Here is a 576,716-nt window from a genome sequence, read left to right as displayed (position 1 = left end):
GTGGTGCAGGACGGGGAGATGGAGAGGTGTTGGTCAAAGGGCACAAAGTTTCAGTTATGCTGGATAAATGAGGTCTTGAGACCCAAGGTACAGTATGGTGACTGTAGTTAGTAACCCTGTATTAAGATTGAAATGTGTTGAAAGAGTAATCCGAAATGTTCTCACTAGACACAAAAAATAACTCTGAGGTGATGGATTTGTTGAATAGCTTGACTGTGGTAACCATATCAAAACATCACATGGCACACCATAAATACAATTTGTGTCAATTATGTTTCAGTGAAGTTGGGGAAAGAAAATGGTTAACAAAAGATGATGCCTGGAATTCCTTGTGGATATTTATTGTTTTCACTGAGATGCTTGCTCTATGTTGTAACCATGCTGTCACCCCCCATTTTCTGAAATACTGCAGCAAAAAGTCAAGTGGACTTGAGTGGGGCAAGGCTGGATTGTCACTGGGCCCTGGGCAACCACTGCTGCTGCCGAGAGAGTATCTAATAGGCCACTCTGACCCTTCTCCAGTGGCTCTGCATTGTGTTGTGTGTGTGGACTCTATAAACAGGTTTGAAAACCCCTATGAGCCTCCAGCAACCCTGCATCCTGGGCCTCCACTGCCCACTCTCCAGCCACATCCTCTGCCCTAGCATTTTGCTCCCTTTGCCTCAGGTACTTTTCTTTCAGGGTACCTTCAGATCACGGGCCTCCCTTCCAGGTCTCAAATAGATTCAATTCTTGTCATGCTTTCAAGGCACTGTCTAAGTTTCCATCTTAGCACTCACTACAGTCATGACATTTCTGCAGATGCCTGACTGCTCATTTCCCAAGATGAAAGCTGCAAGGCCAGCATTACACCCCAGGGCATGGAGCTCAGAATTTAGGAAGTGAACTGCCCATGTTAGAAAAATACTGCTTATCTGGAACGGCATCTACTTTGCTTCTTAAACACAAGGAACTGAAAACTCAATGCAAGGGTCTTCTTCCAGGTAGCATCTAACAGATCTAGCATCTAACAGAACTGTCCTAATCCAATGACTCATATGTGGCAAAGTTCCTGATGGACCACTTTCCCCACTCCTTTAAGGAAACAACTTGGAATAAATGGATAAAAGGTAATGCAAACTACAAATCCCAAGAGGAAATACTTCAAAATACCAGATCGTAATGGCATAAAATCCTCCCTGCCACTTCCCACCCCATTCCCAACAATCCCACCCCCTCATCTCCAAGCCCTGAATTCCTTTCCTCCTCAGGGATGAGATTTAAAGGACACAAGGGAGCAATATGGGGCTTCTTTGGTGGCTCAGATGGTGAAGAATCCACCTGCAATGCTGGAGACCTGGGTTCAATCCCTGGGTTGGAAAGATCCCCTGGAGGGCATGGCAACCCACTCCAGTATTGCCTGGAGAATCCCCATGGACGGAGTAACCTGGCGGGCTACAGTCCCTGGAGTTGCAGAGCTGAACACGACTGAGCAAAACTAAGCACAGCACAGCAAAGCAAAGCAAGCAAGAAGACATAATCCTTCCCCTCACGACAATTAGACTAGTAAGAGAAATGACGTCAAGTGCAAATTTACTGTTCTGACCAGAGCTGAGGCAGCTCAGCGACATGGCCACAGCAGGGACCCTTGTTGCTGTTGTTACTTGAGTAGGGTCTGACTCTGCAAGCCCATCAACTGCAGTACACCAGGCTTCTTTCACTATCACCCTCTTTGCTTAAACTCACATCCATTAAGTCAGTGATGCTGCCCTAGCTGCCCTAGCTGCCCAACCATCTCATCCTGTCACCCCCTCCCTTCCTCCTCCTGCCCTCAACCTTTCCCAACATAATAGTCTTTTCCAGCGAGTTGGCTCTTCACATCAGGCGGCCAAAGTGTTCAGTCCTTCCAATGAATATTCAGGGTTGATTTCCTTTAGGATTGAGTGGTTTGATCTCCTTGAAGTCCAAGGGACTCTTCAAGAGTCCTCCACAATTCAAATCTGTCAAGGGACACTTGAGCCAGTTTAACACCCCATGAGTGAGCTATAAAGGAGCTGCAGCACTAATCAAATTACTTCAGTAGGTACAAATTCTGGAAAGAAGCTAAAGCCTGGAATGACAGGGACCTAAGCAGGCAGAGCTGCCAACGATAACTCAGAGCCCTAACTAGTAAGAAGGTACAAACAGGCAGGGTCTTTTTATCCCCAAAACAGCTTTAGGTTTGCAGGTTAACACGCATAGCATTTTGTTAGCAGTGCTTGCCTGACACGTGATTTTAGGATGAGTCCCAAGTTGTTCTACCAAGGAGGATGCCTGCAGCCCCAAGACAGGTGAAGGCATCTTCAAAAGACAAGGTCAGTTTCAGATGCACAACTAGCAAGTCAAACCAATTTTAACCCACATGCTCATTACTATTTCTTCATTTTTTCTTTACAAAAGAAAACAAATTCTCACTATGATAATCTGATGCACAAGATCAGCCAGGAAATTGGTCTTTACAAGTCTAATGCATTTTTGGAAATCCCTGCCCTTTCCTAGATACTGAGATCAATAGGACCAAAAGGGTTTCTTAAAAATTGGCCAAGGAACATCACAAAACTGTTTTCATAAACACTTCATGTTTACTTTTACCAGTTTTGGTTTAATAAGCTAATACCAACTTGGCTTTCAATTGCTGGCTCTTCCCATTACACACCAGATTTGAAATTGAAGGGGAAATTTCCCCATTTGTGTGAACTAGACACAGAAATGCATCCCCCACAAGGTAATTAACACCAGATGATCCAGAAAATCCAGGCAAAGTAGAAGCAGTATATTTTGTAATTTTCTTCCAAGAATGACTCAAATTCTCTCCCACCTCCAAGTAGCTCCCAGAATTTTACTGTTACATTTAGGTTTCAGAATATTAGTCATACTGGCATTCTACATAAGGTTACAAATACATATCCCTCATGTATCTCAATGAAAGATTTCATCTGACCATGGGAAACTTCATTATCTGTTAGTCTGGTTCTGAACTGAATATAGCATAGCATATACATCAATTCAAATCTGTAAGTGAATCTATTAATATCTATTCAATACTTTAACAACAAATTAAAATGTACCCAATTTTACCCTTTATAGTCCATTTTTCCATATACTTAAAAGGGATCCTTCCCTACTTTTAGGTAGGAAAGTAATCATTTAAGGATAATTGGACATCTGAAGAACTTTGGTAAACTGAACTATAGTACAGTAGTACTTACAAGAGGAAAATAGCTCGTCTTGATTTCTAATTGCTACAGTATGGTGTCAGTGAGATCAAACTCAGGCAAGACAGACCCAATTCATGTTTACATGTGGAAACCATACAACGTTAAGTGGTTAGTCTACTGAAAGTTTGGCAGTCTGTTCACATCACTGAGAGGCTTACCTAAGACCTACTTTTATGCTGCAGCATCCTGAGGTGTTCTTGCACCACCCAGAAAAATTCTTTGGGGAGAGAAAAATCATCAAAGCTGTGATATATCCATTGAAATCCTTAATCTTTGATAACCTTTAAAGCTTGGGAGTACTTAACAGCAGGTAAACATGGAACATCTTCCTAGAATGCCAACTTTACATTAAACATGTAACATCAAAAAACAAAAAAATGCACAATTATATTCATATTTAACAGATGAGATGTCCCTCAAGTTCCTGCAACCGTTTGTATGATTTCATTGGACTTTGACAAGCTCTACATTAGAAAATGGTTACTTCTGCCATAAAATGCAAATATAATTAAGGTATCTGTTTGAAACATCTGAAACAGGTACCACCTTTCACAGGTCACATAAATCTCATCTCTAGGTGACACTACCTAAGCCCAAAGGCAGGTGGGGTAGATGTTATTTTAGCGTAACTATTGATAGTATTTACACCTCTCATCAAATACAATACTGTTGACTTGTCATTACGTTTGTGTGAAATGATTCAAGTATACAGAAAATTAGAAGCATTTAACCTGACTTCAAGGTAAGTGGTAATAGCAAAGGCAATTCAAATAGTAATATGGCACAACTTTCCCTGTTAGCGGTTTTAAATGCTCATTTAAACAAGGGATGAGTTCATTTGCTTAGATATTTGAAATACAACTTTATTCTGATTCTAAACGAAAAGGAATGGGAATGACAGTAACAAACAAGATTCCACCTCTCAATATTGTCATGTGACTATAGCAGTCTTATATTTGAAACTCAAGGAGGAAACAACTGTGTTCCAAAACACCTAAATATGCAGGTCCAAAAAATGAAGGTTTTTTTTTTAACTGCCACATTCACTCCAAAGCCCATCCATCTCCTTCAGCATCCAAAGATTAAGCACATGTTCTGCTTAGCTATATAATAAAGTGGCAAACACGCTGCACCACTGACATCACAGGACAGTTGCCTATAAAACTAGACTTCTGACGCTGGGCCCCAGCTTCACTTTCTCACAGGTCATCATCTTCATCCGGGAGAGCAGTTGTCTGAGCAACCTAGACAAAGAGATGGAAATGTTACAATGCTCCAAATGAAAAGCTCCAGGAATCTAAAAGCACTCATTGCTGAGACATAAACACCATACCTCTAAATCGTGCTCATACTGTGCTGCCAAGGCTGGGTCCATGACCACCTCTGGCGGGGCAAGAGCAGGCATGGCGACAAACTCCAAGTTAGGGTCTCCAATCAGTTTTCTAGCAAGCCAGAGGAAGGGCTTTTCAAAGTTGTAGTTACTTTTGGCAGAAATGTCATAGTACTGTTTAAAAGAATGGTAAGTTAATTTTAAAAACCCACACATCAAAAACATCAATAAATCACTTTAATGGCCTAACATCATAATTTTAACCAAAGGATTATAATTCTATAAGCTTTAAAAAACATACCTGAAGATTCTTCTTTCGGTGGAAGACAATTGACTTTGCCTTAACCTTTCTGTCCTTAATATCCACTTTGTTGCCACACAACACAATTGGGATGTTCTCACACACTCGTACCAGATCTCTATGCCAGTTAGGCACATTCTTGTAAGTAACTCTTGATGTTACGTCAAACATTATAATGGCACACTGAGCTGAAAGAAACATTTACAGTGATGAGTACATGCCTACAAATTTACCACATGAAGAAAAATGCTTACCATATTTATTTATTCTTTTCATCTGCAATACTTCATAAACTGTCTCAGCCTCAGAATGTATCTAAAGTCGATCAATGATAAACCACCACTTCAGAATTCACCTCCCATATTCTGAGTATCTAGAAATCTATCCTTTGAAAGACACAGCCATGATAAAGCTAATAAGCATAATATATTATGGATTTTTAACTAACGAATTTGGGGATGGGGGGAGGCAAGAAGACCCTTGCATTTATATGTACTCAAGTAAAAGCAAAAGACATGGGAAGATTCCCAATAATTTTCATCAAGTGAGCAAGAGTGTTAGATGAGTATTTTCTGTGCATCTTTTTTGCTCGGTATAACAAGCATTTGTCTCCTTTGTCTTCTTAAATCTAAAATCAAGCATTAAAAAAAAAAAAATACTCTGCAAAACCTAGTACAATTAAAGAGAAATCAGCTGGTCTTATAACAGCATTTTATAAAATAAAAAGCCTAGCTCCTCTGGCTCAGTATCAAATGGGTCCTGTTGTCTTAGTCTCTAAGTCATGTCTGACTCTTCTGCAACCCCATGGACTAGCCCACCAGGATCCTCTGTCCATGGGAATTCCCAGGCAAGAAAACTGGACTGATTTGACATTTCTTTCCTGACCCAGGGATCCAACTTGTGTCTCCTGCATTGGCAGGAGAGTTGTTTACCACTAAGCCACCAAGGAAGCCCATCAAATGGTTCACTATCTTTTTAATGGAGTGCACAAGAAATAATTATTGACAATCACCAAAACATATGCCCAAACATAAACGCTTAAATACTGAAGCTGTAGCAACAACTATCTGTTGCTTACTGTCTTCAAATTAAGAGCCTCAACTTAAACTATACAGTGTATTTCAAAACAATGCCTACCACGACACAAGCATGCAATCAATCAAATGGCACAAGACAACCTTCACAAAATTTTCCTCCCCTCTAATGGTCAACTCTCTGGAGTCAGTCGGTTCATGTTTTGAATTGAACTGAATCACACAATTTCCAATTCAGTCAGTATTACCAACGTCTTCACTTGAATAGATCTATTCCTAAGTAACCTTGGAGACTAAGCTACTAAATCCTCTCAAAAACTTATTACAAATCAGGTACCTACCTTGTATATAATAACCATCTCTCAGTCCACCAAATTTCTCCTGACCAGCTGTATCCCATACATTGAACTTAATAGGTCCTCTGTTGGTATGGAACACAAGAGGATGGACCTCAACACCCAAGGTAGCTGGAACATAGAAATTGCAAGTTAGTCAAAGAACTCAAACATTTTACATATATGTCTACAAATGGTTCCCCCCACATACCTACATACTTCTTCTCAAATTCACCAGTCAGATGACGCTTAACGAATGTAGTTTTTCCAGTACCACCATCACCAACCAAAACAAGCTGTCGGAAACCAAATTTTTGAAATAAACACCAAAACACGTAACACTTCAGAAACCCAGGATTATGACGCTGTTAAGATGTTCTGGACAATTTAACTTACACAACAGAAGTTTACGTACTACCTAAGTACATTTACAACAAAGAATCTTAATCAAGCGGCCCTGTCCCATCTAATGAACGACTCGAATCAGCGAAACTTTCTGAGCCCTGCTTCCCTGTCCGCAGGGTGGGGCCAGCACCCCCATCTCGTTATCGGGGGACCGAAGGCACTGCCGCAGCACGAGCACGTTAGCTGACGAAGCAGGCCGTCCACACGCACTTGCGGTCATAAAGGAGATACTGCAAGTAAGACCGTCTGGAACAGAGTGCCCCCCAAAGCTGCCTCTCCTTCAGAGCCCTTCCTGTTCGCTGCAGCACACCCCCAACTCACGAGCGTTACCTACTTTGAACTGAACTTGGGGTTCTCCTTGGGCAGCCATCGCGATGTTACTGCGAGAAAAGAAGAAAGAAATAAGGCCCGCTGCACGGCGGCGCGGGCCGGGGGCCGCATGGCCAGACCCGCCCCACGTGCCCAGGCCCACAAAGGCCTCCACCGAGGAGCCCGGCCGCCCGCATCCCACCTCCTATCCCCAGTACACACACATGCGGGTGGGCGGGGGCCGACTGTGCGATGGCGATGGTGGCATCGGTCTCCGGCCGGACTCCGCGGCCGCCGGATCGTGGCGCGCACCCGCTCGAAGCGGAGACCGGGCGGAGCGGAGGCCCGCTCGGCGTGGAGGCCGACGCGCGGAAAGCGCCTGGTCACCGCCAGCGGCCAGGCCGCGCCGTCCTGTCCGCCCCACGGCCCTCCCCAAGGCCGCCCTTCGGCCCTCCGCCCGGCCGCATCTCCCCTCCTCCCAAGCGGCCGGTACGCCGGCCACCCCTCCGCACCGACAGTCCGCCCGACCCACCGCAGCTCCCGTCCCGGCACCCTCACGGCCTCCGCGGCAGGGGAGAGAGGAGAACCCTCCGCCCAGAGGACTCGCTAAACCGCCTCCTCATGGCCGCCTCCCGCCGCTGTCTGGACTCCCCAACACCAGCCCCCGCCCCAGCCCCACGGCCCTCGCCCCAGCCCCGCTACCTTCCAGAAGCGTCTCCGCGCCCGTCTGACTGAGGGCTGGAAAGATGGCGGAAGCGCAATTCAAATGCCCGGAGACGCAGCCGACGCCGGCGCGCGCCGAGGGAGGGCGGGGCAACGGCGCCGCGCCGCTCCCACGTGGCCCGACGCGCGCGCGCACGCAGGCCGCCCAGGCTTCGGCGGCCTCACCCGTCGGCCTGGCGCGTAAGGGAGGGGCTCTCGGCGCACCGGGCGAGGGAGGCAACGCGGTCGCGCGCACGCACGCCGGCCCACGAGGCCATGTGCGCCAGCCCGGGGGCGGGTTCGCGCGCGCGCATGCGCAAACGGCGACGCGGCGCGCCCTGCTGCCACCGCGGGAACAGAACTGGGAGGAGAGGCCGAGGTCCCCTTGGGCGGGAAACTCGCGGGGTGGCCCACACAAAGGCCCTGCCCCCGCGTACAAACACGGCACGCAGGCCCGGGGCGGGCGCCATGTTGGGGTGCGGGTCGCCCCATCCCCCTTCCCCTCCCGCTCCATCCCGGCGCCCCCGTATCAGTCTGGAACTTACCAGAAGTAGAAAGCCAGTCCCCTTTTCTTCAGGACATCTAAGTGGTCAGCAGCTTTTGTGGCCTTATTCTGTGAAAAGAATGATGAAATTTAGTGTGTCCAACCTTTCAGCTCTTTTCATCTTAGTTACAAACAAGGATGCAATCAATGACTAGGTTCCAGACGCTTGCAGGGATAAGGCTATCAAGGATCCAGACAACTGACCACGCGTAAAACTTAACAATCTGCTGGGGCCACCTCTCACCTTCGTCAGAGATAGGAAGTGAGACTACCTCAAGCTCAACAAGTATGGGTTTATTAATATTCCTTTGCTTTCAGCAAGATGGCTGAATGCAGTCCTCCAATCTCACAGCGTAAATATAAGGCCCCCTTTTGGCATTTGTCTGGACAGCCACAGATTCTTTTCTTTTTTTAAGGGATGTAAGGCACAACCTGATGACTGTTAATGCTGCTGCTGCTGCTGCTGCTAAGTCGCTTCAGTCGTGCCCGGCTCTGTGCGACCCCATAGACAGCAGCCCACCAGGCTCCCCCGTCCCTGGGATTCTCCAGGCAAGAACACTGGAGTGGGTTGCCATTTCCTTCTCCAATGGTTGAAAGTGAAAGTGAAGTCGCTCAGTCGTGTCCGACTCTTAGCGACCCCATGGACTGCAGCCTACCAGGCTTCTCCGTCCTTGGGATTTTCCAGGCGAGAGTACTGGAGTGGGGTGCCATTGCCTTATCCAATAGGGTTTGTTTGTTTGTTTATTTATTTATTTATTTATTTCATGCTGCAGCCTCCAAAATAAATAAATCTTAGTTCCCACCCAGGGATTGAATCCCTACTCCCTGCATTTGAAGAGCAGAAGCTTAACCACTGAACCACCAGGGAAGTCCCAGCCACAGATATGTTTTTTTAAGGTATAAAATTTTTTAATTCGTTTACTTTTTAATTGAAGGATAATTGCTTTACAATATTGTGTTGGTTTTTGCCATAATCATCATGAACTGACCATCAGTTCAGTTCAGTCGCTCAGTCGTGTCCGACTCTTTGCGACCCCATGAGTTGCAGCATGCCAGGCCTCCCTGTCCGTCACCAACTCCCTGAGTTCACTCAGACTCACGTCCATCGAGTCAGTGATGCCATCCAGCCATCTCATCCTCTGTCATCCCCTTTTCCTCCTGCCCCCAATCCCTCCCAGCATCAGAATCTTTTCCAATGATAGATATACATATATTCTGTCCTCCTTCAATCTCCCTCCCACCTCCCATCCCATCCCACCCCACCTTCTAGGTTGTCACGGAGCCAGGGTGTGTGTTCCCTGAGTCCTACTGCAAATTCCCACTGGCTATCTATTTTACATATGGTTGTGTATAAGTGTCCATGCTACTCTCTCCATTCGTCCCTGGCTCTCTTCTTCCAACTCCCCCATCCCATGTGGATTAGTCTGTTCTTTATGCCATCTGCAGATTCTTTTTTTTATTATTAATTTATTTTTACTGAAAGATAATTGCTTTACAGATTTTTGTTGTTCTCTATCAAACCTCAACATGAATCAGCCTGGATTCTTAAACTACTATGTTGGTTCCCCACCCGCCCCCACCCCCGCTCCTCCCCAACCAAGCATCCACGGCTGACAGTAAGAGCAGACAGCTAATGGCCCCATCAGGATAGTTAAGTTCCCCAGAAAAGATTCCCCCATGGGGACTCTTACCAGAGCGAAGAGAACTCAAATGACCAAGGAGATAGCCACGTAGTACTGAGCACGTTTACTAGCAGGTCTGCTGGGAATCTAAGTGACACAAATTGGGCACAACACATCTGAGAACCTGCCTGCTGGGAACTCAAATCCAAGTGCCCCAAGGACCCTCAGGAAAACACCAAGCAGATCTTGATGCTGCTGGTGGGCATGTAAATTGGTTTGGCCACTTGGGAGGATAGAAGCTGGTAAAACACACATAAATGTCCATGGCTTTATTTCTATTTTTAGGGAGATGTCCTAGACTTCAGTTTACACATATACCCAAAGAAACAAGTATCAAGAGGCTCACTGCAACGTTTTTTATAGTTGTTGTTGTCCAGTTGCTCAGTCGTGGCTGATTCTTTGAGACCCCATGGACTGTAGCACACCAGGCTTCCCTGTCCACCGTGTCCCAGAGCTTGCTCAAACTCATGTCCAGTGACTTGCTGATGCCATCCAACCATCTCGTCTTCTGTTATCTTCTTCTCCTCCTGTCTTCAATCTTTCCCAGCATCAGGGTCTTTTCCAGTGAGTTGGCTGTTTGCGTCAGGTGGCCACAGTATTGGAGCTTCAGCTTTAGGATCAGGCCCTCCAATGAATATCCAGGACTGATTTCCTTTAGGATTGACTGATTTGATCTCCTTGCAGTCCAAGGGACTCTCAAGAATCTTCTCTCTTATAATAACAAAAGATGAAACTTAAGTACATGTTCATCAATAGGAAAATTTATAAATAAAGTATAACTGTACTATGGGTTTACTGTACAGAAAGTCATTGAATCAACAGGGTTAGGTAGATCTCAAAAAGCTAATACTAAGAAAAGCAAGTTGAAGGAAGATGTGATGATAGCTTTATAAAATCTTTGTTTAATTTTATAGAGGCTATACATATATATTATAACAGTTTAGGTAAGTTTTTTACAAACACATAAAAAACCATTAGCTCTTGGACATATGTACATTCGTTTTTTATTTTTATTTTTTTAATTGACTGCAAGTATATAGACCGAGTTCCAATGGCTGTTGCTTCGTAGTGGTAAAAAGGAATATGATGGAATTTGGCCAAAGAGGTCAAAGAAGATTTTAACTTTATTTACAGTGTTCTATTTTTTCTTTCTAAAAAGTGATTGAAACAAGTATAAAAGCCTATTAACCATTATATAATTCTGGGTGGTGAGAACATCATGTTTATACCTTTTGTTATTTAAAACAAAATTTTCTTCTGACAAAAAAGCTAAAGGGAAGTTTGCCAAACCAGGAGTATTAGCTCTTCTTGAACTAGCCACCTAGACAGAGTTCCCAGGTGATTTGTTTGTTTGCATTTTACAGAGGTACTTTCTTGTCTTGGTCATCCAGTGTGGATTGCAAGCCCATCCTTAACCTCCAGTTAATTGTTGTCAATACAAAATTGTTGTCAAATACAAAAAAAAAGTTACAAAAACCATACAAGAAATTTCAGCATCTATTATCTCTGGTTTCCCCAAATGTTAATATTGTTTAGTTGATCATTTGTCTTTATCATGCTAACTTTCTATCAGTGTGTGTATATATATATATATATATATCATACATACATGATTTTTCTATAGATCATATATGTATATATATATATGATTTTTTTTTCCAATGCAATGTTTGAGAGTAAATAGCACACAGAACACCCCTCTGTGTCTATTGTTTAGAACCTCAGGATGGGACTTCCCTGGTGGTCCAGGATCCAACTCTGCACTCCTAATACAGGGGGCCCAGGTTCAATTCCTGGTCACGGAACTATAGATTCTGCATGCTTCAGTTAAGACCCAACGCAGCCAAATAAATACATAAATAAAAATAAATATAAACAAATAGATAAATATGCCTGCTTTCTCCTCAGAAGGCAGGCTGTAGTTTAAAAAACAAAAACTTCAGGACATCCTGTTATATAACCACTGCACACTTAGCAAAATTAGGAAATTCAGATGTTACACTTTTATTACCTAATGTACAGGACTTAATTGGCACTTGTCTCCCTCCTGCCCTTATCTAGGACGGTACCCTTCCGGATCACACATTATGTTGACCTGTCCACTCTCTCTTCTTTTTAACTGAAATATAGTTGATTTACAATATTGTGTTAATTTCTGCTGTACAACAAAGTGATTCCATATATATATACATTTTAAAACATTCTTTTCCATTATGATTTATCATAGGATATTGACTACCGTTCTCTGTGCTTACAGTTGGACCTTGTTTTGCATGTGTGTGTGTGTTTTGTTTTTGTTCTGGCCATGCCACATGGCTTGCAGGATCTTAGTTTCCTAATCAGGGGTTGACACTGGGCCTTCAGCAGTGAAAGCCCAGAGTCCTAATCACTAGACTGCCAGGGAATTCCCCAGATAGACCTTGTTGTTTATCCATTCCAACCTCCCACTCCATCCATCCCCCATCCCCCGTCCCTTGGCTGCCACCAGCCTGTTCTCTATGTGCAGGACTCTGTTTCTGTTTCATGGATAGGTTCATTTGTGTCATATTTTAGATTCCACTTATAAGTGATATCACATGGTATTTGTCTGTCTCTCTTTTTGTCTAGTCTCTTTTAATCTAGGGCGGTACCTTCCTTGTCGTCTCTTGCTGGGTATTTAATAGCCCAGTTACTTTGTAGACTGTCCCTCCATTTGGATGTGTCTCATATTCCCTCAGGCTAAGATTCAGGGTATGAAGTTTGGGTCAGTACACCCTAGCAGTGATGCTATGTCCTTCCCAGTGCATCCTATCAAGAAGTACAGAACAATTTTCTAAAAACATCAGACCATCCTTCTCCCTTCTTAATCTCTGTAACCCTTTCTTATCTGTTATACTCAGATACATGAAGTCCATGGCCAGGCCCTATATGACCTATCTTGTGCCTACCCCTCTAGCTCATCTCAAGCCTCTCTCATTGTAATCCCACAATAGCCCCACAAACCTTTCTGAACCTTACCTTGGCCAAGTTCATTCCTACCCCAGGGCCTTTGCATTTACTCATCCTCTGCCTAAAATGCTCTGTCTCCACATCTTTGCCTGACTGGTTCATTCTTACTCTTCAGGTCACAGCTCAAATGTCACCTCCAAGAAGCCCACCCTGATCACCCTTTCAAATGTGGTCCCACCACACCAGCCATTCCCCATCTCAGGCACTGTTCTATTTTCCCCAGAACACTTGCCACTACTGAAAATACCTTGCTTAATTATTCACATGCTTGATTTTCCAAAAATCTTTCTTTCCCTCACTAGAATAAGCTAAGTGCCTCATTTGTCACCATATTCAAGGCATGTTACACAGTGACTGGCACTGAATGGGAACATAGTAAATATTTGTTGAATTATTGAGTCAATTGCTCTGAATTCTATCTGAATACAGAAAGAGTCATCAGAAACAGCAGCATTATAATCTAATAACTTAAATGTAATAACTAGTTAAATCTAATAACTTAAATGTAAAACTTCAGTTCAGTCGCTCAGTTGTGTCCGACTCTTTGTGACCCCATGAATTGCAGCACGCCAGGCCTCCCTGTCCATCACCAACTCCCAGAGTTCACCCAAACTCATGTGCATCGAGTCAGTGATGCCATCCAGCCATCTCATCCTCTGTCGTCCCCTTCTCCTCCTGCCCCAAACCCTCCCAGCACCAGAGTCTTTTCCAATGAGTCAACTCTTGGCATGAGGTGGCCAAAGTACTGGAGTTTCAGCTTTAGCATCAGTCCTTCCAAAGAATACCCAGGACTGATCTCCTTTAGAATGGACTGGTTGGATCTCCTTGCAGTCCAAGGGACTCTCAAAAGTCTTCTCCAACACCACAGTTCAAAAGCATCAATTCTTTGGCACTCAGCTTTCTTCACAGTCCAACTTTCACATCCATACATGACCACTGGAAAAACCATAGCCTTGACTAGACGGACCTTTGTTAGCAAAGTAATGTCTCTGCTTTTGAATATGCTATCTAGGTTGGTCATAACTTTCCTTCCAAGGAGTAAGCGTCTTTTAATTTCATGGCTGCAGTCACCATCTGCCGTGATTTTGGAGCCCAGAAAAATAAAGTCTGAGACTGTTTCCACTGTTTACCCATCTATTTCCCATGAAGTGATGGGACCAGGTGCCATGATCTTAGTTTTCTGAATGTTGAGCTGTAAGCCAACTTTTTCACTCTCCACTTTCACTTTCATCAAGAGGCTTTTTAGTTCCTCTTCACTTTCTGCCATAAGGGTGGTGTCATCTGCATATCTGAGGTTATTGATATTTCTCCCAGCAGTCTTGATTTCAGCTTGTTCTTCTTCCAGCCCAGCGTTTCTTATGATGTACTCTGCATATAAGTTAAATAAGCAGGATGACAATATACAGCTTCGATATACTCCTTTTCCTATTTGGAACCAGTCTGTTGTCCCATGTCCACTTCTAACTGTTGCTTCTTGATCTGCATATAGGTTTCTCAAGAGGCAGGTCAGGTGGTCTGGTATTCCCATCTCTTGAAGAATTTTCCACAATTTATTGTGATCCACACAGTCAAAGGCTTTGGCATAGTCAATAAAGCAGAAATAGATGTTTTTCTGGAACTCTCTTCCTTTTTCCATGATCCAGCAGATGTTGGCAATTTGATCTCTGGTTCCTCTGCCTTTTCTAAAATCAGCTTGAACATCTGGAGTTCACGGTTCACATATTGCTGAAGCCTGGCTTGGAGATTCAATCCCTGGTCAGGGAACTGAAATCCCAAAATCTGAGTGGTCAAAAAAAAAAAAAAAAAAGTGATGGTTTTAAAATAAGTCCACAATCCTTTGATACTCCTCCTTTGAAAAGCTTAAGCTAATTCTCCTTTCCTGGAGTTTGGGGCAGGCTTAGTGACTCATTTCTAGCTGAACTTAGTGACTCACTTCTAACCATGACTCACTTCTAACCAATGCAGGATGTCACAATGGACAGTGTAACCTGACTTAAATCACTGAGGCTCTGTGGCTTCCACCTTGCTGTCTGGGGACACTCACTCTGGAGGAGGATGGTCACCACATCTGGAGACAGGCACAACCCTATGGGGGCTTCCCATAGGTGGCTTCCCATGGCGGCTCAGTGGTCAAGAATCCACCTGCCAATGCAGGAGGCACAGGATAGTTGGGTTTGATCCTTGGGTCAAGAAGATCCCCTAGAGAAGGAAATGGCAACCCACTCCAGTATTCCTGCTTGGGAAATCACATGGACGGCAGAGCCTGGCGGGCTATAGTCCATGGGGATTGCAGAGTCAGACACAACTTCGTGACTAAACAATAGCACTGTGGACAGAAACATGTGACAAGGAGTTAAGCGTCCCTGCAAAGAGCCGGTCGGAACTTGCTGGCCTGTAAGGGAGCCATCAGGGGAATGGATCTTTCAGCCCCAGTCAGGGCTATGTCTTACCTGCAATTTCTTGAGCCCTAGATCAGAACCCCCCAGTGAAACCACTCCAGAATTCCTGGAAACTGTGTGAGATAGTACTGTGCATTGTTGCTTCAAGCTATTAATTTCTAGGGTAATTTGTTCTGCCGTGGTAGATGAAGTGAAGTCGCTCAGTCGTGTCCGACTCTTTGTGACCCCATGGACTGTAGCCTACCAGGCTCCTCTAGTCCATGGGATTTTCCAGGCAATAGTACTGGAGTGGATTGTCATTTCCTTCTCTAGGGGATCTTCCTGACCCAGGGATCGAACCCGGGTCTCCTGCATTGTAGACAGACGCTTTACCGTCTGAGCCACCAGAGAAGTCCATGTGAGGACTGTTCACATATAAATCCAGATAGCTGGTTTCTTTTGAACATCAAGATAGGAAAGCACTGGGCCTGATTTCTTGTATGTCCACACCAGTTGGAGGTAAATACCACTGCTCTCCATGGATGCAGCGGACGTCAACATTTGTCTTGGATCCTGCCATTCCCCATCATGTCTCAGGCTTGAGGCCTGGGGTCACTTGTCTTCTGACACCAAGCCTGCACTACTCCCTGAATGATCTGCTTGTACCTTGACATGTTGGAGTTCACAACCTCTCATTTATCACTTTTTTTTTGCCACACTGAGGCATGCGGAATCTCAGTTCCCTGACCAGGGATGGAACCTGCAACCCCTGCAGTGGAAGTGCAGAATCTTAACCACTGCACCACCAGGGAAGTTCCCACAACCTCTCCTTCAGTGAATCTAAGACAGTGATAAGCAAATACCCAGATTCATTCATTCATTCAGCTGATATTTATTGAGCACCACAAGGGACCAGGCACTCCCTGAGGACTGGAGCAGTGAACAATACAGACCCAAAGGATCCAGGGTTTTCATCCTAGGAGTTTTCATCCTAGAAGGTAGAAACAGGACATGTGAGAAACAAGTAGTGAGACATGTGACATGTGATCGTTGCTAGAGTGGGATATAATATCTACCGATTAATGTCTATCTCTCCATCCATCCATCCATTCATCTATTTCTCTCTAGATATGTATGTTATTTTATATATATATATGTATATATTTTAAGGAAACAAAAAATTTTGCTTATTTATTTTTGGCTGTGCTGAGTCTGTTGCTGTGCCGGTTTTTCTCTAGTAGTAGCAAGCCGTGGCTACTCTTCGTTGGAGGGCACAGGCTTCTCATTGCAGTGGCTTCTCTCATTGCAGAGCATGGGCTCTACAGCATGAGGGCTTCAGTAGTTCTGGTGCACAGGCTCAGTTGCTCCTTGGCACATGGGATCTTCTTGGATCAGGGACAGAACCTGTGTTTCCTGCATTGACAGGCAGGTTCTTTACCACTGAGCCACCAGGATTGCCCAATAGATAGAGAGAGAGAGAAAGAGAGAGAGAGAGAGATACTTAGATCTCTCGGTATGCATATTTAGATCTCTAGGTATTTATATTTACCTCTAGATATAGGTGAGCAGGTAAAGAAGATATGGATGCCAGAGAAAGGGGGTAGCAGTGAGGCAGGGTGACTGACAGGCCTCCCCTAAGACTGTGACATTTGAGAGGAACCCGAAGAAGGTAAGGGAAGGAACCACAGAGATGTTTGTGGGAAGAGAATTCCTGGGGAGGGCGTTGAGGGCGGAGGCGCTGAGGTGGAGGCCCGCCTGGTGCTGTCAGGGCGGCCAGGAGACAAGAGGCTGGAGGAGACCAGCTCAGAGAGAACGGGAGGGGCTCACCCTTGATGGTATTTCTGTGTAAATTCAGGGTCTCCACAGGAGTGCAAAGGGGCCTCTTGTGCCACGAATAACGGTGGTTTCTTTCTAGCAAGGAGAACTTTAAAAGCTACCTTTTGGCAGTCCACAGTAGGACAGAGCCTGTCTGTGAGAGAGGCTTTTTCTTTGGGTCCCATGTCACTTTAGGAGGGTGTAGTCTGAGGAAGGAGGATAGAAAATGCTGTAAGAAAACACAAGTATATAGAAGCACATAACAGAGCTTCTCAGAAGCTGAGACAGGCCTGGGACGTTTTAGGCCTATCTATCTATCCATTTTATCTATCTAATCTATCTGTCCATCTATTTTATCTTATCTATCCATCCATCCACATCCACCTATTTCTCTCTCTGTAGATCTCTATTTATATCTAGCTCTAGATATAGGTAGATATCTAGTATCTATTATATACAGCTGGCCATTGAACAACACGAGTTTGAGCTGCATGGATACGTTTATACACAATTTTTTTTCAATAGTAAAAGCTGCAACCATGTGTTATCACTTATATGTGGAATCTAAAATATGACCCACATGAATTCATCTATGAAACAGAAACAGACTCACAGACATAGAGACCAGACTTGGGGTTGCCAAGAGGGAGGGGCTGGGGGGAGACAGCTTGGGAGTTTGGGAATTAGCAGATGCAAACTATTGCATATAAAATAGATAAACAACAAGGTCCTACTGTATAGCCCTGAGAACTATATTCAATATCCTGTGATAAACCAGAATGGAAGAGAATATGAGAAGGTGTATGTGGACATGTATAACTGGATCACTTTGTTGTACAGAAGACATTAACATAACATTGTAAATCAACTATGCAGCAATAAAATTTTTAAAAACTGCAGTGCTACATGAATCCACAGATATGGAGGAACCGTGGAAATGGAGGATTATGTAAGTTACACTTAGGATTTTCTACTTCGTAGAGGGCGGGTGACCCTAATCTCCACTTTGTTCAAGGGTCAATTGTATTTATACACACACACACACACATATAGTATAGTATCTGTGCAGTATCTATATCTATGCATGTGTGCATACTAAGCTGCTTTAGTCGTGTCTACTCTTTGTGATCCTACGGACCATAGCCTGCCAGGTTCCTCTGTCCATGGGATTCCCCAAGCAGGAATACTGGAGTGCATGCCCTCCTGCAGGGGATCTTCCTGACCCAGGGATCAAACCTGCATTTCTTATATCTCCTGCATTGGCAGGCAGGTTCTTTACCACTAGTGCCACCTGGGAAGCCCCATCTTTATACATTTACACATGTGGATATATAGGTATATAATTTTTAAAATGCATGTGAAAAATTCCAGCATATATTTAATAGTATATATAGTTAAACTTCCAGTACTTTTTTTTGCTTTTAAATATTGTAGTACTTTTTAAAAGTTTTATTTGTTTAGTTATTTTTGGCTGCGCTGAGTCTTTGTTGCTGCATGCAGGCATTCTCTAGTTGCACAGAGCCAGGGCTACTCTTCATTGAGGTGGTCGGGTTTCTCACTGCAATGGCTTCTCTTGTTTTGGAGCATGGGCTCAGTAGTTCTGGCGCACGGGTTTAGTTGCCCCACAGCATGTGGGATCTTCCTGGGTCAGCGATCAAACCTGTGTCCCCTGCACATTGGCAGGTGGATTCTTAACCACTGGACCACTAGGGAAGCCTGTGGTACATTTTGAATACTTACTTTGAACAAACTAAGTCTTATAAGACAGAGTAATCACTAATGCAGCATTCCTGTGCTATTTGTAAGATAATTAGAGTGTATTGACTTCCTAGGACTGCTGTAACAAAATATCAACTGGGTGCCTAAAATGAACAGAAATGTAGTCTCTCACGGTTCTGGAAGCCTGAAATCAAGGTGCTGACAGGACTGTGCTCTCTGGAGCTTCCAGGGGAGACTCCATTCCAGGCTCTTGTTTTGGCCACTGGTATTGCTGGCATCTTTGGGGTCCCTCCATTTGCAGATGCAACCCTGGCACCATGTGGCATCGTCCCTGTGTCCCTGCCTCCATGTGTGTCTGTGTCCTCATCTCCTCCTCTGATAAGGATTCACCCTAGACCTCCTCTTGAATACATCTGCAAAATGTCTTGAATATATCTGCAAAAACCTTATTTCCAAATAAGGTCTATTCGCAGGTACAGGGGTTAGGCATATCTTTCTTGGAGTGGGGCACAATTCAATCCTTAACATAGAGTTTATAAAACATTGTGAATGTGTAGTGTGCTTTGGGGAATGGATCAGTGCAGGGGTTAATAGTCAGCTACCTGTAAGTTTAGATTTATCTTCTTTTTTTTTTAAATAGACTAATTTTATTTCTCATATCTTTTTTTTAAATATTTAAAAACATAAACCTTATTTTCCTTAAGTAAACATGAACTGTCTTGTATATTAGCATTTTATAGATTGGTGAACATAAATATCAGTTTTAATATTTAAAAAAATTTTTTATAAAGAACATCTCAGGATGACACCAAACGTATTTATTAATAGTCCAAAATCTCTTTAGTTTCTCTGTAAAAGGAAGTTAGTGTTCAGTAATTAATGTTTCAAAATCTTATTTTATTTGGAAATGACCTAGCTATTTAATAAACTTTTATCATCATTTAGTTTAGCACAACCCTAGAAATTTAAGTTACCCCAATCTTCGGAGATTATTTTGGATAGACATTTCTAAAATATAATTATTTTTACTAGAGTTTATCTAAAAGTTTTCATCTCATTTATGTATATTTATATATATAAACAGTTGCTTTCTTTGTTGACAAATTTAGTTTACTAAACCTAGGCACAACAAAAGTATTACATAATGTTGATGACTTAAGACATGTCTTTAGTAGATTAGCAAACAAACGTTAATGTTAGATTTTTAATATTGAATATTTTTCAGTTCACATGAACCTGAATTTAAATAGAGTTCATTTATAAATTAACCTCATATTATCCAAAAACAAAGACAGACACTGAGACACAGATAAATTTAGACAGAGATCTCATAGTTTTCCACTTGAAATTTAAAACGTCACTTTGCCCCTTCTATTTTTTTTTTCTTGGTTTGAATTCTACCAATTTGTTCATGGCTGGAGTCCCAGATAGAGTGGGCTGTGTGTCCCAAGGACATGATAAGAATTAACTTCAGGTTTTTTTCCCAGGCCTGTTTTTGTTTCTCAAGCAGAATTGGAGCTCCAAAAAAGTATTTTAACAAGCCAACTTTTTCCTAATTGCACGTGCAAGAAGAACAGGTTTTGTAATTTCAAAAAAGATTTTATTTTAACCAGTTTTTTTCGGAGTCTAAAGAATATCACGGGCATTCAGTGTCAAAATGTCATCTCTCTTTTTTGTAGTCATAGTTTCATAGTTAAAAATTAAACTAGAGAATGTTCAAATTGGCTCTGATGACAGGGGTAGCCTGGCTGATAAGATGTTGTCCCAGCAGGAATTGTCTCTCTGGGGAGGTGAGGTCTTCTTTTAAAATAAAGAAAGCCTGTCCTTTAACCTCTATTTTCTCCCAGGCTCTTGAGTAGTATCACCTCACCTGTTCTATAGCCTGATCTTCCATAAGTTCTTGATCTTGAGTTCTCCCCCAATCTCCACTGCCTATCAATTGATTTAAAGAAATGGAGATCTGCCTGGCTTGGTCATGAGCCACCATAATCAAATGGGAACCCTCAGGTAGTCCCTGCTTTATTCTCAAGGTAAAAGGAGAATTTACTCCACAATTTGAACAGCTTGCTTAAGTTTCTTTAGTGTTTTGAAGGGGATCTGTTTGTGTACAGCCTCATACACCCCATTAGGATTATTAGGATCTGTCCCAGGAGCTATCCGTTCATGTATTGTCACTGGAAATAACATAGTTATAGCCTCCAAGTCACTCTCCTGTCAAGTCTGACAAATACCTTTCTGGAGGGGTGACAGAACTGCTGTCTGTCTTAAGGAAGGAAAAGCCTGAGCCGTTCCAGTGGTTAAGACAGGAGAGGGAGGAAAAGGAGGCAGAGGAAACTGTCTTCCCTAAACAAAGGTACAGAAAGAACTGCAGCTTTAAGAGCCTCCTGTGTTTTTTTCTACCCCCTCCACCTCTGCATATTCAGGTCCTCCCTTTGATGGGGTTTCAGGTTCATCCTCATTCCCTTTTGAGCTTTCTGGGGTCTGAAGTGGTTCTAAAATGGATTTTATCAGTGCCCAAGTTGACCAGATAGATACAGGCAAGGGCACTCCCTTACAAAGAAGTTTCTCTGATTCACTATCTACCTTCTCCCATGTTCCTAAATCTAGAGAGGGAACCATGAGCAATGTTTCTCAATGGTTTGTAAAAGCTCCAATAGCCGGCCCTCGTTTATTTTTGTTCCCCTCACTTTTAGAACCTGCCTTAAGAGGCATATATGGCCAGTATTGTTCCGAACTATCTGAATTTCCCATGCTTAACCCCAGTTTCAGTGCCTGAGAGAGTATTACTTACCGCAAAGGGGGATTTTTAGAGGCCTTACCCCACTCTTCTTCAGGACCGTGTGCCAATATTTCAGCTTCAGTTTCTCTTGATATTTTAGCTTCAGTTTTGCTTGATATTTCAACTTCAGTTTCATTCTTGGCGATCCTTCACTTTCGAGCCCCACGTTGGGCACCGCTTCTGTGGCCAGCAGAGCAGGTAAAGATTGAAAGTGGTCGATGCACAGTCTGGGGAAAAGAAACTAGAGACAGAATTAAAGTTTTAAAGACGGGACCGGGAGACTCAAGACTCCTTGGATCGAGAGCCCTGTTCCTCGGAGCCGCATCACTTTTATTTAGTGTCTTGGCAAGCAGAAAGTATCTGTTGTGCCACAATGACGTCAGCCTTCTGTGTCCCCAGTCACGTCGCCCATTTTAGTGATTACTTTAAACTATTTTTGTTATTTTCTTGTACGAGAGGTATCACCTGGCTGAAGCTCATAGACCTGCATATGCCTTGGAAAAACATCTTGGTGTGTGCACAAGCAGCGTTCTGAATTTGTGCTGACCTGGTTTTCCAAGGTCCACATTATGTTTTTCCTTAGCTTAGCAGGGCATGAAGACTGACTGATCAACCTGATATACTTTTATTTGGGTGATGCTGTATTGCTATATTTTGCTTTTATTCTTTTCCCGTGGTGATTTTCTGTGGCTTAGCCAGAGCAACAGTTGGCTATTAACCCCTGCAAATCAGCTTGGGGCACAAGCTCAGGGGTGTGTGATGAGTGTTTTCTTCTACTGATGCTGACAGCATATGTCAAGACTGCCTGTATGTATCCTCCTCACCCGGTTGGAAGCTGGGGAAGGAGCAGGGCTCTGTGTCTTCCTACATCACTCTCTGTCTTACACAATAGTCATGACACTGGTAAATCTCAGGTTGTTCAAATCTTCCACTCCTAATAGCCGTTTGTTTTTAAGTTTTTTCCCCCTGAAACAATGCGGCAGTTAATATCCTTAAACATATCTGGGGCTCTTGTTGTTATGGAACTTCTTATTTTATTAAAGATCAATTATTTTTGGTTGTCCTGGGACTTCACTGCTTTGTGGGCTTTTCTCTAGTTGTGGCGAGGGGGGCTACTCTCTAGTTGCTCTAGCTCTCATTGCAGGGGCTTCTTTGGCTGTGGAGAGCAGGCTCTAGCGCTGCAGTGCCAGAAGTTGTGGTTCCCAGGCTCTAGGGTGTGGGCTCAGTAACAGTGGCGTGTGGGCTTAGTTGTCCCGTGGCATGTGGGATCTGGGAGTGGAACCTGCATCTCCTGCATTGACAGGCAGATTCTTTACCACTGAGCTACCAGGGAAGCCCTGTTTTATTTTATGTATTTTGGTTGTGTTTGCAGCTTGCAGGATCTTAGTTCTCCAACCAGGGATTGAAATCAGGTGCTTGGGAGTGAAAGTGTGGAGTCCTAACTGGACTCCTAACTGTTGGACCACCTGTTATGGAACTTGAGATTCCTCAAGAGGAATTGCTAGGTTAAAGGAATGTGTATTTTCTATTTTCCCTAGACGTTGGCAAACTGGTGTTGAACTGTAGTTTTCATTTGTTTTTCCTGATTATTAGTGATATGTATATCTTTTTCATCTTCATGTGCCATTTTAGCCTCATAGTTCAAAATGTGTCTCCTCAGGAGTAATCTGATGATAGCATTACAAGTTGTTTGTTTTTTTTTTTCTCTTGGATAATATCAATATGAAATGTTCTGAGTCATGATCTGTGACGTATTTCATCCTATTTTCTTTCCATTCACATAAGCGAATACATTAAATAACTCTTTGAAGTATAAGCCAAGAGTATGCATAGTAGGCAGAATAACGGCCCCAGAGATGTCCATGTGCTAGTCCTAGGAGCCTACTGTGATTATGTTATCTTCCACCACAGACGAAACTTTGCAGGTATGATTGATGATAGGGACCTTGAGATGGAAAGACCATTCAGATGGGCCTCCTCTGATCACAGGAGTCCAACAAAGTGGAGAACTGGCTGAGGTCAGAGTAAAACCTGTGATAGTAGAAGACAGGTTGGAGCGATGTGACATTGCTGGCTTTGAAGATAGAGGAAGGGGCTGTGAACCGAGGAGCGTGGGTGCCTCTAAGAACTGGAAGAAGCAGTCAAACAGATTCTTAGAATCTCCAGAAAACGCTGATTTTAGCCCAGTGAGACATGTAGCCCCTGTAGACTTTAATAAGATAAGAAATCTGTGTTATTTTAAACCACTAATATTCTGGTAATTTGTTAGGGCAGCTGTAGGATTCGAAAACAATATGGGACATCATAAGCCTGTTTCCAGATAATGTATTCAGCTCCATTTTTAAAAGGGTAGCCTGTTTCTAAACTTTACATAATGATAAATTAAACAAGGCTGTTGCATTTCCAAATACCTTAAAAGATTCATCCTCATTTAAATGTACATCCTAAGGACCTCCCTGGTGGTCCAGTGGCTAAGACTCCACACTCCCAGTGCAGGGGGCACGGGTTTGATCCCTGGTCAGGGAACTAGATCTGGTATGCTGCAACTGAGAATTGGTGCAGCCAAATAAGTAAAAATACATATATAAAAATTGTATATTCTGTATCTGGGTTAGGAGAAGGCTAAGTGAATTCTAGCCCAGTCTTTAACTCATAAGCAGATGGTCAGGTGACAGTGATTTTTTAGAGACCTGAATGTGAATGGATTTTTTAAATGTCCCCTACTATTTCCTTGTTCTTGTTGTTCAGTTGCTAAGTCATCTCTGACTCTTTTCAACCCCATGGATTTCATCACACCAGGCTTCCCTGTCTCCCAGAGTTTGCTCAAATTCATGTCTATTGAGTCAGTGATGCCATCCAACCATCTCATCCTCTGTCACGCCCTTCTCCTCCTGCCCTCAGTCTTTCCCAGCATCAGGATCTTTTCCAATTTCCTTAAGTCAAATAAAAATAAATTAACTTAGAATCACAGAATTTTGAAATAGGCAGGAGCCTTGCTAAGGTAAAATTCAAACTCTGTTGCTAACCAGAAATTCACTAACCTATAATTTGCTGTAAGTTGCTCACTGGAATAATAAAGTGGACTTTTGAGTGAATACACGTATGAATAAAATTTTGCAGTGTAAGTTTTTCGACCAATATTTATTACATGCCTCCTATGTGCTGGGCCCTGTTCCAGGTCCTGGAGAGAATTACTGGGCAAAGTGGGAAAAAATCCCTGCTCTCAGTGGAGCAGACATTTCAGAGGAGAAAGACAGAAATAGAACACAAAATAAGTACATCATATATGACATAGTTGGTCAGAGGGTTGCAGGGGTTAAGAAAAAAAACAAGGTAAGAGGGTTCAGAGTGAGAGGAAGAGGGTGGTAATTTTTAACAGGGTGTGTCAGGAGAGATACTCCTGAAAAATGTCACTGGACCAAAGTCTTTTTTTATTATTATTATTTTATTTATTTAGTTTTGGCTGTGTTGGTCTTTATTGCTGTATGGGCTTTTCTCTAGTTGTAGTGAGCTGCGGCTTCTCTCTAGTTGCTGTGCATGAGCTTCTCATTGTGGTGGCTTCTTTTATCGCAGAGCACTGGCTCTAGGGCCCCTGGGGCCTCAGTATTTGCAGCATGTGGGCTCAACAGTTGTGGTTTCCAGGTTCTAGAGCGCAGCCTCAGTAGTTGTGGAGCAGGAGCTTAGTTGCCCTTCAGCACGTGGGATCTTCCCAGATCAGGGATCGAGCCCATGTCTCCTGTATTGGCAGGTGGATTCTTTACCACTGAGCCACTAGGGAAGCCCCTGGACCAAAGTCTTAACGGAAGTAAGGGCCAAAGCTATACCATATCTGTGGGAAGAGCACTCAGACAAGAACAGTCAGTGCAAAGGCCCTGAGGTGGAACGTGTCTGGCCCAGGAGTCGGTGGAAGGAAGAATGGAGGGAAACAGGCTCTGGAGGTATTAGAGAATGATCAGTTGGGGCAGGACCTTGTAGGCCACTCTAAGAACTTTGGTTTGTATTCCCAGTGAGTAAATAATATATATATATATATATAATAATTATTCCACAAAACTGCACATCATGTTGCCAATGCACTATAACCTCTGGAAAGTGAAAGTGAAGTTGCTCAGTCATGTCTGACTCTTTGCAACCCATGGACTGTAGCCCACAGAGCTCCTCCGTCCATGGGATTCTCCAGGCAAGAATACTGGAGTGGGTTGCCATTTCCTTCTCCAATAACCTCTGGAGTGTGGGCTTAAACTTTAGTGTATTAAAGAATCAAGGCTACTGCAAGCAACCATTTCTTTTCTTCCTTTATTTTTTTAAAATTATTTATATTTATTTATTTACTTTTGGCTGCACTGGGTCTTCATTGTGGTGCATGGGCTTAGTTACTCCATGGGATGTAGGATCTTACTTCCCCAACCAGGAATCAAACCCATGTCTCCTGCATTGGAAGGTGGATTCTTAGCCACTGAACTGCCAGGAAAGTCTGAAGCAACCATTTCTGACTGATGTATCAGGTGTGAAAAATAAAACCAATGGTCTAGATGAAAATCTAGGTTGCATAGGCTTCTATTGTTGACATAACAGAAAAAAATTGGAGGCAATGTGATGGAGCCTTAACTGGGAGTCTCTGGCCGAAGAATTGTTACATGTTTCCTACCTGACTTCAGGAGGCATTCAGTTCTGTATTAGCTCTGTATAGGCTCTTCTTAGACATCCTGGAATGTGAAATTAAGTGAGCCTTATAAGAAGCATTGCTACCAATAAAGCTAGTGGAGGTGATGGAATTCCAGCTGAGCTATTTAAAATCCTAAAAGATGATGCTGTTAACGTGCTGCACTCAGTATGTCAGCATATTTGGAAAACCCAGCAGTGGCCATAGGACTGGAAAAGTCAGTCTTCATCCCAGTTTCAAAGAAGGGCAGTGCTAAAGAATGTTCAAACTACTGGACAATTGTGCTCACTTCCCATGCTAGTGACATTATATTCTAAATCCTTCAAGCTAGGGTTCAGCAGTATTGAAACGAGAACTTCCAGATGTATAAGCTGGATTTAGAAAAGGCAGAGGAACCAGAGTTCAAATTGACAACATTTGTTGGATCATAGAGAAAGCAAGGGAATTCTAGAAAAACATCTACTTCTGTTTCCTTGACTACGCTAAAGCCTTTAATTGTGTGGATCACAACAAACTGTGGAAAATTCTTAAAGAGATAGGAATACCAGACCATCTTACCCATCTCTCAAGAAATCTGTATCTGGGTCAAGAAGCAACAGTTAGAACCTTACATGGAACAACTGACTAGTTCAAAATTGAGAAAGGAGTATGACAAGGCTGTATATTGTCACTCTGTTTATTTAACTTAAATGCAGAGTACAGCTTGCAAAATGCCAGGCTCAATGAAGCACAAGCTGGAATCAAGATTGCCAGGAGAAACGTTAACAACCTTAGATATTCAGATGATACCACCCTAATGGCAGAAAGTGAAAAGGAACTAAAGAACCTCCCGATGAAGGTTAAAGAGGAGAGTGAAAAAGCCAGCTTAAAACTCAATATTAAAAAAGTAAGATCATGGTATCTGGTCCCATCACTTCATGGCAAATAGAAGGGGAGAAAGTGAAAGCATGGCAGCTTTTCTCTTCTTCCACTCTAAAACCACTGCAGATGGTGACTGCAGCCATGAAATTAGAAGATACTTGATTACTGAAAGGAAGGCTATGACAAATATAGACAGCATATTAAAAAGCAAAGACATCACCTTGCTGACAAAGGTCCATATAGTCAAGGCAATGGTCTTTCCAGTAGTCATGTACGGATGGAGAGTTGGACCATAAGGAAGGCAGAGCACCAAAGTATTGATGCCTATGGTGCTGGAGAAGACTCTTGAGACTCCCTTAGACAACAAGGAGATCAAACCAGTTAGTCCTAAAGGAAATCAATCCTGTATATTCATTGGAAGGAGTGATGCTGAAGCTAAAGCTCCAATCATTTGGCCGCTTGATGCAAAGAGTCGACTTATTGGAAAAGACCCTGATACTTAGATTGACGGCACAAGGAAAGAGGGTGACAGAGGATGAGATGGTTGGATGGTATCATTGATTCAGTGGACATGAACTTGGGCAAATTCTGGGAGATAATGAGGGACAGGGAAGCCTGGCATGCTACAGTCCATGAGGTTGCAAAAAGTAGGACAAGACTTAGCAACTGAACAGCAATCACAACAGGCTCTTCTACTCTGTGGTGACTAAATGTATGATTTATTTGTTCAGTATATGTCAACCCAAAACATAGATATGTGAGTAGGGAGGACAAATACAAAGATCAATGTGTTATTGTCCTTACCTACTTATTCTTTCATTCATTTACTTGTAACTGTCCTTGAAAAGCGATATATGAGAAATATGCCCTGTCCTCCAGAAGCTAAATTTTTAATTTAATTTTAAATTAAAGAAAAATTTTTAAAATATTTATTTATTTGTCTGCCCCAGTGTTAGTTCCCCCATCCATCCTGGGTGGTTAATACTAAGTAATCAGATTCTCTTTCCTGGGAATATAGGTCTCTTTCAATCTTGAGTAGCAGGTATTTTGAACCCACTGCTGAACCCACTACTGTGGCCTAACTGATATTTCAACCCCAGAAACATTCGACTACATTTGTATGTACGTAATCCAGGACTTTGGCCACCTCATGCGAAGAGTTGACTCACTGGAAAAAACTCTGATGCTGGGAGGGATTGGGGGCAAGAGGAAAAGGGGACGACAGAGGATGAGATGGCTGGATGGCATCACTGACTTGATGGACATGAGTTTGAGGCCTGGCATGCTGCAATTCATGGGGTCGCAAAGAGTCAGACATGACTGAGCAACTGAACTGAACTGAACTGAATAGGGACAAAAGTGATGAATTATGTATTAGTAGTCACACTTTCATTCCTTCCCTGGCAGGATAAGAAAGTTCTGGTTGACAATTCAACATCATCCAGCTTCTCTCTCCATATTATATGCTTTGGAATATCTGTTGTGGGAAGGGGAGGAAAAGGTAACATCAAAACTTGTATGCATGCTAAATTGCTTCAGTTGTGTTTGACTCTTTGCAACCCTATGGACTGTAGTCCCACCAGGCTCCTCTGTCCCTGGGATTCTCCAGTCAAGAATACTGGAGTGGGTTGCCAGGCCCTCCTCCAGTGAATCTTCCTGACCTAGGCCAATACTTATTGGAGAGAAATTAACAATGATGGTAGATGGAAAGAAAGTGCTCTGGTGGGGAAGTTTAGGGTGTGATGAGCAAGAAAGATGATATTCTGGGAACTTTAAGGTATAAAGGGCTCCCCAGGTGGCTGAGTGGTAAAGAATACCTCTGCTAAAGCAGAAGACCTCAGTTCAACCCCTGGGTTGGAAAGATCCAGTGGAGGCAGAAATGGCAACCCTACTCCAGTATTCTTGCTTGGAAAATCTCATGGACAGAGGAGCCTGGCAGGCTGCGGTCCATGGGGTCACACAGATACAACTGGATACAACTGAGCACACAAGCAGATGCAGGTAGGGTATAAAATACACGGAACACTAGGAAACTGTAGAAAGGGTTTAAAGAGAGATCTTGGGAGTTACAAATGAGACCTCATCTAATATTCTTAGAAATAATAAAGACTGGAATCGGTTTCAATTGCCTTGACTGTGGGACTCCATTTTTCCAAGTGAAACGCCACAGAGACTGGATGTTTAGATGTCACATTCGGAATCCAGAGAACGTTTATGGATAAACACGTTTAATCAAAATTGTTTTGACATCAGTTAAGTATTCATTTTAACAAAGTGTCTTCCAGAGGGAACTGTGTTAGCGCAATTCAATGCCTTAATTAGTGTTCTACACAGTGCAACTGAAGGATCCCAATGTCTTCCTTTTTCACTTCTTGCTAATGAGTGTATCTTCACTGGAATCGAGTGGGATGGAGTGGGTTATTCAGCCACCCAGAAACCTTCATCCTTCTACAGGCTTGTTCATCAGACCTCCCTCTGCCAGTGATTTTGTGCCAGGCATTTCTGGTCTCGGGCGGGTCACATGACCTGGTTTGACCTATCACAGCCGCAAAGTCACCTGACTTGTGATGGGTTGGAAGGTAGGCAAATAAACCCAGCTGAGTGAGAGTTGGACTATAAAGAAAGCTGAGCACTGAAGAATTGATGCTTTTGAACTGTGGTGTTGGAGAAGACTCTTGAGGGTCCCTTGGACTGCAAGGAGATCAAACCAGTCAATCCTAAAGGAAATCAGTCCTAAATATTAATTGCAAGGACTGATGCTGAAGCTGAAACTCCAATACTTTGGCCACCTGATGTGAAGAACTGACTCATTGGAAAAGACCCTGATGCTGGGAAAGATTGAAGGTAGGAGGAGAAGGGGAAGACAGATGATGAGATGGTTGGATAGCATCACCGACTCAATGGACGTGAGTTTGAGTAAGCTCCGGGAGTTGGTGATGCACAGGGAAGCCTGGCGTGCTACAGTCCATGGGATTGCAAAGAGTCGGACACGACTGAGCTACTGAACTGAACTGAACTGATCCAATCAGAGTGAAGTTCAGGAATGAAGCTGCAACCCAGAAAAGGTGCTGTTTCTTTTCCCTGGGACTGAGTCTGGCCCAGCCAGACACCGATGCAGAGGAATCACCTGAGAGATGAAAAGTGAGCTCTGATGGCTGAGTACCTGTGTCAGACCTGCCTGTCTGAGTCAATACTCCAACCTGACTGAGAAAGATCAGTTCTTTCCTTTGTACCTTTCACTGCCAAGGTTTTATTCATTAATCAATAACTAGTTAGTGTAAAACATTTCTTTATTACAGCTTTTGTCATTGGAAAGTATGGGTGTGTGTGCAGATCCGTTCAATCATTCAGTCAGTTCAGTGGCTCAGTCGTGCCTGACTCTTTACGACTCCATGGACTGAAGCACGTCAGGCTTACCTGTCCATCACCAACTCCTGTAGCTTGCTCCAACTCAGGTCCATTGAGTTGGTGATGTAATCCAACCAGCTCATCCTCTGTCACTCCCTTCTCCTCCCACCTTCAATCTTTCCCAGCATCAGGGCCTTATCTAAGGACTCAGTTCTTCACATCAGGTGGTCAAGTATTGGAGCTTCAGCTTCAGCATCTGTCCTTCCAATGAATATTCAGGACTGATTTCCTCTAGGATTGACTGATTGGATCTCCTTGCTGTCCAAGAGACTCTTAAGAGTCTTTTCCAATACCACAGTGTAAAAGCATCAATTATTCAATGCTCAGCTTTCTTTATGGTTCAACTCTCACATCCATACATGACTACTGGAAAAACCATAGCTTTGACTATATGGACTTTTGTCAGCAAAGTAATGTCTCTGCTTTCAATATGCTGTCTAGGTTTGCATAGCTTTGCTTCCAAGGAGCAAGCGTCTTTTAATTTCATGGCTGCAGTCACCATCTGCAGTGATTTTGGAGCCCAAGAAAATAAAGTCTCTCACTGTTTTCATTGTTTCCCCATCTATTTCCCATGAAGTGATGGGACTGGATGCCAGTCTTAGTTTTTTGAATGTTGAGTTTTAAGCCAGCTTTTTCACTCTCCTCTTTTACTTTATTTAAGAGGCTCTTTAGTTCCTCTTTGCTTTCTGCCATAAGGGTGGTGTCATTTGCATATCTGGGCTTCCCTGATAGCTCTGTTGGTAAAGAATCTGCCTGCAATGCAGGAGACCTGGGTTCTATCCCAGGGTTGGAAAAATCCTCTGGAGAAGGGAAAGGCTACCCACTCCAGTATTCTGGCCTGGAGAATTCCATGGACTGTATAGTCCACGGGGCTGCAAAGAGTCGGACACGACTGAGTGAAAGGACACTTTCACTTTCATCTGTGTATTTGAGGTAACTGATATTTCTCCTGGAAATCTTGATTCCAGCTTGTGCTTCATCTAGCCCAGCGTTTTGCATGATGTACTCTGCATAGAAGTTAAATAAGCAGGGTGACAATATACAGCCTTATTGTACTCCTTTCCCAATTTGGAACCAGTCCATTGTTCCATGTCTGGTTCTAAGTGTTGCTTCTTGACCTGCATACAGATTTCTCAGGAGGCAGGTAAGGTGGTCTGGTATGTCCATCTCTTTAAGAATTTTCCACAGTTTGTAGTGATCCACATAGTCAAAGGCTTTGGCTTAGTCAATAAAGCAGAAGTAGATGTTTTTCTGGAATTCTCTTGCTTTTTCTATGATCCAATGGATGTTGGCAATTTGATCTCTGGTTCCTCTGCCTTTTCTAAAGTGTGTGTAAATACTTTTTACTCGATGCAGTTTCTCCAGGCTGATTTTGCACATCTAAAGTCTGTTAAGATTTGATGCTTTCATCAGTTTTTGAAATAAGAGCAAATTTTGCAGTATTCACTTTTAGGAGGTTAATTTTATGTTAATGATTCTTTTTCCCAAACCTAATTTTCCTGGGTAATTTTTTTTTTTTTTTTGCTGTTACTAACCAGGTATAACTTTTCAGTTTTTAAAATTTGTAACAAATCTTACCATGTGTAGTTTAGATTTTTTATTACATGTTAATTATTTCTAAGAGTAATCAGCTCAGTTTCTCGAGGCGTAGTGGGGTCAAGATGACAAAGTCACACACAGCTTTTCAGCTTGAAAGCAGCCTTAACACCACTTCACAGGCAGGAAAACTGAGTCTTCGAGAGGTTAGTCTTTTTGTTCTGGAAACCTAAAACAATAAGACCACCAGTTATTTTACCAGCAACATGGGTTTATTCCCAAGCAGCAAAGAATTTCTACTTGGAACATGCAAATATGGCAAACTACAAACAAGTCTGGTAAAACAAAAGAAAGAAAACTCTTACAGGGGAGAGGGGGCACCTGGGAGGGGTTATTGGGAACAAAAAGTCCATGGGAAGAAACTAAGAATTTGAAATACAGTGACTTTCATTGACTGAATTGTGCTGGTCTCTCACTGACTGAGTTGTTGCCAGGCCAGGAGAAAAAACTTTCTCTTGTTGGCGGTAGTAATGTCACTTCCCAGCAAGGTACCATCTCTTCCTGCTGGGATCTGTATTGACATTGAGTGAGAGCTCCTCCTCTGGCCTCTTGACTCCATTTTAGTGAGGTCTCCCTTTATATATCTTCACAGTCCAAAGTCACACATAGGAAATAGCAGAACTGGGATTCAAAGCCAGGTCTCGACATCTATTATTACTTTATTTTACTGAAATATAGTTTATTTATAATATTGTGTTTATTTCTAACACATAGAAAAGTGGTTCAGTTATCCACACACACACACACACGTTCTTTTTCATATTCTTTTCCATTGTCACAGGATATTGAATATAGTTTTCTGTGCCATACAGTAGATCCCTGTTGTTTATCCATTCTATATATAATGGTTTGCATCTGCTAATTCTAAATTCCCAAGCCATTCCCCTTTCAACCCCTACCCCCTTGGGAACCACAATTTTGTTCTCTACGTGAGTCTGTTTCTGATTTGTAGATAAGTTCACTTGTGACACTTTAGATTCCACATATAAGCTATGTCATTTGGTATTTTTCTTTCTCTTTCTGACTTACTTCACTTAGTATGATAGTCTCCAGGTCCGTCCATGTTGCTGCAAATGGCATTACTTCATTCTTTTTTATGGCTGAGTAGTATTCCATTGCATACATGTATCATGTCTTCTTTATCCATTCATCTGTTGTTGGACATTTAGGTTGTTTCCATGTCTTCACTATTGTAAATAGTGCTGCTATGAACACTGAGGTACATGTGTCTTTTTGAATTATATTTATGTATTGAGTGCCTCCAACTTGCCAGAAATTTTGTAGGGATTGGAGCTACAAGACAGTGGTGAATAAGAAAGATTAAAGCCCCTATTCCCTAAGACCTTGTATTTTAAAGGTAACCTAGCTCCTAGCCTGTAATCTGTCTATTTTAATTCTCCTAGCAATATATTAGGGTTTTTTTATTCTAAGTGAAGAAACTGAAAAAGATTTCATTGGCTCATGAAAGTCCTGGAGTGTGCTTGTTTCAGGTACTCCTTGACAGAGGAGCTCAAATGCTGTGTACAGGACCAAGTGTTTTTTGTCTAGCCTCTCTCAGTTTTACTTCCTTTATATTAACCTCATTCTTAGAAAATCTCTGTACAATTGCCCACTTTTCCCCTGCCAACACTTTGTTTTAATTGCTTAGTCAAAATGGAAAATTTTTGTTCAATCCATATCCTTCAATTTACTGATTTTGATTTAAATTATGAAAAACATATCAAAGTCATAAATTAAGAAGGGACAAGTTTGCCTCTAGTTCACCCAAGTTTGAAAAGTGAAGTCGCTCAGTCATGTCCAACTCTTTGTGACCCCATAGACTGTAGCCCTTCAGGTACCTCTGTCCATGGAATTTTTCAGGCAAGAATACTGGAGTGAGTTGCCATTTTCTACTCCTGGGATCACCCAATTCATAGGGACCAGCTAATCTGGAGTCTTAGATCAACCAGGAGGGCAATTAACCAATCAATCAAGCTTGTGCAATGGAGCCCCAATAAAAACTCAGAATTTGATGGCCTGGGTGAACTTTTCTTGTTGGCAACTTCATGTATTCTGACACACATCAGTGCTGTGAAAGTAATGTGTCTGGACTATCCAAGGAGAAGACATCAGAAGCTTCACATTTGGTACAGCCATGACGTCCTCCCCCCTGCCCCCACCAAGCATGTCTGCCCTTTGCTGACATTAATCTGTATCCATTCCCTGTGTTAAACCCCAACTGTGAGCATTTCAGTTTTTAGTGAATTCTGTGAGTCCCTCCAGTGAGTTACTGAACTTGTAGTTGGTGTCAGAAGTCAGAGTGGTCTTGGAGACTGTTCCCTCTAACTTCTTTTGGCCTAAACTCTGATGCCTCCCATGACCACTATCTGATGTAGCCACCTCTCTCTCAGCCCTTCTCCAAGTCCATGCCCCATTTTCTTATTTATTTGTCTGCTTCTGTATTGTCTGTTTCTCACACTAGAACTGCATCCCAAGGCCTGAGTCTCTGCATATTACCATTTCATGCCATTTTAGATTACATTCTTTAAGTTATGTTAGTTAATCATTTGGAGAAGGCAATGGCACCCCACTCCAGTACTCTTGCCTGGAAAATCCCATGGACGGAGGAGCCTGGTAGGCTGCAGTCCATGGGGTCGCTAGGAGTCGGACACGACTGAGCGACTTCACTTTCACTTTTCACTTTCATGCATTGGAGGAGTAAATGGCAACCCACTCCAGTGTTCTTGCCTGGAGAATCCCAGGGATAGGGGAGCCTGGTGGGCTGCCGTCTATGGGGTTGCACAGAGTCGGACACGACTGAAGCAATTTAGCAGCAGCAGTTAACCATTACCGGCCTTCAGTTCAGTTCAGTCAACTCAGTCATGTCCAACTCTTTTCGACCCCATGGACTGCAGCACGCCAGGCTTCCCTGTCCATCACCAACTCCCAGAGCTTGCTCAAACTTATGTCCATGGAGTCAGTGATGTCATCCAACCATCTCATCCTCTGTCTTCCCCTTTTCCTCCTACCTTCAATCTTGCCCAGCATCAGAGTCTTTTCCAATGAGTCAGTTCTTCACATCAGGTGGCCAAAGTATTGGAGCTTCAACTTCAGCATCAGTCCTTGGAATGAATATTCAGGACTAATTTCCTTTAGGATTGACTAGGCCTTAGTCACACAAAAAAGGACAAGAATCCATAAAAGTGTGTTAGTCACTCACTCCTGTCTGACTCTTTGCGACCTCATGGACTGTAGCTCCCCAGGCTCCTCTGTCCATGGAATTCTCCAGGCAAGAATACTGGAGTGGGTTGCCATTCCCTCCTCCAGGGGAGCTTCCTGACCCAGGGATTGAATGCTCTCCAGCATGGCAGGCAGGAGCCACCAGGGAAGCCCCAAGAATCCTTGAAGAGATGGTCTTTGTTTGGAATATGCATATGCAAGTGAAGTGAAAGTGAAGTCGCTTAGTCGTGTCCGACTCTTTGCGACCCCATGGACTGTAGCCTACCAGGCTCCTCCCTCCATGGGATTCTCCAGGCAAGAGTACTGGAGTGGGTTGCCATTTCCTTCTCCAGGGGATCTTCCCGACCCTGGGATCGAACCCGGGTCTCCCGCATTCCAGGCAGATGCTTTAACCTCTGAGCCACCAAAGCTGCACCTAACCCATCTCCATACACTTGCTAAATTCGTCACCAAATTTTCCACGAGTTTTTAAAGTAAATCAAATGAATATGAAAGCACAAAACCAAAAGCAAATCAAGAAGAGCAAAAGTCATATCTAACCAACCAGGATAAACGACCTCCCGAACACAACTCACTCAGCCGAGCCCCGCCCCTTCGCGGCCAGCCCCGCCCCTTCGCGGCCAGCCCCGCCTCCCCTCAGCAGGCCCCGCCTCTCCCCTTTCAGTCAGGCTCCGCTCCTTCCCCCACCAGACCGCGCCTGTTCCTCTGCCGCGCCTTTTGGGCGGGCCACTTCCCTCCCCGATAGTCCCCGCCTACCCAAGCCAGACCCCGCCCCTCCCCGGCGGACCCCGCCCCTTGGTTCTCGGCATTCCCTCAGGAAGGCTCCCGCTGTCTGCGTGGGTCTGGGCGCGGCGCGGGCCGGGCATGCGCAGAGCGTGAGGGCGCGGTTGCCGTGGCAGCGCCGGCCGAGGGGAGGGCGACCGGCGGGCTGAGGCGGCGGCGGGGACACCGAGAGCCCGCGGCCAGCCGGAGGCGGCGCCGGGCAGGCCTGAGCGGCGGGGCGCGGCGCCCGGCCCGTGGGGATGCGGGACCGGCTGCCGGACCTGACGGCGGTGAGCCGCGGGCGGGCGAGCTGGAGTGTAGCGGTTCGGGCCGGGAGCCCTGGAGGCACGAGGATGGGCGGGGGCGGGGAGGTGCAGGGCTGGGCTGGGGGCTCAGGGTGCGGGGTCACAGGGTGAGCGGGGAAGGGGAGTCCAGGTCCCGGGGCTCAGGCCGGGCGGGGCGGCCTCTGTGCGGGGTTGGAGGGGGCGCACGGCTTCCCCAGCCCGCAGCACCACCGTCCCACCATCTCCCTAACGCCCCGAAGGCACTCTTCTGCCCTCGCTTCTGCACTGGGCGTTGGGGCAGGGAATAGCTTTTGAGCCGGCGTCTCGGGGCCCGGCGGGGCCTCGAACCTCCTTTTCTGAGCTGGGCTCTGCTGCTTCTTCAGGTGACTTCCTTCCCTAGAGGCGGTCCATTCCTTCGCCCGGTTTAAATCCTTGCAGAGCACTTATGACCAGAAATTATTTGTTGAATTATGGACTGTTCCATCCTAGTATGCGTCAGCTCCCTGAGAGCAGGGACTTGTCCCCTTGCTCCCTGTCTTATATCTGGGGTTTTGGGTGGGACCCCGCGCGCAGTAGGAGCTCAGTGGATAGGTGGGAACGGATGCATCTGATGCCACATGCCAGTGGGCACCTTGCCGGACTGGATGCTGGAAGGGAGCGGTGAGGCAGGTACAGAGGGGCGCCTTTTGTTTCCCCTGTAAATAGTTTGCTTTGCGTTTGTTTACTCCCAGTAAACCCCACTGGTGGAGTACATAGGTGCTCAGCAAATTACCAAAAACTTTAGTAAGAGAACAGTGTTTTGTTCCCTTAGGAAATGGAGTCGTGTTTGATGCATTCCACAGACAATACTGTGAATGAGATGATGACATTGAAACGGTAGTGGTTTATAGAATGTAGAAGAGTTGAAACATTTTAGGTGAACAGAATTAATTCTGACTTTTTTCTGGAAAAATACAAGTACTAAAATAGTGTTGAATGTTTGTATTTCGTTTCCCAGTACTCTGAACAGCCTCAGAACAGAGCAAGGCCCACTGCACTAAAGCACCCATTGAATGTAATGAATTAACTCTCTTCCTCAGCTTCTAGAATGGATCCAGCCCTGTCCCAGGCTTAGGAAGTAGAGAGAATAGTCCCTCAGATTCTTTTGGCCAGATGAGGAATCTTAGTTTAGAGAAGCAATGAATGATTCATTCTTCAGATTATGAAAATTATGCTTTTACACTCTTACCCAGAAAGTTTCTTCATAGTGATTTTTCTTTGCTTCCCTTTTTATTAATGGTTAGATATTTTGATGTTTGTGTTTACAGGTTAGCAACATGTTAAACGGCAAATTGCTGTTCTGTTATCGCACTCAATGGAGTATCGTTCCTTGTTAGAAGCTCAGGTATTTGTTAAGTGAAGAAATGAAGAATGTATTATGAAAGAATACAAATTTATGAATGTTGGAGAACAGTAGAAAATGTGTTAGTGGAATATGTGAGAAGCTTTTCTTGGCTTGTTTAGCAAAAAAAGCAAAAAACAGAGAAGGCAGTTCTTTATCACTCTTAAGTGTATGTGTATTTCAGCTCTTATGGCAACAGTGTGGGTAAGAACATGTTTTAATCTAGAATTCTAGAGGAAGAAGTGATCTTTTCTGATCCAGTACCATGTTGCTATAGATGAAGATTGAGCAGCTGTTTCTATGTCTGGAGTTGTTGAATCTTGGGCAGAAAATTTCTGAACCTCTCAAAACCTCAGTTTTCCTGTATATATAATGAGGATAATAAGATTTTTTTTGTGTACTCTTATGGAAGAAGCGCTGAATCATAGAATTATCTCCTGCGTGTGACACTCTGGGAGAGGGTGGGAGAGAGAAAAATGCTTTGTAATTACAAGTGCTATTAATATGTACTAGTTTTTAAAATGTTTTCAAGCAGTTATAAAAAGCAACCTTCTCCCTGGCATATTAACTCAAAATTGAATCTGACATACTTAAAGTTTAACTTTTAATATTTGAAAACTCATCTGAAAATTATCAGCTATCAAAGCTAATTTTTTTTTTTTTCAGGAAATGTGTCTTTTCCAGGTAGCTCTTGGAGTAGTAAAATGACCTTTCACAACCATGTTTCTAAGTGGCTGGTGTTTTTTCCTAGGCAAACGTGAATATTTAATTTTACTAGTTAAAACGCCTGTGTTGTCCACATTAACAAAATGTTCTTGATGCCTTCTAGAAGTTTCCTTTATTAGCTGTTAGTGATTCCTCCTGAGAAAAAGATTCCCACCGATAACTACTCGGAAAGGACTTAAAAGTTAGTTTGTCCAATACAGTGTGTCAAATACAGATTTAACTGCTTCTAAGCAAGAATTCTCTTTTTGAGCAGCCAGTTAGTTCATTTGGGTGTAGAAAGTTTGAGTGACTTGCCCAAGATTTCCTAAACTCTAAATCCAGAAGGATGTTTCTGGTTTTTAAAAAAATAAAAGGACCATTCATTCAGTAGATTCTGAGCACTGGATCTCTGTGAGGTTACGTGCTAAGTGCAGAGGGCACAGAAATGAACTGGGTGTGTGCTGTGGATGTGCACAGCCGGGTAAGGAAGTGTGCAGAAGCAGAAGGAAGTAGGCTTAGGAAGTAAGTCCAAGTGGGATTGCTGTCCTTCGAGATAATGACCCCAAATATATTTTGATTACCTTTTAAAAAAAGTTTGTCAGTGCAAAAGACTGTATTTATGATAGTTAAAAACAGAAAAATGGCAAATTTCAGCTGTGGGAATTTGCAGAGTAATAGACATAAACACACATACTTAGATGGTATTCATTAGTAGACATAGGAGAAGATTATATTTTTTAAGGAAAATTATATTGAAATGTAGTTGATTTACAATGTTCTGTTTCTGCTGGACAAAGTGATTCAGTTATATATATATATTTTTTCATAATCTTTTCTATTAGGGTTTTCACAGGGTATTGAATATAGTTCCCTGTCTACACAGTAGGACTTTGTTTATTGAGAAAATTACTATTTTTAATACTTGGGTTCATGGTGATGAATTGCACGTAAAATTTTTTAAAGGGCAAGAGAAGCTGCCCGCATATTTTTAAGGTTCTATTTTGGCAGCTCAGATGGGGACACAGAGTGCAGATTGTTACGTGGTAAAGATTCAGGTTCCAACTTAGAAAGTAAAAACATTTTTTTCTAAGTATGTCACTGAAATTTAAAATACTGAGAATTTCATAATACATGTGTACTTTAATATATGAATTGTCTATAATATTTGAATATGTTGAGGATTTCATGATTTACTGATTCCTGTGTCATTCTACAGACAATTGGGATCTTTGCAACCCAGATCTATAGTTTCTCTGTGTATAGGCAAGATGGATTGCATTTCCTCCTCCAGGGAATCTTCCCAACCCCAGGGATCGAACCTGTGTCGATCCGCATTGGCAGGCAGATTCTTGACCACTGCGCCTCCTGGGAAGCCCTTGATATTTCTCTGGGAACCACAATAAATACTGTTTGTATACAAAATAAAAAAGCAAAGTCTCTACATTTCCACAGGTTAATTACTTGTTTTTAATTTCAAGTCTGTTCATTCTGAATATGAGGAATGGAGAACCCAAGAGAGAACCAGTACCTCACTCTGGCAGGTCCCCTGGCCCAGTCCGCTGTTCCCACGTGCCCTCCTCTCTGGGTCCTCGTGAGCCACTCACTTTGTATGTCTCTTGCCCCCTCCCCTTTTCTGGCCCCACGTTTTCTTTTGGCCTCAGTGCAAGCACTGCTACCAGGAAGTCTTCCCTCTTGTGTCCCCAGCGATCTCCCATCTCTGCCCATCCGAACACACACGTGGTCCTGTTTTCTGCGCCCTCCCGCAGACTCTGCGCCCTTCCAGGGCAGATGGGTGCTGTCAGGTTTGCTCTGAGGGCTCAGGACTCTGCATGGAGCACCTGCTGGGTATGGTTTGAGTGCGTTTGCTTCTGAGCACGCCCATGGTTAGTTAGGAAAATGCAGATGACAATGGACTCTGTTGTCTTCAGGCTCTTTGGGTTGCAAGGGACAGAAACCCCTTCGCTAAAACAGAAAAGGGAGACTGATGCAATGGTAGAATGGGGCTTCAGACTCAACAGCGCGATGTGCTGTCAGACCTCATGAGGGGATGGAACCAGGGGCTAGCGAGCAACCAAGACTGCCTCTGTCTCCAGTCCTGCCCACTGTGCCACTTCGTGCTGTGTGTGTCTGCGTCTTTGTTTCCTGGTTTCCCTGTCCTTCTGTATGTGCTTTCTCTCCTCTCCACCCCCACCTCCATCTCATCTCTGTGCCCTTCGTTCATTCCTTTAGCTGGTCTCAACTGAGTGGCTGCTACGTGCCAGGCACTGTTTCAGGCGTAAGTTGCAGCAAGACCCTTGAAGTCCTTGCTCCCCTGAAATGTGTCCTGGCGGGAGAGGACAAGGAACAGTTAAGTCAGTGAGCAGTAACTGCTGGGGAGCATATAAAACAGTGAGTGGGTATGGGTTGGCTGCTTTGGGCTGGGTGATCAGGGGTCTTGGTCAGGGAGGTCTCTGAGCTGAGATGTGATGAGAAGGAGGAGCCAGCTGGGTATAAGCTGGGCAGGGGGCACGGCCAGCCAAGGCTCTGCTCTTAAGAACAGAAGGATGATGAGTTTGATAGTGGTGAGTGAAAATGAGAGATGAGGAAAAATCTAAACATACCTTTGAGAGGAAAAAACCAGAAGCATTTATGCAGTACAGTGTTATTTATGTAAAGTGTAAGGACCTGTAGTATTTATATAATAATAATGGAGATAAACATGAAGTGAAAATGTAAAGCATGAAACAGTAATATTCTACCTAGGGCATAAAACTATAACTGATTATATAAAAATATGGGAAAGAAATGATACTTATATCTGGCAACATGATTACCAACTGGCCAGCGGTCAGCTTTTACCTATTTTTAATTACAAGTATTCTTTTTTTTTTTAACTGAAGTAATGCAATTTTGAAAAATCACCATATTCTAGCAATAAAACTATTGCCAGCATTGGGCATATTTCAAGATAATTGTTTCCCCACAATTAGCATTTGCATGGAAGGCCCTAGTGTACATGTATATGGAGAATAACATGGAGAAAAATTCAGTATCGTATCCAACTTTGGATTCTTTTAGTTTGCAATAATTCAGCTTCTCAATGATCTCAACAGAGAGCATTCCAGTGACAGATAATTCATCTTTGTTAAATAGTTTCTAAACAGGGAAGCTCCTTACTGTCTCTTCCTCACAATACTTTTCACAGAGAGAATTGTATTTTAATATAATGCTCCTTTTAAGGAGAATTCTTTTAAAATTTAACAGAAATGGAATGTTGATATTTGGGTGCTTATCTTGCCCTTTGACACTTTGGAAATCAAGTTGGAGGCTATTCCCACTGCTCTTAGTGAATGCCACCAATCATTTTGTTATTTACGATAAGTGCACTGTTATAAACAACAGCTGTTGTACAGAGGTTACACCATCTCAGCTGGAAAGATGGAACATGGGCTTCGTGGACGTAGGGGGCGATTGTGTAGCTTAAATAGCATTGTTAGGTAGTTATTCTTTGTTTTTTTAGTGAATGGAAAAGCTAAGATAGTATTACTGGGTCTATTTTCTCATGTCTAATAGTTTTGAGAATTCTAGATGGACCTAAGAAATATAAGTAGGAAATAGGCTTTATTCCAACATAAAAAAGAAAAAATATCTTCACAACTGATTTTATATGTTTTTATCTGTTTATGACATAAGAATACCATGCCCTAATGAATAGAAATAATTTTAATAATCTCTAATCTGCAAAAATTGTGTTAAAATTGCACACAGTATCATTGTTTTGCTGATTTTTCTCTAAGGCACTGAAACATAATAGTAAAACCAGTAGCCAAAAAAAAAAAAAAAAAAAAGGAAGGAAAAAAGACAGTAGAGGAAACAGATTCCAGTCATTGGCTCCCTCTTGGTCTGCAGATAGAGAAATGAACGATTTACCAGCGAGTGAATGACTGTGAATAGAGATCACGCGTGGTGACATGTGGGTCTCAGCATCCAGGAAGAGTTGAGTTTTTTGGTGGTTGGTTGTTTATTCACTGCCTCCTGCAAGGAGAGTGGTCCATGTATAATGTAATGGTAAAAGGACTGACTTCCCTTAGGGAGAGTGTCATGTTGGACAGCGTCTCCCCTGAGCCAGAAATAACTAAGTTTCTGTCCCGGAGCAGGTGGAGTAGGGAGCTTAGGTTCTCGGCTGTGTCACGCGTGGCAGGCAGCCTGTGTGTGGGCTTTGCCACGAGATGGAGTTGTGCTGCCGGGCTGGGGGCAGGGAGCGTGCAGGTGCAGTGAGACAGTCTGTGAACTGACCACTGGATTCATCGAGGGCTCCCTATATTATTCCTTCTACTTCTGTACATGTTTTGTCATTTTCCACAACAAAAAGACAGACAGACACTGAGGCCTCTGAGAACCTCGGGTAGCTGTCAGAGGGGTGAGATGGGTGCCCTCTGCCCCAGGAAAGCCACAGTGGGGGCAGGTGGGTTGTCATCACTCATCCTCTGGGCCACAAGGGAATCCCAGCCCTGCTCAGCCACGTTCAAGTTCATTCTCTACCCTTCCCCCATTCTTATTTAGTGAATTCATGAGGACTTAATTTAGTTCACTCCAGTGTCCCTGGCCCCTGGAATGTCCCCTTCCCGCATCTGTGAAAAGAAGTCAGCCATGGGGGTACAGTGACATGCAGGGTCATTCAAAGACAACATGATTGTGAAGGCCAAGAAAGCTGCCCCGGGAGCTCAGAAGGGAGCCTGGGAGCCAGGCTGTGCCTGGAGGACCCATGTGAAATCCCCTCCTCCAGGAGGAGGTCCGTGGTGTGTGGTCAAGAGCGAGGGCCTCTGGAGTCAGATGGATAAGGTGGTCTCAGCTCTGAATGTCCAGGAAAGCCCCTCACCCCTCCTGCCTTAACTGCTTCTCGCAGAGTTGGGGGAGCAGGTGTGGAAGGCATTTTAAGTTTCCTGGTGCTCCTGCCATTGGTGAGTCAGCACAGTTGTGGGTTTGTGAAGTTGAACCCTCCTGGTTCCCAGAGAGGCTTGAGGCTGTGAGCATGGTGCTCAGCTGTCTTGGGGTGTTCTGTGTGTGAAACGGGGGTGCTTGCCCCCCTCCAATGGCTACTGGAGTGGGTAGCCATTCCCTTCTCCAGGGGATCTTCCCAAGGCTTCAGGTGGTGCTGGAGGACCAACACAACATCAAGTCCTCCTGCTGCCCCAGTGCCCTGGCCCGCGATGCCTGTTCAGTGCAGTTCAGTTCAGTCGCTCAGTCGTGCCCATTAGCAGCCCTCTTTCACTTCAAATAATGCGGGAGCCTGGAGAAGAGCTCTACGCCGTTGGCGGGTTTGCCTGAACATCACTTTTATTGCAGTTAGCTGATTGCTGATCTGCCTTTAAGTGCTCTTTTGCTGGAAATTAAGAACATGGACCTGAAATGATTTTAAAAGCCTTTATTGGTGTGTGGACACCCTGTGAAAATCACGTGCCTTATGAAGCCCCAAGTGGGCAGTTTTCCTGCAGCCCCACCTTTGGAGAAGAAAACGGATGTCATCTTCACTTTAGAGACCAGGAGACAGACTAGGAGAAGTTGGTAGTGCCCAGCTGGTAAGCAGGTTAGAAGCCAGATGTGCGACTCCCAAGACAGTATTCTTCTCTCTAGTTGAGACTGTCTGCTTGGGTCCAGAGCGGTGTCTTGGTTAGTTAGCACGGTTGGTTAAAGAAAGGATCGGGGTCGGCACGCTTCGGTCCTTTGTGTGTCCTTGGGCTCTCGTGACAGAAGACCACAGATGGGGTCACAGACATGCTGTCACGTCTGGCCCCGGAGGCCAAAGCCTGAAGTCAGGATGTCGCAGGGCCACGCTCCCCCAAACCTGGGGGGAGTCCTGCCCTGCTGCTCATGTCTCCAGGAGTGGCGGCAGTCCTTGGCTCTTTGGCTCACAGACCCTTCACTACCCTCTCTGCCTTGCTCGCCACGTGGCCGCCTCCCCTGTGTCTCTGTCTCTTATAAGGACAGAGTCATGTGGGGTTAAGGGCCCATCCTGCTCCAGCATGACCTCATCTTAACTAATTACGTCTTCCTAGACCCTTTCTCCAAGTACGGGTCCTGGGGGTTTGCAACATTTATTTTTAGGGGGACAGTTCAACCCATAATACCTGCCCTGTTAGCAGAGCACAAATGAAACATTCTCAGTAGCAGCGCTGCCTAATTGCGGGCATCTTCCTCTGTGACCGGAGTCACGTGAGAGCAGGGTGGTGGCTCAAGGTAAGGGCCCTGCTGGGGAAACCATTCCAGGCGGATGCCCTGGGGAGTCGGTGTAAACAGAAGCAATGGTGTGCAGAGAGCTCAGCCTACAGCCCTGAGAGGCGCCCGCTGACCCCCGCCTGCAGCTCAGTGAGCTTCTCCCAGAACCCTGTGGAGGTGGGTTTGCTTTTCCCTCGAGACCGCCCCACGGCTGTCCAGTGTGTGTGTCACCTGGTGATAAAATACTCTTTATGGCTCTCATAAAAACCCCTTGTCTGAGGGAGCTCATGCCTCTCTATCTTGGAGAAGCACATTTCTTCCTTAGCCCTCGTAGATTGTCTTATCTGCACCCAGAAGTGGCCCCAGGGCAAGGGAGGTGCGGAAGCCTTCCATGGGGTGGTGAGAGATTCCTGTTGAAGTTTAGGCCAGATCGATTTGCCTCAGCGTGGGCCCTGGAAGCTGCAGAGGGAGGCTGCATCGTGTTTTCTTACCACATTTATTACATTTGGCAGATCTTTCGTAACTAAATTTAGTGGAATTTTGTTTCCACATCATTCCTGGTTGCAGATCAGTAAAGCTACACTTAAAACTTTTAGTGCTCAATGACTCTGATTTTCCTGAGGGTCCAGAATTCCTGAAATCTGTGGCTGCCTCAGCTTTCGCAGTTAGAGCTGAACTGGCTGCCCAGCGCGCCCGCAGGGAGATGGTTCCAAACAGTTCCCTCCTCTGTATGCTGCCAGGCATCTTTCCTTTCTCCTCTCGAATCCATAGCTCCCACTGGTAGATCCTGTGGCACGTGTCCTTGATAAATATTGTGTGACTCGGATGCCAGGTCCTGGGGTCTGACATTGTCTCCTCTCCCCTGTAGCTGTAGACAGAGGTGGCTTTCTTCCCACTATAGTAAGTTCCCTACATACAAACGAGTTCCGTTCTGAGGGCATGTTCACAAGTCTGGTTTGTTTGTAAGTCCAACAAAGTTAGCTTAGGTACCCAACTAACACAGTCAGCTATATAGTACTGTAGTGTGAAGTGAAGTGAAATGAAGTGAAGTGAAAGCCACCCCATGGACTATGCAGTCCATGGAATTCTGCAGGCCAGAATACTGGAGTGGCTAGCCATTCCCTTCTCCAGGGGATCTTCCCAACCCAGGGATCGAACCCAGGTCTCCCTCATTGCAAGCAGATTCTTTATCAACTGAGCCACAAGGGAAGCCCTGCACACAAATAATACATAAAAAACAAACATAGAAAATTAAACATTTAGAATCTTAGAGTACCTTGAGAAGTATAGTAGTATAGTACGACAGCTGGCGAACAGGGCTGGCAAGAAGAGTTACTGACTGGAGTGGGGAGTGGAGGTGGGAGATGGCAGAGCTGAAGGATCGTCAACAATAGGAGACGGAGGGCAAGCTGCAATTTCACTCACGCCTGATGCTGATGACACTGGTTCCTTGCTGGCTTCAATTCTATCTTCCCTCTCAGAAAAACAGTCCAGTGATGTCTGGGTAGTAGTTCTTTTTTTCTCATCATACCAGTTACCAACTACATCGTCACTGCTTTTGCATTTGCTTCCAGACATCCTGGGCTTGAAATAAAACTGCATTACTATACAGTAAAGTGTACAAAAGCACAACTGCTTGTAGAGGATGTACACATGTGACAGTGTACACCAGACATGCGAACTTACGTGATTGGACATGGGAGTGCACGTTCATGTCTTTGAAAGCTTGCAACTTGAAGGTTCGTGTGTAGGGGACTTACTGCAAAGACTTTTCACTGTTTCATTCTTTTGCCTCCCTTGAGGGGTGGGTTAGGGTTACAGTGTGATGAGGTTCTGGATGTCCTAGGGTAGTCTCAAGTCATGGAATGCCCCACTCTGGCCCCACCCAGCCGGAGATCCAGCCATCCCAGGCGGTCCTGATGTCCCTCAAGTGTGAGAACCCCTGGCCTAGAACATCTCTTCAATGTTATTTTAAACTCAGGCACCTGATTTGTAAAGTACAGTGTCATCCTGGCCTTTCCCAGTGGTGGGTTGCTTTCTTCCTCAGTGTTCCTTTGTTGTTCATTTGTGAAGTTGTGTCCAACTCTGTAATCCCCTGGACTACAGCACGCCAGGTTTCTCTGTCCTTCACCGTCTCCCAGAGTTTGCTCAAACTCCTTTGAGTTGGTGATGCCATCCAACCATCTTATCCTCTGTTGTCCCCTTCTCCTTCTGCCCTCAATCTTTCCTAGCATCAGGGTCTTTTCCAATGAGCTGGCTCTTCATATCGGGTGGCCAAAGTATTGGAACTTCAGCTTCAGCATCAGTCCTTCCAAAGAATATTCTGGGTTGATTTCCTTTAGAATTGACTGGTTTGATCTCCTTGCTGTCCAAGGGACTCTCAAGAGTCTCTTCCAGTTCCACAGTTCACTCAGGTCTTCTTTAGAGTCTGTCTTTAGTAAAATGTTTATTGATTATATGAGTGTGGCCATAACTGGGAATTACTTACTTAGGGAAAAATGATAAACACCAGCTAACATATGTGAAAGTTCTTTGAAAATTATTACCTAATCTAGAAAAGTTGGGCCCAAAAGTCTGGAAAAGAAAGTTACAGAGGATGAGATGGCTGGAAGACGTCACCGATTCTGTGGACCTGAACTTGGGCAAATTCTGGGAGATGGTAGGGACAGAGAAGCCTGGCGTGCTGCAGTCCATGGGGCTGCAAAGGGTCAGACACGACTGAGCGACTAAACAACAACTAGAAAAATTGACTAGTGGTGTCAGTATTTTTAATCTTTATAGACAGTGTGCAGTGTAAGCAGATTCACTTGTGGAAGATAAACCTGCCCTGTGTCACATGGACGTACTCAGTGAGAATGAATGATCGATCCTCTGCCGCTCAGTTCTCGGAGATCTAGCTGTTGATTCCCCCTGACGTGGCTCCTTCTCCTGGCTGATTGGCTGTGTGCGCCTGCCCTGACTGTGTGTGGCCTGGTGGATGTCATGGCCTTGGTGGGTGGCAGGCTTCTTACACTTTGGTGCTTTTAGTGAGCTGAGATCGTGTAGGTACCCAGCTGCTCTTGTCTTTCAGTTCACTGTTGGTGCCTCTGTGAAAACTTTTAAAACCAGAATTTTACATTTCATATTTTTCCATTTCAGTGTAGGAAAAATGATGATGGGGACACAACTGTTGTTGTTGAAAAGGACCATTTTATGGATGATTTCTTCCATCAGGTAAGAGTCGTTTTGTGAAAGCCAGTCTGTCATTTTTCTTTAAACATAATTAAATTAATGTAACTGTGCATTTGTCGTATTTGAAATAATACCCAAACTAAATATTTTAAAAAATTGACGTTTGAATGACAAAAAGTGCTGTAGACTTTTTAGTGCTTTTAGCACATTTGTTGCTGTTGATCCCTTCTTCCTGGTGACTGACTTGGGGCGGGGGGAGGGTGGGTGAGAACGGTGATGGGGGGCCGAGGGCCTCTGAGGAGACTGAAGCCCACGGGCTGGGGGTGGCCAGCAAGGTGGGCCTGCTGCCCACGGGCTCGTGCTGGGAGAAGGGACCTCCTCCAAGCACAGGGTCCCTCAGGGAGGTCCTGCCGCACCCATGGCCAGTGGGGTCCTCCAGACGAAGGGAGCCTGGGTCCTTGCAGTGGAGGGCCTGGTGGCGGTGATGTCCCTCAGCTGGCAGTCAGGCGTGCACAGTACACACGGCGAGGCTTCTCCCGCTCTTCTGTCGAGTGCCAGTGAGTCCCGTGTATCAAAGGGCTCGCTCATATGGTGCATTTTCTAAAATCTGTGATTAAATTTTAAATTCTTCTCCTGAGAAGTTTCCCAAATATCAAAGCATGAGTCTCTAGGTCATATGGGACTTTGCTCACTCCTGAGAGATCTTATCCTTGAGCAAAGATATGATTGTGGCAACTCTGCTCTGCCTTGGTTAGCCTGGCCTTTCTCTGGACTGTCTGTACAGGGGCGAAGCCTCTGGACCTGTGCCCTTGGGTCTTCCCTCGAACCTGTCTCCCAGACTTCCCCCTAAGGCCTTTCCTGCTCCCTCGAAACTCCCCAGGGTTTTTTCCTAGAATTTAAACATGACAGCATGTTTAAATTCTTAACCCTAAGTCATAGTTGATCAAATTTTGCATAATTTCAAATATTTGAAATTGAGTCTGAGAACAGATATTTTGACTTTGTTAAGCATTAAGAAAAGAAACATGGTCAGTATAACTTTTTAACAATGAAAACTTCATTTGCAAGGACTTGTTTTGATTATGCTGAATCTAGTCTGAGTTTGAGTTGATTCTTAAATCTGTTGGCAGTGTAAACTGGAAGATACATGGATCAATACATGCATTTGAAAATATGTAATATGTTAATTAAAAATGTATTACAAGTTACCAACTTTCTAGCCAGAATTTATTGAATACGTAGTTCATTGGGTTTCAAATATATTTATGTTAGTTCCTAGTCTTTTCTAATTGAAAAAAACATGAAATTAAATCATTATCTATAGGGCTTACTTTACTGGAGTTAAGTTACTGGATTTCTGGATTTCACTTTGCAAACAAGATGCTTTTCATCCTGATTAGTTTACCTGCCCACTTTGTAAAATCATTATTTCTCTGATTTTACCCCTTTTACCTAGATGCTTAGTCCTTCCATATCAGTTCTCCAGAAAAACCCATATTTTTTTTTTCATATTTTTTATTTTAAGAATATTTTAGCAGTAAATGATGTATTTCATAGAAGAATTATAATCGCTGTGTCATTGAGCTGTAGTAACAGCACTAATCCATTTTGGCTGCAGGTGTTAGAGACGCATACAAAAACGGGTGAGTGGTGTGAGGGAGGTTTGAGATCCATTGATTCTAACTTAAGTTCCAGTTTCATTTGTTAAATAGTTGACTTATTTTGCAGTTGACTTCTGTGAAATGACTTTTTTTTTGGCTGTGCCGTGCTGCGTGTGGGATCTTAGTCCCCAGCTAGGGACTGAACCTGTGTGCGCTGCAGTGGAAGCCTGAGGTCGTAACCACTGGACCGCCAGGGACATCCTGAAATGACTTCTGAAACAAATAGAGAAGCAAATGATGTTTGTTAATACAAGCTCTTTCTTTAGAAAATGACATTTAGGTCTTAAGCATCACATAGAATATTGCAAAAGATAGGAATTTTGCACATGACCAGTGTTGGTTGAAACTAAAATAATGTTGTAATAGGCGGCCAGGAGATCCCCTTTTTGTGAAAGTAGCTTGTGGCTGTCCGAGAGAGCCCATGTGGTGTAATTCATAGGCGTAAACGGGCCTGGCGCCACCGTGAGAATGGCACTTCCCTCCTGGTACCGAGTTGGTGGCTCAGCAGTTTCCTTTTCTTTTTGGGCCACACTGGTGCTTCTGCTGCACAGATAATGTTGGTGTGTGTAGAACTTTCCAAGAGGCAAAGGAGTATCTTTTCTACTTTGTGACAGATGTGTCTCACTGACTTTACTTCAGAAATGGTGCTTTAAAGATGGCTGACTGAAATGTAAATCTGTGCACTAAACCCACAAAATCATTTGTGCTTAAGCTTGTGTGATAAAGTAACAAAAATTTAAAAAGGTTCTGTTGTAATTTTGTGTGTGGTTTTTACCTGATTAATAAAATTAAAAGTATGTGAAGTTCTGTAGAAATCATGTATAGATGGAAATAACACTCAGGACTAATGAAATAGCCCTTCACTGCTCTATGAAAGCAGAATTCTGTGTCAGACTGTCCTCTAATATGCTACTTTTCAAAATGTGCTGTGAGGCTTGGACCCAGTGTCCCTGGGATCCCTGAGACCCTTCGAAGGAGTTTGTGTAGCTGAAACAATTTTCATTACAATACGAAGATGTTCACCTGTTTCCTCTCCCTCTGTCATGAATGACCATGGGGGTGGGGGCAGTTTTCAGAGGCGACATCACAACAGACTGAACACAGAAACAGGCATCAGAATCAAGGTGCCTTCCGTTAAGCTAGAAGCTAGATTTGCAGAGAAATGTAAATCACTGCTCTTACTGTCACTGATTTTGGGGGAAAATACTACTTTTTTCCATAAAAATACATTATTTATGTTAACATGTATTTTTAGTGTCCTGCTACTGCAGTAACAAATGGCCACGAATACAGTAGTTTTAACAGAGCATGCATTTATCGTCTCACAGTTCCAGAGGTCAGAAGTCTGGAACGAGCTGGAGCACACGTCAGGGTGCTTGCAGGGTCATGTCCTCCTATAGGCTCAAGGGAATATCTGAGTTCTTGCTGTTCCAGCTTCTGGAATCTCCTTCATTCTTGGCTCGTGGCCCGTTCCTCCATCTAAAGCACATCTCTGCTTGTTTCTAAATTTGATCCCATTGCTTCTGTTTTTTAAGGACTCTTTTGGTTACTTTGGATATTCAGATAATCCAGGATAATCGCCCGTCTCAACCCTTAACTAACCACACCTGCCAAGCGCCTTTTGCCCTGTAAGGTCACGTGCAGAGGATTAAGATGTGGACGTCCACCACAGCATGTCGTGGGTTTGTGATGACTGTAGTAAGAGAATTCATACATGTTAAAGATGTATCAGAGAAGGCAATGGCACCCCACTCCAGTGCTTTTGCCTAGAAAATCCCATGGACGGAGGAGCCTGGTAGGCTGCAGTCCATGGGGTCGCTAGAGTCAGACACAACTGAGCGAATTCCCTTTCACTTTTCTTTTTCATGCATTGGAGAAGGAAATGGCAACCCACTCCAGTATTCTTGCCTGGAGAATCCCAGGGATGGGAAGCCTGGTGGGCTGCCGTCTCTGGGGTCTCACAGAGTCGGACACGACTGAAGCGACTTAGCAGCAGCAGCAGCAGCAAAGGTGTATCTCCGCTGTGGTACTTAGATCGGAAGGAGCTGCAGCCTACCTGAGCCAAAGCAGACATCTCACCTCTCCACAGAGAGGTACATCCCCATTGCTCAGAAATCAGGATGATGAGAGAGGACGCACTCCTAGGAGAGGCCTCACCCTACCCCCATCTTCATCTGCTTGTCTTCTCACCTCTCACCTCGAGAGGGGTCCTTTTTTAAGTTTCTTTTTGAGACATCCCAGTGTTTCTTCCTGTAAATGTTAACATCTGCCCATTAATCTGTTTGTTTTGGCTTTTTTCATCATTGTTAACACGTATATACAGTATTCTGCAACTCATAGGTATTTTTTCCCCCTGTGATTTTAACTGGGTAATATATGTAATATATCCTGAGTATCTTTTTATGCCTTTTGTTATAGTTCCATAATGTAACCTAACAAGCCTCCTTTTGCAGGGCTTTAGGATTTTCCTTGGAAGGCAATGGCAGCCCACTCCAGTACTCTTGCCTGGAAAATTCCATGGACAGAGGAGCCTGGTGGGTTGCAGTCCATGGGGTCGCTAAGAGTTGGGCACAACTGAGCGATTTCACTTTCAGTTTTCACTTCCGTGCATTGGAGAAGGACATGGCAACCCACTCCAGTGTTCTTGCCTGGAGAATCCCAGGGACGGGGGAGCCTGGTGGGCTGCCGTCTATGGGGTCGCACAGAGTCGGACACGACTGAAGCGACTTAGCAGCAGCAGCAGCAGCAGCAGGATTTTCCTAATTTTTTTTTTAAAGATATATATATATATATGTATATATATTTTATATGACCATTTTTAAGTCTTTATTGAATTTGTTACAATATCATTTCTGTTTTATGTTTTGGTTTTTTGGCCGTGAGGCAGCTCCCTGACCAGGGATCGAAACACTTCTTCATTGGAAGGGGGAGTCTTAACCACTGGACTGCCAGGGAAGTCTCCCTGAGGTTTTAAGTATAGAAATTGTGCTTAGTTTCCTGGGGCTACACACATTTCCGTGGCTTGAAACAGCTCAGATTTATCCTCTTTATTTCTGAAGGCAAGAAGTCCACCCTGGTTCCACTGGGATGAACCGTGGTGTCAGCAGGATCGCATGCGCTCCTGGGAGGCTCCCTGGAGACCCTGCCTCTCCTGCTCCCGAGCTGTGTCCCCGTCCTCTCCCCTCGGCCACCCCACCTTCTTCCAGGCCAGCAGCACAGCATCTTGCTTCACTGGGTCGCGTGGCCTTCTTCTGTAGCCACATCGTCCTCTGTTCTCCCTTACAAGTACACTTGAGATGATGTTGGGGGTCCACCTGGAGGATCCAGGATTGTCCGTCTCCCCATCTCAGGATCCTTTGTTTAGGTCACATCTGCACTTTCTTTTGCCATGTAAGGTAACCATCAGAGGTCACAGGGGTTAGGGCCTGGACATTTTGGGGGAACAGTATTCATGCTGCCACCCTTGTTAAGAATCCATCTGGACAAATCTTTCTAATGAGTACATTACATTTTGAAGCAAGTGTTGAATACTTCAGATAATCAGAGGCAAAAAATAATGACTAAGAAGGCTGGGTCTTACCAGCTGTCCATGCCTCCCCACATGAGAATGTTATCGCTGGCCTGGCCTACCGAGTGAGTTCCCTTCTTGACTGCACAGAGAACTGGTGCTCAGAGCAGGTGCTTCTGTAACAGCTGCCACTGTCTGTGCTAATACTGGGTCGTGATTATAAAACTTCTTATAGCCAACTAGGTTTTCCTGGGGATTGATGCTGCCTTATTTCCCTTTATTTTGAAACTTTTTAATTTTATATATTTTACTTTTTAAAATATTTTATTCTATATATATATATAGGAGTGTAGATGATTAACAATGTTGTGCTTGTTTTAGGTGGACAGCAAAGTGACTCAGCCATATACATACATAAATCATTTCTCTTTATTTTTTTTAAGTTGAGTGGGGAAAGGTTATTATTTCTTTATGTGGTACTTATTCACTTACTTCCCTCTTTTATCCTTCCCTCTTCAGGTAATGAAAAGCAAACCTGAATTTGCCACAGTGGTGATGACTTTTTCTCTCTCTCCTAGGTCGAGGAGATCAGAAACAGTATAGCGAAAATAGCTCAGTATGTCGAAGAAGTGAAGAAAAACCACAGCATCATTCTTTCTGCACCAAACCCAGAAGGAAGTAAGTCGTTGGTTTTAAAAAGAAGTATGTCTGTCTGTCTGATCTGCCTGTCTTGCTGTCCATAACACAGCCTCAGCCCGGGAACTGTGAGCTTAAGCTGGAAGCCTGTAAAAAGTGCTGGAGGCTGGCAGTCCACCCTCTGCATTCTCATGTCTGGTCTGGGCAAGCCAAGGCCTCGGTGTGGTTTTTTTTTTCCAGCTTCCATGGGATCTGCTCTTCAGCCTGGGTGAGGACAACTGATGCATGACAGCCATGAGAATACACGGACATGACTTCGCAGGACTCTGGGACCACATCAGTGATTGATGGGGTCTTCAGTTCAGTTCAGTCGCTCAGTCATGTCTGACTCTTTGCGACCGCATGAATCACAGCACGCCAGGCCTCCCTGTCCATCACCAACTCCCTGAGTTTACCCAAACTCATGTCCATCGAGTCATTGATGCCATCCAGCCATCTCATCCTCTGTTGTCCCCTTCTCCTCCTGCCCCCAATCCCTCCCAACATCAGGGTCTTTTCCAATGAGTCAGCTCTTCACATGAGGTGGCCATAGTATTGGAGTTTCAGCTTCAGCATCAGTCCTTCTAATGAACACCCAGGACTGATCTTTAGAATGGACTGGTTGGATCTCCTTGCAGTCCAAGGGACTCTCAAGAGGCTTCTCCAACACCACAGTTCAAAAGCATCAATTCTTTGGCACTCAGCTTTCTTCACAGTCCAACTCTCACATCCATACATGACCGCTGGAAAAACCATAGCCTTGACTAGACAGACCTTTGTTGACAAAGTAATGTCTCTGCTTTTGAATATGCTATCTAGGTTGGTCATAACTTTCCTTCCAAGTAAGCGTCTTTTAATTTCATGGCTGCAGTCACCATCTGCAGTGATTTTGGAGCCCAGAAAAATAAAGTCTGACATTGTTTCCACTGTTTCCCCATCTATTTCTCATGAAGTGATGGGACCAGGTGCCATGATCTTCATTTTCTGAATGTTGATCTTTAAGCCAACTTTTTCACTCTCCTCTTTCACCTTCATCAAGAGGCTTTCTAGTTCCTCTTCACTTTCTGCCATAAGGGTGGTGTCATCTGCATATCTGAGGTTATTGATATTTCTCCCGGCAGTCTTGATTTCAGCTTGTGCTTCTTCCAGCCCAGCGTTTCTCATGATGTACTCTGCATAGAAGTTAAATAAGCAGGGTAACAATATACAGCCTTGATGTACTCCTTTTCCTATTTGGAACCAGTCTGTTGTTCCATGTCCAGTTCTAACTGTTGCTTCCTGACCTGCATATAGGTTTCTCAAGAGGCAGGTCAGGTGGTCTGGTATTCCCATCTCTTTCAGACTTTTCCACAGTTTATAGAGATCCACACAGTCAAAGGCTTTGGCATAGTCAATAAAGCGGAAATAGATGTTTTTCTGGAACTCTCTTGCTTTTTCGATGATCCAGCAGATGTTGGCAATTTGATCTCTGGTTCCTCTGCCTTTTCTAAAAGGTTCACGTGTTGCTGAAGCCTTGCTTGGAGAATTTTGAGCATTACTTTACTAGCGTGTGAGATGAGTAGAGCCGTGCTATGTTCACAGCTAAACAGTAGTGATAGAATTTTGTGTTTAGATGAAAGTTAACGAGAGGTTGATCTGGAAAACAATAGAGCAGGATGGAGCAGTTTTAAAGATGAAAACAGGTAGTTTTACGTCTTCAGCAAAGGCTTTTGTGTGGAGTGTACTGTTCTTAGTGTCTGTGGAGGGCAGCATGTGAACAAGTGATTTAAAATGAACTGAACATCACAGTGTTGGCAGTTTTAAGGAAGTATTTCCTTGAGCTGCAGTGATAAATTTTGAAAACTTTAAAAGGTAAATAGATCTGGATAGGCCAGAATACTGCTAATTGGAATCCATATGTCTTTTGGGGGAATAACTGATACCTTTACCATATTGAGTCTTTTAATCCTTGGAAATGGTTCATCCCTCTGCTTACATCTTCTTGCTTGCTCCCAGTGATGTATGTAGGGCTCTGTGTAGAGGTCTCACACACCTTTCATGGCAGTCGATGCTTTTGATCTTGATGTGAATGGTATGTGCTATAAATTTTGTTTTCTACTTGTTTCCATATATAGAAACACAGTAGGTTTTGTATGTTGAGCTTTTATCTCACTCTCTGGCCCAGTCAATTATTTTAAATAATTTCTCTGTGGATCCCTTTGGATTGTCTCTATAGCCAGTCATGTTATCTGTGAATAATGACAGTTGTCCCTCCGTTCTTAGGCTTTTTATTTTCAGTTGACTTTTTTTACTGACCTTCTATACAGCATTGAATGGAAGTGGTGATGGGAACATGTTATTCTCAGTCTCAGAGGAAAGTTGAAAGCAACTTTGTTAGAAGGTTATTTGATGTGGCCTCACTTTTAAAAAATAACTTGATTTTAAATTGAAAAAGAACTCTTTTACTCATTTTGAAGATTATGTGTGTCTTGTAAAATAATGCTTTGTATGTCTGCAGATGCCCTGTCTCATGATTTAGAAAAATGTTTCCCAGAAGCTTGACTCTCAGCAGCTGTTGTATTAAACGGGAGTTCTATGGCCGGATACATTTGGGGTCATCTTCACAGCATATCCCCACTTGGATGATTTCAGTGTACTTAGAGCAATAAAGGCCCTGAGAAGTCCTGTGATGAAGAAACCTGCTTAACTTTGCTTAGTGAAGTGTTTCACAAACACATTTGCCCACAGGACTTTTTATGTAACAGTTATTAACATATTGCTTAATTCTTGGTGAAGATTTGAATACGTGCTCGTATATTTTTTCTTTCGAGAAATTTACCTCCAAAAAACTTTGCTCCCCAGTAATAGTAGGCACAACAATTGTTTGAGTAAATTTAGAGCTCTAGTGCTTCACACTCGTCCCTTTGGTCTCTGAAGAAAACTGTTGCTTTTAGTTTCACAACAGATGTGAACCAGAGCGTAGGAAGTAGCGTCTCAGTGCTTCCTTAGTTGGTCTCTGTAAGATAGATGTAGTGGCTCCTGCCCCATGCTGCTGGGCTCTAGGGAGTGCCCCAGGTGCTGCAGAGGGCAGTGGGCTGCCGTCCCCTGCCCTTTGTCCGTGCAGGGGGAAGGGGAGGGTGCAAATCGGAGCTCTAGCTCCTCAGGGCCTTCGCTGCCCAGGCTCCTGGGTGGACATGCAGGAGTCCAGAGCATGTGGCCACCAGGTGGCGCTACCCGGCCCTGGCCCATTAGCTTCTGCTTCCGATGCAGAGTTGGCTGGGTGGCCAGGCCGTTTCATTAACCTCAGTAACAAGATCCCAGAGGAACGTTTGCTACAAAGCTAACAGAGGGCACCTTTACTTGCACTTGTCTTTATTGACCTTACACTTATGTATTTTTTTTTTTTGAAAGAAGGTCATTGAAAATGTGTAAGTTTCAGGCTCTCCAAAATATGGATCCACCTGGCAGAACTCTGAAATAAATGTACAGGATTCAACTTTTTGGTTCCTACTGGTGATAGGATTATGACTGACAGGACCATCAGAGAAGGGTGGGGATTTTCTTCATCAGTGACGGGGCTTGTGGTTCCCTTAATCAGGAGTCATAGTCCCTCTCCTCAGCCCATTTTAGGTGTGGACCTCCTAAACAGTCGCACCTGTTGCTGACACTTCATCTTTCCTTCTTTTCCAGCCCACTGTCTTCTGGGTTGGCCTCTCTCTGAGCAGTTGCGTCCTCATTGCATCCCATCTCTCATTCCCTGTCCTCCTCACCTCTTCTGCTGGAGTGGTGCCCTCAGTGCGCGTTTCAGGCTCTTGAGAACTACGTGGCCATCACTGCTCACCTGCCTCAGTGTAGCAGCCTCTGCTCAGGCGAGCTGTGGGTTCGAACTGCAGTTGCACCATGAATTCACTGTTGGCCTTGGACAGATCACCGATCTTCCTATAAAATGCCAACTGCTGCTGTCCTTGTGTTTCTTCGTCATCTCCTCGTTTCCATCCCATCCTTGCTTCTGTTTCAGAGTAAGAGGCATGTGTCTCCCTTTTAAGGGTAGACTGTGGCGTGTGACCTTGAACCCTCCTCTCGGTGTTTTTTCTTGCTTCTTGTCAGCCAGAAGGCTGTCCATTTTCCCCCCTTACAACCACACCTTCCCCACAGCCCTGCCTGACCCTCTAGTGGCTGTTTCTTTCTTGAAAGAGTGGTCTCTCCCCGCTCACCCCGCATCCTGCTGCGGGCCCCGCCCTGGCCCTTGTGCTCCCTCCTTAGCCTCTGACCCTGTTGGCCAGCTCCCCTCCCCCACCCCAGCCTCTTCATCTTTTAAGTTCACCTGCTTTGTGTTACCAAAGCCAGTATGTGCTTGTTGTGCTCATTTTGGAAGAAAGCAGAAAGGAAGAGAAAAAAAAACACTCATAATTTTGTCCATTGGTGTGTGTATATATATATATATATGTATATTAATGTTTTGGTATATATTTTTCTAGCAAAAACATGTATTAAAAACAAATAATGTCTAAAAAGTGTAGAATTTGGATCAACAGTGCTTGTTGTCTTACAGCATGCTCTTTTTGCTGATGAATGTACAGTTACAGGCCCACCTGCCTTTTTTTTTTGGCCATACCACCTGCAGGATTCCAGCTCCTTGGCCGGGATTTGAACCCGTGCCCCCTACATTGGGAGTGCGCAGTGTTAATCACTGGACCACCAGGCAAGTCCCTACAGCACCCTTTTCTTAATGGCTGCCTAGCAGTAGCATTTTCACTTTTGGTGTTTATGTGGGAGCAGTGTTTTGGGACCACACGCCTTGGGTGAGATGGCAGCCCTTCACTGTTGACAGGTGCCTCCCTCGCAGTGTGTGAGGGTCAGTGCAGGGATCTCGCGTTGCTATGCTGTCACAGTGGTCTATGACCTTAGACCTGCTGCTGTATTGAGCGGCAGGGACTGCTGAGCACTGGACAGGTGGCGGCTCGTTTATGCTTTGAATGGCCTTGGGAGGCGGATGCTCTCCTCGGGTGTGTCTGGGAGCTGAGGATGTTGCGGATTGGGAGGATGGGCAGTTAGTGTGGTTTCAAGCACCCTGACCTGTAAGCCGGCTCTCCTGTCCCCGCTGCTGTTCTGAAATGGGGCCACAGGCTCACCAAGCGTCCATTAGGGTTTCATGGTTACACCCCACTTGGCCTGGGCATCCTGACCCACCTGTGTGTCCCTGAGTACCTGGTAGCTTGTCTCCCGGGCCAGCAGTCCTGGAAACATTGTGCTGTGTCAAGGGACTCATCCCATGGAATGTTCTTTTCATTAGTATGGCTCTTGAGACCCATATAGTCCATAGAATTCTCTAAGCAAGAATACTGGAGTGGGTAGCCTTCCTCTTCTCCAGGGGATCCTCCCAACCCAGGGATCGAACCCAGGTCTCCCGCATTGCAGACGGATTCTTGATCAGCTGCGCCACAAGGGAAGCCCATTTTTAGTTTGAAACTTTTCAAATCTGTGTGCAAGTTGCAGTTTTGGTGCAGTGAAAACTCACATTTCCTTCACCTAGCTTCACCAGTTGTTACCATTTCACCACATTTGCTTTATCTGTGTGTGTGTGTGTGTGTGTGTATTTGTGTACATGTGAGTGCATATAAATATACATATCGCACATGTGTATACATATGTTATTTTTGCTGACTCATTTTAGAGTGAGTTGCGCACTTTGTGACCATCTACCCCTAATTACTCCAGCATTTAACTCCTAAGAATATTTTCTTATAAACAGACAGTATAATTACCTAGTGTAGAATATTTAATGTGGATGAAATGCTATCGAATCCACAGTCCACATTTTCAGTCAAGAATTGTTGAGTTGATATCCTTTAGCTGTTTTCCGCTCTTTCCAGGGTCCTTTCTAGACAGCGAGGCAATTAAAGCCCTGGACACAAATGCCTTTGGAATTGTCCTGTCTTGGTGGCACATTGAGCCTTTTCCCGCGTGAAAGGCCCCTCTCTGCTCTAGTGAAGCGCTGTGCCTTCCTGGCCATGGCCAGATATCAGCCAACGGAGCTCTACCAGTTTCTCTGATAGTGTGTGCATGATGGATATTTGCCCATTATTTTCTTTTTATCTTTCTGTATCCTTATATTTTAGATGTTTCTCTCATCTTTTATATATAAAATATAGTTGGGTTTTGTCTTCTTGGCCCCTTTGATCATTTTTTTTGTCTGTCATTAACTCTTGTAGTCTATTTGTTTACTGGGATTACTGATACATTGGGGCTAACATTCATGATCTTGTTTGCTTTATATTTTCCTTGCTTCTTCTGTTACTTTTTCTCTCTCTCCATGCTGTCTTTTGGATTGGTTTTTAAGAATCTTGTCCTGCCTCCTTAGCTCTTTCCTATATTCTGTTTGCTGTTGTTTTATTCGTTGTCCTATAGATTGTGGTATGCATCCTTGACTTGTTGAAATCTAATATAAATTTATGTTTTTACTACTTTCAAGTAATAGGAGGACCTTAGGAGGAACCTTTAACTCTGTCGCTTCTTACTGCTATCATCATCATCATATATGTGTATTGTACTAGATAAAAATAATGTATATTTTTATTTTATACAATTAATACGGATTTGGAGCTACGCACATATTTACCTGTACCAGTGCTCCTCATTATTCTGTATCTTTAAACTTTCATCAGAGATTTTTTTTTCTTTCTAAAAACTACTGTTCTTTCTTTTACTAGGGTTATGCCATTGTCTGAAATTGTCCTTACTTGATTTCGTTCTTCAAGGATATTTTCAGTGAGCATAGGAGTCTAGTTCGTAAATTGTTTTATTTCACCACTTTGAAAATTTGAAAATAAATTTTCAATGTCTTTTTTTTTGTCAGCTATCTAATTATAGCTTATAAGAGATTTTATTTTTAGCCTTTGGATTTATCAATGCTGTGTTCATGTTTCCAGATATGGTTTTCTTTTTATTTATACTGTTTTTATAAGGCTTCTTGGATCTGTGGGTTGACATTTTCTGGCGGTTTTGGAAAAATATTGGCTATTTTCTCTTCATAAGTCATCTTTCCTCCCCTTTCTGTCATTTCTTATTTTGAGATTTGAATTATATGAGTTTTAGACCTTTTCACTGTATCTTTTATGCCGCTTGCCCTCTGTTCTCATCATTTTGTCTTGTGTTTTATTTTGAAATCTTTCTGATTTGTCTCCTGACCTCTATTTAGTGATTACTTTTCAGATCAGGGAATCTCTCTTAACTCATGGAGAGTTATTTTTGGTTAAAATATTTTTCAGTCCTAGAATTTCTCTGGGCTCCTTCTTCTCCTGTCCTGTTTTCCCGACAAAACCCTCAACCTTGTTTTTACCTCTTTGAACATGCTTATTTGAAGGTCTGTGTCTCATAACTCTGTTTAGACAGCTCTGTTGTTTTCCTGGGGTTTATTTTCTTGGTCTTGCTAGTTGTTTTTGGTTGAGCCCTGGGCTTTGTATCTGAAGGCTCGGGGCCACAGTGTGAGTCCTAGGATAGTTTTTGTTTTTTTTTTTTTGAGAGATGATTTTTGAACATTTCTGATGGACAGCTGGGGGCGCCAGCATTCTGGACCTGGCTCCCCTTTGTCCCGGGGCATGGCCTTGTATCAGGTCAGCATTTTCTCAGCTGCTCAAAGCCTTGGCTGCCTCAGTGTCAAGCCGCTCCATTCGCTGGGCTCACATCTCTGGGTTTCCTTCTTTTGAATCTTCTTCTTTTTCTGCTTTTGTAGGTTTATGATACCTTTAAGCAGATTTTTAAAAAATGTTTTGTCCAACTCTTCTGATTGTTCTCAGCAGGAGAACTGATTGGAATGACCTAGTCCACTGGATAAGGATGTTTCCCATCTTTGCCTTCTTTTCTGTGTATTGAAATCCTGCCTTTATCAAGTATAACCTCATGGCCTGCTTCTGTAGCTTGAAGGGCTAAGTACAGTTATGCCTCTTTTATTTCTCTAATTAGTGCTTGAGCCCCTGCATGCCTGTGTTGGCAGGAAGGTCCAGTGATTCCGTCCTGAATGCCCCCCCCCAACCCAGGGGCTTTCCTTTCTAGAGAGGTGAGCCATGCTTTGGAATGCTTGCTCCCCTGACTCTGTGTCCTCAGCAGGGCAGACCCTCCTGCTCATGCACTCTTCCTCTTGGACACCTTCCTCGACGTTTCTTCCCCACATGCAGTGGTGGGGCCTCTGGGGTTGTTCCCCCAGTGCAGGAATCCACACTCCCGCCTGGAGCCTGCTTTGATTAGGATAGCAGGAAAGAAAGCAGACACGTGGCAGGCTCCCCCTCCCCACAAGAATATGGTTACATTTCTGCTTTCTTTTTTCAGGTCTGGATGTTAGCAGTGGATTCAGGGCACTGTTTCATCAGTTGATTGGTATAAACCAGCTGTCCTCAAACTTGGGTGTGCACCAGCATCACCTGGGGGGCTTCAGTCACATTCCTGTGCCCATCCAGTGACGGGTCCTATGGGGAGGTCAGGGATGGGGCCCAGGAACTTGCATTTCTGCTAAACACTCACCTGATACTGAAGCTGCTGGTCCAGGACTCACCCTCTGAGAACCACTGGTGCGATCAACAGTTTCTCTAAAGAAAAACCCAACAAACTTGAATATTTACCAAGAATATTGTCCGTTTACATTTGTTGGACATTATTGATGTTGGATATTGTAACTCACATGTCTTTTTTATTTCTAATTTATAGAAATAAAGGAAGAGCTTGAAGATCTGAACAAAGAAATCAAGAAAACTGCTAATAAAATACGGACTAAGTTGAAGTGTGAGTTAAAGCTTTAATTACATATAATCATTGATGGTGGGCATGTGGGTATTATTATTTTCTTCTTTATAAGTTTTTATTCTTTTACATTTTCAAAGTTAAGATTCTGACCACTGTAAAATAAATCGTTTGTATGTACTTGGAATAGTGACCCTTGCTTAAGTTCCTCACTATTCTAGAATTATTAAGCTACCAGCTGTAAGGATCACACATGAGGAGCTAGAGCTAAGGGCTATTAATGCTTAGATTTTGGAGTGAGGTTCCACAGGAGTGAGCACTTGCTTATAAACTGTTTATCTCTTATATTGTTATGACACTTGGGGCTAAATTGTAGATACTTGAGAAGGTAAGTAGCCTTCAACATGAATTGCCAGGTTCTTCTTGAATGGTCAGGTAGCTGGTGAGGTCCTGTGAGCCTTTCCTACAGTTCGGCTCAGCTGATAATGCCCACGGCCTCCCTGCGGGACTTAAACAGATGTGGTGGTTCTTGATGTGGTAGAAAGACACAGTGTGTTTAATTTTTACAAAATAACATACAAATCAAGAACATATCTGAAGATCAAAGGGAACCTTTATTATGGAAAATTTCAGACATACATGGGGGGAAGGGGTTACCACCTCAAGCCTAGGGTCCACACTCATCAGCTCTGCAGGTCTCAGTGGCCCCCACCCCACCCCACTGGTTTCACAGTCAATGGCAGATATCTAGGACTTCATCAGCATATAGTTTTCAGTGTGCATTTCTAAAACAAGGATCCCCTCCCCCAAACACAACTACAATGCTCTTATATATATATCTAAGTCACCTTAGTTGTTATTATTTATTACAAACTATCTAGTCAGAATTCACACTTCCCCAGTGATCTTTTAATTTTTCTTCAACAGTTTATTTAAATTGGCTTTCTTGTTTGGACCAGACTTGGTTTGACTTCCCTGGTGGCTCAGACGGTAAAGCGTCTGTCTACAATGCGGGAGACCTGGGTTCGATCCCTGGGTTGGGAAGATCCCCTGGAGAAGGAAATGGCTATCCACTCCAGTACTCTTGCTTGGAAAATCCCGTGGACGGAGGAGCCTGGTAGGATACAGTCCATGGGGTCACAAAGAGTTGGACACGACTGAGCGACTCCACTTTCTTGTTTGGACCATGCACTATGACTGGTTGTTATGTCACCATGCACTATGACTGGTTGTTATGTCACCATGCACTATGACTGGTTGTTATGTCACCATGCACTATGACTGGTTGTTATGTCACCATGCACTATGACTGGTTGTTATGTCACCATGCACTATGACTGGTTGTTATGTCACCATGCACTATGACTGGTTGTTATGTCACCATGCACTATGACTGGTTGTTATGTCACCATGCACTATGACTGGTTGTTATGTCACCATGCACTATGACTGGTTGTTATGTCACCATGCACTATGACTGGTTGTTATGTCACCATGCACTATGACTGGTTGTTATGTCACCATGCACTATGACTGGTTGTTATGTCACCATGCACTATGACTGGTTGTTATGTCACCATGCACTATGACTGGTTGTTATGTCACCATGCACTATGACTGGTTGTTATGTCACCATGCACTATGACTGGACTGTTATGTCACCATGCACTATGACTGGTTGTTATGTCACCATGCACTATGACTGGTTGTTATGTCACCATGCACTATGACTGGTTGTTATGTCACCATGCACTATGACTGGTTGTTATGTCACCATGCACTATGACTGGTTGTTATGTCACCATGCACTATGACTGGTTGTTATGTCACCATGCACTATGACTGGTTGTTATGTCACCATGCACTATGACTGGTTGTTATGTCACCATGCACTATGACTGGTTGTTATGTCACCATGCACTATGACTGGTTGTTATGTCACCATGCACTATGACTGGTTGTTATGTCACCATGCACTATGACTGGTTGTTATGTCACCATGCACTATGACTGCACCATGCACTATGACTGGTTGTTATGTCACCATGCACTATGACTGGTTGTTATGTCACCATGCACTATGACTGGTTGTTATGTCACCATGCACTATGACTGGTTGTTATGTCACCATGCACTATGACTGGTTGTTATGTCACCATGCACTATGACTGGTTGTTATGTCACCATGCACTATGACTGGTTGTTATGTCACCATACACTATGACTGGTTGTTATGTCACCATGCACTATGACTGGTTGTTATGTCACCATGCACTATGACTGGTTGTTATGTCACCATGCACTATGACTGGTTGTTATGTCACCATGCACTATGACTGGACTGGTTGTTATGTCACCATGCACTATGACTGGTTGTTATGTCACCATGCACTATGACTGGTTGTTATGTCACCATGCACTATGACTGGTTGTTATGTCACCATACACTATGACTGGTTGTTATGTCACCATGCACTATGACTGGTTGTTATGTCACCATACACTATGACTGGTTGTTATGTCACCATGCACTATGACTGGTTGTTATGTCACCATGCACTATGACTGGTTGTTATGTCACCATGCACTATGACTGGTTGTTATGTCACCATGCACTATGACTGGTTGTTATGTCACCATACACTATGACTGGTTGTTATGTCACCATGCACTATGACTGGTTGTTATGTCACCATACACTATGACTGGTTGTTATGTCACCATGCACTATGACTGGTTGTTATGTCACCATGCACTATGACTGGTTGTTATGTCACCATGCACTATGACTGGTTGTTATGTCACCATGCACTATGACTGGTTGTTATGTCACCATGCACTATGACTGGTTGTTATGTCACCATGCACTATGACTGGTTGTTATGTCACCATGCACTATGACTGGTTGTTATGTCACCATGCACTATGACTGGTTGTTATGTCACCATGCACTATGACTGGTTGTTATGTCACCATGCACTATGACTGGTTGTTATGTCACCATGCACTATGACTGGTTGTTATGTCACCATGCACTATGACTGGTTGTTATGTCACCATGCACTATGACTGGTTGTTATGTCACCATGCACTATGACTGGTTGTTATGTCACCATGCACTATGACTGGTTGTTATGTCACCATGCACTATGACTGGTTGTTATGTCACCATGCACTATGACTGGTTGTTATGTCACCATGCACTATGACTGGTTGTTATGTCACCATGCACTATGACTGGTTGTTATGTCACCATGCACTATGACTGGTTGTTATGTCACCATGCACTATGACTGGTTGTTATGTCACCATGCACTATGACTGGTTGTTATGTCACCATGCACTATGACTGGTTGTTATGTCACCATGCACTATGACTGGTTGTTATGTCACCATGCACTATGACTGGTTGTTATGTCACCATGCACTATGACTGGTTGTTATGTCACCATGCACTATGACTGGTTGTTATGTCACCATGCACTATGACTGGTTGTTATGTCACCATGCACTATGACTGGTTGTTATGTCACCATGCACTATGACTGGTTGTTATGTCACCATGCACTATGACTGGTTGTTATGTCACCATGCACTATGACTGGTTGTTATGTCACCATACACTATGACTGGTTGTTATGTCACCATGCACTATGACTGGTTGTTATGTCACCATGCACTATGACTGGTTGTTATGTCACCATGCACTATGACTGGTTGTTATGACTGGTTGTTATGTCACCATGCACTATGACTGGTTGTTATGTCACCATGCACTATGACTGGTTGTTATGTCACCATGCACTATGACTGGTTGTTATGTCACCATGCACTATGACTGGTTGTTATGTCACTTAAGGCTTTTTTTCAGGTCAGGTTCTTCCATCTTTCCCCACCCCCAGCATGTTTCCCTCTTGGTTGGAGAAACCAGGACATTAGTTCATCAGAAGTTGCCCTGTTGCAGAGTTTCACTGATTTTACCCCTTTAATTTCACTCAACAGGTTCCACTATGCTCTCTGTTTCCTGTGGATGGACAGTTAAGTTCTCCAAACTGAATCAAATTCAGGTTATCTGCTTTGAAATGTGAAGCTGTAACATCTGGTTTTATTTTGTGACATTATCAACAACTGATGCTTACCAAAACTCACACATTTATTAGGAGTTGAAAAGATAAAATACGTTTGAGTTTAGGCTTGAAAACCTTTCATTTTTTTTTAAGATTAAAATGTAACTTCTTCCTCTTTGCTTCTAGCTATTGAACAGAGTTTTGATCAGGATGAGGGTGGAAACCGAACTTCTGTGGAGCTTCGGATACGAAGAACCCAGGTTTGATGATCAGCCTTTTCTAGTGTGAAGCAATGTTGAAGACTAAGAAGTCTTTTTACTTCCTTCTTGAAAATTCAGAATAATTACATCCTTACTGTCACATTAATGCTCACAGCATTTCTGCATAAAGACAGTATTTATAGATTCCCTTTCTAGATGATGAAGAAAAAAAGTCTCTTCAGCCCATCAGCAGAAATCTCTTCTGAAGAGCAGAGAATTATCTGAGTCATTTTAGTGTTCATGATGAACTCCTCATCTTTTAGAGGCTGATGCTACAGCAAAGTGGAATTTAGTCCACTTATCTCTACTTGACAAATGAAGATTATGGATTCAGACTATGGGGACACCTTGCTTGAGTGCCAGCCTGACCCCAGTCAGCCTGACACTAGTTGCTAATTGACTTCTCGTAGTGATGGTTTTCATCCCTTCTGTAGAGTGGGGGACAGTAACAGTACAGGAGGGTTACTGTGAAAATCAAATAAGACAAAGCATGTAAAGTTCTTAGCATAGATTCTGTTATACAGTGTACAGTAAGCTGCTATTATTCTTATTTCCCATTTGACGGACGAAGCATGTTAGTTTGAATTTATAGAATGTAATGTTTTTATATGTGAGTGAAAAGCCTTCTCTTTTAGTAGAAGAAATGACCATTATATATTGGTCTATTTTTTTTCTATGGTAACAGCATTCAGTGCTATCTCGAAAGTTTGTGGAAGTCATGACAGAATATAACGAAGCACAGACTCTATTTCGGGAGCGAAGCAAAGGCCGTATACAGCGTCAGCTAGAAATAAGTGAGTCAGTGAGCATGCTGTTTTTGTTAAAAACGTGTTTTTTTCCCTTAAAGTCTGACATGAAAGTATGTACCATCAAAAAAGTAATTTCATCCCTGTTTTTATCAGTATTGTAAAGTGTAAAGCCCTTTCATAGCTTCCCTTTCATTGAATCAATCAACCTATTACTTACTTACATCCTTCAGATTCTGAGTGAGTGGACTTTAAATTACTTTCTGATGACCGTTACCTGTAAAGTGATGATCGGATCTGGAAAGCTTCCAGCCGTCCTCATGTAATTTTTGTGCCCGTACCACTTCCTGCCCCATCTCAGGGCACAGTCTCCATGGTTCTCATGATTCCGCATGTCTGGTGAGCAGACACTTCCTGCCCTTTTGCTCCAGACTTTCTTCCTAGGATGTTTGTCTATGCAGCCTTGGAGGATGGAACTCAGGTTTTCCTCTGGGCAGAAGGCTGTTTGCTTGCTGAACAAAGGTCAGGCAGGCTTGCTTACTCCCCGCTGTGAAAGATCAGGGTCCCTCAGCTGCGACACAAGCCTCGGGTGGGTGCACTGTCCACCAGGACTGCTCTGCATCTCCCGTGGGCTTGGAGAGAAGGGAGCAGCTGTGAACTTGAACCTCATTCAGTGACATTTTGACTTTGTTGACATGTAATTGACATACCATGTAAACAGGTGCTCAAAGTGTATAGTCCGGTAGTCTTTAGTATGTACATTAGCACAATCAATTTCAGACCATTTTAATCCCTCCAAAAGGGAACTCGGCACCCGTTGTCAGGTACGTCCATCCCCAGAGCCCTAGGCACCCACCAGTTTACTCTTCTGTCTATGAATTTGCCCATCTGGGCATCCATATGAATGGAGTCATACAATATATGGTCTCTTGTGACTGGCCCTTTCATTTGGCACAGGGTTTTCAAGGTTCAGCCATACTGCAGCAAACATCAGTATTACATCTCTTTTTATGGTTGGATCAGGTTCCGTTGTGTGGATGGACCACATTAACATGTTTATACATCATCAGGTGATGGACATTTGGGTGGTTTCTACTTTTGATAATTATGAATAATACTGCTGTGAATGTTCACATTAAATTATATTTTAATTATTATGATGTTTATTCATTTAATTTTGTCTTTGTGGCACAGAGTGTGAAAATAGGAATTATCAATTGGGTTTTTCCAAAATCCTGTGAACTTGTTCATATGAAGCATTAATACATTTAACTCAAGAAAATATATTAATAACCAAAATACAGAAAGTATTAGAGCCTCTGATTCCAGTTATACAATCTTTATTATTCCAGTTAACATATGCTAAGTCTAGCTTACCCTCCTGTCCTATAAGCCAGTTAAACTTTTAGGAAAACTGATATGCCAAAAATTTGTATCTATCAATTTTCTTTTTATAGTTGTTTCTCATCCATACTAAACTTGGATGTTTATTAGTCATTCCAGTTACAAAGTTTTTCATGAATGTTTTCCAGTTCTTCCTACTTCTAAAGGGCTTATGTTAATTTCTCTCATCATTAACACTTGCCAAAAAAATATATTGGAAAAGTTAGAAAAACACTGGTTAAAATGTTAGCAACTCAGATTTTACCTGCTAACTTATGGATGCAAAGGTAATTTAAAAATACTGCTGCATACTGAGTGAAGTTTTCCCGTGTTGATATTTTAGCTGGAAAAACTACCACCGATGATGAGCTGGAAGAGATGCTGGAAAGTGGGAATCCCTCCATCTTCACGTCAGATGTGAGTGCTGGGCGGCTGTGTGGCCTGTGTGTTTGTATTTATACAGATTTTTTTTCTTTAACCTCTAGAAAGATCTTAAGTTCATCAGTATTTCTCCTCTGTTTTTGTTTTTCAAAGATTATATCAGATTCACAAATTACTAGACAGGCTCTCAATGAAATTGAGTCCCGTCATAAAGACATCATGAAGCTGGAGACAAGCATCCGTGAGCTACATGAGATGTTCATGGACATGGCCATGTTCGTCGAGACTCAGGTAATCGCATGCATCTTTGCTTCTCTGAAACAGAGCTATGGTTTGTAAAATCTGATATTTGACTCCAATCTATTGGGAAAGCCATTATTCTGGATCCAGTCTTGTAATTCAAAAACTGATTATACCGTTACTGCCATGTAAGGCTCAAATGCTCGAAGCACGTTAAATCTTCAACAGTAGAGGACTGATTTAAGATATGGTGTGTCCATAGGATAAGCAACCATAGGTAGACAACATAAACTTTGTTCATGGAAGATTTTGAATGAAATGTGTAAATGTACGTGTTGGAATTTAAGTTGACATGAGGGCAATATTAAACCTTATATGTACATGTGTATGTGTGTATATATATATATGGGGCTTCCCTGTTGGCTCAGATGGTAAACAGTCTGCCTGCAATGCAGGAGACTCCGATTTGCTCCCTGGGTCAGGAAGATCTCCAGGAGAAAAGAATGGCTACCCACTCCAGTATTCTTGCCTGGAGAATTCCATGAACAGAGGAGCCTGCAGAGGTGGGCTGCAGTCCATGGGGTTGCAAAGAGTCAGACATGACTGAGCAGCTTAACACTTCATGTCACTTCATATGTGTATATACACTTCTATGTATAAATGTAAATATATATGGAGCATACGCCCTTATACTCCTGTATATAGTGTGTGTGGCATAAAGTCAGCTACATGAAACAGTACTCACAGAAGGAAAGAAATATTCCAAGCAGTATAGCAACAGTGGGACTATGGGAATTTTCGTTTTCTTCTCTAAAATATATTTTCAAGTTTTCTACAAGGAGCAGATATTAGAGTAACAATTTGGAGAAATATATAAAAGAATAAGCACCAGAGGGGACAGACTGTGACATAAATAGAAGCTTATACTTACTACAGTGTTCAGTACCACAAGCAGAAGGGGGCAGGTATGAGGAGACCCTTATGAGGGACTGCAGAAGTTAATGCAGTTTTTTAAGAAGATAAAATTTACTCAAGAGGGAGGGGATACACACACACACACGCATATATATAAAATTATGACTGATTATCACATTGTTGTACGGCAGAAACCAAAGCATCATTGTTAAGCAGTTTTCCTCCAATTAAAAACAGAAAAAAAGAACACACACATACACAAAAAAAGAACATAAAATTCAGTGTAAAATAAAGCCAGTGGTTCCAGTTAGGTGTGTGGGGGTGCTTGCCCGCCTCTTGTGATGGTGAATAATGTCCTCTGAGACTTTTCAAGTGTGTGAGGCTCACACTTGGTCACTCATGGGTCGATGGGCCATTGAGTCCAGCTGACTGCCCTGTGAAGGCAAAGCCTTCGTACCAGAGCATCTTGGGATTCACATCACAGTCATGTCCTCCCTCCCATGGAGATTGCATTCAGGATCTGTTGTGGCAGGAGTGGTCCTCTGATGGGCCTGTTTGCTGGTTTCCTGGGTTATGTAAGGAGCACTGGGAAGTCCATCTGGGTACCAGATTCATCCTCCATATCGCCAGCAGCCTTTGGAAGATTTAGCTTGAGGAACTTTGCCATAAAAATGTGTGCGGAGCTGAGGTGCCGTGAATTTGCAGTTGGGGTGGGGATGGGGCAGGTTCACTCCTTTCTGATTTGGGGGCGCCCGTTGCCACTCATGGTCCCGAAAAGGAGAACTGGTAGTCTGGCTACTGCCAGCTTTTGTTTTCATGAAGGAGACCAGTGAGACAGTTAGACCAATCTGAGTATTTTTGTCATTACTGCTACTGTTGCTACTGCTAAGTCACTTCAGTCGTGTCCGACTCTGTGCGACCCCATAGACGGCAGCCTACCAGGCTCCCCGTCCCTGGGATTCTCCAGGCAAGAACACTGGAGTGGGTTGCCATTTCCTTCTCCAATGCATGAAAGTGAAAAGTGAAAGTGAAGTCGCTCAGTCTAAAATCTAAAGATTTTAGAGTACCTTGGACTTTTAGGATTGTTCTATGCCAGATGTGTTAATCTCTACTAGAAAAATCGATATGTCAATGTATTCTTAGCTTCGTTGCATTGTTTCCTTTCAGAAGTCTGTTAGTATTGCATTGTATTGACTCATCTAATTCAAAATATGTTTAGTTGAAACTGGCTAGTATGTTGAAATGTGTGAATGAGTAAGTTAACTCTGCGTCACTTTCCAATGCTTTACTATTCACTGCTGCAGATTATGTCTGCTGGTGGACAGAAAACCAGGTAATGTGCTTTTCTCCCCTGATGCTTCAATGGGTTCACCTCTCTTTACATTTTTTTGCTCATTAATCTAGTCAATTTAATGGGAGACATAAGCTATTCCTAGTTTACTGGTATTTTAAAGAAATGACAAATATTGTCTACCCATTAGAAAAGAGGTCACTCTTGGGACGTCGTATGTTTGTGCGTAATAGTAAGTGTTAGCTTAGCCTAAAGCCAGCTGCCTCTCACTCACTGTGCCCATTTTAAGAGAGTGTTCCTATATTAAAGCACATCTCAAAGCCTACTTGATATGCCTTTAATTGTCAGCATTGTTGCCCATCCCTTTTAGTTCTTTTTGTAATGTAAGTTGGAATTTGATTACTTTTCATATTGGCACATTTATAATGGTCTCATCTTTTTGTAAATGTGAAAAATACTTCAGTGTCCATTCCATGCACATTACGTTCCTGTGGAAACTTTACTGCTGCTCTGTGACTGTCTTAAGAGGCACAGTTAGGTCATTTGAAAGTGTCCTCTAAGTTTGAAACTTTTCGTTTTAAGGGTGAAATGATCAACAACATAGAAAAAAATGTTATGAATGCTGCAGACTATGTAGAACATGCAAAAGAAGAAACGAAGAAAGCTATTAAATATCAAAGCAAAGCAAGAAGGGTGAGTTTGGTCTTTCAGAGTTGAAGTACGTTTTCCTCTGGATTTGGTTTCGCGTGGTCATACACTGATGCAAGCCTACTTTAAATGTATTCCGGGAAATAAAAACGTCTTACATTAATCTTGCATTTGAAAACTGAAGTAATTCTTTTTGCTGAAACGTTTGAAGTGTATCAGATAAGTTATGTTGACGGTGAACCCTGTCAGTTCTAAGTAATGATAACCCTTACTTAGGGTTGCCAAAGTTGGCCCCACCTCCCTTTCCTTGGTTGAATGGGTTTCAGTTCCACAGTTCTCTGTTTCTTGGGTCATTATTTGGAGGGACATATAAAACTCATGGGACTGGAAATTCTCCTAAAAATCATTGGTTACACAATTTATGCAGTGAACACTTTATTCGTTAGGTTATTTGCTAATCCTTTGGATTGGAGGAAAGAGAATTGCTTGACCATGGACCTCAGATGTTATGTAGCACTCCCCATGAAGCTTTGTAGAGGAGTTTTAGTATCTTCATAGTGAAAGCTTTCTAAGGAAACAGCAAAGCTACAGAGTTCAGTTCTGATTCAGGGACTGGAGAACTGTGTGTCTCTCCATGGGACCTGGCCCACCACTTGTTGGTTTCTTTCTCCCCAGTGTAGACGAGAGCGACACAGGGCCCCAGACCCCCACTTCAGTGCCTGTCCCCCTCCCTCCTCCTGGCAGAGGCCTTTCTCGGTGCCTGTCGGGAGATTTCCATGCGATGTCATAAAGGCCTAGTAAAGAGGGAGTTTCAGAATGTTCAGGAAAAACGAAGAGTCAGATTCACCTGTGACAATGGTCCATAGATGTTCTCAAATATGAGGCACATCAGGGCTTTCATGTCAGCCTGCAGAGCATCTCACCCTGCTTTCTCTTCGGAATATCTGTGTATTAATTATCTTTGAGATGTAAGACATGGTTTCTTACATTATTCTGTGTTACCAGATTTTGAAATATTGAGCCTTAAACTAAAGTGAGGTGGTGAGGTCCGGGTGTGACGTGCTCTGGTTCAGGCACAGAACGGACTTACACTTTAAAGCAGTCACTAAAAAAGGACAGGTCCCATCCTTTCTCCATGACCTGAACAGCAGGTCAGTGAACGTTTCCATGAGACATTCCCATCTCATCCTGATCTGGCAGAGAAGGCCTCGCTCTAGCAGGTGGCTGGGTCAGTATATTACCTGGAGTGGCCACTGGTCAGAACCTGAGGCTCATTTCGAAATTCATCACAACTTCTCCAACTCAAGGCCTGACATCTGAAACCACCCACAGCTTGTTCATCTCTAACTCTGCTGTTGGGTGTGTGGTCCTTGAGATGTTGGCCGTCCCCTCTCGTGGTGTCCTGGTTCCATTCCCAGGGCAGCCGGTTAACCCCTGAGAGACTGGATGACGCTAGTGGAATGATCTGTTTTATTTGGGGTGACAGTTAAGTGAAGGACTTACCTGCCAATCGCAAACAAACAAGAAGAAAAGTGTAGGGGCTTAGGTCACTGATTTCCTCATTCACTGACCTGGCCACACAGCTCTCTATACATGAAAAAATAAATCAGCTGTATGTCTCAGTTCATTAGAAACTTATCAAAAGAATGTGGTCATGTGCTTTCTCATTGATAAAACCTAATATTTCAAGTTCTATAATAGTATATCTCCAAATAGTCTGACCTCATTAAATTAAAAATCCCTCTTTTGGACAACTTTGAAAATTGTCAAACAGTTAATCGATGGCCCATAATTTAGATTTTAAAACACATTCCAATGGATTATTTGATTTTTAAATGAATGATATCTTCTAATACGGCAATGTGGAATTAACCATGATATAATCAGCTTGCTTTTCTTTGACAGAAAAAGTGGATAATTGTGGCTGTGTCACTGGTTCTGTTGGCTGTGATTGCTCTAATTATTGGTTTATCAGTTGGCAAGTGATGATGTGGATAACGGCAGCATGCATGTCTCTGCCAGCACGGCAGTAAGTAACTAATCAACTAATCTGCTTACCCACTCGCCCAATTAGCTAATAGTGGTGCTCGCCCAATCCAGAAATACTGGAAAGTAACAAAAGCCTGCCAGCGGAGTGTTTGCCTGACTTCTGAATTCAGGTCTCTAGTCATCGTGTGCTGAGAATAAGCATTTGCTGGGTTGCTGTCCATTTCTAAACCAGGGTTGTCTTCCTGCTGTTTTCTGAAACCTCTGGATTTGTTTAGATGTGATAGTAGGGGTGGCAACAGCTCCTGACTCTTCAGGCTTTTGTTTTTGATCCAGGAAGATGCTTCCTCCTTATTGAAGCCCTTCTTTAGTGGAATAACTTTAGTAATGAGGATTAATTCTCAATGAAAAAACTAACATTTAATAATTTGTCTCATAAGTTTTAATTCTTAGAATAAGTGCAACAACTGAACGTGCTTTGTGAGCTGTATTTATTTGCTCACCATTTTACTATGGAATTAGAGGGAATGGGACGAAAGCTGTGAAGAACACTCAGTGGAACCAAGAGACTTTGTCTCACTTGTTTCCACTGGCATCATTGAGCTTGTTTTAAATGTGTCCACATTAAAATGAAAACTTATACTGAGTAGCATGGCTGTTAATTCTCAATTTAATGGGTTTGGAATACAAAAAATACTCAAAAGATATTCTCAATTTAAAGGGTTTGGAATACAAAAGATACTCAAAAGATATTATTTATTTATAGCACCTTTATTTTTATTCACTGCATGAGTGTCACCTTTCAGCAAACTTTGGGAGATTTGTGCTTTTCGTCTCTTTATGCATTTGGAATCATCCTTCTTTCAACTCTTAAGCTAGCATGCTGTCTGGTTTCTCAGAGTTGGACATACTAATTGTTTATTTTTAAATGTTTGTTTGGCATAATCATTGGAATTTATTGTATCTAGATTGTGACAACTAGTCCTTGATGAATTAATTATTTTATTGTGAGAGCAGCTGCTGGCTTGATAAACACTTAGTGCTGTATTAAAGAAGAGGTTTTCTTGGTGTAAGCATCTCTGCGCTGAGCACGCAGTTGGCAGGTGAGGCTCCTGACATTCACGGAAGCATGGGCTTGCACTCGGAAGCTCCAGGATGTTGAGTTTGTTAGCAAGCCATTTTTTTCAGGAGGCAGAAGGAGCTCTGAGCACTCTTTTCATCAGGCAGGACGTTTATGTATCTCTCCATGCTTTCCTGTTACCTTTGCTGAACTAAAGATACATGTGATTGTCCTTCACTAATAATAATGTATTTAAAAACTATTTTTAGAATTCTTTATGAACTGTGTATAAACTCTGCATTTTCTTAGCTTTTCCTAGTGGCCATCATATGGTTAGTTGGATGTGTTTCCGCTAAAGATAAACAGAATCTGAGATCAGATGCTGTGACGATGCCGTTGAACGAGGGCAGGCTCCTCCCAGCGTGGTTCTGGGGAGCCCCAGGCTTGCTCTGTGCCCTGGGCCTGGGGGGCTGCTGTACCTTCATGCCTTTAAGCACGTGTGAACACAAAACACATCAGAGTGCTTACCAACAATTTTTTTTTTTTTTTTAATACAAATGCAGTGCTTGGTGTCTTTAACTATGCTTTTGAAAAACTAATTTATTCTTTCGGCAAGTAGTTCAGCACAGCCTTCTCTGGGCCTGTAGGCACCATGTGGAGGGAATCTTGGTCCCCGTAACCTTGCAGCAAGGGCCAGATGCCTGGCTTTCTATCCGAGGACATGGCTGAGAGGGCACGTGGCCGTGATTTAGGTGTAGTAGGAGGCAGCTTGACTCGGGGTGTGCATGGGCCACCAAGGAGAAGTCCAGGCATTTGACTGGAGCTGTGAGCAGGATGTTGGACGAGAATGGTCGTTCCATCTGTGGTATTAAGGGTGCAGGAACCCAGTCATGGTAGGATTCAGGAGGCATTTCCAAAAGCCAGATGTGCAAGCACACACCCATGTATGGTACCCAGAGACCTGGCAGATGCCTGGATGGCAGCGAGATGCAGAGCCGCCTGGTGGCTGAGGGTAACGGGCATATGGAGCAGTTTCTGGAGCTGAAGCGTGGTGCTGATGGGAAGGAAGGTGTGATAGACCAGAAGGAAAAGGTGTGTCTAGAAAGATGTTGAGAGAGGCTTGCAGGAAGACACACGAGGAGATGCCAGGATGGTTGGGACCAAGGCCTTGCTTTCCAGGAAATGTGCATAATATTAATAAGTGACCTGAAATTTGAGGGTGTGATGTCCTGCAGGCAGTGGTCCCTAGGTTCTGAGTAATTGACAGGGAAGTTTCCTGAGGGGCCTGGCCATGCTTGCCTTCATATATCATGCAGTGACTGATGGCGTTCTCGGCACTGACCAGTTTCGGCAGGTGTGATTTCTCAGGTGAAAGTGTGCCATGTGTTTGGTAACCGTGATTTAAAATGACACATCTCTGCTGTTTACCAAGAGAACTCGAAGTCAGGCGGTGTGATATGCCTCTCATCTTTGTGAATTCCTCACCTTCTCCCATAGATGGTATTCCTAGAGAGACTAGATTTCTCAAGCCAGAGGTTGTTTAGCTTTTCAAGCATCCTGTGCAAGGATGCTTGTTAACTGGAAGCAAAAAGTTAAATGTTGTGTTGCCTTCCTCTGAGCCAAGGATGCAATAGAAGACTGAGTTAATGGTGTGTTGATTTTTTACATGCGTCTTACCTCAATGTAAAAAAAAAAAGCATAAATAAGATTTTTTTCAGCAAATGAGAAATAAATCCATTTAAAATGATAAGATGTACAATGCATCCAAGAAACAATAGTTGGGATTTTACTGTGATCAATAGAAAGTGTTCGTTAAGAACCCACATAGTGTCAAGTAGACATTGTGTTTTACCTCCAGGAGTCAATGGTTATTGTTTTAATAATATGTATTTTAAATTACTAAATTCACTTAATTTAATGTATATGTGTCTGTAACTTTGTGCTGTGCCTCTGGAACTTCCCTTCCCCACTCCTCCCTTTTCTATGACCTGTAGGGGTTCTTTCTTGATGATGGATTTTAAACCATCTCAAATTCCAAAAGAATTTTGTTAGGAAATGACATCATTGATTTCTTTCCTTTGCTATCTTGCAAATTAATAAATGTTTTTCTTTATCTTGCAGAAAATGATGTTCATTATTATCTGTGTAGTTATTTTGCTTGTGATCCTTGGAATTATCCTAGCAACAACATTGTCATAGCAACCGTATCCCAAGAGCCATTTGTCCTTGGAGTCAGACCACATCTGCAGCAAATCAGCATCCTCCCATTTCATGAATGAATCCTAGACATTGTGACATGTGGCATTGAGTGCTGATATTTTATTAGTGAATTCAAGGAGAGAGCACAACAGAATGTATTGTTCAGTGGAAAAAACAGAATGGATGTGATGTGTTAACCCAGACATCCTTGGACTCTAAATAACACAGCACAAACATTTAACAATGTGAGACTTGTTTCAATGGCCTTAAAATAAGGAATCATTGAAATTTTCAATTTTTTTTTATATATTTCAGTGTTAAAAATATGTATGTGAATTAGGAATATCTTATGTTATGAAGTTAGTAGATTTCAGGTCTGAGACTTTCTTCCCTCTCCCAGCTAACATGCTCATTAAGAGACGTTTTTGTACTATGTTTCACTCATGTCTGTTTATGTTTGCAAAAATTATTTTTATTATCACAGAGCTGTTTTGTAAGATATCTATAAGTTTAAATGTTTATAAATTAATTGTTTAATATATTAACATCTTAATTTACTCCAATTTTATGTATTAACTATTGCCTTTTAAAAGAAGTAGGAAAGAAACGTCATGATATCAGAGCCATCTTTGCACAGTTGTTTACACAGTTTGCCATCGGCATAGAAAACATTGGTTGCGAAGTACCCCAAAAAGCCTTTCTAGTTCCTTCTGTTGAAATTGATTTATAAGGTTCAAATCTGCCCAGTACCCTCCAGGAAAAGCTCGATTATTGTACTCAGCTTCCTCTCTACCTGTTCCATTACCCAAGATAATAAATTAGTTACTGCAATGTAAAGACAATGGTCTCTGCTTTCATTCTTTACAAAATAAGGTTTGTGTTTCCCTGTTCACACTAATAATGTCTGAATTTAAGGTGGTGATAAAATCAAATTTTAAACTCAAGGGGATCATTCCCAGACATTAAGTCATTCTTACATGTACAGATCACCTGAATGTTCTTGTTACATACTTACTATTCTGCTGAACTTTAAAAGTTAATTCTCAAAGTTTACAGGAATCTGTAATTAACATTTGTATTACTTCTTAATTTTTTAAAATTATAATATGCTTTATATTTAGACTGTAAAATGTGCGAAATCTTACTAGCAAATGGGCATCTATATGATAGCAAGTAAAACTTTAAATGAATATGTGAAGGATATTAAAAATATAGTTATCTCTTGTTACTTCTGTATGTGATTGTGTAAGCTCGTGACTGTAATTTAACATTGTCTGGCTTGAAAACTAATATATAGACACGCCTGATTGCAAGCTGTAAGTGTGAATTACAGAACCGTTTAGAAGCTGTGCTCCCTCTTGAATACAGTTACGAATTTCACGCGTTCATACTTTATACATCTGACTGCTTAGCTCAGAGTCAAGTCTGTATGTGTGCATTTTATTTTCTTGCTGGTCATCACTGTGCAGTCAGGATTCCTTTAGGAGTCTTCTGGCTCCATCATACATGTTTCTTAAATCTTTAGCCCGTCAGTGGGACAGGCTCCCTGGTGCTGCTTATGTTGATGGCATGACTTGTCCTGAGGGAATTTAACTATGCAGAGATCATGCTTGTGTCAGGGTGACTTTTGTACATCCATTGTCCATATGATTCCAGAGATCATGCTTGTGTCAGGGTGACTTTTGTACAGCCGTTGTCCATATGATGATGTGCACGCGTGGAGACACTTCATGCTCCCCACGTGTCCCGCTGTCGCTTCAAGTGAAGTCTTTTTAGCCCCCACTCCTCATAGCAATTCCTCTTGTATCTCTTCAAGACATTCTTCCTGGATTTGAAACACCTACTGAATCTAAGTTATGAAACCGCTTCTTGATTTCTACTTAAGGTGTTTAAGTTGTTCACCAGGTAACCCATTTTGTATGTCTAAGCCTCATGTACCTATTTGACATCGGATTTTTAAAAATACATATACAGGTTCACTTGTTACTTTTTAAATCATTTCTTGAAATGTCATGTTTACATTAAAAAAAAACAAAAAAAACTCAAGAGAACCCAAAAAAGAAATATTTTACTTTCTGCCTTGTTCATTTCTGGAAAGATTTGGGGGGAGATATTTTATTGCATATCCATAAATAAATTGTTAAAAGAATATTACCTGTGGCTGTTATTATGTGTAATGATACAATGTAAGTTAATAATTTTAGGTGTTTTTGGTAAGTTTTTGATTATTTGGTGTTACCAACTTCTGTGGTTTGGCTGTCACATATTAAGAAACCCACCTGGTTTCTTGCTGTTGACAACAGATGCTAATTTAGGGAATTTGGCTTTGCATGCTTCTGCCAATTGGACATGTTTGCATTGATAGTTATTAACAGGGCACCCCCCTCCACTTTCTTATTAACTGGAATTTCCCTAATCCATAATCCTTACTGAATTCTAATCATGTGGGAAAGTGGTGTTCAAAATCTGGCATGTAATAGAAAGAAAAATAAGCTAGTTCTGGAGAACATCAGTTCATGAAGGTTGGACACCTCTCCACCCCCACTCGTGTATTACCTCTAACCTTCTCTCTTTCTTTCCTTTCAACCTGCAGTCTTGACAAGCACACTTAGTAATTTAGTGCCTTGGTTTATATTTTTTAAAGACTATGAAGTTTATCGCCTGAGTTTCTTAGGTTCACACCCTGGGGAGTTTCCCAGGGAGGCTGAGGAGGAGGCAGCCCCCCAACTTCCCTCAGAGGTTTGTCTGGGGTTCCACAGGGCACGATCACCACCCACCTGCCCGCTGCACCTTCGAGTTGAGAGAGAGATCTTCCTGAGGTTCGGACACCCACGCTGCTCCAAGGTCTCCACACCAGCTCTGTCAAGGGGTGTCCTTGAAACGGCTCCCACAGTGGACATGGGGGTGCTGGGGGGTGGGCAGAGCAGACATCCAAGGACAGGGCTGGGTTGCTGGGCCTCCGATGCCCGGGGGCCACCTTGTGGGTCAATGAGCAGTCGCATCCTTTCCAGGACCTCTTCCAACAGTTTTAGTTAATTTCTTCAATAAATCTAAGCTCACATCCTTTCAAGAGTTTAAATGGTGGGGCCCGCAGGTCACGGGGCTTGGGTTGGAAGAGCCTGGGTCACAGGAGGGACCCTGGGGGGCTCAGGGGTCAGGGTTGCCCAGGGATTTTGTCCCAGTTGTGGGTTGGGGCCTGGGGCTCCACGGAGATCAGGGGGGCCTGGGTAAGGGTAGGGGGGAAGGCCAGGAGTCAGTCTGCATCTTCTCATGGCAATGACTCGTGTGCTTGGCAAGGACCCCCTGTGACAGCTGAGGCCTCCCCAGCCATGTGTCCCCCCCCGCCCCCTCTTTCTAGGTTACTATTTCAGTGAACACAGCAGCACACCCCCCACCCATCTCCCCCTCCTCCCCCTCCCCTACACGAAGGAGAACATCAGTGAGAAGAATCGACTCCAGAGGGAAACAAGTCCAGAACCAGCCTCTGGAGGGCAGCTGAGCAAAGCCTGGGGCTTTGCTTGGTTTTAAAGTGTGAAACCAACACGGTACGCACAGGACACAGTCTTGACCTCATCCAACCCTGGTTCCCGCCTTTGTTAAGATCCAGTGTTCGGTGTGGATGAGACAGCACATTTTGGGGTTTCAGTGCAGCAGGAGCTCTGTAGAGGCATCCCATGTCCTAGCCGCAGTCAGGGTGAAGATGTGCCCGTGTTTCCAGAGAGAGTGCCGTATGGACAGCGAGCCATTTTGTTTTCCTTTGAGGCAACATCAGTTGTCATCTTCTGACTCACATCTCCTGAATGAGCAGATGCCTAAACCAGGAAGATGGTTACAGGTCCGGTTGTGGGAAGGGGGTAAGTTCCAGAAAAAGGTGGCATGATCAAGGGCAGGGCCGTGCGTTAGTAGGTTCAGCCTGCAAGCCTGGGACTTATGTCGACTGCAAAAAAAAAAAAAAAGCACACGACCTGAAAGTTGAGAATGATGTTTTATTTGGTGGCTTTACCGAGGATGTAAGCTGGGTACAGCCTCTTAGATCGCTCTGAGGGACTGCTCCAAAGAGGTCGGGGAGCAGCCAGGATGTATATGAGTTTTTGCTAAAAAACATGTAGTCCAATGCTGAAAGGTTAATGCTCATTACAAAACCAGACATGTCAATGATCTTAGTGATTTTCTAGGGATGGGAAGATGAAAGAGTCGGGGCTCAGTGAAATTATTCCTTTAATATGCACCTTAACTATCTAGGGCCAGTATCCTGCTTTTCTCCATCCGAGTCCCCTCAGGCTGAGTGGCTGATGACGACTGTGGGCAACATTCATTGTTTACTAGAGTGGCAGGCAATATGTATTTTTAACTGACACATAGTTGATGTATGATGTTCCATTAGTTTCTGCTGTACAGCAAAGTGACTTAGTATATGCACATATATACATTTTTTAAAAAATATTCTTTCACATTATGGTTTCTCAAGGATATTGACTGTAGTTGCCTGTGCCGCACAGCAGGACCTTGTTGTTTATCCATCTTATATACACTAGTTTGCATCTGCTGACCCCATGCTTGCAGTCCCTCCTTCCCCAGACCCTCCGCCTTGGCCGCCACAAGTCTCTCTATGTGAGTCTGTTTCTGTTTTGTGGATTGTTGGTGTCATATTTCAGATTCCACATGTAAGTGATGTCATACTGTATTTGTCTGACTTACTTTGTAAGATAATCTCTAGTTGCATCCATGTTTCTGCAAATGACAGTATTTCATTCTTTTTAAGGGCTGAGTATCTTCCATTGTCGGAGAAGGCAGTGGCACCCACTCCAGTACGCTTGCCTGGAAAGTCCCATGGACGGAGGAGCCTGGTGGGCTGCAGTCCATGGGGTCGCTAGGAGTCGGACACGACTGAGCGACTTCCTTTCACTTTTCACTTTCATGCATTGGAGAAGGAAATGGCAACCCACTCCAGTGTTCTTGCCTGGAGAATCCCAGGGACGGGGGAGCCTGGTGGGCTGCTGTCTGTGGGGTCGCACAGAGTCGGACACGACTGAAGCGACTTAGCAGCAGCAGCAGTCTTCGATTGTATGCCAGTACCACATCTTTATCCAGTCTTCTGTCCATGAATACTTAGCTTGTTTCCACATCTTGGCTATTGCTGTGAACATAGGGGTGCCTGTATCATTTTGAATTAAAGTTTTCTCTGGATAATATGCCCAGGAGTGGGATTGCAGAATCATATGGTAATTCCATTTTTAGTTTTTTGAGGAACCTGCATGCTGTTCTCCACAGTGGCTGCACCAACAGTGTAGGAGGGTTCCCTTTTCCCCACACCTCATCCAGCATTTTTCATTTGTAGACTTCAATGATAGCCATTTTGACTGGTGTGAGGTGATACTTTGCTGTGGTTTTGATTTGCATTTCTCTAATAATTAGTGACATTGAGCATCTTTCATGTGCCTGTTGGCCATCTGTATGTCTTCCTTGGAGAAATGTCCGTTAGTAGGGATGTTTTTATCAGAAAGCTGTGTCTGATATAAACTGGAGATCCCTGGATAAATAAATAGAAGTGCTTGCCACAGGACCCAGGAAACTGGGGGTGGCTCTGATGCTTTGGTTGAAGGGCAACTGCTAAGAGGTTTCTGTCCTCAGGAGACCAGTGTTCCACAGTGAACAGCTTCCTGTGGCCACAGCTGCTTTGTTCAAAATATGGTGACATGCTTCACGCACACCCACTTGATGCTCGTCAGAAGTCCTTCCTCCGGTAGTCAGATTGCAAAGCAGAGTAGTGAGCAGAGTATTTTGGGCAACATCTCCGCAGAGGTAACATCAGCCATGCAGACATCCTCTTTTTGGGGAGAGGTCTCCCGCAGATCTAACCTCACAGCAGAATTTCCCTGTCCAGTTCCTGGGACCGTGACGTGTGGAATTGGGATGATCCCTGCAGCTGTGGGCATCTCCGGGGCTGTTCAGACTGGGCACTTTTCATGAACAGACACAATCCGCCAAAAAGTGAGTGCTTGCAGCAGTCAGACCACCCACCATGCCACCCACAGGGGAGAATTTGCCCACTTCCTCCACCTCTAAGAGGATGTGCCTTCCTGTTGGGTTGTCATTTTTTCATGATGCAGAACAGAGTCAGGGCAATGGGTGGAGAGAAGGGAAGAGACAGGAAGAGAGGGGGAGGGGCTTGCGTGCTGAGCTGATTCTAGCACATTCCATGGGAAGGAAAACTAGGGTGAAACTGGTGAAGAAACAAGGTAGAAAACAGACCCAGAGGCTGCTGCAGTAGTTGAACGGGAGAGTAAACCAAGAAAGAGGGACTGACAATTTCTGGAAGCTGGGTGCTAGGAAGGCTGCCAAAATCGTGACTCCCTGTCCACCGATGCCGAATAGAAATATGGAGACAGCATTTGGAGGAAATATGAGTGGCTTTTTTCTTTTTGCCAGGCAAGGGGGAGAACACAGCAGGCTGGCGCCTCAAGAACTGTGTCCCCCTCTCTGGGGAATAGGGAGAGGTTTTTATATCCTCATGAAGGTTTTGCATTTTTTTTTTTTTCTTTTTCAAGATTTCAAAACAACCACAGCTAGCATCGGGCAACTCAGCAGCCGGGTCTGGTATCCCTGAAGTTATCAGCCCGTGACTTTCTGAAATGCAGAATGCTACAAGAGAGGGTAGGGGGAGAAGGATGCCAGGTGCGGTGTATAATCTAAATGGAGTCAGAGTAATTAGCTTTATGATGGACAAGTCCAGCTACAAGTGTGTGTTAGTAGTAGTACTAACCAAGATTGCATAATTCTTCCAGGGCTGTTTGGCTGCTGCTGCTGCTGCTGCTAAGTCGCTTCAGTCGTGTCCGACTCTGTGCGACCCCACAGACGGCAGCCTACCAGGCTCCCTTGTCCCTGGGATTCTCCAGGCAAGAACACTGGAGTGGGTTGCCATTTCCTTCTCCAATGCATGAAAGTGAAAAGTGAAAGTGAAGTCGCTCAGTCGTGTCTGACTCTTAGCGACCCCATGGACTGCAGCCTACCAGGCTCCTCTGTCCATGGGATTTTCCAGGCAAGAGTACTGGAGTGGGGTGCCATTGCCTTCTCTGACTGTTTGGCTGGTATGTGCCAAAGGCTGTTCACTCAATTCTGTTTTTTCTGTAACAGAAAGGATATTTTCCAGAGGAGGTGGGCTGGGGTGGGGAGTCAGTGAGAGGTTTCTAAGCGTGGAGAATTGGGTTCAGAAGGAAAGAAGATGCTCACAGGAATAGCCACAATGTCTCCAAATCTGAAACTCTTCCAGAATAAACAGTAGATTTAACAAGTAATTCAACAAGATTGTTATGGTTTATGAATGAAATGCCTGAAATCTTTTTCTAGAAGCATGACTAAAGATTGGTATTCCTTTTTATTCTGCCTGGTTCATGAGGAGCATCTTCCACGAGGGCCCTGGCACCCACACAGGTTGCACTAGGCTAGGCTAAGTCCCTTCAGTCATGTCCAGCTCTTTGTGACCCTATAGACCAAAGCCCGCCAGGCTCCTCTGTCCATGGGGTTCTTCAGGCGAGAATACTGGAGTGGGTTGCTGTGTCCTCCTCCAGGGGACCTTCTGAACCCAGGGATTGAACCCACATCTCTGACGTCTCTTGCATTGGCAGGTGGGTTCTTTACCAATAGGGCCGCCTGGGAAGCCCTAGGTTACACTTAATTCTCTGAATTCACAGAACAGTTAATGCATTTCTTTTTCTATGATTTGCCACACTTGACTTTATATTTGCATTGTGGAAGAATGAATGAACTGATTTAAGGATAAACCCCAAGGCCTAGGGACACATGCAGGGGGACTGGGGAGTGGGGCTGTGGGGTGTACATCCCAGTCTCCTCACTGCAGCACATCCTACTCATCTTTTTACCCCCGTGATACCTGGGGGAGGTCCCCCAAGGAGTCAGCAGAACCATGATAGTCTGGGCAGAGCCGTGATAATTATCCATCTCCCAGCTACAGAGGGGATTGATAATCTATTGATAGTCTATGACCATTGCTTGTAAGCAAGATTCACCAAGGTCTTTGTGACCCTCCAAGGGATGGTTTATTTATTTGCAAAGAAGAAAGGGGCAATGGGGGGCAGGCAGTGCCTTCTAATCCCACTCCCCTCACCCTGCTAGGACCCTCATTTGTTTAAAATCCTGCTTGCTTACTCTCTGATGCATTTCTCTCTCTCTCTCTTTTTTGCATTGTTTATTTATTTGGCTGTACCTGGTCTCCGCTGTGGCATTCGAACTCTTAGTTGGGTCATGTGGGATCTAGTTCCCTGATCAGGGATCAAACCCAGGCCTCCTGCATTGGGAGCTTGGAGTCCCAGCCACTGGACCAACAGGAAGTCCCTCTTTGGATATATTTCTGATTAATGAAGGTTGATGCATCTGTAGGAAAGGAACAGTTCAGAGAAATAAACATCAGTGTAACCTGTGGTCCTCATTTGAGCAAAATCAAAGGTAAATGTTTTTGAGCTAATCAGATAAATTTGACTATGGAGTGCCTGTGAGATGATGATTAATTTTGTTGGATGTGACACAGACATGGTATTATGTTAATTACAAGTCTGTGTCAGTTTTAGAAAAGCAAATGAACCTATTGACACAGAAGAAACAGATTCGTGGACACAGAGAACAGACTTATGGTTGCCAAGGGATTGGGAGGAGGGAAGGACTGGGTGTTCGGGGCTAGCAGGTGCAAACTATTATATAGGATGGATCAACAACAAGGTCCTCCTTCTGTATAGTACAGGGAACTATATTCAGTGTCTATGGAACCCTAATGGAAAAGAATATGGAAAATACATACATATATATATATGTATTACTGAATCAGTTTGCTTTAGAGCAGAAATTAACATTGTAAATCAATTATACTTCAGTAAAAAAGACAGCAAACAAAAAAAGAGCACAGAGAACATCCTCTTCTCCACCTCTTCAAAGGACTGACAGCCTGAGTGTCAATGCCTGGGCAGTATCTTGTCTTGCAAGACATCAAAGGGGGAGGGAAACCCTTAGGCTTGTGAAATGAAAATATCTCCCACCGCATCAATAAACAAGAAATGTCACTACCATCAGCGATTTCTGGCCTCCAAATGTGAATGGGGGCTACCCAAACTGCGATCCAGCAGATGCTTCCACCCCTCACAGTGATTGCTGAGGAGCTGGTGAACAAGCAGCCTTGCAAGAAGCAAGGTGAACAAGGAAACATGATTGGCCCCAGGTAGCTGAGGTGCATAGGAAAGAAGTGAATTCAGGGAGCCCAGAGGCTTCCATCTTCCCATACATAGAATGCTAAATTCCTTCACTTGATACCTGATCTTTGATGTTCACTGCCTGCTCCCCTTGTTGCAGACTTGTGTATAGCCTCCTGCCTCCTTGAAGCAGTTTTCTCAGAGTTACTGAGATGTTGTCTCCCGGGCTTGGAGTCCTAAACATTCCCACCAAATAAAATAACTCTCTACTTTCAGGTTGTAAACAGGCCTCTCTTAACCTCTTGCTGTCTTGTACTTTCTCTCCCATTGAGTTCTTAAAAAAAAAAATCCAAGTATGATTGTTCTCAGTTTGGGAGGAATTCCTGGTTTGGGCACACATAGACATCAGAATCATGCCTGTGAATAGATGGGCTTTCTACGTAAATGCATTAATATGGGCTCAGCTCAGGGAACTGACCCAGGACACCCTGAAACACAGCATCTGAGTCTCATCACTCTCCTCCCCAGTTCCATGAAAGCCCACTCAGGCGGGGTCTGAATTAAGTGTTGGCTCCCTAGGGCTGCATGAGGGGCCACTGGACAGGATTTCCTGTGACAGAGAAATGTATCTTTGCCTTTACAACATTGTATTAGTCTCTGGTGAACCACAAAATAATTCAGGTATACATAGATACGTATGTATATATTCTTTTTCATATTCTTCTCCGTTAGAGTTTACTATAACACACAGTTCCCTACACTACACAGTAAGATCCTTGTTTATCTATTTTATATATAGTAGTGTCTATCTGCTAATCCTAAACTCCTAATTTATCCCTCCTGCCAAGTCCCTTTTGGTAACCATAATTTTTTTTTATGTCTGTGAATCTATTTGTTTTTCATAAATAAATTTGTGTCATTTATTTAGATTCTGTATATGAATGATATCATATGATATTTGTCTTATCTGAAATACTGTGATCGTTTCTAGTCCGCCCATGTTGCTGCATTATTTCATCCTTTTTATGGCTGAGTAATATTCCATCATAATATCCATTCCTCTTTTGATGGACACTTAGGTTACTTCCATATCTTGACTATTGTGAATAGTGCTTCTATGAATATAAAGTTGCATGTGTCTTTTCAAATTAAGAGTTTTCTCTGGATATACGCCCAGGAATGGGATTACTGGTGAAAACCCAACCTCTTTTCTTTACATATAGTGTATACATATTGCATGTGTATGTATAGGTACACATTTATGTGTATGGTATTATGTTTGTGTATGTATACATGTGTATTTATATGTATGTATATGCATATATATGTTTATATGTATGTATATGCTTATGTGTATATGTATATATATATATGTTTTCTTCTTACAGTAGGAACTGGTTTAAAACTTCTTGGTCTCTGAATCTTCCCACATATTTGTAGCTACACGTGACACCCAACATTTTCCCCTGTCCTGAGTCTTTCTGGAGGCACCACCCGGGTCTGTCTCACCATAATTGGAGGTATTTGGAAGATCTTTCCCAGGCACCTTGAAATTCCCTCACAATCTCTCTGGGAATCACCTTTCAGAGGCCACGTCTCCCGTCCTCACTCTGGGTTAGGGATGCACATGGGCCTGAAGACCTCGGGAGAGAGCTGTAAACCACCGAGAGCAGTGGGACCCGGGTGAGGCCAGTGGATGGGCGCAGACCCTACTTGGAGGAGTCTGCACACACTCACTCCTGCCTGCAGGGCCACCGTCCTGGCCTTCATGGTGCAAGTCCCTTTTGCTTCTCTCTGTGGCCATTGTCATGTCGCCAGTTCCCATTACCCAGCACCCAGGACTGTGCCAGGAACAAAACATGTGCTGCCTGATGGCAAAGAGCCCATCGCCCGATGTGCAGCAGTCAAAACATGAGCCCCGAGGTTTGCGACAAAGAAAGGGTGTGTTTGCAAGGCAGCTAAATGAGGGGACAAAAGAACAGGTCTCAGATCCTCCTCCCGGAAGGTGAGGGACTGGAGCACTTAAGGAATGAAGAATAAAGCAGCTGGGTGGTACCAGGTGTGGGGAGTGTGGGGAAAGGTGATTGAAAAGATGGGCATCGTCGTGGTTCTGTGCAGGCAAAGCTAAGCAACGTTCAAAAACAGATGCTCCTAGCACCATCAGGCTGCCCAGGTGGCTTAGTGGTAAAGGATCAGCCTGCCAAATAGGGACATGGGTTTGATCTCTAGGTCGGGAAGATCCCCTTGAGGAGGAAATGGCAACCCACTGCAGTATTCTTGCCTAGAGAATCCCATGGACAGAAGACCCTGGCAGGCTACAGTCCATGGGGTCACAAAGAATTGGACACAACTGAGCAACTGAACAAGATAGCACAATCTGAGGGCAGAGTTTTCAGCCCTCGCTGTCAAAAGGTCACAAAGCGACACTCACACATGCCCAGTTGGAGGGTGGTTGGTTCTAGCCAGTCTTAACCAGATTCAGCTCGAAATTGAACACAGCTGACTCCAAATTCCTGGGGCACCATTCAGGGCAGCATCTTACTGTTCAGGCTACATGATGTTTGGAGGAGACACATGACCTTGATCGGTGAAGGCAAGTGAAGTGGATTTGATGAATCATTACCCCTGGTTTCAAGCCCAGATAGAGGAAGGCTGTCGGCAGAGACAATGTGCATCCCTTCCGGGACTGAAATGACCAAGGGGGCTGCTTGCTGGTGGTGCTCAGCCAGCAGTATTTCCAACCCTGGCTCTGGACGCAGGGCTGTAGCCCTGGGCAAGGTGGACGGAGCTCCTGCCTTGATCTGGGGGTCCAGAGAGGGAGGCTGACCGTGGGCAAGTCAGCCAGGGCAACACCCTTTCAGAGTGGGACAGAGGCTGTGGGGAAATGGAAACCTGGTGCTGGGAGGGAGAGTGGCCAGGTATGGTGAAGGTCAGAGCCAAGGCCACGCCAGGGCAGGGCTGTCTGAGGACATGACTCACCCCTCTCGGTCATCACAGAGCACCGAGCTGAGCTCCCTGTGCTAAGCTTCCCACCAGCTGGCTATCTTACACGTGGCGGTGTGTGTGTGCTCAGTTGCTTCAGTTGTGTCTGACTCTTTGTGACCCCATGGACTGTAGCCCACCAGCCTCCTCTGTCCATGGAATTTCCCATGAAAGAATACTGGAGTGGGTTGCTATTTCCTTCTCCAGGGGATTTTCCTGACCCAGGTATTGAACCCGTGTCTGCTGCCTAGCAGGTGGATCCTTTATCACTAAGCCATCTGGGAAGCCCCAAACATGCATTAATGTACAATATTTGTTTTTCTCTTTCTGTCTTACTCCATTCTGTTTGACAGTCTCTAGGTCCATCCACATCTCTACAAATGACCCAGTTTTGTTCCTTTTTAATGACTGAGTAATATTCCACTGTCTATATGTACCACATCTTCTTTATCCATTCATTTGTCTACTAGTTTCTTACAGGGCACACTGAGTGTTGGCCATGGTAGGGGATGGCAGACAGCCCCAGGCTTGGGTGCAGGTCCTCTGTCCCTTAAGAAAGGAAGGGAAGCCTATCATGGCCTCAAGGAAGAGCCTGGGAGCTGAGTGAGTTTGCTGAGGGTCCTGGTTGCTGGGTTGCTGTCAGGCCACAGCTTGTTCCACATTTTAGTGATGTCACATAGCCCAGGGGAGTGGTCCCTGCCTGGGGAGGGGGTCATGTGGAATTGTCAGGAGTCCTTTTCGGAATGCTAAAAAACCTATCAGAAATGACATATTTACCTAAGATAAACAGAAATGACTCATTTATTTATCCTTTTAATCAGAGGATTGATATTTATGGGGCTCAGAATTTATAGGTATGATTGTTCTTCATCTCAATTTTCATTATTGCTCATTTCTAACAGGTTAGTATCTTCCATTTTGACTTTATAACACAGGTATTAAGACAGGTGGTTTTTTTTTTTTTTTGAATATGCAAAGGGAGAGGTTTGCTTCTTTAAAGAAAACTGAGGTCTCACAAGGGATGTAAAAGGCCTTTTAAATAAATGAAGATAGACATCATAATTCCGGGTGGAAAGACTCAATATTTCAAGAGTAAATTTTCCTCCAATTAGTTCTGAAAATGTTGCCCAATGTATCTCAAATTCATCTAGGAAGATTAAAAAGGACATTTCTGCCAAAAAAGAAATATAAGGGAAGGATTTCCCATAAATAACGTTGAAGTGTGCTGTGACAAAGTAATAAAATAGATACTGTATTGGTGGCAGGATCAATGAGACCCATGGTGGAGAATAAGGAGCTGCTAAGATATCAATCTGAATGGAACTTTCCAGCAAAGAGTGTTAGCAGAACTTGATAACCTGTTCCTCTCCAACCCTGTGCCAGCCTGAGTCCGCTAGAGTGGACCTTCCTTAGACTGACCCATCCATGAATCAGAGCTAATGATATTAATAATAGTCCCTTCCTTGAGGGGGCAAGGATTGATTTTGAAAATATGAATCCTTTTGAAGGGTGCAGATAGTAAGCATCCAACAAGTGTTCTCTTTTCCACCCTACTTTGAGTTTCTCTCCATCTTGCACAAACTTAAAAAAAAAATACTTTTCTTTAATTTTTAATTTATTTTTAAAAAATTATTTATTTATTTTTGACTGCATGAGGGTTTTTTTCCTCTAGTTGTGGGAGCAGGGCTTACTCTCTGGTTGTGGTGCACGGGTTTCTCATTACGGTGGCTTCTCTTGTTGCAGAGCTCGGGCTCTAGGGCTCAACGGCTCAGCAGTTGCCGTGTATGGAGTTAGTTGCTCTACAGCATATGGGATCTTTCAGGCCCAGGGATCGAACCTGTGTCCCCTGCATTGGCAGGTGGATTCTTATCCACCTGGTCCAGGGAGGTCCCACATGTTGAGGGGCAGCTACCCGTGTGCCACAACTACTGAAGCCTGTCCTCTAGAGCCCAGGCTCTGCCACAAGAGAAGGCACCCCAGTGAGAAGCCTGCACACCACAAGTAGAGAGTAAGCCCTGCTCATTGCAACTAGAGAAAGCCCATGTACAGTAACAAAAGATCCAGTACAACCAAAAATAAATGAATAAAGTTTTTTTAAAAAGAGAGAGAAACTCCCAGGAATTCATGCACTGTCCAGGTCATGGGTCGCTTTCCCATCTCTGTGCCTGCTAAGCTGGCTAGAGAGATGGGATGGTGATGCCACTTGGGCATCCTGGTGCCCAGAGCTGGGGAAACCCCCCAAAATGCACACAGCATATTGGGGGTGCCTTCTCCCTCAAATCAGAAGGCCATTAGTAGAAAAGGGGAAATGCATGCTCAGGAGGAAAAATCAGGAGACCTTCACTAGTGGAACCTCAAAAGCCAGCAGCCTCCTGGGTAAGACTCATGTGGTCACCAGAGGCCCCAAACCCAGAAGGCCCCGCACTAGGGGTTCAACACGCCGCAGTCTCTTTGTCTGTCCTGGGGCAGCCGTGACGAAGCACTGCCGACTAGGCAGCTTAACTAGCAGGAATGAATCCTCTCACAGTGCAGATGCCGCAGGGCTGGCTCCTACTGGGGCCACGAGGGAGACTGTCCTGAGCTTCTCTCCCCTGCCTGCAGATGGCCCATTCCCTCCCCACCCCCATGTTCCCCATGTCTTCATGAGTCTCCTTCCTGCACCCTGTCTGTGCCCAAATTCCCCCGTTTTCATAAGGAGAGCAGTCATGTTGGGTTAGGGGTTCACCCTACTCCAGATTGACCTCATCTTAACTAATTCCATCCACAAGAACCCTATTTGCAAATAATATCAGATTTTGGGGGCCCTGAGTTTTAGGGCTTTGACAGATGAAATCTAGGGAGACAACCTAGCTCATAATGTTTGCCATCTTATAATTTGTAGTCATTTTGTCCTTGAGTGGGTGTCTTGTGGGGTCTGATGGGACAATGGAGTGATTGCTGCGCGCTTGCCGTGCCCTCAGGTGGTCCCTCTGCCTCCTTGGATGGGTTCTCAGGTGGCCACGCCTCACCCTCAACACCCTGCACACCTGTGCGTTCAGTTGTGTCCGACTCTTAGCGACCCCATGGACTGTAGCCCGCCAGGCTCTTCTATCCATGGAATTCTCCAGGCAAGAATGCTGGAGTGGGTAGCCACTCCCTTCTCCAGGGGATATTCCCGACCCAGGGATCGAAGCCAGGTCTCCTGCACTGCAGGCAGATTCTTTAACAACTGAGCTACCAGGGAAGCCTCTGCACACCTGGCCCCTCCCTACCGACCCCCACTCTGTGATGCCCAGCCTGCTGCCCTGTGGCCCCCTGGGGGCTGGGCTGTGCACAGAGTGTCAGGGTCAGGTGCACGCACACTGCAGGGTCTCAGGGGGGCCTGGCAGTGGCTGGAGGGTGAGCCCTCACCTGCCCCCTGTCTGGGTACCAAGTGCACCCCAACATGGAGGATGCCAACATTTAAGGGGTCACCGTCCAGAGTAGGCTGGGTCATTGGGTCCGTGGAAAGGGGGACTGAGTTTCCTGCACCTGGCCAGGTCTAGAGGCTGGTGGAAAGTGGGCTGCGTGCTGAGTCACAGGACAAGACCTCCCAAACCTGTGCAGACCTGTTCTCACCATGAGAGTATTTTCATGTCCCAGGAAGCATGACATTAAATAGCAAATAAAGATGCTCTGATCAACAACAAGGTCCTGTACAGCACAAGAAATATATTCAATATCCTGTGATAAATCATAATGGAAAAGAATATAATAAAGAATGTGTATATGTTGTATAACTGAATCACTTTGCTGGACAGCAGTAATTAGCACAACAATGTATAGCAATGCATGTGCTCAGTCGTGTCTGTTTGTGACCCCATGGACTGTAGCCCACTAGGCTTTTCTGTCCATGGAATTTCCCAGCCAAGAATACTGGAGCAGGTTGACATTTCCTCCTCCAGGGTATCTTCCTGACCCGGGATTGAACTTGAATCTTCTACATCTCCTGCATTGGCAGGTGGGTTCTTTACCCACTAGTGCCACCTGGGAAACCCTATATCCTTTGCTCAGATTCACTGACTGTTTATATTTTGCCTCCATTTCTTTATCATTTTATCTATCTATCTATCTACCAGGGATCAAACCTGTGTCTCCTACAGGTCCAGCATTGTCAAGCCTTATTAAAAAATAATAATCATGAATTAAAAGACTAAAAAATAAGACACCATGATGGGTTGAGAGGGACGCCACACAGGTGGGGCAGTGTTATAATTTAGTGCCTCTAACAGCCAGTTTTTCTGTTCTGCACTTCCATTTCACACTTAGCCCCACACTTCATAGAGAAGCCAGAGGGAGGAGGTGAGATGTCCACATGACAGGTCGTGGGAAGCCACTGAACAGAGAAGCAACACGCAGAAGCTGACGAGGAGCCTGGGTCCTTATGGGGGGACCACGTTGCCCTCTTCCAGACAATGCCGCTGACCTTCTCAGTGATGGCTCTCCCCTTTGAGGTCTCTGTGTATGATCTGTAAAAGCAGAGGCTGGAACCTCTTCTCTGCAGCTGTGGAGGGTCTTGCCAAAGATGAATTCATGGGCTTGGGAGGAAAGGAGAGACACAGATGTGTTTACAAGGAGGCACTGGGCAGAACCAGGGGACCAGCTGGGTATCAGGGATGAAGGACCAGGTGTCTCCATGCTGGGATGGGGTCCTGGCTACGTTGGAGCTGAAAACCCTCCTGGGGATGTATTTTCATTTGAACAGGGAGTTGCTTGGCTTTCTCTCAAAGAAACAAGTCTTGAACAATACACTTCCAGATGACATCACCTGCTTCTTTCACTACCTTCTCCGTTGATGAATAAGCTTGATTGAGTTCAGCTGAATGATTAGTTTTCATAAATTCTGAGACGCGTTTCATTCCATCATTGTCACTCCAACGATGGTATCTTTCCTTGACTCTGCTCTCTTCTCTGGGCCTTAGTCTCTCCACGGGTAAGAAGGATGTTGGGTTACCCAGTGCCTGTGGAGTCGGGGAAACTTCTAGGGTGCTGACACTGTACCCATGGAGGACATGGAGCTGACCCTCTGTGGGGGCGGGGGGTCCATTCCAGGAGGACATGTCACACTCCACATTTGTTGCTTATCTCAAAAGCTGAAGGTACTGAAGCTTCATGACAACACCTGCAGATCAACTTTTTTGACCAAAAGTTACCTTTGGGAAACCTGTTCAAACCATCAATGCCCCGGGAGCAGGCCCATCACGTTGTCCTGGGAAATAACAAGAGGAACTTCTCTTCCAGGGATGTCGAACAGCCACAGCTCATGTGGTCTTAAAAATGCACTTAGGCAGAGAAAGACTAATATCATATGATGCTGCTTATGTGTGGACTTTTTAAAAAATGGCACAAATGAACTAAATTTACCAAACAGAGTCACAGATGCAGAAAACAAAACGTGTGGTTACCGGAGGGAAAGAAGCAGGAATAAATTGGAAGGCTGGAATCGACATATACTCACTACTATATACAAAATAGATAACCAGTGAGAAACTACTATATAGCATAAGCCTCTGGGTCTTCCTGGGTTTTCGCTGCGATTTGCTCTCATGGTCTGCAGAGCCCTGACTGAGCAGCAGGGGGCGCTCTGTCACAATCCCTGAGTCCAGGCTCTTTGCCCAGCTGTGGAATGTGGCTTCTTTTTCTCCTTGGCAACTGTTTTCTTAAAAACCCTGGGTCAATAGAATCTGTGTCAATCAAATCCCATTTCTCGCTGACCTGTGCGACCCTTTAAGAGCTGTTTATCATCGTTTGTGAAGGCGGGCCCCTTCCGACTTCAGGCCTCCAAAGCTCGCAGTACATGAATAATCCGCAGACAATGGTTACCTGTAGGACGGCACCGTGGAAAACATCCCCGCCGCGACCGCTTTTGTAAACTGGAGCCTATTCAGCCCTGTGAAGGATCCCAAGACAGCAGGGGACTCTTTGGTCAATAGGTGGAATAAAACGCTGGGCCAGGGCTTTCATAATCGCGGCCTCCTGAGAAGGCAACGGGAGGGAGTTTCCCACAATGCTTAGTGGCTTCTCCTAATCCTATTGGAAATGGGGAGGGGGGCCATGGGGAAAGGGATACCTAGGTGACCAAAGCAGGAGCCAATGATTTAGTGATGAGCTTGTCCGCAGGCCCTGAGGGGGTCTGAGCCCCTGTGGAATTCCCAACATTCAAGCCACACAAACAAACCACCTGTGCTCCGGACTCACTCTGCCCTGGCCGCTGTCTTGTTAATAATTCTCCCTCGGGGGAAGCTGAGGTCAGCCAGGTGGTGAAAGAGGGTGACCTGGATTCTTCAGTGATATCATGTCCTGAGAGACTGGACCCAGTGCTTGCAGTGCTGATGTGTGATGGGGTTATGTTATTCTTGTGGACTGAGGGGAAGTGGTCTGGAGAAGCAGCAGCGCAGACCATGCTAGCGCTGGGATGCCCCTCAGCCCACCTAAATAAAATAACTCCAGCACATGAGCTGCAGGAGAGGGTTGGAGTGGGGCTGGATGGGGGAGAACTTGAGGCTCTTTTTAAAAATGTAACTACACTTAATTTACAATATCTTGTTAGTATCAGGTGTACAGCCAAGTGATTCAGTTATACGTACATACCTCGTGGCTCAGCTCGTAAAGAATGCGCCTGCAATGCAGGAGACATGGGTTCGATCCCTGGGTTGGGAAGTTCCCCTGGAGAAGGGAAAGGCTACTCACTCCAGTCTTCTGGCCTGGAGAATTCCTTGAACTATATAGTCCATGGGGTCGCAAAGAGTCAGACACGACTGAGTGACTTTCACTTCACTTCACCTACATACATGTGTGTGTGCTTGCTAAATCGCTTTAGTCGTGTCTGGCTCTTTACAATCCTATAGACTGTAGACCGCCAGACTCCTCTGTCCATGGGATTTTCCAGGCAGGAATACTGGAAACTGGGTTGCCGTGGCCCTCTTCCAAGGGGATCTTCCCGACCCAGGAACCGAAACTGCACCCCTTGCAGTTCCTGCAGTGCCGGTGAATTCTTTACCACTGAGCCACTGGGGAAGCCCTATACACATGTATATGTTCTTTTTCAGATTCTTCCCCCTCATAGGTTATTACAAGATACTGCATATGGTTCCTTTGTTGTTTATCTCAGTCTTCGCTGGTGGTTCAGACAGTAAAAAATCTGCTTGCAATGCAGGAGACCCGAGTTCAATCCCTGGATTGGGAAGATCCCCTATTTTATATATGGTAGTGTGTATCTGCTAATCCCAAACCCCTAATTTATTCCTCCTCCCCTTTTCCATTCAGTAACCACAAGTCTGTTCTCTGTGTCCATGAGACTGTTTTTGTTTTATAAATAGGTTGATTTGTATAATTTTTTAGATTCCACATATAAATGATATGATATTTGTCTTTCTCTTTCTGACTGACTTCACTGAGTATGATAATCTCTAGGCCCATCCATGTTCCTGAAAATGGCAGTATTTCATTTTTTATGACTGAGTAGTATTCCACTGTGTGTGTGTGTGTGTGTGTGTGTGTGTGTGTGTATAAAACTTGAGATTCTTGATGGTAACTGTGCCCCTGGGTTTGAATGGTTGAACTTGAGTTACCACCCAGGTGTGTGGGGGGAGGGCTGTCAGAGTCAGGGTGGCCCTCACTGAAGGAGTGGGTGCTGGAGATGTGAGGGGAGGTGCCAGGGGAGGAGGGGTAACTGAGCCCCAGAGCCATGAGTCTTGCTTGAGGAACCTAATGTACAAAGGGGAAGAGTTGCAGGCAAGACCCCATGACGCCGACACTCAGAACTTAGACAAGAAAGACAGATCAAGACAAAGAGACTCAGCAATCTGCTTGGTCAGAGAGTGAAAAAAATGAAATAATGTCAAAAAAGCAGTTCTCCCCATCAACAACTTTTAAAACATTTTTTCAAACACATAGAAATGTGAAAAAGTTGTGCCACCAGAATAGGTCTGCCCACCATCTAGATTCTAAAATTAGCATTTTGCTGTGTTTGGTTTAACATAATTTTATCCATTATACTACCCATCTATCAATTAATCTTATTATTATTTTAAAATTGGAAGCAGCTTTTCAAACTCCAAAAGACCATACAATTGAAAATTACCCACTCATGTTAGTCTCCTAAAATCTTTTCTACTCTGTTGGATAAAGTGAAAGTGTTAATAGCTCAGTCATGTCTGACTCTTTGGGACCCCATGGACTGTAGCCTGCAAGGCTCCTCTGTCCATGGAATTTCCCAGGCAAGAATACTGGAGGGGCATTTCCTTTTCCAGGGGACTTCCTGACCAGGAATCAAACCTGGATCCCTGCATTGAAGGGGGATTCTTTGCCATCTGAGCTACCAGGGAAACACCCATTTGGGTAAAATGTGAAATGTAGATCAAATCTTCCTAATGGTAAAAGTCATAGCAACCAAAGTTGCTCACAATTAAATAACACTGTTTCAAGAGAGCTGCTATGAGTTCAGGGTAATGAAACTGGGTCCAAATGAACAAACTCCTGAGAGGTGCACCCTTCCCCATCGATATTTACACTGTCCTGTATATAAGCCGCTGTCCTCTGGGCTTTCCACATATGGGCTCATCCCAAGCTCACACAAGCCAGGAGGTGTCCAAGTGTACAATCTGATTCTTACAATCAAAGAAATTGAGGCACAGAAAAATTAGTTGACTGGCCTGGTCAAACAGCTGGTTTGTGGTTGAGCAGCACTCACCACCTCCCCAACCCTGACTCCAGCAAATTAAAGCAATGAGTTAGCATTGTTTTACATACCATGTTAGCTATGATTTTTAACAAATGATACTGCCAAACGTTGGTGAGGAGGTAGGGAAAGAGGCGCTGTTCGTGGGAACGCAAATTGGTACTTCCTAGAAGGCAATTCAGAGAAGGCAATGGCACCCCACTCCAGTACTCTTGCCTGGAAAATCCCTTGGACGGAGGAGCCTGGTAGGCTGCAGTCCATGGGGTCGCTAAGGGTCGGACACGACTGAGTGACTTCACTCTCACTTTTCACTTTCATGCATTGGAGAAGGAAATGGCAACCCACTCCAGTGTTCTTGCCTGGAGAATCCCAGGGACGTGGGAGCCTGGTGGGCTGCCATCTGTGGGGTCGCACAGAGTCGGACATGACTGAAGCGACTTAGCAGCAGCAGCAGCAGAAGGCAATTGGGCTTACCATGGTGGCTCAGACAGTAAATCCTCCTGCAATGCAAGAGACATAAGCGATAGGGGTTCGATCCATGGTTTGGGAAGATCCCCTGGAGAAGGGAATGGCAACCCACTCCTGTATTCTTGCTGCCTGGAGAATCCCATGGACAGAGGAGCCTGGTGGTCTACAGTCCATAGGGTCACAAAAGAGTAGTACAAGACTGAGCGACTAAGCACAACACACACACACACACACACACACACACACACACACAGAAGGCTATTAGACAAAGAGAATCCAAAGCCATGAAAAAGCCTACAGTTGGTGGATCTAGATGTTTTGTTCCCAGGAATAAATTGCTGTGAAAGCATGAAAGATGAGCAAGCAGCTTTATATCCAAGAAAATCATGCAGAATTAAGTGAAATATTAAATAATGGGAGGCAGATAATACATAAGTTACAGATGGTTACAACGATGACAATATTCAAACATCATGGATTAAGGGAAAGTGTGAATTAAGTAGAACCAACCAGATTACAGAATAGACTCTAGGGAAAACAGAATAAAGTAACAATAATCTTCCCCTAATGTAACATGTATAGAGAAGATACATATAGTAAATATAATATACATAAAATACACATAATAAAATAATATCACAAGATAAACTAGAAAGGTTGGTACTAAAAATATGAACAATGGTTCTTTCAAAGTGGGGCTTTATGGGTGGGAGAGGCTTGTTTATAGTTGGGGCTTGTCTTTGGGCTGTTTTTGTATTTTCTACAAATGTCCAGCAAAAATGTGTGAAAGTGAAAGTCGCCCAGTCGTGTCCACCTCTTTGCGACCCCATGGACTGCCAGACTCCTCTGTCGGAGGAATTCTCCAGACAGGAATACTGGAGTGGGTGCCATGCCCTTAGCCAGGGGATCTTCCCAACCCAGGGATCGGACCCGTATCTCCCACATTGCTGGCAGATTCTTTACCGTCTGAGCCAACAGGGAAGTCCAAGCACAAATGCACCACCTTAGGAATCAGAATGTCACCCCTACATTCCCACAATCAATATAAAGAGAAGGTCACCCGCTCAAAATCTCTTCTTGATTTTGAGTGCAAGGAAATTCTGGGATGAAAGGGGAAGAGAACCAGTAGGTGGCGCCAGAGGGTAGCTAGTGTCTCGAGCTGCAGCAAGTGCTGGTAGGGACAGCCTGACCCGGGAAAGTCTCAGGTACTTGGAGAACTCAGGTGCCATCAAGCACTATTTACAATAGCCAAGACATGAAAGCAACCTAAATGTCCATCAACAGGTGAATGGGTAAAGAAGTGGTACATATACATGTACTTGAAGTACATTTGTTGGTTTTTAATATCAAACTTCATTATATATGCATATGCATATACTGGGCTTCCCTGGTGGTGCAGTGGTAAAGAATCCTGCCAGTGTAGGAGACACAAGAGACTTGGGTTTGATCCCTAGGTCGGACAGATTCCCTGGAGAAGGGCCTGGCAACCCACTCCATTCTTCTTGCTGGGAAATCCCATGGACAGAGGAGCCTGGTGGGCTACGGTCCATGGGGTTGCAAAGAGTTGGACGTGATTTAGTGACTAAAGAACAGGAACAATGCATATATTAATATATAATGTATAACTTAACACACATATATGATATAAATAGATCTCTTCTCAGATATGTATCTAAAGAGAAATACACATTTTTGATCCCACAATTCAAGATGACATTTTAAACAAATTGCTAAATGGACAAAGTTTCTACTTTCTCTCAAAATACAAGTGGTAGAGCCTCAACGGAGAAGGCAATGGCACCCCACTCCAGTACTCTTGCCTGGAAAATCCCATGGACGGAGGAGCCTGGTAGGCTGCAGTCCATGGGGTCGCTAAGAGTCAGACATGACTGAGCGACTTGACTTTCACTTTTCACTTTAATGCATTGGAGAAGGAAGTGGCAACCCACTCCAGTGTTCTGGAGAATCCCAGGGACGGGGGAGCTTGGTGGGCTGCCGTCTGTGGGGTCGCACAGAGTCGGACACGACTGAAGCGACTTAGCAGCAGCAGCAGCAGCAGCAGTAGAGCCTCAAAGTCAAGATATTTGGAAAGGCTTCCTTTTGCCCACCAAAGAGCCATGAATCTCAGATATCCTGGGGGTACGGCATCCAGAACAACTGTTTGTGACAATTGTATGAATTGTCTTATAGTCAGCAAGTGATGCTGTAAGATTTTTACCTGCTCCCAGGACAGGTTGTTATGTATATATAGGGATTTTACTTTTTTTTTAAAGCTACACTTATAAAATTTGTTGGAGCATTTGGGTGGATGTGTAACGTGTAATAACTTCTCCAGTTTGAAATAGTAGAAAATAGGATTCGGAAAAGCAATTTCCCACTGAGCTTCTGATTTTTTTCAGTATTGTTGAGACTTTAAGTGAAAAATGCTTGTACAATGGAATGGAGTATATGTTACAGTTGAAAAATAAATCCTTGAGTCCTTGACATCAAATAAAGGAAATAAAATATACACATCTGTGTGTTTTGAAGGTTGTCTGTCTGATTTTATAAAGCAAGGACTAACCAGGACTCTGTGTGGGACTGAGACCTCCCAGGCCCCCTGAGAAACAACCAAGGCAGGCTGGGGCGTGCACTGACTCGGTTGTGATAAACCAGCTCATAGCACATTATTATGTTACCTTGCATTTGTAGACAAATGTTATTGATAAACATGGATATTCAAGTCTATGAAAGTATAATGGGATGCCCTCTCATGTGAAGCATAAAATCTCTCAAGTTACTGTATAATGATTTTCTTTCTCTCCAAAGGCAGATAGAATTAATAGGCTGCACAAATTGGCTGTTGTTCCTGAGCACAGATCATAGACTTCTCTGTTCCCCTCCACTACATGGGTAGCCTGTCTTCAGCAGGTGGGAGCTAGCAGTCAGCAACTGCTGCGTAACAAACACTCCCAGGTCTCCAAGTCACAGAAGATTGCAAGTGGCTTCTCATATTGGGGCATGCAGGTCAAGTGAAGCCCAGCAGAGTGGACTGGGCATGTGTGGACAATTTTGCTTCAGGCTCAGGGTTCGGGGGTGTCCTGCAGGTGTCTCACTCTGGGGTTTGGGCTGAAGGAAAGGATACTGCCAAGGGCATGGTCGTCTTATAATGGAGCAGAGGCTGTACAAGGCCAAGGCTAACTGTGGAAACATCTTTCATGCATCTGATGCAGTTATACCTCCTGATCCTCCCAGGATTGCTGTCAGTGATGTCTTTCCCCTGGTGTCCCAGGATCTGATAAAGTGATGTCCATTCCTCTGGTGTCCCCAGGATTCCCCTAAGTGATGCCTGTTCCTTGGTGTCCTCAAGATTTTTCTAAGTGATCCCCGTCTCCTGGTGGCCCTGGATCTCTTTCAATGAGACCTGTCCTCCTAATCCATCATCCACCACCAGACCTCTGTGGAGATGCCCATTCCCTGGTGCCACAGGAATCTCTGTGCAATGTTACCTGCTCTACCCGATGCACTGGGCTCTTTTTCTGCTTTTACTGGGAGCTACCCATTCTGTCCCCCACTCTTCCATGGCCATCTCTGTGCAATCTATGATAAAAGCATTACAAAGCTTCAGGGGCATCTTGTCCTCTGTAATCTATCTAGAGAAATGTCCAATTGTTTGGGTGTTTTGGGATTATAATGTCTTTTTTTCTGTTTTTTTTTTAAAATTTTATTGAAATATAGTTGATTTACAATGTTGTGTTACTTTCAGGTGTACAGCAAAGTGATTTACATATATATGTGTGTGTGTATACATATATATATATATATCTGAATCAAGAATACATATTCTTCGTAAAATTGAAGTACTGTTTGGGGCTTCCCAGGCGGTGCTAGTGGTAAAGAATCCACCTGCAATGCAGGAGAAATAAGAGACATGGCTTTGATCTCTGGATAGAGAAAATCCCCTGGAGGAAGAAATGGCAACCTACTTCAATCTTCTTGCCTGGAAAGTCCCATGGACAGAAGAGCCTGGTGGGCTATAGTCCATGGGGTGACAAAAGAGTTTTACACAACTTAAGACTAAACAACAACAACAATAGTTGATTTACAATGTTGTGCTAATTTTCACTGTATAGCAAGGTGACTCAATTATACACATGTATACATTTTTATTGTATGTTCTTTTCCTTTGTAGTTTATTCCTGGAGGCTGGATATAGTTCCCTGTGCTGTACAGTGGGACCTTGTTGTCTATCCATTCTAAATGTAATACTAATAGTTTGTGTCTGCTGCTGCTGCTGCCAAGTCGCTTCAGTTGTGTCCGACTCTGTGCGACCCCACAGACGGCAGCTCACCAGGCTCCCCGTCCCCTGGGATTCTCCAGGCAAGAACACTGGAGTGGGTTGCCATTTCCTTCTCCAATGTATGAAAGTGAAAAGTGAAAGTGAAGTCACTCAGTCGTGTCTGACTCTTAGCGACCCCATGGACTTCAGCCCACCAGGCTCCTTCATGCATGGGATTTTCCAGGCAAGAGTACTGGAGTGGGGTGCCATTGCCCCTAACTCCCAGTTTATCCCTCTCCCTACTCTCCTCCTCCTTGGCAATCACAAGTCTTTTCTCTATGTCTGTACATCTGTTCTGTCCCGTAGATAGGTTTGTTTGTATCATAATATCTTAACCCAGATGAATACTTTGCAGCTGTATTTGACCTACAAGAAATTAGCTATTGACTGAGCAACATTCACATTGATGTTTTATTCTGGTGCTCGGTGTCTCTTTGCCGTTTCTGCTCCCACGAATCTGTTGGCTTGTCCTATTCCAGCCTATGGAGTCTGGTTGCTAGTGTTTCTGAACAGAGGCTGGACACTCTTCTGTGTCCTGAGTCAGGCTGGGGAAAATCTATTTCCAGAACTAGTCTTCCTCTTTGGATCTGTCTTGATAAATGAATCTTCACACATAGCCTCTTGGCTATTGTTTACATTTGCCATTCCCTGTGGAGTCCTGGGCTCATAACTCCTCTGAGCATGATCCTTATGATGATCCTGTCAGCTGGTTGGACAAACAGGCAGAAGAGCTGCCAGCAAGGCGAGAAGCATGTGGGAGCAGCTGAGCAGTCAGGGGAAGGCAGGCTGGAGCAACTCATCCTTTATTTATCAGTGTAATGGAAATCCTTGCTCGAGTTTTAAATATACTTTATGCTGGGGTCGCATCTTAAATATATCTGCAGCATATTAATAATTAAGCAGAAGTGAAAATGTTCAGTTTGGAGAAGAAAAGTAAGAATCGTCAGCTTTATGCAGAGAACACTCCCTATGGGAGCTTTGTCTGAATCAGGACTGAAGAATTAAGCCCACAGTTTAACTGAAAATTACTGTGGGAGGGAGAACAGGAAGGGACCCCCAAGAGAATAGAATGCAGTATATTTTATCATAGCTCTTCTCTGGAGCCTAAGATACAAAAAGGAAAATAAGATTTATTTTTATGACAGTTAAAAATTGGTTTGAAAAAAGTGATAGAATACACAACTAACAGTGTTTTAAACAAATAAGGCTTTATTTTTTTCTCACATGAGAAGTATACAGTTGTTGGCCATGATTTAATGACTCAAGGCTATCAGGACGGTCATTCTGAGTTTCCTGGGGGTTTCCTCATGATTGTAAAATGGCTGCCACAGCTCCAGCCATCATCTGTATTCAGGACTAGAAATAGAATGAAGGATAACACTAATCTCATCTACTCCCCTTTAAGAGAAAGGAAATGTTTTTTCCAGAACTCTTCCCTCCTGACCCCAATCAGCACTGCTTGTTGGCCAGAGCAGTATAACATGGTTACCTCGAACAGAGTCTAGGTAAATTGCAACCTAAATTAATCAGTATCCTGTTTATATAGAAAAAAGGGATGAATGGATATTAGAAAGGATTAGCAGCATAAGCCACACTGGTCAAACCAAAATTTGCACAACATTCAGTATCTCTCTTCCTTTGTTTTAGAAGAACTGCCGTGCTGTGTCTCATCTGGGAAAAGGACAACACACTCTACAAGCCTGCTTTCCACCCACTCCAAAGGTCATGAATTCCATGGAGAAACTCATTCCCTGCAGCAGGTGCCGAGGGAGGCCATCCTGGGCGGGGACCCAGAAACCAGTAACTGGGCGATGAGAAGGGGGCGCCTGAGGGAACAGCGTGGAGACCTCAGGGTAAATCCACTTTGTATTACTGGCCTGAAAATAAATGAACCCAGAGGGCCTGAGCTGCCAGGAATGAGTCAAAAATAAGAGCTCTGTCCTTGGGGGTGCTTTGGGGTATTTTTGTTCTGCATTTAAAAAAATTCTTATTTTGACATAATTAACATTTGCAGAAAAGCAGCAGGAATAGCATAAAGAATACTTTTATATCCTTTACTCAGATTCATCAATTGTTATATTTTGCTCCCATTTCTTGATCATTTTATCTATTTCTCCATCTGTCTATCCATCGATCATCATCTCTCTTTCTCTATCATCTATTAGTCATCTATTTATGCACGCACACACACACACACACAATCAGGCTCCTCTCTCCATGAGATTCTTCCAGCAAGAATGCTGGAGTGGGGTGCCATTTCCTCCTCCAGGGGATCTTCCTGAACCAGGAATTGAACCTGCATCTCTTAGCATCTCCTGCATTGGCAGGCAGATTCTTTACCACTAGTGCAATCTGGAAAGCCCCATATCCTTTACTCAGATTCATCAATTGTTTGTATTTTTCCCCCATTTCTTTATCTTTTTATATACCTATCTGTCCATCTACCTGTCCATCTATCCTCCATCCATCATTATTTCTCTTTCTCTATCATCTATCAATCATCTGTTTACACACACACACACACACACACACACACACACACACACACATGGTGGGACAGGGAGAGAGATTTCCCCCAGAACCATCTAACTGACAGTAAATTGCAGATACATTGTCTTTTTGTCCTAAACTATTTCAGCATGTTTTTTCCTAAGAACAAAGACATCCTGTTCCAAGACCACAGTGCAATGATGTGAAGATTTAACATTGATGAACCACTAGTACTAATCCACAGCCCCTATGCAGATTTGATCAATTGCCCCATAATACCCTAAACAGTCACTTTCTTTCCTGGCCCAGCATCCAGTCCAGGATCACATGTTGTAAGTTGCCATCGCATCTTTTGATCTTCCTTTAATGCGGAACAGTCCCCAGTCCCTCCCAGCCTCGCATGACCTTGACAGACCCTGAAGACTCTCCCTTGATTCAGGTTTGCTGATGTTTCCTCGAGATTCTATTCAGTTTTGTGTTCTTGGTGTGGTTGCTGCTCACATAATGCTGATGTGGTGTCTTAGGGCATCATCCAGGACACGTGTGGTTTTGACTTGTCCTGCTTCTGGTGATGTTAATTTGGTTGCCTGGATAAGGCAATATCTGTTGGAGATTTTTCACACTAAGGTTACTATTAATATCCTCCCCTTTACAGTTAGTAAATAATTTGTGGAGAGATACTTTGAAGCTGGGCTTCCCAGGTGGCACTGGTGGTAAAGAACCCACCTACCAAAGCAGGAGACAAGAGACATGGTTCTGTTCCTGGGTCAGGAAGATCCCCTGTAGGAGGATATGGCAACCCACTCCAGGACTCTTACATGAAGAATCCCGTGGACAGAGGAGCCTGGCAGGCTATGGTCCATGGAGTGGCAAAGAGTCAGACACGGCTGAAGCAACTTAGCATGCATGCACTTTGAAGCTATATACACATCCCATAACTCATCCATATAATAGGGCTACATGCTCCATAACTTAAAACAATCTTTTAAAAACATTGGTGAAAGTCACATAAAGCATACTACATTAACCATATGTAACTGTGCAGTTCAGTGGCACTGAGTCCATTCACATTGGTGTGCGTTTTTCACCACCATCCCTCTCCCGAATTTTTCACTTTCCTAATCTGAAACTCCCATCACTTCATGGGAAATAGACGGGGAAACAGTGGAAACAGTGTCAGACTTTGTTTTGGGGGGGCTCCAAAATCACTGCAGATGGTGACTGCAGCCATGAAATTAAAAGACCCTTACTCCTTGGAAGGAAAGTTATGACCAACCTAGATAGCATATTCAAAAGCAGAGACATTACTTTGCCAACAAAGGTTCATCTAGTCAAGGCTATGGTTTTTCCTGTGGTCATATATGGATGTGAGAGTTGGACTGCGAAGAAGGCTGAGCGCCAAAGAATTGATGCTTTTGAACTGTGGTGTTGGAGAAGACTCTTGAGAGTCCCTTGGACTGCAAGGAGATCTAGCCAGTCCATTCTGAAGGAGATCAGCCCTGGGATTTCTTTGGAAGGACTGATGCTAAAGCTGAAACTCCAGTACTTTGGCCACCTCATGCGAAGAGTTGACTCATTGGAAAAGACTCTGATGCTGGGCGGGATTGGGGGCAGGAGGAGAAGGGGATGACAGAGGATGAGATGGCTGGATGGCATTACTGACTCGATGGACGTGAGTCTGGGTGAACTCCGGGAGTTGGTGATGGAAAGGGAGGCCTAGCGTGCTGCGATTCATGGGGTCGCAAAGAGTCAGACACGACTGAGCGACTGAACTGAACTGAATCTGAAACTCTGTCCCAATCAAACGCTAACTCCCCATTCCCCCTTCCCACTCCCCAGCCCCGGCATCTACCAATGTACTTTCTGACTCTGTGAATTTGACTATTCTAGGTACCTCCTATAAGTGGAATCAAACAGTATGTGTCTGCATCTAATGCATATTGGAATGCATTTTTAAGAGTAACTTAACATATGTCCTACAAACAGATTGTACCTTCTTTCCTTCCCCCACTCCTGTGACAGCTCTATAACTTTCTTTTATCAGTAGGGGTATCTGATCAAAAAGTTTGGAAAACTTTCACCAGGGGATGCAGATTTTTTTTTCTGTGAAGGGTGAGACAGTAAATATTTTAGGTTCTGCGGGCTGTATAGTCTCTGTTGCAATTCCTCACCTTTGCTATTATAGCATGGAAGCACCCAGAGACATATGTAAACAAATGAGAGTTCTAATAAAACTTTATTTACAAAACCAATAGGTAGGCCAGATTTATGAGCCTACAGTCTGTTGGTCTGCACTTTATGCTACTGTCAATCGATCTACCCCTAAAACCCAGAAATTTTCCCATCTATGTGATATTCTTACTCTACAGGATCTGACCTAGAAGCTTTAGGATCTGAATTTTTGGTGCATAGATTTTCTGAAGGATGAGTCAAATTATATAGCTGCTGGTCTATAAGCTGAAAGCTGCTGTGACATCAACTGAGGTTTAAAAGGCCAAGTCCCCCTTAGTTCTCTTAAGTTTTTCCCTAGAAACTATCAAGAAGGACTTCAACCAGGGACCATGCATTGTTTGCTTTGCATAGTTTGAAGTTAAATGGGATTATTTTTGGTGGGGCTTGAACACTCTCAATTACCGCTTCTCACTTGGATGGGTTCACTTGACCCCAAAATCATGTTTCTTTTCCTCCCCTTTGTGAGGTGTTGACAATTAGGGAATCGCTTTCTAGAATTCCTAGCTCTTGTAGACATAGAATGTGAAATCCCAGATGGAAAATTAACCAAAATGGAATGTTTATATTTAGCGCCCCCAATTAGCCACATTCCAAGGAAAGAACCTCTGGCATTGTAAGGCTCACTCCAGGGAACTTGATAGCTCTGGAAGGATGTAGTTATTCACTTCATTTGTTTAGCTCTGTTTGATTCTGCAGGTTGCGTGATCTGGCCTGGAATGGTCAGATAAGTTCTGGATCACAGTGTTGTACTGGTAGCTGATTCTGTGTTGTTCAAGAGTCCCAGGTTTCTAGTTCCAGACTGCTTGGGGAGTGGATGAGTGTAAGCCATGTCTTTGGAAAGGAGGCTTGAGTGCTAGCTGGGGACAGTCTGTAGGTTTATTTATCAAAAGGAGGGAAGATTGTGGAATTGATCTAATGTATATCAGATTATATACATTAGACTATATACATGTGGGACTAGTCAGAGATCAGTACCCCCCAGTGGTGATACCCTTCAGATCCATTCTACTAACAGTGACATATTTTTAATACGCTTGTCTCTATTAAAAGTTGGAACCTAAATGTCCATTGACAGATGAATGGATAAAGAAGATGTGATACATCAGTCAGTTCAGTTCAGTTGCTCAGTTGTGTCTGACTCTTTGCAACCCCATGGACTGCACCATGCCAGGCCTCCCTGTCCATCGCCAACTCCTGGAGCTTGTTCAAGCTCATGTCCATCAAGTTGGTGATGCCATCCAACAGTCTCATTCTCTGTCATCCACTTCTCCTCCTGCCTTCAATCTTTCCCAGCATCAGAGTCTTCTCTAATGAGTAAGTTCTTCGCATCAGGTGACCAAAGTATTGGAGCTTCAGCTTCAGCATCAGTCTTTCCAATAAATATTCAGGACTGATTTCCTTTAGGATTGACTAGTTTGATCTCCTTGCAGTCAAAGGGACTCAAAGTACATATATGTGATGGAATAAAAGAATGAAATAATGCAATTTGTAGCAACGTGGATGGACCTAGAGATCATCACAGTAAGTGAAGCAAGTCAGACAGAGGAGAAATATCATATGAGATCACTCATATGTGGAATCTAAAATACCACATGAACATATTTACAAAACAGAAACACACTCACAGACATAGACAGACCTGTGGTTGCCAAGGAGAAGGGTAGGGAAGGACTGGAAGTTTGGGATTAGCAGATACAAACTAGTATAAACAGTAAGGTCCTACTGTATAGCACAGGGAACTACATTGGATATTCTCTGATAAACAATAATGGAAAAGGATATGAAAAAGAATGTCTACATGTGTAACTGAGTCTCTTTGCCGTATAGCAGAAATGAACACAACAGTGTAAATCAACTATGTGAAGTGAAAGTCACTCAGTCGTGTCCAACTCTCTGTGACCCCATGGACTATACAGTCCATGGAATTCTCCAGGCCAGAATACTGGAGCGGGTAGCCTTTCCCTTCTTCAGGGGATCTTCCAAACCCAAAGATTGAACCTAGGTCCCACACTGCAGATGGATTCTTTACCAGCTGAGCCACCAGGGAGTCCCAAGAATACTGCGGTGGGTAGCCTACCCCTTCTCCAGCGGATCTTCCTGACCCAGGAATCGAACTGGGGTCTCCTGCTTTGCAGGTGGATTCTTTACCAACTGAGCTATCTGGAAAGCCCAAATCAACTATACCTCAATAAAATTTAAAAAAAGTCAGAAGATAAGGATTTGTATTGAGAACATATGTTTCTCACCCTTAGTCAATTTGCTCCCTGTAGGCATCTGACTTTGCAAACTCTGATTTCAACCTCAAGCTGTTATACTAAAGCACTATCTGAGCAAGATCAGCACATTTAATCTTAGCTTACAGGGTTTCCTGCTTTTCTGGGTAAACTGACACTGGCTTCACTGCTGGGACCCTCTCTGTGCTTGGAAAACACACACAGTTTTGAAATTCCTAATAGGATTTCCCCAACCAACAAAAGACTTAGGGCTTCCCTTGTAGCTCATTTGGTAAAGAATCTGCCTGCAATGCAGGAGACCTGGGTTTGATTCCTGGGTTGGGAAGATTCCCTGGGGAAGAAAATGGCAACCCACTGCACTATTCTTGCCTGGAGAATCCCATGGACAGAGGAACCTGGCAGGTGATAGTCCATGGGGTCGCAAGAGTCGGACACGACTTAGCGACTAAACCACCACCAGCCAATGAAAACCACAGTCACAAACTCATTCTCTACTCCTTGCCTCTGCTCTTGGGTGGGATATTATCAAATATCTTTTCATGTGAGCCTATCAGGAGGTGAAAATGATTCACTGATGCCTAAGACAGCCTGAAACATCCCCAATCCAGTCCCCTTCAGGGTCATCAGTGCTTTGCGTGGTTTAGGCATCAGGAGACTTTCTCTATAAACTTTTGGAGCAATTCCAGACACTGGAAAAGACTCTCAACAGACACTCAAGAAAAATACATGCTCTGAGTAGAAGGAAGATAAAACCAATGCAACTGCATCTCTGGGAACTTTGGGTCTGAGCAGAATATCTTAGCGGATGTGAAAACAGGGGCTGAGCCAGGAGACTAACAGGCCACTGGGTTCTAGCCATTTCCCCGATCCTCTGCTGGAGCTAGACAGTGATGCTGGGGAAATGCCAATTTCCTTATCCTTCCCCCACTCTCCTACCTTGTCACTTCGACGTGGGAGCCCCAGCAACCATGCCTATTTCTTCCCTAAGTTCCTTCTCTCTACAACAGCTTCTTTCATGGCTGTTATTAAACTCACAGTCAACAGAGGAGAAGGGGATGTGTGACTTTCCAGCCTGTGGGCACAGCCCTCCCGCCTGAGACAACTAGGGGGACTGTCTGAAAGCAGAGGACATCAGTTAATCCTCAGAACCTCCAGTGGCTGGCATCTTACTCAGAGAAAAAGAAGAATTCTTGGACTTCCCTGGCGGTCCAGTGGTTAAGAGTTTGCCTCCCAAGCCAGGGGGTGTGAGTTCGATCCCTGCTAGGGGACCTAAGATCCCATATGCTGAATGGCTAGAAAAAACCAACCAAACAAAAGCCTATAAAAACAGAAGCAATAATGTAACAAATTCAATAAAGAATTTTAAAATGGTCCACATTAAAAAAATCTTAAAAAAAAAAAAGAAGAGCTCTTGCCACTTCTAATAAAAGTGTACACGGCTTGGCTCCTTTCCCCTCCCTGGCCCCAGTCCCTTCCTCTTCTGACAGCCCTGGGCTCTGTGCGCCCCCTCCCCCCACCATGCCAGGCCAGGTGTGTTCTCAGCTTCCCACCAGCTGTGCCCCACCTGGGGATGCTCCTGGTCTAGGTTGTTCCTTCCCTGGCCTCAGGTTTCTGCCCCACTATCATCTTCTCAGAGAGAACTTCCTGATCCTCACCCACCTCTGTCTGTCCACTTACCTGTCTCGGGTGTCTCTGTCGCCCCATCACAACCCGCATTCTAGGTTCCTGATCTCTGTATCTGTGTGTGGTCCGCCTCCCTGCCCTGAGGACATAGGCGCGTGACAGCAGGGACCTGGATTTCATCTGAGTTGTATTCTGAGCACCCAGAGCAGTGCAGGGTGCCCAGGGAGATCCGCAAAGGATTTCTTCGATGGAGTAAATGCCTTGTTAAAGTGTTAGTCACTCAGTCGTATCCGACTCTTTGCAGACCTCATGGACTGTAGTCAGCCAGGCTATGCTTTCCATGGAATTCTCCAAGCCAGAATACTGTAGTGGGTAGCCTTTCCCTTCTCTAGGGTATCTTCCCGACCCAGGGATCAAACCCTGGTCTACAGCATTGCAGGCAGATTCTTTACCTGCTGAGCCACCAGGGAAGTGAATTTAAATAGAGACCAGGCTGATCCTTAGATACACACAGAGGGCAAGGAAATTCAGTCTCTCCCGCTGGGAATCCACTCTGCAGCTTGGAATAGCCAGTGGTAGGAATAATGTTTATGGGTAGAGTTTGGGGGTGGCTCAATTCTCCCTGCATCCAGGAAGGGGTCCATCTCTCTCCCCACTCCCTGTCTATCTCTCGAAACTTGTTACTCCAGCAGAAGGGGACTCAGGTGTCTGTTGTGTAATGCACAACACTGTTCCCTCAGCATCTCCACAAATGCACACAGAAGTTCCCAGATAGGCTGCCCTGTGGTTCATGGTCCAGGCACTGTGCTCTGAAGGACTCTGGTTTTTCTACCACAGGAAGAGCGGCTATGACAGGAGCCTGCTGATGGGGAGCAGCTGCTGAGGCTGTCTGAGTCGGGGGCTGCTGTGACTGCAGAGATGACCAGCAGCAATGTCTGCAGGAAGCCCAAACAAATGTGAGTGCAGCCTTCCCTACAGCACAGGCTGGCCTACCAGGATGGGAGAGAAGGAGGGGTCTGTTCAGGGTACCAGAAACCCGGGGTAAGTTTCAAATCTAACATGGATCTCAACCTTCCATTATTCACATAGGAAGCATTGTTTTGGTGGATTATCAAGGTCACTTTTGTCTTAGCTGCATTTTTGCTTATTTTTCTATTGCAGTAGTTGAATGTGTTTATAGATTTCAGGTTTAAATAGGCTTATGGGGTAAACCTGATGCAAATAATAACAGTTCTGCTTTATTGATTATGCCAAAGCCTTTGACTGTGGATCACAACAATCTGTGGAAAATTCTTAAAGAGATGAGAATGCCAGACCACTTTATTGCTTCCTGAGAAACCTGTATGCAGGTCAAGAAGCAACACTTGGAACTGGACCTGGAACAACAGACTGGTTCCAAATTGTGAAAGGAGTACATCAAGGCTGTGTACTGTTACTCTGCTTATTTAATTTATATGCAGAGTACATCATGCAAAATGCTGGGCTGGATGAAGCACAAGGTGCAATCAAGATTGCTGGGAGAAATATCAATAACCTCACATGTGCAGATGATACCACCCTTATGGCAGAAAGTGAAGAGGAACTAAAGAGCATCTTGGTGAAAGTGAAAGAGGAGAGTGGAAAAGTTAGCTTAAAACTCAACATTAAAAAACGAAGATCATTGCATCCGGTTCCATCACTTCATGGCAAATGGATGGGGAAACAGTGGAAACACTAGCTGACTTTATTTTGGGGGCTCCAAAATCACTGCAGATGGTGACTGCAGCCATGAAATTAAAAGACGCTTACTCCTTGGAAGGAAAGTTATGACCAACCTAGATAACATATTAAAAAGCAGAGACATTACTTTGCTGACAAATGTCCGTCCAGTCAAAGCTATGGTTTTTCCAGTAGTCATGTATGGATGTGAGAGTTGGACTATAAAGAAAGCTGAGTGCCAAAGAATTGATGCCTTTGAACTATGGTGTTGGAGAAGACTCTTGAGAGTTCCTTGGACTGCAAGGAGATCCAACCAGTCAATCCTAAAGGAAATCAGTCCTGAATATTCATTAGAAGGACTGATGTTGAAGCTGAAACTCAATACTTTAGCCACCTGATGCGAAGAACTGACTCATTTGAAAAGACCCTGATGCTGGAAAAATTGAAGGCGGGAGGAAAAGGGGATGACAGAGGATGAGATAGTTGGATGGCATCACCTACTCGATGGATATGAGTTTGAGCAAGCTCTGGGAGTTGGTGATGGACAAGGAGGCCTGGCGTGCTGTAGTCCATGAGGTCGCAAAGAGTCAGACACAACTGACCAACTGAACAGAACACATATCAAATCTAGCTAAAAGTATTTTACAGTTTTGTACTACTCTGCTTTACCTCCATCCCTATTCAATCCAGTAGCTAAAGTAAAGCAAATGTTAAACAATGGGCATTTTTTCCATTATATCCTGTGTTTATATATGTGTGTGTAAATCCTGTGTGTGCGTATATATACACATAAAATATTATTTTACTATATATTTATTATTTAATATACACTTAATAATCATGTTTTTAAAATCTACATTTTTTATTTTAAAGACAGTTAAATGTACTCTTTTTGGGTTTACAGTTCAATGAGTTTTAGTAAGTAATAACACTTGGAGTCAAAAAGACAAAACAGTATCTGCAGTTGCTGAAAAACTCACACTGCACCAAAGCAAAAGAGAGCTCTCACTCTCAAACCCTTAGTCCCTAAGGCAACCACTCTTATTGTTGTAAGCTTTCTGAAATAGTCTGTGTATGTATAGACATTCTGTTTTTGTATGCAGACTGGAGACTGCATACACATTATTCGCCTTTTTCTTTTTTCACTTAATATGTGTTGGAGATTGTATTGTGGCAACAACTCATCATTTTTCTTAAATTGGGGGAATGCTGTACAGTGTATATACAACTTTTGCTAACTTTTCAATTGAATTGTTGGTCTTACTGATTTGTTAGAGCTCTTTATATATTAAAGTATTTAGTTCTTAGCTCATCAAGAGGCTGATTTACATGAAATCAATGAAGTCTGAGCTTCAGTCATCCTTAATTGCACAAACCCTTACAAGACCCTGAAATGATCCTAGCAATGTGTTCATAAAATTTACTCAGCTAAGTTATTTTAATTACAATCATTTAAAACAGTTATATCTCTTTATTGAGACTTTCTCTCATGATAGTTTTGTCAGACAGGCTGTCAGCATTTTTGACATCTGGTTAAGAGAAAGTTCAGTTAAGATCACATTTAATTTGGATTTAGTGGGATATATTAAATGAGTTTCTGTTACTTCTGGGTACAAATTATCACTGGTCATCATGGTACATGATGTCTTCCTGTAATAATACATCTGTGGCCCACCGTACTGAATTATCCTTCATCACCCTGTGTAGCCAAAGATGATATCATAATGTCACCATATCTTAGGTATGTGGATCTGGAAGCATATGTATAGTGGGTGAGAAAAGAGGTTTGAACTGTGTGGAGATGAAAGCTAGTCTGTGCAAAATTCTTCCAGTCTTCAATGAACAACTATTAGCAGAGAAGGTCTTTCTCAGCAATGCATGACAAACAGGAAGTTCTCCTGTCTGGAATATCCTCAACAATCCAGCAAACACCAATGTAATCCATCATGCGTTTATTTTTCTTTTTTGTTGGAAGTCAAATAAAATAGGATTGTTCAGAATTCCTATGCTTTTCCAGAGGCAAGAGGCTTAAATCCAAAACTTGAGAACACCAGAGAACTCCTGATTCCAGGGAACATTAACAGACAAGAGCTCATCCAAAAGCCTCCATACCTACAATGAAAATGAGCTCTACCCAAGAGCCAACAAGTTCCAGAGCAAGACATACCACTCTAATTCTCCAGCAATGTGGGAACACAGCCCTGAGCACTAAAAGACAGGCTGTCAAAGCCATGCCAAACCCACTGACACCCCAAAACTCACTACTGAACACTTCATTGCACTCCAGAGAAAAGAGATCCAGGTCCATCCATCAGAACACGGACACAAACTCCTCTAACCAGGAAACCTTGACAAGCCACTAGTCCAACCCCACCCACAGGGAGCAAGCTCCACAATAAAGAAGAACCAGAGGTTAAAGCGTCTGCCTGCAATGCGGGAGACCTGGGTTCGATCCCTGGGTTGGGAAGATCCCCTGGAGAAGGAAATGGCAACCCACTCCAGTATTCTTACCTGGAGAATCCCATGGATGGAGGAGCCTGGTGGGCTTCAGTCCACGGTGTCACAAAGAGTTGGACACGACTGAGTGATATCACTCATTCACTCACATACTTCCAGCCTACAGAAAGGCTACCCCAAACACAGCAATCTAAACAAAAGAAAAGGCAGAGAAATATTCAGCACATAAAGGAACCTGATAAATGCCCACCAAACCAAACAAAGGAGGAGGAGATAGGGAGTCTACCTGAAAAAGAATTCAGAATAATGATAGTAAAAATGACCCAAAATCTTGAAAACAAAATGGAGTTACAGATAAACAGACTAGAGACAAGGATTGAGAAGATGCAAGATATGTTTAACAAGGACCTAGAAGAAATAAAAAATAATCAATAATGAATAATGCAATAACTGAGATCAAAAGCACTCTGGAGGGAACCAACAGTAGAATAACTGAGGCAGAAGATAGGATAAGTGAGGTGGAAGATAGAATGCTGGAAATAAATGAAGCAGAGAGGAAAAAAGAAAAAAGAATGAAAAGAAATGAGGACAACCTCAGAGACCTCTGGGACAACGTTAAACGTCCCAACATTCGAATCATAGAAGTCCCAGAAGAAGAAGACAAAAAGAAAGGGCATGAGAAAATACTTGAGGAGATAATAGTTGAAAACTTCCCTAAAATGCAGAAGGAAATAGCCACCCAAGTCCAAGAAACCCAGAGAGTCCCAAACAGGATAAACCCAAGGCGAAACACTCTAAGACATATATTAATCAAATTAATGAAGATCAAACACAAAGAGCAAATATTAAAACAGCAAGGGAAAAGCAACAAACAACACACAAAGGGATCCCCATAAGGATAACAGTTGATCTTTCAATAGAAACTCTTCAGGCCAGAAGAGAATGGCAGGATATACTTAAAGTGATGAAAGAGAAAAACCTACAACCCAGATTACTATACCCAGCAAGGATCTCATTCAAATATGAAGGAGAAATCAAAAGCTTTCAGTTCAGTTCAGTTCAGTCATTCAGTCGTGTCCACCTCTTTGCGACCCAATGGACTGCAGCACACCAGGCCTCCCTGTCCATCACCAACTCCTGGAGTTTACCCAAACTGATGTCCATTGAGTCAGTGATGCCATCCAACCATCTCATCCTCTGTTGCCCCCTTCTCCTCCCACCTTCAATCTTTCCCAGTACCAGGGTCTTTTCAAATGAGTCAGCTCTTCTCATCAGGTGGCCAAAGTATTGGAGCTTCAGCTTCAACATCAGTCCTTCCAATGAATATTCAGGACTGATTTCCTTTAGGATTGACTGGTTGAATCTCCTTGCAGTCCAAGGAACTCTCAAGAGTCTTCTCCAACACTACAGTTCAAAAGCATCAATTCTTTGGTGCTCAGCTTTCTTTATAGTCCAACTCTCACATCCATACATGACTACTGGAGAAACCATAGCCTTGACTAGATGGATTTTTGTTGGCAAGGTAATGTCTCTGCTTTTTAATATGTTGTCTAGGTTGGTCATCACTTTCCTTCCAAGGAGTAAACATCTTTTAATTTCATGGCTGCAGTCACCATCTGCAGTGATTTTGGAGCCCCCCAAAATAAAGTCAGCTAGTGTTTCCACTGTTTCCCCATCCATTTGCCATGAAGTGATGGGACCAGATGCCATGATCTTCGTTTTCTGAATGTTGAGCTTTAAGCCAACTTTTTCACTCTCCTCTTTCACTTTCATCAAGAGGCTCTTTAGTTCTTCTTCACTTTCTGCCATAAGGGTGGTGTCATCTGCATATCTGAGGTTATTGATATTTCTCCTGGCAATCTTGATTTCAGCTTGTGATTCATTCATCCTAGCGTTTCACATGATTTACTCTGCATGTAAGTTAAATAGGCAACAAGAACAGTGACCCCACAAGAGACTGACCAAGACTTGCCTGTGAGTGTCCAGGAGTTTCCAGCGGAGGTGTTGGTTGGTGGTGGCCTGCTGCAGGGTTGGGGGCACTGAGTGTAGCAGTACATGCAAGGGATGTTTTGAAGGAGGTCACTATTATCTTCATTACCTCCACCATAATTTGGCCCCAGGTAAATAGCAGGGAGGGAACACAGCTCCACCCATCAAAAGCTTTACAGACAAGCAAAAGCTGAGAGAAAATCAGCACCACCAAACCAGCTCTTCAACAAACGCTTAAGGATTTTCTTTAGCAGGAAACATAGTAAAGGTTTATAAACTTGAACCCAAAACAACAAAGTAAATGGCAATGGGATCATACTTATCAATAATTACCTTAAATGTAAATGGGTTGAATGCCCCAACCAAAAGACAAAGACTGGCTGAATAGAATCAAAAACAAGACCCCTATATATGCTGTCTACAAGAGACACCTCAAACCAAGGGACACATACAGACTGAAAGTGAAGGGCTGGAAAAAGATATTTAATGCAAACGGAGACAAAAAGAAAGCAGGAGTAGCAATACTCATATCAGATAAAGTAGACTTTGAAATAAAGGCCATAAAAAGAAACAAAGAAGACATAATGATCAAAGGATCAATCCAAGAAGAAGATAAAACAATTATAAATATATATGCACCCAACAAAGGAGCACTGCAATATGTAAGGCAAATGCTAACAAGTATAAAAGGGGAAATTAACAGTAACACAATAATAGTGGGAGACATTAATACCCCACTCACACATGGATAGATCAACCAAACAGAAAATTAGGAAGGAAACACAAACTTTAAATGATACAATGGACCAGTTAGACCTAATTGATATCCATAGGACATTTCACCCCCAAACAATGAATTTCACCTTTTTCTCAAGTGCACATGGAATCTTCTCCAGGATAGATCACATCCTGGGCCATAAACTGAGCCTTGGTAAATTAAAAAACAAAAATGAAATCATTTCAAGCATCTTTTCTGATCACAGTGTGGTAATATTAGATGTCAACTACAGGAAAAAAATTATTAATAATACAAACATATGGAGGCTAAACAACATGCTCTGAATAACCAACAAATCACAGAAGAAATCAAAAGAGAAATAAAAATATGCATAGAAACAAATGAAAATGAAAACAGCAACAACCCAAAACCTATGGGATTCAATAAAAGCAGTGCTAAGGGGAAGGTTCAATGCAATACAAGCTTACCTCTAGAAACATAAGAAAAATCAAATAAATAACCTAACTTTACACATAAAGCAACTAGAAAAAGAAGAAATGAAGAACCCCAGGGTTAGGAAAAGGAAAGAAATCATAAAATTAGGGCAGAAATGAATGAAAAAGAAACAAAAGAGACTATAGTAAAAATCAACAAAACTAAAATCTGGTTCTTTGAGAGGATAAATAAAATAGACAAACCATTAGCCAGACTCATCAAGAAGAAAAGGGAGAAGAATCAAATCAACAAAATTAGAAATGAAAATGGAGAAATCACAACAGACAACACAGAAATACAATGGATCATAAGAGACTACTATCAGCAACTATATGCCAATAAAATGGACAACTTGGAAGAAATGGATGAATTCTTAGAAAAATATAACCTTCCAAAACTGAGCCAGGGAGAAATAGAAAATTTTAACAGACCCATCACAAGCACGGAAATCAAAACTGCAGTCAAAAATCTCCCAACAAACAAAAGCCCAGGACCAGGTGGCCTCACAGGTGAATTCTACCAAAACTGTAGAGAAGAACTAACACCTATCCTACTCAAATTCTTCCAGAAAATTGCAGAGGAAGGTAAACTGCCAAACTCATTCTATGAGTCCACCATCACCCTAATACCAAAAGCAGACAAAGATGCCACAAAAAAGAAAAGTACAGGCCAATATCACTGATGAACATAGATGCAAAAATCTTTAACAAAGTTCTAGCAAACAGAATCCAACAACATACTAAAAAGATCATACATCATGACCAAGTGGGCTTTATCCCAGGGATGCAAGGATTCTTCAATATTTGCAAATAAATCAATGTGATACACATTAACAAATTGAAAGATAAAAACCATGTGATTATCTCAACAGATGCAGAGAAAGCCTTTGACAAAATTCAACATCCATTTATGATAAAAACCCTCCAGAAAGCAGGCATAGATGGAACACACCTCAACATAATAAAAGCCACATATGATAAACCCACAGCAAACATTATCCTCAATGGTGAAAAATTGAAAGCATTTCCCCTAAAGGCAGGAACAAGACAAAGGTGCCCACTCTCACCACTACTATTCAACATAGTTTTGGAAGTATTAGCCACAGCAATCAGAGAAGAAAAAGAAATAAAAGGAATCCAGATTGGAAAAGAAGAAGTAAAACTCACTGTAGATGACATGATCCTCTACATACAAAACCCTAAAGACACCACCAGAAAATTACTAGAGCTAATAAATGAATATAGTAAAGTTGCAGGATATAAAATTAATACACAGAAATCCCTTGCATTCCTATACACTAACATTGAGAAAACAGAAAGAGAAGTTAAGGAAACAATTCCATTCACCATTGTGACAAAAAGAATAAAATACTTAGGAATAAATCTACCTCAAGAAACAAAAGACCTATATATAGAAAACTATAAAACACTGATGAAAGAAATCAAAGATGACACAAATATATGGAGAAATATACCATGTTCCTGGATCAGAAGAATCAATATAGTGAAAATGAGTATACTACCCAAAACAATCTATAGATTCAACGCAGTCCCTATCAAGCTACCAATGGTATTTTTCAGAGAGCTAGAACAAATAATTTCACAATTTGTATGGAAATACAAAAAAACCTCGAATAGCTAAAGCAATCTTGAGAAAGAAGAATGGAATTGGAGGAATCAACCTGCCTGACTTCAGACTATACTACAAAGCCACAGTCATCAAGACAGTATGGCACAAAGACAGAAATACAGATCAATGAAACAAAATAGAAAGCCCAGAGATAAATCCACGCACCTATGGACACCTTATCTTTGACAAAGGAGGCAAGAATATATAATGGAGAAAAGACAATCTCTTTAACAAGTGGTGCTGGGAAAACTGGTCAACCATCTGTAAAAGAATGAAACTAGAACACTTTCTAACACCATACACAAAAGTAAACTCAAAATGGATTAAAGATCTAAATATAAGACCAGAAACTATAAAACTCCTAGAGTAGCACATAGGCAAAACACTCTCTGACATAAACCACAGCAGGATCCTCTATGACCCACCTTCGAAAGTAATGGAAATAAAAGCAAAAGTAAACAAATGGGACCTAATTAAACTTAAAAGCTTTTGCACAACGAAGGAAACTATAAGCAAGGTGAAAAGACAGCCTTCAGAATGGGAGAAAATAATAGCAAATGAAGCAACTGACAAAGAATTAATCTCAAAAATATACAAGCAGCTTATGCAGCTCAATACCAGAAAAATAACTGACCCAATCAAAAAATGGTCCAAAGAACTAAACAGACATTTCTCCGAAGAAGATAAGCAGATGGCTAACAAACACATGAAAAGATGTTCAACATCACTCACTATTAGAGAAATGCAAATCAAAACTACAAAGAGGTACCATCTCATGCTGGTCAGAATGCTGCTGCTGCTGCTAAGTCACTTCAGTCATGTCCAACTCTTAGTGACCCGTGGACTACAGTCTACGAGGCTCCTCTGTCCATGGGATTTCCCAGGCAAGAGTACTGGAGTGGGGTGCCATTGCCTTCTTTGGCTAGTCAGAATGGCTGCTATCGAAAAGTCTACAAATAATAAATGCTGGAGAGGGTGTGGAGAAAAGGGAACCCTCTTACACTGTTGGTGGGAATGCAAACTAGTACAGCCATTATGGAGACCAGTGTGGAGATTCCTTTAAAAACTGGAAATAGAACTGCCATATGACCCAGCAATCCCACTGCTGGGCATACACACCAAGGAAACCAGAATTGAAAGAGACATGTGTACCCCAGTGTTTATCACAGCACTGTTTACAATAGCTAGGACATGCAAGCAACCAAGATGTCCATCGGAAGATGAATGGATAAGGAAGCTGTGGTACATATACACAATGGAATGTTACTCAGCTATTAAAAACAATACATTTGAATCAGTTCCAATGAGGTGAATGAAACTGGAGCCTATTATACACAGTGCAATAAATCAGAAAGAAAAACACCAATACAGTATATTAAGGCATATATATGTAATTTAGAAAGATGGTAACGATGACCTTATATGTGAGACAGCAAAAGAGACAGATATAAAGAACAGACTTTGGACTCTGTGGGAGAAGGTGAGGGTGGAATGATTTGACAGAACAGCATTGAAACGTGTATATTACCATATGTGAAATAGATCACCAGTCCAAGTTCAATGCATGAAACAGGGCACTCAAAGCCAGTGCACTGGGACAACCCTGATGGAGGGGATGGGGAGGGAGGTGGGGGGGGTTCAGGATTGGGGTCATATGTACACTCATGGTTGATTCATGTCAGTGTATGGCAAAAACCACTGCAATATTGTAAAGTAATTAGCCTCCAATTAAAATAAATAAAAAGAAAAGAATTTCTATGCTTTTTGAACACACCTTGGAATAGTAGTACAGGAGCTACTGTAACAGTAGCTATACATGGAATAAATTTGTTAAAGAAAAATTTTTAAAACTTTAGATATGTTATTTTTTAAATTGAAGAATATTTGATTTGCAATCTTGTGTTAATTTCTGTTGTACAACAAAGTGACTCAGGTATACATATGCAGACCTTCTTTTCAATATTCTTTTCCATTGTGGTTTATCCCAAGATATTGGATATAGTTATGCTGTACAGTAGGACCCTATTGTTTATATAAACAACTGTGTATAATTGTTTGCATCTGCTAACCCCAAACTTCTAGTCCATCCCTTCCCCACCCCTTCCCCTTGTCAACTACAAGTCTGTTATTTATGTCTGTGAGTCTGTTTTGTAAAACAAGTTCATTTGTGTCATATTTTAGATTCCACATACGAGTGATATCATATGATATTTGTCTTTCTCTGTCTGACTTACTTCATTTGATATGATAATATCTAGCTGCATCCATGTTGCTGCAAATAGCATTATTGCATTCTTTTTGATGAGTTAGTAATATTCCATTGTGTGTGTGTGTGTGTGTGTGTGTGTGTGTATAAACACATACACCACATCTTCCTCATCCATTTATCTGCTGATGGGCATTTAGGTTGTTTCCATGCATTGGCTGTTGTAAATAGCGCTGCTATAAGGATAGTGGTGCATGTATCTTTTTGAATTATAGTTTTGTCTGGATATATGTCCAGGAGTGGGGTTGCTGGATCATATGAAGAAAACTTTTAAACTGTCAAAAATAACTTTAACCACCCCCCGCATTTGATTAAATATGCTAGGGAAAGAATTTATCCTTTATTCTCTCAAAATAGAATTATGCCACAAAATCATTGTCATTTGGAGAGGTCATCAAAGATCATGCAGCCAAAAAAATGCAACAAAAGTATTGCAGAGGTCTGTCAGGCAGTTAATTAAACACATACAATGTTATTTTTCTAAATTTTGTGATATTTGTGGGGTTTGTTAGCTTTTTAAAGTCTGGGATTTGATTTATTTTCTCATTCATTAGACATAATCATATCTATACCATTTTGTATTGGTGGGTTTCTTTTCTGTTTTTATTCTTTTAAAACAGGGTCCCCAAGTTGAACAAACCCCAGGTCTCATAAAACCTGGGCCCATACCTGATTCTTAAACTTGTGTTGCCAATATTTTATCCTGGTTTGTAACTTATCTTTTGGCTTATTTATGGCATTTTTTTTTCATTGTGCAAAAGTTTTAAATTTCCATGTTGTCATATTTAATCAACTTTTACTCTCATCATCTCTGATTTCCTGTCTTGGTTAGAAAGTCCTCCTTCATTTAAAAATAATGAAAAAAATTCATGATTTCTTCAAAAATGTCTAATTTTTCTTCTATGTGTTTAAATGCTTGATTCATCTGGAATTAATTTTTGAGTAAGAATTTTAAAAAATTATCCAGCTTTATGAATGTCATTTATTGAATAACCAGCCTTCTTATTGATTAGAAGTGATACTTTATTATGTAGTAAATTAGGCAAATAGGACTTATTTGCCTAAATCTATTCTATTGATCTACCTATTCTTGCACCACTACCATCAATTTAAAAAATATATTTATATTTTAATGTCTGGTAATGGTAGTATCCTTTCATTATTCTTCTCTATCCTAAAAAATTTTCCAGGTTTTGTGCTTGTATTTTCATACAAAGCCTAGAATCAGCTTCCATAGATCTGAGGGTGTCTGTCTGTATATCTTTTGTAATCATGTTAAATTTTAAGATTGATTTAGGAAAAATGTCATAGAATTTAAGCATCCCTTCTAAGCATAGTATATTCTTTTCTCTTTATTCAATTTCCATATTTTCTTCTTCAGTTTTCTTCACATATATCTTGTGTATTTCTGGTTCAAATCATTCCTAGACATAATCATATCTATACCATTTTGTATTCGTGGGTTTTTTGTTTGATATGCTACCATAAATGGGATTGTTTCCCAACTGGTTGTTCTTCCTATATAGAAAAGCTATTGATTTTTAGATATTATTAAATGCAATAATATCCTTTTTTTTTTTGGTTGGCAGCAAAATAATACACGATTGTATTCTATTAAGGAATGCATGCAGAATTCTTCTATGTGGTCCTATTCTACTCCATTCCATTCCACTCCATTCTTATTTGTAACAGTTTCTTGGTTCACAGACCATCATAACATCTCCTAAAATGACTTGAAAAGGGCTTAGGTACCACACCTCACCACTGGCCTTGGGACACACCTAGTAGAGAGCCTGCTGTGCTTTGTAGCAGCTCTGCACCTGCTGAGACCTTGATGTTCAGGACCTATTCTTAGCTCCATGACTATCATAGATTCTGCTGCTTTAATGCTGAACCCTCAGAACCACGTTGCAATCGACACCTGGCATTTCCTCAGAGAGAGCTAGTCCAAATGGAAACAGCCCAGCTGTGCTTTCTCCATATGTGTGACTGGAAGGCTCTGGATGGCAGTTATGCAACTTTGCATCTGGTGCTTCTCTGTCAGTCTTGCAAACACTCTTTGCATTCAGGATCAGATAAATCATTCTCTCTGTGCTCAGTCGTTCAGTCATGTCCGACTCTTTGAGACCCCATGGACTGTAGCCCACCAGGCTCCTCTGTCCATGGGATTTCCTAGGCAAGAATACTACAGTGGGTTGCCATTCCTTCTCCAGGGGATCTGCCTGACCCCGGGATGGAACTCATGTGTCTCTTGTGTCTCCTGCATTGACAGGCAGATTCTTTACCACTAGCGCTATCTACATGGTGAGTTATCTATAGCAGCTCTTAATAGTCGAACAGGGATTCCTCTGTAGGGTCTGTTTTCTGAGTGGCCTCTGACTAGTGCTGAAGCAATGAGCTTCACCGATTTCTTCAAGCAAGCCAGGCTGGGTCCTGGCAGCCCATTTTCCAGAACTGAGTAGTCCCTTCCTGCTGTGTCTTCACACCTTGTTCTTCACAGAGGCAGCATGGTTTCCTCTGCATCATGAGTTACCCAAGATCTTGTCTATGAAATTCTCTGCTCTGTTACATTTTCTGGTGGCTAAAGCACAGAATTCACCTGCTTTTTTGTGAAGTTAGAACACAGTACTCACAGGTGGAATCACTGAATTCCTTTTCTTTTTTAAATTTATTGAAAACTATTAAATAGAGAGTGGATGAACAACAAGGTCCTACTGTATAGCATAAGGAACTATATTCAATGTTCTGTGATAAACCATAATGGAAAAGAATATAAAAAAATGAATGTGTATATATATATAATGTATAACAGAATCACTTTGCTCTACAGCAGAAATTAACAGAGCATTCTCTCTATATATAATAGTTTTCATCTGCTAATCCCAAACTCCCACTCCATCCCTCCCCCTCCCCACTGGCAAACAAGTCTGTTTGCTATGCCTGTGAATCTGTGTCTGTTTCTTGGATAGGTTCATTTGTGTCATTATTTAGATTCCACATATTAAGTGATCTCATATGGTATTTGTCTTTTCTGACTTACTTCACCTAAGTATGATAATCTCTGGGTCCATCCATGTTGTTGCAAATGGCATTACTTCATTCTTTTTTGTGGCCAAGTAGTAGTTCATTGTATATGTACACCACATCCTCTTTATCCATTCCTCTGTTGAAAGACACTTAGGTTGCTTCTGTGCAAGCGTGCTAAGTTACTTCAGTGGTGTCTGACTCTTTGTGACCCCATGGACTGTAGCCCACCAGGCTCTTCTGTCCATGGGATTCTCCAGGCAAGAATACTGGAGTGGGTTACCATGCCCTTCTCCAAGGTTGCCATACCCTTCTCCAGGGGATCTTCTGACCTAGGAATCTCCATGAACACAGGGACTTCCCAGGTGGCGCAATGGTGAAGAATCCTCCTGCCAATGCAGGAGACACAAGAAATGTGGGTTTGATTCCTGGGTCAGAAGATCCCCTGGAGAAGGGGATGGCAACCACTCCAGTATTCTTGCCTGGAGAATCCTGTGGACAGAGGAGCTCCAGTCCACGGGGTTGCAAAGAATTGGACATGATTGAGCACACACACACGAACATAGGGGTGCATGTATCTTTTTGAATTAGAATTTTGTCCAGATATATGCACAAGAGTGAGACTTCAGGATAATATGGCAAATCTATTTTTAGTTTTTCAGCACCCTTCATACTGTTCTCTATAGTGGCTGCACCAATTTACACTCCCACCTGCCTTCCTTTTCTGATTGGACGGGGACAGTGTCCTCTCCCATTCTCAGCTTGCCGGGTCCTCTAAGTGGGTGAAATGGAGACCCTTAGGCAAGCAACTCCCACTGACATGAAACACTATGGGAATGATTATGGACTCTTAACATGGCCAGCTCAAGTGGCTGTGGCCCAGCCTGGGGAGGACTTTGTAGGTGATTGTTTCAGAACCTGTGCCTTTAGCCCTATCTGATCTATGGATTGTTTCAAAACAATCTGCTGAGAAAAGAGGGGGAGAAAGCCATATTCATACCATTGAACGTCCTTCTCCAAGAGTGAGTTCTTTCTCAGGGGGAGGAGCTTTATTTTCTTCTGTCCATCACGTTCTGTTTCCCATGATAACCCCAGGAGGTGGATGCTCTCTTAGAAGCAGATAGGATACTTTTGTAGCCAGGGGAACAGACCAACCTGCTCAAGGTCACACAGAGTTAGGATTAAGACTTTGGCCAGCCTGACTCCCAATTCATGTGCTTTTCCCATAGTCCTTTTTAAAAATTGAGATAAGCTTCACATAACATAAAAGTGAGAAATTCAGTGGCATTTAGTGCCTTTGCAATGTTGTACAACCAACACCTAATTCCAAAATGTTTTCATCACCCCTAAAGCAGATCCTGTGGTCATTAGTAGCCCCTTCCTCCTCCCCGCTTCCCCCTGGCCCCGGTCCTGGCCACCATCCTATCCATCTCTTTTCTGTCTCTATGGCTTTGCCTATTCTGGACATTTCATCTACATGATATGACATGTTTTCTTTTGTGTCTGGCCTCTTTCCTCTACCAGTATGTTTTCAAGTCCATTCTTGCTGTAGCCTGTGTCTGTGCCTCTGTCCTTGTTGGGCCTGCATAGCATTCCACTGCCTGGATAGACCACCACCTCCTGTGGATCCACCTGCCCATCCGTGAGCATTGGGCTGTCTCCACCCACTGGCTGTTGTGACTAGAGCTGCCTAGTCAGCCTGTACACAGTGGTGTATAGGTGTTTGCCTCTTCTCTTCCCTGGTCTTGGTTATGGGGATCCGACAGCTCTGCCTGCAGAATGAAAAGGGAAATGGTGGGTGGTCTGCACCCCACTCCTGAGAGGGGCACAGAACTCTTGGTTCCATGCAAAGAGGCTGGGACTAGCAACCTCAGGGCTGGAGGAAGCCTTCTGTCTTGTAGGCAAACTCAGATCCTCTCCATCTTCGGGAAGCAAAAGTGGGTCCTGATTAGGAAAATGTCTCCTCCACCCTCGTACCACCATGATGCAGAAGTTGTCTGGGAAAGAAGTGTCTTTCTGGCCAGTTAGCTTTTTATTTTTCATACCATGTTTTTTTTTTTTTAATTTAAAGAAAATTAAAAAAAAAATTGGCAACATCCTGTGGCTTGTGGGATCTCAGTTCAATGACCAGGGATGGAACCCATGCCCTCAGCAGTGAAAGCTTGAAGTCCTAACCACTGGACCCACCAGGGAATTTCCCAGTTTTTTAGATCATGGTGGTTTGTGTAAGGCAAGTGACTCAAACACAGTGGTCGAGGGTGTATTAGATTTTCCTGATGAGCCTGTTTTGTAAGCCTGTTAATTGGAAAAGCAACAGAAACCATCTCCAGAGACTCTTACCTTTTTGTAAAAAAGACCTGTCGCTGGTGCTTGGTCTCTGCCTAGGCAGGTGGCACTGGGACCCCTCAGAGCTGCAGTCGAGGTCTGTGGGACCTAACATGGGGCTTTCTTCCCAGGAGCTAAATTATTTAGCATCTTTAAATCACACACGATGGGGTTTTCATCTCAGGGAACAAACTGTGTGCATCTGTGTGTGTGTGTGTGTGTGTGTCAAGTCCACACACATTTTCCTAATCTGTCACTCTGCCTCGTTGCTAGGTAGCTGGTAGTCTGTGGAAGAGTCTGAACTTCTTGGGGACGAGGAGGACACATATGTTATTTTCTTCGGATTCTGGAGGTTGGGGCGGGCGGGGGCGCCAGACCAGAGGGTAAAGACCCGAACAGCCTGGGTGGTTCACATAATCGCTTAATTCCCGGCTGCACTTGAGTTTCTTAGCTTTGTGGGGCGCGCGAGGGCAGGTTTTCCGCGGCCGGTAGGTTGCAGGAGGCCCCTGGCAGCCAACAGGGGAGAGCTTGCGTTGTTATTCCACAGACGGAGCATCACCCACTGAACCCCAAGCCCTGCGTGGCTAAGAGAGCTGTGTGGCCTCCATTTCTGTCCTCGCTTTTGGCCACAACTCGGTGGAAAAGACGCTGGCAGGGAGGGGAGAGCCATCTTGGTGTGTGTACGTGTGTGTTTAAAACACTGACGTTTCCTGGGCTCTGGGTACCGCTGCATGGCGGTTGGTCCCCCCCCATCTTTTTCTCTTTGGGCCTGCTTGCCTGCCTGCAGAAAACTAATGAATCATTTCTAGCTGAATCCTAGCAGTGCAGACACACCAATGCCCTCTCTCTCTCTCCCCCTCCCTCCCTCCTCCTCTCTGCTCCTTCCCTCCCTCCCCCTTCCCTCTCTGCTCTCTCCCTCTGGCCCCCAGTTTGTAATCTGACACAGCAGACTGCAGTTGTCTCCCGGTGAACCTCCCAGTCTTGGCATTGCTGCTTCTAAGGTAGGCTGAGATTTATTATTATTTTTTTTTCTCCTAAAAATAGCTTCTCGTTTGCCTTTTCACCCCTCCGCACGCACCCCGCGCTGCAGCGGCGGCGGTGATCGCTGGGTGATAGCCGGAAACTCTCTGCCTGACAAAGTTTATTTTCCAGCGGTCTGAGGATGCCCTTCAGCACGGGGTCCGGGTACCGCGCGGCTGGCGAAGCTGCCATGGACGCCGGTGCCGGAGAGCCGCGGGGAGAGGCGGACCGTTTCCAGACGATTCCTCCCGCTGATGCGGGATATTGCTGCTTGGTCCCCGTGGTTCTGGTTTCCCAGGGCAGGGCTGACGGTTCTCAGTCACTGTGGGGTTCCCGACACCCCTTCCGCCCCCAGCTTTGCAGAAAAGCCCCTCTGGGCGAAGTTTGACACCACGGCAGGCAATGTCTTTGTAACCCCCAGGTGTGTGAGTTCGGATTGTTTCTCATCTAAGCCTGTTGGGGGCTCCGGATGTGGTCTTCTTTGAGGTTGGGCTGGGGTGAGGAAGGGGTTGTGGGCCAAGGAATAAAAAAATAAAAGAGTTGGTTGTATCATCCCCAGTTTGGCTCAGATCTGAAATGTATGGAGCCAGGGACCTGCACGTTGAGAATTTGTCAATTCATGTCCCATAGACTGACTTGAATAATTTGTTTGTCAAAACAGATGTTCCCGGCAGAATGCGTGCGTGCGCATATGTGTGTGTGTGTGTGGGAGTGTGGGAGTGTGTGTGTGTGTGTGTGTGTGTGCCCACAGGCTGTTCGCTGGGGCAGGCCCTCCCCCGAAAGCCATGTTTTCACCTGGAGACGCAGTGTTTACAGGACGGTCAGCCGGGAGGGAAGTTGGGTTTGGGGGCCAGTGGGGGCGAGGGTGCTGCTTGCTCTCCTGACGCTGAGGCCTTTGTAGAGGCAGGTGCGCTGCTGTCCCCAGGGCGTTCCCACGGGCTGTCCCCAAAAGTCCAGCTGAGGGCTGGGTGGACGCAGCTCAACACTCGGTCATTGGGTCACTGGGCTCGGGGCCACTGGGGGCTTCTGCAGGAACTGGGGACGGGGGCTCTCCAGACCCTTCCACTGGGTTTGCAGTCCCCGAGTTCTTAGGATGGCAGGGTGAGCGAGGAGGGGAGGGCCTTGAGGGAAGGGGTCCACCCTGGGCTCTCTCTCTGCATCATCACCTTTTACTAAAATGAGACCCCCACCTCATTAAGGGACAGAAAATGTCCCAGAGAGAGCAGGCGGAGGAAGAAGGGAGTGAGCTGGCTATGAACATGGAAGATGGGATGGAGAGAGAAGGGGGGCGTGGACCACCTCTCCTCACGCCCAGTTTCTGAACCAGGAGTAAAGGAGGTGCCATGGGAGGGGAGCACTTTAAACTTAGCCCGATTGCAAGGTGAACAGTCCCCGGGGGCGTCCCCTCCCCATCCAGACACCCCAGCCCCTCAGCTTTCTCCCAGCCCTGCTGTGGAATCCCCTGTTGTGGCCCGGACCCCTAGCCTGTGAGATTTCGTTATCTTTGAGTGTGATTTGGGCTCCTGTGAAGTTGAAGCCTCCAGGCGAGATGCTTGGGTACCACCCGGGCTTGTGTCTCCGACGTGGGGCTTTGGTGTGGGAGGCAGGCAGGCAGACAGCCCCATCTGCAGTGTGGGGTGACTGGGCTGTGCCCCAGGGCCTACGGCTGCTCTGCTGGCCATATGGCACTGTACCCGGGACACGGAGCAAAGCATTTTGAGGTTATTTCAGGGAAGTGGCTGGCAGCTGATATTTACCACCCTCCCCTTCTGAGAAGATGACAAAGTGGGTCAGGGAAAGGTTGGCGCTGTCAGCGTGCCAGGGGAGTGGGTGGGACTTAAGGGGCTGCCCCCACCCCCACCCCAGTCCCAGGTTTGTGCCCTGCATCTTCCATATCAAACCCAGCTACATCTGAATCCCTGGTGGGGGGAGTCTCAAAGCGTCCCCAGGTGAGGCTGTGTGCCGACTGGGCTGAGAACTAGCAATTAAAAAAAAAGGCAGCAAACCAATTCCACTGATTCTCTCCACTGTGTTTTCCAGTCTCATTTCTCCCTACGTGGTTCGCGTTTGGGAGAACAGCCTGTGCTTAAAGGGCAGGAGGAGGGGCACAGAGCAGCGAGGTTCTTTCCTGAGCTTCTACTTCCAAGCCTCCCTCCTCTGTGTTTTTGGAGTGAAGCTTGAAGTTTTAATTAGCGCCAGGGCTCTCAAATGTTGGGGAGCATCCGAGTCATGGAGGGAGCAGGGTGAGAGCAGTTTCTGAGCAGCGCTGGGGATGGGGTCCAGGGTTTGAATTTCTCAGTTTCTGGTGCTGATGCTTCTGATCCAGGGACCTCATTTTGAGAACTGCTGGGTTAGGGGTCACCCCCAAGGTGGTCAAGCATCTGTGGGAGTCGTCTACCGTGCTCTTGACTTCGGTTGTGAGTATAAACAAAGTGTGATTCTAGCAAAGCCCTGGCCCCTCCGGTGGGTGTAGGCTCGTGTTGGAACTTTGTTCGTAGCAAGGAGACTCCTTTCCTGCATGGCTGGAGCAACTGCTCCCAGTGGTAGGGGAGGTAGAGGATTTAACCGCTGAATTTCCCAGTTGTTTTGGGGTAGCGGGAAGGTTGCAATCTGTGTAGTCCTGGAAACTTGTTTAAGGATGCACCTCCTGCTGTGCTGGTCTATTATGGATGCACTGGAGTGGCTGACCCTGACTGCTCGTAAACTGTTCTTCATTTCTCTGGTTCCTTTTGAATTAGATCATTATACTCTATGAACAGTGTTTCCCCAGCTTCTCTTTGCCTCTGCCTGTCCATTTGAAAAGCTGCCTGATCTTGTTATGGCATCTGCTCCAAGCTCACAATCGCAGAGAAGCAATGGCCTGTTGATGTTGGTGCCACTGCACGGGGTGCAAAGGGTTGGATGAACCTCACTCCACAGTCCCTAATGTGTTATTGTTACAGTCTGCTTTCCCCTTTCCTTCTCTCTGTCTCCCTTCTATCTCTCCCTTGCCCCTCTTCCTGTCTCTTCCCTTTCACCCCAGTCCCTACCTCCTTTATCTTTCCCATCACAGCCAGTCCCTTCAACGCATTTGATATATAACCCTGAATTTGCATCTATGAGAAACATTAGTGCTGCCACATTCCTAGGTTTTCTGATGAACAGAAATTCCATGGTGCTCTGGACCTTGTTCTGTTTCCTGCTTCTCTCATGCAGTCTTGTCCCTTTGCAGTCCCTCCGTGTCACAGTGTGTATTTCTGCTGAGTTACCTCTAACTGCTGTGTGATATTCCGTACAGCTCATGGACCACCTTTTTCTTGCCCATCCCTATCGAGGACACCAGGTTGGCTCCAGAGCCCAGTTGCACAGATGATGTTGCAGCAGCATCCTTGCACATGTGCCTGAGGGTCCTGAGTGAGAATCGTTCTGAGTGCATCTCAGAAGTGGATGGCTGGGGCGGAGGGGATGTGACTACTTTATTTCAGCAAGTGCTTCCGGCTCGCTTTGCAGGGTGCGTTCTCTTTCCCCATGTTCTTGCCAGTACTTAGCACTGTCCAACTTTCTAACGTTTGCAATGAACTTTTCCAGCCCTTGTGTATCCAGTTCTGCCTAAAGCTGTTTGGGAGGGGGCTTTCACAGACACTTCAATTCCAAACTAGCATTTGCGGGCAGCAGCAGAGTTGGGTGGGTTTTCAGGGGACTGGGCTATGTCTCTTCAGAGTCATTTCTTAAGTCTTAGGCAGCCTGCCCTGAGTCTCAGGCCTTATGGGTAACGGCTCTTCCTCTTTGAGAACCAATGTGGTTCTTGGGGGAGTGTCTGAGAGGGTCGTTTGGCTCATCCTTAGAGTGACAAAGAATCTCAAATTAACCCTTGACATTTGAAGCTATGTTTTCAATCACCAAGATCCACTGAGAAGACTCAAAATAAATCATTTCTCATGAGACTTTAAACCCATTCCTGGTAACTGGACCTGTGTGGATCCATATTCATAAGTCAATGATATCATACTAGGGTTTGTTGGGTTATGTGCATGCTCAGTCACTCAGTCATGTCTGACTCTTTGCTACTCCATGGACTGTAGCCCTCCAGGCTCCTCTGTCCATAGGCTTTTCCAGGCAAGAATATTGAAGTGAGTTGCTGTTTCCTCCTCCAGGGGATCTTCCTGACCTAGGAATCAAATCCGTGTCTCCTGTGCTTCCTGCATTGGCAGGTGGATTCTTTACCACTGAACTACCTGGGGAGCCCCTGTTGGGTTGTAGTTAATGTATTATTAATAACATGTGTACATGACACGTATATATTAATACGTGTATGAAGTGAAAGTCGCTCATTTGTGTCTAACTCTTTGCAACCCCATGGACTATATAGTCCATGGAATTCTCCAGGCCAGAATACTGGAGTGTAGCCTTTCCCTTCTCCAGGGGATCTTCCCAACCCAAGGATCAAACCCAGATCTCCCACATTGCAGGAGGATTCTTTATCAGCTGAACCACAAGGGAAGCCCAATACATGTATTTAATGCATTAAATGGATACCTGAGAAATAACAATTTAAACCTGCCTTGACATTTCTTAGTTTTTACTGGACCAGGAAGCTCATAAAATGGGAGCGGCTAGGGCTTCTCTGGGAATCTGGATGACTTATTCTTTTTTAAAATGTATTATTGTTTTTTAATTGAAGTATAGTTGATTTACAATGTTGTGTTAATTTCTGCTATATTCTTTTTTTGTTATGGTTTTTCCCAGGATTTTGACTGTAGTTCCTGTGCCCTATAGTAGGACAGTCAGATAACTTGTTCTTAATGTTCACTCACATGGGAAAGAAGTGTCACGACTTCCAGGCCCTGAGAGGCTTCACAGGGACACAGATGGGTGACGTGGCAGAGTCTGTGGCAATTGGGTGTGGGGGAGGTTGTTGAGAAATGGAGGAATCAGGGTGACCTAAGGACATTCATCTGAAATTATCTTATTTGCTGACATTTTTATTGTCTGTTTTTCCATGCAAGTGCTTTGCACATAGTAGGATGTCAATAAATATTTTTTGGAAAGAATGAGGAAAAGTGAAAGTAAAAGTTGTTCAGTCATGTCTGACTCTTTGTGACTCCATGGACAGTCCATGGAATTCTCCAGTCCAGAATACTGGAGTGGGTAGCTATTCCCTTCTCCAGGGGATCTTCCCAACCCAGGGATCAAACTCAGGTCTCCCACATTGCAGGCAGATTCTTTACCAACTGAGCTATCAGGGAAGCCAGGAATGAAGGAAGGGAATGACCTGTAAGAGGCCCCAGGGTGGGATGGGGCAGTAGTAACCTTTGGTCTGGTTACTGGCCTGTGCATTGTCGTCACCACAAGCTCTACAATTATGTGTTCCAGGATGGTTCTGTTCTCTAGAATGAAGCTCCTGGAAGGCAGCAGTTGTGATGTTTATTTTTGTAATCTAGGGATGAAGACAGTGCATTCACTTATTCATTCAGCAAACATTTGAGCCCCTATTAAATATTAAGTAGCATTTTGAGCACAGAGCAGCCAGCAAGATAGCTAAAATCTCTGCTCTTATGGTTGTATGTATGTGTGTGTGTTTGACAAGCAGATGACTGAAAAACAAATGGAGGCAACACCATGCAGAAGATTAGAACAGCCTGATGTGAGAGCCTGTGGAGGGGTATCCTCGAAGTTCTCATGGAGGAAGTGACATTTAAGAATCCAGGTATACAGATACAGGTGCAAAGACCCTAAATATGTGAGGGAAGGAACAGTGGTTTCCTTTCTCTTAGATGGCTGTGCAGGAAGTGCCATCAGGATGTTTTTGGAGCAGGTGGAATGACAGGGGTCTGGAGTCCCGAGGCTTTTACCCGTGGACACTGAGCATGAGCCGTGAGTTCCTACGGGTGTCTGAAACCGGTGGGTGGGGGTAGTTTGCCAGTTCCATCCTCAGGGAATTGGCCACAGGGTTCCCTTTTTCGAGATGCGAAGGTTCCCCTCTCCACGTCCTCTTGTCCCCATCTTGCCCCACCCCACTGCATGCTGCCACCAAGAAAACCTGTTTGTCTCGCCTTTGGTAAAAAAGGCATTTTGAGTGGAGCTTTTGGCTGCTGATCTGGTCAGGGGGAACTTTGGAAAGATTCTCTGTGATGAAATATTCTTGTTGCCAAAACCCAGCACGGATGCTGTGATGACAGAGTTTAGAATTGGTTGCTGCAGTTGGCTCAGCAGAGTTGGTTTCCACTGGGAAGTTATGGATGGTTATTGTTGACTGATTGTTTCTAACACAGAATCACTCCTCATCGCGTTGCTCCACTGTTACTTCGAATTCAGAGATGTAAAGAGGTAATAGGGCCATGGGGTTGTCTGCTTGTTTCTAATGTTTCCCTCCTAACAGCACTCCCCTGCCCCATCCCAGAAGGAGCTCTGGAGTATTAGGAAATCATGTTTGGTTGTTAGCTCCACGTCTTTAAAGAGCTCAGATTTAGGGGCCAAGAATCTGATCTGTGTATCTACCTAGTTACCCAGGACTTGCTCTAGGGGGTTGGGATGCTGGTGAGCTGGGGGCCAGGTTTGGGGCAAGTGACAAGGCTGCCTCTGCTGATGTCAAAACCACACTGACTGTCCCTACACAGCTCACTACATGGGTTCTGCATCTTGAATTTGTTTTTTCAATGACATCTTTAAAAAAATTGTTTTTATTTATTTGTCTGCACTGGGTCTTGGCTGGGGCACGCAGAATCTTTAGTTTATGGCATGTGAACTCTTAGGTGCATCAAGTGGGATCTAGTTCTTGACCAAGGATTGAACCCAGGCCCCCTGCATTGGGAATGAAGAGTCTTAGCCACTGGACCACCAGGGAAGTCCTTCATTTTTTTTAAATTAATTTTTATTGGAGTATAGTTTGCTTTACAATGTTATATTATAATAGTTTCTACTGTCCAGCAAAGTGAATCAGCTGTATATATACATATATCCCCTCTTTTTGGAATCTCCTTCCCATTTAGGTCACTGAAGAGTAATGAGCAGAGTTCCCTGAGCGATAGGTTCTCATTAGTTATCTGTTTTTTTGTTGTTGCTGTTCAGTCGGCAAGTTGTGTCTGGCTTTTTGCGACCCCGTGGACTGCAACACACCAGGCTCCCCATTCTCTACCATCTCCTGAAGTTTTCTCAAGTTCATGTCCATTGAGTTGGTGATGCTATCTAACCATCTCATCCTCTGCCACCCTCTTCTCCTTCTGCAGAAGTCCCTACTTTTGATTATAAAAGTAATGACTTTTCATTGTGGGAAAGTTAGAAAGTATTAAAAAAAAAAAAAAAAAAGGGAAGAAGAAAATATTGTTGATTCATAATCCTGTCACCCAGAACCAACCATTGTTAATACTGGCATTCTTTCCAGTTTCTTCTCTATGAGGGTTTTTATTTCATTAACTGTTTTGAAGTATGTTTTAAAAATATTTTACATGATAAAGTTGGCATTTCTCTATGATATAGAAAGACACTGCAAAAACATATCTTAGAGTAGCTGTGTAATACTTGAACATGGTTATTCCCAGCTTACTTATCATATAGGACCATTCAGGCTGTTTCAATTTTTCCTTATTATTACAAATAATGGGTGGCCACCCTGGTGGCTCAGATGGTAAAGAATCTGCCTGCAATGCTGGAGACCCAGGTTGGATCCCTGGATTGGGAAGAGCCCTTGGATAAGGAAATGGCTACCCACTCTAGCTTTCTTGCCTGGAGAATCCCCATGGACAGAGGAGCATGGTGGGCTACATTTCGTGTGTGTGTGTGTGTGTGTGTGTTTTGTGTGCTCAGTCACTTCAGTTGTGTCCGACTCTTTGCAACCCCATGGACTGTAGCCCACCAGGCTTCTCTGTCCATGGGATTCTCCAGGCAAGAACACTGGAGTGGGTTGCCATGTCCTCCTCCAGGGGATCTTCATGTCCCAGGGATCAAACCTGCATCTCCTGCATTGCATGCAAATTCTTTACCGCTGAGCCGCCTGGGAAGCCCAGCTACAGTTCATGGGGTCTCAAAAGAGTTGGACACGACTGAACAACTAACACACACGTGGTACCCAATTTGCTGTCCTTCTGGGTGACACGCGGGGCTGTCCATTTGTAGTGTCAAGGGATTTTATAGCAGCGTCTCCCATGGCCCAAGGCAGTCCCACAGGAGAGTCTCAAACTAGCTGTCAAGGTAGATTACAACCTCACTTCCCCTTCAAAACCTCCACTTCTCTGGAATTCTCTGGTCATCAAAGTGAATTGTGCCTTCTGCCACTCAGATACCCCATCTTGAGTATTGGGGGTCACTTTGGACTTCTCCTAGCCCACCCACATCCGATTTTGTGGAACCTGTCTGCTTGTGGCTGTGGCCAAATCTCCAGTGCTGGCAAGTGGCTGATACATAGTAGGTGCTCAGGAATGATGAACTGGTGTATGTGACACCCTCCAGGATGGGCTGGGTGCCTTTGTCACCCCCAGACTCTGGACAGTCCTCAAGCCCACCAGCTCTGGGTGGAGTCCCTTCACTCTAGTTCTGGACCATTTTTTTAATATATTTTTTTAAAATGTGGACCATTTTTTAAAGTCTTTATTGAATTTGTTACAACATTGCTTCTGTTTTGTGGGTTTTTTTTTTTTTTTCTTTAGCCATGAGGTATGTAGGATCTTAGCTCCCCAACCAGGGATTGAACCCTCAACCCCGCTTTGGAAGGTGAAGTCTTAAGCACTGGACCCCCAGAGAAGTCCCTGGATCATTAAAAAAAATAATTTATTTTTGAGTTTTAATCAATTATGTATTTAGTTTTGACTGTGCTGGGTCTTCATTGCTCGACGTGGGCTTTCTCTAGTTGCAGTGGGCGGGCTTCTTCTTGCAGTGGCTTCTCTCGTTGTGGAGCACAGGCTCTAGGACGTGGAGGTAGTAGTTGCTGCACACGGGTTTATTTGCCATTGGGCATGTGCGATCTTTGTTCCCAGACCAGGGATCAAACCTGTGTCCCCTGCACTGGCAGATGAATTCTCAACCACTGGACCACCAGCGAAGTCCTGGACCAATTTTTTAGGCTGAGAATTAAATAAGGGAGCCTGTGTGAACAGCTCTTGGAACTGTAGATGCAGTAATATGTGTGACACTGACTGGGGATCCCCGTGTGTCCTTGATTTTTACGTGCGCAACACTGAGGCTTTATGAGGTGGGCTTTGGACATAGTTTAGATCCATTTTACAGATAGCACAATCATCTAAGAGACATGAGGAACTTTTCCAGGGTCTCACACCTGGGGAGGAAGGGTCCAGGTTTTAAATTTGGGTCAACCAAGCTCGGAAGCTGGTGGATACCCACTGTGCAGAATTGCCCTCATGGAAGGAAGAGCAAGCTGGTGAGTGTGTCTTGAAGGCATCAGGGAGCTGTGGTGGCGATGGAGGTCGGGAGGGAGCAGGGGCAAACCTCACAGTAGTGGTCAGAGGGCCTCAAATTGATTCTAGGTGAGATTAAAAGCAACCGGAAGGTTCTCAGGGGAGCAGCGTGGTCTGCCTGTTTTCAGCAGGATGCTCTGGCTGCTGTGTGGGGTGGACTGCAGGGCAGAGGTGGATGAGGAGATGGGGAGGGGCTGACACAGCCTACAGGGGATGAGACGATGGGGTCTCAGCTCAGGCCAGGGCATAGCAGTGGCCATGGTGAGAAGAGATCAGATTCAGGACTTGAAGGGGAAAAGAGAATAAATCCATGGGAACAGATCTAGGATACAGCTGAGGATGGAGGAGGAGGTTGGGAGGAGAGACTGCATGGAATGACACACATCTCCATTTCTAGCAGTGGTTCTCAGATCTTTTAAAAAATATGGCTGCCAAAGATGGACATTGGTGGACCCATACAATGGAATACTGTGTGTGCTGTGTGATTAGTCGCTCAGTCATGTCCAACTCTTTGTGACCCTGTAGACTGTATCCCGCCAGGCTCCTCTGTCCATGGGGATTTTCCAGGCAAGAATATTGGAGTGGCCTCCTCCAGGGGATCTTCCCAACCCTGGGATCAAACCCAGGTCTCCTGCATTGCAGATGGATTCTTTACCATCTGAGCCACCAGGGAATACTATTCAGCTATAAAAAAGCAGTGACATTCAGATGCATCCCACCCGTGGATGAACCTCGGGAACAAGATGCTAAGCGAAAAGAGACAAGACATGGAGGATCACCTATTGTATGGTTCTGCCAGCATGAAATTTCCAGGACTGGAAACCCATAGACAGGAAGTAGGGCTGGAGGACTGGGGAGACTGGGAAATGATAAAGGTGTTGAGTTTCTTTCTGAGGTGATGAAAATGTCCTAAAATGGAGTATGGTGATGATTGCATGTATCTGAGAATATACTAAAATCCATTGATTTGTATACTTTAAATGGATGAGTTGAATGCTACTTAAGTTCCATCTCAATAAATCTGTTTTAAAAATACTGATGTCCCTGCCCCATCCCAGAGCACCTGCTCTAAGAGGCTCAAGTGGGCCCTGAAGGCTGGTCTCAGAGGCTCCAGGGACTGTCGGGTGGCCCCAGGCTCTGGGAGCTGATCTGTTCAGTTCTGGTTCTCTGTGCAGCCGTATCCCACTGCAGAAAGCCTGTTTCTTCCTCTTTCCTTGAGGGAGGGGCGGGGCTCCCTTCATCCTCTGTCATTTCTTCTGGACTTCCTTCAGGGGGTCAGTATTTGGAGGGTGCATGAACCCTCCAGGCCTGGGCATCTCCTCCTGCCCTAGCCCAGCATCCCAGAGCGGGAGGCCTGGGTGTGCACAGTGGCGTGTGCAGAGTCAGAGCTGTGGGCAAGGCGAGGCATTGATGTGGGTGGCATGTGATTCCCGGAGGTCCAAGTCACCCGAGGCTGCTTTCTTGTCTGTAACCAGCTTGTTTTAGCTCTGCTTTTTCTTAAGATCAGGAAAGTTGATCTTGTCACTGGAGGATAAATTTGATTACTTTGTGTTTTCTCTATCGTTTCAAAATTTCACAGTTAATTTCTCTTCCATGGAGAGGGGGTGTGGAGGGTACAGCTGGCTGAGGTCAGCTCGACCATCAAAGTGGAGGCTAGGCATAACTGGTCCAGAATATTCCTTCCCCCTCCCCTGGGGTGTGGGATATGTGGGGAGAAGGCTTCCTTTACTCTGTCAGAATACAGTCCTGCCGCACTGGGGACCACTGGTATTTTCTGAATAATTCCTCTATTGATTAGTGATAAACCATTCAGTTCAGTTCAGTTGCTCAGTCTTGTCCAACTCTTTGTGACCCCATGGACTGCAGCACGCCAGCCCTCCCTGTCCATCACCAACTGCCGGAGTTTACCCAAACTCATGTCCATTGAGTCGGTAATGCCATCCAGCCATCTCATCCTCTGTACTGATTCATAATTCCACTTGCGATTAGTCTGGAATTCAATCATAACAGTGGTACTAACAATCACTAACCCTATAAGGGGCAGCTGTCATTCTCTGTGCTTGTGGATGGGGCTTGAGACCAGGGAACAGAAGTCACCTGCCCAGTCTCATGAGGCTGGTGAGTGAAGCAGTCAAGTGCACTGGGGCTCGTTGGGCAGAGCTCACACCCTAACCATCAGGCAACACTGCCGCCGAGGAGGGTGCTGACCCGTTTCTGCACTCACTTCTCTCCCTATGGCTCCTGCAAGGGGAGTTAATCCCACAAATGGGGCTGGGAAATGACCTTCAGTAGGTGGCACTGGCCATGTTTAAGAGTCTTAAGCCAGATTGGCTAGTTCTTGCCTTAGCTCTCTGATCTTCGGGGTGTGTAATTATGGATGTGTTTCTTTATATTTTTCTTATAGCTTTTTATTTTATATTGGGGTATAGCCGATTAGCAATGTTGTGATACCTTCAAATGAACAGAGAAGGGACTCAACCATACATATACATGTGTCCATTCTCCCCCAACTCCCCTCCCATCCAGGCTGCCACGTAACCTTGAGCAGTTTCTTGTGCTATATAGTAGGTCCTTGTTGGTTATCCCTTTAAAATACAGCAGTGTGTACCTGTCCATCCCAAATTTCCCAAGCATCCATTCCCCCATCCTTCCCACCCCCTGCCTTGGGCAACTGTAAGTTTGTTCTCTGACATGCAATGGGTGTATTTCTTAACCTCTCTGTGCCTCGTTTTCCTATCTATAGAGCAATGTCATCTATCTCTTTCTCAAAGGATTGAGCTAATACAAGTAAACTGCTCAGTACCCAGTAAGCACTCAGTACATATTTTAGCTCTTACCATTATTCTCATTCAGATGGGGAGACTATAGATGGGGTGTTTTGAGGATTAAATGAGTTGAATGATGTGAAACATTCAGGACAGGGCCTGGCAGACAGTGAGGGCTCTACACATGCTAGTTAGTATTATCACTGCTATGGTTCTCGGATCCCAAACAGACCAGACAGTAAAATGACAATGGAATGAATAGGATGAGATAAACAAGACAGGATCCCACCTGATACATGAATGGGGACCTTCTCCTCACACCCCGTGCTCCGGGTGGGAGGTTGTCCCTGAAAGCCTTACTTCCGCTCAGCTGACTGATGGCAGAGCTGACCCCCTGCACCAGCCCGTCCTTCACTGGTGCCCTCATCCAGCACAGGATGAAAACATCACATTCTCCCTGCTCTCAGTGACTTGAATGTTTGAGCAGCCATTTACATCTTTCTGATGGGTAATCTGCATAAACAGCCACATGGAGATGAGGCTCGGCTCTCATGTGGCTCCTTTATGAAATCCTCGCTGCCATGTTGGCCTGGGTGTGTGTTGGATGCTCAGTCATATCCTCTTTGACACCGCATGGACTGTAGCCTGCCAGGCTCCTCTGTCCATGGGATTGTCCAGGCAGGAATACTGGAGCGGGATCCATTCCCATCTCCAGGGGATCTTTCCCACCCAGGGATCAAACCCGGGTCTCCCTCCTTGCAGGCAGATTCTTCACCGCCTGAGCTACCAGGGAAGCCTGTCAACTTGGGTAAGGGCTCCTTTAAAGCCCAGACCTGCTGGGTTATTTCAGGTCAAAATCAGACTTGATGTAGGGACTCCCCAGTTCTGATCTGTTTCAAGAGCCTCAAGCAAAGGTGCTTTCACTGGCTCTTTGAAGTTTGTTTTGACTTGAGTCTCCTGGGCAGTGAAGCCTAGATTTTTAAATAGATGCTTCTGCAGTTTATTTATTTTTCTTTTCTTATGAGCAGAGCTGCCTAAACCATGTGGGAAGGAGAGACTTGTGCAGGGAATGGCATCGTGCAGTCCTGCTTGGGGTGTAGGGGCTGTGATGGGCTCGGCCTCTCTCTGTTTGGCTTTTGCGCACTGCCTCTGGGAAGATGCTCAGTTGGAGCTCGGCCCCACTGTCTGGGCAGACAGGACATTTCTGCAGCGCGGGGAGCCTGAGGCTCTTTCCGTCTGCCCTGCACAGGGACCTGGAGGCCTATAGAAGAAAGGGAGAGGGAGAAACAGTGGGGGCCTCGAACACAGTAGATAAAGCAAAAGACACATTCACTGATATTTCACCAGACAGGAGCACATCCGAAACAGGTGTGCTGGGACTTCCCTGGTGGTCCAGTGGTTAGGACTCTGTGCGTTCACTGCAGGGGATATGGGTTCGATCCCTGGTCAGGGAACTAAGCTCCCACATGCCTTGCAATGCAACAAAAAATAATAATAAAAATACTTTATTAAAAAAAGAAACAGGGGTACCCCTGGGGGTTAATGGGTACACCTGGCCCATGGGACAGCTGTGTCTCCTCTTGACCACCCTCACCCCCAGGATAGTTTTGTGACTCACAATCTCTGGAGAAACGAATGGGGGAAACATAACTCTTTTCATCCCAGAAGTAAATACATACAGAAAGGCTTGGATTAGGTGCCCCAGGATCCCTGGGTTCTGGACCGTGTTTTGCAATGAACGGGTTGGTCACCTCACTGCCTAGCTTTGGTCTTCATGGTTCCAAAGTGCAGATAGTAATCTCATGCTGTAACTGAAACTGGGGTCTGGCTGGTCGCCACTCAAAAGCCAATAAAAGGCCCAGGTTGGTGGAGATGAAACTTTGCTTTATTTTGGATGTTCGAAACCAGGGTGGGGTTGGGAGGGCAGACTCCTGTCCAAAGGCTGATTCCCCCCACCCCTACTGACCACTAGTGGGCAAGAGCTTTTATAGACGGAGGGAGGGGGCTCCATGAGAAACAGCACAGTCAGCTCTGACAGCCGTCTTGAAATTGGTCATCAGTGGTCTGACCAGCATCATCTTATTTTCAGTACAGTTAGTCTTCAGATCCAGGGTCAGCTTGTTTCAATTTCTTGAGGGCTGGTCTCAAAATTGTGGCCACTTATGTCATGGCCTCAGTCTAGTCATCATGTAGTTAACTTCTTTCACTTGGGGGGGGATTTCAGTATTGACAAGATAGCTCACAGGATATGGCTTAGACTATTATCTACAGCCCTTGAGAAGGAACAAAAGGTCCTTGACTATGTTTAATGACTAACTGCTGCTGCTGCTGCTGCTGCTAAATTGCTTCAGTCGTGTCCGACTCTGTGTGACCCCATAGATGGCAGCCCACCAGGCTCTGCCGTCCCTGGGATTCTCCAGGCAAGAACACTGGAGTGGGTTGCCATTTCCTTCTCCAGTGCATGAAAGTGAAAAGTGAAAGTGAAGTCGCTCAGTTGTGTCCGACTCGTAGCAACCCCATGGACTGCAGCCTACCAGGCTCCTCCATCCATGGGATTTTCTAGGCAAGAGTACTGGAGTGGCTTGCCATTGCCTTCTCCGTTAATGACTAAAAAATTATTATTTAGTCCTGTTGGGCAGCTTTCCTTTGTTTCTCCATTTTTCAGTTCTCTGATTAAACTTATTCTTTGGCCAAAGTTTTTCCAGAGACTAAAAGCAGGCAGAGGACCTGGGGTGGGGGGCAAGGACCATAGAGTCCTGCTCGTTCCAGCACCACTGTTTCCCAAACTCGGGTCATGCAGGCATCACCTCCCAACCTGGTGCATGTGTGTTGTGAGTGGTGGTGTTTTACTTGCTCCTTTATCTCTTCAGCGGGGTGATGTTCCCCCTCCATAAGGCCAGCTTTGTGATTTCTTTTTGCCCCAGTTGTCCAAGCCTACGCCATTACTGACTTAATATCTGTTTTCAGTGGACTCATTTTCCTTTTTAAAGACATCTATGGAGGCTAAAAATAAACAAATGCAATTTTATGTGATTATTGTAAATGAAATCTTTATATCATGTTAGATGAAGCAGGACTAAAAATGAAACGAGTAAAGATAAGAGATGTCTAATTGGTCCTAAACATCTTCTCCTGCCTGCCTGGGCTCGGCTCCTGAGGTGCCCTCTCTGTTGAGGGGGGTTTTGTGAGTGGAGCTTTCGAAAGGTGTTGAAGACAGTCTGGTCCTGATCGATACTTCCTCCTGCAGGAACTCATGTAAGAGAACAGATAATGAATTAATGTCATTTAATGCTGCCCCTGAATAATAATAATACTAAACAAAGAACACTGTAACAGCTGACAGTGACATTCAGCTCTCTCTGTGTGCCAAGAAATGTTGTAAACACTTTGCAGGTTTTAGCACATTAAATCTTCAAGGGAGGGACTTCCCTGGTGGGTCCAATGGTGAAGCATTTGCCTTTCAATTCAGGGAATGTGAGTTCAATCCCTGATCCGGCAACTAACATCCCACATGTGTGTCGGACATGACTCTTTGTGACCCCATGGACTGTGGCCTGCCAGGTTCCTCTGTCCATGGGATTCTCTAGGCAAGGATACTGGAGTGGGTTGCCATTTCCTTCTTCAGGGTATCTTCCCCACAGAAAGATCTAACGCACATCTCTTAAGTCTCCTGCATTGGCAGGTGGATCTTCACCAGCTGAGCCACTGGAGAAACCCCCCTGACCTGACCCCTCGCTGGAGGGCAACTAAGCCCATGCGATGCAACTATTGAGACCGTGCACCCCAACTAGAGAGTCTGTATGCCCCAACAGAAATCCCATGTGCTGCAACTAAGACCCGACACAGCCAAATTAAAGAAAAAAAATAGATGAAGCAAAAGACAAACAGACAAATTATTAAAAACAAAACAAAACCAACTTTCTAGCAGCCCTACAAGGTTGTAGCATATGCTCAATCACTTCAGTCGTGTCCGAATCTTTGCAACCCTTGGACGGTAGGGTCCATACTGGAGTGGGTTGCCATGCCCTCCTCCAGGGGGTCTTCCCAACCCAGGAATCAAACCTGCGTCTCTTAAGTCTCCCGCACTGGCACGCAGGTTCTTTACCACTAGCGCCACCTGGGAAGTCCCTGTGGGCTGACTGTGGCCCCAGAAGATGCATCTGAATCCTAAGCTCTGGAATTCTGACTATTGCCTGAAAGACTGGAAGAGCAAATATCATTTACAGGGCAAAGGATAGGATCACACTAAGGACCTTGAGAGGAGGAGCTTATTACCCTGGATCATCTAGTGGGCCCTGGATGCAACTGCATGCACAGACACAGAGCAGGAGGCCATGTGACCATGGGGCAGAGACTGGAGGGATGTGGCCAGAAGCCAAGGAAGCCTGGAGGCGCTAGAAAGTGGATGGAGTAGAAAGAGTCCTCCCCTCAAGCCCCAGAGACCTTGGTTTCAGACTTCGGCCCTCAGATCTGTTATTGTGTGCAGTCGCTCAGTCATGTCTGATTTCTGCGACACCAGCCCACCAGGGAGAATGAATTTCTGATGTTATCAGCCACATGGTTTGCTGTAATTTGTTACTGCAGCCATGGGAAACTCACACAGTGGGCATGACTGCTATCACTGTTGTGTGGATGAAGAAACTAAGCTACAGAGAGGTGGAGTAATTAGCCTGAGATCACACAGCCAGGAAGTGGCAAAGCTGGCATTTGAACCAGGGTGATTGGACTGGAGAGTATGGGAATCTTGGAACTTCCCAGAGGCTTCACACTGCTCACTGGCAGGCCTGCCCCACTTTGGGAAAACTGGGGACAGGCGGGCAGACTCATCAGCAGAAATTATTTAGAAAGCATGTCAAAACAAGGGAAGCAGACTTCTCTGTGTTCCAGTGATTGAGACTCTGTGCTTCCACTGCAGAGAGTGTGGGTTTGATCCCTGGTCTGGGAACTACGATCCCACATGCCTCATGGTTATGTGTATGTTAGTTGCTCGGTCGTGTCCAACTCTTTGCGACCCCATGGACTGTAGCCCGCCAGGTTTCTCTGTTTATGGGATTTCCCAGGCAAGAATACTGGAGTGGGTTGCCATCTCCTTCTCCAGGGGATCTTCCCAACCCAGGGACTGAACCTGGGTCTCCTGTGGCTCCTGCAGTGCAGGCAGATTCTTTACCATCTAAGCCACCAGGGATGCTCATGGTGGGGCCAAATAAATAAAACTTTGACCGAGGACCTGCAGAGGCGATTTCCCCTCACCCCTGCTCCTGGTGGCTCAGCCCTCCTTGCAGTCCTTGTCAGGGCCCTCTCCTGGGTCTTGGTGCCAGGGGAGGGTCAGTGCATTGGCCCCACACGCACTCTCCAGAGGTCCCTGGACCTCCAAGCACCACTTCATAGGAGAGAGCTCCAGCTGGGGCATTTGGACACAGAAAGGAGATGTTTAAGGGAGACTTCATTGATGTTCTCCAGAATACAACAAAAGTGGAGCCGCCTGCCTCACCAGCCTGTGATGGACCCAGTGTGTCCTAGAGGGACGCCTCCTTGGTGGCCTGGCCCCCGGCCTCTGCCCTGTGCTGAGTGACCTGAGGTTCCTCCTGTTGTTTCCTCCCTTCTACCCTCACCTGTCTCTTCATTTCCTACAGCATTTCTTCTCTGCTGTTCTATTACGGGGTGCTATTTTATTTTTCTTTCTTCTCCCCTAGGGATCTCCGTTTAAACACACACACACCAAAATACTCCACTGATTAGATTTGTTGAATCTTAGAATGTGGAAAGTCAACGTGAGCCCAGAGCAGGCTGCAGGCGGCAGCTTGTGGGTGAAAAGCTGATCGGGGTCAGGAGGGGGCAGCCCGGTCACGTGAGGGCTAATGCCTCTCAGATCCTGATTACCCATTACCGGGGAGCTGACCCGGCGCCCTGCCCTGAGCCAGGTGGGCAGACCCCAGGCTGGGGCTGAGTTGGGAGGGGGACCACCATCCTCAAGCCACTGTGGTTCAGGAGAGGATGCTGGATGGCAAAAGGCATGTCCACGCTTTTAAAAAATGATGATCACTTACCCTTTCTCCCTGAATTCTAAAGGTAATTTTCAAACACTGATGGTAGCCCATCATTTTCTTATTAGCAAATTGAGGCTTCTCGGGCAGCCAGTGTAATAACTGAAGATGACCCTCACATACTGGGCAGTGAGGGGCACCTGCTTGATGATAAGTGGTGACTGTAAAAGGCAGATGAAATAGGAAATAGATGGTGAGCATCCAATCCCAGGTTAACTGGCTCCCCTGGTGGTCCCGGGTCCGACATTCTGGCACCTGCAGCAATTATTTTAGGATTCGAGACCAACAATCCAGCCTGCGCCCACTGAGGTGACCCAGTGACCTGCATGCTTTATGGAAAAGATCCTATTATCATGAACTTCTCAGGGCACCTAAAATGTAACAGCATTTACTGAAATGAGCAAATTACTGGAAATCATAGTCTTGTCGTCTTGGCCCAGGAATGAAGGAGAAGAAATAAATGATGCTGATGCTGTTAACATACAGAGCATCCTCTGTGAAACTCTCTGAGTTTTTAATTTTTTATTGAATTTTCACAGCCTTATATTATGAATGCCGCTTTTAAGGATGGGCTTTATTGGATGAGGCTCAAGAATTTAAGTAACTTGTTCAAAGTCACAGTTTGTAACAGGGTGGGTGGGGTTGGGCAAGATTCTATTCTGTATAATCTGATTCTAGAGCCTTATCTCTTAACCAGTGTGCAGTGGTTCTTATTAGAATAGATTAATAGCTGAAAAGAAATTCTTTAAATTCCCGTAGGGTAAGTGTAAAAGTGTTAGTCGCTCAGTCATGTCCGACTCTTTGTGACCCCATGTATTATAGCCCACCAGGCTCCTCTGTCCATGGAATTTCCCAGGCAAGAATACTGGAGTGGGTTGCCATTCTCTTCTCCAGGGGATCTTCCCAACCCAGGGATTGAACCGGTCTCCTGCATTGCAGGCAGATTCTTTCCCATCTGAGCCACCAGGGAAAGGAAGGACAAATACACATGTTCCCTCCTTCCTCCCTCCTTCTTTCTCTCTGTCTCTCTGTCACACACACACCATTTCCACCTATTTTCTCTTTCAACTCTCTCTCTTTTAAAAAAAATACATTTATTTTTTTGCTGCATCAGGTCTTAGTTATGTGGGATCTTTCACTGCAGTGCACTGAGTCTCTAGCTGTGGCATGAGGGCTCCAGAGTGAGTGGGCTCAGTAGCTGTTCTGCGAGGACTTAATTACTCTGTGGCATGTGGGATCTTAGTTCCCAGACCAGAGATTGAACCCATGTACCCTGCATTGCAAGGCAGATTCTCAACCACTGGACCACCAAGGAAGTCCTTCCTCCAGCTCCTGGGTAACTAAGTGACTATATCATTATTGACTTTGGCAAAGTCAAAATCATTTCCAAGGGTTCAGCTCTAAGTTCCATTTTTCTCCCTACTCTTATGCAAATAGTCAATCCCATTCTTTTGTTAAGAAGAGTAGTTTGGTTAACTGGAACTCTGGAAATTTCTTGCACTGGATTATTGACTGAAATCAGCTGGATCCAGGAGCAGTGCTGTTGGGTAACCTCTTCCATGCTGTTATTTGGTGTGGGGGTGGGGGGCCCTTTGCAGCAATGCTCTTTTCTATACCTCCTGACCCCCCTCAAGTGCATGTATGAGGGTCGAATGGACACCCAGCAGGGTTGAGGGGTGTATGCCAGCTTTCTCCCCCTTGTCCAGAACTGTGGCGGAGGTGGGCGGGTAGGCTGCAACAGCTTTGTCCCACTTCTTTGATTGTAAGGTCCTGTGCATGCCTGCATGTGTGCTAAATCACTTCAGTCATGCCTGACTCTGCAACTCTATGGACTGTAGCCTGCCAGGCTCCTCTGTCCATGGGATTCTGCAGACGCGAATACTGGTGTGGGTTGCCATGCCTTCCTCCAGGGGATCTTCCTGACCCAGGGATTGAACCCACGTCTCTTATGTCTCCTACATTGGCAGGTGGGTTCTTTACCACTAGCGCCAACTGGGAAGCCCTTAAGGTTCTATAGTCAGTTGTAAACCTGTTTTGCCCTCTAAGTTCAAGGATCCATTTTAAAAGACATATTTGAGTTTGGCTAAAATGTCTTGGAGAAAAACATGAATTCTGCAGCTGTCCATCAGGCTGTTGTTGCAGGACCATGCTTCATCTGAAGGTTGGATCCTTCCTTCTCTGTCTCAGTCTCTGTTTTGTCTGCAGGTGTTCCTTACCTTGTGCAGCATCACTCTAATCTCTGCCATCATCTTCATGCCCTTCTGCTCTGTGCCTCCATCTGTCCTTTTCTGTCTTCTGTATGGACAGACTCACTGGATTTGGGGCCACTCTAATCCACTATGATCCCATCTCAATTTTTACATTCATTCTGTTACTTGAAGGTGTGTGTGGGTCTGGCTCACCGCTCAAAAGCTAACAAACAAGCTAGGTTGGTGGAAAGGAAGTTTGCTTTATTTTAGATGCTGGCACCTCTGTCCAAGGGCTGACTCCACCCACTTTCTACTAGCAACCAGTGGGGCAAGAGCTTTTATAGACAGAAGAAGGGGGATAGATGTAGGAACAGCACAGTCAACTCTGACAGTAATCTTCAAATTGATTATCGGTGGTCTGACCAGTGTCATCTTGATTGTTTTAGGTACAGTTAATCTTGAGTTCCAGCGTCCATTTGTTCCCATTTCTCTGAGCCCAGTTCTTAGAGTTGTGCCAGCTCATGTCCAGGGTACAGTCTGGTCATCATGTAGTTAACTTCTCCACCTGGGGTTTTAGTATCTATAAGACAGCTCACAGGATGTGGCTCAGAATATTATCTACAGCTCTTGGGAAAGAACTAAAGGTCCTTGACTTTGCTTAATGACTACATTATTATTTTTTGGTCTTCTTTGTTTTCCTTTGTTTCTGCATTTCTCATTTCTGTGATTAAAATTATTCTTTGACTAACATTTTCCACAGACAGAAGACATGCGGGGGTGGGGGGACTATAGGGTTCTGCTTCGTTTCAATTCCATCCGCAAAGGCTCTATTTCCAAATAAGGTCACATTCAGAGGTTCTGAGTGGACGTGAATTTTGAGGGACACCATTCAAATCACCATCATGACTGTCCACCCAAGGGGACCTTTGAGGGTGGAGGCTGGTGTTTCAGGATTCCCCTCAGTTCAGGTGACATCCGAAGGAACCGATAGAGGGAGAAAAAAAGGCTGATGTTGAGGGACTGGGTTTTGTGAGTCTCTGTGGATACAACCAACGTGGTGTGAGAAAACACCATACAAAGTACAAGATTGTCAAGATTGTTGTCTGGCCAGTGACAGTTCAGGAAGTATTTTTCCTTAAACCAGTTGGGTGGTTGGGGGCCGCTAACGGCTCTCAGAGGTTGCAAATGGGCATTAACTTGCAGGCTGAATGCCACTCCACATGTTTTTGTTTGGCCCACATAGAGTTAATTAAAAATGATAAAAATTGGTTCCCATCATTCAAACCTTGGAATATTCCCTCCCTAGGTATACAGTGTTATTTTTTTTTAATTGGAAGATAATTGCTTTACAGTGTTGTATGGGTTTTTGCCTGTACAATAAGGTGAACCAGCCATGCATGCATGCTTGATCTACCAGTCGTATTCGACTCTGTGACCCCATGGACTGTAGCCTGCCGGGCTATTCTGTCTGTGGAATTTTCCAGGCAAGAATACTGGAGTGGGTTGCCATTTCCTACTTCAAGGGATCTTCCCAACCCAGGAGTCAAACCCGCGTCTCTTGAGTTCCTACATTGGCAGGCAGGTTCTTTATCACTGTGCCACTTGGGAGGAATCAATCATGAATATGCATGCATCTCCTCCCTCTTGAGCCTCCTCCCATCCCTCTAGGTCATCGCAGAGCACCAGGCTGAGCTCCCTGAGCTACACAGCAGCTTCCCACTAGCTCTCATTTTACACGGGTAGTGTATGAATGTCGGTCTTACTCTCCCAATCTGTCCCACCGTCTCCTCCCCCCACTGCATCCACAAGTCCATTCCCTACATCTGCATCTCTCTTCCTGCCCTGCAAATAGGTTCATCATTACCGTTTTTCTAAATTCTGTATACACGCGTTAATATGTGATACTTGTATTTTTTCTCTTTCTTACTTCACTCTGTGTAACCGGCTCTAGGTTCGTCCACTTCAGTTCAAATTTTTGAGACAAAAAATTTATAAAAGAGCCAACTTTGGACTTTTGTGGCTTCGGAACAATAGCCAGTGAGGTTGACTTCATGAATCTCCCTTCTAGAGGGGAACAGGGTTCTCTGGTGAAGGGCCACGGAGAGGGCAGAGGGCCAGCACATTTGGGGTGATGAATGGGGTGGATGAAAGACTCACTGGTCACGTGGACAAGTGAAAGAATGCATTGGATGAGTGTGGAGAGAGGTTCCGCTGCTGTAATGAGATCCAAAAGAAATGGGTTAAAGGTACATGCTCTTGGTTGAGTAATAGTCCACGTCAGGGGCTCCACAGGATTCTGCTGTGGAGAAACCCAGGTTCCTGCTGTCTTGTAGCTCTGCTCTGGCTTCCACTGTTTGATCCAAATGTTTTATCACTGCAAACTCATCCTGGATGGCAGGAACGGAGTTGAGGTGAAGGTGAGGGTATACACCTTCCTGGGGGGACCGCCCAGGGTCGCCACATGGCTTCTTTTACATCTCGTGGGTAAGACTTAGTGACTTGGCCATGCCTGACTTCCCAGGCTGGGAAAGGTTAAGTCACTCCCTGGGCAGCCATCTGTCCAGCTGCAGCATCCTGTTCATGTGTATGAGGGGAGAATGGATACTAACGACCACTGGGAGTCTCCACCATAGTACAGAACTTGGCTTTAGGTGCTAGATTTGAGGATGATGGAGCCTTCGGACTTCCCGATGGCCTTCTCTTTGAACGACCAGCTTGATGGTGGAATGAAATGGCACCACCATCACTAAATGTTAGACTGGTGTGCTTGTGCATCATTTTCCAGGTCCTGAAGATGGTGTTGTACTTCCACAGTCTGACATATTTGAAGCGAAACTCACATTCTTTTGTGAAGCCAAGGTGATAGAGCAGAAGGCTGCTTCTGAGCCCTAGTTGGCTCTGCAAGTCTCCACATCCCCTTGCTGGCCACACCTGGCCTTCTTTATGCATATACATTCCCCCCTCCAACCCCAGATCCTCCAGCTAATTTAGCCCTAGAACCAGAGCTGTGGATGTTACCAGAAGCTTTTGAACAGCAACTCAGGAGGGAGCTGTCAGCTGCACGGGTGGCAGAGTTGAGGGACAGAAGGAGGGTTTCATTATCACATGAGGTGTAGAGACGAACAGGGAAATGTCCTTCACACCTCGAACTCTGAAACAGGAAATGTATTCTCCTTTAAAACCAAAGGTGGTGCTAGTGGTAAAGAATTTGTCTGCCAATGCAGGAGATGCAAGAGATGCTAGTTTGATCCTTGGATTGGGAAGATCCCCTGGAGTAGGAAGTGGCAACCCACTCCAGTATTCTTGCCTGGAAAATTCTGTGGACAGAGGAGCCTGGTGGGCTATAGTCCATGGGATCGCAAAGAGTCAGACACAACTGAGTGACTGAGTATGGTTACTGTTTAAAACCAAAAGCAAATACCTCCCAAGTGGAGTCGTGCAGGTCTCTGGTCTTTGGAGAAGCTCAGGTGTGAACAGGTATTTGCTACCGACAGAAGAATGGGATGGAGAACGTGTCATCTGAGGGTCAGAGCACAGAGAGAGGGGAGCTCGGGGCAGAGAAAGCCTTGGAAAAGAACTGGTGTGTGAAAGGGCTTTGGATTTTTTTTTTAATTGAAACTCTAATTAGAAACCTATCTGTTGTTGTTGTTCTGTCAATAAGTCGTGTTCAACGCTTTGCAACCCCATGGACTGCAGCACAGCAGGCTTCCTGGTCCTTCACTAAGCTGAACTCACATCCACTGAGTCAGTGATGCCATCCAACCATCTCATCCTCTGTTGTCCCCTTCTCCTCTTGCCCTCAATCTTTCCTAGATCAGGGTCTTTTCCAATGAGTCAGCTCTTCCCATCAGGTGGCCAAAGTATTGGAGTTTCAGCATTAGTCCTTCAGATGAATATTCAGGGTTGATTTCCTTTAGGATTGACTGGTTCAATCTCCTTGCTTTCCAAGGGACTCTCAAGAGTCTTCTCCAGAAAACTGTAGACCCATCATAAGCTCCTTCGGTAACTTTTAGTTCAGAAAACTCTCCTGGTTGAAGACATTTTAAAAAGTGACAGAAGCACAAAGATGGGAGTCTAGAAAGAGTCTTATGAGCATCGTTTCTTTGCTCCTCTGCACCAGGGCCCCAGATGAGGCCAGTTCCCATGCAGTTGGCTGATGCCTTGTCAGATCCTTCTCCTGGGAAGCCTAGAATGCACTTTCCCCTGGATCTTGGAGGATCTCTGATGCTGCTTTCCTTATTTAGATATAGGCGGGGACTCTTACCAGAAGTTCAGCCAGGTCTACTACTGGGCTACTACTGGAATCTGCACTTTTGATGTCATCTTCAGAAGAGGCCACACGATTTTCTTTAGCATCAGCTTCTCTACAGTCACATTTATTGCTTTACTGGCTTTTCTGCTTGCCCAGTTATAACATAGGCTGCAGGAGGGTGGGGCTGTCTTGTCTGCTCATCACACCGCAGCACAGGGAGTGTTGCCGTGTGGTGGGCACTCAGAGCTTGCTGGGTGAGTGACAGAATGAGTCCAGTTTTTCTAGCCAGAATGTGCCTGTTTACCAGGGGGGCACAAAAGAAGCACCAACTGCCCTTAGGATGTGAAACACTTTCTGTGAACCCAGACTATCTCGCTCATCTCTAAGTAGCTTGACCAATGGACGTTTGCCCATTGCTTCCATGCTCTTACACCGTGATCAAACATGAAGAGAGCTTAAGGGAATGGTAACTGGAAAGTCAGAATTCAGGGTTTCTTTTCTGACTCATGGAGGGGAGGGAACAATCTTTCTTTTACTTTTTAAATTTATTTTATTGAAGTATAGTTGGTTTACAATGGTGTGTTAGTTTCTGCTATACAGCAAAGTGATTCAGTCATACATGTGTGTGCTAAGTTGCTTTAGTCATGTCTGACTCTGTGTGACCCTACGCACTGTAGCCTGCCAGACTCCACCGTCCATGGGATTCTCCAGGCAAGAACACTGGAGTGGGTTGCCTGCCCTCTTCCAGGGGATCTTCTCAACCCAGGGATTGAACCTGTGTCTCCTGGTATCCTGCACTGGCAGGCAGGTTTTTGTTTTTTTTGTTTTTACCACTAGTGCCACCTGGGAAGCCCTCAGTTATATATATATATATATATATATTCTTTTTATGTTCTTTTCTAGTTTATCCCAGGATACTGAGTATAGTGCCTGTGCTATACTATAGAACTTTGTTGTTTTCCCATTTTATGTATAATAGTTTGCATCTGCTAATCCCAAACTCCCAATCCATCCCTCCCCCCTTACTCCTCCCCCTTGGCAACCACAAGTCTGTCTTCCATGCCTGTGAGTCTGTTTCCGTTTAATGGATAAGTTCATTTATGCCATATTTTAGATTCCACATATAAGTGATATCATATGATATTTGTCTCTCTATCTGACTTACTTCACTTAGTGTGATAATCTCTGGTTACATTCATGTTGCTACAAATGCCGTTATTTCATTGTTTATGGCTGAGTGATATTCCATTGTATGTATGACCATATCTTCTCTATCCACTCATCTGTTGATGGGCACTTGGGTTGTTTCCATCTCTTGGCTATCACGAATAATGCTGCTGTGGACACAAGGGTACGTGTATCTTTCTGAATTATAGTTTTTCCCAGATATATGCCCAGGAGCGGGATTGCTGGAACATATGGTAACTCTGTTTTCAGTTTTTTGAGGAACCTCCATACTGTTCCATAGCAGCTGCACACATTTACAGGGAACAGTCCTTCTTATCTCTGCTTTTCTCCTTGAGGTTTCATGATGGCCCCCATCCCTGATACTACATCGTGACTTCTCAGCATATGTGCTTATGGTGTATGACAGATTCAATGTTATAGTTAAAGCTCATGAAACAGAAACTGAGATGATTTCTTCCTGGTTCAGTCAGCTGTGGGTGGGAGTTTTCAAGTGGTTTGTTTTGAATGTGGTACATTTCACAAGGTTGCATGGCAAGCCTGCCTTTCAATTCTCTGCATCTCTCAGAGACAACATATTATTCACTTGGAGATAAAGTGAAGGTCTGACTATTGCTTGTGCATTCATGGGAGGCTGAGGCCATGGGGTCCTCCGAGCTCACATGGTGGGGATCCTGCAGAACAGGTACAGAGTCAGCAAAGAAATACTCTCTGGGGCAGGAAGTAGGGAGACCCACAGTCCTGGAGGGATCAGGGGAGGCTTAATGAGGGGATAGGAAGTTAGACCTTGTAGCTCCTGCATTATTTAAAAAGGATGCTTCTAACAATGAACTGAAGGCAGGGCTGCTCCCCATTTCTGTGCTGAAGGGGAGCCCCAGGCTTCATGGAAAAGGGCTCCGTTGGGATCACGGCATTTGCATCGTGATGGGAGTACCTCTGGTTGGATTTGTTGTGAAACCTGGTTCAACCCTCACTCTGGCCTGGACAGAATTTCCTGACTCCATCACCAAATTCTATTTGTTGATTCCTTTGGTCAGTGTTGGTCAAACATCTTCTACATTCTGGGAACAGTGCCAAGAACAAGACATGACATGGTGTGTGCCCACGTTCAACGTGGTTTCTTCCTTTTCTTGTAACTTCTCTCCCGGGCTGTCCTCGGCCATCATCTCACCCCACCCTCTTTGTCACCCCTCATTATCTCCTATGGGACAACCAGTGACAGTGGCAGTGAGGGCTGTGGCTGTGGGGACTATCCAGAGAATCACCAAGGTCACGGTGAGGCAATGACATTGGTGCAGAGACATGAGGGGTGAGTAGGGTTCACTATCAGGGAGAAGAGGGGAAGAGGGTCCCAGGCAGAGGGACCAGTACACAAGGAGGCTGGAAAACCCATGTGATGAGGAAAACCCTGGAAATGAGGCAGGACTGGATTGCAAGCCGCAGTCAGGACCGTGGACTTTATCCTTAAGGTAACGGGCAGCTTCTGAAGTCCTTTAAGTAAAAGAATGACACAATCAGATGTCCATTTTTCAAAGATGGCTCTGCCTCCTCGGTGGAATATGAGCTAAAGGAAGCCTTGGCTAGAGGAAGCTTCCCTGGTGGCTCAGATGGTAAAGAATCTGCCTGCAATGCGGGAGACCTGGGTTCCATCCATGGGTTGGGAAGATCCCCTGGAGAAGGGAACAGCAACCCACTCCAGTATTCTTGCCTGGAGAATCCCATGGACAGAAGAGCCTGGTGGGCTCCAGTCCATGGGGTTGCAAAGAGTCGGACATGACTGAGCGACTTTTACTTTCACTTTTCGGCTAGAAGAAAGACCAGTGAGCAGGCAGATTTTGTGATCCAGGAGAAAGACATTGGTGGCCTGGATGAGGATGAGGGTCGTGGGATGGAGGGACGTGAATGGATTGGAGAGTTAATAGGAGGCCAACTTGGTGCATGTGGTAACTGGCTGAGTGATGGGAGAGGGCTGAGTCAGGAATTCTGGCTTCCTCATCTAGTCAGTGGGCAGGACTGTCCGGGTTGCTCTTCTGGAGGAGAATCTTGCTCGAGGATTATAGTCTGTGTGGCACGGAATGGCCCTCTGGTGCATGGGTGTCCTAGATCCATCATTCAGGATTACGCTCAGCTGCATGTTAAAGAAAACACAGTGCCTCAAACAAGATAAGGCTTTGTATTCCTGTGGCCTAAAAATTTTAGTTGTAGGAAGTCTGGAGCTTCCAATGGGGTTGGTTTCACAGAATCACTGGGGACTCAGGATCCTAGGTTGCTGCTCGGTCAACCTGATGACAGTGACCCTCATCTTGATGCTCTCAGGATGGCAGCTGGAGCTCCAGCCAGTACATCTGCATTCCAGGCAGGAAGAAGGGGAAATGGATGCAGGGTGAGAAAAAGTGAATGATAGTGGAAGCATCCCTCTTTAATGCATGTTCTTGGGGACACCATTCAGGGACTTCTGCTTATATCTCATTGGCCAGGTACCCACTCCAAACTGTACCAGAAGCTGGGAAATAATAGTATTTCCCTGAGGTGTGACCACCTCCAATAAGACTTGAGTTCTGTAAAAAAGAAAGTTCTGCAAGTGCATATGAGGTAGACCAGTGATCTTCAAAACATCTGCTCTCCTCACCCAGTGCACATGAATTATGTGGTCCCTGAGCCTCTCCTGTGGTTGACTTATGAGTGAGATTCTTCACACAGTCCCTGAGTTTCACTGGTGTTGAGGTTCACTATTTTTAAAGGAAAACACATATGATAAATAGCTATCATCATTTGTGGTTGACCTAATTTCACTGGGGTGATTCTTTCTTTCCTAGGTTGTCATTATGCTAGAATTGGATTTGTGTGTGTGTGTGTGTGTGTGTGTGTGTGTACTCAGACTTTTTCTGATTGTCTAAATTATCTTTAAAAACAAAATTCTTTTTGGTTACCTGGGGGAACTATGAGGGGAAGGGAGTATGGGATCGACATGTACACACTGCTATATTTAAAATGGATAACCAACAAGGACCTACTGTATAGCACAGGGAACTCTGCTCACTTTTATGTGGCAGCCTAGATGGGAGAGGAATTTAGAGAAGAATGGATACATGTGTATGTATGGCTGAGTCCCTTTGCTGTACCTAGCACAGCATTGTTAATCGGCTATGTTCCAATATAAAATAAAGACTTAAAAAAGAAAGTTCTAGGAAGGGCATTTTTAAAAGGTGTTATTCTTGGGTGATTTCATCTTTAAGCTGCCCTTTCAGGTGTGGATGAAAAGGTATAATTACCTGAGTCCCTTCAGGATGCAAGCTTATGTCATTGCTGACTGTTTTAAGATCAGAGCTTCAAGAAGTGGAAAGACAAGTTTAGAGCTAATCCTCTGCATGTTTCTTCACATTTCATTCATTCATTCAGTCAATTTACTACATGATGATTGCATATAAAGTCATATCACATGAGGCTCACAGGGAGAAGGGCAGTCAGACATGTATCTTTTGAGAAGTGTTATAATAAAAATATGAAGGTAATGGGGGACAGTTCCCTGTGTAAGTCATGTCTTAGCTATCTGCTCATGGGGAGAGCCTCCCTCTCAGTTTCCTTGTCTGTAAAATGGAGAAGATAACAGTTCCTAACTTGTCAGTATTTATCTTCAGTTTCATCCCATCCTATCCCATTCTATTTTAAAAAATGGTGTTAAGACCTACTTACTTAATTGACTCCACAATCCAATTGGTCATGGCTTGATGCTTGAACAACCCTTTTCTAGAACCTCATGCTTGGCTGCCCTGGGGCAAGATGGGGAATGGGTGGGGCTGGGATCATGAGAGAGGAGAGAGGGCCACCCTCAGGAAGGGAGACCACGTCCAGAAGGAGACCTCCAGGGTCTTCAGTTCAGTCTCTCAGTTGTGTCTGACTCTTTGCGATCCCGTGAACCGCAGCACGCTAGACCTTCCTGTCCATCACCAACTCCCGGAGTGCACCCAAACCCATGTCCATTGTGTCGGGGATGCCACCCAACCATCTCATTCTCTGTCATCCCCTTCTCCTCCTGCCCTCAATCTTTCCCAGCATCAGGGTCTTTTCAAATGAGTCAGCTCTCCGCATCAGGTGGCCAAAGTATTGGAGTTTCAGCTTCAGCATCAGTGCTTCCAATGAACACCCAGGACTGATCTCCTTTAGGATGCACTGGTTGTATCTCCTTGCAGTCCAAGGGACTCTCAAGAGTCTTCTCCAACACCACAGTTCAAAAGCATCAATTATTCAGCACTCAGCTTCTTTATAGTCCAACTCTCATATCCATACATGACTACTGGAAAAACCATAGCCTTGACTAGACAGACCTTTGTTGACAAAGTAATGTCTCTACTTTTTAATATGCTATCTAGGTTGGTCATAACTTTCCTTCCAAGGAGTAAGCATCTTTTAATTTCATGGGTGCAATCACTATCTGCAGTGATTTTGGAGCCTGGAAAAATAAAGTCAGCCACTTTTTCTAGGGTCTTGGTGAGATTTAATTCTGTGCATCAGGACGGGGAGTCTTTAATGGTTTTAAATGTCAATTTAATAAATTAAAAAAAAAAAGAACAAAGAACTCATCAAATCATTCTTCACTCTTCACTGCTTAACACCAGGTAATGAAGAGGCTCCGTTACAAACCAGCAGCAGGAGGCAAGGGAGCAGGTGGGAGAGGCCTTAGAAAGGACACTCAGTGAAGATGTGGGTTTGTGTGGCAGGTGCGAGCTGGACCTCTGTGGGTCTAGCGGGACTTGGATTGCTTCTGTCCAGGCAAGGGTGTCGTCCAGATTGCCCTTGGTCCGGCACTCTCTCTCTCTCTCCCTTTCCACCTTCCCACAGGGCCATGGATGTAAGGCTTCCAGCTATGAACTTGATTATTTCCTCCGCTGTCCTGGGAACCCTGAGGGTTTCTTCCAGAGGCAGGAATGAAAACTACCCCCCTTTTTTCCCGGTCTGGAGGATCCTCCACAGAAGCTGCCTTTGCTGGTAAATCCAGCCATCCATCATCAGCCCAGCAAAAGGCCCATCAATCCCCCCGTCACTGGTGGATGTCTGATAAGATGGCGGGCTTGCTTCTTTTGGTGCAGTCATCAACAAATAGATCCTCCTTTTGCATCATGGCAGTATGCAGCACCGACCTCCTGGACCCCTCGAAGCGCCCACAGACCACGTCCCTCAGATAATGAGAAGCTCCCGCTCACCCAGGAAGCCTTTATCAGCGATGTCCCAGACTCGCCTGCAGCCACCCCCGGGGTCACAGTGCACGAAGCACCGTTCACGCCATTCAGGGGCCTTTAATTTCCAGCTAATTGCTACTTAAAATCATTTTCTACCATGTCTGTGCGGCACACTGCACACTGGCTGTGTTGTTTTTCTCTCCTGAGAGCTGGGGTGGGTCCCACAGAGCACAGCTTCGTAAACAAAAGGAGCCTGGGGCAATTGCTGGCTTTCTAGCCTCTTAGGGAAGGATGGATGGGAGACGGATCTGAGGGAAAGATGCGGGGCTCTGCTTGGGGGCGGGCGCTCTGCGCGTGGAAGCCTGGAGCCCGCTTCCCTTCACGTCTCCAGCATCTCCGTGGGAAGCCTGCTCAGTCAGTTACCTCGTCTACAGACTGAGAGAATGACGGACCGGTGTGGAGTTAACTATGAGAAAGCAAGGATGCCACGGCCGCGTGAGCTGCCTCCAGGGGGCGCCGTCGACCTCTCCTTTTATACTTAATCTGCCCTCCCGTGGAGAGGAGGAAGCAGAGTCTGAAGAGCTGACCTCCTGAGGAAAGAAAAGTCCATTTACACTCCCCTCTCCTCTCCCCCGACAACACACACACCCCTGCTAATTGTCTTCTCTTCTGTCAGGGGGCCGTGTGTGAGTTCCAGAGCATCCCATTCGGGAGAGAGTCATCCCTGTGACCCGCTTCCCCGTGGGCCATGGCATTCTTCATGGCATCTCGTAAGGAGCTGTGAGTCCTAGCAGAGGTGGCCCCACCCCTGCACTCCTGACCCGGGAGATCACATCCTCCTGGAAGGAAAAATGCAGCCTCTGAAGGAGGAACATGCTTTGTCTTTCCCCTAAGCGTGTCCCAGGCTCCTCCTGGGGCCAGACTCGGATTGGCCCAGGTGGTGACAGGTGCTGTGAAGACAGGGTCTTAATGGAGCGTGGCCTGCATGGGCTGGATGAGGCTTCTTAGACAGGAAGCTCTGAATAGGGAGTAGGGTCCTGGGAGAGAGTGTTCCAGAGTGTTCTAGAATGTTCCATGTGCTCCCAGCTAGCAGGACAAACTTGAAGAGTTGGAAGAATGAGAAGGCCAGTGAGGCTGGGAGGTGGAGAGAGGGGTAGGGGAGGAAGCGGCATAGTCGGGCCTTTTATATCACCCTGGTTACCACCAGGGTTCCGTTGTGTGGGCAGAACCCCCCATGAGTGCCATGCCATGATTGGTGAATTAAGGGGTTGCCTGGTTGTGCTGTGAACCCAACAGGCAAGGTGGTTAGGGATCTGGTGTAAGTTCCAGGCAGGATTAATTGCCTGGACCAGGCTAGGATCTAGGAGCCAAGTCTGGATTGGCAGCAAAGCCTGATGGGAATATCATAAGATGTCTAATAACTGTTATGGCATGTCCCTCCTTCCCGCAGTATGTATTAGGTTGAAGAGCTGATCTAATCTGTGGGCTGAGATTGCATGGGTCTTTGGGTTCATTCCATTGGGTCTGGTGGTGCGGTTTTCTAAAATCACTCTTTACTTTGAGTGCTGTTTTAACCTATTCCTTGGTACAGGTTGGGGGCCTAATTGTTGGTGTCTATTATGCTGTGGGGACTCTATCTCTCTGAAGCCTGTGCCCAAAGCATGCTAGATGGTCAATAAATATTCCCATCAATGAATTAAACTAGGCAGTCAATACACTTCTCAATAAAGGTCCATATTTGTTTCCACATGGGAATATGGGCAGAAAATGTCGGACATCTCATACTCTGAATGACAGGAGTTTCTTAGTTTTTAACCCTTTTCCTTCTTATCTTTCCATTTTGCATAACTTGTGTCACATTTAGAAATTACTGCTTTTATTTTCTATTTGCCTCTTTGAGCCAAAGTTCAGTCACCTGGTAGCTTTTATTTATTTATTTATTTTTAAACCAGGGAGCTATTTATTATGTTATTTAATGTTCCAAATGACTTTTATTTTTCTATTCTCTTTATTATAAATGCAAAAGTACATAACTTGAACTTGTCTTAAAGTTGTTCAGTTGCTCCGTCATGTCCGACTCTTTGCAACCCCATGGACTGCAGTGTGCCAGGCTTCCCTGTCTTTCACCATTCTCCCGGAACTTGCTCAAACTCATGTCCATTGAGTCAGTGATGCCATATAATCATCTTATCCTCTGTTGTCCCCTTCTCCTCCTACCCTCAATCTTTCCCAGCATCATGGTCTTTTTCAATGATTCAGCTCTTTGCATCGGGTGGCCAAAGTATTGGAGCTTCAGCTTCAGCATCAGTCCTTCCAATGAATATCCTAAAGGTGGATTTCCTTTAGGCTTGACTGGTTTGATCTCCTTGCAGTCCAAGGGACTCTCCAGAGTCTTCTCCAACACCACAGTTCAAAAGCATCAATTCTTTGACGCTCAGCCTTCTTCATGGTCCACCTCTCAAACCTGTACATGACTACTGGAGAAACCACAGCTTTGGCTATACAAACATGATGTCTCTGCTTTTTTTTTTTTTTTTTTTTCTAATTTTATTTTATTTTTAAACTTTACATAATTGTATTAGTTTTGCCAAATATCAAAATGAATCCGCCACAGGTATACATGTGTTCCCCATCCTGAACCCTCCTCCCTCCTCCCTCCTCATACCATCCCTCTGGGTCGTCCCAGTGCACTAGCCCCAAGCATCCAGTATCGTGCATCGAACCTGGACTGGCAACTCGTTTCTTACCTGGGAGCTTTTAAAAAGAGACAAACATCTGGTAAAATAAAAGCCAGAAAACCACATGGAATGGATACACGATAGTCATCTTTATACCTCATATTCTTTCTTCCTTTACTTTTCCTTTAGTTCAGGAAAAAAATTACAAACTGAAATGCATAGAGACTATGACACGTACATGTGTGTCGGGATGATTTTTACCATGAAAAGGAAAATTTCATTTTTAAAAAGATGAGAACATTAAGGACTTAGTAAAAAGGAAAATGCACCCTTGTCCATGACAATTTCACCTGGAAGCAGTCTATTACTGTGTTGTCCGGGTTATAGGCCTCATCTGGGATCATGTGAGCCGGATGGTTACCTGTAAGCCAGTGGCCTCATGGAAATCGTAGCCCATCCCTCCCACTCATCTCTGACATTGCTGTACCTGCTTCCTCCTGGGCACCCCTTCTTCCTGCCACTATTTCCAGTTCACACCCTTGCTCCTCCAAGTTACCGAGCCATCTGGTTCCCCTGGCCCTGGCTGCTGAGGCCCCTCCCGTGGCATCTGGCCAGCTGGCAGGGACCGCTCTGGCTGCTGAGTGGTGTTGGAAGATGCTGCCTGGCTCCTGACAGCTCTGGACGCCCCCGCTGATGTGCAGACCTGTGGGCTCCAGGCCAGGCCGCGGTGCCGTGGGCCTGTGCCCAGCGTGGCTGTGCCAGCAATGTGCTTCATCGTCAGATCCTCATCTTAGCCTCAGACTTGGACCCCCTCCTGGCACAGCCATCACGTTTAACCTCAGCAGTGATTTAAATGGAGAAATCAGTCTGTGGGTCCAGCAGAGCAATGTGACTGCACACCCAGGGCCCTTGTGTGCATTTGGATGTGGATGAAGGAGACCATGGCCTCACGGATCTTGTTTATACAACCGTTTCAGTGTCCTGGGCTCTGAACCAGCCCATAAGAGGGGTACTGTGTGCACCATTCACTTAGCAGATGAAGAGGATGAGAAGCAGAGCTAGTTCTTAAGCAACTCTCTTGATCCAAGTGACACATGAATTTTAGATGAGCATCAAATAAGAAACACACCTGGATCTTGTAAGGAGAGGTGTTATTTGAGAGGATTCTGGGCAGGGGAGCAGCAAGTGACCACTGCAATTGGGGGCCTCTGAGCATCAGTCTGCAGGCATCGCTGAGGTCCAGCAGGAAGGGTTTTCCTTTTTCTGGAGGAGAAGATGCTGGACATGGGAAGTAGGATGAAGTGGGGCAAGATCAGGTCATATATGAGAGAGTGCTTTATTCCAGGTCTGCCTGACCCCAGGAGAGCTGTCTGTTGGCAGGATCTGGGGGGAGAAGAGCCTCTGAACGAGCATTTTATTCTGATAGATCTGTGGGCACAGGTTTTCTGTGATCTGTAACTGATCTCAATCCAACAGATACAACTCTCAGAGGGAAGTTTCTGCAGAGGGTCGTGTTGGCGTCCAGAACTTGTGGAGTGAGGAAGGAGAGAGGAGTAGGCCTGGGGAGGTGGCAGGGCCAAGCAGAGGCCCTGCCGTGGGGAGGAAGACCCCTCCCTCTTCTGTGCAAGGCCATGGGCTCTGTGGACAGCGTGACACTAGAGGTAGGGGACACCGCAGCCTCTGGATCCAGGCACAGAAGTGAGGATGAGCAGACAGAGGGCTGGCAGCTCAGCCCAGCTGGTAGGCACTCTGCTGATGGGGACGAGGGTAGAGGGTGTCTACCTGGGGTGTCGACTGTGTAGAAGAAACCAGAAGAGCCCATGGTCCCTACCAGGTCAAATCTACCTGTAAGAAGCAGAGGGTATGAGGTTTGTCCTTCTTTATACAACTATTTGGGCATCACCTGGACAATGTTTCAGGAAGACATGGATTTCACCCCTGACTCTGCCCCTTATAGTTTGTGTCTTTGGACCAGTGATCTATTCTCCCAGAACTTTGCTTCTTATCTATAAAAATCTCTAAAATGGGTATATCATCTCAATCTATAAAAATGAGTGAATGCGAACCTGATATAAAAATTCTACTACACGCCATCAGTATGTGAAGGGGCAAAGAAAATGCTGTTCATCCACACAGCAGAATATTACTCAGCCATGAAAATGACTGAAGCGCTGCCAAGTGCTATAACATGGATGAACCCTGGAAATGTTACCTGAGTGAAAGAAACCAGATACAAAAGGCCATGTATCCTATGGTTCCATTTAAATGAAATATCTATGTTTCTGAAGAAGACACACAGATGGCCAGTAGGCACATGAAAAGGTGCTTGACATCATTAATTATGAGAGAGATGCAAATCGAAAGTACAATGAGGAACCACCACACCAGTCAGAATGGCCATCATTAAAAAGTCTACAAATAACAAATGCTGGAAAGGGTCTGGAGAAAAGGGAATCCTCCTACACTGTTGGTAGGAACATAAGTTGGTGTAGCTACTATGGAAAACAGTAGGGAGTTTCTAAAAAACTAAAAACAGAGTTGCCATATGATCCAGTAATCCCACTCCTGGGCATATACCCACATGAAAGCTGTAATTCAAAACGATACATGCACCTCTGTGTTCATAGCAGCACTATGCACAATAGCCAAGACATGGAAGCAACCTAAATGTCCACGGACAGAGAAATAGATAAGAAAGAGGTGGAACATATATACAATGGAATACTACTCAGTCATAGAAAAGAAAAACTGCTGTTGGCAGCAAAATGGACCCAATTGGAGATTATCATACTGAGTGAAGTAAATCAAATAGACAAATACCATGTGATATCATTTATATATGGAATCTAAAATATGGCAAAAATGAACCTATCTACAAAAAAAAAAAAAAACAGACTTACAAACATAGAAAACAGACTTGCGGTGGCCAAGGGGAAGCAGGGGAGAGGCGAGGGGTGGAGTGGGAGTTTGGGGTTAGCAGAAGCAAACTATTATATATAAATTGGATAAACAATAAGATTCTACTGTATAGCACAGGGAACTATATTCAGTCTTCTGGGATAAACCATAATGGAAAAGAATATAAAATAAGAATGGGTATATGTGTATAACTGAATCAATTGGCTGTACAGCAGAAATTAGCACAATGTTGTAGATCAGCAATATAGTAATAAAAAAATAAATGAAATCTCTAGAATTGGCAAGTGCATAGAGGCAGAAAGCAGATGAATGGGTGTCAGGGGCTGGGGCAAGGGAATGGGGAGTGGCTGCTGGTGGGGGTGGAGCTGCTGCTGGGCGTGATGGACAACTTTCAGAAGTAGATGGTGGTGATGTTTGTGCAAGATTATGAATGTCCCAACGTTGTACACTTTAAAATGGTTAAGGTGGTAAAGGTTATGCTGTAAATTCTCCTAAGTTAGAAATAAGTTACTGGAGTGAGTAACACTGATTAAATGTTAGAGTTGGGTGTGATGACCTTGGGGACACACCAGTCTCACTCTTGGCTGATCAGATCCAGTGCCCAGGGGGACACAGGTGTCTCCTGCATCCGCCCTGGCTCTGTCCCCTGTGTGGAAGCCATGCTTTGTCATCACCCTGAAGAAAGCTGTCTTCAATTTTTACGCAGTCACTTTCCTTCTGGCTGGAAGTTAGACTTGTGTCAACTCATGTGTTTTATGTACAAGACCACTAGTGTTTTCCTTCCAAACCTCAGTGGTCCACCAGCTTTCCCAGCCAGTGAAATGATGAGCCACTGGGAACTGGTTCATAGGATGGTGATGACAAGTTTCCGCTCTGCCCCTTCGTTCTGACTTGAAGTTTGGTTTGGGATGTTGGATCACTCATCCAGGGCTTCACCAAATGGAAATTTGGTCTCTCTGTGCCTGAGGCAGAGAGAGGAATGCCTGTTCCAGGTCGATGGGGTGACATCTAGGTGGCACCCAGCTCCTAGGATGAGATGGGTTTTGCTGGGCTGTGTACCCCCTTCTCTGCTGACAGCAATTCCTATACTTTCCCAAACAGAGAGCAGTTTTGTGGCTGTTCTAACAATTTAGCCCTTATTACATTTCTCTCTAAAGATCAGGAGCAGGCACTCTTGGGAATTCTTCGATTTCCAAGTGGTAACTGTTTCTTTGAGGATTCTTGTGGTTCTTTCTGAGATAGACTACTTATTCCTTGGGGACCTGAGAGCTGAACAAATCCCTAAGTGAGAAGAAGGAAATGACTCAAAACTTCCTCTAAAGGAATGAAGGTGTGTGGGAAGGAAAAGGGTGAGGACAACAAAGCTTTGATCTAAGTGCACTGATAAGGTCTGTAAACACAGTGTGTTTTCAGCTTTGAAGTCATGGGCAACATTCTAGATTTTTGACAATTTTCTTTAAAAAAATCAGAGGCTCTGGCAACATTCTTGAGGTTTCAGTGTGACCACAATCAGCTTGCACAGGGAAACAGCAATTCTTTAAATTTCCATAGCACCTACCAGGAGAAGGCAATGGCACCCCACTCCAGTACTCTTGCCTGGAAAATCCCATGGACGGAGGAGCCTGGTGTGCTGCAGTCCATGGGGTCGCTAAGAGTCGGACACGACTGAGCGACTTCACTTTCACTTTTCATTTTCATGCATTGGAGGAGGAAATGGCAACCCACTCCAGTGTTCTTGCCTGGAGAATCCCAGGGATGGGGGAGCCTGGGGGTCTGCCATCTATGGGGTCGCACAGAGTCGGACACGACTGAAGTTACTTAGCAGCAGCACCTACCAGCCTGTTTCTTTTGCCTGTCTCTGCCTTTGGCCCCTGGCATAGGACATACCATTAAAACTCTCAAGTTGTGGTTCCTGTTCAATTGGCAACTTGGCCAAGCCTTTGAACCACCTTATTCTTCTATCTCCCACCAGCCAGAGGAGCCACTGCAAGGCTGTTACAGGAGATGAAGTATCCTGGATAGATTTGAAAGTACTTGGGAACCTTAAAGATGCTTCGAGAAATGCAAGGTTGGGTTCATCCAAATGATGTGCCTATGAGCTCAACTCAGCCCGCCAATTTGGAGATGGTGTTTAGCCACCCTCCAACTTGCTGATAGAAAATGATTTCTTATTTCCATAAATAATCCTGCCAAGCAAGTGATTTAATTGATTTAATGAGTTGTATGGTGAGAATCAGACCTGGCCAGGAGCATCTATTTATTTCCATCTCCATCTGTGGAAATTTCCTTAGAATTAGAGCAGTGCAGCTTTAGTGAGGGATTTGAGGTTTTAACTGGAATTATCTTAGAACTCTCGGAGCATCGACTGAGAGAGTTGGAGACACATTCTAAGCAGAACAACCTTGGCAAATCTGTGGAATTCTAAGCTTCCATTACAGGTGAAGAGAGAAAAATGTGACCCTTTCCATCCTGAAATCATAGCACATCCCATCTCAAATTATGTCCAAGGACAAGTAAGCAAAGGTACTGGCTCACTGACATTATATCCTTTGATTCATTTGATGATACATGGTGTTCTTCTGACACACATGTGGTGCAGTGGTAAAGAATCCTCTTGCCGATGCAAAAGATGTAAGAGATGTGGGTTCAGTCCCGGGGTTGGGGAGATCCCCTGGAGTAGGAAATGGGAAACCACTCCATTATTCTTGCCTGGACAATTTCGTGGACAGAGGATCCTGGCAGGCTACAGTCCATGGGGTCACAAAGAACTGGACACAATTGAGCAACTGAGCACATACACATGCATGGGTTTCTCCTAAGTGGCATGTTCTCCTGAGATTCTGTGATCTGCCAGCATCTTTAATATGACATCATTTTTGTGTGCAGTTAGAGAAGGCCATTCATTCTCTTGCTCATTTATTAAATCAGCAGTTCTTAACCAGACAATTTTGCACCCAGGAGACATTGGGTGATGTCTGGAGAAGTTTTTGGTTGTCATAGTCTTAGGGCAGGGGAGGGTGTGATGCTGGCAGCCAGTTGACAGAGGCCAGGGATGCTGTGAGATATCCCACAGTGCACAGGTCAGCCCTGGGCAGCAGGCAGTTCTCCAGCTGTACACTTCCATATCGTTAGGGCTGAATATTAACCAAATATTCACTGAATGAATATCCTTTTTCACAAGCACTGTTCTAGGCATTTGGGGATAAGGTGGTGAATAAGAGAATGTCCTTGTTCTCATGGAGCTTATATTCTAGCTGGAGGGTAGAGGAGGCCTGAGAGATAGTAAAGTAACAAGTTAACTTTAGTTCCTGCAACAAAGGAAGTGAATCAGAGTCACCTGGTAGAAATCAGTTTGGAGAGGGCAACATTGTTTAGAGTAGTTATGAAGTTCCCTTTGGTGAGGAAATAGATCAGTTAGGAATTGTATCAAGAGAATGAGACATCCCATGGCTTAAAGAAATGAGAGTTTAATTGCTCACTTAATAAGGAGCCTGAAAGTAGGTAGCTGCTGACACTGATTCAGAGCCAGGGTCTTTGTCAGTCTCTTGGGGTTTTTTTTTCTTCTCAAGGTCACAAAATAGCTATTGTAGCTCCAGCCATCACATCTGTGCTCACAGTGGGAAAAATGTCACCAGCCTCAACTAGCTATCCTATCAGAAGAGTAGGAACTATCAACAGGCTCCCTCAACAGGCATCTTATGAGAGGGTGGGCAGATCTAGGTCACATGAAAACTAGGGCTACCAGGGAGGTTGGATGTTAGTATTTATCCTTTTTTAGCCTTTCTGATGGAGAAAGGTATTGGGTGTGGATGTCAGATCAGCCACCTTTAAGGTGTTAGCACATGTGACATTTGAGCTGAGATCTTAGGGTGTTTCAGAGGGAGGAGGAGAGCACATGTAAGGGCCTGGGGGGACCAGAAGAGAGAGAAATGTTAATGCTGTTATGAGAAATTCCTAGCACCTATTCACTAGTTTCCTAGAGGCAAATGCCCACACAGCGCTTGGTGCCAGGAAAATCCATTTCTCCTAGCATCCCTGGGGCTGTAGGAGTCTCCTGTAGCTGCTGTAGCAAATGACCACAAATAAGGTGGCTTGAAGCAACAGTTCCTGCTGTCAGAAGTATCAGTGGCAGGAAGCCTAGGTGCTGGTGGGATGGTGCTCCCTCCAGAGGCCCTCAGGGAGACTCCAGCCCTCTGTCCCAGCTCCTGGTAGCCATCGGCACTCCTCGACTTGGGGCCCCGTGACTGCAGTGTACCCCACTGTGGTCACACTGCCTCCTCCTCTTCCGTCTGTGTGTCTGTCTTCTCTGTGCAGTGACTAAGTTTAAGCTCCACCTGGATAATAGGGGATGAGCTCATCTCAAGATCTTTAACTGCGTGTCTGCAAAGGTCCTTTTTTCCAAATAATATATCCTTCTCAGTTTCCGTGGTTTAGGATGCGGAGACATCTTTGTAAAACAAATTTTTATTGGCTGGTATGTGGCAGCCTGGATGGGAGGGGAGTTTAGGGGAGAATGGATACATGTATAGGTATGGCTGAGTGGGTTCATCTGAAACTATCATGACATCATTAATCGGCTATATCCCAATACAAAATAAAAAGCTAAAAAAAATAATACGTCGAGAGGGAATAAAAGAAATATTAACTAATTATTTGTTATAAAAACAATTTTTATTGAAGCATAGTTGATTTACAATGTTACTTTCTGCTGTACAGCAGCAAGGCTATGTTATGTATATATATATAGCCTCTCTGCTGTACAGCATATACATATGTATATATACACACATATACCTTCTTTTTATTATTCTTTTCCATCATGGTTTATCTCAGGATATTGAATATAGTTCCTTGTGCTATACAGTAGGACCTTGTTGCTAGTGTATACATCTTTTTGAAGGACAGCATTCAAACCATAACAGATCCTAAGTATAGGTATTTAGAGAGAAACTTATTACCTCTTGAATGGTGTTTACAATCACATCTATGCTATTCAGAATGAAGAATCCTATTAAAAATTTGAGAAGTTATTCCAACCGCGAGGCCTGGGGAACAGTCTGTTGGGTTTCTTGATACGTCTTCTCTTGGAGTTCCTCTTTTGATGTCTAACCTAATACCCCTATTTTTAAATTGATGTAAACAGTGCACCTCCACCACCCCGCCCCTGGCTCACCACTCCATCAGCCCAATCACAAACCCTATGCTTCAGCCACGGCTGCTTATTCTGCTCTGGTTGTGCTAGGCTTGGGCTGTTCCCACTGTGGAATGTTCTTCCCCTTTCTCTTCAGCAGTTCCCACATGACACATCCTCTGCCCCAGCCACAGTGTACTGCACGCATGCTTGCCAAGTCGCTTCAGTCATGTCCCACTCTGTGACCCCATGAACTGTAGCCTGCAAGGCTGCTCCGTGCACAGGATCCTGTAGGCAAGAATACTGGAGTGGGTTGCCATGCCCTCCTCCAGGGAATCTTCTCTACCCAGGGATCAAACTCACGTCTCTTATGCCTCCTGCATTGGCAAGCAAGTTCTTTACCACAAAATCATTGGCCATTTCTCTTGAGTGCGCTCTGGAGCCGTGGGGGGTTCAAATCCCAGATCACTGTATCTCGGACCCAGCCTCCTTCTCTGTAAAGTGAGGATACTCAGGAAGGTCTACCTTGCAGACTGTTCATGTGGTTCAATGCTGTATTGTTAGTAAAGCACCTGGTACCTTGGAAGCCTTCAAATGTCAGCTAAAATTATTCCTGTCACCTTCTGCTCAGAATTTAGGTGTAGATTTGCATTTCAATTCTGACATTCATTGCAAAGAGTTCGGTCAAATTGCCACCAGGTCTCCAGCCCTCTCCCCTCCTGGAGGGTCAGACTGGCATCACCTCGCCCAAAGCCCCAACCCTCTGGTCACAAGGGTTTTCCTCTATGACCAGCCCCTATCCTGAAACAGCTAGTGTGCCACCAGGAGCCGACTCATGAGCGTAAACTCTGGTGTGGTTCTGGCAGCCTCCAATGACAAAGACTCTCTGTGACTCGGGAAATCCCAGGGCTCAGAGATTGCCTTCCAGGGCCAGGGGCAAAGGCAGCCGGATTATCGGTCCACACCAGCAGCTGTGTGAGTTCTAGCCATGTTTGCACCTCTGCGTGGGAGGCAGGAGGCAGATGCCCGCCCTTCCCCCACCCCCTCACCTCCCCAGGGTAAAGCAACTGGAGATTCATTCACTACTGATCAAAACTCCAAGACAAGAATAGCAGGATACTTAAGGGAGAAGGCTGGGCCCTCCCCAGACTACATATTTCTCATTCTCAAAGTCAGGAGACCTCCCTGACCACATATGCGCAGAAAGGCCTTAGAGGCCAAAGGGCAGTTTTGTCAAGGGGTGCTCTATCCAGACACCTTTTTGGTAGAATCCATGACTGAGATGTGTATACACCCATAGGAGGATTCTGAGGACCAGATATGGACTGTGAACCAGGCAAATCAAAATGATTGGCGAAAGGAAACCAGAAGAAATGTCCCATAAAAGCAATTCAAGCCACTACAAGGCACGACTCAGGGACTCTCCCTCTGAGTCTGATGGTGTGTCTATCTACATGTACAATACTTTTTTTCCTCTTTACAAATACTTGGGGCTTCCCTGGTAGCTCAGCTGGTTAAGAATCTGCCTGCAATGCAGGAAACCAGGGTTCAATCCCTGGGTTGGGAAGATTCCCTGGAGAAGGGAATGGCTACCCACTCCAGTATTCTGGCCTGGAGAATTCCATGGACAGAGGAGCCTGGCAAGCCCCAGTCCATGGGGTCACAAAGAGTTGGACACGACTGAGGGACTTTGACTTTCAAAAATACGTTACTTGCTCCACTGTTTTCCGTCTTTGTGGAAATTCTTTTCTGCAAAGCTTAAGGGGCAGGGCTCTTATCCCTCATCACCGGTGTAGTGGCTAGTATCTGGTGCTTTCACTGGTGAGACTCGGCCTCAGTCTCTGGCTGGGGATCCGAGCCCGGCTCCAGGCCATTGCAGGCCGAGGCCACCCGAGCTCACATCCACTCTGCATCCTGCTCATGTGCCAGCAGGCTGACTGCCAGGGCCTGTCTGCCCTCACTTGTGGTGCTGGGGTTGCACAGGGAGCATTTCTCCATCCCTCCTTAAAACTCCCGCGCCTGCTCTGGCCCTTCCCCCTCCTCTGCTCTCCCCTTCTCTCTTCTGGGGTGGGGGTGGGCTTCCAGATGTCACTGGGCCCGGGAGACCTCTCTGTCTTTTAGATTCCTGTACCCTGCCCACAACTCTGTAAATGATTCCTCTTTTCAACTCTCTTAAAATTACCCAATTTCGATGAGCCATCTGCTTCGAGCCAGGATCCGATAGGGATTGTCAAGTCTCATTTCTCCCCACAGGGACATTCCCCTGCCCTCTCCCCGCTTCCTTCCTCCTTTCCTCCGTCCCTCATCTCCCCTCCTGCGTTTCCTTCTTCCTTCCTTTAGTAAACATTGGTGAGTGATGGCTATGCACCAAGATCTCTGTTAGGTGCTGGGGACACTCATCACCTCTTTTGTGCAGAGCTCAGGCCTGAACCCAGGGCAGGCAAGAGTGAAACCGGGGTGAATTGGGTGGATCCATATTCTGGTGTCTTGGACCCAAAGTTTGTCTTACACAGGAGTCCTGCCTTTAGAAATAATTTTTTTATTTTGGAACATGAGGATAAAGCAAGAGTGCAACCTTGGCGCCCTTGTGTTGTTGTGTGGCTCAGGAGGGCATGAGGCTGGTGGGTGAGGGGCCCTCAGGGATGGTGATTAGCATTAGCCCACTGCTGGGGGATGGGGTGGTTCTTAGCCTGATAAGATCCTGTTTGCTTCTATTTGTTTTAGGGCTTTTAGTATCAATTTTAGAAAGAACGGGGGTCCTTTGGGGGTAACTTTTCATTTTAATATAATTTCAAACTTACAGAAAGGTTGTAAGTATGGATTCTGTACACCCCATGACCATGACCCCACTGCGTGCGTTTTCTCCCCTTTGCTTTATCCTTCTCTCCATGTCTGCATCTTTAAGAGAAGGTTGTAGAAGTGACATTCCCTTTATTCCTAAGCCTTTTTCTATCCCTGAATGAAGTGAAGTGAAGAGAAAGTCTCTCAGTCGTGTCAGACTCTTTGCGACCCCATGGACTATACATTCCATGGAATTCTCCAGGCCAGAATACTGGAGGGGGTAGCCTTTCCCTTCTCCAGGGGAACTTCCCAACCCAGGTATCAAACCCAGGTCTCCCTCATTGCAGGCAGATTCTTTACCAGCTGAGCAACAAGGGAAGCCTACGAATACTGGAGTGGGTAGCCTTTCCCTTCTCCAGTGGATCTTCCCGACCCAGGAATTGAACTGGGCTCTCCTGCATTGCAGGCGGATTCTTCCTATCCCCCGAAGTGCATATTTCCTAAGAACAAGAGCCTTCTCTTTCAAAACTACAGTAAATCAAATCAGAAATTGAGCATCAGTACAATGCTCTGATTTAATCTATGTTCATATTCAAATTTGTTCAGTTGTCCCCAAATCCTTATAGCCGTTTGTTTCTCTCCTCCCCACCTCTCCTTCTTTCCGTCTCTTCCTCCTCTCTTCCTTTCTCCTGTCTCCCTCCTTTCCCACTCTGTTCCTTCCTTCCTTTTCTTTTTCCTGTCCAGGATTCAATGCAGGATCACACACTACATTTAGGTGTGATGTCTCTTTAATCTCCTTTAACCTTCAACCATTTCTCAGCCTTTCTTGGTTTCTCCTTATTTTGACCATCTCTGAGGAATGCAAGCCAGTCATTTCACAAACTGTTCCTCACTTTGAGTTGGTCGATGTAGGTTGAGGAGCAGGTTGTACACTTCAGCAGGGATACTGCAGAGGTGATGTCTCTGTGTCGGTGCATCCTGCCAGCACAAACACAGGGCGTCTGCTCGTCACCTTTTGAGGGTGTTGACCTGATCACTTGGTTGCGGTGCCATCCACTGAGCTCCTTTGCTGTAGAATTACTCTGGTTGCTTTTGTAATTAGCAAGTGACTTGTGGGGAGGTACACAGAGACCATCTAAATAAGTGTTCCTCATCAAGTGCTCACTTATTTCAGCATCCATTGATGACTCACCCAAATCAATGACTATGCATGACAGTTACAAAATGGTGATTTTTCTACCATTCTTTCACTATTTATTAGTTGGCTTTCCTCTGGAAGGGAAAATACTCTTTCCCTCCACTGATATATTGATGTTTATTTATATCAGTTTAGATGAATGGATTAGTATTTTATGCAAGGGTTAAATTTGTTATCAGTATTTATTTTAATGCTCGCAGAAAGAGCACTGGGTGCACCTTCAATCTGGTTCCTGTGTCCTTCTGATGTGTGACCACCTTTTTCTTTTCTTTTTTTTAGCTCTTCTTTACTTTCTAGCTTAATAAGATGCTCTAGCTTAATAATAAGCTCAGCTTGTACTCTCCCTACTTCGGTCTTAGAATTAGCCATTTCTTCCTTTTTTTCCCACATTGGAGTATATTTAACTTACAATGTTGTGTTACTTTCTGCTATACAGCAAAATGAATCCATTTTACATATACACATGTATCCACTCTTATTTAGATTCTTTTTCCATATAAACCATTGCAGAGTATTCAGTAGAGTTCCCTATACTATACAGTAGGTCCTTATTAATTACCTATGTTATATACAGTAGTTTGTATATGTCAATCCCAGTATCCCAATTTACCCCTTCCCTCTTTCTCCCCCTGGTAACTATAAGACTGTTTTCTACTTCTACAGCTCTATTTCCATCTTGTAAATAAGTTCATTTGTACCATTTTTCTTTTTTTTTTTTTAGATTCCACATATAAGCCATTTCTTGAAGGAGTCTTGTTTCTTTTGGTGGAGAATGGTATTTAGAAACCAAAATCTGGGTGCTAGGTGTGACCATTGAAACTGGGGTGCCATACTTCTAGGACCTTCCGGCATACAGAGCTAGGGATGTGTGTGTTTCTGTATCTAGTTCTATTTCCAAGTCTGTCTATGTATCTGTTTATCTCTACTCAAAACCTTGAGTTCATAATTGTACATCCAAATGCAGTCTAACCCCACAGGTTTCCTGCAGCCCAACGCTGCCCCCGCCACCGCCACCCCGCCACAGTGTGTCTGCCTTCTTTCTCTGACAGTGAGAAACCTGGATTCCATTTTACTGTTGTTGCTGAGTTGCTCAGTCGTGTCCAACTCATTGCGACCCCATGGATTGCAGCACGCCAGGCTTCCCTGTCCTTCACCATCCTGCGGAGCTTGCTCAAACTCATGTCCATCGAGTCGGTGATGCCATCCAACCATCTTGTCTTCTGTTGTTCCCTTTTCTTCCTGCCTTCAATCTTTCCTAGCATCAGGGTCTTTTCCAATGAGTCGGCTCTTCACATCAGGTGGCCAAAGTATTGGAGCTTCCCCCTCCAATGAATACTCAGGATTGATTTCCTTTAGGATGGACTGGTTTGATCTCCTTGCAGTCCAAGGGACTCTCAAGAGTCTTCTCCAGCACCACAGTTCAAAAACATCCATTCTTTGGCACTCAGCTTTCTTTATGGTCCAGCTCTCACATCCATACATGACTACTGGAAAAACCATAGCTTTGATTATATGGACCTTTATCAGCAAAGTAGTGTCTCTGCCTTTTAACACGCTGTTTAGGTTTGTCATAGCTTTTCTTCCAAGGAGCAAGCATTTTTTAATTTCATGGCTGCAGTCACCATCTGCAGTGATTTTGGAATCCAAGAAAATAGTCTATCACTGTTTCCATTGTTTCCCCACCTATTTACCATGAAGTGATGGGATGGGACCAGATACCATGATCTTCATTTTTGAATGTTGAGTTTTAAGCCAGCCTTTCCACTCTCCTCTTTCACCTTCATCAAGCCAGATATATATTTATCTGCTCAATCCTGGAAGACAAAAGCATTACTAAGGAGAGTTCAACATTTACTTACAGCTCTTTCTGTCTTGGGTTTGAGGACACATACTGAAAGTACTACATTTATCAATTACTTAGGGAACCCCCTCTGCCCTTCATGTGGTCATATATTCATTTGAAATACAATTCAGTTCCTTACCTTCTGTTTGCATTCTATTTTTTAGACGATTTAAAATTTTTATTTATTTATTTTTGGCTGCACTAGGTCTTCATTGCTGCAAGGAGGCTTTCTCTAGCTGCAGAAGAGCTGAGGCTCTAGTTGTGGTACAAGGGCTTCTGGCAGTAGCTTCTCTAGTTGCAGAGCACAGGCTCCAGGGTGCGTGGGCTTCAGTAGTTGTGGCACACGAGCTTAGTTGCCTCAAGGCATGTGGAATCTTCCTGGACCAGGGATCGAACCCATGTCCCGTGCATTGACAGGTGGATTCTTAACCACCGGACCACCAGGGAAGTCCTGTATTCTGTTTTAAGGGTCCTTTCCCCATCCTGTTATATAATTTTTGAGACCATATGGCTTTTAAGTGGATGGTCTAGGGGAGTTTGAATACAGATTCTCGCTGACCTGGAAATCCATTTTCTCATCAATGGCAGTGACATTTGCAGGAGCCTTGGTGGGCTTTGCCACTGAAAGTTGCTCATGAAGGTACATGAGCTTGTGGCATCTTAACCTTGAATGGTCAGAGGAAGCAGAGGGTCCAGTGAAGGCTTTCTTGGCCACCAAAGCAGTCACTGAGAGGGAGGGAGCACAGGTGAGGTAGCACCTCCCGCAGACTTCAGTGTTTGGTGGGAAAGCGTTCCTGCCATTGGTTCCAGAGTTCGAGGCCGAGGAATCCTGTGTGCAGACTCTCTGATCCAGAGCCAGGAGACTCTCACTGTGCGCCTTGCAGTGTAGACCAGACTTTCTCATATTCATGTCTCTTTACTGTGCCCCCACCCTCTGTCTCCCACGATTCCCCAACATGCAGTTTGCACCCAAATTTTATACCAGAATCTTCTCAGGGACCCTACATGTTCCCTCAGCTCCCTTGCTCAAGTGGCATCTGTTTTAAGATAATCACTGACCTGGAGGTTTCTGTGAGATGCCAAAGAGGAGCGTATAGGGAAAGAGGAGAGGTTCGAGGCAAAATCTTTGGGATGATTAAATCCCAAAGACCGAGTCCAAGTACTACTGCCAACACTCATGTGTCCTGATGTCCGTCTCAAGGGTTTTATTTTTATACAAAAAAAATTTGTTTAGCTGTACCCTGTAGCAGACAGGATCTTACTTCCCTGACCAGGGATCAAACCGGTGCCCCTACAGCGGGAGCATGGAGTCTTAACCGCTGGACTGCCAGGGAAGTCCTGTCTCAAGGGTTTTATACCAGCGACTGCTCCTTTCTTCTCAAGCCTCTTCTCCCCTGATCCTAGACTCTTGCTCTTCCCACATCCTCCTCCTGTCTCTCAACCCCGCCTGCCTACACAGAAGGGGCCGTTAGGCCCTCAAAACTTGGCAAATCTGAATTAAAACTCGTTATTACAAACCGTGCACTGATTTTTGAAGGCTTTGGAAAAGAAGAATGTTAAACAGATTTATTTAGGTATGAGTTAAAGTGTACTATTAAAATTAATTTGATCTGTTACTTTTTTTTTTTTTAAGTCCCCCTCCCCTAACTTAAGATACCAGGTATGGCTCACATTATCTTTTTCCTGGATGGTGTTGAGGGAGGCGATGCCTGCCTTCTTCATGCACTCCCTTCTTGATCTTGCCGCATCCAAATCTTCCTTTCTTTCCCACCAAGGCGGCTTTAAAGTGATTGACCGGCAGCAAGGGTGCTGGAATGTTGGGGAGGTGCAGACGGAAGAGGGCAAGGACTGGTGGAAACAGCAATGGGGTGAACTTGTCAGAGTGGGTTCCTGAAAGCGTCTTTTCAGTTGTGTGTTTGCAGCCCTGTCCGGTCTGTTACCTGTCAGCATCGCTTGATTTCCTTTAGGGTTCAGGGAGAGCACTGAGTGCTCAGCGGAATCCTTCCCAGAAGCTCCCTCCGAAGGGAACTTGGTTAATTTCTCGCAAAATGGTCCCAGCCTGGCTCAGACGTATATACATAGGCGCAGCTACAGCTCTCATCTATAAATATTTAAATGGCAGCTCAGCTTTCAGACAAAGCACGTCAGTGGCAAAGATCAAGCTTTTTGACCTTTTGTCAGTTTGCTCAGTGAAATATGATTCTCCTGGCCTCCGTTCTTTGCAAAATGTTGTCTCCTCTTTTTTCCATAGTGAAAAGGGCTACATTTCCTCTAAAGGTACAATGGAGAAGACTTTTGGGGTCTCTTGGTATTTATGTGTGCACGCTTGCTAAGTCGCTTCAGTCGTGTCTGACTCTTTGCGACCCTGTGGACTGTAGCCCTCCGGGCTCTTCTGTCCTTGGGAGTCTCCAGGCAAGAACAGTGGAATGGGTTGCCATGCACTCTTCCATCCAGGGATCAAACCTGTGTCTCTTTTGTCTCCTGCATTGGCAGGCAGGTTCTTTACCACTAATACCCCCTGGGAAGCCCCTTTGTATCTTAATATATCTTATGTATCTTAATGTATCTAAATGTAAATAATAAAATTCCTGCTCCTGACTGAATGAGATGTCTCAGAGGTGGTGTGGTGCTTTAGCTCCTGGAGAGGCAAGTGGAGCTAGCTGAAAGAGTTGAAGTCAGATGAGGAACCTGGAGGTCCAAATTCAAGTCCTCTGGCTGAGTGGGTTTCCCTCCCACCACCCACCTAACCAGACTGCCTCAGGCCCCTGGGTGCTGCAGGCTCCTTCCTGTGGCAAAGCCCCTCTCATGAGCTAATTGTTAGTTAGGCCTTCTTTTGTAGGTGCTGAGAAGATCCAGTACAATACTGGAGAGAGGAAAGGGGGAAAAAAAATCAAGCATCTTGGGATTTAGCATCATATGGCAAAAACTCTCTGCTCCTAAATATACACGCATTTGAAATATGGTTTGGCTCCTGTCCAGTGTTCATTCTCTGATTTTGAATATTCTCAGCACACGCATATTTAAAGCAAGAAACAATATATACCAAAAGGGAAATTTAAAAAGAAACACATCGAGAGGCTGCTTCAAAGTAAGATCAGAGATTGGAAACCACATAACTTTCTGAAAGAATGAAAGCTATGAGGTTTAGCAGGAAGGACTCACGAATATGATAAAATAAAGCTTTATTTGCTCTCACTGTCCCTGTGAAACTCTCTCTGTAAGGCTGGTTCCTCCCGACCCCTAGGATAAAATCTTGGGTCGCTGCCACTGACTTCTCTCAGGCAGTGAGTATCCCCTGTCTTCGGTCCCTTACGTGGTAGCTTCGTTGTTAGAATATCCAGGCGCACGTGCATCCTCATTTAAACTTAAGCTCCTTCCCGCTCCTTGGGAGGACCTGATTTGGGTTGTGTTGGAAAGGGCTGGTTCTTGGGAAAGACTCAGCTCAGAGGCTAATTCCAGCTGAAGTTGGGGTTCTCTCCCGCACCCATCACCGTGCTGTTAGGTCATAGTGGGGGTGGTCCTGCTGGGGTTGGGAGGGCTCTGTGGGCCAGTGGACCATCTGGGTTTGGACCCATCCCCTCGACTTCCTGCCTAGCTGCGGTGAATGAGTGACTCAACCGCGGTGTTGCTCACGGTTTTCTCATCTATAAAATGAGAACGAGAATGTTACCTGCTTAATGAGGGGGGCGGGCAATGAGAACTAACTGATGTCCTACACTGACGGGTGACCAAGTAGGACACTCAGGACTCTGACCACTCACAGGAAGAACTCATGAATGTCCACCAGCATCCCCCTTGTCATCATCACTGCCCATCTTATCATGGTCCGTGCTCCTCATTCTAACGATTTCTTCTTTTCAACCTGTCTTCCTGAGCGCCCATGGTCCCCCTGGCAGCTACTGTGGCATGCTCGCTACTGTTACCCTGCCTCCTATAGCGAGGGGTCCAGAGGTGGTGCTAGGAGATATCTGGAAGCCCTGTTTCTCTGTAGAGTGAAATGGAAGAGTGCCCATCTTTGTGAGTTGTGCATGCCCAAAAGCCCCTCCAAAGAGCATCACTCGGGAAGCTAAGGTGCTTCTGAGACCCCAGAGCCTGCGACCTCAGTCCCAGACTAGGTTGTAGCACTTCTCTCCTCGGAGCCTTTTCACCTTGTGCTTAGCATCCTTCCTATGACATTTACACAGCAGTTTTAGTATTATTATTTAAAAAGAACCAGGGTAGTGCAAATTTTTGTTCAAAGAAATGCTGCTTGAAATCTCTTTGATATTTGCCTCTAAGGTCCAGGAGGCACACATTTATTCCTGGCAATTTCCTTTTAAGGCACAAGCTTAAAGTGCAAAATATAAGTTTCTAGATCCAGTCACTTGTTTGAAAGGGAAATCTCTCTTCTCATCACTCTCTGCTGCCCTCCAGAAAACAATGATCTGTTAGGAAAACAACCCTAATCCTTCCTGTTTACTGAAGTGGTGAAAGGGTCTTCAGACAATTAATGAACTTCAGGCTTCCCTGGGCAGAGGATTGAGATTGGCATCTATGTGTGGAAGTGGGTCTTCAGAATGTTTCCATGTGGATTTCAAATGCCAGGTCAGGTCATAGGGGCTGTGTGTGCTGCATCAGGGGGCATAGCACCCTCTTTCTCCTTATAAATGGAGGGACCCTGCCCCTGGGTCATGCCCAGTGAAAGGGCTTCCCCAGTGGAGTCCACAGATAAAGATGCTATGAGATGCTCATATGTGGCAGAGGGACTGTGCCAAGTGGAAATAGCACAGGTGTGGTGTCAGAAGCAGGTCTATTTGGAGCCCAGACCTGGAGCTAAGGACACATGACCTCGGAGGGTTTTAAGAATGGAATTGACAACCATTGGGGGAGAGGGTGCAAGTTGGCCCCCAGAGAGCATAGTGCACTTGAGGGACAGAAACATACTCTGTGGCAGAGCTTGCAAGCTACCCACCCAGGAAACACCCCTCTGTTTTGGTGCCAAGGAAGCAGAGGCAATTTTCCTTTCATACCTGCTCCAGCCCCCTGGATGGATCTCCCGAAGAAGATGGTCAAATCGGTTCACCCCACACTTGCTGGGTACATCTTCACATCTGGTGTCTTCAGCTTCCATCGTACACTCTGTGTACCTCTCCTTCTCTCAGAGCCTTGGAATGCCTGTTTCTATTTACTTCTCTGACCTGCAGACAGGGTTCCAGTTTAGATTGTCCTGAGGCTATGGGTGGGAGGGCTGGGGGGTAGGTTTCTATACCTGCCATTGCGGGGGGCACTGAGTGCAGCGCTCCCAGACCCCTGTGTCCTCTTCTGGGCGGGCAGCCAGGCCTCAGAGCACCCCCTTCCCCATCACATTGTTATCTTGTCAAACTTCTGAGCAGGTGGTTTTCCCAGGACACAAGGGCCTTTCTAGAAGGGTACAGGATAAAGCAGGAGGAGCTGGTCACGGGAAGGGGATCCGTTGTTTGGGGGTTTCCTCCTCTTCCCACACTATCTCCCCATGGATAGAGGACCTGGCTGTTCACCTAAGATCTTTTTCTCCTGTAGCATCAAGTGGTTGTGGAAAGATGCTTCTCAGTTAAGGAGTCCGTTTTCAGGTAGCTCTGGGTCTGGGTGGTCCATGGGACCAGTTCTGGTCAGTGAGAGGAAAGAAGAGGTGATGTGTGATGTTTTAGAGCACAGACGATGGAGAAGCACAACCCTTGGTCACCCACCTGCCAGGTGGATGCTGAGGCCTGCGTGACCCCTAGGAACAGGGGACCCCCAAGACGGAAGAGGTCTGGATATCTGGGTTTCCACATGCAGGGAAGCTGCTATCGACTTAAAGATACTACACAACGTGAGAGCTGAGAGTTAAATTTTATTTGGGGCAAAATGAGGACTGCAGCCCAGGAGACAGCACCTTAGATAGCTCTGAGAAATTGCTCCAAAGTGGTAGGGGGAAGGGCAGTATATATGTGATCTGGGTGAAGGGGGAATGCATGCAATCAAGCGCTTATTTTTTTTGTAGAAAGTTTCTGTTGGTCTCGTGAAGCTTCTGCTGGTCATGAGAAAGAGTCACCACCATAAAGGATTTTAGTGCTTTTCTGGATGTGAGGAAATCCAAGGATTGGGCTCATAAAATCAGCTTCTGAGAATATCTAACAATCTGAAGATCTGTCCTGCCAGACCCCACCCCTCCACCCCAAACTCCTTCAGGGAGTGTTGAAGGTCAGCAGATGAGCTGCAGCAGCACATGATTTAATCCTTGTGGAGTAAATGACAAGCACCCACGGCAAGTGCCATTTTGTAGTTGACACTGCCCCCAGCTAGGACCACTTGCATTGATTGTCTTTGTGAGTAGGACATAAACACGTGTTACTTGAACCCCCACATTTCAGTGCCTCCCTTGGTAGAGGCTAGTTTTATACTAAGACCCTAATCCTAACCCTCTTCAATTACTTCCTTGTCCATCAGCTCCTCCTCTTACCCTCCACTACTTGATTTATCTTATCATTGTTGTGTAGGGTAGGAAATTGAGAGCCCTGTTACTGGTGCCACCAGGCTATTGGTTCATCAGGAACCATGGGATCCATATGGATCTGTGATCAACAGGAAAAATGACATTTAGGTCTCACACTATTTAACTCTTTTTGCAGCAACAATTGTTGTGCATGTAGAATTTCTTTAGTAAAGTATAGTAATTTTAGATCACTTGTATGTAACTCATAGTGTAATATATATCCTTTATAGAATTTCTTAAAAAATATAGAATATAATTAAAAAATTTTAAATTATCAATAAACATACCTCACCACAGTCCTCATGGGTAACATTTGATAGTTATAGCTTGAATCATACTTTACTAGGATGTTGAGAAAGTGTGGATTGAATGCATTTGGGTAGGTAGTTTTCATTTTCATCTTTATGCTTAGCTGTTTTCTTTTTTAAGCAAGGAATACACTAGGTGTGTAATTCTAAAAGAAAAGATGATTCAGGCACATCCATTATTATCCTTTGAGATAAACTTACAAGTAGAATTTCTGATTCTGAAGATAAACATGTTTGTAAGGCATTGGATAAATAGTTTCATATTGTGTCCATTTCTTCTCACATAAGCAGTACACAAGATTTGCCTTCCCCTCTTGTCTTGAAAGCCTTGGGGAAATTATTTCCATTTGTTATTATTTATTAGAGGAAAGCTAGAAAATAAAGAAGTGTAAAAATTAAGGAAGTAGTAATTATGTTACAGCAGGCAGGAAGCTAGGTATTAGCAGAGAAAGGGGGCGGGGCCAGGTGGCAGGAAACGACTGGGCTTGTAAACAAGCCGGTCCTTGAGCAGAGGAAGGGAAGCAGGAACCCTCAGAACCGACAGGAAATCACACATTTTGGGTTGTAAGGGTCCAAGTAGCAGACGAAGAGGTCTTCCCTGGTGGCTTAGATGGTAAAGAATCCACCTGCAATGAGAGAGACCTGGGTCCTATCCCTCGGTTGCGAAGATCCCCTGGAGGAGAGCATGGCAACCCACTCCAGTATTCTTGCCTGGAGAATCTGCATGGACAGAGGAGCCTGACAAAGAGTCAGACGTGACTGAGCGACTAAGCATAGCACAGCACAGCAAAGAATGCTTTTGAATTATGGTGCTGGAGAAGAATCTTGAGAGACTTTGGACTTCAAGGAGATCAAATCAGTCCATCCTAAAGGAAATCAGCCCTGAATATTCATTGGAAGGACTGTTGCTGAAGCTGAGGCTCCAGTACTTTGGCCACTTGATGCGAAGAGCTGACTCATTGGAAAAGATCCTGATGCTGGGAAAGATTTAAGGCACAAGGAGAAGGAGGCAGCAGAGGATGAGATGGCTAAATAGCATCACTGACTCAATGGACATGAATTTGGGCAAGCTCCGGGAGATACTGGAGAACAGAGGAGCCTGGCGTGCGGCAGTGCATGGGGTCACAAAGAGTTGGACAGGGATTAGCGACTGAACAAGCACAAGCCGGCCAAGAAAGGTGGGAAAAGGCTGCAATCTCCTGCATCCAAAGTAAACTTTTGCTCATTGTGCTCTCATTGCAGTAAGATTAGTCTACAGATCAGAAGTTCTCATCATGTACCAATGCCATGACACTTCTGATCTAAGCTAAATGGGGACCAAAGTCCCTCCTCCTCTCGGGAAGATGGAGCTGGGAAGGAAGTCAGGGATGTTGATCCCTAAACTCCTTCCCCAGTGAATATTCTGCTCCTTCATTTATATGGCCCTCGTAACAGGCTTGACAAAGAGGCCTGAGAACTCCTCACCTGTCTGCCCACTCTCTCTCTGAGGTCATGGTGGTGGTGGTGGTTTACTCACTCAGTTGTGTCTGACTCTTTGCAACCCCATGGACTGTAGCCCACCAGGCTCCTCTGTCCACGGGATTTCCCAGGCCAAGGATACTGGAGTATTCTTAACCTCTCTGCTTCATCTCCAAATTCTTTCGCGATGAAGAAAGAACCTCAAACTCAGCAGCAACAATTAGTGACAAATGCATTCAAAGATAATCAGTGCTGAAATTTTAGTGATGCTCTTTAACCTAGAAATATACAGTATGAAGTGTGCACTTGTAGCTTTGTGTGCACATGTGCGTGTCCATGAGAATCACACAGGCTAATGCTGGTCCCCTAGACCCAGAGATTGGGAGTGGCAAACCCCAAATTTCATTCCTTGTGGGTGTTGGAACCTCCTGGCTGGGAGGCCTAGTCCTGCTTGTCACCCCAAGTCAGGAGAGCTGGCTCCAGAGCCTGGCTCTGTGACTCTTGAGTTGTAAGACTATCAATAAATCGTTCAAACTTGGAGCCAGTTTTTTCCCTCTTGTTCTTGGGTAGATGATTTTATGGCTTTTTCCAACTGGAGCTTTGTATGATTTTATGTTTTAAGCAGGGCACCCCCCTTTTATGATAGCACTCTTCTTTACAGCTCCAAACTTGAAACATCTCTGTCACGCCACAATCCTCTGCTACAGAGATGTGTGTGTTTGCAACCCTTGACTGGTACAGAGAAGCATCTTTTAAAATGATACCCCAAGGATGGGATGGGAACAGAAGGTTATTAAGAGCATGGAAAAACAAGTTAATCACCTCTGCTGTGTGAATGTGCTTCAGCATTCACGAATTTCAAAGCTCGGCAAAGGATCGTTCACTGGTTGTGGTTTTCTTCTGTTCTCGCTATAGCTTGGGAGTACAAACAAAGCTATTAAGTGATTTAGTAATTTGAAAGAGCTTTAACAAATCCATTTAGTTAAGTGAGGAGGACCCATATGTAAAGGCTTGGTTTCAGATTTCTGTTGGCTGGGAATCTTTCCATTAAAAGAAAATGCATCTCCAGGATGCTTAAGTATTAAAAGGGAGTGTATTGGCTCAGATAACTCGATAGTCCAAAGATCAAGAAGACATCAGGCATGGTTTGATCCAGACCTAAACTTATCAAGACTCTATGGCTTTTCATCCTTCTCTGTGCTCTCTTTGGGTTAAAGCTGGTTCCTCCTATAGTTACAAGATGATGTCTAATACCTCCCTCAGTCCTTGTGCCTCATCACTTAATTCCAGTAGGAAAGAGCATAACTTTTCCCAGTCTTAAAGTTTCCTGTGGACCAGCTCAGGTCCTAGGCTCACCTCTGCATCGTGACCATAGTCAGGGGAATGGAGTGTATTGATTGATTTCCTTTTTTCCTTTTTTTTTGGTTGCACCATGCAGCATGCAGGATTAGTTCCCCAACAAGGGATTGAACCCACATCCCCTGCAACCCTGCATTGGGAGCTCAGAGTTTTAACCACTGGGCCACCAGAGAAGTCCTTGATTGGTTTTCTTAGTCCATTCAGGCCACTATCACAGAACACAACATGCTAGGTGACACGTGTACTCACTCGCTTGGTTGTGTCCGACTCTTTGCGACCTCATGGACTGTAGCCCACCAGGATCTTCTGTCCATGGGGATTCTCCAGGCAAGAAAACTGGAGTGGGTTTCCATGCCCTCCTCCAAGGGATCTTCCCAACCCAGGGATGGAACCCAGGTCTCCTGCATTGCAGGCAGATTCTTTACCATCTGAACCACCAGGGAAGCCCCTGATGACATGAACAACAGAAATTCATTTCTCACAGCTCTGGAGGCTGAGTTCAGGGTGCCAGCCAGCATTGTTGAGTCCTGTTGAGAGCTCTCTTCTGGGTTACTGGTGGCCATTTTCTCTTCGTGTCCTCACTGGCAGAGGGGTAGCTCTTCAGGGTCTCTTTTATCGCTTTTGTAAGGGCACTCATCTCATTCATGAAGGCCCCACCCTCATGACCTGATCACCTCCCAAAGGTCCCACATCCAAACACCATCACCGTGGGTGTTCGGGTTTCAACACATGAATACTGGGGAGACACATTTAGCCCCCAACATCACACAAAGCCAGTGCTGGAGAAGACATTGAGGGTGGGGAGCTCTACAGCATAGATGGAGTATAAGTCTTCATTCTGCTTTATTTTCTTACCTGGATAAAGAAGTCGGTTTTAGGAGTCTTGTTAAGCTTTCTGGGGGAAAAAAAATAGCACTGCTTGTAGTCTGCCAGATTCCACGGTATAAATTCTGCAAATGTAGCTGATTTCAAGCTATCGTGTTTCAATATCAACTTTCCTGAGTACAGTAAGTCCCTTATGTACAGACCCTTTAAAAGTTGTGAACTTTCAAAGATGTGAATGTGCATGTCCAATCACACAGTTAGTTCCCGTGTCTGGTGTATGTTGTCACAGGCACGCATCCTCTCAAGTGGTTGTGCTTTGATATACTTTACTGTTTAGTACTGTATAGAATACAGTGGTTCAGCATCTATTTCAAGCCCAGGTTGTCTAAAAGTAACTGTAAGAGCAGCAGTGATGTAGCTGGTACTGCTCTACTTTTCAAGGTACTGGAAGATTAAAAATATTTAATTTATTTTTTGTGTTTGCTTGTTTTTATGTATTATTTGCATGAAAAATACTATAAACCATTTACAGTACAGTACTGTATAGTCGATGTGTTAGTTGGGTACCTAGGCTAACTTTGTTGGACTTATGAACAAATTGAACTTACAAAAGTGCTCTTGGAATGGAACTCATTTGTATGTAGGGCACTTACTGTGTTTAATAATTGGAGAAGGTAGCCTCTGGCTTCAATACATTGTTGGGAGCATCTTTGTAACTTGCGGCTGGTTGTACTGGTTACCTTGCATGTTGGCAATACTCCCTGGGTTACTACAAATACCTGACATCAGGCAGACCTTGGATTTTCCTAAAGTGTGCTTTCCCTGGTATTTTGAACTTTTTCTTCCTAGAGGATGATTTCAGGAGAGGCACTGAAGCGATGTGATGATTTTGGCCTTAAAGGCTCGAGGGTTGGGGGTCTGTCCTGTGGTTTTTCTGATGTCATTTGCTGGCTGTGCTGACTCTGAAGGCTGCCTGTGATTAGAACCCTCTGGTTTTGAAACCTCTTCTAATAATTCCTGTGCATCACACCCAGCTGTTCGGTTTAGATCCAGGTGTGGTGTCCTCCACTAATTAATTTGTCCTTGATATTGAGGCTCCTTGAAATAGCAATACTTTTAATCTTTGCCATCCCATGAATATATATATTTTTAAAAGGTTAGTCTTCCTAGATGAGATAATGAATAAGCCACTGGTTGAGTCTGAATCAATATGCAATTGTATTTTAAATGCAGCATGCATCTCAGCGCTGAGTTTTACTGCACTTTTAACCAAGGTTACACTGGTCTGCCTTAATAGATTAAATGCTGAGGGGGCTGTGAAAGCTAATTTATCTGAGGCCACAATGGAGGAAAGCATAGGTCTCCTCATACCACCTCCTCTGTCTTCCAGTCTCATAGCAAGTATTGGTTTGAGCAAGTTTGAGGTCTTCAATGTTAATCCACCACCCCACTTCCTTCCCATTGTCTTAAAAGAGGAGGCAACAGACCCCAGGACCCCACAGTCTAGCTTTTCTGGCAGGGAGCGGTGGAGTCCTTAGTGAGGAGAGTCCTGTTCTGATAGAGTGGCTATAGACTCTAAAGCCTGCCTCAGGGCCTTTGCACATGCTGTGCCCTCTGCTGGGATTCTCTCTCTCTCTCTCCATGTCCTTTTCATCACAGTATAGGGCAGACATCTCCCTAGAGAGGCCCACTCTGACCATACTCTCTAAAGGAACTCTCCCTTGGGAGAGTGGGCAGGGGATAAATTAGTTTGGGATTAACAGACATACACTACTATATATAAAATAGATAAACAACAAGGACTTACTGTATAGCACAGGGACCTATCTCAATATTTTGTAATAACCTATACAGGAAAATAATGAAAAAGAATACATCTGAATTACTTTGCTGTATGCCTGGAAACTTATACAACATAGTACACCAACTATACTTCAACTGAAAAAAGAAGGTAAAAAATATAGTTCCCTACTTAAACACCCCAGCCTTTGCTTTCATACTTTCTTACTCTATTTTCTCCTCATTTTCATGAGCTGAGATTGCCTTGTTTGCATGTTTGTGGTCTCTGTCTCTCCCACTGGAATGTGCACCCTTTGGGGCCAGGACCTTATCTTTCTCTCCCTCTTGTTCACCAACGTACCTGTGCTGTGGGTGATACATACATTTGAATGAATTAGTAAATGGATGAATGAAGAGCCTTGGTCCTCCATTTCCAGGAAGACTGACCCAAGAGAGCTTTCCTGCCTCCACATGTATGGGATTTGGTTTCCTCATCTGTAAGATGGGGGACCTTCCCTCAGCCTTTGGGATTTCTGTAGAAACCTGTGTTCTTCCCCCTCAGTTTGTTAAGTGTAATCAGCCAGAAGGCTTTCTCATCTGTATTTGTATCTGCATTTCGTGCCACCTCCCCACCCCCAACAGTCTCTCCTGTTGGTTTGTCTGTGCGACTGATCCCTTCCTGATGGAGATTATGTGGTCCTCATGGAGGGGAGCTGATCCTAGCTCAGTCAGTAAAGAATCTGCCTGCAATGCAGGAGACCCGGGTTTTATTGTTGGGTCAGGAAGATCCCCTGGTGGAGGAAATGGCTACCCACTCCAGTATTCATTCTTGCCTGGAGAATCCCATGGACAGAGGAGACTGGCAGGCTACAGTCTATGGGGTCGCAAAAGTCAAACACGACTTAACGACTAAACCAACCAACTGTGGGGGGCACTGACATCAAGGAAATGCCAGTGTGGCCTGTGTGACCAGGGCCAGGACAAGCCCATATGCCTTACACAGTGGAGGGCTCAGGCGGAGGCTTCTCTGTCATCTCAGAACAGAAGGTTGGCCTAGGATGGCAGGTGGAGGAGGGTTTCATTTTATTAAAACAATTTATGCATGTAAAATATCATGTATGAAATGAGATACCAGTCCAGGTTCGATGCATGATACTGGATGCTTGGGGCTAGTGCACTGGGACGACCCAGAGGGATGGTATGGGGAGGGAGGAGGGTTCAGGATGGGGAACACATGTATACCTGTGGCAGACTCATTTTGATATTTGGCAAAACTAATACAATTATGTAAAGTTTAAAAATAAAATAAAATTAAAAAAAAATTTATGCAATTAAAAAAATATTTTGTCCGTGCTGCCCAGCTTGTGTGATCTCAGTTCCCTAATCAGGGATCAAACCCAGGCCATGACAGTGCCAAATCCTAACCACTAGGCCTCCAGGGAACTCAAATTTATACAATTTTTAAAGGTTACTTTCCATTTACATTTATTACAAAATATTGATATTCCCTGTGCTGTAAAATACATCCTTGTAGCCTGTCTTACACCAAGAGTTTGTACCTCTCACTCCCACCCTGATATTGCCCCTTACTCCTCCCCACGGGTAATCATGAGTTTGTTTTCTATATCTTCTTTTTTTGTTGTTTTCACTGGTTTGTTGTATTTTAAATATTCTATATATAAGTGATATCATGCAGTATTTGTCTTTCTCTGTTTGACTTATGTCACTTAGCATAATGCCCTACAAGTCCATCCATATTGTTGCAAATGGCAAGATTTTGTTCTTTTTTATGGCAGAGTATTGTTCCATTGTACGTATGTACCACATCTTCTTTATCCATTCATCTGCTGATGGACAGTTAGGTTGCTTCCATGCCTTGCCTACTGTAAATAATGCTGCTATGAACATTAGGGTATGTGTATCTTTTCATATTGAACTTCTTGGTTTTTTTTTTTTTTTTGATATATACCAAGGAGTGGAATTTCTGGGTCATATAGTAGTATATTTTTAGGTTTTTGAGAAGCCTCCTTACTGTTTTCCACAGTGGCTGTACCAATTTAAATTCCCATCAACAGTATACAAGTACATTTCCTTTTCTCACATCTTCACCAACATTTGATATTTGTGCTCTTTTTGATGATAGCCATTCTAATAGGTGTGAGGTGATATCTCATTATGGCTTTGATTTGCATTTCCTTGATGATTACTGAAGGAAAGTTACAGGGCTCAAAATAGCCTGGGGTTAAAACACCCCTCTGGATTCTCTCCACCATTCTATACAAAACAAAGAACTCTCTCACCCGAAGGAAAAAAATGGACATTAAGGTTGATTATGCCCGGCTCCCAGCCGGTCCCAGCCTCTGGCGGATGTCTGGAATTCCTTGCCTCAGCCGTTTAAGAGATAACTAACCTGAACAACCTTGGAGAAGAACAGGCCCCTTAAGACAGTAGATTTCCACATATATGCCTATATATATACTTACTCTTTTCTTGGGTTGGTGCAGCAGCTCACTAATCTGACTGCAGCCCCTTCTAGCCTCATTAAAGGTGATCTATTCCTGTAAAGTGCTGGTCTTGTTCTTTTCTGAACCTCGCCTTCTCTAACTCCCTTACCTTACAATTAGTGATGTTGAACATCTTTTCATGTGCCTGTTGGCTGTCTATATTTCCTCTTTGGAAAACTGTCTATTCAGTTCTTCTGCCCATTTCTAAATCAGGTTAATTTTTTAGATGTTGAATCATATGACCTGTTTATATATGTTGGATGTTAATCCTTTATTGATCATGTCATTAGCAAATGTTTTCCCCATTCATTTTGTTTATAGTTTTCTTTGCTGTGCCAATGCTTTTAAGTTTAATTAGATCACATCTGTTTATTTTTGCTTTTATTTCCTTTACTTTAGGAGATGGGTCCAAAAATATTGCTACAATTTATGTCAAAGAATGTTCTTCTTATGTTTTCCTCTAGGAGTTGAACGGTATATGGTCTTACATTTAGGCCTTTAATCCATTTTGAGATTATCTTTGTATATAAAATACATTAGGTCTTGAATCCATTTTAAGTATATTTTGGTGTTAAAGAATGTTCAAATTTCATTCTTTTACAAGTCAGTTCAGTTCAGTTGAGTCGCTCAGTCGTGTCTGACTCTTTGTGACCCCATGAATCACAGCACGCCAGGCCTCCCTGTCTATCACCAACTCCTGGAGATCACTCAGACTCACGTCCATCCAGTCAGTGATGCCATCCAGCCATCTCATCCTCTGTCGTCCCCTTCTCCTCCTGCCCCCAATCCCTCCCAGCATCAGAGTCTTTTCCAATGAGTCAACTCTTCGCATGAGGTGGCCAAAGTACTGGAGTTTCAGCTTTAGCATCATTCCTTCCAAAGAAATCCCAGGGCTGATCTCCTTTAGGATGGACTGGTTGGATCTCCTTGCAGTCCAAGGGACTCTCAAGGGTCTTCTCCAACACCACAGTTCAAAAGCATCAATTCTTCAGCACTCAGCTTTCTTCACAGTCCAACTCTCACATCCATACATGACCCCTGGAAAAACCATAGCCTTGACTAGATGGACCTTTGTTGGCAAAGTAATGTCTCTGCTTTTGAATATGCTATCTAGGTTGGTCATAACTTTTCTTCCAAGGAGTAAGCGTCTTTTAATTTCATGGCTGCAGTCACCATCTGCAATGATTTTGGAGCCCAAAAAAATAAAGTCTGAGACTGTTTCCACTGTTTCCCCATCTATTTCCCATAAAGTGATGGGACCAGATGCCATGATCTTCGTTTTCTGAATGTTGAGCTGTAAGCCAACTTTTTCACTCTCCACTTTCACTTTCATCAAGAGGCTTTTTAGTTCTCTTCACTTTCTGCCATAAGGGTTGTGTCATCTGCATGTCTGAGGTTATTGATATTTCTCCCAGCAATCTTGATTCCAGCTTTTGCTGCTTCCAGCCCAGTGTTTCTCATGATGTACTCTGCATATAAGTTAAATAAGCAGGGTGACAATATACAGCCTTGGCGTACTCCTTTTCCTATTTGGAACCAGTCTGCTTTTCCATGTCCAGTTCTAACTGTTGCTTCCTGACTTGCATATAGGTTTCTCAAGAGGCAGGTCAGGTGGTCTGGTATTCCCATCTCTTTCAGAATTTTCCACAGTTTATAGAGATCCACACAGTCAAAGGCTTTGGCATAGTCAATAAAGCAGAAATAGATGGTTTTCTGGAATTCTCTTGCTTTTTCGATGATCCAGCGGTTTTATCTCTGGTTCCTCTGCCTTTTCTAAAATCAGCTTGAACATTTGGAAGTTCACGATTCATATATTGCTGAAGCCTGGCTTGGAGAATTTTGAGCATTACTTTACTAGCGTGTGAGATGAGTGCAATTGTGCAGTAGCTTGAGCATTCTTTGGCATTGCCTTTCTTTGGGATTGGAATGCAAACTGACCTTTTCCAGTCCTGTGGCCACTGCTGAGCTTTCCAAATTTGCTGGCATATTGAGTGCAGCACTTTCACGGCATCATCTTTCAAGATTTAAAATAGCTCAACTGGAATTCCATCACCTCCACTAGCTTTGTTTGTAGTGATACTTTCTAAGGCCCACTTGACTTCACATTCCAAGATGTCTGGCTCTAGGTGAGTGATCATACCATCGTGATTATCTTGGTCGTGAAGCTCTTTTTTGTATAGTTCTGTGTATTCTTGCCACCTCTCCTTAATATCTTCTGCTTCTGTTAGGTCCATACCATTTCTGTCCTTCATCGAGGCCATCTTTGCATGAAATGTTCCCTTGGTATCTCTAATTTTTTTTTACAAGTAGCTATCCAGTTTTCCAAGCACCATTTATGAAGAGACTGTCTTTTTGCCATTCTATATTTTGCCTTCTTTGTTGTAGATTAATTGACCACAGGTGTGTGGGTTTTGGAGAAGGAAATGGCAACCCACTCCAGTATTCATGCCTGGAAAATCCCATGGACCGAGGAGCCTGGTGGGCTACAATCCATGGGGTCGCAAAGAGTCGGACAAGACTGAGCAACTTCTCTGTGTGTGTGTGTGTGTTTATTTCTAGGCTTTCTATCCTATTCCATTGATTTCTGTGTCTGTTTTTGCACCAGTACCATGCTGTTTTGATGACTGTAGCTTTGTAGTATAGTCTAAACTCAGGGAGCCTGATTCCTACAGCTCTGTTGTTCTTTCTCAAGACTGTTTTGGTTCTTTGGGTCTTTTGTATTTCCATACAAATTTTAAAAGGGAAAGGCCATCAGCCAGGCAACAAGTCATTATTCCCAGGGTAGCTGTTAGAAGTGGAGGATCAGGGGTTTGGAGAGTTGGGAATTTCAAATGGATCCAAGACTCTCAGGTGAGGAGAAAATCTGTACAATCATTTTGTGGAGATGAGCTGAAAGACTGTTTGTTTCCTACCAGTCCCTCAGTCCCAGTGAAAGGCAGTATTGTGTGGTGGTTATAGCACATGCTCAGTTAAGAGGGACTACCTGGTGTAAAGTCTGGTGTTCTCTGCCTTGCTGTGTGATCCTGAATAAGTAGCTTGGTTTTCTTATCCAAGAAATAAATATAATGATATGACTTGATTCATAAACCTGTTGCTATATGGATCAAATGAATTGAATAAGGCCTAGCGTTTGGAAGGGGATAATAAATATTAGTTGATGTTGGTTGTGAAAATAACATGTTATTATTTTAACTGGGACAGCCTGGCTTCTAAGACTAGGCTCAGAGACCCAGATAGAGCAAGGGACCTCCTTGAAGTTTGAGCTACCCTTTGGGACATCTCTTTCAATCAGTCCTTAAAAAATTTTTTTTAATCTTTTTTTCCCCCACTTTTATTAAGTATAATTGGCATATATACAACTTTAAGGTATATTTTATATGCATCATGAAGTGATTATCACATTATGTTTAGTGAACATCCATCATCTTATATAGATACAAAACTAAAGAAATAGATAACATTTTTTCTTGTGATTGTAATTTAAAATTCGCTCTCATAACAACTTTCATATATAACTTACAGCAGTGTTAATTATATTTATCATTTTGTGCATTATATCTCTAGTACTTATTTATCTTTCTTGTGATTCAATATTTTACAGATTATATTCCGTTTAAAGTTATTATAAAATATTGATTATATTCCTTGTGCTGTATAATATATCCTTGTAGCTTATTTATTTTATACATAGTAGTTTGTATCCCTTAGTCCCCTACCCCTGTCTTGCTCCTTCCCCACCAGTTACCACTGATTTGTTCTCTTTATATCTGTGAGTCTGTTTCTTTTACATCGTATTCAATCAGTGTTTTATTTTATTTGACCACAGCATGCGGCCTGTGAGAATCTTAGTTCCCTGACCAGGGATTGAACCTGGGTCCCTGGCAGTGGAAGCATGGCGTCCTAACCACTGGACCAGCAAGGAATTCCTTTATTTTTATTTTGCTTAAAATTTTTTTATTGTGGTAAGAACACTTAATATGAGATATACCCTCTTAACAAAATTTTAAGTGCATAATACATCATTGTTAACTACAAGCATGACATTGTACAGCAGGTTTCTAGAACTTATTCATCTTAGATGACGAAAACAAAACAGAGAATCCAGAAATAAAGCCACATAAATACAGTCAACTGGTTGACTGGGGCACCAAGGTTATGTAACAAACGGTGCTGGGAAAACTGGACATCCACATGCAAAAGAATGAAATTGTACTCTTAACTTAGATCGTACACCCAAAGCAACTCAAAATGGATAAAGATTTAACTGCAAGACCTGGAACTGTAAAACTCCTGGAAGAAAACAGAAGGGGAAAGCTTCATGGTGGTGGCTTGGCAATGATTTCTTGGATATGACAGCAGTAGACCTTATATTCCCACTCTGTCCCCAGGCCCCTGTGCCAGTGCAAAGAGTTTTCAGGCACGGAGGGCAGGGGGCTGCAGAGTGCCATGGTCAGACATGACTTTGACCCAGGCTTCTGCTATTTGCAAGTTGTATGACGTTTTCTCATACAACTTTTCTCATCTGTACAATGTTGCTGTTGTTATTTAATTGCTCAGTCATGTCCAACTCTTTTGTGACCCCATGGACTGTAGTCTGCCAGGCTCCTCTGTTCCTGGGATTTTTCAGGCAAGAATACTGGAGTGGGTTGCCATTTCCTTCACCAGGGTATCTTCCTGACCCAGGGATTGAACCCCATGTCTCTTGCTTGGAAGGCGGATTCTTTACCACTAAGCCACCTGGGAAGCCCCCATCTGTACATTGGGGGTAAGTATTACCAGACATGTACTTGTGCTGATCAGTGCTTGCTGCCCCTGCTCAGAATCCAGGGGCCCAGGTCTGGTGCAGCCAGGCTCAGTGCCCCCTCTCGGTGCTGACCACGTCCTGTAGTGCTCCTGGAACATTCTCAGCTATGTACCTACACGGGGAAGTTGAGGGACCCTCAATGTGCTGACTCATTTTCCAGGGCTCACCCAGCAGGGTCACCTCCTTAATTCCCCATGATGCCAGGACCAACATAGACACAGTCTGTTTTTCTGTTTTAAACTCCCGTTAATTCTTAGGCACTAACGAGGGCCTCTCAGCCCAGGAGGCTGATTAGAAGGGAAGAATTGAGTGGGACAATTAGGACGCAGAAGAAGGGAAGGACGGCGGGAGTCCTAATCCCCAAACAAGCTAGTGTGAGATCAGGCTTAACGTCAAATACGTCATCCGTCAAACAGTCATCCTCCGGCCACTTGGAGGCCAGTCCCCTGAGGTTCAGGTCAGGTGGCCTGATGTGGGTAATCACTTAGTTCTCTCCCTTAATGGCAAACAACAGACTAGGGATGAGGACTCTTGCACTTGGGTAATCTTGTAATTATGGTGTTGCATCTTTAAATGGCTCAGGGTAAACAGGATGCTGGAATTACGAAAGATGTATAATAAATGTTTAAATTGATGATGACACCGAGGTTGCTCTAGGTGCTAGGAGGTCTCCGTCTTGACATGATTTAGCTTTATTACGGGTAGGTCTCTCTTATCTTTGGTTTAGAACATTCCTAGCAGTTTTCTAGTATTAAAGTTGTTAATTTAACATTTCCAAAAGCCCAGGGAATAAAGTTAGCTATTTCTCACATTCAGAAAAGAGAAGGCTTTTTTCTTTGAAAATATTGGAAGTTGAGAGTCATTATGATCTTGGAGGAGGAGCAGTGAGCAGTCCTGAAGAGAGATCTTAGCTCTCTGCCCAGGGACTGGACCTGCGTAGCTCAAGTGGTAAAGAATCTGCCTGCGATGCAGGAGACATGGGAGACGTGGGTTCAATCCCTGGGTGGGGAAGATCCCTGGAGGAGGAAATGGCAACCAACTCCAGTATTCTTGCCTGGGAAATCCCATGGACAGAGGAGCCTGCTGGGTTACAGTTCATGGAGTTGCAAAGAGGAGGACACAACTGGGAAAGGATTCACCTGGTTCACAAGCCTGGACGGAAATCAGGAGTCCTAACCTCCAGTCCAGCAGGGGCTAGAGATTAGAAGCAAAGTGACCCTGCCTCTTTTCCCGATTTGAAAGCAAGAATATTTAAGGAGGCAAAATTATAAAAACAGCTATGAATTTATTACTAGAGACACAGCACAAGTGAGCGAGTATGCAGAAAAGCAGTTTATTCTTTCGAGACAGAGGCAAGGCAGAGATGCACACCCAGAGAGGAATGACGGTGTCCTGAATGAGGAGCGAAGTAAAGAGGTGATGTAAACCTCTTCTATAGGACAGTCCTTCCAGGGCTTTGTTTACCTTTGACCAATTATCTCCTCTTTCCACACCTGACTGGTCCTGGGATCCTCTCCAAGATGCATGCCCAACTTTTTTGCTAAGATGGATCCCATCACAGAGGCCTATGGATGCATGTCCACACTTGTTATTGGATAGGACCCCCTTCCTTTTTGACCCCCATGAAGCATGTGCTTTCTGCACATATGCAGACAGGGAAGTCCTCCTTGACCTCAGGAGTGAGTGCCTTGTCTGTCTACTTCAGCAGAGCTCAGCTTCTGCCACTAGCTTTGTCCTTGGAGTGTCTGGGTGAGAACAAAGCTTCAGTTTTACTCCACTTGACAAACGCCAGCTGTCCAGTCCAGGAGCCCATGTATCTCCTACCTCGATTACCCTTTCCCCCTCAGTCTATACTGGCCATCTGACCTATGGGGCTGCCCATCATGGGGCAGAGGTGAAGCCGAGTGTGGTCCATGCAGCCAGACTCCCAAGTGAGTTCAAATCCCGACTTTTCACCTCCCGAGCTGTTTGACTCACGGGGTGACTAACTTCTCTGTGCCTCCGATTCTTCCCTGTACCAGGCACACAGAACCACATTCCTGACCTCAGGGAATTCCAAGATTCCATAGGACACTTTACTTAGAACAGTGCTTAGTATGTAAGAGCAATCGCACTGGTAGCTGCTGTTATTGACACCGATAATTAACATTAAAAGAGAAAATCAGATTTCTGAAATAAGTTTTTGGTTGTTTTTTTTTTAAATAACCATACACTGAGCTTCAGTTTGAAAATAAAAAAGTGATTGGGCTGAAGAAAAGCCTCATCTGTGACAGACGGTTGGACACACACAACTGTTTCAGGGCTTCTAGCAAGAGCAAAATTAATTTTCATGTAAGATGATTAAGCAGATGAAACAATTCTTGTGCAGTAAATGTGACTAAATACAGGTGTTGCCTCTCATACCTGAGCTCAGGTACACACCATCCTCTGCAGTGGCCCCTTTTGCTTGCTCTCAGAGCCTTTAAACATTTTTTTGCTGTCAAATGTATTTTAAAGAAGTCAAGAGGAGAGAAATAGCCTATTGTATTTGCAATTTTTCTTCCTTCATTACTGATGTTCCAAGGTTCCTTCTGGTATCATTTCTCATTTGTCTAAAGAACTTCCTGAAGCAATTATTTAGAGCAGATTGCTGACAATGAATCCCCCCTGGTTTTCCTTCATCTGAGCATAATTTTTAACAATGACTGGAATTTTATTTTTTATTTATTTGTTTATTTTTGGCTATGTTGGGTCTTCATTGCTGCATGTGAGCTTTCTCTAGTTGCAGAGTGTTGGGCACTCTCTAATTTCGGTTCATGGGCTTCTCACTGCGGTGGCTTCTCTTGTTCTGGAGCATTGCTCTAGGTGCACGGGCTGTAGTAGTTGGAGCATGCGGGCTCAGTAGCTGTGACTGGCTGGCTCTAGGGTGTGCAGGCTTCAGTACCTCAGAGTCTTTATATTTGAGCAGCGTGGATGCTTCCAAATGGTGGGTCTTTTGCCATCTTCCTTTTGGCTGAAATGGCTACAGTGAGGAGTGACACGGTGAGGAATCCACCGTGTGGGTTTGCAAGCGCAGGGGAGCCTCCTGCGAGCTGCAGAAACAGTGTGTATCTGAGGGTAGAGTTAATTATTCAAACCAATGAGGACCAACGAGAAAGTGAGCGAGGCAGCCAGCGGGCCAAGCGTGCCAGATCACAGATGCTGGATGCTGAGGCGCCCCTTGCACACCATCCTTGATGGAGTGGTCCATGTGTCTGCAGCTCTCTAGAATTATTTTATTGACTTACATCTCTGGAAAATGTAGCAGCCGGACTGCTTTTCCTGGGGGAGGTTTTTATCTTGGCTTTCAATTTTCACTAGTTAATGTACTGTCATTCACAACCAAGCAGAAACACAAGAAATGGAATCTTTTATTCAACAGATAGTCACAGAGCCCTTTCCATGAGGCAGGTGCCATTCTGAGGACTGGGGACACGACAGGGTCATTCCAAAGCCTTGCTGTCGGGGAGAACATCCCCCTCGGATGCAGTCAACCTGGTGAAGAGGAAAAAATCCACTCATCCAGAAAGTGTAGATGCTTGTTGTGTACAAAAGAACAGCAATTAAAGGGGTGGGATGCTTTTGGGGTCAATGAAGAAATCAGTAGACTTTCTAAAAAAAGATCAATTTTAGGTTGACGGAAGTGATGATCAGAAAGTAGAGAATTCCTACGGACCTTCGCTCCTCCCTACCCACAGTTTTCCCTATTACCTATATCTTGCATTAGTGGATACTTCTGTCACAATTGATGTGCCCATGTTAATACATTATTATTCTTTTTTATGGTCATTAGCTCACTAAATTTTATTTTTTATTGACATATAGTGATTTACAATGTTGTGTTGATTACTGCTATACAGAAAAATGATTCAGATATATATATATGTATGTATGTATGTATTCCTTTTTTATATTCTTTTCCATTATGGTTTATCCCAGGATATTGAATAGAGTTCCCTGTTCTATACAGTAGGACCTCCTTGTTTATCCACTGATACATTAACTACAGTCCAGAGTTTACATGATAGTTCACTCTTCTTTTTTGACAGTTTACTGTTGATGTTGTACATTCTGTGAGTTTGGACAAATGTCTATGACATGTATCCACAATTATGGTCTCATACAGAGTGGTTTTACTGCCTTAAACATTCCCTGGGTTCTGCCTATTTATTCCTCCCTCCTTTCCCATGCCCTGACAACCACTGATCTTGATTTTCACCATAGTTTTTCCCTTTCCAGAATGTCATAGAGTTAGAATCATACAGTGAGTAGCCTTTTCAGATTTTTTTTCACTTACTAATATGCATTTAAGGTTCTTCTACCTCTTTTTGTAGCTTAATAGCTCATTTCATCTTTGCTGTTGCTGTTAAGTCACTAAGTCTTTGCGACCCCGTGGACTGCAGCATGCCAGCCTCCCCATCCTCCACCATCTCCTGTAGTTGGCTCAAATTCATGTCCGTTGAGTCAGTGATGCTATCTAACCATCTCATCCTCTGTTACCCACTTTCTCCCTTTGCCTTCAATCTTTTCCAGCATCAGGGTATTTTCCAGTGAGTTGGCTCTTCATATCAGGTGGCCAAAGTATTGGAGCTTCAGCTTCAGCATTAGTCCTTCCAAGGAATATTCAGCATTGATTTCCTTTAGGATTGACTGGTTTGATCTCCTTGCAGTCCAAGGAACTCTCAAGAGTCTTCTGCAGCACCACAGCTCAAAAGCATCAGTTCTTCAGTGCTCAGCTTTCTTTATGGTCCAACTCTTAAATCCGTACATGACTAATGGAAAAACCATAGCTTTGACTATATGGACCTTTGTCAGCAAAGTGATGTCTCTGTTTTTTAATATACTGTTTAGGTTTGTCATAGCTTTCCTTCCAAGGAGCAAGCGTCTTTTAATTTCATATCAGTGTTGAATAATAACCCATTGTTGAGATGGACCACAGTTTGTTTATCCACCGAATACTGAAGGATATATTAGTTGCTTAGTTTAAGCAGATCCCAACAATGGAGATTCCAAAACAGGGCAGCTTTCCTATGTACTGATCTAGGAAGACCCTGGAGAAATCAGGCAGACAGAACATTGGGGGATGTCTATGTTTTGGATATAAATTGAGTAACTGACAGGTTATTCACCAAATGACATCTTGTAGCAAATAGACATTGGTGATGTCATCATACCAAGAAAGTTGGGGGTAGGTCTCAGGAATCTTTATAATCCGCAGTCACTAAATTTGCATGTTGCAAAACCTGATTTTCTCAACTATTTATCCAGTGCTCAAAACACTGACGAAATTCACCAAATAACTTTAAGAAAATCTTTAACATTTTATTACTGGAGTATAATTGCTTTATAATGTTGTGTTTCTACTGTACAACGAAGTGAATCATCTATATGTTTACATATGTCCTCTCCTTATTGAACCTCCCTCCCACTTTAAGAATCTTAATAACCAAAGTCACTAGAGCTGGTATGGTACAGGGTACTAGTAATTTGGACAGTCTTTCTTCCTGTTTTCATAAGCTGTACACTAAGAGATCCAAGTGTAGGTCAGAAGGTTTCTGGATGAATGACAAATTTAAAAAATACAGAAATAGCTAAAGGATATTTACACCAAGCTTCTATAGCTCCATCTTATTCTGTTATTCATTAGAGTTGCTTCTGATCAAGTCCTAGGAATCTTTTTCTCCCGGCAAACAGCACAGGGAATACATTAACAAACCCGTCATCTTCATTAATTTCAGAATTCCTTCTATGTGGCCCAAATCTTCTGTTCTAATTATGCTGCTCTTACTGTATTATACTACTTCCATTTTAATGAGACTGCTTCTTGAACTCAGTAATTTTGTAACTAATTACACCAAAATATTGTGCTTTCTTCAGTGTAATCTGCTATTTTATTCATTTGTTCTTTTCGTTCTTCTGTTCAACACATGGTTATTGTGCGTTTACTGTAATCCTGGCACCAGTCTCAGGGGACACAGTGGGGAATGAGATGATAAGAGGCCTGGCATTTTAATGGGGCCACAGAAGACTAACATTTTTAAATGGTGATGGAGGAGGGTAGATGCTGTGTTCTTTAGACTGGATGCCTTAGACGGCTTCAATGGGGAGGTGATGTCTGAACCAAGACCTGAAGACAGGAAGGGAATAGAGTGGGTAAAAATAGGAAGATTCAGTGGGTAAAAATAGGAAGATTCAGTTCAGCAAAACATCTCGGGGCAGAAATACAGTGGCTATGGAGTATGGAATCTTTTATTTATGCCACTACAAACACTTCTCTGGTTTCTGTTTTTCTGTTTCCTGCTCCATTGATCTGGGTCTTGGAGTGAGGACGAGGCGGGGCAGAGTATTGCTGACTTTCTTCAGACACAGAGTATGCATGGGAGATAAACCTCTGTCATTTGAAGCCACTGACATTTGAGGGCTACTTGTTACTTCAGCATAACTGAGCCCATCCTGACTGATACACATTTCAAGGCCACACTGAAGCTGAAAACTTCATTCATTTGGTATTTCAATATATGTTTATGTAGCTTCTTTGGATGGACACCATGGGTGGCTTAGAATAACACAGAGAATATCGTAGGCATGGTCTTATCCTCATAGGGCTTACGGTCAGTTGGGAACAGAGGTCAGTAGGGGACAGAGGCCAGCTGGGGCAGGGGCCTGCTTGGGTTGCAGGTTTTCTACGGCAGTCAGCAGCAGCCTGTCCAGGAGGTGTAGAGAAGGTGGACTGTTGGTTAATGTGGAGCGGGGTCTTGCCAGGCTGATAGAGAACAGTGGGGGAAAAGCTTAGGATACATTGACAGGAGGATAGTTTAAAGGGCAAAGACCAAACTACATGGGTAAAGAAATGAATAGAGGAACAGACTTGTTGCAGGGTGGGACAGAGGAGAGAGAGGAGGGTGGGGAGTCGTAGGGCTTCATGTGGCTGAAACAAGGAAATCAGATGAAATGCAGGCTTTAAATCCTCAGGGAAAAATGACCAAGAAGCAGGGCTTCCCTGGTGGCTCAGATGGTAAAGAATCTGCCTGTAATATAGGAGACTTGGGTTTAATTCCTGAGTCAGGAAGATCCCCTTGGGGAAGGGAATGGCTACCTGCTCCAGTATTCTGGCTTGGAGAATGCTATGGACAGAGGAGCCTGGCTGGTTACAGTCCATGGGGTCGCAAAGAGTCAGACATGACTAGCAACTAACGCACTAGGAACAGTAGCAGGAATGAGAATAAAGCCACTACACCATTAGTTACGGTTCTTTGGGAACCCAGGAGTGGTTCATGTTGTCATATGACTGGGGTCTTCTCAGCTCTAAACATCAGACCGTTCTCTGGATGCTATGACTTAATTAATGCTGTTATTTCCGGGTGTTGGAGCTCTCACTGCTATTGAGAGAATGCATGCAAAGCATTTCACAGTGCAAAACCTTTGATAGAGACGAACTCTTTCTCCTCTGACTTCATCACCCCTTCAGTTTATCTTGTCAATTCCCAAACATTTGCACCTTCTCTCTCTCTCTCCAAAGGTACACTCCTCTTGCAAGAGAACAGAGATGCTCCTCTCCTAAGAATCAGACTCCCACGTGGAGTTCCCTCTCGGTCCTTCATCTCATGGAGGATGTATTTGGGGTGGGGTGATTTGGAGGGGAGGAGAGTGATGGAGGAAGAGAAGGTGGTGTCCTGTAACACGATTCGTCGTCAAAACACACGTTTCGCCTGTGGCTGTGAAAGCCGTGTTCTTTTTATCTGCGTGACTCATTATGACAGATATGCCATGTGCCGAACAGTTCCCATTTGGAGATTGAATTACCATCCTATTCAGCTGACACAAAGCAGTTCCTGGCCGGCTCGGGCAGTCCATGAATAAGTAAATAGTCTTCCAGCTTGGTGCCGAGCATAAACATCGGAGGAGGCTTGGAGAGGCTGGCATCCACAGGGGATAGGAAGCTGGTGTTGCCTGGGGGCGTGGGCCCCAGGCTAGTCCATCTGATCCACTAGGGCACTGATCCCCAGCATCTTGTAAGTACCTGCTTTGTGGATGGGGAAGGGTCTGCTGGATTAATGAGATGTGGTTTAGACACAGAGGCAGGAAATTCACCCTCCTGGACTGGGCTGGCTCAGGACTGGAGAACTGCCTTCATGCGCTGAGACCCGGGAGAGGAATCTGCAGCTTCTGAGTAGCTTCTGAGTCTCTGATCATTCCCAGTTTCAAAGCCTTTGGGTCTTACTTGTGGCTTCAATTGTTGTTGCTACCCTCTGCACTTTGCTTCCCAATCTGTTCTCAGGCCAGCATCAGGGTCGCAAGGATCCTCTGCACTCAGGGTCAGTTCACTGGGCAAATTGTGAGCAGGACGCTTGGAATACACTGTGCCTCAGTACAGAAGGCAGCGGTTTAACTTGCTGCGGTGTGGAGCAGTTCTTATTTATTCACTCAACCTGACTCTCCCAGGAAATCTCTGCTCTGTTTGAAACCGTTTGGTTTTGCTTATTTGAGCATCACATAACGGGTGTTACAAACAGCACATACTTAGAGTTGCAGTGTCTTCAGTGGGCGTTTTTACCTTTGTTTTGTATTCAGTTTGGGGGCAGCACTTGCCAGTTCTTTAAGCCCAATTCGTGAGACTGGGTTGAACACTGTGAAGGTTTCAGGTAATGAATATAATAAGAGAGTGGATGTTATTGTAGTATTTTTATGTTGTGTGTGTATATATATATTCATTAAAGTAATTTGTGTAAAATATCAAGAAGATAGTGCTGGCTGTAAGACCAGTGGATTCTTGTGTGTGTGTGTGTGTGTGTATCCTATGTGTTTTATTTATTTAGTTTTTACTTTATATCAGAGTATAGTTGACTTACAGTGTTGTGTTAGTTCCAAGTATACAGCAAAGTGATTTAGCTATGTATATATGTATATCTATTCCTTTTCTTATTCTTTTCCCATATAGGTTATTATTACTACTGAGACTTCCCTGTGCTAGACAATAGGTCCCTGATGATTATTTTATATATAGTGTGTATATGTTAGCCCCACATTCCTAATTTATCTCTCACCCACCTTTCTCCTTCAGAAACTATAAGTTTGTTTTCTAAGAAGGTCAGTGGATTCTGTTCTGTTTTTTTTTTCTATTTATTCTGGTAGTCAAGAGATAGATGAAATGAGTGGAGTGTGTTCTGAACATTAAGTAGCTAGAACTGGATTTTCTCTCATGGCAGAAGGATTTATTCTGCACTCTGTGATGAACATGTTTATAGGGCAAAGCAGGTGGGCAGTGTTTTCAGTTGCTTGGCATTTGGTAGCAGCAGTAAATTGTGCATTAATAAATCATTGCTTTTCTTTCCCTATCTGCTCCAGCAGCTCTGTTAATTAAAACTTTGTATGAAGTGATAGTTGAGCTGTACATCCAATTTTACTTCAGACTCATTAGACTTGGTTATGCACATCCCCTCAAAGGCATTATCTTGCTGGACCACTTTTGAATTAATAATAATCACACTTCACATAGAAGCATATAGAGGAGGTTTTCGTGCTTTGTAATCATTAACAAGCTCTCCAGTCAGCCTGGTGAGATGGAGAGACATTACAGCCACTTAGCCCCTATTAGGAGTGGGCTGGGGAAAAGGGGCAGGGGGCAGAAAGGTATCGAGGATGCAAGAAGACCCCAGAGCCCAGAGAGATTAAGGAAGAGAAGAGGTAAATTTACTTAACACACAGTTGTTGTTTAGTTGCTAAGTCATTCCGATTCTTTGCAACCGCATGGACCATAAGTCCACCAGGCTCCTCTGTCCATGGGATTTCCCAGGCAAAAATGCTGGAGTGGGTTGCCATTCCCTTCTCCAGGGGATCTTCCTGAGCCAGGGATCAAGCCCGCATCTCCTTCACTGGCAGGCAGATTCTTTACCTACTTGATCTTGATCTACTTGGGAAGCCCAGTTTGCTAAATGCATCGAGAGGCTAGAAATTATTGTCCTATTTTTTTTTCTCTTTTGTAGAATTAGGAAGTATTTGCACAGCATGCAAGTTAACAGAGTTTCCTGTATTCTTTTTTTTTTAATGTCATCTTTAACCATTCCCTAAGAGAGACATTCCAGGAAGTGGATTGTTGGAAGGCTTTGGTGGATTTGTGTTCAGAGGGGTTGGTCAATACAGATGCAGTGCTTCTGTGATGGGATTCTCACTGGCGGTCTCTGTACTTTGATTCACTTTTTACTTGGCCCATTTGATTGTCTGTCGAGACCACCCTGTGTTCTCATGACTTAGTGATTGGTTTTGGAGCAAGATCCTGACAGCTTAGTGGATATCTGTGGGGCTAGTCAGTGATGGGCTCACTCCCATGGCAGGGAACTGAACATTTTGTCTTGAAAGCTCCAAATATCCCCATATGGAGGTATTTGCCCTTGAATGGATTGCCTTTTTTTTTTTTTTTTTACCAAAATGGTATTTCCAATCTCCTGCCTGGTTTAAGGGTGGTTGAGGAAGTGCCCAGCTACTCAGATCATGCTCATCATTTCCGCAGACAGCCTCTGTTAATTTCTCGTTTTTCAATATAGCGCTCCACTACTGTGAGCTCTGCCTGCCTCTGTGTCCTGAGCTCTGCTGTCAACCCCTTCTGGGAAATAAACCTCCGATCTCCGGTCTAGACATCTTCCCCTTACATCTCCTTTGCACGTCATTCTAAATCTTATTAAAGTCTGGCTTGAATGCAAATGACACAAGCATGTCCTGGCCTCCCCTGTCAGAATCTGGTCCTGGAGGGACCCAGTCTTATTGATGTGTGGGTCTGACAACCGCCAGGAACTCCATAGGTACTCAGAAGGGGGTTGCTATATTGAAATAAACTGAATTTTGGTCATGAGAGGGGCTGGGACCTGGAACCCTTTGCTGCAGGGCTGCAATGCTTGCACCTGGACACTCCTCTCCTGGAGCAACAAAATACAAAGAAACTGTATGTGACTAAAAATAACTGTGCATGCCCCATTGGGGCAAATTCTGAACAAAGGATACAAAAAGACCAAAACACCCAACTGACACCCCTAAAGAGCCTGAGGCAAAAGCAGGCTCCTGGGCATGCCCCCTGCAGTAACACCTGCAAAAGCAGGGGCAAAACACCTAAGCCATCCCTCCAGCCTGAGCCCTGGACACGATTCCTACCCTCACCCTAAATAAGGAACCAGCTGGCCCCCTACCTTGGGGAGTGAGCAAGCAAGGGAACCTGTTGTTTGTTTTTGCTCCCTCCTGCTACAGCAGAGGCCACTAATAAAGCCTTGCCTGAATTTCTTGTCTGGCTTCTGATCAGTTTCTGTTGATCGGGGAAGAGCAAGAACCCTGGTCAGTATTGGTCATATGAATTTTCAATTCCAAATTCCAGGCTAAAGCCCAACTTTATGTTAGTTCTTCTCTTGTCCACGCTGCTTCCTTTGAACCCGAGGCACTCTGGAGCCTTTGAATGACACCTGAGATAATTCAGTACATCATCTTATTCTGTGATTCTAAGAAGTTTACAGACACTTCATTAACAAAATAAGAGGGAAGTAAAATAACTTCTGTTTTTTTTCATGATTGTTTATGTCAACCTGAAGGTATACTGAAATAGGGGAATTTCTGTTTTTAAGTATATAAGAGCAAGATGGGAATTCTCCCAAGAGTTTGCAACATGCAGCATACTCGTTGGCTTTATATATTGATTTTTATTCATTAATTTGACCTACAGTGACACCTCTTATCATCCATGGGCATCAGTCATGTTGATATAATTAAGGACATGTATAGAGCAGGTCTGGATGATGACTTGGGTCTCGGTTCTGTCCCTCTTGCCATCAGCTGGTGGCATGTCACAGTTATACAAAAAGGGATAATTAACCCTGCACACAATTTCTCATGTCACATTCGGGGACTTGGAATTCTACTCAAAGAGTCGTGAAAGCCTAGTGTTGGGGTGTGTGCATATTTTTGCATTGTTCCACACCAGAATGTTTGGGTGATGGGAAGGGAAAGTGTCAAGCTGGGAAGATCATGAGTTAAGCCTCAGCCATGTCACTTACTTAAGCCCCCAGGGCTATAAACTAGAAAATGACAACATGTTCTCTGACTTTGCCTGCATTGTGGGCACAGAGGAAGGTGAAAGAGGCAGAAAAGCCAACTTACAAGCCATTCTTTGTCATAGAAGATGATACACTTCTTCCTACAGTTTAGAAGGGACCCTTCAGACTAGAAGCCTGTGAGTCTAGAAGACCCATTTGATCAGACCCAAGCTTTGGAAGATTCACTTGGCAATTTCTCGCTTTGTGTCCTGAGACCAGGAACCCAGCAGTGGAGCTTTGTGCTGAGTTGTCTTTACTTCCACTGGAGGCTTTACTCCCTGTCTCATTCAGGGCTGTGTCCAGTCTCTTATTTAAGGATCTATTCAAGACATGTTTATCAAGGTTTATCAAGGACTTGTTTATCAAGGACTTGCCTGGTGGTCTAGTGGTTAATAATCCTCCTTCCAGTGCAGGGGGATGTGGGTTTGATCCCTGGTCTGGGAAGTAAGATCCCACATGCCTCGGAGCAGCTAAGCCCATAGGCTGCAGCTGCGGAGCCTGCACACCATGACTAGAAGGAAACCCAGGCCCTGCAATGAAGACCCAAGTGCCACAACTAAGACCTAATGCAGCCAGACAAGTAAGTATTTTTTGAAAGGCCACCTGTATGTCAGTTAGTTGAGGAGGTCAGAACTGTGACCAAAACAAGTGTCTGTGCCCTTGTGGAGACAGCAGTGTCATGGGGGATGGCAGTGCAAAGGTCCTGGGGCAAGAAGCAACTTGATGCATGAGGTGTGTTTTTGTGGACACAGATGGGGAAATGGTGGAGACAGGCAGCTCATTTAGGACCTTATAGGTTGTGTTGTGATAAAGATTTTAAGTTTTTTTAAAAAATTATATATTTATTTGGCTGCATTGGGTTTTAGTTTCACCACACGAGAAAGAAGCACTGACATATATACACTATGATGTATAAAATAGCTAGCTAGTGGGAAGCCGCTGTATAACACAGGGAGCCCAGCCTGATGCTCTGTGACAACCTAGAGGGTGGGATGCGGGGAGGATAGGGAGGCTCAACAGGGAGGGGATATATGAATATAGATAAAATTATGGCTGATTCGCATTGTTGTGTGGCAGAAACCAACACAATTCTGAGTATAACGCAGAAGGTGAACCAGCCGGGGCTTGGCTTTGGGGGTTGCTTTTGATAGAAATGGGAAGATCCCCTGGAGAAGGAAATGACAACCTGCTCCAGTATTCTTGCCTGGGAGATCCAATGGACAGAGAAGCCTGGTGGGCCACAGTCCATGGGGTTGCAAAAGAGTTGGACACAACTGAGTGACTGAGCACACATTATACTTGATAGAAATAAATGGATCAGAATCTTTTATTCCAGTAAACATTATGGTTGGGAGTTAATGGTGCTGATCGAGGTGGTGCTGGGCATGGTCAGGTGGAGGTGATGACACTGATGGTATTGATGATCATGATGGTGACGGTATTGTTGATGGTGCTGGTGATGGTGGGAATGGACCCAGCCAGTTTGTGTTTGTTAGAAATTCACACCCGATCCTGTGATTTCTATATTCTGTGTTCATTTCCTCTGGCAGGAGACATAAAGAGTCTACGTGAAACTCAGCTGTTTCAGATATAGGATATACACTTGGTAACCATCCATTTCCCATCACTCTAGAGCCCCAAACTCCCATCATTTAATTAGTAAAGGCAGGGTTCTTTAAGATGGGAGGATGCCTGGACAATATTCCAAACCCTTTATCTTTCATTGTAATCAATCTGAGAGTATCTGTTTCTTCAATGGATATCATTTATAAGAAGAGGCATTGGTCTACAATGCCCTCGACAGACACATTTTGTCATTAGGGACACTTTCCTAGAGGATGTGTCTCAATTGAGTGAGGCGGGTTATTATTTGTGGGTAATTTTTTTGAGTTCATTGATTTTCTGTATCCTGGGGGACCCAGAAGTTACACAGTTCTCTCAGGGGTAGCAGGCAGGTTATTTCGGGATCTTATTACTTGATGCTTTTTAACTTTGGTCATTCAGGGGTTGAAAGCTGCAGAGCAGAGTGATGTGCATGTGTGTGAAGCTTTCCTATATTTGGAATGGGCTGATCTTTTTTTTCCTGATAGACTGTTGGCTGCTTGGAATTGCAGAGGCATCGTTACGTTATTGCGTTTAAATTTAGCTCTTGTTCTCACTTTGGAAGGGAATGGAATGTTTGAATTATTTCACCGTGAAGGGAAAGCAATTAGAAAAATAGATCCTCGTGACTTATCGAAATAGGAGGTCTAAGCAGTGAGTTTCAAAGGGGGCTGCATATTTGACTCAGAGGAGGAGGCTCTTGTGGATACCTTCAATGTGGAGCAAATTAAAATGTCCTTAAACACACCTTGATGATCACTAAGGTTTAAGCTCTTTGAGGGCAGCATATGTATCAGCCTGTCATGATCATTATTTTCAATAGGATTGTATCCATTCTTTTAAACAGGGGCCAGGGCCCCTCTGTGTAAATAAAACATGAAAATGTTTATTCCTAGACCCAAGATAGAGAAATTATGTCATCAACAACACTTTCACAGAGGCTGTGAATATATGGATACGTGGAAACATCTTAAACATCTTTATCAGATTTCAAGGTCAAGAGATGCTTCTAGAAGTCACATTTTACAGAGGTGTGTAAAGTTAAAAGTCTCCTGTATAACTTTCACATCCTTGATCCCCGTCAATTACTATTGATTACTATTAACAATTCAGAGGTTAAAGTGTCTGCCTGCAATGCGGGAGACCAGGGTTCGATCTCTGGGTTGGGAAGATCCCCTGGAGAAGGAAATGGCAACCCACTCCAGTATTCTTGCCTGGAGAATCTCATGGAGAAGCCTGGTGGGCTACAGTCCACGGGGTCGCAAAGAGTCGGACACGACTGAGCGACTTCACTTCAGAATTTTCAGACCCTTTCTTGTCCATCTACATTCACAAATATATACAAATATACATGCCTTGATATACAGATGTCTATGTACATGCAAAATGGGATATGTACATATGTGTGCATCCATGACTCAGGCAGGAAATTGGTATGTTCACGGTAAAACGCAAGTGTCTTTGATTCTCTCCCTTTCACCAATCTTACTACGGTCATCAGTTTCGTCTTTCTGGACCTTTTTCTACATGTAATTGTGTGTGTGTGGAGAGTCTAACAACCCGACTCTGTACACTGTAGGTGTTTCAGTCAATGTTTGCTGAACCCAGGAATCGTTGGGAGGAAGTGGACCCGGTGGTCCACTGGCACTTGGGCTGCACATATGTTCGTTTATTCTACCTCATTGATAAGTTGCATCATTCTTGCCTCCTGGAGTTGGCTGTCTGTTTATTCAATGCCATGAGCTCTTCTCTGCCTCTGTAGAGAATTTTGGTGACTGTCAGCCTGGGGAAAAAAATGAAAGTGTTAGTTACTCAGTCGTGTCCAACTCTTTGTGACTCCATGGACGGTAATCCACCAGGCTCCTCTGTCCATGGAATTCTCCAGGCGAGAATACTGAAGTTGGTAGCCATTTCCTTCTCAAGGGGATCTTCCTGACCCAGGGATCAAACCCAGGTTTCCTGCATTGCAGGCAGATTCTTTACCGTTTGAGCCACCAGGGAAGCCTGGGGAAGACATATCCTAAATCTGTCGGTCAACCCAGTATTTGCAGAGTGCTCTATAGGTAACCTCATAGACAAAGACATTCAGCAAAGCCCAGATACAGTCATAGTGTTACTGGGAAAAAATAGAATTCTTTATTAAAAATTTTATTTATTAAAAACTCTTAAATATTAAAAATTATTTAAAAATTTATTAAAAATAACTAGCACCTTAGACAATGGTTTCATGATAGTAATATAAATTTCCTCTTTTCTCAGGAGATAAATCTGTACCTTTCATCTTTATTAGGTTAATTATTTCATGGTCAACCAATACATTTTTCAATCATTATATTATGCAGGTTTCAAATGTATAGCATATAACTGAGCAAGTGTATTCACTACAGAGTGGTCACCACTCTGAATATGGTTACCATCCTTCATCATATAGTTGACCTTCTTCTTCACATATTTTACCCTCTTTCCAACCCCCTTCCCCTCTGGTAGCAACTAATCTGATCTCTGTACCTATGAGTTTGTTCTTATTTTTTTAGATTTCACAAATTAGTGAAATCACATGTTATTTGTCTTTTTGCACCTCAGTTATTTCACTAAGCATAATGCCCTCAAGGTCCATTCACGTTGTCACAGATGGCAGGATTGCATTCTTTTTGTGGCTGAGTAATATTCCATTGTGTACATATACCGTATCTTCTTTATCTATTCACCTGTTTATGGGCACTTAGGTTGTTTCTGTATCTTGGCTATCGTATTTATCTTCTTAGATTCATGTTTTTACATTCTTTGAATAAATTCCCGGAAGTGGAATAGCTGGATCACATGATAGTTCTATTGTTAATTTTTTGAGAATCTCCAAACCGAGGTTGCTACATCAATTTACATTCGCACCAATGGTGTGCAAAATTTCCCGTTTCTCCACATCTTCTCCAGCGTTTGTTATTTCTGGGCCTTTTGATGATAGTCACTCGGACAGGTGTGAACCTGGATGGTCACAGGCAAAAGAAAGAATTGGAGCACTGTCCTTTCCTAGACATAAACATTAACTCAAAATGGATTAACGACTTGAATATAAAACCTGAAAGCATAACATTCCTAGAAGCAGACACAAATGGTACCCTCACTGATACCAGTCTAAGTGATGTTTTTGTGGGTCTCACTCCACAGTCAGGGGCAACAAGAACCAAAATAAACAGCGGGGACTACCTCAAACTAAAAAGGCTCTGCACAATAAAGGAAACCATGATCAAACCCCAAAGGCAACCTACCGAATGGGAGAATATATTAACAAATTATGTATCTGATCATGATTAATAACCAAAATATATAAAGAACTCAGGCAGCTCAATAACAAAAAACAATCTGATTTTAAACATGGGGAAAGGACCTAAATAGACATTTTTTTTACCCAAAAGACATACAGATGGCCAAGAGGCACATGAAAAGATGCTCAGCATCACTAATCATCAAGGAAATGCAAATCAGAACCACAATGAGATAAAGTTACCTTTTTCAATATCTTAGTGCCCATAAGACACATATGCTTGTTTAAGGAAAAGGAGCAGTTATCAGGTGAGACACAGAAATGGCAAAATCTGTGATGTTGGGGGAAGCAAGTTTTCTCCAACCTTGAGAGCTGCAAGGGGCTCCTGTGCTCCAAGACCAAACCAGATACTATCTTTAGCCTATACTCCTTGCAGATTCTGGGGTCTCGCTTTTGGTTGGGGCCTTAGGACAGACTGTCTCAGTGTAATGTCATTTGTGCGGAAATGCCTAGTTAAAACAGCTCTTAATGTCATTACTCTTCATGACTAAGGCAATTATGTATTTTAAATTCCATTTTGCTTGTTTCTTTTTAAATAGGCAAGTCAGAATGGAATGGGCTCTGTTGATACTGAAGTTCAGTGCTAATTACAGTCACATGATTGTTAGTGCTGTCCTGGGCTTGCCAGGAAGTGCCCATGATGATGGCGTGCCATCTACACCCCGAGTCATGTCCCTCCATTTGCCTGCAAGGGCAATAAAAAGCAAAAGAGAGTACAAATGTGTTTGGCAAGGGCTTCAGAAATTGCTGTGAAACTCAGGCTCTCAGCTACAGCATATGGGTCTTGATAGCATCTGTTTCACTCTGATCTCTTGGCAAACCCAGACCCTGGAAGGTAGCTAATATGCTCCTTTTGTCCTGCAGAAAGAGAAATGATGCTGCAGATGTGGCTGTACTCTCAGAAAAGTCCTTGGGGCCTTGCCATATACTATGCTATTGTGTTTATCAGGACTCTTTTGCTTGTAAATGACAGAAAACTGGCTCAAACTAGCTTAAGCAAAAAGGGGAGTTAATTGACTGGTATAATTGATGAGAGCATAGCAACTGGCTTCAGGAACGGCTTGATCCAGGAGCTCAAACAATGTTTTGGGTTTCTGAGCCAGTTTCCTCTGTGTTGTCTTCAGTTTTAATCAGTCCCTTAACCATGCACTTAGGGTTCATAGGCCTAGTGTTATTTCCTCATTGACTTGACATCTCTAAAATTAGGCTTAAAAAGCCAACAGAGCTTTGCATTATCATTTCTTGGGCTCTATATTTTTCACCTATGAGGGGGATTCACCCAAATTCTACCATTTAACACTCTTCTTTCAAAAGATCCATTTCCTGAAGCCTTGTGATCAGGATCAAGAGTTTTCAAGATCAGCTAAAGTACTTCCCCATATTAGTGTGACCATGCTCCCCAGGAGACTAGGGTGAAAAATTCACTTAATCCTTCACTGGAAGACCACCTCTTCCTCCCTACAGAGATGTGCTTCTGCATTTGCAGGGCTCTCCATCTGGCCAGATCTCCTGGCCTGTGACTCACCTCCCCATTGCTAACAAAACTATGCCGTGGAGCACTGACAGTGGTCCAAGTCCCACCATGAGTTACAGGTTTGTCAATTTCCCTGTGTTCACCATGGCTGTGTGGGATGGCCCACTCTGGATCACTTGTTGTTGCCATTCAGTTGCTAAGTTGTGTCCAGCTCTTTGCGATCCCATGGACTGTAGCACAACAGGCTTCCTTGTCCTTCACTATCTCCTGGAGTTTTCTCAAACTCGTGTCCATTGAGTCAGTGATGCTACCTAAACATTTCATCCTCTGTTACCCACTTCTCCTCCCCTTAATCTTTCCTAGCATCAGGGTCTTTTTCAATGAGTCAGCTCTTCACATCAGGTGGCCAAAGAATTGGAGCTTTAGCTTCAGCATCAGTCCTGCCAATGAATGTTCAGGGTTGATTTCCTTTAGGATTGACTGGTTTGATCTCCTTGCAGTCCAAGGGACTCTCAAGAGTCTTCTCTAGCACCACAATTTGAAATCATCAATTCTTCGGCGCTCAGCCTTCTTTATGGAGCAACCCTCACATCTGTCCGTAGCTAATGGAAAAACCATAGCTTTGATTATATAGACCTTTGTCGGCAAAGTGATGTCTCTGTTTTTTTTTTTTTTTAATTTTATTTTATTTTTAAACTTTACAATATTGTATTAGTTTTGTTAATACAACTATCTAGGTTTGTCATGGAGAAGGCAATGGCACCCCACTCCAGTACTCTTGCCTGGAAAATCCCATGGACGGAAGAGCCTGGTAGGCTGCAGTCCATGGGGTCGCTAAGAGTCGGACACAACTGAGCGACTTCACTTTCACTTTTCAGTTTCATGCATTGGAGAAGGAAATGGCAACCCACTCCAGTGTTCTTGCCTGGAGAATCCCAGGGACGGGGGAGCCTGGTGGGCTGCCGTCTATGGGGTCACACAGAGTCGGACACGACTGAAGCGACTTAGCAGCAGCAGCAGCAGCAGGTTTGTCATAGCTTTCCTTCCTAGAAACAAGCATCTTTTAATTTCATGACTGCAGTCATCATCTGTAGTGATTTTAGAGCCCCCCCAAAATAAAAGCTGTCACTGTTTTCACTTTTTCCCCAGAAGTGATGGGACCAGATGCCATGATCTTCGTTTTTGAATGCTGAGTTTTAAGGCAGCTTTTTCATTCTCCTCTTTCACTTTCATCAAGAGACTCTTTAGGTTTTCTTTGCTTTCTGCCATAAGCGTGGTATCATCTGTGTATCTGAGATTGTTGATATTTCTCCTGGCAATCTTGATTTCAGCTTGCACTTCATCCAACCCTGCATTTCACATGATACACTTTGCATATAAGTTAAATAAGCAGGGTGACAATGTACAGCCTTGACATACTCCATTCCTGATTTGGAACCAGTCTGTTGTTCTATGTCCAGTTCTAACTGTTGCTTCTTGACCTGCATAGAGATTTCTCAGGAGGCAGATAAGGTGGTCTGGTATTCCCATCTCTTGAATAATTTTCCACAGTTTGTTGTGATCTACACAGTCAAAGGCTTTGGTGTAATCAATAAAGCAGAAGTAGATGTTTTTCTGGAATTCTCTTGCTTTTTCTATGATCCAACAGATGTTGACAATTTGATATCTGGTTCCTCTGCCTTTTCTAAAACCAGCTTGGACATCTGGAAATTCACAGTTCACATGCTGTTGAAGCCTGGCTTGGAGAATTTTGAGCATTACTTTACTAGTGTGTGAGATGAGTGCAATTGTGCGTAGTTTGAGCATTCTTTTGCTTTGCTTTCTTTGGAATTGGAATGAAAGCTGACCTTTTCCAGTCCTGTGGCCACTGCTGAGTTTTCCAAATTTGCTCCTGTATTGAGTGCAGCACTTTCACAGCATCATCTTTTAGGATTGGAAATAGCTCAATTGGAATTCCATCACCTCGCCTAGCTTTGCTCATAGTGATGCTTCTTATGGCCCACTTGACTTCACATTCCAGGACGTCTAGCTCTAGGTGAGTGATCACACCTTCGTGGTTATCTGGGTCATGAAGGTCTGGGTCTGTTGTTTTAGCCACCGTGATTGTGACACTTTGTTATGATGGCCCAAGCAAACTGATATAAGGTCTTTTTTTTTTTAAGTTTTTAAAATTTAGTTTTTAATTAAAAAAATTAAACTACAATTGTTTTACAATGTTGTGTTAGTTTCTGCTGTACAACAAGGTGAATCAGCTATATGTATACCTATATCTCCTCCCTCTTGAGCCTGCCTCCCGCCTCCCCATTCTACCCCAGTAGGTCATCAAAGAGCACTGAGCTGAGAAAGTAGCACTGATGTATGTACACTACCATGTGTAAGATATATAGCTAGTGGGAAGCTGCTCTATAGCACTGGGAATTCAGCTCAGTGCTCTGTGATGAAAGGTTTTGAATTCTGGTATCCTAATTCTGGTAATCTTAAAAAGAGGCATTGCCTGGAAGAATTGATGGAAAGGAGAGGACCTGGGAATCTAAATAGTGGTGTCCATGGATGGGCCCTCAGGATGAACCCACTAGGATGACTCTGATGCAGCCCCTGGTTTTGGTGTTTGGGTGTCTCTGCTCGAGATGTAAAGTCAGGAGATATCCCGCCCGGTGTCTTTTTGTTCCTGGTGGTTAGAGGGACGTGCGTGCATGCTCAGTTGTGTCTGACTGTCTATGACCCCATGGACTGTAGCCTGCCAGGCTCCTCTGTCCATGGGATTATCCCAGCAAGAATACTGGAGTGGGTTGCCATTTCCTTTTCCAAGGGATCTTCCCAACACAGGGATTGAACCCGTGTCTCCTGAGGCTCCTGCTTTGGCAGGTGGATTCTTAACCACTGAGCCACCCAGGGAAGCCTGTGGTTGGAGGGGGCTGGATGCCAAATGCTTGCCATTCTCACCAGACCATATTCAAAGTGAAGCTGAGTGCTTTGGCCAGAAGAAAGGCGAGCACAGTTTCCACCATCCTTTATGTCCTTTGCTATTTGGATCCCAGAGCCTCTTTCTCCTTTCCTGCATTGAATCGTCGTGCTGGTGGGCACATCCCAGGGAAACGCTGCCCTGCCATGGGCATCCATGAGCAGGGTCCTTAACGCCTCCATGAGCCTGCTGGAATGGTGGCTTTGCCTAGTGTGAGGTTATGGTGACTCCCAAGTTCAAAGGGCCAAGGACAGTGTCCTGTCTGCACGGGGCCACCTCTCCATGAACGCTGCCCAGTCAGCTTGCTTAGCCTTTAAGCATCTTCGACTTGCTCCTCTCCAGCCAGGTCTCACCCCCATCACCAATTAGTAACCAGGCAACAGAGCCTTTGCCACTGGCAAACACTATCAACAGAGAGCGGCCAGCTGCCCAAAGGAAATGGAAAAGCTTTGGGTTCCGAGAGGAGATTGATAAGGGAACATTATCACAGGTAGGAGCTTAATGTTTAACCTGTGGCCATGGACTAAGTCTGGTTCCCATGACGACACGGCTTTGTCAGATTAAGGCTACCTATGAGTCAGTCACTATGGAAAGCAGCAGAGACTCACATAAAAATATCCCAGGCTGTTTATTCAGAACTGTGGCTTCTGAAGTCTCTACTTGATTTAGTTCCTTGTTTGATGAGAGCTGCTAACTAGCAGGCAGATGCTCCACTCTGTAAGCTGGGCAGTTTTAGATTTCTTTGAATTTTTTTGTCTTTCTGACTTCACTTTGTGTGACAGTCTCTAGGTCCATCCACGTCTTTACAAATGACCCCATTTCGTTCCTTTTTATAGCTGAGTAATATTCCATTGTATATATGTACCACATCTTCTTTATTCATTCCTCTGTTGATGGACATTTGGGTTGCTTCCATGTCCTGGCTATTTCTGAGTTTTAGACAAAGACCCATCTCTGATCAAAGTCTGGGCTGTCATTCAGACTTCCTTCCTTCATTGCTCCCTCCCTCCCCTTTCCCTCCCCTCCTTCTCTCCCTCTCCCCCCATTCCCTTCCCTCCTTACCTCCCTCCCTCTCTTCCTAAATGGGCTGTGCACTACATTCTTAGCAAGATCACTGTACAGTTGAATGTGACTGAAAGATCTCTTTTCCATCCTTTTCATGTGCAGTCTTACATTTGCTTTCTGTTGCTGTAATTTTGACTTCAAGGTTATTTACATTACAAAGCTATTAAAAAAACATTTCCATCTCAATGCTTTTGAAGGAGGCATTTTGCCTGACTTTCTTTTTGAAATTCCATCAGTTGCCTGTATGCTCATTCAAATGTGGCCACGCAGTATAAAAAGGTGCAAGAGCCCTGGGAGCGGGCAGAGCCAGGTAGAGAGGAGGTGACACAGTCCATTGGGATGATAGAGTGGGAGTCCTTCCCACCTGTTGAACAGATCCTACACCAGAAGGTTGAAGGAGGGAGGGAAAAAGGACTGAGAATGAAAAGGACTTGATCTTTTTTATCATTACCAAGAGAGACAGGTGTGAAGGGGAGGCAAGTCCAGATGTATTTAATATAGACTCAGGTGAGGCTAAGTTTGTTTTATCACGAATATATCCAGCTCATTTCTCTTTCTCCTTTGCCTTGAGTCTGACTTTCCTCAGAGGAGCAAGATGGTAGCTATAATGGGTTGAATTCAGTTCCCACAAAAGATATGTTCCAATCCTAACCCCTGCTACCTGTGAATATAAGCTTATTTGAAAATGGAGTCCTTGCTGATGTAATGAAGACGTAGATTAGGATAAAGTCATACTGGATTAGTTCAGTTCAATTCAGTTGCTCAGTCGTGTCCAACTCTTTGCGACCCCGTGGACTGCAGCACGTTGGACCTCCCTGTCCAGGCAGGTCAGGTGGTCCGGTATTCTCATCTCTTTCAGAATTTTCCACAGTTTATTGTGATCCACACAGTCAAAGGCTTTGGCGTAGTAATAAAGCAGAAATAGATGTTTTTCTGGAACTCTCTTGCTTTTTCAATGATCCAGTGGATGTTGGCAATTTGATCTCTGATTCCTCTGCCTTTTCTAAAACCAACTTGATTAAAATTTTGATTTTCTAAAACCAGATTGATTCTAAAACCATACTGGATTAGGGTGAGCCCTAAAAATCCAGTGACTTGGTATCTTTTTAAGAAGACAGTGTGAAGACCAGAGATACAGTATCTTTCTCTATTCAAATGGTTAGTACAGAGAAGATGGACTTTCCAAATTCAAACAATGGTGTTTTAGTCACAGATTTCTTCAGTTTCAAGTTAATGAAGAGTCCACTCAGTCTGATTAAAGCAAAATAGGATATTTATTGAGAGAAGGGCTTCAGGCATGGGTAGATCCGGGGGCTGAAGCAATGTCATCAGGATTTAGTTTCTATCTCCTGTCCCACCTTTCTTCTGCACCAGCTTCATCTCAGCAGGATCTTTCCATGTGGTGGTACCAGCAGCTCTAGGCTTTCTCTTTTCCTAGGATTTATTTTCCTAGGATTCCTAGGACTTATCCCTAAGTGGGATAAAAGGGACCTGCCTCTGCCTGATAGTTCAACAGGAATCCCAAGATTGTCTCTGATGGGAACATCTCAGCAATCAACCTGAGACATCATCTATTCCTTCACAATTATTTGCCTAAGGATAGGTGGCACTTTGACCAGATCTGGGTCATGTGCCTGCCCTGGACTGAATAGGAGAGCAGTCATTTCCCAGAGAGAAAGTGGAATACTATAACTAGAAGAATGGGGAATGGATATAGAGAAAGCAAAGCATGTTTTTCACAAAGACATTATGGGCCAGGGTGATCCAGGAGGACTTCCTGGAGGAGGAAGACCAGTGGCCCTGGGGGAGAGGCTGGATTCATGGAGGCAGAAGGAAGAATTCAAAAGCAAAGTATACTCTTCATAAAGACATTGTGGGCTAGGGTGATCAAGTAAGGCTTCCTGGAGGAGGAAGACCAGTGGCCCTGGGAGAGAGGCTGGATTCATAGAGGCAGAGGGAACAATTAAATTAATCAAACTTTGTCCAGTGCTTCTGCTCTGTGTACTATGGAAGATTTTGGAATGAGTAAGACATGAACTAGCCACTGCAAGAATCTGATATTCTGAGATGATAATGTGTGCTCATGAAAGTGGTAATTAGCCATGTTAGCCATCCAGGCAAAACATGAGAAGAAAATGTTACAGATATTAGACCATGGAGTTGGAAACCTACAAGTTTGGAAGAGAGATAACTGGGTTCATTAGTTTATAAATATTTACCTGAGAGAATCACCACCTTTCTGATTTTTGTGCTATCTGCTTGGTAATGTTACTATTACTTATAATACTATTATTTTTAAAAATTAATATACTGTGTAAATGTATTTGAAAAAAAAAAAAACCTTTTCATTACTAGATTAAGTGGAAAATCCTGCTAGAAATAAAAGGTAAAAGTAGTCAAATACAGAAAAACAACACTGTTATCCAAATCCAGCTAAATTCTGAGGACTAGCTGAGCCTTTAAACCTGACACTTATTCACACTGACTCCAACAGGAAGATGACCAAGTATTACAGAGGTGTAAAGAAGACATTCTGGGGCTTCTCTGGTGGCTTAGATGGTAAAGAATCTGCCTGCAATGCAGGAGATCCAGGTTCATTCCCTGAGTGGGGAAGATCCCCTGGAGGAGGGCATGGCAACCCACTCCAGTATTCTGGCCTGGAGAATTCCATGAACAGTGGAGCCTGACAAGCTACAGTCCATGGGGTCGCAGAGTTGGACACAACTGAGCAACTAGAACACACACACACACACTCACACACACACTCACACATACATAAAGAAGACATTTTAGCACCCAAAGGAGGCTTTGTCATTGAAAAAAAAAATACTAAAATAGAATATTAAATTGATGATGATTCTATGATTTATAAATCAATGACTAATGAAATGCCTGACACATCTGTACCTGAAAACACCTTGGGTTCCGTGAAGGACCCTCCTGTGTGGGGTCTGGCAGATTGGAAAGCAGTGGCAAGGTGAATGAATCAAAGATTAAAAATCAAAGGTTCATCTTTTCAGTAGAATTCATGTGGAATTCTTTTTATTCTCTTGTGGCAATTACACCAATGGGGAAATGCCCTCAGTAAGAAACTGGACTCTTGGTTCCAAAGGTAGTGGTTTCATCAGGTTCCAAAGCCAGGTGGGAAGGGAAGGTCAGCCTCTTGCTGGCCATCTGTCAGCGGCGGTAGGCTGACTCTTGTTTCAGCCAGAGTCTCGGTAAAGCAACATAGGAGGCTCTTGGCCCTTTTAGCAGGGAGGTTATATCTGCTCTGTGGCTTCCTTGGTGGCTCAGTGGTAAAGAATCTGCCTGCAATGCAGGAGCCTCAGGAGATACAGGTTCAGTCCCTGGGTTGGGAAAATCCCCTGGAGAAGGACATGGCAACCCACTCCAGTATTCTTGCCTGGAGAATCCCACGGACAGAGGAGCCCGGTAGGCTACAGTCCATGGGGTTGCAAAGAGTCGGACACGACTGAAGCAACTGAGCATGTACACATGTATCTCTGCTCTGACACTCATAACCCAGTGCCTTCTGTCCCCAGAGTCTGCAGATGGACCCAAGTTCTGAACTAACAGGAGGTACTTCAATTAAATTATTTCAGCAGACCAGGAATAGCTTAGTTGTCTGGGCAACTTGGATATGGTGTCCAATGGGAAAAAAAAGCCTTTGCATGAATCAACTGATTTGCAGACGTCTGTGTGTTTTTTTTAAAGAGTTCTAAGATATTTCAGAAGTGTAATTCTAAGAAGCTCCTGGCATGCATGCATGCATGCTAAGTCACTTCAGTTGTGTCCGACTCTTTGCAACCCTATGGACGGTAGCCCACCAACCTCCTCTGTCCATGGGATTAACCAGGCAAGAATGTTGGAGTGGATTACCATACCCTTCTCCAGGGATCAAACCTGGTCTCTTATGTCTCCTGCATTGGCAGTCAGGTTCTTTACCACTAGCGCCACCTGGGAAGTCTGTGTTAATGATACTTTCCAAGCCTGTTAGCAGTGCGTTTGTCCATAATCATATCAGTGATGGGGCTTCATATAGTGTCTAAATAATCATCCGTGCCTCCTATGTAATCAGCACTTCATGCTTCCCATTAATTACATTCACTCCTGGTTTAATCAGGTTAACACAGAAAGGCCTTCTCAGAGAAAATGGGGTTAAAATGTTACATGTGGTAGTTACCCTTTTAAGAAAATGTATTGTAGGGTCTCTCATCTCATTCCATGGGTGGGGCCCTAGTTATGGTCTCTAATGTGGAGATCAGTTTGGAGGGGCATTAGAAGGTCCTCTCTTTATTTCTGCAGAGATGGATTCATGGAAAAAGAGAGCACCTAGCCAGAGGGGAGAAGGAGGCTCCTAGGTCTGCATTTCATGCAAAGTGGAGAAAAGGTATTCTGGCCCATGCCTGTGTTCTTCTGGGAGGAATGAGCCTTGATTGGGGGGTGATGTCATAGATGTGGCATAGTGGTTTGTTGACTGCCTATTCGTCTCTGTTACCCTTTCCATCAGCTGACTCCCCCTCCCCGCCCTGACTCTAAGGAAAGAACATGTGACCTTGGCCAGGAGTGGTTGCATTCTGTCTCTCTGACCACTTTCAGATCCCTATGTGTGGCCTCAGCTAGTCGAATCAGAGTGGCTTTGGGGAATGTGGTTGCCATGCTGTCATAAAGATATTCTCCTTTTTCTACTGGCTGTGGACAAGAAAGCTTGAAACACTTGGGCCTGTTAGCTCTCAGCTTAGAATCAGAGTTAGATGTTGAAGACAGACTCAGGGAAGGCACCCCAGACACTGGAATCACGCTGGGCAGTATCATTCAATCCACTTGATCTACCCCTACCTGAAGCCCTTCTCATGGCTCTTTGAAAGCTAAGTTATTCTAACCAACATGTATGATACTCCCTGACCTCTTGCCCATGGCCCACATTGCTGATTTTTTGTGGTACTCTTTTCTGCCGACCCTGGTCCCAGTCTCCAAACCCTCCTCAATGCCATCAAATAAAAGCATTAAAGAAAGCTGGTGTGAGGTGGAACCTACTTGTCATTTTTGCCTAGAGATGCAATTGGCTTGTGCTTAGAGCCTTGTGACCAGAGCTTTTATGGAACTCCCAGCTCATGTCCTAGGTCAGTGTTTTCTATGGAAAAGAAAAGTGATCTAGGTAAAAGAAACCATTTGGATGCAGAAACACCTGAGTTTAAATCCTGACTCCATCACCTACCTGCTATTGAATGTGGGCCTATGCTTTAATTTCCCTAAACTTTCCCATCACTGTGTGTTTAACCAGGATGAGAGCTTTTGCACTTATCTCAGAGGAGCTGTTTGTGAGGGTTAAATGCCCTGAAGATTGGTAAGGTCTCGGCACTAGGCTTGGTTCCACAGGAGGGGCTCAGAACAGTTCGCCATGAGGTTTGAGGTGGGAGGTTCTAGAAAAATAGGAGATAGGACACAGCCTGTCTGCCGTGGGATGCAGTGAATTCCATGAGAACAAATAGGCACCAGCATGCCAGCTTCAGACTAGCAGCTGACACCATGTCTGGGGACCAGTGGTCCTCATGCATTTTCCTCACTTGGCTTTGGCCATATTCTGCATAACTTCTGCACTGGAAAATAAAGCTGCCTCTCCTTTGCTTCTCCCTTTGGCCCTGCTTCCTTCCAGGTCAAGCTTGCTGCTTCACAGAGATGCAAGAGAGGAGAGCTTCACTGTACTTGGGAAAAGGCCCAGGGGCTCTGCGCTGGCCATGTCTTAGGACATTCACAGCTTCCCGCCATCCACAGGCTCTGCCCTGTATGAACTGGAATGGACAGTTCCTTAACTTCTGTCTGTCTGAGTCATCACTTCCAGGAAGAGTATCTGGTGCATTGTAGGCACTTAGTAGATATTTGTTGATTGGTTGAGTGGCTTTTCCTGTGCCTCAGTTTCCTTGGATGTCGAATGGGTTTAACACTAATATCCATCTTGCAGACAGGTGTGAGGACAAGAGTGGGCACTCAGTAAAGGGTATTCAGGTGATTCTACACCAGCCCCAAGCCATGAACCCTCCTGAAGATGGTGAGACCAAAGAGAAGGCAGTAAGGGGAGGGACATAAATGGGGCCAAGGGGAGAGAAAAAGAGAAAGAAGAAGGAAGAGAAAGAGGGGAAGAAGAAAGGGAGAGAGATGGGAAAGGAACAGATGAGGGTGTGGAGAGGTGAGGGAGAGAGAGGGAACAAGGTGGAGGAAAGAGACAGGGAGCAGCCAGAGACAGAGGTGTGTGTGTGTGCGTGTGCATGTGCGTACATGTGTGTGTGTGTGCGTGTGTGTGTGTGTGTGCGTGTGTATGTGTGTGTGCGTATGCACGCGTGTGTGTGTGCGTGCGCATGAGCATACGTGTGTGTGTGGTCCTCTGCAATGTCTAATCTGGAACAAGATACCTTGGACAGCTCCTCTCCTGGCCGGTGAGCGGTGTGCAGAGTACGGTAGTCCGTAACAGGAGACAGCCTTTGCTAGTGGACACAGAGCACCGGATCTGTAGGTTCCTTTAAAAATTCAAGATGTTTGTGGAGTGTGTGCCTGCTCCTGCTTCACCTTCCTGCTGGGCAGGAAGATTGCTGCCTGACCAAACTGAGGAAGCAATCACCTTTGGAGCAGAAGGATCCAGGCATCTAGCGGTCAGGCGTGTTCACACAGGTAGCAAACCTCTGCACCCAGCTTGTCTGGATGGACTAACGGCTCTACAGTCCTGCTGGCAGAGGTTCGAAGCCTTTGCCTGTCTCCACAGGGAGATGCCCGCCAATGTTCATGAAAAATAGTGCTTCTTGTATTTATTAGATCTTTTTTTTCAGCTCTCTCCCCTAGATTTCTCACATCACACACCTCGTGCCCAGATAATCAAGGTGGGTCCCTACACACCTTTCTCTCTTCTGTAGAATCAAACACCAATGCCTATACACCCACATTCAGGCCTTTCTGGGTTTTGTCAGTTGCCCTGTGTGTAACTTTTTCTATAACTTGTTTTACTCCTGAATAATTTTTTGTGCCAACGTATACATTTCTAACTCATTATTTTGAATGTGCTTTATCACAGTCCATGGTATGGATACGCCACAGTTACATTCCCGCCCCCCTCCCCCCGCTTTATGGGGATATCATGGAAATATAACATTGTCGATATATGATACACCACAGTTTTATTCAACTGTTGTATTAAAAGACATTTCACTTTTTTTTTTTTTTTTTTTTTTTTTGCCTTTACAGGGTTATCATAAAGATCCTCTGGATATATTCTTGTGATTTTTACTTTAAGGAATCCATTTTTAGGAATTTGTGGATCAGAATATGTCTATGTTCTTTTAAATTATACCTCTGCCTGATGGTTTTCCAAAAAGACTGTAGGAATTGACCTTCCTACCAGTTATAGGTGGAGTGTCATACTCCTACACTCCCCAGCACTGAGGATTATCACTCTTTCATCTTTCTCAAATCTGCGTGAGAAGCATCGTGCTGTTTAGCACGTGTGTAGTGTTTCACCATCAGTTTGTTTCCATTGTTCATTTCATTGATAGCTCCCTGACTATGAAAATGAAAGTGAAGTCGCTTAGTTGTGTCCGACTCTTTGCGACCCCATGGACTGTAGCCTACCAGGCTCCTCAGTCCATGCAAAATTACTGTAGTGGGTTGCCTTTTCCTTCTCCAGGGGATCTTCCCAACCCAGGGATCGAACCTGGGTCTCCCACATTGCAGGCAGACGCTTTACCATCTGAGCCACCAGAGAAGCCCATGACTATAGGTGTTTATTAATCATTGAGTTTTCCTGCTCTGGGACATCTTAAGAGTCTTTGACCTTCAGAGTCCTGAGTTGCGGAAAAGACTGTCTTGGCAGCCTGAACAGCAGGAAGGAGATGTGCTCGGAGTCAGAGTCCTGTGGTCCTGTAGTGGGTTTGGGGCAGCAGGAGCAGTGGGCAGGGGGACCACGAGTCAGGAGGGGTCAGGAGATTCCTTTGACACTGCCCCCTCATTCTTCTCCCCAGGGGTGACTCACTTACCTCTTTCTTTTAAAAAAAAAATTATTTTTATTTATTTGACTATACCGGGTCTTAGTTGTGGCATGTGGGATCTAGTTCCCAGACCAGGGATAGAACCCAGGCCCCCTGTATTGGGAACATGGAGTCTCAGTCACGGGACCACCAGGGAAGTCCCACTTACGTCTTTATTTATGGAGTGGGCACAAACGTTTGGTTTTCTCACTTCAAGTCAGAGCAGCTACGTGGGGCTGTGTTGCCATGTACAAAGTGTTTCAGAAGTTCATGTGCAGACTTGACTGGTTCAATGGTCAGGTTTGGCTGCAGGCAGAGCTTTGCAAAACTGCCTTCAGGAATCAGGTCCTGCCTTTACACCGCTTCCTTTAAAGGCTTTCCACCCTGGTCTTAGTTGTCTTGTTTAAATGATGCCTTAAAATTATTTTGAAAACACCCCTTTTTTTCCATAATGTACCCAGGAGTAGCTACTGTTCCTCCTGCTTTTGCCAAAGTGCAGTTAGGTTCTGGGCTAGAATGAGTGACTCTAGGAGGGAAAGAAAGGGAGAGAGAGAGACAGAGACAGACAAACAGAAAGAGAGACAGAGAAGATGAACAAACAGAGACAGTGAGAGACAGGCAGGCAGAGAGAAACAAAGAGTCACAGAGTCAGGGATGAAGAGAAACACCTCTGAGCACACAAATTTCTGTGTAACTGATGTGAGGCTGGGGGTCAGGGTCCGTCAATGCCACTGAGAGAGGTCACAGCTGAGGGGGGCTGGCCATGCTCACTGGGCGAGGCGAGGCCTGCAGCAAGATGGAGAGTGAGGCTTCTCCCCAGAGGCACCTGCCGTCTAGCTCTTGTAGAAAGCAAGATGACAGTCGATGCGTAAAATAAAAATGTGCCTCTATTAACAGCTGCGTGGAAGAGGGACCTGGACAGGGTCCCCGACTGGCCGAAGCCGGTTCTGGGTGGGCCAAGCCGATGATGCTGTCCAGCGATCGGGCCTGTGTTTCCGTGTCCCCTCACCCCACCTGGCACATGGGCTTGGCCTGCCGTGAAGCAGAGGCTGAAACCTGCTGTGGTCTGGGAGCCGTGGTGTGGTCAGAAGGAGGGCTCCCGTCCTGGCCCCAAGGCTGCCGTCTTGGCAAAGTCTGCTAGCCAAGCTGGCCCTTGGCTGGCATCTGGCATCTTGGATTTCCAAAGGGTTTTCATTGTTCCCCAGCTGACCAGGGTGGGTTGCTGTGTCCAGACTTGTTTGTGCAAGCTATCTCATTGATGCAGACACCTGTTTTCCCCTGGGAGTCTGGAATTCTGGTCCATCCCAGACAGAGGTGCCTATGTGACCAGTTCCCAGTGAACCCTGGGCTCTGGGTCTCTACACGCTGTCACAGTCTGATGCTGCAGGAATTGTTTGTCGTGCGGGATTCCCCAGGAGACAATTCTGGATACTCTCTCCTAGTCCCCCACACCCCACCCTAGTGCGCTTTCCCTTTGCTGGTTCTGCTTCATGTCCTTTGCTGTCTTAAATCATCATCCTGAGCACGACTGTGTCCTGAGTCCCATGATTGCCACTCTAAGTATCTGTCTCCCTGGGGGGTGGTCTCGGGGACCCTGACCCAGAGCTGCTTTCATTCACTGAGAGCTGATCACACAGTTTGGATCAGGGATTCATGCAAAGCAGAGCAGATCATTCACTGTGACCTTCCCATCTTACCTGAGGGTTTGTCCAAACCAAGAAGATGGAAAAGAATGGGGGGAAAGGTGGCACCTGATGAAAAAGCCAAAATAATGTTTTAAAAGTCATTTACACGCACACATATAGCTGATTCACTTCGCTGTACAGCAGAAACTAGCACAACACTGTAAACAAGTTTACTTCAGTAAATTAAAAAGAGAGAGAAAAAAGTCCTTTAAGTGGAGATGAAAAAAGCAGACTTTCCCTGGCTAACGGGAACATGCCTTGGGCCACACTGAGACCTCTCTGGCCACTTTTCTCCTGGTCTGTGGAAGGTGAGGTCAGTGAGGCTCACAGGTGACTCTGTTCCCCATGCTAGGCAGACCCGCAGGCCATCCCAGGAGGTGCGATGTCTTCAGGCCTCTTCACAGGCTCAGAGATGTGCCAGTGCACCATGCCACCCGGGCAGCGTGACATGTCCTGGTCACCGCCCTCTCAAACTGTCCCCACGAACATCCAGATCACCACAGGTCCCATGGCTGAACTAACTGGAGATGGCTTCTCAGAGGACGCACTGGACTGGCTGTGGGTACAATTTGCTGTTCAGTCCTTCAGTCGTGTCCCACTCTTTGCGACCCCATGGACTGTAGCACATCAGGCTTTCCTGTCCTTCTGCATCTCCTGGAGCTTGCTCAAACTCATGTCCATCGAGTTGGTGATGCCATCCAACCATCTCATCCTCTGTCGTATCCTTCTCCTCCTGCCATCAATCTTTCCCAGTATCAGGGTCTTTTCCAGTGAGTCGGCTCTTCGCATCAGGTGGCCAAAGTATTGGTACAAAACAGCATCCAATCCCCGTTTCCCCAACCTTCTACTCAAGGAGCCTCCCCTCCATCTGGAGTTGTCTGTTGGAGTTCCGGGCATGACAGAGAACATGACAACCCAAGCATTTGAGCATCTCCTGCCAAGGCAGCAGCTGGACCCAGGTTCTATGTCCTGCTTGCCAGGCAACCACTCCTTGTCAACTGCACGATGAACAGGATTTCAGACAAGAATACACGACTTTCTATCATGTGTGGCTGGGGCTGGAAGAGAGCTGTTGGAGGAGAAACTGATCAGATTGCAGCTGCAGATGAGGGACCTTCTAAATCAAGTCTCTATAAACCTTCTGAACTTCCCTCAGCCCTCACACTGCGTTCAGTCCATTCTGTAGGGGATGCCTTCGGGGCCAGGTCGCTTAAAGTCCATAATTTCTACCTGCAACCTATATCTGACAGGTAGCATCTTTCATCCTAGGACCATAAGGACTGTTGATGATAAATAAAGCACCCTGGATGTCCGGTCTTCAGGTGGAGTGAAAGGTTAATGGTTCAGGAAGACAGTCCTGTGATTTCTCATGTGTCACAGGCTGTAACCCAAAGAGACTGAGGGAGGGACACAGCAATGAACCCAAGAGGAGGTGGTGACTCCATGGAAGTCAAGGAGTGACATGAGAATCCTGGGAGAAGTTGGCACAGATGCTTATTGACTGAGGGCAGCGGGGCGGATCCTGGAAGCCCTGACTTTCTTGGATCCTGCAGTGCTGAGAAGTGATGCTGGGAAAATCCCAGGGTGGCTGGTGGTGCTGGGGCTTTAGAAGCTGAGTATAAGCTCCATTCCTTGGTTTCCTGGCTTGTGAAGTGTTTGGATCCATGACCCCCAAGGCGCTTTTTGTTGAACCTTCTGCATCAATCAGGTTAGAGCCTTTAGAACAAAGTGAACAAACTCTAAACAGTCATCTGTCAGCTAGGATTTCTAACAGATGCATATTTCTGAAGCATCATAGGTATCCTAGTGGTGGTGCGTGATTGACACTGAATTTAGAGGAGGCAAGACTTTTTGTTTAATGAGTCACAAATGTGTATTAATACTGTCTGGTAGAGTGCTAGAAAATGTTACTTTGTTGTTACCCTTTTGTTTTTGCTTATCAAAAAGACAGGAGTTCACTGATTTAAAAATCTAAATATATGCAAGCACAAAGAGATAACCAGAGCAGAGCTCTAAAACGTGACTTGCAGGAGGAGGAGGGGGAGCTGGTTAGGGACTCCAGCATGAGAGGAATGATGTATCAGCAGGGCATTTGATGTTTTCCGCCCAATGGAAAGGCAGGGAGCCAGATCCTAATCCAGCCTTGAAAAGGCAGCCGAAGTAGACTTGTTCCTTCCCTGGATGGCTGGGGGTGAGAACCAGGTGAGTCCCACACCCAAGCTGCAGCACTGACCTTGTGTCCAACAACAATGGCCAGCCAGAGGGGTAGCTCTTTCCCTCTGCAGTCTGACTTCCTTCTCCTCCCAGAAGCATTCCCCCAGCTGTAGCTGGGGTCCCACCCAACAAACTTCTAGGCTTCAGATTGCCCTCTCCAACCCCAGAGGGACCCAACCATACCAAGTGGCCTGGCCTGGAAAGTCTCTTTGACCTGCAGGGTTGAAACTTCCCTGAAATACCCAGAGACACCAGGGTAGCCAGAAGGCTGCTTGCAAACGGCTGGTGGATTGTGATTGCGTGACCCCAGGTGGGGCTGCTTCACTCAGGACCATAGAAATGATGCTCCTGAGATGTATCACTGCATCTCTGCATCCCTGCCTGGCATCCCACCTCTCCTCCTAAAGGGCCTTGGTTCCCACTGTATCTCATCTCTTCCGCCTGTGTGTACAGCTTTAGTTATTGCTGTACAGGTAGCTCATCCACCCACTGGAGAAACTAGTTTTCTAGAGGTTCTTTTTGCCAGATTTTTCTGTTTCCCACTCGGGTACTGGGGCAGGGGGTGGGGCTTGATATGTAAGCTTGACCAAGTGGGTGCTTTTGTTTGGAACTCTGAATCTTTGTGGACGGCGTAAGGAGAAAAGTCAACAGTTGGAGAATGTTTATTTCAATACCAAGTTCCTGGGTTGGGGGATAGGAACTTTCTAGCAGTTACAAAACTGCCAAAAAAGCAGGGGCAGCCCTCTGCTTCCTGAGCCTGGTTCTCCAACCTTTCTTTTTTTGAAAAAAATACAAGTTTTAAAGATTACACTCCATTTCTAGTTATAGTAAGTCCACACATACAAACCTTCAAGTTGCAAACTTTCGAAGATGCAAACTTGCATCGGGTTCCAGCAAGGAACCAGAACCTGTGTTCCATCAACATCAGGCATGAGTGATATTGCAGCTTGTCCTCCGTCTCCTATTGCTGACGATCCTTCAGCTCTACCATCTCCCACTTCCACTCCCTCCTCCAGTCAGTAACTCTTCTTGCCTGTTTACTTGATGCCAGCCCCTGGATGCCAGTTGTCGGACTGTATTATTGTACTTTTCAAGGTCCTGTACTGTAAGATTAAATTTTTCCTTATTGTTTTTATGTATGTATTATTTGTTTGAAAAGTATTATAAACCTATTATGGTATAGTACTATATAGCCTATTGTGTTAGTTGGGTACCTAGGCTAACTTTGTTGGACTTAATAAATTGGGCATATGAATACACTCTCAAAACAGAATTCGTTCGTATGTAGGGGACTTACTATATTACAAAATATTGGCTATATTCCCCGTTTTGCATAATACATCCTTGTAGGCTATCTTCCACTTTTTTCTTTCATCTCCTGTGTGTTCCCACTTCCTCCCCATAAAGCCCCTTGCTAATGAAGTCAGCCACAGTTTGGTTTCTTTTCTGTTGCTTGCACCCAGTATAGAGCCTAAGCTGCTGGAATGGTGGTGCTTCATTTCAGTCAGAGTTGAGACAAGAGGCCAGAAGGGAGTGAACGCAGCCCTGGCTGGGTGGGTTCCTCGGTAGGCTCCCCTGCCCGGCTGCCCTGTGCTGTCTGATCAGGGCATCCTCCTTGCTGGGGAATTGCCTGTGTCTGACTCACTCTGAGGCTGAGCTTGGAGAAACAGTTGCCTATAAGGATGACTTAAAGAGCTGGTGTTTTCATACCTCTTGCAAAGAAACTCACAGGAGATGATCAAAGCATCATGAATAAGCAATGTGTTCATGTTGAGTGTGTGGAAACATGGTCTTGGTCTGAAAACGTTGCAGAAATCCTGTGAAAGAAATCTACAAGTGCTCGGGAGGTGACGATTAGCTGGGGCTGTGAGTGGTGAATGTGAGGAAGTCAATCGAACGGGTGATACCGTCTATCAGATATAATCCTGACTGGCTGGTACATTGTGATCCGAGCCCATGCTATCATCTGGAGAGCTCTTTCTCTCTCTTTAGAAGGAGCATGGTCAGCCCCTTCAGGAGAATTTTTTAGGTGCTCAAATGCTCTGCACGTGCTTGTCACAGGATGTGAACCACATTGATGTAGAGACGCTAAACCTGGCTGAGGAGCCTCATCTCAGCAACTGCGGCTGGTAACTTGGGACAAGCCGGGTTTCCGTGAAAGAATCGGAGTCCTTTGTCATGGTGACTTGGACTCTCTCCTGTAGCCATTCGCTTCAGTCGCTTCAGTTGTGTCCAACTCTGTGTGACCCCATAGATGGCAGCCCACCAGGCTCCCCAGTCCCTGGGATTCTCCAGGCAAGAACACTGGAGTGGGTTGCCATTTCCTCCTCCAACGCATGAAAGTGAAAAGTGAAAGTGAAGTCACTCAGTCATGTCCGACTCTTTTCGACCCCATGGACTGCAGCCCACCATGCTCCCCCGTCCATGGGATTTTCCAGGCAAGAGCACTGGAGTGGGTTGCCATTGCCTGTAGCCATTACACATTTTATTTTTGACTTCGCTTAAGCAAAAGTCATCCTTTTGCACCGGGACAAAGGTCTGTCCAGGTCGTGATTTGAAACTGAGAAATATTGATAGGTTCTAGACTGTCTCAAGTTCATAGTCTGTAGCTTGCTGTGAAGATATTCATTTTCACAGGCACACTTTGAGATAAGGTTTGGCCGAAAGCCACCAACAAACAGTCTTGCTATGAAAGAGAAGACAGTGGAATTCCTTTTGGAAATGACTCCCTCAGCCTCTGCCTCTCCAATCCACACTCCTCCCCAAACCTGCCACAGCCGTGAAAGCCTGCTTTTGTGGATGGAGCTAAGAAGCTATGCAAATGAATGAATCCTTCCTACGAGCCATCTTGGGCATCTCCGGAAATGCAGATCTTCCTTTCTTGCGACCTCTTCTGGGCAATTAGTGGTGGAAACATTGTGAAATCGTGGCCATCTCAGGAAATCAACATTCTCAGGATTATTTTTCTTTGTCACTGTTGTTAATTTGTTTTTTTTTTTTTTTTAAAGAAAAATGTAGAGGAGAAAATAACACGTGGAATTCCCATCACAGAGATTCCCAAAAGCTATATTTTAGTGTATTTGCTTACAGTTATTATTTTTTTAATTAATTTTGGTTTTTTTTGGCTACATCTGGCACCTTGCAAGTTCCCAGACTAGAGATTGAACCCAGGCCATGGCAGTGAAAGCTCAAAATCCTAACCACTAGGCCACCAGGGAACTCCCGCCTCTGGTTATTTGTGTTGTCTATACTTTTAAACAGTCACACATTGCCCTGGCTTTTTAAAACTTTTTTCTAAAAAAATCTAGTTACCTGTGCTATGCAGTAGGACCTTGTTGTTTATCAACTTTTTCTCTTTTTAAAAATGTGAAGTACAGTTGATTTAGAATGTTGTGTTATTTTCAGATATACAGCAAATTGATTCATATATATATATTCAGATTCTTTTCCATTATAGGTTATTACGATATATTGTGTATAGTTCCCTGTGCCATACAGTAGGACCTTGTTGGTTATGGATATTATATATAGTGGCATATATATATATTAATATATATTGATCCCAAATTTCTTAAACTTTTGCTTATGAAAATTTTCATCCATACTGAGAAATTCAAAGCATAGTACAATCACCCCTAGCAGACACACCATGTAGACGCAATCATTTTAAAAACTGTCACATTTGGTAGTCTGCTTGTCTATCTATATGCTTATCTATCAATCAATCTATCATCTATTTTGAATGAACTAATTCAAAGATACAGATATGGTGCCACTTCTTGACTTTATTATGTATCATCCTAAAGTAAGATTATTTCCAAAATGACCATAATATCATGCTCATATCTAAAACTTCCATCATTCTCCAATATTACCTAATATCCAGCCCATATTCAAAAGTTCTTAGTTGTTTCTAGGATATATTTTTATCCCTTAAAAAAATTAAACTAGGATCCAATCCAACTTTACATGTTATATTGACTGCTATGAATTTTTAGTCTTTTAGTTGAAAACACTTTTTCCTACAGACCATTGATTTATTGAAAAGACCAGATCAATTGTACGTTTTGCCTTTCAAAGTAAATCAAGCATAATGAATAAAGCTAAATTCCTCTTTAATTTATAGAGTCACCTCAATATCCACCCCAAACCCTAGATGCATCCACTATGTTATTAGGATATTGAATATCCTTCCAAATTTTAAAATGAAAGTGAAAGTCACTCAATCATGTCTGACTCTTTGCGACCCCATGGACTATACAGTCCATGGAATTCTCCAGGCCAGAATACTGGAGTGGGTAGCCATTCCCTTCTCCAGGGGATCTTCACAACCCAGGGATCGAACCCAGGTCTCTCGCATTGCAGGCAAATTCTTTACCAGCTGAACCACAAGGGAGGCCCAATTTTAAGATACAGTTTTACATATATCTAGGGACCTACATCTCTAGAACCATCTATCTCCTTGGAAAATATATGGTGTTTTTAAATGTAGATTTTTTCATAGATACATCACACTGGGCATGTGATTCCTTATGCTGCTATTCTCACCCTGCCTTACTTTTGGGAGATGTATTGGGGTTGATGAAATGTCCTTATTCATCTCAGTATTGGGTTTTGCCATTTTCTGTGATGGACATTCTTATGCATCTCCCTTCACACAGCTATGATGGCTGTAAGAGTTGGTATTTGGGCCATGCCTGGTGCAGAATGACTGTAAATGCACATGAAGCTTCACTCACCTCCCTCTGTACAGCCCAGTTGCTGAGGACCCCTGCCTGAAACAAAGACAGGAAGCTCTGGAGACCTTTCTTGGCCAGAGGCTACAGTAATAAAGTGCTGCCTCTTTAACCCATGTCCTTGATGTTGTATGTGGCTGAAAGGATCACTGCAAGCTTCTGTAGGGGCTTCACTAGTGGCTCAGTGGTAAAGAATCCACCTGCAATGCAAGAGACATAAGAGATGCGGGTTCGATCCCTGGGTTGGGAAGATCCCCTGGAGGAGGGCCTGGCAACCCACTCCAGTACTCTTGCCTGGAGAATCCCATGGACAGGGCAGCCTGGTGGGGCTACAGTCCATAGGGTCGCACAGAGTTGGACATGTCTGAAGTGACTTCATGCATGCAAACTTCTGTAGGGATTATGTCATACTCATTTGCATACTGAACACATAGTAGCCGCTATTGGTTAAATATTTAACTGAATTAAGTAATGTTTCTCCAAAGAGGGGCTTTCTGAACAACAGGATCCAGTTCTCTGATCTTCCCCTTTGGGACTCAGGGCTGTGGAGTATGTTTTTGAGGAAGCAGATCAATAACTGTATCCCTGGTTCCACAGGCATAAAGAACCCAGGATGAATCATGAGTGACTTTGAAGATAAGCACCGTGTGTGTGCTGGGAGATAATTGTATTTCAGAGCTCATAAACCTCTCCCCAAACACCGAGGCCTCTAGACTGGGCTAAACGATGCCTGGGAGCTCAGCACCACTGTCATAACAAAACTCAATTAAGGCATCAAGCTGAAAGCCAGGCTGGACAGTAAATTAATTTTTAATCCATGGATATCACGCACTTTTCAGCATGATGGATGTGCAACAACCCAGCGGCTGCCAATCCAACAGGAAATAAAATAGATAATCACATTCGCCACAGTGGGTCTGTCTCTCCCCAACCTTAGCATGAGTGGTGGCCCTGGGACTCCAGGCAGCTTGGAGGGTTTGTCTGAGCCACTCAAGGTCAAGAATCCTGGTGACTTGAGCTCACTCTGTTCAGGTAGTGATCTTAATGAATGCTAGTGGTTCCCCTAGTTAGTTAAACCACATAGTGAATTGGCTCTGACAGTAAGAGGGTTTTGTTTGTATTGTTTGTCACTAAATTGTATCTCTTTTGCAACCCCGTGAACTGTAGCCCTCTAGGCTCCTTTGTCCATGGGATTTCCAAGGCAAGAATACTGGAGTGGGTTGCCTTTTCTTACTCCAGGGGATCTTCCCGACCCAGGGATTGAATGCCAGTCTCTTGCATTGCAGGCAGATTTGTTACCATCTGAGCCACCAGAGAAGCCCCATTAAGAGTGTTGCTGCTGCTGCTGCTGCTGCTAAGTCGCTTCAGTCATGTCCGACTCTGTGTGACCCCATAGACGGCAGCCCACGAGGCTCCCCCATCCCTGGGATTCTCCAGGCAAGAACACTGGAGTGGGTTGCCATTTCTTTCTCCAATGCATGAAACTGAAGAGTGAAAATGAAGTCGCTGAGTCTTGTCCGACTCTTAGCGACCCCATGGACTGCGGCCCACCAGGCTCCTCCGTCCATGGGATTTTCCAGGCAAGAGTGCTGGAGTGGGGTGCCATTAAGAGTGTTACCCAAACCTAATTCCAAAACAGACTTATCATTCAGTGAAAGGCATGAGTGCCCACCCAGAGTGGAGTCTGGTTTTGCAGTAAATGTCTGGGTCAGGTTCTGGCAGGAAATGAAGGACCCATTCAACTAGGGTTTTAGAGAGACCACAGTGGCTATTTATAGATGTGTGGGCATGGTTAGGAGACCCAGTAGGAGGCGGTGATACAGGCAGGATCTGGCAACAATAGGGGGCTGTTATCATCCATAAACTCCAAGGGGGAGAAGCAGCCATGGAACAGCTTGGCTGACTCCTGTAGCTGAAGAAGGGGTCATCTGACAGAAATTGTGGCCATGAAAAGAAGAAACCTTCTCCAGGACCATGGAAAGCAAGCAGGCTCAGAGGAATAAGAACTCTGATCTTTCTTTCTGACCACCCAGTGATTGCCTGCTAGTCCTCCTGTGACTGAATCCAGCCAGATGGATGCCATAGGATAAGGAAGCCAGCCAAGTGATGGAGCCCCGGAGGTCAGCTCCCCATCCCAAGGCATAGGGCAGAGTGGAGGACAGAATGGGAGTGAAAGGAGAATCATTCATGGAGTAGGTCATGTATCAATATGTGAGTGGAACCAGAATCCTACTGTTAGCAGATTCTTTCCAAAAATGTCTGTAAAAATATTTCCTGTCCCACCTGCTCTTCTGCAGTGTGACCAGTCCCTCCATGTCCAGAGTTGGAGACCATTTTTCCAGCCCTGGAATCCAGTGAATCCTGTGATCATTTTAATAGAATAGAGATTTCATGCTGTTTTGGGGTGGTGTGTTTAACTGGCCTGTTGGCTTCCATTTCCTGGAAGTAAAAAAGTGCAACTCCCCTGAGAGCACCATGCTGAGAGATGCAAGCCAAGTGGAAGAGAGTCGGAGACAGACAGATCGAGGACCACCAAGGCACGGACACGGGAGTGGAGCGTCCTCCTCGCCTACCCCTGTCTTCCCGATGCCATGTGGAACAGAGATGAAACACCCTCTGAGCCTTTCCTGAATTCCTGGACTGGATGACCCTAAGCAAAAGAGATGGTTGGTTTTGGTCAGTTTTGGAGTTGTCTGTGATACAGCAACAGAATATAGAAACTACTGATAGGGAACTGATGGAATGGGCGTGAAACACACATGTGAGAAAAGCATTCTTTAAGGAATCTGCTCCTTGTATTTATCAGTTTGATGGCTTTGCTTTGGCATGAACAAAAACACAGTTTAATCGAAATATGCCTAGATGTCCATCAACATGGAGGAATGGATAAGGAAGATGTGGTACATATATACAATGGGATATTACTCAGCCATAAAAAAGGAATGAACCTGGCTCATTTGTTTTGATGTGGATGGACCTAGAGACTGTCATATACAGTGAAATCAGTCAGAGATAGAAAAAACAAATGTCATATATTAACTCATATGTGAAATCTAGAAAAATGGTACAGGTGATCTTATTTGCAAAGCAGAAACAGAGACACAGATGTAGAGAACAAACATATGGACACCAAGGGGGGAGGAGGGGATGGGATGAATTGGGAGATCAGCATTGACATATATACACTATGGATACTATGCATAAACTAGGTGACTCACGAGAACCTACTGTGCAGCACAGGGAGTTCTATTCAAGTGCTCTGTGGTGACCTAAATGGGAAGGAAGCCCAAAAGAGAGGGGGTATATGGATACATATAGCTGACTGACCTTGCTGTTCAGTGGAAACTAGCAACACTATCAGAGAAGACGATGGCACCCCACTCCAGTACTCTTGCCTGGAAAATCCCATGGACGGAGGAGCCTGGTAGGCTGCAGACTATGGGGTCGAGAAGAGTCAGACACGACTGAGCGACTTCACTTTCACTTTTCACTTTCATGCATTGGAGAAAGAAATGGCAACCCACTCCAGTGTTCTTGCCTGGAGAATCCCAGGGATAGGGGAGCCTGGTGGGCTGCCATCTCTGGGGTCACACAGAGTCGGACACGACTGAAGTGACTTAGCAGCAGCAGCAACACTATCAAGCAACTATATGCCAATAAAAAATTAATTAAAAATAAAAGTATTGAAATATGTAGTTCCTGTTTAATGTTTGTATTTATAATCAAAATATAATACACTATGACAACATACATCATTAAGAAGCCTATAGCGAAGAAACAATCTCTTTTTCTTCTTTTTTAAAGACATGCTTCCTCATCTTTCAGTTATATGAGTATTTGGATGAACTACAAACAGTTATCTATGGAAGTCTCAGTTGTTTAAAAATTAACTGCCTGTAATTTTTTTATTTCACAAAATTTTAAATTCCTTTCTTGAAATCAGGGGTGATTTCACTACTTCACTTTTAAAAATAATCCCGAGGCAATAAACTGCCCCTATTTGAATGGGAAATGTTGCCATGTGTATACACCCAGGACACAATCATCAGTATCAAGAAAGTAGAGGAAGTTTCTTTCTATCCTCGCTTTACTAGGAGTTGTTATCAGAAATGAATATTACAATTTCTCAAATGCTTTTTTGGGTGTCTTTTGAGATGATCATATGATTTTTCTTTTTATTGTATTACATTGACTGGTTTTCATATGTTAAATTAACTTTCCACTTCTGAGACAAACTCTGTGTTACCATTTATAGATATCTTCTTGGATTCAATTTGCTACATCTTTATTTATAACTTCTGTGTTTATGAGACATATGTCCTATAGTTTTCTTGTATTATCCTTGTCTGAGTTAGTATCAGGGTGATGCTGGCCTCAAAGAATGAGTTGGGTAGTGTTTCCTCCCCTTCAATTTTTTGGGGAACAATTTGTGAAGAATTGAGATTGTTTTGTCCCTAAGTATGTGTGAGAATTCATCAGTGAAGCTGTCTTTGGCTGGGGTTTTCTTTGTGGAAAGCCTTTGACTACAAATTACATTTCTTTAATAAATGTGGAGCTACTCGAGTGATGTATTTCTTCTTGAGAGGACTTGGTCACTTGGGTCTTTCAAGGAATCTATCCATTTTGTCTAAGTTATTTTGTACTGAAATATTTGGTTTGGTTATATAGTTTGAATATCCGTGAAAAACCAGATTGCAAAGAGCAGGGGACATGATGGCACAGGAGTATCAGTGGTTCCTAAAATGTGTGTCCATATTTCATTTCACAAATGTTTATTGAGCACTTACTATGTCCCAGGTCCTGCTTTAAGCACTGGACTATGACAGCAAATAGAGCATAAAAGTCAATGGGTCAATGGTTCGAGGCTTCTGCACTTTGTGTACCAGTGGGTTTACTCTTCACAGTTTCCCTTCAATGGGAGGAGGGACTACTGAATGGTGGTCATGAATGTCAGCTTTAGAGCCTTCTCTTCTGGGTTCAGATCCCAGCCTTGCAGCTTCTGAGCTGTGTGTCCCTGGGCAAGATTCTCTGAGCTGGTTCCTCACCTGTGCAGTGGGGCTAATCATGCCTGCTACTTGACTTTGTGAGTATTACATGAGAAAATGCAAGTCATGCCCTCGATAGAATGACTGGCATACAGTAAGTGCTCAGTAAATGCGACCCTCATCTTTCGAGTGGGTTTGCAGATATCTGTTTACTGTTCTCCTGCCTGCTTGCTTCCACGTGCTTGTGAATTTAAAAAGCAAACCTGCTGGCTAGTTAGAACTGTATGCGAATGAAGAGTCGGTAGGTGCTGAGTGAGGGTCTGACATGGGCTTCTCAGAAGCAAACTGCATAAAGTCAGGGACACAGTTTTGCCACCTCTGCTCTGGTGACTCAGAGGTCTTTCTTGCCAACCTCTTGGCCAGCATGGTGTTTTCAGATAGGCAAGGTAGTGTTGAAGCAGATTTTCAGGAAGAAGAGGGGTCACGCAGTATAAATATCAGATTTCTGTTGAGTTGGTAAATGTCAGCAATTTTCATGCTGTGCACATTGAGTCCTTCAGTTCCAAACCCACTCGTGCACTTTATTTCTGAAATGAAAGTCATTGCCACACACCTGTCGGAGGTGTCTCCTCTCCTCTCTGGCCAGCAGGTGTTTGCCCTCCTTGGCGTGAGGGAGTGCTGTCTTGCAGCCAAAATCTCGAGGTGATATTTTCCCTTCCTTCCCTTTGGTATAGGAACAGGTACGCCTGCCTCTAACACGAGGCTCTTGCTATTTCCAAAGCAACTGCCGCTGTTAATTATTCAAGGCAATTGGGAGTGTTTTCTGAATGATGTGATTGTAATAGCCTGAGTTTAGCCGAAGGTACAGATGGAGTTCTGAGCAGGTCTGCTGCGAGAGGCTGTGTGTGATGGTTTGTGAGCACAGACTCTGGAGCTAGGCTTAAGGTGTGTGTGTGGGGGTCCAGTCCGGTCTTTGACCCCGTTGAGCTGTGGGTCTTTGGACGTGTTGTTTAACTTTGCTGTGCTTTAAGTTGGTCATGGGTGATACCAGCTTGTGCCTATTTTATAGGGTAGTTACAGGCATAAAGGCGTTAATAATACTGGTGAAGCATTCACATAGTACCTGCAAGTATATAAAGTTTAACAGGCACGCACTGTGATCATTATGGTAACTGTTGACGCTGTGGGTCATTTCGTTTCTACCGGGGACAGTAGTTTGCTCAGGACATTGTCAGGACATCCCAAACCTAGATAGAAGATGATTTCCAGTTAAAATCAAATCCAAAATATCTCTGAGAGTTTGATACATTAGAACAGTGGTTTTCATGGACTTCCCTGGTGGTCAGTGGTTAAGACTCCACACTTCTACTGTAAGGGGTACGGATTTGATTCCTAGTCGAGGAAGTAAGATCCTACATGTCTCACAGAACAGCTGAAATGTAATTAAAAAAAAAACAAACAGTGGTTTTGGACTATGAATCATGGAAGAAGTATACAAGGAGATGTACACACATACCATGCTTAAAAGATAAGTTTCATGAAAGTACACCTGCCTTTCCATGTGCAGTCCAGTCTGCGGGTTTCTAGTCCACGCACGCTCAGTCATGTCTGACTCTTTGCGACCCCATGGACTGTAGCCCGCCAGGCTCCTCTGTCCATGTAGTTTTCAAGGCAACAGTACTGGAGTGGGTTGCCATTTCCTTCTTCCGGGGTCTATTCCATTCCATCCTACTTTATACTCTTCTGTTTTGTTTACAAAATACTGGTCATGACCCACTAAACGGATGTCACAGCCTGATGAGCTGTGCATCACATTGCACAGGGCATCTCCCTAGAAAGAGGCCTGCCTAAGAGATCTGCCAAATGGTGATACATTAGGATCGGGGGCCAGGTACCCGCCACCACAGCCTGACCAAAAGATAACCTGCCACTTTGGGCAAGACCCTCCCCTAAGCTGAGAATCAGCCTGCCTTGGAAAATTGAAGAAAGGAATATCAGATCAACTCCTGTTTGAGTGTCTACAACAGACAACTTATACTTTCCTTACTGCCCCCACCAAAACATTATAGGAATAAAAAGAAATTATGAGTGTCAAGGGTAACAGCCTTCTGGTGTTATAAATCACCTAAGCAACAGTATCATGGGGATAAAGTTTGGCGCTGGAAGTAATTTCTCCAGCGAGCTACTGGGAGAGAACTCTCATAACGTTCAAAGTAGTTTTAAAACAATACGAATGAACTTTTTTACAAAAGAGAAACAGACTCACAGACTTGGAGAAGAAGTTATATTTACCAGGAGAGACGGGTTCGGGGAAGGGTAGTTAGGGAGTGTGGGAATCACATGTACACACTGCTATGTATGAAATAAAGAAGGACCCACTGTATAGCGCAGGAAACTGCTCAATACTCTGTAATAATCTAAATAGGAAAATAATTTGAAAATGGATAGATACACTTCTATGTATAACTGAATCACTTCGGTGTACACCTTAAACCAACACGACATTGTTCATTAACTACACTCCAGTATAAAATAAAAGTTAAAAAATGTAGTTCACTGAAAACCCAAAATGTAGAGATTGGGCCATGAAGATACACGGTGTTCTTGAGATTCGGGAGGAGCAATTCTTGACAATTTCATAGTTATTTTTCCATTAGCCATGATACGAGGGATTTCCAACCAGCGACACATCAGCTGAATCCTGCCCTCAGACAAAGGCAGCCTACTTCACATTAGTAAGATAATTGCTAACGTTTTAAAATTGAGAGAACTCACATAAAAGTCAGGCTTTCCAACTGTTCTTGAAAAGTCAGATGTGCCCCGCAGGACTTAGATTGTCCCTGGGAACACAGAACCCGTCTCACACTGCCATCCAGCCTGCAGGGCATATAACCTCTCCTCTTCTTATCGTCACCAAGGGTGCACTTTCTGACCTCTCAGTGGCTAAGCTTCACTTCCTGCTGAGAAAACTTTTCATTTTTCCCTGCTGAAGCTGCAGAATCAGATTACTGCATAGTCCATGTTCTAGGCAATTCTGGGTATAATAAGCACTATCTCTTATTCTGGAGACTCAAGTGTGTTTATTATGCATCCCCAGTGTACTTGGAGACATCACTTTGCCAACAAAGGTCCGTCTAGTCAAAGCTATGATTTTTCCAGTAGTCACGTATGGATGTGAGGGCCGGACCATGAAGAAGACTGAGTGCTGGAGAATTGATGTTTTTGAATTGTGGTGTTGGAGAAGACTCATGAGAGTCCCTTGGACAGCAAGGAGATCCAACCAGCAAGGAAATCAACCCTGAATATTCATTGGAAGGACTGTTGCTGAGGCTGAAGCTCCAATACTTTGGCCACCTGATGCAAAGTGCTGACCCTTTTCCAAGAGATCCTTTTCCAAAGGGTCATTGGAAAAGACCCTGATGCTGGGAAAGACTGAGGGCAAAATGAGAAGGGGTGGCAGAGGATAAGATGGTTGGATAGCATCACAGACTCATTGGACGTGTATCTGAGCAAACTCTGGGACATAGTGGAGGACAGGAGCCTGGTGTGCTGCAGTCCACGGGGTCACAAAGAGTCAGACATGACTCAGCAACTGGACAACAACAAGTGTGCTTGGCACTCTGCCTACCACCGGGTGTGTTGTGCGGGCGACCAGGGGAACACAAGCATGGTCCCCTTGAATCTTCCCCTGAATGGGGAAAGAGGTAGTGATATAGCAATGATGTATAAACGTGGAAGATGCCATAGGGATGAGGGCAGGCTGCTGTGAGAGTTAGTGGAGAAAAGAGACCTCTGTAAGCTTCGTAGGGAGGCTAGATGTTAAGTGACTTCAACACACACACATGGTGATATGTGATGAATATATTCATTAGCTTGACTGTGATCAGTTCACAACGTATATGTATATAAAGGCATCAGTTGTACACCTTAAACACATATAATTTTATTGTCAATTATACCTTAAAATTTTTTTAATTGAAGAATAGTTGATTTACAATGTTTCGGGTGTACAGCAAAGTGATTCAGTTTGCTATACATATATATATGTATATTTAATATTTTCGCTCAATTGTGTCTGACTCCTAGCGACCCCCTGGACTTCAGCCCACCAAGCTCCTCCGTCATGGGATTTGCCAGGCAAGAGTACTGGAGTGGGGTGCCATTGCCTTCTCTGATTTAATATTTAATGTGTATTAAATATTGTATTTAATAATGTGTATTAAATGTATATTTATATACATTTGCATATAAATATAATAATGTATATTTAATGTATATTAAATATGTATACATACACATTTATATTTAATATATATATTCTTTTCAGATTCTTACAAGTAGTTACAAGATACTAAGTATAGTTCCCTGTGCTGTACAGTAGGTCTTTGTTGTATATAGTAGTGTGTGCCTGTTAATCCCAAATTTCCAATTCATCCCTCTCTCCCATCAATTATACTTTGATAAGGCTAAACAAACACCAAAGAACAGAGCCTCCTCAGGAGGTAACCCTTGGGTTAAGGCATCAAGGATGGGTGGAAATCAGGAAGAATATTCCAGGAAGAGGAAACAGCACAGGAGTGAACAGGTGCCCTCAAGGGACTGAGAACACTTGGAGGATTTGGAGTCTGTTCTAACAGCCATGGGGCCCTGGGAGGATTTTAAGCAGAAAAACAGAATGACTGGATTTGGGTGTTTCAAGTTCCCTCCGTCTGCAGAATAAAGAATGAAACCAGAGGTCAAGGGCAGAAGGATGGTGGGGAGGGTGGGGAGTGGGGGAGGGACGGATGGGGGTTTGGGCTTAGCAGATGCATAGTATACCCAGGGATTGAACCCACATCTCTCATGTCTCCTGCATTGGCAGCGGGCTTCTTTATCACTAGTGCCACCTGGGAAGCTCCAAACAGAGAATGCATAGACAATAAGGTCCTACTGTGTAACGCAGGAATTGTAGTCAATATCTTGTGATAAACCATTATGGAAAAGAATCTGAAAAGGGAGGTATATGTATGTATAACTGAATCACTGTACAGCAGAAATTAACACGACATTGGACATCAACTATACTTCAATAAAGCAGATTTTAAAACAGTAGAAGTTGCTGTTGCCTGTGCTGTGGGCAACACAGCAGTCAGCATCTTTTACCTGCGTGCAGGCTCTCATGTTACTGAATTCCTGCCCCGTAAAACCTTCTTCCAAATGCAGCCCGAGGGATCTGAACATCAGCCATGGTGTCCCCTTTCTGGGCCCTCTCCCTGACTCCTTGGTGAAACAATGCCAGCGGGCAGGGGTTGGGTGGGAACAGAGGGAATTCTGCTGCCTTCCACGCCCTTTGTTAACAAACCTCCCTGGCACTGTGACTTAGGGGAAAATGTGGTTTCCAGATAGCTTACACAGAGCTGGGTGGTCATAAATGGGGGGAGAAGAAGCTTGCTTTGACTCAAATGCACAGAGGGGCTCAGATAGGACTATCTGAGAGGTCACTGGTCCAACCAGTTCCTAGTGTTAGCTGGCCATTCAGTCCTAAAACAGTCACACCCTAGCTTTACATTCTCATAGGCCTATCGGCAAAGATGCCGTTGACGCTCATCGCCAAATCCTTGGTCCAGCCGCAAGTTCCCTTGCAGAGTTCATGGAGATGCCATCAGCCTCCACCCTAAGCACTGCCTTCTCCCTGCTTCTCTGGCCCGTGGGGACCTGCTCAGAAGGGGCAGAGCAGCTAAGAAAGGCTAACACTCAACACCTCCATAGGGTTGCCAGATAAACAGCAGGATGCAGTTCAATTTGAATTTCAGAACAGTAATTAATTTTTAGTGTATGAACAGGGAAGCCTGGTGTGCTGCGATTCATGGAGTTGCAAAGAGTCGGACATGACTGAGCCACTGAACTGAACTGAATGCGTTGGATGGTGGCTTCCCCAAATATATGTCCATGCCCTGATCCTTCGAATCTGTGAATGTAACCTTTGTAAAAGGGGTCTTTGTAGGTGTAATTAAGTTATGGAGCTCTGGATGGGGTCATATTAGAATATCTGGGCAGGCCCTATATACCATGGATGGTGTCCTTTTAAGAGACAAAGAGAACACCACATGAAGACAGACGCAGAGATGGGAACAGGAGCTGGAAGCATCGAGGAAGGAGCTTCTCCCGGAGCCTCTGGAGGCAGGATGGCCCTGCTAGTATGTCTGGCCTCCAGGGCTGTAGGAGAATACATTTCTGGTTTTTTTTTTTAGCCACCAAATCACCTCAGGCCTTCTCAGAAGTGACCAGCAATCTTGGATTATCACAGGATTTTTTATTCTCAAGTGTCCCCCAAAATACTTTGGTTGTGGGACCTCGGAGGTTCTCTTTTCCACCCTCTAGAAGGTTGGCAGACTGTAGACCCAACCCAGCCAGCCACCTGTGCTTGTTAATAAAGTTTTATTGACACACAGCCACACCCACTCATTTGCTGTCACCCAGAGCTGCGTTTGCTCTTCCTGACAATGCTGAGGACTCGTGACAGAGACAGCCCAGCTTGCAAGGCCTAAAAATACACACGTTCTCTGGCTTTTTACGGAAGATTTGCTAAGCCCACTGTCTCTGGGGAACAGACTTTCTCTGATTCTAGCTCACACGTGCTCTGCCCATGTGAGACCCTAAGGGAGTCAGTCTGTGGATGATGGTGGTCTTTCTTTTCGCCTCCTAGTTTTTCAAGTTAGTTTCTGGTTCTGGACTTGGGATCCAGGAAAATTAGACTTAATAGTTTTTTTTTTTATTTTTTAGAGGGCTGGAGAACTTTTGCTATAAATGCACTTTATGTAAAATTTTGCCTCAGAGAAGCTAACGTTTTAACAAGGCTCTGATACAATAATTAGCCCTTATGTTGATTGCTTATCAAACAATATTATTGCATGCCCCACAGCTGTCAATTCCTTTGAGAAGAGGCTTAATCAGTTTCTTTAGGAGCGGAAACAAATGGACCCAATGAAGTAGAGCTGAAGATGCGTTCCCCAAGGGGTGACCCCCTGCTGGAGATGGGAGCATGGCCTGCCTTTGCGAATACTGAGCAGCGATTTCTGCACTGCATCCTACCCTTCCCATCCCTCCAGCTCCGCCCTGGGTGACCCTCTGCTTCCCCACTGGAGGTTCATATCAAGTGTGTTCTCAGCTGGGGAAGCACTGTTTTGCTCCTAAAATGGGAGATGAAATCTTCGCACTTCTAGCCTTTTCTGGCTGATTTTTAACAATTGCCTGGTTTAAAAGGTATCAGAGACACACCAGAAGGTGACATTCTGTGGCTGTTGCCAGCAAAGGTGGTCTCCAAAGGGATCAAATGCCAGGTCTGAGTTCAGGAGACATGCAAGGAGGTCCATTGGCAAACTCAGATGTGAACCTTGTATTCTTCTCACTTCACCTGCCATCCTTCTTTATCTGTAAGATTTTCGACTTTGTCTCCAGCCAAGATCTGCGTGCTTTGTCCTGATGAACAAGGGCAGCAGGAGGCTCTACAGGAAACTGGAAGTCTTAGTGGTACTGGAATTATTTCTTGTGCAGGGGCCTCCAGTGGTGAAGCAGAGAGAGAGAGACAGAGAGAGAGGGCGCCAGGGCACTTGCTGGTTTGGGGCTGTCTGGCCTCCATGTTGTCTCACTGGGTCTCCAGGGAAGCTGGTGGCTAATTAGGAGAAATTAAGCATGTTGTCAGCTGGGGATGGACTTAAGCTTCAGCCGAGGTTGTATGGATAACGTGCTTTGGGTGGGTTTCTGTCTCCTGGGCATTCTGTGATGCGCTGAGAACTCTCATTACCACAAGTTTTCACTAGATTATTCAACAGAGAGTTTTTTTGTCCCTTGATGTAGGAATTGCCTTTCTGTATAGAAGCTTCTACAGGAAAACAGTTTTCATGGTTTTCCTGTAAAAATTTATGTCTTTGCTTAGTAGGCTGGTAGTGCTATGCCAATGTGCCAAGCCTCCCCGGAAACTGACCTGAGAACAGCAGTCCCTAAACACATCTGCAGCCTGAGGGCATCCACACACGGATGCCAGCATCCCTCCCTGGAGGCTGTAGTTTAGTTGATCTAGGATGTGGCTCGGGCTCTGGATGTTTCAAAGCATCCTCCAGGGATTCTGACATGCAGATGAGTCTAAGAACCATGGTTTGAAGCCAGCCTGCTTTTCTCAGGGAGCCAACTTCTTCATGGGGATAAATGGAGGTGCCCGGATCTCTCAGACCAGCCTCATCCTCCAGGTTTCTCTCTCCTAGACCTTTCCCTGGTGCCAGGCAGCGGGGCCATTTGCATTTTTCTTGGTGCCCTGGAGCCCCTGGTAACAGGGTGCCCCGGGCAGCAGCACTGGCATCCTGGCTCTGTCCCTTGTCGGCTGGAGGCTGGTTGTTTGGATTTGTCACTCTTCAATTTTCTCCTCTGAAAAGAGGAGTAGCAACTGGACTTACCTGGTAGGGTTGTTCTGAGGAATAATTGAGCTAAAGCATGGAAACTTTCTGCAGGCATGGAAAACTCTCAGCAAGTAGTAGCTATTTTTTATTACCATCATTTTCTCATGATTGTTTCATAACTGTAGCCTGCCAGGCTTTGCTGTTCATGGGATTTCCCAGCCCAGATGGAGTGGGTTGCCATTTCCTTTTTCAGGGAACCTTCCTGACCCATGGATTGAACCCATGTCTCCATTGGTAGGCAGGTTTTTACCACTGAGTCACCAGGGAAGCCCTATTATAATTATTATTATTACTAATTTCTCAGCTTTGTTGATAGGTGGAGGAAATAATGATGTTTAGAAATATTTGTCATGAGATGGAGGGCAGGCTACTGGATTTTTAGAGATTTTTTCCCCCCTATTTTTGGCTGTGCCACACAGCTTGTGAGATCTTATTTCCCCTGACCAGGGATCAAACCCATGCCTCCTGCAGGGGAAGCCCAGAGTCTTAACCACTGGTGAAAAGTGTTAGTTGCTCAGTTGTGTCTGACTCTTTGCAACCCCATGGATAGTATCCCACCAGGCTTCTCTGTCCATGGGATTCTCCAGGTAAGAATACTGGAGTGGGTTGCAATTCCCCTCTCCAGGGTATCTTCCTGACCCAGGGATCAAATCCAGGTATTCCACATTGCAGGCAGATTCTTTACCATCTAAGCCACCAGGGAAGCCCCTTAACCACTGGACCACCTGGGTTTTTAGAGATTTTGAAGCATCAGTGGATATAGATGGGAAGCATTCTTGTCAGAGAAAACATGGCAATCAGTCACTCCACTCAGAAAACCAGGAACCATCAAGAGGGAGCAGTGACCTCAGGGGTGACTATGGGCTCTGGAATCCGGCTGCTTGGGTCCAGGTCTTCTTTCTATCTACCTGCCAATTGACACATGACAACTTCCTTCCACCAGGGGTTCTCAAACTGAGGGTGCACAGAATCACCTGGGGGGCTGGTTAAACCCCGGGTGGCTGTCCCCACCCCCACTCAGTCTCTGATTCCCCAGGTCTGGATGGGGCAGAGAATCTTTCTTGAAGAAGTTCTGGGTGATGCTGATGCTGGTGGTCAGGGAACCCCACTTTGAAAACCACTGCTTCAAACTCTCTCCTGGTTGATAAAGCGGAATTAATGACAGGATCAACCTTGTGCAAAGTGCTCCCCACAGTGCCTGGCATATGGTGTGTATTCAAGAAAGGTTTATTTTTATTGCACATGAGAATTTGATATTTGAAATTGTTTTCTTTTCAAATCAGCAGTGCAAGAAAAGACCATTCCATAAAGGGATTTAGGCTTGAGCACCCATCAAACTGAATTGAAGAGCATATGTGGTTAGTTTCCTTTTCTAGACCTCACGCTGAAATAAATTCCAGATGGACTAAAAGATCTGATGGCACAAAATAAACCCCTAAACCTTTAAAGATGCTGAAAGAATTGATAGGGCTTTTTCTCCAGGGAGAAGAGTGGAGTTTTATAACAGGAGGAACAGGGGCTGGGTGCACTCTGTGCCACCGACATCCTGCCACCTGTGGGGAAAGCTGGTGAGAACACAGGATCTGCCTCCTGGAAGCTTCCAGAGAGATGAATTGTAGGGTAATGAAAGAGTGGTCCACAGCCCAAGACAGCACCTCGGGTGCTTCTCGAAGATAGACGAGTCCAGAGGAATGTGAGCTAGTGCGCTGGGGCTTTAAGGATGCCTGGGTAGGTGGGGCATGAGGATGGTGAGGTCTGGTTCATGCAGAGGGCACAGGGCATCCCAGGTAGAATGCCAGGAGTGTTCCTGAGGATGCCCAGCTCATCCCAGTTCCCCACAAAACTTACCAGCTTTAGCCCTGCATCTAGCCTCCCCCCTTGCAGACCCAGGCAAACCAGGAGGGTCGGACAGCCTGGTGCGTGGGCAGGGGTTGGCTGGAGTGCACAGTGTCTGTTGGGGAGCCATGTGGCTAAGGTAGGCAGGCAGGCAAGCAGGCAGGAAGGAAGGCTGGCAGGGTGGTCAGATCCTGAGCTCTCCAGGAATTACCTGCCCGTGTTAAGGGAGCAGAAAGGCTTGGGCTCCATCTGGTCTGGGGACTGACCCCTTCCTTCGGCCAGGATTTCAGAGGACCCTGATTGGAAGTGTGAGGAGCTTTGTTTTGCAGAAAAGAAAGTAATTCCTTGGGTTCATACACGAGTGTTTCTCACTGAAAGCTATCTTTAAAAAGTGAGTCTGTTTCTACTCATTTCAGCAGGAGAAAAACATAACAGAACAAAGAAGTGTGTGTGTGTGTGTGTGTGTGTGTGTGTAGAGTCTTTTGTTTAAGGAAATCATGGTACATCGCTGGGAAGGGTAGGGCTGGCGGCCCCCGTGAGGGTCTTTCCCGCTTTCCTGTTGTTACTGACTGGAGCTGGAAAATTAAGGGAAAGCCCTGGAGATCAGAGTATTGATGTTTCAATTATTGGTTAGCAAGTCTGATCTACATTCAGCCACCAACTTTCTCAGAGAAGGCTTCAGACACAGACCAAGCTCCCAAGTGTTTAACCCTGGATGCTATACACAAAGTCTGGAGGAGATTAACATCAGAAGGAATCCCTGATTCTCCCATTGCAATCACCCTAGGACTTGCAGGTAACAAAGGAGAAGTCTATTAATATTTTACACACCAGTTTGATCAAAATATACATTGCATATGTTCTGTGAACTCAACTGTGGTTGTCTTGGTGGACACCTAAGGGAAACTTCGTGAATCTCACTGTTTTATTCAGAAATGAAACCAGGAACTCGTATGTGTTTATGTGCCAAGTTGCTTTAGTCATGTCCAACCCTATAGACTGTAGGGAGACTGCTGGGCTCCTCTCTCCATGGGATTCTCCAGGCAAGAATACTGGAGTGGGGAGTGGCCCTCCTCCAGGGATTGTTCCTGACCCAGGGATAGAACTCACATCTTTTATGTCTCCTGCATTAGCAGGTGGGTTCTCTACCACTAGCGCCACCTGGGAAGCCCATACTTATATAAGTAGGTGATAAGATAATATGATGATGTAATCAGGTGACGAAATGACTATGCTATGGAGTGATGCAGTCCCAGCTGCTTAGTTACCACAGGTAGCGTCAGGCCCGTGTATTTCAATGACTCCCTCTTCCAGTCTCCTACAATCTTTCTGATTCTGAAAATGAGAATATCTTGGGTGGGTTGGCGCTAAGCCATCATTACTGCCTCTCCCATGAGAGCCTGTCTCCTTGCAGCTCTCACGTGAAGGGCAGGTGTTGGGTGCACTGACTGTGGCAAACCATGGGCTTAGCAAAGACCTAATAATGTCCAGTTTTTTTGTATTTATTTTTTATGGAGATTTCTATTTATTTATTTATTTTGGACTGCACTGGGTCTTTGTTTCTGGAACTGGAAAACAAAGCATGAGAATTTCTCTAGTTGCAGCCCGTGAGGGCTATTCCTCATTGCAGCGCACAGGCTTCTCTTGGTGCTGGCTTCTTCTGTTGTGGAGCCCAGGCTCTAGGCTCGTGGGCTCAGTACTTATGGCACATAATTGAGTTGCTCTGAGGCATGTGGGATCTTCCTGGACCAAGGATCAAACCCATGTCCCCTGCACTGGCAGGCAGATTCTTATCCACTGCACCACCGGGGAAGAACCTGTATTTGTTTTTATGGTTACCATTTAGCGTAAATGCTACCAGTTCGCCATTCAGTGTAGTCTCCTGGAAAGTGAGTATATTTTAGAAAGCCTTAATAAAAAGTGAATTGACCTAAATAAAAATATTTCCAAATGAATAGCAGAGACGGTGTGGGGTTATGGCACAGACAGAGAATGGGAACTGCCTGCCTGCGGGTTGGGAAACACTGGTGTGGAGCTCAGACCATGAGAAATGGCTAGAGGCTGAAAGTGGGGGAAGGAAGGCTTCCTGGAGGAGGCTGGACTGAAGCCCGTTTGTGAAGATTGGAGAGGAGTTGGAGTGGTGGGCTAGAAAGGAAGAGGGACATTTCAGACAGGGACTGGGGGAAAAACAGGTGCAAGGGCTGCGCGATAGGAATGGTGCTGGAGTGTTCTGAGGCCTGAGCGTCTGCCGGAGCATCTGCCTGGGAGGCACCAGCAGGCTTGTGTGGGAGGGAAGGAAGGGAGAGATTACTCGTGACTCCCAGTGTGTAGTGGACAGCTGCCACCCGTCTGGGTGTGACAGAAAGTGGAAGACATCACTCCTCTCCATCTCCATTTACAAATTCTCCTCGGGGCTGGACAAAGCTATGAAACCCAGTGATTCTGTAAGAGACGTCTATTGCCTATTCCCTGGTTGATACTGAAAGCGCTTGTGGTCATTTTAATAATGACTTTCAAAATAATTTTAAGCTGCTAAAACGCATTTCAGAAGATTGAAGAAACTGATAACAGAAAAACAATTAGCCACCCTCCCACTCTGTACCTTGGTCCATTTTTTCCCTTGGTCTTTTCTTTGACACTTTCTATTGTCTTGGGGTTGCAAGATCAAAAGCCCAGGGGGCGGGGATCAGGGGAAATGAATGAATCCCCAGGCAAAACACGTGAGATCTGGCACAAGGGTGGAAACAGCAGGGCATGCGGGGACCGCGGCCACCCCAGTGGGCCTTCCCTACGGAGTCTTGCAGGCTCAGCGTTGCTGTACCTTTTGAACCCGAGACAGTGGCCTATGCTCAGGGCAACAGCTACAGTGGAAGATGGGATGGTTGATCCTCCAGGCCGTGTGAGAGAAAAGTCCAGCCCAGCCCAGCCCAACCAGATGGACCCAGTCAGGCCAACACTGGGCTGGAGCTGGCCATGTGGTCTCCTAACTTTTCCTGAGATCGTGTGAGAGGGTCTGGGCCTTCCTGCACATCTTTCTGTGCTCATCTCGGTCCCCAAGCTCTGCCCACCCAGCCCTAGACACATATCCAGGCTTTTTTCGACATGAAGATCTTTGCTGCCAGGCACCACACCTGCCCAACTGCAATGGAGACACGCTGTTTTGCAATCTCTCTCCCGGTGTGATTCATTTAGGACTTGGGGCTTCAATTGATGGCATGTGGAGTGTGCATATGCCTCTTGGCTCCGTGGCAGGGCTCCTGGGCGCTCGCAGCAGCTGGTGCTAAAGAGCTCCGGCCGTCATCCCTGCCCTGCCAGCTCCGTCTTAATCCCTATCTCACTCTGGTTTCCAGACCCAGAGAGACACACACGTTTATCCACCACTTGGCCGGGGAGACAGGAACAGTTTGGTTTGATTCTCTTTTTTGGGTGATTGCTTTGGTCCTGGCTATGAGCAAGTGCACACAGGGACCCATCTGCTACCCTCTGCAGGAACACATCTCCTGGGGGCCACTCAGGGCGGGGATGCCGCCTGCTCAGCCGCTCCTGTGGGCAGGTTGCTTAAGGCTCTGAGAGTTGCAGCCAGCCCGCTGAGACCTTAGACACGTGCAGTGTGGAAGCCACAGCCTAGAGCATCTCTCTCACACATGCAGTAGCGAGCTGCTTCTTTCCTCAGTGAACCACCCATGGCCCTGGATATGAAACTGCATTTTCTCCTTCCTTCCCTCACCACTTCTCCCTTCCCTCCCTTCCCTTTCTTTTTTTCTCTCCATCCCTTCCTTCCCCCCTCTCTCCCTTCCTTCCTTCCTTTGTCCTTCCCTTCTTTGTCTTTGCTTTGGTCCTATAGCTTTAAGCTGTGCATTTAAAGATGTCAAAGAGACATCTCATCATGCTCAGGATAAAATTCAAAGCTCTCCCACCGGTTACAGGGCCCCGTGTGACCTCCAACCCTTCCTCCTGGACCTTATCCGCCCTCTCCGCTCCATTCCACCCCAGTCAAAATCATCTTCGTGTCAGCGTCTCTTCTCCCTGAAATATCCTTCCTAGCCATTTCACTCTCTCCTTTCCTCCCTCTCATTCCCAATTCCGTCTCCATCCAAACATCCAAGGACATTCTGGTAAACCATCTCCGGGGTGGGGACAGAAAGAAATCCCTTCCACGCCCACAAGCTCTGATTTGTAGTGTTTGCCCATTTCCGTGGTGCAAATATTGGGCTGGCCGGAAAGTTTGCTTGGGTCTTTCCATAGCCTGCCACAGACGAATCTGAATGAACTGTTGGCCAAGCCAGTATTTCTACTGGGATGGTTTTCAAGTTACCAGGTGACCCCACTGAACACAGAGCTGGGAAGGGGTACACAGACTAAGCTCTTAGGAGCCTGAGCAACCCAGCTGCAGCTTGTCTTCCTTGTACCCTTGCTATCAAATTCATTCTGTGTCTTCTTTACACTGCTCAATTTTTATAGTGCTCATCACTGCCGGGCCTGTTACACTGATTTGCTGTGTGTTCCCTCCCACTGTGAGAACAGGGGCTTTGTATGTTTTCCTTGTTTCTGGATGCACAGTGCCTGATTGTTGCAGGCATTCCAGGAACAGGAAAGAACTAATAACCATAAATACATACATTGGAGCATTGTTTGTAACATTTGGGGAAAAAAACCCTAGAAACATCTTGTATTTTGATTGATAGAGGACTTGGCTGAATCTTGATTGAAATTCCACAGGTGTGTTGCTCAGTTTTGCATTTGTTGTCATTGTTCAGTCGCTCATTCGTGTCCATCTCTTTGTGACCCCGTGGGCTGCAGCACGCCAGGCTTCCCTGTCCTTCACTATCTCCCAGAGTTTGCTCAAACTCATGTCCATTGAGCCGGTGATGCCATCCAACCATCTCATCCTCTGTTGCCCTCTTCTTTTGCCTTCAATCTTTCCCAGCTTCAGGGTCTTTTCCAGGGTCTTTTGGCATCAGGTGGCCAAAGTATTGGAGCTTCTGCACAGCATGGTTCATAGCTTCACTGAGTTCACCACGACAAACCCCTTCACCATGACAAGGCAGTGATCCATGAAGGGGAGGGTTTTGCATAGTTGGCATCTCATCCTGATTTAGCCTGGCAAGTTTTGATCATGCTGCAATAACAAATGTTCCCCAACCTGGGATGCTTATTTTTTGCTCAAGCTGCATGGCTGTCCTCAGATGGCAGGACTCTGCTCACTGTGGTCCCTCAGGGACCCAGGCTGGTCTGGTGGCCGCCATCTGAAATGTCCCTGGCTGCCCTGTAGAGGCATATGAGCTTGGAGCATCTGACTTCAACTGTTAGGTCCTCTGATCCAGAAAATGGCACCTGTTACTTCTGCTCACAACTCATTTGTTGGAACTGGTCATGTGATTCCATCCAACGCAGGGATCCAGGAAGTTTAGTCTTCCCCGTGAGTGGAAGGAGACCAGGTGTGAGATGGGGCTGCTCACGGCTCCCAGGCATCCCCCTCTGGAGTCCAGGAGGAAAGTCACAGACCACATGTCACCCTTTCCCTAGGTCCCCAGCCGTTGGAATCTCCATGTGCTGATGAGGGTGCAGCTTATAAAAGCACTTTCTCACCTGGACCCCAGAAATGCAAATTTGCCCCTGGGACTGGGGCTTAGAGACCCTCAGTCTGAACTCAGAGGGGCATGTTGACAACCTGGAAAGGCACATTGCATGTGAAAGAATGCATCCCCAGACACTGTGCAAACACACTGGGAAGTTTATTTATGTATATTGGCAATAACAGAAATTCTTTAGCAGGAAGTAATTTGCCCCAGAATTCCCTTATCTCTTTTGGGAACAGAATGAGATGAAAATTAGACTCTGTAGTGTGAGGTTTTCTTCAGTTGATGGGGGAAGGAGTGTTCTTCCCTCCGGGTCCATGTTTCTGGGGAGCTGGTCGCTCACCACTTGGCTGTTTCCTCCTTCAGGGAGGCTTGCTCCTGTTTTCTTGATGCTGCCCCTTGAGCTTATATATCTCCATCCTGAAGAGATAGCCGTAGCTCAGCGGTAAAGAATCTGCCTGCCAATGCAGGAGACATAAGGGATTCGGATTCCATTCCTGGGTTGGGAAGATCCCCTGGAGGAGGAAATGGCAACCCACTCCAGTATTCTTGCCTGGAGAATCCCAAGGATAGAGGAGCCTGGCAGGCTACAGTCCACGGGGTCACAAAGAGTCAGAACTGACTGAGCGACTGAACACACACATCTCCAACCTGAAACAATGCGGTGTATAGGATGGGATTTAATCTTCACTCCATTGATGGATTTCCCCCCTCATTTTGGTGGTTACTTTGTTTGTTAGTTACGTTTAACTCGAAATTCGTTTGAAGGGAGACAGATTCAGCTTGACCTTATTACAGGAGCGTCACCTGTGCATGGTGGTAATCCGTTTAAACGGAAACTCAACAAGGAGACGGCGGAGCTGACCGCTTAGATCTCTGCTTGCCTTTTCATTCCCTTCAGAAATGGCAAGCTTTCTTTTCTCCTTTCTTTCTGAATTCCATCCCGTGCCTGCAGAGTCGTGGGCAGAGGTTGGAAAGAGAGTCGGGAGGGAGGCGTGCGTGGGGGTGACTTGAGATGAAGGGGGATTTCTACACTGAACAGTTGGCCCTGAGTTGGGGAACAGCCCCAGACAGGTTTCAAAATTACCCAAATCTTGAGTTTAGCATCTCTGGGCTGTGTGCATCTCGCTTCCTGTGTTTCTCAGCTTGCACCACCCCCCAGGGCTCTGCTATGTCCCCGTCCTCAGCTGCTCCCCATCACCAGGGGCCAGAAACAGATGTCTGCCCCCAGCAAACACCCCCAGTCCTGCCTCTACCCTGCCCTACCCTAGAGCCAGATTTCAAGGAGAAGAGCAACGGAGCAAAAGGTGAAAAAATTAAAACATAAGAGATGCGAGTTCGATCCCTGGGTAGGAGAGATCCCCTGGAGGCGGGCATTGCAACCCACTCCAGTATACCTGCCTGGAGAATCGCATGGACAGAGGAGCCTGTGGGCTACAGTCTGCAGGGTCACAGAGAGTCAGAGGTGACTGAATGGACTCAGCACGCACACAGTGTGTATCTGTTAATCCCAAACTCCCAATTTATCCTTCCCCCACCTCCCTTTCCCCTTTGGTTTGTTTTCTAAGTCTGTATATCTATTAAAGAGCATTTTAATTTATTTATTTATTAAAAAAACTTTATTGTGGTATAGTTGATTTACAATGCTGTGTTAGTTTCAGGTGTACAGCAAAGTGAATCAGTTATATTAATATATATACATATAACCACGCTTTAGACTCTCCCCATATAGGTCATTCCAGAATATTGAGCAGAGTTCCCTGTGCTATACATAGATCCTTATTAGTTATCTATCACCCAACTCCAGTACTCTTGCCTGGAAAATCCCATGGATGGAGGAGCCTGGAAGGCTGCAGTCCATGGGGTCGCTGAGAGTCAGACATGACTGAGTGACTTCACTTTCACTTTTCACTTTCATGCATTGGAGAAGGAAATGGCAACCCACTCCAGTGTTCTTGCCTGGAGAATCCCAGGGACCGGGGAGCCTGGTGGGCTGCCGTCTATGGGGTCGTACAGAATCGGACATGACTGAAGCGACTTAGCAGCAGCAGCAGCAGTGTGTATATGTCAATCCCAATTTACCCCTCCCCCTTCCTTTCTCCCTTGGTAACCATAAGTTTGTCTTCTACATCTGTACCTCTATTTCTGAATTTTAGATCAGTTCATTTGTAGCCTTTTTTAAGGTTCTACGGATAAATGATATCATATGATATCAGTCTTTCTCTGTCTGACTTCACCCAGTATGATGATCTCTGCTGCCACTAAGTCGCTTCAGTCGTGTCCGACTCTGTGCGACCCCATAGATGGCAGCCCACCGGGCCCCACTGTCCCTGGAATTCTCCAGGCAAGAACACTGGAGTGGGTTGCCATTTCCTCCTCCAGTGCATGAAAGTGAAAAGTGAAAGTGAAGTCACTCAGTCATGTCTGACTCCTAGCGACCCCATGGACTGCAGCCTACCAGGCTCCTCCGTCCATGGGATTTTCCAGGCAAGAGTACTGGAGTGGAGTGCCATTGCTTTCTCCGTGATAATCTCTAGATCCATACATGTTGCTGCAAATGGCATTACTTCATTCTTTTGTATGGATGAGTAATATTCCATTGTATATATATTCCACATCTTCTTTATCCATTCTTCTGTTGATGGACATCTCGGCTTGCTTCCATGTCCTGGCTATTGTAAATAGCGCTGCAATGAACACTGGGATGCATGGAAAAGAATTCATAATGATGCTAAAGAACATTTTAAAATAAACTATTTACCTCTGATTCTACCCTGAATCAATAATTGATCAATTTTGCTTTCTCATCTCCTCTGTGCTCTATGAATTTTTTCGTATACATATGACAAATATGTATATATTTTTCCCTGACAAAACTGTCACTGAGCAGCACTGGCAGCTTTGCATCGCTGGTTTCCTTGGTGTTGACCTCTGACTCCTTCGCACTTGCTGGAGGAGGCCCTGGATTCCTCTAATGGCTGTGTTTGCCGACGAGAAAAGTGAGCATCTAAGCATGCCACAGCCGCTGTGGACAGCTCGTATGCTCTGGAGGGGCAGGATGTCTCTGCAGTGGAATTTTGGATTTCTCACCACTTGCTTTCCCATCTCTCCCACCCCAGTCCCACCACGAGCTCCCGCCTCACTTCTGATCGTTCCTAGGTTGGTAGACAAACCCCTTTGGCCACTTACGCAGTACGTGTAAAATGACCACGTCCCATTCTATTTCCAATGGCATGTTTCTCTTGGTCTTTGTTGCTTAATCAACTCTGAGCTCCAAGAGGGCAGGAGCTTTGACCAGTCCCCCCCCCCCCCCCCTTTTTGTGTTCCCAGCACCTACAGCAGTGCTAATAAGTATGTGCTAAATGAAATATTAAGTTTTCTACCTATTTTTTTAAACTGGCTGCGATTAACCATGACTATATCCATATAATTGCTGCTGTGATTTTTGTCATAGGACTTTGGTTGATTTTTCTAGTAATCAGCATCATAGTGAAAGTGTGCCGAGTGCTCAAATGGGACCAGATGCATGTCATTGACTTCTTGGGACTGTATGTAGGAATCAGGACAGGGAGAAGCATAGATGTGGATGGCTAGATACCTTTCTAACTGTCAGGTCGCTCCTTTCTGTAGGACCTGGCACTTTTGTTCACACCTCTCTCAAATTCCAGGGTCTCATCTCTTAATGGTCACATAATAGTGCTCCTTGTTTGATGTTTCTTCAGGTATTGACACAATACTTTTTCTCCTTTCCAGTGTTTATTCCAATAAGAGGTTTACAAATTCAGGTTTTCATGAATCACACAGAGGGGAAAGAATAAGGTGAATCTTTCTGTCCAGCAAACCTATGCATCCTTTTCCTTAGCATCTGAGTTTTGGAAACTACCAAGATGTGTCATTTTGAGGCCAACCTGGTGGTGTTCTTCTGTAAAGTTGTGTGAAATGAATTTATGTGTAGCAAGGTTGGTTTTCAACGAGTTCATCATTTCTATCTATCCTTTAATAGATACCATTTGAACTCCAAGTTCAAACTAGTCATGCATGGATTCCATATACTGGATTTGTGTCCATGTTGGGACTACCTGCTGCAGGGTCTATGGCTTAGCCCTGGCTTGTGCAAGAGCATCAGTGAGATGCAGTGAGCCTTTGAGGGCATCACGAGGACCAAGCATTTGGACTGCCTGTGTAAGGAGGGTGGATGGCATTTTAGAAATCAACTCCAGGACTGTCTCGGATTTTGCTCATTGGATAACACCCCACTGTCCAGAAATAGTTTTATACCTGTGCAAATGCCCTCTTAACATGCAGGTAACTCTGCATACGGGAGAGAATCCGACTGGAAGAGAGAATTGCAAAATTGTTCCTATTAAGTCACTTGTATAAAACAGGTGGAGTTGGGGAACTGAAAGGCTTTTCAACAAATGTTTCAAAGCAAAGTGTTTAGCTTTAAGCACCTGGCAAGAAACATGCATATCAAGTTTGCAAGAGGGTCTATTAGCGTGACAGCTGCTCTGAATGTAACGGGTCTCGGGAGCCTGTCTCTCGGTTGCTTCTGAATTTCCCTCAGGGCAGCCTGTCACCATCATCTGGAATGAGAAATTAGGATCGGGGCAGAGGCTCAAGCTCACACACCAGTTCCCTGTGCATTCTGGGACTGACCCTGGGCTGGTGTGGGGACCACGAGACCTGTCCACTTGAGGGAGCTGCTCTAATCAGATATACCACTGATCTGTTCCAAGCCATCAGATTTGGGCTCCTGGGAATTTACAGTCTGGAGTGGAAGGTTTTGGGATGTTGAAGCAGGGACTAGCAGCCCTCTGGGGAGAAGGTTCCTGAGCTCCTGTTTCTGGGTCCCCTGGTACCTCCCGGGTTTCCCCTCTGGCTGGGTTGGCTGTGGAACTTGGCTCTGGGTGTTTTGAGACCCCACCATCCTTCCAATAAAGTTACTTTCTAGCTTAGTGTAGCCTAAGGCTATTTCTGTTGCTTGCAAAAGAAAGAAATTTGACTAACGTGCAAAGGAGGGAGATGTGAGATTTCAAATTATTGGGAAAGCTTTTGGAGGCTACATGGCATAGGATGACATTTCTGTGACATCCATTCTTGTTTCCCTTCCTTGACGTATGGCAGGTGATCTTGACAAGATAGCTCCAAGGCACAGATAAGAGAGACAGAGGCTTATTTGAAAGACACAAGTGTTCATTCAGGTTCAAGTCAGGAGACAGAGACACGCCAGTTACTTTAGCAGAGAGAATTATACGTATATACAGATATACAAGCAGAATTGTTAACCAAGTATTAGAGGACGACAAAGGCAGAAAGGCAGATGCTGAGTGGCTAATAGTAAAATTCAGAGGCATGGCAGACGGGACCCAGAGCTTAAGGTGGGCGGGGGCGGGGGAAGCTGGCTGGCTCTTGTTGGAACCCCAGGAGGTGTAATGATGGCAGAACTTCAAGTAGGCGCCAACTGCTGCTCTCGGAACAACCTGCGCCTTTCCAGTTAAGTGCCAGGGCAGGAGCAGCAGTGACAGAAAACCCTCCTCCATCCTTCCTGCCTCACCAGCGCCCCCTATTGGAGAGTCAAACAGGGAGCTGAGGAGAGAGGATGGGCTTGACTGCCCGACAACACCCCTGCCCCAGGATATCGGAATGCACGTGACTGGTAATCATAATATGCTATGCTATGCTATGCTAAGTCACTTCAGTCGTGTCCAACTCTGTGCAACCCCATAAACGGCAGCCCACCAGGCTCCCCGTCCCTGGGATTCTCCAGGCAAGAACGCTGGAGTGGGTTGCCATTTCCTTCTCCAGTGCATGAAAGTGAAAAGTGAAAGTGAAGTCGCTCAGTCCTGTCTGACTCTTAGCGACCCCATGGACTGCAGCCTACCAGGCTCCTCCGTCCATGGGATTTTCCAGGCAAGAGTACTGGAGTAGGGTGCCATTGCCTCCGAATCATAATATAGTGAATTATAAACCCCAATTTTTAAGAAAAGAAACAAAGTGAGAAATGCCTACATACTTTATTACTAGTAATAGATTTGTTGCAGGACAGCTGACCCTAGCTTACACTTAGGCACCTGTGTGCCAGAGCCTCTATCTGAAAACTCCAGGTCTTTTTGAAGTAGAGTTGACTTACAAAGTTGTGTTAGTTTCAGGTGTATAGCAAAGTGATCCTAAAAAAGAATATTTATAATTCAGGTTTTTTGTATTTATAGGTTATTACAAGATATTGTATATAGTTCCCTGGGCTATACAGCAGATCCTTATTGTTTATCTCTTATATACATAGTCATTTGTATCTGTTAATCCCAAGCTCCTAATTTACTCCCCGCCCCCACCTCCTTTTGCATTGGGCTGCCCTCTATGGGGTCGCACAGAGTCGGACACGCCTGAAGCAACTTAGCAGCAGCAGCAGCAGCAACCATAAGCTTGCTTCTGTTGTCTGTGGTCACAAATCTTTCTACCAGCTTTACTCACTCCTTTTAGTCTTTTTATATTTCCCCCAAATTCTTTCTGCACTAAGAATATTTTCTCTTCTCTCTTGTTGTATACACTGATCCCCGCTCTAACTACCCAAGTTTAGGTGTAGCTATAGGAGTGGGCAGTTCACTGATTTAACTCTTTAACATTGATAGATTCCACCACAAGCTTCTCATCGGAACTGGTATTTGACAGACTGCTGGACAGAAAGTACATTGTCTCCAGTAAGAGTGTTCAGATGTTTCTTCCTCCTCCTTGAGAGTAAAAGCAATATTATTTAAAAGCTTATCAAATATGATAGTGAATCTGTTTCCTCTTCCCATTTTTCCAGCCAAGTTGGAGTGTTGTGTGTTTACAACCCAGAAATATATGGTTTCCATTTATTTCATTAACTATAATTCTCGTATTAACTTTTGTGCTGCTGTGTGAACAAATGTGTCTCCAGTAAATAGAAAGATGCACAGAGTAAGGCCCCATACGTTTTGAAGCCAAAAAATACAGAGGGGGAGGAGGAAATACCTGTTCAGACATTAGCAGAAACACTGTGGAAGGAACTGCAGGTTATCCTACAGATATCAAGGGAGTGGGAAATGGATTGGTGGTTTTCTAAGATGAGGCAGTTCATTTCCATGTTTATTTAATTTGCTATAATTTACTGGGCTTTGATTCTTTTTGTTTTTTTTTTTTTTTTGCACAGTTTTAATTTATACTGAATTTTTCAGAAAGGCACAGTGAAAACTAAGGAAAAGTTAACTTTTGGCTTGGGACTTTGCCAAAAAGTTGGTCAATATTTGGAACTCAGGTTACTGAGGCCAACGCTGCTAATGAGATTTGAGTCACCAAACGACATACCAGTGCCATTCTGTGCCAGGAGTAGTAGCACTCATGTGATTCTGGGTGTAGGGGCAAGCATCTGTGTCTTCCTTTATGGTGCCAAGCGTGAGCCTCGATTCTCTTCCTGGCTCTACTGTAGGTGCAGTAGAAGACCAAGCAGAACAATGTGCCTCTCACAGAACTCACATTCCACTGGGAACAGATGGAAAAAAGAATACGTAATTAAAAAACATGAAGAGTGGCTTACTGGGTGATGTTAATTGTTGTTGTTTAGTTACTCAGTCATGTTCGACTCTTCTGTGACCCCATTGACTGTACCCCACCAGCCTCCTCTGATCATGAGATTTCCCAGGAAAGACTACTAGAATAGACTGCCATTTCCTTCTCCAGATCTCCCAGGGATTGAACCCATGTCTCCTGCCTGGGAAGGCAGATTCTTTCCCGCTGAGCCACCAGGGAAGCCCAATCACTCTCTAAAAACATGTTGCTGTGTCTCTGGTCAATAATGTGTTTTTAAAAAGAGGGGGCAGAGTGGCCTCAGTGACAAGATAAAATATGAGCAAAGACTTGAAGGGTAAAGGAGTTAGCTAAATGGATGTCTGGAAGAAGAGCTTCCCAAGTAGGAAGGACAGTCAGTGCAAAGGCCCTGAGGCAGAGACTGCCTGGCGTGTTTTAGGAACAGCAGGTGCGTCTGAAGCAGAGTGAGCTGGGAGGAGGGGGAAAAGGTAGCAGGAAATGAGGTCCAAGGATGCAGATCATACAGAGATTTGTTAATCTTGTAGGAGTTTGGCTTTTTTATATAACTGAAATGGAAAACCACTGCAGGGTTTTCAATGGAAAAATGATGTAAGCCGACTTACAATTTCAAAGGAGCCCTACCTGCTCTGTTGGTGAAGGGAGAGATGGTATTACAATAATGCAGGCAGGATGCTAATTGTACTGACGCCCCCCAAACTAGTTTGCACATGGGATGATTTAACCATGGGTTTGAAACAGCTGACCTGGTTTAAGTAACACCAGGGGGAAAAAAAAATTGCTCTCCAAAAAGCCCTGGCTGCAGTAAGGTATACTTGCTTACCCTTTCCAAGAAGATTAGCATTAAATATGAAAGCTCACAACACAGTCTCAATTATGAGTTACCATTTTCACATTTTATTCCCGGGTAGCTCCTCGGTTCATCCCTTTGAACAACTTCATTAATAATTGGAGATGAATCCCAAACCTTCTCCTATTAACTTTTGATCTGGAAATTCAACCCCGTTGACATTCAGACACACATTTGATCTTTGCTTGCATTCTGTATTTGAACCAATTTAACTTCCTCATGTACAAGCTAATTATTGGACTGGCAGCCCGAGATGCCACCCAGATATCTTGTTGAGGAAAAGCCGCAGTGAGGGCCTCCGAAAGTGTTTCAAGTGCCTGACAATTCACTTCTTCATGGAGGAAAAACGTACCTTGGTTTAAAGGGCTCTGGAAATACAAAATCCACTGGGTGGGTCCTTTTGTGTCACTTGCACTGAAGACTTTTAAATGGGTTTTGAAAAACCCTCTTCGATTTAGAATGAAATACAAGATAACATTTTTTCAATGATGCCTCTTATGCAGTGTGAATGGGTTTACAGCTTCTAGTTTAGTCTAGGGTGAGACAGAAAGATTAGATCAGCAGAGTCCAAAGCTGTCTGCATCAGCCATCAGTCACTGCAAGTTACACTGTCAGAGATTTCTGTTTAGATTTTATTAAATGCACTGTGAGTTTACTCCTGGCCCAGTGATTTTCCTCTGCCTTTCAAATTCCCTGCACTCTTGAAGGTGCCCAGTGGAATTCTGACAAGCTGTCAGACCCAGACAACTCCTGTGGAATTGACACGACACCTGGTTGCTTATTAACATCCGTTTCCACCCCCACCGCCCTGCTTGTTCCTGCCGAGCTGCTTTCCCAGGCGGCTCACATGCTCTATGTCTGCAGACCCACCCTGCAGCCAGGGTCCAGCTTCCCTGGTTTTACAGTTGCCCCGAGCCCTCCTGAGGCGGTGGTCCGACAGGGGATGTGATACAACTGTGGCCAATCAGAGGTGAGGAGAGACTTTCAGGGGGGCTTCTAGAAAAGGTTTTCCTCTCTTCTGAGTGGGCTTCAAGAGGTACCCTTCCTCTTGCTTCCTTTGGATGCTATTGCACAAAGATGTTTTGCTGACTGTTCTTGATTTGGGGGGAGGGTGGATTGGATAAGTGGGAGCAAGGAGAAGCAGGCTGTCACAGGGTGGGGCCCTGGATCAAGTCAGCCCTGAAGGCCGCTCCGTCTCCGAATTCCTGTTACATAAGCTTATGATCTTCCTTTTCGATTAAGCTGGTTTCAGTTGGTTTTCTGTTTCTTATAAACTAAACCCTGCTCTCTCAAGGATTTTGTAGAATTACTGTTCCTTGTGGCTAAAGCACTTTATGTTTCTTGGAGGGTAGCTTTGAAGTAATTTAATAAAATTCAATGTTTGGATGGGCACAGATGTTTCATTTGTAGAGTATTAGGGATATACTCGGTGTTCCCTAGTGGCTCAGATGGTAAAGAATCTGCCTGCAATGCAAGAGACCCAAGTTCTGTAAGAAACATGGGTTTGGTCCTGGGTCAGGAAGATACCCTGGAGGAGGGCGTGGCAACCCACTGCACTATTCTTTCCTGGAGAATCCAATGGACAGGGGAACCTGGTGGACTACAGTCCATGGGGTTGCAAGGAGTCGGACAAGACTGAAGCAACTTACCATGCATCCACACAGGGATATACTGGGTTCAAAGGGGAGGAGTAAAATTTAATGACGTTTACAAACTGAGGATGTGTGTGCTCCACCTGTGTTTTCTTTGATGCTTCCTTTAACAGATAGAGGTATCACCACTTTCATATAGTTTGATAGTTTTCAGCGGTCTTATTTTGTACTTTTCTACATGTAACTTAAAACATTTCCTACAGTGAGCACATATACTGTAATAATTACATATGTTACAGCAAAAAAAATGTTATTAGTAAAAGATAAATTCAGATAAATGTAAGATACTTTTCAATTCTGGAGAATATAAGATCATATTCTTTCTTGTTTAGATTTTTTAAAATGTGGACCATTTTTTAAGTCTTTATTGAATTTTTTTTACAACATTGCTTCTGTTTTGTTTTGGTTTTTTGGCTATAAAGCATGTGGGATCTTGGTTCCCCAAAAAAGGATATGTGGGGACCCCTTGCATTGAAAGGCAAAGTCTACCACTAGACCTCCAGGGATGTCCCCAAGATCGTATTCTAAAGTCTATTTAACAGGCATATAAAGTAAGAGGTTGTGTGGAGAAGTCAGCTTTAAAATGAATACAGGATAGAAACCTTACTAGTCTGGCTTCCACTGTTTTCTGAAACTTTGAATTATATTTCGTGAATGTTCATCCCTTAACTGAAAAATGAGATTTGAGATGTAGTTTGGAGCTACCCGATATAGCCACTTATATTTAATGATCAGTTGGGAATTATATAAATCTGTTTTCTGCATTCGGTTTGCTGGAAAAATTGCAACTGATGAAGCAAGAAGGACCGACCCCAGGGATCTCTGTATCCAAGGAAGTAAAAGCTTCAAAACGTCTGAGATAAAGAAGAAAATGATGATTAGGGTTGGGACACCTGTTTTCTATTGGTCAGGCTGCCAAACAACTGATTTTTTAAAAAGTTTTTTGAAGCCTACTTGGATTTTTAAAACATTCATTTATTTGTCTGCACTGGGTCTTGGTTGCGGCATGTGGGATGGGCATTGTGGTGTGCAGACTTCTGTAGTTGTGGCATGAGGGCTTAATTGTCCTCCAACTTGTGGGATCTCAGTTCCCCAACAAGGGACTGAACTGTGTCCCCTGTATTAGAAGGTGAATTCTTAACTACTGGACCACCAGGAAAGTCCCAAGACCTCCAAACAACTATTGATTCCATACTTCTCTTTTGACCACATTGAACTAGCTCTGGCCTCTCTAAATATGTTCAGTGAACCCTTGGGTTGAGACTTCAGAGAAATTAATGAAGACCTAAAATATATCAGACTCTGGGAAATTAGTGCCTTTGGATGTTCATTTGCCAAGGCTGCTGTGACACAGAGAATTGTAACTTAGTGGCTCTAATAACAGAAATCTTCCCTCCCACAGTTCTAGGGGTCAGCAGTCCAAGATCAAGCCCTGGCCCGTTTGGTTCCTTCTGAAGGCTGAGGAGGGGAAGCCAGTCCAGCCTCTCTTCCAGCTGCCGATGGTCTGCTTGGTCATCCACTATCCTCAATCTCTGCCTCCATCTTCGCATGGCATTCTCTCCGTGTCCATGTCTGTGTCCAATTTCCCCCCTTTTATAAGGGCAGCACTCAGGTTGGAGGAGGGAGAAAACTACTCCAGAATGACCTCATCATCACATAACTGATTATACCTGCAATGACCCTATTTCCTCATTCAGTCACGTTCTGAAGTTTAGGAAGGATTTCAACTTATGAATATTGGCAGTGGGGGTACTAGGGGTGGGGACAGAATTCAATCCGTAAGAAGAAAATTTCAGTGTGGGGTTTTAGAACCAGTGCAGGGAAAGTGATGAGATAGTTCTGGCAGAGTCTAAGAGGTTGATTTATACCAGTTGAACACACTTCTTTTGGAAGCAGGTTTACATTTGGTGTAGAGCAGTGTAGCTTATGAGTTGCTCTCATGACTCATTGTGATGGATCCAGGACAGGACAAGTTTGGTGATGAAAGGAATGGCTATTGCTGTAGCTTAGATTCCTGCTTCTCAAAGTGGAGCCACGGGGGAGCCGTTCTGTCTCTGGAGGACATTCAGCTGTGTGTCTGGAGATGGTGTTGTTTGTCCCCACTGGGTGGTGGTGGTGGGGTGCAGTTGGCATCTAATGGATCAAAGCCAGGGATGCAGGTGAAAGCCCTGTACCTGCATGGCGCCTGAGAGTCCCTCACAACAAAGAATTATCCAGCCCCAAATCTCAGTCCCGCTGAGGCTGGAAACCCTGGGTTAGATGCTTCCTCCCTCAAAATAAATCTGCAGTGAAGTTAAAAATGGAGATGAAGGTAAGGGAGGGACCTGATAAAAATGAGAGATTAAATCTGGAACATGCGAGTTTTTTTACACATTCACTGAACTTAATAGGGAGCATAGAAATTCTACCTCAATTGCAATCATGTTCTCCTTTTAGGACAGCGTACTAGCCTTCCAAGAGAGGGATAATTTTCACATCCTGCATTAACAAAGCCTCAGACATTGCACTGAGTTGTGTCTGTGTTCCTGGGATGCTGGGTATCTGCTCTTTGCCCCTAAGCAAATTATCCCTCTCCAAGCCTCAGTTTCTCTTTCCATAAAGTGGGTACACTGACCATATTAAGAACATGTTTCCTTTATGTTTGCCATGCTATGTAAGTGCTCTGCATAGATTTCTGTACGTGGATCATCTATGAACCAGTCTCCAAAGCAAATATCCTTTTTTACTTTATAATTGAGACATCTGAGGTGTAGAGCAGGTAGGTAGTTCACTCAAGGTCATGTAGTTGGAAAGTGGTAGAATTAGTGAGTGTCTATGATGGATAAATGGACAGAGAAGATGTATTTGTATCGTGGAATAGCATTCAGTCACCGAGAAGGAAGGAAATCCTGCCTCTTCCCTGGTGGCTCAGACGGTAAAGCGTCTGTCTACAATGCAGGAAACCCGGGTTCAATCCCTGGGTCGGGAAGATCCTCTGGAGAAAGAAATGGCAATCCACTCCAGTACTATTGCCTGGAAAATCCCATGGACAGAGGAGCCTGGTAGGCTACAGTCCATGGGGTCACAAAGAGTCGGACATGACTGAGCGACTTCACTTCACTTCACTTCTTCAATGGACCTTGGGAAAGTCATGTTAGAAGTGCAATAGCCAGAGAAAGGCAAATACTGTATGATATTGCTTATACGTGAAATCTAACAAAGCCAGATTCATAGAAACAGAGAATAAAGGTGGTCATCAGGGGCTGGAGGGGAGGGGATGGGTGAAAGTGGTCAAAGGAACCAACTTCCAACTACGAGGTGAGTCAGTTCAGAGGATCTAACGTACAGCATGGTGATCAGAGTGAACTATACTGCGTTACATAGACTTAAAGTTGCTTAGAAGGTAGAGCCTAAATGTTGTCATCACACACACACACACACACAAATGATAATTGTATCAGGTGATGGAGAAGACTCTTGAGAGTCCCTTGGACTGCAAGAAGATCCAACCAGTCCATCCTAGGGGAAATCAGTCCTGAATATTCAGTGGAAGGACTGATGTTGAAGCTGAAACTCCAATACTTTGGCCCCCTGATGCAAAGAGCTGACTCATTTGAAAAGACCCTGGTGCTGGGAAATATTGAAGGTGGGAGGAGAAGGGGACGTCAGAGGATGAGATGATTGGATGGCATCACCAACTCAATGGACATGAATTTGAGTGAACTCTGGGAGTTGGTGATGGACTGGAAAGCCTGGCGTGCTGCAGTCCGTGGGATCACAAAGAGTCAGACAGAACTGAGTGACTGAACTGAACTGAACTGATGGAGGTGTCAATTCAGTTCCGTTGCTCAGTTGTATCCGACTCTTTGTGACCCCATGAATCATAGCACACCAGGCCTCCCTGTCTATCACCAACTTCTGGAGTTTACCCAAACCCATGTCCACTGAGTCAGTGATGCCATCCAACCATCTCGTCCTCTGTCGTCCCCTTCTCCTCCTGCCCTCAATCTTTCCCAGCATCAGGGTCTTTTCAAATGAGTCAGCTCTTCTCATCAGGTGGCCAAAGTGTTGGAGTTTCAGCTTCAACATCAGTCCTTCCAATGAACACCCAGGACTGATTTCCTTTAGGATGGACTGGTTGGATCTCCTTGTAGTCCAAGGGACTCTCAAGAGTCTTCTCCAACACCACAGTTCAAAAGCATCAATTCTTTGGTGCTCAGCTTTCTGTATAGTCCAACTCTCACATCCATACATGACTACTGGAAAAACCATAGCCATGACTAGATGGACATTTGTTGACAAAGTAATGTCTCTGCTTTTGAATATGCTGTCTAGGTTGGTCATAACTTTCCTTCCAAGGAGTAAGCGTCTTTTAGTTTCGTGGCTGCAGTCACCATCTGCAGTGATTTTGGAGCCCCCCAAAATAAAGTCAGCCACTGTTTCCCCATCTATTTGCCATAAAGTGATGGAGGTGTAAACTAACTTTATTTAGTAGTCACTTCATTACATCTGTACATGGAGCAAATCATCATTTTACACCTGAAACTTACACAGTGTTACATGTTAATTATATCTCAACAAACCTGGAATAGGGGTGGAGAAAGAAAACAAATGGAGTTGAAATTTAAGCCCTTGTTAATATCAGGGTAGTGAGACTTCCAAGCCTGAATCCTTGATCCCCAAACCCTGCCGAGTCCTGTGTAAATCAGGCTCCAGCAGCCGTGTGGAGCACATGGTCTACTCTGATGCGTGTGTGCTCGGTCAAGTCTGACTCTTTGCGACCCCATGAACTAAACTCCTCCATCCCTGGAATTCTCCAGGCAAGAATACTCGAATGGTTTTCCATTTCCTTCTCCAGGGGATCTTCCCGACCCAGGGATCAAGCCTACACCTCTGGTGTCTCCTGCACTGGCAGGCAGATTGTTTACCCCTGCGCCACCGCGGAAGCCCCGCCTCAGCGAATGGGAATCGTAGTTGTTAAGAGAATGCCGGGTTTACTTGGCAGTTTCAGTGTCATGACCAAATAAGCAAGTTATTTGAAAAAAAATTTAATGTTAACGGTAAAATATATCAACATTCAGCAAGGGGAAGTTTTGACCTGGAAGGTGGCTAGAAATGTGGCATCACAGGCTCCTTCTTACATCCAGAAGATCAGAGTCTCCTCTTCACAAAGCAAATCATGGCCCTTTGGGATTTGGGAAGAGCTCCTATCAAGCCAGCTGCCCCTTGCACATGGACCCAGAGACGTGAGTTCAACCAGGGCTGACTTCACCTCTGTCCCTTCCCTCTTCTCTCAGACTGGGTTGACAGGATGTGTTTCAACCTGGGTCTCTGGGCCGGCTCTGAGCTTCCTTGCTACAAACCTGCTTGATGAGCACTGGAGCGCCACTGACAGCATGTGGCCATTGGCCTATTGCCCTCTGTCACCATCGCTGGGAGGAAGGGAGGAAGAGAATTCACACACTGACTCTCAGGAGGAGGGAAAGCACAGCCCCACCCAGCAGGCAGCTGTGTTTGTTTGCAGAGAGAGGTGTGTTTGTCGGTGATCACAAAATATTATGATCCCATATGTCCAAACTGATCACAACTGTGGAAATGTTTATTTTCAGACTTATCCGGGATGCTAATGGCTCCCATGTCATTAGTGAGCTATTCTCCGTGAGACAATGAGAGAGGATTCGAGTGGGTTTGGTCAGCTGAAAAAAAAAGGCTCAAGAGTGGCCCCAGGAAAATCCAGACTGTGTTGTCAGTTTTGTACATTTCATTCCTGGGTAAACAGGAGCAAATCACCATCACCATAATGATGGTGATAATAAAGGCTAATGGTCGTTGAGCACTTACTCTGTCCAGCCCCTCTTCTGAGCTCTGTCTCTGGGACACACTTACACCTGTTTGCTTAGTGATCTATCACAGGCACCTGATGACATCGGTGACAGCGTCACCCTCACTTTTCAGGTGAGGAAACGGAGTCGTGGGGACTGAAGGGTTTACTCAAAGCTGCTACCATGTGGCAGAGATGAGGGCAGGTGTAGAGCAAGGTCATGGTAATGAACACACACAGCTCCAGGGGCAGAACATAGGGAGAATTTCAGCTTTTTATCATCCCTCAAGGTAGCTGTCAGAGAAGGCAATGGCACCCCACTCCAGTACTCTTGCCTGGAAAATTCCATGGATGGAGGAGCCTGGTAGGCTGCAGTCCATGGGGTTGCTAAGAGTCGGAGACGACTGAGCGACTTCACTTTCACTTTTCACTTTCATGCATTGGAAAAGGAAATGGCAACCCATTCCAGTGTTCTTGCCTGGAGAATCCCAGGGACGGGGGAGCCTGGTGGGCTGCCGTCTATGGGGTCACACAGAGTCAGACATGACTGAAGTGACTTAGCAGCAGTAGCAAGGTGTTAGTCACCTATTGCTGTGTAATAAGTCATCCCAAAGTCCCCTCAAGGTAGCTGTGTTAGTCACCTATTGCCATGTAATAAATCATCCCAAATTCAATGTCTTTGGGCAGCACACACTCACTGTCTCACAGTTTCTGAGAGCCTGGTGCAGCTTAGCTGAGTGCCTGGCTCAGGGTCTAACGTGAGTTTGTAGTCAAGGTGTCCCCTGGGGCTGCAGATCCCACTGGGGTGAGATCTGCTTCCAGGCTCACTAAACCCGGCTGTGGGCAGGTCAGGAACTCACCCCCAACTCACTCTCCTGGCTGCTGCAGGCTCTGTTTCCTGCCGGCTTGTGGACACAGACACCCCTGTGGGCCTCTCCACAAAGCCATTCACCTCATAACAGCTGATTTTCCCCAGAGGGAGGGACCCAAGGATGAGAGAGAGGACCAGAGAGACCCCACAGATGTTTAATGACCTAATCTTGGAAGTGGCATGCCATCAGCAGTGGAAGTGGTAAATAAATGGGGAATATTGATATAGTTTTGGACAAAAAACCCAGAGACGGTTCACGAGCTACATCCTCCGACTTTGAAGCCCCCCAGCAGGTGGAGAGATGTGATCGGTCTGCTGACCGAGGTCAGGGTGATGGGGATTTGGTGTGGATGCTGCCCACATCGGCAGCAAGATGGATGTGAGTGAGGGGCTGGGAGGATGGGAATCAGATGCCGCAGGAACCACAGCTTTGACATTTGAACTTGAAGCCAAACTTTTGAGTTGTGCCCCTAGATCTGGCCTCATAGCACACATACTCAGGATCTGACTTTTTTTTTTAATGGGGTATACTTCCAGAAGGCAGAAGGAGGAAGAGGGTGACACAGGATGAGATGGTTGAATGGCATCACCGATTCAATGATATGAATCTTGGGCAAACTCTGGGAGATGGTGAAAGACAGGGAAGCCTGGCATGCTGCAGTCCATGGGCTGGTAAAGAGTCAGACACAATGTGATGACCGAACAACATAGTGCTTTACAATGTGGAGTTAGTTTCCGCTGTATGACGAAGTGAATCAGCTCTAAGGATACATATATGCCCTTCTTCTTGGACCTCCTCCCATCCCATCTGTCTAAATCACCACAGAGAGGACATCTTCTTTCTGAGCATTTTTATAAAGGATTGTTAATCTGCAGTGGGCTGGCTTACGTGGAGGACACCATCTCTTCAGCTCTGGTTGGAAGAGGGTGGGTCTTCCAGCACTGATCGCTGGTCCTCTGGGGCCTGGGTGTGTGACCTCAAGGCAGTCCACCCAGGGGACTCCAGCACCCCAGCAGCACTCACCCTACTCAGGACCACGCTGGAGGACCAGCTGCTAATGAAGATGGAAACTTTTCTGTTAAAAATCAGTAATGAAAACAAACATCTTTTCTGTCTGGGTGGCCCGCACCCTCCTGACATGGCTCCAGCTTGTTCCTTTGTCCCTTCAGGCACAGGGGTAGTAATGCCCTCCCACGGCGGTGCCCGAGCGCAGGGTCTCTGAGCCTCCCTTATTAGACACTCACCCTACCCACACCCCCTAAGCAGCTCCTTCCTTAACTCTGCAGAATCCCAGCTGGAGGAGCCATCTGTTTGCAGACAGCACCCTGATTGATTCCACTTCCTAAGTTCCCGTCATTTGTTTTTGACACATGGTAAGAGAAAAATGCTGCAAAAAGCTAGAATGGATTCCAGGTCTCCAGAGCTACTTGGAAATTCCATGATCCATTGGCTGTGCATTTAACCTATGCAAGCATTGAAAAGAAGCAGTCTTGTTTATCCATTCATCTGCCAATGGACATGTAGGTTGCTTCCATGTCCTGGCTATTGTAAATAGTGCTGCAGTGAACATTGGGGTATGTGTGTCCTTTTGAATTATGGTTTCTCGCAGTATATGCCCAGTAGTGGGATTGCTGGGTCATATGGTAGTTCGATGTGGATGGACCTAGAGTCTGTCCTACAGAGTGAAGTAGGTCAGAAAGAGAAAAACAATTATCATATATTAGTGCATATATATATTAGAATATAGAAAAATGGTACAGATGAACCTACGTTCAGGGCAGGAATAGAGATGCAGACATAGAGAATGGACGTTTGAACACAGGGAAGAAGGGAAGAGTGGGACAAACTGGGAGATTAGGATTTACATATACACACTGCTGCTGCTGCTGCTGCTAAGTCGCTTCAGTCGTGTCCAACCCTGTGCGACCCCACAGACGGCAGCCCACCAGGCTCCCCTGTCCCTGGGATTCTCCAGGCAAGAACACTGGAGTGGTTTGCCATTTACCATGTGTAAAATAGATAGCTAGTGGGAAGCTGCTGTATAGCACAGGGAGCTCAGCTTGGTGCCCTGTGATGACCTAGATGGGTGGGGGGTGGGGTGGGAGGGAGGTCCAAGAGGGAGGGGATATACGTACACATTTGGCTGATTCATGTTGTTGTACAGCAGGAACTAATTCAACACTGTAAAGCAACTGTACTCCAATAAAAAAAAGAGGCTGTCTCAGTCACATTGCTTTTTATTCTTATGAAGATCTAGACAGAGAGAGTGCGTATATATATTTATACCGTGGGGGCAGTCCTGCTGTGGGGTGATTAAAACACACACACACACACATCAAAGGATCCTGCTTTTTAAAAATAGACTCTTGAAGCCAGGAACCAAAGTACAGCAGGTCTTGAACCCTAGTCAGAGTAGAATACAATGCTGTTAATTCTGTCCATTTTCTCTGCTCCTTTCCAAAGTACAAGGGGGCAGCGAAACTCACCTGCGGTGCCTTATGGTTGCCATGGTGACCACTGACGTGCCTCTGGGTGCTGCTTCCTCTTTGTGCGTGGCAATGAGGCTGGCTTGGCGAAATGTATTTCTGTGAGCTGGCCTGCACAGTGGCCTTTTATGATTATCGCTCACAAAGGAACCAGATGATTATTAAGTTTTGCCAGACATGGAACATTATTTTCAAGATCTCAAACAATCTCCCTCCTCTGGTTTATGTGGCTGGCTTTTGCATGGGCAGCTTTGTATCTTGAATGTTTTATATAGAAACCCTTCCAAGGTCAAAGTCATAATAGCATCATAAAACTCCCCCTGTAAATCAGCAGTGAGGCTATTAATGGAATAGCTGTGCTCCCCCACCCCCACACCTCTAAGATCGATCCCTTGTTAAGTTTTAAGGCATTCCGTTTTTTTTTTTCTGGAGAAATAGATATATTTACACTTTTGTTAGTTGCCACATGATGTATTTTTCTGTAATAAAATCATGTCTCTGCCCTCAAATGAAATGTGGTGGTGTGTGCTCAGAGTTGCATTTATGATCCTAGAGTTCACTAAATGGAGTAAACTTCAGAGGCTTAAGTATAAATATTACAGGTCATTTGTGTCCAAGATAGTGAGGGGATGCGTAATGTGAAACCCTTACTGTTTCTGATTTTGTCTAATGGCTGCCATAACCAGAGGCTGAAATAAGCTTTTTGGAATTTTTTTCCCTGCTAGTCCTTTATACTGAATCTGAGTTCAACAGAAGCACTCTCCTGTTGTATCTTAACAGAGGCAAGAGTTCACCAAGACAAGTGGTTCACGAAGCCAGTGCAGTATAGTGCTTAGGTGTCAAGCTCTGGAACAAGCCTGGGCATGGGTAGGTGCTAAGTCGCTTCAGTCATGTCCAACTCTGTGACCCCATGGACTGTAGCCTGTCAGGCCCCTCTGTCCATGGGGATTCTCTAGGCAAGCATACTGGAGTGGATTGCCATGCCCTCCTCCAGGGGATCTTCCTGACCCAGGGATCGAACACATGTCTCTTACATCTCCTGTATTGGCAGGCAAGTTCTTTACCACTGGCACCACATGGAAGACCCCTGGAACAAGCCTACCTAGGTTCAAGTCCTTGCTTGACCCTTTGCCTCTCTTGACATTGGGCAAGCCATCTCACCTGCTGTGCCTCAGTCTTCTCTCTACAAAATGGGCATGATGATGTCACCTACTTCATAGAGTCATTCTGAGCCTTGAATAAATTAATGTTTATCAAATGGTCAGAACACCCCATGATAAATGAATTTAAGTGTTTTCCCAGTGGATAAAATCAACACTTAAGAATGCTGTTCAACAGTACTTTCACTAACAACTTTTACTTCCAGTTTTATTCTTAAGCCCAGGAACAGTTGTTGAACCATGAGAGTGATGATAATATGATCAAGTTAGGAGGACTGTGTATTATATACATTTTCCATAATCACAAACATGAAGTTTCATATCTAGTTTATACCCTTTCTCTACCTGTTTTTAAAATTTTATTTATTTATTTGTGGCTGCATCAGATCTTAGTTGCAGCATGTGGAATCTTATTTTTAACACCAAAAACATTTTGTACTGGGGTACAGTCAAGGCTATGGTTTTTCCAGTGGTCATGTATGGATGTGAGAGTTGGACTGTGAAGAAAGCTGAGCGCTGAAGAATTGATGCTTTTGAACTGTGGTGTTGGAGAAGACTCTTGAGAGTCCCTTGGACTGCAAGGAGATCCAACCAGTCCATTCTGAAGGAGATCAGCCCTGGGATTTCTTTGGAGGGAATGATGCTGAAGCTGAAACTCCAGTCCTTTGGCCACCTCATGCGAAGAGTTGACTCATTGGAAAAGACTCTGATGCTGGGAGGGATTGGGGGCAGGAAGAGAAGGGGACGACAGAGGATGAGATGGCTGGATGGCATCACTGACTCGATGGACCTGAGTCTGAGTGAACTCCGGGAGTTGGTGATGGACAGGGAGACCTGGAGTACTGCGATTCATGGGGTCGAAAAGAGTCAGACACGACTGAGTGACTGAACTGAGCTGAACTAAACAGTCAGTTAACAATGTTGTGATAGTTTTAGATGAACAGTGAAGGGACTCAGCCATATGCATGTATCCATTCTCCCCCAAACTCCCTTCCCATCCAGGCTGCCACATAACACTAAGCAGAGTTCCATGTGCTGTACAATAGGTTTTTTTGGTTATCCATTTTAAATATAGCAGTGTATACATGATGTTCCCTATATCCTTAACTCTCCCTGCCGCCTCCACCGGCAACCATGTGAGTCTCTTTCAGTTTTGTAAGTAAGTTCATTTGTATCATTTTTTTTTAGATTCATCATATAAAGGATGTCGTGTGATATTTCCCCTTCTCTGTCTGACTTACTTCACTCAGCATGACACTCTCTAGGTCCATCCATGTTGCTACAAATGTCCTTGTTTCATTCTTTTTAATGGCCGAGTAATATTCCATTGTGTGTATGTACCGCATCTTCTTTATCCCTTCCTCTGTTGATGAGCACTTAGTTTGTTTCCATGTTTTGTAAACAGTGCTGCAGTGAACACTGGGGTGCATTTATCTTTCCAGGCAGCTTGCGGAATCTTTATTGCAGCATGCAGGCTTCTGTCTAATTGTGTTGAGGGCTCCAGAGCATGCGGGCTCTGTGGTTGTGGCTCACAGGCTCTCTAGTTGCAGCACGAGGGCTCAGTAGTTGCAGTGCACAGGCTTAATTGCCCCACAGCCTGTGGGATCCTAGTTCTCCCACCAGGGATCAAACCTGTATCTCCAGCATTGGAAGAGACTCTCAACCACTAGACCATGAGGGAAGTCCCTCTGCCAGTTTTTTGTTTTTTTGTTTTTTTTAACTCAAGAAAGTCACTTAAGGTACTTGAACAATGGATAGGATGGTAGTAACTTCTGATATTTTTCTCTGACCACTTGCTATGTGCTAGGCATTGTAGAAGTGTTTAATCTGAATTATGATTTTTAGGGCCTGGAAAGGGCCTAGGAGGTGGGTATGAATTGAGGAAACTAAAGCTCACAGCAGTTGTGACTTACCCAAGATTGCACAGCCAATAGGAGGTGGAGTGGGGATTTGAAATCAGAATTGCTGTATCTGGTATCCTTTGTAATTACATGTATTTGCTCTTTTTGTCCATGTGCAACTCTGTGTTCCCCAAGATTAAGGGGTTAACAGACTGTCACTTGTTCATACACTCAACTTGGAACAGAGCTAGCCCACAGTAGCTGTTTGCTGGCCATGGGGGTGATTATGGATTGCTTTCCTCCATGGAACTTTTACTGTGGTGTCATAAACCCAGAGTCCTAAAGTCGCAGACATTGTCAATATTCCTACATCCCAGCACCAGTCAAGTGCATTTAGGTATTTTTTCCTCAGCCTCCCCGTCTTGGTGTAGAGCTTGGGGAAGAGACAGGTTCAGTTAAGGTTCCAGAACTACAACTTTGTAAAGTTTAAATAACTTGGTCAAATTATTTAACCCCTAACTTTTAAATTCTACATATTAAAATTGGGGTAATAATTGTTGTCGATATTAAAGAGAAAATGTTGGGAAAATATTCAGCACAGAAGCTGGCACACAGAGGCATTCAATATGTGTTAATTAGTGTAATATTAATGCTAGTTAGATTTTATCAAATGCTTGTAGTGTGGAGCTAGCCAAACGTATGTTGTCCTTTTTTCCTGTGTTTTCTTCAAATCTGTGTGTGTGTTGTCGATTCAGTGGTGTCTGACTCTTTGCGACTGTATGGACTGTAGCCCACCAGGCTTCTCTGTTCATGGGATTCTCCAGGCAAGAATACTTGAGTGGATTGCCATGCCCTGCTCCAGGGGATCTTCCTGACCCAGGGATCAAAACTGCATCTCTTATGTCTCCTGCATTGGCAGGCGTGTTCTTTACCGCTTGTGCCACCTGGGAGAAGGCAGTGGCAGCCCACTCCAGTACTCTTGCCTGGAAAATCACATGGGCGGAGAAGCCTGGTAGGCTGCAGTCCATGGGGTCGAGAAGAGTCAGACATGACTGAGCGACTTCACTTTCACTTTTCACTTTCATGCACTGGAGAAGGAAATGGCAACCCACTCCAGTGTTCCTGCCTGGAGAATCCCAGGGACGGGGGAGCCTGGTGGGCTGCCGTCTATGGGGTTGCACAGAATCGGATACGACTGAAGCGACTTAGCAGCTTAGCAGCAGCCACCTGGGAAGCCCTTCTGCAAATCTACTCAGGGATTAACTACTGCTACAGAATGGAATAGCCTTGGCCATCTTCTAATCAGCACCTTGGGCAGTGCAGAAGGTTCCATCAAGTTTAGAGCACACTTTTCTTTCTTCTTCTTTTTAAAAATATTTATTTATTCACTTGGCTGCCTCGTGTCTTAGTTCCACACGTGAATCTTCATTGCTGCATGTGGGATCCGTCACTGGGGCGCATGCACATGGGCTCCAGAGCCTGAAGCCGCAGTGTTCGCTGTGCACGAGCTTGGTTGCTCCAGGGCGTGTGGTATCTTAGTTCCCTGACTAGGGATCAAACCTGAGTCTCTCACAATGGAAGGTGGATTTATAACCACTGGATCACCAGGGAAGTCCCATGGGGTGCATTTTTCTAACCAGTTTCAAAGACCAGCGCAGACAAAAGACAAACGATACTTTTTAATCAGTGATTTGTCTATTGACTTTTATATGAAACAGGGGCTTCCCTGGTGGCTCAGATGGTAAAGAATCTGCCTGCAATGCAGGAGACCCAGGTTCGATCCCTGGGGGAAAATCCCCTGGAGAAGGAAATGGCAACCCACTCCAGTATTCTTGCCTCGAGAATTCCAAGGACAGAGGAGCCTGGCAGGCTACAGTCCATGGGGTCGCAAAGAGTCAGACATGACTGAGTGACTAACACTAACTTTAATATGAAACAGGCGGAATCAACAATCTGATTTGTTATAAAAATACGACCTTGCCATATTAATTCCTAATGTCAGGGTTAATGTTGCCCATTTCCTTATCAGCTCACCAACAGCTTTTAAGATGTCATGTTTTAGTAGAGTACTATTTTGGAAAAAAATATTCTCATTATCTTTATTGCCATTATTATTTCCCCTTACATTTTAGACACAAATCTTGTCCTAATTTACTGCAGTTGTATAGTTGTCATGGAAAATAGATTAATATGCTAATTTTATTTCATGAATTTATGTACTTATCAAATCACTTTTGGAAAGAAGAGATAAATTGTGTCAAAGCTAATTCTGCTTATGTGATTGTCACATTAAATAATTTTTTTAATTGAGACTTTGCACACTGCCCACTCTTCCCATCCCCACTAACCAAAATTATTTCAGAGGATGTGAATTTCATGGGTTTTCATTAAGTTGTTATGTTTTTATTTACGAGAGGCTGTGCTATTGATTTTTATGTCACTGCCATGCATTAGCACCATACCAGTGAACACATCGTACGGGTGTTGAAGCAGTTATTAGCACAAACAGGCCATTATCCAGTTCAACTCATGCCTTGGAAACTCCTTTAACAAGGATTTAATGATTCATGTAATTAATATGGGACCTGAAATTACTGGATGCACTCCTGTCAGTTGAAGCTATTTCTTTTAATATTTCTTCTTGTGTTTCATAATTTACTGCTAACATTAAATGAAACTGCTAGACCATTTGATGTCTTTTTGGGGAGGTGGTTCATGTATGAATAAAATCCTATAAGGTAACTATAAGGTCTTTTTTCAAAAAAGAATTACCTTTAACTGGAAATCTTACTTGAAGCATGCTCTAGGTCTTTGCAACACTGGAGGGATCCATTGGAATGCTTACATATTGGAGTCCCTGTTCAGTTTCCTCTGGTGTCTTTCTTCCCTAACTATATTTACGAATTTTGGGGGGTCAAAAATATCTATCTCCTTGAATTGGAGGTAGACAACTATAGTCACCAGGGCTGATATCCCCCTATAATTCACCATTCATTAGACTAGCAGTCTTTGCCAAAGCAATAAAACAAGAAAAATAATTCAGAAATATAATTGGCAGGAAAGAACAAAATTATCATTTTTGCATTTTATTATTTTAAAAATAACTAAGCAAAACTTGTTTATTTTTTAAGTTAACAATCCTTATTGTATAACATCTGAGTGCCTATGGACATGTATATATGAAATGAGAAACATTAGGCATTAATTAAATCATGGGAAACATTTTGTGGGGTCCTAGGAAAATAACAAAGTTATATAAATTCTCTTTCTGAGATTGAAGCCCCTCTCTTGTCTGATCCCAGCTTGTTCCAAACTGTCTCTACAAATGTGACTTGCTTGGCTGATTGGCAGAGACTCTATTTCCTAGGTAGAATTCCATACCTGGAGATCCCACTCTGGTCATCTCCTTTTTGTAATTTCTGATCCATGTGATTCCATGTAAACCCTCAGCATCGTCATTCATTCCTGTCTAATCCCTCACTCAATAAAAACTGACTCAGTGATCACTGTGTGTCAGGCAATTTGGGGATCAGAAGTGAAAGACACCTAAACACCACCTTCTCTGAGGTCACAGTACAGCAAGCCATCGTTTTTGTTTCTATTTTGTTAAGATTTATTTATTTTTATAGTTTTACTTTTGGATTGTGCTGGGTCTTTTTTCGCTGCACGAAGGCTTTCTCTAGTTGCACTGAGTGGGGCCTACTCTTGGTTGTGGTGTGTGGGCTTCTCACTGCAGTGGTTTCTCTTGTTATGGAGCATGTGCTCTAGCGGCTTGGGCATAAGTAGTTGTGGCTCATGGGCTCAGTTGCTCTGAGGAATGTGGGCTCTTCCCAGACCAGGAATTGAACCAGTATCCCTTGCATTGCAAGCAGATTCTTAACCACTGCACCACCAGGAAAGCCCCATTTTTTGTTTAATTGTTATTGGAGTATATTTGCCTTACAATGTCGTGTTAGTTTCTACTGTATAGCAAAATGAATCAGTCATACATATACATATATCCCCTCCCTTTTGGATTCTTCCCCATTCAGGTCACCACAGAGCATTAAGTAGAGTTACCTGTGGTAGACATTATATTCTCATTAGTTATATATTTTAGGTATAAAGAGATGTGGATTCAGTCCCTGGGTTGGGAAGATCCCCTGGAGGAGGGCATGGCAACCCACTCCAGTGTTCTAGCCTGGAGAATCCCATGGACAGAGGAGTCTGGCGGACTACAGTCCATAGGGTCATAAAGAATCAGACATGACTGAAGTGACTTAGCACGCATGAAGTACCAGTTTTAAACATCTCCTGTATTTCTGAACTCTCTTTTCCCAGATAGACCATAAAGTCCTCATGGGCAGAGGCTACCTCTTGCACATCTTTTAAAATCTCCTGTGGAACTTAATACCCTGCCTTAGGTGTTTATTTATTAAACCACAGATGAATTGGCAGAGAACAGCCCATGTTCTGTCTAGCATTTTATAGTTTAATTTTCAAAACCTTTTTATTTTTCAGTAAGTTGAGACTCACATAGACATTGCAAAAATAATACAGAGAGTTCCTGTGTATACTTTATCCACAGTTTCTGTGTTAATTTCTCCTGCATCTTGTGTCTTTACCCAGCTTACCCCAATAGATTATGCCATCTATAACCACTGACAGTTATCAAAACCAGAAAATGGACATCTCTACTATACAGTGCTCTTGGATTCCTCTTTTTGTCTTTGTTGGGGGAAGGAAGATTTCTAAACATCTTCGCTTTTATCTTTTACATTGAAACTTTTTCAGGGGATTGAGTTGGAGGTCCTTAGAAAGCTCAGCTAGAGAAGCAGAACATACGTGGGCATGATGTAAAGTGTCAATTGAGGCAGAAGACACCTTCCCTGGCACAGGATAAACGTGCACACTTATAGCCCCTTTCTCTTCCTCTAGCCCACATCTAAATTATAGCTGTGATTGGTTTTGTGAAGCATTTTAATTACTTTGGCCATGTGTGCTGTTTCATCTCTTCATTGTAACAACAAATAAACAAGGCCAAGTTTTCACATGCTTTCCCCCAGACTGGGCATCAGGTGTCTGCTTGGACCATCTATCAGAGGGGATTTTTATGTGGATTTGAAGATGCTGACTCTTGGTTTAGTTTTTACAGAAAGTGACAAAATATCCAAAAGCCAGTCCTCCCCACAATGGAAATTACATTGAATAAAATGTACTTAGCACTTCTTACAAGTTTCCTAGGATCATTCAACTAATTAATTAAAGGGGAAATGAAATTATTAGCACAGATGTATAAATTTTCCCAGAAATACTTTTGTAGAATCATCAGCACCCAGTCAATTTTGCAAAAGTCCTCTGAGAGATGTCTCACCACACAGCTGCCAACCAAGAGTTGGTCTCCCAAGAGGGTTGTTACCTGATTCAAAGTCCTAAAGGTGAGATGGATGTGAACAGAATCTTAAGGGAAGTTTCATGGAAGTGATAAAAAAGACCATTTGAAAACATTCTGTAGTCTAATTGATGAGAGATCAAATTCTTTGCTTCATCTGTGGAATTGAAATAGGAGAAAAACCAGGAAGAGGTGGCAAAAAAGGAAACCAGACATTATAGAGGTCTGGAATGGATCTCAGCACCCTGCCTCCGTCCACTTTGTTCTTTGTATCTTCGACGTTGCAGAATCATGTCTATGACTCATGTTCAAATCCTCCATCTCATGACACAAATGAAACCAGTCATGGACTTTTCTTCTTCTGTTACTTCCATTCAGTCTTTGAAGAAGAGTGGTTTTTAGTCTTTGATGGTTTTTAGATACTGGCCAATTATCGAAGGGTGACCAGAGCAAGTGATTCTGCTCACGGTGGCTACTACCTAAGATATGATTATCCTGGGACTTCCCTGGTGGTCCAGTGGCTAAGACTCCTTGTTTCCAATGCAAGGGCCCAGGTTCAGTTCCTGGTCCGGGAACTAGATCCTACGTGCCACAACTCAGAGTTTGAATGCTGCAACTAAGGATCCCATATGTTGCAACTAAGGCCTGGTACAGCGAAATAAATAAAATAAATACTTTAAAAGGTATGATTATCCTGAGCCCCAAGCAGAAAGATCTGGGCACCATCAACAGCAGAATAAACAGTTATTTAGTAGAAGGAAGGAGCTCTAAGAGAGGCGTTGGGTCTTTCTCAGTGCAAAACTCCTGCAACTTAAATGAGTATTTCTGAAATATAGTGAGTTTCTTTTGTCTGTCTTCACTGGGAAGAAAATCAAGAGGATGTTTGAGAGGAGGAAGCAGCTTGAGCAGTTTTCTGTGATCATGTTTTCTCAGAGATCCTCTGGCATTGGAAGAGAGTTGGTGAGAACCAGTTGGGAACAGCTAACAGTGTGGCCACATCTTGAATCCTCCCCGTTGACTTGAGAGAGTAAATCAGGCTTTTCATTTCCCTCCTGCAGGGGAGGACGATGTAATCTTCCACACCTTGTTGGCAGGCCATGATTGCTTCTGTTGGGTTTTATTAAGTCCCAAGGCCTCCCCATGGAAAGCTTTTGGAAAGCAATTTCTGCAGCCAGTGTTAACATGAAATGTAGACCTTTGATTAATACTATACTAAGTCTGCTAACAAGGTGATAAAATATGATGGTGAGAAAACCATCTGCCTTTGGTCTCCGTATTACAACTGAAGTTTATACTAATAAATCAGGGGTGGTGTATCTAAGCAGTCCACACAACTGTAGTCAAGAGATTTTTCCTCCCATTATTTCACTGGAAAACTAAGTAGTAAGAAAGAAACTCGAGGTTTGGAAAAGTCTTTACATAGGAATGTTATTGTTGTTTAGCTGCTAAGTCATAGCTGACTCTTTTGCGACCCCACAGACTGTAGCCAGCCAGGCTCCTCTGTCCATGAGATTTCCCAGGTAAGAACCCTGGAGTGGGTTGCCTTTTCCTTCTGCAGGGCATCTTCCTGACCCAAGGATTGAACCCGTGTCTCCTGCATTTGCAGGCAAATTCTTTACCGCTGAGCTACCAGGGAAGCCCCACATAGGAATGTACATATAATTTAAAAAATATTTTTCATTGTCTTCATTATAAAGAGCCTTAACCATCCTGAGAGTTTTGCTGTATAAGAGAAAAACAGAAACATCTTCATTCAAAAAATGTAATAGAGAAGACACAGAAAGAATATGATAGAAGATATGCAGACACAAGAAATAATCTCCAGTCTGCATTTCATTTTCATCATCTCTGTGAAAGTATGGATGTAGGGAAACGTTTCCATAACATGAGAAAGATAACAGCACAAGTGTGATGATAAATAACCACTGGGCCTCTCTTCATCCTCAGCACTGGGGAGACAATAGAGATTAGTGGAAGCTGGAGTAAGTCAGAGGATGGATATCACATTTCACAGGGCTGGCCTCCTTACTCCTTCAACCCACCACAGGTGCCAGCACTTCCAATTTTTCAGGAGAAGACAGAAATTCAGATTTTTATGTGAATTGTTTTGATTTGTGAAGGATTGGCAAATAGCTCAAAAAAACCCAACAGGTTCTTCCCCGGTGGTCCAGTGGTTAAGAGTGAGATCCTTGGCCCGGGAAGATCTCACATGCTGCAGAACAACTAAGCCCATCAACCACATCTGCTGAACCCATGCTCTAGAACCCATGCTCCTTAACAAAAGAAGCCACTATTCACTGCAAGGAAAAGCAGTCCCTGTTCCCCAGAACTAGAGAAAGCCTGCATAGCAATGAAGACCCAGTGCAGCCAAAAATAAAAATAATTAAAAAAAAACACACACAACAAAGAAGCAAATAAAAAACGCTGTGGACTAAGAGATCCACAGATCTTATTCAGCCAGTAGACTCTAACTAACCATCATTCTTATGGACATAGTCAACTTAGTTTTGTCCCTAAAGGAGATTGCTTTTGAGGCCAAAAAAAAAAAAAGGATGCTTATGGTTTTCTTAATCTTTGGCTGAAGAAAGAAAGTCAACAGAAAGAAACAAGGAGTGACTCAGGTGTGTCCTGGGAGGGGACCAGACTCTGTTCCAGAAGAAGGTGTCATATTAAAGCTGTTCTGTGTTTGTGCTGCTTATTTATTTCTTTACAAGCTTTGTGGAATTTTCTTCTTCCCACCAAGTCACTGTATTGAGAACAGAACTAAGTCCTTTTTGATGAACCCCAAATCCTGTGGCTTTTTGTTTTGCTACAATATCATAAACTAGAGAAGAATAATGACATAGAATGTAACCTTTTAACACCTGTATAAAAGAATTAAAACAGCCATGCTCTCACATGCCTGTGCTGGTGATAAAGTGACATCTATTGCTAATGCAGAGATAGGGGTCATTAGCTTAAAAGAAGGGTTTTTCATAGGGCTTTAGAAATAATATGTCCCTTTTCTGCTATTGATGTGATATTTGATGGTTATTCTATTTTTTTGTTTGTTTTTTTTTTTAAAGTTCAGAATTGCTTGAAATCTTTTTAAAAAACTTATCTGTTTATTTATTTTGGCTGCATCAGGTCTTCAGTTTCAGCATGCTGGATCTTCGTTATTGCATAGGGCTTCTCTCTAGTTGTGGCAAGCGGGCTCGGTAGTTGTGGTGTATGGGCTTAGTTGCCCCACGGTATGTGGGATCTTAGTTCCCTGACCAGGGATTTGACCTGTGTCCCCTGCATTGGAAGAAAGATTCTTAGCCACTGGACTAACAAGGAAGTCCCCAGGGCCCCTATATGGCCACCATTGTTCTCTCTGCTGTTACCCTTTCAGACCACGGAGCCAGCAGGCAGAGTGACCCTGATGCAGGCTGCAGATATTACAAATTATATTTTAGGAGAATAGTTTGTGGCTTACAAAAATCGTTGCAACGTTGTAAGTTTTGAAACACTGCATGCAATGTAGTCTTAAGTTTGCAAAAATAAAAAGACATGAATATTTAGTAATAACTATCTGAGAGAAAAAATTGCAGAGAGTAAGTAATGTAAAGTGAAGAGTGGTATTTCTGAGTGGGGACAATACAGCTGATTTTTCTTTTCTATCGTTTCAAGATCTCTTAAATACTTTGCAATGAAGTTTATTACTTTCAAAAGAAAAATTATATAGAATATACAAAAGTATATTAATATATGATGTATGTGCTAAGTTTCTTCAGTCGTGCCCAGCTCTTGGTGACCCCATGGACTGTAGCCTGCAGGCTCCTCTGTCCATGGGATTCTCCAGGCAAGAATACTGGAGTGGGTTAGCCATTGCCTTCTGCAGGGGATCTTCCCGACCCAGGGACCGAACCTACATTTCTTGAGGCTCTTGCAGGCAGATTCTTTACTGCTGAAACACCGGTGATGCCCTATTAATATATGATATATGTATTTGTATGTGTTAAAATGTGTATTTAATGCCTCTGCTCTCTATCTTCATGTCTATAGGTCTTCAAAGAAAATAACTCATTTTTGCAATTATATTTTGCCTTCATGTTTATCCAGGCTTCCCTGGTAGCTCAGCTGGTAAAGAATCTGCCTGCAATGCAGGAGACCCCGGTTCGATTCCTGGGTTAGGAAGATCCCATGGAGAAGGGATAGGCTACCCACTCCAGTATTCTGGCCTGGGGAATTCCATGGACTGTATAGTCCATGGGCTTGCAAAGAGTCGGACAGGACTGAGCAACTTTCACCCCTACTTTCATTTGCCACTTCCTTCCAGTGCCTCCTCTACTGGGGAGGCTGGGAAATGTAGTTTTCCATCTTTCAGCCTGAGCCTTACAGACTTACACAGAGTACTGAAGACTAAACACAAGGTCTTTAGGGTCTGTAGAAAGGATCCAGGCACTGTAGAAAGACAGTCAGACATATCCTCATTTCATCATCAACACCCTGAGAGATGAAAAAGGGAAATGGCATCAACTCCATTCTATACGTGAAGAAATGATATGTTCACTAGTCCATGCCCTCCCACAGATTTGTGATGGCTCAAGGTCCAAACACCAAGTACCCAGCTTCACAGGGGTGTTTTAACAGATTAATAAAGAATAATGACAGAGCAGACCATGATTTCCCCTTCTTTCGAAGCATCTTTATAAATCAGTTTTGTTCCTACTTAACAACAGAAAGGCCATTTCCCTTTTTCAAAAAAAAAAAAAAAAATCCCATAGGAAACCCTGGGGTCCAAGTGGATGAAACTTTGTCTTTGAGATCAAATAGCATTAGTGAAGTCAAATTATGCTCTGGAGTCACAAGGAAGCTATGGAGAGCAGACATCTATTTGGGCCTGGTGATTGGGGTTTTAGAATGTGATTGTCAAGCAGAGTGAATCCTTTCTGACAACAGGATTATTCCTTTAATAATTCTTTGAGAACATGAAGTTCAAGAACTCTTCTTCATCCACCACCCTCTGTTCTCAAATTCAATTTGCTATTTTCTTTTTCAGCAGCAGGATTATGTGTGTTTTCAAAAGCAAGAGATTAAGCAGATACCCTATGATAAAAATTGTTGTCAGGTTTGGGTAGAGAATTGATGGCCGTGGTTTGAAGTTTAGAGACGTGGCTTCACGGAAAATGTGCCTGTGCGGGGGTCCCTGACCATCCTGCAGCCCTTGGTCACTTCCTCTCTCTTCATCCCTAAATCAACCCACCCTCTTATCTCTGACCAAACGCACTAACCTCCAGTGGGTCTACCTGGTCCCTCCCTTAACCCCCACTTCCCATTCTTCCCTGTTCATCCTCTTCTAGGTGATCCTTCTAAACCTATGGTAGGTGTTGCCACTCCCTGGCTCTCAACCCTTTAAGGCTTTCCATCCACCTTTGAGTAAAACCCCAGCTCCTGCCATAGTCTACACCTGGCTGCCAACACTTTCCCTATTGTCTGTCCTGGTGCTGCTCCTGGGGACTCTTCACTTGCTGGCACTGTTGCTGAAAGCTCAGCCTCTGTTCACTGGTGCCAAATTGGATCTTGGAGACAGGGTTTTGGGTGAAGTAGAAAAGAATACTTTTATTGTTTTGTCAGGCAAAGAGGGCCACGGTAGGGCTAATGGCTCAAAACTGTATCCCAACCCAGAGGGATTTTGTGGGGAATTTTATAACAATGATTTAAGGGCAGGCTTGCTGATAAGGAGGACTTCCCTGGTGGCTCAGATGGTAAAGTGTCCGCCTGCAATGCAGGAGACCTGAGTTCAATCCCTGGGCCAGGAAAATCTCCTGGAGAAGAAAATGGCAACCCACTCCAGTATTCTTGCCTGGAAAATCCCTTGGATGGAGAAGCCTGGTAGGCTACAGTCCATGGGGGTCACAAAGAGTCGGACACAACTGAGCAACTTCATTTTCACTTTCACTTTTGCTGATGAGGATCAGGATGTGTGCAGGGCCAGCACTTCTTTAATCTGGCCTCAGGTGGTCTCTTGATGAACTTCTTGAGGTTATCAAATTGTGATCTTCTCTGGAATGAAGAATGTTAACATCTTCCGTTGGTTGGGGTTTCAGTATCTGTGAAAGAGCTCAAAGATATTGTGTTTATCCCTTGAAGGATATTCCAATGAATAGTCAGGACTGATTTCCTTTAGGATTGACTGGTTTGATCTCCATGAAGTCCAAGGAACTCTCAAGAGTCTTCCCTAACACCAAGCGTTAGTTCTTTAGCGCTTAGCTTTCTTTATGGTCCAGCTCTCACATCCATACATGACTACTTGAAAAACCATCTTTGACTAGACAGACCTTTGTTGGCAAAGTAATGTCTCTATTTTTTAATATGCTGTCTAGGTTGGTCATAGCTCTTCTTCCCAGCAGCAAGCAACTGAGTGACTGAACTGAACTGATCCCTTGCAGGGGAACCAGGACCTTGTCCCAAGACTGCACTCATCATTCCATTGCTCAGTCGTGTCTGACTCTTTGTGACCTCATGGACTGCAGCACACCAAGCTTCCCTGTCCTTCACCATCTCCAGGAACTTGCTCAAATTCATGTCCATTGAGTCAGTGATGCCATCCAACCACCTCATCCTTTGTCGTCCCCTTCTCCTGTCTCCAATCTTTCTCAGCATCAGGGTCTTTTCCAATGAGTCAGTGGTGCATCCTCTCCCTTCCCTGATTAGGAAGGCTTCCATGTCCAGGAGTCCCACAGGGTCCTGCTCAATTTCATCACCTCTGCTTGGATGTCCTTCCCCAAGATGTCCACCCTGCTCCCTCACTGTGTTTAGGTCTCTGCTTAGACACCTCTTCTCAGAGCCACTTTCCCTGACCACATTTTCTAGAAATCTCTATTTCCTTCTTTATTTCTCTATGTAGCATTCAGAGAATACTGTATAGCTTCTTGAACAACAGGAGTCTGAACCATGTGGATATGGAGGGAATGTGTGTAAGGAAGGACAACTATAATTTTCATGTGGATTTTCCACGGCGTGGAGGGTCAGTGCCCCAACCCTGAATTGTTCAAGGGTTAATGGTAAGGAAACAAAAAAAACCATACAACAATAGATGTATGTTATATTTACAAAAATCTCTATCATTATAGATCTTTGGGGAGAATATACATATATTCTGCTCACTGTTTTTGAATCTCTGGTGTCCTAGATCTCATTCCACTGGACATGATAGCATCTCTGAGTCACAGATATCATGCAGTGCCATGCACAATTGAACTGCTTCTGAAAAAAAAAAATCATTTTGTAAATGAGTTAGCATGACTGTGTTCCAATAAATCTTTATTCACAAAAACAGGAGGCAAGCTGGATTTGGCTTTGGGGCATGGTTTGCTGACTCCTGGTCTAGAAAGTCACAGAAGGTAAATGATCACCAGCTGCAGAGAGTCTGCAGGGTCACAGGCACGCCCTCCCCTTTTATCACCCCGCAGCTCACCCTGCATGGCCCCCTCCTTACTTGGCACTACAGCATGGTGGCCCCACATGATCTCTTGACAACAAGATAGAAGAAGAATGGGAGGGAGAAGCCAAGTTTGTCACCGCCCTTGACTCGAGAGCATGTAAAATCAGTTGGGTTCTCAGCTGCCTGTAACGCTTGTGACTCACTCTATTGATGCAAATCCTGTAAAATCTATTTTTCCACTTTGGAAAATGTGCTTGCTTACTATAGCGCAGACATTCAAAAGCTCAAGTGTGTAGACTCCGGCTTGGAGGGTGACACAGAGGGGATGCTTTCACAGCAGTCTGTGCTAATGTGCGTGCGGCCTTAGTGCCCTGCTTGGCAGGGGAGAGGGTGGCCGGTTCAGAGGATGGGCTCTGAATGCATGGATGGAGGTTCGGCTCTCACACGAACCAGCAGTGTGAGCTCCCTTAAGTCATCTGATCTCTCTGAGCTGCAGCTTCCTAAGGAGCTCCGGGATGAATAAGGACACTTAGGACTAAAGGTAAAAAGAAGCGTGGATGTTAATGACTAAGTGTGGCCATATGGAAATGTAGACCCAGGATTGTCAGTCTCTAATTTTTCTCACCAGAAAATGTAAATATTCATTTTTAAATGTTTAATTTCCAAGTTTTAAATGTGGATGACTATTTAGATAACTTGGGTCACATAAAAACATTTTGGGGCAATTTCACTCATATGATGCCATTTTGAATAATCTCCCTCGTATAATCCCGAGAAATCCTGAGGCTTTCCCTTCCACATGGAAGGATTCTACAGGCATGCATTTTGCTTTTGTCAGCTCTTGGAGGCTAGTGATCCTGCACAAGTGAAAATGGATTTGTTGATATCTTATCTGGAGAGAAACAGAGTAAGAGCAAATATGCTTGAAACTAGCAAGACTCTTACCTTGAGCCCAGCCTGAGCAAAAGGGGAAGTTTAAAAAATGATCTGGGCTTAGCTTAGAGCACAGACATGGCCCTGTAATGACTTCTCCATGCCAGACAGGGAAGCGATCTCATTTAAAGAAATCAGGATGCTTCCGCTGTTCCCTGAGGCTGGGGAATTTGTGATAGGAAAAGATTTTCTTTTGCAAATTTGAGATACACCATATGTGTTATACAGCCTCGATTGAGAATTCTGCACAGGGACATCAGAAACTTACACTTGTTTTCTTTTTCATGTCTACCGGGATCTTTCACATAAGCTGTTTATTTCAATCTTCCCAATAACCTTGCAAGGGTATATGGGTCTTGATGCTCATTTCTACAGATGAGGCAGGGAAACGGAGAGGTTAAATAATTTGCTGACAGCAATACAGCTGGCTGGTGGGGGTGCTGAGGGGCTCCGAGGTCAAGTCTCAATCTGCTTTTTCTGTATCTCCACTAACTTCATACTTCGGATGTGATTCCTTCTTCCTAGTCCAGCATCCTACAACCTGCATCACCAGTGTCAAATGGGATTCATGGAAGATAAGTCTACCCCTAGGAATGTCAGTTACAGAAGCAGAAGGCAAAACTTTTAGGAGCAAAGTCAGTAAGGTAAACCATACTCTCCTATCTGCCCTGGAGTATTCCATGGACCAATTCCAACATTTGCAAATACACAGCTACAGCTGACATCATTTGTAGCTACAACTGGGCACAGATTGCCTTGGTGGTATCTCATTGCTCTGTTCCAGGATCCCACTCAGGACTCCACAACTGCATCTAGTCATCCTGCTTTCTTAGTCTACTCAGATTTCTGACAGTTTCTCAGAATTTTAGAATGTCCCCAGTTTGGGATTTTCTCACGATTAGATTGGCATTATAGGTTTTTGGAGAAAGTGCAACAGAGATGAAGTACCTTTCTTATTTCCTCACATCAAGGGGCTTATGATGTCAATATGATGACGTTCTCACAATGTGACTGTGATATGACCTTGATCTCTTGGTTAAGATGGTGTCTTCTAGGTTCTTCCACTGAAAAGTTGCTGTTCTTCTCTAAGCATATTCTGAAATGCATTCTCTGGAAGCAAGTCTCTAAAGCCCAGTCCATACTCAAGAGAAGGGTAATTAAGCTCTATTCTGGAATTTTATTTGATTTTAGTAAACTTCAAAATGAAACAGCCAAATGTGGCTGGTGGCTACCATATTGGACTTCAGTAGTGGAGATGGACTGGGGGTTAGATTATTGCCAAAGTCAGCCAATTCATAAATAGCCCAAATAAATGAAAGTCCAGATGCAATCATGTAATTGGAGTGTGCTTGTGAATTTTTTAAAAATTTAATTCAAGTATAGTTAAGTTACAATGTTGTATTAATTTCTTCTGTACAGCAAAGTGACTCAGTTATACATATATATTCTTTTTCATATTCTTTTCCATTTCGGTTCCTCATGGGATATTGAATAGAGTTCCCTGTGTTATACAGTAAGACCTTGTTGTTTTTCCATCCTATACATGCTGGTTTGCCTCTGCTAATCCCAAATTCCCAGTCCATCCCTCTCCCGCCCCGTCCCCCTTGGCAACCATAAGTCTGTGAGTCTATTTCATAGATATGTTGGTTTGTGTTGTAGTTTAGATTCCACATATAAGTGGTATCGTGTGGTATTTTTCTTTCTCTTTCTGACTTATTTCACTTAGTATCATATTTTCTAGGTCTATCCACGTTGCTGCAAATGGCTTTATTTCATTCTTTCTTATTTCATTGTATATGTATACCACATCTTTCTTTATCCAGTCATTGTCCATGGATATTTAGGTTGCTTCCTTATCTTGGCTATTGTGAATAGTGCTGCTATGAACATTTGGGGTGCATGTATCCGTTTGAAGTATAGTTTTATTCGAATATATGCCCAGGAGTGGGATTGCTGGGTCATCTGGTAGTTCTATTTGTAGTTTTTGAGGAACATTCATATTATTTTCCAGAGTGGCTGTACCAATTTACATTCCCATCAATGGTGTAGGAGGGTCCCATGATTGTGAATTTTTTGATGCTTAAATAGAATTCTCAAGCCGTTCTGGGAACCACTCCCAGAGGAGGATTCATAAAATCAAGCAAGAGTTTGCTCTTTCTTCTTGAGCTTCTATTTTGAGATAAATTGAGTCAATCGTTATTAAGTATAGGGACTAGAAGTGTCAACCTATTCTGGGAACACCTTCATTTCTGAAGGCAGTAACCACGGGGTGCTTTTTTGATCAAAATAATGTCTATGGGTGAGAACCCCACTCCAGTTCCAGAAACCGTTTTCCCTCTCTCCTCTTCATGTCTATCCCCTCTTCATGCCTCTCCCTCCCTCCCTATCTCTCTTTCTCTAATACACACCCCTATTTCTGTCAATTATTTGTGTTCATTTATATAAAATTAGCAGGCAGGCAAAACAATTAGTGGTTACCTTTGGGGAGAATCTTGATTGGGAGAAGGCAGGAGAGAAATTTTGGAGCTACTGAAAAGTTCTGTTTCTTGATCTGAGCTATGATTGTGCTGATATGTGCACTTTGTAAAAAGTAACAGAGCTGTACACCTATGATTTGTGTAATTTTGTGTGTACATGTATGCTTTGCGTATGTGCTAAGTTGCTTCAGTCATGTCCAGTTCTTTTTGACCCAATGGACTATAGCCTGCCAGGCTCCTCTGTCCATGGGATTCTCCAGGCAAGAATACTGGAGTGGGTTGCCATTCCTTCTCCAGGGGAATCTTCCCAACCTAGGGGTCAAACTTGTGTCTCTTATGTTTCCTGCCTCAGGCGGGATCACCACCTGGGAAGCATGTGTGTGTTTCACTTCAGGCTAAAAATCTTCTCTATCCATCTATTGATGGAAACCTCATTAACTTTTTATACTGAAGAATGTGTGCGTTTTACTTCAAGCTAAAAAGTTAATGAAGTACCCATCAACAGATGGATGGAAAAAGAAGATGTGGTATACACACAATGAAATATTACTCAGCCGTAATAAAGAATGAAACCTTGCCATTTGTGGCAAGATGGATGAACCTGCTAAGTGAAATAAATCAGTTAGGGGAAGACAAATACTGTATGATTTCACTTATATATGAAATTCAAAAAACAAATAAATGAACAAAACAAAATAAAAAGAGACTCACAGATACAGAGAACAAATGGGTGGTTGCCAGAAGGGTGGGGGTTTGGAAGTTGGATGCAATAGATGAGGGAGATGAGGTACAAGCATCCAGTTATAAAATAACTAAGCCGCAGGGACGTGATGTGCATGTAGGGAATAGAGGTGGCAATACCATAAGAACTTTGTGTCGTGACAGATCATAACCTATCCTGTTTCAGTGATTATTTAACAATGCATAAAAATATCAAATCACTATGCTATACATTTGAAACTAATATAATACTGCCTGTTAGTTATAAAATAAAATGAAAGGCTAACTTAAAAATATCTGAAACATCCAGGAACTTCCCTGGTGGTCTAGTGGTTAAGATTCTACACTTCCACGGCAGGGGACAAAGGTTCAGTGCTTGGTTAAGGAATTAAGATCCTGCATGCTTCACAGCATGGCCAAAAAAAAAAAAAAAAAAACAAACAAACAAAAAAACAGAAACAATGAGAGGAAAAGGAATTTTGTCTGTTTTCTACGATAATAGATATAACACAATGTGAACAAAAGACATTTAAACCTAAACTCAAATATATATTTTTGAACACCTAGAGGTCCCTCAGTCTTAAGGCAAATCTAGTTAATAATCAGAGTGGTCAGTCTCTGGGGGTGGAACTTGATCTTACTGTGTGACTGGCTATTCAGTTTGCCCAAGTTATACTCTGACTCTGCCTGGTTGGACCAGTTTGCAGCATCACTATTTCCATTTGCTCATATAACTCAAAACTTCCCATGATCAGGAATTTGAAATGAGGTGAAGGAAAGAAAGCCTCTAGATTGGCAGGAGTTTAGGACGCCAAGCTCTTGAGGAAGTGGTGCCAATTTGTAACAATAATAATAAACTATCCCTTGAAAAATCAAAAGCTTCTTTAAAAAGACACATATATATTTTTTATTGCTGTGTTCTTTGTAGAAGGATCCTAGGCAGCTCATCTTTTATATTAACAAAGTTCTGATAACTTGTCCTTCTAATTACAAGCTGGTAAGTTCTGTGCTCAAATGTGATGTTCCATCAGTGGGTAAAATCCTTGATATGATTTCCTGGAACACATTTTTCTCTATTTGGTTCTTTTTTTATTCTTAATTGCCTATTAGATAAATATTTTAATTACAGGCCATCCTTAACTCCTTGGAAGGAAAGTTATGACCAACCTAGATAGCATATTCAAAAGCAAAGACATTACTTTGCCAACAAAGGTCCGTCTAGTCAAGGCTATGGTTTTTCCTGTGGTCATGTATGGATGTGAGAGTTGGACTGTGAAGAAGGCTGAGCACCGAAGAATTGATGCTTTTGAACTGTGGTGTCGGAGAAGACTCTTGAGAGTCCCTTGGAGTGCAAGGAGATCCAACCAGTCCATTTTGAAGGAGATCAGCCCTGGGATTTCTTTGGAGGGAATGATGCTAAAGCTGAAACTCCAGTACTTTGGCCACCTCATGCGAAGAGTTGACTCATTGGGAAAGACTCTGATGCTGGGAGGGACTGGGGGCAGGAGGAGAAGGGGACGACAGAGGATGAGATGGCTGGATGACATCACTGACTCGATGGACGTGAGTCTGAGTGAACTCCGGGAGTTGGTGATGGGCAGGGAGGCCTGGCGTGCTGCGATTCATGGGGTCGCAAAGAGTCGGACACGACTGAGCGACAGAACTGATCTGATCTTTAACTTCTTTGAGGGGAGTAGGTGGGATATGGTTTTTAAATTCTTATACATTGTGTACCCTGAACGAGCCTATGGAAGCATTGCATTTTATGCAGGGATTTGGTTCTAAATGCAGCAGGTTATCCCGAAGTCATGTATAGAAAAAGTGTCTCTGAAAGTCCCTTTGGCAGGAGCAGGTCTCAGCTTTTTCCTCTAGCACTGGTTGAGTCTGCTGCTTGTTGGTTGGGGACCAAATGCAGCATTGTTTGCATCTAGGAGACCAGTTGTCTGAAGTGGCTCTCCATGAGGGAGATACTCTTCCAACAGGAGAACCTCATGGAGAAATGATTGGGGAATAACCTTTCTTCTCTCATGGCACTTCAGGTTCTGTTGCTGGAGGGACTGGTGACAAATTATTTAAAGTTGAGGATTTACCTATTTTTTATATTTCATATCAGACACATACAGTATGTGACCTTTCATGTCTGGCTTCTTTCACTTACATGCTGTTTTTGAGGTTCATCCGCCTTGTAGTGTATGTCAGTGCTTCATTCCTTTTTATGGCTGAATGATACGCTGTTCACTGGAGAGACTGCATTTCGTTTATGTGTCCATCTCTCTGAGTTGTTTTCACGTTTTGGGCATTGTGAAGAGCGCTGCTGTGAACATATATGTACAAGGATTTCTTTGAACATCTGTTTTCAATTCTTTTGGGTATATATCTTTGTTGTTGTTCAGTTGCTAAGTCATGTCCAACTCTTTGTGACTCTATGAACTGCAGCACAGCAGACTTCTCTGTCCTTCAGTATCTCCAAGAGGTTGCTCAAACTCATGTCCATTGAGTTAGTGATTCCATCCAACCATCTCATCCTCTGTCACCACCTTCTCCTACTGCCTTCAGTCTTTCCCAGCATCAGGGTCTTTTCCAGTGAGTTGGCTCTTTGCATCAGGTGGCCAAAGTATTAGAGCTTCAGGTTCAGCATTAGTCCTTCCAATTAATATTCAGGGTTGCTTTCCTTTAGGATTGACTGATTTGATCTCCTTGCTGTCCAAGGGACTCTCAAGAGTCTTCTCCAGCACCACAATTTGAAAGCTTCGATTCTTTGGCTCTCAGCTTTCTTTATGGTCCAACTCTCCCATCCACACATGACTACTGGAAAAACCATAGCTTTCAGTTCAGTTCAGTCACTCAGTCATGTCCAGCTCTTTTTGACCCCATGAACCGCAGCACGCCAGGCCTCCCTGTCCATCACCAAGTCCCGGAGTTCACCCAAACTCATGTCCATCGAGTCGGTGATGCCATCCAACCATCTCATCCTCTGTCGTCCCCTTCTCCTCCTGCAGAATTACTGGGTTATATGATAGTTCTGTTTAAACTTCCTTCCTGTAGTCATCCATAGGTGGAATGGATCCTGAACAAAAGCATTTTGGTTTAACATTCAGGCAGAGGGGCAGGGTTCCCTGAGGCAGGCCATTATGTATGAACAGTATCCAATTAGTGAACAAAAACAATGGGAAGCAAAAGTTAAAGTAAAAGAAACAGATCCAACATGGAGTCAAAATTGGCTCTCTTCTGTAACACAATCCCACCATTTTTGGTAGAGAAGAGCTATCTTTGGAGGCAGCCTGGGTTCTGATGATAGTGACCAAAGGGAACCAAGCATCAATTTCACTAAATTTATTTTTAACAAACATTAGTAGGACCAAGCCCACATTGTTGTGGTGGTTTAGTTGCTAAGTTGTGTCTAACTCTTGTGACCCCAGGGACTGTAGCCAGCCAGGCTCCTCTGTCCATAGGATTTTCCAGGCTAGAATACTGGAGTGGGTTGCCATTTCCTTCTCCAGGGGATCTTCCTGATCCAGGGATTGAACCTGGGTCTCCTGCACTGAAGGCAGATTCTTTACCAACTGAGCTACCAGGGAAGCCCTAGCACATTGTAGGTACTTATAAATTAATGAAATACAATTACTGAGAGAAGCCTTTTTTCAAATGCAAATGTTTCTCTAGGTCATGAACTTACATTAGAACCTGCTTAGTGTGTTATATTTTTCCATTTCAGCTGGTCTCTAACCTATATTAGAAAAATAGCTTTTAAATGGCACAGTATGCTTCTCTGTAATTGCATTATTGGCATATGGACGATGCCTGAATAGCAAACAGGTCAAGGAATTGCATGTATCATAGTGAAAGCAAATGCACATTTATGGATTTTTCTGAATGCAGAAGGGGACTTGGAGATGCAGATTTGTCTCTCCCTGCCCTGAATCCCAGAGCATTATAGGAAAACAGAGGCAGCCCCTTTATTGGCAAAACAATTGGTCACATTCAAATTGCCCTTTACAGATTGCAAAATGTGCTTATATGCATTATCTCTTAAAAAATTATATTGGAGTATAGTTGATTTACAATGCTGTGTTAGTTTCAGGTGTACAGCAAAGTGACTCATTTATATATATACATATATCCACTCTTTTTTAGATTCTTTCCCCATATGTAGGCCAATACAAAGTCTTGAGTAGAATTGCCTGTTCTATACAGAAGTTTCTTATTAGTTATCTATGTTGTATCTCATTTATATTGCCAGGAATGCACAGAGCATTAAAGAATTTTCCCAGAAACACACTTGGTATATGTTAGAATTAGGTAGCAAACCCAGGCCCTCTGAATTCCAACGTTTTCTCCAAAACCTGTGATGACTTCGAGAGCTGTCCTGAGTCTTGACCACAGGGAGCAGGAATGGGGCTCAGCAATGGTCAAGACCCTGGACAGGAGCAGAGGAAACTCCTTCCACTCTGTATTTATCCCCTCCTCCTTTCCTTGCGGCTCTCACCCTAGGCTCACTGTCATACACTCCTGTTCCCTTTCTTGCCTTTCTCTTTTCCAATCACTTCATCTTCCCTGCCCATGCCTTTAGCCTAGAACCACTCAGGAAGACCATTCAGAAAGAAAAATATTATCAAGCATATCCCAGTGTTGATTTTAATTGTTTTTTTACTATATATTATTATAATTGATGATTACATCATTCTTACATAATATGATTTTATTAGACTTGCACATTACACAACATAGTCTTTAGTATATTTGAACATAATATGATTATATATTTATAATTGATAATGTAATTACATGTGCCCAGTGATAAAACTAGTTTATAAATGTTTACAGCTTTTCTAAACCATAAAGCCAACATGAATGAACAGATTAGAAAGAAACAAATGAGTGAAGACAATAAATTTCAAGATCCAAACTTATTGTAACTTAATGTGTCAGACGATACTATCTTACTTACACTGAATTTTTTTGACAGTTGCCTGAAAGTTGATTCAACGTTCCTACTGCTGATCCCTTTCAAACTCCTACAAAATCTTTGATTCTTAAGCACACGTGAAGGTGTGTGGCTTTCACTGTGCATGAAAACATCATTTACATGATCTTGGGGCAGTCAAGATGGTAATTCTTCAAGTCAGTGCAGGCACACACACACACACACTCACTTACACACTAACAAATGCAGACATGAAAATTTAGTATGGGGACTTCCTTGGTGGCCCCGTGGCTAGGACTCCAGGCTCCCAATGCAGGGTGCTTGGGTTCAATCCCTGATCAGGGAACTAGATCCACATGCTGCAACCGAGTCTACATGCCACAGCTAAGACCCAACACTGCCAAATAAATAAATAATAAATATTTTTTAAAAATTCAGTACTGAGTGGTAAGGAGGCATGAAATATGCTCATATTTATTCTTTTCGGATTTCACAGAAATAAAAAAAAATACCATTTTTTTTTCATAGACCACCCGCAAGACTGTATTTGGGGCCCGGAGCCCAAGGAACACTGTCCCAGGTCTCTCAGAATCCCCACTCCTCCCAACTGGAGGCCTTTCTGAGCCCATTGACAGCTCTCAGGACCAGGAAAGCTGCAGGACCTTGTTCTTCAGAAAAAGAATGTGGGGTTTTGGGGTGCAGGGATCAGTGTGGTGCAGTGCTCATGAGCATCCCCACCTGGGCTCAAATCTCGCCACCTGCTATGTGGAGGCTACTTATTCAGGTTACTTAACTCTTGGCGCCTTAGTTCCCATGTGCACCAAGCGGGAATAGCAATGTCCCCCTCACAGGGATGTTATGAGAATTGGATGAGCTTTTAGAAAGAAGAAGAAGAAAGCAAAGGGCTTAGATCAGCTCCCAGTTCAGAGTAGAAGCTCCATGAATTGCAGCTGCAGCGAAATTGAATGTTCATTCATCTCTCCTCAAGTGCTCTCATCCCCAAAGTGCTTTGTGATCCTCTCCCACCCCTTGCCATTTCCCAGTGTGCCTGTTTTCATCTCCTGCTGCTTGCGTGAGCATGACTGCCTGCAGCTGTAACTGGATTTCCCTGGAGGGTCTATCCCCTCCAACATCCATTTACTTGCAGTGGAAAGATGGAGTCGCTGGTTTTTGTTACCTCCCACACTGCTGCTTCCAAAGCCTGTATCTTCACTTTCCCGTGGTCGCCCGTGTCCCTAGGAGGTTCATCTTTGTCTCACTCCTCCTTTTCAACCCAGTGTTCTTTCAAGAACTATCACCTCTCAGTTTCTGGACCTCTTTCTTTCCCATCAGTCACAAGGTGACCTCTGCTAGTCCCTCCTCAGCACCTCTCTTTTTATTTTTATTTTATTTAAAAATTTTTAAAAACTTTAAAAAATTGAATATAGTTTAAAGTGATACAGTTAAATATATATATATATTCTTTTTCAGATGCTTTTCCATTATAGGTTATTATAAGATATTGAATATAGTTCCCTGTGCTGTACAGTAGATCTGTGTTGTTTTCTATTCATACATTTATTGTTGTTCAGTAGCTCAGTCCTGTCTGACTCTTTGCAACCTCATAGACTGTAGCCCACCAGGTTCCTCTGTCCAAGGGATTTTCCAAGAAAGAATACTGGAGTGGGTTTCTATTTCCTTCTTCAGGGCATCTTCCTGACCCAGGGATCAAACTTATGTCTCCTGCGTCTCCTGCATTAGCAGGCAGATCTTTACCACTGAGCTACTGGTGTGTAAAGGTTAATCCCAAGTTTATCCCTCTCTATCTTTCCCCTTCATTAACCATAAGTTTTTTTTCTGTGTCTGTGAGTCTGCTTCTGTTTTATAAGTTTATTCATATCATTTTTTTGATTTAGGTCATACCTGAATGGTCTAGTGGTTTTCCCTACTTTCTTCAATTTAAGTCTGGATTTGGCAATAAGGAGTTCATGGTCTGAGCCACAGTCAGCTCCTGGTCTTGTTTTTGTTGACTGTAAAGAGCTTCTACATCTTTGGCTGCAAAGAATATAATCAATCTGATTTCGGTGTTGACCATCTGGTGATGTCCATGTGAAGAATCTTCTCTTGTGTTTTGGAAGAGGGTGTTTGCTATGACCAGTGCATTTTCTTGGCAAAACTCTATTAGTTTTTGCCCTGCTTCATTCCGTATTCCAAGGCCAAATTTGCCTGTTACTCCAGGTGTTTCTTGACTTCCTACTTTTGCATTCCAGTCCCCTATAATGAAAAGGACATCTTTTTGGAGTGTGAGTTCTAAAAGGTCTTGTAGGTCTTCATAGAACCATTCAACTTCAGCTTCTTCAGCGTTACTGGTTGGGGCATAGACTTGGATTACTGTGATATTGAATGGTTTGCCTTGGAAACGAACAGAGATCATTCTGTCGTTTTTGAGATTGCATCCAAGTAGTGCATTTCGGACTCTTTTGTTGACCATGATGGCTACTCCATTTCTTAACAGTGGAAGTGAGAAATAGATTTAAGATCCTAGATCTGATAGATAGAGTGCCTGATGAGCTATGGACTGAGGTTCGTGACATTGTACAGGAGACAGGGATCAAGACCATCCCCATGGAAAAGAAATGCAAAAAAGCAAAATGGCTGTCTGGGGAGGCCTTACAAATAGCTGTGAAAAGAAGAGAAGCGAAAAGCAAAGGAGAAAAGGAAAGATGTAAACATCTGAATGCAGAGTTCCAAAGAATAGCAAGAAGAGATAAGAAAGCCTTCTTCAGCGATCAAGGCAAAGAAATAGAGGAAAACAACAGAATGGGAAAGACTAGAGATCTCTTCAAGAAAATCAGAGATACCAAAGGAACATTTCATGCAAAGATGGGCTCGATAAAGGACAGAAATGGTATGGACCTAACAGAAGCAAAAGATATTAAGAAGAGATGGCAAGAGTACACAGAAGAACTGTACAAAAAAGATCTTCACGACCCAGATAATCACGATAGTGTGATCACTGACCTAGAGCCAGACATCCTGGAATGTGAAGTCAAGTGGGCCTTAGAAAGCATCACTACGAACAAAGCTAGTGGAGGTGATGGAATTACAGTTGAGCTGTTCCAGGTCCTGAAAGATGATGCTGTGAAAGTGCTGCACTCAATATGCCAGCAAATTTGGAAAACTCAGCAGTGGCCACAGGACTGGAAAAGGTCAGTTTTCATTCCAATCCCAAAGAAAGGCAATGCCAAAGAATGCTCAAACTATCGCACAATTACACTCATCTCACATGCTAGTAAGGTAATGCTTAAAATTCTCCAAGCCAGGCTTCAGCAATATGTGAACTGTGAACTTCCTGATGTTCAAGCTGGTTTTAGAAAAGGCAGAGGAACCAGAGATCAAATTGCCAACATCCATTGGATCATCGAAAAAGCAAGAGCATTTTCAGAAAAACATCTGTTTCTGCTTTATTGACTATGCCAAAGCCTTTGACTATGTGGATCACAATAAACTGTGGAAAATTCTGAAAGAGATGGGAATACCAGACCACCTGATCTGCCTCTTGAGAAATTTGTATGCAGGTCAGGAAGCAACAGTTAGAACTGGACATGGAGCAACAGCCTGGTTCCAAATAGGAAAGGGAGTACGTCAAGGCTGTATATTGTCACCCTATTTATTTAACTTATATGCAGAGTACATCATGAGAAATGCTGGGCTGGAAGAAACACAAGCTGGAATCAAGATTGCCGGGAGAAATATCAGTAACCTCAGATATGCAGATGACACCACCCTTATGGCAGAAAGTGAAGAGGAACTAAAAAGCCTCTTGATGAAGGTGAAAGTGGAGAGTGAAAAAGTTGGCTTAAAGCTCAACCTTCAGAAAACTAAGATCATGGCATCCAGTCCCATCACTTCATGGGAAATAGATGGGGAAACAGTGGAAAGAGTGTCAGACTTTATTTTTCTGGGCTCCAAAATCACAGCAGATGGTGACTGCAGCCATGAAATTAAAAGACACTTACTCCTTGGAAGGAAAGTTATGACCAACCTAGATAGCATATTCAAAAGCAAAGACATTACTTTGCCCACAAAGGTCCATCTAGTCAAGGCTATGGTTTTTCCAGTGGTCATGTATGGATGTGAGAGTTGGACTGTGAAGGAGGCTGAGCACCAAAGAATTGATGCTTTTCAACTGTGGTGTTGGAGAAGACTCTTGAGAGTCCCTTGGACTGCAAGGAGATCCAACCAGTCCATTCTGAAGGAGATCAGCCCTGGGATTTCTTTGGAAGGGCTGATGCTAAAGCTGAAACTCCAGTACTTTGGCCACCTGATGTGAAGAGTTGACTCATTGGAAAAGACTCTGATGCTGGGAGGGATTGGGGTCAAGAAGAGAAGGGGATGACAGAGGATGAGATGGCTGAATGGCATCACTGACTCTATGACATGAGTCTGAGTGAACTCCGGGAGTTGGTGATGGGCAGGGAGGCCTGGCGTGCTGCGATTCATGGGGTCGCAAAGAGTCGGACACGACTGAGCAACTGATCTGATCTGATCATTTTTTTAAAGATTCCACATATAAGTGATATCATATGATATTTGACTTTTTCTTTCTGACTTACTTCATTTAGTATAATAGTCTCTAGGTCCATCCATATTGCTGGAAATGGCATTATTACATTCTTTTTTATGGCTAAGTAATATTCCACTGTACATATGTACCACATCTTTATCCACTCATCTATCAATGGACATTTAGGTTGCTTCCATGGTTTGACTATTATAAATAGTGCTTATTTGAACATTGTGGTGCATGTATCTTTCTGAATCACAGTTTTCTCCAGATATATGTCCAGGAGTGCAATTGATGGATTATGCATGGTGAGTCTATTTTTAGTTTTTTTAAGGACATCCATACTGTCTTCCATAGTGGCTGCACCAATTTACATCCCCACCAACAGTGTAGAAAGGTTCTCTCTCAGCACCTCTCCTGGAGGTCATGGGAAACACTTTCAGTGCCTCAACCACTAAACATCTTTGGTCCTCACCTGGCTTGGGCAACAATTGATGCTCAGGACCCTCATTGTCAAGTTTGTGGTTCCTTAGCGTCTAGGACATCACACACTTGTCTCCCATCACTCCTGACCATCCCTTTGCAGGAGCCTCTTCTTCAGCCTGTTCTAACATCTCTGTTTCTCTCACTCTGTCCTGGGTCCTCCCTTTAGTCTCACTGGCAGTTTGCACTTAATCTGCACTCAGGCTTCAGGGGTCATTGGCCTCAGAATTCTTCAGCTCAGATGCCAGAGCTCTCTTATCAGCCTGCTGGGAGTTCGTCCTAACCTCAAAATGTTTATCTGCAAAGTGGAAATAAATACCGTGCCCTTTTCTATCTGTGGTTATGGATAACTAGATTCAACAAACCGTGCGTTTTGATTCCTACAGGGTAGACCCTGTCTCATGCATCCACTGTTTGGTGAATCCTAAGCCCTCTTACCTGGATGGCTTTAAATGTAAAGTATCCAAGATCCAGTCTGCTCCCAACATGATGCTTAGAGTCTCCCAAGGACAGGGAAGCTGGACCATTTCCCAGGATGCGAACAGTTACACAGAGGCTGGTTTTCCTCTCTTCACAATCATTATTTCAGGTCAAGAAGATGGAGCTTAGAGGGTGATTTCATACAGCTGGTGCTCGGAAAGTTCTTTGTTATCACAGTCCTGGTGATGCATGAGTCACTGGCTTTGCATCTCCAGGCAGTGGGCGTGTGCTGTCAGATTCAATTCCTGGGTCCTCGGATGTGCCCAGTAGTCAACAGTGTCAAACCCCCAGCACAGGAAATGCCAGAGGGGCACAGATCACTCTGTGGCAGGGAGGTGAGTGTGCACACCTGTGATCTGGACGCTGGTGTGACCGGCCGCCTTTACCCTGGGCTGTGAAAAGCCTCGTTACTCAGCAGGAATGTCAGATTATATTAAGTCCACCCCATCCTCCTCCTCCTCCTCCTTCTCCTGTGAATTGTCATAGCTCGTGCACCCGCGCCTGTTGGCGAGTCTCATTTTGTCGTGTTGCAACTAAAAGCCCACATCTTTGGGGGGCCTTCTGGTCTCAAGCATGCGACCAGTATGTAAGGTGTTCTATCTCTTGCTTAGCGGCCCTTCCTTGGTGGTGCTGATTAATCCAGAAAGGCTAGATTTCATTGGAGCGGTGACAGCTTCCCCGGGTGGGCAGCTCTGGTCCTGCACGGTGTCAATGATGAAAGCTTCCAGGGTAAGTCTTCCTGCTTCTCAGCATCTTCATGGGACTGGAAGCCTGAGCAGTAGGCATTTTCTGGATTTTCCCCTAAGCAATCCAAGAAACATGCATGTCTGAGGAGCATCCGTGCCCTGTTACTCTGAGGGGTGGGGAGAACCAATGTCTGCTGTCACTGTGGCATTGAGGGCGAGGCCACATGTGTCCCCCTGCCCCATGCCCACCTCTAGGGTTTTTCAGGGCTAAATGACAAGACTGGATAAATGAGATGCTATAATTTGGCAGGTGAATCACATAGTCCGTGTAGCTCCAGTGGCATCTTTCTTCACTCTTCTCTGGGCTTTTACCTGGACATGTTGGGTGCTGAATAGGTTCTTTCAGCATCACTGTGTGAGGGGGTTTGGCCTCTGCTAAACTGTTTGCGGTGGAGCAGAGAATTGTTTGGCGTTGAGTTTGCTTCTCAGCAGCTCTTTCTGTTCCTAGTTCCTTGAGGTGGGAGAACCGGTACAGTAAGTGGTACCCCAATGCAGTGGTCCAATGCAGATTCATGCTTGGACCAATTTGGGGGAAGAGATGGCCATGTACACCCCTCCCTCCCCTTTTACCTGGTGATATTGTGGATTGGTACTTCCTGGACTGGATTTAGATCCCGGGCTTTTTTCTCTTGAAGATTGATTGCATCAGGTTAAGCAGCTGACCTTGAATCACTGAGATGGAGTAGAGATGAAATTGATGAATGCCACTTTCCTACAACCACTAGAAAACGATGAAAGAGCCAGCCCTGCTTCTCTTCCCGATGTTGCATTCTTGCGGTCCACTCTTCCAGGGGAGGGGCAGAGGAAGGTGGTGGCAGGAATTGAGTGGGTGGTTATGGCAGATTGTGGAAGGTGTGCAGAGAGCGGTGCCTCCAGCAGGGAAGGTGACCCTTGCTTGAGCCGCCATCGTGTGCAGGGAAATGCTCAGTACTCTAGGAGAACCATCCCATTTAGTCCTCCCAATGGCTGCTGAGTAGGTGCTTTCACATCCTTCCATCTTAGAGAGTGTAGAGATACCAGGCAACCTGCCTGAGGTCATAGGGCTTACACGTGAACCAGCTCGAGTTTGTATTTAGGCAGAATGACTTCAGGACTGACATTTTAACCCCTCCTTAAAGTTTTTCCTGGGGTCTTCCCTGGCTGTCCAGTGGTTAAGACCTCACCTTCCAATGCAGGGGGTATGGGTTCAATCCCCGGCCCGGAGTTAAGATCCCACATGACTCATGGCCAAAAACCCAAGACATAAAATAGAAGCAATATTGTAACAAATTCAATACAAGCTTTAAAAATGGCCCATGTTAAAAAAAATCTTAAAAAAATAATATAATAATATCAACTCCTGCTTTAAAAAAACATGAGTTTCTCCTGTAATTCTCTGAGACATGGCTGCCTTTATTTCACCTTGGGGTATCCAAGACTTCCAAGGTCAAGAGTGAGGGGTGTGGGTGAATGTACCTATTCCTTGTGATTGCCAGTGGTTCTCATGTGGGATATCCCACAATGTCTCCAGGTCCCCCAAGGAGCCGGCAGGGGATTACATTGTGGTTGCTTTACGTAAGAAAGGGGGAAATGAATTTATGCCTTTGGGAACATCTCAGAGGAGGGAAGCAGTTTCTCATAGGCTGGGGATCATTGTTCTCCAGAACCAAACACAGAAGATACCATAAGGGGAGGAGACTGTAATGACTCTGGCCTAGGGTAAGGGGCTTGACTGAAATATAGGACCTGAAAACAGCAGGAGGACCCTTTCTCCTTGTGGGAGGTGTCTGTAACCCTATGGTTCCTGTTTCTTTCTTATTGTGAGTGTGAATGAGCCGGAGTTCAGACCTCTTGAAGTATTACAGAGGAGGTTCCCAAGTCAATTCAGATGTGGGTGATCCCCAGATAGGAACTCTCTTAGGAGATGAACAGAGAACACACTTGAAGAATCAAGCAAAGAAACCTGCAGACATGATTGCATGTGGCTATTGCTGTCACCTCCCACCGTGGGACACTAACTGTCCCTGTTGCTTCTTCCTTGTGCTTTTTAACGGGTGTCATTCTTTATCTTTGTGAGAACCCTCAACTTGCTCACTGATGCATCATTTTCAGATCACTTCATTATTTTTATTTCTTCTGGAGTCAGTTCATCCCGGTTACTGGTTTTGTTAAATCTGTTTAGCAGTGTGAGTTTTCTTTCTGTGTTTTGGAATTTCTGTTTTCAGACTCATCTATTTTGGGAGATTTTTACCCCCTATCTCTCTCTCCTTGTCTGTGCTCACTCTCTGCTCTTGTCTTCCTTCTTTGTCATTTTGTACCATCCCATGGGTGCTCCTGGTCTTGAATTGGGTTCTGTTGTTGGTAGCTCAGAGTTCCTGCACAGGTGATACCACTGAGCCAGTGGGTCTGGTCTCCCTGCCTCTCCACTGCACTACCTTGTCTGTGCCAGAGCTCTGGTCAGCCTCCTTTGGGAGTTGGGGACTTGACCTCAGCCTTGGTTCAGGCAGTACCTTGGCTCAAGTCTCTAGCCTCAGGTAGGACACTTTCACTTCTTCATAGCCTAAAATAATTGGACTCCTAATTTTCTCTACCTGGAAAATTAGGCAGAGGAGAGAACTCAGAATTTTCTGGACTCAGAATCCAGCGAGTCCCAGGAGTTCCACTCTTGACATGTGCTCCAGCCTTCCATAGTCCTCATAGATTTTTTTTTTTTTGCCTTCTTTTTGAGCAAGACAAACCTCTAAGTGTTTTCTGTATTGTTTATTATGGCGATATGTTTGGAGCAGTGCTTGTGAGGAAAGGGGGCAGGTCAGAGCTTGACATAACTCCAGATGAAGAGCAGTTCCGTTGCCTCTTTAGGACACAAGAGTGCAGTGCAGGTCAGCACACAGTGTATCAGATGTGATTTATCTTCTGGACACTTCACTACAGGCTTTATAGAAATTATTTTATTATCCACTCATAACATCATCGTAAAGTATCACTCCTCCCGTTTTATAGACTCGGAAACTCATGGCTTGGAAAGAGGAAAAGAAATGCATCCCACGCCGCAAGGCTTGTGAATCACAGAATCACACCTAACCCCAATCTGATTTCAAATCAGAACCCTTCACCCCCATCTGTGTGCTACAATGCCATCTCACGATGCCCTTTCCTTTTGTTCTAGGAAAATGCACTTAAGGAGGCTGCCCAAGGAGACCATCGCCTGAGGCCCCATTATGCAGGCCTTCCCGCAAGGGCCCGCCAGCTCGACAAGGTAACTGGCCACCACCATCAACAGGCCACTGGGAGCTGGGGTGTCAGGGAGGAGCCCAGGGAAGGTGGAAGGGGATGACTCACTGAACTCCACCCAAACGAGAGTGGCTGGGACCCTGGTTACACCTCTTCTATTTCATCATGTGGCCACTGCACAAAGCCCTAGAGAAATGTTTCATTTGCTGTCTGCTAGGCATCCCCACGTAGAGGTCTATTCAGTCACAAAGGGGCCAGAACAAAACTTGCCATGTCCTCTCCACCAAACCATTGCCTCTCCTAGTTTTTCTCATCCCAGTAAATGGCCATCCCTCCAACTGCTCAGGCCTAGATGCTCTGAGTGGTCCTTTATGCTTCCTTTACACCTCACTCTCTGACAGCCCCCAGCCCTCCCATTTCCAACCCCACTGTGTCCCACAAGCACAGGCTGCCATTTTCTCCTGCCTGAATGGTGAAACAGTCTCCTAATTGGCCTGTCTACCTCCCTTCTTCATGTCCTACAATCAGTTTCCAGCATGATCTAGAGTGATCCTGTGACTCAAACCAGACTACGTTGCTCCTCGGAGTAAAAACCTTCTCCCAAAATAACAACAAAACTCCTCCCTGTGGCTGCCGTCTTGCTCAGCCTTGTCATCTGCCTCTCCATCTTTGATTCCTGAAGTTCTGTTCACGCTGACCTTCTTTTTGCTCCTCCGACCACCAAGCTGGTCTCAGTGTGCCATGACTTTCTCTGCTTAGAACTCTGCTCCCTCCTTTTCAAACAGCCACCAGCCTCTTGCTCTTCATGGTCAGTTGCCTCCTCGCTAGACCTTCACTGCCTCCAGCTACCCATCCCCTTCCTTTAATTATGTGGCTTCCCTCAGCTTTTATCTTCTTGTGTGTCTCATCACTTTGTTGATTGATCACATCTTCACTTATGTGTCTGTCTGTCCACCCTGCAATAATGTCAGCTCCTAGGTAGCAGAGGTCTTTGCCATCTTATTCATCACAGTATCCCCAGTACCTATCTCAGGAAACATTGTAGGTACTCGGTGAATATTAGTTAACGATCAGTTGGTGGTTTGAAATTGCTAATTGCTTAACTTTCCATAATTACAGAATGTTTATTTCAAAGAATAACTGAGTCCTAAATTTACTATAAAAACAGAGCTTTTTTGATTTTACACTTCTTTTCCTGCCTTCCTGTATGCCACCCCCCGCCACCGCCTTTTTTTTTTTAAGGGAAAAAAGATCTGCTTTTCAGGAAATAAGAAGTGTTGGAGAGGATGTGAAGAAATTGGAGCCCTTGTGCCCTGTTGGTGGGAATATAAAATGGGGCAGTGACTACGGAAAACAGGATGGCAGATCCTTAACAAATTAAGAATAGAATTACCCCATGATCCAGCAATTTCACTTCTGGAGATATACCCAAAGGATTAAAAACAGGATTAAGAAGAGATATTTGTCTTTTCATGTTTATAGCAGCATTATTCACAATAGCCAAAAGATGGAAGCAACCCAAGTAACCATCTATGAATGAATATCAACAAATGTTATATAACATGCAGTATATATATGTGTGTGTGTGTGTACATATATGGGTAGATTTTTTTTTTTATAACATCTTACCAAAAAACGCTAACAAACTTTTTGGCCAACCCTATTGGAGTGGGAGGCCACGCCCTCCTCCAGGGGATCTTCTCCACCTAGGGATTGAACCTGCATCTCTTAAGTCTCCTGCATTGGCAGGTAGATTCTTTACCACTAGTGCCACCTGGGAATTAATTATATATACACACAATGGACTATTATTACTCAACCTTAAAGTGAAGGAAGTTCTGACACCTACCGCAACATGGATGAACCTTGAAGACATTATGTTCAGTGAAATAAGCCAGTCCAGAAGGACAGATACTGTATGATTCCACCCATATAATGTCCCTAGAGGAGTCAGACTCATAGAGACAGAAAGCAGGGTAGTGGGAGGCAGGGGCTTGGGGAGGGGGAGGGGGAGTTAGTGTCTAAGCAGGACAGAGTTTCAGTTTGGGAAGATGAAAAGTTTTGTAGATGGGTGTTAGTGATGGTTCCATGACAGTGTGAGCATACTTCATGCCACTGAGCTATACACTCAAAAACATTAAGACAGTAAATTTGATGTCATGTGTGTGTTAGTCACTCAGTCGTGTCCGACTCTTTGTGACCCCATGGACTGCAGCCCACCAGGCTCCTCTGTTCGTGGGTTTCTCCAGGCAAGAATACTGGAGTGGGTAGCTATTTCCTTCTCCAGGGGATCTTCCTAACCCAGGGATCGAACCCAGGTCTCCTGCATTGCAGGCAAATTCTTTACCATCTGAGCCACCAGAAAGCCCCACGTTATGTGTATTTTACCATAATTTTATCAAAAAGATGTGCTTTCAGTACGACTCCAACTCTCCCTTTAAATTCTTTCCTCCATATTCCTGCCAGCCCCTTTGCCTTCTGTCCTCTTTCCTTTCCAAACCTGCTCTCAGGTAAGGCTCTGATAAACTCACGCACCCTGAGGTGCGAATCCATAATGAGGCTTGGTGACCTTCTCAGTCCCGGCATCTTTTTTACTTAAACAAAAACAGAAATGAAAAATAATGGTGATGTTTTGGGCATCAGAAGCAAACTAACCACAGGGCTGGAGGGAGTTGGCTGGAGGGAGGGTTGATCCTAGAATGCCTTCCTCGCTTTCACCAAGTTCACTCCATGTGGGCATCTGTCTGCTCCTCAGCTAGGGTCCTGCGCCTGGAGTCTGAGTCCTCCTTGGTGAGGGCAGAGCCAGAGGAGCCCAGTGGCGGTGTCGCCTATGCTGGTCAGTGGTGGCAGGGTGGAGTCCCAGGGTCAAGCATCACCAGCATCTCATTCCCAAACCTGGCTCTCCCAGCACCCTGATGGGCACCCCTGTTCCCATAGAACTCTCACCAAAACTGACATAATTTTTTTCATTAAGGTTTGAAACTCCTTCCCCTGCTGCCTTCACATCTTGACCTTTTAAGCAAAGCTTCAAGGCCCAGAAAATGAGCTCCCCTCGGCACTGCAGGGGGATGTGAAGGCACGGAGTGACTCACAGGCACAGACTGGAATAGCAGAGCTTGCAGAGAGGGGGTGGGGAGCCTGGTGGTGCCATAGACATCATATTTGTCCCGCCCCTTCCCAGGCTTACAGGGCTGTTCGTTCCCTTGGGATGCCCGAGCAGGGTGTCTTCAGGGGAGTCACGGTGGGAAACAGCAGGTCCTGAAAGACTGCCTTGGGAGACCAGTGTCTGTGTCCCAGCGTAACTTGGGGAGGTACAAGGGGAGGGTTGGTTCATGTTGATGGTGAAAGAATTCAACCACAGCACCAGATCCGTTGTGGGGGGGGCATCCCCGAGACCTATAGAAACACAAGGAAGTGTTTCATCTGGTTCTCCGGAAGAAGTCTGGGAATTCCCAATTCCCACAGCTGACTCAGGCTGGATTTGCAATCTGCTTTTTAGTAGCCTTGATTAAGTACGTAAAATTAATGATCAGAGCTCTTAATTATTAATGTACAGGGATACAGGGTCAGTGTCTTCCCCGAAGCCTGCCCAGAAGGGATTGTCTCTTAGGTGCAAAATTGGTTATGGAAATATTTAGAATATTGAGTTGAATTCTACTGGGCAGGCCTCCCCGTGGAATGAAACAAATGAACCAGGAATCCAGGACACAGTGCAAAGGATAGGTCAGAGCCCCTGATGCCTGCAAACCCAACTTTATTTTTTTTTTTTTAATTTAAATTAATTTATTTTAATTGGAAGCTAATTACTTTACAATATTGTATTGATTCTGCCACACATCAACATGAATCCGCCACGGGCTTACATGTGTTCCCCATCCTGCAAACCCAACTTCAAAAAAAAAAAAAGATTCCAAATTTTTCACTCACTTGGGTTCAAAGGAGCCCATTAAATTCTCCCCAAACTGGGTAGCCGTTCTTGTAGCCAGTTGGAGGTGCAGGCTACTTTCTCATTGAGTGTGTGGGGGCACATGTGCTAAGTCACTTCAGTAGTGTCCAACTCTTTGTGACCCCATGGACTGTAGCCCACCAGGCTCCTCTGCCTATGAGATTCTCCAGGCAAGGATACTGAAGTGGGTTGTTATGCCCTCCTTCAGGGGATCTTCCTGACCCAGGAATGGGACTCAGGTCTCTTGCATTACAGGCAGATTCTTTGCCATCTGAGCCACCAGGGAAGTCTGGGAAAGAGTGGAGATTACCACAAACAGCATTTTTTCATGGGAGAGGTTAGTCTTTGAGATTTCCAAGGCCAGTTTAAGCTCATGTTTTCAACACTTCCTTTTTCATCTCCTGTCTATATTGTGGAAACAATGGAACCAGACTGGCTAGTGTCAGAAGTCCTAGAATCAAGGTGTCTACAGGGCTGCACTCCTGCAGGCTCCAGGAGAGAATCACATTCTCATGTCTTCCAGCTTCTAGAGGTGCCCTCATTCCTTGGCCCCTGGGCCCTTCCTCCATCTCCAAAGCCAGCAAGGTAGCATCTTCATATTGCATTCCTCTCATCAGGACCCTTGTCATTATTACACTGGAGCCACTAAGATAACCCAGGACAATCTCAAGATCCTTAATCACTCCTTCCAAGTCCTTTTTGCATATGAGGCAACATTCACAGGCTCCAGGATTAGGATGCGGACTTCCTTGTGGGTCTTAATTTAGCCTATCCCAGTCCACCCCTGTCCCCAGTCAATCCCTTTGTCTACCCCATCCCTCCTAACCAACCAACTTTCTTTCCATTGTTGCAAACCAGGGAAGTGACCTTAATCATTCCATAACTGTGACTGTAAAGGGGACACGATGGAGAAACTTTTAAGTCAAAGAAATGCAAAACCACAATCGTGGCCTGAGATGAAGCGTATTTGATGTATTAAAGCACGAGCACCAACAACTTGCAGAGCCTTCTAGTGGCCCAGAAGTCCTCTGCAGATTCTTGCTTATCCTGAGCTGTCCTGTAAAGCATTGTCTTCAAGACAAATAAAACTCGGCGCTTTTTTTCCCCACCAACAATTGCTTTCTGTTGTCACTACAATGAACACAATATAAGCTACAACAAAAGCACAACATTTTAGCTCCATGTGGGGTAAATGGGATTTTGGGGTGGGCCTGACCCTCTAACGTACATCTGTTCTGTCCGCTGTTGGAAACGTCCCTGCGGAAGCACAGGTCTGGCGGCTGCCAGTCAGTTTCCAGATTCACTTCTGGGTTGTCGTCTGTCTGCAGGTTGGGGATCGACTATTATTATTTTAATGTTTTTAAAAATCTTTTTATTTTTATTGAAGTATAGTTAATTTGCAATGTTTTTAACTCCTGTTATACAGCAAAGTGATTAGATTATATATATATGTATTCTGTTTTTAATAGTCTTTTCCATCATGGTTTATCATAGGGAGCTCAGCTGTTGTTCTATGATGACCTAGAGGGGTGGGATGGGTGGATGGGAGGGAGGCTCAACAGGGAGGGGATATATGTATAACTATAGCTGGCTGATTCACAGCTGTTGCACAGTAGAAAATAACACAACACTGTAAAGCAATTATCCTCCAATTAAAAAATATATATAGCAGTTCAGTGCAGTCACTCGGTCGTGTCCGACTCTTTGTGACCCCATGAATCGCAGCACGCCAGGCCTCCCTGTCCATCACCAACTCCCGGAGTTCACTCAGACTCATGTCCATGGAGTCAGTGATGCCATCCAGCCATCTCATCCTCTGTCGTTCCCTTCTCCTCCTGCCCCCAATCCCTCCCAACATCAGAGTCTTTTCCAATGAGTCAAGTCTTCGCATGAGGTGGCCAAAGTACTGGAGTTTCATATAACCTATGATAAAACATAAAGGGGATTGGCTATTCTTGACCAAAGCCCTGGGCAGTGCCCCTGGCAGGATGATTCCTGACTGCCCTGTGCTCTTATAAGGGGCTGGATAATAACTAAATATACAGAAATAAATGAGGCTGGCAAATGGAACCTGAAACCCAACTCAGCTTCCCCACAAACTATGAGTTTGAGTTTCTTGAAAATACCTGACTTACATGGGCTTTGGCTATTCATTCTATTTCTCTACTCTGACAACAGGGAATTGGATCACTAAAGAAAATTCTGGTCCCATCGGAGCTTGCATTCTAATGAGGCATAACCCTGAGAAAAAATGTAAACTGCTCATACAATAATTTCAGATAGTGATAAATGCCCATGGAAAATAAAGCAGGGGAAAATGGCAAGGATGACGAAGACAGACAAGTAGGGAGGATATCAGTACCTCAAGGGCTTGTCTGGAGTGACATAATTGATGAGCAGAGAGTGGGGGTGGCATGGGAGGTGCCACAATGGTAACAGCACGTTCAAAGGCCCTGGGGCAGGAATAAGCCTGGCTTGTTCAAGGTATTAAAAGAGGCCAAAGTGACTGAGCATGGTGGATAGTAATAGGTCAGATCGGAGGGTGGGTAGGCCAGATGCTGCAGGACTTTGGGGCCACATTAGGAATTTGGACTTGATTTCCATGGCAGCCCTGGGAGTTTTTAATCAGGGAGCAGCAAGATCTGACTTCTATTCTAGAAGGCTTCTGCTGGCTATGGTGCAAGACTGGAATCAGGGCTTTTGGATACTGTTTCCAAGTCTAATTTCCTTGATTAGCCAGGACATGAGAAGCGAAGGCTTTCAGCAAACCTGGAGTTGAGGTTCAAATGCGGGTTCTGCTTAGTTCCATTAGGTCATGACATTTTCACCAGGTAGCATTTGAATTTCCCCCTGAGTTCATTGCTTGATGCATCACACTGTAGCAAAATGGCACGAAAATACTCCTGTGAATCAGACCTCTCCACGACCTCTTAATAACAGCTTCCCTGTAACCCTGCTCCATTTACGAATGCCAAGTGGGCGCCTTCTTTTCTTTCTGTGCCACAGAAACTGTCAGGTTACACGAAGATCGTACATAAAGCATTTGAAACAGAAAGGACTTATGTAGCTACAAAAAAAAAAAAAAAAAAAAAAAAAAACCCATGACTTTGTGATGACAGTCTGTTATTGAAGCCATAATTCATGTTGTAATGTTTGGGGAGGAGGGGAAGAAATTAAAATTCCGTGGTTGGAATAAAGCATGCTGCACAATGAAAAAATAATGGAGAAGAAATCAGGTAACTTCTCTCATCAAGGGCATGCCCTTGTCTGTTTCAAAGAAGCTAGAGGAGAGATTGAGGATTAGTAGAGCCTCCCAGATAAGATTTAAACATGGGGTTCTGGGCTGAAAATGGACATGGTTTCTGAGGTTACTGGAGCATCAATCATCCAAATCCATGTGGTGCTTTGTTGCCATTTTTGTCCACTTTTATGACAGAGGTGAAATTTTAGGCAAAAGAATTTAGTATGGCTACACAATTTGAGTAACATTTTGTGTCTGTCAGCACTTTCAGTTCAAAGGGACAGAAGACAATTCAAATGGACACAAGTAAACCAAGGGAATCTATTGGCCCAAGTAACTAGAAAGGAAAGCATTAGCTTCAGGCACAGCTTGATCTAGTTGCTCATACAATGTCATTAGGACCCTGCTTCTTCCTCTACATCTCCAGAGTCTATTCTCAGATGAGTTCTTCCCTCATGAATGCAAATAGCAGTGTAGCTCCAACCTTTGTCTTTAACTTTCCAAGTACAGTGGGTGAATCTCTTCCCAAGGAATCTCTTCCCAGATTCCTACACAGTCTAGTATCTCATTCTCTGTGGATGCTACTTGGGTTCTATGCCTCTTCTCTCCCAATCCTCACATCCAGGGGATGGGATTATACTGATTGGCTACGCCTTGGTCACATCTCCAGACCTGATCCAATCACTGTGGCTGTGGTGAGGATGGGTGGGATGCAGAGAGAAGCTGTGTGCTGATTGGCCAGCCCTTGGTCACACGTATTCACCCGAGCAGGAGTGGACCCACTACGAAGTCCAGGACTGAGGATGAGGGAGGGGAAGTCTCCAAAAAGAACTTAAAGGGGAAGTGACAGATGACAGCTGGGGACAAATACCCACTGCAGCTCCCGTGCATATTGTAAACACCCCTTCTCTCCATTCTTGCTACTTTAGGTGAAAGCAGAGTATGCTCGGCTTAAACACACGCTCACCATAGTGACCAGAGAACGTGATTTGGCCGTGAAGGAGAAACACCAGCTCCAAGCCAAGCTGGAGAACCTAGAACAGGTCCTAAAGGTAGGACTCACTTCCACTTCCGCTTTCCACGGGGGTCAACGTGAGGAAGGAGGGGCCGCAGAATTCCAAAGCAGAGAGTGGTTGAAACTCCTTTTGAGTTTCAAAATCATAAAAATTCAGGGCTCTATGGGGCTGTTTTTACCCTTTCTGTGGTATACAAAGCAATAAATAACAAAATTTGAATGTTTCTGGAAGCGATCCCGTAAAACCAATTATGCATTTCCATTTCTTAGAATGTTAAACACAGCTGAGCAAGAGATGCTAGGCAGCACTTCCGAATGGAAATTGGGCTTAAGTTGAAGACCAGAGGTGTCTACGTTGGTTTTTCAGATTTCATGAATTTTAAGCTGTTCTTCAGATGGTTAACGACCTTTGTTATAAAGAGAATAGCTAAGTCAGAAAATTGCTTTATCGAGCTGCAGGTAATTGGATAGCCTCATGCATTCCTGATGAGCTGGGATCTCCTTCAATATTTAATGGGTGGGTTGATTTGCTTTTGATATTACTGAGTTAAGCTGAATGAATTCGTTGCCTTTTTTTTAAGTGTTAAAATTTTATTGGATTCTCATAGTGGGAAAAAATTTTTAACATAAAAGAATAAAATAATCACCTGCAGTTCTACAATCTAGTACATAGATTAAGCATTTGTATGGCACAAGCACAGAACAGAGTTACTGTGCGCCCACCCACCGTCCTGCACCAGGAAGTGATTTTAACTCCACCTTTAGCTTATTTGGGGGAACTGCTAGAACTCTGAGGGAACTCAGATCCATGATTGGTAAGGACTAGGGTGAGGTGCGAAATGGATACAGGGTTTCTTTTGGGGGTGATGAAAATGTTCTGGAATTAGGGTGATGATTACCAAACATTGTGAATGTACCAACACCTCTGAATTGTACGCTTTAAAGGGTGAATTCTATGGTATGTGAATTACATCTCAATTTAAGAGTGCAGGTGCATGTTCGTGCTGAGTCGTGTCCAACTCTTTTCAACACTGTGAACTGTAGCCTGCCAGGCTCCTCTGTGCTTGGGATTTTTTCAGGCAAGAATACTAGAGTCGGTTGCCATTTCCTCCTCCAGGAGATCTTCCTGACCCAGGGATCGAACCCACATCTCTTGCATTGCAAGCGGATTCTTTACCTCTCAGCCATTGGTGAAGTCCCCAGTTTAAGAGTAAAGATGCCCTATTGTTTCTGCTGGCCCTAAAGCGGAACCACACCCTTGTGTGATTCAGGAGGTGACAGAGCCATGCCCAGTGCTGGTGGTGTCTGAGACGCCCCCGAGTGTCTACCTGGCCCTCTCTGGAGGAAGGACCAAGGCTAACCCTGACCATGTTTCTTTTTACCCTTTGCTCTGAATTTAGAACATGGCCCTAATGGAGTGAGATGCCATGTAATTATTCATTTCAGGAGCTACCTGGACCACTGTGAGTTCTCTGAGGGCACAAACTGTGCCTCATTCAACTCTCTACCCATAGAGGTTGAGAAAGGTGGTGTTTGGTGTTTGGTGGGGTCAGTGGAGGATGGGCTGGGAAAGCAGAGTGTACCCACGGGCTTTGCTGAGGGTCTGTTGGAGAAAAGTCACCATGAAGGACAGTGTAGGGTAGAGGTTCTGGGGGACTGTGCCTCCTGGGTGACTATGCCTGCAGGAGGCATTTGACAATCTGGAGACATTTTTGATGTACATGACTGGGGAGGGGGCTATTGGCATCTCATGGGCACAGGCCAGGGATGTTGCTAACCCTCCCACAATGTACAGGACCACTTCCATAGCAGAGAATTAAGTGGCCCAAAATGTCATTGGCACCAAGGTTGAGAAACTGTGTCAGCTTCTAATTGTTGCTGTAACAAATTGTCACAATGTAAAATAAAACAGATGTATTTTCTCTCTTTTTTGATGTGCAAAAGCTATTTATTTTTTTAAAAAGCTTTTTATTTTCTATTGGGGTATAGGAGCTTCCCTAGTGGCTCAGACGGTAAAGAATCCGCCTTCTATGCAGGAGACCTGAGTTCTATCCCTGGGTTGGGAAGATCCTCTGGAGGAGGGCATGGGAACACACTCCAGTGTTCTTTCCTGGAGAATCCCCATGGACAGAGAAGCCTGGTGGGCTACAGTCCATAGGGTTGCAAAGAGTCAGACACAACTGAGCAACTAAGCACAGCACAGCACATAGCTGATTAGGACTTCCCAAGCTAGTGGTAAAGAACCCACCTGCCAACTCGGGAGACGTATAAGAGACGTGGATTCGATCCCTGGGTCAGGAAGATCCCCTGGAGGAGGGCATGACAACTGCCTCCAGTATTCTTGCCTGGAGAATCCCATGGACAGAGGAGCCTGGCAGGCTATGATCCATAGGATCAGAGAGTCGGACACAACTGAATCGACTTAGCACATGCACACACACATAGCCGATTAACAAACGGAGTTGTAACAGCTTCAGGTGAACAGTGAAGGGACTCAGCCATACATATATATGTATCTGTTCTCCCCCAAACCCCCCTGCCATCCAGGCTGCCACATAACTTTGAACAGAATTCTGGATGCTATACAGTAGGTCCTTGTTGGTTACCCATTTTAAATAAAGCAGTGTGCACATGTCCATCCCAAACTCCCTAACTATCCCCTCCCCCCATCCTTCCTTTTAGCAACCGTAGGTTCATTGTCCAAGCCTGTGAGTCAACAAATATATTCTCTTACACTTCAGGAGGTCAGATCCAAAATGAGTCACACAGGCTAAAATCAAGGTGTCAGTAGAACTGCCTGCCTCTCAGAAGGTTATAGGGAGACCATTTCCTGTTGTCCCCACCTTCTGACAGCTGCTCCTGGTTCCTGCCCCTCCCTGCAAAGCCAGCAATTAGCATCTTCTCTCTTCTCTGACTACTTGCCTCCCTCATGTCAGGAACCTGTGATGACACTCGGCCCACTTGGACAATCTCCCCATCTCAAATCTTTAACTTAATCCCAGTGAAAATCCCTTTGTCCTGTAAGGTGACATAGTCCCAGGCCCCCCAGGGCTTGAGGGGTGAACATCTTTGGGGAACATTATTCAGCCTGCTCCACCTGGAGTGTTTGGGGAGGTGACCAATAGCACCGATGCTACCTGTGAGCAGAGGAAGCCCCGTTTATAATTTTGGGTTGTGAAATTCCATTCTGTGTCTCCTGGCTGCCTGCTGGGTTTCGGGCCAGTCTTTCCTCTCATCCAGAGTGGGTGAAGGGCTGTGCATTCCCAGCTTTGGGGCCCCACCACCCTTCTGTCTGACCTGGGGTTTGAGCCTCATCATCAGGGCCTTGCACACATGGAGACACCTGAGTTGACATCCAGGTTCTGACTGTGGTGCCCTGCAAACAGCCCTCTCCTTGGCTGCCCTCCGGTCCAGGGGGTACACACCAGGGCTGTCATCGGCGTTTGGTGGGGGGTGGGTAGACTGGGGAGGGGGACTGTGCAGGAGCTGAGGGTGGGCTTGGGGGCTCTGGGGTGTGGAATCCCAGGGTCTGGGGAGCTGGACTGTGGTCCGTGAGGAGAGAGTGTGGGGTCCTGTTGGGCTCCTCCCTTTGGCTCCATTTCTAAGGGTGGAATTGGGTGATGAGACTTTAGCTGATGAGCAGGCCATGGACAGCCATCAGTGGACATGGTCATCTTTGTCACCAGGAAGGCAGCGAGAGCAGGAGAGGTTAGAGGCGGTGAGGGGTCCATGGGGACAAGTGAGTGTTATGGGCCTGGGATTCTGGTCACCGTCTCCCCTTGGTCACCAGCTCCCACTACTGTTTTGTCCTATTTTTCACTTGGCGGCCAGAGCAATACTGTAAAAATAGAAATCAGATCCCAGCACCATCCTCAAACCATTCACATGACCCTTCCTCCTGCCCCAGCTCACTTACCCAAAGCCTGGCGCCTTTACTAGCCTCAGCCCAGGCCGTGCGGTCACCCTCACCTCTTTGGACCCCTGTTCTCCACTCTCTGCCCTGATGCCATCCACTCCCAGCTCTATTTCTGGAACAAATCCAGGCACTGAGTTTTTTTTTAAACTTTTTATTTTATATTGGATTATAGCCAATTAACAATGTTGTGATAGCTTCAGGTGGACAGCAAAAGGACTCAGCCATACATATACATGTATCCATTCTCCCCCCAACTCTCCTCCCATCCAGGCTGCCACATAACAGTGAGCACAGTTTCTGGTGCTATACAGGAGATCCTTGTTGGTTATCAATTTTAAATAGAGCAGTGTGTATATGTTGTTCCCAAACTCCTTCATAAAGTTCTTCTCCTCAGTACCCATGTAATGAGTGGATGAACCATGGGGCCCCCGCAGGAGGGCTGAAATGTAGGACATGCCCAACCAGGCTGGCCTGGGACAGGGGCCTTATTGGAGGCAAACGGGGCTCTTTCACAAAAGATTTGTGCTCCATGCAAAAAAGGGAGACAAAAAAGATCTGGAGATTAGAAGAGGCATGTCCTTTGTAAAGGGGTTGATTCCATGGCAGTTGAAGGAAAACGCGTGTCTTGTGAATTTGCAAAACCTTATGGGACCTGCCCTTTTCTTACACCGGGCACTGAGAGCCTTTTGGGCTAAGAACAGGAGGGAAAAAATCAGGGAGGTGACAATCTAGATAGAGTTGCTGAAATCCCTGGGTGCTTGGACAGAACCTGCTAAACTTTGCTGCTTTCAAAGAACCACTCTCAAGCCAGGAAACTCCATGTTTTGTCAACATTGCTTCAGCTTGGACCAGTTGAAAACACCATGTTCTTCTGATAATTTGGTCATGGTCATAAAAGGGCTATTCAAAATTAGCCTTTTTTCCAATTTGGTGAAAGTGAAAGTGTTTAAGGCTCAGTAGTGTCCGACTGTTTGCAACCCCATGGACTGTAGCCTGCTAGGCTCCTCTGTCTGTGGGATTTCCAAGGCAAGAATACTGGAGGGGATAGCCAATTCTCCAGGGGATCTTCCCGACCCAGGGATCAAACCTGGGTCTCCTGTGTTGCAGGCAGATTCTTTACCATCTGAGCTACCAGAGAAGCCCATTTTATTATTTTTTAAAAATTTATTTAATTGATGTATAGTTGATTTACAATATTGTGCTAAATTCTGCTGTACAGCAAAGTGATTCAGTTATGCATATGTATTCTTTTCCATTATGGTTTATTACAGGATATTGAATAGAGTGCCCTGTGCTGTATAGTAGGACATTGTTGTTTATTCATTCTCTATATACTGGTTTGCATCTGCTAACCTCAAACTCTCAATGCATTCCACACACCCCACCCCCACCTTTAGCCTTTTTTTCTCCTTGAGGAGCAAAGACCATCAGTGGGCAATGGAGAAGGGAGGAGGTGATTGCCGTGCTGAGCTGAGATGCAGCTGACCTGGCTTAGAAAATGCTATCATTTCTGTTAACTCAGGTAAAATGATGACCTTACATTTCCAGAAGTTCCTGGACATCCCTACAACTCCTGGAGTGTGATGTACAGTCAGGGGTTGTCATTGATTTGTATTAAATTGAATCTGCAGACTGGTGTTGGTCAACCTAATTTGCTGTGAACCAGAGAGAACTCTGTCCATGGGATTCTCCAGGCAAGAATACTGGCATGGGTTGCCATGCCCTTGTCAGACATGACTCAAGCAATTTAACACAAACACACAAAGAAAACTTGCCCAGTGAGGGGCAATTTGGGTGGTGCAGGAGTCCAGCCTCAGCATACCTGCAGCAGAACCTGGACCACTTGGCTGACCCTTGACCCTCATCTGGGAGAAGCAAAGATGCTGTGCCGCTGATTTGGGGTAGGAACTGGTGACCAGCTCACAGGATCACTTCATCCTTTTTTGTTTTTAACCGAAATTGTGAATATGTAGCTGCTAAGTCGTGTCCGACTCTGCGACCCCATGGACTATAGCCTGCCAGGTTCCCCTGTCCATGGGATTCTGCAGGTAAGAATACTGGAGTGGGTTGCCATTTCCTTCTCCGAATTGTGAATGGAATCTATCTTTTCCTTCAAAATACAAAAGCTATTTGTGAAACTAAGATAAGATTGAATATGTGGCTGTTTTCTAAGACAATCCAATTAGAATAATACTGAAACTGTCTAGAAGCCCCTGCACTAACCAAACGGATCATATTTTACCAGATTTGAATTTGTTCTGATTTTTATACTTTTAAAAATAATAGGGACTTCTCTGGGTGGTGCTGTGGCTAAGATTGTGTGCTCCCAATGCAGGGGGCCCAGGTTCAATCCCTGGTTGGGGAACTAGATCCCACATGCCACATCTAAGAGTTCACATACTGCAAACCCAACATAGTCAAATAAATCAATAAAACTTTTTAAATAAAAAGTAAAAATAATAATTGATGAGTTCACTGTCTGTATATATATTTTTTTATCATGCTTATTTCCCAGAATATCATCAAATCACAAAAAAACATCACATGTAATAGAACATGCACAGATAATATGAATGAAAGGAGAAAATTCAGATAAAGAGAAAGGAGAATTCAGATTCACTAGCTTGGAAGTTAGACATAGTTACTCTAATTTGGCCTGCATCTCCATGCAGCCTGGATATAAAGGGAAATAGAAACAATTATGTAATTCACATTCCTTAGAGAAAGGAACCTGCTGTTTCCCCAGGAAAACAAAGCATGGCTAACGAAACGTGATGGTCTTACTTAGAATGGAACGAAACGTGATGGTCTTATTTAGAATGTTATGTTAGAGGAAGATGCAGAGCAATATAGTAGAAAATATCTTCTGAAGCATCTTCATAGCAACTGAGGGGCAAAATTTTCCCCCTTGCCTTTATTTTGGGGTTTTGGAAATAAGCATGATTGAACAGTATACATGTGGACAGTGAATTCATCAATTATTATTTTTACTTTTTATTTTAAAATTTTTGTTGATTTATTTGACTGTGTTGGGTTTGCAGTATATGAACTCTGAGTTGCGGCATGTGGGATCTAGTTCCCCAACCAGGAAGTAACCTGGGCCCCCTGCCTTGGGAGCACAGAGTCTTAGCCACTGCACCACCCAGGCAGGTCCCTATTATTTCTAAAGACATGTGGATTCCTCAGGCCATTGTCTTGAGCTGTTACAGCAAGGAAAACTGGGGAGAATCATTAAAGCCAGATTTCCCACACTTAGGAAGAACCCAAGAAGTGTTCTTTGTGGTGGGAACTGAAGAAGAGGAAAATTAATGTTCCTGGACCAATTTCTGGTCTATGGAATTAAAAATACCAAGAGATGAGACTTCTGTGGTGGTCCAGTAGCTAAGACACCAAGTTCTCAAAGCTGGGGACCTGGGTTCAATGCCTGGTCAGGGAGCTAGATCCCACATACTGCAACTAAACATCCCACATGTGCCACAACTAGGACCCAACATAGTCAAACTAATAAGTAAAAATATTTTTTAAAAATACCATGAGATGGAAAACATCAGAGTCTGAACAAAGGTGAGATGAGAAGGCTCCCCTGTGCCTATTCGTCTTGTCTGGTTGGGAATTGCCACATCCTCAGGCTCCTTATCAGGGGAAAAAGACATACCTGAACATCTCAACAGAGGTCTACACAGTTGGAACAAAGTGTGGTGTCCCTGGCCTGTGGGTGTTTATTGCATGACCATTCAGTCATTGATTCATTCACTCATTCACACTTGTCACTTGAGCACTGCTTGTGTTCCAGGCCCAGTTCCCCAAAGCAGGGATTGCTGTAGTTACAAAACCGAGTCAGTGGGAACAGTTCATGCAGAAAAAGACAAGCATTTGTAACATGATGTCAGATCAGATCAGATCAGTCGCTCAGTCGTGTCCGACTCTTTGCGACCCCATGAATTGCAGCACGCCAGGCCTCCCTGCCCATCACCAACTCCCGGAGTTCACTCAGACTCACGTCCATTGAGTCAGTGATGCCATCCAGCCATCTCATCCTCTGTCGTCCCCTTCTCCTCCTGCCCCCAATCCCTCCCAGCATCAGAGTCTTTCCCAATGAGTCAACTCTTCGCATGAGGTGGCCAAAGTACTGGAGTTTCAGCTTTAGCATCATTCCTTCCAAAGAAATCCCAGGGCTGATCTCCTTCAGAATGGACTGGTTGGATCTCCTTGCAGTCCAAGGGACTCTCAAGAGTCTTCTCCAACACCACATTTCAAAAGCATCAATTCTTCGGTGCTCAGCCTTCTTCACAGTCCAACTCTCACATCCATACATGACCACTGGAAAAACCATAGCCTTGACTAGACGAACCTTTGTTGGCAAAGTAATGTCTTTGCTTTTGAATATGCTATCTAGGTTGGTCATAACTTTCCTTCCAAGGAGTAAGCGTCTTTTAATTTCACGGCTGCAGTCACCATCTGTAGTGATTTTGGAGCCCAGAAAAATAAAGTCTGACACTGTTTCCACTGTTTCCCCATCTATTTCCCATGAAGTGATGGGACCGGATGCCATGATCTTCGTTTTCTGAATGTTGAGCTTTAAGCCAACTTTTTCAGTCTCTACTTTCACTTTCATCAAGAAGCTTTTTAGTTCCTCTTCACTTTCTGCCATAAGGGTGGTGTCATCTGCATATCTGAGGTTATTGATATTTCTCCCGGCAATCTTGATTCCAGCTTGTGTTTCTTCCAGCCCAGCATTTCTCATGATGTACTCTGCATATAAGTTAAATAAACAGGGTGACAATATACAGCCTTGACGTACTCCTTTTCCTGTTTGGAACCAGTCTGTTGTTCCATGTCCAGTTCTAACTGTTGCTTCCTGACCTGCATACAAATTTCTCAAGAGGCAGATCAGGTGGTCTGGTATTCCCATCTCTTTCAGAATTTTCCACAGTTTATTGTGATCCACACAGTCAAAGGCTTTGGCATAGTCAAAAAAGCAGAAATAGATGTTTTTCTGGAACTCTTTTGCTTTTTCTATGATCCAGCAGATGTTGGCAATTTGATCTCTGGTTCCTCTGCCTTTTCTAAAACCAGCTTGAACATCAGGAAGTTCACGGTTCACATACTGTTGAAGCCTGGCTTGGAGAATTTTGAGCATTACTTTACTAGCGTGTGAGATGAGTGCAATTGTGCAGTAGCTTGAGTATTCTTTGGCATTGCCGATGTCAGGCAGCAATAAATGCTTAGAAGAAAAATAAATTAGAGCCAGGCAGTAGGAAGTGATGTAGTGACCCTTCAGAAATGTAGCTGGAAATGACAAGGTTCTAGTGTACAGCACATGGAACTATATTCAACATCCTATGATAAACAATCATGGAAAAGAATATGAAAAAGTATGTGAATATATGTGTAACTGAATCACTTTGCTGTATAGCCGAAATTAACAGAGCCTTGTAAATCACCTGCACAAGAACGAATGGCTGGGAGGTGTCCTGTCTCAGACACGTCCACTGAGCAGAGCTTCTCAATGAAGTGGTGGGAAGGGGTTGTCAACTTTCAGGGGCAGAGCACCAGGCAGGTGGAGAGATGGGAGGATTCCAGACAGGTCCAAGGATCAGCCAGATGGCTGGTGGACAAGGAGAGAAGGGCAGGAGTTGGAAATGAAGCTTAGATTGGGGTGAGGTCAGTCTGATAGCATCTTATGGGCCCAAGTAGAATTCCAAGGGTTTTTGTTCTAAGCGTCATGAGACACACCTTTGTCATAATACTGCTGCATAACAAGCCTCCTCAAAACCCATGGCTCAAAACAAGAATATCTCATACTGCTTGAGAGTCTGTGGCTTGGCTCAACGGTGCTGTCATCTTGGCTGGACTTGGCTGGACACGAAGTTGGCCGGCTATTGGTTGATGTCAGATGGTTTGGGTCAGGTTGACTGGCGTTGTTCCCTGATGTTCCAGCAGGCTAATTAAAGCTTCTAATCAAGGTATAACGGGCCATGAAAGACAGTGACACCCTGGAAGACCGTGAGGACCAGGCCAGAATAGTGCATGTCCCTCCCACCAATCTCCCCGCATCAGCTTGCAGGAGCTGTGACGTCCCCTTACTAAGCCCGTGGATCTAGGGAGGGATCGATGCTCCTCAGATGGTGGTCGAGAACTGATGTGATGAATTGCTTTTGCTTTTCATTTGTCAAGGGTCACTGCAGTGGCTGCAATGAGAGATGAGGAGCAGGGCTGGAAGATTAGGAGTGATGCTCGAGACACCAGATGTAGGTGCTTTCCCAAGGTGGGAGTAAAGGGGAGAGAGGAGTGGTCAGGTCTAGGTGTATTTTCAAGGTGAAATCAGCAAGATTTGTTGAAGAATTTGCCGTGGAGTATGACAGACAGGGAGGGGTCAAGGATGATGCCAAGGGCCCAGAAGTGTGTTTGGATGAGAGATGGAGTCTTTGGCTGTGATGTGATCACTGGGGTGTGGGTTGGTGGTCGGGGAACCACCTTATGTTGGAGATGAAATACACTGTGACTGTGGGATCCTTGGTGCAGGAGACCCTCTGTCCTCACACTGGGGACCAACCCACTAATCCTCAAGAAGTGGCTTCATTCAGTGGTCAGATGATATGAAAGGCAGGAGCAATTCATTGGGGTTAAAGTTGATGGTCCCAAGATGATCAAGGTGTCCTGCCATTTGAACATCTGGTGATCACAGTCGTCAACTAAATTGTATTACCTCATACCTGACACCATCTTCAGAGTTCTCAGAGTGACGGCTGCAGAGGGGACGCACGGTCGGTAAATGAAGAACGCTCATTTTATGTTAATGTGGCGTAATTGCAACTCTGGAGTTGAGCCAACATGCATCCAGCGTCTGTCTGAACTGATAATTACTCCATCGGTCACGTTCCTGTGTTGGCTCTTTTGTTTCCAAATATCACTGATGGGCCACGTGTCTTCATACGGATAATTCAGTTTCAGTTCAGTTCAATTAAGTCGCCCAGTCGTGTCCAACTCTTTGTGACCCCGTGGACTGCAGCACACCAGGCTTCCCTGTCCATCATCAACTCCCGGAGCTTGCTCAAACTCATGTCCATTGAGTCGGTGATGCCATCCAACCATCTCATCCTCTGTTGCCCCCTTCTCCTCCTGCCTTCAATCTTTCCCAGCATCAGGATCTTTTCCAGTGAGTCAGTTCTTTGCATCAGGTGACCAAAGTATTAGAGCTTCAGCTTCAGCATCAGTCCTTCCAATGAATATTCAAGATTGATTTATTTTAGGATTGGCTGGTTGGATCTCCTTGGTGTCCGAGGGATTCTCAAGAGTCTTCTCCAACACCACTGTTCGAAAGCATCAACTATTTGGCGCTCAGCTTTTTTTATGGTCCAGCTCTCACACCCATACATGACTACTGGAAAAACCACAGCTTTAACTAGACGGATCTTTGTTGGTAAAGTAATGTCTCTGCTGCAACAGACAGTGTGTGCTTTCTCCCTAAGGTGTGTGAAGTGAAGTGAAGTGAAAGTCGCTCAGTCGTGTCTGACTCTGCGACCCTATGGCCTATACAGTCCATGGAATTCTCCAGGCCAGAATACTGGAGTGGGTAAACTTTCCCTTCTCCAGGGGATCTTCCCAACCCAGGGATCGAACCCAGGTCTTCTGCTTTGCAGATGGATTCTTTACCAGCTGAGCCTCAAGGGAAGCCCAAGAATACTGGAGTGGGTAGCCTATTCCTTCTCCAGTGGATCTTCCCAACCCCGGAATCAAACCGGGGTCTCCTGCATTGCAGGTCAATTCTTTAACAACTCAGCTATCAGGGGAGCCAGTGGTGTGTGATGTTATGCAAATCAGGAGTCCACCAGCACACTGAGTTGGTGATAATGTGTTTCATAGGCCTCTTTTGCTCTATCAGGGGGCTGCCAAGGAGCTTTGCACTTGAGTAGCTGGAAAAGTAAGACAGCATGTGCTGCTTTTTAGAGAAAATGGATCCCAGATGCCTTGGATCCTAGTTTCCTGCAGATATTCCAGTGTAATCACTCTGATGAAAACTCACACCTGCGGACACATGCATGAACTCAACTGATATTTATTGAGCACCTAATATGTGCCATATACTTCCTGGGTGCTGCCCTTGATTCTGGCAGTGAATTAATAAACAGATTTATGTATAAGTCAGGGGATGACAACTACAAGGGCTTAAAGCATGATAAAGATAAAAGTACTACTTTATATTCAGTGGTTGGGAAGGTCTCAACCTTCTCAAGTGCTTAAAGCATGATAAAGATAAAAGTACTACTTTATATTCAGTGGTTGGGAAGGTCTCACTGATAATGTGACATGTGAATAGAGAGCTGGATGAAGGGAGAAAGGGAGTTGTGCAGAAATCTGGGGAAAGAATGTTGCAGCAGAGGGAACAGCAAGTACAAAGGCTTGAGACAGAAGTCTAGGTGCCTGACATGCTTGAGGAACAAGGCAGAGGCCAGCACTGCAGAAATAGAATGAAAGGGGGAATACAAAGACAACAAGGCCAAGGAGACCCTGAGGAGTCAGATAACTTGAGGTCTGGAAGGCCAAGCCTCTCCTCACAATCAGACACACTCCTTCCTTTTGGTTCTTCTAGTGGGCATGCTCCAGCCACCCCAGGGCCTTTGCACTTGCTGTGTTCTGTTTTCTGGATCATTTTTGGTCTTGTCACCCTCCCAGAAAGCACAATGTGGGCAGGCTCCATATCTTTTTCCCTATCAATGTATCACCACTGCCCAGTCTGGCAGAGAGAAACTACACAATAAATGCTCGTGGGCTGAATGAATGAGAGATGGAGGCAGGATATTCTCAAGTCTGCCCTGTGTACAGTTGCCAAGAGGTGCATTCTCAGCTTTGCAAAGCCTCTAGGCATAAATGTCCTTCCTAAGATGGATTATCCCCTTGAGTCAAGACACAGTCACCTTAATAAAGCAGAAATTGAATCACATCCCTCCTTCTTACCCCCACCCATTTCCTTTTACTGCACAGAGATGAAAGTCTAACCTTTTTCCTGCAGGACGCTGTGCTCTTTGGCCCCCAGGTAATCCTTCAGCCCTCATGACCTCATCCTACCACGACCCATTTACAGCCTGGACCCGGCTACACTGGCCATTCCTGTCTTTCTGGAACTCACTGCACTCGTCTCTGCCCAGGGCCTTTGCACATACTGCTTCTTCCACCTTCTGGTGCCTTTTCTCTCTGCACTTTGTGTTTCTGACTCCAGGTCAGTTAATCAGGTCTTGGTTTCATGTCACTTACTTGTTGATGCCTCTCTTGGCCATCTTATCTGTGATAAGAGGTTGCTATCACATCCTCTGATTTAATTTTCTTCCGAGAAAACTTAACTCGCTTGTTTTAATTGTTTTCTTGTATATACTTTGTTTTCTCCTACCAAAATATAGCCTCCTCGAGAAGGACTTTGTTACAGCTTATAGGACAAGATCTGGCATCTTCTAGGCACTCAGTAAATGTTGATTGAGTAAATTAGTGAGTGAGCAAATGCATGAAGTAATGAATGCACAAAGTAATGAATACAAGCACGCATTAACTGCAGAATTAATGAGTACACAAGTGAATGCCTGAGTGAGAGACGATGTGATACTGACATGGTTTGTTACCATAGACACCTGTCATTGTGAAGAATAATGGAGCAGATGAAGGCTTGTGGTTGAGGAAGCTTGTCTAGAAAGATTGCTTCTTTGGGGCTTCCAAGCGCTTTTGTAAAAATTCAGCCACAAATCAAGTGCAGCCTCTTTCTGGCAAAGACTGAAATTCCCCAAGAGGACAAACTGCTTTAGAGTTTATGATTTCCAATCTCTGCTTTGGCCAAGCTGGGTAACTGTCAAACAAGGATGTACCCTACCATGGAGCTCCCCACCTCCAAGTTCACCAGTCCTCTGGTTAGGTCTTGGCACAAGTGTCTAACCTTGTGATAAAAGAGAGTATACCAAACAATTTTTTTCTTCAACTTCTCTGACTCAAGGATTCTGAAAAAAAAAACAAACAAACAAAAAACAAAACCTAGTGTTTCATGTAAATTTCTTGTTGCTGGATTTGTAGGATAGTCTAGGTCCTTAGATCTTACCAGCTCCAGTGAAATAGAAAAAGAACTTGTTCAGTTTCCGTGTATGACCAGAGCACATCCTGCCTCTCTTCCCCGTGTCTTCTTTCTCAGGACCCGAAAGATGGCTCCATTTGTTAGATGGAGCAGAGATGTGTCTCTATTTTAGGACAGCATTAGCATCCTGGTAGGGAAGACGGTATGCTCCAAGTGTTTAAGCTAAGAGATCCCTGAGTGTTTAAGCAATGAGATCATTTCAAGAGGCATGGGCCAAGAGACAAGGGGGAGCACCGGGGCTGGTGAGACAGGAGACCAGCAAAGCAGGCAGCTGTCTATCCCCAGGGCCTGAGAGCAGGTCCTGGAGCCCAGTGGGAACCACAGCCTAGGAGAAGATGCTGGATAGCTGTGATGGGAGGGGGAACAGCATCCTCTAAATTCACATCCATCCAGAAGCTGTAAATGTCACATCTTTTGGAAAAAGCTTCCTGGAGAGAGAGAGACTCCTGCCAGGGTGTTTTTCCCTCCCACCCCGACTAACACACTCAAAACTCAAAATTTGCATGCTCAGTTGTGTCCGACTCTTGGCGATTCCATGGACTGTAGCCCACCAGGCTCCTCTGTCCATGGGATTTCCCAGGCAAGAATACTGGAGTGGGTAGCCATGCCCTCCTCCAGGGGATCTTCCAGACCCAGGGAACTAACCTGCATCTCTTGCATCTCCTGCATTGGCAGGCAGATTCTTTACCACTTTTGGCACTGGGAAGCCCCAGATCATTTAAGTATTCAGACATCTCCTGCTAAGACTGTGGAGAGAGGCATTTCAACATTGACTTTGATTTAATTTTAAAAAATCGTGACGTCATCAGGACTATTCTTTGCCTTGACTTCAAGGATCCCTGAGCACTTTGTCGACTCTGAAGTGCTGGCAGCAGGTTCACAAGGGAACCTTTGCAATCCCTCTTCCTGTCAAATGGCCAGCATGCAGTGCAAATTCTAGAAATCTTACCCAAGTCTGTAAAAACATTTTTCATTAATTAAACTTAACCCATTAGAGTTTATGCTTCAAAGACAAAGGAAAAAGTATCCAGGACCAGGATTTGTTCTCACAATCAACAGATGAGTCAATTTCAATGCAGATAATTGGAGGCTTATTCTGTGTTAATGAACACCCGATTATCTGGGATGCATAAGTAACTCTAGCAGTAACGATTAATCTTCCCTTATCTCCAGCTCCTTCCTTTCTGCCCCTCCCCTTACCTCATATCTGTGCGAAAAGATTCCTCCTTATACCTAGCAATACAAACCTGCCTGCAGTCATTGTCAGGTTTAATTAAGGTTTTAGAGTTCATTTTCTATGTGCTGATATTCAAACGCCAATAAAACCCTCCAGGGTTCTCTGAACATGAGAATAATGTTTAGGGCTCCATCTCCAGCAAAACCCTTGATTCGAATAGCTGATAGCTTTATCTAGATGTTCAGAGACAAGCAAGAAACAGGAAATATATTGCTTTGGGGGCTTCGTTCTCATTCCTATCTCCGTGGGGGATGATTTAGGTAAGAGGCACTACCAGATCATTGGCTGGTGCTGTGGGACACACACACACACACACACACACACACACACACACGTACGTGTCTTCTTTACATTCAGCAAAAGGTTGGGAATCTGTCTCATTCTGAGACTTGGACCTTCTCTGCCCCCACCATGGAGTTGATGACTTTCTCTGTGTAGCAGGCAGCCTAGTTCTTTGTTCTCTGCTGGGAGCCCCAGCCAGCCCATCAGAATTCTGAGCTGCTAAACATGTAAGGTGTTCAGTGTCACTGATCATCAGGAAAATGCAAATTGAAATGACAGCGAGATGCCGATACCTCCATCAGATTAATAAACTTTTAGGAGAGACAGTGCCCAGGGCCCGCATGGAGCAGGGAGCAAGTGCCCTTGCACGATGCCGGCTGGAGGTGAATTGCTGCAGCCTTTCTGGGTTGTAGTTAGTCTCCCAGTTGTGTCCAACTCTTTGCGACCCCATGGACGATAGCCTGCCAGGCTCCTCTGTCCATGGGGATTCTCCAGGCAAGAATACTGGAGTGGGTTGCCATTCTCTTCTCCAGGGGACCTTCCCAACCCAGGGATGGAACCAGGTCTCCCGCATTGCAGGCAGATTCTTTATCATCTGAGCCACGGGGGAAGCCCATTTAGCTTATGAAAGTTGTTGAAAGTGTTAGTCGCTCAGTGGTGTCTGACTCTTTGCGACCCCATGGTCTGTCCATGGAATTCTCCAGGCAAGAATACTGGAGTGGGTTGCCATTCCCTTCTCCAGGGGATCTTCGCGACCCAGGGATTGAACCCAGGTCTCCTGCACTGCGGGCAGATTCTTTACCATCTGAGCAACCAGGGAAGTCCGTGGGCAGTTTATGCATACTCTTTTAGCTTATGCATACTTTTTTTTTGTTTTTTCTGCACGGAATCTTCACTGCTGCATGCAGACTTTCTCTAATTGTGGCGAGCAAGGGCTACTCTTAGTTGCAGTGTGTGGGCTTCTCATTGCACTGGCTTTTCTTGTTGCAGAGCATGGGGTCTTGGTGTGCAGGTTTCAGTAGTTGCAACTCGTGGGCTCAGTAGTTGTGGCACTTGGGCTTAATTGCCTCACTAGAATGTGGAATCTTTCCAGAGCAGAGATCGAACCTGTGTTCCTTGCATTGGCAGGTGGATTCTTAACCACTGGACCACCAGGGAAGTCCAAGCTTGCACATCATCTTTTCTTACAGTCTCCCTTCTGGGAGTCCACATAAGACATAAAGCCCCCATAACATCCCCCACGATCTTTATTGTAGCATTAGCCATCCTGGGATAAACAGCCATGATGTTCACCAGAAGTGGATCATTCATGTGATCATTTAAAAATGAGTCACATCTAGTCAAGTGAGGGCTTCAGTACATCCATTTGGGAGGCAGAACTGAACCCACAACAGGGCCACCACCTCATTTGTTGCATATCTGCCCTTTCCCTCACGTCTCGCCAACCCTGCCCCAGGGGTTGGTGCAGCCAGTGGACACATACCGAGCTGGTTCCTGCTTCCGTGAGCTTTCCCCGAAATGCTGCTTGACCAGCTTCTGGTCATCATACAGGTCTCAGCTAAAATGTCATCTCCCTGTCTGACTCGAATAGAGTTTCCACTGTTGCCTGTCTCCCCTACACACCACCTTGCTTTCTCATCCTCTTCTATCCTTCTCTGAAATCCTTGCTTATTTGCCAGATTCCCTGTTTATTTTCTGCATACCCTTCCCCAGCAGAATGTAAGCTTCTTAAGAACGGAGATGATCTTTGACTTGTTTGTTATTCTATTCCAAGCATTAAGTATTAGGCACACAGTAAGTGGGGACTTCCCGGGTGACACTAGCAGTAAAGAACCTGCCTGCCAGTGCAGGGGACACAAGAGACATGGCTTGATCCTTGCGTTGGGAAGATCCCCTGGAGGAGGGCACGGCAACCCACTCCAGTATTTTGCCTGGAGAACCCCATGGACATAGGAGCCTGGCAGGCTACAATCCATAGGGTCACAAAGAGTTGGACATACTGAAGTGACTTAGCATGTATGGATGCACAGAGTAAGCGTCCAGTAATTGTTTTGGGATGAATGAAAGCACGTGTCCAGGAGTGAAATCCATTTCAACACAAATCCACAGATCTTGAAATAAGAAGCCCAATCGGATTCTGTTTCCTGATTTCACCATCAATCCAGCTGCTCCATCTGGAGGTGTGCTGTTCCTTCTCCTTCATCCTGGTCATGCAATTCATGAAAAATCCTTTTGATTTCAAGCAAGTCATCCAAATACCCACCCCCTGCTCCAAGCTCATTTACCTCTTCTCATTTCTACTACCACCGCCTGAGACCACACAGCCACTCTCTTGCTCAGGCTATAACACGCATGTCCTAACTTCCTGCCTCCTCCCGCCTGTTCTGGCTCTCCTCTGATCTTTTCTTCACACCACAGTCTTTGCAAACAAATCCAGTCATGCTGTTCTCTGATGCTGATCCTTGCATCCTTGCATGGCTGCCCATGGCTCTGAAAATGAGGATGGCATTCCTTCAAGGTGGTCTGGTCCTTGCTGACCCCCTTGATTCCCCTTCAGTATTCTGCATCTCACTCTCCCCAGGCCAATCACACCAGCCCTCCTTCACCCTTGACCTCGCTTTGATCCCTTCTACCACAGGGCCTTTGCACACACCACTCCCTCTGCATGGAATGCTTTCCCTTTCCGTCTTCTAACCAACTCCTATGCATCCTCAAAAAATCCACTCATCTTTTCCCTCCCCAGGGAGGCTGCCAGGGCTCATCTGGTAGTGATGGAAAAATCTCAGCATTCAGCGTGTCTCCTTCATGGCACTTGTCACAAGGTTTCATTTTTATATCCTTATTTGATAAACACTAATCATTCCCACTAGAAGGTGAAATCCACACAAGCCAGGACCACTTCTGTTGTCTATATTGTATTGCTAGCAATTGTCACATAGTTGGTGTTTAATAACTATTGGGTGGATGAGAGGAGCAGAAATGGTAAGGAGCTAGCTGGATATAATAGACTATTTTTCTCCTCTTAGGTTCTTTAAAATATGTATGACAGTTCAAGAAGGATTATATCAATAATCCTGAAGGTTTTCAATGTATGTAGATGTAATAATCCTTAGGACAATCATAACACTGAAAGGAGATACTAAGATGGTGGTAATGTTTCTACATTTCGCTTGGTGTGGCAAAATTTGATTCTGGATAGATTATTTTAATTTAAATACATATATTAAGATACCTGGAACAACCACTAAAAGGCATATAAAAATATATAGTCAAACACCCAAGAAATATATGACATGAAATACTAACATACATTCACGTCATTGAAAAGAAGGCAGAAACATGAAATAGAACGATGAATAGGAGAGGGAACAAATAGAAAACAAATAAAATGGAAAATACCCATCATTGCATTAAAGGTAATTACTGTGCAGTTCACTTTGAATCTCATATTTCATCTGATCTTTGCAATGACCTTGGGAAGGTTGGGGTTGTTTTCTTTCACTCGATAAATAAGGAAGCAGAGGCTCAGAGAGGTACGCACCTCGCCCCAGAGCACACAGCTTGTAAGTGGTAAAATGACATTTGAGTGCAGGTCTGGGTGACCATATATCCTCTACCTGTCTGGTCTTAATCCCCAGGCTGGGCAGTCTGGGATCACTGGGGCGTGATGAGAATCATGTTTCAGAAAGATGATCTTAATATTAATAGCTCTGAGTGTTACTGTCCCTGTGTTTTCAGAATCCATCAGGCTCAGATGAGCAAGAGAGAAGTTTGTCCGGTGGCTTAAGGACAAATCAGGAATCAGGGGAACTCTATTGTTTAAAGGGGCTCCTGACTTCCTAAATTTTTCCAGTTTAAAAAACTAAAGAGGTACTTCCCTTGTGGCTCAGTGGTTAAGAATCTGCTTGCCAATGCAGGGGACATGGGTTCAATCCTGGTCCAGGATCTAAGATCCCACATGCCTCAGGGCAGCTGAGCCCATGCACCACAGCTATTAAGCCTATGCGAGCCGCCACAGGAGAAGCCACCGCTGGAAGCCCATGCACCACAACTAAAGAGTAGCCCAGGCTTGCCTCTTTGAAGACCAAGCTCAGCCAAAAATAAATACAAACTTAAAATAACCATTAAGAAACAAAGATACTTTGGTCAAAATATATGTCAGCTTCCATGGTTCTTTTTCATGCTAATTCTCATTATGAATGACTCTGCTTTCCACAGACAGGACAGGAAGTCATATGGCATGGAAAACAAACAGCTTTAAAAGCCTCTTTTCTTGTTTTTGAAGACATGACCTCAGTAAATGATGTGTTCTTCTCACCAGGTGTCTCGTAAAAGGAAATTGTGGGCACAGAAATGCTTCATTATTTCCACCAGGCACACCGGATCCCATGAACGTGACATTAAAAGCATCGCTGTTAACTCCTGTTAAGGGAAATGACTTTTTCCTTAATTTCTTTGCCCAGGCAGGGCAGGAGCCAAAGCAGAAGACAGATCCCCCTTTGATCTAATGTGGAGGAGATGATTCAATTTGCTCCACGCTCGTTCACTCCATGTCACATCCGAGCTTTCCTGGGAAAGCGGCATCTTGACATTTGTAGGCTACTTAAGCACTCGTGTTAATGCCGACATCAGGCTATAAATATCACTGCTTTAAAAATAAGTCCTGCCACAGGCAGAGCATTTCAAACAGGCACTACTTGCTGGGGTGCATGATCTTCAGACTTTTCAGATGTGAAATAGTCTCACGGAACATGACATGTGCCCTTGGAATTGGGAAAACATTTGTAAATGGAAATGGAAGCCAAATATTAGGAATTTGGTGTGGGTTTGTCTTGGCGTGAAAACCAGAGACTTTCAGACTCTTCTTGAGGACCCACGGACCCCTTGTGCTCCCAGGAACAGTCAGGATCATGAAGACTTACGGAATTTATACAGATGATTCTTTACCAATTGAGTTATCAGGGAAGCCCCAGGGAAGCCTAGGAGGGTTTAATTGCAGTGGCTCCATATGCAGGATCAGGAGCTCCCATGAAAACTCTCAGTTGCTGAGTTCTCTCCCTCCCTCCACCGGAACCTTTTTCCAGGGTGGCTAAGTTCCAGTGTGTGTTTAAATGTGACCTCTGTTTCAATCCTCTGAACTTGTCCTCTGGCCCAGAGTTTCACAGAAACCCCCTTGTCTGGCTCTGATGCTGGACTCATGGGTCTCAACCTTACTAAAATAAGGTTAATTTCCTTGAATAACGAAATTTGCTGCCAGTGACCTGATCTAAGGACTTTGTTTCCTGGCCCTGGGAGAGCGGCATCCTGCCTCCATCCCACCTCACTCCACCCCTCTCCACCCCCATGTCCCTCTACCCCAGTGTACACTCTCTGTTGCTGAGAAGGTGTCATTTTAATTCTGGAAGGCTCCTTTAACTCTCTGGCTGCTTCTTCCCAAAACAGGAATTGAAAGAACTCCAAAACTGTCATGATTCACCAGCTGTCTCTTTATTTTGAGAAACAGGACTAAAAAGTCATGAAGGTTCAGTGCATGAGACGTTATAGAACTAAGTAAGCTTTGTGGTACTCATAAGTGCTGTTGAAAATGTCTTAGTGAAGATAATTTGGGATAAGGTTCATGAAAACCTATGTCAAATGGTTTTAAGAGAGAAAAATCATTGGTTTATAAAGTGGGAAATATGAGAGAGGTTAGGCTTCAGTCAAGGTTGAATCAAGGTATGTATGTGATATCGAGAAGAGTCTCTCTTCATCTTTTGTAACTGATTTTTTCTGTATCAATCAGGCACAGGCAGGCTGCCACCAAGTCATGTACCCAACATCTCCTGATTTGCATTCTACCAGTTTAACCCCCACTGGAGAAGGGAATGGCACCTCACTCTAGTACTCTTGCCTGGATAATCCCAGGAACGGGGGAGCCTGGTGGGCTGCCATCTTTGGGGTCTCACAGAGTCCGACACGACTGAAGTGGCTTAGCAGCAGTAGCAGCAGCAGTTTAACCCCCACAGAAGAAAATATTTCCATCTTTCCCAATATTTCTAGTAAATGTCTCAGAATTTGTTCAGTTGGTCAACCTTTGGGCTTGTGTATCTAGAAGTGTGTAGATAACATGCAGACCTTGGGGTCAGGGGTTGAGGTTGCTCCCCACAAAATGTGAAACTGAGAGAAGGGAAAAGATGATGTCCTTGGGATAATTCAGGATGCTGCTATCATTTGAACAGGTAATACAATCTGGGCTGAGAAGATTATCAGAAGTCCATTGCAGAGAAGGAAGTCAGTAAGATGAGAGTGGTGGTGGTTGGTGGTTTAGTTGCTAAGTCGTGTTCGACCCTTGCAACCCCATGGACTGTAGCCTGCCAGTTTCTTCTGTCCATGGGATTTCCCAGGCAGGAATACTGGAGTGGTTGCCATTTCCTTCTCCAGGGGATCTTCCTGACCCAGAAATTGAACCTAGGTCTCCCGGATTGCGGGTGGACTTCTGCATTGCAGGCAGATTCTTTACTGACTGAGCTACGAGGGAAGCCCCAAGGATGAGAGTAACTGGGGACAAATTAGAGAAAGTGAAGTTTGAGTTGGGTTTGGGGTACAAGGGAATTAGTGAACATTTAGGAGTAAATCAGACCATTAAGTGAAGACAGAACCTCATAATCCAAATCAGGAAGGCAGAAATGACCTAAAACATTTCTTGGGACATGAAAGTTAGTCTAACCCCAGGGCACATGGTGGCTTGCCAAGGCACTGTTGGCAAGCCTGGACAATGAGAGGAAAGGGCAAGACTATGGTTGTCTAAGTCATCCGTCCATCCACCTATCCATCCATCCACTTTTCTTTCCATCTGTCCATCCATCCATTGGACATCTTTATGGTAACTGTGAAGGGAGGATGAATAATGGGATAGAAGGATGCATTTGCTCCCATTTTACATCATTTCTGAAGTTCTGAGTATTCAGCTGATGGGTGTGTGTCAGAAATAAAATGAAAAGGTGTTTGTGTCTTGTCTTGTTTCTAGTAATTTCTCAACCCACTGGATTTTCAGCTTTTGGTGTTTCAGCAAGATTTCCTAGACAGAAGACTGGGGTCTGGGCCCAGGGAGTGTCACCCTTGAACTTCTCCACCCACTATGCATAAGCCACAGGCTTCAGAGCTCCCTGAATTGCATGTCTGTGCCCTACCCTCCGGGAGAGGAGACAACACAGACTCATTAAAGTGCTCATTCCAAGGTCAGCTACACTGAGAATGAAAGGAGCAATTTTCTCAGTTGGGGAGAAGCATCAAAACCATTTTTTTCAGTAGAAATGTTTCAAGCAAACTAACTAAGCCATATTAAAACCAGTAAAATTGTGGGTAAAGTAAATGAAGCCATTCTCAGGCTGTAAATGTTCCTGGACAGATTCATTGCTGCTTAGCAGGGTGTCAGCAAAGTTCAGATTTCAGTGTTTTTTTTTTTTTTCCAGTTGTCACAGGATATCCATAAAACATTAATCTAATTGTTAAAGCTCAAGTGAAAGAAATAGAGCATTTTTCCCCCAAAGTTACTTAATTCCCTTAAGATGCTCGTTTTGAAAGAATGTTAGACATTTGTGATGTCAACCTGGAGTTGGCTTCATCCTTTTTCTTCAGCCTCTCAGCCAGATTTCAGTTGAAAGGCAGACACCAATCTAGGTGTCTTTTTTTTTTAATATGAATGTATTTTGATATTTATTTATTTATTTGGCTGCATCAGATCTTAGTTGCAGCATGTGGGATCTTTGTTGTATTGTGTGGAATCTTTTGATGAGGCTCACAGGACTCTCCAGTTGCAGCACATGGATTCAGTAGTTGTAACTCATGGGCTTAGTTGCTCCATGGCATGTGGGATTTTTTTTTTCCCCAACCAGGGATCAAAACTGCATCTTCTGCATTGCAAGGTGGATTTTTAATCACTGGACTACCAGGGAAGTCCCAATCTAGGTGTCTTTAGGTGGAGGGACCTTAATTCAGGGAATTGGTCACAGAGGCAGTAGAAGAGCTTCCCTGGTGGCTCAGTGTTATAAAATCTGCCTGCAATGCAGGAGACCTAGGTTCGATCCCTTTGTTAGGAAGATTTTTTGGAGAAGGGAATGGTTACCCACTCCGGTATTCTTGCCTGGAGAATTCCATGGGCAGAGGAGCCTGGAGACTACAGAACATGGGGTCACAAAGAGTTGGACATGACTGAGCGACTAATACTTTCAGGGGAGGTGAGAAGTCAAACACGCACTTGGAGATACCACCTCTAAGGCTACAGAGAGAGTAGGGGCGATGGCGTTCCCAACGACCATGGGTGAGGGCCGCCCAGCTGGAGCTAGACCCTTAGAGGAGAACAAACCAGTTGCAGAGATAATATAGAAAGTAGAGAGAGGGCCTCTGTCTTCTTCCCACCCTCTGGTTCCTCTAACTGGCCAGTTGCTGAGAAGCCTGGGCAAAGCAGTCTGGGAAGTGTAGTTCTCTGTGAGCAAAGCAGGGAAGGGAAAAAAACAGACTTCACAGCAATAAGACAATTGACCAGCACACCAGGGTTACACCTAAGTTGTGATTCGGGATTACATAATATCAATTGTTGGAGAATTCCATCTTGTCCCCACCCATGCATGCATATGCTGAGATTCCCACCCTTCTGTCCAATTCTTATTATTTACATTTAGGCTTTAAAAATCCACAAGCCACAGTCTAACAGTTGTTTCCATCATTTTGGAGACAAGGCTTAAATTTACAGGCTGCTGCTGCTGCTAAGTCACTTCAGTAGTGTCCGATTCTGTGCGACCCCATAGATGGCAGCCCACCAGGCTCCCCTGTCCCTGGGACTCTCCAGGCAAGAACACTGGAGTGGGTTGCCATTTCCTTCTCCAATGCATGAAAATGAAAAGTGGAAGTGAAGTCGCTGAGTCGTGTCCAACTCTTAGCGACCCCATGGACTGTAGCCGTCCAGGCTCCTCCATCCATAGGATTTTCCAGGCAAGAGTACTGGAGTGGGTTGCCATTGCCTTCTCTGAAAGTTACATGACATCATTGCAAGATATAAGACCAAAGAATTTTTTGAAGTATAATTGACATATAACAGTATGTCAGTTTCAGATGTACAACATTATGATTTTTTAATTCATTTATTTATTTTAATTGGAGGCTAATTCCTTTACAGTATCGTAGTGGTTTTTGCCATACATTGACATGAATAAGCCATGGGTGTACATGTGTTCCCCATCCTGAACCCCCATCCCACCTCCCTCTCCATCCCATTCCTCAGGGTCATCCCAGTGCACCAGCCCTGAGCACCTCGTCTCATGCATCAAACCTGGACTGGCGATCTGTTTCACATATGGTAATATACATGCTTCAGTGCTATTCTTAGTTACATGACATCATTGCAAAATATAAGACCAAAGAATTTTTTGAAGTACAATTGACATATAACAGTATGTCAGTTTCATATGTACAACATTATGATTTGATGTTTGTCTAAGTTGCAAAATGTTCACCACCATAAGTCTAGTTAACATCTGTCACTGTAGATAATTACAAATTTTGTGTGTGTGTGATGCAGACTTTTAAGATCTACTCTCTTAGTACCTTTCAAATATACCCGACAGTATAATTAACTAGAGGACTAAAGAATTTGATAGTTGAGTGGTATGAATTCATATGAACTCTGAATTAGCCCAGTGTAGTGCAGAGATCTCAGCTAGGCAGTTCAGAGCTTCATTTTCTGAAATCACTTACTAGCTGTAAGTTCTCTTGGGTCTCACATCTCTGGAACATTCCAGAAAGAAGAACCAAAGCCCTTCTCTCCAGAATGCACCAGGGTCTATACACACGTGAGTTTATCTCTTGACTTCTGATGAAGCAATGTTTTTGCTGATGTGGAGGGAAGCTGTAGTTTTAGGTAGTTGCCACACATAGCTGGTCGGTGTGATTTCCTTTCATCCTGCCCCAAAGCCCAGGAGAGTCTTTTATCTGCCCCAACTCTGTCCATCCTCTCTGAGATGGCAAGCACAGAATGGACCTGCCTTCTGGATGGGAGGTGGGGCAGGAGTGGAGGAGAAATAGAAGAGAATAACAGAAAGAAATACTGATCAATAGCTCAAAAATATTAACCTCGCAACACTGTGGTTTTCTGTGTGTGTTTCAACATAGACATATCTTCTGGCTGTATTTGGAAAATCAATGCTGTATGGGATGAATCAATAGTATATCCTTATGCCAAGACATATGAGTACGTTTAATATGTTTGTATGGTCTTGAGTCTTGTCTGTTTCTTTGCTTTGACTGGTTCATAGATGTTACTAATGTTCAACTCACAGCTCCAAACCCCGTCTATCATCTGAGTTAATTTTTTCTCCCACCATTCACTTAACTCCACAGGTTTCAGACTTCAAAACCAATCACTCTCCTATTGTTGGTTTAAACATTTTCTCACCATCCATTTATCTCTACTCTTTATCAGCCTTCAAAGTTCATCTCCTAGAAAACATTTGATAAACGGAAGACACTAACCCTACAGCATGCCTTTCCTCTGGGAGAATTAGTCGATGTGTCTGGCTCACAGTTCGGTTAAAATGTGGGATCCCTAGTGGTGAGAATTCTCTCTCCTCTAGTCTCCCTAAAGGCAGAAATTTAGTTTCCTGACAGCCAAAGGGCAACTCTTCCATCCATAAGCATTGATTGAATTCCATTTGGCAAATGTGAATTAAGCTTCTACTGCCTGTGGAGTATGGGTATGGAAGAGACATTTAGAGTCCAATTGAAAAAGTAGGAATTGCACAAAATTAATCAGAATGGTACAAAGTCTATGATATATATGCAGAATATGGATAGTAATAATGCATATATTACATGCAGAATGATAATAATGACAATGCATCTGCTATATGCAGAATAATGATAGATGCCATAAGTGAAGAGCTTCCCAGGTGACGCAGTGGTAAAGAATCCACCTGCCAATGCAGGAGACACGTGTTCTGTCCCTGGATTGGGAAGATCCCTTGGATAAGGAAATGGCAACTGGCTCCAGTATTCTTGTCTGGGAAATCCCGTGGATAGAGGAGCCTGGTGGACTTCAGTCCATACAGTTGCAAAGAGTCAGGCACAACTTAGAGACTAAACAACAAGAACAACCATAAGTGACAGCGAAGAGAGAGTTGAGATTGGGTTGGAGCCATGGGGAAGATGTTCTGGATAAAGGGATTCATTTATTCCATCCCACTATGTGCCAGAGACTGTTCTAGACTCTGGGGTTTATCAGCAGGTGGAGATGAGTTCTCTAATCATATGGATCTCAGATAAGCAGGGAGGAGGGAAGACGTAGAAGAAATAAACATAAAAATAGACAAAATAACCTCTGGTGGATATAAATACAGTGACGGGTCAGCCATGTGAAGATTACAAGGACCAGCATTCCAGGCAGTGGGGTGGCATATGCTCCCCATGTGGAGACGGGGATGATCTTGACATAAGAGTGGAGCTGATCAGAGGCCAGCACAGCTAAATAGTGAAGGAGGGAAGTAAGAGATTAAGAGACAAGTGGACCCCATCACAGAGGAACCCTTCAGCAGTGGCAAAGAGTTTGAATTTTGCTCCAAGTGCAATTGCAACCATTGAGTAATTTAAACAGAAGACAGGGTATTAGGGTTCTCCAGAAAAGCAAAACCAGTCAGATGTACAGAGAGAGAGAGAGAGAGAGAGAGATGTAGATACAAGAGGAGATTTAGTCTAGGAATTGGCTCAGGCAGTTGTGGAGGCCAAGAAATCCCATGATCTCCCTGCCACCTGCAAGCTGGAGAACCGGGAAAGCCAGTGGTGTCATTCAGTCCAAGTCCAAAGGCCTGAGTATTTGGGGGCTGATGATGTAAGTCCTAATCTGAGCCCCAAAGCCCAAGAAGCAGGAAGCTGATGTCCAAGGGCAGAAGATAGACGTCCTAGCTCAAGTAGATGGAGAGTGATTCTTCCTTCCTCTGCCTTCTCGTTCTGTCCAGTCCTCAGCATAAGGGATGGCACCCTCTCACACCAGGGAGAACCATCTGCTGTACTCAGTTCCCCAATTCCAATGCTAATCTCTTCCAGAAACAGCCTCCCAGACTCACCCAGAAGACATGCTTTCCCAGCTCTCTGGGCATCCCTTAGCTCAGGTGAGTTGACACAAAATTAGCCATCACAGACGCCTGTGTTTTGGAGGGAGCACCCTGGCTACTCTGGGGGACTTTTCAGGGGGCAGGACTGATGGCAGGAAGACCAACTCCAAAGTCTGGCTATTGTCTGGCGGAGTCATGATTATGTCCAGCCCAGTGGTGATGGAAGTGGAAATGGAGAAAAGAGCCAACCCAGGAAGTTTTGGTGCAAATGGAAGATTTTCTAAAGACTTGGATGTGGAGCAAGGAGGATAGGGGAGCAAAAATGACTCCTGGCTTTTTGGCTGTAGAATCTGAATGGCTGGTGGGATCATTGCTGAGATAGGGCAAGTGAGGGCTGGAAGTGGTTGGAGAAAGAAAGTCAAGAACTCTGTTTTTGGACAGGTTGAATTTGAGCTTCCTCCTGTACATCCACATGGAGATGAGAAATAGGCAGTTGGATATGAGTGTAGAAATAAAGATTTTATTTGGGAAGGTGAGTGTATAATTGGAGTTAACAGAGAAGAGGGGACACTGGGCCAATGTGGGGGTTCCTGGGCCAGGAGCAGAGCGGGTGTTTCATGAGGAGGTGGCCCCGGTTGCCACGTGCTGCTAAGAGATGATTCCATCAGACAGATATGTGACCTCTGGCTTGGACAGCAGGGATCTCCTTGGTCAGCTTGGCAGAAGGCTGCTAGCTGAGCGGTAGGAGGCAAGCCAGGGTAAAGAAGCTTGAAGGGTGAGTGGGGAGTGAGGTCGCGGGGACAGTGGGTGCAGACAACACTAAGCAGTTTGCTGGAAAATGAAACAGATATGTGGGCAGTAGCTGGAGGGGAACGTGGCTTTGAAGGGACAGGTAGGATGAGGGAAGATGCACAGGAAGCTAAAAAAGTTCCCAGCTACTCTTATTCCCCCAGCTGTGATGCTTATTATAGTTAACCTCAAACACGATGTCCCCTGAGACAGGCTGGGGCCTGGGACCCTTTGCTGCAGTGCTTGCACCTGGACAATGTTTGCTCGGGCAATAAAATACAAAGAAATTGTAAGGGACTAAAAATAATTGCATGAGCAGTTGGGGCAAATTATGGACAAAAAGGTACAAAAAGACCAAAACTCCAAGTGCCACTGCTGAAGAGCTGGGAGCAAAAACAGGGTGTTGGGAGCAAAAGCAGGGTACTGCGCATGCCCCCTGCCCTCAACACCACTAGAGGGGTGGGCAGACCACCTGTCCCTCCTCCAGCCTGACCCCTGGATACATCCCTACCCTCACATAAAGAACCAGCTCTCATGCCCTCAGGGAGCAAGCAAGACAGGGAACCTGTTACTTGTTTTCACTCCTTGCTTGCTGCAGCAGGGGCCCCAATAAAGCCCTGCCTGAATTTCTTGTCTGGCTTCTTGTCAATTTTTATTGATTAAGGAAGGCCAAGAACTCTGATCAGTAACACCCAGAAGGGCATATATTTTTACACATTTTGCTTTTCTGACAACCGCTTCATGTTGACTTGGTCCATCAGTCTGAAAAACTTAACAGCTATTTCCACCCCAGCTGTTCCCATCCATCTGACCTACACACTCCTGTTCCCCTTTCGCCTCTACACAAGAAGCCCACTAAGGTGTCTGTGGCCCGTCTATCCTCCAGTGACCCCCACGCCTGTGGCAGCACGCCTGGAAGAATTTTATATTTGGTTAATGTTTCTAATGAATCCTTTAAGGCAAATGGTTTCCTCCTTCCACTAATAACTTCCTTCCCGAAGCTAAATAAAGATTACGCAGGCTGTATTTGGCAGTGCCCGCTTCCAAAATAAACAGAAGTGCAAAAATTAGCTGGAACAATAGTATCATTAAACAGCTGCATAATTGTTCATCCGAACCAGATCGGCTTGTTCTGGAGTCTGAAAATGCAGATCTGCCCCTGCTAGAGTTTCACACTGAAGATGGCCATGGAGAAGTGGCCTCAGGCCAGCAAAGGGTCAGCGGTTAGGCAGACTCTGGCTCTGAGGTTTGTCGTTTGGGGATGGTTTCCAGGCTCTGGTGTGGGCTTCAGCAAGGCACTCAGCTTCCCTGAGTCTGTGCCGTGTGTGTGCTCAGTGGCTCAGTCATGTCAGATTCTTTGTGGCCCTATAGGCAGCCCACCAGGCTCCTCTCTCCATGGGATTTTCTGCGCAAGAATACTGGAGTGGGTTGCCATTTCATCCTCTAGGGGATCTTCCCTATCCAGGGATCGAACCCATGTCTCTTGTGTTGCCTCCACCGGCAGGCAGATTCTTTACCGCTAGCATCATGAATCTGTGGCCTGTTGTAAACATAATCACAATGCCCAGCTCTCAGTGTTAGAGATAGTTCCTGGTACACAGTATTAGTAAGAGCTTACTAAATGGTACACATTTTCTTTAACACTATCATCTTACCAATACCATCATCTTTATCACTTATTGCCTTACTGGTAGAGTCCTTGGTCATAGAATATATTCTACCCCCGCCTCCCCCCTTCACCTTGAGTTTTTTTTTTTTTTTTTAATTGGAGGATAATTGCTTTACAATATTGTATTGGCTTCTGCCATACAACAATGTGAATCAGCCCTAAGTGTACATATGTCCCCTCCCTCTTGAACCTCCCCCCCATTCTCACCCCATCTCACCTCTCTAGGTTGTCACAGAGTACCCCATTGAGCTCCCTGGGTTATATAGCGACTTCCCATTAGCTAGCTGTTTTACACATGGCACCATATATGTTTCGATGCTCCTCTGTCCCGCCCTCTCCTTCCCCCACTGGGTCCGCAAGTCTGCTTTCTACGTCTGCATCTCTATTCCTGCCCTGCAAATAGGTTCATCAGTACCAGTTTTAGACAAGGGGGCCCACTCTTGCTACTATTATTCAACATAGCTTTCAGAAGTCCTAGCCACAGCAGTCAGAGACGAAAAAGGAAGAAACGGAATCCACATTGGAAAAGAAGAAGTAAAACTCCCCTATTTGCAGATGACATGATACCGTACTTAGAAAACCCTGAGGATGCCACCGGAAAATTATCAGAGCTGATCAGCGAATGTAGTAAAGTTGCAGGATACCAAATTATTACACAGAAATCCCTTGCATTCCTATACGCTAACAATGAAACATCAGAAAGAGAAATGTAACAATCCCATTCGCCATTGCACCTTGAGTTTTATGTTAAAGCAGCATCACATTACAGTTAATGACATGATGTTAAATTACATGATACTGTAACATGTAATGATGATGTCTTATGGCACACCACATACGATGCTCTATCACACGATCCTCTATCACATGATGCTTTACGTGACACTTTGTTACACAATACTGTATTGCAGTATCCTGTGTCATGATAACCTCCAAGGTCGATGGGAAGGGGTTTTCTTATATTCAGAGTAAAAGATAATAGGCTTAATAGATTCCAGGTACTATCCTAACTCATGTAATATTCAAAACCCCTCTTCAAAGCAGGTGGTCATTCATAATTAACTAATAAACATTAGTTATTTAATTGTTAATTAAGTATCTAAAAGGGCTTCCCTGGTAGCTCAGCTGGTAAGGAGTCTGCCTGCAATGCAGGAGACCCTGATTTGATTCCTGGGTCAGGAATTTCCCCTGGAGAAGGGATAGGCTACCCACTCTATTATTCTTGGGCTTCCCTCGTGGCTTAGGTGGTAAAGAATCCACCTGCAGTGTCGGAGACCTGGATTTGATCCCTGGGTTGGGAAGATCCCCTGGAGGAGGGCATGGCAACCCACTCCAGTATTCTTGCCTGGAGAATCCCCATGGACAGAGGAGCCTGGCGGGCTACAGTCCGTGGGGTCAGTCACAAAGTGTGGTACACAACTGAGGGACTAAGCACAGCACAGCCATCTAAAAATTGATCCAAATGCTAATAAATAGTTAATCCAAAAAAAGAAAATGAAGCCCAGGGAGGTTAAGTCACTAGCTGAAGGCAACAGAGCTGGGATTTGAACCCAGGCAGTCTGCTTCTTGATCCCTGCACCCTGCCCTTCTTCTGACCTGAAGTGCCGGAAGCACACCTCCATCATCACTGTCTCTGCAAGCACATACTGGGGAATGTTTGGAAAGTTCCAGGAACTTGGTGGAGGCCAGTGTGACAGGAGCAGGATGGATGAGTGGGCAGAGCTGAGCTCTGAGGAGTCACGGGCAGATCACAAAGGACGGCTTACTTTCTGAGTACCTGTCCAGGGGCAAGGACCACAGCCTGAGACATCCTAGGAAGGAGAAGCAGACAGTGGGCTCATGAAGTGTGAAATATATTGGATGGCAATAAGTGCTCTGGAGTGAAATAAAGCAGGGAGGAGAATAAGGATGCTCTGGGGTGGTTACCATTTTAAATACGGCTTCTCTGAGAAGGTGGCATTTGGGTGAAGACTGGACTTTGAGAGAACAAGCTCTTCCAATATCAGGTGGGGGAAGCATATGACTGGCAGAGAAAACAGCATGTGCAAAGGCCCTGGGGTGGCTGGCCCTTGGAAAGAGTAAGAAAATCAAGGCCTGTGGAGCAGAACAGGAGAGACGGACAGCAGTGACATCAGAGAGGAAGGAGCAGGTCTTGCAGCTCCCCCGCCATGGCAGCACCACAGTTTTACTCTGGGCGATGAGGACCACTGAGGGGTTCTGAGCAGAAAAGGTGCATGACTCACTTCCTGGGTGCAGAGACCCCTCAGGCTGTTGGCTGCCAGGGGTTGGCCTCCTTGTGGGCATCTGCTCAGTTTAGGCTGACAAGACCAAATGGGAAGTCATCAGTCACTCTCTGGAAAGACATTCCTCCTTGAAGTGGTGGAGAAGAAAGTCTCCCTTTCCTTGCTGTGGGACGTTGTCCAAACCAGTGAGCAGTGACGGAGCAGGGAACATTCTGGAAGCTTCCTGGGGGCTCAGTGCAGTCCTCACAGCCCCACAGTCCTGTTAGCAGCTTGGCTCAGTGCCTCATCTCAGTGGGAATGGGCGGTGAATGGGCGATGTCCTTGTGCCATGATGTTCCTGCGCCAGGGCACTTCGCATCACAGCCTCCACGAGGGCGGAGCTCCATCACCTGCCACAGTCTCTGCTTCTTCTCCATGAGGCTCCAGCCAATTCATTGAATGCTGCCAGCCTCTGCAATGCCTGCAACTCCATACCCACCCTCTCATCTCACACCATATTTTTCTCTGTAACACTTAGGACCGCCTGACACGCTTCATGTTGTTTAATGCATGTGAATAGAGTCTGCCTCCAGAGTGTAAGCTCCAAGGGAGCTGGTTTTGTGTTTGTTTTCATCATTATCACCTTCAGAACTTAGAGTGGCAACTGGCACATGACAGATACTTGGTAATTGTTGAATAAATGAATGAGTGAGTGAATTTTCTTTACAGCATTGGACTGACATTGCATCATAGGATTAGGCTATGTGAATAGACAGTCTTATAAGTCAAAGATGCTTCAATGTCAACTTAAGTGGTTCAGCCTAACACTTCTTGTTGCAATTGACGTGTCTTTGTTTATTGGCTTGCATAACCCCTTTCTTATCCACTCTCCCAATTTGAATGCCCATTCATGAAGGCAGAATCCTGTTGTTCTGTAGGCCTAGTTTCTTGGCATGTGATAGTTTCCCAATAAATGTTGGTTGAATGAACAAATACATAGAAGAAGAAAATGAATGAAGGAATGGAAAGAAATGTTCCTTTCTAGAATGAAGAGCCTAACACACACAGTCCCATCAACCGTCTTGACAATCCCATGAATGTTGGTAGAGAATAAATGTTAATGAACTCTGATGCTTTTAAGAAGAAATACAATACCAGACAAAAATAATATCCCTCTGAGTCAGTGAGCAGTGTTTGTGGAAGAATTTCCAAAGCTTCTTGGAAGCTCAGAGAATTCCTTACGTCTTCAGAGGCTCTGGTGGTTGGTCTTTCTCAGTGTTCTGAAAATGCTGGTACCTTGTACTGCTGGTTTGGGAATCAGTGGCTTGATAGTGGACAGTGGGGTTCAAGCATGTCATTAGAGATCATTAGCAATTTCTGGACCCAAATTGGTAATCCGAGAACTCCACAGGGCCAGGAGAGCCATGGTCAACATTGGCTCTTGGGGGTCTACAGGCAAATAACCCCTCTCCCGCTCAGGAAGGCGAGACTTGGTGAGACCAGGAAGGCTGGAGACTGGAGTGGATGTAAAAGGATGGATGTGTGCTGATTCTCCTCCTGTCCACAAATAGACATGAATGACGCATTCCAGCCCCAACTCAGGCAGGTTATAGTCATCGACAGTCATGCCCATTTCCACATTTCAAGGGATTTTGTTCATATTTGGGGGGTCCTATCTTCCCAGGATCCCGAGTTTCCATAGCAACAGTGAAACCACCACTCCTCCGCTGAAGGGCTGACTATAGTAACTCCCTTATATATACGAACAAGTTCTGTTCTGAGAGCATGTTTGTTAGTCCAATTTGTTCCTAAGTCCAACAGAACACCATTGGCTATATAGTACTGTGCTGTAATAGGTTTATAATACTTAAAATACAATAATACATTTAAAAAGTGAACAAAAATTAAAGAAAACATTTTTAATCTTACAGTACAATACCTTGAAAAGTACAGTCGTCCAGCATAACAGGGGCACACTGGCAACTTTGACATGTCAGGGGACTTACTGTAATTGCAGCTTTCCATCAAACTAAGACAGCAGAGGGGCTGTAAGGTTGTTTAGCCCAAAATGGGAGACAAAGCCAGCTTGTGATGTCACCACACATGTAATGCGTGCAACATGGAAGGCAGGAAGACTTCACTTCTTAATACAAATGAACCACAAAACTTTGGAACATGAACCCCCCAAACCTCCCCATTCACAGTTTAAACTGGCAGAGTGACAAGATCGTTCCTGGAAGAAAAGAGCTTTTGGTGGTAGCAGGTGGAATGGACTTGGGAAAAATGGTGAAAAGCATAGAATTTGCCTCTCTGCCCTTATCTCTCTGTGCCCCCATCCCCAGGCTAGGGGATAAAAATAAGTAAAAGAATTAAAATGGTAAAATTTTAAAGTAATAAATAATAACAATCACCAACAAATTCAAGCCAAGGAGGAAAGTACATTAGGGTCCCCTCCCCATTGTATCAGGCTTCCCTGGTGGCTCAGATGGCAAAGAATCTGCCTGCAATGCGGGAGACCTGGGTTCGATCCCTGGGTTGAGAAGATCCCCTGGAGGAGGGCATGGCAACCCACTCCAGTATTCTTGCCTGGAGAATCCCCATGGACAGAGGAGCCTGGCAGGCTATAGCCCATGGGGTCACAGAGTTGGACACGACTGAATGACTAAACACAGCTCAGCAGAGCCCCATTATATTAAGATGTCTCCCATCTGTATAACGTGAACACAGCTTCAGCTGTCAGGCCACTGGAAGGACAGGCTTGGTCTGCAGGGGCAGCAGACAAGCAGCAGGCGCGTGCTCAGGGACCAGCCTCTGCCAGCTCCTCCAGGTGAGACACGGAGCTAAATCTTCCCTTTTCTGAAGGAATCCGGACTTCTACGTGAAGGATCCCAATGTTTAAAATGTTGACTGCTAAATCACCTTTGGCATTTGTTGTTACTGTTGTTTAGTCGCTAAGTCGTGTCTGACTCTTTTACAACCCCATGGACTCTAGCCCCCCAGGCTCCTCTGTCCATGGGATTCTCCAGGCAAGAATACAGGAGTGGGTGGCCATGGCCTCCTCCAGAAAATCTTCCCGACCCAGGGATCTAACCTGCGTCTCCTGCCTTGGCAGGCAGATTCTTTACTGCTGAGCCACATAAATCTCATTATAAAAAGAGAAAGAGGAAAGAAGGAAGGGAAGGCGGGAGAAATGAAGGAGAGGGGAGGAGAGGGGGAGGGGGGAGGAAGGTGAGGAAAGAAGCTAAATTCAGATGGTTTCCCGTGAAATCTTCCACGAGATTCTGCCTGTGTGAAAGTTGGTCCCACCTGTGCCTTTTTTCTGCATGGTGTCATTTCGCATGGTTCCTCCCCACCAGGGTTCACAGGTGGTCACTGTTAGGGGTAAGGAGGTCCTCGTGTTCTCTGATGCCCACTGATGGCTTCTCCTGAGGGATGACTTTGGGTGACAAGAGGTCATCAGAGCAGGGAGAAGATGCTCTGGTTAGAGGAAGGGCCCAGCCCCGGGACCGCCTGCCTCGGCAGGGCATTTGCAGAGGGACCAATGAAGGGACATTTGGACTCGTGGGGGGCTGAGCACCCCACTTCACCAGAGTGATCAGACAGGCCCAAACCCTGAGATTCGGAAGCTCCATAGAAGTGTCAGATTTGAATGCCCGACTGCCACTTAGCGTGTGTGTCAAACAAGGAAAACTGCATGTCAGTTTTCCCATCTGTAGAATGGGGCCAGTTACATTACCTCACTCCTGTGGTTATTGTGGGTGACAGCAGCTACATGGTGGTAAGAAGCTTGAAACAGTAGCCCTATCTAGGGAAAGAGCCATGCATCTTGGCTGGTATTTGCAGAAGACCTGGGGGTGGCGGCGGGGGCGGAGAAAGAGAGGATTTTTTCAAACAGAGAAGAGAGATTCACCTCCACACAAGAACCTGCAGCTCTGCTCACGTGCTCTTGGCACGTAAAACAGAAAACGCGCAAACAGGGAGGAAAGCTTGTGGGTGTGAGGATTTCCCCGGCTGATCCTGCCGCCCTGGGGAGAAGCTGAGATGCAGGCGGTGAGTCAGACCGGGGAGCCGGCTGGCTGTGGGGGAACCCAGGACGCGGCTCCCTGCAGGGCGCTGGGCTGACCTGACCTGTGTGTCTCCCCCTGCCTCCCCAGCACATGCGAGAGGCCGCAGAACGGCGGCAGCAGCTGGAGTTGGAGCATGAACAAGCCCTGGCCATCCTCAACGCCAAGCAGCAGGAAATTGACCTCCTGCAGAAGGTGAGCTGGGGCTGGGGCTGGGGGCCTGGGAGAAGGCAGGCAGTGCGCTGGGGACCTGGAGTGTGGGTGGCTGGCTGCTCTCCCGAGCCTTTTCTCACACGCTCGGGAATGACTTCTTGGTGTGGAAAGATTCCCCGTGTGCTCTAGTTTCTCCTCAGTTAACTTGTGATTATATTCTAAGCTGCAAAAATCAAAGGAAAAGCTCTAACAGTTGATGCTGGCGAGATTGTAGGGAAAAGGACACGCCTGTGGGTTATTAAAATGGGGTGTGAATTGCTTTATCTCTGGGCTAAGTGACTGACAGCATCCTTGAGAACTAAAGGTCTATTTTGACCCTGCAACCTTCTGTTCTGGGAATATACCTGTAACAAATACAGGAACCAGTTTTGGTTTGGTTCGACTTGGATCCTGCTGTGTGGGCATAGGTAACAAGATTAAATCCAATGCCCATCCGAGGGCGAGGCTGTGTGAACTGCGGGGCATCCATACCACAGAGCAGCATGACCACACTGGGAGGAAGAAATTCTGCTTATAGATGCCGTCTCTTCGGATTTACATGATGTGTTATTAAGTGAGCAGAAATATGTAGCATGATCAAGGACAAGAGAGGGAGAAAGAGAGAGAGGGAACATAAAAAGAAGAAAGCAAAGCAGAGGAGTAAGGACAGAAAAAATGGTAGGAAGAACAAAGGACAGAAACCAGAGGGAGGGAGAAGGGGACGAGCGGAGGGGACCAAGCAGTTCAGAAGGTGTATTCCCATGGCACCTGGGGTGGTTTGGGGACCACGAAAGTTAGCATCCTTAATCAGCAGCCTTGTTCTTCCTGTCTCTGTCCAGATGAATCTGGGGACCCCTCCTTCAGAACCATGAGGCTTGGGGTCCCTGTGTATATTTCTCATTGGGTTTCAATCCTGAAGCCCTGTGTCCCCCACCCATGGGAAGGCAGCCCAGCCCTTCCAGGCAGGACCCAGCTTGACCACTGATGCAGATGCTGGTCCCAGTTATGCCTCCCTTCACTGGGATGAGCAGCCGGCACCCTCCTCCTCCATCGGTGGCGCCCCCACCCCCAGCCAGCCCCTCCAGGTCTTTGATCTCAAATAAAGGACTCAGTGGCTAGCCTTATCTGGCTGGAGATCCCTATCTGTTGGAGTGTTTTTCTTCTCCCGAGTTTATTAGCAGAGCGTGTAGCATCAAGCAGATAACTTCTGATGCTGTTTTCCTAATCATTTGTGGAGACCTCGTGCTAAGGATAGATTTCATTATGCTGGTGCGATAGAGACTGTCACAGTCCTTATTACCTGTCATAATAAGTTGGCTGGTACGCTGAGAAGCAAGATTTCATTAGATGCTGTCCAGAAAGGATATTGCTGGGATGCAGACACCGATATTACTCCTGTCTTCTCCCTCTTTCCATGCGTGAGGGACCTTCCGGTGCCTGGTACCTACACTCCTTCACTGCATCCCTGAAAGCCACATCCCCAGGCTGGGAGCATCCAGGACAGAAATACAAATATTGTCCAGCAAGGGTGACAGGTTGGCTTTTCTTACCAGAGCGTCCTTCTCTTTTAGCCTGGAGTTTTATCTATGAAACACTTGATGCCGAGGAAAGTGCACTAGAGCCAAGTCCCTTATTCAGCTCCCAGTGTCTCTCTTGAGCATCATCCAACTTCCTTTGCTTTTGCTTTTTTTCCCCCTGAATTCATCCTTGCCTCTCTTTTGGACACACTCATGCTTCATCGGGAGGTGGGTGGGGGGAAGCAGAGGAAGAAAATCTAATGAAGGATGAATGCACAAACCTTGTAATTTCTTAGAGCTCTGATTTTTAAAATAAAAAAGTATTAGAAAGGTTGAGACTTGAGTGGAACGAGATTGGTGAGTTCTTTCCAGAGTTCGCGTCTGTGTTCGAGTTCCTGCACGGACAGCCCTCGTGCTACATTTGCTGTCCGGTTCACTCGCTCATTCATTCACTCATCAGCACACGTTTGCTAGCTTCCACCTGTGTGTCGGCTGCTCAGCCATTGTTCTGGAAACCAGGAATGCAGTGCAGAGTCGGACAAGACCTCTGGCTTACCGAGTGAGAATAAGTGAACAAGTCATGAAGAACTAAAGAAGTTCAGATCAGGGAAATGCCATAAAGGAAACACAGAATAAAGACTGATGAGGACAATGACTTTATATGGGGTGAAGTTGAAATGAGTGGCAGACACCTATTATAGAAATGCTCATATCCTATGGAAAGCCGAATTCTAGCCCTTGTCCCTCTATCATAATAAAAGTCACCAGAGCGCCCTGAGTTCCAGTTTGGTTATCATGAGATAGCAACGTGCATAGTTCCTAGAAGCTGTCTGCAGTCCCATTGACTACAAGTCCCATTATTTATTTTTATTGGAGTATAGTTGATGTGTGGCTTCCCAGGTGGCGTTGTGGTAAAGAACCTGCTTGCCAACGCAGAGGACTTAAGAGATACAAGTTTGACCCCTGGAGCAGGAAGAACCCCTGGAGAAGAGCATGGTAACCCACTCGTGGGTACTCGTGTATTTTCAGTACTGGAAAGTATTGGAAAGTACATGAGTATTTTCCAGTACTCGTGTCTGGAAAATCCCCTGGACAGAGGAGCCTGGTGGGCTACAGTCCATGGGGTCACAAAGAGTCACAACTGAAGTGACTTAGTACACACACGCATAGTTGGTTTATAATGTGTTAATTTCTGTTGTGCAGAAAAGTGATTCAGTTATACACCTATATATATATTCTTTCTATAATATCCTTTTCCATTTTGGTTTATCCCAGGAGATTGTTATAGTTCCCTGTGCTCTACAGTAGGACCTTGCTGTTTATCCATTCTATACATAGTAGTTTGCATCTGCTCCCCCCAAACTCCCAATCCGTCCCTCCCCTAATCCTCCTCTCCCCTGGCAACCACCTTCTGTTCTCTATGTCCTTGAGTCTGTTTTTGTTTCATAGGTAAGTTCATTTGAGTCCTATTCTAGGTTTCACATATAAGTGATATCATATGGTGTTTGTCTTTCTCTGTCTGACTTATTTCACTTAGTATGATCATCTCTAAGTTGCATCCGTGTTGCTGCAAATCCCAGTACAGGATTTCTTGAATGCACTCCTGTGGGACCCAGCTTCATCTCGCCAATGCCATGGCTTTTGTTAAGTCACCCGTGCATGGACGTCCTGCTCAGTGGTTAGTGTCCTGCCCTCTTCCTCTTTGACCCAGAGACACATTTTGAGAGGGTCTCTCTCCCCAACCCCTAGGCTTCCAGGATCCTACTCTCTTCCAGTTTTCTCCTTCCTCACAGAAGCCCTCTAAGCATCCTCAAGGCTCTGCCTGTCATCCACGTCTCTTTTTAAATTTTTTTCTTTATTTATTTGGTTGTGCTGGGTCTTCCTTGCTGCACAAGGGCTTTCTCTAGCTGCAGTGAGCGGAGGCTGCTCTGGTTGTGGTGCTTGGACTTCTCGTGGTGGTGGCTTCTTCTGTTCTGGAGCGCGAGCTCTAGGGTGCATGGGCTTCAGAAGTGGTGGCTCTGAGGCTCTAGAGCACGAGCTCAATAATTCTGGTGCTCAGGCTTATGTGCTCTGCAGCAGTGTGGGATCTTCCTGGATCAGGGATGGAATTCGTGTCTCCTGCATTGGCAGGCAGATTCTTTCCCACTGAGCCACCCGGGAATCTCCCACATCTCTTCTTGACCTCCACTGCTCCCTCCATGACCTTGTCTGGTTCCGTGGGTGTCAATGCCGTCTGTGTGCCAACTCCCACATGTGGATCTCCAAGTTGGATTCCACTGAACCCCACTTCTTTTGTCCAACTGGTTGTCCAGCTTGGATGATCTCAAACGTCCTGTCCCAAGCTGAAGTCCATTCCATCCTCAGCAAGGTGTGCTCTGCACATCTTGCCAGGCTCTGCAAAGGGCAGTGTTTCCTTTTTGGTACAGCCTTTCCTTTTCCCCTGGAGTCAGTTGCCTTTCTGTGTGTTTGCTCAGTCTTCTGTGTGCTCATCACTCTCTTATTCCCAAACTTTCTGCCAGAGTGTTAAAATTTCTCTCAAGTCAACCAGACTCCTCAGGGGATGTTTTCATTCCATTTTCCTCTGAGACATCCTGCCTGGAGCCCGGCCTCATCTTCCAGTCCAGGCTGGTTGCCCCAGAGGCTGGATGCTACACTGGGTCTAGAAATGCCCTTCACCATCATCTTAGGAATTCCCTTGACCACTCTGTACTTTGTGGGATTTGCTTCTTCCCAGATCCTCAAATATGGACAGCATGTGTGTAAGGAAGCCAGAGGTTTATCTTCTCATGAATTGTAAGCGGTTTTCTGCTACTGTGTAGTCCTTGCAGATCGCTTTGTGGTTTCAGCTTCACTTCTGGACTTGGCCACCCTAAGGAAGGTCCTGGCTTTCAGGGACCCAGCTGATGTCAGAACTTTCTCCAGGGAACCTCTTCCCTCCTCCCTGGAAGTTCAGCTCTTCCCTCTGCTCAATATGGTGATTGGGAGGAGCGAGGGAAATAGTGGGCAGGTGAGAACACCTGTTGAGTTGAAGAATGGATGAATGATCAAGCTGCCCAAGGCTATTCTAGTGGGAGTCAAGGTGAGATAAGACCATTGGCCAACCCTTATTTCTGGTAGCTGGTGGAGATGTAAGCTTAAAAAAAAATAGAAGTCCAAGCAGATAGAGTCCTGTCTACGAGGACTTTTCCACGGGACAGCTGCTTCATGGAGATCACTGAACCAGGAGCTTGACTGAGAATCCTCACTTTCATTCATTCGCAAACAGTCCTTGAGCATTGCATGTCGGCTGTGTGATGGCTAAGAACACAGCAGTGAGCCAGGCTGTGAATATAGGCTATGGACAATGACAGTGATAATAAAAGCTACAACATGAACATTTGCTTTCAGTGTAGCATATTCTGGGCCCGGTACTAGGCAGACATCTGTCATCTTATTTAAAACCCTGACCACCTCTGACTCCTCCTGCCCTGTCGCCCTTCCTGCAGCCACACTGGCCTCCTCTCTGTGACCCAAACATCCCCCTCTCTGCTCTTCCCTGAGAATGCCTGGCCCCCAAAAAATGACAGAGCTGGCTTATTGTTGTCATGGGAGTCTCTGTCCGGCTGCCCTGCCTGAATGGACTTCATCACCCCCGCTCTGGCGTTCTCTGCCACTCACCCCCTTTAGTGATGCCACTTGCTCGTTGTTGTACCTCTTTGCCTGTTCTCTGCATCCCAAGTGGAGTGTCTGCACTCCCAGGACGTTGCCTGACACAGAGCAGGTACTCAACAAGTGATGCTTGGGAACTTTGAATGAATGAATGAATGAACAGAGATACTCAGGAACTTTGAATGAATGAATACGGATGAATGAATGAATAAATGCAGGAAAGACCTAGTAAGACTCCATCAATTGGTCCTGTAACTTTACCAGGATAACTGATGGTAAGTTCCAGGCCATCCTTGGTAAGTGTCTATTGAATGTATGAGTGGTGACAGCAATAAGCTCTCACTGTAACCTGTGGGATGCAGGTCCCCTCACAGATGCAGAACCTGAGGTTAGACAGCATGGTCCAGGTCCCCTGGAGGCCTGACACCAGAACCCTAGTGTCTCTCTAGGGAACCAGTGAGCAGAGTCCAGTCGCTCTAACTGCTTCCTTTTCCTGTGTGGGTTACATCCTCATCTTATTACAAGTAGCAGTTATAATCTCAGTGTATGAGCAAAATTGTCCACATTTAAAATTCATCTGCAAATGCTACTGTTGTTTTAAATTCCTCCCGTGCGGGAAACGAAGGCTCCCAGGCTTAAGGCCATTATTGACATGCTCACTGCTATTAGAAACCAAACTTACCCTGCAGCTCATAAAACTGCTTTGCCTCCATGTCAAATGCTTCCCTTGCATGTTTTGGATTTAGTTGCTGTGTGTGGGTAACAGGGACATCTCAAGCTGACCTTCTGAGTTCATTCAGTGTGTTGATTTCTCCCGCGATGCATGCCTGGGATACTGATCAGTGCTCACGACTTCCTCAGCTCTGTGGAACCCGGGGACCTGATTTGAGGATCTGTACATTTAGTTCCATGAATCTCACTGTCTTTTCTGTGGAGTTGATATTAACAGCACCTGTAAATGACCCCCACCCACTCTCATCTCATCCCACCCAGCATCCATACTCCCAACCCCATCACCAAGGTGCCTGGGAGCTTATTACTCTGAGTGTTACATGCTGGTCTGTCCCAGCCAAACGTCCAAAGCTTTGGCAGCAGGAAATCTATGTCCCTTTTGAACAGCTACCCCTCCCCCTGAAATAGATGTGTTTGCTGCCATGTTAACTCACTCCCTGGACATTTCATCCCTGGATGACAAGCCCCTTCTTCTGACCGTAGGACTGTGGGTCTCCCTAGGAGTCAGTCCCTCTCAAGTCTAATGTGTTCTGTAGGAAACCATGAAGGTCTCAGCTTCCCCATGTGTTGGCAGTGGCCCCCAAAATGAGCCTCGCTGAAGCTGTCGCCTAGATTCTGCAAGAATTCAGCACTGCCAATTTTAACTGTTAATTTTAGCCATCTATTCTGATTGCCCAAATGGCCCAGCTTGCCAGTAGCCTACGAAAACGAACTCCTGATTTGTACTTGAAGCCAGAAACGAAGTTGTTACTGCCAGCTTGGCTGTGTTTTAACAGCCTGTGATGGGGTTTTTGGTTGTTTTTCATTCTGCCAGTTGAAAACTATCTTTGACTCAAGTGGCTCAATGGTGGTGTTATTTATATAATCTCTGTATGTTCTCTAGCTGTTTTGTCTCCCCCCTCCAACCCCATTTCATGATTTATTGTCGCTCTTGTTTTTGCTTTGAAAGGAACAATTTTGAGCTTTTGAAGACTGAGCTGGATTCAAGAATGGTTGAGTTAATTTGCTGGGTTCTATTCACTTCCCCAGCTCTTAAAAGCCTCATTGGAAATATGTGAGAATGAAATGCATATGAATGAACAGTATGGAAATATCAGGCTACTTCTCGCTTTTAGTCCGTACTGGGGAAGCCAAGCCTTTCCCTCTTTCCGACTAATGGAAATTTTCAAGTGAGAAGTAGAAGCTGTTAAGACAGCTCTCACTGGCTTATTTATGACATCCAACTCTTCTCTTTATTATTCTCCAGCCACCTGGAGAAAATATTCCTCCAGAGCTGAGAATCCTGAATGTAAATCTCAGTTTAGCAGGTGGATTCTTTCTTCTCTATCATGTGCTTAGTTGTGTCTGACTTTTGCGACCCCATGGATTGCAGCCCGCCAGGCTCCTCCGTCCATAGGATTCTCCAGGCAAGAATACTGGAGTGGGTTGCCATGCCCTCCTCCAGGGGATCTTCCCAATCCAGGGATCGAACCCACTTTTCTTACATCTCCTGCATTGGCAGGTGGGCTCTTTACCACCTCGTGCAGCAGCCCAATCTCACCAGCCTCTCCATTCTCTGCCAGATGAGGGGGTGCTTTTCAGTTTTTACAAAGAGCGTCAAGCCCAACCCCAATCCATTCCATCTTGCCCAAAGGAAGGGAAAAAAAATGAGAACTGATTTAGACCCTGAGAATGTTGGGGCTTGTTAGAGGAATGAATATCAATGACCCACACTCCCTGATAACTTCGACATTAATCTCTAATTCTGCTGCCTTTTTCCCACTGTAAACGTTCACTCTTCTGTCTTTTTTCATCATCCAAAAGGCTCAGGTTGAAGCTAAGAAAGAACATGAAGGTGCGGTGCAGCTGCTAGAGGTAAGTGAGCCAGCCCTGCTGGCTTTCTTCCCCGGGGGTGGGTGAGCTCAGGGCATGCTGTGTTAATGCTTTGTAGAAGTCGTAACCGACCTTTACTGAGTGCCCACTGGGTACCCATTACTCCTGCCGTTTACACATCCTCCCGTGTTGTCCATGCAAGCAGACCATCAGATCAGTATCATTATGAGTCCCATTTTTACATGTGAGGAAGTGGGGCCCAGAGAGGTTAAGCAGTTTTCCTGTGGCCACACAGCCAGCATCAGAACTGTGAGTCTCAGAGGTGCTCTGCTCTCCTCTGATTGAATGGGAAGCAGGGAGGGTGAGCCTGCTTCCTTACAGGAGAAAGGGAAGTGGATCATTCCTACGGGTGTCAGGTGAATGGGGGTATTTTAAAGGATAGCGCCAAGCCTGAGGAAATACCTGGCATCCGGGGAGGCATTTGCAGATTTAGAGAAAGGACAGCGAAGGGAGTTGCAGCAGTGAACACGGTCGAGGCGCGGCCACAGGTACTGTCCCCGTGAGCACAGCAGGAGTCACCCTCCCCAGCCACCTGCAGGCCTTTCTCACTGGCTCTGATGCTGGGGGCTTGGCAGGAGGCAGGTGACGTGTCAGAATCACCCTCTGCCTCCAGTTGGTGGCCTCCCATATCCTCGGGAATGGAGGAAACTCCTGGGGTCCCCTGGGGGGCCTTTGCAGTCTGCATGCCTCATGTATAATAAATGGACATAAGGAATCTCCCTTTTGAAGACAGAGGTCCCCCAATTACTGACCCCTCAGTCAAGACACAACAGCAGGAGGGGTGGCTGCACAGCGTGGGGTGGCCCCACAAGCGCTCCTCCCCTAGTTCTGTTCCATCCAGAAAGGCCAGGAGGGCCTCTCCCCTGGGCCTGTGTCTCTGCATAAGGGAAGCGCCTGTCCTCTTTAAGATGACCTTGTCTCTTGTCCCCCAGGGCAGCTGCGTGACCACTTAAAACAGAATATGTGCATCTCTTACATTGCCTTTTAAAATCTATTCCTCCCCCAGGAAACGGTTTCATCATTATCATCATATATATTAAAATTGATTTTTTTGAAAGCATCCATTAGCTAATGAATATCTGGAGGGCTGGGAGTGATAAATAGCAGGTGGGAAAATATATAACCTGAGAGAGTGGAAACAGACGTCCCAATGGCCATACATCTCCCTGAAACAGCATTTCATTCCCCTCGCAGGATCGCCCACCGCAGTTTGATTTGCATAGTCTCCTGGCTGGAAGTCCAGCTTCTTTCCTTCCCTTCACCCCAAGCCCATCGATCTGATGGTCTGTGTTGTTTTAATCTGCCTTCTGAGCTGCTGCTCTGTGACAGCCCCGCTGAGGTCACGTCACCCGGCGCTGGTGCGGGGTGCAGGCCCTGACACGTGGGGGACGGATGTAACGTGCTTTGGTTGGGAAAACGGAGAGGGCCACGCAGATGGGCTGAGAACCTGGGTTTTCTTTTATTCACCACGTCTTCCCGTCATTGTGTTTTGCTTTGCTCTTCACCCAGAACACACTGGACAGCATGCAGGTATTTTAGCGAGTGATGTCCTCCCCTCCCATGTGCTTGGTGAAGTTTTTTCCCATGAGTGGACCGGCCGTGCGCCCCTGGGCCAGCTCCATCTCCCTCTTCTTCTGAACATGGGCAGCTTCTGATGCAGTCGTGGGTGCCCGGGTCTCCCTGGGGTGGGGGGAGCCAAGGAGCTGCTCGTGGGAGTTCTGCCCCAGGGAGACACTTTAATCCAGGCACTGGGGCCCAGGGTTCTGTCCACCGTGAGTGATGAGCGAGCCCAGCAAAGCCGGCTTCCATTCTCAGGCTGGAAGGATGTTCTGTGAATTCAGATGACCGCGGGGAGGAGAACTGTCAGGATGATTCTGCCCTCGGGCCATCCGCGTGCTTGCACTGCCGAGAGCCCGAATTCTGTGGGTCATCAGTATTCACGCCTTGCACCTGAGTGGGCCCCTTGCTATCCTGTGTCATGGGCGGGCAGTGGCTTCTCCAGCAGCGGAGGGGCCCTTCCTCGTTCTTCCTGCAGGCAGCCACCTGGGGAAGAAGGGAGATGAACTGTCTCTCCAAACAGGGTTTTGAGCCTTTTCCAAAACTCTGAGTTTGGCTGTGAATTTGTAGAACTGATGATGACTTTCCTCACTCTTGGGTTGTTCTCAACGTGGGCTTCCCAGACCCAGTGTGTGCTTTCCAGACCTTCAGTATCTGCATTACCCCGGAGCTCGATAGAACACAGATCCTCAGCTTCTGCCTGCGACCTGCTAGAGCAGAAATTCGGGATGGGGCACAGATGTCTGCGTTTTAACCAACCCCCTGAGCAGTTTAAGAAGCGTTGTTTAGAGAGTCTGCTAGGCTGGTTACAGGAAGGATAAGTAGCTGAAGGAGTAGGGCACTTGGGAATCTTGGCCAATCCTGGCTCAGCGCCTTAGTAACTGGAAGTGTTGACCAGGAACAACCTGAGCGAGTCCCCACCCACTGGGTCCTCAGGAGCATCCTTAGCAGGCAGTGTACTTTTCATTTGGAAATTCATGTTTTCCATGTCTGACTTTAGTGAGATCCTCTACTGAGCAGAAAGACACAGCTAGGGATGACACAGTGATAGAGAAGGGCTGCCCTGGAAGTAGCGTTAGGTTAAAACCCCTCGAAACACTCACATGCACACATCCGGTTCTGTGGACGTCTCAGTCCTGTTTTCTGATGAGTGAGCAGCCAGGATGTTTGTGGGTGAGAGGAGGTGTTTTTATTCCTGGTCAGAACACCCAACGACTGATCTGGGCTGGCTTGGCAGGCTGAGCAAAGACAAGGATCAAGAGTCAACTGAAAACACCTTTTCAGAATTGGAACGGAGAGCTCTGCTTGAAAACCTAACAGCCTAAGAGCAGGTGCTAGTTATGTAGCTTCCTTGACACTTTGTAAAGTTAGTTCAGGTCAAAGAAGCAAAAGAAAATAGCTGTAACAGCAACAACGGTGCTGATAGCAGGGTTTATTGAATCCTTCTCAACTGGGCATTGTTCAGAGTGCATCTGTGGGTTACCCAGGAGATGACAGAAGTATTGTCCCTCTCATATCCATGACAACAAGGGGAATTGAGACATGATCAGGAGAAATGACTTCCCAAAGCCTCAGGGGCAGATAGCCAGGAGCAGAGTCTGGATGCCAACCCCAGGAGTTTAGCGCCAGAATCCAAAATCTCCACCACTGCATGGCAGCATCCTCTGACCTAGGAATCCTGACTTCCCTGCAAAGCAGGGTCAGCTCTCCTGCCACCAAAAGGTGGATCAGCTCCTGCAGCAGCCAGACTCAGAAACAGTGGGCAGACAGCTCACCCTGACCTCTGGGCATCAGCAGACAGGAGTGCACATCGTGTGGTCACGAGTGACAAGTGTGATGAAATTTAATCCTTTTAATACCCCCCCAGGGAGGTTGATAGCATCCTCCTCATTTCACTAACGAGACAACCAAGGCACAGAGATGCTGAGCCACCTGCCAAGGACACACAGCTCCTAAGAGCAGAGCAAGAGCCCTGAGGGTCCACAGGTAACACCATATCAAGTCGCTGAGAGAGTCAAGTGCAAAGAAGAAATGGTCCATGACTGTAGGGCTGATAAATCGCAACACCTGTTGGGTTGGGAGGCAGTGAGCTCTGGGATCCATTGCAGGGGGCATGTTCGCCCGTGATGAGCTGGTACCCACCTGGGTGTCAGTACTGAGGGCTTTGTATGTGCGCCTTGTGTGCTTTGCGGCTAATTATTCAGGGCTCCCAGGGCTTGTTGGCCACTTCCTGGACCAAGGCGTCCACCTGCAGGTGATGCCAGAAAGAACCTGAACAGGTTCCATTCATCCCCGAGTCTCATCCAAGAGCAGATAGGGCCCTGAATCTCAAGGTGGGGTCAGCATCTGGGCTGCCCAGTGACTTTTATGGGTCCTGGGCTCCTTTTGCTTTCATGGGACCCTTCCTCCCTTAAGATATTAAAAATTATATTATACATCTGCTTGGGTACAAAGATGAATGTAATCCAGCTTGGATTCATTATTATTATATTCATTTTTTCCCCTGATTTTAAAGACAATTAAAATGAAAACTTTGCCATGGATCCCTCAACAAGGCCTCAGGTACCATGCTGCTGCCTGTCTTGTATTACGGTGCTCAGCGATCATCTGGCAAGGGAGTGTCCTTGTGGTTAAATAAATCTGTTTTGTCCCATCAAACAGATGACCTTAGTCTCTGATCTCTTGGTCTCTTGGTGTAAGTCAGGTTAGGCGCAGGTGTGTTGTAGTAACAAACACCAAAATCTTACATTCAGCACAAGGGTTCATTTCTTGCCCCTGCAGATATGGGAATTCTCCATGAAGCTCCCCTCCACGTGGTAACTCAGGGATCCAGGATCCCTGTATCTTGAGGCTGTGCCAGCCAGAGCGTATGGCTTCCTGATCACCGTGGGGGCAGGGAGAGCTCTTCTGTGTCTCAACTATAGAGGCAACAGATGTCACCTCTGTTTCTGGGTCACCAGCCAGAGCTAGCGACCTGCAGGAGAGGCTAGGAAGAGCAGTCACCCTGAGTGGGGGCCCTGTGGCACGGCTCTGCCACATCTGAATTCTGGAGTCCTTACAAGGCAATGCAATTTTGCTACTAAAGTGTGACAGTATTAGCCAAGTTGAGAATTTGAGAAGTGCTCAGATAAAGAAGCTTAAACTTAATGCTTTGCATTTAAATCTCTTAAGAATTCTCTTTCCCCCAGTAATTCTGGTGGGCATGGGTTCTCTGCCTCTTGGGAATAACTTTGGCAACCCTGTACCCATGAGTCTTAGCTGGAGGACAAGGTTGTTAGGAACAAAGAAACCGGGATGCTCAAATATTTGGGGGCTCACCTTCTGACACCAGCTTCATCTCCCTAATGCTCCCCATCTCACTGCAGTTGGTACCTTGAGGGCAAAAGCTACAGTCAACAGGCAGCCTTGGGTTCTGAGGTCCCACCCGTGAAATGTATTTATCTGCACACAGGGCACCTCTGTGCCAAATGCATGTCTGTACAGAAGCAAAAGACTCCAATGATCCAGACCCACCAGTGCAGAATTCACTACGTTTTAGTTGGATTTGATAAAGGCATTCATCATGTGAACTAAAACAAATGTTTAAGACATTTTAAGACATTGCATTTTAGTAATGCTGAATCAATACATTATAGGATGCAAAGCATTAAAGAGTCATCTTCACCAGAGTCTCCCTTTGGTTATTACTTTGTTACATTTTAGTATCAAGATGAAATCACCCTGTAAAGATTCTAGAGTTCAGAGCAGTCACTTGTCCTGGAATCCAGAGCCAGTTTAGATGAATTGATGGGGTTTGTCTGTGTATATGTAGCTACATACAAGAGCTGGTGCAGGTGTAAGTATGAAACTGGCGGTGGAGGGTATTTCTTAACTGGACATCACCATGAAAGAGGGCTTCCCAGGTGGCGCTATGGTAAAGAACTCGTCTGCCAATGCAGAAGACAGAAGAGACATGGGTTTGATCCCTGGGTCAGGAAAATCTCCTGGAGGAGGACATGGCCTGGAGAATTCCCATGGACAGAGGAGCCTGGTGGGCTACAGTCCAGAGGGTCTCAAAGAATCAGATACAATTGAAGAGATTTAGAACACCATGATGCCATCTGAGAAGTAAGGGTGATTGAGTCACTAGTTAACTGACTTCACGTCAGTTTGCCCATAGAGGACAAAAGATCTTCAGTTCAGTTCAGTTCAGTCGCTCAGTCGTGTCCGACTCTTTGCAACCCCATGAATTGCAGCACGCCAGGCCTCCCTGTCCATCACCAACTCCTGGAGTTCACTCAAACTCACCTCCATCAAGTCGGTGATGTCATCCAGCCATCTCATCCTCTGTTGTCCCCTTCTCCTCCTGCCCCCAATCCCTCCCAGCATCAGGGTCTTTTCCAATGAGTCAACTCTTTGCATGAGGTGGCCAAAATATTGGAGTTTCAGCTTTAGCATCATTCCTTCCAAAGAAATCCCAGGGCTGATCTCCTTCAGAATGGACTGGTTGGATCTCCTTGCAGTCCAAGGGACTCTCAAGAGTCTTCTCCAACACCACAGTTCAAAAGCATCAATTCTTCGGCGCTCAGCTTTCTTCACAGTCCAACTCTCACATCCATACATGACTACTGCAAAAACCATAGTCTTGACTACACAGACCTTTGTTGGCAAAGTAATGTCTCTGCTTTTGAATATGCTATCTAGGTTGGTCATAACTTTCCTTCCAAGGAGTAAGCGTCTTTTAATTTCATGGCTGCAGTCACCATCTGCAGTGATTTTGGAGCCCCCAAAAATAAAGTCTGATACTGTTTCCACCGTTTCCCCATCTATTTCCCATGAAGTGGTGGGACCGGATGCCATGATCTTCGTTTTCTGAATGTTGAGCTTTAAGCCAACTTTTTCACTCTCTACTTTCACTTTCATCAAGAAGCTTTTTAGTTCCTCTTCACTTTCTGCCATAAGGGTGGTGTCATCTGCATATCTGAGGTTATTGATATTTCTCCCGGCAATCTTTTTTTTTCTTTTTATGTCAAAGGATTTTTAAAAATTTTTATTATTATTATTTTTTACTTTATAATATTGTATTGGTTTTGCCATACATCAACATGCATCCACCACGGGTATACACGTGTTCCCCATCCTGAACCCCCCTCCCACCTCCCTCCCTTCCAGCTTGTGCTTCCTCCAGCCCAGCGTTTCTCATAATGTACTCTGCATATAAGTTAAATAAGCAGGGTGACAATATACAGCCTTGACGTACTCCTTTTCCTATTTGGAACCAGTCTGTTGTTCCATGTCCAGTTCTGACTGTTGCCCATAGAGGACAAAAGATCTTAGCTTCTGCTTATGGACCCCTACCGTGCCTGTGAGAGTCTGGACTTAATAGTTTGTTATTGTCCTGGAAGGCAAGTTTCTTCCCCATTTTACAGATGAAGAGACTGAGGCCCAATGCGCTTCTGTGACTTGCCTCCAGGTCCCCTGAGTGAGTGAGAGGAAGGTTGGCGATCTACACACAGCCCAGAACCTGGAGTCAGACAGGCTTACATCTGTCCTGCCACTTCCTGGGTATGTGACCTTGGTCTTTAGTCCATCTGGCCTTGTTTTTCTCATTCATACAACAGGCTCCATCAACTTACCCCTGGAGTCTCTCTGGCCATCAGCAGTCATGCATAGAAAGCCCCCAGCAGGACCCAGCACATAGCAGGTTTTCAGTAAATAATAAATAGCATCACAAAAGTTGTTTACACATAAAGATACTGCACGGAACAGCTTACTCCCGAATCACTGCTACGCAGCGACCCAGCCCTGCCAGGACGACCCCGACCCCTGACTTTGCTGTGTTAAGTATTGAGAGTTCACCGTGTCCCTGGATTCTCAAAACGGTCCTGGTTTGGACACATTAGAGAGCACTACCCCCTACTCATTCGCTGCCTTTTACAAAGCCCCAAAGTTTTTCAGATGAAAAACCCAGAGCAGAGGACCCTGGGAGTGCTAACAGGCACGTCTTTGGATGTATTTTCCTTCATCTTTATAAATACTCACAGCCAAATTTGCAAGTCTCCGCTGTTTATCCCAATTAGAGTTTACTTGCCCGATGACTGTGCCATCTGTTCCTGCTGCGGTCAGAAACGCAGCCGCCCTCCGCTCCTGATGCTGCAGGTGGTGGGTCTCTGGGGTGGAGGGAGCGGAGCCAGGGATGGGGACACGCAAGCAGCCAGGTTAACTCATGTGGGCACGGTTCTGCCCCCATCAGCCTTGCCACCCAAGCCAGAGGGATGGTGCCCTGCATCCTGAGGTCAATATTGACATCCCAATAAGCCGACCAGGGCTGATCAGTGGGGTTGTTGTTTTCTTTCTGCATCACTTGGTACTGGTTCCTTCTGGTAGCGGCTCGGGGGTCATGGGAGGGACTCTGCCTCAGCTGCCAGGCTCAGCATCAGAGACCCAGCCTCTGCCAGCTGCAGCCAGGCCCTGAGAGTGTGTCCGCAGAGGAGGCTCTGGAGGAAAACCTGCCTCCTTCCTGGAAGAGGGAAACATCAGGAAAGCCTGGGAAGTCTCCAGAGGAAACACTCACTTATGAGACGTTCTTTGTGTTTCCTGGGTCCCTATGTCTCATCCACTAGCCATTCAGACCTTCTCCCCCTGAAATTAGTGAGAAAAGGCATGTGGCAGCTGCCTGACTTTTAGGAACCAGCATCCTTATTGCCTTGAAGCCATGTCCTCAGATACCCAGAGGAGAAACAAAGCAAGGAATTGAAAAGAGGGATAAACCATTAGGTGTGATCACACAGGACTCTTAGAATCCTTGGGGTAGAAATGTGAGGTGGGAGAGGGTTAGCCCTACAATTTTACTGCCAGATCACAATGGAAGCAAGTCTCAGACCACACTGTCACACATGTGCAGACATGTATTACAAAGCACTGGTTGACAAGCAAGCACAAAGCAGCACTTCCTTCTCTGTTCCCTTGGGAACCTCCTCCACCAGCGCCCACGGAAACTGAGGAGAAGACCCTGGTTCTGGTGGCCTCGGGCAACCAGAAATCTGCCGAAGCAGTATCCACACAGAGGACCATTTATAGATCCAGCCTTGGGGTCCATCTCCCAAAGTATACCAGTGTTTGCTTATGTTGCTCAGTCATGTCCAACTCTTGGCAGCCTCATGGACTGTAGCCTACCAGGCTTCTCTGTCCATGAAATTTTCCAGCCAAGAACACGGGGGTGGGTTGCCATTTCCTTCTCCAGGGGATCTTCCGGACACAGAGATCGAACCAGCATCTCTTGCGTCTCCTGCTTTGGCAGGCAGATTCTTTACCATGGAGCCACATGGGAAGCCCCCAAAGTATACTAGCCTTATGCACTAATCATTCAAGAGTGGGGTAGCACTAACATACCCCTTGTTTTGAGTACCTTTCATTTCACCAATGAATGGCCACGTCTCCCCTGCTTCAGGCCTAGGTAAAAGCTCATCATTTACCAATTTTCTTCTGACATTGCCCATACTAAGTGGGCATGCCTAGAGCTGGAGGGGGATACAGGTGTTGTATAGCTTTGGGGCAGCTGCCCCTGGTGCACAGCCTTCCTAACATCTGCATTGACCACACCTGGGGTGGGATTCTCATTTCTGGCACCGGTTGCCCCAGAATGAAGTTCTAGTCCCTGGGTATATGCTCTCCATCCAGGAGAACTGTAAACTATAAATGCCAGAGCCAGCAGGTCCCGGATTCTGTGGGGATCGTCCTGTGTGTCTCGCACTTGGGTGGGTGCAGCTGGAGTCCATGCACAGGGCCATGAGGGCATCCAACCCAACCTGACCTGGCGCTGGCTTTGCTACCCATGTAGTCATCTTAAGCAAAGTGGCAGCCCCCTGGCCGTGTCCATCTCTACAGGAGCCATGTCAGACAGTAAGCCTCGACATACCCTCTGACTATTAATGACTGAGAGATTTTTTCTTTTACATTAAAATGAAGATTCTTTGCCTCTCTTGGAAAACTGGAAGTTTTGCCCGGGGTGGGTCTGGCCTGAAGCTAAGAAGTAGACATTCCTCTAGACAAAACGAACATGCCCTGGTTCACCATGGTCCCCAGAGATGCTATGGGTTTGCCCTGCTCCCCTTCTCTCATGGGCATCCCCCACCACCCCTGTGGATGTTCAATTTATAGCAATGGTTAGACATCACCTCTGATCCAGGACCTTCCCCTCATCACTCACATCAGAGCCGACCCTCCTTTCTACAGGCATACCCTGTGGCAGCTGCCAGGGGAAGTTGCCCACCACAGTCCCCATCAGTGAAGAGGACCCTGAGCAAAGATTTGCTCTTTGGAAGGAGACCCTCCGAGAGCTCGGGTCCCGGACTGGCAAAGCGGTGGTACCCAGAAGGTGGAGTTCACAGTAGTACCTAAAATGTGCAGTGGTCCATCGCCTCTGCGTGAGCACCAGCGTCTCTCACTGGTTTTGTCTGAGTCCCCCAGGGTCTGCTGGGAGCACACAGTCTCCCTTCTGCCATCCCCATGCCCCACCTACCCCCACTTTCCGCCAGAAAAGCAAGTCAAGAGCTCAGATGCCAAAAGTTTAACTTCTCTGTGCACTGCTGCTGAATTAAATCTTGGAGTTTTGGGTGAAGTCAAAAATGATGGCTTTATTGCATTGCCAGGCAAAGAAGGACACAGTGGGCTCACACCTCGAAATACCATGTGTCCCCACTTGGAGAGGGTATGAGAAGTTTTATAGTAATAGTTCAAAGAGGGCATGATCAGCTCATGGACATTCTTCTGGTGGGTTGGTGGTGAGATAAGGGGCAGTCAGCATCATCAACCTCAGGTCCAACTGGTCTGGGGTCTGCTTGTGGGCAGCCTACCATCCATCATTAATCCTTAGCTTCTCCCACCTGGAGAGAGTTCAGTGTCTGCAAAATAGCTCCAAGATACTGTGTCTATCTATTGATGGGGAACCAGGACCCTGCCCCAAGGCTGCACTACTGTTTTTCGTGACTGTTTCTCCCTGGTCTTTCAACCCCTCCCTTCCCTAATTAACAACTATTGGGATCTGCCTCTTGGAACTCAGGGAAGGTCATGGAGACTGAATGAAGATTATTTCCTATAATCAAAGAAACAGGGGACACAGAAAGGCTTTGTGTCCAGGAGCCCCACAGGGCCCTGCTCGGTATCAGCTCCTGCCCTGGGCTGTTTCCAGGTGCCTCAGATGCCTGACCTCTGTGTGGGCTCCTGAGACCTTGGCCGCTCTTAACCCGCCAGGCCCCTAATCTGATGTCCCCACACACCAGCTGTTCATCCACCACCTTTGAGGTTTTCTCTGTATCTGTCTGCCACCTACACAATTATTTCATATTTTCTTTAAATCTGTGCACTTTCTAAAATTCTATTTTGATATAATGTGAGATTCACAAGAAGTTACAAAAATAGCACAGATGGTTGCTGCATAATTTCACCCAGCTCCCCAAGGATAGCATCGTAGGTGACTGGAGCACACTGTTGAAACCGGGCAGTTGATATGGGTACAGTGTCAGTAGCCAAACTACAAAGTCATTCTTTGTCCTTCCTCTAGTGATAAATTCCATGGGATTTGATGGTGCATATACATTCACATACCACCATCAGGAGTACAGATGGCTCCACCCCACCAAAGTCACACCTTCATATTCCTTTTTTTTTTTTTTTTTGGTGGTTGCCCTGGGTCTTCGTTGCTGTGTGCAGGCTTTCTCTAGTTGTGGTGAGTGGGGGCTACTCTTCGTTGTCATGCACAGGCCTCTCATTATGGTGATTTATTTTATTGCAGATCATGGACTCTAGAGCACAGGCTCAATAATTGTGGCTCACAGGCTTAGTTGCTCCATGGCATGTGGAATCCTCTTGGACCAGGGATCGAACCCGTGTCTTCTGTATTGGCCGGCGGATTCTTATCCACTGGACCACCAGGGAAATGTTACTTCTTAAAAGTCAGACCCTTCCCCCAACTCCAGACCCTGACAACCACTGATCAGTTTTCCATCACTTTAATTTTATTATTTCACAAAAGTTGCATCAATGAATAATCTGTTTTTTTAGTTAGGTCATTTTTACATACACACAGAGGATATACACATGAAGGATTTGATGGCCAGTTGCATTTTTCTCAAGCACATTAAAATGAGAATGTGGCCGTTTAAATAGTGTTATATCCTTCCACAATCACTTCACACCCCCACCCTACCCCTCCACACACACACATGCACTACCATGGCAGCTGGTGGCACACCTGGATGAACAGGTGATCTCAGGGCTCTTCTAGTGCTCTTCTAACCCGAGGCTGTTGGCAGCTGCTTTTCCCCACCTGAGGACCTTGGAGCAAAAGCTCAGCCTTGGAGCAAAGTCTCTTCTTCAGGACTGAGCCCAGAAGAACCAGAGTGCTTGGCCTTGAGGCATCTGAAGTTGCCATCCTGGGGTCAGAGATGCTTCCTGGCACGTCCTGCATCTTTGCAATGGGTGACCTAGGCAGGAGGCAGATTGCTCCCTGTCCACACCTGTGCCTGTAGGAGCCCAGTGTCTCCTCTGTGTCTTCCTCGCTGGAGACAGCCATCACGCCCAAGCTCATTCAGCCTTTGAAAAGAATCTTGCCAATTATTTTAACGTATCAAAGAAATTAATTATAGGTTTGGGATTTGTTAGGTCTATTTTCAGAATTCCATGATCTCAGACATAAATAGCACTTCACTCTGGCCTAAGGAGCTGAACGCTTAATACCAGTGGAGGTGGAGAGGGAGAAGGTGGGGAGGGAGAAAGAAGAAGAAGACAGCATCGCTCTACCACCATCCACATCCCTGTCTGCTCACCTACATGAATCCAGACATCTCTCAAGCCCCAGCTTGGTACCAAACTCTAGTCTGAGTGCTGAGTGAGAAAGAAGGAGACAGAAATTCCTGCCCTCACGGAGCTGAGATTTTAGTGGAGAAAGTCAGACGATGCACACGGTTAATAATACAGCAGATGACGTTGTCCATTTATCACAAAGGAAGGGAGACGAGGCAGGACCACCACGCAGATGGAACAAGCCACTGCCACGAGGAGTGTGATGCCTGCAAATCAGGGAGTCCTCTCTCTTCATCGCTTCAGCAAATGTTTATTGAGCACCTAGGACATGCCAATATTATGCAAAGCATTGAGGATCTGTCAGGACCAGAAAGCACAAGCTTGGCGCTTAAATGATCTAAGAGAGAGATGAGAAATAATCAGGGAGCTACTAGAATGGAGGGTGCTATGAAGGGAACAGCAGGGGAGGAGGCAAAGTCGACCGTCTATGTGCCCCTTCTCAGGTGGGCGCCCAACTGTGGACCCGTGCAGGGAATTCTTATTGCAGGAGACAGAGTTTTGCTTTTGCACCAGGGGAGGAAGTGTAGGGAGTATGGATCTCGGTTCTCCAGGAAGGAGAGTATGGCAGGATCATGCTCACCCAACTGAGAACCAGAAGCAGGCAAAGATGGGCGTGTATGGGGATACTGCCCATGGTACCCTCCCTGCCATGTGTACCCAGGGACGCTCCCGCCTCCCTAAATATCCTCAGTGTCTGCAGATGGCAGTGATGTTGCTAACCCAAGCGAGCAGGTAGCAGTTCCTTTTAATGCTAAAGCAGGGTGCCCTGGGGTTCTGCAGTTTAGGGGCAGAAGCCTACACCAGAAAACTGCATCAGTGGAGTTAGCAACTGAGCCATCCCCAAAGCTGGGCTCTCACCACCTCCTGCTCCAAATTTCAAGCAGCTACAGTGAGGCGTGCCAACCACAAAGTGCCCGGGCTGCACACAGAGCCGAGAACAATCCGCTGTTGGCTGAGATCTGAGTGTTTGCAGGGTTTCTTGGCACCTGTGCTTTCCCACGTTTGCCCTGTGAGAGAATCTGGCTGACGGCCAAGCTTCCAACCGACAGGAAGCTTGATTTGCTCAGCCACCATTCTCACGTGGAGGCAGGAGGCAGCCCCACCACCACCACCACCACACACATGCACACATGTGTGCAAACACACTCAGGCCATACACGTTCATATGCACACACACATACTGTCATCCACACATGCACACACAACAGTCAGTCTTGTACACACACGTGCAACGCACATACATGCACAGACACACACTTGTGCGCAGACGCATGGGGCCCCAGAAGCCCGGGCCACCCTCTAACTGTGTGTCCGGGTCTCCGTGCGCAGTGCAAGGTGCGGGAGCTGGAGGAGAAATGCCGGACGCAGAGTGAGCAGTTCAGCCTGTTGTCCCGGGATCTGGAGCAGTTTCGCCAGCACGCCGGCAAGATCGACCTGCTGGGCGGCAGCACTGTGGCCTCCCTGGACGTCCCGTCGTCCCCCAGCAAGTCTTTCCCAAGGTTCATGAACGGACTGGCTCCCTCCATTGGAAAAGGTAAGTGCCTCCCTCCCTTCCTTTCTCTCTCCCTCCTGCCTAGGCCTTGATGGAGAAGAAGGTGCAGCCAGCAAGCTGGGAACAGCTGGGCACAGCCAGGGGTGTGTGACAGAGCCTGTCACAACACCCGAGGGAGTGACCAGCATAGCAGGACTTGGGATGGTACAGGGGCAGCTGGCGTTTCCCATGCATACTCGATGTACCACCCTTGATGGGTGTGAATCAGTGTAAGCTCCCTCCCAGCTGCTCTGAGCCCTGTTATGCACATGACACCGGCCCAGGTGCCCGGAGGATCAGCCAGCCAAGCGGTGAGCTGGGACTTGGACCCAGGGACCTGGCTCTGGGGTCTGCATTGGGACCTGCCAGGCGGGCTGCTCAACTTCACTTGTTTCCCTTCTCACCCAGCGACCTCTTGATGACATTGTGATGTACTTGGAACTTCTGTTCCAACAAAGGCAACAGCAGTACCTGCGGTGAATGTTAATGCGTTCCCATCACATTTGTGTTCAGGAAGCAGAGTGGAGAGCGGGGAGACTTCACTCTGCGTGGTTCTGAGGGATCATTTCTTGATCACAGAGGCATTTAATGTAACCTCAGGGGAAGTTCCCAGTGTAGACAATGAAGTACCCTACTCGGTTAGGGAACTTTCTCTCCAGTGAAGGTTAAACAGGTCACAGGCTGTTTTCTCCTGTAAAGCAGTTGACTTTTTTTATTTTAGGGGACATGTGTGCCAGAACCCTACTTTTGAATTCCACAAAAGGGAGGGAATTTCCAGATTTCTCCCAGTTTTTGTCAGAACATAGGATAAGTTCTTCTGGGTGCTTTTTATTATTAAAATGAGGTGCTGCAGCATGTATCTTGATGAACAATGTTTCTTGGCGTACCCCTCCTTCCCGCTCCCTTTCCGTCCTGCGCATGCATTGGGAGAATGCAAAGAGGCCATGAAACACAAGACAGGGAAAGGGAGGTCCCCCTGACACCACCACCACCAAGTTCCGAGCACAGGGTACTCCCCAGGCCATGTTCAGGTACCGAGGCTGCGATGCTGTGCATATGGCAGGCCCTATGTGGAGCCCCTCTGGGTAGGGGGACACAGACAAGACACAGGGGCACAGATGAGTAAGGAGCCACTCGCTCAGACAGACACGAGCAGTCAGGTGACAAGAGAGCAGATGACCCAGCGCCATTTAGGATGATCAGAGAAGACTGCTTCCTGGAAATGAAGTTTGAGCCATGAGCCCTGAAGATGAAACTTTCTCCAGTCCCCACTGGATGGGAAGGTCTGTGGCTCAGGGCTCACATGAGCTCAATCACGCACAATTTTCAGGGTCCCCAGGTCCCCAGCATGGTTGATGAGTCCAAGACTCAGTAAAGAGTTGTCCTCCTGGCTCAGACCTGTTACAGAAACACAGGATGAGCATAGAGTGGGTCCTGAGGGAAAAGAGATGGGGCATCTGAAGAATCCACGTGCAGGCATCCTATGCCCTCCTCCTCCAGGAAGACCACCTGGAGTGCCCACTATGCAACAACAACAACAACAAAAATGCAGCTATATGGATGCAGTGATGATGTCCAAGGACACCGAGTAGATACAGCATACAGGATCTGTTGGGCACTGGTCATGTGGGCACCTCTCTCCAGCATACGCCAGAATACCAGACTGCCCGAGCTAGGCAGGCACTCAGCACAAACCAGGTTGGGCCCACAGTCTAGTTACAGGGAAATGCCCCGGTCACCTAGGGAGCCTGTCCCACTGGTGTAGGGAGAGGTTTAGAAACTGCGCTCCCAGTCACAGTGCAGCCTGACTTGTCAGCAGACCCTTCTTAAAGTAGCAGCCCCAGGCTTCCCTCCATGTGAATTCCTTTCTGCACAGCATGAGAACGTGTTAGTCCAGGGCAAGATCCAGGGCAAGCTCATGGGTCACTGGAGGGGGAGCAGTGATTGACCTGAGTCATCTGGCGTCCAGATTGATTTGGAAAAACCAATCTGATTTGTGATGGAGGAAAATGGATGCTGACTAAGAATAAAACAAACAAAACCAAAACAGGGCTGTGTCTCTATTAAGGGAGTTCTAGACCCTGGTACCAGAGTAGGTTTGCACCAAGGCTTCTGTTTAGGCGTTTGGAAGAGCCATTGTGCTCAATGACCAGCTCCTTAGCCGGGCATACTTGGCAGCATCCTTAGAGCATGCTTGCTATGCTGGCATCAGTGGCCATGGGAGGAATGCCTGCAAGGGGGCTTCCTCACGCAACCCTGAAGTCCTCCTCAAGGTCGTTCTTTGTTGGCAGATGGCAGGGACCACTTTAAGAATGAGGGTAATGAAGAAACTCCCTGCTGGGCTGGCCTGTCTTCCTTATGCAGGAGAGGAGGGTGGGGGATGGAAGGAGTGGGCAGGGCCAGTTCAGAATCAGAGCAGGACCAGGCCAGTGTGCTGCACGTCCTGTCGGGGGCTTCCTGCCTAAGGCTGGGTCAGCCTGAGGGTGAGGAGGACAGGACCACTTGATTGTGAGCCCCTGGTTGGGACTCACCTTCTGTGCAGTAGAGTCACCCCTGCAACCAGCAAGGCTGGAACCTCACAGGAACAGAACTATCCCTGGACATGTACTAGGAAGGGGGCGTGTCATCTCGCAGAGCCACCCCTCCATCGCCAGCTTCCTTCCAGTATTGGAGCTGAGTTTCGGTGAAACACCAGATAAAGTCATTGTTTTGGGCTCAGTGGCCATATTTCCCAAAAAATATGTATCCTGAGGCATGCAGATCACAAAGGAACATGCAACTGAGAGCATGACATGATTTTGTGTCTAATCTCACATTCACTTAAAGAGCAGAAGGACAGGTAAACATGCCACAGGCATCAGATTATTTTTCTCTAGAAAACTGGATTTGTTTAAGTAAAATGTAAATAGGAGGCAACTCTGGTCATTTCACCCCTTGCTCCTCCCAGCAGCAGTGTATCAGTCAGGACAGGCTAGGTTCAGCTGCAGTAACAAAATCCTCAAATTTCAGGGGCTTAAAACAGCACAAGTCTCTCTCTCTTTTGATCCTGCTCCATGTCCACCTTAGACTGGATCAGGGAATGGGTTCCACACTGTCTTCACTCGGGAATGCTGAGCCTCCTCTGTCTGGAATGTTCCATCTCAGGGGAAAGGAAGCATAACAAATTAGACACTGGCTCAAAAGGGCTTCCATCCCAAAGTAGGACACGTCACTTCCACTCACAGGTCACTGACCTGGATGAGTCCCATGTCAGAGTGACACCCTTCCACTGCAGCACTGAAGCAGCAGGCCGCATCCTCAGCTGACTTCCTGAGGCTGCAGGATTTGAGAGTCGATTCCCTGAGTAAATACGGACTTTGCACCTGCTGAATGCCGAGCACTGCTGTGGGCATTAGGGATCCTGGGCAGTGACCAGGGCCAGGCTGCTGCTCCCTGGGATCTGGCCTCCTCGCAGGGCCCGGGGGTCTACTTCAGTGTCAATTCTCTGCTGCAGTAATGCTTTGCCACCGTTTTGTTAATCATACTGGGCCTGAGGGGGTGACCTCCATGCAGTCTTTGTGGAACACTTCTTACAGTGTTTGTTTCTCCTGATTTGGGCTCAGTGAGTCATCTTCCTCTGTGAACCAGTCCCCATGATGGGAGAGCCACAGCCAGAGGCTAGACAAAGCCAGGGAAGGGTGTCTGCAGCCCACTGGGCAGCGAGAACTCGGGGAGGGGGAAAAATTAATTCTGTAATTCATGTCTGATCCTAAAAATACACTCCTGACTTTAATCCAACGGTCTGGGCCAGCACTGATCAAGGGTCTCGATTCTCCCCTGCCCGCCCCACCTCCCCCCCATAGTGCCTGGGACAGGGCCAGCAACCCCATGAGGACAGGATGGGTAGAGATCTGCTTGGTCCTAGTGAATCTCTTATCAAAAGTATTTTTCAGCCGTAAACCTGACCATTTGGCCACTTTGTGTATGTCAGGACTGTTCAGGTTGTATTATTAAGAATAAGTGACAGGAAAGCTGACATACACTAGTGTGAGCAAAAAGGAATTTATTTATCATGTAGAGTAGATGAAGATGGCTTAGCTTCAGGTACGGCTGCGATGGTTAGATAGCATCACTGACTCAATGGAGATGAATTTGAGCAAACTCCCAGAGATAGTGAAGGACAGGGAAGCCTGGTGTGGCGCAGCCCATGGGGCGCAAAGAGTCGGACACAACTTAGTGTATGAACACACAGTTGGATTCAAGGGCTCCAACCATGCCATCTGGACCTGATTCCTGCCTCTCCACCTTCAGCTCCTCCTTCTATGAGCAGGCTGCATTGTCAGATGGAGTTTCCTCCTCCTGGGGACAGTGTGGCTGCTGTACGACTAAATCTCATTTCCTTTCTGTTTTAAGCTGGGGAAAAGGAGAGCCTCTTTGCTCATGACTCCCACGAAGGTCTCTCTGATGGGACCTTCCCATCTTGCGTGCAACACTATCTCCACCAAACAACCAGTGTAGCCAGGAATGGACTCTGCCAGATGGACGGCCCAGAGCAGAGGGTGTAGATGAAGAGTGGGAGATGGGTGGGTTCTGAAATGAAAATCAAAGGCTGATGCCAAAGACAGGAAAGACCCACAGGGAAGGCACATGTCCAGCGTGCTTTGGTTATTTCCTTTGTACCGTCTTTCACATCATTCCAATGTTCGTGTCCAGGTCAAGAGAGTGCCCTTGGAAGCCACACTGTGATCGGTGAATATATCCGGCCCCTCCCGCTCCCGGGTGACAAGCCGGAACCTCTGTCCGTCAAGCCCACCTTCCTGTCAAGATCCGGTGGCCCAAGATGCAGATTTGAATCAGACGTGAGTCGTGTCCTGGCCTCGGCCAGCTGCCCTGCTACCCATGATGTGGGCTGTGGCTGTGGGTGGCCCTCCCACCCTCTCTCCCTAGTTCCCTTTCTGCCTTCACTCCCATTAACCCATCTTCATTGACCACCTACTCTATGCCAGGGTGTGAGGGCCCAGTTTGCAGACAAGGGAGTCCCTGCTTTAATGGGCAGAATGACCATAAATGAGTCAACATCTAAAAGTCGGCTAACGGTGAATGTCCTGAACCCAACAAGCAGGGACGAGGCAGAGGACAGGGCGGCCCTTCTCAGACTGGCCATGGACCATTTGTGGTCTATCTATGAGCAGGAGCCCAGGTGAAGGCCGCTGGGCTGGAGAAGACCTGGGGATGGGGTGGGAGGCGAGTTGAAACCTCAAGCAAGCTCTCAAATTTTGGCTCAGTCCAGGCTGAAACCACTGAAAGACCCTGAGACGGGAGTGCTGTGGCCTAACTCCTGCGGAGCCCACTCCAGAGGGGAGGGGTGGGAGTGTGTTGTGGGGAGGGAACAGGCAGGAGTCCCGGGTCTTTTTATCCTGGGGTGGGGGGCAGAGGAGGGGGCTACACATGACAAGTCACAGTCACTCCCACCCTCCCCTGGGAGAAAAACCACCCACTCCTCCAGCTTGGGGCCCTGTCTTACCCTCCCCACAACCCCAAGATGGTTGTAGCCCCCATAGGCAGAGAGGAGTAGGGCAGGGGGAGGGGGCACCAGGAGAAAGGAGCTCGGTGTTGCCTCCTCCATGCAGGATTCCCAGGAGCACCAGGCACCATCCATGTGCGAGCACTCCCCTCCCTGTATGGGGTCCTTGAGGGCTGAGGACACAGAGCTTGGGCTAACTTTGTCCTCCAAGGAGCCTGGCAGGCTCTGGAGCAGTGACCATCTCAGGCCTTAAATCACAGTGCTCACCACTCTGTGAGAGAAGATGAGATCTTTTTTTAAGTGGCTCTTTATATGTTGTTGTTATTGTTTATATTGGTGTATATTTGATTTACAATATTATATTGGTGGCAATAGTGGTAAAGACCCTGCCTGCCGATGCAGGAGACGTGAGAGATAAGAGTTCAATCCCTGGGTTGGAAAGATCCCCTGGAGGAGGGCATGGCAACCGCTCCAGTATTCTTGCCTGGAGAATTCTTGTCCATGGGACAACTCCCATGGACAGAGGAGCCTGGCAGGCTACAGTCCATAGAGTTGCAAAGACTTAGCATGTATACACCACACATAGTTGATTTACAATATTATGTTAGTTTCAGGTGTACAGCATAGTGATTCAGTATTATTGTAGATTATACTCCAGTATAGATTATTTCAAGATAATGATTCTAATTCCCTGTGCTATACAGTGTATCCTTGTTGTTCTTTTATTTTGTATATAGTAGGGCATAACTGGAGAAGGCAATGGCACCCCACTCCAGTACTCTTGCCTGGAAAATCCCATGGACAGAGGAGCCTGGTAGGCTGCAGTCCATGGGGTCGCGAAGAGTCGGACACGACTGAGCGACTTCACTTTCACTTTTCACTTTCATGCATTGGAGAAGGAAATGGCAACCCACTCCAGTGTTCTTGCCAGGAGAATCCCAGGGACGGGGGAGCCTGGTGGGCTTCCGTCTGTGGGGTCGCACAGAGTCGGACACGACTGAAGTGACTTAGCAGCAGCAGCAGCAGGGCGTAACTGTTAATCCCAAACCCCTAATTTATCCCTCCCTCTTTTTGGTAACCTAAGTTTGTCTGTGTTCTGCACATACCTTCATTTGTGTTATTTCTTAGATTCCACATAGAAGTGACATCAGACAGTACTGGAGGAGATGAGTCCTTTATAAATGTTCTCTGTGTGACCCAGGAGCCTACCCTGTCTCTGGGGCATGCCCAAAACTGAGAACCCAGGTGTGGCAGAATCTCATGGTGGGCAGAGTCCTCACCATGTGAGGCTGAAAACCCTGGGGAGACCATGGAAGAGATTTCCTGTGTGTTTCCAGCATGAAATGTGAAGCCTTCGGCATCAATAACCTGCATATCCATTGTCTTTAATAGATGGATAATGATCGGAATTCCAATACCGCCAAGCAGAGGTACTCGGGGAAGGTCCACTTGTGTGTCGCACGCTACAGGTAAGGGCAATGCTCCTCTCTGCATCCTCCGAACATCTGTGAGGGTGGGCGGCCTCGGGGCAGGTGGGGTGATGGGTAGGACACTCCATGAGCTGATAGGTCCCTTCCCCGGCACTGAGAAGAGGCGGGAGTTCAGCCAGGCTTTGGAGAATGCCAAGAGATTGTCTTTGGGAGAAAAGTTATGACAAACCTAGACAGAGTATTAAAAAGCAGAGACTTTGCCGACAAAGGTCCACATAGTCAAAGCCATGGTTTTTCCAGTAGTCATATATGAATATGAGAGTTGGTCCACAAAGAAGACTGAGAGCCGAAGAATTGATACTTTTAACTGTGGTGCTGGAGAAGGCCCTTGAGAGTTCCTGGACTGAAAGGAGATCAAACCAGTCAATCCTAAAGGAAATCAACCCTGAATATTCATTGGAAGGGCTGATGCTGAAGCTGAAGCTCCAATACTTTGACCACCTGATGAGAAGAGCCAACTCACTGGAAAAGACCTTGATGCTGTGAAAGATTGAGGGCAAGAGGAGAAGGGGGGCGACAGAGGATGAGGTGGTTGGATGGCATCATCAAGTCAATGGACATGAGTCTGAGGAAACTCCAGGAGACAGTGAAGGACAGGGAAGCCTGGTGTACTGCAGTCCATGGGGTCGCAAAGAGTTGGACGTGACTTAGTGACTGAACAAAACAAAGAGTTTCTCTGTTCTGGTAGACAGAGTTTGGATACTGTGTTAGTTTCTCAGGGCTGCCATTCAGAACTGTCACCGATTGGATGGCTTAAAACCATAGAAGTCCATTCTCTCCCAGTTCTGGAAGCCAGAGGTGGGAAGTTGAGGTGTGGGTGGGACTGTGCTCTCTGAAGCCCCCAGAGGAGGACTGTCCTGCCTCTCCCAGCTGGCTGTCAGCATCCTTGAGGTTCCTCAACTTAGATGCCCCACTCCACTCTGCCCCATCCTCCTGTGCTCTCTTTCCCTCTGCCTCTATGTGTTCCCTCCTCCTTTTACAAGGACCCCTTCCATTGGCTTAGGGCCCTCCCTACTCCAGTACGACCCCATCCCAACTTGATCACACCTGCAAAGACCCTATTTCCAAATAACCTCACCTCCACAGGGGCCAGGACGTAGGATCCGAACATCTTTTTGGGGTGATGCGATTCACCGCATAACAGGCAGCAAGCTGAAACTCAGAAAGTGTTATCCTTGCCCAGAACACCCTGCTCAATGCCTTTCCAGCATCTTTCCTGTCTGTCCAGTGCCTGGCTGCATCACGCAACCGTCACGGCCAGGGAGCTGAGCTCTCATCGGAGGACCCATGTGTCCGTATCCACTAACGTGAGCCAGTCTGGTCATGGATGACTCTCAGATTCCTGGTGGTCACCACCGAAAACTTTGAGATGGGTGAGGGTTAGCCACCTGGCTGCAACTTCCCTGCCTGGTTATAACGCAACAAGCCTCCATCCAAAGTCAGCCATGTGTACAGATACGAATGAATCAAATAGTCACAAAAAGCAGATATGGAAGTCAGACTTCCAGTACTTTATGCTTAGTAAAGACCCGGGCTTTTGTCTTCCTAGACTCTCCAGTGACCCTCTGCAGGCCGGGCTGGCCAGGGCAGGCAGGGCAGACGCCACTGCCCTCTTAGTTGGCATCAGGCACCAGAGTCCCACCTCAGGGCTGTGCACAGAACTGCTGAGAAATCAGACTTCAGGAGCTATCACCAGTGGCGTGGATGCCTCCCGCATGAGATGTTTAGACTTTGTTCAAGCAGAGGTGGTAGGGGATGACCTATCCATATACCTTCAAAGCCTTTTGCTTCCTCCACTGAGAATCATCTCGAATAACTGATCTGCTGATCAGTAAATTATTTTCTGCTGATCCACTAATTTTACCAGTGCACACCCACTTCTGACATTGAGATGATGGAAGCCTATGGAGAAGCCGCCCTGGGCTGGAGAGTCCTGGGTGAGGATGCCAGACAGCCCCTGAGGAGGGTCCCCCATCTGAAGGCTGACTGCACCCACGAGCATCCTTCACATGGTCTGTGGGGACATTGCCACAGTGCCGGGGAGAGCTTTGAGGACACCAGTCTGGGGACCTGGGAAGGAGGGCTTCCACCTACCCCGTGTCTGATTGGAGGATGGTTCTTCCTGTGTGTGTGTGGAACCAGGCTGAGCACAGCTGCTCAGCACAACACACCCTCCAGGCCAGTGAGTTGGAGTTATGGCCGGGATGCTGAGCTGGCTTCGGGTTTGTTTTCCTCACCAGTTTTGTTTCCCTTCCCAGCGATGAGCCTGGTCCCTCAAGGCTGCGGGGGCCGTGTGCCCGCCAGACTCACCTTCCTTTCACTTTCCTGGGAAGACGAGACCTCATTCCAGGGAAGGTGCCCAAGAGCCAAGGCACCCAGAGTCTGGATTCACAGCCAGCATGAAACCAGGCAAAGAGAAAGCACATGTGGTCAACCAGTGTGCTTCCAACATGAGGTCACCAGCCAGAGCCAGGGTGCTCAGCAAGCTCCATTTCCATCCTCTGTGTGTTCCTGGTGGTGTATTTACCACCCCACCCCACCCGCAACCAGATGGAGCACATTGTAAACTGTGCTATCTTCCTGATGCAAATGCCCCAGGGAAGTTACTGACACAGGAAGACCCTCAGAGCACTGGATGATGTTCCTGGACCTCTGGTCTCTAAGGGAAAGAGTGGCTTGGTATAGTTAAAACCTCACAGGAGAAGATCAGGAGGCCTTCATTCTGGTTCCAGCTGCCTGCCGCCTCAGTCACTTTGGTCATGTCCGACTCTTTGCGACCCTATGGACTGTAGCCAGCCAGGCTACACTGTCCATGGGATTCTCCAGGCAAGGGTACTGGAGTGGGTTGCCATGCCCTGCTCCAGGGGATCTTCCCCACCCAGGGATCGAACACGTGTCTCTTAATGTCTCCTTCACTGACAGGTGGGTTCTTTACCCACTAGCCCACCTGGGAAGTCCTCTGGTTCCATACCCCCCCTCTTAATGAGCTTATGACTTTGGATAAGTCATCACAATTGGCCATGAACATTGAGAATAATAATATTAATATCATCTCTGCATTCCTCACTGGGCATTAATAGGGATCAAATAAAGGAAGTGCTGGTAACTCACGGGGCTGCTGGTGTGTAACCATCATCACATCACCATGATTAGTTACAGCAGACTACTGCTGACTGAAGAAAAAAATGCATGACGTAAACGCTGTGAGTTACATTTTATTCAGGGCATCACAAGGACTGTGGCTTAAGAGACAGCCCTTGGTAGCTCTGAGAAACTACTCTGAAGAGTTAGGGGAGGAACCAGGACATATATGAATTTTTGGGCTGGGAAATTCATGTACTCAAGCATTAAAATAGTACTGAAAGTGAAAGTGAAGTCGCTCAGTCATGTCTGACTCTTTGCAACCCCATGGACTGTAGCCCACCAGGCTTCTATGTCCATGGGATTCTCCAGGCAAGAGTGCTGGAGTGAGTTGCCATTTCCTTCTCCAGGGGATCTTCCCAACCCAGGGATCGAACCCAGGTCTCCTGCATTGCAGGCAGATGCTTTACCCTCTGAGCCACCAGGGAAGCCCTATGGATCACAAAGAACACATTTCTCAAGTTAATGATTTTAGTGCTTTTGTATGTCTGGGAAGATGCCAGAACCTGGAGTCACTGAAATTCTTTCTTAAGATGCCCATCTTACCAAAACCACAGAAGCCTTATTCTATTTTCCCATCCCGAATCCTTCAAGGGCACACTGTCCCTGGGTGGGCCTAAGGGCTGTGGCTTCACCCCTTGTGTGACAGGACAATGAGTGAAGCTGTTCTTTTGTTTACCCAGTCATCTGCCATGATCAGTCATGCCACATTTTCTTTTTCTTGATGAGGCGTTTCCTATTTTAATTAACCAATCTTTTAATTATAAAATTAAAAATTCATCTCACAAGTTCTTTTTTGCAAGTTGAAGGTGACTTTTTAAAGTGTTAATTCCAATATTTTGAGGACTTGAAAAGGACATTTTTATAGTCCTGGTAGAGAGGGGAAGATAAAATGTGCATCATTTTCAGTATATTTTGCTGAACATACCCAAGACCTTCAAAATGTGCATGGCTTTGGCCAAACAAGTATGCTTCCTGGGGACTCATCTTTAGGAAGAAAGTGGGCAAGTGAGCAAAGATATGTTGACAAGAACATTGGATGTAGCACTGATTATATCAGCCAAACGTTTGAAGAAATATCCATGCCCAACATGGGATCAATTAAAGAATATTAGTCTACCCAGTGGAATATTATATAACCATTAAAATGGATATGATAGAGTCTTTCATGAGGGAAAAGATAATCATGTCATATTGTGAAGCCTAAAATGTACACAGATAACTAAATAGTATATGTCATACAATTCTACCTTCCCTCAATAAAATGTATTGAAACATTATAGAGTTAATTACTTTATTTTTTTTTTAATTTGCCTGTGCCAGTGTTAGTTGCAGTATATAAGACCTGGTTTCCTAACCAGGGATTGAACTCAGGCCCCCTGTACTGGGAGCCTGGAGTCTTAGCCACTGGACCGCCAGGGAAGTCCTTAGTAGCATTTTAATTTGCTTACCAATTTAGAAGCCTGTTAAAACATATACTTTGGAATCATTTAAACATCTTCTGGGCTTTCCAGGTGGCACTAGTGGTAAAGAGTTCATCTGCCAATGCAGGAGACACAAGGGCCATGGGTTTGATCCCTGAATTGGGACGATCCCCTGGAGAAGGAAAATGGCAACTCACTCCAGTATTCTTGCCTGGAAAATTCCATGGACAGAAGAGCCAGGTGGGTTGCAGTCCAGGGAGTCACAATATAATTTGGAATTATATGATTCCAGAGAAGGCAATGGCACCCCACTCCAGTACTCTTGCCTGGAAAATCCCATGGATGGAGGAGCCTGGAAGGCTGCAGTCCATGGGGTCGCTGAGAGTCAGACATGACTGAACGACTTCACTTTCGCTTTTCACTTTCATGCATTGGAGAAGGAAATGGCAACCCACTCCAGTGTTCTTGCCTGGAGAATCCCAGGGACGGGGGAGCCTGGTGGGCTGCCGTCCATGGGGTCACACAGAGTCGGACACGACTGAAGTGACTTAGCAGCAGTACACTGAGCACATGTGTACACACACACAAATGACATCTGATACGAAGGACTCTGAGTATACAGCTTGGTTGCAGAATTACCATTTAGCTTTAAATCTGTGTTAGCTGAGACATTAGTGGTCTGAGTTTTCAGAGCACACACAACTCACAGGTACCAAACCATTGCATGGGTCTAAAATATACAGGCAAAAGGAAAAAAATTTTTGAAAAGAAAAGAAAGAAAAAGAAAATATCCAGGTGACAGCAGACAGGAGGTCTCCGCGCTCTGGAAGGGATGGGCTGGTGTCAGTCTCCACCCAGAGCCTCACCTAGTGGGTCTGTCTCTCCCTCTAGTTATAACCCCTTCGATGGGCCCAATGAGAACCCAGAGGCTGAGCTGCCCCTCACAGCAGGGAAGTATCTCTACGTCTATGGAGACATGGATGAGGATGGCTTCTATGAAGGTCAGTGAGAGCCTGGTGGGCGGTGGGCACATGCAAGCCAGGTCAGGGCCGGGCCCCGATCACTTCTGGCCGCCCCAGTCTCCTCTCTGACCCTCCTGCCCTTCAGAATCACGAGGTGTCTGTTCTCCTTTTGGTTGACTGAGTAGGGTTTCCTATTTTTAACCCCAAGCAACCCTCTGACACGGAGTGCACACCATCTCACGTTCACGTCCACGGAGCTTCCCAGGAGCTACTGCAGACACGTGGGGCTGACAGACAAGTGTCTCCCCACACTGTCCCCATCTTACTGCACAGCACCGTCCCCACAGAAGGGCCAAGGCTCCTTTCAGGTGACCTCACCTGGTTAACAGCACTCCCATTGACCTTCAGGCTCTATTGTTAACTTTGGGCGGTCTGGCCTCACATCCTGTCTGACCACTTCCTTCATGGGCACTTGCCATGGTGTAAAATCAGGAATCTCCCAAAACTCATACTCTTGGTCACTTTTGTAGCTAGAGGATGAGCATGTAACATCCCCAGCAGCTTCCTAAGTCCAGATTTCTCGGTTCCCTAAACTTTTCTATTGCCCTAATAGAAGAGTCTTGGTTTCCTCTGAGCAGAAAAAAACTATTTCTTACTAAACAAGCCGATTTCTCTTTCATGACCTCATGAAGTTTTCTTGGAGTTTTCAGCCACACTCTCGGCTCTTGGTGTTGATGTCTTGGCCTGAGGTCTGGTAGCCTGAGGTCAGCAGCCCAGCCTTAGCTGGTTTTCTGTCTGGGAAGATGCTAGAATCTGAGATCCTTGAAATTCTCGCTTTCTGTTTGCTACCAGGGGAACAGAGGCATGGCTGTGACTGGACCACCTGAGAAATTTCACCAGGACTAGTGGCAAAACAGTTTGAGCTCTTAACATAAGTTCATGTTGCCGTCACCGAGGGGCACATGGGGGAGAACCGTGTGCCCTGGATGGCCTGTGTGCCAGGGTGGCTGCCAGAAAACCCTCGCTGGAATTCTCTAGAATATTTGCACCAGCACTGTGCCCATGTAGACTTTCTGGAGGCTGGGTTAAAGGCAGGCGGCAAGGCTCAGTGCTCTGTCCATGTGACAGGGGAGAAGTATCTCCCCTCACTGTGCAGATAGAGGTTCACAGTTCCCAACGTGAGGGGTGGCTGTGAGGATAAATAAGGAAGAAGGTGTGGGGTCTGAAGTAGGGGCCTGGTACATAGGACTTGCCGTCACTCCCATCCCCCTCCTCCTTCTTCCCTTGTGTCGAATGAGGCTGTGTTTTCAGAGCATCCTCAAGGCAAAGATTGACATCTCAAGGCCCGCCAGCCCCGCCCCCCAGCTGAGGACAGGAGCAGATTCAGACCCTCATTGATTGTGGGAGAATCAGGACCAGTTCAGTGGTCAGCCTCCCTCTCCTGGGCACATTGCACATTCCCTGCGGGGGAGGGTCTACTGGGAGCAGAACCCACTGTTCGTTTCATGTACTCCAAGCCTCCCAGACCCCGGGACCCCTAGTCAAGCCTTTTCTGTGACAAATCAGGGAAACGAACAGCCCTCGCCTGCTGGTATTGCAAGATTATCCAAACTGTGTCATCTTTGAAGATCTTCAAAACACTTCATGGTTTTCCAGAGCTCTGCTCTCAGCGGGCTCTCATGCCCCATGAATAAAGAGAACACACAGAAATGAGACCATTTCCTGAAACAAAAAGCGATCCCCGCTGGGATCGCCTGTGGCCACAAGAACTAGTTTGGTGGCATTTTTTGGCCACTCAGCCTACGGGTGGCTCTGGCACCCGATAGATCGTCTCTGTTTCCCACCAAATGGACACGTTTGGGGAATTTTGCTGAGATGGACATACTGCTTTGCAAGGAGGGGGAAGGTCACCTTTTAATTGCCATTTGTGTCATCATACAATCAAAAATCAGAGTAAGATGTGTAACAGCCTCCGAACCCACATATTTTACATGCTGTTCATTCTTCTGATAAACACTTACTGAACACCTACTGTGTGCCAGGTGTGGCTCTAGGGCCAGCAGGGAACAAAGGTCCCTGTCCTCCCGCAATTCGTCCCACCCTCTCCTTCCCCCACTGTGTCTGCAAGTCTGTTCTCTATGTCTGCATCTCTAGTCCTGCCCTGCAGATAGCTCCATCAGTGCCATTTCCCTCGATTCCATACACATCCCCTGGGGTATTGTTTGTTTTTCTCTTTCTGACTTATTTCATCTGAATGACAGACTCTGGCTCTATCCACATCACTACAAATGACCCAACTTTGTTCCTTTTTATGACCGAGTGAGATTCCATTTTACATTTGTACCACGTATTCTTTACTCATTCATTAGAAGTCGCTGTATAGCACAGGGACCTCAGTTCGATGCTCTGTGATGACCTAGAAGGGTGGGGTGGGGGGCGAATGGGAGGGAGGGTCAAGAGGGAGGGGATATATGTATACATATTGTTGATTCATGTTATTGTACAGCAGAAACTAATACAACATTGTAAAGCAATTATACTTCAATTAAGAAAAGAACAGGTCTCTGCCCTCCCAGACCTTCCTCCTGATTGGGAGAGGCGTACACAGGGGATGATCGTGGTGTGGTAGGCACTATGGGGGAAAGACACCATGACTGATGGGGGTGGCAGATGGCAGGTAGTGGGGTACAGACACAGGGTAGGGGGTTCTTGAGGAGGTGATGTTGAAGAGGTTCCTGGAAAGAACTGAGGAATCCACCATAACCCCATTGCTTTCCATATGGTCCCCTCGGGGGGAGGTGCAGACTCCACAGCAGGACCTTGGGGGCCCCCACGGGATGGTCGGGTGTTAACCCTGTCCCTGGCCCCACAGGGGAGCTTCTGGATGGGCAGCGGGGCCTGGTGCCCTCCAACTTCGTGGATTTCATCCAGGACAATGAGTCTCGACTGGCCAGCACGCTGGGTAACGACCAGGATCAGAACTTCATCAACCACGCAGGCATCAGCTCAGAGGGGGAGAACATTCTGGACCTCCACTCTCCGACGCTCACGGACTCCAGCCTCGCCGACCACGGGGCGGGGACACTGGACGTGAACATCGACGACATCGGAGAAGACATCGTGCCTTACCCTCGGAAAATCACCCTCATCAAACAACTCGCCAAAAGTGTCATTGTGGGCTGGGAGCCCCCGGCAGTGCCCCCGGGCTGGGGGACCGTGAACAGCTACAATGTGCTGGTGGACGCGGAGACGCGCCTGAGCCTGGCGCTGGGCGGCAGGACCAAGGCCCTGGTGGAGAAGCTGAACATGGCAGCCTGCACCTACCGCATCTCCGTGCAGTGCGTCACCAGCCGGGGCAGCTCGGACGAGCTGCGGTGCACACTGCTGGTGGGCAAGGATGTGGTGGTGGCTCCCTCCCACCTGCGCGTGGACAACATCACCCAGATCTCTGCCCAGCTGTCCTGGCTGCCCACCAACAGCAACTACAGCCACGTCATCTTCCTCAATGAGCAGGAGTTGGATGTCGTCAGGGCCGCCAGGTACAAGTACCAGTTCTGCAACCTCAGGCCCAACATGGCTTACAAGGTGAAGGTCCTGGCCAAGCCCCATCAGATGCCCTGGCAGCTACCCCTGGAGCAGAGGGAGAGGAAGGAGGCCTTCGTGGAGTTCTCCACGCTGCCTGCAGGTGAGCCCTCTTTCTGGGAGGGGTCCCCTCAAGGGAGGGGACACCAGGATGTCACCCTGTGCAAGTGGAGGGGCGGGAGGGGGGAGCAGGAGGGGAGCTTCAGACAGCCAGTACTGTCCTGGAGCATCCTTGGATCAGCTGGGAAGCATGAAATACATGCATGAGCCATGTATGTGTGTGTGAGACAGAGAGAGACGGAGGGCAAGGGAGAGAGAACTCTGATTTTGTTGATGGGCTGTGTTGTTGGACATATTTTAATGCTTGCATCTGTAAGAGACTCATCCTACAGACAGGAAGCAAAGGGAGCATCCTAGGGGGCAGGAAGGTCTGTTTTCCTGGGGCCACCGACTCCTGAATACGTGCTCACTGAAAGGAACAGAGAAAGGGGGTGCCTGTAGCACTCTCACAATTGTTGTCTCTCTCTCATTTTTTCTTTTCATCTTCGTTTTTTTAAAAAATATTTATGTATGTATTTATTTATGGGCTTCCCAGGTGGTGCTAGTGGTAAAGAATCTGCCTGCCAATGCAGGAGATGTAAGAAATGGGGATTCAATCCCTAGGTCAGGAAGACCCCCTGGAGAAGGAAATGGCAACCTGCTCCAGTATGCTAGCCTGGAAAAATCCCATGGACAGAGGAGCCTGGCAGGCTACAGTCCGTGGGGTTGCAAAGAGTCGGACACGACTGATCATGGACATGCACACACACACACACACACACGCACACAAACACACACACGTGCACATGCATGCACAGGTGCACACGCATGCACAGACACACACACGTGTGCGTGCACACACGCACACATGCACACACACATGCACACACGCGTGCACACGCACACACGCACACATTATTTATTTGGCTGTGCCATGTCGTAGTTGCAGCATGTGGGATCTAGTTCCTGGGATAGGTTTGGAAACTGGCCCGCTGCACTGGGAATCACTGGATCACCAGGGAAGGCCCTCATTTTTTCTTTTGATATATATATGACTGTAGAAGACATGAAGTTCCATTGTGGATACAATTTGGGGTTCCGGACACCTCTATCTGCTAGGGAAACCCCACCTTCCTCCCTGACTTCCCAGCTGTAACAGGAGGAGGGGTGCTCCTTTCCAGTCCCCCACATACTCCCTCCAGGGAAACCATAAAGAGATAGGATGAAATGGATGAGCCTGTGGGGTCTTCCCATAGTGATTTATTTGGATCCTACAGCTGTTAACGGTCACTTCCATAAAGTTCCGTCATGCTCATCTTGGCTGGGGTGCACATATTCAGTTGGCCAGAAAGTTCACTTTGGGTTTTCCATAAAATCTTAATGAACATTCTGGCACACCCAAAAACAGGCAGCCCTTCTGAGCTGGGCCCAGGGTGGGACCCTGAACTCTTGAGAAGAGCAGCCTTCCTGGAGCAAAGAAGGTCATGTCTGCAAAAACATTCGAGGGCTATTTTGATTTCTCAATGGCCTTTTTTAGTCCTGTGATGTTCACAGAATTCCCTCGAAACGTCTGTCTGGATACTTTCCTTGGATTTGTCTTCTGTGATTAATTAATCCAGCTCTGCCCAACTTCAGTTGTCAGGTCAGTTTTACAAACAGTTCAGTGGTTCTCCAGGATCATTTCTACCAGCTGCAGAAAGCCTAACATCTAATGCAAGGTGGGCCCTCCATTTTGCAATGGATCTGCTTTTTAGTGCATGTTGCTCTCCGCTCTTTTTGAAACCCATCATCAACTAGAGTCTGACCTGTGCATATATGCTCAGTCATTCAGTCGCGTCCAGCTCTTTTGTAACACCATGGACTGTAGCCCACTAGGCCCCTCTGTCCATGGAATTTTCCAGGTAAGAATACTAGAGTGGGTTTTCATGCCGTCCTCCAGGGGATCTTCCCAACCCAAGGATCAAACCAGCATCTCTTATGTCTCCTGCACTGGCAGCCTAGAGTAGTATAACCTACAAAGAAGCAAGGTCAGGGGCAGTTGGGACAGACACTGTTTCAAGGAGAAAGTGGGTCTGAGCAGGAACTGATTTATGAAGGGTCCATTCATTCATCTTATAAGGTGATGTTGGATTGCCTGCCTATGAGGATGTTAATTGCAGATACAGTAAGTCCCCTACGTTTGAGCCTTCAAGTTGTGCACGTTCAAAGATGTGAACGTGCGTTCAAATGTCCAGTCATGTAAGTTAGTCCTGTGTCTGGCACACATTGTCACATGCGTGCACCCTCTACAAGTGGGCGTACTTTTGTGTACTTTACAAGTACCGCATAGAGGACAGTAGTACAGTGTCTGTATTTCCAGTCCAGGATGTCTGGAACCAAGCTTAAAAGCAGCGGTGACATAGCTGGTACTGCTAAGAAGCGCTAAGTGATAACAATGGAAACAAAAGTGAGAAAGATTGAAAGTGTGAATTGAGGTGAAAAGATAGCTTGTCCTCCATCTCCTATTGCTGACAATCCTTCAGCTCTACTATCTCCCACCTCCTCTTCCTCCTTCAGTCAGTAACTCTTCCTGTCTGTCTACTGATGCCAGCTGCTATACAGTACTACTATACTATTCAAGGTACTGTACTATAAGATTAAAATGCTTTCTTTATTTTCTGTGTTTGTTATTTTTATGTATTATTTGTATGAAATGTATTATAAACTTAGAACAGCACAGTACTGCATAGCTGACTATGTTAGTTGGGTACCTAGGCTAACTTTGTTGGACTTATGAACAAACTGGACTTGGGAACGCGCTCTCAGAACAGAACTCATTTGTATGTAGGGGACTTACTGTGCAGACTGGAGCTATTCATTGATTCCTGCCATGAAGTCTTATTGTCAGTGCTGGGGGTGAAGAAGTGAGAAACACCAAATCTGGGGACCCTAGGGGCTCCAAGGAGAGGTGAGAAGAACATCCATTAGGACAGCCAGGAAAGGCTTTGTGGAGAAGCTCCCTGAGATGGAGAGATATGAGGACCAAGAGGAAATACTGAGCCCAGGGCAGGATCCTATAGGTCCACACCCAATTCCTGGGTGTCCTAGTTAGCTTGGGCTGATATAACAAAGTTCCATAAACTGAGTGGCTTATCACCAACAGACACTTATTTCTCACAGTCCTAGAGGATGGAAGTCCACGACCAAGGCCTGGGCAGACTCAGCGTCTGGTGAACCCACTTACTGGTTCATAGACGGTGTCTCCTCCGCATCCCCTCCACCTGGTAGATGGCACCTTGTTAATAAGGGCACGAATCCTGTTCATGGGACCTCCAGCCTCGAGACCTGATCACCTCCCACAGCTGCCTTCTGTGAATGCCATATGCATTTGGGGGTACACAAGTGTCCAGTCAGTCCATAGCAGACTGGCTCCTCTGCCTGCCCAGAAGGAAAGGAGTTTCAGTCGTGAAAATGACACAGGTGACAGGCAGGAGGTGTGTGGTTGGACCAAACGCCCCCACGTGACAGACAGCCACCTCTGGGCCAGTGGAGGGATGGGATGGAGCTGGCAGGTCACAGATACTCAAGCCTTCCCCACTCACACAACCCTGGCTCTCCACTGTCATTGCTGTGCTAGTAGAAGCAGGCGTCCAGCAACCCCCAGACCAGTTTCAGTTCTTGACTACACCCTTAAGAATAATGAGCCGTCGTCACGTTTGAGTGGACCATCCAGGTAAGATCTAACTTCTGAACCCAGTTGCTCAGCAGTTCGGAAGCCTTGCATCACAGCGCATTGAGGGTAGAGTCGCATTATGAACTGCAAGGACAGCCAGGCTTCCAACACATGACAGCTGAGCAGCTTCCCTCGAACCTTAATTTCCTCATTTGCAAACGAGGATGCGCTAACAGTCCTGATTCACACAGGACTGTTGTGTGAATCAAGTGATGTCAGGTGTCCAAAGTGAGTAGCAGAATGAGCAGCAAGTAGAAAAGCTTCAGCAAAGAGCCCTTCCTCCCTTATGCAGAAATCCACGGGGCCGCAGCAGGGTCTCGGAAGAGGAGGCTCACGGCCTTCTTCCTAGAAGTTGCACATTTCTTTCCAAATATAATGCTATAGTTATAGGACCTTTGGGGCTTCTCAGGTGGCTCAATGGTAAAGAATCCTCCTGCCAATGCAGGAGACAAAGGAGACTCAAGTTCAATCCCTGGGTGGGAAAGATCCCCTGGAAAAGAAAATGGCAACACACTGCAGTATTCTTACCTGGGAAATCCATGGACAAGGAGCCTGGTGGGCTGCAGTCCACGGGGTCACAAAGAGTCAGACACAACTTAGCAACTCAACAATGACGACACAGGACTTCTGCACCAGACCTAGAGGCAAGGGAGCTGCCTGAGGGTTGTAGGGCAGACGGGCAGCCCTGCTGTCACCAGGAGCCACTGGGAAGGACCAGTGATGTGACACCTGTCTCCTTGTTGCTTGAAGTAGCTGCTCAGGACTTTCAAAGTGAGCGTCTCAGCTGATCGGCTGGGCAGTGTGTGTGTGGAGTTGGCATCCTGGTGGCTTCATCAGACCGCCTCTCTCCAGCTTCTGGTTCCATCGTCTCTCTGGAGGTGGCGAGATGGGTGCTGTGTGGTCCGGTTTACTGCCCTCAAGTCCGATTGAGAGAGAGAAGGAGGGATGGGGGGAACCGGAGGGAGGAGGGGACAGAGAGAGAGGCAGTGGGGGTCTCTTGCCTCTGCAAACGCTGGGACCTTGTGGCCGACTGGCCAGGCCAGAGTCGCAGTGGGTTCCAGGAGGGCCCTGCGTGCATCTAGGAGCTGCTACTTCCTGGCCCTCCTGCTCCGATGTCACACTTCAGATTCTCCCTTGTCCCCTGGAGGCTGTAATGAAAGATCTCGTTCCCAGGTGCCATTGGCTAGTCAGGCATGGTAGCAGCTTGCCTGCCAGGGGGTCATGTCGTGAAAGTTTCTCTGCCTCTGTCCTCCCAGGTCCTCCAGCACCCCCACAAGATGTTGCCGTCCAAGCTGGGGCCACCCCAGCCACCGTCCAGGTCTCCTGGAGGCCGCCTGCTCTGACGGCCACTGGGCTATCCAATGGAGCCAATGTCACCGGCTACGGCGTGTACGCAAAAGGGCAGAGGGTGAGTTTTTATCGGGGCGGTGCTCACATCCAGGCCTCCCGGCCACCACTCACTACTCAGCGAGGGGTGACCCTCCCTCTCTCCTCAATCCCCAAGACCCACAAGCAGTTACTAAGCATCCCCTACACTGTCATGCCAGGCCCAGTTGCAGAACACAGAGAACCTCCATCCTTTTTTGCTCCATCCTCTTCCCAGAATATTCTCTGCCCCCCTCCCACACTGATTACCTGCCCCACTCTGCTGGTAGACCCCTTTCTTGTTCTCCCCTGGGTACCAAAAATTCACCTCTCTTGAGTCCCACAACATCAGGGCCCCCTCAATAGATGATAGGCTTGCAGATTCCACCAGACCTATTCTTGGCGAGATGTAGTCTTGTCCAAACGCCTTGGAAACTCTGCAGGATCCTTAATGCACACCATCGGGCAGCCCCTAATCTCAGCCCCCATCCCTGTCCTGGCACATGAAATAGACAGGGCTGCTTTAGGGGGGCAGGGCCTGAGCAAGCTTCTGTCCGTTCCCCACCCTCCCCACCCTGTTTCCCTATACGGCTGGGAGGTGGTATATCAGATGCACCCGAGTCTCTGAGCTCATTTTGTGGAGTGGCTGCTTTAGGCTGAAGGCCCCCTCTCTGATCCCTGCTCCCCTCCCCAAAGGGGCCACAGATATGCCTCCACCACAGCCGGAAGCCCGTCTTTCGTGGCCTCCCCATGACATCTTCCTTGAGCCAAGCTTTGCTGGTAATGAGCCTAGTGTTCTGATTCCTCTGTAGCCCCCGCATCTGTTTCTAGGTTGGTTCTAGACGTGGGAGAAAAGCATGTGCTCAGCTGTCCCTCCAAACCGCCAACATCTGGGCGGGAACGGGGGCTCCATACGGATCTAATTTGCAGACTGTGCAGCGCGGTCTGAGTTGGATATTCATGGGAGGCCCGGGAGGCATCTGGGGGCCTGGGGCGCTGGCAGTCCCCAAGCCGAGCCGGCTTTCTCTGTGCACAGGTCGCTGAGATCATCTCGCCCACAGCAGACGGCACGGCCGTGGAGCTGGTGCGCCTGCGCAGCCTGGAAGCCAAGGGCGTGACCGTGCGGACCCTCTCTGCCCAGGGCGAGTCCGTGGACTCTGCCGTCGCTGCCATCCCCCCCGACCTCCTGGTGCCTCCAACCCCCCACCCGAGAACTGCTCCCACACCGAAGCCATTAGCAAGTGCCAGAGCCCCCGAAACCAAAGATGAGCACCCGGGTCCCCACGCCGCGGTGGACGAGGCCTGGGAACATGGCCGGGCACCCACCCCAGCCCACGGGCATCTGCTGGAGCCGCCCGGCCTGCAGGGCTCGGGACCCGGGCGACGGTCACCCTCTCCCAGCCGCATCCTCCCGCAGCCGCAGGGCGTCCCGGTCTCCACCTCCGTCGCCAAGGCCATGGCCCGGGAAGCCGCGCAGAGGGTGGCCGAGAGCAGCAGGGTAAGGCCAGGTGTTTTCCTCACTGGTTCAGCTGCCCGCAGAATGTGGTTCATCCCCGCAGCCCACCTGGGATGGAATCTCCCATCTGCACCCCGAGTGTGTGCGGAGAAGTGCCTCAAACACCCAGCCCCCAAGAATGGCTGCCTTGACTTGGGAAGAAGGATGCCCTGTTTATCTGACTGCATCTTAGGTCTTATCCTGATGGAATCAGGATCCATTTCATAGATATGGACCTAGAAAACCAGAGGAAATGGTTATCTACCAGCCTGGCTTAGCAAAGAGGCTAACAACCCACAATCCGGGTGGTCTCTGCCCGGGGATTTGAGAGGTGCCTCCTGGGAGTCGGCCTGGGGACTCATCTTCCTAAACAAGGGTCACCTTCTGGCTCACTCACTTCAGACTTCTAGCTGTGTGTGTGTGTACATACACAGACATACATACAGGTATATGTATACATACATACACACACACAGACACTTATATACACATATGTATACATACATACGTGTTTCCCTGGTGGCTCAGATAGTGAAGAATCTGCCTGCAATGTGGGAGACTCAGATTCAATCCCTGGGTTGGGAAGTTCCCCTGGAGAAGGGAGTAGCAACCCATTCCAGTAATCTTGCCTGGAGAATTCCATGGACAGAGGCTACAGTCCATGGGGTAGCAAAGAGTCAGACACGACTGAGTGACTAATACAGGTATACATACATACCTACATGTAGAAGTGCAGGCACATAGATATATTTGCCTGCCTGTCACTCAAAATTGCCTGGGTCCTGGGGAGGGGGAGTATTTGGATGACAGTGGGACCACATCCCAGGTGAAATGTGCGATGAGATGGAAAGTTGTAGGAAACACCCGTGAAAGGATGCAGGCAGCAGAGGTGGAGCTGAACTAGGCCATGCCCTCCTCCTGCCTCTCTCTCCCTTGGGTGAATCTGTCTCCCAGGGTGCCCAGTTCATCTGCTCCAAGCCGGAGGTCAGGGCCCCAAGGTCAGGTGGTCTCTGCCCTGATGCCTCCCCTCTCCTCTCCCAAGTTAGAGAAAAGGAGCATCTTCCTGGAGAGGAGCAGTGGACAGTATGCAAACTCAGACGAGGAGGACGGCTATGAGTCCCCGGACGTCAAGAGGAGGGGCGCATCCGTGGATGAGTTCCTGAAAGGCTCGGAGCTGGGCAAACCGGTGAGTGCTGCCCACCCCCCTCCCACCATGGTGGCTCCCGGTGGGAGGGGTTCAGGTCCCTGCATGCCCCGGGTCTGTGAGAAAGATAAAGGAATACAGACCTTTATCTTGTGGGTGACAACAATCACAGTCAGTCTGGAGAGTTTAGACTGAATGGTGCCTGTGCATTTGTGACCTCACTGGGGGACAATTTCAAAAGTCTGTATGTGAGCCTTTTGCCCTCCCAACTGCCCTGAGGATCCATCCGTGGGCTGATTTTGTGCCTCAGCTGAGTCTCCAGGTGACTACCTGGTCTCAATGTAGGCAAAACCTACCATTTGTTTCTTTACTTTTGTTCATCAGGCAGATGTGTGATGTGCATTGGCTAAGTGCTAAGCATCATGGGAGATTCAGAAACTGAAAGGTCCATATCCCATCCTTGGAGGGATGAAATGTCAGGGCTTCTCCTCCCAGACAAGGCTCACAAGTGACAAATCCATCCAAGATGGGTTCTGTCTCCAATTTCTGATCATGCCTATTCTAATGAAAATGTCCTTGAATGGTGTCAAGCCCCAGTCCTGGGCAACAGGGAAGGGTGGGGCCTGGAGAGTCCTCAGATCTTGAGACAGCAGAGTGAAGTCCTCTCAGTCGTCAGATCCTCAGTCCCCTCAACACACAGCTCTACAGCAAGGCAGTGTCACTACTTCCGTGAGAAGAGGGCCTTGGAATCTCATAGATTTGGGGTCACTTCCTGGCTCTGCCACTGCTAGCAGGCAAGTGACTCAGCTTCTCCAATCATCAGGTTCTTTATCTAAAAGATTAAAATAATTCTGCTTGTATTCATGGAAACACAAGAGACAGAATGCCCAACTAATAATGACTAAGACAACAAAGACATTTCATTCTCCCATCTCACAGGAAGCCTCAAGTAGGAAGCTGCAAAGTTGATTCAATTGTTCAATGGTGTTCCAGCTCTGTGTTCTTTTTTTTTTTTTAATTGAAGGATAATTGCTTTACAGAATTTTGTTGTTTTCTATCAAACCTCAACATGCTCTGGGTTCTTAATCTTCCGTTCTTTTGACCTTTCTCTCATGGTTGTGAAGTGAATGCCATAGCTCCAATCGTCACACTCACGTGCCAGCATCCCAAGAAGGATGGAAAGAAGGAAGGAGGGAGGGGGTTTTCTCCTCAGGCACATCTCTCTTAACTGGTAGAAAAACATTTTCCAGAAGCTCCATCAGACTTCTCATCTCACTGGGTAGACCAGGGTCATGTGCCCACCACCAAGAGATTCCTACGAATGTCTTATCCATGATAAATTTGGCAAACGATAGACACTTACTTCCATCCCATGAGTTTATTACTAACTCATCATTGGGTTTGAATCAAATGAGACTGCGTTCTCTAGGGGAGTTCCTTCCCATTTGCTTTGGGAAGCCCTCATTCTAACCAACCTGATGTTTGTTTATTCATCTAAAACCAGTTCACTTTTATGTCTTCTCCAAGGCACTTGATTGAAAGAAATAGGGCTGGAGCAGGTCAAATGATGCTGCACACACTTCTCAGACTGAGAACATCCAGGCCACCAATCTGAGGGCTCAGCTGGGGTGGGACCCCTGGTGGGAACCCCCCTCACTGGGCACTCACACTGCTTCCCCATATCTTTATATAGAGGAGCAATTGAAACCATTTTTTAAAGTTTTATTTGTTTCATAAATGAGCAGTTCCCCCCTCCCCCCATTTTTTGGCTGTGCCACATGGCATGTGGGAATCTTAGTTCCCCAATCAGGGTTCAAACCCATGTCCCCTGCAATGGAAGTGCAGCATCTTAGCCACTGAACTGATAGGGAAGCCCCTAAGCTGGATGTTTTTAATAAACATGTCACAAGATGCTATTAAATACACTTGTCTTGTCGCCCACCAGGAGAATAAAGAAATCAATCTTCATCAACACTGTCCAGCAGAAACAGAATAGCTCTGTGTGTGTTTCAAAGTCAAAAGTCAAAGTGTTAGTTGTTGAGTGGGATCTGACTCTTTGAGACCCCATGGATTGTAGCCCATCAGGCTCCTCTGTCTGTGGCATTCTCCAGGCAGGAATACTGGAGTGGGTTGCCATTCCCTCCTCCAGGGGATCTTCCCAGCCCAGGAATTGAATCCCAGTCTCCCGCACTGCAGGCAGATTCTTTACTGCCTGAGCCACTGGGGAAGCCCCCTGTGCATGTTTGGGGCTCATAAGTTGGAGCTCATAAGGTGTGCTATATGAGCTGCTGGAAATGTTCCAAGCTGCTGAGGGAGGCACTTGCTTTGTGGATGGGAAGGGGCTGCTGAGTTGGACCCGCCCCTCATCCCAAACCCCATCAGGGCGGCTGCTGGTTCAGTTTACGCATTAGCTAGCAAGCTTACTTTTCCTTGCTCTTCTGTTGACCCTTTCCTCTGTACCCAGGCTTTTCACCAAGCAGCCCCAATGGCAGGTCTTCTCCAGTGTGGGTGGCCAGACTGGCCACAGAGTGGGCACGCCACACAGGGGGTCCCACCCCACCCAGACCAGGCTGTTCACCAGCAACCCAGTGTGCACATGTGTGAATTTCAGACTCCATGTTTTTCTTACAACTCTTAGACACACTTGTTAGTGCATATGCCCGTTTGCCCACCACCCGCCACTGTCTGCTGCACGACCCTAGATGCAACATACGTACCCGTCCCTGAGCCCTGCATGTACAGCCTCTTACTTGAGCCTTTGTCCAGCCACTAAGTTGAAGAGGCTGCCAGTCCCCAAAAAAGTGACGTCTTCCCATGTGTATTCTGTCCTGCCCAGAGCCCAGGAGGGTCTCTGCCTGCCCCTATCTGGACTTGGAGTGGGAATGCCCGGTCTGGTCCTCTCTCTGCCATCCCGGCTCCCCATGAGCTCGGGGACTGTGATTCCCTCCCCTCCGGAGTGAGCAGTTCTTACCCAGACATGTCCCTGAGCTCGAGAGTGGGCAGAGCAGGGGAAGGTGTGGGACTCCATGTGTTGGAGTCGCCCCTCCATTCACATCCCCTTCTCCTGCCCCAGCCGCACTGTTGCCATGGAGACGATTACCACACGGAGAGCAGCCGGGGGTCTGACCTCTCGGACATCATGGAGGAGGACGAGGAGGAGCTGTACTCTGAAATGCAGCTGGAGGACGGGGGCAGGAGGCGGCCTAGCGGCACATCCCACAATGCCCTCAAGGTCAGTGCGGGGGCGCTGCCCCCCCCACCGCCGTCCCCACCGTCCCCCATCCCTGTTCATTTGGGGGGCTGTGCAGCTGGCTCCAGAGGGGCCTTGCCCGGCAGGCACAGTCCCCAGATTTGGATGGGCTTCTCTTGCTATTGAATCTGCGCTCAGGCCAAAAGTCTGGGTGAAGGAGTCTGGAAGAACCCACTGGGAATCCCTGGGTCACCCAGCTCTGTACTAAGAACCCAATCAGAAAGAATAGAACGGAGAAGTTTCCACCCCCAGTCCCAAACGCCTGGCTGCGTGTCTATCTGCAGAGCAGCAGGCCCTAGGAGGGCAGGAGCCTGTCTCTGAGTCAGACTGGAGATGGGCAGCTGGGGAGTCGGGAAGAGATTCTTTAGTGGAATTGACCGAGGTGGACCCTGCTGGACGGCTGGAGGGCCAGGGAGAGGGGACCTTAGAGGAGGTCGGAGGAGGGTCAGTCGACCTCCTGGGGTCCACACACAAGCCCCTTCTCAGACACCTCCCACCAGGGATCCCAGGATCCTCTGCCTCTGCCTCTGAGGTAGCCTTCAGCGAGGGGTTTGATGGGGGTCACCTTGATGGAGATCGAGCTGGAGGCCCCCATAGACCCCACCCCTGGGGTGCACCACCGTCCTTGTCTGGGGAGCTGTGTGCCACTGCTCCACTCCAGCTGGGTTTCTGATCACTCGGCACAAGCTGGTCACTCTGAGCACCAGACCCTCCGCCAAGCTGGGGGATGAGAATAGACGTGGCCTCCGAGCTCCAGCAGCTGCAGGCCTAGCCGGGGAGACAGGTTGGGCGTTTGTGGGGGTTTTCAAATGAAAAGGGCCTTGGAGAGAAAAGTCCCATTGGGGGATACAGTGCCTGAGCCCAGCCTTTCTCTGGGAACACGGAGCCACGCAGTTTGAATGGTGGACAGAAAGCAACATCCAAATCTGGCTGCCAACTCAGTGCCCACTTGCATAGAGCAGACTGACTTATGTTCTCCCAACAAAGGCGCCCGGCAGGGCCTTGGAGACACTGTCACCAAAGAACATGCCAGATCCCTATGCAAACTCCGCATGGTTGCAGCCCCTGCTACCCCCACTGGCTGACCCCCTCGCTCCTCCCCTGAGCCACTGTCCAGCAGGATTCACAGTGACCTTTCATGGTGGAGGAAGGCCCGAAGCTGCCCGTGGTCCAGCTTGACCACCCCTGCCTTCCCACACTTCTCTACCGCTGGGCGTTGTGACAAGGCAGGTGTCTGCCCCTGCCCCCCACCACCCTTGGCAGCCTCCCCACTTCTTATGGAGGAAGCTTCTGGGATGCTCCTTCCTGCCAATTGTTAGCAAACAAACCAAAGGTCACCTTGTTTTTCCCAGGGAAAAGGGCTAGTTTGTAAAATCACCTACGTCCTTCCCCCACCAGCCCGGCCCCCCTTAGAGCAGCCGCAGGGACAATCGGACCTTCAGGCAGCGGGGCTGAGGCTTACTTCACTTCGTCCACAGGGTTCTGACAATTTTTTTAAAAGTCAGGAGACTTTACAGGCCGATCTGGGCCGCCCGGGCTCACCTCCCCTTGCTGGAGTCCCACGGAACCCCGTGCATCCCCGCCAGGCTCCCAGGGCTGGATCCCTGCTTCCTCATTGCCCTTCACCCCAACGTTCCTAAACCTCAGGGTCTTAATAGCAAACGAACGAAGCATGCACCATGCTCCTCGTTTGGCGATCTTGTGGGCTCTAAGCCTGCTAAAGACGCTGCGCTGGGTAAACCCACCATGTCCCCTTGTGCCTGGGACACACCGAAAGGCGGTTGGGGCGGGGCGGGGGGGGGTTGTGTGTTGAGGTGAGGGCAGGGCAGCAAATCTTGATATTCCTCCGCAACTCAACTCTAATGCGCACGCACGGAGGCCCATGGGAGGAAAGCTGAGCGCAAGGCTTCCTGGAGTCAGTGAGGTGTCCCAGGAGGTATGCCCAGTGGGCTGGCCCAGCTGGAGCAGAGGATGGGTGTGCCGGCCATTCCTGGAGAGAGAATCACATGTCAGGACAGGGAGCGTGGAGTGTCCACCCTCGGCCTCCGTCTGGGTGGGCCAGCCCTGAGCCCCTGCTGCCCATACTGCTGGGGACTCGGCTCCTCTCTCCCAGCCTTGAGGTCTGGGGTCTGGAAGAGAGACTGACAGGCCCCTAAGCCTTTGCAGATACAGGCCAAGCAAATGACTTTGGGTCGCTGAGTGCCAAGGTCCCCCTGCTTCACACCCTTCCACTTGAGCCGGGAGAGAGCCATAGGTAAGAGAGCATGGACGGGTTTCACAGGATGCTGAATGCTTTCAGGGACAAGCAGAGTTGAGCGGCGTGGCCGGGTGGGGCCTCCTGTGTTGCGAATGGCCTCCACTCACCGGCATCCCGGGGCAGCTACCTTGGGAGTTTCTCAGGGTGCAGCCAGCGGCCAGTGAACTCAGACGTCCCCGGCCTCTGGGCACAGCCATGTCACAGACCCTAGCGCCTCGGTCAGTGTGAAGCCTCCTGCCTCCATCCTCCCCACACCCGCGGCCCAGCGGCCTCTCTTTCCTTGGTTTGGCTGCATGGCTAGTCCTGACGGCGTCGGGACGCTCCGCGTGCGCTCGGCCCCTGGCTCCAGCCCCATCCATCTAACCCATTCTGTTTTCATTCCAGAGCCCCGGCCAGAGCATGCCATCTGCCCCACCCCCCCCCCCCTGCCCCACCACGAGTACAAGCATGCTCTCTCCCTCATGGCCTCGGAGACTAATTCTCTCTGTATTTTCTTTCCTTCCCTCTGCCCTCCTTCATATGCGATCATACACTGACTCCTGGCACCTGTGCTAACACACCAACCCCCGCCCCCTCCTTAAGGAGTGCTCTAAGAATAGGACCACTGAACGTGCTTTCTCGGAGTTGCCCGAGTATCCCCAACAGACCCACCACAGTAAGAGACTTTTCAGTATCCCCGAAGTAGCGGAGGAGGATGGAGAGCCTTGTGAGTTCCTGCACAAGCAGGGCTTAGGGGCCTCCTCCAGGGTCAGGACCGGGCTGGCCAGAGAGCCCAGGCCCGCCAGGCCCTGCCGGGGGCACGAGGCCCTCCACGGCTCCTGGTACCCCACGAAACCCAGGGGCCCCCAGGCCGAGGACTTCATATTCGAAGACAGAGGCTGTCGGTTCAGCCGCGCGGCCACCAGGAGCCCGGACAGCGGCCTGGACTGCGGCAGCGAAGAGGAGGAGATGAGATTTAGTTTCCGAAGCCCAACTGCCCAGTGCAGCCCCGGCCCCGGGCACTGTCCTTGTAGGAGGAGCCTGAGGCCCCTGCTGGCCCGGCGCCGGACGCTGACACGGCAGAGCAGCATCGAAGAGGATTTTGGGGAGCCAGTGGAGCCCGGCGACGTCGTCAGGAGCGATGAGCCCCACCCGAGCCCAGAGAGGTCCACCCCCAGCAAGTACGGCTGGGATGAGCCCACGGGCCGCGAAGATTTCCGAGATGCCTGGAAGAAAAGCATAAAAATGCCCGACAGTAGGGCCATTGCCCGACAGGCCCAGCCTCCTCCCCGGGTTGCAGACGGCCCTTTGGTGTGTGAAGTAAACCTCCCGCTCACATCCGCTTGCCAAACCAATCCGTTTTCATTCTCTCACCTTCTTTCTTTGTTTTGGTGTCCGTCCCGGGCACTCTCTCTGCTGGCTCTTTCTCGTTTTTCCATGCATTTTTGATTTATGAAGCTTCCCAATCTTTTCACCATGCTGATGATTTCTTTACTTTGCTTTAGAATAATGATCCCTTCCCCACCTCCAAATCAGTGATGATTATGGCTGCTTTAATTAAAGGACAACTGAATCTAAATTTTAATTAAGGGTTAGCTGAACTCTGATTCTCCCAAAGTTTGGCAACACGTACTTTTCAAAATGAATCGTGGGGATGTATTTATGACTGACTGGTATTGCTTACTAGGGTTTTTCTCTGGTGGTGGTTTTGGTTTTGGGTTGTGATTGGTTTTCCAGTTCATCCATAACTGGAAAAAAGAATGGAGAACAATTATTGAAGAGATCCACCTTTGCATTTGTTTCCAAAGGTTTGTTTTTTTTTTTTTCCCCACGTTTCTTTCCTGAGAGCAGTTTTCTGAATGAGATTTTCGATCATCAGCTCTAGACACATCCCCAGGCCTTGTCTTCCAGGCTTGTGAGTGCTTTTCAAGAGTAGGGATTCCTTCAAGGCTTCATTCATCTCTATATTGTGTCCTCTTTTCAGAACATTTGCTCCTGTCATGCTGAACTTTTCCATGAAAACACAGGTGAGACATCCCAGGGCGCCAGGCCTTGGGCTTGAGCCGGTGCAGTTTGTGACATGTCCACTAGAGGGCGCCGACCCACAGTTTACCGAGTCACCAGCAAACTGCAGCCCACTTCCTGTTCAGACTCATTTCTGAAGCTCCCAGCCCTGATTCATTCCGTGTCCCTGAAAACTTCCTGAGTTAAGTCACCAGTGAGCTGGAGGTTTTGCTTTGATTCTCGCATAGGATGCGAACCTTTAGTACGAATCAGAGGCAAAACTTATCCATAAAGGAAAATAGTTCGGGTTAGCCCTGAAACGTGAAGGTTTGGAAGTCTTTGGAATAGCGTCAAGACGGCGCCATGAGTTTCAGAGCTGGTAATGCACAGAAACTTCTGTCTTTGAGTTTTCGGTAACCTCGCACACAACTTTGCCCAAGCAGGACATTTGGGAAATGCAGTGTTTTTCCCACCTTTGGGGTCACTGGAGGAGGGCAGACTGTGCTGAGACTAGAAAAGAGGTACCAAAGGCGTGACGAGTCTTATCTAAGCCACTCTCACTATGGCTCAAAATACTTGGCTTCAGCGGCAGCACCAGCAACAAAAAGATGTCTCGAGGGTTCTCTCTCTCGCCCCCGCCCGGAAAAGCAACTGTGCTGTAGAAGACGGGGTGCCTGGGGCGAGCACTCTTTTTCTCTTCCAGGTTATTCAGCTAACCTTTCAGTTAAAAGCTAAGTTTAGTTGCCTTTAGAGCTTCTGCTTCTAAGTTGAATTGATTTGGCTGACTTAATTCTTTTCTTCCCACGACTGGCAAGACTGATGACCGTGTCATTGTTTTGTCTTTAGATTTTAGGAAACCCGGTGACCGCAGGACGGGCTGATCGGGCGGATCACGTGGGCCGGAGGTTTTCCCACGGCAGTGCTGGTTCCCACAGGTCCCGGCCAATGATGGTCCATGCTGCGGGTTAGTGAGCCGGATGGAGTCCTCCATCTTTCTTTTAACCAGAGCACATGGCTCAATCTAAACATTTTTAAAAAATTATTAGGAATAGCATTTTCAACTAAATACAGAAGACACTTGGTTATTTATGGCAAAAGAAGGCAGAAACAGAACCAAATAAATGGAACCTAAATTTAAGGATTCTCAAAATATACTGACCTTTGAGGTCAATCTTCTCCCTACAATTTTTTTTTTTTTAACTGCAAAGACTGCCATCCTAAGCATGGAAGAGATGATAATGGGCCATCTCCCCACCTAGTTCATGCTCTCCTGAAATGCTCATGATCAGAGCAGCAGAGACAGGGATGGGTGGCTGAACTCCAAATACCTAAAGGAGCCCCCAGCCAGTGGAGAGTTATCTGTATGCATGAAACACTTGGGCAACTGGGGTTGAAAGTTATGAAAAAACAGCAAGAGGCCTGAATGTGTGCCCTGAACTGTGTGTTGACCCTGTCCATCTGGCCACCTCCTCCTGCATGAGTCATCCTCAGGCATCCAATTCCATTCTCTTAATTACTTTTTGGAATTCAGCCAGCCGTGCTGAAAGCTGTCATTGTAGTCATTCTCATCAATCCACTAAGAGGGGGAGCGTGGCCGAAGGTCAGACGGGAACCTTTCTATTACTGGAATGAACCCCGGCATAACAGTTCCAAAAAGTATTATACGCAAGATAATGGAATCTGGTAATCAGCACAAATAAACTAGCTTTTTGTGAAAACACACACACACACGAAACAAAGCAAGAGACCCATTCATGGAACAGAAGTAGTTGAGAGAAAAACATTGATCTGGTGAGACAGGGCTCAAGGAAAGCAGCCCTTGGACAGTCCAGACACCTGGAAACACAGCCCCAATCCGTTTAAATAGCTAAGGTTTAAAAGACAGTTGGGCTTTGTTCACATCAGCCAACAATAATTAAAAACTTTATGAACCAAATCAGATCCCCTGAAGTTTTCTCCTCCTTCTAGATGTTTCTTTCCCGTAGAACCCAAACAATAGGGTAAAACAGTTTCTTTTTCCATCTTTACAGTTTTTAGAATGTTTTTATTTTTATCAGTGAAAAATTCTATAGAATGTTAAAGGACCTTTAAAACAACAGACTGTTTTCAGTTAGGCTAAAAAGTAATAAAATAAGCTAAAAAATAAAATCAGCTGGAAAACACTGGTTTCACATATTACAGACCCACTAGCAGAATTCTGCATATACTGCATGGTGCTTAGTGACTCCGTCGTGTCTGACTCTTTGCGACCCCATGGACTGTAGCCCACCAGGCTCCTCTGTCTATGTGGATTTTCCAGGCAAGAACACCAGAGTGAGTTGCCGTGCCCTCCTCCAGGGGATCTTCCCAACCCAGGGACTGAACCCAGGTCTCCCACATTGCAAGCAGTCAGATTCTTCACTATCTGAGCCACTAGGGAAGCCCTTGTGTATACTAAGCCTACATTATTTTTGAGTGTTGTAAACCAGTGCCACATCACTCAGATCTTCATTTAATTTGTGTATAGTTGCCCCTGTAACAATTACTGAGGTTAAGTAGGATCTCCTGGCTTGTAAAATAAATGACTTGTAAATAAGAGTCTTGAGGAAGGAGGTGAGGACCAGTTCAAGACCGTTCTTCCTGTTGAATTTGGTTCCTAAGTGCTCATTCGACTGTGACTTTAATGAGTGAATGCTCATTACGTGAACCGCCACTGTTTCTGTGGTTGAAGTTTAATGTCCTGGCACTGAGAAGGGGTGTCCTCTGGAGGAGGCCTTGTGGGTCTCCCACTCCAGTCTCCTAGGACAGAGAAGAAAAGTCTACAGGGCTGAAAATTATGGCGCTACAAATTGCCAACTGGGCAAGGAAGTAAAGGAAAACATAAGTGGACCCACAGTCTCCCCATCAGAGTCTTGGACAATCCTTCAGGTGGATTTGTCTTAAGGGAAAGAATGCAGAAGGCTGCACATGTCTTAATTTTAGTGAAAGACACTAGCTAAGTTAGTAGAGGGCTTCCCTGGCAGCTCATCTGGTAAAGAATCTGCCTGCAATTCAGGAGACCCTGGTTTGATTCCTGGGTTGGGAAAATCTCCTGGAGAAGGGATAGGCTACCCACTCCAGTATTCTTGGGCTTCTCTGGTGGCTCAGATGGTAAAGAATGTGCCTGTAATGCGGGAGACCTGGGTTTGATCCCTGGGTTTGGAAGATCCCCTGGAGAACGGAACAGCTACCCACTCCAGTTTTCTGGCCTAGATAATTCCATGGACTGTATAGTCCATGGGGTCTCAAAGAGTTGGACATGACTGATTGACCTTCACTTCACTTCAAGTTAGTAGCAAGAGAGTAATACTGTGGTAACACCTTCACAAAAAAAAAAAAAAAAAAGCCTCAATAAAAGAACCCAAAAAAGTGTTAAATAAATCCATGATAGAATTTCTTTCATTGTACCTGATCTCTTAGCATGGAGCAAGGCAAGAAAGCATAATTATAAAGCATAATTAGTATCAATCACTTTATATTTTCATATACATATATTCACAGACCAAAGAACCTATTATATTTTCAAAAGACAAAAATGACTCAGAGAAGAGGAGAATCATGCCCCAAACTCTAGGAAGTGCTTGGTCAGTGACACATAAATAAGCGATTTTCCTCTAGTCTCTGTTTATTTAGTTATAGTTTTCCTGTGCCAATATCAGTAATTAATACTTTAGAAATCTGCCAACTCCAAAAATATCCTTTTCTTTTATGGAGAAACTCCCCTCCTACATATATTTTTTAATAAGCAATGCCTTCACAACTAAAATATATTATACTTTTAAATATACTCTGGATTTCCTTAATTAAGAAAACAATGCCCTTCCTGATTTAAAAAGATAAAAATTATATAGTTCCATATCTGGTAAATTCTAAGTCATATAATTAGCATAACGAAGGCCTCATAACCTTAATCAATGACCCCAAACAAGGATTTCATTGGATTTGGTTTCTTCCTGTGTAATTTTTGGTCTTTGCATTTATCTAGTTATTTACCTGACAGATGAAAAGGCTCAAGGGTGTACCCATCTGAAAAGAAATACCACATCCTAGAGCATTCTGCTCTTACTGGTCGACTGTGAAAATCTCCATTTTCCTCCCATTTTCCAGGTTATTTTGGCCACTGAGCTTACATAGCAAGGAAATGCAGCACATTTTCTCTATATCCAGATGGGAAAAGTTAAAATGACTTAACTAAATAAACAAAACTTGACTCTCTAGAAAGGAGACTCGTCTCCCTGGGTTTCCCTGTAAGGAGAAGAGGAGCAGCTGTAAATTATGCTTCATAGGCAACCCACTTTTTCTCTGTAGAAATTACAATGGAGAGAACAGTGGAGGCAGGTAGCCTCAGGTAGTGAGGGAAGAAGTTCACTTATAGAAGACAGTGCTTATTCTGGCAGCACAGGAGGATTCGGGAGCCAACAGGGGCAAGTCAGGATCTTCAACTTTGCATGTGGTTTGCGGACCCTTCCTCCTTCCTGACAAAGACCCCCTCCTACCCCAGGCCAGGATATTCCACATCAGGGCAGAGGGAGGAGCATCCACGCCCAGGTCAGACCAGCAGCTGGCGGTAAGTTCTTCCTTGAGTCTAGCCTGCCCCCAAGAAAAGGAAGGGCCTCCCAGTCACCCACTCCAAACCCTGTGAAGCTGGGTTTGTGTGGACACATTCCATGGAGGCCACTGTTCTCTTCCCATGAGGTTTGATTCCATAAGGTATCTAACACACCTTCTCTGGAGGAAACACCGTGACATCATACCCACACTTCCACTCATATACACCAACTCCAAGTGCTCCAACCACTTCCACCCCATCCCGGCTCCTCCCTGCAAACCAGAGAGAGATCCTGTAATGATGTGGGTGACTGCCTGCTGTTTTCACTGAGCATGGTGCTATCCTGAGATCCTCTTGCCGGTCTCCCACTTGTGCTTGGTGTGATTTGGGACTTAAAGACGTAGAGGCACAGTTGTCTGCACATCACGGTGCCTGAACTTGAGCCAACTCCTGAGAGCATGTGAATTGTAGGAGTAACTCAAAGGTCTTCCAGAGTGACAGTGACCTACCCAATCCTCCCCTTGTGAACTTGCCTGTACATTCCAACTCCACGATCATCACATCAACTTAGTCAAGGAAGCCCTGGGAGTCCTCTGGGTGGGTGCAACCACAGTTGTAGCCACAGTGCTCCTTCAGTGACTTTTCCCTCAGCTGAAACAGCACCCACTGGGTCACACTGCTGTTTTGTTAAGTTCCTTCTGCAAAACTCCCAAAGTTACCCAGCTGAATTGAAAACATCCTTCTCATGCTGCTAATGGTCTTCTCTACCATCAGCCACGAGCATGAAAAAACCACTGCATCACTACACATACAGAGACGTCACAGGTCACGAGATGGCGTACCATTAGCTTCGTGCTATTTAATTTAGAGAACATTTAATGACTAGGGGGGCAAAGTATGAGACCCTCTCATTGACTGTGTGTGCGTGTGTGCTGTCGCTTCAGTCATGTCTGACTCTGTGTGACGCTGTGGACTGAAACCCATCAGGCTCCTCTGTCCTTGGGATTCTCCAGGCAAGAATATTGGAGCGGGTTGCTGTGCCCTCCTCCAGGGGATCTTCCTGACCCAGGGATCCAACCTGTGTCTCTTACGTCTGCCTGCTTTGGCAGGCGGGTTCTTACCACTAGCACCACCTGGGAAGCCCTCTCACTGACTATAAACAAAATCAAAACTGGTGTGAAGAAAGTAAGGCCGAGCTGTTCAGTTTTGTTGCCTTTGAGCTTCCCTGATAGGTCAGTTGGTAAAGAATCAGCCTGCAATGCAGGAGACTCTGGTTGATTCCTGGGTCGGGAAGATCCGCTGGAGAAAGGATGGGCTACCCTCTCCAGCATTCATGGGCTTCCCTGCTGTCTCAGCTGGTAAAGAATCTGCATTGACTATAAACAAAATCAAAACTGGTGTGAAGAAATCAGTAAGGTCGTGCTGTTGACTTCTGTTCCCTAGCAGAAGCGAAGTTACTGAATGTTTAGATTATCTTGGTATCCTAAAAGAATCCCGAATTCAAATAATGTTAACAGTTCACTGCATTTTAAAGACCAACCTTTCCTGCAGTTAAAGTGCTTTTTTATTTTTCAACTGCCTGTTTCTGCTGGTGGAAGCAGCCAAGACTCTGGCTCTCCCCACACCCTCTGTGTCCCCCACACAGCTTCGACATCCTCTTATCCCACCTCCTGTGCTCCTTGTGCTGGTGACACAAATTTTGACCGGCTGTTTGTCCCACCCCTACCCTCCTTTCTGACGATTGGAGTTTTTCTCATTTGCTTCCCCGCTGATGTTCTGAGTCCTTCTCAGTCCTTCTACAGTCCTTATACTGTAGTCAAAACAGTATAATTCACTAGCAGATGTTTGTTCTCTCTATATGCATATTAATAAATGTATACATATATAGTGAGATATATGCATGTCTATAATGACATTTAATAATGTTGTTGATGTTCAGTTGCTCACTAATGCTCATCTCTTTGTTATCCCATGACTGCAACATGCCAGGCATCCCTGTCCTTCACCATCTCCTGGAGTTTGCTCAAATTCATGTCCATTGAGATGGTGATGCTATCCAACCATCTCATCCTCTGCTGCCCCTTTCTCCTTTTGCCTTCAATCTTTCCCAGCATCGGTGTCTTTCCCAATGAGTCAGTTCTTTTGCATCAGGTGGCCAAAGAGCTTCAGTTTTAGCATCATTTCTTCCAATGAATATTCAAGGTTGATGTCCTTTAGTATTGACTGGTTTGCTGTCCAGGCACCACAAGCACCACAATTCGAAAGCATCAATTCTTTGGTGCTCAGCCTTGTAATACATACGCATATATACTAGGATTTCAAAAGAATCGTCTTTAGGAGCTCAGTGGTAGGCGGACTTGAAACTCAATTCTTCCAGGAATTCATTAATTCATTGTAATGCATTCATTGCCACTTACGTATTTGGAGCCAAGTGAGCAGCTCAGTCACCTGTATCAAACTTTGACAGATAGGCAAATACATCTCTTAACATCCTTGTGCTCTGGCTCGTCTGTTAATGGAAACCTAGAGGGTCTCATGCGAAGAGTTGACTCATTGGAAAAGACTCTGATGCTGGGAGGGATTGGGGGCAGGAGGAGAAGGGAACGACAGAGGATGAGATGGCTGGATGGCATCACTGACTTGATGGACGTGAGTCTGAGTGAACTCCGGGAGTTGGTGATGGACAGGGAGGCCTGGTGTGCTGCAATTCATGGGGTCGCCAAGAGTCAGACATGACTAACTGACTGAACCGAACTGAGAGGGTCTCTGGGTCTCTATGCTTGACTCCTGAACAGGTCCTTCCTAATCCCCGGGACTTGGCCACCCGTCACCCACCCCCACAACCAGCGCTCAGACCAGTCCTGCCAGGAGGTCATTGAAACACAGTTCTTTATCTCTCGCTGTCTTCACAAGCAGCACACCTACACTCACCCTGCTGCCTACGTTTCATACTAGTTATTAGCTTTTCAAACCCATCTCTGTCGAGGTGATCCATTTGTGCCTGCATGTTGAGCTACACATTTCTTTAAGAACTTATTTTTATGACTTTATGGATTGTTTTGTTTTGGACTGTGCTGGGTCTTTGCTGCTGCACGGGCTTGTCTCTACTGGGGTCAGTGGGGCTGCTCTCTTGTCGTGCACAGGCTGCTCATTGTGGTGGCTTCTCTTGTTGCAGAGCACAGGTTCTAGGCTGCAGGCTCCCGTAGTTGCAACATGTGGGCTCAGTAGTTGCGGCTCCTGGACTCCAGAACACAGGCTGAATAGCCTTGTTACACGGACTTAGTTGCTTCGAGGCACATCGCATCTTCCCACATCAGGGATCAAACCCACATCTCCTGCATTGGCAGGTGGATTCTTTACCACTGAACCACTAGGAAAGCCCAGCTACACATTAAGGGAAAAAAAAAAAAAAAAAACTTAAAGTGCTTCTCTCTTCATTTTCCAAAACCACACTTTGTATAACAGCTCACCTTTCTGGGTAAAGCAGGGAGAATGGCTGGTGGGAATCACTTAGACCCTGTGCTTTATCCCATGCACTCCCAGATGAGTACGGGCGGGACCGGCTTTCTCCGGACTTCTACGAAGAGTCAGAGACAGACCCTGGGGCGGAAGAGCTCCCAGCCCGCATCTTTGTGGCCCTTTTTGACTACGACCCCCTTACCATGTCCCCGAACCCAGACGCTGCAGAAGAGGAGCTTCCCTTTAAAGAAGGGCAGATCATCAAGGTGGGGGCATGGCCCGGGGGGTACAGGTGGCGGGGGAGGATGGGGAGGGGGTGCTCACCAGATCCAAGTTCCTTAACACAGGGGTCCCCAACCCTCGGGCCATGGACCAGTATGGGTCTGTGGCCTGTTAGGAACCGGATTGCACAACAGGAGGTGAGTGGCGGGTGAGCAAGCAAAGCTTCATCTGCATTTACAGCCGCTCCCCATCACTCACATTACCACCCGAGTTCCATCTCCTGTCAGATCAGTGGCAGCATTAGATTCTCATAGGAGTACAAACCCTACAGTGCGTGAATCATCTGGAAACCACCACCACCACCAGTCCACGGAAAAATTGTCTTCCACAAAACCAGTTTTTAGTGCCACAAAACTTGTGGACAGATGCCTTAACACCTCAAAACGACAGGCTACTTCCTCTTGTATTTGACATTCAGCCTCCCATCAGTAGTAGAGGAAGAGCCTGAGTCTGGAGTCAGAAGGAAGACATGGGATGCTCCCTAGGAGAGGGGAAAGGGCCTTGAACCCCAAGTTTGCAAATTTCGAAAGGGCACTGACAATAACCTTTGAAAGAGGTCGCTAACTAAAACGGACTCTAAAGAATGGTGATGCTTACCCCGCAGAATAGTACGCACAGAATCCCTTTGTGAGTTGAGGTTTTTCACTTCTGGAATGCCAGACAGTGGCGCTGTCTTCTTATGGAGGAATCATTTGTTATACTGCACTTGCATGTATGTGTATGGAGTGGGGGGTGGTGGCGGGCGGCACTTAACTTGTGTGCGTTCACACACATGCACTCAGCTAGCAAAGCCCTGGCCTTGCCGGGCAGCCCCCTGGTCAATGGGAGCTCCAGAGGCTATCAAAACCCTGGAGGAGAAACAGGTTCTTAGACATACAGATTTTTAGGGTGAGGGCTATGTGTACACACTTATGCCCACAAGCAGCAGTTTTCCATGTTCTTCAAGTCAGTGTCTGACTAACTGTGACTCTAGGTGAACAGAGCTGATCTATTTCTGAACCAGCCACCCCAATGCCTTGCCTTTTCCCGTGACTCCAGGTGTATGGTGATAAAGACGCTGATGGATTCTACCGTGGGGAAACCTGTGCCCGGCTTGGCCTTATTCCCTGTAACATGGTCTCTGAGATCCAGGCAGATGATGAAGAGATGATGGACCAGCTTCTAAGACAAGGCTTCCTCCCTCTGAACACACCTGTGGAGAAAATAGGTAAGAGGCCACGTCCTGCTCACCTGTGAGCCTGCAGGCCAGGTAGCGCCTGCCTCTTCCAGGGTTTTGTAGCACAAAACACCAGCCCAGGGCTTCCCTGGTGGCTCAGTGGTGGAGAGTCCACCTGCCAATTCAGGGGACACAGGTTCCACCCGCTACTGGGAAGATCCCACATGCCTTGGAGCAGCTGAGCTCATGTACCACAACTATTGAGGCTGTGCTCTGGAGTCCAGGAGCCACAGCTACTGAAGCCCATGCCCCCTAGAGCCCATGCTTCAAAACAAGAGAAGCCATCGCAATGAGAAGCCTGAGTACTGCGACTAGAGAGTAGCCCCAGATCACTGCAACGCGAGAAAACCTGAGTGCAACAACAAAGACCCAGCACAGCCAAAAATTAAAAAATATATATATTTTTAAACTGCCAAAAAAAAAAAAAACCCACCAACTCAGGGCAGGAGACAGCGCTGAGCAGAGGAATGAATGCTTTGGTTTTTTTTTTAAAGATATTTCATATAGTTCCCTGTGCTACTATAAGTGTCACTTAAGTGTCACTATAAGTGACAAGTAAATCCTTGTCACTTGACCATTTTATTTTTTGGTCACACCAGGCATGCGGGATCTTAGTTCCCAGACCAGGGACTGAAGCTGTGCCCCATGCATTGGAAGCACAGAGTCATAACCACCAGGGAAGTCCCCAAAATCTGAGTGTTAACCATCAGATTTTCTTGGGCAAAACCCATTCTGTAAACCAAGGTTTTAATAGTCCTGAGGCATCTAAATATTTATGAAAACACAGATGATCTTCTCATGAAAGATGAAGTATGGCCTTGCTTACTAAAAGTCTATCACATTTAGAAAGTAAACATTTTTGGGTTGTTGTGGATGAAATGCTTGTGTCCCCCTAAAATTCATTTGTTGAAACTTTAATCTGTAATGTGATGGTTTATTAGGAGGTAGGGCCTTTGGGAGTGATCTGGTCATGAGGGTGGAGCCCTTATGAATGGGGTTAGCACCCTTATAAAAGAGACCCCAGAGAGTCCCTTCCCCCTTCCATCATGTGAGGACACAAGGAGCAGGAAGTCATCTGTGAACCAGGAAGGAAGGGAGCAGGTCTTCACCAGACACTAAGTCAGCCAGTACCTTGATCTTGGACGTCCCCCACCCCAGGACTGTGAGAAATGGATGCTTGTTGTCTCAGCCCCCAGTCTATGGCACTTTGTTATCTCAGCATGAATGGACTGATACTGGTAATATACGGGTTTTGTTTGTTTTAGTATTTATTTATTTGGCTGCTCCGTGTCTTAATTGCAGCATGCGGGATCTTTAGTTGCAGCCTGTGGGATCTCCTTTGCCCTCCGGGGACTGAACCTGGGCCCCATGCTTTGGGAGCACAGTCTTAGCCACTGGACCACCAGCACACTGGTACTACTTTGCACATTGACTATCTATGATAAATTTCAAAGGATGATTGGATAAGTCGTATGCTTTCCATTCTTCAGGTAAATTCTGCTTATCCAAAGACATAAAAGATTTTTACCCTTTAATTTGGATACTAAATTCTTTTGTTTATCTAGAACCACTGAGCAAACAGTAAAACTGTTTTCAGCAACATTACATTTATGATCTTTAATTTTTCCACATGCAAGGAAAATCTACTCATTCAAAAGGCCTCTCCGTTTTCTAAATAACTGTAGACAGAAAGACTCATGGGATTCATATTTAAAGTTTTAATACTTCAAAACATTACATTCACTTCTTTTTTATTGTTTAACCTTTTTCTAAATTTATTTTTATTGACTTATAGCTGATTTACAATGTTGTGCCAATCTCTTCTGTATAGCAAAGTGAATCAATTATACACATATATACATTCCTTTTCATATTCTCATCCATTATGGTTTGTTACAAGATATTGACTATAGTTCCCTGTGCTATACAGTAGGACCTTGTTATTTATCTGTCCTATATGTAATAGTTTGCTGTGCATTGCGTGCGTGCTCAGTCATGTCTGACTCTTTTGCAACCCCATGGATTGTAGCCCGCCGGGTTCTCCTCTATCCATGGGACTTTCCAGGCAAGAATACTGGAGTGGGTTGCCATTTCTTCCTCCAGGGCATCTTCTTAACCCAGGGATCAAACCTGTGTCTCCTGGTTTGGCAGGTGGATCCTTTACCACCGAGCCACCAGGGAAGCCCATATGCAATAGTTTGCGTCTACTAATCCCAAACTCCCAGTGCACCCCACTGCCTCCCCTGGATTCACTTCTAAATCACACTCCAGACAAAGTTCAGTGGCTCAAGTAATATGCATGATTTTAAGGACAAACACAAAAGCAAATATCTCAACCTTTTTGGTATTAATGAGTTCATTGTCTCAAGATCCATGTCTAACAGTCAAGGTTTCATATGAATAAACTGCCCAGATTAAATCCCCGAGACCACAGCTCTCTGAGCCCTCACACCTTCCATTCCCTCGCATCGCTGCCCCCTTTCCTGAAGTCGACAGTACCTCTTCAAAGAGGAAATGGGCTTGTGCACCACAGGCCCAGAGAGTCTAGGAGCAATCTGCTAAAAAAAGAGAAACTTGATTTACACGATCACTTGGATTAAATGTCTTTTTATTCAGTAGTCCCTAGACTAGTTGAGGGAACCAAGCTGAGATACCTGCTTGCCCTTTTATGTTGAGGCAATGTTTCTCATGGTGAAAGACTGGAAGCTTCCATCCTGAGACTAGGAGTAAGGCGACAACGTCCACGCTCATCTCTCCTTTCCAGCTGCATGCTAGAATGTGCAGTACAAGGAGAGCCAGGGAGCAATGGCCCACAGAATGGAAAGATCACATGGAAGCCTACCTTGAAAATCTCAGAGAACCTATAAATACAGTTCCTAGAATACAAGTGAGACTAGTAAGGTCAATGGATACAAAAGCAATTGCATTTCCATAGGTTAGCAATGAAAATTTGAGATTTAAATTGAAAAAGTAATACTGTGTACAGTAACACAACGAAGATGTGAAATATGGTTAAGTCTAACAAAATACATGCAGTATCTGTATGTTGAAAATGATAAAACATTGATGAAAGAAATCAAAGAATCCCGAAGTAAATAGAGATGGACTGTTCATAGACTTAATATTGCTAAGACATTAAGATGTCAGATATCCCCAAACCAACCTATATGTTCATCAAAACAGCAGTCAAGGTCCATGCAAAGCATTATATAGAATCAATAAGCTAAATCTTTCATGCATATGAAAAGTCAGAGAAACAAAAATCACTGAAACCGTTTTTAAAAGAAAAATGTGAAAGACTCATGTAACTTGATTTTAAGACTCACTATAAAGGCAAACTGATCAAGACCATGTGGTGCTGGAGAAAGGACAGGCACACAGAGGAACAGGGTAGAACGGACCCCCCAGACTGATCAACATATCCACGATCAACTGACTTTTGACAGAGGTAAAAATGCAATTCAATTGAGAAAGGGTAGTCTTTTCAATAATAGGTGCTGACATCCTATTATTACTGGACATCCACAGGCAAAAAGTGAATCTCAAGCCATATTCTCACTGTAGTGAAAAGCTTAACTCAAGATTCATACTGTCTTCAATATAAAAATGAAGACTATAAAACTTATAGAAGAAAACAAAGGAGAGAAACTTTGTAATGATCAGGCAACAATTGTTTTGATATGATATATTTTAAAAATTGTGTTAGATGTTATCAAAATTAAATATTTCTGAGTGGGACTTCCCCGGCGATCCAGTGGTTAAGAATCTGCCTGCCAGTGCAGGGGATATGGATTTGATCTCTGGTCCAGGAACTAAGATCCCACATGTCACAGGGCAGCTAAGCCTGTGCACCTGAACTACTGAGCCCATGCACCCTAGAGCCCATGCTCCAAAACAAGAAAAGCCACCACAAGGAGAAGCCCTCATGCTGCAAAAAGAGTAGCCCCCACTCACCTCAACTTGAGAAAGCTTGCACGCAGCAGCAAAGTCCCAGCACAACCAAAACTAAATTTTGAAAAATCACTAATAACCAGAAAGAACTCAAGTGTTTTCTGGCTGGTAAATGGATAAAATAACTATGGTTCATCAATACAATGGGATACTACTCACCAATAAGAGTAGAACAAATTATTGATCCATGCAATAACATGACTGAATCTCAGATGCACTGTCCCAAGGAAAGAAGCCAGTCCCCAAAAGCTACATCCATGAGATGCCATTTAAACAATATGCTAAAACAGGCAGAACTATTAGGATAGAAAACAGATCAGTGGTTACCTAGGTTGGAGGTGACAAATGGGCATGAAGGAATTTGGGGACGGTGACATAACTTCAATACCTTGATGGTTGTGGTGGTTATGTGACCATAGAGTTTATCAAAACTTACTAAAGTGAATGAACACTAGACTGAGTCATACTGTATATAAATTACACCTCAATACAGTACATGTGTAGCCTTAATGCCACTGACATAGGGTTCCCCTCTGAAATTAGCAGTTTAGCAACACTGTAATTAACCTCTGGTTACCACTGTAATTTGATCCAGGAAACATACATGCAGGTCCTGCAAAGGTGTGCTTGCTTATTTCAAATAAAAGCAGTGATTCTTGACCAGGAACTGAGGGTTGAATTTTGCACATGCACACAATGAGCCCTATGCCTGCCGCTGACTCCTGAAAAGCTGCTTAACTCACTTTACATGCTTTCAAAACACTTGTCTTTAGGAGTTTTCATTTCTGTGCATTGAATTCCAAAAATCAATCTTAGGCAAAAGGTGGCTGTGTTTGGGAGAAAGGCCTCAATGCCTACTTTCTCCAGGAGAAACGTCATTTAGGAACCCAACAACGGAGGTTTGCCAGGGAGTTTGACAATTTGGGCCAGATCCCATGGTTTTTCATTGGCCCTTCTTGTAAGTGGGTGTTTTCGAGTTTTTCCAGATGCTCTGTGTGGGGTTTTCTTCTTTTCTCCCCTCTTATGCTGATATACAGCCCAGGGCTCCATCTAGGGCAGATCGCAGCCGGGCAGCGGAGGGGGCCTCCCCCAGAGCCTTCTCCTCAAGTGGCATCATTTCAGGGACAGCTGTTAAAAGTACAGCGAGGGCACCAGAGGACGTGGAGGGAAAGGAACCTCTGAGACGGGTAGAGAGGGTGCCCCTTTCTATAGACTCTTGCTTCTCCTGATGACAGACTGGTGGCTGTGCCTCTAGTCTGAGCGAGAATAATCTGAGAGAGAATCATCTTCATAGCAGCTACATGGGCAGCATTTTTGACCTGGTGTTTATGGGGTTCCTCTGAGCTGGGTCACAACCTGCAAGTGGCCTGCTTACCCCCGCCCCTCACATGCACCGTGTGCCACTCCAAGCCCTTTAGATTGACTATTTGAGCGAATTCCCTGCTCTAAGTCTCCCCTGTTCCTATACACAGAGAGAAAGGAGTGGGGCTAGACTGGACTTCAGCGTGAGCGTAGGGAGCCTGGGGGCTTCCCCGGCTGGGCCAGCACTAGAGCCCAGCAGTCATCTCAGCCACACTGGTCGCATGTGACTTGGCTCCACTGGTCGAGCCAAGGGAGAGGGGACGCCACTGGCTTTGAAATCACTTCATGATGGTGTTCTTCTTGTGATGTGAACAGAGAGAAACAGGAGAAGCGGCAGACAGCACTCGGTGTCGACGCGAAGGATGGTGGCCCTGTACGACTATGACCCAAGGGAGAGCTCGCCCAACATTGACGTCGAGGTACCTCTGCCCACAACACCCTCCCTCCCTCCCTTCCCTGGAACTTACACAGGAAGGGCTACTCAACCAGGAACGAGATAGCCAGGAGGGCAGGAGAGAGGTCGCGAGCCTGGTGACACACTCAGGGCACTGGCAGCCACTGAATAGGGTTTCCCTGGACCAGCACCCTGTGGCCCATACCTGCTGTGATGGGTCATCCTGGACAGAGAAAGCAAAACCTCTGACATGTGGCCAATGACCCCCACCACCACCACCACCACCACCACCACCACCACACACACACTCAAGGAAAATCGAGCAGAAAAGATGGATGTTCTCTGTGCACATAGGCTTCGTGTCCTAGGAACACTGTGAAAACTGACAAGCATTTGCCTTCAGAAGGATTAGATTTCCACTCTTTGGAGCTGTTTTTTTAGACAGTTCAGTTCAGTTCAGTTCAGTCGCTCAGTCATGTCCGACTCTGCAACCCCATGAACTGCAGCACGCCAGGCCTCCCTGTCCATCACCAACTCCCGGAGTCCACCCAAACCCATGTCCATTGAGTTGGTGATGCCATCCAACCATCTCATCCTCTGTCGTCCCCTTCTCCTCCTGCCCCCAATCCCTCCCAGCATCAGGGTCTTTTCAAATGAGTCAGCTCTTCGCATCATGTGACCAAAGTATTGGAGTTTCAGCTTCAACATCAGTCCTTCCAATGAACACCCAGGACTGATCTCCTTCAGAATGGACTGGTTGCATCTCCTTGCAGTCCAAGGGACTCTCAAGAGTCTTCTCCAACACCACAGTTCAAAAGCATCAATTCTTTGGTGCTCAGCTTTCTTCACAGTCCAACTCTCACATCTATACATGACTACTGCAAAAACCATAGCCTTGACTAGACAGACCTTTGTTGACAAAGTAATGTCTCTGCTTTTGAATATGCTGTCTAGGTTGGTCATAACTTTCCTTCCAAGGAGTAAGGGTCTTTTAATTTCATGGCTGCAATCACCATCTGCATTGATTTTGGAGCCCAGAAAAATAGTCAGCCACTGTTTCCCCATCTAATTGCCATGAAGTGATGGGACCAGATGCCATGATCTTAGTTTTCTGAATGTTGAGCTTTAAGCCAACTTTTTCACTCTCCTCTTTCTCTTTCATCAAGAGGCTCTTTAATTCTTCTTCACTTTCTGCCATAAGGGTGGTGTCATCTGCATATCTGAGGTTATTGATATTTCTTCCAGCAATCTTGATTCCAACTTGTGCTTCCTCCAGCCCAGCGTTTCTCATGATGTACTCTGCATAGAAGTTAAATAAGCAGGGTGACAATATACAGCCTTGACGTACTCTTTTTCCTATTTGGAACTGGTCTGTTGTTCCATGTCCAGTTCTAACTTGCTTCCTGACCTGCATACAGGTTTCTCAAAAGGCAGGTCAGGTGGTCTGGTATTCCCATCTCTTTCAGAATTTTCCACAGTTTATTGTGATCCACATAGTCAAAGGCTTTGGCATAGTCAATAAAGCAGAAATAGATGTTTTTCTGGAACTGTCTTGTTTTTTGATGATCTAGAGGATGTTGGCAATTTGATCTCTGGTTCCTCTGCCTTTTCTAAAACCAGCTTGAATATCTGGAAGTTCACGGTTCACATATTGCTGAAGCCTGGCTTGGAGAATTTTAAGCATCACTTTACTAGTGTGTGAGATGAGTGCAATTGTGTGGTAGTTTGAGCATTCTTTGGCATTGCCTTTCTTTGGGATTGGAATGAAAACTGACCTTTTCCAGTCTTGTGGCCACTGCTGAGTTTTCCAAATTTGCTGGCATATTGAGTGCAGCACTTTCACAGCATCATCTTTCAGGATTAGAAATAGCTCAACTGGAATTCCATCACCTCCACTAGCTTTGCTCATAGCGATGCTTCCTAAGGCCCACTTGACTTCACATTCCAGATGTCTGGCTCTGGACAAGATGTATACAAATCTCTGGTCCTTGGTATTTCTGTTGTACCCGATGGGTGACCAGCTCGTGGTTCAGATTCAGAGCTTAGGTGGATTCAAATTTCTGTATTGGCTTGATGAATGTGTGCATGCATGCTAAGTCGGTTCGGTCATGTCAGACTCTTCACAACCCTATGAACTGTAGCCCACCAGGCTCCTCTGTCCGTGGGATTCTCCAGGCAAGTATACTGAAGTAGGTTGCCATGCCCTCCTGCAGGAGATCTTGCAGACCCAGAGACTGAGCTCGTGTTTCCTGTGTCTCCTGAATTGGCAGGCAGGTTCTTTACCACTAGTGCCACCTGGGAAGCCTGGCTTAATATATATATGATGCCTAATGGCTCTTAGAAATGAACTTTAGTACCCTGTTTTCATGTCTAGAGATAAAAATGAAATTTTTTTCTGGTATCCTCTGCTGGAGTCAATGCACCCACCTCTAATCTGGAGCATGGCACGTAGTAGACTCTTACTAAATGACATTTAAATACAGTTTTTTAAAATATATTCAGTGAAAGGATATTTGTGCAATGGTCCCTTCACTGCAGAGCGCATCTGAAGGCTCTGTGGTTTTTTGTTTTTTTTTTTTTAATTTTATTTTTAAACTTTACATAATTGTATTAGTTTTGCCAAATATCAAAATGAATCCGCCACAGGTATACATGTGGCTCTGTGGTTTTTAAGTTAACTATTTAACTGGCTGTAAACACACACCACCAGCAGAACCTGGGGATGATCTTAATTCTGGCTGAGAATCGGAGCAGAGCAGCCCTTCTGTTGGAGACTTGGCCCCATTTTGAATTGTCCTTACTTTCTAAGAGACTGGGAACACAGGCATTCATTCATCTGATATGTACCCTTTCTCCTTATCTGACTGAAAGTGTAGGTTCATACCAAAACAATAAGAAAAAAAAGAGAAATCATACCAGAAATCATGAAGATTTTTTTTAAGGCAACTTCTATATTTAGGAAAACACTATTAACTTTATGCTCTGTCTTTACAGGCTGAACTTACATTTTGCACAGGAGATATTATTACTGTTTTTGGCGAAATTGATGAAGATGGATTTTATTATGTAAGTTTTTGAAGCATCAAATATATAAATATTTTTGCTTGTCTATTCTTTCCCCTAAAATTGTGTGGAAACTTTACCTGGCTTGCTGAAAGGATGGCTAATGTGCTTGTCCTCTTTGCTGAGCCCATAAAATATGGGAAGGCAGTTCTGTGATCTTCACTGTTACTTCTCTTTAAAAGGACTATTTTCAATGCATACGAGCTGTTGACAAAGTAAGAGTATTCACATGCTCACATTAAACATTTCTTTCATTCAAACATTTACCAAGCAGTTTAATTTTCTGGATTACTTAGTGCCTGCGTGCATGCTAAGTCACTTCAGTCGTGTCCGACTCTTTGTAGCCCTATGGACTGTAGCCTGCCAGGCTCCTCTGTCCATGGGATTCTCCAGGCAAGAATACTGGAGTGAGTTGCCATTTCCTTCTCCAGGGGATCTTCCCCAATCCAAGGATGGAACCCGAGTCTCTTACGTCTCCTGCATTGGCAGGTGGATTCTTTACCACTAGTGCCACCTGGGAAGCCCCATTTAGTGCATAGGTAATACATTTTCAAATGGTGAGAGGAAGAAATACAAAGAAGCAAAATTAATTAAAACCAACAGGATCTCAAGCTCCTCCCTCTTACAGCACCGTGGACCCAGCCTCTGGGATAGGGATGGGGGAGTCCTGACTCTGCCCTGGGCCAGCGGAGCAGATCTCCTGATATTCCTGAAGAGAAGGCAGGCATGTTGGGTAGTCATCTTAGGGGCACCTCCCCAGCCAGACACCTACTGCTGTTCCTAGCCTTAGGAATGGGGTCAGCATCTTGCATCCCACTTTCCTCCTCTTTCTGTTTTTGTTTTTTTTTTAAATAATGAAAATAATCAAGAAACTCTCAAGCCCTGACAAGGCAGGTTTCTCTTGGGGTCAAATGGATTTTACAACATCAGGCACACACGGTATTTCAAAGCTCCTCTGATGCAGTTTCTGATTTTTAAGAGAATAGTTTTTAGTGAGACTGTTCATGGTGTTACCAACCAGGGTTCTTGGCCTTCCCCAATCAATAGAAATTGATCAGAGGTCAGACAAAAATTCAGGTAAGGCTTTACTTGGGCCCCTGGTGCACAGTGGGGAGCCAGAACAAACAACAGGTTTGCCTGCTTGCTCTCAGATGAGGGGGACGAGCGTGTTCCTTACATGGGGTGAGGGTAGAGGTGTGTCCAGGGGTCAGCCCGGAAGGGTAGCTTAGGTGGTTTGCCCACCCCTTAGGTGGTGGTGTGTGCAGGGGGCATGCGAGGTACCCTGGCTTTGCTCTCAAACCTCTGCTTTTACTCTGGGCTCTTCAGAAGTGGCAGCTGGGTTTTGGGGTCTCTTTGTACCCTGTTGTCCGTAATTTGCCCTAACTGACTCCTTGCATGGAGTTAGTTTTAGTTCCTTCGAGTTTCTTTGTGTTCTGATGCTGGAGATGTTTCACCAGGTGCAGGCACTGCAGCAGAAGGTCCCGGGTTCCGGGTCCAAGCCTGTCTCAACACTTTGTCCATATGTTGCAAGTATTTCTTTTTCTAGGTAATCATCTGCTTTTCAAATTTTCCATTTTGTGTGTGGTTTTGTTGTCTTGTCTTTTATGAAGCAGAAGTTTTAAATTTTTATGTAAATTTTTATGTTTTTCAGCCCTTGGGAGGCATGCTTAAAAGTCCTTCAAGGTGATAGAAATAATCATTTTATCTTGGTTCTTCACTTTGATAGCTTCATTTTCACATATAAATCTCAAGTGTCTAACTTTATTTCTAATTAGAGAAACTAATGTCCCCATGCCACTTATTAAGTAATCCATCCTTTCCTACTGTTTAAAAATCCCACCCTTCTTCTGTACTACACGCCTAGTATACAGAATGTGCAGTACACTCCCAGGTACACAGGACCAGACTGCATCCATATCTCAGCTACTCGATTCTCTCAATTACTGTGCTTTTATAATTCATTTTCATATTTGGGAGGGATCTCTTCACTAGGATCCCACCCCACAACAAAGCCATAGTACTTTATTTAGAGGTGCATTTAGTTTTTAGAGGAAACTGGGGAGTTTTTAGATGACATGACATTGTCTTTCAACTCTAACATAGGTGTGTCTGACTTTTTCTAAGTTTTTCCTTTCATCTGTTCATGAATTTATTCTTACACATCCTTATATATCTTTTAAAGTTCATTCTTATGTTCTTGCTATTATGATTTTTCTGGTGTATATTTTACTGGTTGCCGGGGTCCAGTCCCGGTGGATCCAAGGAATTCGAAGCGGGGACGGCGCCGGCGAGGATCAGGAAACAACTGCTTAATTAAACGTTAATTAAGGATATAAAGAGTAATAGAATAAGGATAGCTCAGTGAGGAAATTCAGTGGAGAAAAGACGCTGAATAATTCAGCCAGAAGGTGAGAGAAAGAACAACATGGGGAGACCAAGTTTCGGTGAACAGGGCCCGCACTTTATTTTCCAAAGTCGTTTTTATACCTTAAGTTATGCATAGAGGATAATGGGGGAAGGGGTAGAGTCAGCAGTAAAGCCAGGCTTTCTTCCTGCAAACTTATCATATGCAAAAGTTTAGGTGATTTGCATCATCTTCTGGCCCGGAGGCCTGTTAACATTTTAAGACCCTTTCTTCAGAAAACTTATTTTTCTCTAAAGGTGATTAGTCAAGCACCACCCTCCAAAAGCATTAGATAAAGTTGCATTCCTACAGGGCAAAGGTGTGGTGGGCTATAACAAGAAAAAGAATTAACTCAAGGGTCCAAGGTTACAAACATTACTACTTACACCAATTATATTAATCAATACACTGCCAGGGACACAGTAGGTAAGGGATATGGAAACTTAGCAGCAAACATTGGCCCAACAAGTGAAAAACCCTTCACCAATACAATTTCTAATCAATCTTTTAACTGCTCAAAAGAATCTGTATTTAGACAGTTTAGAACATCTCATGCCTCTCACAGTTGGGAGGCTCTGAACAATCCCATATGGCTGGAAAAACCTATTCAGGCAGGCTAGAGGACTTCCAAAGGAGTTTGTAGGTTGAAACACTATCACACCCAGGAACTTTATTAACTGGAGCTGTAAGTTAACTCTTTTTTCAGAGAGAGGGACTGGGGGACAGCCCCCCATAAAGTCAGAGGTGTAGGTGAGAGCACAAAGCAGAAAGTAGGGAGACTCTGGTTTTGGGGGTAGATGCTCGAGAATTTCCAGGGGAACTCCTGAGGCTTGATCCCGCCTTTTGCGTATGCCGAGCCTCCTTCCTCATGACCTTTGCCAGGGGCGGAGCTCCTGCTCAAGGCAACTGGTTATTTAGAAAGTATCTTGGAAATGTGTGTATACATATGTATGTGTGTATGTATCTGTTTTGTGTATATGTATGCAACACACATGTATGTGTGCATATGTGCATACATGCAAACATGCATGAATGTGTGTGCATGTGTATGTATATGGGCATGTGTGTGTGTTTGCGTGTGTGTGTGTGTGTGTGCATTTTATGTGCATGTACGTGTGTGCTCGCTGTGCCTGTTTATCTGCATGTTTATGCTCCCCTACAAATCTTTATTCTGGATGCATTATTTCCATTGTCGTCAGTTGGTTCTCTTGGGTTCCCAGAGTCAAGACATTTTGTCTTTTCTTTAATATCAGTCATCTCTTCTTACTGTCTTACTGCATCATTTAGAACAATTATGAATAGTGAGGATAGGGGATCCTTGACATAATGTATTTTAGTAGGAATATCACTAATCTTTACACTGTTATGTGTTAAGCTAGACTATCAATAGAGAGATGGTCTTTATACTGTTAAGTATCTTGTTTCCATTTGCTAAGCTTATTTTTTTTCTCAGTAAATTATTGACCATGGTATACCACTATTTTTTACAACTATTTTTAAAGAGCTGTATTTGATTTGCTAACATTTTATTCAGAATCATATTTATGTTCCAGAAATTATATTGGAATATAATTTTTGGAATATCTCTTATATGGCTTTTGATATCAGGATTATGCTAGAATTGTGAATGAACTGGTAAGCTTCCAGTATTTTTCATGATCTGGACAGCTAAAATGACATAGTTAGGTCTTATAATTATGTGAAGATTATGTCTAAAAGGTCTTTTAGGTTCATTATCTTTTTAGGATGCGGTTGTACAAAAGTTTTCATTTGCTTAAATGATTATATTCTTATTGAGTCAATTTTTTTAGAATCTATGTATATTTAGAAGGCCAGACCTTTCATTTATATTTTAAAACATCTAGACAAAACTGGACATAGTATTATCTGGTTATTTAAAAATATTTTTCTACTATGAGCTGCATGTTTCCATTGCTGTGTTATGTTTTATCTCTTTGTTTTCTTGGCTTAGCCTACCTAAATTTTGCATGATAGTAGGAATCAGATCTAAATTGATATGAAATGTACACTTTTTATTTATATCTCCACCAAATGGCTTTACTGTTATTTTGTTGGTCTGATTTGCTGAGTAGACTGCCCAGTCCACTTATTCTCAATTACTTCTTATTTGATAAATGAGAACTGGGGATATATAACTTGATACCAATAATCTCAAGCTTCACCAAACTTGTGTTGTTTGACATTGCATGCAATCTTGAAAGCTCTCATAAGAGCTAACTTTTTCTGGGATATACTCCTGTGATCTCTTCCCAGTCTCTCCTCAGTTCCAAACATCCCATAATGAACAGAGAGTAGATGGAGGGACCTCTGTTGTCCACCTGGGCCTTCCCCTCCACAATCCATAGCATCCAGAGTGAAGTCAATCACTTGAGATTTCCAGCACCCCATAATGCTTCCGCCCTTACTTAGCCTGTGTTAACCAGATGCTTGCATGGTGCAGTGTTTCTACACCCAGACTCTTAAGTCATGTACTGTGATAGGTCAGAAGGAAACTGGCTGCACAGTAGCAGTCTAAAAGCATTAAAGCCAGCAAAGAAGGAGAACTACGCAAGCATGACTGGGCTTCGTGCTGACCGTGCATGAAGAAAATGCGGCAGTTGTAATGTTTTCTGCCATTTAGCCTAACATAATCCAATTCTGTTTGAATGTAAGGTCTTGACACGGTTTGTATTTGGCCTCAAACATGGAAATGAGGCTCAAAGAGGACCACAGATCTGAGTGTGAAGGATCTGCAAGAGGGAAGAAATGTCAGGTTTCTCTTAGAGACAGTTGTAGTCAAGGGTTTTGCAAATGGAATGTTGAAGGGAGGTGGGAGTCCCAGGGGGCTTGGTTACGTGTCACCAAGAGTCCAGGGTACAAGCTATGGAATGACCCAGGTGAGGAACAAGGGCTTGAACTGAGATGGTAACTGAGGCAGACAGATACTGGAGGCTCAGATGGTTAGTTGGGACATCTTCCAGGAATATCTCAAGGTTCTGCCTTAGCTGATGGGTGCCCTGGGTAAAACAGGAATAAGGACATGTTTGAGAGGAAAACACGAAATACTGAGCTTGAGGCTACAGAGCCTCTCCAAGACGGAGGAGTACTCACGCCCCTGGAATATTCTAGTGATCACATCTGACAGTGGTGTCACGCACACTTCTGACACGTGATTTAACAGACCTGTATGAGGGAGGCTCAGGAGAAAAGAGAGGAAACACTGTAGAGACAGTACCCCCACACTCCATTCAGTGAGCCTAGGGCAGGGTTCAGCCCGGAAGCCTGAACAGGCAGGAGGGTATAGGTCTGTGGTCACACAGGTGCCTGCTGTGATGTGAGCATGGTACTGATGGGGATTTGTGTGTAAAGCTGTATTTTCACAGAACGTAGTCCCCAATTATGAGCCAACTACTCCATCTGGTGCTCACCCAAAGAAGGTCATTTTCTGATGCTGGAGGAAAAAAAAAAAAAAGCTGGCTGTTAAAGAGTTACTGGGAGGTCTGGACTGTATAGAGATTCCAGTGTCTGTGTATCGACGTTGTCTGCAACCTTTGACGTGGAAGAAATCATCAGGGACACGTGCACAATAAAAGATAAAGGTGTCCTAGAAAGTCTCTAAGTAACAGCAACAGAGAAAAGCAAGCTAACAGGAGAGCCTGAGGAAGAAGGGTTGAAGCTGAACAGGAGAACAGGAGAGTGGAATCTTCAAGGTCAAAGCAGGAGGCAGGTGATGGCTGAACTGGGCAGGTGGATTTGGGGCTCAGGAGGATTACTGCATAGGAAAACATGGGCGGTACCTGGACCTGCCTCTTTTTAAAAAATTCATTTTAATTGTGATAAAACACAATTCAACCTTAATCACTCGTTAGTGTGTAGTTCACTGGTGTTAAGTACACTCATATTGTTGCACAACCATCACAACCATCCCCCTCTAGAACTCTTTTCATCTTGCAAAGTTAACACTGTCCCCAGCACCCACCATTCTCCTGTGACTCTGACTACTCTAGGAACCTCGTGTAAGTGGAATCATTCAGTGTTCTTCTTTTGACCATTCGCCTAGCATGCTATCCTCGAGGTTCATCACCGTCGTAGCATAGCTCAGATTTTCCTTCCTTTCCGAAGGCTGAATCATACTGCATTGAGCCACACATCGTTTATCCATTCATCCACCGATACAGTTAGGGTGACTCCATCTTCTGGCTGTTGTGAAGAGTGCTGTGAATACAGCCATACCAGAACCTCTTCAAGACTCTGCTTTTAATTCAAGTAAATACCCAGAAGTGGAACTGTTCGATCATATAGTAATTTTAATTTTTTGAGGAGCCAGCATACTGTTTTTTCCACAGTGGCTGTACTGTTTTACAGTCCCACCGATAGCATGCAAGTGTCCAATTTCTCTGTATCTACACCAGTATTGCCATCCTAATGCTGTTTTGATTTTTGTTTCCCTAATAAATAGTGATGCTGAGCATCTTTTATGTGCTTGTTAACCCTTTGTATGTCTTTTTGTGAGAAATATCTATTCAGGTTCTTTGCCCACTTTTTAACTGGATGAATTATTTTGTAAAGCTGTAGAATTTTTTCATATATCCTTTATAACTCGTATTAGATAATAACTTGCAAGTATTTTCTCCCATCGTGTAGGTTTGTTTTACACTCTGTTGGTCATGTCCTTGGATGCATAGTTTTTAATTTTGATGTTGTGAGCTGTCACTTTCAAATTGTCATTTCCTAGACCCTGAACAAAGAAACAGACTCCCATGTTATCTGGGGCCAGTTTTGAACTTGGTTTTGGGTTCTGTGGGGCAGTTGGCACTGGGGGGGATTGACATGTGGACTGTGAACCTCTCGATACATCCGGTGAGCAGCTGGTCTAGGTTACATGCTGTATTGCTGATCCTGCTGACAGCACCAGTTGTCTCGCTGTTCACACCGTCTGCACTGTTCCATGAACCCATGGTAGACAAGGTGTGAGTGGTAAAGCTGGAAGAAGACCTGAGGAGCCATAGGAACTGCAGAAACGTTTATTCTCTCCTGGCTGACGCAGCAGCCATAGCATAACCGAAGACAACACAACCTCTCTGCTGGCTGATGCAGCAGCCACAACGGTATTCTCTCCTGGCTGACATAGCAGCCGTAGCAGTAGACACGCTGCATTCTCTCCTCTCATGGCCGACACAGCCATGACGCACCAGTAACATGCCTGCTTTCTTTAGGTGGCGCTCATACAGGCGTACTGCACAAAGTAGCCCTTGACCAAGCGAGTACCTCATGACGCCCGTGTACAGTGCTACAAATGATCTCAGCTGTTACATCGTCACTGTTTACACTATGTGGAGCAAGAGAGCCTGAACCCACCATCTTGGCTAATTTACTCTCTCCCCACACATGCATAGGCATGTTACTGAGTAGAAAGGTATCAACTGAAGCAGTCACCTCTAAGGAGGTATCGACAGTTTCATCTTCCTCTATTGTGTGGATCCTTACAGTGAGACTGTAGTAAAGCATAGGATGAACTGGTCTGTCCCTTCAATCCTGCCTCTGCCCCCACACCCCCAGCTCCCCTCTCTCAATGTGCCTGAGCAATGGTATTTTTTACAAGTTTTCTAGGAATTCAGAGGTCAGCCAGGGCTGAGAACTATGAAGTGAGATGCTCTCAAAGAGTGTTTCTAAGCGTGGCTGATCCTAAGACTCATCCAGGCCTCTTGGCTGGAACAGATTCTTCGGCTCCACCGTAGTCCAAAATGAGACTTGGGGTGGGGAGGGAGAAGGAGGGAGATGGGCGTGACCCTGTACTTCAAGCACATGGCCAAGGTCATTCTTGTGACCAGGGGAGTTAGGAAACGCTGGCGTCCCTAGCTCTACCACTTTTGAACCATGATAAACTCACTACTCTGAGCTATATTCCTTTAGTGAAAGCAAGAAGTGGGTTTCTGGGAACAAGGGTCAGTCATTCTTCTTTCTCATCTCTGTGTTTCTAGGGGGAGCTTAATGGGCAGAAAGGGCTTGTACCTTCCAACTTCCTAGAAGAAGTGCCTGATGATGTAGAAGTCTACCTTTCCGACGCGCCGTCCCACTACTCACAGGACACGCCAATGCGCTCCAAGACGAAAAGGGTAAGCACAAGCACTCAGCATGTTTCACCCCCTCCCGCTCTGCTGTAGGTGGTCCAGTACAGCCTGTGCGTTGCTCTCTTTATACCTTAGGCCGAAAAGCATAGACCCTGAGTTTTTTCTCTGCCCTTCCATGGGGATTGTGCCCCAAAATTCTAACCACGTTTATTTGTTCCACAAAAATGACCCTTTCGATCTAATCAGCCTGCTCTACTCACAAAGGAGCTTCCCATCCTGCATCCCAGGAGCACATCTCAGTTTGATCAAGAGTGAGGAGGGGATGGCTAGTCCATAGATTCAGTGGGCAGTAATGATTGTTTGCCCTGTTAGGACTTAACAGATCCTCTGAACAAAGGTCAGAGAACTTCTCAACCATATATAACTATTAGATTACATTCATGTTTAGTGTCTCATTTTTATTTTATTTCATCACTGCGAGTTTTTATATATTATATTTTTATATATATATATTTTTATTTCTTTGCTCATCTGCTTGGAAACAGAAGAAGAGTGTTCATTTCACACCTTAATCAGGCAATGTAGCCTTCACGTAAGTGAGCAACTGAAGATACCTATAAAGATACCAACTTAAGCTACCTTAACTGGACCAATGCGGTAGACTTAAGGCTTCACTGTGGGGTTAAAAAAAAAAAAAGAAATATGTCTCAAAAACCCATTGGACCTAAAGTATTACTTGGTCTCAGTTGTAAAGCAACTGAATTTGCAGTGAAATAAATCATCTTTAATAATTATTTCCTATGATTTACATTGAGAATATTTGAAAGGCCAACATTGGGAACATATTTCTTAACAGGCTAATTGTTTGTTTACACAGTGTTCCAATGTCTACTCATAATTAAAGCTGCATATTGCATTGTTAGCCACTCTTGGAAAAAGCACAACCTAATAAATGTTTACTATGGAAATTTTACTTAAAAAAAAAATGCAACTCGAGATCGAGCAGATGAGTAGTGACCAAGAGGTGATCTAGAGTTGGCACTGAACACTTCCCATGCTGGCTTGAGCAGCAGATGGCTTTTTCTTAAGTGACCACCCCTCTACCTTACAGGAGAGCTGGTGCTTCTCCTCAAAGCACAAGTGAGTGTCCTGAACACAAAAGCGTTTGGTGGAAGACTGCTCTGTTGGTATACCAATGCAATACTAAGTTTAATGAAACATGCAGCTCAAACGATTGCATTAGATGGAATAGATGGTATCTTCAGGTGTACTTTGGGATGCTTTACTAGGTGTTTTCCATTAGAATTAGACCTTGATTTTAAATCCAAGTAAGCTTGAAGCCCCTTGGCTCATATCATTTGCCTGTTGAATAATGAACACTCATGTTAGAGAGAGGTCTGCTCTGGTGAGGTAAGGGAGTAAGAGGAGTTCAGGCATGCCCAGGGCAGAAACGTGGGTGAGGCCAGTTGTCATGCCTCCCATGCCGTTCTGCTCTTGCAAAGCAGCATTAAGCACTGAAGTGTACAGTCCTACCATGTGCTCTATATTGACAAAAAGACATCTTTAATATCTTGGAAATAAGCATACAAGAAGGGCCTTTAAGCTTTCTTTGATTGTAATTAAGGTTCATTTTAGTTTTTTTTTTCTTTCAACCGGTGTGCCATCTCCAGTGTTTCTACAGTATACTAACTAACCCAGGAGTGCACTCAACAATGTCAGGGTTTTATATACCCAAGTAGTTTTCATATACAACAAAACTTTCTTTAAGAACTTTTGTGTTTAAGATTACTTTTGTGTTTAAGATGGGTACTTGGCCAATATTACTCTCAACCTAATTCAAAATAACTCTTTTTTTTTCCTGCTCTTGGTCTTAGTTTACAAAGTAAATTATTACCTAGCTTTGTTTTGCCAAAGCAATGGCCACCCCCTCCCCGGAGACAAAGAAACTGAAAACCCAACATTGATGGCTAGACCCCCTGTAAGAGATATGCCCTGGGAGAGGTGTGAGCCTCTCAGAGCATACTTTAACCCTTGAAAGAAGAAACGATCCACCCTTACCTTTCCTGGTGGGAAGCGGGGCAGTGTGGTGTTTCTGATGTTACCGAGTGAGCGGATGGATGTTGTTGGCGCTCGCGCACTCAATAAACTGTAACAATGTACCTACTAGGTTCCTCCTGAGGGTTCAGGTACAGCAAGGAGAGCGCCATCCCCCACAGTACATCTCCATTCGGGGTCACCTACGTCATCTATGGGTACTGGTAGTCCTGGGAGAGGCAGGGAAATGTCCTCGAAAAAGAAAAAGGGGCTGCTTTCCAAAGGCAAGAAACTGCTGAAAAAGCTGGGTGCAGTGAAATGATTCATGTGCTTCCGGACAACTTCCAAATCTATGTAATTTTCTTTAATTCCAAACTAGGGCTTTCATGACTCAAGTACTTCCTAAAAAAACAATCTTCTCCCCTGACACCAGTAGAGAAATGCTCTTTGCACTACCATCCACTTTAAGCCCAGCGCCAGGACAAAGAGCTGCTGGTGCTCCCACCCGCCTCCGCCCACCGCTCTTATTAGTGCCCGGGCTCTGGCGGGAGCTGGGCTGTCTCGTGAACATGCAGGGAGCCAGTAGCTCTTTGTAGCTCACTCCCTACCTGGGATTCCAGTCTTTGTGCATTTGTCATCTGCCCTTAAAGGAATGATTTCAACCTCTCTCCCTTTTCAAAATGCTTGCCTCATAATGCATAACTCTCACTTTAACTCTGGTCTTGAAATTCCTAGTTTAATCGCCTTGATGTTCTGCCTTATAAATGCACAATGATTTGTACTGTCTAATAAAAACTACAGTGTACACTTTGTATGTGTTGTGCATTCAGTGCTCTCATCCTCACAGACACAGTGGTTTGAAACCAAGTTGTGCAGGCTGTGCAATTTAAGATCCTGGCTTTTCAGCTTTTAAAGCAAGCCAGGCAACACACAGAAAATGTTTACTTATTCAAATCATTCAAAAAAGAGGAGAGGAGATAGCTTTGGTAAAGTACCACACTTCTCCAACCTGCCAGAAACCTGGTAATATTCATTGCTTTCAGTGTTACATTTTGTGGCATATGGATTTACGTTACTTTCATTATTTGTCAAGATGCCATACACAGTCAACAATGAGCAGCACACACGTAAAGCAATCCACATAATGCATAAGCCACACCAGAAACATCCTAAATTTAAGTCTCTTCAAAATTATTCCATACCAATCTTCACCATTGGCACTTGAACAAAAACAGATTTACAAAGTTGTTGGCAGATGTATTTGATGGTTACTATTTTGTAATTCTTGTCCACTTGTAAATTGTTTTTACTCTTTATACATACTTTTCAGACTGCCTTTCTTTTGTAATTTATGGAAGGTTTATAAATGAATGACAAAGCTTTCCCCATTGTGTCTTCAAAAACTATATTGTAAATTGTAATATAATAGTATGTGGTAGATTTATTCAAAGGAAATTACTCTATGTGTGGTTAAGTTCTGCGTGGGTGTGTGCATGTGTACAGCTAGTGTAAAATATTTTATAGAAATAAAATTTGTTATTTTATACAATGCCATTTATTCTGTATCTTTGTTTTAAATGCTTTTTAAAATAATAGCAGCATAACTGAATTCTTTTCTCCTGTATGTACAAAAAAAACTCTATAACATTACCTCTTGTGCACTACTTTTTTTCTAAAGTAATTCTGACCTACGTGTGGGGAGTCATTTACAAAATGCTGTCACCCTAGCATTATTGGTGACAGTCCACTCAGTGACAAACAAAATGCAATCAGTGCTGAGACATACTCTCGTGAAATACGAGCAGCAAAGACGTGGAGAGTGAGTTCAAACCATATTCATAACATCTCCCTTTGGCAACTCTAGAATTCAGATGATCTGAATAAAGAGCTACACCAACTAAATATAATAAAATACTACTTTTCAAAGCATTTTCCTAAAAACTTTATTTTAAAATCCTCCAAATAATAGGATTTATTCTCACTAACAACATGGAAGAGAAAATATAATTCAAATTCATAACTTTATGAAACTATGTATGAATATGTAAAATTATAACATCATAATGCCATTCACATCAAATTATGTTTTCACCTACTGCATTAACAGAAAAGGTTATGTTGCACTAATTGATGACAGAGAAATACTGAATGATCTTGCTTACACGTGGAACCTAAGACAGTTAAACACTTAAAAGCAGAAGGTAGGATGGTAGCTGCCAGGGGCTGAGAGTGGGGGAAATGGGAAGATGTTGGTCAAAGATATGATGTTTCTGGAGATCTAATGTTTAAAGACAAGCTAAACTGCCAGATTAAATGGAGTGTCTTAAAAAATTTTCCAGTGTAAGAAATACCAGTATAAGAAATTAAAGTCTATACAAAGTGTGAATGTCTTTAATGCAACTATTCACTTAAAAATGGTTGAAATGGTAAACTTTGTTATAAATATTTTACCATAATAAACAGAAATTGATAATAATTTCTAAAAAAAAAAAGGTAGAAGTAGAGCCAGGATTAAATCTTTTGACCACATTTACAAATTTCCTAAAATATGAAAATGTAGGCAAACCCAAAGTGATCCTGAGCTGGACTCAGCTTTGATGAATGCTACCAAACATTTAAGGAATACACAAGGCAAACTGTATACAACTTCTCCCAGAGAAGGAAGAAGAAAGAAAAATGCCCACACTCACAAGGCCAGCATTATCCTGCTACCAAAATTAGACAGACACTGTAACAAAACTACAGACCAATAGCATCATGAATATAAATTTAAAAAATTCCTTAACAAAATATTAGCAGATTGAATCCAACAATATATAAAATGATGATATTTTGGTTCATCTTTTTATGATGAACCACATCAACCGTGGTTCATCCCAGGAATGAAGGTTGGTTGCACATGCTGAAGAAAAATCTATGTGTTTCACTGTATTAACAGAACAAAAGAGAAAAGCTACTTAGTCATTGCAATAGATGTGAGGAAAGCACTGGAAGAAATCAACACCCGTTCAGGAAACTAGGGAAAGAAAGGAATTTACCTTAGCTTGATCAAGTTAACAGCCAACATATGTAATGGTGAAAGACTGACCACTCCCCCTTTCTGTCAAAAACAACACAAGGATATCTGTTTAACTACACTGACTACAACCCTACACTGGAGCTTCTAGCCAGAACAATAAGGAAAGAAAAGGAAAAGAAAGTTACATGCTTTTAAAAGAAAGAGGTAAAACAGTCTCTATTTGCAGATGACATGATTGTTCATGCAGAAAATGTTAAGGGATCTACAAAAGGCCATGAGTACTAATAAAGCGAATCTGGCAAGATGACAGGGTACAAGGTCAACATACAAAAATCAATTGTATTTTTGTAAGAGAAGAGGGCAGCAGAGGATGAAACGGTTAGTATCACTGACTCAATGGACATGACCCTGAGCAAACTCTGGGAGATAGTGCAGGACAGGGAAGCCCGGCATGCTGCAGTCCATGGTGTTCCAAAGAATCAGACACGACTTAGCAACTAAACAACAATAAGCTGCATATTTCCTATGAATTTCCCCAACAGGGACCAATTAGACAGAAATGAAAATATAGATATGTGAAATAAAATAATAGAATTAGTTGTGTAGCACCACAAACATGGAATTTTTAGGGACAAATTTAACAAAATACACACAAGACTTGGCTTTCCAGGTGGTGCTAGTGGTAAAGATCCTTCCTGCCAATGCAGGGGACATAAGAGACACGGGTTCGCTCCCTGGGTTAGAAAGAGCCCCTGGAGGAGGGCATGGCAACACACTCCACATTCTAGCCTGGAAAATCCCCTGGACAGAGGAGCCTGGTGGGCCCCAGCCCATAGAATGGCAAGAAGTCAGACATGACTGAAACGACAGCACAACACACAAACAAGACTTGTATACTAAAACTGTGAAACATTGCTGAGAGACTATGAAAAAACTCCTAAACACAGATATATGTTTATGGTTTGGAAGATTCAGTATTGTTAAACTGCCAATTTCTCTCTAAGTAGATCTACTGATTCTGTGAAATACTGGTCAAGGTTCCAGCAGGCTTATTCTAGAAACTGATACACTGATTAAAAAGTTATACAGAAATGCAAATGACCGAGGATAGTCAAAACCATTTTGAAAAAGATGAACAAAGTTAAAAGGGTGACACTGCCTAATTTTGAGACTTATTATAAAGCTAGAGCACTGAAGAATTGATGCTTTTGAACTATGGTGTTGGAGAAGACTCTTGAGAGTCCCTTGGACTGCAAGGAGATCCAACCAGTCCATTCTAAAGGAGATCAGTCCTGGGTGTTCTTTGGAAGGACTAATGCTAAAGCTGAAATGCCAATACTTTGGCCACCTCATGCAAAGAGTTGACTCATTGGAAAAGACCCTGATGCTGGGAGGGATTGGGGGCAGGAGGAGAAGGGGACGACAGAGGATGAGATGGCTGGATGGCATCACCGACTCGATTGAGGTGAGTTCGAGTGAACTCTGGGAGTTGGTGATAGACAGGGAGGCCTGGCGTGCTGCAATTCATGGGGTCGCAAAGAGTCAGACACACTAACTGAAGTGAACAGTAATCAAGACAGTGCTGTTTTGTGTAAAATATAGACATATACGTCAATGGAACACATAAATGCATAATATATAGTAAGTTCATTTTTAACAAAGGTGCCAGGACAATTTAATGGGGGAAATACGGTCTCTTCCAGAAAATTCTGCAGAAAGAAGGGGGATTAATAGGGGAGAAAAGTGACCCTTATCTTACATGATACAAAAAAATTTAACTCAAAATATAGAATTAAATGAAAAAGTTAAAACTATAAAACTTCTAGAAGAAAACACAATAGAAATTTGGTTGGGAAGATATACAGGACACAATTAGCACAAATTATAAGAGGAAAAAACCCCTGATAATTGGACTTCATCAAATTTAAAGACATCTTCTCTTTGACACTTAAGAAAGCAAAACAGAAAGCCAGAAACTGAGGGGAAACATTCATAGTGCACATATGAATATGACAAAAGATTTTTATCCAAAGTATTTAAAGAAAATTTACAATTCAATAAGGCCAACCAATTAAAAAGATATATGCAAATTATTTGAACAGATACTTCATAGAAGCTGTAAGAATGGCTAATGTGCACACAAAAAAATGCTCAATATAATAGCCAGGAAGTAAATGCAATTGATAATACAAATGAGGTACCATTACACACCCACCAGAATGAAAAGGCTGACATCATCACAAGTAGGTGAGGATGTGGAGCAACTGGAATTCTTATGCACTGGAGGGGAGAACAGAATAGGGTAAAATCATTTGCCAACTTATTATAAAATCAGACACTTGGCATGTAAATCCAGCAATTCTACTCCTATGTATTTACCCAAAATAAGTAAAAACTATTTCCACACAGAGGCTGAACAGAATTTTTTTTTTAGAATTTAAAATAGCCCTAAATAAGAAACATCCAAAATATCCATCTGTCAATGGTGAATAGACAATGTGAAATATAATCATACAACGGAATACTGCTTAACAAACAAATCAATTAGGCAATAAAATGGATTAATTTTTGAAGCACTCTTGAGCAAAAGAAGCCAGATACAAAGGAGTACATACTATATGATTCCACTTACATGAAATTCTAGAGTAGGCAGACCATTGTTGCTTGGGGTCAAGGTAGGAAAGACGGTTTGCAAAGAAGCAAGAAGGAACTTTCTGTGGGAGGGAACAGACAGTTTTCTAACTTGACGGTGGCAGAGATACTGGAGAGTATAAATTTGTCAAAACTCAGCAAGTTGCACTCACTTACGTGTAAATTACAATGAAGTTGATTTAAAACAATGGCATTAAATTAGATAAGAGGGAACAGGATTAGAGTGCCCAAAGAGTCTTGCGTTATCTAGAACAGAGGTATATATACTGCCCCATGCCTCAACCTCACAGGCCCCTGAGGTCAGATGGGAAGAAGCTGGCCTCTAATAGGGTGAAAACATGCAAATTCCTGTATCAGGTGCCTTGTGGCAAACAACAACCCTTTATGGCCTGGCTGCTTCCTGGGCAGTGCAATCTCTGATCACTGGGGCCAGGATCCAAGTGCCTGCCTGTGCTAAGGCAACCCTGCCATACCACAGCTAAGGCCATATGGCCCCCCTCTAAAGGGTTCCTTCACGTCACACCTGGTCAACCCTTGCACTGGACTTAGGTCAGGTGGGTGGGGAGCGTGGGCAAGGATGAACTGGGCAGGGCCTCCTTTTCTAGGCACTCATGAAGAATGGCAGAACATCTGGTGCTGAGGTGTGGCCAGAGGCTGGGACTTAGGATCTAGGTTTCTAGGGAGCCTGGTTCATTGTTGTCCACATAGATGATTTCACTTTTCTGCCTTGTACAATTTTATTCCAGCTGTTGCTAAGATTTCTGAGTGTCCCTATGTCCAGGTCCCAAGCCAAGATAACTGGATGGGGGACTACCATTAGGAGTTTTCAAAGCCCTCTGATGACCAGAACATACAGCCTGGGCCGAGAACAACTGTAGAGAGGGGTCCTTTGACATTCACATGCATAAATACAGGGACTGGTTGACTGAGTTGACTTGTTTAGTCATTAAGTCATGTCTAACTCTTTTGTGACGCTATAGACTATAGCCTGCCAGGCTCCTCTGTCTGTGGGATTTCCCAGACAAGAATACTGGAGTGGGTTACCACTTCCTTCTCCAGGGGGTCTTCTGGACCTAGGGACTGAACCCATCTCCTGCATTGGCAGGCAGATTCTTTACCACTGAGGCACCACGGAAGCCTGAGTTAAGGTTTATATTAGTGATTTATCCTTTCAATAAATATTTGAGAACCTGCTATGTGTCAGACACTGATAAAGATGCTGGAGAGACCACAGTGGACAAGACAGTGATGACTGCCCTCTGGGATTCCAAGAATCGTTTGCACTGTAGTAGGGGAACAGAATTTAAAAAGCACAACAATAATATGCTACTGCTACCAGCAAAGCTGGAGAGAACAAGAAGGGTATGTCTCTAGGCTTGTGAGATGCAAAAAAATTTCGAAGGTGGTCCCTCTGCTGGTGACATCTTAGCTGACCTCAAGGAGCATGTGGAAATCTGGGTTTGGAGCACCGGCAAAGGCCCTCGGGCGGGATGAGGGCACCTGGGTGCGCTATGAAGAGCAAGCTAACACAATACCATGACCTGAGATAGTCGCTTGCAAGATTTGGGCAAATGTCTGACTTCATCACTTTGTTGCACAAAGACCAGTTTTGGAAGCTACTCTAGTAATTCAGAGATGGTGGTTGAAACAGAGGATAGGAACAGTGGCTTCAGTATTCATATTTTGAAGGCAGAGCCTATAGGATTTACTGAGGAACCCAAATTGTGACATGAGAAGACTCACGGAGGCGGCCAATGGTTTTGTTCTGAACCGTATGGAAAAATGGAATTCCAATTAACTGAACTGGAGCAGGTCTGAAGGAAATCACAGTTCAGTTCCAGGTATGTTAAATTATTCAACCAGAGGTTCTCAAAGTGTAGTCTGGGGACCCCTGTGGCTCCCTAAGACTCTATCAGGGTTCTTTGGTCAAAACTATTTTACTACCACTGTTACCACAGCTGACAACAGATCCTTGCTCAAAACCCATCAACCCCTCCCTTGAACAGGAACTAACATCTCTCTTTAAGTCACAGGATACAGAGACAAAGAAAAGAAGTGATATAAAGAGAAAAACAAAAAAACAGAACCAGCTGGAACCAAGATGTTAATGAATCTGACCTTCAACTGACCCCTAGAGTCTCATCTACAATGATTTTACTACATCAGCTACTTAATGACAGCAGCCATGACTGGAAGTTGCAGACCAAAAAAGGACAGAAAAACGTGGCAACCTATTTGGGGGAAACCCCATCCCTTTCCCCAGAAGAACAATGCAAATGCCTCCCTACCATCAGCCTCGCTCCTCTCTGTGTTGTCTTTATTCTTTAACATCAAATCTCTCTTGCCAGGTGGGTGAAAATTTATCTGTGAACTTAAGTGCCCCCTTCTCAATTCTTTGGCCATTAAATAAAGCTTGTGCTGCACTGATCTCAGTGTCAATTTCATTTCTGGCTGTGTGAACCCTAATGCAAAAGAACTTTCCTGACACGGCAGTGTCTCAGCTGGACTAGCACCAGAGCTGGGGTCAATAGAACCTAATTTTGGTAACACCAAGAGGTGATTTGCCTTTTTCATTCTTATTCTCTCATAAAGTATTTCACATAACTTCATGACATGATGACATCATTCTAACAGTTAATGGAATGTGGGTTTCCACACTGTTTTCAAAATATAGTTTCTAATGCACTATTATCAATAAATATAATCCACATAAAAACCCTACGGGTCCTTGGCGATTTAAGAGGGCAAGACAGTTCCAAGACCAAAGAATCTGAGAACCACTCTATCACTCACTTGGAGACAGTTGATCGTAGAAGACCAGGGCTGGAGATGTAAATCAGAAGCATTTTCACACAAATGAGTTAGCAAACTGAATGGGATTACCACGTGAAGGAAGAGTAGAAAAAAACTCTTTTCTTAATTCTCGGAGATCCTACTTTTAAGCCTGGAGGCACTGCAGCATTTTAAAGTCAGGGAGACCAGGAAGAACCAGCAAGAGACTGAGAAGGAACCAACAGAGTATGGGATCCCAGAAGCCAGGCAGACAGTGTTTCAAGGAGAAGGGACATCAGTGTCAGATATGCCAGCAGGTTTGCTGATGAGGGCCAGGAATTAACCAATGAGCAACATGGAAATCATGGAGGATCTTGACAAGAGTACCAGGTTGAGAGAGGATGGGGAGGAAAGGCATGAAGGCAACAGCGGACTTTTGCTTTAAACGGGAAGACAGTAAAGAGCTACTGGGGACAGAGGGCCCACGAGGGCTTCTTTGGGGGAGGAGGATGAAAAAATACCAGTTTTTCAGGCTTCTAGGCATGAATAAGGAAAAGAAAAGTGATGCAGAACAAGATGTGACTCGAGAGCAGTGTACTTGAATAGGCATATTATGCACAAGTGGGTGGCTTTAGCTTCAGCTGAAGCAGAGAGCTCCCCAGTACTGAGATGCGGCTGGCTATAGGCTGTTGGGGTGATGTGAGGGTGTGTGAAGCTCTCATGACCACTCGAGTTTTCAGTGCACTAAAAACCAGGGTTATCTTTAGGGTGAGGGTTCACGTGGTGCTGGAGGTTGACACGAAAGGGAAAAAGTATGAAAGACATCTGAGATCCAGAAACAAAATGAGCTAGACTCGCAGGATATGGAGCGGCATTAAAATAATGGCGTCTGTCCCCAGCCATGTTCATCTGTATGAGAACGGGCAAGTAGACAAAAATCTGTATGAGAATGGGCAAGTAGACAAATGGTTAGATTTAACTGGTCTTTTAACCAGGATTCAGAAGAAAGTACCATTGGAAAATGTGGGCAAGCCAGGGACTAAAACTGAGTTGTCTGAGCCCAGGGGATATTACAGGACAAGAGGGAGGAAGGAGTGGATATACCTGATGAAAAGACATTCAAAGTTGAGTGTGTTTGCAATGGGGAGGGATCTGAAATCTAAGACTGAGGGCTAAGAAACACCAACCCCACCTCTAGACTCAAGAGGTATGAGACACTGTTACTCAAAGGCAGTAGTGTCTGTCCTGGGGAAGGGCTAGGTGTGTGAAAGCAGAGAAATTTCTCAAGTGAGGGACTGCTGACACGTGACCATCAGTCCCAGAAGACACAACGAAAAGCTCTGAGTGTGCCTGGGAGAGTGTCAGAAAATCCAACTTAAGGAGCTCCTTTCGGAGAAGGCAATGGCAACCCACTCCAGTACTCCTGCCTGGAAAAATCCCATGGACGGAGGAGCCTGGTGGGCTGCAGTCCATGGGGTTGCGAAGAGTCAGATATGACTGAGCGACTTCCCTTTCACTTTTCACTTTCACGCTTTGGAGAAGGAAATGGCAACCCACTCCAGTGTTGTTGCCTGGAGAATCCCAGCGACGGGGGAGCCTGGTGGGCTGCCGTCTGTGGGGTCGCTCAGAGTCGGACGTGACTGAAGTGACTTAGCAGCAGCAGCAAGGAGCTCCTTTAAGACTGGTAAAACCTCAGGGATGAGGTGCACGCCATTCATCCTAATGGTTCTCAGTCAGGTACCTGGGGAGGCCCTGACTGTGGAGTTGGGGGAAGGATGGGAGGTCTCACAGGCGGAGGTCTGGAGTTCCCACTGGACTTCTGATGGCAGGACAGGGTGCTGGGCAGGGAAATGTAAACCACAGCAGAAGCAATGCAGCCAAGAGCCATCTTACAGAGCACGTGGACTTACCACTGACTTGATAACTCGAAGAATTTGCAATTTCTCTATTTCTCACCTGACCTTTTAAATGGTTTAACTGGGTTGGAATGATGAATGCAAACAGGACTAAATCCAGCCCTTGAAATATTGTATCTGAATGACAGTATCACAGTCATAAATTAATTAAACCTTAAAAACATACAAATTTCTGAAACTGATGTTGAAAACAGACTGACCCATAGAGAACAGAGACAGCATTTACCAACAGAAATTTCAGAATACAGACAAGATTTCTATGAGCTCTAGGCAATACCATGTGAAACAGAACTTCAATCAGGGGCAAATTTTTGGAGTTGTGAGGGAAAAAACCCGTGGCAGAAAAAACTGGGCAGATTACCTGTGATAATGCACTTCTGAAGCACCCCCCAAAATGCTAGGTAACCAAAGGAACTACCATGTTTAATGGATCAGACAAGACACTTTTAAGTGCCTAAAGTGTCTTTAATGCTAAAGCTTTTAGTAGAACTCAGGTGTGCACGTTTCTCTTTTAAGGAAAAAACCTGGGTTTCAAAGTTTTGGGTTTCATCCTTTGGAAGTGCTGCAGTCAATTCCCTTAGAGGTGCTTGGCTGTACTTGTCCCTCAAGGGACCAGAGCAACTGCTACTTCCATCACAAGCCAACCTGCAGCTGAAAAAGCAGAGCAGACACCCAGCAGCATCCACTGTGTTCACTTGTCCATTCCGTCTCCTGGCTGTAGCACCCACATTTTCCTTAGGAACCATTCCTCTACCCACTTCTGTATGAACCTCATCTTATGTAACAACTCCAAGTCTATCAGGGTAGTGTGTTCAAGGGACTCAAGGATGTGTAACAGCCAGAGTTTTGCTACAACTATTGTGGAAGAGATGTTCCTCTCGTTGCAGTGAGGCTGAGACACAGATCTAGACTTTGTGACCATCTTTGTAACCCCATCTGATTAGAACCAGAAAAAGCAGAGCAAGAGACAGATCCCTAATATCATTTCACCAACTAGGTTCTATACATACCTTCTCGCCTGGTATTTGCCAAAATCCCCAAACAATCTGAGATGCATCTAAAAGTCACCCAGTCTCCCCGCTACAAGTCCTGACTCCTAGGTCTGGTCTGGAGCCCAGTAGCTTGTGCTTTTACAAAGGCCATGAGGTCATGTTTAACATTCCATTTGGGAACCACTGTGTAGGATGACTAGGAAAGCCAATCAATACTCTTTTTGGCTTAAACTGAGACTTTTTTGGTCTCTTGCAAAAAAACAGTCTTTATGAGAAAGTGAAGGTCTTCTGAATACTGCAACTTTTCTGGAAATAACACATTTACTGATTTTTCATGGTTTTTAAAGATATTAAAAAGCTTTTTAACTTTAAAGGACAGTTTAAAACCTGCCAAGTATGAGACTTTAATGACTTAAGTTACTGATTAGTCATAAAAATCCATACGTAAAAAAATGCCTCAAATTAAGTCTTCTACACTTGTATAACTAGACTTCCTTATATTCCTTAATACTGTGACAACGTTTAGCAACTTTCATTGATTTTATTGTCTTTAGCATTCTTCTGAAACTTCGCAATCTCCTGTGTTTCTTCTAATGTTTAGAAACCAAATAGGTTAAGGAACCTTTGCTAATAGCCAAGAACAATGTTAACAGTTATTAGCTCAAAGAACTAAAAGGAAAATAAAATGGTTTTCATTCACAATATGTAAGGCTAAATCCAAAATGTAATTATTTGATAACAAGTACAAAAATGCTAAGACAAGCAACTTTACTGAATGGCATTAGTTTAAATCATGGTTCCTATGGCCTGTGTTTACACTCATTACACTTGTAACCAATGTTTAAAGGTGTTCTCATGGCATATAATTACTCATCAACTGCAAGCCTGCTCTTTGCAAAATTCCTATACATATATAGATGTGAATAATTACAATCATCAACTTCACAATACACAGACTTCTCTTAGTCTACATTTTCTTTCAAGTTATGGATTTCTGGTCTTACACTGTTAAGTTTAAGGTTGCAGCATTTCCTGACAGAGTTTTACTCTGAAACTGAGTTTTCAGTTTCAGATTCATTAAGTGAAACTAACTGAGCTTTAATAAATGGAATCATACCCTTTGAGTGTACTCTTCAGCAGTTTAAAAAATATAATATATGGAAAGAAAATGCATATGCTTTCAGAAAAATAAAAACTCCACTGTTATTCAAATAAGATGACAATCATTGTAATTTTATTTTACAACAAATGGAATTATGTCCCAGTTGCAAAAAAAAAAAAAATAGTAATGTTAATATAGACTACTGGTCTCTTTTATTAAACAGTATTAAAATGTTTCTTTGGACAGAAATTTAAAATTTTCAACTATCTTTTTTAACCCCCATAATACCTAGCCCCCAAAATGAAATAAAATATAAGCATACTTCTCCATACTCTCACACTTTTCCTATACCTTGTATAGGTTATTTAATGGCAGCTTTTCCTGTAAAATGAGATCATCAGATACTCAAGTAAAATCCTACCTTATGATTGTAGTGAGCCTTCCACTTTATTCCTTTTCTCTCCTTTAAATTCAAACTAAGTATTTCAAAAACAAGGCCATTGTAGCTTTACAAATAGGACTTGCTCACTCCTGAGAACATTTTCAAGTAAATCCCTGCTTTTCAAATAGTTTAAGAGATTCTGCTTATAGTACAAAGCATCTTCTCCACACTTTTTCAAAACAAAAAATCCTCACATTTATGAGAACAAGATAAAAGAGTAAATCCTAATTTTTACCTATAAAATAAGTCAATTAATAGCAAAGTTAGAAATGACTCTAGATTTCCTAGTTTCCTTCCCAAGTTTCATCTAGAAAGATAACAGTTTAAAAAATAAGAGCTTAAAAAAAATCCTGAAGATATAATTTCAAAAAGAAAAACGCAGCCACATCTTGTCGTCTTCTGTAGGTTAGAGGTAGTAAAGACGATTTGACAGTGACAGATTTGGTTCTCTATGAATACTCTGGCCAACAAGGAAAGCCAGTTTGTGGGCATACTGGCAAGGAGCAGGAACACGAATGACACCCTTTAGTGGAAGAAAACAAAAAGGTTCTATTACTTTAAAAGTAACTTCTCTAACTTATAAATCTCAGTATTAACAGTAAAAGCCTTTGAAAACACAGCAATTCCATTTTGAAAAGTGAATCTCACTGATGTGGCTAAATATCAATTAATAAAAAATACTTACTGGCCAGTTATAATAGACATGACATAGCTTGTAAGTTAACCTCTGTATGTGGTCTGGCTTCAGGCCACTGCTGTCATAGATGACATTATAATGTGTGGGAGAAACACTACCACTTCTCACTGCCTGGCTCACGATAAAAAAATCATACCTGGAATTACATAAGAAAAAAACCACATGGGTATGAGGCTTATCTTTTTCAAAGCTAAAGTTAAGATGATTCAAGTTTCTTACAGTGGAAGGATCCTGTATACTAATGTAACGTAATCTTTTCAAAGCGTGTGCTTCCTTGAATTCAGAGCTTGCTATTCATGAACTGTTTTGGAATGCTTATGTGTGAAAGAGGTTTAAGATACCACTTTTTTGTATTTTAAATACCTATCATTGATGCCTAAGGGCATTAACAAATGTTTGACCTGGCTGCTAATTTTGACAGTGCACGCTGTACAACTGGCCCGTTTCCACTCCACATCTGAGGGAGACAGCTGAGCGGGAACAGGCTCTAGGATCAAGAACCAAGTAGTGCAAACATAAAGGAATAGATGTCAGGTTTTGTTTTTTTTTTTTGGGGGGGGGACGGTACCAATTAAGTATCCATTCAGAGATGCTGTAATCCAGCCTGATAAAGATATTAAATTTATTATGTCCCTTAAAATGAGACAAATTATAAAATCAGAATTGATCTACAACAGATTATTGTAATCTGGAAAAATGAGGCTTTCAGAAACATTAAATGATGTGCCCAAAAGAACAGCGAAATCGTAACCGAGCTAGAATCAAAACCTTAGTTCCCTCCCAACTTAAGCACCTTATCATTCAAAGTAGACTTCTCCAAGTATTTGAGTAGACTAGCAGTTATTAAGTTTTAAAGAACATTGAGTAAAAAGTAATCACTTTTTTTGATACTTTAAAATCCAACTTCCATTTTACTCAAATTGTTTTAAAAAGTTGTCTTCAGGTCAATGTTATACCTAAGCTTTGGTTGTCAGAGTAGCAGTAATGTTAGAAAGTATCATGAGGTCATTCTGAATGGTTAAAGAGAGTCTACAGGAAATGAAACTGTCAATTATCTTAGCCATTTTGTCCTCCCTCAGAGATTTTCCCCAATAGGTTAGAACCCTTCTGACAACTATTACCTGCCTGAGAAAAAGACACAATCTAAGAAAGTGAATCTTTAAATAAATATTTCGATATGCTGTCAGCTAAAAGGACTAAGTGGATCTAAAATCTGTATTATCATTTGTCTACATAAATTTAAGTATAATTCGGAGAAGGCAATGGCACCCCACTCCAGTACTCTTGCCTGGAAAATTCCATGGACAGAGGAGCCTGGCAGGCTGCAGTCCACGGGGTCGCAAAGAGTCAGACACGACAGAGCGTCTTCACTTTCACTTTTCCCTTTCATGCATTGGAGAAGGAAATGGCGACCCACTCCATGTTCTTGCCTGGAGAATCCCAGGGACGGCGGAGCCTGGTGGGCTGCCATCTGTGGGGTCGCACAGAGTCGGACACAACTGACGCGACTTAGCAGCAGGAGCAATGCCTCATTTACCTGCGTTTCATACAGGAGAAGTGCTACACATTTAAACTTTGCCCCTTAGGCTGACACTTTACCTTGATTAAAGCTGCCCTTTTTAAAAGGCCCCACAAATTTATGTATAAAAACAGAAACTCTCCTATTCACTCTCATGAGGAGGGTGTTACCGTGGACTGACCAATGACTTGCCATAAGGAACGTGACTTAGTGCACTGTACACCATCCCCCACAAAATGGAACTTGAGGAACCCAGTTTCATGACTTTGCAGTTGAACTGTCGTGTGCTGAGCGCACGACCGTGTGCCCCTGAGTGTTCTGGCCAGCTTTCTCACGGCAGAGTGCAGCTCACAGGTACACAGTGTTCACTCATGCGTGCTGAGTCGCTCAGTCATGTCTGACTGTAACCCATGGACTGTGGCCTGCCAGGCTCCTCTGACCATGCTGTTTTCCAGGCAAGAATACTGAGTGGGTTGCCATTTTCCACTCCCAGGGATCTCCCTGACCCAGAGAGCAAACCCATCTCTCTTGCATATCCTGCATTGGCAGGTGGATTTTTACCATTGTGCCACCTGTGCCACCCTAGTGTTTACTCAGAAGTCACTTTTCTCATCTGCAACTGTGTCTTTAGATGGAATTTTCTAACCTGTGGATAACCAAGTACATTATGGATCTAAACATTTTGATTGGAAAATAAGAATCTATGGATGAGGTTACATATGTTTAAAAAAAAAAAAATGCCACAGCAATCTACAGCAGCAGTTCTTCAACTCTGTATGTATAACGAAGGCCATAAATGATAACCCTATTCCCCCAGAGAGAAACTGCACAGAAACCTGTGCTCACCATGTCAGACACTAAGTTCATACATCATAGGCATTATTAGGGCAAACTAATGAAAAGCATTAGTATTTATAAGAAATAAAGTATAAGAACTAAAAAGTAAATATGGTAAAAGGTAATAAAACATAGAGGTTATGCTAAAAGACAAAGCAAAAACCAATCTTCACCTAATACAGAACTTACCATTCTGGTCTTGTAACCTCTACATCAATAACTGTTCCAGGAAGTGGATTCTGAAGTCTTCCTCCAGACTGAGCAAAAAATCTGGCGTTGACACGTTTCTTCACCACAATTACCGTTAGTCTTGGGCTTTAAGATGGTGATGAACGTAACTACATTTAGTCAGTCATACTTTCAGGGCATTGAATCATTCATACATTCATACACTCCATTAAAAAAGAAATGCATCTCCCTCTTGGGTATATTATTTATCGAAGTTGTGAAGGAAGATTCCACAACTTGTAAGGACCTGGAGTTAGGACCAGGAATAAACTTTGAGTAGAAAATAAAATGGCAAGTTTATGTAGTTTTTTAATTATTAAACCGAGCATATAACATACCCAGCACACTAAAATGTTAAACCCAGCATGTCTTTAAAGTTCACAGTCTGAGACCCTTTTCAGTGGACACTTCCTCCTACGTGGAAAGTAAGTGTACTCAGTCGTGTCTGACTCTGAGGCCCCATGGACTGTCGCCGGACAGGCTCCTCTGTCCATGGGATTCTCCAGGCGAGAATGCTGGAACAGGGCGCCATTTCCTACTCCAGCGGACCTTCCCCACCCAGGGATCAAACCCATGTCTCTTGCAGCAGCAGGCAGATTCTCTACCACTAGCAAGCACCACCTGGGAAGCCCGTGGAAAGTAAAATCTTTGACAAGTAAGCTAATTTGAGTAGTCTCGAAATCTAATCTGCTTTTCAAAATGACTGGTTGACTGCTTTTCAAAATGACTGGTATCAGGGGATCTCTGTGTCCGTTTGTCTCTCACACTCAATCACTCCTCAGCTTATCCTTAGCAATACGAGAACATTCTCTGTCACCCTCTCCCTTCCCAACCCCATTCACGTGGCTTCTTTCCTATGTCAAGACTACTCCTCTCCCCTAGTGAGCTTTCAGCTCTGTGTCACATTAGATTCACTGCCTCTAACAAGCTTCTTGGCTCCCCTGAGGACAGCCTTTAAACTGGCAGGTCGTACTGAGCTTGAATACCCTTTCCAACCATCTCTTAAAGGTTCATTTCAAATTCATTGTCTGATACAATCACACTGTATACACATGTGCACTTGGGAATAAATGCATTAGAACATATTAAGCACTTAGTGCTATCATATAATAAGCATTTGATAAAAATTATGATTTTCAATACCTCAACTTTCCTCTGCTCTTTTTCTAGCTACAAAATTAGTTCCTTAAGAGCACAAATATACTTTATTCTAACAACTGGAAAGCAGAGGACCTCACATGCAGTATGGACCTGCCTGGTAATGTTTGACTTAGGTAGGTAGTTTACAGTATACTGTCTAGACTGATGGTCCAGAAGATTCCAAATTGGGAACTTCCACTCATTGCTAAACCTAACCTGTGCTGCTTCATGGTAGCAGTAAGCAAATATACCAGGGGTAGGAAGATGATTTTACTTCAGTAAACAGAGGACATTTTTAGAAATATCACTATTTCCACATGTAAAGCCACTGCTGCCCAGCAACAAGAGATCTGCATATTACAAAGCCACCGTCTCAGGAACCAAAAGACAAAGTAGATTTTAGTCCTGGGACATCTCAAGAAATGATTCCGCAAATGTGGTGACGGAAAGAAAGTCACAAGTATGTTGAAGTGACTTTTTGATTTGTTCTGAACCAAACATCCTAAATCAGCTAATCCATGACACATCTTTATAAAAAGCTAATTATCAACACTTCAATTCAAAAACAAATATTTATAACAAACAAATAAGATAACAGCAAATGTTAAAATCCAAACTCCATTTCTTAAAAGTAAGGGGTAATTCTTAGATATCATTTTACTTTATATGCAACTCTAAACTTTTTTTAGATGAAGTGCCTACTATATATTGAGAGCATACTGGGTATTTTATGAAGTACACTGAACATTCTGGCATTTCTTTCAGCAGCCTTGGTGAGGTGCATCCTGTTTCACAGATGAAGGCTAAGCTGGGATCAACCTAAACTGATTTGAAGACATATTGTCTTGATCACTAATTTCTGCAGCCCCCAAATAACAGCACAATTGACGATGTGAAATCTACCGCATGCAATGGTCTGTTATGTACCAGCACAGGCAATCAATTTAAATCCTCCTTCCCTGCAACTTTCCTTTTTCTAAGGAAGAAAACAAATTAAAACTTACAAAACTTTACAAAGTAGAACAAAATACCAATGAAAAATATAAGCATTAAGAATTTTAAGAGGATAGGAAAGAACATTAACGTTCATTTACAAAATATTTTAAAATGCTATTGGCATTTTAATCTGAAACTCAGTTACTTCAAAAGAGATAAAAACATCCCTAACTTGCTCTGAAAACTTACTGGCATAATGATCACATTTTAAGAAACGTTTAACACTTAGAGGGGTTCTTTCAGAATTCGGCCAAAAAAGACTTGGAAGCGCCCTTCAATTTAGCTAGAAATTAAGTCCTTAATGCTCATCCCATGGGCCACATAAATCACATGGAGCCCAGATACTGTCAAACGACTTTCAAGACCCTCGTTTTCTATAATGATAACAAATGCTGCTGAAAAGGTTTGGCAGAAATAATCAGTCTTTAAATATCCATGAAGCAGAAGCAGAAATTAAGAAGAGGTGACAAGAATACACAAAAGAGCTGTACAAAAAGCTCTTAATGACCCAGATAACCATGATGGTGTAGTCACTCACCTAGAGCCAGACATCTTGGAGTGTGAAGTAAACTGGGCCTTAGGAAGCATTACTGTGAACAAAGCTCATGGAGGTGATGGAATCCCAGAGCTAGTTCAGTCCTACAAGATGATGCTGTGCAAGTGCTCCACTCAATATGCCAGCAAATTTGAAAAACTCAGCAGTGACCACGGGACTGGAAAAGGTCAGTTTTCATTCCAATCCCAAAGAAAGGCAATAACAAAGAATATTCAAATTACCATACAACTGCACTCATTTCACATGTTAGCAAGATTATGCTCAAAATTCTTCAAGCTAGGCTTCAACAGTACACGAACTGAGAACTTCCAGATGTACAAGCTGGATTTAGAAAAGGTAGAGGAACCAGAGATCAAACTGGATCCAGAGATCCTCTGGCTTAAAGAAAAAGCAAGGGAATTAAAAAAAAAAAAAAATCTACTTCTGCTTCATTGACTACACAAAAACCTCTGACTGTGTGGATCAAAACAAACTGTGGAATAGTCTTAAAGATATGGGAATACCAGACTACCTTACCTACCTCCTGAGAAACCTGTATGCAGGTCAAGAAGCAAGAGTTAGAACTGGACATGGAAAAACAGACTGGTTCCAAATTGGGAAAGAGTACATCAAGGCTGTATATTGTTCACCCTGCTTATTTAACTTCTATGCAGTTTACATCAGGAGAAATACTGCGCTGGATGACTCCCAAGCTGGAATTTAGATTTTCGGGAGAAATACAAACAACCTCAGATATGTAGATGACACCACTTTAATGGTATAAAGTGAAGAGGAACTGAAGAGTCTTTAGGTGAAGGTGAAAGAGAGTGAAAAAATCCGGCTTAAAATTCAACATTCAAAAAATAAAGATCATAGAATCCACTCCCATCACTTCATGGCAAAAAGATGGGGAAAAAGTGGAAATAGTGTCAGATTTTATTTTCTTGGGCTCTAAAATCACTGTGGATGGTGACTACAGTCACAAAACTAAGTCGCTTGCTCCTTGGAAGAAAAGCTATGACAAACCTAGAAAGCATATTAAAAAGCAGAGACATTACTTTGCTGACAAAGGTCCATATATTCAAAGTTATGGTTTTTCCAGTAGTCATGTATGGATGTGAGAGTTGGATCATAAAGGCTGAGTGCCAAAGAATTGATGCTTTCAAACAGTGGTGCTGGAGAAGATTCTTGAGAATCCCATGGACAGCAAGGAGATCAAGTCAGTCAATCCAAGGAAATCAACCCTGAATATTCTTTGGAAGGACTGGTGCTGAAGGTGAAGCTCCAATACTCCAGCCACTTGATTCGAAGAGCCAACTTATTGGAAATGACCCTGATGCTGGGAAAGACTGAGGGCAAGAAGAGAAGGGGGTGACAGAGAATGAGATGGTTGGATGGCATCATCAACTCAACTGACATGAATGTGAGTAAACTCTAGGATATAGCCAAAGACAGGGAAGCCTGGTGTGCCACAGTCCAGAGGGTCACAAAGCGTCAGACATGATCTAGCAACTGAACAATATGCATGAGCAAGCACATACAAACATACCTCCTGGATATTCTAAGCATCTTTAAAAATCAGCTCCACAAAATATATTATGCACTAAGCCCTTAATATACAACAGTCCCTGATCTCAACTTACTTACAATATGAGAAAGAAAACAGCAAAAAATTAAACAATGTAACTTATTAGAACAGCTATCTTGAGATGGCATGCAATTTACTGCCAGAGAGAACCAACAAATGATCTTGGTAGGAGAGCAAAGCAAAAACTAATGTAGGTTTCAAAGGAGAGCCTGAGTAGCATTCAGTTATGAGTACAGCTCCCCTTGGCTGCGCAGACCACCTCAAAGGACAGAGGTTAACAGTCTCCTCCTAGGACACCAAACACATGCCAATCATCTACCCATCAAAAACCAGTCCAATTGAGTTCAAAGAAATTAAACAAGTATTTGTTGTACAAGGAGGTAGAGAAAGAGTATGTTAAGACTATCTGGAAGATTTATTTCAACCAATGCTGTGGACGCCTATGGCTGCATTGGGATAATCAGACCCTCATACTTCAAGGCTGTAAGAGAGAAAAGTGGCAGCGGCTGGTCAGTGAAGGTGTTGCCATGTGTCATTCCTTGAGGGAACTTCCACTCTACATTTCTAGCCTCTCCTCTACAAAACAGTCTCCATGAGACACCCACCCCCCAACCCCTTCCATTACCTCAAGTCCTATTGCGCCTATAAGGTTAGGTTCTCACTTACCTTTCCACCTTGTGACGTTATTTTCAAAGATGCAAAATGCAATTTTATACAAAGGAAACGCTTTACATGTCATGTGCTTACTTGTAACCTCTACCAACAGATTTCAGGCAATCCAAAAACTGTGGTACTTCATAGTTCACCAGTGTTTTAAGCTGACCGTCTCCTACGCCATCCCGATACACAATAATTCGACTAGGCATGTATTCATTGCAGCTATTCCAAGCCCTTAGAGCAGCTGAAAGAAAGCCAGGAAAGGTTTAAATACATTAACACACAACAAAAAATATGTGCTTCTACCAAACTCCAGGCACAGTTTTTTTTTGTTTTTTTGTTTTCCCAGAAGCACAGCTTTAAGATAACTTCTTGAAGACTGGAGTTTGGAGGCCAGACTGGAACACAGCAGGCGACTTACCTTGTAAGCAGACCTTAAGCCCATCTACTAGTTCTTGTCCTCTGTCTTGGAACACACAGCGAGAGAACCAGCTATTCGGAGAAAAAATGACTGAGGTGAGAACACAACCATACAGAACTGTTTCACTTTTGAATTCTTCTATATCTATGCAATTTATTATCTTTAACTTCCTTGATGAAATCTTAAACGGAGTTAAGATACAGGAAATCCCTCATAGACATTTTTTTTTTCTCATTATAAATCAATTCCAGCACCGAGGAGGAAATAAAATCTAAGTTGTAATAGCCAGATATGCCTCCTAGGTTTACACGTCAATATATACAGAAGCATACTAATACTATACTCCTGGTAAAAGACGCTCTTCTCAAAGATAAAATACCTTGAAATACGCCCAAGTATCAGTAATGCCCACAAATCAATGCTTCAATTCTCATTCTTCCTATTCTTGGCAATTCTATCAGTTCTAAGAAAAGCACTGAAAAGTAATTTCACTACGTTGATACGCAAGTGACTGGGTAAACTTGAGTGGGTTTTCCAAGATAAAATTAACATGGAAACTTGAGACTACATTCAAAGTAATAAATTTATTAAAGAAGCTTTTAGAGATTGTCACATTTAAGGAGATGCATCCTCTCACCAAATACAAATAATAAAATAACCTAAAATGTAGTCTGACCACTACAGATTAAGGGCCAGTGAAGGATATTAAAAATGGTTAGAGTAGCTAATAACTGGTTTCTTTCCTAACTATTTGATTGGATCTAATGTAAAAGAAACCAAGTTAAAAAATTAACACAATTCTGGTACTCCCCAGACACTAGCCCCTGCACTCATGTCTTGTTTGCCTATGTTCAGCACTTAATCTACAGCTATCAAAGCCCACTTACCGAGTCATCCCTTCATTGATGCTTGCCACAAATCCTGCAATTGACCTCCGTCCAGCTGTGGTATCATGGTAACAATCAATGCCAACTATCATCGCTAGCTTCAGCTTTAACAAGAACATCGTAATTTTAGATACAATGGAATGCCAATACAATAAAAATACATTTTTTTAAATAACAAAATTTATATCTACAAGTTAAATCAAACTTACAGGCATATCAACCCTCCAAAGCTCTCCTCCCATCTTGCAGTTCATCTGCAGCGCAATCTTTGTAGCAATGGCCATGACAGTCTGTTGTTTGCCTAAGGTTCGGGCCACCACACACTGACTTGGAGTAGGGCAATCTGTACATAAGTATTTTTTAATAGCATCATATTTGTCTTTCCGATTACTTGATAACAGACAAACAACCTAAAAACAAACAAAATATCCTCATCACAAAGAATTAGGAAACTGATAATTAAATTCAAAGAAGAAGAGAGGAAACTAAACCCACCTGTGATTCATAAACACATAAACACCTGTGATTCGTTTACTGATATTAATACTTTACTCTCCATCTCTGCCACGGTGCTAGTAAGTATGACATTAACATTTACATAATGTTCACTGAGAGTAACTGGGTGCTCAGTCATGTCCAACTCTTTGCAACCCTTTGGATTGTAGCCCGCCAGGATCCTCTGTCCATGGGATTTTTCAGGCAAGAATATACTGGAGTGGGTTGCCGTTTCCTCCTCCAGGGGATCTTCCTGTGCCCCTTGTGTCTCTTGCACTGCAGGCAGGTTCTTTACCGTGGAGCCATCAGGGACGCCCATAATGCTCATTACATTCAACTAATATATACTAAGAACGAAACCAAGTTAAGCAAACAATTTAAAACCGAGTATCATTAAAACTTGAGAAGTTAGTTAAATATGGTCTGTTACCAGCTTGGAATAATTTAGGAGTAGGGAATAGGGCAAAATAAGTTAGTGATAACTTACAGGTGGACAAATAAAAGCTTTTCTAAAATGCTTACAATTTTCATTTACTCATGCCTTACCTAGAATCACGGCTTTTAAACTCTCAAAGCTCTGGCTTGGGAGTATGATCAAACTATGAAATTTCCTAGAAGTTCATGGGCAATTCTGGGGAAACTGAAATGACTGATCTAAACAGACGCCTGTCCCAAATGGGGGTTAGTCAAAGGATACACATTTCCAGTTAGAAAGTAAGTTTTGAGAATCTAGTGTATATAGCATGGCGATCACAATTATATATACATTATATACTTGAAAGCTGCAGAGTGGATCTTAAAGGTTATCACCACATATACAAAGAAGAACTGCAATTACCTGAGATGATGGAGATATTAACTAACGTGCTATGGTCATCATTTCACAATATATCAAATCATCACACTGTGCATTTTAAACTCACACAATGTTAAATGTCAATTACATCATAAAAAGGCTGGAAAATTAACCAAGCAACTAAGCCACCTATATTTGCCCAAATTCTGAGGATTCAAGTTCTGGAGCTGAATCCAACACTAACTTACTGCTATATTCCCCAATTTATAGTCCCAGATTCTTATTTTTCTTGCCATAGCCCCCAGTAAAATAATTTTCCTACCCTTGGTATCTCTATTATTCAAGACAACCTAATAGCACTCTGCCTGTGGCATAGGAGACAAAGGACTAAAAGGAATCCATTAGAAGAAACCAACTCATTTCTTAGGTTTAAAGCAATTCAGGTGTATTGTTTTTCATTAAATGTGTCTTTGCCACCTTATTAATTATACTAAGTGTAACTACAAATATACTAATTATACCACATGTGCTGAACAAGTACTGATTTCTACTCTTGTGCCTTTTCTCCTCCCCACTCCCTCCCTGAAATTTTCTAGAATTAGAGCATTTGAGTCTGGGTAAATTTAAGATGGCTTTGTTTTCTTCCATCCCTTCCTTACCGTTTGCAGTACACAAGCTCCTAGGCACACAACTAAAGCCAGCATTAACTGAGCTACCGTAGGAAGGTAAAATATGTGTTTTGTGACTTGTTTGGGAACCTAATTATAACATTTTTAACACTGAGCTCAAGTTCCAAGGTTTACCAACGCCCAATTTACAACAACTGATTCCAGGTCAGCTGCCTACATATCAACTAGCTACTTACTATCTGGGTATCTGACGTAACCTTTTGCTGTAAGACTCTTAAATAGGCTTCAGTTCTATCATCCACTTCAATCCTAGAATGGAAATACGTAATTCAACATTCAGAAAAAGTTAACCAAAAAAATGTACTATGTGTTAAAAGGTTCCCACAGATTGTAACACAAGCAACACTTCTGGGTGAAATAACGAAATAGAACACCAGGAGAAGCCATGTAGTCAAAAGGATTTCTCACACACCCAACAGCAACTGTTTGAGAAACAGTCCTTTTTTTGTCTCACTCATTCTTAGCAACTCGAACACATTTCTGTGTCCACCCTACAAGGGACTTTATCAGATCTTTAAATTAAGATAATTTAATGTTTTTAATAGTTTTTAACAGTTTGAGTTCCCACCTTCCAAATGACTATGAGTCAATTTTCAGAGTAGAAATGACTTGATAAACTTACATTATTGCTTTTTTCATTTGTATGCCCATGGCTGGTGTAACTTTAAATAGATTTTGTATCAACGAATTGGCTGCTTCATAATTTCTTCGAGTATAGATCAACAACCAGTTATCTAGTGGCTTAACACTAATTAATGGTGCACCTCTTGTTTCTTTTGACCAATCTGCAAATTGTGGATTGTAATCAAACTAGAAGAAAGTTCAGAGACATTGTAAGTTCTCAGGGATAAAGCCAAAAATTCTTCAATAATTCTACTATGGCATAGTGCAAATCTCAAAGTACTACTTTTAAATTTGACCTGCAGTCATAGATAAATGCTCTAAGTGAGGAAGAAGAAAAATGTATTCAAAGGATTACAGCAATTTTATTTAAAATACACTCTTATTAACAGCTGCCACTCAAGTGCTCACCTGCCTGTTACAGTATCTTAAGCTGTGGCCTTTTTTAAAAAATCTTTTATAAAATCTTACAAGGATAGGTGCTGTTTACCTTATGATAAAGATATAAAAAACAAGGCCTTGAAAGTTAAGTGACTTTATGACTGAGGTGTCAGATACTGAAGGCAAGCTATGAAAACATCTGACAGTAAGGCAGAAAGCTAACACATAACTCAGTACCTATATCTATCACAGAGGGAAAAGCCTGCTTTTTACATGTCCTACCCACCTCCCGAACAACTCTTATACAAGAATACATATTTACTACAAAGGATAATAAAGCAATAGTAATTAAAATATTAAGCTACATGATTAGGTTGTTATCCACAGAACATTTCAAAAACAGAAGAGCACAGCTTTTTATAAAGGGATTTTTAAATTTTGGTACTTGTAGTGTTTCAATTACACAAAAACATATTTTAGAATACTTGCTTTCTTTTTCTGAAGAGAAGATATAAAAGATATCACAATATTTCATATATACATATATATATATATCCATGTATGTGTTTATGTGTGCAAATATATATATCCCTAACAAACAAATGGTCCAGGCAAAAATGAAGCTAAATAAACGGGGAGTTTTCCATGTAAAAGTTCACGGTAGTGGCAGACAAAATATCAACCCAATTAGATACTTAAGAGACTTCTACTATATCTCACTTTAAAAAATTAAGGTTACTTAAAAAATTAAGCCACCTTTTATCTCAGTCTCACAGATGGTTTTGAAGACAAGCTACAGGCTTTGCCTTCTTGAGTGTTCCCACATTTCCTCCTCCTGTATTCAGATCGGTGGACAAAGAGAGGATGTGGGTCAGGGAAAAGAGGAAAGGACTACACTGGCATGGAATTCGTGCTTGCTTTATTGTGAATGTGAACCGAACCTGATTTCACTGACAACTTTTAAGAACTGCCTTACTGTTTTTCCACCTTGATGAATCTTTTCTGCTTGCAAAATTCTTCCTGAGAAGGACAGTAAGTTGGAGTCAAAGCTCAAACCCCAGTCTCGAAGCTCCCTCTGCACATTATCATCTCTGTAAATTTAACATATTGCTTTTCACTAAATGTAAGAAAACAGCAAAAACTAATATATACAAGCAAATAGAGACCCATTGCAACCTATAACAAATGTCAATGTTTCTTTCAGGATTGAAATACTGGTGAGAATGCTAGGAAACACAGAAATGTTTTTCTCTTATTATGTCTATGTTTCCCTTCACAATATCCTTTCATTTAAAATTCTGATGCCCAAACTATCTCCTCCTCAAAGTAAACACAATGCTGTAACAACTTCACTTTCTATTTTATTCTCTTTTTCTAACAGAATTAGAAATACCATGGTTTAACTTAACGTGAAAGTTGCTCAGTCATGTCTGACTCTTTACAACCCCATGTACAGTCCATGGAATTCTCCAGGCCAGAATACTGGAGTGCATAGCCGTTCCCTTCTCCAGGGGATCTTCCCAACCCAGGAATTGAACCCAAGTCTCCCACATTGCAGGCAGATTCTTTACCAGCTAAGCCACAAGGGAAGTCTAAGAATACTGGAGTGGGTAGCCTATCCCTTCTCCAGCAGATCTTCCCGACCCAGGAATTGAACCCAGATCTGCACTGCAGGTGATTCTTTACCAACTGAGCTAATTATTTCCTGACAAATAGTAGCCTCACTTAGAAACATGAAGAACTCACCCTGAATACCGCAAATACAAATAAAAAACAAAATTAGTTTCTGTCATTCCCCTGAGAAAGTCACTCCTCCAAACCCACATACAATAAAGAACTGAAAACATACCCCGTAAAGCACAGATGACTTACTTATGAATATAATCAATCAGTCTTCCTACTTCACGCTGCCTTTGCTCTGGAGTCAGTCTTGTATGAACAGCCAAGTCTTTCATCACATTAAAATCATTACGCATTTTATCAGTTAAACCTTTAAACAGAATAAAACTATACAGTTAAAGAAACAAGAATCGGGCCTAACTATATGGAACGTAGGGTGGTGATGAGTAAAGAACTCCCAGGAGACAAACCAGTTTTAAGGGTCGGGTTGGTGGCAGGGAGGATGGGTGCGGAAAAGCAATGTTTAATGGCTTCTAGAACTGAAGGGGAACCACGCAGTGGCTTCACCAATAAAGACAAGTCAGCATACCTGTGAGGTAGCAGAGCTCAGGGATGAGCATGGCTGGGCCTGGTAATGTGCCGCCAGGGCCTCTCCTTCTCTTAGGCTGACTGACCAAAACTGGCTGTTTCAAGTCAGTGATTTCTTGGTTATATTGCTATTTAAGGGAAGACAGATATCGCTGTTCACAGTAAATGCCTTTAGTAACATGTTAATGGACAAAAAAGTTTCACTTTTTAAAACTAAGCATATATGCTAATAGCAAGGCTAGTATCTGTTTCCAAGTAAAACATACTGTCTTTCTGGTCCTACTAAAATAGGTTGTGATTTATAGACTCATCTTTTCTCCTAAAAACTTAAATGGTCAAGGATGGTAAGGCTCTAAGTTTTGACTTTTTGCTACATTTCTATTTACTTCATTTTTTTGACTTCTTGGTTCAGAAACAGTAGTCTGTGTAACTCCAGGTCTTCACAACAGCGTAATTCCTCTAAAACTACTCATAGTAAGGATGAGCTCATGAAAGAAGTCTCACACTAAGAATAAAGGGGGGAGGGAAAATGTGTACACTCTATGGAACAGTGTTAATTAGGGAAAGTTGAAAGTTTACTTTGCAGTTGAATTTCAACTGAGCAGTATTAAGGTTCCCCATCTTAAGACTGCCCACATGTAATCACTGTCTAAGATTAGATTTACAATATGTAAAGAGACCAAACATGCTGATGTCTAGGATCTAACATGTGTGAGACAGGTCTCTGGCCTCCAGGTCAGCCCTACAATTCCAGACCATAGCAGACCTCTTGCATTCCCTTCACTAGAGAGTGCTTCTAGAAGACCTCTCTATCATTTCCTGTATCCTCTCCTAGCATCGTTACCCTGGTTAATTTAGCTCTAACTTTATTCTCAAATAAAATCACATCTGCAGTAAGTATGCAGGACAGTAGTGCCGTCACAGCCATTCCATGAGTGCTGCTCTCTCCAGAAGACGGCTCCACCTGCCCCTCCTTCTTCCTGCATACAGCCAAGGTGCTGGCCACCTACATCATCAAGTAAGAGACCGTGAATTTTAGCCTGCACTGCACTGACTGTCCTACACTCAACTCTTTACCAATCATCCAGGCAAAAAAAATTCGAAGTAGAACATGCATATGTGACCTCTGCTCCACTTCTCTGTATTATTTATTTTATCATACTATTTTTATTAGGGGTCTATTAACAGTCACCCTGCTTACACATCATTCACTTGGGTATACACACAGGTAGAACGGTGGTAGTGATTTCAGAAGTATTCCTATTTCTCTATTTCACCAAACGGCCTTAAAACGCATAATTCTTAATTACAGAGCTGTGGGATTTCCCTCTTCTATATTCTTAGTGCGTAAAAGAAAGCCTGTCAGTTCTTTTAACACTTTCCCCTACATCTGAAGAACCAGCACTTTCATTTCTGTTTAATATTAGATTTTTTAAGTTATTGACCATGATCTTTCCTTCCAAAGGCCCTTATCTCCCACCCTGAGTACTTCCTAGATATTCGCTTCAATGTATAGTATCTAAGCCATCACTTATTACTAAAACTGAATTTCCACTACGAAGTTTTAAGAATGCCTTATTTCTTTCACATATTTCAAGTCCACCCAACTGTTAGCATATTATATCTGAAGTCTTTGCACAGACTGGAGATCACCTGAAGAGTAAATATATAGCAACTGGGGACCTGAGGCAGAACCCTGAAGTATGTCAACATTTAATAGGATGTTCACTTCAATTGTGGAAGAACAAGCAGGCATGCAAGATTCGGTACTAGTCAGAGAAGGGGAGAATTTTCCTTGATCTTGCTTCAGGTTTAAATCAACTTTCAACTGTATCCTCTCTGTATTTGCTGCTGATGTATACCAACTCTACCCATCCCTGATCGTGCTTATTCAAATGAACTACAGAAAAATGCCAGAACTCGTTTGTCACAGTAACCTCTGACACTCAGAAGAATCTAGGTCAAACACGGTTCAAGTCTACAAGGAATTTTCAGAGGTTAAAAACAGCAGTAGGGAAATCAAGCTGAGATGACCCTTGGCCTGTTTTCATTTTGCCAGAGTAAGACCAGTTCTTAATGCAACTTCTTAGGGCATCATTTCCCTCCAGAGTGGCATCTGATCTTCTCATTCACAGGAGAGCAGCTGAAGATCAGGCAGCAACAGATTTTTCAGCAAAAAGACATTTCAAAGATCACCAGTCAGATGAATACTTTTGACATAATATATATATAAACACACACACACACACAATAGTTCATTTATTCTACTTTTCAGAAAAAACATAATCTACAGAAAATAGAAAAAAGTTATATAAAATTTAGCACTTCAAAGACAAGCTTTAAATTTTAACTGATGTGTTTTCCTGCACTTCTGACAGAGCACATCAAATGGGAAGTGACTTCTAAGAATTTAGGAGGCAGATCTGCTCATCTCTGACCACTACAACAATGTCTGATGCCTTCCTATAGAAACATTTTATTTTCTTCTAGTCAGTAGCTGTTCTATTAGGTTGGTACAAAAGTAACTTCAGTTTTACACTGTTGCACTTTACCATTTGATATTGGAATTCATTCTTAAATAAATGTGGTTATACATCATTTTAATGTACATTTCTTGCTAATGACTTATTACTTGCTTCTTATATTTATTTCAGACTATAGAAATGTTACACAAAAAGCAAATTCAAGCAATATTTTTTTTAGTTCAAAATGTATCATAAAGCAGCAGAGACAACTTACAACATTAACAATACATTTGGCCCAGGAACTGCTAACAAATGTATACTGCAGAAGTTTTACGAAAGACACAAGAGACTTGAAGATGAGGAGAGCAGTGGCCGGGCATCGGAATCGACAATGACCAACTGAGAGCATCACTGAACCTGATCCTCTTATAGTTATACTAGACGCTGCTGAAGAACTCAACGTCGACCATTCTGTGGTCATTCTGCATTTGAAGCAAACTGGAAAGGTGAAAAGTTCCACAAATGGGTGCCTCACAAGCCGACCACAAACCAAAAAACTAGTTTTGAATTGTCTTATTCTATGCAACAATATCAAAAGTGGATTTTATACAACTGGCGACAACCAGCTCAGTGGTTAGACCGAGAAGCAGCTCCAAAGCACTTCGCAAAGACAAACTTGCGCCAAAAAAACCTTTTTCTGGTCGTCTGATGCTCATTTGATCCATTACAGTTTTCTGAATCCCGGTGAAAACATTACATATGAGAGGTATGCTCAGCAAATTGATGAGATGCACCGAAAACTGCAAGCCTGCAGCCAGTATTAGCCAACAAAACAGGCCCACTTCCCCACAACAATGCCTAGCCTCACACCACATAATCAACGCTTCAGAAGCTCAAACAACTGGGCTACAGGGTTTTGCCTCATCGGCCGTATCCACCTGACCTCGAGCCGACTGACTACCACCTTTTCAAGCATCTTGACAACTTTCTATTGGCAAAATGCTTCCACAACCAGCAGAAGGCAGCAAATGCTTTCCAAGAGTTCATCTAATCCCGAAGCACAGATTTTTACACTATAGGAATAAACAAACTTATTTCTCATTGGCAAAAATGTGTTGATTGGAATACTGCCTATTTTGGTTAATAAAGATGTGTTGGAGCTTAGTTATGAAAGACTAGAGATCTCTTCAAGAAAATTAGAGATACCAAGGGACCATTTCATGCAAAGATGGGCTCAATAAAGGACAGAAACAGTGTGGACCTAATAGAAGCAGAAGAGATTAAGAAGAGGTGGCAAGAATACACAGAAGAACTGTACAAAAAAGATCTTACTGACCCAGATAACCACGATACTGTGATCACTCACCGAGAGCAAGATATCCTGGAGTGCAAAGTCAAATAGGCCTGAAGAAGCATCACTTTGAATAAAGCTAGTGGAGGTGATGGAATTCCAGCTGAGCTATTTCAAATCCTAAAAGATGATACTGTTAAAGTGCTACACTCAATATGCTAGCAAATTTGGAAAACTCAGCAGTGGCCACAGGATTGGAAAAGGTCAGTTTTCATTCCAATCCTAAAGAAAGGCAATGCCAAAGAATGTTTAAATTACCGCCAAATTGGACTCATCTTCCACCCTAGCAAAGTAATGCTCAAAATTCTCCAAATTAGGTTTCAACAGTACATGAACCAAGAACTTTCAGATGTACAAGTTGGATTTAGAAAAGGAAGAACCAGAGATCAAACTGCCAACATCCACTGGATCATTGAAAAAGTAAGAGAATTCCATAAAAACATCTACTTCTGCTTCCTTGACACTAAAGCCTTTGACTGTGTGGCTCACAAACAAACTGGAAAATTCTGAAAAACATGGGAATACCAGACCACCTGACCTGCCTCCTGAGAAATCCATATGCAGGTTAAGAAGCAACGGTTAAAACTGGACATGGAACAACGGACTGGTTCCAAATTGGGAAAGGAGTATGTCAAGGCTGTATATTGTCACCATGCATATGCAGAGTACATCATGCGAAATGCTGGGCTAGATGAAGCATAAGCTGGAATCAAGATTGCCAAGAGAAATACCGATAAGCTCAGATATGCAGATGACACCACCCTTATATCAGAAAGCAAAGAGGAACTAAAGAGCCTCTTGATGAAAGTGAAAGAGGAGAGTGAAAAAGTTGGCTTAAAACTCAACATTCAGAAAACGAAGATCATGGCATCCAGTCCCATCACTTCATGGCAAAGAGATGGGGAAACAATGGACACAGTGACAGACTTTATTTTCTTGGGCTCCAAAATCACTGCAGATGCTGACTGCAGCCATGAAATTAAAAGGCGCTTGCTCCTTGGAAGAAAACCTATGATCAACTAGACAGCTTATTAAAAAGCAGAGACATTACTGACAAAGGTCTATTCAGTCAAAGCCATGGTTTTTCCAATAGTCATGTATGGATGTGAGAGATGGACCATAAACAAAGTTGAGTGCCAAAGAATTAATGCTTTTGAACTGTGCTGTTGGAGAAGACTCTGAGAGTCCCTTGGACAGTAAGGAGATCAAACCAGTCAATCCTACAGGAAATCAGTCCTGAACATTCATTGGAAAGACTGATGCTGAAGTTCCAGTACTTTGGCCACCTGATGCAAAGAACTGACTCACTGGAAAAGACCCTGGTGCTGGGAAAGATTGAAGGCAGGAGGGGAAGGGGACAACAGAGAATAAGATGGTTGAATGGCATCACCAACTTGATGGACACGAGTTTGAGCAAGCTCCAGGAGTTGGTGATGGACAGGAAAGCCTGGCGTGTTGCAGTCCATGGGGTCCCAGAGACTCGGACATGACTGAGCAACTGAACTGAACTGATGATGACTTGAAATTCATGGTCCGAAGCCACAATTACTTTTGTACAAACTTAATGTTATTTGTCTCTGGTGTCTTTTTCAATTTAGTGATCACTGTGCCAAAAGCTAGAATCATCTTTTATAAACTGGTGCTGGAAGATCAACCACTGAACTTACTATCTAACCTTCATGTAACAAGTCTGTCTGAATTCTGTCAACATGTTAGACAAAGGTTAAGAGTTAACCCATTTGCAGATTTATCACAACTGATGCTAAGGGTTCAAAGATCTTGAGCTGCCATTGGCAGATGAAGTTTTTGAAAAAGTGCTAGTTACAGAATCAGACAGTATGGTAAGCTGTTAACTTGTATTTTTTATCATCTATTATCTTATTTGTCCTCTACATGGTTAGGTTCAAATGTAATCCTGAATCTGCTTCAGAAAAAGAACCAGGAAAGAGCACATCTCACTTGCTAATGAGCTAACTATGCTGTGACTGGGTTGATAAACGTATTTATATACAGCTATAAGAGCCACTTGTTCCATATGTATTAGAAAATTCATTAGCTATTAGAAAATTCTACTGAAAGTATTTCAGATTTCTCCTAAGGTCTAAGCAATTCACATTAAAAAGATAAAAATCAATATTAATGTCTTACCTTCCTGTAGTACTCTAAGAAACTGACTTCAGAGCCATCTGCTTTCTTAAAGGTACTCTTTGGATTCTGGTCCCAGTCAATATCATCTACTCTGTATGTTTTGTTGTTATACCTATGACCAGTTGAGATTTGTCAATATTTGATTAAAACATGTAGAAATGTTATTAAAAAGAAAAAACTAGATAACATACACTTTCTAGAAAATAAAATTTCAAATCATTTGGTAATGTGCAATAGTATAGAAAGAACAAGGAAACAAATTTCTTAAAAGCTGTGAAGCCTGGTGTGCTGCAGTCTATGGGGTTACAGAGTTGGACATGACTAAGCAACTGAACTGAACTGATGCAAAACAGATGGGGATGTAACTAAATTAATATTAGAAAATAAAATTATAACTAAAAAGGATAGAAATAATTGGATATTTCTCCTTTTCAGATGAGTATATTCCCCCCGATCTTTTAACTCTTAAGGGAGGTTGTAAGTTTCCCTCCCATTTCTGTGCACTCTCACCTCTCAATCTTAAACCCTACTTCCCAACTAACATTTTAGGGCTAGAAAGCCCAAACATCTTAAGACTTGTAAAATTAGTTTACATTCTTAAAAGTCTTACTTGGTGAGAACAATTAAACCAATCAGTTCCTTAGACACTTGTTCTTGAAATTTGTGTTCTTCGGTTTGATGAAACAAGTTGAACATGAAATCTAGAACAGTTTCACTTCGAAGAACTTTATGACTGACATCAGTGCAGAGCATGATGTTATTTTCATACTGAAGAATAGAAGTAGTGAAGCCAGGCCAAATCACCAATCTGTCAAATGGAATGAAAACCATGAAGTAACTCCTATGAATATCCCAATATGCTTTGTATGTAACAAGTTGTTTTTTACCTTTATTAGCTAGGTCAAAAGGATAAGTCTTTCACTAAATTTACTTATTTTTATCTTTTCCAGATAAATACTGATCTTTTTAAGATCTCCAACAATGAATGTTATTTTATAATAACATTATAATTTCCATTTTAAATTAATACACTAACTTTACTAAAATTTTATATTGATCTAAAAACTTGAAAAGTCTAATTGAAAATATCTACAATTATTATAAATAAACCGAAACCATTTGTGTGTACATCCTGATACACTACAGTAACTTTTGAAGCAATCATAATTAGGTGATAAGTTTTTGTGATGAGTTTAGGTGATGAGCAAATATGTGTATGTATGGATGTGTAAGCATGTACAGATTTGAGAGATAGACCATAAAGAAAGCTGAGCGCTGAAGAACTGATGCTTTTGAACTGTGGTATTGGAGAAGACGTTTGAGAGTCCCTTGGACTGCAAGGAGATCAAACCAGTCAACGCTAAAGGAAATCAGTCCAGAATATTCACTGTAAGGGCTGATGCTGAAACTGAAGCTCCAATACTTTGGCCACCTGATGTGAAGAGCTGATTCACTGGAAAAGACCATGATGCTGGGAAAATTGAAGGCAGGAGGAGAAGGGGACAAAAGAGGATGAGATGGTTGGATGGCATCACCAACTCAATGGACATGAGTTTGAACAAGCTCCAGGAGCTGGTGATAGACAAGGAAGCCTCGCGTGCTGCAGTCTATGGGGTTGCAAAGAGTCAGACACAACTGAGCAACTGAAGATCAAATATAAACTTTGTGTTGGAAAACTCTTTATGCTTTTTCCCTGTGACAAGTAAATATCACATGATCTTTAAAGCGCCAGGTATTCTGGGATGTCTCCTTCATTGTTCAAACCAAGTTAAATGTTCATTTAATGTGATGGGTACCATTAACAGCCATAGTAAATCTGATCATTTCAAAATAGAGCATCACTTTCAAAGTCTGTGATTAAACCTAAGAAATAGAAACTTCCCAATTTATACAAACCTATGATTTGGAATATCAATTGGGTCACTTGGGTTATAGTAATTCCGTCCAATTTGTTGCAAATTCATGATCTTCAAAAGCCTAGAATTTGAAAAGTCAGAATAATGACTACTGATAAGTACCCCACACTACAATTAGAATGGCATATTGCTTACAGCAGAGGTTGGCAAACTATGGCTTGTAGGTGGGCCAAATCTAGCCTACCTGCTGGTTTTTGTATGGCCTAAGAGCTATTTTTTTTAAACAGCTTTTAAAGGTCTAGAAAAAAATCAAAACTATAATAATGTATAAAGATGCATGAATTATAAGAAATTCAAGTTTCAGTGTCCATCAGTGAAGTGTCCATCATTGGAACACAGCCATGATCATATGTGCTCAATGACTGCTTTTCTGCTTCAACAGCAAAGTAGAATGGTTGAGATACAGATAATATGGCCTGAAAAACCTAAAATGTTTACTATCTGGCCATTTGCAAAAAAAATAAAAAAAGTTTGCCAACCCATCATTCACAGAAAAGTAAATCTCCTATTGCATTAATTCAAGTAAATATCTACCAAGATTAATCAGTAGCAGATATCTTATGACCACCTTAAAAGGGTAAATTACAAACCCCAGTATTATGTCTCACTATTCTCACACCAATTTCAGTCTCATCCAGATTGCTTCCCACTCAGCAGGGGGATAGAGGGCAGTCTCCTTAAAACATGTGTCCTAATTTTGGATTTGGAAAAAAAGAGTATCCACATTGACAGCAAATTACAGAGCATGCAGTATATGTCCTATGATGGAAGAAATAAATCTGAATAGGCCTAAATCCTGCCCTGTTTTCTGAATTGGTACCCACTGTGGGAGAGAAGGAATATAAGGTTAGTGACAGACCTCTGAGAGACTGTGTGTTCTTAATAGAAGCTCGAATAGGATTTAAAAGGTCTAATCTCAACACAAATAAGGAAGTGAACAACATGACACTTGCTTAAAGCAAATAAATGAGATTTATATCAGTATATCACACCTAAAAATGATTAAAACTCAAGAGTAACCCAATGATCTTAACCAATCACTGTCAAATCTAGGTACTAAGTATACAAGTACTTACTATACATGCCTTCCAGCTTTAGATTACGTTTAAAATTTCTTATTAAAATGTTAAAAGAAAAACACTAACATACCTCCTGAAAATAATATTATAGAACTGCAAACAAGTTGGGGACGTAGGTGGGAGTTCATTTGTCAGGGTGATTGTTATCCTCACGTGCTCTCCATTTCGGGTCTGACTAAAAACTTCAGTAACCTGAAGCCAGAGTGGTGGAAAACCAAACTTTTGTTAAAATAAGCCCAATACATAAGCCTGTTGAATAAGGCAACAATCTGAGCCATCAAGATCAAGCTCATGAAAATTTAGAAAAGTTAAAAAAAAAAGAAAGAATGGGTATGAGAAAATGATTTTAAGTGCTTTACTATTACTTGATTGTAATGATGAAGTCACTCAGGTAGATCTAAGAGTGATACAATTATGCCAGAACACCCTGTGGGGGCATTATAAACCCTAACAGACAGAAGCCTAACAGACTGGGGGTTCTTGAAAGCTACCCTAGAATGTTGCAGTTTGGCTTTGAGGTGGGAATCCCCATTTCCCTCTCCCCATTCCAACAACTGAAATAACCTTGTGCTGTAGTCTTTTAGGTAAAAATAATATTGTTCCATCAAAAGCATGACACCTTCCAATTAAATCCTCATGTTGAAAAAGAAGAGCTGAGCGGAGTCTTCTGGCTTCCATCAACGGATTATAGTCAATGTGATACTGATATAAGGCCCACTGGGGACGGGATGTCAATCGGAAATGGTTAGTGCTTAGCCTTACGATAATACCTGAAGAACCTGTAAAAGTAAGTCATGTTCAATTAATGATATGTCAAGTTTATGCTTCCTTGAAATCTTCACTGCCATGCCAAGGCAGATGCAGTTCTGTAAGCAAAGGGCTAAGAGCAACAGACAACACAAGTTCTCAGACATCTGACTTCGGGGACTACTATTCTATTTACATAAATTACTGGAAGCATCCATTTAGAAAACAATTATCCCTAAAGTAATTTACAACTGAAGCAATGAAATCTTTATAGCAAAAAGCGTTAAAGAGAAAAGTGATCTATGTGATATGTATCCAAACATTTCAGTGCAGCTGAAAACATCTATGACCTATTTCAAAACCAAAAGGGAGAGGAAAATGGAAAAAGTATCCATGCAGTCTTTGAACAAACATACTCTTTCACCTGAGCAATTCATCATACAAATAAATACCTAAGTGAAAGTGCTTCAATTTACTGTCCTGTGTACTTGAAAAGTAATCTCATGACACTTATTCTTAATGATTAACCTACCTGTTTTTGATTCTTTCACATGATCTAGGTTCTGTCTTGTATTCACACCAAGATCATGAAAGTCTCTACGACGACCTCCTCTCTCTGCTAATGATAACTCCTGGAATCCAGCAGATATCTGGAGTTCTTTAAAAAAAAAAAAAAAAGGAATAACAAAGAAAAAAATACATCTAAGTTAATACGCAACATGACAAATGCAATTCCCAAAGTACACTACGGCATGAAACCCAAAGGCTCCTGTGGTGCTAAACACAGTGTGTAACAATCCTGTCAGGATGTTTTAGGTATCTGCCAACCAAAGAAAAAAGTAACTTCTCAGCTAGAACCTCTTGCATGGAGCCCTTCTTGTCACCACTCTAGGCAAACTCAGCTCCCTCACAGGACATATATATAAGACCAAGATGACTGCACTGATTCAAGAACTTAGAAAAATACATTTGCTGATTGGGTAATTATTTTTCTGTCTGTAGGTATAATACCACCTAAGGGCCTTATTATCAGTATTTTCCACAACTTTTATGATATAATTATAGCTGTAAGAATTGGCAGTTTATAAAATTTAAATGTGCTACCTGAATTAGAAAATGTTGAAGTTTAAAATGTAATTTCCTCACCAATTCCCTTAAAAACCAGCAGAATGGAGGGGATGAGCTTGTGCTATCCTGTGACCATGATACACATCTACTGGGGTAGGTTAACTATCAGTACATGGTTACTTGCAAAAACTGTGGTTAAAATATCCAAATTACTAAGTCTTTTAATTTGTATAAAATTTTTCCAGTGGTCATGTATGGATGTGAGAGTTGGACTACAAAGAAAGCTGAGCACTGAAGAATTGATGCTTTTGAACTGTGGTGTTGGAGAAGACTCTTGAGAGTCCCTTGGACAGCAAGGAGATCCAACCAGTCCATCCTAAAGGAAATCAGTCCTGGGTGTTCATTGGAAGGATTGATGTTGAAGCTGAACTCCAATACTTTGGCCATCTGATGCAAAGAGATGACTCACTTGAAAAGACCCTGATGCTGGGAAAGATTGAGGGCAGGAGAAGGGGATGACAGAGGATGAGGTGGTTGGATGGCATCACCGACTCAATGGACACGGGTTTGGGTGGACTCTGGGAGTTGGTGATGGACAGGGAGGCCTGGCATGCTGCAGTTCATAGGGTCTCAAAGAGTAGGACACGACTCAGTGACTGAACTGAACACTTCATATAACTAGTATGATGTGGACCAAAGAACAAATACAAGCTATATAGACAAGTGTTAAATTCTAGCTTGCAGTTAACATGCATGTTATCTTGTGTAGCAGAGACTGCTGACTACACAATAAACAATATTTCATTATTTTAAAAGTTTATTTAGGAAGTAACACACCTAATAGGGGATTCCCAGGTGGCACAGTGGTAAAGAATCTGCCTGCCAATGCAGGAGGCAAGGGTTTGAGCCCTAAGTTGCAAAGATCCCCTGAAGTAGGAAATGGCAACCTCTCCAGTATTCTTGCTTGGGAAATTCTGTGGACAGAGGAGCCTGGTAGGCTACAGTACATGTGCTCACAAAGAGTTGGACACAGTTGAGTGACTGAGTGCACACACATACCTAATAGACTAAAATTTCTACCTTCCTTGCACGTAAGGATGGCCTAAGAGACTTTTGCAGAAATTATTGGATGAAACTTCTACAAAAGCACCTTAAAGGCATTAATAGCTGGCTTTTATATTCTCCAGGCCCCTAGCTGCTAGTCTTGCCTGGAATCTGGATGTTATGGCAAGAGGGAGCCCAACCAGACATTCTGAGCAAAACATAAATCTTAGTGACAGAAGTCATGGACTTGGGAGAGCAAAAAGATAAGGGAGACCAGTCCTCTTCTAATCACAAATGCTAAAATTAGCTTAGAACTGCCAGCTTCTCAAAGAGAAGTAATGTAGCTCAAACAAAATATATTGGTTCCTGATATATCTTGTAAACAAGTTATTTTAATATGAGCTTCAATTTCTACACCTGAAAAATTGATTATAACAGATTTTTACTGGAATGTGGTAAGTTTTAAGTTAAGAGCTTCATTTATAAAGCACTTTAAAAGTACTGCTAAATATGCTGGTTCTTGTGCCTCAAGATTTTCAGGGGCTCTATTGTTAAGTATTTTTATCTTAGTTTTTTTTTAATTGGAATTTAGTTGCTTTACAATGTTGTGTTAGTTTCTGCTGTACAGAAAAGTGAATCAGCCATACATACACATATATCCCCTCTTTGTCACCACAGAGCACTGAGTTCCTGGTGCTATACAGTAGGTTCTCATTTCTCATTATGTTATACCTAGTAGTGTGTGTATGTCAATCTCAGTCTCACAGTTTATCCCACCCCAGCCCCATCCCCCAAACCCCTCTTAGTGTCTTATTTGTTTGTTCTCTTTGTGTCTCCACATATTAAAATCTTTCAGTATCTGGGGGCTTCCCTGGTGGTTCAGTGGTAAAGGATCTGTCTGCCAATGCAGGAGACAGATCAGGAAGATCCCCTGGAGAAGGAAATGGCAACCCACTCCAGTATTCTTGCCTGGGAAATTATACGGACAGAGGAACCAGGCAGGCTACAGTTCCTGGGGTTGCAAAAGAGTCAGACATGACTCAGTCACTGAATAAACCCCTGGTGAACTTTTTATACTAAAGACTTTCAGCTTAAGGTGTCCACACTAACAAAGGTCAGGTATACTGAATCTAGTCTGAGAGCAACAACTGGTCATAAATGCTTAATTTGAATTCTTCCTTGAAAAATTTGAGTTTCTCTTGAAAAAATAGTAGTTATGGATATGAAAACCTAACTGCAAGTTTCTGAAAATAATAATGACGTCTGCTCCCCTCTCCACATATAGTACTGCTACTATTAATACTTTAGTCAAAATATGAGTAACTGTCAATCTAAAAGATGTTTTAAATGGGGATACAACTGGAGAAAGAAGAATGAAACTGGAGCAATCAACCTGCCTGACTTTGGACTACACTACAAAGCTACAGCCATCAAGATAGTATGCTACTGGCGCAAAAACAGAAATATAGATCAATGGAACAAAATAGGAAGTCCAGAGATGAATCCACACACCTATGGACACCTTATCTTTGACAAAGGAGGCAAAAATATACAATGGAAAAAAGAACAATCCCTTTAACAACTGGTGCTGGGGAAACTGGTCAACCACCTGTAAAATAATGAAACTGGAACACTTTCTAACACCATAGACAAAAATAAACTCAAAATGGATTAAAGATCTAAATGTAAGACCAGAAACTATAAAACTAGAGGAAAACAGAGGCAGAACACTCTCTGACACAAATCACAGCAAGATCCTCTATGACCCACCTCCCAGAGTAATGGAAATACAAGCAAAAATAAACAAATGGGAACTAATTAAATTAAAAGCTTTTTCACAATGAAGGAAACTATAAGCAAGGTGAAAAGGCAGCCTTCAGAATGGAAGAAAATAATAGGAAACAAAAATTAATCTCCAAAATATACAAGCAGTTTATGCAGCTCAATACCAGCTCAATCATAAAATGGGCCAAAGAACTAAAGAGACATTTCTGCAAAGAAGACAGATGACTAACAAACATATGAAAAGATGCTCAGCATCACTCATTATCAGAGAAATGCAAATCAAAACCACAATGAGGTATCATCACACCCCAGTCAGAATGGCTACCTTCAAAAAGTCTACAAACAATAAATGCTGGAGAGGGTGGAGAAAAGGGAACCCTCTTACACTGTTGGTGGGAATGCAAACTAGTACAGCCACTACGGAGAACAGTGAGGAGATTCCTTAAAAAACTGGAAAAAGAACTGCCATAGGACCCAGCAATCCCACTGCTGGGCATATACACCGAGGAAACCAGAATTAAGAGAGACACGTGTACCCCAATGTTCATCGCAGCACTGTTTATAATAGCTGGGACATGGAAGCAACCTAGATGTCCATCAGTAGACGAATTGATAAGAAAGTTGTGGTACATATACACAATGGAATATTACTCAACTATAAAAAAAGAACATATCTGAGTAAGTTCTAATGAGGTGGATGAAACTGGAGCCTATTACACAGTGAAGTAAGTCAGAAAGAAAAACACCAATACAGTATATTAACACATATATATGGAATTTAGAAAGATGTTAACAACAACCCTATATGCAAGACAGTGAAAGAGACAGATGTAAAGAACAGATTTTTGGACTCTGTGGGAGAAGGTGAGGGTGGGATGATTTGAGAGAATAGCATTGAAACATGTATACTACCATATGTGAAAAAGATGACCAGTCCATGTTCAATGCATGAAACAGGGCACTCAAAGTTGGTGCACCAGGACAACCCAGAGAGATGGGATGTGGAAGGATGTGGGAAGGGGTTTTGGACGGGGGGACACATGGACACCTGTGGCTGATTCACCTCAATGTATGGTAAAAACCACAATATTGTAATTAGCCTCTAATTAAATAAATAAAAAAATTTTAAAGGGATACAACTGGAAACTTTGTTCCCCTTCCATGCATCTTCCAGAATGATTTATTAAAAACACAAATCAGGACATGCTATTGTTCTATTTAAGAGTCCTCCCATGTCACCATATCCCACTTTACAGAGTGAAAACTCAAGGTCTTAATGTCTCTGCTGCTGCTGCTGCTAAGTCGCTTCAGTCACGTCCAACTCTGTGCAACTACAGAGATGTCAGCCCACCAGGCTCCCACGACCCTGGGATTCTCCAGGCAAGAACACTGGAGTGGGTTGCCATTTCCTTCTCCAGTGCATTAAAGTGAAAAGTGAAAGTGAAGTCACTCAGTCGTGTCTGACTCTTTGAGATCCCATGGACTGCAGCCTACCAGGCTCCTCCACCCATTAGGTTTTCCAGGCAAGAGTACTGGAGTGGGTTGCCATTGCCTTCTCCACTTAATGCCTCATTAGTGATAAATCTGTTAAGGCTGTCATTTTAATTTCTAAAACACAGTGGATACCTGAACGCTTACTGTGAGAAGCACTTCTGAGATGTAATACTTACAAGAGCAGGGAAAGACGGTAAAACAGGGCTTTGCATTACCCTGAGTATCACTGAGTCCTCACAATGGCCCTTATCTTTAAAAACATATACCTTTATATAGGTAGGGGACTGAGTTTCATAGAATTCAATTTAAATTCATGAGTCATTGTTTAAAAAAAATGTATTAGTGAAGATCAATACAGAGCATGTTTAGGGAAAATATAATAAAGCAAGTGACCTGGAGATGTTTTTTGGAGTCACTGGTTTCAGCACTTGATTCCCACTCTGGATTTAGTCTTGTCATTTTTGGCCTCTGAAGATTTTCCAACTATCTTGCCAGATCAGATAATTTCAAAAGGTATTTTAAAAATATAGCACATTAAAGGTATTTAGTTGGAGGATATATATCCTGGTATAATGCTGGATACAGAATTCTTACTTGGCTTATATATTTGAAACTCATGCAACCTTATGTTTCTATTATCAGAAACATTTATAACTTAATGTGACATATTTATTCTAATAGAACGGATTATATCTCCCTGTTCACTTTTTGGATTAAATGGGTAATTTTTTAAAAAAAGATTGAGGAACGTGATTCAATCAGTTCAGTTCAGTCGCTCAGTCGCGTCTGACTCTTTGCGACCCCATGAACTGCAGCACGCCAGGCCTCCCTGTCCATCACCAACTCCCAGAGTCCACCCAAACCCATGTCCACCGAGTCAGAGATTCCCATGAATGAATTGTAATCAAGGACCTTAAAAATTAAAACATCATGTAGCCCACTGGGGCTTCCCCAATGGCTCAGCGATAAAGAATCCGCCTGCAATGCAGGAAACTCAGGAAAAGCAGGTTCAATCCCTGAAACAGCAACCCACTCTAGTATTCTTGCCTGAAAAATCCTGTCGACAGAAGAGCCTGTGGGCTATAGTCCATGGGGTCAAAAAGAGTCAGACACGACTTAGCAACTGGCCAACAATAACACATATTTACTAAAAATACAAAGCTGTTTTACAACTTGTTTTCATTTCAGTCAAGTTTTTAGATTTTTGAAAATGGCTAAATGGTACTCCATTGTTATTAAAGTACAACAGGTTTTACCCTTACAGAACAGGTTTTTCCAGTTTTGGGGTCTTGAATATAGTTAACAGTCTTACTTACATGATTGTACTTATTCAGTGTCTGGATAAATTACCACGAATATAACTGCTACTAAAGTGTAATGCTGCTACACATTACAAACGCCATCCAAAAGTTAGTACAATCCTACATGGAACGCAAGTTCCAATTTTAAAACTGCCAAAACTGGAAAAAAATAAAATGGAGAATAACCAGATTAAAAAATGCTCCAGTTCAATTTAAACTTAATGGTAAGGCTTAGCATTTTCACTGCCCTTTGCACTTCTCAATGATTTGCCCTTTCCTTTGTCCACTTTCCCATCACAGATTCATAAGACTGCTCCGTGTATCAGAAAGATGAGCTGTTTTCTAATTTCAGTTAAGTTTCCAAGTTGTCTCTTGAGTCTGACAGTATCTGTCACAGTTCAATTCATACCACTTCAAGTTCATCTTAGATTTATCCATGTTTTCTAAATTTCATGGGTTTCATCTGTGATGACTAAATATTTGGTCATAGTGGTGCAAGGCATAAAGCAAGGAACCAGCTTTGTTCTCAAGTTTTCCATTTGCTTCAACACTTTCATTGCCCATTTCCCATGCCAATCCCAGGGTTTTAAAAGCCACTGTTACTACACTAATTCTCTACGTATATATATGAGTTTGTTTAATTCTCTACGTATATATATGAGTTTGTTTAATTCTCTACGTATATATATGTTTGTTTTTTTCCAATTCTAAAACCAAACTTATTAACTATTAGAATCTTATACCAAGCATCCAAAAAAATTAGCTTTTGGAACAATGCAGGGAAAAAGCACAATTTTTGGAATCAGAACCGGCGTTCTGACTCTACTGGCTGCCAGAGGATGAACCAATACCACACACGTGAAAATATATTTTATAAGTCAAAGTTACAAACGCTAAAGTTGGTACAGCTTTGATAAAACCACTAAAGAAGCCAAGAGAATGTTCTAAATTAATACCTAATAAGCACATTTATAATTAGTTTAGAATTTACCTGCTTTGTAAAAGCTCGTGTGGGGCTCTAGAATTTGCTCTTTTTTGTTGCCAAGAAAAGAAATCCTGAGGCACTGCAATCCATGGCAGGCTGCACAGCCTGAGGGAGATGCTGGGACTCCTTTTTCTTTAAACAGGATTTTGGTAACTGCTCCCCATCTATTGCTACAAGCGCACAGACACACGCAGGAAGCCCTTTCCCTCTCCCTTCACCTTGTGACTTCGCTGTTGCTCCCACTGTTCCTCTCTGTCGTCCGCGGCCAACTAATTCCCCCTCTGCTGGCGGCTGCTGAGGTCGAGGCTGAATGTAACCAGGCTGCTGACTCTGCAGTTATATGCAAATAAAGAACAGCATTCTTTTTGTGTCAAGAGGTCACAGACATCAGAGGAAATAACTAGTCAAACAAATCTAAGGCATTCAACCAAAACTGATCTAAATTAGTAATCAAATATCTTACTCTTACGAAGAAATTTCTTCAAGAAGGGTTACCAAGTGAAGTTAAGAACCAGCTTCCAATACCCTCAGGACATAGAACACAATTTTCCTTGTACAGTTCCTACCTCCTTCACAGGACACAGTTTTTAAATTTAATTTGACAGCCTAAGCTGATGAAGGCTTCAGTTCAGTTCAGTTGCTCAGTCATGTCCAGCTCTTTGCGACCCCATGAATTGCAGCACGCCAGGCCTCCCTGTCCATCACCAACTCTCGGAGTTCACTCAGACTCACGTCCATCAAGTCAGTGATGCCATCCAGCCATCTCATCCTCTGTCGTCCCCTTCCCCTCCTGCCCCCAATCCCTCCCAGCATCAGACCCTTTTCCAATGGGTCAACTCTTTGCATAAGGTGGCCAAAGTACTGGAGTTTCAGCTTCAGAATCATTCCTTCCAAAGAAATCCCAGGGCTGATCTCCTTCAGAATGGACTGGTTGGATCTCCTTGCAGTCCAAGGGACTCTCAAGAGTCTTCTTCAACACCACAGTTCAAAAGCATCAATTCTTTCTGCGCTCAGCTTTCTTCACAGTCCAACTCTCACGTGCATACATGACCACTGGAAAAACCATAGCCTTGACTAGAGGGACCTTTGTTGGCAAAGTAATGTCTCTGCTTTTCAATATGCTATCTAGATTGGTCATAACTTTCCTTCCAAGGAGTAAGCGTCTTTTAATTTCATGGCTGCAGTCACCATCTGCAGTGATTTTGGAGCCCAAAAAAATAAAGTCTGCCACTGTTTCCACTGTTTCCCCATCTATTTCCCATGAAGTGATGGGACCAGATGCCATGATCTTCGTTTGCCAGTTTGTTTCTCAAGGACTCTCCCTGCAGTTAGAAAAGAGTGACATACTCACCGCAGAGGCGCCCACATGCTGCACCATCTCCTGACCACGCGCCCTTCCTCTTGCTCTCGCTCTGGCTCTCCCAGTCATTTTCCTTTTTCTTAAGAGGAAATAATCATGAAGACAATACTCAATGTTTGCAATTGTATTTGAGTGTTTCTACAATGCTATCTTTAAACTGATTTGGTTAAGATTCTAAAATAAGCTCCTGGGTAATCACAGAGTTTCCTAGCCTGTGAAGGCACTATCCAATATTGCCTCTTAAGGCAGTATCCCCACCTTCAGCAAAACCTAAGTGCTCCTGTGCTAGGTGACAGCACTGAAATAGAAGACTTATTTTCATGTAGTATGTCATCTTTCAATTGAATTAATTATAAAAAGTCTTAAGATATTGGTGAATAGTTCTTTCACACCTAGATATGTAATCTATGAAAGAGGGCTCTTATGGTAAGCTTTATGCCAGGCCCTTTAAGTAATTCTTATACATACACTACTGTATCTTCCTGGATCATTCCACAGTTGCATGTAGCTTAATCTTTTTTTTAACCACATCATTTACGCCCCATAATTTCATTCTTGATGAGTGGCATCCACTCTGTCTCTAAGGAAACAGTCATTCATCTCCAAACTACTCTTTTACTGCTCCTACCACACATGATCAACAATTCCCCACATTTTTTCAACAGCACCCTGTAAATGAGTACCTAATGTAAGCTAGGATCTATCAGGCATCAAATATATTACCATGTATAAAAGGTTCTCTACCAACTCACCCCCAACTATAGAGTAGAAAGCAGTATCATCAAGTTATTATCAGAGCCAGACTGGCTCTTCTTCACATAACCTGTGAAGCAAATCACATAACCTACGACTCGCGTCTGTATTTGTAAAATAGTCAATAACAACCTATACCGCACAGGTCAACTGAGAACAACTCAATGCGAACACACAGAGAGCACAAAGTGCCTGGCATACCATGAGCATTCAACACATGTGAGCCCTTGTGGAAACGGCAGAAAAAAATCATAACCACAAATATTTAAGTTTAACAAGGAACAAAGAATGTTCTTACAAAGAGGAAAGCAGGAACTAATTTACATACTGAAGAGGTCTGTCTGCGACAAAACTAATATTTAAACTGAGATGCAGGAGGACTAGGAATTGGAAGGTTAGGTGGGACCACTTGGAGAAAGCAATAGCACCCCACTCCAGTACTCTTGCCTGGAAAATCCCCTGGACAGAGGAGCCTCAAAGGCTGCAGTCCATGGAGTCGCTGAGGGTTGGACACCACTGAGTGACTTCACTTTCACTTTTCACTTTCATGCATTGGAGAAGGAAATGGCAACCCACTCCAGTGTTCTTGCCTGGAGAATCCCAGGGATGGGGGAGCCTGGTGGGCTGCCGTCTATGGGGTCGCACAGAGTCGGACACGACTGAAGCGACTTAGCAGCAGCAGTGGGACCACTCTTCAGACAAGAGTGAACAGCTCGTGACTATGTGTTGAGAGCTTGGCTAGTCTGCAGGACTAAAAGACGTCCATTGTGACTGAAGGGTAATGAGCTTGGATTTGACACTCAATTCACAGAGAGACTACCTAAGGTTCTAAAGAGGGGCAGATTATAAGACTAATTACAATTAAATCATTCCGCTTTAAGTCAGGATAAGCCTTTTCTGAGTTTTCTCAGCTTCTAAACATTTTTGTTCCATGGCAATTTTCCTAGGAAGACAAATATAATGACACTACACTTTTAAAGACCTCTTTATCAAACACTAAAGGACTAAAAATACATTAGCTCACATGCCTGTAAAAACTTTAATGATCTAATCAGCAATTTCCAAAGCAGGTTACACAATATAATCTGCTGAGAAACCAGCATATTAGAACAAATTTTAAATGTCATTATAAAGTATTCTGAATTTACCATATGTATATTATGACAATTGTTATACATACATAACTTGGGCCTTCCAGGTGGCTCAGGGGTGAAGAATTTGCCTGCCAATGCAGGAGCCCCAGGAGACGTGGGTTTGATCCCTGGGTCAGGAAAATTCCCTAGAGGAGGAAATGGCAACCCACTTCAGTATTCTAGCCAGGATAATCCCGGCAGAAGAACCTGGTGGGCTACTGTCCATGGGGTTGCAGAATCTGACATGATTGAGCAGCTAAGCATGCACACATACATACATAACTCACGCACGGAGCACACAGGGATATATGCCCAAGTCTCTTACTGATGGTCAACTGAATCAAATCTGGAGATCTCTGCTTTATACTCCAGCAAACACTACTTTCCTCCATGCACCAGCTATGATAAATTCCTTGATGCACTCTGTCCCAGGGCACACACATCCTTTGCTAAAGCACCACACTCTCCTCTCTGAAATGGAAGAATTCAGCTTATCCTTTAAGGATCAGCCCAAAGGCCATCTCTTCCACCTTCCTGTACCAAGTTGTTTGCATGTGTATTAATTACAGCAACCACATCTCATGGGTAAGCAGTTCCTCCTCCCTCTCACACACACATTTCAAGAGCTCCTCTAGACAGGGCTGCTAATCAGTCTAGTCCTTTGCACCTAAGCCCAAAGCATGGCAACCTAGCAGTGTCTATGTGCATATGTTGTAAAAACCTAGTAATAAGCTGAACTGCCACCCCAATAAGGGATTTTTTTTAAAAATTACTGCAGTAGTTCTCAGAGCGTGCTCCTGGACTGGCAACACCTAGCACCCGATTGAAATGCAAATTGGAATGGGGGTCCCACTCCCAGTCCCCAGAGAGAAACCCTGTTCACTGCAGGTGGTTCTGATGATCGCTGAGCCCGAGGGCCCTGGAGCACGATACCCACAGCGTCCAAGCCAGACCGCGCGGGTCGACCCCATACCCAGGTCCACTGCATACGGGCTGGACTCAGCTGTGTCCTCCCCACTTCAACATCCCTCTGGCTGGACCACAAGCCACTCCTATCACCTGGAGGTGAGAAACCGAGCTGGTGCTCAAAGGCACCACACCAGCTACAGAGGACATCCAGGTCAAGTGGACATCCACCCCAGGGGCAAAGACACTAGTGTCCACCCCAAACATGCAGCCGAATCCTCTGCGCGTCCTAAGGCTGCCCTGCGCGGTCCCCAGTCCTTCTCCCGATCCCGCTCGCTTCTCCGGCCCCACCCGCGCCCACTGACGGCAGAGGACACCTCAATACAGGACTCAGCACAGGCTAAAGGACCGCGGTGGAGGATGCCCCGCCGCAGGCACGCAGGCTGGAGCCCGAGGGTGACAACCGTGCGGCGCTGGTGTGCAGCTACGTGCTCCCAACCTCCGCAAACTAGCGGACGGCCGGGTCACACTAACAGTTACCGCGGCGCAGCCAACGGTTTTCTCACACCAGATTCCTCCGCGCCGGGACTTGGGACTTTGAGCCAGGATGCCGGCCCAAACGGACCCCTGTGCCTCTTGACCCCTCAGAGCCGCTGGGTTTGCTCTTACTTCGATGTCCACTCTGGGCGATTGAAGGGCCTGGGGGCCAGTGGAAATGGGAAGGATCCTCTTTTTTCAGGGCGGATGGACACTGACCTCAAGGAGTAAACTGCTCTGCACGTGGTAACCGAGCTAACGGCATGGCAGGCAGCAGCCCGTGCTAGGTACTGATTGGCTGCTGGGGAATGGCAGTTTCGTCAGGGCCAGACAGCCCCGCCCAGACCCCGCCCACACCTTGCCTGAGTTGTACCTGGAACACCTGTGATGAGCAGTTGGCAAGGATTGCAGTGGTCTTGATTTGTTCCTGCTCGTGGAGCCGGGCTGTGCACTCAACATGCCATTGAGAAACTGAAATTGTAACCAGGTGTGTTTTGAGCTCCCTGCTGTTAAAAAAAGAAGGAATTTACTCTTGGATTGGTCTCTTAAAATAAGCTATTTCATTTATCAGATAAACAAATGAGATTTGAATTTTGCCTCCAAAGAGATAAAACTGCATTCTCGAGCTGGAACGCCAGGTGGCTGGCTGTGTACCTACACATGTAACTTTCCAGATCAACAACTTTGGTGCTGAGTGCATGCGTGTTCCCATGGAGGAGAGTGGTTCTCAAACTTGTTCTGCATCAGGGTCACCTGAAGGGCTGGTTAAAACTACAGATCACACTGCTCCCACCACTAGAGCTTCCGGATCTGTAGGTTCATTGGTAGGACCCACTAATTTACATGTCTGATAAATTGCAGAACATGTTCATATAACTGGTCCAATGTCTGCATTGATAGCAGAGGCAGTGAGCTCCATGCCCTCAATATAAGTTCATTTCCTCACTGGACAAAACCAAAACAGTTAAAACTACATATTGTAAAATAGAATGGAATTATTTGTCAGGCTGGGAAGTGAGACGGATGGTGACCATGTGACTAGTTAAGTCCAGTAACAATTCAGTAACTTCCTTATAGTTGGGTGTAGGGGGACTTGAGAGTCCCTTGGACAGCAAGATCAAACCAGTCCATCTTTAAGGAAATCAACCCTGAATATTCAGTGGAAGGACTGATGCTGAAGCTCCAATATTTGGCCACCTGATTTGAAGAGCCGATTCATTGGAAAAGACCCTAGAAAGATTGAGGGGAGGAGGAGAAGGAGGCAACAGAGGATTAGCTGGTTGGATGGCATCACTGACTCAATGGATATGAGTTTGACCAAACTCTGGGAGATAGTGAAGGATAGGGAAGCCTGGCATGTTGCAGTCCATGGGGTCACAAAGAGTTGGACATGACTTAATGACTGAACAAAAACAAAGAGGAGTGCTTCTAGGGACTGGCTTTAATGGGACGTTTATACAACAAACATTTTCTCATTCCTTCTTAAGAGTGTATACTTCGGTCAGAGTCGGGATGGGGGTTGGAGAGGGCTGCAGTCTCCCCAGGCCACCTCCCCAGGTCCACAGCCCCACAGCTTCATCTGTCAGCTGAAAGGAACAGGCTAGATTTCAATGTTTCTCATGGTAGCTTAATTGTAAACATTCACTGGGGGGCAGTGGTGGTGGTTCTGAAAACATACATTCCCAGGTAATCTTGACTCTGTAGAGTCAAGAGCCTAGGAGTCTTGCTTCCTGGGTTGGAAGCAAGGAATTTTCTTTCAACAAGTGACACAAGGTGATTCTTATGCTCAGAGGAGTTTGAAAAATTTGAAACAAGATCTGTGATCTTGACATCTCCCACAGTTAAAGAATTCATGAGAAAGGCACTTGAAGTGAGAAGTAGTTTGGGGAAAAATAGCCTTTAAAGGTTTTCATTTTTATTTTTTTATGGCTCAATTTGGAATACAGTATGAACTTGAACTTTCCTCAGTTCAGTTCAATCGCTCAGTTGTGTCCAACTCTTTGCAACCCCATGAACACCAGGCAGCATGCCAGGCCTCCATGTCCATTACCAACTCCTGGAGTCCACCCAAACCCATGTCCATTGAGTCAGTGATGCCATCCAATCATCTCATCCTCTGTGGTCCCCTTCTCCTTTCCTGCTGTTGCTGCTGCTAAGTCGCTTCAGTCGTGTCCGACTCTGTGCGACCCCATAGACGGCAGCCCACCAGGCTCCCCCGTCTCTGGGATTCTCCAGGCAAGAACACTGGAGTGGGTTGCCATTTCCTTCTCCAATGCATGAAAGTGAAAAGTGAAAGTGAAGTCGCTCAGTGATGTCCAACTCTTAGCGACCCCATGGACTGCAGCCTATCAGACTCCTCCATCCATGGGATTTTCCAGGCAAGAGTACTCCTTTCCTAGGAAAGACTTAAAATGTTAGTAGAAAGCTGTTCTGTGAAGTTTTGCCAGCAGATGGAGCAGTAGAATAAGAAATCTATCTTCAGAGCATCAGCTCAAGGTAGGGTAGAAAAATATCACAAACTAACATTAGAGGGTATAAGTCTATATACCTGGTATGCCTTGGAAATTTTTTTTTTAAATAGTTTTTAAACTATTCTTATTTATTTATATTTATTTGGCTGCATTGGGTCATAGTTGCAGCACACGGGACATTGTTGTGGTGCAGGGACTCTGGTTGTGTCGAATGGATTCAAGAGGGTGCCCACTTCAGTATTTGCAGCTCGTGGGCTTCATTGCTCCACAGCATGTGGAATCTTTGTTCCCTGATCAGGGATTGAACTCACGTTCCCTGCATTGGAAGGTGGTTTTTTTTTTAACCACTGCGCCACCAGGGAAGTCCCTCGTTGAAAGTTCTGAAGATACAGTGCTTGCTTGAAATATCACCGAGCATCTTGGCATGTGCAATGTAATTGGTTTCTAAAAAAGTTGTGATACAGTGGGATGGGGGCAAAGCCCGTCTTTCTTCTGATGTCTCAAACATCACATCTCACAAATCTTACCTAAAATTTGGAAAGAAAAGCTACTAAGAGAGAGGTCAGGGAAACATTGTTTTAACTTCCTGTGTTGACCACAGGATCAGGGCCCCAGTGGCATCAGTTTTGGGGAGCGATGATATATGTGCCTGACTCCGGAAACTGGAAACCAAGTGGATGTACATTCTCATTCCAGGAACTGGGTCAAGGAGGGGCAAACCAACACTGAAAGTGAATAGAGTGGGGAAAGTGATCGGAGTGTTGGAGGGAGGGTGGTTTGGGAGATGCCTCAGGGAAATTATGCTGTTAAAGCCTTGAATGGAGTTTGCAGGGAACCATGGGCAAAACACGGACAGGGTCTGGGCAGGGAATTGCAGTTGGGCCAGCAGGAGTGATGGGACACGTAGAGGAGTGACAGGTGATAACAGTGAAGGGACAGACCAGGCTCTAGACGTTAAGTGACAATAAAAACCAAACATCCTCACTGCTCAATGCACCCTGCTAGCTGCTATGAATGCAATATACTCTGTCTTCTTATTGCTGATACTAAGCCCAGGCCAGCTGGACTGCCGAAGTGGGCCGATCACCAAATAGGAAGAGAAGCTTCGGCAAACAGGAGCGTAAACACCATACCTGAAAAGGTCAGTGACTTCTGGGTCCCAGGCTGTCCTTACCAAGAGAAACGAGGTCCCAGATTCACTGGGGTTGCTTGTTTTGTCTCACTGAAAGGAAACACACATAACATAAAGTTAACCATTGCACAGAAAAGAATTGAGTGGCATTTTGTACATTCACAGTGCTGGGAAACCGCCGCCTCTATCTGGTTCTGGAACATGTTCATCACCCCCAAATTAAGTCCCGTTCCTATTAAGCAATTACTCCCCATTCCTCCCCTCCATCTTCCCAACCCCTGACGGGCACAAATCTACTTTCTGTCTCAATTCATTTAGTTAGTTCATCCCACATAAATGGAATCATATGTGGTCCTTTGTGTCTGGCTTCTTTCACTCAGCACCGTGTTTTCAAGGTTCGTCCACGCCGTAGCACGTGTCAGAGCTTACTTCCTTTTAATGGCTGAATAGTATTCTGTGGTACCGACAGACCACCTTTTTTTAAATCCGTTCATCCACCAAAGGATGGGTCTAATGTTTTTACAGAGAAACGGGAACCTTTGTGGATTTCTGTTCAGTCCATGGCCATTGAGTTCATGACAGTTGCTCTGAAGAGCTTTCCAGTGGAAGGAAACACAATGGAGAAAAAAAAAAACTCAAGTTAGTTTAGGTACAAAACTAACCTAAAACTAGTTTAGGTAACATGGTCTTAGTAGGTGGTGGTAGGAGCTGCTGGCTGGAAAGGAAAGCTGCCCAATCATCGAGAGTTTGGAATCCCTCGTGGAGGAGTTTTGATCATACTCTGTAACCCATCAGCTTCTGAAAATTTTAAAGCTGGAAACCAAATAATCAGAGCAGATTTTGACCTAGTTCCTTTCATTCCAGGATTATAAAACCTCTTTAAAATCTTAATCCAGTTTTGTAGGTAAAGCGATGGATGAAGCCTTTGAAAAAGAAAAAAAAAGAAAATGCAGAGTAAGTTACCATGTATTCCTTAGCTGTAATTTCCTAAATCAGTTATCTCATGCTTCATATTTACCTTGGTTTTCTATTTCTGTTTTCCTACAGAGCTATCCAGCTTCTCCCCATCTCCTTAAATACTGATCTAACCAGAGGTGCAGAATGGAAAGGTGGATGTGTGTCCCAAGATACACACGAGACACACACAGACACACACACACACTGAATACCTGGGAATGTTTGTTGAAAGGGAAGGGCAATGGGTAAGGATCGAGTTTATTTAAACATAACTTTGAAAAAATATTTATTCATCCATGTTGGGTCTTAGTTGCAACATGCAGGCTCTTTTTAAAAAATTAATTTATTTTAATTGGAGGCTAATTACTTTTCACTATTTTAGTGGTTTTTTGCCATACATTGACAAGAATCAGCTATGCGTGTACATATGTCCCCCATCCTGAAGCCCCCCTCCCACCTCCCTCCCCATCCCATCCCTCAGGGTTGTCCCAGTACACCGACTTTGAGTGCCCTGTTTCATGCGTCAAACTTGGACTACTCATCTATTTCACATATGGTAACATACATGTTTCGATGCTTTTCTCTCAAATTATCCCACCCTCACCTTCTCCCACAGAGTCCAACAGTCTGTCCTTTATATCTGTGTCTCTTTTGCTGTCTCGCATATATGCATTAATATACTGTATTAATGTTTTTCTTTCTGACTTACTTCGTTCTGTATAATAGGCTCCAGTTTCATCCACCTCATTAGAACTGATTGAAGTCATTGCAGTGTACGGACTCTCTAGTTGTGGCACTCGGGCTTCAGTAGCTGCAGCGCATGGGCTTGGTTGCTCCGAGGCATGTGGGATCTTAACTCTCCAACCTGGGATTGAACCTGCGTCACCTGCATTGCAAGGTGAATTCTTAACCGCTGGACCACCAGGGAAGTCCCCTAAGTACATACTTTTCATTGAGCTCCAAATATCACTGTCTGGCCACAGGCAGGATGTATGAGGGCGAGGGAAAGAGAGCACTGACTTGGGTCTACAAAACTGGTCCATTTCTGTTCTAAGGAGTGGCCGTGGTCACCACTTGTGCTCTCCAGAGTTTTCTCTAGAAAAGGAGGCCTTGATCTGGACCAGCACTTCTCACAGTGCCGTCAATGGCCCCGCAGCAGCAGCCCCACCTGTGAGTTTGTACAAAATGCACATTTTCAGGCCCTTCACAGACCCGCTAAACCCCAGATCTCTTGGGGCAGTGCACAGGGTTCTGCATTAATACTCTGTCCATGTGATTCTGGTGCCACTTAAGGCTGGGAAGTGTTGGTGCTGAAACTGTCCCCTTGGTGGTCTCATCTTTGCTTTCAGTTCCTCTGAATTGTTAAAAAAAAAAAAATAGCTTTGAACTCCAGCAAGTTTTTCAGTCAGAATCAGTACCAGTAGCCTCCAACCCACAGGGTGCCCCCCTCCACCTCTGCAGTCAATGGCACCCCTGCCATACTGGTCTTGGGGTCGCACACATGCCAAGCTCAGTCCTGCTTGAGGCTCTAACCTGGCTCTTCCCTCTATGAGGGCACCTGCCTCCAGGTTTCTTCTCCCATCCAGGTCTTGTTTACATGTCCCATCCTCAGAAGGCCCTTTCCTGAGCTCCTGTCCACAGGATTCCCCTCCCCACATGGTCACTCTCCAGACCAGCCCATCATCTGCTACCACAGGGCCATTGCACATCCTATTTCTCAATTTGGAAGCTTCTTCCACTAAACTATCACTGCTTTCCATACAAATATAGCCTCCTCCCAGGGCCATTTCCCTGGGAGTCCTTCTAAAAGAGCCCTCTCCCCACCTCCTATCACTCACTCAATCCTTGCCCTGGTTTATAGGTCCTAGCGCTCCGTAACAAATTATCACAGACTTGGTAGCTTAAACCCACAGAAATTTATTGGTTCACAATTCTGGAGGGCTTAAGTCTGAAATCAAGGTCAGAAGGGGCATGCTCTCTGAAGATGCATGGGGGAAAATCCATCTTTGCCTCTGCCAGCCTCTGGTGGCTCCAGGTGTTCCCTGGCTTCTGGCTGCATTGCTTCAATCTCTGCCTCCATCTTCATTTAACTTCCTTGGGTCTCTCCCTGTGTCCTCTTCTCTCGTTATGAGGACACAGGTCACTGGATTTAGAGCTCACCCTAAATTCAGGATGATTTAATCTAGAGGTGCTTAATGAATTAATTAGAGATCTTATTTGCAAATAAAGTCACAATCTGAGGTTCCTGGTGGCCATGCATTTTTAGGGCACAGTATTCTACTTCAGTGGCACCCCACTCCAGTATTCTTGCCTGGAAAATCTCATGGACGGAGGAGCCTGGTAGGCTGCAGTCCATGGGGTCACGAAGAGTCGGACACGACTGAGCAACGTCACTTTCACTTTTCACTTTCATGCATTGGAGAAGGAAATGGCAACCCACTCCAGTGTTCTTGCCTGGAGAATCCCAGGGACGGGGGAGCCTTGTGGGCTGCCATCTATGGGGTTGCACAGAATCGAACACGACTGAAGTGACTTAGCAGGATTCTACTTCCTATGGGCCTTTCCAGGTGGCGCTAGTGGGAAAAAGTCTGCCTGCCAGTGCAGGAGATGTAAGAGACACCAGTTTGATCCCTGGGTTGGGAAGATCCCCTTGAAGAGGGCAGAGCAACCCAGTGCACTATTCTTGTCTGGAGAATCCCATGGACAGAGGAGCCTGGTGGGCTACTGTCCATAGGGTCCCACAGAGTCGGACACGACTGAAGTAACTTAGCACGCACGCACACATTTTACACCTGACACCCATTCTATCAGTTATCAAGGTCGTTTCTGTTACCTGGCATTACAAGTTTATTTATTATCATCCAGCCTGATAGAATATAATCTCCATGAGGTCAGGGAATGTGTTGCATCCACATGTGAAAAAGGCGAAAGTATTAGTTGCTTAATCATGTCTGACTCTTTGCAACCCCATGGACTGTAGCCCACCAGTCTCCTCTGTTCATGGGATTCTCCGGGCAAGAATATTGGAGTGAGTTGCCACTTCCTTCTCCAGGGGATCTTCCTGACCCAGGGATAGAACTTGGGTATCTTACATTACAGGCAGATGGTTTACCATCTGAGCCACCAGGGAAGTCCAACACCCACATGGGTATTCCCACTTTACACAATGGTGCTTAGCCCTCAACAAGCTTTGTAAGAAACTTTGTTGACTAAATAACAAATTAATGGATTCAGTCTACAGTCCCTCCCTTTGCTCCAACTTTTGCCAGCCCCTGGGGCAATCACTTCTCCCCCATTACCTCCATGTCTCCAGCTTCTCTACTCTGTGGTCCTTCTACCAGCAGCAGGGATTTCAGCTGGGCACCATTTCTGCCCATCACACACCTCCTCCTCTTGGTTAACTGCACCTGCCTCACCTCTCCAGGCCATCTTGAATCTTCGCAGTTTCCACCAATGCCCTGTGTAGTCCTTACCCCACTGGCCTTTCTGCTGCCCCTAGGAAGGTGAGGTTATTGCCATGAATGTCTGTGGGCCACACTTCCACCAGCTTCATTCAGCTGAACCCCTTCAGCTGTGCTCTGTACCCCTCTTCTCGCTTCCTCAAAGATTTCTCTCTATCACAAGTCCTTGCTTTTATCCTCTGCTCTCCTCTCTACCAGGGCTTTCTCCTTGGCATGTGGCGTGTCCACAGTGTCTAGTCTTCCTCATCTTAAAAAGCAAAGCAAAACAAAAGAAACCACGATCACTGCTCTTTCGTCTTTCCCCTTCCAAGTGCATCTCTTTGAAAGAACGGGTTACTGTTCCTTTTTACCCCCTCACCTCCCATCCACTCCTTACCTTCCCACAGTGGGATTTTAATTCTCTAAAACAGTGGTCCCCAAGCGCTGACCATGAACCAGTACTGGTCTGTGGCCTCTTAGGAGCTGGGTTGGACAGCAGGAGGTAAGCATGGGCAAGTGAGTGAAGCTTCATCTATGCTTACAGCTTCTCCCCATCACTCCCGTCACCATAGTATCACAATATATTAATAATAATAGATGGGCTAAAGCGCACAATAAATGTAATGGCCTGGAATCATCCAGAAACCATCCCACCTACCAGCAACATGCCAGTCCATGGAAATATCATCTTCCACAAAACCATTTCCAGGTGCCAAAAAGTTTAGCAATGGCTGCTCTAAGAGACCTCCATGAGCCTAGAACCTTCCTTGTCTCCAAATCCAGTGGACACCTGTTAGACCTACCTGTCTTCTCGGTACCTATTTAGAGTGATGCTGATTCCGTCCATCCCAACAACATCCCATCTTGCTTCCTGTGATCTGGGTTTTCTTCCTCTATGCTGGTTGGTCCTTCTACATATGATTTATGAGAGTTTCTTCTGCCCATCTCCTAAAGGTCAATGGATCAAGGTTCTCAAAGTGTGGTCTCCAGGTCAGCAGCATAAGCTTTGCTGGAAAGCCATTGGAAATACAACTTCTTGGATCTCACTCTAGATCCAATGAATCAGGAACTCTGGGAGTGGGGCTAGAAATTTATGTTTAACCATACGGCCAGTTGATTCAAATTCACCAGATGGTGTAAGAAACATTGTACTCACCACTGGGCTAAGATGTTAAGCTTACCACCTTCCTCCGTCTTTTGGGGTACCATGATATTAAATGGTCTTTTCAGCTGAAAGGGCCTTAAGTCTCTGTTGAGTTTACGTTTGGCTCCCAAGCTTTGTATTGGTAGCTTCTTGTAGCAGTACTCTCCCTAACGAATCCTGTCTTCAGTTGCTTTGGCAATGGTCTTGTAAGCAGGATGTACAGGACAGCTGTAGGAGGTAAGGAAAGAGCTTCTACTCATAATTAGTTTCTTTTTTAAATAAGAGAAATTAGCCTTTCATAATATTAAAGATGTAGATGACACTGGGCGCCTTCTGGGGTGTCTGTGTCTATACGTGAGACACCCATGTACAGAGGGGAAGGGACGTCCTACCTCCCACCTGTCGTCAGACTTGTGACGGGCTGCAGCTTGCACGTGGCCCCGCGCACAGTGATGCACGTGACAAGATCTAACTCTCTCCGAACCAAACCTCATGAAATGCAAAAGCAGCTTGAAAAGATTATAGAAACTATGGGTGGGAGAGAAAAAAAAAACAACGAAAAATGCAAACATAAGCAAACAACAAGAGTGTTGTAGAGCTCACATCTCTATTCATGGTGCAAGCACTTTGCAGTCCTAAATGCTGAATTGTTTAGATCTGACAGTCACATTGCTCTCCTAAAAATATTATTATTATTATTAATTATTTCAGGGATAAAAAGCTTTTAGTAGATAAAAACTTCATGTTTAAAATGAAAGATCTTCGTTTTGGAGTAGACTGCACCCAAATTTTTATTTTGAATTTTCATTTTGTAGTGTGTTTTATCATGTGCATAATACAGTGGTGTATGGTAAATCCTGGGCTTCCCTGGTAGCTCAGCTGAGAAAGAATCCATGTGCAATGCAGGAAACCCCGGTTCGATTCCTGGGTCGGTATGATCCCCTGGAGAAGGGATAGGCTACCCACTCTAGTATTCCTGGGCTTCCCTGGTGGCTCAGATGGTAAAGAATCTGCCTGCAATGTGGGAGACCTGGGTTCACTCCCTAAGTTGGAAAGATTCCCGGGAAGAGGGCATGCAACCCACTCCAGTATTCTTGCCTGGAGAATCCCCATGGACAGAGGAGCCTGGCAGGCTACAGTCCACGAGGTCGCAAAGAGTTGGACATGACTGAACGACTAAGCACAGCACAGTTCAGTTCAGTCCAGTCACTCAGTCATGTCTGACTCTTTGCGACCCTGTGGACTGCAGCATGCTAGGCTTCCCTGACCATCACCAGCTCCTGGAGTTTACTTAAACTCATGTCCATTGAGTCGGTGATGCCACCCAACCATCTCATCCTCTGTTGTCCCCTTCTCCTTCTGCCCTCAATTTTTCCCAGCATCAGGGTCTTTTTTAATGAGTCAGTTCTTCCCATCAGGTGGCCGAAGTATTGGAGTTTCAGCTTCAGCATCAGTCCTTCCAATGAATATTCAGAACTGATTTCCTTTAGGATGGACTGGTTGGATCTCCTTGCAGTCCAAGGGACTCTCAAGAGTCTTCTTCAACACCACATTTCAAAAGCATCAATTCTTTGACACTCAGCTTTCTTTATAATCCAACTCTCACGTTCATACATGACCACTGGAAAAACCATAGCCTTGACTAGATGGATCGTTGTTGGCAAAGTAATATCTTTGCTTCTCACTATGCTGTCTAGGTTGGTCATAACATTTCTTCCAAGGAGTAAACATCTTTTAATTTCATGGCTGCAGTCACCATCTGCAGTGATTTTGGAGCCCAGAAAAATAAAGTTTTCACTGTTTCCCCATCTATTTGCCATGAAGTGTTGGGACCAGATGCCATGATCTTAGTTTTCCAAATGTTGAGTTTTAAGCCAACTTTGTCACTCTCCTCTTTCACTTTCATCAAGAGGTTCTTTAGTTTTTCTTCACTTTCTGCCATAAGGGTGGTGTCATCTGCGTATCTGAGGTCATTCATATTTCTCCCAGCAATATTTATTCCAGCTTGTGCTTCATCCAGTCCAGTGTTTCTCATGATGTACTCTGCATATAATGCATAATGTACTCTGCAGTTTTCATTCCAATCCCAAAGAAAGGCAATGCCAAAGAATGCTCAAACTACCGCACACTTGCACTCATCTCACACGCTAGTAAAGTAATGCTCAAAATTCTCCAAGCCAAGTTTCAATAGTACGTGAACTGTGAACTTCCAGACGTTCAAGCTGGTTTTAGAAAAGGCAAATAAAACAGAGATCAAATTGCCAACATCTGTTGGATCATGGAAAAAGCAAGAGAGTTCCAGAAAAACATCTATTTCTGCTTTATTGACTATGCCAAAGCCTTTGACTGTGTGGATCACAATAAACTGTGGAAAATTCTGAAAGAGATGGGAATACCAGACCACCTGACCTGCCTCTTGAGAAACCTGTATGCAGGTCAGGAAGCAACAGTTAGAACTGGACATGGAACAACAGACTGGTTCCAAATAGGAAAAGGAGTACGTCAAGGCTGTATATTGTCACCCTGCTTATTCAACTTCTATGCAGAGTACATCATGAGACACGCTGGGCTGGAGGAAGCACAAGCTGGAATCAAGATTGCCGGGAGAAATATCAATAACCTCAGATATGCAGATGGCATCACCCTTATGGCAGAAAGTGAAGAAGAACTAAAAGCCTATTGAGGAGAGTGAAAAAGTTGGCTTAAAGCTCAACATTCAGAAAGCTAAGATCATGGCATCTGGTCCCATCATTTCATGGCAAATAGATGGGGAAACAGTGAAAACAGTGGCTGACTTTATTTTTCTGAGCTCCAAAATCACTGCAGATGGTGATTGCAGCCATGAAATTAAAATATGCTTACTCCTTGTAAGGAAAGTTATGACCCATCTAGATAGCATATTCAAAAGCAGAAACACTACTTTGCCAACAAAGGTCTGTCTAGTTAAGGCTATGGTTTTTCCAGTGGTCATGTATGGACATGAGAGTTGGACTATAAAGAAAGCTGAGCACCGAAAAATTGATGCTTTTGAACTATGTGGTGTTGGAGAAGCCTCTTGAGAGTCCCTTGGACTGCAAGGAGATCCAACCAGTCCATCCTAAAGGAGATCAGTCCTGGGTGTTCATTGGAAGGACTGATGCTGAAGCTGAAACTCCAATACTTTGGCCACCTGATGCAAAGAGCTGATTCATTTGAAAAGACCCTGATTCTGGGAAAGATTGAGGGCAGGAGAAGGGGACAACAGAGGATGAGATGGTTGGATGGCATCACTGACTCGATGGACATGGGTTTGGGTGGACTCCGGGAGTTGGTGATGGACAGGGAGGCCTGGCGTGCTGCGGTCCATGGGGTCTCAAAGAGTCAGACACGACTGAGTGACTGAACAGAACTGAACTGAATATCATGAAAAAGGCACAGCACAGCACATGGTAAATACAGTAATTCCCCTATACGTGAACTTTGAAGTTTTGAGCTTTCAGAGATGCTCACGTGCATTCACAGGTCCAATCACTTAAGTTAGTTCATGTGTCTGGCATACGTTTTCACATGTGTGCATCTATAAGTGGTTATGCTTTTGTGTACTTTACTGTACATGTTCCATATAGAGTACAGTAGTGCAGTATCTTTATTTCAAGCCCAGGATATGAGTGAGTGAAATTGCAGCTTACCCTCCATCTCCTGTCCTGACGATCCTTCAACTCTACCATCTCCCACTTCCTCTCCCTCCTCCAGTCAGTAACTCTTCTTACTTGTTCACTGGATGCCAGCCTCTGTATGCCAGCTGTTCTACTGTACTAATGTACTTTTCAAGGTCCTGTACAATGAGACTAAAAATGTTCTGTTTATTTTTTGTATTTGTTTTTATGTATTATTTGTGTGAAAAGTATTATAGACCTATTACAGTACAGTATTATATAGCCAATTGTGTTAGTTGGATACCTAGGCTAAATTTGTTGGACTTACAAATTAGATTTATGGATGTGCTCTTGGAACAGAACTCGTTCATATGTAGGAGACTTACTGTATGTATAATGGTATATTATAAATAAATACACAAGTATTGAAAATACATGTTCCAAATTTTGCTGTTACGGGTGCATGATCAAAATTGCTTGGAGGCTACTGGGAGGTAAGTTGAGGTCCATGTCTGCAACCTGGAGTGCCTGCCCTCTGCTGCTTGTCCAGCTCTTTCTCTCCCTACTTGTCTCCCACAAGCCAACTCTGAGTTACTGCAGCAATCAACTTCAAAACAGCTCTGAGGCAGCCCTCCGAGTTTTCTTTCCCTAATTTTTCTCCCTGTGCATTAGCACCCTCCTTTCAAAACCCTTCCTCTCTGTGGTGTATCGAGGATTACACTCACTACCATCAGTGAAGTGCATGGATGTTAGTTTCCTTCATTATTTTGAAAGCTCACGGAGGACAGAATCCCCATGTCATTCAGCTTCACATCACACAGTTCTCATGTGAGTAGGAACTCAGAAAATGTTTCTTTAATAAATAAGCCAGCTGACAATGTTCAGCTTATCATGGTGCTAGTGGTAAAGAACCTGCCTGCCAATGCAGGAGACACGAGATGTGGGTTCCATCCCTGGGTCAGGAAGATCCCTTGGAGAAGGGCATGGCAACCCACTCCAGTATTCTTGCTGGGAAAATCCTGGACAGAGGAGCCTGGTGGGCTATAGTCCATGAGGTCACAAAGAGCTGAACATGACTGAAGCAACTTGGTATACAGCCCAAACACTTTATTCAGGGACTTCCCTGGTGGCCCAGTGGTTAAGAATCTGCTCTGCAATGTGGGGGATGCGGCTTTGATCTCTGGTGGGGAAACTAAGATCCCACATGCTGCTGGGCAACTACAGAGCCCTTGCATTTATGCACAGCACAAAGATGGATGCCTGCCGCAGCTAAGACCCAACATAGCCAAATAAATAAATAGCTTTTTAAATTAAAAACAACAGTTCACTCATTTCCATCCTTGTATGCCTTTCAGAAATCAGGTGAAGAGTGTAAGTCACTTACGATTGGCTTCTTCATTCTCTCATGTGTGTTTAATTCTCCTTCAAATAGTGGATCCTACTCTCTGAACTTTTTTTTCTGTCTTTTGCTAATAGCTGTGCATTTTTTGTTTTGTACCGTGATGTTTTGCTTGGAAGTGGCAGTAACCACTGGCTGTGTTGCTCCTGACTTAGATGAAATGCAATTGGTGGCTCAGCCTGTAAAGCATCTGCCTGCAATGCAGGAAACCCGGCTTTGATCCCCGGGTTGGGAAGATCCCCTGGAAAAGGAAATGGCAACCAATTCTAGTACTCTTGCCTGGAAAAGTCCATGGATGGAGGAGCCTAGCGGGCTACAGTCCATGGGGTCGCAAAGAGTCGGACACGACTGAGCAACTTCACTTCAGGGACCCCAAGGGCCCACATTGTTACCGTCATAACCCATAACCCCTCCCCCAGGAACTTAGGGTTCACTTTAAATTAGTCTTAACTATTTGTGATGGCCCCAAAATCTTTACCAGTGGATGCTTCTAGATGTTGGCATGTGAGACAGTTCTGGCCAAATACCCATGAGAGGCTGTTGGCTGGGGTCACTAAAATTAAAAAAATGAAGAGTTGATCTATCCTGCCTTGGGACATTGAAGTAAGTGATGTCCAGACCTGCTGTGACTCTGAGCAAGGTAACCCGGGGGGAACTCTTCTTTGGGGCTTAAGCCAGTTGAATCAGGAACTTCAGGCTGTTCTTACAGGCCAAGACACCCTACATCAAGATGTTTCCACCCCAGGATGTGTCAGAACCTCCTGAGAAGCTTACATGTACGGACTCCTGGCCCCAAACCTGAACAAAGATTCCATAGAATTGAACTTTGCCTGTAGATTACAGTGATCTCAAATTTTAGGAGGCTTTCTAATTGATTCTGATGTTAGTAGAAGAGATCGAGTTTGAGGATCCAAGTTATGATTTTGAGTGAGTTTTGAAGCAGAAATAAAATTCACAATCTACTTGGGGAAACTCCCGTTTTGACAAACATGCTACTGCCTTGGTGAACTACAAGGGTAACTATTTTGAGGTAAAGAAGTACCCTAAAATATATGCTCTTGTTAGATTTGCTGCTGCTGCTGCTGAGTCGCTTCAGTCGTGTCTGACTCTGCGCGACCCTATAGACAGCAGCCCACCAGGTTCCCCCATCCTAGGGATTCTCCAGGCAAGAACACTGGAGTGGGTTGCCATTTCCTTCTCCAATGCATGAAAGTGAAAAGTGAAAGTGAAGTTGCTCAGTCGAGTCCAACTCAGCAACCCCATGGACTGCAGCCTACCAGGCTCCTCCATCCATGGGATTTTCCAGGCAAGAGTACCAGAGTGGGTCACCACTGCCTTCTCTTACCCATCATTTATTAGCCTCTATTCTAAACAGAGATGAACCTCAACCTGTAGTGATATCCAGGTTATTTTGTACGTTGGTAAAAATTGTCACAACATTTCAGCGTCTGTAGTACATGGAGGCCACACATTATAGAGTATTGTACTTTGAAAAAATATTCAAAAATCAGTTCGGATTATTTTGAATGACAGTAATAAAATCACATATACAGAATTAAATTGGTTGATAGAAACTTCAGTTTTTCCCTATGTTTAATAATATAGTTACCCTGGGCTTTTAACCAGTATAAATACTACTCAAGCATATGAATTGACCCATAGCAGTGGCAGAAATGAGTTGGGTCATGAATGGGCCAACCCCACCTGTACTATTAATTATTTATGTATTGGCACCTTTGAAATTTCATCCATCTTCGCTTCAGTTCTTTAATTCAAAGAGCAAGAGCCAAACACTTGCTGTTTTGTTTGCTACAAAAATCAGGATCAATTAGATTGAGCTACATGACATGAGCTTTCACTGGTCTATTGTAAAGAACTGTACGTGATGAGGATTTTCTTCCTAAATTAGTCAGAAGGATCATAGAGTATTATTCTGAAAATGTGACTTTGAGACAGTTTGTACAGTATGGTGAGCAGAGCTTGGACTTTAGCATCAGACAGACCACGGAGTAAGTGTGTGACATCAGGAGTTCGCAACCTTTGGAAATCTAGAAGTTGTTGACTCAGTTTTAGAAACACATATGTGTATATACATGAACGTGCATGCAATTTCCTGTACATTATCAGAATTGGGACTCTAGCGAATTCTAGACTCTGGCTGTGGACTAGACTGACCACACTAGGTATTTTTGCAGCCTAAGCACTAATTTATACCAGTGATGTGGATAGAATTTCTATTTAGAAGAGGTGGTGGAACACATGGAGGGGAAGGGGCCTGGCATCCATGTCTGGAAGCCTGTTTGCATGGCAAGCACACTGCTGTGACTAAGTCTTACATGTACTTGGGCTGACCTAGTCATAGCTGATAGATTATGCGGGTAGCTAAGCCCTGTTATGCTCCCACTTCTTGCTGCCACTGTTAGAACCTCACAAAAATATTAATAGTTGCTCAATAAAAAGGAATGAAATAATGTCATTTGCAGGAACATGGATCGACCTGGAGGTTATCAGACTAAGTGAAATACATTAGATAGAGAAAGACAAATATCATATAATATCACTTTTATATGGAATCTAAAGCAACAATACAAATTAACTTATTTATAAGACAGAAGTAGACTTGCTACTACTGCTAAGTTGCTTCAGTCGTGTCCGACTCTGTGCGACCCCATAGATGGCAGCCCACCAGGCTCCCCCGTCCCTGGAATTCTCCAGCAAGAATACTGGAGTGGGTTGCCATTTTCTTCTCCAGAGGATCTTCCTGACTCAGGGATTGAACCCATATCCCCTACACTGCCAGGTGGGTTCTTTACCACAGAGCCATCTGGGAAGCCCTAATCCTTATTGCTGCTGCTGCTGCTAAGTCGCTTCAGTCGTGTCCGACTCTGTGTGACCCCATAGACGGCAGCCCATCAGGCTCCCCCGTTCCTGGGATTCTCCAGGCAAGAACACTGGAGTGAGTTGCCATTTCCTTCTCCAATGCATAAAAGTGAAAAGTGAAAGGGAAGTTGCTCAATCGTGTCCGACTCTTAGCGACCCTATAGACTATAGCCTACCAGGCTTCTCCATCCATGGGATTTTCCAGGCAAGAGTACTGGAGTGGGGTGCCATTGCCTTCTCCGAATCCTTATTAGTAACATTTAATTTTGTTGTAAATAGCAGTGTTAGTTGCTCAGTCATGTCCAACTCTTTGTCAAAATAAATAATGAAAATTTTCAAAGTGTGGGAAATAGAAGAAAAACCTCATCTATCATCTCAAGAAACCAATATCGCTTTGTAACATTTTGGTGTATTGTCATCTATTCTTTCCCCTACATTTATATACATATCAATCTCTGGGTCAGGAAGATGCCCTGGAGAAGTGAATGGTAACCCACTCCAGTATTCTTGCCTGGAGAATCTCATGGACAGAAGAGCCTGGTGGGCTATGATCCATAGTGTTGCAAAGTCAGACACGACCGAAGTGACTAAGTATACTTCTTTCAATTGTAGCCTATACATTCAATTTTTAAAAGATTTTTTTATGTGGATCGTATTTTGGTCCCTTGTCTGCAAAGCATGTGGCATCTTAGCTCCCCAACCAGGGATCAAGTCCCCACCCCCTGCATTGGAAGGCAAAGTTTTAATCACTGGACCGCCAGGGAAGTCCCTATGCATTCAATTTTCTGTCCCATTTTCCCTCTTATTATATAGCAATCTTGTTACATACATTTCATATGCCACTTTTAGGACCTATGCTATTAAGTGAGTTTGTCATAAGTTGAAAAACTGTCTCCTTTTGAATTCATTTTTATACTGATTCTAAGTTTTCAACATTGTACACAATGCCACACCTCACCTATAGCCTTTTCTTTCTCCTGGAAATGTATTGAGGATAAATTCTCTAATGCATGTATTCTCTCCCAGGGAAATGTTCACTTTTTAAGACGCTTTGTATATTGTAAACTTGCTCTTTTTTTTTAAATTTTATTTTATTTTTAAACTTTACAAATTGTATTAGTTTTGCCAAATATCAAAATGAATCCGCCACAGGTATACATGTGTTCCCCATCCTGAACCCTCCTCCCTCCTCCCTCCCCATACCATCCCTCTGGGTCATCCCAGTGCACTAGCCCCAAGCATCCAGTATCGTGCATTGAACCTGGACTGGCAACTCGTTTCATACATGATATTATACATGTTTCAATGCCATTCTCCCAAATCTTCCCACCCTCTCCCTCTGCAACAGAGTCCATAAGACTGTTCTATACATTAGTGTCTCTTTTGCTGTCTCGTACACAGGGTTATTGTTAGCATCTTTCTAAATTCCATATATATGCATTAGTATACTGTATTGGTGTTTTTCTTTCTGGCTTACTTCACTCTGTATAATAGGCTCCAGTTTCATCCACCTCATTAGAACTGATTCAAATGTATTCTTTTTAATGGCTGAGTAATACTCCATTGTGTATATGTACCACAGCTTTCTTATCCATTCATCTGCTGATGGACATCTAGGTTGCTTCCATGTCCTGGCTATTATAAACAGTGCTGCGATGAACACTGGGGTACACGTGTCTCTTTCCCTTCTGGTTTCCTCAGTGTGTATGCCCAGCAGTGGGATCGCTAGATCATAAGGCAGTTCTTTTTCCAGTTTTTTAAGGAATCTCCACACTGTTCTCCATAGTGGCTGTACTAGTTTGCATTCCCACCAACAGTGTAAGAGAGTTCCCTTTTCTCCACACCCTCTCCAGCATTTATTGCTTGTAGACTTTTGAATCGCAGCCATTCTGACTGGTGTGAAATGGTACCTCATAGTGGTTTTGATTTGCATTTCTCTGATAATGAGTGATGTTGAGCATCTTTTCATGTGTTTGTTAGCCATCTGTATGTCTTCTTTGGAGAAATGTCTATTTAGTTCTTTGGCCCATTTTTTGATTGGGTCATTTATTTTTCTGGAGTTGAGCTGTAGGAGTTGCTTGTATATTTTTGAGATTAGTTGTTTGTCAGTTGCTTCATTTGCTATTATTTTCTCCCATTCTGAAGGCTGCCTTTTCACCTTGCTAATAATTTCCTTTGATGTGCAGAAGCTTTTAAGTTTAATTAGGTCCCATTTGTTTATTTTTGCTTTTATTTCCAATATTCTGGGAGGTGGGTCATAGAGGATCCTGCTGTGATGTATGTCAGAGAGTGTAAACTTGCTCTTTATAAAGTGTTGATTGGGCTACTTTCTGTTGCTGCCAGCCAGGTAGATGTAAGTTTCACTGCGTCTTCTCTAGCACTGTGTATTATCATTTAGCAAAAAAGCGTAGGGCCTTCCCTGGTGGCTCAGATGATAAAGAATCTGCCTGCGATATAGGAGACATAGGTTCAATTCCTGGGTCAGGAAGATCCCCTAGAGAAGAGAATGGCTACCCACTCCAGTTTTCCTGCCTGGAGAATTCCATGGACAGAGGAATCTGACAGAGGTTGCAGTTCATGGGGTCACAAAGAATCTGACATGACTGAGTGACTAACTGGGGACTGGGCACGTAGGACTTACACGCAGAAACTGTAAAATCTCATCGAAGGGCATAAAATAAGACCTGAATAAACGGGAGGCCATATCACATTCTAGGGTGGAAAGACTATTTGGCTGCACTGGGTCTTCGTTGTGGCATGTGGGCTCCTCCTTTGCAGCATATGGACTTTTTCTCTAGCTGTGGCATATGGGGGCTTCTCTCTAGTCACAACATGGGTTTCTCTTATTGCAGAGCACGAGGTCTAGATTGCACAAGTTCATTAGTTGCAGTGCGGACTTCTCTAGTTGTGGCTCATGAGCTTAGTTGCCCTGTGACATGTGGGATCTTCCCGGACTAGGGTTAGAACCCATGTCCCCTGCATTGGAAGGTGTATTCTTAACCATTGGATCAGCAGGGAAATTCCAACAATTTTAAATGTCATTTCTTCTAAATTAATTCATAAATTGAAAGTATTCCAACTAAATCTTTTATTGGGGAGATTTTTTTAAATGATCATATTATTTATATCAGAGGATAAATTAGAACAGCCCTCATAAAGAAGGGAAAATAATAACAAGACACTAGCTTTTCTTACCAAGTATGAAAACTTGATTCCCAACAAAATGGTATTGACATTGGAATTGACAAATAGACCATTGGGGAAGAATGATCAATAAGAAATAGATCTCAGTATAAATGAAATCTGATACAGCAGAGGTGATTTTTCAGTTGGATAAGAAAAAAGATTTTTAAATAAATGAGTGGCACAATCAATGTAATATCTCATTGCGTATTTAACTTACAATGTATACAAATTCAAATTCCTGATGAATTAAAGATTTGCATGTAAAAAAGAAACACAAATATTTGAAGAAAATTTGGGAGACTCTAAGTTGCAGCCTACGGGTTCAGGAGGTCTTTATAACTTAGAAAACCCAGGAAATATTAGGTTGGTGCAAACGTAATTGTGGTTTAGGACCATGAATTTTAAGTTATTATAACTAGGCTCCAAACATATCTTTATTAATCAAAATAGGAACCATTACATTCAACACATTTTTGTCAATGAGAAATAAGTTGGTTTATTCATGTAGGTTAAAAATCCATGCTTGAGGATTTGACAAACGCTTGGAAAGCATTTTTTTGCCTCTTGCTGGTTATGGAAGCATTTTCCCTGCAAAGAATTGTCAAGATGCTTGAAGAAGTGGGAGTCAGTTGGTAGGAGTCAGGTGAGGCAAAGCTTCATAGCCCAATTCATTCAATTTTTGAAGTGTTGGTTGTGTGACTTGTGGTCGGGCTTTGTCGTGGAGAAGAATCAGGCCCATTCTGTTGACCAATGCTGGCTGCAGGCATTGCAGTTTTTGGTGCATCTCAATTTGCTGAATGTTCTTCTCAGATGAGAAGAACAGGATCCAGAAGGGTGTAGTGGATCAGACTGACAGCAGACCACCAAACAGTGACCATGACATTTTTTGGTGCAGGTTTGGCTTTGGGAAGTGCTTTGAAGCTTCTTCTCGGTTCAATCACTGAGCTGGTTGTTGATGGTTGTCGTATACAATCCACTTTTTGTCACATGTCACAATTCAGTCGAGAAATAGTTCATCTTTGTTGCATAGAATAAGAAAAGACAACACTTTAAAATGACGATATTTTTGATTTGTGGTCAGCTCATGAGGCACCTACTTATCAAGCTTTTTCACTTTTCCAGTTTGCTTCCAATGCCAGATGACTAGAGAATGGTCCATGTTGAGTTCTTTGGCAACTTCTCATATAGTTGTAAGAGGATCAGCTTTGATGATCCTCCCAATTGGTCATTGTCAAGTTCCAATGGCCACCCACTAGACTCCCCAACTTCAAGGTTCTCGTCTCCTTCGCAAAACTTCTTGAACCATCAGTGCACTGTGTTTTTGTTAGCAGTCCCTGAGCCAAATGGGTTGTTGATATTGCGAGTTGTCTCTGGTGCTTTATGACCCATTTTCAACTCAAATAAGAAAATCACTTAAATTTTCCTTTTATCTAACATAATTTTCCTAGTCTAAAATAAATATAAAATGAACAGCAAGTAAGAAGCCATTAGCAAAAGTATAAAGCAAGAAATGAACATTAAAATGATGTATAAGTAACCACATTTATCAAAGAATGTATTCCATTATCAAACAGCAACGTTCAACCATGCAAAATCAAAATTACTTTTCTACCTACCTAATATATATATTAGGTACCTATCTAATATAATATATAATATACCTACCTAATATAATATTACCTACCTAATATAATATATATATTAGGTAGGTAGAAAAGTAACTGCATATATATCAGAGAAGGCGACGGCACCCCACTCCAGTACTCTTGCCTGGAAAATCCCATGGACGGAGGAGCCTGGTAGGCTGCAGTCCACGGGTCGCTAAGAGTCAGACACGACTGAGCAGCTTCACTTTCACTTTTCACTTTCATGCATTGGAGAAGGAAATGGCAACCCACTCCAGTGTTCTTGCCTGGAGAATCCCAGGGACGGGGGAGCCTGGTGGGCTGCCATCTATGGGGTCACACAGAGTTGGACGACTGAAGCAACTTAGAAGTATATATATATATATATACACATATATACATATAAATATATATATATAACTTAGAAGTATATATATATGTGTGTATATGTGTGTGTGTGTGTGTGTATATATATATGTATATATGGGCTTCCCTGATGGGTCAGATGGTAAAGAATCTGCTTGCAATGCAGGACACCTGGGTTCAATCCCTGAGTTGGGAAGATTCCCCAGGAGAAGAGCAAAGCAACCCACTCCAGTATTCTTGCCTGGAGAATCCCAATGGACAAAGGAGTCAGACAGGCTACAGTTCATGGGTTGCAAAGAGTCAGACACCACTGAGTGACAAAGCACAGCACAATATATATATATATATGTGTGTGTGTGTGTGTGTGTGTGTATGTGTGTGTGTACAGAGTATATATATATGTGTGTGTGTGTGTATATATATATATAAAGATATTTAAAGATCTAAGATTTTTGTTCAGCAAAGTGTATCATAGATAAAATACAAGACATAAAATACAAATGATGTTCTGGAGCAACAACCTGGACCATAGATGAGCAAGAGAAGGATATGAATAAACATTCCGGAAAGGAGCATTAAAATGGCCAATAAGATGTTAAATCTCCCAAGTAGTAAGATGCAAAAGTCAATAACATCAGGGACAAAAAGGAAAGTAACTACAAGGCAGGAAAAGAATCATGTCTCCAGGACTGCTTATCAAAACAACATCAGACGATTCAACCTCAACACTGAAAGCTAGAAGTCAGAGAAGAGAATCTTCAACATCTCAAAGGAAAGTGGTTTCCAACCTAAAATGTTCTGCTTACTCTTTCTATTGATCAAGTCAAAGGGTGACGGGAAGATATTTGAGAAATGCAGAGAATGAATCATTTACTCCCTTTTCTCAGGAAGCGACTGCAGAATGTGTTTCACCAAATCAATAAAGGAATAAACTGAGAAAGTGCCTTAACTATTACAGAATAATAGTTAAGGGAAATTCCAAGATGATAATTTGAGGAGGACTTGAGACAACTGTGGTTGTGCAGCCTTGAAGACCCACTGGTTCAGAGGTAGTGGCAACTTTCTTCACATCTCATTGGCCAGAAAGCGTGACATGTCCTTTTATGAACCAACAATTAGCAAGAATGTGATGTATCCCTAAGATACAGCCTGATGTCCCGAGCTGAATGGGGGAGGTATGGAGGTGCATACAGTGTTGAACAAAGTCAGGTTCTGTTTGGCAGTAAGAAGAGGGTATTGGATGCTGGTTAAGCCAGGAACAATATCTGCTCCAACACTACAATCATATGTGAATATATATGTGTATGTGTGTATTCCAGATCACTGAATCTCTTCTAATAAGCTATATATAAAACTGTGTCAGTGCTAAACTGTTTTGATTGTTATTGGGGTTTTTTTTTAATGCATTTTGATATCTGATGAAGCATTTTGCTCTTTTGCTTTATTTTCACTGGTGAGTTTAACCACATACCTAAACAAGAATTAATGTAAATTATTCACAAGCTTGAAAAAAATAGGAAGGAACATTTGCCAAAGTTTTGGGGATTTTGTTTTGTTTTTTACAAAGCTAGCAAAATCAGTCAAAGCTATCACAAGAAAAATACAGACCAATATACTTTATGAAATAGGTACAAAAATCCCCAATACTAGCAAACTGAATCCAGGGCATATAAAAAAGATTATACACCATGACCAAGTGGGATTTATCCCGGGGATGCAAGGTAGATTTAACATCCACAAATCAATTAATGTAACACACCATATCCATAGATTAAAGGACCAAAACCACATGGTCATTTTAATATATGCAGAAAAAGGATTTGACAGAATTCAGCATTCTTTCATGATAGAACACTTGACAGACTAGCAATGGAAAGGACCTTCTTCAATCTGATAAAGGGAATCCATGAAAAAACCACAGCTAATATATATAAAGTAAAAGACTGCTTTCCCCCTAGGATCAGCAACAAGACAGGAATGTCTGCTCTCACCACTTCTATTCAACATTGTGTTAGAAGTTCTAGTCAGGATAATTAGGCAAGAAGATGGGGGGAAAAGGCATTCAAATTGGAAATAAAGTAATAAGACTTCCTCTATTTGCAGATGCTGCAATCTTGTGTGTAGAAAATCCTAAGGAATCCAGCAAAAACTATTAGAACTAATAAAGAGGTTCAGTATAGTCACGTGATACAATATCAATATACAAAAATTAGTTGTATTGCTCTACACCAACAATGAATAAACCATAAATGAAATTTAAAAACAATTCTGTTTACATAGCATCAAAAAGGATAAAATAATTAGGAATTACCTAACAAAAGAAGTATAAAATACATATTTTGGGGCTTCCCTGGTGACTCAGATGGTAAAGAATCTGCCTGCAATGCAGGAGATCCAGTTTCAGTCCCTCGGTGGGGAAGATCCCCTGGAGAAGGGAATGGTTACCTCCTCCAGTATTCTTGCCTGGGAAATCCCATGGACAGAGGAGCCTGGCGGGCTACAGTCAATGGGGTCACAAAGAGTTGGACACGACTCACCAAGTAACACTTTCACTATTTTCTTTCACTTCACTTAGACTACTTAAAAATATTAAATATTTTCATATTTGAAAGAAGATCTAAGAAAAGGAATAGTAAGCAATGTTCATGGTTCAGAAGACTTATATTGTTAAGATGAAAATACCCCTGACTGATCTAGACATTTAATACCATCCCTATTAAAATTACAACTGGCTTCTTTGCAAAAGTTGACAAGATAGCTCTTAAACATACATGAAAATACAAGAGACTCCCAAATGGGCAGAACAGTCTTGAAAATGAGGGGAAAAGTTGATGGACTTATAATTCCTGATTTTGAATTTTACTACACACGTGACCTGCCCCTTGAGAAATCTGTATGCAGGCAGGAAGCAACAGTTAGAATTGGACATGGAACAACAGACTGGTTCCAAATAGGAAAAGGAGTATGTCAAGGTTGTATATTGTCATCCTGCTTGTTTAACTTATATGCAGAGTACATCATGAGAAACGCTGGGCTGGAAGAAGCACAAGCTGGAATCAAGATTGCTGGGAGAAATATCAATCACCTCAGATATGCAGATGACACCATCTTTATGGCAGAAAGTGAAGAGGAACTAAAGAGTTTCTTGATGAAAGTGAAAGAGGAGAGTGAAAAAGTTGGCTTAAAGATCAACATTCAGAAAACTAAGATCATGGCATCCAGTCCCATCACTTAATGGCAAATAGATGGAGAAACAGCAGAAACAATGGCTGACTTTATTTTTCTGGGCTCCAAAATCACTGCAGATGGTGACTACAGCCATGAAATTAAAAGATGCTTACTCCTTGGAAGAAAAGTTATGACCAACCTAGATAGCATATTGAAAAGCAGAGACATTACTTTGCCAACAAAGGTCCGTCTAGTCAAGGCTATGGTTTTTCCAGTAGTCATGTATGGATGTGGGAGTTGGACTATAAAGAAAGCGCCGAAGAATTGATGTTTTTGAACTGTGATGTTGGAGAAGATTCTTGAGAGTCTCCTGGACTGCAAGGAGATCCAACCAGTCCATCCTAAAGGAGATCAGTCCTGGGTGTTCATTGGAAGGACAGATGCTGAAGCTGAAACTCCAATACTTTGGCTACATGATGCGAAGAGCTGACTCATTTGAAAAGACCCTGATGCTGGGAAAGATTGAGGGCAGGAGAAGGGGACGACAGAGGATGAGATGGTTGGATGGCATCACCGACTCAATGGACATGAGTTTGGGTAAACTCAGGGAGTTGGTGATGGACAGGGAGGCCTGGAGTGCTGCGGTTCATTGGGTCACAAAGAGTCGGACACGACTGAGCTACTGAACTGAACTGAACTGAACAAAGCTATAGTAATCCAGATAGTGTGGTACTGGTGTTATGATAGACATTGATCATTGAACTAGAACTTAAAATTCAGCAATAAACCCTTACCTATATAGTCAACTATTTTTTTCAGAAGTTTGGCACAATAATTCAATGAGGAAAGAATATCTCTTCAACCAACAGTGTTAGGATAAATGAATATCCACATGCAAATGAATGAAATTACACCCCTATCTTACATAGCTTACAAAAATTAACTCAAAATGGATTAAAGATCTAAATGTAAGATCTAAAACCATAAAAATAGCAGGAAAAAACATAGAAGTAAATCTTCCTGACTTTGGAGTAAGCCATGGTTTCTTAACTATGACACCCAAAATACAAACACAATTTGAATGAGGTAAATTGAACTTCATCAAATTTTTTAAAAATCAGCTTCAAAGGACACTGTCAAGAATGAAAAGACAAATCACAGAGCAAGGTAAAATATGTATAAATCATATTTTTGATGAGAGAATGGTATCTAGAATATATGAAAAGCTCTGATAACTCAATAATAAAAAGACAAATAGCCTTATTAGAAATGGACAAAGAAGACATAGAGAAAGAAAATTTAGAAAGAGCCAAAAAGCATATGAAAAGATACTCAATGTTATTACACATCAAGAAAATTCAAATCAAATCCACATGAGATAGATACCACTTAACACTCACTGGGGAATTATAATAAAAGACAAGTGTTCAGGAGGATGTGAAGAAATAGGTTCCTTCACACACTGCTGACAGGAATGTAAATGGTGCAGCTGCTTTGAAAAATAGTCTAAAATTTCCTCAATAGGTTAAACATGGAGGCACCCATGACCCAGCAATTGTACACTTAGATTTATACCCAAGAGAAATTAGAACACACCCACGCAAAAATGTGTATGGGAATACTTATAACAGCATTATTTACAAGACTAAAAACATGGAAACAACTCAAATATCCATCAATCGATGCATGGATAAACAAAATGTGGTCTCTCCATACAATGGAATATTATTTGGAAATATAAGGGATGAAGTGCTGACACATGCTACTTTGTTAGATATACCTCGAAAACATGATGCTAAATGAAGACAAAGGACAAAAAATTATAGGATTCTATGTATGTAGGATTCTATGTATAGGAGTGTCCAGAATATGCAAATCTATAGTGATATAAATTAGATTATTTATTAATGTGTAGGAAAATAAATTGAGGTAAAATGAGAAGCGACTGTTAATGTACACAGGGTTTCTTTTGGGGGTGGGTAATGAAAATGTTCTAAAACTGTGGTGACCTCACAGCTCTGAAGATACTAAAAGCCACTGAATTTTACACTTTAAATGTGCAAATGATAGGGGACCCCAATTAAGCTGTTATGGAGATAAAATGAGATAATGTAGACAAATGTTTGGCACCATATCTGGTAGACCCAAAATTCCCATTAAAAGACAGTCATAACTTGTGAAGATGCTATTACCAGCATTACGCTCCAGGAAAAGTCCTGTTGTGATTGGTGATGTATGCAACTGACGTATTTATTTAGAGGAAACTGACGTCTTTATAAAGTTTAGTTTTTCCATCTACAAGAATGATGGTGTGTCACTCCAGTATTTAGTTTATTTAGGTCATACAAGATGGACTATGTCACTGCTCACCTGAATCCCTCAGCCTGTCCAACATTTATCATTAACTTCCACTTAAACTATGCCTTCATTGTTTGCATCATCACCGTTCTGATAATATAGAATTTTTTATTGAACATTTGCTTTATATCAGGCACTTGCTAAATAGGATTCATTTACTTCTCACCACACCCCTGCCAGCTAAGCCCTGTTATTATCTCTACTTTTCAGATGAAGAAACAATTTGTCCATAGAGACAATTGGAGATTTTTGAGTCCAGGTCTCTTTGAGCCTAAAGTGCATGCTCTTAATTGCTAAGGGATCCACCCTTTTAAGCAAAAAAGCTTGCACACGTGTTTGTATTTCTCTGCTTAAATAAATACACATATTTCAGTGCACAGAACACCAAGACATTGCAACCATGCTGACATAAATCTCAGTGTAATAGTTGATGGGTGTTATGTTCTGTATGAATCTATTAATACACAGAAATGACAATGTGTAAATTCACATAAAGTAATTAATGTTACTTGTGTGTTCCTTGACTGTTACTTGATTTGGGTTTGAAAGAAGTGAAAGTGAAAGTCACTCAGTCCTGTTTGACTCTGTGACCCCATGGACTATACAGTCCATGGAATTCTCCAGGCCAGAATACTGGAGTGGGTAGCCTTTCCCTTCTCCGGGGGATCTTCTCAACCCAAGGATCGAACCCAGGTCTCCCACATTGCAAGCGAATTCTTTATCAACTGAACTACAAGGGAAGCCCAAGAATACTGGAGTGGGTAGCCTATCCCTTGTCCAGCGGATCTTCCCAACCCAGGAATGGAACCGGGGTCTCCCTCATTGCAGGCGGATTCTTTACCAACTGAGCTATTAAAAAAATGAAACACTTTTGAGGGATGTGAGACCTTAATGAAGAAGATGGTTGACAACATTATGAACACAAGCAAAATATGCCAATTTCATAGATGTACAGTCTATATTTACCATACTAATATATTCAACTTCTGTTAGGATCTTAGAGGGCTTTCCAAATCTGACCTCATTACTCTTCTCTTTTAGATCAGGTTCATTTCTTTTCCATGCCAATCCTTTTTGTTCCTTGAGGAGATTTGATATAATAAATTAAGGGAATGATTCTTACACCCTAAGCTGTTAAGAGCTAAGCATGAAGTAATTGGATTATTCTACTCAAATCTGACTTCTAGTCATTACCTCCAAGAAGAACTCAGTGTGAATCAACTTCGACCTGAAAATCACAAAGAACAAATGTTGCTGAAATACTGGCTCCATGGAAGCAGCAGAAATGTCTGTTGGTTGAGATGTTTGAATGAACTAAGCCATGGATGGTAGTGATTTACAGAGCTGTTAAAATTTATGTGCAGGCCTATGTTTGCTGCCAAGTCGCTTCAGTCGTGTCCGACTCTGTGCGACCCCATGGACTGCAGCCTACCAGGCTTCTCCGTCCATGGGATTCTCCAGGCAAGAACACTGGAGTGGGTTGCCATTTCCTTCTCCAATAGGCCTATGTTTATTGGCATCCAAAAAAAGGTACACAATTCACTTGCTGGAAAAACTACTTCTGTGTAAGACAATCCTTCTTTAGTATCTCTCTCTTCCTCTCCTTTACTCTCCAGAATCTCATTCTATCTCTCTCTCTCCGTATACTTAGAGCTATATCATGTGTGTGTGTTTAAGTCCACAGATGATTCTATAGATCTGGACAGATAGATGCTCTGGATACTGGTAATATGCACTATTTCTATTCTCTACTGTACATATTTTTGAACCATTTGAGTTTGTGTGGACATACATTCCTTTCAAAGTGATAAGAAAAAACAGCAGTTTATTTCTATTAAAATAAAATCAGACAATATCTGCAGTTGACGTTACCCTAGAGGATCAAAACATTTCAACCGCAGTTTAGTTTTCATTATCAAGGTCAGAAACAGACCCCAGCAAATCATGATCTCGGTGACCCTTTGAAAGCATGACATTTAACATGTCAGTACTGAGCTTGCAAAGGGGTTATGGAACTTCTCAACACTAATTTTTATTACTTCAATATCAATATAGATGAATATTTCATCAAAACAGAGCACAGTTATGCAAGGCATGCTCTCTCATGATTAGCACTGAGCTTGCCCTGGGCTCTTCCCCCACAGTGGGGAATTTTATTATATAGTAGCCTGCCGAGCTCTCCTGGGGGTCAGGGGGTTAAAGCTACAGAAATATGATTTGTGAATCATCTGAGCTCAGTTTTGTCGCAAAGATAAACAAAAAGATTATCAAAGCCTTTTTTACAGTATTATTTAAATGCCCTTCCAAGGGAGAAGGAGGAGAGATGTGTAGGGCTTGGGAGTTTAATCAAAACCAAACCTGTAAACATCAGTATCGCTTTCATGAAATATTAAGGATTTTAAACGCCCCTCCCCACACCTCAAAGTTCCATTCACAATATGGATTATGTTTGGTTTGGAATTGTTCAAGGTCGTCTTCTCCTGGCTTCTCCGTAATCCGTTAAATGTTACCAATTAAAATAAATGTCTGCAAATGGTCTTCTTAGGGATTTCCTTTGTCACAATTCTGGAGCAAACGGTGATGGCTGGACCATGTGTTCAGATGCAGTGGGGCTGCCTCCACGCATAGAAAGCAAGCCCTTTCTGTTTCAGTGTTGCGCTCACTTGGGGTGACTGATGAGGACGAACCACTACCTCAGTTCGCCAGGCTATTCATCTTTTAGCATCACTGCTGTCTGCATGATGGGAACATGGGTCTTCTTGTGGGAACTGGCTGCTTCCAAAGAGAGATCGGACGTCAAGGGCATGTTTGGATTCAACCACCAGGCTGGTATTTAACTGCAGCTGATGATAATCACTGGAATAGGAAATAGCAACCTACTCCAGTATTCTTGCATGGGAAATCCCATGGACAGAGGACCCAGGCCAGCTACAGGGATCACAAAGAGTCGGACATAACTGAGTGACTGAGTATGCACACACGGCAATAATCAGAAACAAAGTAGTTAGTGTAAATGGTACCTTTTTATAAGGATAAAACATTGTTACATTAAGGTCTTAAAGGTTAAATACTAAATTATTAACAGTGGTTATTATTATTTATTTATTGAAGTATAGTTAATTCACAATGTACAGCAAAGTGATTCAGTTATACTTATATGCATATGGTGGTAGTTTAGTCGCTAAGTCGTGTCTGACTCTTGCAATCCCGTGGACTGTAGCCTGTCAGGCTCCTCCGTCCATGGGATTCTCCAGGCAAGAATACTGGAGTGGGTTGCCATTTAATACATATTGTTCCTTTTTATGGTTTTTTTATTGTGGTAAAAGTCACCTAATATAAAACATACTCTTTTAACCAAATGTAAGTGTACAGTTCAGTGGCACTAAGTATATTCACACTATTGTGTGACTCTCACCATCATCCATTTCTGGAATTTCTCACTTTCCTGAACTGAAACTCTATCCCCGCTAAACATTAAGTCTCCATTCCCCGATCCCACCCCACCCCACCCCCAGCCTCTGGAATCTACCAAAGTACCTTCTGACTCTGTGAATTTGACTGTCCTAGGTACCTCTGGGGTTGCACAGAGTCGGACACGACTGAAGTGACTCAGCAGCAGCAGGTACCTCGTAAAAGTGGAGTCAAGCAGTGCTTGTCTGCATCTACTGTATACTGGAATGCGTTTTTAAGGTTCACTTGTTCCATGTCCTATAGACAGATGGTACCTTCTTTTCTTCCCCCTGTGCTATCCAGTAGGTTGCAATTAGTTATCTGTACCTAGTGGTGTACATATGTCAATCCCAATCCCCCCACATATATTCTTTTTCATATTCTTTTCCACTACAGGATACTGAATATAGTTCCTGGGCTCTACAGTTGGATCTTGTTTATCTGCAGAAGCAAAGTAGTTTTGAAGTTGAAATTGCCAGAGAAACTTCTGCTATCCCATTTTGTACCAAATCTCTCCCAAAGAAGTCCACACGGCTTGGAGATTTGCTTTCTCAGAGCCTCTGAGCGCGCCCGCGCGCGCGCGTGTGTGTGTGTGTGTGTGTGTTTTCTTTTGCCTATTTGATGCCTTTTCCCATCATCTCCAGTTGTTGAAATAAGCCATTTCCCTTACATGTCATTTCCAAATGGAAACAGAACAAAGAAAACAGGACAAAAGAAATCAGGGAATTTTCCAGAGGCACATTTGATGTACAAGTATAAACAGGAAAAGAGATGCCTGGGGAGACCGGAATTGCTCGGGTAGACAGCTGTTAACGCGTGTAGTTGGGAGCTCTGGGGAGATGAGCCCTCGGTGGATTTGTAGAGGAAGAACTTACAGGGCAGGAGAGGGTGAGAGGAAAAGTCTGCCTTTTCTTTTTTTCTATTTTAAGCTACATCTGTCCTAGCAGAATGCAGCGAGTATCTGGTTTATTCAGCTTTACCAGGAGGCGTTGGCTCAAATAAATAGAAACAGACCTCTGAGTCTCAACTCCTCCTCTTCGTGCGATTTGTAGGGTGTGATGGCTTCTGCTCACTGGAGCTGAAGGCACAGGAACGGAAGACCTTCCCGAGCTGCTTAGGGTGAGGTCGACCTTCATTTGGGGATCTTCACAAGCTGCTGGGCTTTGACACAGCCTGGACCTATTTAAGAAAAGCTGGAACATATAACAGGGCCAGCCTGGCATGAGGATGTCAGGAGTTATGTTTCAGAACCATAATCCTATTACTCACTTGGTTTTCACTGAGAGACGGCAGCGTCTCAGATGTTGTGTTAAATCTGTTCTCAAAGGTCTTGAGCAAGAAACCAGCATTTCTGATGAATGCAAATGGTGTGAAAATGAGAGGGAAATAAGGAAAAAGGAAGGGAGAGACTTCTCAGGACACTCTTGAACCTGAACTTCCTCTTTCAGTGGATACAATTGAAACTGAAGCCTCCTTGTTCCCTAATGGAAATTTTGAAGGGCAAGTGTAGAACCAGAGGATTTTCTTTGTTCTAAGAGGGTCTAACTCTGTAAGTCTTCTTCTCTATGGAACTTCTAAGGTGACCTTTTGCTCAACTGACAATAAAGTTGGCAACAGCATATTGAAGCTTGGAACCATGGTCTGTATAATACATGTAATAAGCATAATCTGATGGCTATGTGTTAAAAGGCACTGAGCTTTTCTCATCTCACTTCATTCTCCTAGTCATCCTGTAAGGTGAATATTCCTGGACCAGTTTACGGACAGCAGCATGGAGAGCCCAGAGAGATGAAGCAACTTGCTCAAGGTCGTGTACTAGTAAGTTATGAGTCATAATCCAAATGCTTGCCCATGAATCCATGCTTTCTGAAGAATCTGCATTGAATCATGAACCACAATTTAAGCAACCTTCTTGGACCTCCCCCATCACCCCCTTATCCTGCTGATGACATCGTCTTAATGTACAGGACAGTGAAACTAAGCTGACTCAGAGGAAGACCAATGAATGAAAAAAAAAGAAAGTTGGGTAAATCCAGAACACGGCACACCCAATAAAGACAAAAGCAGGTTCAATTTCGAAAACATGAAGTTAGGGGCTCCTGGTAAGTTTTCAGCTTACTAGACAAGAAAGAGATTTAATGTCACTTCTCCCTTTAGTAATTTTATTTGACCTAAAGCTCTCTAAAGAGCACAAAGGTGGAGTCGTGTCATTAAGTTACATCTTCTTCAAGTGTCAGATTTTTAAATGCCATGGCTTAACCTCTTTAATGCCTTAGAACTTTGTTCCCAGTCAGCTAAGTTCTTTCCCTCTTTTCCTTTTTTTTTTTTTCAAGTTCACAGGCAGCTGCTGGCCTGGAGCCCTTCTCATAAAGAGCAGGAAGGACCCGAAGCCACAGGCAGGATTAAAGGGCTGATCAAAACCTTAGATCTCAGCTTTAAAGTTGTAATGTACAGTGAATTTGGTTACATGGAAAAGGAAACAGTAATTGTTGAAGTATGTTTTCTTAAGCTACAGAATAATTTTTGAAATGCTTGCCTTTAATCCACAGACAGGCTCATGTTGGAGAAAATATTGTCTTCAGTTCAGGATCCTTCAGAGCATCTGAAACACTGGATCTTGGAGCTACATTGTCTTTTTTTCCCCCCAAAAATGAAAAGATGACTGGCATCCTGGATAAAGTTTGAAAGGTTGCTATTTCTAACTACCTATATTCTGGTACTTTGGTTATGAGCTGTTGGAACAGCTCAATGCCTCTTGCTTCTTACTTAATATTTGAGATAGATAGTGCCCTGGTTTTGCTTTAAAAAAAAAAAAAAAGACACTTGTGAGTTCACTGTGCCTAGATTAGAATCTAATTGCACCTGGAAGAGAAGGCTGGCAATGGAGAGAGACGAATCTGCTCATCAGTCGTCAAGACCTGATCATCTCCATCCCCACCCCATTTCCTGCCACTCCCCTACCACCCCAGCCAAGTTCACCAGTCACATGGGAGGAATGTGTGTTTCAGGACTTGAGAGCTCCACATTTGAATTGCCTTTGCTGCTTAGCAGATCATAAACTTAGCAGAAGTTTATGCAACTTTCTAAGCCCCAGTTGGGTGCTGGGGATGTTAGGATACCTAAAATGATCCTTTTCAGGTGACCCGCTTCACACCTGGTGTGAGCACTGCCCTGCTGGTCAAGTGTGATCAAGCAGGACTCCGGAGTTTCTGGAGAGATGAAGTGCCAAGGCTTTTTAGAGGAGTGCTCCCACACTCTTAGTAGGGGAGGACCATTGCGTGGTGGCATTTCCTTCCAATGTGTAACAGACTGCCACTTTTGTAAAACAGGATAAAAATAAATTCCCAGGAAAGTGAAATGGGAAAAGCAAAGATATACCAAATACAAGCTCAATTTTAAAATTTAGAGCCAACAAGCAACACCGTCAAATGGCAGTGGTACTTACTCGCTACTTCCATGCTCATCTCTCTCCTAGAAACCCCCAGGAAATGAACACAAGGAAGTTGCTACTATCCTCTTACAAATCAGGAAATAGGCACAGACAGGCATAGAGAGGTTGTGTAACTTGCTGTTGGTCACATAGCAAGTGATAGGGCCAGGATTTGTGGTCAGGCAGCTGAAACTCACTATTGGACACAGGATCCTTGTGCACGTTGGTGACGCAAGGCATGGTGTCTGGGGCCAGGTTTTGAATCATAACACCTACCATGAGTTTTGCAGGAGTGGAGACTGGAGGCTGAGAGACACCAGTTAGGAATCCATAGTGATAGGGGCCAGAAGCAAGGCAGGCAGAGAGATTGGGAAGAAGAAATAAGAAGAAAGACCATAGAGTTCAAATTTCTAAAACTTGAACATTCATTAATTTATACACTCCAAAAAAGATGGAATCCTTCCTAGTTTTGTGTTTGTTTGTTTGTTTTTCTAACCAGGCTAATCCTGATTCTCAAACCTAATAGTTCAAGAAAGAAAATAGAGATTATTCCCCTTTGCAATAGATCTCTAAATCCCAAACAAAATACTAGACAGTCAAATTCAGTATTAGGCTGAAAGATAATTCACCATGACCAATTATGGCTTATTTTGATATTATGAGGATAGCCTACTATTTAGAAGCTTATTAATGTAATTCATCACATGAAATGTATAAAGAAGGAAAACTAGATCAGTTTGATAAATGCTAGAGAGGCACTTCCTAGAACACAAAGAAAACTAGGAACAGCAAGATCAGCCTGCTGCTGCTGCTGCTAAGTCGCTTCAGTCGTGTCCAACTCTTTGTGACCCCATAGACGGCAGCCCACCACGCTACCCCGTCCCTGGGATTCTCCAGGCAAGAACACTGGAGTGGGTTGCCATTTCCTTCTCCAATGTGTGAAAGTGAAAAGTGAAAGTGAAGTCACTCAGTCGTGTCCGACTCTTAGCGACCCCACGGACTGTAGCCCACCAGGCTCCTCCATCCATGGGATTTTCCAGGCAAGAGTACTGGAGTGGGGTGCCATTGTCTTCTCCAAAGATACATCCTAGCAGGTAGCATTTTCACATTCATATTTGATAAGAGCTTCCCAGTGGCTCAGTTGGAAAGAATCCACTTGCCAATTCAGGAGATATAAGAGATGCGGGTTTGATCCCTGGGTCAGGAAGATTCTCTGGAGAAGGAAATGGCAACCCACAAACAACAGTACTCTTGCCTTGAGAATTCCATGGACAGAGGAACCTGGTGGGCTGTAGTCCAAAGGGTCACAAAGAGTCGGACACAACTGAGCAACTAAGCACACATTCATATTTGATAGTGTTTAGTTAATGCAAGAAGACAAGAAATGGAAATGAGATATAAATAGCAAAAAGGAAGAGACTAAAGGAATAAACAATATATAAGAAGAAATCCTACATTTTTGCTGATGGCTATAAAAATAACAGACAGAAAACATATATTCCTGGACAAGATTATTGAGGACTATAAGGACATCAATTTCTCTAAAATAATGAAAATATTTAATATAATTCCAATGGGATACATTCAGGGACTATATACAAATGAGTCTAACCTGCATATGAAGAATAGCATACTACAAGATGTACTAGAGGCATTCACATTCTGCTTTAGCCATGCACCCAGAGCACATGGTTCCTCATCAACCTGGCAATCAACTCCCTCAGGGCCTTGGCATGGACACTGTGGGCTCCAGGCTCCTGCCTGGACTAGCATCTCTCTGTCATGCACCTGGGCATCAACTGGAACTCACCTGTGCCTCTGGCCTGGCAATTTCTGTGAACCAGACAACTTCTTTGTCATCCAAAGATCTCCATCTCCACCCTCTCTAGTGAGGTGTGAGCCCAGGCGAGGGAGGAGCCCTCTGATGTGCCCTTCCTCATCCTTTCTCTTGCAGTGCTAAGGTTTTCTGTGTTTTGCAGTCACTCTTTTATCATAATTACCTGATTGTTCATATTAAACTTTCCATGTTTAAATCACGGTGCAGTTTCTGTCTCCTGATTGTACCCAGACTGATACTGTGTTAAGTGTACTTTGCAAAAGAATGACAAGGAAGGGCTTATGTTATTGATTAGATAGATAGATAGGGATACAGAATGTTTGTTTATTTATTTATTTTAATATTTTAGTAGCTAAGATAGAAGGGGACTGGCAAGGTTCTGAACAGTTATTAGAACAGGATACAAAGTCAAGGGCAAGATCAAGACCAAACAAGAATGAAGGTAGCATTTCAAATCAGAGGTAAGGAGTGAATTATTTAGTAGCTTATTTTGACACAATTAGATGACCATTTAGAACAGAATTAATTCATTGAAATCCCTAATTTATAACTTTCTCTGAATACACTTTAGATGATCTCACTATTTAAATGTAAAAAATGAAACCAAGGAAACACTAAGACATGGATTACATGGATGTAATCCATGTAATATTGTAAACAATATTATAAACAATATTACATGGATATGTATGTGTTCCCATGGGGAAGAATACTTTTCTAAGGATAAAAAAGGTAAACCCCTCAAAGGACATCAAGAAAAAAATGGGATATACAAGGTCACATAAACATTTAAATTTTTCCATAAAATTAAAGAATTTTGAGAGCAAACTGAAAATGCAAATGACAAACAGGGAAAATTATTTCTGATTAAGGTTTAAATTTTTGAAAATATAAAGACTTCTTATTAATCAATAAAGTATGGCTGATATGTCCAGTGGAAAAGCTGGGTAAAGAATAGATATTCATTCAAATGCCTAATAATTTTAAACACAGCAAATTTCACTAGTAATCAAAGGCAAAAACATAGAAATTTCAATTTATACTCCTCACATTCCCTTATCACTTCAGTCGTGTCCAACACTTTGTGACCCCATGGACTGTAGCCCACCAGGCTCCTCTCTCCATGGGATTCCCAGGCAAGAATACTGGAGTGGGTTGCCATGCCCTCCTACAGGGGATCTTCCCGACCTAGGGATTGAACTTGCATCTCCTGTGTCTCCTACGTTGCAGGCAGATTCTTTACCACTTAGCCACTGGGCAAGCCCACTCATCACATTGCAAAATCTAGAAAGATAATAGCATATTAGTGAGATCTACATTAGCAATCTTTCAAGAGGGTATTTTAACAAAGTATACCAAAATTAAAAATATGTAAACCTTTGACATATAAATTCCACCATGAGGAACCTGGCTTTGGGAAATAGTCAAAGGTAAGCCCAAAGACATATAGGCAAGGATGTTCATTACAGCACTGTTCATAATATTGAAAAGCTGCAAACACATCAGATGCCCAATAATAGGTGATTGTCTAAATAATGATAATGAAGCAGAACACTATTATGCTTCATGATTCTTGCTGCCTATGTTCTCCACCTGCCCTTTATCTGTGGAAAAGCTTTAGCCCAAAATAAGCTTAATTAGAGAAATGAGAACATGCAAAAACAAAGGAAAACAGTTGAAGGAGACTGAATAATAATAGTTTAGTCATTAAGCAAAGTCAAGAACATTTAAGGCTTCCTTGGTGGTAGTCTACCTGCAAGGCGGGAGACCAGGCTTGATGTTCCTTGTCAAGGGCTATAGAAAATTTTGAGCCATGTCATGTAAGCTGTCTTACAGATACTAGAACACTCACCAGGTGGAAGAAGTTAATTGCGTGATGACCAGACTGTAGCCATGACATCAGTTCAGTTCAGTTCAGTTCAGTCGCTCAGTCGTGTCTGACTCTTTACGACCCCATGAATCGCAGCACGCCAGGCCTCCCTGTCCATCACCAATTCCCGGAGTTCACTCAGACTCACGTCCATCGAGTCAGTGATGCCATCCAGCCATCTCATCCTCTGTTGTCCTCTTTTCCTCCTGCCCCCAATCCCTCCCAACATCAGAGTCTTTTCCAATGAGTCAACTCTTCGCATCAGGTGGCCAAAGTACTGGAGTTTCAGCTTTAGCATCATTCCCTCCAAAGAAATCCCAGGGCTGATCTCCTTCAGAATGGACTGGTTGGATCTCCTTGCAGTCCAAGGGACTCTCAAGAGTCTTTTCCAATACCACAGTTGAAAAGCATCAATTCTTCGGCGCTCAGCTTTCTTCACAGTCCAACTCTCACATCCATACATGACCAAAGGAAAAACTATAGCCTTGACTAGATGGACCTTTGTTGGCAAAGTAATGTCTCTGCTTTTCAATATGCTATCTAGGTTGGTCATAACTTTCCTTCCTAGGAGTAAGTGTCTTTTAATTTCATGGCTGCAGTCACCATCTGCAGTGATTTTGGAGCTCAGAAAAATAAAGTCTGACACTGTTTCCACTGTTTACCCATCTATTTCCCATGAAGTGATGGGACTGGATGCCATGATCTTAGTTTTCTGAAGGTTGAGCTTTAAGCCAACTTTTTCACTCTCCTCTTTCTCTTTCATCAAGAGGCTTTTTAGTTCCTCTTCACTTTCTGCCATAAGGGTGGTGTCATCTGCATATCTGAGGTTATTGATATTTCTCCTGGCAATCTTGATTCCAGCTTGTGCTTCTTCCAGTCCAGCGTTTCTCATGATGTACTCTGCATAGAAGTTAAATAATCAGGGTGACAATATACAGCCTTGATGTACTCCTTTTCCTATTTGGAACCAGTCTGTTGTTCCATGTCCAGTTCTAACTGTTGCTTCCTGACCTGCATACAGGTTTCTCAAGAGGCAGGTCAGGTGGTCTGGTATTCCCATCTCTTTCAGAATTTTCCACAGTTTATTGTGATCCACACAGTCAAAGGCTTTGGCATAGTCAATAAAGCAGAAATAGATGTTTTTCTGGAACTCTCTTGCTTATTCAACTGTACCCCAATACAAAAAAAATGTATAAAGAGTTTATTTTCATTCCAAGAAGCACACAGACTATATACAGTACACAGCAACAGAAGCAAAAAAATGAGTGCATTATGCCTCTTACACTGCAAATTCCCAGTATAAAAGATAGTGCCTTTTAAATATATAATATAAAAACACAAGAAGAAAAACAATAAAAAAAAATAATCGCTGATATAACCAACACACTGGAACCCACAGGCAGATTCTGAAAACCAAAGGGTACCCCTTCTTGGGAACTCCTGACTCGGGGGGGCAGATGGCAGTCTGTACCCGCATTGTATTGCAAAGAGCTCAGAACACCAAAAGAGAGGAAAACAGGGACGCCTGCTGCTGCTGCTAAGTCGCTTCAATCGTGTCCGACTCTGTGCGACCCCATAGATGGCAGCCCACCGTAATAAAACTGCTGAACAGGAGAACAAGCGTGTGATGTGGGGGAAAGGGGAGGGGCTGCGCTGCCAGTCCACAGCGGTCTGGGCTGCGCCACCATGGGGGACTGGCCTGCAAACCAGTTCTGCCCTTTCCTGAATACTAGAGGTCTCAGCTAAATGCGTATCCCTTCTCCCTCACACACACACACACACACACACACACACACACACACACGTGCGCGCGCGCGCTCCATATTACCTGAGCTATGAAGCCAGTCGCCTTGCACCGTCTGGGTCAACGCCATGCAGAGGAAGCTTTTTGTCTTGTAGTGGATGCTGCGACTCTGGCTTGTGTCAGTCTCTTAGCAGGACCCTTTAGAACCAAATCCTCGGTCCTCTGCTGCCACTTCTGTCAGCCACACTGCGCAAGGAGATGGCCGCTTCCTCCCTCCTTCTCGACACTGTAATGAGTGATCAAGTACCTTAATGCATGCGTGCCTATTAAGTCGCTTCAGTTGTGTCCAACTCTTTGCAACCCTGTGGAATGTAGACTGCCAGGCTCTTCTGTCCATGGGATTTTCCAGGCAAGAATACTGGAGTGAGTTGCCATTCCCTTCTCCAGGGAATCTTTCCCATCCAGGGATCTAATATGTCTCCTGTATTGGCAGGCGGGTTCTTTACCACTAGCGCCACCTGGGTTTACAAATGCTGTGTATTTATGGGCAACTGTTAAGCTTTTGCCTTCTGTGCTGGGATACTGTGCCTTGCCAGCGGTAGTTGGCACTATGGCTGGGGTTTGCCTGCCCTCTACTTGTGCTAATTTCCTGGGTGTGGACTCCCACACCTGCCTGTAGCCAGGCCAGAAGCATGGCTGGAAAGGGAGCTGGCTGAGGTTCACACAGACACTGTCTTAGCCAAGTTTCACTTTTATAGAGCTCATTCTGATTTATCAGTATTGCTAGAGTGGTGAGCTTAACCCAAAGCACTCACACTTCTCTATTTTGTAAGGACCATCTTTATGGCTTGAGCTGGGGGAAAAAAATATTAAATATAACCTCTGTATCATTTAGGGTCCCAGCAGGAAAAAATTTCTTTGGTTCAGATGGTTCTCTGGAGGATATTTTATCAAAGGAACTCTCTACAAAGGTGAAGAGTGTTAAAGGAAAGAGGGGGAGAGGGGAGAGAGGGGGCCCTCAGGGGCAGGACAGAGGGGGCTCTCAGGGCAGGGAAACAGTATGGAGTGTTACCACCCCAATTCTGCAGAGGCAAGAGAGGGAGAGAGGCAGAGCCCGATGGGGCCCGGAACCTTCACCGTGGGCTTGAACAAAGGGATCATGGGTGGACAGGGATGCAGCCACTGCCAACCCCCAAGGACAGGAGGATGAGAGGTAGGAGAAAGAAATGCCCCACTCTAATCTCCTTCTGCCTTCTGGTCTCTGGCTGGTGCCCCATTGACTGAGTCCAGCTCAAAAGCAGCCAGTCATGGGGGTTGGGTGACGCTTCCTAGTGGGTCAAACTATGACACCTCTCCCAAATTCATGTGTGCTCAGTCACTTCATTCGTGTCCAACTCTGTGACCCTATGGACTGTAGCCTGCCAGGCTCCTCAGTTCATGGGATTCTCCTGTCAGGAATACTGGAGTGGGTTGTCCTACCCTCCTCCAGGGGATCTTCCCCGCCCAGAGATGGAACCCACATCTCCTGTGACTGCTGCACTGCAGGTAGATTCTTTACCGCTGAGTCACCCACACGAAATCTCAGAATGTGAACTTATTTGGAAATAGAGTCTTTGCAGACATATTCAGTTGAGGATCTTGAGATGAAGTCATCCTGGATTTAGGAGGGGAACTAAATCCAATGACTAGTTTCCTCATCAGAAGATGAGAAGACACAGAGAGACACACAGAGAGAAAGGCCATGGGAGGAGAGAGGCAGTCATGAGCCAAGGAACACAAGGATGCTGGCAACCACCAGAAGCTGGAAAAGTCAAGGAAGGGTCCTCCCCTCAAGCCTCTGGAGGGAGGGTAGTCCTGCCAACGCCTTGATTTCAGACTTCTGGCCTCCTGAACTGTGAGAAGATACATCTTGAGAGAGAATTAAAAATACATGTTCACTTCAAAACTTGTACCAAATAGCCCCAAAGTGGAAACAACCCAAATGTTCATCAATAGACAAATGAATGAACAAAATGTGGTATATCTATAAAATGGAATATTATTCAGCCATAAAAAGGAAGGACATACTGATACATGTTACAACATGCATAAACCTTGGAAACATTCCACTAAGTAAGGGAAGCCAGGCATGAAAGACCACATAGTGTATGATTCCACTTATATGAAACGTTTTGAGTAGGAAAAACTGTAAAGACAGAAAGTAGGTTAATAGATGCCTAGATCCACAGAAAGATAGAAGGGTGCATGATCGCTAAGTTTATGAATTTTCTTCATGCTAGTGAAATGTTCTAAAATTAAATATTGGTAATGTTTTTAATTACCAACCCTGTGAATCTACTAGACCCCACTGAATCACAAACTTTAAAAGGGTATATTTTATTGTGTATGAGTGATAGCTCAATAAATTTATTTTTAAAATTCCAGACCCTTAAAAATAGTTTATTTTCTTCTGATCTTGCCAAGATCTTTGTAAAAAAAAAAAAAATCTATGTTTTAATAAAATCATTTGGAGGTCTTGGAATTTCCCAAGAGAATCAACCCATATTACTGTCATGTTACCACATAATTTATTCTTCTAAGTTGGGTCCCTTGTGTTTATTTTCTGTTGGGGTGCTCACAACAGGGAAGGGGGCTTCTCCTATTTTGCAGGATGGTCAAAATTCTTCATGTTACACTTATAAAAATGTAACAAATTCTTTTTAAATGAATGATGCTGTCATACTGGTCTTTACTATTCTCTTTTAAATACATCCTAGTATCTCAACTTAAAAAAAAAATCACCTCCCAGCCATGAAATAAAGTATTTTTGTTTGTAAACATCAAAGGCTCTTTTTAAACAATTTTATGCTTCTCACATACTATAAATCTTTTTTAATACTTCTGGTCGAGAATTAACCAATCAGTGTAATATGATCTATAACATCACATCCTATAAAAAGGATTTGATCTCTGAGGCTCTGGAGAAAGGGATAGAATATTTGTCACCATAGATAGCTGTTTATCAAAGGAATATAAATTAAAAATAAAAACTCTGTGTGTTCCATAAATGCATGACTCATTTACCAGTGGAAAGAAATCTTCATGATAGGATTTTTCTTTCTTCAAGGCTAGAATATTTAAAGCTGCCTTTCACAATGGAGTTTCATTTACAAGGGTATTTAAATGTGAAAATATCTGTGGGTGGTTTTAGGCTAAAAAATGTCATCTGTTTTTAAAACCTTGACATTGGATTTTATTCGGCAGTCAAGTTTACTGGCTGTGTGAATAACAGATGTCTCATTTGGGTACCCGACTTTGATACTCTTGGTCCAGAAGCGGACTCTTTAGGGGATCCTCCCTTGGCATTTATACCTCTGACGACTTTGTAGTTGATCTCAGCTATGCTGTCCCTGTGCTACTGGTCCATGTCGTGGGTGGGGTGAACATACCACTTACAGGTCAAATGGGGATCTTTGGAGAATGAGTCCCTCATGGTTCAGATAGTAAAAAATATGACAGCAAAGCAGGAGATTCAAGAGACCCGGGTTTGATCTCTGGGTTGGGAAGATTCCCTGGAGAAGGAAATGGCAATCCACTCCAGTATTCTTGCCTGGAGAATTCCATGGACAGAGGAGCCTGGCGGGCTATAGTCCATGGGGTTGCAAAGAGTAGGACATGACTGAGAAACTAACACTTGCACTTTCTTTTTGGAAAATGAAGAGAGTAACATTCACAGTGACATCAGGGCAGGCAACAGGTGTCAGCCAGGATGGTTCCGGGCAAAGTGGGATGAACAGCCACACTAATCCTAGGGAATCTCCCCATCAGAAGAACCATCTCCATGTAAGGTCATCTGATACATGCCAAGCATGATGTTAACCCTTAGCGAAGGTCATGTTTCATTTGCTTCCTCAGGCAACCTTACGAAGTGGGTCTGAGATGAGGACGCTTATGAATCTGGTAGGCAGGATCCCACCCCAGTGGCCACAACCTCCTTTCCCCGTCCTGCACCCTGATTCCCGCCTCCTTCCTGGCTTCCGTCTCCTTTGTAAGCTTGTCCTTGTATTCAAGGTCACTCACTCTTGGGGTACTTCAAGGCTGGTCCTGGGCCATCTCACTGCACTGTTTCCCATCTCATCCACCCACTGGGCTTCCCTTAACACCCACATGTAGATAACGTAAGGAGATAGATGTCACAGTAGATGTGAACTGACATCTCTGGGGGAGAACTCTGCTCTGATGGTCAGGTCTCTAAATATCTGTCTCTGTCCTTGCTCTCTACCTTTGGATGACTCACAGGTACCTCAACTTCAATGGGTTCAGAACTGAATTCAGAATCCCACCCATCCAACCTGGGCTCGTCCAGTGGTGCCTCCCGAGAGAACGACCCCACCATCCTCCACTCCTTGTGTGCGCGGGAAATTTGGAAGTATGGATGACACCTTGACATTCTCACTCCCGTAACCAAGTCTTTTTTAAAAAATTCTTTGAGCTTTTGTTTCTGCTGCCGTCTGTCACATTCCCCTGAATAATTGTATCATGGATGAAAAGACAATGAATGTATGAAGTCATAGCTGGGAAATAAATTCTGAAATACCAGTTTTATGTGTAAGTTATTTATACTTGGTTTATATTTCTCATAGTTAAGTTGATTTGCTTTCTCTAAAAAAAAAACTGGGGAGTATAGTCGCTTTACAATGATGTGTCAGTTTCTGCTGTACAACGAAGTGAGTCAGCTATCCGCATATACATATCACCTCCCTCTTGGACCTCCTTCCCCTACCCTATCCCATCCCACCCATCTACATAATCTCCTAAATAGCTTTCAGATCCAAACACGTGGCTGCCAGAGGGCAGAACAAATGCAAAGACCCCCAAGCAAAAGAGGGCTTGGAGCTCCTAAAAAGGCACTAGGGGTGAGCAGAGGGAGCAAGGGAATATGGGTGTTGCCCTCTGAAGGGGAAGGGAGAGCTGGCAGGGCCTTGGGGCTGAGTGGGGACTGGGGCTCTGAAGCTGAATGAAAGCAAGAGCACCAAGAGCCACTGTGTTGAGAAGAGAGTGAGTGAGGGGAGGGGAGGGGAGGCAGGGAGGCCAGTCAGGAGGGGAGGCCATTGCTGTCATGCAAGTGGGGCTCGGGTATGGCTTGGACCAGTGTCCAATGTGTTCACAAAACTTCTCATGCTAACTCCACCCCATAGTCAGCCATCCTCCCAAAAGTCTTTTTTTTTTATTAATACATTTTTAAAAATAAATTTTTATTGGTGTATCCATTCACAGCAGCTGCTGTTTGTAATACACATCTGTTATGTGACTCTTGCACAGTATTTCTTTTTTTATTTCTTAATTGAAGCATAGTTGATTTATAATGTGCTAATTACTGATGAATAGCAAAATGACTCAGTTAAAAAAAGAATTCTTTTCCATTATGATTTCTCACAGACTTTCCTCAAAAAAACAAGAAGAATCTCAAACAACTGGATGTGACAGTTGGACTGTGAAGAAAGCTGAGTGCCGAATAATTAATGCTTTTGAACTGTAGTGTTGGAGAAGACTCTTAAGAGTCCCTTGGACTGCAAGTAGATCCAACCAGTCCATTCTAAAGGAGATCAGCCCTGGGATGTCTTTGGAAGGAATGATGCTAAAGCTGAAACTCCAGTACTTTGGCCACCTCATGCAAAGAGTTGACTCATTGGAAAAGACTCTGATGCTGGGAGGGATTGGGGGCAAGAGGAGAAGGGGACGACAGAGGATGAGATGGCTGGATGGCATCACTGACTTGATGGACCTGAGTCTGACTGAACTCTGGGAGTTGGTGATGGACAGTGAGGCCTGGCATGCTGTGATTCACGGGGTCACAAAGAGTCGGACACGACTGAGCGACTGAACTGAACTGAACTGAACTTACCACTTAAAAGAAGGAGAAAAAGAAGAACAAGCAAAGCCTAAAGTCAGCAGAAGGAAGGAGATAATAAAGATCAGAGAGCAAATTGGAAGGTACTTTCTGAATGTTTTCTCTGTGCCAGACACTCTGGAAATCACCAAACTGTGATTTCAGGCTCTGCTGGCACCAGAGGGGAGCTGGCTCAGTCCAGCTGCTGATTCTCTTGGTAGCAATGACCCAGGAATTGTCCTCTGTCCTTTGTCCTCCTCCTTCACCTAGACATGCAGCTTAAGTGGGAAAGGGACCCACAGAACTTGCTCTAAGTGACCTAAGGAACAGAGTGTCAGTCTATTGATGCCCTCTGTCTCTTATAATGAAATTAGTCAGTGAATCAAGGGGACATAGGGTGGACGCCTCCACGAAGGGACCTTATTGAGGGTCTCTGCTAGTAAATAGTGGAAAAGTAGACGCCACCTCTGCCTTGACAGAGATGTCGTCTAAATGGGGTGTACAGGCACCCATGAAATAATCACACGCGCACATATAAACACACATGTGCCTACAAGCACACACATACCTGCATTGGCACACACATATACATATGCGTATGCATATACACATGGAGACACAGACACGCACAAGTATACACACACACTTACGTGTAACCAGACCCTGTGACGGGTGATGGAAAGGGCGACTTTGCAGAAGAATGAGGTCAATGTGACAGGAGCCAAGCCACACCTGAGAAGCTGGGCAGGGCTTCCCGGGAAGTGTCACCTGACCTGCGAGACATACTGTCTCCGGCCGCTGTGACTCACTGAGTCAGGAACTGAATATCACGGGTTGCAAACAGTGCTTTGTATCAAGATAAATTAAACAGAATAGAAAATATCAGAGTACATAGCAGAGTGATATATGTATATATATATGTCAAATGCTATGCGAGTCTGATATGAAGTGCTTTTCTGACTACAACCTGTGGTTAGAAATGTTTGAAAAATGCTGACTTCAAGGATGAATAAGGGTGACCCCAGGGGCAGTGGGAGCAGCAGGACAGGTCCCCTGGGCAAGGACACCCCATGTGTGAGAGTGGGCGGGCCACAGTCCATGGAGAGTTGGAGGGAGGTTGGCGTTGCAGCAGGGCACAGAGCAGGAGGGCCAAGACACAGCAGGCACTCTGGGCAGGGCCACACTGCACATGTCACGCGGGTCTGTAGTGATGGCACTGGGAGCAACAGACAGAGCCACGCACAGTGTGCAATGTAGTAAAGAAGACCTGTGTAAAGGAAGAGCTGGGCAGAAATGCAAAGGAGAGGGGACAAGAGACAGGGGGAGCAAACCCTGGAAGGACAGTGAGAGTCTTGGTGTGGGAACCTCAGAGCCAGTCATTGAATAATTGGAACTTGCTGAGCACACATGGACAGAAGTGAACAAGAGATGAGGGATACAGTTCATAGGATGGATGTGCAAGTGGCCCTGGTCCTGTCCTCAAAACTGCATTCCCACTTCCACAGAATCCATGTAAACAGCTAAAATGTTTGCTTTATGTGTTTGGTAATTTCAGTGAATGGTTTATCCATGGCTAGATTCTTTAACCTACTCAAATATTCCCCTTTCCAATTTTAGGGGTGCTGTGCTTAGTTGCTCAGTCGTGTCCAATGCTTTGCAACGCTATCGACTGTAGCCCACCAGGCTCTTCTGTCCTTGGGATTCTCCAGGCAAGAATACTGGAGTAAGTTCCATGCCATCCTCCAGGGAATCTTACCAACCCAGAAATGGAACCCAGGTCTCCTGCATTGTGGGTGGATTCTTTACCATCTGAGCAACCAGGAAAGCCCATTTTAGGGGTATGAATGCTAATTAAAAATGAATTAGACCCATAGACATAGAAAGCAAACTTGTGATTAAAACAAAGGGGAAAGGGAAGAGGAGGAATAAACCAGGAGTTTGGTATTAACAGATACACAATACTATATATAAAATAGATAACCAACAAGGACATACTATATGGTATGTATAGTACCATACCATATGGTATGTATAGTTGCCACAGGTAACTATATTCAATATCTTGTAGTAGCCTATAAAGGAAAAGAACCTGAAAAAGAACACACACACACACATGCCCATATGGGCTTCCGAGGTGGTGCTCATGGTAAAGAACTCCCCTGCCAATACAGGAGACATAAGAGACACTGGTTTGATCCCTGGGTTGGAGGAGGGCATGGCAACCCATTCCAGTACTCTTGCCTGGAGAGTCCCATGGACAGAGGAGCCTGGTGGTATAGTGCATAGGTTGCAAAGAGTTGGACACGACTGAAATGAGTTAGCATGTATATATATCTGAATCACTTTGCTTTATACCTGAAACCAACATGACATTGTAAATCAACTATACTACAATTGAGAATAATAATAAAGCACCTCTAGAAAGAAAAAAAGAATCTAATGGTTAGATTAAAAAAGCTCACTCAGTTTTTCCTTTTCAAATACATCTCAAATTCAGTCACGAAACAGTCACACAACTGCCCTTATAGGCGGTAAAATAACAGTTTCGGTGACTACAACTTTTATTAAGTACTTGGTCTGTATTTCATCAATCCTAAGACACATTTGTCATCCATAAAATCTATGTTAGTTCTGCTCCCAAGGGCATCTTGGAATCGAGGGGTAGAGGGCGGGGACAGGCACCAGTTGTGACATAGTTGTCATTATCCCTGCCCAGCTCAGACTTGGTCACAGCTGTTCATCTTTTTACCACTTCATCAACTTATGCACACTGTTGGCACTCTTTGTGTTTGGTTTAGGGCCGGTAGAAATGTTACCAATGAAACTACAGTATGATTTGGTTTGGGAAAGTGAGACTAGATATAATATCAAATGTTTGTCTTAGGAGGAAAGACTCCCAAGACATTTTTCTTCTCAAGCAGCCTCCAAGTGCTTTCAGGGCTCCAAGTAAAGAAGATACCCACACAGAGATGAAGCAGAGATATGAGCGAAAGGCTTGGCCACTCACGCCAAGCAGTGTAGCTCATATCAAGAGAGACTACAAATCTGTCTGATAAGATGATAGAAGTTTCTTAGCCAAGAGGGGATGATACAACCATATCATGTGTCATGAGATTATCATTAAGACTTTGTGCCTTACTTTATCTGGCAGGACTTTTCTTTCTTGGTTGCTAACAAACCAGCTTCAAACTTTACTCAATTAAAATATCAAATATCATTGGGTCAAATAGCAAGAAGTCAAGAGATAGGAAAGCCAGGCTGATGCTTCAGTTGATTTTACTCTTTCCTGAGCCTTTGTCCATCTTCCTGCTCCATCATCCTTTGAGAGTAACTTTCATCTCCACTGTTTCCTAATGATTGTAAATGGCTGCCACCACTCAAGACTTGCGTCTATTCCCGGCAGGAGGAAGAAAGAAGATCCCAGACTAAAGCTAAAGTTAGCTTTAGCACCTCCTTTTCTGAGTTTCTGGGTGCTGATAACCCCAATCTCGTCCTCTCATTCCCCTGTCCTAGCATGGCAGTGGCTTCTGCATTTACGACTCTTGGGTTACCCCAAGTGCCTTTGGCTTATGTCAGTGCCCAACATCTGCTATGTTATTCATTTCCTGTATTGAATCTCACCTGTTGAAATACCTGCTTTCATCTCTGCAGCTGTGCCTGGACCTCTGCTGATACACGGCTCAAGTGATGCCTCCATAGAGTGATCTCCCTGAGGACCCATTTTAAATTATTCCCTCTGTCCTTCACTGTCCCCTCAGCTTTATTTTTTTCATAACATTTATCTCGTCTTTCCATATATGCACACACAAGCTTCCTGAGTAGGAAACTACTTTGATTTGTTTGCTGCAATACCCCCAGCCCTTAGGGCAATAGTTGGCACAATAAATGTATCTTGAATGGACAAATGATTTCTACCTATGAGAAAGATGCCACCTGCTCAGGTGATCAGAAAGGAAAGAAATTCTCGGCAGCTACAGTGCTCTGGAAACACTCCCTGAGCAAGAGCTAGTCTACAGCCACCAACTTTTCTGCTCAAGGTGTCAACAGACCAAGGTGTAGAACTCCCTCAATGTCATGCATGGCCCCATTGGTTAGACTTCTGATTCATTATCAGAAAAAAAATAAAATAAAATTTTATATATATATATATATATATATATATATAGAGAGAGAGAGAGAGAGAGAGAGAGAGAGAGAAAGAGAGGTTCTTAGTTGGCTCAAACTGCCATAACAAAATTCTAGAGGCTGGAGGAGGTACACAATAAGCATTTATTCCTCATGGTCCTGGAAGCTGGAAGTCCAAGACCAGAGTGCCAGCATGGTCAGTTTCTGACGAGAACTCTCTTCCTGGCCTGAGATGGCCAGCTTCTTGCTGATTCTTCCCATGGTGGAGACAGAGTGGGAGCAAGTTCTCTGGTGTCTCTACTTCCTCTAAGGGCACTAATCCCATCATGAGGGCCCCACCCTCTTGACCTAATCCAGCCTTAGTTATTTCTCAAAGACCCCAACTCTAAATACCATCATACTTGGAATTAGAGCTTCAACATATGAATTTGAGAGAATATATCAAACTATATCAGATTCTCTCTTTTTTTAGGGATTTCTGTTGAATCACACATTCAGTATTCCTTTCTATTTTTTCTTTAGTTGTTGGATTGATTCTATTGGGTGTTTGAACCTCTTTAAAAAATAATGCATCTCAGATCAAATGACATTTCCCTGCAGATTCAATTAGTCGTGAAGCCAGTGTGGAATCTGACAGCCATAGCTGGAATGAGGCAATACACCAGCTGTTCAAACCCACATTCCTGATGATTCTGCCGAATTGATTTATTTTGAAGTCCCTTAAAAGCATCAGTGCATCACAAGGACACACATTTTCTATTTTGCATGTATCATCTCTTCAGAAAACCGAATCCTTATTAATTGTTCACTTTGCCTTTCTTGATAAAAAAAAAGGACTTTTCTCTTTTTTAATCCCATAAGAAGAACATAAAGATATGTGTTCAGTATTGAAATGGATTATTCAGCATCCTGTTTGAGCAGCCTCATTTTGCAATGATCTGCTTCTAATCATTTCAGCCATTCAATTCAATTGTCCACCAGGCAGTGAGGAAACGAACAGAACAGGAGATAACCACTGCCCTCTGGGCACTTACAGTCAACACCACTCAAGTTCTTCACTCTAAGCACCAGAGGACACTTGGGCTAATTCAAACAGAAAAGGGATTTACTAAAAGGATATTGGCAAATCCACAGAGACAGAAAGGGAGAATGGTGGCCAGGGGCCAGAGGAATGGAGGATGGAGAGTCATTGTTTAATGGGTGTAGAGTTTTGCAAGATGAAACGAGTTCTAAAGGTGGATAGTAGTGATGGTTGCACAACAGTGTGAATGTACTTAATGCCACTGCGTGGTTTAGATGGTGTATTATATATTATGTGTGCGTGCATGCTTGCTAAGTCATTTCACTCATGTTTGACTCTTTGCGACCCTATGGACTGTAGCCCACCAGGCTTCTCTGTCCGTGGGCTTCTCCAGACAAGAATGCTGGAGTGGGTTGCCATGCCCTCCTCCAGGAGATCTTCCCAACCTAGGTATTGAACCCACATCTCTTATGTCTCCTGCTTGGCAGGCAGTTTCTTTACCATTAGCACTACCTGGGAAGCCCCATTTTACCTCAGTTTTTAAAAAAAGGATATTGACAGCAACTAGGATTTCTAGGATAGCCAAAGCATGAAGCTCAGAGGTCCATGGGCAGGAGCAGCTTCCATTGTGGGGTTAATGCCATCCCCAGTCACAGATGCTGCAGTGTGTCCTGATGACATCATCACCAGTACTGCCTCTGGAGGCTGGATGCTACTGCTGCCCTTGTCTGTCAATGTGGGTTGTATACAATCTCTTCTCTGCAACACTAGCCTCAGATCCAAGACTCCAGTGGATGCCCCTGATTATCAGAGCCTGGGTGTTACCTGCCTGTAGGAGAATCCAGACACTTATGTATCTGCCACTGTTGGCATCCTGAGCAGGAAGTGAATTATTACTGCATCCAGTGAGAGATTCCTTCCAGAAAAATGGTACAGGGCAGGAATAGAGACACAGGTATAGAGAAAGGTCTTGTGGACAATGGTGGTGGGAAGAAGAGGGTAGGATAAACAGATATGTAACCCCATGTATACACTACCATGTGTAAAATAAATAGCCAGTGGGAAGCTGCTATATAGCACAGGAGCTCAGTTCTATGCTCTGTGATGATCTAGAGTGGTGGGGTGGGGAGGTGGGATTAGGCTCAAGACAGAGGCAATATATGTATACATCTAGCTGATTCACATTGTTGTACAGCAGAAACTAGCACAACATTGTAAAACAATCTTACTCCAATTTTTAAAAATTTAAAAATTGGGGGAAAAAGTGGGAGGTTCCTCAGACCTCAGCCAAGGGTTCAGATGATGCAGGTAAATGTGTTGATGATCCATGCTTTGTTCCATGAAATGTGTGTGGAAGAGATACTTAAAACATCCTGTGGGGAGCTTTCAAATCAGGGCTTGGTCCCCTGGGCTGTCCCTCTTCCCCTCTGCCTGAGAGACTCCTCCTCAAAGCAGATGAGGGCTACTCCACCAGGTTCTTGTCTCTAGTAACAAGAATAACACAGATGTATAAAACAGTCTTTTGGACTCTGTGGGAGAGGGCGAGGGTGGGATGATTTGGGAGAATGGCGTTGAAACATGTATATCATATGTGAAATGAATCGCCAGTCCAGATTCGATGCATGATACAGGATGCTTGGGGCTGGTGCACTGGGATGACCCAGAGGGATGGGATGCAGAGGGAGGTGGGAGGGGGGTTCAGGATGGGGAACACGTGTACACCCGTGGTGGATTCATGTTGATGTATGGCAAAACCAATACAGTATTGTAAAGTAAAAAAAAAAAAAACAAGAATAAGACCTAAACTCTTGTTCTTTTATGGCACTGAGAATTGGGGCTTATTTGTTATTACAGCATAACCTAGACTAGCCTGACTGACACAGGTGCCCAAAGGAATTACAAATGAATACTGCAAGCACAGAAACGGCTAAATATAAGCCTTTTCTGGTGAAGAAATGTTAGTTGAGCAATAAGCCATTTCTACTTATTCTAAAGGATTAATTTGGTGTCCAGTATGTTAGTAAGGGGCAGTAATAATAGCATTTTAATGCAATTTAGAATGCAGAAGATTTTGATGCTGTCAAACTCTTTTGGGTGAGGACTTACTCCAAGTTTATGCAACGCAACTTGTCTGTCTGAACCAGATGATGGTGTTGTCAGCTAGTCTGCTTGTAATGACTAGGCCTTCTTTGCTCTTAGAGGAACCGTTTTAAAAGTACATTATTGGTTTTAGGATTCACCACTGGGGTCCTGGGAAGGTTTACAGCATTTCCTCATTTAACGTCAAATGTGGCATGTTTCTGATGCCTCCTGAGTCCTTCTCTCAAAAGAGAAGGGCAAAAAGAAACAATGAGAGGATGGCAGGAGGGGTCCTAGGCTGCCCACTTACTGCAATCTGGCAGGATGAATCTGGAGGTCAAAGGGCAGCCTGCACCTGGACAGGAAGTCTCCCTCTCACTTCCCATCATCCCGCTTCCAGGGCTGAATAAACTGAAGGAAGGCACATTCCCATGAAGCCAGGAATACCACCATAGTGAGTTCTCCAAAACTGGCTGAGGTGCAGACATCAAGGCCATGGAGAAAGTGCTGTGTGATTATTATTAATATAACAATGCTCTAGATACATGTACTAGTCCCATTTCACAGATGAGAAAACTGAGACATAGAAACACTGTGCAGATAGCTCAAGAACATGTGGATTCACGTTAGAGCAGAATTTGGACCCAGGCTGTCTCTTTCAGGAATCTGCAGAATGTAGTGTGTGCATGTGTGTGTGTATTTGTGTATGTTGCAAAATATATTTAGTGACTCAGACATGGTGGTCTCCCAGGCATGTCTGTAACTCATCTATAACAGCACTGCTGCAAATGTACTTTTGTAATCAAAGGACAAATTGACTGACACTCATATGCATTGAAGTGAGAGATTCTAAACCTCTAACATGTCATCTCACCATCTCACTATCAAATTTTTCTTTATACTATTTTCACATTATATGACATTTACTTTCACACATGTCTGGATGAATGTATCATCTTAGCAAAAACAACCCAGAATGATGTAATGTAATGGCTCATTAAAATAATATCCCAGTCCAGGTTCAACATGCTTGGGGCTGGTGCGCTGGGAAGGCCCAGGGGATGGTATGGGCCTTTTTTTCTGTCATTGTGTTTTGGTAACAGTTTTTTTTTTTTTTTCACAGATGACAACATGCATCATGTGCAGGGCAGTGTGATAGAGTGGTTAAGACCAGGTAGCCTCATCCCAGCCTTATCACTCATCAGCCATGCATCCTCAGGCAAACAACTTACCTTTTCACTGCCTCAATTTATTTATTCATTGAATGGTATGGTATGGCATGGCGTATTCAGTCGTGTCTGACTCTGCGATCCCGTGGACTACAGCCTTCCAGGATCCTCTGTCCATGGGATTTCCCAGGCGAGAATACTGGAGTGGGTTGCCATTTCCTACTCCAGGGGATCTTCTCAATCGAGGAATTCAACTCACGTCTCCTTCATTGGCAGGCGGATTCTTTACCACTGAGCCATCTAGAAAGTACCCCTCACCCACTGAGTGGAAATAACAATAGTATCTCTTGTATAGGGCTGTTCTAAGAGTTAAATGAGTTATTCCAAACCCATAGTTCCTTCTCTGCCTAAATCCAAAGAGAAATACTACCTTTGGCGATAAGAACTAACGCTGTTTCTAAGCAAAATTGTTGGTCGCTCAGTCATGTCCAACTCTTTGCAACCCCATGGACAGTTGCCCACCAAGCTCCTCTGTCTATGGAATTCTCCAGGCAAGAATCCTGGAGTGGGTTCCCATTCCCTTCTCCAGGGGATCTTCCTGACTCAGGGATCGAACCCAGGTCTCCTGCTTTGGCAGGTGAATCCTTTACCATCTGAGCCACCAGGGAAGTGTGAACACACATAATTTCACTGGAGAGATATTACTATTATTACAGGATGCCACCCCAGTTTCAAACACATCTAAGGAGCTTGAATAAGGTTTGAGGTACCATCTATGTCAAAGACGATCATATAGTGAATGTCACAGAAATGCTAGCTGGAGTGGACGAGTGGAGAAATTACAGACATATAGAGAGCATCAAACCAGTTAGACTTTATTATGAAACATAACACATTCATGTCAGCATAGTTCATCTTCCTAGCCATGTGCCTCTAAATCTCAGACAAAACCCAATGCAAGAATCAAAACTATCCTGTTTCAGTTTTCTCCAGGAAAACAGAAAGAACAATGGGTGAGATTGGCTTTTGTGTTACTGTTAATTTGAGTCAATGGCGGAGAATTTCCAAAAGTCAAGTCGGAGCTCCTACAACTAACCTACTGGAAATTCAAGGTACCTGGTCTAGCATAAGTCTCTGTTCCAATTATTCTCAGTGGTAAAGAATCTACTTGTGATACAGGAGACATAGGTTCGATCCCTGGGTCAGGAAGATCCCCTGGAGAAGGAAATGGCAACCCACTCCAGCATTCTTGCCAGGATATTCACATAGACAGAGGAGCTTGGCAGGCTATAGTCCATAGCATCGCAAAGAGTCAGACATGACTGAATGACTGAACACTAACCCCAGTTATTCTAAGGAAATGGGCAGCATGCTGGGCGTGGGTGTTAGTGAAACACTAGTCACCAGTGAGTTACACCAGCCCTGCAAGTTGACATCTTGCTGATGAAAAAAAGTCTATCACTGGAGAAATATTATTTTGGTTTTTTCAAAATAAAAATTTTAGACTGTCCCACTACAAAAAGATTGCCTTACCTTGCTGGCTATAAACACTGGTAATCAGAAATCCCAAGTCTGAGTATATTTTCAGTTATTTTTTGGCTTGATAATATTAGTAATATCACAAATGATCTTTAACATTACCTTGGAATTCTTAAAGAATATAGCCAAAATTTAACTAGAAAATTATACACATACACACATATATATACTACATGTTACTGACCTATACTATATAAAATAATCAATTATTTAATAATAAATGCTCTATTATATATAGTATAGATTAATGCTACATACTATACCATATATAATCTGTATTATGCAGACTATAAACTGTGTGTATGCTTTAAGAATAATTATAAATGAAAAAAATTTAATGTACATAAATTATGAAAAACTTAACTAATTAACAAAGTGTAAGCAGGTAAAAACTAAATTGCGAACCTATCAGGCATCATCTCTACAAAGATCTCATTTCTTTGTAGATGATAGGATCTCTGAGGATACATCATAAACAAGAGATATTTTCATGGCAAAACCCAATTTAAACACTTTCCATTATGCTAGCCCAGTAAACATTTCTTTTAAAATAGTCATATTCAGATGCATAACATCCAATTTTGATAGTTTCTCTTCCTACTTATAGTAAGTTTCATACCCAACTGTTATCTCCAGGGAAAGAGACAGAAAAGAGAAGTCAGGGGGACTTCCCCGGTAGTCCAGTGGTTAAGACTTTGCTTTCTAATGCAGGCAGTGTGGGTTTGATCCCTGGTTGTGGTTTGATCTCACATGCCTTGAGGCAGAAAAAGAAACCCCAAAATATAAAATGGAAGCTATATTGTAACAAATTTTAAAATGGTCCACACTGAAAAAAAATCTTAAAAAGATTCGAGGTGGGGGAAATCTCACTTTTTACCTTTAAAAATGTTTGATTTGATTTCTTTAATAAAGATAAGTCTACTGCCTTACACATATCACACACACTCACCCACTGCAAAAGAAACAAGTCCGCTTTATAATTTACCTTCTCCATCACCTTTCAGAGGTGTGTGAGTTTAAGGGGATGCAATAAGCCTTTTACAATAAAGATGCTGCACACTGGCTTGGGATGAGATGGAAATAAGACATGTCACATTTTAGGAGAGAATGCATGCAAGCAGGGCATTCGTCCAAATCTTTTGTACTGAGCATTTCAAAGTTGAGACCCAGTGGGTGGGGCAAAAATAAATCAAGCCCTCCTACGGTGGGAATGTATTGGGATTCCCGTCTCTCAAATCTGACCCTATTTTTTTCTCTCTGAATTGTCAGCTGCTTCAGGGGTTGTCTGATAGATGCCTCTTTTTCTTAGTTCTAAGAATTTTGAGCTGGGAATATGTTTGAAAACACTTCAGAAAAAGAGTGGAAAACACAGTGTCTCCTTTGAAATGTAATCCTTTGTTAAATCCCCCTCCCAAGAGGTAGAGTGCCCCCACACCTGAGGGTAGCGAGGACCCTTTTCTCTCCCACCAATGACCTCACCGGCTCCCAGGGGCTACAGCGCATGGGTTCTCATGCCAGCTTGGTGATTTATAACAAAGTTGTATGAGGAAATAAAACAGTAATTCATTTCATCCTTAATTGGGCATCTTTAGGAAGGAGATGCTGGGCATTTTTTTCTAGACAGCTGAATTTCAAAGAATTTTATATATCACCCCCCACAAGTAGATAGAAAAAGTCTTTTCTTGAGAAATCATCTCGGCATGAAAAGAATTTACTTGCAGAAATGTATTTGGATGTTTTCTTTTAGATTGTTGTTGTTGTTTAGTTGCTAAGTGGTGTCTGACTCTGCGACCCCATGGACTGTAGCCGGCCAGGCTCCTCCGTCCAAAGAATTTCCAAGGCAAGAATATTGGAGGGGGTGCCATTTCCTTCTCCAGTTTTGTTTCAGATTACATCCCTAAATAATCTCTTTGCTGATGATTTTAACAGTGATTTAAAAATAATAAAAGAGACTTAAAATGATATTTGCTCCATTTTATAAGCTCTCGGGGTGTTTTAGCCTGGTAGACACAGAAAGACAAAGGGGCATGATTTTGTTCCCCAAGATTCTATTCTGAAATATTTCAAACATATAGAAAATGGGAGATTTTGGAGAAAGAACACCCAATGCCCACACCCTAGATGCTACAATTAACATTAAGAGTCTGCAAAATTCTTTCTCTCAGTTTATCCATTGCTCTCTTTGTCCATTGATCCATCTCCATTTTTTGATGCCAAGAGCCTAACTTGAGCTGTCAACTGCCCTCTGTCAGAGAGAGGATTTGAGGAGGCATCTTCTTCTAGCCTGTTTAGATAGCAGAAAGGGGTGAGATATCCTAGTGGCTGGAAGAGTGCATTCTATTTCCCCAGCAATAGAAGTCCACCAGCTGCCTCATGGGTTGGATGCTGTTCCCTCTCTTGACACTTGCCTTTTCATCATAAGGTTCTTCCACCAAGTTCTGCACCCAGCTAACAATAATGTGGCATAGCTTTTCTCATCCAGCCAGAAATAAACCAGGCTTTCCCTGGGTCAGGCCAGGGCATTGTTTGAGGAGTTCTAAGCTCAGTAAAAAGGAGGTCTTCTAAATACAGATAACATACATCACGTGCACCTATCTCAAGGATTCAACTCTATGAATCTTATACCTGTGTGCTTTCATATAACCACCGCCCAGTTCCAGATAGCAAGTATTTCCAGCACCCAGAAGCCTCCCTTGAGCCCCACATTAGGTGGTAAGCCACCTCTTACAAGGAGATCACAAATCTGACTTCAAAAACCCTAGATTACTCATGCCTGTTCTCTAATTTCATATACATGGATTCAAACACGATCTACTTTTGTGTCTGGCCTCAGCATTGTTGAATGTACCCGCATGGTTTCATGTAGCTCATTCTTTCAAATAAGGAAATGGTAAAGCATAAAATAAGGAGACTAACAGAATTCTTTAGTAACTAACAATTCAGATTCTACCCATATTATTTACTTGGATCCCTTTTTTCATTTTTCAATGTCTATTTTTTATTCTTTTCAAAATTTTTTGCCTTTGCTGGTGCCTTAAGCATGTGTTTCATCTGGCTTCAGGGAGGCGCACTTCTTCCCAAAGATCACTGATTTCCAGAATAATTGACTACAAATATTTATTGACTGTCAGTCAGATAATGGGTGTATCTTTGACTTTCCTGGCATTTTTGTTTATGCCAGTGGTTCTCAACTGGGGTCTATTGCCCCACCAGGGAGCATTTGGCAATGTCTGGAGAGATTTCTAGTTATCTCTGGACCACAAGGAATGTTCTACTAGTATCTAGTGGGTAGAAGTCAGGGATGCTGAGAACATCCTACCATGCAAAGACATCACCCAAGGCAGAGTGTTATGTGGTCCTGAATGTTAATGCAAAAGTGGAGAAACCTGGGTTACACCTTTTATCCATTTTGAACAGACCTCTTCTAACATGATAGCTATGATGGTCTAGCTCAAGCTAGACTTCCAGTCTACCACTGAACACATTCTCTGGAGGCCAGTTGGGGGCTCTTCCAGTTGCAGACAATGAGCTTCCCAGGTAACTCTAGTGGTAAAGAACCTGCCTGGCAATGCAGGACACATAGGAGACTCAGGTTCTATCCCTGAGTTGGGAAGATCCCCTGGAGGATGGCATGGCAACCCACTCCACTATTCTTGCCTGGAGGATCCCATGGACAAAGGAACCTGACAGGCTACGGTCCATAGGGTCACACAAAGTCAGACACAACCGAGGCAGCTTGGCACACACACAGACTTGTTTACAGTGTTTCTTGTACAGCAAAGTGATTCCGTTTTACATACATATGCTGCTAAGTCGCTTCAGTCATGTCTGACTCTGTGTGACCCCATAGACGGCAGCCCACCAGGCTCTGCCTTCCCTGGGATTCTCCAGGCCAGAACACTGGATTGGGTTGCCATTTCCCTTTCCAATGCCTGAAAGTGAAAAGTGAAAGTGAAGTCGCTCAGTCCTGTCCGACTCTTCGCGACCCCATGGGCTGCAACCTACCAGGCTCCTCCGTCCATGGGATTTTCCAGGCAAGAGTACTGGAGTGGGGTGTCATTGCCTTCTCCAAACATATATGTACACACAAATATATAAAGAATTTTAAGATTCGTTTCCATTATCAGATTATATGATATTAAATATAGTTCCCTGTGCTTGATAGTAGGTAAGGATTTGGAGTCTTAAAAAAAAAACTCTCTATTCATTTGCACTTCTCCTGAGTGCCTAGCCTAGTCTGTTGATGGTAAGCAAGGTTTTCTGATTCAGTTCATTTTGTAAACAGTGTATAAAGTCAACATCCAACATCCTGTGATGAAGTAAAGTAAGTGAAAGGAAGTCACAAGTCACCACTAGTTCCTTTCAGATACTGGTAATCAGAGCTGCTTGCCTAGCAGAACTAATAATTTAAGATTTATTTTCTGTTTGACACTTTCCACTAAGACAGGGATGGAAGGACACTGTAAGGCAGGAGGAAAACACCAAAAGCCATAGAATCTCTGTAAATGGGCCAAATATTTCCTGCCTAAGTGGTTAAGGAGTCAGGAGATTTCCAAGTCAATGTTGTGGACGTGAATATTGCAATGGGATCCAGGGCTTCCAGGATGGAGGTGTTTGAGCTTCCTAAGTGGGGAGAAAAGCAAGAACCAATTAACTCCTGTTTCCTCTTGTTTTAACTTCAGCCTCTCAACAGAGCTCACAGGAAAACATTTTGGCTATTCAGGAATCCCTTGTGTTGGGTGATTACAAAGACTGTCTTATAATGTCATTAGTTGCACTTGATGGGAAGAAAATCAAGAATTTCACTGTGCCTCTTGTAGAGGGTATGAAACTGAAGCCGAATGGTGGGTCAGCCACAGAACAGAAGTCTATAAGGATGCCCCATCTCTTCTTTAACCTCTGGACTCAAGTCCGATCATATGTCCCACCTCGCTTTCCTTGAATCACCGCTTAGAGGAAGGAAGAAAAAGACTTGGTACCAGAAGCCCTGAGGAGGAATCTCAAGGTTTTGGATCCAGCTCTCTGCTCAATCCCCGATTAAGTCTGAGCCTTAAACCAGTTTAAAAGCAGAAAGACATATGGTCAATAAAGCCCTGCCTCTTATGTTCTATTCAAAACAAAACTGCTGGGGCTGGGAAGTTGGGGTATTAAAAAGCAATCTAGTGTCCTGTCCATTCAAGGAACCCCTCTGGAGGGAGAGAGAGGGTGAGAAACTTTGTAAAAAAAAAAAAAAAAAAAAAATGGTTTAGGGTGGAGGGAGGAAGGAATAAAGAGGCTTATCAAGGCCAGCTGAACTTTGGCGGCTAAGCGCTGGAGTGAGCCGCGCTCCCCCCTGCCGGGGAATTGATGAATAATCCTGGGTCTGGCTGGGGGACTGAGCCAACCGCCATCAAGGCGGGACTCAGCCATTCTAAACGCAAATGAGGGGGCCCTTTCCACCCAGGCCTAAAGGGGAAGGATTAGAAGAGGGAGTTCAAAGCTCTAAAATGGCTCATTCGTGCTTTCTTTTTTTCCTGCCCCCCTCAACCCTTTATTTTGTAAAGGGACCAGAAATATGGTTGGTTATTATCTCAAGTTATTGCTACAAAGAATTTCGAAATTAAAAGATAAGCGCGCTGAGGAAGCTTAGTAATTTTCATAAAAGAGGACTTAAAACAGATGTGCCCTCTTTCACGGAAGCACGCTTGAAAAAATAGAAAAGCATTTTTAACATAGCAGGGGGACATCACATGGCCTCGCGTTTGTCTCCAGAGCATCACTGTGTGTGAATATCAGGCGGGTATGGAGAGAGGACCAATGTGCTAACTCCACTGCAAATGGCTGGGAAAAGTGCTTTCATCTCCCTGGGCCTGGGGTAGATGACCCGAGTCTGTACACCAGATCTTCTGCTAACTAGATAATTTAATTTTTTTAAATGTTGAATACGGCTTCCCTGGGGCTCAGTGGTAAAGAATCTGCCTGCCAATGCAGAAGACATGGGTTCGATACCTGGCCTGGGAAGATCCCACATGCTGTGGAGCAGCTAAGCCCAAGTGCCACAATGGCTAAGCTTGTGCTTTAGAACCCAGGAATCACAACTACTGAGCCCACTTGCCACTCCTGAAGCCCCAGCTCCCGAGAACCCGTGCTTCTCCACAAGAAAAGTCACCACAGTGAGAAGCCCTCACACCCTCTCACCGCAACTAGAGAAAAGCCTGACCAGCAGTGAAGATGCAATAGAGCCAAAAATAAATAATTAATCAAACTATTTTTAAAATGTTGAGTAACCTGCCATTCAGAAGGTGTTGAAGTCATCCAAACCACAGTCCGATCTGTAAGCAAAGCCAAGATTTTGTCAACAACTTAACCCTTTTCCTCCTCCTATCATGAGATGGATCTTTCCCTGTTTGCTTTGGGCTGTTGCCACACCAGTTTGCTTTTGAAGGCTCTCAGGCTGTTAAAATGTCAATCACTGGGTGTTTGCCCCAATTCCTTCCTTTACCAGAACCCCTATAGTTTTGTGTCAATTCTTACCAAACCATAGGTTTTCTTCTACTCATCTCTTGCATAGCTGCTCTGAGTAATGCTGCAAGGAAATGGGAGGGTTCCTCTGTGATTTCGTAAGAGAAACCAAAAGGCAAGTAGATGAACAGTAGTGCTTCTAAGTAGCTGAAGAGACAAACATTTAAACATATTCAGAAATTGCAGAGACTTCCCTGGCAGTGCAGCTTCCACTTCCACTTCCACAAGAGCTTCCACTGCAGGAGATGCTGGTTTGATCCCCGATTGGGTAATGACATACCACATGCCCCACGATGAGGCAAAAAAACTAATAAAAATTATTAAAAAAAAAAATAGAAAGACACTGCAAGCCCACCAAGTGATAGTGATCACTAGATCTTCTGCTGCCTTTTTTCAGGCAAACAGTTGTATCCTGAATGACACAAAGAGTTTTCCAAGTTATGGAAACCATTTGCGTTTTTTTGTTTTTGTTTTTTGTCACTGTCTGAAGTGTTTTCTGTCTGTTTTCCATCAAAATAAAATGCTAGTCGCTCAGATGTGTCCAACGCTTGAACTATAGCCCACCAGTCTCCTCTGTCCATGGAATTCTCCAGGCAAGAATACTGCATTGGGAAACCATTCCCTTCTCCAGGGGATCTTCCGAAGCCAGGGATGGAACTCACATCTCTTGCATCTCCTGCATCGGCAGGCAGATTCTTCACCACTGTGCCACCTAGGAAAATCACAGTAGGCATAGGAACAAGGATTATTTTAGGAGCCCACAGAAGTATTTTAAATTCTTTTAAAATCAAAAGAAGAATTGAATATAATCTGTCCTGGATTGTATTAGTCTTTAAACCAATGCAACCATAAAATATAAATGTTATAATTCTTATAATGAAAAGAAGAGCCCATGAAGGCAAAGGTGCCTGGCACTCGTGAGTCACAACACAGCTTTGACCGAGTATAGGACATTGGGCTGGATATTTTGCAAATCATATGTATTAGGTTTTTCCAGAGAAACAGAATTAACAGGAGGTGTATATAAGATAGGTAACAGCTTATGTGGTTATGGAGGCTGAGAAGTCCCACAATTAGCTGTCTGCAAGCTGTACACCCAGGAAAGCTGGTGGTATTATTCAGCCTGAGTCCAAAGACCTGGGAATCAGAGGAGCCTATGGTGTTTCTTCCAGTCTGACACTGGAGGCCTGAGAACTAGGCTTGGGTGTGGGCCGAGGGATACTGATTTAAGACTTAGAGTCCAAAGGCCCAGGACCCAGGAGCCCTGAAGTTCAGGGTCAGGAGAAGATGGACATCCCAGCTCAAGAAGTGAGAGCAAGGACTCATCTTTCTGTCGCCTTTTTGGTGGGTTCTGTCGAAGCCGCCAAAGGATTGGATGATGCCCGTTTAAGCGGGTGAGGGAACACTTTACTTAGTCTACCGTTCAAGTGCTAATATCTTTCTAAAAAAACGCTTCCTAGATCAACTCAGATACAATGGTTCACCAGCATCCTGGGCATTCCTTAGCCCTGTCCAAGTGACTGGTAACCTTGGCCATCACGTCATAGAAGATAGCACAAAACCTTTGAACAGTCTTCTCTTGAAAGTACAGTGTTAAGGACAAATTTGATTTTTGGGAGCACCCATTCAATCACCTTTGAATTGCCAAAATAAATCAAATAAAGAAGATGTTTTCCTGTTATGCTTAGAGATGGTAGAGGAATTTATAAGGTAACCAGGTGTAGGAATTTTTATGTACTAAGGGGCTCATCAATAACACTCAATTTCATAGCTTACATTTCATGAAAATCAGTACATTTTTAACATTATTATATTGATGGCATCCTGTCTTGGAGACGGTTTCATGCCCAAGTGCCATGTTACGGTGGAGAGGATGGAAGTGTGACATGAAGGAGGGGGCTTAGCATGCAGTCCAGACAGCAACTTTTATAAGGTCTGGGTGGAGAAAAAGACTGAAGAAATAACACCAAGGATGTGATTCTCCCACCTGCCTCAAATTCAGCAATTTCAGAACCATTGCTCTGATTCACTCCTGTCCAAATCGAGCCCTGTGTAGATTCAATACACAAAAGGATGGAAGGGACCAGGCATAAGGGTCTCGGCACTAACTGTATACAATATGAGCATCTATCTGAATCCACGTATATATGAGGTATATATGTATATATTAATCTCTTGATTTCTGTTTGCTTGTTTGTTTTTATATTGGAGTATAGTCACTTAATAGAGGCTGTGATAATTTCAGGTGTACAGCGGAGCGACTCAGCCATACATATCCATGTATCCTTTCTCCCCTAAACTCCCCTGCTAGTCCCCTCCCATCCAGGCTGCTGCATAACACTGAACAGAGTTCCCTGGGCTACACAGCAGGTCCTCGTTGGTTATCCATTTTAGATACAGCAGCGTGTGCCTGTCCTTCCCATATTGCCTAACTATCCCTTCCCTGATTCATCCCCTGGTAACCATTAAGTGCATTCTCTGAGTCTGTTTTGTAAGTAAATTCATTTGTTTCATTTCTTTTTTAGATTCTGCATATAAGGCATGTCATATGATATTTCTCCTTCTCTGACTTACTTCACTCGGTATGACTATCTCTAATTTGGCTTCTATTTGAGGGGATGCATGTACCCAGGGACCTTTGATTCTCACAGAAAAAGTGAGCATATTTCCAACTCTTTCTGCCATCTCTTCTTGTGTGAGGTCAGGAGATGTAGGGTCCTCTTGACCTCAAGGCTCCTGATGACTAGTGTGGGACGCAGGAAGGGGCTTGGGAGATGTGTGTGTGTGTGCTGTCACGTCCGACTATTTGCAATCTCATAGACAGTAGCCCGCCAGGCTCTGTCTGTCCATGGAATTTTCCAGGCAAGAATACTAGAGTGGGATGCCATTTCCTACTCCAGGGGATCTTCCCGATCCAGGGATTGAACCTGCTTCTCTTGTGTCTTCTGGACTGGCAGGGGGATTCTTTTCCACTGAGGGACCTGGGAAGCCAGGTGCAGGGTGTGGAACATGGGAAGGGGCTTGGGAGAACCTGTGCAAATAAACCAGTAACTTCCTACTGGGGAAGAGCTTGCCTTTCTGACGTCATGGGTTGATTTTGGCCATGACCAACATCTCTATATAGTGGACTGCTCATATTTGATGCTGTAAACAAAGTTCATCTTTATTTAGAGGATGAAGGAGGACACTTCCTGCTCCTGAAATGTGATGTAAATGGTCCCTTTCTGTGGATTTCCAAGGACCAATGTGCAAGTTGGTGTTGGTGCTTTGAACATGCCCCTGAAGTGACCGGTGATCTCTTGATGAACTTTGGCAAGCTGGAAGGTGTAACAGTAACAGCCAGCTTGGTTCCACTGTGCTTGCCTTGTGCCTTTCCCCATTTAATCTACATGAGACAGTACCACCCCCACTCTGTAAACAGGCGAACTGACACACTGAGGGGTTAAGTAGCCTGGTCAGGAGTTTGGGGAGGACTGGATCCCAGAGGTGTGACACCATTGCCCGCGCTCCTAACCACTGGACAATATGGCCACTCTGCTACAGAGACATGGCGGGGTTATCTCTCCTATAGAGAGTCATAATGTAAATTTCAATAAGTCCAACACAGCCTTTGGAACCAGCCAGCTCTCACTTTCTTTTAATATTTATTTATTTGGCTGTACCAGGTCTTAGTTGCACATATGGGATCTAGTTCCCTGACCAGGGTTCTAATCTGGGTCCCTGTATTAGGAATGGGGAGTCTTAACTGCTGGATAACCAGGGAAGTCCCCTGGATCTGACTGTTAAAAAAAGCTCTACTTGCCAATTTCTCTCCCTGTGTCTTTGATTAAAAGAAAGAAGAGAGGAATAATACCATTGCCTTGCATTTTTATTGTATGGATTCAAGATAATGTACACAGGACTCTGGATGGTGGCTGGCATTCTGTGAAAATCCATCAAGACCTATGATGACTGGCATCATGCCTACACCTTTGCATTCATAGTTTCAACCCTGGTTTTGAACTATCCCAATGATGATCTGTTTTCACCTTCCTACCTGTCCCAAAGCTAAATTGTTTGATAAACTGTTTTGCTAAAAATACTCTCAGTTTGACCAATTATAGGGCTTTGATCTACATGTTTCCAAACTAAAAATTTCTCCAAAAGAGTCTCCACGGGTATCTTTATCACCTTGGTCAGCTGTATGAATGTATTTGGCTGATTATGTTAGATCATTGTTCTACATTTCTATCTTTTGTTCGCTGGTCCACCTGACATCATGAAGGGAATATGAGGTTTTAACTACACCACAGTCATTAAGATTATGCAAATGTAAACCATGTAGTAATTAAAGCTAATATGGTCCTCAATAGTATAAGATTTGTAAATTAATTTCAAGATACATCACTTCAGCAGCAGGGGTTACTGATTTTCTCTGTTTACACTTTTTACTAAAGTTTGTAGTCTTCAAATTATGTGAATAAGTGGAACATTAAAAATGAGGATGATTTCTGTAGCTTCAGTTCAGTTCAGTTCAGGCACTCAGTCGTGTCCAACTCTTTGAGACCCCATGGACTGCAGCATGGCAGGCCTCCCTGACCATCACCAACTCCTGGAGTTTACCCAAACTCATGTCCATTGAGTCAGTGATGCCATCCAACCATCTCATCCTCTGTCATCCCCTTCTCCTCCTGCCCTCAATCCCTCCCAGCATCAGGGTCTTTTCTAATGAGTTAGTTCTTCCCATCAGGTGGCCAAAGTATTGGAGTTTCAGCTTCAGCATCAGTCTTTCCAATGAACACCCAGGACTGATCTTCTTTAGGATGGACTGGTTGGATTTCTTTGCAGTCCAAGGGACTCTCAAGAGTCTTCTCCAACGCCACAGTTCAAAAGCATCAATTCTTCGGTGCTCAGCTTTCTTTATAGTCTAACTCTCACATCCATACATGACTACTGGAAAAACCATAGTCTTGACTAGACGGACCTTTGTTTGCAAAGTAATGTCTCTGCTTTTTAATATGCTATCTAGGTGGGTCATAACTTTCCTTCCAAGGAGTAAGGGTCTTTTAATTTCATGGCTGCAATCACCATCTGCAGCGATTTTGGAGCCCAAAAAATAAAGTCAGCCACTGTTTCCACTGTTTCCCCATCTATTTCCCATGAAGTGATGGGACCAGATGCCTTGATCTTAGTTTTCTGAATGTTGAGCTTTAAGCTAACTTTTTCACTCTCCTCTTTCACTTTCATCAAGAGACTCTTCAGTTCTTCTTCACTTTCTGCCATAAGGGTGGTGTCATCTGCATATCTGAGGTTACTGATATTTCTCCCGGCAATCTTAATTCCAGCTTGTGCTTCTTCCAGCCCAGCGTCTCTCATGATGTACTCTGCGTATAAGTTAAATAAGCAGGGTGACAATATACAGCCTTGACGTACTCCTTTTCCTGTTGTTCCATGTCCAGTTCTAACTGTTGCTTCCTGACCTGCATACAGGTTTCTCAAGAGGTAGGTCAGGTGGTCTGGTATTCCCAACTCTTTCAGAATTTTTCACAGTTTATTGTGATCCACACAGTCAAAGGCTTTGGCATAGTCAATAAAGCAGAAGTAGATGTTTTTCTGGAACTCTCTTTTTTCCATGATCCAGTGGATGTTGGCAATTTGATCTCTGGTTCCTCTGCCTTTTCTAAAACCAGCTTGAACATCAGGAAGTTCACGGTTCATGTATTGCTGAAGCCTGGCTTGGAGGATTTTGAGCATTACTTTACTAGCGTGTGACATGAGTGCAATTGTGCAGTAGTTTGAGCATTTTTTGGCATTACCTTTCTTTGGGATTGGAATGAAAACTGACCTTTACCAGTTCTGTGCCCACTGCTGAGTTTTCCTAATTTGCTGACATATTGAGTGCAGCACTTTCACAGCATCATCTTTTAGAATTTGAAATAGCTCAACTGGAATTCCATCACCTCCACTAGCTTTGTTTGTAGTGATGCTTCCATAGGCCCACTTAAATTCACATTCCAGGATATCTGGCTCTAGGTGAGTGATAACACCATCGTGGTTATCTGGGTAGTGAAGATCTTTTTTGTATAGTTCTTCTGTGTATTGTTGCCACCTCTTCTTAATATCTTCTGCTTCTGTTAGGTCCCTACCATTTCTGTCCTTTATCGAGCCCATTTTTGCATGAAATATTCCTTTGGTATCTCTCATTTTCTTGTAGAGGTCTCTAGTCTTTCCCATTCTACTGTTTTTCTCTATTTCTTTGCATTGATCGCTGAGGAAGGTTTTCTTATCTCTCCTTGCTATTCTTTGGAACTCTGCATTCAAATGCGTATACCTTTCCTTTTCTCCTTTGCTTTAGATTACTAGAATTTTATGGTCAATTTTACATCAAGTTATGTTATGCAGAGGATTAAATGTCTTTTGATATTGTTTACCTGAATCTCCAATTTCCTTATAATAACTATTTCTAAAGGACAATAGACTTCCTAAGTCAAGCTGAGAGAATGATATACCAAATATCAAAGAGGAATAAGAAAATCAGCATTTGGTTCTAGTTCTTAGAGTAAGGTGTTTGACTTGTAACAAGAAAATAAATATTTTTGAATCTCAATTTTCTTATCTGTAAATAATAGTAGACTCTGGCTAATTTCCAAGACTCTGAGGATGAAATGAGATAGGATCAATCTCTTCACAACTATAATGCAACCTATATGGGTAAAACAGCATTATAATTAATGCAGAAAAGTCTCTTAAGTTTGCCAGCCAAAACAATTCATTTTCTTGCTGGGTCTGTTCGCATCTGAGTGATGCCTTGCTATCTCTTTTGATCCATGGAAGGTGGGCAACGTAAAACCAGAGGTGTTTCTGGGAATGGTTTCTGAAGCCCTGGGCATGTCTTCAAACCAATCCCTTCTCTGTTGCCAGCCAGTGTGAAGATTCAAGAGTCCTACTGTTACTGGATTGGAGGAACGTCCTGGGGAGAGCTGCCCAGGAGCACTGACCACTGCCCAGACTGTCATAAGACTGCAGGTACATCCACATGGACTTCCACAAACAAGAAACCAACATCTTGGTACATATATACAGTAGAATGTTACTCTGCCATAAAAAAGAACAGAACAATGCCATTTGCAGCCTACGGCTGGACCTAGAGATTGTTCTACTGACTGAAGTAAGTCAGATGGTGCTTTGGTTTTAGTTGCTAAATCGTATCCAACTCTTGTGATCCCATAGACTGTAGTCCACCAGGCTCCTCTGTCCACGGGATTTCCCAGGCAAGATTACTGAAGTAGGGTACCATTTCCTCCTCTAGGGAATCTTCCTGACCCAGGGATTGAAACCAAGTCTCCTGCATTGCAGGCAGATTATTTACCACTGAGCCACCAGGGAAGGCTGAAAGTAAGTCAGAAGAGGAAGACAAATATCATATGATATCACTTATATACAGACTCTAAAAAAATGGTACAAATGAACTTATTTACAAAACAGAAACAAGCTCACAGACATAGAAAACAATCTTATAGTTACCAGGGGAGAATAGGGGGAGGGTTAAGTTGGGAGATTAAGATCGACATATATACACATATAAAATAGATAAACAGCAGGGACCTACTGTGTAACACAGGGAACTCTACTCAATATTCTATAATGACCTATATGGGAGAAGAATCTTAAAAAGAATGCATATACGTATATGTATAACTGATTCACTTTGCTTCACAGTGGAAACTAACACACGATTGTACTGGGTTGGCCAAAAAAGTTCGTTCATGTTTTCCATTAAATATGGAAAATCCAAACAAACTTTTTGGCTAACCCAATAAAACAAATATGCTCCAACAAAAATTTTAAAAGTTACAAACTCCAGAAAGAAAGAAAGAAATATCTACTGCATTTAGCCCCTGAGCTTCTGCACTGTTCATTTCAACGCCTGGTCCATCCTGACTAATACAAGCAATATGAATTCTGTATTCCACAAAATTATGCAGTCAAAACACCTTTAACTTCCTTTTTCCAAGAAGAAAAATAACTGCAAGTATCCGGACTTTATATTTCACATATATAGGCCATGATAAGTCATATTGATAAAAGTGGAATTTCTAATGAATGCAGTTCATTTTGATTTGAAGAGGTGTTGGACCTAAGGAAAGTCCATTTACTTTTACTCTTTCTAAATCTCTCTTCTTTTATGGCTTTTCCCAATGTAGGAGCTGAAGATTCATTTTTTACCTTTATGGTTCAAAGTCTTAGAAGTTTAAACCACTTGGTAGATACAGTCAATGCTTTTGATACTGACAAAATCTTACTTTGCAATTTGGAGACAATCTGAGTGATCAAGGATTAGTTGTTTGAGGACTGGGTAGTTGACTGATAAACTGGTTAGTTGGATTCAGATTGGGTTAGTGATCATCCACAAATCCAATCAATTCTGTGCTCTAGTTTTTATGGCTAGAAATAAAGAAAGCTTTTTGGTAGAGTGCCCTGCCTGTCCAGAGGGATGCATGTGTGTGTGTGTGTCTTATGAAATGAAGAATTAATGGAATCCACTTCCAGATTCCATTTCCATCAGGATAAGAGCACGTGACCTTGGTGTGACACACATTTGATCCCAAATGGCACCTCTAAAAATACCAGTTATCAACCGTCTGCAGTAACAAAGAGAATATTGTGAGAAATGTATTGAAAGAGCTTAGAGTGACAAATACAAAAGCGTATAAAAATGTGGGTTTTAAAAAAATTTCAAGCACGACTTTGAAAAGAAAGGGAAAACATACGTACTAGAAATCTCCCCACTCAATTAAACATTTCATTATTAATGGCAAGCCCATGCTGGTGGAATGAGAATGGGTATCATTTGAGTAGGAAAGTTCACAGCCATTTCGAATGTCCAATTTCCCTTTCGGGATAAAGGCAGGCATTAAGATCCTGGATCCTTACTGAGCATCCTGGTTGAAGAGGGGAACCTGCACCAGGTTACGCCAATAATTGCCAGCCCCCCAGGATCCCAGCTCAGAAATTTTTGTGTGTTCTCAGGAGACAAAAATGACTGATCATCAAAGGCAGTGGAGCACAGCAGGACTGTCATAAGCCTGAAGTTACAACTTAGACATGCAATAGAAAATATCATCGCTACCTCTCCAGTGCATTGCCTGTAGTAATTAAAAACTTGATCCCTGCTGTTTTATCATCTCATTAGCAATGGGGGCACAAGACTTTTATCCTTGTTTGTCAGGAATCAAACATACCAGAGGAACTCTGATTATAAATTGATGAAAGTAAAGTTAAACTTTTAAATAAGAGAAGTGACTGTTCACAATGTTTTTTTAAAGCTGATTAAAGATATCCTCTTTTTTTTTTTTCTATAAAAATAATATCTCTGTCCAGGCTCGAACGGTAGAGGTCATCTCTAGGATGGCTTCATCCTATGCATTTTGTAAAGGGAGTTCGCTTTGTGAGCAGTTCTGATTTAAAATAAATACCAGTCCTGCAAAACTTCCGAAAGCATGGATACAAAGGATGTCCTCCTTTTCAAGGCTTTTGATGAAGTTGAAACACCTTCTACCCTGTCGGTGATGTGTGTTCTAACGTCTTTTATGGAGGGTGGCGAGCCTCACCGTTTAAAAAGCCAGGCAAGCTTTCTATTTATTTTAATAACTCGTCTTTATAAATGAGGACAGGTGAAGGAACGGGGGCTTCTCTGAAGCAGCTAATTTCTCCAACCTTTGTTTCCAAAATAGAAAAATTCCTTTGGAACTCACACTGTTTCCTTGGGGTCCAAAGGATTCTAGCAACTGTAACCTCTTCTGTGGCACTCAGTCAGTTTCTAATCAATGCTCCAGAGCATATGGGGGTTTCAGATTTGAAGAAGGGACAGTTTATGGGACATTTTATTTTATTTCATACATCTCCCACCCACAATGAATTGCTCATCTGTGCATTCAAACTACACATACTGACAGCCATGCTGGGGATCCAAAAACACAATTAAGCTCCTTTTCTGCAGGGAGTTTTAAACTTTCTCCTCTCCACACTCTACACTCGTCTTTGTAAATGAGGCCAGGTGAAGGAACTGGGGCTTCGCTGAGGCAGCTAATTCCTCCAACCTTTGTTTCCAAAACTGTGACTAACTTGTTTGAGGAACAGTAGTCCAAATAGCTTCAGAAGTAAAATAATAAAAATAATAAAAGCTGTATATTCTTAACTTCAAGACTCCTGCCGTTTGGGGTCAGACTATTCTTTGCTGGGAACTGATCTGTGCATCCTAGGATGTTAAGCAGTATCTTGGTTCTCTCTTCCATTAGATTCCAATGGCTGCCCACCTCCTGTGTGACAATGAACAGAGTCTCCATACACTGCCAAAGGTCACTGTGAGGCAGAGCCACTCCGGGTGAGAACACTGGGACATGTATACATAGTATATTGCATTTCTCTCTGTCTGCCCATCTGTCTGTCCATCTGTCTGTTTCTTTCTCTCTCACACAAACATGCAAAATCATGAACACAGGGTCCATCCTGGAAAGGGACACCAAAGTCTACCGGGTAATAAGTAGTTTTCTTTCCTAGGTGGAGGGTGGGGGCGCAACAGGGAAGAAGGTCTGACCTGCTTTCCCCTGCACACTCTTCAATACCTTTAAGGAAAATATTTATTTATTTAATTTGGCCGTGCTGGGTCATAGTTGTGATATGCGAACTCTTTAGTTTTGGCACGCAAACTCTTAGCTATGCATGTGGGATCTAGTTCCCTGACCAGGGATCGAACCCAGGTCCCCTGCATTGGGAATGCAGCATCTTAGCCACTAGACCACCAGGGAAGTCCCCACCCTACAATGTCTTTTAAATCATATGCCTTGTGTGTACATTACCTCTTGTAAGCAAGCAAAAGAACGAACAAATGAAGGAATGAATAATTCAAGCCAGGAGGTTTCCCAGAGATAAATAAGTGAAGAATGAAATTAATGAATCCATAAACAAGTACATGAATGGATAAGTTATGATATTATGCTGAGGCCCCCTACACGTTCTATAAACAGACTAATCAATTAACTAACTCTGATGGTGGGAAGCTTCAGTCACTCAGTTGTGTCCTACTCTTTTGCAATCCCACGCACTGTAGCCTCTGTCTGTGGAATTCACCAGGCAAGAATACTGGAGTGGGTTGCCATTCCCTTTCCCAAGGGATCTTCCTGACCCAGGGACTGAACCTGGGTCTCCTACATCACAGCAGATTCTTTACCATGAGCCACCAGGATGCAAACATAGCTTTAATCAAAATTATTCTAGTAAAAACAAGAATGTGCTTAAAGAAAGTGACTGAGGGAGGTGTTTCTGATTTTATTCTGTCATTATAAGCAGCATCAATCAAGCATCCGTACTTTTTTTCCCCAGTTGGCAAATGAAAATAGTCTATTTTTCCCTATGTATACTTTATTTATTTTTAATATTTATTTATTTATTTGACTGGGCCAGGTCTTAGTTGCACCATGTAATATCTAGTCCCCCAAACAGGAACTGAACACAGGCCTATTGCACCAGGACTGCGGAGTCTTAGCCACTGGACCACCAGGTAAGTCCTCCTGTATATGCTTTTGTTTGTTGTGTGCTTAGCTGTATCCCACTCTTTGTGACCCCATGGACTATAGCCTGGCAGGCTCTTCTGTCCATGGAATTTTCCAGACAAGAACACTGGAGTGGTTTGCCATTTCCTACCTTCCTGACCCAGGGGTTGAACCCGCATCTCCTGCATCTCCTGCATTGGCAGGCAGATTCTTTACCACTGTGACACCTGAGAAGCATCATATACCTCAATACTTTTAAAATACCCTGTGCAGTCATCTCCACCTCCAAGCAAATGAATAAATGAATAACTCAAGCCAATGATTCATAAAGGACGAACCCATTTTACAAGGAAAGAAATCAAGAAGGAGGAGATTTTTTGAAGGAGCTGGCTTTGTGCTCATTTAATAGGTTTGAGGTGATTATGCCAGCATTTGTTCTGTCTTGGGGCAGTTGCCTCTGGCGGATGGTGTGGGCAGGGTCCTGGCTGCCCAGTAGGCAGCACCAGGGTGCCTGGTCTCTTTTGAACCATGTTACTATTCCTGTTCCTTGTACCAGTCTGAGAAGCTGTACAAAACCATCCTTGTGGTAATGGGTAGGTCTAGTTTGGGATAAGCTGTAGTGTTATTACAAGGATATTAAGTTGTACAACATGTAACTGGGAGTCAGCCCAGGGTTGTATGAACAGCCGTGAAACTTGGCTCCATCACTGCCGGTAAAGTTGGGCGAACTTGGCAAAAAGCACATTACCCAGAGCCATGCTGATTCATCTGGAGCAAAGAGACTGGACTAGATGATTTCTGTCAAGCCATCCAAGGTCCATGGCCAGGTAGATCTTGAGGATTTCAGTAAGTGGGGGAAAACAGATTCTTCTTCTTGAAGCTAAACTGGAAAGTAGCTTATTCAACTGATAACAGTATTTAAACTTCATGATTATGTGGAAAATAGATTCTGCTGCAGGAAATGCCTTTTTCAATTTTGTCAGACCCTCTCCCAGAGTATAGCCTCTCCCCTTGATGATTTACAGATATTTAATGTGATTATTCGAGGAGGGCATGGCAACCCACTCCAGTATTCCTGCCTGGAGAATCCCATGGACAGAGGAGCCTGGCGGGCTCTGGTTCATGGGGTCACAAAGAGTTCGCTATGACTGAGCCACTAAGCACAGTGTGATTATTCACATCAAATTCAAGCATAACATGAAGTTAGAAAACAGTAAAAATATAAATAGCAGAATCAAGGATATAGATATTCTGAGAGTTTAGAAAACTTAGCAGAGAGAATTATCATCAGTTCTCTGTACTGTATCCTACGCCTGCCTAGAAACCACAGTGCTATGAAAACTCACATAATATAAATCACACGGTCTATGAGAAAAATAGGGTTGGAACATAATGCTCAAAAAGTTCATCAGGAATGCTTTGTAAAAAAGATATCAATAGAAACAGAGTAAAAATGCCAGTGTGGCTTTACTCATGTTAAATGACTACAAAAATACATTAACACTACAATGACTACGGCACTTTACCTGATTAAAGACCTGATGTTTGCCTTTGGCCTCAGAAGCATTGTAGCTGATGAGTTATCATGAGGTGGTGAAAATGTTTCCCGAAATTGAAGGAAATGATGTCAGCCCATATCTCAGGTGTATCTCATGAAACCTGTGTGAACCAGGTCAGTGCTTAAGGTGTGTGTGTGTGTGTGTGTGTGTGTGCGCACGCGCGCGTGCGCGTGCACAGTGTGTATTCTTTCTGCCTGATTCGTCACCTGCAGTTTTCTGTATTCCCCTGCTGCTGCTGCTGCTGCTGCTGCTGCTAAGTCGCTTCAGTCGTGTCCGACTCTGTGCGACCCCATAGACAGCAGCCCACTAGGCTCCCCGGTCCCTGGGATTCTCTAGGCAAGAGCACTGGAGTGGGTTGCCATTTCCTTCTCCAGTGCATGAAAGTGAAAAGTGAAAGTGAAGTCGCTCAGTCGTGTCCGACTCTTAGCGACCCCATGGACTGCAGCCTACCAGGCTCCTCAGTCCATGGGATTTTCCAGGCAAGAGTACTGGAGTGGGGTGCCATTGCCTTCATTTCTCAAAGATGAAGTTGCCCCTGAGCAAATGTGAGTTCCATGTTATGTTCAAATTGTTCCCTAATACACCAATTGCATGGAAACAAATTTGTATTTTTGAAACCCACATCAGGGCAGAATTTACACATGGAATAGAAAATGTAATCTAAAGGCAATAATAATACATAACATTTGAACTTGGCTTACTGTGTGCCCAGCACACTGCCAATAATTGACAGGTACTAACACTTTTCAATCTCAATAACCTCTGTAAGGTAGGTGTAGTTATCATCACATCATGTTTTAAAAACAATTTATTGGAGTACAGTTGATTTACAATGCTATGTTAGTTTCAGGTGTACAGAACAGTGATTCAGCTATATATATATGTATAGAGTATATATAGATATATATTCTTTTTTAGATTCTTTTCCCTTATGGGTTATTACAAAATATTGAGTATAGTTTCCTTGTGGTATACAATGAGATCCTTGCTGTTTATTTTATGTATAGTAGTGTATACTTGAAATGGCAACCCACTCCAGTATTCTTGCCTAGAGAATCCCAGGGACAGAGGAGCCTGGTGGGCTGCCATCTATGGGGTCGCACAGAGTCGGACACGACTGAAGCGACCTAGCAGCAGCAGTGTATACTTTTCCCTCCCCATCCCTCTTCCCCTTTGACAACCATAAGTTTGTTTTCTATGTCTGTGAGTCTGGTTTTTTTTGTAAAGAAGTTCCCTGGTATCATATTTAGATTACACATATGAGTGACATACGAAAATTGTCTTTGTCTGACATATTTCATTTACTGTGATCATCTCCAGGTCCATCCCTGTTGCTGCAAATGGCATTATTTCATTTTTTTATGGCTGAGTAATATTCCCTTCCATGTATGTACTACAGCTTCCTTATCCACTCATCTTTGGATGGACATTTAGGCTTCTTCCATGTCTTCACTATTGTAAATTGTGCTGCTATGAACATTGGGGTGCACATATCGTTTCAAATTAGAGTGTTCTCTGAATACTTGCCCAGGAGTGGGATTGCAGAAAACTAGAATTATATTATTTTATTGATGATGAAATTAAGGCACAGAAAGAGTGCTGAACATCATACAGCTGTTAGGATGGAGGAAGGATTTGGCTTCAGGTTGCTCTGCTTTCCACCGTGAATGGGAGCAGCACTTCGGATTTCAATGTACTCAGCATTGAATCCCCCATCCATCAGCCACGTGCCGTGACCATAACAACACACACAGTGAGGGGCACCTGGTGTGGCCTTCACAGGAATTCAGCATAAAGAAAAAAGAAAGTGATAAGCCCTCTCCATCTTGCTCAGGACATACCATTGTGGAGTATTCCATCCTTTTCCGGGCCCCACTCTCTGAGGGGAGGGGTAAAAATAGACTGGATTTAGGGGATATAAATAAACTCATGTCCAAAGGAAAGTCAGCAACACGGTGAAGGCATGTCAAGCTGTGTCAGATGAGACGATGGGAAGAAAGTCACAGAATTTAGAAGAGACACTTGCAGGGTTGACGTGAGTCTCCTTGAAGTATTTCAAAGGGTAGGATGTGTTAAGACTATTTGATTAATAAAAAATTTTTTAAATTATCATTTAAACTAAATGCTAAATGGTTAACATTTACTGAGCTCAGATCCCGACACTTTGCATGTACCATCTGTGTTCCTTCTAGCAACAGCCCTGCGATGCTGGTTCTGATATCCACATTTATTCTACAGAAGGGACTGAAACAGCCAACCTCAAGTTTTTGCCCAAGTCACATGACCTATTACTGTCAGGGCAGGAATTGGAACCTATGAAGTTTGACTTCAAAATTTCTGTTCATCATTCCCAAGCAGAAGAAACTTATAAAGTGATCAGTTTAATTGCATGTAATGGAGAAATTTCTGGAAATTAGGAGTGCTCAGAGACAGACCATGCTGCTTCTGGAAATTGTGAATATCTGGTCCCTGGAGCTTTGCAGGCTGAGGTTGAGGGAGCCCCTGATGGGAACACATGAAGGATACACAAGAACAGGTCAGAGAAGATTAACTTTCAAGATCTCTTACTAAACTTGCTTTCTATCATTCTAATGGGGAGTTGACAAAGTCTATTCCTTACAAAATACAATATGCACAGGCATCAGGATGAGCGAGCTGATGTCTTGTCCACCCAGATATTCCTGTGTAGGGTTTTGTAGTAACCCAGCCTTTGGGGTTTGGGGACAGCCCACCCTTGTTCACCCAGGCCTTAGGAAAGGAACTAAGGGAAATATGCCTAAAAGAAGGGGCTACTCTACAGTATGGAGATATATTAATATGTAACCCCCCATGGAGGTCTCAGATCAGAATACCACTGAAATTCTTAATTTGGGGGGGGGACTCAGGGTTATAGGGTCTCCCAGAAAAAAAGCACAAATCTCAAAGCAACAAGTTAAATATATGGGATATATTATAAACCTGGAAGTAGACAACTATTTCCAGATGGAAAGAAAACTATATCAAGCCTAGGCACTCCAAAGATAAAAAGACGTCTCTGGGCATCCCGGCTAGTGCCAGTGGTAAAGAACCCACCTTCCAGAGCAGGAGACATAAGAGACGTGTGTTCGATCCCTGGTTTGAGAAGATCCCCTGGAGGAGGGCAGGGCAACCCACTCCACTATTCTTGCCTGGAGTATCTCATGGACAGAGGAGTCTGGCGGGCTATAGTCCATAGGGTCACACAGAGTCGGACACAACTGACGAGACGTAGCCTAACCTGAATGGATAACGGTGAGTTTCTACTCTGAGAGGAGTAAGTTCATATAGAGTCACATGTCCAGTTGGGAGCTATATATTTTCTCTTGGAGATCTCCAGATAGCTTAACTCAGCAAATTCAAAATGAGACTCAGCCCTCTCTCCCCTGGGTTCCCTATCTTGGTCCTTCCAGAAATCTGTGAGCCATCCTCCATTCTTTCCCTCACCCACGCCCCAACCCTGCCCACCATCTAACAAGGCATCGAGTTCTATCTGTCCCATCATTCAATAGCCTCTCACACCAGTTCACTCTTCTCCATCCTCACGGCCGTCGAGCTAGTTTAGGACATGGTCAGGTTATTACCACCTGGCCCCTGCTTGTTTCTCAGTCGTCATCCCTGGCTACCATATGCTCATGGTCTACACTCCAGCCATACCGAATTTTTGGCAGTCTTTGGAACTCTCTCTCATGTTGTTTCCCTGGCTCAGAGTGGTAAAAGTAACGTTCAGTTAGGAAGATTCATATTTATTCCTTAGGAATCTGTTTAGATGTCATTTCCATGGTAAATCTTCCCAACATCCCAATTAAGGTGCCCATTTATACGATACCCTAATGCTTTCCCTGATAAAAAGGGTTTAAGTGCACAGCCTTGCTATATTCCCTTGTGTCTGTTTATTCATTGTCGGTCCCATTTGATTGTTAATTTCATGAGAACAGAGACAGTGTAATTGCGAGCACATAGCAGATTTTCAATAAATATTTGTTGAATGAATATGAAAAGATTGAGTTTTCTCACTGTTTTTAAAGTCAACCAGCTTTAAAACAGTAGCTGTTACATGTTACTTACTCCCTGTATTGATGTATTCAAAAATTACAGAAGACATGATTATCAGAGTTTGGGCATAAAACCAGTCAATCATATGGATAAATTTGCCCTGTGTCAACTTCATCTTTGATTTGCAAAATTTTGGAGGTTCATTAACTTTAGATTTGTTTTTATGGGGCAGATAGTGAGCAGATGGTCTGCTTATTGATAAATTGTTAAAAAGTAATTACATCCCAGAAAGTTTACTTTCTAAAACCATTAATAAACTAAATTTCTTCAAAGCTTAGCAAAGAGGAGGAAAAAGCTATTTATAATTACAAAAGCCTTACTTTCCAATGTGAGAGAAAACGCTTACTTTGCAGCTTTCAGTTTTGACCAAAAGAATATTTTACAGATATTAAAACTCACAAAAATATGCAGCTCACATAAGACAGGTAGACTATTCAGGTAATTTAGTCAATGAACTGTTTCTTAAAAAGAAAAAAAAAAGGAAAAGGTATATTTCTTATTCACCCATGGGGAATACTGGAGTGATAACTTCTGCAGTAGTGGGATAGCTTTCCAGTTTAGAGTGGTTTTAGTTGAAAAAGAAAATTGAGCTATGACTTCCATGTCACAGACAGTAGCTGTATTAAAGAGCTCCTTTGTATATGTAGTAAAATAGAAGACATTTCAAGCACTTACAGAGTTCCACATCTAAGATCGCAGCCTCGGTAAGACTAGATCTAACTTACCCTATTGTAATGGAGCAGAAATATACGAGACCTGATTTTGTTTGAAATATTGGATCATTTTCCTTTGATTCCATGATTTTCAAGCCGCCCCCCCTCTCCTGGGCTACTTTAATGCAATATCACTTCTGTACCCTAACGCCTTTCCCAGCCTGGTAGGTACGAGAACAGTTCTTCATGTGTAAGTCAACTCTCCAAGGAGACAATTTCAAAGCAGTGCTTTTGTGATAACGGGGAAGATAATATTCTAGAATATAGTGACCAGATCAGAAAATAAAGATACGTAGGGTTTTTCAATTTTCAGATCTACGAAGTTTTGAAATGGACAAACATCTGAAGTTAATAACAGGAGCTAGGGGGCGAAAGGAGAAATGTATAAATATATAAATGTACAGGTTAAAGGTATACAGTCCCTTTGTTCTGCCTTCCAAAGACCTTTCTCATGCAAAACCTGAGAAAAGTCAAAAAAATTAGGTGAAGGAAAGCTTGTGCTAAAACTCTGATAAGGCTGTCTTCCCCTTAAATTTCAATGTATTGCCTTTTCTTATTTACTGCTGACATAAAGACCACAGACTCTTAATTGTTCTGAAAATATGTGTGCTTGATGAAATATCTCTTAGCACACTTTGGTGGACAATGTCCACTTTCCTAGGCAAGGGTTTCCCCATTGGTGACCCCCTTCTCCATCAACCACCATCATCAAAAGGCCAACCTTGGCCCTACCCTAGCTCTGTATTGTTACAGTCAAGGGTAGAGGGTCTAGGTTTAACTGCAGTAACAAAGGGACTGCAAGATAAACTGGTTCAAAGAAGAGACAAAGCTGCAGTACGTAGGGTCTCACAGAGTCAGACACGACTGAAGCAATTTAGCACACACTCCATCTACCCCAGATTGCCTGTCTGGACAGTATGGAGAGAGTTATTATCTTTGCTCTTGTCTCTTGTTTGAACCAGTCTATCTTGTGATTCCTTTGTTACTGCAGCTAAGCCTGAAGATTGCAAGGATGGAAACCGAGACTGTTCTGGAGACTATTGCAATAATATGAGTAAGAGAGAGGGCGGCCTGGAGCAGCAGAGTGGCAGTGGAAGCCCAGGTCCTGTGTATTTTGAGGAGAAAGCTTATAGTTTGCTCATTTTGGGGGCTCAGAGGTTAAAGGTCTCAGAAGTCTGCCTCCAATGCAGGAGAACCGGGTTTGATTCCTGGGTTGGGAAGATCCCCTGGAGAAGGAAATGGTAACCCACTCCAGTATTCTTGCCTGGAGAATCCCATGGATGTAGAAGCCTGGTAGGCTACAGTCCATGGGGTCACAAAGAGTTAGATATGACTGAGCAACTTCACTTCACTTCACTTTGAGAGGAAGAAATATGTCAAGGATGAGTCTAAGAATTTTGGTCTGAGTAACACACTAGAAGAACAGAATTACCATCAGTTGAACTGGGGAACATGTTTGGAGGGAAATACCAGAGGTTTGGGTTTGGGAATGTTACCTTTGAGTGTTACCTTTTGGAAGTATTAAGAAGGCTGTTGGGTATATGAGTCTGGAGTTTAGGGGAGAGGTTCAGCCTGGAGAGACCACTCTGGAAGAATTTAGGAGTAGTGGTGGTATTTAAGTGTCAGTAGTATTCCAAGTCTTGAGTCTGGGCCCCTGAATCCTATGTATAAGTATGATTGCACTTCCAGATCCCCCGGCAGCTGGGTGGGATCATGGTCTAGTCTTGACTTTTGAGTGCTGAATAGAAACAGTGTGGGTTACACCCAGGACCCAGACCACCTTCAGTTCTATTGCATCACTTTTTCCTGTGCCACAGAACCTGGCAAAGCTTCAGCTGCTCTTCTCTCTTGCTTGAACCAGTCTGGCTTGTGGTCCCTTTGGACCCCCAGAGATTCGCAATGGACTTGCAATCAGGCAAGAGGAAAACCTGGTTTATTTAATCACTTTGGCTTTGCAGCTGTTTATTACTGCAATTAACCTAGCCTACCCAGAACGACATTTAGATACAAATATAGATTCTCATGGCCAAAGTATAGTGTCTAGAATTAGGAGTGGAGAGTTAGGCATTTCAGTGATTATTTTACAGACACTTTGACCTAGGAAATACACCCATTTTTGAAACTGAAACGAAGAGAAGTCAACTGAAATTTAAGAAAGTTGGTCTTTTTAAAATGCTTGCTGTACCAGCAGCATTGTAATCGCTTATTTTGAAATCTCCAAACACTGAGTGCCTTCCAAATATCTTTTTCATCAGCCTCCTCCCAGCTTTCGAATGATATTGCCTGTCCACCAGTGACCCATTTTGAAAAAAAAAAAAATGCTATATCTACACCTGTGTCTGTATCTCTATCTATATATCTGTGTCTGTATATACGCCTGTATCTATATCGTGTATCTGCGCCTGTATCTATATCGTGTATCTGCATGTGCGTGCTCATGCGCATTGCTAAGTCATGTCCAACTCTTTACGACCCCACATACTGTAACCCACCAGGCTCCTCTGTCCATGGGATTTTCCCCAGACAAGAATACTGGAGTGGGTTGCTATTTCCTACTCCGGGAGATCTTCCCAACCCAGGGATTGAACCTGTGTCTCCTGAGTCTCCTGCATTGGCAGGCAGATTCTTTACCACCGAGCCACCTGGGAAGCCCATGTTGTATATCTGGACCTATATCTATATATCTGTATCTACACACATACCCATACCAATATCCATACTTGTACCCTTATCAATACACATACTCATATCTATACTTGTATCCTTATCTACACCCATATCTGTATCTATATATGTACCCTGTCAATACACATATCCACATCCATATCTATACACAAACACTTATAAATGCACATATCCTTATCAATACATATATCCTTATCAACATACAGGCCCGTATCTATACACAGACCCATATCTATACCCATTCATACAGCTGTGCACGTACCATACCCATATCTGTGGCTATTCACAGACCCATATCTACACCCATAACCATATCCATATCAATACCCATACTCACGCATGCTAAGTCACTTCAGTCGTGTTTGACTCTTTGCGACCCCATGGACTACAGCCCACCAGGCACCTTTGTCCACGGGATTCTCCAGGCAAGAATACTGGAGTGGGTTGTTGTGCCCTCCTCCAAGACCCATACTCATATCTATACCCGTGTCTATACACAAACCCGTATCTATACTCATGCCTGGGCCCATATCCATCTATCTTCCACCTGCCTGTCAGTGTTGGTTGTCCCCATTCTCCCCCAAGTGGACTGCCCTGCTGAAACTCCATGCCACCTGGGACAGCTGCAACGCCTATAGAAGTCAAACAGGGCTTGACCCTGTGCAGCGAGCTAGTGGCAGGTCAGAATCCACCCGGGCAGCAAGGCCCTGTTCAGCTTCTCTTTGTGCCTTGAAAATCCCAATGGCAAAGGTGTACACGTGAGAATATGCTGGTGGCGTTCTGGGGAAAACTAGGGACCTGATGGATTGGGATTCTTCATGCTGCTGTTAATAATCCTTCCGATAAAAGATTTCAAAAAATTAAATTTAAAAATATTTTTAAAATTAAAAATATTTAAACGTTAAAAATAATAATAATAATCCACACCTCTTGTGTAACTCCAAATTAGGAGCTCTCTGCTCCAAAGGGTCTAGGTTGGGTCAAGGCTGTCTTACTAAATAAAGATGGTGATGATGTGAACTGCTCACCCTGAGTGGATGCTGTGTGCAGGCACCCTGTCCCACACATTCACAAGAAAGCCCCGCGAGGAACCTGCTTCACGTCACCTGGTTCCCAAGAGGCCGAGGCTCCGACGCCACATGCCTAGGCCCCATGGAAGGATCTACTTCTGTGCCTCCCCTCCCTTCCCGGTAAATTATTTCTACTTCTCTGAGTTGCCCTGTTTGGTTCTTTATGCAGAGGGAAGCTGTTATGAAATCCTATTTAAACCTCTATGTGTGATGTTTTTAAAAAAACAAACTGTCACCTCCCTCCCTTTCGCTAAAGTAAATATTTTTTGGCAAAGCTAACATTGCCTGTGCCCTTTCCCATGGCCGTTCGGCAGACACATCCCTGTCTGTGACGGTGGTGGGAACCAGCCAGCCCTCACCAAACCCTGCGTAGATGCTGGGTGCTTCCATGCCCTTTGTCCCCATCCGTCCTCGCAGTTGCCCTGGGAGACAGTTTTGTCACTCTATCAAGTGGAGAACAGGGGATGGCACGTGAGCAGCTTGCTCAGCATCTCACAGGGTAACTACAGAGCCTGGATCCAACCTGGCTTAATCTGACTGCAAGCAATCTATTGTGTGGGGTGAAGGTGCTTAAGAAAGCAGACGGCAAGGATGGCAGAGACTGTTCATTCTGTGTATTCCAGAACAGTCCCGGGAATACCAGGTGGGCCTTGGTCACCTCCCTCTGGGTCTGAAAGACATAACCCTTACCTGTGATGACACCCAACAAGTATGGCACTTAGAGAATCAAATTTACAGCATCTTTCTCTTTTTTTAAGTTTTTTTTTTTTCTTGCTATGGACCATTTTAAAAGTCTTTGCTGAATTTGTTACAATATTGCTTTTGAATTTTCTATGTTTTAGGTGTTGGGGCTTGAGGCATTCGAAATCTTAGTTTCCCAGCCAAGGATCAAACTTCACCCTCTGCAATGAAAGGCGAAGTCTTAACCACTGGACCACCAAGGAAGTCCCTGAAGCATCTTTCTTAAAAGACAGCAACTGATTTCCTTCCTATTCTCCCTGCTTTTCTCATGAAAACAAAAGAGAAGGCCTTGAAACAACTTTCCCATATAGCAGGAGCCCTCTGGTGGGCTTCCAGCAATGGTATCTTCAAGCAGGTCATCAGACCCTCTCAGACACCCCCCTCCTCATTCTCCCTCTGCCCTGGGGCATTTGCACTTGCCAGGTAGGATAGCTTGCCTTCAACACTCAGCAGCTGCCAACACAGAGCCAGGGCCTAACCACAAAACCCTGCCACTCACCACCAATTAGCTTTGCTTTCAGTGTAAACAGCGCTACCTTGAAGACAAATACAGCCTCCCAAAGCAGCAAAGCTCCCTCCCTGCAGCCCCCAGACAGGTGAGAGATCCTGGGCTGCAAAGCACTGAACAGGTGGGAGATGCTGGAAAAGCAATGCTGTCTTGCAAACTGCCTCTCCATCAGGGCAACCGGGAGCCCAGATGCCAAGTCGGGGACCGGGCCTGACTCTCTGGAAGTGGAAAGTAGAGAGTGAGTGAAGACAATGATCTTATTCTCTCTGCTCTTTCTGGCAGACTTTTGCGTGTGCGTGTGGTGGTGGTTTCTCGGGTCTGTGACAAACAGTGTGCAAACAGCGTGTGTTCGCAGAGCCAGCCTCAGGAAGGCCTCTGCACACAACACAAAGGCATCTTTTACGTGGTGGGCCTCCTCCCATCAGAGTGCCCGACCCTGACGCTTTCTTTGTTGAGAAGGAAAAAAAAAAAAAAAAGATCATACTTAAGCAAAAGTAAACCACGGCCTGATATTGTGCCAACAACATTAACCAACTTCTCGTCAGGGCCTTTGAAGTCAGCGGGGGGCAACATGCTTGTGGTGCTGGGGAAGAATGATACTTTAAAGCAGTTCCTTTTCATCCCTTTAACTTAATGAAAGATTAATGGCCTTGTTATTTTTGTTTCTGCTTCTCCCCCCTCTCCACAACACACCACCCTTTAATTTCCCCCCACCCTTGTTGAAATTGAAAATCCTGCCTCACAATGGTTTTCTGGATCACTGGGTTTTGTGAATACAATTCCTACCCCTTCTCCACCATCTGCAAACTGGGCCACCTACTCCAAGTCCATGACACCCAGGTGTCCGCAGGGGCGGGGCTCCTGGGGAACAGACAGATGGTGGCAACCCAGGAGAACTGGGTTTTATTCAAACAAACCTCACCTCCTCTGAAATGGCCTGGAATTCTTTGGCAAGGAACTTCTCTCTTTCCTTGAAAACTGAGTGTTGTGTTTCCTGGCACCATCTTGAGAGGCCAGCCATGGGCCAATGAGGAGGTGGTTCCATCCCAAGGAATCATGCTGGTCAGAGGTAGAAAAGGGTAAACACAAAACCATTCCATAGACAAGACGACTCCTCCTTCCTCATCCTCCGCTTCCCCAAATTTGCTCTTTTCTGTGTCTTCCTCATGTTCCATCACGGCAAGTCCGTCTACCAGTCGTATGTGCCAAAAATACAGGTATCATTCTTGATACAAACTCACTCCCACCCACTCACCCATGTCCAGCCAGTCAGGAAGACCTGTTCTTTCAACCTTCAAAATACGTTCCAAGGACACCACTTCTATTCATGTCCACTTCTGCTCAAGTTCAAGCTGGGTCACCTCTTGCCTGGAGAACAGTCAGAATTTCAGGGCCTCCTGGTTTCCCTCCTAACCTCTGCTCCTCCTAACCCTGCCACCAGTGGGATCTTTCTAAAATTAAGTTCATGTCATCGACTTGCTTAAACTCTCGGTGGTTCATTAATTCTTTTAGAAGAAAATCCAAACTCCTTACTAAGTGGCTGCAGAGCCCTTCATGCCCTGGGCCCTGCCCGACTCTCATGCACTCAACTTGGCCTTCATGCTCCCCCCCTCCAGGTGATATTGGTTGCTGTCCCCACCCTTCCTCAAAGACTAGCTCACAGAACTGGCTCTTCTGGTTAGTCAGGACTCAGCCAAGTGTACCCCTTAAGAATCCATGCACACACCTCCTGACCCACCCCACCTCCCAGCGTGATGTTCCTCTCTGTCTTTTCATCCCCATTTTATTTTCTCCAAAGCACTTATCTTTACCTGAATTAATTTATCTGTGGATGACCCAGCTACTTCCGCTGGATGCATGTTGCAGGTAGGTGGGCACCCAGGTGGTCTTGCTCACTCAGTGTTTACTTCTTGAATGTTCCCTGTGTGCTAGGCATGCTTCTAGATGGTGAGGGGTCAGCAGTGATCAAGACAGAGTCTCTCTCCTCATGGAGAATGGGTGGTATTTATCTTCGGAGTGGCCCTTGTAATAAAAAGCATCATTTGGTTGTCCCCTTTTTATGGCTGACAAGTATGCCATTTTTTATATGTACCACATTTTCTTTATCATATAACTGAATCAGTTTGCTGTACAGTAGAAATTAACATGAGATTGTAAATCAACTATGCTTCACTTAAAAAAAAAAAAAGGACCATATATAAAACATTGGATTGGTCAAAAAGTTTTTTGGGTTTTTCCATAGATTTTCAAACTTTTTGGCCAATCCAATATAGATTTCAAGAGCAGACCACCATAGAGAATGGCAGGGATGGTGTCTACTATTTAGCCAACTAAATCAGGGAAAGCTGAATGTTCATGTGCATAAAGGAGATATTTAGCATGTGCTTAAAAGTCCCAACTTCCTTAACGCATATGTGTGGAACCTAAAAAAATAATACAGATGAACCTATTTCCAGGCAGGAAGAGAGATGCAGACGTAGAGAAGAGACATGTGAGCACAGTGGGGTAAGGACAGGGTGGGACGAGCAGAGACAGTAGCGTTGACATATATACACTCTCATGTGTAAAACAGACAGCTAGGGGGAAGCTGCTGTAGAGCACAGGGAGCTCAGCCCAGTGCTCTGTGATGATCTAGAGGGGTGGGATAGAGCGGTTGGAGGAAGGTCCAAGAGGGAGGAGATATGTGTACACATCTAGCTGATTAACTTTGTACACCAGAAACCAACACAACATGGCAAAGCAATTATACTCCAAAAAAAAAAGGAGTCCCAAGCTTATCCACTTGACTATCATACATTCAGTGTATACCTGACCAATTTCTGCAAATTTAGAGGTTGATTTACAAAATGAGCTTCAGTAGAAATTATATTATCTGGAATAGGGTAACACCTAATTACTAAACGGTTCCCTGGTGGCCTAGATAGTAAAGAATCTATCTTTAGATAGTAAAGAATCTATCTTTACCCAGGTTTGATCCATGGATTGGGAAGATCTCCTGGAGAAGGAAATAGCAACCCATTACACTATTCTCACCTGGAAAATCCCATGGTCAGAAGAGCCTGGTGGGCTACAATCCATGGGGTCACAAAGAGTCAGACACAATGAAGATAAATCTGCAAGTTCAGTAAAATATAGGTATAACTCATTATGAAAGGAAATAAGCCACTAGATTTATTTATAATTTTCATTCCAGGTAAACTCCACAAAATCCATAAAGACAGCAGCAATGAACCTGGTGGGTGAACACCGACCGACCCTCATGGGGTGTATGGATCACTCATGTTCCTCCAAGCTTTCCCACACCTGCCCTGTACAGCTCGTATGTTACCTGGATCTCCTGTATATTGTCTTCCCCAGGATAATTAAAAACCTCCTGGAGGGCTGGAGCATTCCCTCATAAGAGCTTGGTAAATGCTGTTTAATACAAGATCTGTGAGTAGAATGAAGAAAAGTCAGCTTGAGACCACCTCATCAGCAGAAATGATGACTGTAACAGAATTGTTGTCGTTCAGTTGCTAAGTTGTATCCAACTTTTTGCGACCCCATTGACTGTAACACACCAGGCTTTCTTGTCCTTCACTATCTTCTGGAGTTTGTTCAAACTCATATCCAGTTGATGATGCTGTCCAACCATCTCATCCTCTGTCGCTCCCTTCTCCTCCTGCCCTCATTCTTTCCTAGCATCAGGGTCTTTTTCAGTGAGTTGCCTCATCACATCAGGTGGCCAAATATTGGAATTAGAATCATTGGAGTAAAATGATTCTAATTCCAGGGAAAATGAGAATTCTTTGGCCCCTAGGACTCTTTGGCTTGGGATTTCTGGACACACTTTTAGTATTTTATAAGTGATCTATTGGGGATGAGTGGTACACTCCTAATAGAAACTATCCCAAGAACATGGCTGATGCCTGGCTTCCAGCCAAACAATGACCATATTACATAAATGCTTCAACCCTGCACTGGGAAGAATTTAGTAAAGACAGAGCCTAACGCATGACATTAAATACATTCCTTTTTAAAATAACTCGAGTTGATTTCAGATCAAGAATCACAGTAGTCTAATACTCTGAAAATTAAACAGAAATTTTCTGCCATTACACCAAGCAGCCTGCTTAATAAGTCAGTAATGAAAAAGAATAATTTATTATGGCTTGTGAATTCTGACAGCTCTAAAAAGATGTCCTTTCTCTTGCCCCAAAGGGAGAACAGAATTTTCTTTTTACCTTCAAGACACTGGCATTAAGCATAATTTCTCTGTCTGTAGAACTTTACTATTGAAGAGGAGACGGGATTAGATTTTTACATCGCAACCTATTTTAAGCAATTATAATCCACAAGTAATCTTTTCCATTCATCCCCCCTGGGGCGAGGAAGATGTAAGAGACCGTTCTCTGGGCCTCAATTTAGATCAATGTTTGCATTCCTATTAGCTGAATTAGCTGTGATTCTGGAGCCCATTTATCTCAGATTCTGCAAGGATGTGACTCATAAAAGGAGGTTTTGCTGATTGAGTACCGTTAGTACAATCGAATGGCGTAGCGTACCCCTCCTCTGTACTCAAATGTGCCTTTTGGTGTTTGCCCTTCCCTGTGTGAGTGAGTGAAGCCACTTCCTGTGATCTGATATTAAACCATAGGAGAAGACTACCTGGCTTTTTCCTCTCTCTAATTCTCAGCGTCAGGCAGTGGTGTGATGGATTCTGTTCAAACTGGCCCATGAGGACCGATTATTACTTTTCAGGAATTTTGTGAGCCAGTTTTTAAACATAGCCACTATTAAAAACTAAAGTATATATTTACAATTAAATAAGGTATGCTAGAAACAGGGGCTTCCCTGGTGGCTCAGATTGCGAAGAATCCACCTGCAATGCAGGAGACGCTGGTTCGATCCCTGAGTCATGAAGATCCCCTGGAGAAGGAAATGGCAACCCACTCCAGTATTGTCCATGGAAAATCCTATGGACAAAGGAATCTGGTGGGCTATAGTCCATGGGATCACAAAGAGTCGGAAAGGTCTGAACGACTGATACTTTTACCGCATGTTAGAAACAAAGGTGATAAATCCTTGAAGTTTATGAGTTCCTAATTATTTTACTCCATTTTACTATGCCCTATGCTCTTTTAAAAAATGTTTTATTACTGTTATTCTTTAAAACAAACAAACAAACCTGTCTAG

General features: G+C 44.4%; 4 protein-coding genes and 2 non-coding genes across 11 annotated transcripts; 2 read left to right on the top strand and 4 right to left on the bottom strand.

The window, feature by feature from the left end:
* Positions 1–4,083: 4,083 nt before the first annotated feature.
* On the bottom strand, positions 4,084–7,763 carry RAN (RAN, member RAS oncogene family). The gene is made up of 7 exons (XM_070386342.1): positions 7,653–7,763; positions 6,976–7,021; positions 6,448–6,532; positions 6,243–6,368; positions 4,868–5,055; positions 4,570–4,740; positions 4,084–4,480 (listed from the first exon to the last, which is right to left on the bottom strand). The coding sequence occupies exons 2-7, from the start codon at positions 7,009–7,011 to the stop codon at positions 4,436–4,438; spliced, it is 651 nt and encodes a 216-aa protein (XP_070242443.1). The 5' UTR covers positions 7,012–7,021; positions 7,653–7,763; the 3' UTR covers positions 4,084–4,435.
* Positions 7,764–36,126: 28,363 nt separating this feature from the next.
* Positions 36,127–112,643, top strand: STX2 (syntaxin 2). 6 transcript variants are annotated; one of them, XM_070386336.1, is made up of 11 exons: positions 36,132–36,356; positions 47,770–47,844; positions 53,550–53,649; positions 62,326–62,400; positions 66,612–66,685; positions 67,371–67,479; positions 69,158–69,231; positions 69,349–69,486; positions 72,224–72,334; positions 104,845–104,919; positions 112,614–112,643. In XM_070386336.1, exons 1-11 carry the CDS (start codon positions 36,327–36,329, stop codon positions 112,626–112,628), a joined length of 876 nt encoding a protein of 291 aa, XP_070242437.1. In that variant the 5' UTR covers positions 36,132–36,326; the 3' UTR covers positions 112,629–112,643. The 6 variants fall into 6 exon arrangements, with proteins under 6 accessions (XP_070242440.1, XP_070242441.1, XP_070242436.1 ...); XM_070386337.1 differs by lacking the exons at positions 104,845–104,919; positions 112,614–112,643 and adding exons at positions 74,195–74,318; positions 77,457–79,683 and having other exon boundaries at positions 36,135–36,356; XM_070386340.1 differs by lacking the exon at positions 72,224–72,334 and having other exon boundaries at positions 36,129–36,356.
* Positions 112,644–195,520: 82,877 nt separating this feature from the next.
* On the bottom strand, positions 195,521–195,593 carry TRNAL-CAA (transfer RNA leucine (anticodon CAA)). The gene has a single exon. It is a non-coding gene; the product is annotated as a tRNA-Leu (tRNA).
* An 8,804-nt stretch (positions 195,594–204,397) lies between these two features.
* Positions 204,398–438,104, top strand: RIMBP2 (RIMS binding protein 2). The gene is made up of 22 exons (XM_070386334.1): positions 204,398–204,505; positions 309,926–310,015; positions 318,107–318,229; positions 354,656–354,760; positions 362,458–362,508; positions 376,255–376,459; positions 381,149–381,294; positions 383,352–383,428; positions 388,906–389,015; positions 391,849–392,661; positions 397,566–397,717; positions 398,711–399,172; positions 400,212–400,355; positions 403,387–403,545; positions 406,403–407,110; positions 408,650–408,767; positions 415,914–416,095; positions 417,150–417,318; positions 422,956–423,059; positions 426,029–426,100; positions 434,483–434,617; positions 436,740–438,104. The coding sequence occupies exons 4-22, from the start codon at positions 354,659–354,661 to the stop codon at positions 436,926–436,928; spliced, it is 4,098 nt and encodes a 1,365-aa protein (XP_070242435.1). The 5' UTR covers positions 204,398–204,505; positions 309,926–310,015; positions 318,107–318,229; positions 354,656–354,658; the 3' UTR covers positions 436,929–438,104.
* An 11,803-nt stretch (positions 438,105–449,907) lies between these two features.
* Positions 449,908–483,008, bottom strand: PIWIL1 (piwi like RNA-mediated gene silencing 1). Its single transcript, XM_005889573.3, has 20 exons — positions 482,931–483,008; positions 481,798–481,909; positions 474,435–474,560; positions 473,720–473,934; positions 473,226–473,347; positions 472,057–472,137; positions 470,771–470,968; positions 470,161–470,272; positions 464,198–464,324; positions 463,861–463,978; positions 462,965–463,079; positions 461,609–461,796; positions 461,163–461,235; positions 459,216–459,416; positions 459,007–459,110; positions 458,120–458,190; positions 457,789–457,942; positions 452,744–452,869; positions 450,187–450,334; positions 449,908–450,024 (listed from the first exon to the last, which is right to left on the bottom strand). Exons 1-20 carry the CDS (start codon positions 483,006–483,008, stop codon positions 449,908–449,910), a joined length of 2,586 nt encoding a protein of 861 aa, XP_005889635.1.
* Positions 483,009–559,377: 76,369 nt separating this feature from the next.
* TRNAG-CCC (transfer RNA glycine (anticodon CCC)) lies at positions 559,378–559,450 on the bottom strand. The gene has a single exon. It is a non-coding gene; the product is annotated as a tRNA-Gly (tRNA).
* Between the last annotated feature and the right edge of the window lie 17,266 nt (positions 559,451–576,716).

Source organism: Bos mutus, chromosome 17, assembly GCF_027580195.1.
Source record: "Bos mutus isolate GX-2022 chromosome 17, NWIPB_WYAK_1.1, whole genome shotgun sequence".
NCBI lineage: Eukaryota > Metazoa > Chordata > Mammalia > Artiodactyla > Bovidae > Bos > Bos mutus.
The sequence above is the reverse complement of the archived record's forward strand: the minus strand, read 5'-3'. Positions and strand labels throughout refer to the sequence as shown.

Excerpts from the sequence above, each read along its gene's own strand:
- RIMBP2 (XM_070386334.1), top strand. The coding sequence starts at position 354,659 with ATGCGAGAGGCCGCAGAACGGCGGCAGCAGCTGGAGTTGGAGCATGAA. Across the intron at positions 407,111-408,649 it reads GGGTTGCAGACGGCCCTTTG|ATTTTAGGAAACCCGGTGAC; the intron begins GTGTGTGAAGTA and ends TTTTGTCTTTAG. Across the intron at positions 423,060-426,028 it reads CGCCCAACATTGACGTCGAG|GCTGAACTTACATTTTGCAC; the intron begins GTACCTCTGCCC and ends CTGTCTTTACAG.
- PIWIL1 (XM_005889573.3), bottom strand. The coding sequence starts at position 483,008 with ATGACTGGGAGAGCCAGAGCGAGAGCAAGAGGAAGGGCGCGTGGTCAG. Across the intron at positions 470,969-472,056 it reads ATTGATATTCCAAATCATAG|ATTGGTGATTTGGCCTGGCT; the intron begins GTTTGTATAAAT and ends TCCATTTGACAG. Across the intron at positions 463,080-463,860 it reads CTGATTGATTATATTCATAA|AGATGATAATGTGCAGAGGG; the intron begins GTAAGTCATCTG and ends TTAAATTTACAG.
- STX2 (XM_070386335.1), top strand. The coding sequence starts at position 36,327 with ATGCGGGACCGGCTGCCGGACCTGACGGCG. Across the intron at positions 47,845-53,549 it reads TGGATGATTTCTTCCATCAG|GTCGAGGAGATCAGAAACAG; the intron begins GTAAGAGTCGTT and ends TCTCTCTCCTAG. Across the intron at positions 66,686-67,370 it reads TTCGGATACGAAGAACCCAG|CATTCAGTGCTATCTCGAAA; the intron begins GTTTGATGATCA and ends CTATGGTAACAG.
- RAN (XM_070386342.1), bottom strand. The coding sequence starts at position 7,011 with ATGGCTGCCCAAGGAGAACCCCAAGTTCAGTTCAAA. Across the intron at positions 6,533-6,975 it reads AACCCCAAGTTCAGTTCAAA|CTTGTTTTGGTTGGTGATGG; the intron begins GTAGGTAACGCT and ends GGTTTCCGACAG. Across the intron at positions 4,481-4,569 it reads AGTATGAGCACGATTTAGAG|GTTGCTCAGACAACTGCTCT; the intron begins GTATGGTGTTTA and ends CTCTTTGTCTAG.